The sequence below is a fragment of the Microcaecilia unicolor genome, chromosome 7 (genome assembly GCF_901765095.1).
Source record: "Microcaecilia unicolor chromosome 7, aMicUni1.1, whole genome shotgun sequence".
In the NCBI taxonomy this organism is placed as follows: Eukaryota; Metazoa; Chordata; class Amphibia; order Gymnophiona; family Siphonopidae; genus Microcaecilia; species Microcaecilia unicolor.
The window spans coordinates 254,767,109-255,343,824 of record NC_044037.1 but is presented as its reverse complement, the minus strand read 5'-3'; the positions used below and the strand labels follow the sequence as shown (position 1 = coordinate 255,343,824).

Below are 576,716 nucleotides of genomic sequence, written 5' to 3'. Positions count from 1 at the left end.
GGGGGGGGATCGACAGGTTAGCGGGAGGGGGTGGAAGAAAAAAAAAACGCATGTTGGGGGGAGAGAAGAGGGTGGCCAACCACAGCATGGATGCGAGCGGGGATGGGGGGAAGAGGCCGGCCCAGGCTGGCACATGGGAGAGAGAGGAGCATGGATGCGAGGGGGGGGGGTCATGGAAGGGAGAGAGGGGACTTGCTGGAAAAGGATGAATGGAGGCGGCAGGGGACAGAGGAGCATGGATGGCCATGGATTGGGAGGGCAGGCCTCAGGGAGAGAGGGCAATTGCTGGATAGGGAAAATGGAGGGGCCAGGTGACAGATGAGCATGGATGGGCATGGATTGGAAGGGCAGGACTCAGGGAGAGAGGAATTGCTGGATAGGGATGAATGGAGGGGACAGATGGGCATGGATGGATATGGATTGCAGGGCAGGCCTCAGGCAGAGAGGGGAAATGCTGGATAGGGAAAAATGGAGGGGCCAGGTGACAGATGAGCATGGATGGGCATGGATTGGAAGGGCAGGACTCAGGGAGAGGGGAATTGCTGGATAGGGATGCATGGAGGGGACAGATGGGCATGGATGGATATGGATTGCAGGACAGGCCTCAGGCAGAGAGGGGAAATGCTGGATAGGGAAAAATGGAGGGGCCAGGTGACAGATGAGCATGGATGGGCATGGATTGGAAGGGCAGGACTCAGGGAGAGGGGAATTGCTGGATAGGGATGAATGGAGGGGACAGATGGGCATGGATGGATATGGATTGCAGAGCAGGCCTCAGGCAGAGAGGGGAAATGCTGGATAGGGAAAAATGGAGGGGCCAGGTGACAGAGGAGCATGGATGGGCATGGATTGGAAGGGCAGGACTCAGGGAGAGGGGAATTGCTGGATAGGGATGAATGGAGGGGACAGATGGGCATGGATGGATATGGATTGCAGAGCAGGCCTCAGGCAGAGAGGGGAAATGCTGGATAGGGAAAAATGGAGGGGCCAGGTGACAGATGAGCATGGATGGGCATGGATTGGAAGGGCAGGACTCAGGGAGAGGGGAATTGCTGGATAGGGATGAATGGAGGGGACAGATGGGCATGGATGGATATGGATTGCAGGGCAGGCCTCAGGCAGAGAGGGGAAATGCTGGATAGGGAAAAATGGAGGGACCAGGTGACAGAGGAGCATGGATGGGCATGGATTGGAAGGGCAGGACTCAGGGAGAGGGGAATTGCTGGATAGGGATGAATGGAGGGGACAGATGGGCATGGATGGATATGGATTGCAGGGCAGGCCTCAGGCAGAGAGGGAATTGCTGGATAGGGATGAATGGAGGGGCCAGGTGACAGAGGAGCATGGATTGGACTCACACTTTCACTCTGACTCTCAAACAGTCACTCTCACATACACTCTCCCAAACATACACACTCCGAGGAAAACCTTGCTAGCGCCCGTTTCATTTGTGTCAGAAACGGGCCTTTTTTACTAGTAAAGTAGAAAGCATGATAAGAAACATAAGCTACAAGGAATGAAGAGGGGGTGGTAATAAAAGTCTGGTTTTGTCCATATTTAGCTGTGTCGTAGGAAGTAGAAAGTTAATCTGGATCAGGGGGATAGGCCTTCTTAAACAGGATAGTTTTCAGTGTTTTCCTGAAGTTAAGGTGGTTATGGATAGATCTTACAGCTTTGGGCAAAGCATTCCACAGTTGTGTACTTATGTAAGAAAAGCAGGATGCATAAGTAGACTTGTATCTAAGTCCATTACAGTCTAGATAATGCAGGTTTAAATATGTACGGGATAGGTTGGTACTGTTCCTGGGTGGTAGTTTTATAAGGTCCAGCATGTATCCAGGAACATCACCATAGATAATCCTGAGGACAAGAGTACAAACCTTGAAGGCAACACGCTCCTTGGTGGGAAGCAAATGCAGTTTTTCACGAATGGGTTTGGCACTTTCAAATTTTGGTTTTCCAAATATCAATCTGGCTGCTGTATTTTGTGCGGTCTGAAGTTTCTTTGTTAGTTGTTCTTTACAACCTGCATAGATTCCATTGCAGTAATCCAAATGGCTTAGTACTAATGATTGTATCAGCTTGCGAAATACGTCTTGTGGAAAGAAATGTTTTATGCGTTTGTTTCCACATTGAGTGAAACATTTTCTTTGTAGTTGAATTTACTTCACTTTCAAGTGTCAGATTACAGTCAATTATGACACCAAGTAATTTTACGCTATCCGAAATCGGGAGAGAGAGGTTTGGGATATTTAATGTTGGAGGTTTATACTTATTGTGTTGAGATGAAAGGATAAGACAATGAGTCTTTTTAGAATTCAGTTTCAATTGGAATGAATTTGCCCATGCATTCATTGTGTTCAAGCCGATCTTAATTGTGTTGATAATTTCTGTCAGATCGTAACTAAAAGGTATGTAAATTGTAACATCATCAGCATAAATAAAAGGGTTAAGGCCTAGGTTGGATAAGGAATTGGCCAAAGGGATCATCATTATGTTGAAAAGTGTTGGTGATAATGGTGAGCCTTGAGGGACTCCGTAAACTGCTTTCCAGGAAGATGATATATTTGAATTCGATTTGACTTGGTATGATCTAGAAGATAAGAAACCTTTAATCCATGTAAGTACATTACTGCCAATCCCATAGTAGTCTAGAAGATTTAATAAAATACCATGGTTAACCATGTCAAATGCTCTAGACATATCAAATTGGAGGAGAAGTATACTTTTTCCTGCAGATATTTCTTGCTTGAATTTGGCCAGAAGGGTACCTAAAACAGTTTCAGTACTGTAAAGGGAGCGAAATCCTGATTGCGAGTTGTGTAGTAGGGAAAATTTGGTTAGATAATTTGTAAGTTGTTTAGTCACCTTGCTTTCCATTAATTTAACCACCAGTGGGATAGAGGCAACTGGGCGACAGTCTTTTTCTTGGAATCCTTTGGTATTGGGGTGTGGAGGATGTTACCATAATCCTAGGGAAGAAGCCTTGTAGAAGCATGAAATTTAGGTGGGCTATTAAATCTGGTATCGGAAAGGGGCAGATTTAAGTAAATAGTTGGGACAAATATCCAGTTTACAATAAGAATTGGAGAACCTTAGGACTGCCTGTGAGACAGAATCCAAGATCATTGGGGCCTCCCCTTGCCCACCACTGCAGTTGCAGCCCCCTGGGCAGTAAAGATCATTTGGGCCCATGACCACTGCCCACCATGCCACCGCTGCTGATGCAGCCCCCCTCTCACAAACTGAGTCAAAGTAGGCCCTCCCTGGTCCTACCTTGAAGGTCCCTGTGCTCCAATGGCTTCTTGGGAGGGGGGGGGGGAGAGCAGGAAAGAACCCCACCCTTTCCTGCCTACTATCACCACTGTGCCTGTTGTCACTGTGTTTTCAAAATGGCTGCCGAGACTTACCGCTGTAGTCTTGCAGGTCTCGACAACCGTTTTTTTAAAACACAGCGGCTGTGCCAGGCAGAGTAGCGGCAGCAGGCAGGAAAGTGGGATTCTTTCCTGCCCCTGCAGAGGCCATTAGACAACCAGGGCCCTTCAAGGTAGGACCAGGGAAGCTTGTAATATGCGGCGGTGGACAACTGGGCAGAGCCTCTGGGCCCCTCAGGCACTGCCTGGTTGCCCAAATGGTCAGTCCACCCCTGGATCCAGGTGGTTGGTTCTTGCCCTTTTGAGGAGAATGTGTGCTGGATACAGCACTTTAGTGGGTTATGCGTATGAGTGGTGGATCAGAACTGATCCCTCCCTTCTTTTGCAGGAGTGCTGCACTCTAAACAAAACATCAGTGTTTTAAAGATGGACTGGTACTGTGAGAATCCAGGGGATCTGGATTATACCTAGAAATTTGTGCAGAGTTCATGAGTTCAGTACCCCCAATCATTTTCAGAAGTTGCCACCTATACTTTAGGCAACAGTTTTAACCAGGGGTATGCTGGTAAATTTTTAACAACAGGCTCTTTCTCCGGACGTAGCCAGCTCTGCAGTTGGAAGGGCCAGGGGTGGCCGGGGGGGGGGGGGGGGGGGAACAACACTTGCCTCTCTCTCCTCCCTCCCTTCCTTCCTTCGTGCGGGCATGCTAGGCATACATTTGCTGGCAGCCAATAAATGGACTGCCACCACTCCCAACGTCTTGCTCTGAGCAGCATGTTGGAACTTTTCTCACATGCTCGAGAAGTCCCAGCCTGCTGCCCAGAGCTGGAAACAAGGAGTGGGGAGCAGCAGCAGTCTATTTACTTGGCTGGCAGGGCTCAGCATCCCCACCAGCAAAGTAAATGAGAATTCAGCAGGGGGCCCAAGCCCACATTTTGGGAGCCAGTTGTTAAAGTAGCCATGGAGGGCCCTACTTTAACAACCGGCTCCCAAAATTCTTAAAAACGTAACAACCAGCTCTTGCGAGCCTGTGAGAGCCTGCTCCAGCACACCACTGGTTTTAACTAATAATGTTAAACATACTATTGTCAGGCCTCAACATATGTTAACGATACCTGGCCACCACAGTAAATTGCTAATAAATAATAATACAAGCATTTCTCTTTATAAATGCTAGGCTCTTACTCATATTTTAGTGAAAAAAATGTAAGACAACTTAACCATGTGTCTTAAAATAATAAAACTAGACTATTTTGTTCTCCGCTATGTTCAACCATTATATTCCATATGTATACAGAATGTAGCTTTAAATATTTTTCCTACTCTCGCAAAATTGCATTGCAATTCTCCAAACGTCCCGCAGACGCCACGTTTCTCTACTTCGGTATATACTGTACTCGCTTGGGACGTGCCACTTCCTAGCTTAAAATAGACTCTCTGAACGCGCCGACTAACATGCCGTTCGTCCATTACACAAATCTCCCAACTCTGCATCCGATCGGCTTAGCCAACAAAACACACACCGTATTTAAAGTAGTCGCCACTGACCACCAACCTCACACCCAACAGGTCACCCTTAAATAGCTCCCTTCAGTGCACCCATTCACCGTCCCAAGATGCTAAATCCCGCCTCCTCCCGGAGCCGATGGGTTCGATTGGCAGTTGCTGTATAATGACGTAAAACCCTCCGCCTCCAGCCGCTTTTCTATTAGGCTAGGCGTTTGCCACTCGAAGCTACGTCGCCTGCTCGTTGATCCAGCCTTGGTTTCTCCTGGAGTCGCGCGACAGGGAAAGGAGGAGGAGGAGAGAAAACAAAAACAATCGACGGAGCCGCCATCTTGGGTCGGGGGTTCGTTTCGCTGAATGGGTAGATATGAAATTGCCAGAGAGAACGCGGACGCCTACCCAGAATTGCGAAAATTTCAACCAGCCCGGCGGGGATTTGAGGATCCGTTTAATTTCTGACCGAGGAGAGAGCCTGGATGCCTTTGGGTTTTATGCTCCGCGAGTGGGAAGTTATTTTGGTGGAGAGCCTCGAATTCAGGCTGGGAGCGAGGAGTGAGCTGGGGGGTTGGTGTGAGGAGGGGGAGCCCAGCCAGCGCTGACGCTCGGGCACGTTTCTAAAGGAAAATACAACCGACTTTAGGGGGGGGGGGGGTTTGGTACCCTAAATTCCTCTTCTGGAAGTAGAAGCGGGGAAGTATGACTGTGTTTGGCTTGGCTTTGCCTGGTGCCTTCCGTTGGAGCGTGTGCCCATGAGGACTTACAAAAGGTGTGTTCAGTAGGGGGGGAAAAAAAGCCCAACATTGTACCGAGCTACAGTACACAGTTCCGGATCCCAGCACGGGCACGATATCGTCCCCGGTTATCCCCAATGTGAAAAGACTTCCTTTTGAATTCCCCCCTCCCCGACCTCTGAAATGAGTTGAGTGAACGCTGAGGTTTTGGGGAGTGTTTTTTTTTTGGTCTGGGAAGGGGGAGAAGGTGGATGTATTGATTGAATGGCAGTCAGAACAAAAAACGAAGTAGAGCAGTGTGTTGATTTTATTTATTTATTTTTTTTAATAAACAAAAAAGACTTGACGACCCGCTGACTTTAAACATCTGATGAACTGTGTGTGTGAAAACTTTCTTGGTATTTTCTAAAGCAAATCTTACACACCCAATGGTAGGCGACCTGCTAAAACCTTCCTTTTGCATGGAGAGCTAGAATTCTAGGTTCGTTTCTTCCAGACACGGATTGGGGACGAAGATATTCGAGGCTGTTAATTTCGGGCAATGGGTTTCAAGCTTGCAGCGGTCTGGGAATGAGGGATACTTTACAGATCTGAGTGGAAACACGAGACAAATCTGAGAATGCGTGAGAAAGCTGTAAGGGCATTTCCCTAAGGCTGCCTTGGATTTACTAGCGGATTTTAAATTAAATCTGGACGTGGTTTACTGCTTTTTTTTTTTTATGTTGTATGGCGGGCCATTGTGGATGTACGTTTCTGCAGAATCCTGCTGATATGCACCTAGATATCTATTAAACAAAAACTGCGAATTGTCTTCTGAATAATCTGGGAGAAGACTATATACAGTTTGTGGACAGTTGCGGTCTTCAGATGTCTTCTCTGATTATTTGAATTTAAAAGGATCTTTGCTGTGTAAGGAACCCTGAATCTGGATATTTAGGAAAAAGAAAATCTTGTGCTTCAAGTCCTTCATACCTTAGGAAGATGGGTGCTGCTGCAAAGTTGGCGTTTGCAGTGTTTCTAATATCTTGTTCGTCAGGTAAGTTCGATATCTTACGGGTTGGCGTTTGTTAGTGTTGTTGAAACTTACACCTCCTCCTTTTTTTGCGGTTTGAATGAAATAGATATTTATTATATGTGAGTAAGATCCCCCCCTGTTCATCTTGTTTTCTTTGAATCAAGCTACTGTCTATATTAGGTTTATCAATATACAATGTATCCTTTAAGGAAATAGAATGGTATTCTCCGTCTGGTGCTTTGAAATATCTACAGACGTAGTGCAGTATGTTCTGTATAACACCATTTATGTTTTAAACAACTCTTAATACTAATGTATCAAATTACGGTTTAAAGTGACCTTTTGCATAATTATCAGTAATTTTTTTATAGATTAATGCTCGAGAAGTACGACGATTACTATAGATGAAATCATTTCTTTAATTACAACTGTTTGTATTTCGGGAAATACAGTTGCAAACTTTTGAACATCTGATAGTTATGTTAAAAGTAGTTGCTATTTTGTAAGTAGTGACTCGAAGGAGCTGTAGTGGTCCCGTGGGAATAGTAAAGGCTTTTAGCATGCCCTTTTTGGAAATAGCGGTGCACGTTTTGCAGGGATATTGTTTGCAGAGTTTACAATATTTTACAGAAATCAAAACATATATTTCGAAGAATCTGCCTTTGAAAAAAAATAAGTTTGCAATCATTTGTGTCGTGACCATATAGCAACTAGGGGTGAAAAAACTAATGCAGTCACTTTTTAGTGGAATAGCAACGTTGCTATTCATTACCTGTTTCGCAAACCTTGGACCGCATATGTTAAGGTTGTTGATTGTGTTAAAGTTGTGCAGTCCAATACATTTAAAATAACCAATGCTTTTCTTAAGTTCATGCACATTTGTTTGTAGTAGTCGGGGAAGTATATAAGAATTTTAATGAATATGGTGGTATTCGATTCAGCAGGCTAATACCTTATATTACTTTTAACCAGATAGTTACCAGATAGTTAATTGTATGTATAAAGCTGTATTATCTATAGGCTTTTGCTGAATGGGTTATTTCCATGTGGTTAATAAATGCAGAAAGTCTAATCTTGTGTCTGTAGTGATATTGATTAGTTAGTTCTTTGTGGGGAAAAATGTGCTGTGACATAATGATCATTGCCAGAGATTAAACAAAACAAGCAGATGTTTGTTTTTAAATTGAAGTGCTTAACTCGTCAGAGGCTTCACATTTCAACATTTAACGTGTACATGTACATCATCATCATCCTTCAGTTTGTATTTATCTTTGGATTTCATTCGGTTTCAATGTTTTAGAAGTGTTTATTATTAAAAATACTTGCAAGGTATTAATTACTCTGGTCATTTGTGAGCAGATATGCAGGTGTGTTACTTTGATACCTTTCAAGAAAGAAATCTGCCTTATAAATGTTATTGCCATTTCAATATTTAATTCTGTAATCGTAAGGGTTTTCCATGATATGTCAGGTTCCTTTTAAGTAGATTGGGTTTGTGAAAATTGAATATTATCAGGTTCAGTAATTCCTTAATCACAAATTTCTATTTTAGGTGTTAAAACATAGTCTAGTTTACTCAGAAACCATAGCCACAATTTTCATTGTAACAAAAACAAACACCCAAATTTATTTATTTTAACATTGTAACATTAATGTTAATAGCAAGCACACTATTGCTTAATCCTTAATGCAATATATAAGGAAGTAAGACAGGACTGCTAGTTTTATGGTCATGAATAGTGGGGCCTTTTACACTTACATTATGTATTTCTTGTTCAATAGTAAACCAGCCATGTTTTGCAAACATTGCATTTAATACTCCAAGTAGAATTCTTAAATAGCCAATTTTCACTTTGGATCATCAGCAACGAATAAAACCTTAAAAAAACCTTTTTTTTTTTTTTTTTTTTTTTTTACAATTTATTTTTAGTTGACGTTTATCTTTTCAATAGACTTTCTGAGAAATGATTCCTCTTGGATATCATTGAAGATATATGAATGTACCTGCTAGATTCAATGCTAAGCTCTATCTAACCTTAAGTGATGATATCAAAGGACAGCTTTATTACTTCTGTAATATTTTTACAATTTTTCCGTAGGCGAAAACTTTGATAAATCGGATGTCACTTTTCAGTTAGAATTAAAAAAAAGAAACAAAACCTTGGGCCCTGTTTACTAAGCAACATTATAGGCACATTAACCATGTACTCGCCTACACTATCCTTATAGGCACCTACACAGAGCATATGCTAATTGTAGGCGCATTAAAAACGCTAATGCGCCTAAGTAAACAGGGCCCCTTGTGTTTAGAAGTTTGAGAAAAGGTTTGGGAGAAAATGGTACCACCCTTGTGAAAAGAAATTGACCATCGATACTGTAAAAATGCACCAACTGCAAGACAAATTAAAACTAATTGCATTTTTTATTTTGCTTTTTAGTTCAGTTGGAACCTACTAAAGTACCATGCACTTGATTTGTAACTGTTCTGGATTTTGCCTAATTTTAAAAGAATTATTCTACCTATGTAGAAACTAAGAGGCATAGACTACCATTACCTCTAAATTATAACATACTTGAACCTTTTATGCTCTAGTTCCATTGCGTCCCACAGATCAATCCAGAGACTTGTGGGTTATGTCCCTCAACCAGCAGATGGAGATAGAGAGAACTCCGAGGTTTGTTATATGTGATCATGTGCAGCCCTCCAAACCTCAGTATTCTCTCTATCTAGCAGGTGGAGGGTCACGCCAATGCAGCTCCGTGGTGATCTGGCTCCTTTCCCGTTCCCTTGGGTTTTTGTAGAGGCTGATGTGGGGTTGAGGGGGCTGTTGTCAGCTCTGGGTATACCTGGTGGCTCCAGATCCCTTCCTGCCTCCCCTACCAGCCTCCCAAGTTTTCTTCTGTGTAGGTCTGGCTCTGTTTCTCTCCTGCCTCTTCATAACTGTTGCTGCTGTTGTCCAAAGTAATAAAGCCCCCCCCCCCCCCCCCCCCGAGGGCTGGTGAGCCCAGTTGATTAGAAGGGAGGAGACCTTGTATGCAGAGTTAGAATGTATCTTTCCAGATCATTGCACCCCTTCTTGTAAGTGCCTTAGCATGGGTAGACAGGTCCGGAGGATCTACCCCTTAGGTGTAGGAATCCTCAAGGTGAGGTCACAAAGAGCAATACAGAGGCATTATTTTTGGTCTTATTTTGCACCCTCTCCTAATAATTTATAGCATCCTGTTTGCTTGTTTGGCTGTCGCTACACATTGGATAGATTTCAGTGTATTGTGTACAATGACACCTAGGTCTTTTTCTTGAGTGCTGACTCCTAAAGAGGACCCTAACATCAGATAACTATAATTCAGATTATTCTTCCCAATATGCTTTACTTTGTATTTTTCATTTGCCGTTTGGGTGCTCATTTTCCTAAGGTTTTCCTCCAATCTGCATGCGTTTTGACAACTATGAATAGTTTTGTGTCACCTGCAGATTTAATCACTTCACTCGTTCGTTTTTCCAGATCATTTTATAGTAAATATGTTAAATAGTACTGGTCCCAGTACAGATCCCTGCAGCTCTTCACTCCATTGAGAAAAATGGCCATTTAACCCTACGCTCTGTTTTCTGTCCAATAACCAATTCTTAATCCACAGAAGGACATCACCTCCTATCCTATAACTCTTTAACTTTCTCAGGAGTCTCTCATGAGGTACTTTGTCAAAAACTTTCTGAAAATCTAGATACAGTACATCAGCTGGCTAACCATTATTGTCATGTTTATTCCTGTCTTCAAAGAAATGAAGCAAATTGGTGAGGCAAGACCTCCCTTGGCTGAATCCATATTGACTCTGCCCCTTTAAACCATGTTTGTCTACGTGTTCTGTAATTTTATTCTTTACTAGTAAAAAAAGGCCCGTTTCTGACACAAATGAAACGGGCGCTAGCAAGGTTTTCCTCGGAGTGTGTATGTTTGGGAGAGTGTATGTGAGAGTGACTGTTTGAGAGTCAGAGTGAAAGTGTGAGTCCAATCCATGCTCCTCTGTCACCTGGCCCCTCCATTCATCCCTATCCAGCAATTCCCCTCTCTGCCTGAGGCCTGCCCTGCAATCCATATCCATCCATGCCCATCTGTCCCCTCCATTCATCCCTATCCAGCAATTCCCCTCTCCCTGAGTCCTGCCCTTCCAATCCATGCCCATCCATGCTCATCTGTCACCTGGCCCCTCCATTTTTCCCTATCCAGCATTTCCCCTCTCTGCCTGAGGCCTGCCCTGCAATCCATATCCATCCATGCCCATCTGTCCCCTCCATTCATCCCTATGCAGCAATTCCCCTCTCCCTGAGTCCTGCCCTTCCAATCCATGCCCATCCATGCTCCTCTGTCACCTGGCCCCTCCATTTTTCCCTATCCAGCATTTCCCCTCTCTGCCTGAGGCCTGCCCTGCAATCCATATCCATCCATGCCCATCTGTCCCCTCCATTCATCCCTATCCAGCAATTCCCCTCTCCCTGAGTCCTGCCCTTCCAATCCATGCTCATCTGTCACCTGGCCCCTCCATTTTTCCCTATCCAGCATTTCCCCTCTCTGCCTGAGGCCTGTCCTGCAATCCATATCCATCCATGCCCATCTGTCCCCTCCATTCATCCCTATCCAGCAATTCCCCTCTCCCTGAGTCCTGCCCTTCCAATCCATGCTCATCTGTCACCTGGCCCCTCCATTTTTCCCTATCCAGCATTTCCCCTCTCTGCCTGAGGCCTGCCCTGCAATCCATATCCATCCATGCCCATCTGTCCCCTCCATTCATCCCTATGCAGCAATTCCCCTCTCCCTGAGTCCTGCCCTTCCAATCCATGCCCATCCATGCTCATCTGTCACCTGGCCCCTCCATTTTTCCCTATCCAGCATTTCCCCTCTCTGCCTGAGGCCTGCCCTGCAATCCATATCCATCCATGCCCATCTGTCCCCTCCATTCATCCCTATCCAGCAATTCCCCTCTCCCTGAGTCCTGCCCTTCCAATCCATGCTCATCTGTCACCTGGCCCCTCCATTTTTCCCTATCCAGCATTTCCCCTCTCTGCCTGAGGCCTGCCCTGCAATCCATATCCATCCATGCCCATCTGTCCCCTCCATTCATCCCTATGCAGCAATTCCCCTCTCCCTGAGTCCTGCCCTTCCAATCCATGCCCATCCATGCTCCTCTGTCACCTGGCCCCTCCATTTTTCCCTATCCAGCATTTCCCCTCTCTGCCTGAGGCCTGCCCTGCAATCCATATCCATCCATGCCCATCTGTCCCCTCCATTCATCCCTATGCAGCAATTCCCCTCTCCCTGAGTCCTGCCCTTCCAATCCATGCCCATCCATGCTCATCTGTCACCTGGCCCCTCCATTTTTCCCTATCCAGCATTTCCCCTCTCTGCCTGAGGCCTGCCCTGCAATCCATGGCCATCCATGCTCCTCTGTCCCCTGCCGCCTCCATTCATCCTTTTCCAGCAAGTCCCCTCTCTCCCTTCCATGACCCCCCCCCCCCTCGCATCCATGCTCCTCTCTCTCCCATGTGCCAGCCTGGGCCGGCCTCTCCCCCCCCCCCCCCCCCCCCCGCTAGCATCCATGCTGTGTGGTTGGCCACCCTCTTCTCCCCCCCCAACATGCGTTTTTTTTTTCTTCCACCCCCTCCCGCGAACCTGTCGATCCCCCCCCCCCCCCGCCGGAATGCCGAAAACTGCCGCCGCCGTTGTTGTACTACCTTCCCTTCCCGTAGGTTGTTGAATCATCTTAGAAAGTTTAACTCCGTGCGTCTGACGTCAGACGCATGGAGTTAAACTTTCTAAGAAGATGATTGAACAACCGAAGGGAAGGGAAGGTAGTACAACAACGGCGGCGGCAGTTTTCGGCGTTGGGGCGGGGGGGATCGACAGGTTCGCGGGAGGAGGTGGGTTTCGAGGGGGCCATAGCGCGGGGGGGGGGGGTGACAGCTGATTCCGAGGCAGTAGGAGGAGTAGGGAAACACGCTGCGCGTGTTTCCCTACTCCTCCCCTTGCCTTGCAATCAGCTGTTTTGACGTCAGTGACGTCAGTGCGTGTCTGCCTCACAGACCACCTCCAGCCAAGGAGCCACGGTCCCAAGCACAGAACGTTGGAGGTGAGAATTATTATATAGGATAATAACTTCCACTATTTTGCCTGGCACTGAGGTTAACGTACCGGTCTGTAATGTCCTGGATCACCCTGAACCCTTTTTAAAAATCGTCACATTGGCCACCATCCAGTCTTCAGGTAGTATGGACGATTTTAACGACAGGTAGATCACTAACAGCAGATCAGCAATTTCATATTTGAGTTTTCAGTTTCCAGGGGTATTTTATCTGTGCCAGGTGACTTATCAGTCTTTAACTTGTCAATTTGGCTTAGTACATCCACCAAGTTTAACTTGTCAATTTGGCTTAGTACATCTTCCAAGTTCACTGAGATTTCTTTCAGTTTTCTCCACATCGTTGCCCCTGAAAATCATTTCCGGTATAGGTAGATCTCTTACATCATCTTCCGTAAAGACCAAAGCAAAGAATTCATTCAGTCCTCTATGGCCATGTCCTCCTGATTGCTCCTTTTACTCCTTACTGATCTAATGGTTCCACAGATGACCTCACAGGATTCCTGCTTCTGATGTACCTACATGGCAAGTTTTTCTTCATATTCTCTTTTAGCCTTCTTTATCAATGCTTCACATCTGGCTTGACAGTGCTTATGTTGCGTCTTATTTTTTTCATTCGGATCCTTTTTCTTTTGTAGATATTTGATTGTATAGGAATCATGGGAAATATATACAACTGGTTCTCTGGATTCTTAAAAGACAGTTTCTATAGAGTTAAGCTGGAAGGAAAACTTTTAGACAAATGGAAGAATACAGTGGTGTTCCTTAGGGTTCCCCATTCTCCCCCATACTTTTTAATATCTACATGTATTCCCTGGGTTTTGTCCTGGATAAGATGGGTGTCTATCTGTAATGTAGATGACATAACGATTATGGTTCCTATACACTCTTCAGTTCCTTCTCAGTCTGACTTATAATATTTTAAATACCTTGGATTCTTGGATGAAACAACATAAGTTAATTGAATTCAGCTAAAACTAAATTTCTGTTAGTCGCTCTAGAGAAGAAACTGTGATGATCCAGTGGCGTACCTAGGGTAGTTGACACCCGGGGCCGGTCATTTTTTAACACCCCCCTCCAAAATCCAGTACTAGGCATACTGAGAATACAAAACACTCAGGACCTATAGAGCAATTCTATCATACCATAAGCAGTCATGTCTACGAGTCACACAAGGAAAAGGAAAGCATCTTAAACAGTACAGTGAGCCCTGGAACATCAATTCACCTATTGTAAAATGAAACCAGACAGAATAGTACAGATCGTCAATCCTGCACAGTCAATGCCAACTGAAAGCCATGTCTTTTTCACAAACACAGATACAGCCTAATCCACTATAGAATAAGTAATCATAAACTTTCTATTTAGACAAAAATTAAACTGAACCCCCAAGATGCTAGACGCTGCATATAATGCAACGCCACAGAAACAGAAAATGTCCCCTAATACTGTGCAAAATATAAAGACAGCAGATGTAAATTTGAAAAAACTAACAAATACCAATCACCACTTTACAAATTAAGAAATAGAACTAAAACAAATATAGAAAATAAAATAATACCATTTTATTGGACTAATACACTTGCCTTTCAGAGGCCAAAACTTTCTTCCTCAGGTTAATACGGTATAGTGCTGTTAGTGTCCTATCCTGACCTGAGGAAGAGGTTTTGCTCTCCGAAAGTTAGTCAAAATGTATTAAAATTAGTCCAATAAAAAGATTACGTTATTTACATGTTCTATTATAAACATTTATTAACACAGCTACAATACTACTTTATCCTAAAGCAAAAATAAAAATATATATTTTATTTACAGTTTTTTTTTGTCGTCTCTGGCTTCTGCTGTCCTCATCTTCTTTTCACTATCTTCCTTCCATCCAGCATCTGTCTTCGTTCTTTCTCTGCCATCCAGTGTCTGCCCTCTCTGCTGTCCCTTCCATCCAATGTCTGCCCTCTCTCCCTGCCCCTTCCATGCACATCTGCCCTCTATCTCTGCCCCTTCCATCTGCCTGTCTGCCCTCTCTCTCTCCCCCTTCCATTCACTGTCTGCCCTTTCTCTCTGCCCCTTCAATCCACCATTTGTCATCCCTCTCCACCCCCATCCATCCATCCAAGATCTGTCCCCTCTCTCTCTCTGCCCCTTGTTCCAGCCCCCCTTATCCCACCTGCCCCCAGTTTCAGCTCCTCTCCCATCTGAGCCCCCGACCCGACCACCAGCTTCATCCAGAGAGGACAGCCCTTGTCTCCTGCCACCTGCCTTTAAAGAAAAAGCTGTGAAGTGGCGTGGCAGGCAGCGCTTCGCGTCTGCCCTGCTTGTAAACGAAGTAAATCTCCATTCTCCTCATCGTCGTCGGGCCTTCACTCACTGGGTCCCGCCCTCGTGGAAATAGGAAGTTACCTTAGAGGAAGGCGGGACCCAGTGAGTGAAGGCCTGACGACAACAAGGAGAATGGAGATTTACTTCGTTTACAAGCAGGGCAGACGCGAAGCGCTGCCTTCCACGCCACTTCACAGCTTTTTCTTTAAAGGCAGGTGGCAGGAGACGAGGGCTGACTGCAGCGCCAGCGGACCGCCCCCACCACCCCGCCCTTGGTACGCCATTGTGATGATCAATCAGAATTTATACAATTTTTCTTATATAAAATTCTGGGAATTCAGCTGGACAATAGGTTGTCATTAGACTCGCATATTTCTAAACTAACACAAAGATAATTTTTGTTGATGCAAAATTTACGACGTGTAAGAAAATATTTTGATCAAAGACACTGTCAGCTTATAGTACAGTCTTTGATTTTGAGTTCCTTAGATTATTGTAACATCACTTATTTAGGAGCATCTAAAATTTTGAAGAAATAGGCTATTCATAATGTGGCATCTCGTTTATTCACTATCAAAATATGACTTGGTTTCTCAATACTATAGAAAATTACACTAGCTCCCTATACAGGCGAGATTAAGATTTAAATTTTACTGTAAGCATTTTATACAGTCTTGCTCCTTCATATCTTATGCTTCCTTGTCATCAAGCATATGAATCCATTATGAATGGGTTGTGTCCGCCTACCAGCAGGGGGAGATACAGAGCACGGAAATACCATAGTGCCTCTTGGCCAGCTAGCTCCATCTGCCTCTCAGTATTCTCTATCTCCCCAGCAGAGTTGGACGCAGCTTATTCAGCTCCTTCAAAAATCTGCCTGGGGTGGCTCCTGGGCTTTTGCCAGTTGTAGCAGGGATGTTGTGGCTATTGCAGCTTCATTTTAAAGGCACATAGGTTAGCCCTTTCCCTGCCTTACCCATCCCCCTATGTGGATGCAGGCATATAGGTTTGCCCTGTTCCTGCCTTTCCCACACTCTTCTATGTGGATGCAGGCACATTGGTTCGTCCTTTCCATGCCTTTCCCACTCTCCTGGACCTCCGGAGTGCCTCTGTAGCTGTTGTCTCTAACTTTCCTCACAGCGTAAAAAAAAAAACGTGACACGCTTGTTAGCGCTGTGATTCTGAGGCTTCCTTCTGTCTGTGCAGCGTGACCGGAGCTCTGTGACTCGGTCTGGTGAGGTAAGAGAGTCTTGTAGCTCCTCCGGGGAGGGCCCACGATCGGGACATTTTGGCGTGAATCTGCCATTTTGAAATTTTCCACTGTTTTCAGCGATGGCTGCGGAGGTTGTTAAGTGCTGTTCACGTTGTGGCAAGCGCAGATCGGCAGCGGGGCTCTGTAAATCGTGCTCTTCAGATGTCAGGACTGGCCCGAGCATGGCGAGCGAGGTATCTTCCAGCTCGGTGGAGCTGGCAGCGGGCGCCATCTTGGATGCGCCGCATGGCTCAACTTCCGCAGGAGCGGAGGGGTCTGAGGCCGGAGGGGAGCCTCTGATGCAGGCTACCAGAGGAGCTGCTTACCCCGGAATGGAACCGGGAGGCCAGGGTGAGCCTTTCTCACCTGAGTTTGTGTTGCTTTTACATAAAGCATTCATGTTAAAAAGAGCTCTGCTGCAGATGTCTGACTCTGCGTTGCTACCTGCGTGGAGACCGGCCCGGGATTGCCGTCAGGGTTTTTTTCCCCAGACAGTTGGCTGCAAGACAAGCGCAGAAGGGAAAGTCCCCTTCAGAGAGTGGCGCACCCCCCCTTGTGGTTGGGCTGTGAAGATTGAGGGGTCTGGCAGGCCTTCGTGGTCCGAAGAGCCAGAGGAAGGTGTAGGATTGCCACTGGATCCGGTTGATCCCACTGCGGTTAGGATTTTCCACCGCGAGGAGCTGCCAGCGCTTATTTCTGATGCCTTACAGGCTTTCTCTATTGAAGATCCTGTGATAGGCGAAACCTCTTCTGGTAATCCGAGGATGGCAAATACTAAGAAGCCTGCTCGAGCCTTTCCTTTGCATGACTCCATCCAAGAGCTTATTTCGGCTCAGTGGGCTGACCCTGAGGGGCCTTTGAAAGTTGCCAGGGCAATGGGGCACTTGTACCCTCTCAGTGAGGAGCACTTGGCACGCTTGGCCGTGCCTAAAGTGGATGCAGTAGCCTACATCAATTGTCAGGGTGGCACTATGTCCAGAGCCCTAGTCACGGAGGCATCTGAGATTTTCGACTGGGCCAAGCGCCACCTGGAGCTGCTGTCCGCGGCGCACATTGCCGGTCAAAGCAACATGCAAGCCGATTTCCTCGGCAGGCATCAACTCGACCCGGCGGAATGGGAACTTGCCGAGGAAGTTTTTCTTCAGTTTTGTGCCAAATGGGGGATTCCAGGATTGGATCTCATGGCGTCAAGTGCAAACACCAAAGTACCTCGCTTCTTCAGCAGAAGAAGAGACCCTCGTGCTGCAGGGTTGGATGCATTGGCTCAATCTTGGTCTTTGGACCTCCTATACGTGTTCCCTCCGTGGCCCTTGATAGGGTGGGTTCTGCTTTGGATTCGCCTGCACCAAGGATTGGTGATTCTCATCGCCCTGGATTGGCCGAGGCGTCCGCGGTACGTGGACCTCAGGCGAATGCTGGTGGAGACTCTGTTTCTTCTGCCTCTAGTCCTGAACTTGTTTCATCAAGGTCCGGTGGCTATGGAAGATCCCTGCCACTTTGGTCTTATGGCCTAGCTCTTGAAACTGCGCAATTGAGAGAAACATGGACTATTCTAACAAGGTCATTGCCACTCTCTTTCAGGCTCGTACGCGGTCCTCTGCTGTGGCCTATGCATGGAACTGGCGCAGCTTTGAGGTGTGATGTGCTAAGAAGTCTATCATTCCGACTCTAGCTTCTGCCTCATAATTGTTGGACTTTTTACAGGACGGCTTACAGAAGGGTCTGGCTTATAATTCCTTTCAAATTCAAGTAGAGGCATTGGCTTGTTTTCAGGGGAAATTCTCCGGCTTGTCCCTAACTGCTCATCCGGATGTTGCCCGATTTCTCAGAGGGGCGCTACATCTCTGTCCTCCCTGATGGTCGCCTTGTCCGTCTTGGAAACTGGGGCTCGTATTGAAAGCGCTCTGGCGATCTCCTTTTGAGCCACCTAACCGTGCTTCTGCGATGGATGTGACTCTTTAGACCATCCATAAAATCCGCCCCTTTCTTTCCAAGCACTCTACCAAAACCCTCATCCACACCTTTGTCACCTCTCGTTTAGACTACTGCAATCTGCTTCTTGCTGGCCTCCCACTTAGTCACCTCTCCCCTCTCCAATCGGTACAAAACTCTGCTGCCCGTCTCGTCTTCCACCAGGGTCGCTTTACTCATACTACCCCTCTCCTCAAGTCGCTTCACTGGCTCCCTATCCATTTTCGTATCCTGTTCAAACTTCTTCTACTAACCTATAAATGTACTCACTCTGCTGCTCCCCAGTATCTCTCCACACTCGTGCTTCCCTACACCCCTTCCCGTGCACTCCGCTCCATGGATAAATCCTTCTTATCTGTTCCCTTCTCCACTACTGCCAACTCCAGACTTCGCGCCTTCTGTCTCGCTGCACCCTACGCCTGGAATAAACTTCCTGAGCCCCTATGTCTTGCCCCATCCTTGGCCACCTTTAAATCTAGACTGAAAGCCCACCTCTTTAACATTGCTTTTGACTCGTAACCACTTGTAACCACCTCGCCTCCACCTACCCTCCTCTCCTCCTTCCTGTACACATTAATTGATTTGATTTCCTTACTTTATTTTTTGTCTATTAGATTGTAAGCTCTTTGAGCAGGGACTGTCTTTCTTCTATGTTTGTGCAGCGCTGCGTACACCTTGTAGCGCTATAGAAATGCTAAATAGTAGTAGTAGTCTTTTTTTTTAGTGGCAAGGACGTAGGCACAAAGAGTGTCTGAACTGCAGGCTCTTTCCTGCCGGGATCCTTTTCTACGGTTCTCGGCATCTGGTGTAACCGTCCGTACAGTGCCTTCCTTCCTGCCTAAGGTGGGTTCGGCTTTTCACCTTAACCAGCCAATTTTTCTGCCTTCCCTTCATAAGGAGGACTTTCTGGAATCCTTTGGGCAGTGGCGCCTTTTGGATGTCTGCAGGGCTCTGTTGCAGTATCTACAGATGTCAAATGACTTCAGGAATTCTGACCATCTATTTGCTCTGTTGGCAGGTTCACGACGCAGGTTTCTGGCGTCTAAAGCCTCTGTGGCTCGTTGGCTTAAGGAAGTCATTTTTTCTTCTTTTCTGCTTTCAGGTCAGTCTCCGCCTGAAGCGTTTAGAGCGCATTCTATGAGGGCGATGTCCTCTTCATGTGCTGAAACGGGTGTCCTTTCTCTACAAGAGATCTGTCGTGCGGCTACCTGGGCTTCTCAGCTCTCCTTTGTGTGACATTACAGGCTGGATGTTGCAGCGCGACAGGACGCTCAGTTTGGGGTGCAAGTTCTTGCTTGCGGGGTCGCATGTTCCCACCCTATTTAGGGAGTGCTTGTAGGTTATGTCCCTCTGCCAGCAGGTGCAGATAGAGAGAACTTCTGAGGTACACTGTATGTACTCGTATGCAACCACCTAAACCTCAGTATTCTTTTTATTTAACAGGTGGAAGTTCAGAACTCTGTAGTTCTGGATTGCTAGGCTCCTGACCCATTCCCCCTGGCTGAGTTGAGCTTCCTTTTGGGATTGAGGGCTCCCAGCTGTGGTGGTGGTGCCATGTCCCTCCATTTCTCTCCCCACCGGACCGGACCCTCTTCTCTTCCTCCAAGTGTTGACTGGTTTTATGACTGCGATTCTCTCCTGCCTCCAGTGTAAAAAAACAAACAAAAAAAACAGTTTAATGCCAGGAACAGCAAAGCTCAAGTGCCGGTAAAGTAGCAGCTTTTTTGGTGCTTTGGCTCCGGAGTCGGAGGGGTGCATGGCTGGAAGTCAGCAGGGCTGAAGTGAAGTGCGGCTCCCGTTGTGGGAGCCGGAGAGCAGCGTCGGGTTCCTGCCCTGCTTGCACTCGTGGTACCATTAAGGCCATGTGGATGTCAGTGGCAGAGGACGCCCGGAGTCGGGATCACGCGGAGGAGTCGGAGCTGGGGTTGGCGGGCTCTTCCAGCATTGTTTCTTTGCGCCATGCTCCAGGTGCCATTTTTTTTGCAGCCCCCACCCACCTGTAGTATCGGAGCAGGTGTCAGCATACGCCTCTACGCTCTCGTCTTGCCCTTCAGTTGGTGCCATATTTTTAGCTCTCTCACATGAGGGAGAGGTTGGTGGGGACGTGCCGACAGCGGGGCCGTCCTCACAGCTGATTTTGGCAGGAGTCAACAGCCTTCCTGATCCGTGCCCGGCAGCGGGTGTCATTTCTGCCTCTCTCTCCCTCCCCCCCCCCCCCGCAGGCAGCCATCATAGCGGCTGACCCACTGACAGATCTTCAGTTGGGGATGGCCGATCCTTCATTGCAGGAGGTTGTTGACAGTGGCTTTGATACTCCCTTTTCCCCTGAATTTGTGCTTTTGATGCACAAAACATTCCTCCTCAAGCGGCTGGGTTGTCTCGGGCTATTCCTCTTCCCACGGATTCTAAGGGGGTCCTAGGCCTCTCACCACCTTTGTTCTCCAAAAGGCCGTGTATGGAGGTCCAGCAGAATCTGGAGGAGGTCTCTGTTTTCTCTGAGTTAGATGATGGACAGTTGTCATGCAGATCCCGGCTGACCAGGTCAGACTCGTTGGAGGGCGGGGAAGTTCTGTCGGATGGGGGTGATGACCCGACAGTGGCATGACTGTTCTGGAGTGAGGCGCTCTCAACCCTCATTGTTAGGGTCCTTGAAGTTTTGGACATCTTCCTTTCGAGCATTTCGTTCACGGCTTCAGTAGCCCTGTCTATTATGTCTGGGACCAAGAGGCCCTCCCACAACGTTTCATATTCATGAGGGGATGAAATTACTCATTGTGGTGCAATGGGACATGCTGGAGGCCAGGTTGTGGGTGACAAGGGCTATGTCGTACCTTTATCCGCTCCTGGTGGGAGAATTAGTTTCCTTGTCATCAAGCAGATGAATCCATTACGAATGGGTTGTGTCCACCTACCAGCAGGAGGAGATAGAGAGCACTGAAAAACCATAGTGCCTCTTGGCCAGCTAGCTCCATCTGCCTCTCAGTATTCTCTATTTCCCCAGCAGGGTTGGATGCAGCTTATTCAGCTCCTTCAAAATCTGCCTGGGGTGGCTCCTGGGCTTTTGCCAGTTGTAGAAGGGGTGTTGTGGCTATTGCAGCTTCACTTTAAAGGTACATAGGTTAGCCCTTTCCCTGCCTTACCCTTCCCCTTATGTGGATGCAGGCACATTGGTATATCCTTTCCCTGACTTTCCCACACTCTTTTATGTGGATGCAGGCACATTGGTTCGTCCTTTCCCTGCCTTTCCCACTCTCCTGGACCTCCGGAGTGTCTCTGTAGCTGTTGCCTCTAACTTTCCTCACAGCGGTTAAAAAAAAAAAAAAACGTGACACGCTTGTTAGCGCTGTGATTCTGAGGCTTTCCTTCTGTCTGTGCAGCGTGGCCGGAGCTCTGTGACTCGGTCTGGGTGCGGTAAGAGAGTCTTGTAGCTCCTCCGGGGAGGGCCTGCGAATGACAGCTGAATGACTTATAAACCACTGAATATTTGACCCATAGTTGTTTAGAGACAGATTTCCAGGCATCAGGGTAATTGTTTTTCTTTTGTTCTTTTTCCTTTATAATTTGATTTGATTTCATTTATTTCTCGCTTAACATCTTCCCCTTTCTCTCCAGGCATTCTCCCTCTGAGCTCTTTCTGGTCCCCCTCTCCAGCCGTAATTAAGGGCCCAGTAATAGGGCCTTGCTAGAGGCAGGCAAATGTTATCTGAATTAGCATAATAGTATTTCAGTGCTGAGCTTCTATCGCTTCATTGATGTACAGTTTGAAGGTCAGACCAACAAGATGACAGCACTAAAGTTTTGTTGTTTAGTAACTCTCCCACTGGTATTTATTTATTTATACCCCACATTTTCCAACTAGTTGCAGGCTCAATGTGGCTTGCACAGTAACATGGGAAGGCTACAGTTCAGTATAATATCATTAAACAATGTCATAGTAAAAAATTAATTGTAAACGTATCATCTAAAACAACAAAAGTAGTAAAAGATAATGGAAAAAAACCCGAAACATTAGAGTCCATAAATTTTGCTAAACAGATAAGAAATAAACTAACATCTGGATATTTTTGGCACATCGACTGTCTAGTTTCATTTTGTACTTTTTTTTTTTTGGGGGGGGGGGGGGGGGAAGGCAGTCTAGAAATAACACGCTAACACTTGAAAACACATATACCAGTTTTTTTTAAAAGTTTATAATTGTTTTCCACTTACTTTTGATTAAAAACAAACATAAGAATAAAGTTTTTGAAAATTAAGATCTTACTAGTATGGAAGACCTAAGGAAGACCCATTTTTATATTTCAATGTGTTTAAAAAAGCACTGATTAAGTTAATTTTGTTCCTCCGTAGGAGCTATACTTGGCAGATCGGAAACACAAGAGTGCATCTACTACAATGCAAACTGGGAAAAAAGACAAGACAAATCGTAGTGGTATCGAGCCTTGTTATGGTGATAAAGATAAAAGACTGCATTGTTTTGCTACATGGAAAATATTTCTGGGACCATTGATATAGTGAAACAAGGTTGCTGGTTGGATGATGTCAATTGTTACAACAGGTAAATTTCTTGTTTTTTCAGTTAAATGTAGGCATTATTTAGAGTCATAGTTTAATAAATACTAAGATAAATCAGTTACTGATCTGTTTTCATCATCAAATATTTATTATAAATAAGATGAAATATTACATACTAGTAAGGAAGGCCCGTTTCAAATCGCAATGAAACGGGCGCTAGCAAGGCTCCCCTCCGTCCCTTTGTGTCTCCGTGTGTCGCCGGCCCCCCTGCAGCTTCCGTGCGAATGTGTGACCCTGGCTGTTTTGGCACGCCCCCCCGTGTGCTCCGCCCTCGACGTCATCGCGTTTTGACGCGAGGGCGGAGCAGAGGTACAGTGCAGTACAACGTTGGAGCTGAGAGTGTGCCCCGCCCTCAATGTCATAATGTTTGACGCGAGGGCGGGGCCCACAGACTGTGATTTTCTGTGACTTCAGAGCTTCGAACTTACGAACCTGGCTTCAGTAACGTCAGTGCAAATAGAACGTTGAGGGTGAGTTTTATATATATATATAGATGTTCTACTAGAGGACAGTAAACTTAGAGCTACCATGCATTTTCTCTAAATAAGTTTCCATAGTGTCCCACAGATCAATCCAGAGACTGGTGGGTTATGTCCCTCTGACAGTAGGTGGAGATAGAGAGAACTTCTGAGGCTCTATATGTGGTCATGTGTAGTCAGCCAAACCTCAGTATTCTCTCTATCTAGCAGGTGGATGGTCATAACTCTGCAGCTCTGGATTTGGGCCTCCTTGCCCATTCCCTCGGGATGAGTTGAGGTGCCCATGGGGTTGAGGGCTCGCTAGGGCTGAGCACGGATACCTGGTGGTGCCAGGTCCCACCCTTCTCTCCCCCCCCCCCCCCCCCCCCCCCCCCCCCCCCCCCCCCCCCCCCCCCACCCCCCCCCCGCCTGCTGGTTCCTTACCCAGGATATGTGATTCTACTCACTTTTTTTTTTTTTTTTTTTTTAAACAGGAAATACGGTATTTCTTTAAATTTACCTTTCCTTGTCATCAAGCAGATGAATCCATTACGAGTGGGTTGTGTCCATTAACCAGCAGGGGGCGATAGAGAGCACTGAAAAACCGTAGTGCCCCATGGCCAGATAGCTCCATCTGCCTCTTCAGTATTCTCTATCTCCCCAGCAGGGTGGACGCAGCTTATTCAAGATCCTTCAGAAATCTGCCTGGGGTGGCTCCTGTTGCTGTTGCCAGTTGTAGCAGGGGTGTTGTGGCTGATGGTGCCCACTTTAAAGACACATAGGTACGCCCTTTCTGTGCCTTACCCGGCCCCTGATGTGGATGTAGACACATAGGCAAGCCCTGTCCCTGTCTTTGCCCACGCTGTAGATGCAGGCACATAGGTTCGCCCTTTCACTGCCTTTCCCACGCTACTGATCCTCCGGAGTGGAAAAAGTTGCCTCTTGTGCTGTTGCCTTCAACTTTCCTCACAGCGTCAAAAAAAAAAAAAAAAAAGTCGCTTCGCGCTGTAGCGCTGCAATCCAAGAAAAGAGGCTTTCCTTCAGTTTGTGCAGTGAATCGGAGCTCTGTCAACGCGATCCGGAGAGGTAAGAGCATTTGGAAGCTCCTCCGGGGTGGGCCCACGTTCGGGCCGATTTTGGCGTAAAAATCCGCCATTTTGAATTTCCCACCATTTTCGGCGATGGCTGCGGAGGTTGTAAAGCACTGTTCCCGTTGTCGCAAACGCAGATCAGCAGCAGGGCTCTGTAAATCCTGCTCTTCTGACGTCAGAGCTGGCCCGAGCATGGCAAGTGAGGTTTCTTCCCGCTCTGTGGAGCTGGCAGCGGGCGCCATTTTGGAACAGCATGGCGTGACCCCCGCTGAGGCGGAGGGGTGTGAGCCTGGAGGGGAGCCATGAATGGAGGCTAATATGAGAGCCATTTTCCCCGGACTGGAACTGGGAGGCCAGGGTGAGCCATTCTCCCCTGAATTTGTTTTACTGCTGCATAAAGCATTTATGTTAAAACGAGCACTCTCGCAGGGGTCTCAATTGGCTCGGCTGCCTGTGTCCCCTCCAGTAGAGCCCGGCCTTGAATTACTGACAGGCGCGTTTTCCCCTGACAGATGGCCGCAGGACAAGCGCAGAAGGGTGGATTCCCCTTCAGAGAGTAGCGCACCACCCCCTGTGGTCGGGTTGTGAGGGGTCTGGCAGGCCGCCAGAGGAAGGTGCAGGATTGCCACTGGATCCGGATGATCCTTCCGCTGTGAGGATTTTCCACCGCGATGAGCTGCCAGCGCTGATTTCTAATGCACTGCAGGCTGAGCTCTCCTCTGCTAATCCGAGGATGACAAGTACTAAGAAGCCTGCTCGAGCCTTTCCTTTGCATGACTCCATCCAAGAGCTTATTTCAGCTCAATGGGCTGACCCCGAGGGGCCTTTGAAAGTTGCCAGGGCTATGGGGCAATTATACCCTCTAAATGAGGAGAATTTGGTGCGCCTAGCTGTGCCTAAAGTGGATGCCCTAGTCACTGCTGTGACAAAGAGAACTACCCTCCCGGTTGAAGGAGGAGTTGCCCTGAAGGACATGCAGGACCGATGCCTTGAATCAGCTATAAAGCGGTCCTTTGAGATTTCAGGCCTATCCTTACGGGCGTCTGCATGCAGCTGTTACACTGCCCGAGCCTGCCTTGCTTGGTTACAATAGGCAGTGGAACAGCCCGGAGATGGAGCGGAGCCCCTTGCGGAGGTGGCACCGCGGATGGAGTCGGCCTTGCTTTCTTGGCTGACGCCCTTTATGATCTGGTCATAGCTTCGGCTAAACAGATGGCTGTGGCGGTGGCGGCTCGCCGTCTGTTGTGGCTATGGCATTGGGCGGCTGACACTTCTAAGCAAAGGTTGGTGAAGTTGCCCTTTCGAGGCCTTCTCCTATTTGGTGAGGAGTTGGAGATCATTGTTAAAGGCCTGGGGGATGCTAAACCCCAGCGCTTACCCAAGGACAGGTCGCGGCCTTCCTCCAAGGGTCAGGCGGTTCCCTCCTCTTACAGACCTTGCTTCAGAGAAGCTCGAAGGTACTGCCCGGTGCGTTCTGCTGGGTTCACATCTCGTGCCCGTTTTCAGCAGAGGAACTCCTTTTGCTCGGACAAGCGTTCCGCAGCAGCTGGCTCAAGGCCTGGAGTTCAAGGGTGACCCTCTCAATGATGGTGCGTCGGCCCCTTCCTCGCTCCCTGTTATAGGAGGATGATTTTCCCCTCTTTCATGAGGAGTGGGCCAAGATTTCCTCAGATCAGTGGATTTTGGACCTGATCAGAGATGTTTACAGAATAGAATTCAATGCCCCGATAAGAGACGTGTTTGTGGAGTCCCGATGCAGTTCTGCCGCCAAACGGGCGGCGGTAGAGGAGACCTTACAAGGCTTGATTCATCTAGGGGCGGTGTGCCCGGTGCCTCCCGCCGAGCTTGGCTCTGGACATTACTCCATTTACTTTGTGGTGCTGCGAAAAAGAGGGTCTTTTCGCCCTATTCTGGACTTAAAAGAATTAAACAAGTCCCTGAGAGTGTGGCATTTTCACATGGAAACCCTGTGCTCCGTCATTGCGGCGGTACAGCCCAGAGAGTTTCTCACGTCTCTGGACCTGAAAGAAACTTACTTGCACATTCCAATTTGGCCCCTGCACCAGAAGTTTCTGAGGTTTGCGGTGATGGGAAAGCATTTTCAGTACCGGGCCTTGCCTTTTGGCCTCGCCACAGCTCCCCGCACCTTTTCGAAGGTTATGGTGGTAGTAGCTGCCTTTCTAAGGCGAGAGGGTATTCGGGTTCACCCGTACCTGGACGACTGGTCACATGTCACAGCCAGAGTGGTCTCAGTACTTCAATCTCTGGGCTGGGTCATCAATTTGGCCAAAAGTCACCTGACCCCCCTCGCAGTCTCTAGAATATTTGGGGGCCAGGTTCGACACAGCCTCGGGGTATGAGTACCTACCCGAGCAATGGCAGTGCAAGCTTCAGAATCAGGTCCGTCTGCTCCTGAGGATGCCCCGCCCGTGAGCTTGGGACATTGTCCAGCTGCTTGGATCGATGACGGCCACCATGGAACTGGTTCCCTGGGTGAGAGCGCACCTGAGACCTCTACAGTATGCTCTACTCCAAAGATGTTCTCCAGTATCTCAGGATTATCAATGCAGACTCTCTTGGCTCCCTGTGGCCCGACTCAGCATGGAGTGGTGGCTCTCAGACAGCGTGCTGCGGCGAGGAATGCCGCTGGTGCTCCCCGATTGGTGCCTAGTGGTGACAGATGCCAGCCTGAAAGGCTGGGGTGCACATTGCAAGGGGAAGCATGCCCAGGGTCTATGGATACCCGATGAGTCGGAGTGGTCCATCAACCGCCTAGAGTTGAAAGCGGTGTTTCAGGCGCTTCTGGCCTTTCAAGTGACCCTGGAAGGATTGGCTGTCAGAGTGATGTCGGACAACACGACAGCAGTGGCCTACATAAATCGACAAGGCGGCACTCAGTGCAGAGCTCTAGCCGTGCAGGCCGAACAGCATCTACAGTTTCTGTCAGCAGCTCACATTGCAGGTCAGAGCAACGTGCAAGCCGATTATCTAAGCAGGCATCAGATCGATCCAGCGGAGTGAGAACTTGCAGACGAAGTATTCCTGCAGATATGAGCCAAGTGGGGCAAGCCCGTGATGGATCTATTGGCGACAAACACCAATGCCAAAGTCCCGTGCTTCTTCAGCAGACGGAGAGGTCCTCGCTCGGCGGGGTTGGATGCCTTGGCTCAACCCTAGCCTCCCAGGCCTACTGTATGTGTTCCCTCCATGGCCCTTGATAGGGCGAGTGCTCCTGTGGATTCGGCTGCATCCAGGAGAAGTGGTTCTCGTCGCCCCGGATTGGCCCAGGAGGCCTTGGTATGCGGACCTCCGACAGATGCTCGTAGAGGATCCCCTTCAGTTACCTCTGGTTCCCAACCTGTTGTCACAGGGTCCGGTGACCATGGAGGACGCCGGCCAATTTGGTCTTATGGCCTGGCGATTGAGAGGGCGCAATTGAGAAACAAAGGCTATTCCAATAAAGTAATTACACTCTCCTGCAAGCCCGCAAGCGTTTCCACTTCTGTGGCTTATGCCAGGATTTGGCGCCAGTTTGAAGTGTGGTGTGCTTCTAAAGAGATCACACCCCTGCGGGCTCCTGTCTCGCCGATTCTGGACTTTTTGCAGGATGGTGTACAAAAAGGCTTGGCCTATAATTCCCTGCGGGTGCAAGTGGCAGCGTTGGCCTCCCTGTGTGGCAAGGTGGAAGGCGTGTGTTTAGCTGCTCATCCAGATGTGGCACGGTTTCTTAGAGGGGTGCTTCGGCTCCGTCCTCCCGTGCGTGCACCTTGTCCAGCTTGGAACCTGTGGCTAGTGCTGAAGGCCCTTCAGGGTGCTCCCTTTGAACCGCTTCGGAGTACTTCAGAGAAAGATTGACACTGAAGGCCGTCTTTTTAGTGGCCATTACTTCGGCGAGACGGGTGTCAGAGCTCCAGGCGCTGTCCTGTAGAGACCCTTTTCTGCAGTTTTTCGGAGTCCGGGGTCACGGTTCGGACCGTGCCTCTAAGGTGGTTTCAGCATTTCACCTAAACCAACCTATTTTCTTGCCCTCCTTTGTAGAGGAGGAGTTTCCAGACTCTTTTGGGCAATTGCACCTGTTGGACGTGCGCAGGACTCTGCTGCAGTATCTGCGAGTTACTAACTCTTTCAGGACCTCTGATCATCTGTTTCTTTTGCTATCAGGGCCTCGCAGAGGGTCTCCAGCGTCTAAAGCCACTATTGCCTGCTGGCTTAAAGAATCTATCTTTTCAGCTTATTTGCTTGCCGGCCGGCCTCCGCCTGATGCCTTTAAGGTGCATTCCACTAGAGGAATTTCCTCTTCTTGGGCTGAAACTGGAGCACTCCCTCTTCAAGAGATTTGTAGTGCAGCAACATGGGCTTCTAAGCTCTCTTTTGCCTCACATTACAGGCTGGATGTGGCTGCCAGGAGGGGCGCACATTTTGGAGCGCAAGTGCTGGCGCGTGGTGTGGCTTGTTCCCGCCCTATCTAGGGATTGCTTTGATACATCCCATCTGTAATGGCTGCATCCGCTTGATGACAAGGAAGGGAAAATTAGGTTCTTACCGTGATAATTTTCTTTCCTTTAGTCATAGCAGATGCAGCCATGATCCCTCCCTGTCTGATTGCTATCTGCTGTAAATCTATTTCAGGTTCTGCTCGTGTTTCCTGGAGATTCCGTCCTTGGGAGAAAGTTGGAAAACAGTCTTCAGGATTCTTGTTCAATTAAAGGAGGATGACTTAACTCCCTCCAGTTTCATGTTTTGAAGGATGAGTTTATTCCCTCCGGGAGGATGTTTCATTCCCTCCATTCTGAGTTAATGCCCTTTGTTGTAGGGCCATCGTTCGCTGTGAGGAAAGCTCATGTTATTCCCATTGCGGTTTGCCATACTGCTTTGGAAGCTTGAAATACTGAAGGAGAGGCAGTGGAGCAAGCTGGTATGAGGCACTGAAAAAAGTGTGCTCTCTATCTCCCTCTGCTGGTTGATGGACACAACCCATCTGTAATGGCTGCATCTGCTATGACTAAAGGAAAGAAAATTATCACGTTAAGAACCTAATTTTCCCTTCACCCCTCGATCTTTTAATTCTGCCCGCACTGCCCAGTGATAGGGTGCAGGTCCTTTCTTTGGACTCCTTGATAGGCAGATGCCTGTTGTGGTATTATGACAGGTGAACCTGTATAAATTCCACCCAATGATATCCCTTTGTTTTGGTGGTAACCGGAGCCATGTTGCCTAGGCTGTTTTTTTTCTTCTGTTTCAGGTTTGCAGTAGCAGGATGTTTCTCAACCCACATTGTGTCTTGGGGGGGGGGGGACCTTCCCTCCCCACCCCACCCACCCACCTCAGATTCCTTGATGGAGGGGCCATATTGAGGGCCCCAAGGCATTTTTGATTCCAGAGCTTGACCCAGATGCTCAAGCAAGCCCTACAGGAGGACACTGGCCCCTCAACAAGTGATGGAGCCTGGATGTCCCCAGCCGGGGCCTCATTGTGGGGGACAAGTACCGAAGAGGGGATCGGGAGTTCGTGGATACTCCGGTCAGTTCTAGGGCATCTGTGGAGGACCCGTATGTTGCCTCTGACTCCCAATCCCTCTAAGACTTGGATTTTGAGAATTCTTCTCCATGGGATCCAGCTCTTCTGTCGTCTGGAAACTTCTCAGCTTATTGATGAGGTCACAGAGACTTTGAGAATGCTGATGTCTCCCTCTGTGGACCCTTCTGAGGGGGACTCCCTATTGGAAGGGCCTATCTGAGCCCCCAGAAACACTTCCGCTGCATAAAGCGCCACCCTGCATGATGCTGGCAGAGTTGGGAATCCCTGCGTGGGACTCTCAAGGGGGCCATGGCTGTTTATCACCTTTATTCCTTCACCCTTGAGGAGGTGGAGAAGTATGGGTGTACCCTAAGGTGGATGCACTTGTCACAGCTGTCACCGAAGTGATGGCTACTCCAGCTTGGCCCTTCAGGAGTTCCACAACAAGTGGGTGGAGCAACAGCTACGTTTAACCTTCTCTGTGGGAACTTCCAGTATTCAGGCTGTGGTGGCTGTGGCATGTACTATGCTCTGCTGGCTGTAGCAGCTTCCAGAGTCTGTGGCGGTTTCCTACATGGGGTCAGAGATGACCTTGGCAGATGCTCTTTTTACATTTTGGTCCATCTGGCTTCGTGGTCGTGTATTTGGTTGTGGTCGGTCGACATTGGCTATGGCCCTGCCACTGAATGGCAGATGCTGCTTCCAAGAAGCTTCTCAATCAGCTGCCCTTTAAAGGATACTTACTATCAAGAGAGGACCTGGAGAAGCTGATGAAGCACACGGGGAAGGCCAATACCCTTCTGTTTCCTGAGCTGAGGTAGAAAGGCTTCTAGAGGTTGTTCCAGGGACACGAGCTGTTTTTGAACAGTTTGGTGTGCTCCCACTGAGGCCTTCAGCTTTGGAAGGCCCTTTCGGATGGGCTTCTTTTGGGGCCCCAAGGAAGCCGATCCTCCAACTCTCACAGACAGTTCCTCCTTGCCCTGTTAGTGCGGGTTTGGGGGTAGGTTGTCCCTCTTCCTCTCAGATCATATCTGACCAGTGGGTCTTGGAGGTGGTCAAAGGGTTACTTGCTGGACTTTGCCCCATTCCTAATGCCTTCATGGCTTCCCAATGTGGCTTGGAGCAAAACCAAAGGACTTGTCGCCCTTACCCTCGAACACCACCTAGATTTTGAAGCAGTGGATTCAGTGCTTAGCATTATTCCATCTAGTTTATGGTACCAAAGAAGGGCAGCGTCCACACTATCCTGGTCTTGAAGGGAGTGCCTGCCTGCTTGAGAGTGCCACATTTTTGCTTGGAAATCATCAGATTGGTGATGGCCTTGGTTGTCAGGTGACTTCTTGACATCACCGAACCTCACTGAGGCCTATTTGAACCTTCTCATTGCAGCTCTTCACAAGTGCTACTGTCACCCCTATCTTCTTGGGCACCATAACCAGTTTTGGGCCTTGCCTTTGGTCTGGCTACAGCTTCCTGCACGTTCTCCAAAGTTATGAAGTTATGGTGGTGGTGGCGGCTTATCTGCATTGCCAGAGCATCAGGGTGCATCCTTACCTGGATAATTGGCTAATCAGGGTAGATCTGCCAAGGAGGCCAGCAAGGCCACCTCTCAAGCCATCTCTCAACTTGAGACCCTAGGTTGGGTAGTGAATTGAGATAAGAGTCAGCTGGTTCCCTCCCAGATCCTGGATTACCTGAGTCCAATTCGACACTGTCTAAAAAAAATGGAGTTCCTTCTGGAAACGGTGCAGAGAAGCTACATTTGCAGACGTGCAAGTTGTATGATCTTTTGGTTTACAAAGTCTGAAACCATTTGTAGCTCCTGGGTTCCAAGGCTGAGCTTGAGTGAAAGCTCATATGTGACCTTTACTCAAGTCCTGTTATGTTGGTGATCTCTGGTTTCTCAGGACTTCAAATGCTCTCTACCTCTTTCGTCCAAAGCGCAGGGCAGTCCAATCTCATGAGACAGCTCGGTTCACTTTCTGATAAGGGGGGGGGGGGGGGGGGGGTTGCTGCTGGATCCCTAGCAGTGGGTCGCTGGAGGGAGCCAACCTCTCAAGGGATACATTCCTTAATCCAGCACTGGTACTAGAAGAATCTCTGTATGTAGTCCATCTGTGGCTTCTGATTGGCTATCTTCTGTGCAGGATTGCGCATCAACCTCATCTGGTTTTGTTGGTGGCCCCGGGTCAGCCTTGTAGGCCATGGTACATAGACCTCATGCAACTGTTGGAGGGTGACCCACTCCCTGTGCCCAGGAGTCAGGGCCTTCTTCGGCAAGGTACGGTAGAAATAAGAGCTGGATCTCTTCTGGTTTTAGATTTGGCCATTGAGAGGAAGCACTTAGAGAAGCGCAGTTTTTCTCGCACAGTGGTTTCTACTTTGCTCCGCTCTCAAAAATCCTCCATGTCCTTGGCCTATGTCAGGGTTTGGAAAGTTTTTGAGACATGTTAGGGACGGGTGCTAATCTGTAGGGTGCAAGTGGCCAACATTCTGGATTTCTTAAAGCAAGGACTTGACCACGGTTGACGTTGGGCTCCTGGGAGAGGAGGGGGGGGGGGGGTTCAGGCTGCTGTCCTGTCCAGTTTTTGGGGTAAGGTAAAGGGCACTTCTCTGGCCTTACATTGGGAGGTGTCCCATTTCTTGAGAGATGTGGTGCATTTGTGCCCCCCCTCCCCCCAGTTCGTCCTTCTTCCCATGGGACCTCTGGTTCTCCATTTTGAGCCTCTTTGTTCAGCTACCATTAGGACCTCACTCTCAAGACAGATTTTTCTGGTAGTGATTACTTGGCTAGAAGAGTTTCAGAGCTGCATCCTCTGTCTTGTGCTGGTACCCTTATTTTTCCATTGCAGAGGACTCAAATTTCCCTTCACATGGTTCCTTTCTTCTGAAAGTGGTCTCTACATACCATGTGAATCGGGAAGTTTGCTCACCTTCCTTTGTAGTGGACGCTGCTTCAGTGGTTTGGAGACTCCACTACTGGATGTCCAGAGGACACTGCTCTGGTACTTGCAGAAGACAAATGATTTTCACCTCTTTGATCATCTTTGTTCTCTTTCATGGCCCTAAGAGGGGCCAGGTGGCTTCTAAAGCTTCCATTGTGAGGTGGATCAAGGCTGCTATTGAGACTGCTTATATCTGCAAGTCGTTTAGTGCTTTAGAGCCTGAAGGTGCACTCCATTCTGACTCAAGCCACTTCCTGGGCAGAGACCCAGGTGGTGGCTCCTGAAGAGATTTGTAGGGTGACAACTTAACTGTCACCCCATTTCTTTGTCAATTATGTCTTAATTCTTTTCCTTTAGTCAGCAACATAATCTGCAAACATGCCCTCAGAATAATTAGGACCAGGACTCTGGGTGTGTTCTATGCTTTCCCAAGAGTCAAATCACATTACAACAATACGGTTTCCCATGAGATTGCTATATCCTCGAGTATGCAAAGTAGCGAGTGCCCCTCTGTGGTAGTCTGCTCACTTGACAATCATTGCAACTGCAGTGGTTGATGGGGCATGGGTGCATTGTGATAAATAGACCTTTGCTACTTTCACAGATGCATACTGGATCCTTCCAGAGAGCACCTTCTAATACCGGTGAGATCACTGGTGGAATTTTAGGTTTGCTTTTTTTCTTTATCTCCATCTACTGGTGGGAGGGATAACAAACAAACAAAAAAAAAAACAGAGTAGGGGTGGACCAAAGAACTTCCAGTAATCAAGTGTTAAAAATACTTTTACTGACAAAGCACCAACAGTTAAAAAGACCCAGCTTGGGGACATATTTTGGCACAGAGCTGCCTGCTTCAAGGTCACAAATGCGGTAGAAATCAAACAAATAAAGGCAAGAATCATGTAGGTGACTAAAGGAAAACAAAATATCAAGCAAGACAATTTCTCCTTATCAATTTCGGGCAACGTCCTTTGGTCTCTCAGCTTTCAGCAACTTGATTCCTCAACTGCATCCTTGGAATTCATACCCTTTCTTGAGGTGGGATTGTAATATGTGGCAGATGTGCTCTGTGACTTAAGGGCCTCAGCTATCATTGTTTCCACCAGGAAGTAGGTGTGGTTAGGCATTGGGCAGCAGATGTAGCCTCCAAGATTCATTTAGCTAAGCTCCTGTTTAGGGAAAAGTTGCTGTTTGGGGAGGACCTAGAAAAAGCTGGTAAAGGATCTCGGGGATTCTAAAATCCAACGTTTGCCTGAAGATAGACCTAAGTCTTGATTTCGGTCTTCTAGGTCACGCCTTAGGGAGGTGAGGTGATATAAACCAAGTAAGGCTATTAACCTTAAGTCTTTCGAAGAAATGCAGCCACCACCACAAAACAGAGCAATCTCCTGTAAGGAGAACAGATTGGAATATGAAAATAAGTCTCTCTGAGGTCCAAAGACATCAAATATTTCCCTGGTTGGACCAAGGCTATGATCAATCTTAACATCTCCAAATGGAAATGTTGCAACCTGAGAGTTTTGTTGACACTGTTGAGGTCTAACGCTGGGCAAAAAGAGCCTCGTTTGTTAGGGACTACAAAGTAAATGGAATTTACCAGCCAGTTCCGCACTCCTGAGGAGAGATCGGTTGTACCACCCATAGACCCAAAAGAGACTATAGGATGAACTGAACCACTTGATGCTTTGCAAGGAGATTCTAAGAACAGATTTGTAATAGGCTGGCAAAAACGCTGGCTTGTAACCATGTTTTTACAATATCCAGTACCCACTAATCTGTGGTAATTTTGGCCCACTCCTCGTAAAAGAGAGCAAGATATGCCCTCTTACAATGTTGGGTGAATAGTGAACCTGTAACCTGTCAATGTTAGCTTGAGCTTCTCTTGAGTGGAGGAGTAGCCTAGTGATTAGTGCAGTGAGCTGAGATCCTAGGGACTGATTTTTGATTCCTACTGCAGCTCCTTGTGTTCCTGGGCAAATCACTTAACCCACCATTGCCCCAGGTACAATCCCCCCCCCCCCCCCCTTAGATTGTGAGCCCACTAGGGACAGAGAAACTACCAGCATATAATGTGTACAGTGCTGTGTACGTCTAGTAGCGCTATAGAAATTGTAAGTAGTAGGTGGTCCCTGTGATTGTGGGAAGTGAGGTGCATGCATGGTGGAGTAAATCAAAAACTTCAAGTGTACTCAGATGGGGAAGCTTCCCATATGGGCTCTATCGGTCACATCACCAAAGCTTTGAGGAACTTATCCTTCTGTTCACAAAGAAAACCTGCTACAAATAAGTAACTTGATATTATCCAATTGAGAGGGGCTCTGTGAAGTAGTGGCTATGCAGGAAGTTACACAAGTGCCTGATAAAATCTTTTCAGGCTTTTCTAGAATTCTCTGGGAGATGATCCTTTATCAGTACCATCATGTTGTATCACACATATCTGTAACACTAGTGTTCTCTTAAGACATCAAGATAGGTAAGCAGCTTAGTTTTATAGGAAACTGTGCTTTAAGTCTATGGACTGTGTTGTCAAGAAGACTCTAAGTGTGTTTGTGTAAGATGAGCCATCTTGGTATTATTAAAGAGAAAACAGAAGTAATTTTAGTTTTATTACACTCTTTTTCAGAATGATTGCACAGAAAAAAAGATAGTCCTGATGTGTTTTTCTGCTGCTGTGAAGGCAACACTTGCAATGAAAGGTTTTTCTATTTACCTGAGATGGACGTCACGCAACGTAAGTACTTTTAAAGCCTTCAAATTTACAGTTTTGATTTTTGTGTTATGTATCTTATAATTTGTTTGATTTTGTACCATTTCATTACTTACAGAGGTGAACTTCATAACAGCTGATAATTCAGATTGTGTTTTTATTAATCATATTTGTGTAAGCAGAATCCGTGCGCTGTAGTAGACTAAATTACGTTCTGACACAAAATTGCAAATTTAGGATCCCTTCCGTGCACGCCAAAGAGAATAGCATATTTTAAACAATTTTGAATGAAACTACATACAGTGTGATGTTATGAAAGGATCTAGTAAAGTTCATGTTTTTGTTGCTTTAAGTTTGTGTTTTTAGACAAAATAAGTGTTTTGTGAAATGAGCCATTTTGTTTCACGTGTGAAATTTTGGTTACTTGGAGTCTGAAATTTAGCCACTTAGCGTGATATTCCATGCTAGCTAACTAAATTTGCCAGGATAAATTCATGCTGAAGTAGCAGGCCTAACTTAGGCTGATCAGGACCCCTTGCACATTTTTGCCTGCTGTTAGGCATAGGTGCCCGGTATAAGAGGCTTGGGGAGGCTAAGCCTCCCCAGCCAGAATGCCCCGCAGTTTCTCCTCTTTTCCTCCCCCGTGCGACTCTCACTTCAGGCTGGCCAGCTGGCATCGAGTCCTCCTGCTCCCTTAATCGCTACCAGTAGCGGTAGCGATCGCATTTATATACAAGGGTTCATAGATGTTTAATATTCTGGAGCTTGTGTGCAAGCAGACCTGTGCTTTCCAAACATCGTGGACCCGAGGGAGTATGTGGTGAGTTCTTGAGCTCGCGATGGGCAGTTGCTTGTTTGCACTGGGGAAGTGCACTGCGGAGCTCTGCAGGGTTGCAAAGAGGTGTCAGATGACCACTCACATGACAGCTGTGTATTTTCCAGCCTAGCCGTATGGGCTGATCTTGTGACCAGAGTTAATTACTTACTGTGTGATCTCGTGCTGGGGAAACAGATACTTGGTGGAAGCAGAGTCAGCGTGGGCACTGCTAACTGTCAGCTGCTTTTGGATCCTGTTTACTCGCAGGAGCTGCAGACAGGCGCTAAAAAAAAAAAAGTGGGAGTTTGCTGGAACTGGAAGTCTGCTGCATCTCTTTCGGGATGCTGTGAACTTGCAGAATAGGAAGCGTGTGGTTAGCTCCTTTTGCTTTGTAAAAATGAATCCTTTGGAAATGTATTTTCTTGAGGGGAAAAACGGCCACAGGTGGCTCACAGGGATCCTGGGTGGAAGGTGTCTTCCCCCTCCCCCAACTGGTGCGGTCCTGCATGGGGTATCCCAGCATCTCCCCCCCTCGACTAGTGCTGTATTATCGCTATCCCCCCTCCTCTCTCACCCCACTCTGTTAGTCTTTACATTTTAAAGCCTCCGGCAGCATCAGCAATGTGAGTGCTGCCTTCAGCCAACCCCGGAAGCATTCTCTGTTCAGTGTCCCGCCTACGCGGAAAGTTGTATAGAGGAGGCTTCCGGGGCAGGCAGAAGGCAGCACATTCATTGCTGAGATGCTGCTGGCGAGCCTGGAACTTTGGAGGCATGCAGGAGCGGCCGTGGAGTGAGGAGGGGAGTGCAATACCACACTAAGCGCCAGCGGGTGGAGGGAGAGCAATTCCAGCCAGACCAAAGGGAAGGGGGGGTGGAGAGAAGAGGATGGAGAGATACTGGCCCTGGGGTGGGAGTGCAGGAGAGAGGGAGAAAGAAGGGTGAGGAACATCATGGGAAGGGGACACAGAGCAGATGCTGAACTTGGGGATAACAAGAGAGAGCAAATACTGAACATGGGGGGAAACGGGAATGGGAACACAGAGAGCAAATGCTGAATATGGGTGGGACAGGGAGACAGGGGAGGTTATGGATAAGAGAGATAGTGAGTCAGAGGGAATGGTAGTGGACATGGAGAGAAAAAAGTCAAATAGGAGGTAAGCAGAAGATGAATATGGATGGGGAACAGAGAGAGGAGAAATAAAGATGGAGGGGGGAGATACTGGAATGCATATGTAAAAAGAAAAGAGGAACACACAGGCAGAAGGGAAAGAAAAGGCAGGCAGTGGATAGAAAGGGCAGAGAAAGCTGGCAGACACCATATGAAAAGGGGAAAGGGGCAGAGAAAGCAGACAGACCCTGGATGAAAGGGAGAGAGAAAGAGAGCAGATGCTGGATGGAAGGGAGAGAGTGAAGAGAAGACGAGGAAAGCAGAAACCAGAGACAGCAAAGGTAGAAAAAAAGATTTTTTAATTTGCTTTAGAAGAAAGTAGTATTCTAGCTGTGGTGATAAATAGAAATGAAAATAAGGTGATCTTTTTGTTGGACTAATTTTAATACAGTTTTGACCAACTTTCAGAGACCAAAACCTCCATCCTTAGGTCAGCACAGGACCATAACAGCAGTACTGACCTGAGGAAGGAGGTTTTGGCCTCTGAATGCTAATTGAAAAAAGTATTAGTCCAATAAAATGGTATTATCTTATTTTCTCTGTTTTGTTTTATTTCTATTTCTTAATTTGTAAAGTGGTGATTGGTATTTGTCAGGTTTTTTTTCAAATTTATGTCTGCTATCTTTATATTTTGCACAGTATTAGGGATATGCATCACTGTTTCTGTGGTGTTGCATTGAATGTGGAATCTGGCCTCTTGGGGGTTCAGTTTAATTTTTGTCTATATATTTCTATTTTAGTTTGTGGTTACTTATTCTGTACTTGGTGAGGATGTATCTGTGTTCTATGTGTTTTTGATGACTTATACTGTGCCAAAATTGAAATTTGAAAACTCTTATCTCTATCTGGTCGTTAATAAAAGGAGCTCATTGTGAATACCATCCACCCTAAATTGATGTTTTGTGGCTGTACATGAGAATTGTGATATGATCCCTTGTTTCATATTGTTGACGGTCTGTGATGTCCGTATGGGTGGTATATTGGTGTATTAGGGTCTGCCCAGTGTAATATTTATGGTACAGTAAGGTTCTGAGTGTGTTTTTGCACAAGTGTGTGCATAGTGTTTTGCAGTTGAGCGATTGTGGTTAGGATATACTTTGAGCAACCACTTTATTCTTTGACATATGATACATATCTAATATCTAAATTTAATAAAAGGTATTAATTGTGACTATTTTATTTTTACTTATTTTTTTTTCTGTGTGTTGTCAGACAATTATGGATGTAAACTCCACCCCTGGCCCCATCCATAACCCTGCCCCCATTAGCCTCCCCAAACAGTTGGGCCACCGACCGCCTGTGCTGCTAGGGAAGGGCACCAGCCCTATTTATGGGGTCTCCCTCCCTTACAGGAAACAGTAAAGTTGTATGAAAATTACAACCAAGTAGGTTTAATAACAGGAGACGGCACGAGCCTATCTGGCCCATTATCTGGGCTGAAGCCAGTGTGTTGAGCTTGCTGCCATATTGCTTTGTCCAAACAATCGCTAATTTTGATGTTTATATTTTTTAAACCTCCTAGGTTTTGCATTCTCTCTGTTAGCAGGTGATTGGGGGGGGGGGGGGGAGGTTGTAAGGGTGGTTTGAGGAGTTTTTGAGAGGTCTGGGAGGGGGGGAGGATTATATTCAAAATGTTTTTTTGTCAGTGCTTCAGAGCTTGCTTTATTTGCAATGCTGTATTTCTTGTCATCAAGCAGATGAATCCATTACAAGTGGGTTGTGTCCATCAACCAGCAGGGGGAGATAGAGAGCACTGAAAAACCATAGTGCCTCATGGCCAGCTAGCTTCATCTGCCTCTTCAGTATTCTCTATCACCCCAGCAGGGTGGTTGTAGCTTGTTCAAGCTCCTTCATAAAATCTGCCTGGGGTGGCTCCTGTGCTTTTGCCAGTTGTAGCAGGGGTGTTGTGGCTGATGGTGCCCACTTTAAAGGCAAATAGGTTAGCCCTGTCCCTGTCTTTGCCCACGCTGTGGATGCAGGCACATAGGTTCGCCCTTTCCCTGCCTTTCCCACGCTACTGAATCTCCAGAGTTGGAAATTTGCCTCTTTCGCTGTTGCCTCAAACTTTCCTCACAGCGTTTAAAAAAAAAAAAAAAAAAAAAATTGCGTCACGCTTTGGCGCTGCAATCCCAGAAAAGAGGTTTTCTTCTGATTGTGCAGCATGACCGGAGCTGGGAGACTCGGTCTGGTGAGGTAAGAGCATTTTGTAGCTCCTCCGGGGAGGGCCCGCATTCGGGGCGATTTTGGCGCGAATCCGCCATTTTGAATTTCTGCCGTTTTCGGTGATGGCTGCTGAGAAAGTAAAGCGCTGTTCCGTTTGTGGCAAGCGCAAATCTGCAGCGGGGCTCTTTAAGGGTAAGGCATGCTTTTCAGACGGTAGAGCCGACCCAAGCATGGCAAATGTTCCTTCCCGCTCCGTGGAGCTGGCAGCGGGCGCCATTTTGGAATAGCATGGCGCGACCCCCGCTGAGACGGAGGGGTTTGAGCCTGGAGGAGCGCCTCATGTAGAGGCTAATAAAAGAGCTGTTTCCCCCGGACTGGAACCGGGAGGCCAGGGTGAACCATTTCCCCCTGAATTTGTTTTATTGCTGCATAATGCATACATGTTAAAAAGAGCTCTTCCGCAGGGGTCCTCTGTGGCCCTGCTTTCTCTGTCCCCTTCAGTGGAGCCTGGCCTTGGATTACCGTCAGGCGCGTTTTTTCCCCTGACAGATGGCCGCAAGACAAGTGCAGAAGGGTGGATTCCCCTTCAGAGAGTGGCGTACCCCCCCCCCCCCCCCCCCCCCCCCCGTGGTCGGGATGTGAGGACTCTGAGGGGTCTGGCAGGCCTTCGTGGTCTGGAGAGCCAGAAGAAGGAGCAGGATTGCCACCGGATCCAGATGATCCTTGCGCGGTGAGGATTTTCCGCCACGATGAGCTGCCAGTGCTTATTACTGATGCCTTGCAGGTCCTCTCTATAGAAGACCCTGGGAGTACTGAGACCTCCTCCGGTAATCCGAGGTTGGCCTGCTCGAGCCTTCCCTTTCCATGACTCCATCAAAGAGCTTATCACGGCTCAATGGGCTTGACCCCGAGGGGCCTTTGAAAGTCGCCAGGGCTATGGGAAAATTATACCCTCTAAATGAGGAGTATTTGTCGCGCCTAGCACTGCCTAAAGTGGATGCCCTGGTCATGGCTGTGACAAAGAAAACTACCCTCCCAGTGGAAGGAGGAGTTGCCCTTAAGGACTTGCAGGACTGTCGCCTGGATGCAGCTATGAAACGGTCCTTTGAAATTTCAGGCCTATCCTTTCGGGCGTCTGCATGCAGCTGCTACGCTGCCCGAGCCTGCCTCGCTTGGTTACAACAGGCAGTGGAACAGCCCGGAGATGGAGCAGAGCCCCTTATGGAGGTGGCACCGCGGATGGAGTTGGCCTTGTCTTTTTTTGGCTGACGCCCTTTATGATCTGGTCATAGCTTTGGCTAAACAGATGGCTGTAGCGGTGGCCGCTCGCCATCTTCTGTGGCTACGGCATTGGGCAGCTGACATGGCCTCAAAGCAAAGGTTGGTGGAGTTGCCCTTTCAAGGCCTTCTCCTGTTTGGTGAGGAGTTGGAGAAAATTGTGAAAGGCCTGGGGGATGCCAAACCCCAGCGCTTACCCGAGGATAGGCTGCGGCCTTCTTCCAATGGTCAGGCGGTTCCCTCCTCTTACAGACTTCGCTTCCGTGAAGCTAGAATTTATTGGCCGGGGCGTTCTGCTGGGTTCACTTCGTGTGCCCGTTTTCAGCAGAGGAACTCCTTTCGCTCGGACAAACGTTCCGCAGCAGCAGGCTCAAGACCTGGAGTTCAAGGGCGACCCTCTCAATGATGGTGTTCTGGCCCCCTCCTTGATTCCGGTGGTAGGAGGACGACATTCCCTCTTTCTCGAGGAGTGGGCCAAGATTTCCTCAGATCAGTTGGTCTTGGACCTGATCAGAGAAGGCTACAGAATAGAATTCAGTGCCCCGATAAGAGACATGTTTGTGGAGTCCCGATGCGGTTCAGCCGCCAAACGGGCGGCGGTAGAGGAGACCTTGCAAGGCTTGATTCACATTGGGGCAGCTTCCCCCGTGCCTCTCGCCGAATGCGGCTCTGGCCGTTACTCCATTTACTTTGTGGTGCCGCGAAAAGGAGGGTCTTTTCGGCCTATCCTGGACTTAAAACAAGTCAACAAGTTTCTGAACGTGCGGCATTTTCACATGGAAACCCTGCGCTCCTTCATAGCGGCGGTACAGCCAGGAGAGTTTCTCACATCTTTGGACCTGAAAGAAGCTTACTTGCACATACCAATTTGGCCCCCGCACCAGAGGTTTCTGCGTTTTGCGGTGATGGGAAAACATTTCCAGTTTCGGGCCTTGCCTTTTGGCCTCGCCACAGCTCCCCAAACCTTTTCCAAGGTAATGGTGGTAGTAGCTGCTTTTCTCAGGTGAGAGGGTATCCGGGTTCACGACTGGCTCATCAGAGCAGACTCTGCAGAAGGGAGTCATCAGGTTACAGCCAGAGTGGTTTCAGTACTGCAATCTCTGGGCTGGGTCGTCAATATAGCCAAAAAGCACCTGACCCCCTCTCAATCTCTAGAATATTTGGGAGTCCGGTTCGACACAGCCTCGGGGATGGTTTTCCTACCTGAGCAAAGTTGGTGCAAGCTTCAGAACCAGGTCCGTCTGCTCCTGAGGATACCTCGCCTGCGAGCTTGGGACATAGTCCAGCTGTTGGTGTCGATGATGGCCACTTTGGAAGTGGTGCCTTGGGCGAGAGCGCACCTGAGACCTCTGCAGTGGTCCCTGCTTCAACGGTGGTCTCCAATATCTCAGGATTATCAATGCAGACTCACGTGACTCCCTGCGGCCCGCCTCAGTATGGAGTGGTGGCTCTCAGACACCATGTTGCGGCGAGGAATGCCGCTAGCGCTCCCCGATTGGTGCCTGGTGGTAACAGATGCCAGCCTGAAGGGCTGGGGTGCACATTGCCGGGGAAGGCATGCCCAGGGTCTTTGGACATCCGAAGAGTTGGAGTGGTCTATCATTCGCTTGGAGTTGAAAGCGATTTTCCAGGTGCTTCTGGCCTTTCAATTGACCCTGGAAGGATTGGCTGTCAGAGTTCTGTCGGACAACACGATAGCAGTGGCCAACATAAATCACCAAGGAGGCACTCAGTGCATAGCACTAGCAGCGCAGGCCGCGCATATTTGCCACTGGGCCGAGCTTCATCTGCAGTTTCTGTCAGCAGCTCATATTGCAGGTCAGAGCAACGTGCAAGCCGATTATCTGAGCAGGAATCAAATCGACCCAGCGGAATGGGAACTTGCAGACGAAGTATTCCTGCAGATATGTGCCAAATGGGGAAAGCCCGTAATGGATCTTATGGCGTCAAGCACAAATGCCAAAGTCCTGTGCTTCTACAGCAGATGGAGAGATCCTCACTCGGCAGGGTTGGATGCCTTGGCTCAACCCTGGCCTCAGGGCCTTCTGTATGTGTTCCCTCCGTGGCCCTTGATAGGTCGAGTACTCCTGCGGATTCGACTTCAACAAAGAGAGGTGGTTCTCATTGCCCCGGATTGGCCCAGGAGGCCGTGGTATGCGGACCTCCAGCGGATGCTGGTAGAGGATCCCCTGCCGTTACCTCTGGTACCGAACCTGTTGTCACAGGGTCCGGTGACCATGGAGGATGCCTGCCTCTTTGGTCTTATGGCATGGCTATTGAGAGGGCGCAATTGAGAGACAAGGAATATTCCAGTAAAGTCATTCCCACTCTCCTTCAGGCCCGCAAGCATTCCACTTCCGTGGCTTATGCCAGGATTTGGCGCCAATTTGAGGCTTGGTGTGCTTCTAAAGCAATCGCACCCATGCGGGCTTCTGTCTTGCCGATACTTGACTTTGTTTTGCAGGATGGTTTACAAAAAGCTTGGCCTATAATTCCCTGCGTGTTCAAGTGGAAGCATGTTTTCGAGGGAAGGCCTCTGGCCTCTCTCTGGCTGCTTGCCCGGATGTGACACGGTTTCTTAGAGGGGTGCTTTGGCTCCGTCCTCCCATGCGGGCTCCGTGTCCGGCCTGGAACCTGGGGTTAGTTTTAAAGGCCCTTCGGTGTTCGCCCTTTGAGCCGCTTAGGCAAGCTTCAGAGAAGGATGTGACCTTAAAGACGGTCTTTTTGGTGGCCGTGACATCGGCGAGACGGGTATCTGAGCTCCAGGCGCTGTCCTGTCGAGAACAATTTCTGCAATTCTTAGAGTCCAGAGTAATGGTACATACGGTGCCTTCCTTCATGCCTAAGGTGGTTTCAGCGTTTCACCTAAACCAGCCTATTTTCCTGCCCTCCTTTTCTAAAGAGGAGTTTCCAGAGGCGTATGGGCAGTTGCACCTTCTGTATATGCGAAGGGCTCTGTTGCAATATCTGCGCATGTCAAATGCCTTCAGGACCTCTGACCATCTTTTTGTTCTTTTGTCAGGTCCGCGCAGAGGGTCTCCAGCGTCTAAGGCAGTGATGGCGAACCTTTTAGAGACCGAGTGCCCAAACAGCAACCCAAAACCGAATTATTTATCGCAAAGTGCCGGTACTCATTATGGGCGGGGTCACCACATATGACTCCACCCCTATGATAGCCACATCCCTTATACCAGCCATGGCGCATATAAACAAGACATCATTGAAAATATTATACTAGTGTAGGAGAAAAAAATAACATGATTTTCTTCCATTATAAATCATTTCTGTAAGCTGTTACAGCTCCAGTATACCCAGTGCAAAATAAGACAGCAGATGTAAATTCTCCAATTCGACATATTCCAAACACTAAAATGAAAATGATTTTTCCTACCTTTGTTGTCTGGTGATTTTGTTTTTCTATCCATATTGATTCTAGTAGCTGATTCTGCTGCTCTCTATCTGTTCTCTTAACTCCGTTTCCAGGGCTTCCTTTCCATTGGTTTCTTTACTTTCCTCCTTTCTTCTTCATTTCTTGCCCTCCATCCATGTCCAGCAACCATCCTCTTCCCTCCAGCCACAAAAATCCAGCAGCCCGCCTCCCTCCCACCCAGCACCCACCATCAGGCTTCCCTCCCACTCAGCACCCACCATCAGGTCTCCCTCCCACCCAGCACGCAGCAGCAGGCCTCCCTCCCACCCAGCACCCACCATCAGGTCTCCCTCCCACCCAGCACACAGCTGCAGGCCTCCCACCCAGCAGCACACAGACAGCACCAGGCCGGCCTCCCGCCCTCCCTCCAACCCAACGAGCATCAGGCCGCCCGCCCGTCCGTCCTCCCTCCCTCCAAGCACCAGGAACCCCCCTCCTCCTAAAATTTAAAAAGCGTACCTCCTCAGTCGGGGTTAAGGCGGCGTGCGTTGGCAGCAGCAGCGAAGCGCCTGTGCTTCGCTCGACGTGCCTTCGGCCTTCCCTGTCTCTCAAGCTCTGGTTCCCCTTAACCAGGGTGGGACCAGGCTGCTGGCATCGGCATTTGAAAAGGAGATAGAGCAGCTTTTAAAGTAGAAATGGGGGGAAGGCCGACAGTCGCTCAAAAGCGCATGGTTCCGGATAAGGTATCTTGCAAAGATACCTCACAAACAGGGAAGATAAGGTTTCTGGATAATGAGGTTGCACAACAGACCGTGGTAGGCCAGGTGCCCTTAAATACAACCAAAGATCAGACAAAAGATGGCAAATCATTAGTGTCAAGTACTAAGCATCATGCAAATAGGAACAACAAACATACTCTGAAATGTCTATATGCAAATGCTAGGAGTCTAAGAAATAAGATGGGAGACTTGGAATATATTGCACTAAATGAAAAATTGGATATTATAGGCATTACTGAGACCTGGTGGAAGGAGGATAACCAGTGGGACACTGTCATACCGGGGTACAAAGTATATCGTAGTGATAGGGTGGACCGGATGGTGGAGGGGTAGCATTGTATATTATCGAGAGCCTTGACTCAGATTACAAATTCAGCAGGACACAAATCACACCTTTGAATCATTTTGGGTTGAAATTCCATGTATAAAAGGGAAAAGGGCGGTGTTAGGAATGTACTACCGTCCTACGCCTTGCCAGGATGAGCAGGTAGACGCAGAAATGATAAAAGAAATCAGAGACGCAAACAAATGGGCAATGTGATAATAATGGGTGACTTACATATAGACTGGGTAAATGTAACATCGGGACACGCTAGAGAGGTAAAATTCCTTGAGGAAATCAAGGACAGCTTTATGGAGCAGCTGGTGCAGGAGCCAACGGGAAAAGGAAAAATTCTAGACTTGGTCCTTAGTGGAGCGCATGATCTGGTGAAGGACGTTATGGTAGTGGGGCTGCTTGATAACAGTGATCATAATATGATCAGTTTTGATATTAACCTTGAAGTAACTATACACAGGAAGTCAAATACGTTAGTGTTTAACTTTAAAAAAGGAGACTATGATAAAATGAGAAGAACAGTTAAAAAAAAAAAAAAAAAAAAAAAAAAAAAACTTAGAGGGGCAACTGAGAGGGTAAAAACTGTACAACAGGCATGGACGCTGTTCAAAAATACCATCCTGAAGGCCCAAGCCAAACATATTCCGCAAATTAGAAAGGAAAGACGGAAGTCCGGAAGACAGCCGGCGTATTTGAAAAGTGAGGTGAAGGAATCTATTAAGGCTAAAAGAAACGCCTTCAGAAAATGGAAGAAGGAACCGTCTGAAAATAATAAGAAGCAGCATAAGGAGTGTCAAAGCAAATGCAAGGCGCAGATAAAGAAGGCCAAGAGGGATTACGAAAAAAAGAGAGCATTAGAGGCAAAAAAAATAGCAAAAAATTTTTTCAGTATATTAAAAGCAGGAAGCCGGCAAAAGAATCGGTTGGGCCGCTGGATGACCGTGGGGTTAAAAGGGGCGATCAAGGAAGATAGAGTCGTAGCGGAGAGATTGAATGAATTCTTTGCTTCGGTCTTTACCGAGGAAGATTTGGGTGGGATACCGGTGTCGGAAATGGTATTTCAAGCGGACGAGTTGGAGAAACTTACTGACTTCACGGTAAACCTGGAGGATGTAATGGGGCAGTTCAGCAAACTGAAGAGTAGCAAATCTCCTGGACCAGATGATATTCATCCTAGAGTACTGATAGAACTGAAAAATGAGCTTGCGGAGCTACTGTTAGTGAAATGTAATTTATCCTTAAAATCGAGCGTGGTTCCGGAAGATTGAAGGGTGGCCAATGTAACACCAATTTTTAAAAAAGGTTCCAGAGGAGATCCAGGAAATTATAGACTGGTGAGTCTGACATTGGTGTCTGGGAAAATGGTAGAGTCTATTATCAAAAACAAAATTACAGAGCACATCCGAGCACATGGATTACTGAGACCAAGTCAGCACAGCTTTTGTGTGGGGAAATCTTGCCTGACCAATTTACTTCAGTTCTTTGAAGGAGTAATAAACAAACGTGGACAAAGGGGAGCCAGTTGATATTGTGTATCTGGATTTTCAAAAGGCGTTTGACAAGGTACCTCATGAAAGGCCACAGAGGAAATTGGAGGGTCATGGGATAGGAGGAAATAGTAACATAGTAAATGACGGCAGAAAAAGACCTGCATGGTCCATCCAGTCTGCCCAACAAGACAAACTCATATGTGCTACTTTTTGTGTATACCCTACTTTGATTTGTACCTGTCCTCTTCAGGGCACAGACCGTACAAGTCTGCCCAGCACTATCCCCGCCTCCTGCCACCGGCTCTGCCACCCAATCTCGGCTAAGCTCCTTAGGATCCATTCCTTCTGAACAGGATTCCTTTATGTTTATCCCACGCGTGTTTGAATTCTGTTACCGTTTTCATTTCCACCACCTCCCGCGGGAGGGCATTACAAGCATCCACTACTCTCTCCGTGAAAAAATACTTCCTGGCATTTTTCTTGAGTCTGCCTCCCTTCAATCTCATTTCATGTCCTCTTGTTCTACCGCCTTCGCACCTCAGAAAAGGTTCGTTTGCGGATTAATACTTTTCAAATGTTTGAACGTCTGTATCATATCACCCCTGTTTCTCCTTTCTTCCAGAGTATACATGTTCAGGTCATCAAGTCTCTCCTCATACGTCTTGTAACGCAAATCCCTTACCATTCTCGTAGCTTTTCTTTGCACCGCTTCAATTCTTTTTACATCCTTTGCAAGGTACGGCCTCCAAAACTGAACACAATACTCTAGGTGGGGCCTCACCAACGACTTATACAGGGGCATCAACAACACCTTTCTTCTGCTGGTCACACCTCTCTCTATACAGCCTAACAACCTTCTAGCTACGGCCACCGCCTTGTCACACTGTTTTGTCGCCTTCAGATCCTCAGATACTATCACCCCAAGATCCCTCTCCCCATCCGTACCTATCAGATTCTCCCCGCCTAACACATACATCTCCCGAGGGTTTCTATTCCCTAAGTGCATCACTTTGCATTTCTTCGCATTGAATTTTAATTGCCAAACCTTAGACCATTCTTCTAGCTTCCTCAGATCCTTTTTCATGTTTTCCACTCCCTCCCGGGTGTCCACTCTGTTGCAGATCTTAGTATCATCCGCAAATAGGCAAACTTTACCTTCTAACCCTTCGGCAATGTCACTCACAAATATATTGAACAGAATCGGTCCCAGCACCGATCCCTGAGACACACCACTACTCACCTTTCCCTCCTCCGAGCGAATTCCATTCACCACCACCCTCTGGCTTCTGTCCGTCAACCAGTTCCTAATCCAGTTCACCACTTCGGGTCCTATCTTCAGCCCATCCAGTTTATTTAAGAGCCTCCTGTGGGGAACCGTGTCAAAAGAAATGTCCTATTGTGGATTAAAAACTGGTTGAAGGATAGGAAACAGAGAGTGGGGTTAAATGGGCAGTATTCACAATGGAGAAGGGTAGTTAGTGGGGTTCCTCAGGGGTCTGTGCTAGGACCGCTGCTTTTTAATATATTTATAAATGATTTAGAGATGAGTAACTAGCGAGGTAATTAAATTTGCTGATGACATAGTTATTCAAAGTCGTTAACTCGCAACAGGATTGTGAAAAATTACAGAAGGACCTTACGAGACTGGGAGACTGGGCGGCTAAATGGCAGATGACGTTTAATGTGAGCAAGTGCAAGGTGATGCATGTGGGGCAAAAAGAACCCGAATTATAGCTACGTCATGCAAGGTTCCACGTTAGGAGTTATGGACCAAGAAAGGGATCTGGGTGTCGTTGTCGATTAATATAGTGAAACCTTCTGCACACTGTGCTGCAGCAGCTAGGAAAGCGAATAGAATGTTGGGTATTATTAGGAAAGGTATGGAAAACAGGTGTGAGGATGTTATAATGCCGTTGTATCGCTCCATGGTGCGACCGCACCTTGAGTATTGTGTTCAATTCTGGTCGCCCCATCTCAAGAAAGATATAATGGAATTGGAAAAGGTGCAGCGAAGGGCGACTAAAATGGTAGCGGGGATGGGGCGACTTCCCTATGAAGAAAGACTAAGGAGGCTAGGGCTTTTCAGCTTGGAGAAGAGACGGCTGAGGGGAGACATTGTAGAGGTATATAAAATAATGAGTGGAATGGAACAGGTAGATGCGAAGCGTCTGTTCACGCTTTTCAAAAATACTAGGACTAGGGGGCATGCGATGAAACTACAGTGTAGTAAATTTAAAACAAATCGGAGAAAATGTTTCTTCACCCAATGCATAATTAAACTCTGGAATTAGTTGCCGGAAAACGTGGTGAAGGCGGTTAGCTTAGCAGAGTTTAAAAAGGGGTTAGATGGTTTCCTAAAGGACAAGTCCATAAACCACTACTAAATGGACTTGGGAAAAATCCACAATTCCAGGAATAACATGTATAGAATGTTTGTATGTTTGGGAAGCTCGCCAGGTGCCCTTGGCCTGGATTGGCTGCTGTCGTGGACAGGATGCTGGGCTCGATGGATCCTTGGTCTTTTCCCAGTGTGGCATTACTTATGTACAAATTGTGAAGAAGAAAAATGTAACCCCGTACTTATTACTTTTAAAGGGGCATATGAAGGGATTAATCGCACCTTCGGTATTGGAATAGAAGCCACCAACACTGATCCTGTTGGTCGCTTTCATGTGATGGTCACTACCCCTCAAACATCCAATACTGGTTCACTTAATCCCTTACTACCTCAAATTCCAGAAGCAAAGATTCCCATTTAGCTTCTCAATGTAATCAGCCTTAGGGAAACTTTTGTTCTTGAGGCTGGTTTCGGTGAAGCTAATGTGTGGTTAGACTGGATTCGGTATACTATCCGGAGTTTAAAAGTATCTGATTGTTATATTTGTTCTGCTTCTCACCCTGAGCCTCGGGCAGTCCCTTTTGCCTTAAATTTTGTAAATGATTACAATGGAACCATGTGCATGTTAAAACTGCTTCAGGGTTCCAGTAAAACTATTGAACCACACTGCCTTTCCCTCAGTCTACTGCTCCCCGACTTACCCAAGGGAGCGAAAACACCTACGGTATTCAGACCACCAGTCCCTGGGACAATTGTTTAGACCTGTCTAACCCAAGAAAAAGACCTAAATCCTTACTTAGTTGGTAACCTTTCACTATGTAACTGTAACTTAACCTCTACCATTGACCTTGACTTTTCTGACTTTTCTCGTCCTTGGGCGGACATATGGTGGTATTGTGGAACCGAAACCTTATACTCAACGCTGCCCACCAACTGGCAGGGCAAATGTGGTCTAGTCCAACTAGTGATTCCACTTACCATAGCAACCCAACCAGTTAATAATCCAGTTCTTTCTAGAAAGAAGTGAGAAATCCATGGTTCCTTTGATGATAGACTTTATATTGACTCTATAGGTGTACAAAGGGGGGTGCCAGATGAATTCAAGGCCGCAACCAAATTGCTGCAGGTTTTGAATCCTCTTTGTTTTGGTGGTCCACTGTTAACAAGAATGTTGATTGGATTAACTACATTTATTATAACCAGCAACGCTTTATGAATTACACCAGAGATGCAGTTAAAGGTATTGTTGCCCATCTGGATGCCATAAGCCGGATGGCTTGGAAGAACCACATGGTTCTCGATATGATGTTGGCAAATGAAGGCGGAGTTTGTAGTATGCTAGGATGACAATTTTGTACATGTATACCTAATAACACATGCACCTGATGGGACTATAACTAAGGCCTTGCAAGGACTTGCTATCTTAGCTGATGAGCTTGCTGAGAATTCTGGTGTGGACACAACCTGGACTGGGTGGATGGAAAATATTTTTCGGAAATGGAAAACTTTCATAGTATCTAGTTTAACCACAATGATAGCTGTTGCTGTATTTGTACTTCTTGGCTGTTGTGTAATACCTTGCATTAGGAGTTTAGTGCAACAATTAATTGATACTGCTTTAAGTAAGAAAGAACCTATAGGACATGAATATGTTCTATATGAAAGACTACATATTAACGCAGAGATTTAAAATATTGAAGATAATGCTTAAATTTTTTGTTATTTCTTTTTCTGCATTATTGTCCTCCTCTAGGATTATTTAGATGGGGAGGCATTGTAAGTAACATAAGGCCCGGGGAAGGTTAAAGAAGAGCTATATATATATATATATATATATATATATATATATTTCACTATAACCACCTTGTCCTGTTACCCATAGCTCCAATACCTGCAAAAAAAAAAAGGGTTTTGACATTGTGACTCACACCTACAATCTCGCTAACCTTAATATACACCTGAGAAGGAACTTATGGTTCCCCTCTGGAATGGATGGGATTATAGCTGAAGTTCTAAATAAGTGAAGCCCTTACTTTCAAGGCCTTCAAGGGGGGAGATGTAGAATTATGAGCACAGTCATGCACTATGGAATAGATCAAAAGGCCAGAGATGATAAGCCTTTGTGACTCTGGAATCTATCAGAGATTGATGAGCCTGCATGACTCTGGAATTTATGATCTATTATGATACCCTTATGGGCAAGCAGGCTTGGGAAAGAAACTAGTATAAACAGGAAGAATGTGGTTTAACATGTTAAGGAAAGCAGATGGTGAGAACCAGATAATAATCTATGAGAGAGAGAATTTGCAGGAAAAGTCATGTAAATCATTGTCTGAAACAAACGATATAAGCAGCTGTATCAGAACAGTATTTTAGAGACACAGTCACAGTGAACATCTCTTTATGTAACTGTACTGATCTCTCATGAGAAACTATTAATTGCATCTGTAATTGGTAAGTAAATAAAAAATGAACTTTCTCATATGCATGCAGCCCTGGTTTCTTTTATCCCCCCAAATTGTGGATGGCTGGTACATGCTAATTTGGGAAGGGGTACAAGAGGCCTAAAAACACATTGGAAGGAGGGAGGGAGGACTGGAGCTGAAGGGGACAGAGGCTGCGCTGGAGGGAAGGAGGGTGAGATGCTGCATGCGGTTGGTATATTGACATACAGGAGGCAATGCCAGACATGGGAGGAGTATATGGACGCAGAGGGATGATGCTAGACTTGGAAGTCATAGATACACAGAGGAGTAGTTCTGAAGTCTGGACACAGGGAGAGGGGATAGGGACATAGAGTGGTGATGATGAATGCAGAGAGATGGACACAGAGGAAATTGTCAACAGCAAAGTATAGAGGACACAGAGAAGGGAGATGATGAATATGGGGAAAGATGGGTACACAGAGATGGAAGATGTATGGTGAGCATGTAGAAAGAAGAAATGTAAAATGAGCAGGAGACCCTAGTGAGTGAGTTAAGACAGAGAGAAACGAGCCAGAGCCTAGGACCAACATGAGTAAAAAAATAAAATGACCAGACAACAAAATGTAGACAAAAATTTCTAATTCGTGATTAGAATATGTCAGATTTGAAATGTGTGTCCTGCCAGAGCTGGTGTTAGATGTGGCTAGGTCCCAGAACAGAAATTTAGGAGGGGACCCCCAAAGTCCACTACTAGGCCACGCCTTCTTCAGCTTTCAGCAGGCTTAGGACTCTCTCTGGCCAGGTGGCAGTTGTGCTAGTTGCACTCCCTTAACACCTTCTCTGGCATGTGTGATTACCGTATTTTTCGGACTATAAGACGCACCGGACCATAAGACGCACCTAGGTTTTAGAGGAGGGAAATAGGAAAAAAAAATGTTTCCTTTTTCCCAACTCTAAAACCTAGGTGCTCCGGTGCGTCTTGTCCGAATCCCGCCCTGTCACCACTTCTTCCTACTCACGCGATCTTCCCTGGTGGTCTAGTGACGTCGGGGCAGGAAAGAGCCCCCTCTTTCCTGCCCAGCGCGCTGCTCTCCATCCTCCTGTATGCAGCCTGACGGTCTCGGCGAGATTCAAAATGGCCGCCGAGAATTGAAGTCTCGGCGGCCATTTTGAATCTCGCCGAGACCGTCAGGCTGCATACAGGAGGATGGAGAGCAGCGCGCTGGGCAGGAAAGAGGGGGCTCTTTCCTGCCCCGATGTCACTAGACCACCAGGGAAGATCGCGTGAGTAGGAAGAAGTCTACCTTTGGACTATAAGATGCACCCCCCATTTTTCTCCCAAATTTGGGGGGAAAAAAGTGCGTCTTATAGTCCGAAAAATATGGTATATTTTGCACGGGATAGGAGGAAATGAATTTCTTTCTGTTTCTTTGGTGTAGCTTCTTGGAGTTTTGTTTTAATATATGTTTATCATTTTTGGTCAGCTTGTGTATTTGGCATTTGTGTTACTGAGGTATTCTGTTAGCATGAATTTTCTATTAGCATTCTGTAGTAATTTGGCTTGTTCAATTTTCCCCATAGTGGAGGGGATATTTGTGAGGGGGGAGGGGAGATGGGGGTTTTGATCCTTTTTCTGTATTGATTGTGATTTGTAAAACAGTTGTACAGAATATTTCTTTTTATACTTTAATAAAATGATTTAAATATAAAATCATAACTGTTCGAGTCTTGTTCAGATGGAATCGGACAGAGCTTGTGGAGACAGGACAGGGACAAATTTTGTCACTGTGTTATTCTCTAGAGCTTAGAGAGCTTCTGGTGGGTCCTCTTAATTTGTTTAATACATCTTTGGAGAAGGGAGAGGTTCCTCTCGATTGGAGAAGAGCGAATGTGGACTTTCTCAAAAGTGGTGACAGAGAAGAAGCGGAAACTACAGACTGTTAAGCCTCACTTTGATTATTAGAAAATTAATGGAAGCATTGCTGAAGGAAGGATTACGGATTTCCTGGAATCCAGTGGGTTAGAAAATCTGAGGCAACATGCTTTTACCTAAGGTAAACTGTGCCAAATGAATTTGATTTCAACTAGAGAATTGGATCGAGGATGTAATCTGCTTGAATTTCTGCAAAGCCTTTGACATGGTTCTTCATAGAAGGCTCTTGAATAAACTTGACAGGCTGAAGTTAGGCCCCAAAGTAGTGAACTGGATTAGAGACTGGTTGACAGGACAGATGCCAGAGGGTGGTGGTCAATGGAAATCACTCGAAGGAAGGAAAGGAGTGGAGTGCCTCAGAGATTGATTCTGGGGCCAGTTCTGTTCAATATATTTGTGAGTGACATTGCTGAAGTGTTAAATGGTAAGGTGTGCCTTTTTGCAGATTATACTAAGATTTGTAATAGAGTGGACACCCCCGAGGGAGTGGAAAACAAGAAAAAGGGTCTGCAAAAGTTAGAAGAATGGTCCTATGTTTGGCTGTAAAAGTTTAGTTCAAAGAAGTGCAGAGTGATGCATTTGGGGAATAGAAATCTAAGGGAGCTGTATGTCCTGACCTAGAGTTTATGGGATGCAATGACAGGTATAGAGGTGCCTTTCTCCCAGAAAATCATGACATTATCTTCACATTTTTCTAACTCTTTTTCTTGGGTTAATTCTTTGGAACAAAGTTTCCTCTTTTGAAAAACACCTGGATACTATTGAAGAGAACACTAAGGACTTTCCTGGAAAACAAAAGGGGCACTTTTACAATGCTGCGGTAGAGTTACCGCGATGTTGGCATGCGTCAATCCAGCACTACCACCGGCCAACCATAGGAGCCAGCAGTAGTGCTGCCCCCAGTGCATACCTTTTCCAGTGCCACAGGACATATTTTTTATTTTTACCACCAGATTAGCATGGGAGCTCCCTCAGGAAATGACTGCGCAGCAAGTTTGTACTTACCACCCAGTCATTTCCTTTAAAAAAAAAAAAAAAGCCACATCAGTGCACAGCAAATCCATGCACTGATGCCATCAGTGGGCCCCTTTTACCACAGCTTTGTAAAGGGGGCCCAAAATGTTTTGGTAAAAGATAACTTGATGTTTCACTGGAAAACTGAAAAATGGATACTTTGCTCCGCTTCATAAATTTTTGTAAGATCCCTTTAGTGGCACATTTAATTACGTTTAAGCAATATCCATCAGAAATCCTTAAGATTCCAGCACATTCATACTCTCCAGTATCATGGATCTACTATGTGCCTCAATTTGTTAAGAAAAATTCAAGTTAACCCTTAGCTTCCAATTTGGATACCTCATTCGATATTCTGAATTTGACTCAAACAGTAGAGGATGATACTGCAGGATTTAAGCCAGCTCCATTGAATGTGAATTTTGTTTTAGACCATGATCGTGATCGGATATTAAGACTCTTTTTCTGTCATTGTGACTCTGTATTCTTAACTTGCAAAATAAGGGGCCCTTTTACTAAGCTACGTAAGTGTATATGCGTGCGCAACGCGCACCAAAATGGAGTTACTGCCCGGCTACCACGTGGCTCTTGCGGCAATTTCATTTTTGGTGCGTGTCCGGCGGGACCAGAGCTTGAGAGACAGAAGGGAAGGCCGAAGGCGCGCCGAGCAAAGAACATGCTTTTCATTCCCGCTGCCGACGCCGCCTTAACCCTGAGATATGCCTTTTAAATTTCAGAGGAGGAGGGGGTCCCTGGTGCTGGGAGGGAGGGCGGGCTGGTGGTTGGTTGGAAGAGGGAGGGAGAGCGGGCGGCCTGGTGCTTGGTGGGAGGGAGGGAGGCCAGCCTGTTGCTCGGAGGGAGGGAGAGTGGGCGGACCAGCGACAGCGCGCGTGCCAAAGGAGAGGGCTCTGCATGCCCTCTCTGGCACGTGTGCCATAGGTTCGCCATCACTGTCATAGGAGGTGAGAGGCTGATATGTACAGACAGAGTGAGGGACCTTGGGGTGATGATGATCAAGAATCTTAAAATAACAAAACAGTGTGACAAGGCGGTGGCCATAGCCAGAAGGATGCTAGGAGGCATATTTTCAAAGCACTTAGTCTTCCAAAGTTCCCTGAAACCTATGGAACTTTGGAAGGCTAAGTGCTTTGAAAATGAGCCCCTAGGTGTAACCAACAGAAGAAAGGAGGTGTTGATGCCCTTGTACAAGTTGTTGGTAGGCCCCACCTGGAGTATTGTGTTCAGTTTCAGAGGCTGTATCTTGCTGAGGATGTAAAAAGACTAGAAGTGGTCTAGAGGAAGGCAACAAAAATGGTATGGGGTTTGCGCCAAAAGGTATATGAGAAGAGACTAGAAGATCTGAATATGTATACCGTAGAGGAAAGAAGGGACAGGGGATATATGATTCAGACATTTCAATACTTGAAAGGTATTAATATTGAAACAAATCTTTTCTAGAGAAGGGGGAAACAGTAAAACTAGAGGACACGAATTGAGGGTAGTAGACTTGGGAGTAATGTCAAGGAATACTTTTTCATGGAGAAGGTGGATGATGCCTGTAGTTCCCTCCCAATGGAGGTGATAGAGACAAAAACGGTGACAGAATTCAAAATGATGTGGAATAAACACAGAGGATCTCAAAGTAGAAAATGAATGGTATAAAAAAAAAAAACTAAAAAATGGCTGCATGTATGTGGATGTGTTGAGTAACACTTAGATAATGACTCCGGCTGTGATGAATTAGGGCCGGTACTGGGCAGGCTTGTACGGTCCAAATCCCACATATGGCATCCAGTTTAGGTTGGGCTGGAAAGGGCTTCGACAGCAACTTCAGTGGCTGGAACCTGAGGATGGCGCTGGCAGACTTTTATAGTCTGTGTTCCACAGATGACAAGATGAGCTGGAGTGGGCTTCGAAAGCAACTCCGATGGTTAGACTGTAAGGACAGGGCCAGACAGACTTCTATGGTCTGTGTCCCAGAAATGCCAAAGAAAGACCATGATCAAATATTTTACATCACATTCATTGTTGGCTTTAATCCTGAATTGATAATGAGTGTGACTTTTGGACAAACTGGATGGACCATTCAGGTCTTTATCTGCTGTCACTGTGTAATAAGACCCCGCATGACTACATTTTAGGAATTATACATGTACAATTTCTGGAAAGAGATTCAATCACAGTCTATTGAGGGAAATGTTTTTTTTAATAATTCAGGATTTATATTTATAATTGCAAAACAATACAGTTAACTGCATTAACTAATTCACATCAAGATGGGCAGGTAGAGAAATGCAAGAAAATAAGTCAAATAAATGGTAAATATCTGTCCAGAAAAAATGATTCATTAATTATCGACCTTGTTGTCCGTCTTTTCCTTTTCTATTGCAAGAAGAAAGGATTCTAACTGAGAGAGATCAAAGTATGCATATCTCTTCATTTGAAATGTAATTAAGCATTGATAAGGATAACAAAGAGGAAAAGATGCTCCCAGGGCCAACACTTGCCTTTTAGAGCCAAAAATGGCTTCCTAAGTTGCTGAGTGGCCCTGGTCAAAACAGGGAAAACTTGAATTGATTGACCACAAAAAGAAACTTCCTTTTATAGAGAAATAACGTTTCAATATTTTTACTTTTTCTTGCTCCATTCTAAGTCCACCAGCAGGGTAGCCCTAGTTTGAATAATATCCTGGGAAATTTCAGGAAAATCAGTTATATCTATCCTGGTCTTCCTGCCTTGGTTTAGGAATAAATACATCAGAAAAGCCATAGAATCAACTGAATGAAGAAGTGAAACATCCTTGGTGGTTTTTCAGGCGTATTTCTGAAGCTAGCAAGCGATGTATAGGAAAATAATAAGAGGAAAATCTAACTACTTAATGAAACGGTGATGTAAACAGCTAAGGGATGATGGAGATATCAAAGAATTGGTTTAATATTTGAGGTAATTTATTTATGAAAGAATTTGTATGTTAACTGTGGGTTATTTGCACATTTGTATAATCCTCTTACTGGTGTTTTGTAATATATACAGTTTTAATTGCAATCATTCTTTTTTTTTTTATTATCAGCTACTTCAAATCCTGTTCCACCTAAGCCACCTTTGTTCAACGCCTTGCTTTATTCATTGGTGCCTATCATGGGAATTGCAGTGATAGTACTCCTTTTGTTTTGGATGTATAGACATCATAAGCTGGCTTATCCTCCAGTACTTGTCCCAACTCAGGTAAGCTACTTTGTGGTTCTCTTCTTAATACTTTTAATAATAATAATCATTGTTTGTAAACAGTGGCATAGGTACTTGGGGACCTGCTCCCCCCCCCCCCCAAACTTTGGGCTCAGGTTCCCCCCAAACCTACAGTACCTGTTAAATGGCTGGGGGGGATGCTAAAGTCCTGTCAGCCAAGGAAATTCCCCTGATCAAGCAGCTCCTGTCCTTGTGTTATAGCAGTAGAGAGAAAGTTGGTGGTGTGCCTCCAGCCACTGACGCTGGGTCTCCTCGCACATGCTCAGTTCTTGTGTAAACTGAGCATGAGTGAGGAGTCCCAGGTCAGCGGTTGCAGTTAACTTTCTCCTTACTGCAGCAGCACAAGGAGGAAAAAAGTCACTTGGATAGTGAATCTCTTTGGCTGGCAGGGCTGCAGCATCCCCGCCAGCAGAGGTAATATTTTTAATGTGTGGGGGGGGGATGAGGATGAGGATGAGGAAATGTGATCTTTCCACCCACCCATCAGTTCATCTCTGCCCCCTTCTTCCCCCCCCCCCCCCAAAAAAAAAAAATATGGAGGGCTGGCTACAGGTATTAAGTAACTAGCAAGAAAATAATTATAAGTCAATTGGTATGAGTACTTTTTTATGGTTTTATGGTTTGAAGCAGAGTTTAATAAGAATATATTTTAGTGTCTATTATGTTTGTTAGATTCTTGATATACCATATAGATAACATGTAAGTGGAGGAGTGGCCTAGTGGTTAGGGTGGTGGACTTTGGTCCTGAGGAATTGAGTTTGATTCCCACTTCAGGCACAGGCAGCTCCTTGTGACTCTGGGCAAGTCACTTAACCCTCCATTGCCCCATGTAAGCCGCATTGAGCCTGCCATGAGTGGGAAAGCGCGGGGTACAAATGTAACAAAAAAAATGTTATTACTGTAGATTGAATGTTTTTTGTAGCAAATATATATGTAAACAGATATGCAATGTGAATAATAATTTTCCCAAGAAAAAATACTAAAAATATAATTTATTTTTCTAGTAATTAATTTAAATCTGCATTCCTTGTAATCTTGCAGATCAGTCCAAATTGAGAGATTCTCTCTATGGGAGGCAGAGAATATGAACTGTTTTCACTGATATCACCAATAAAGAGAGTGGTGCAGACTGGGACATCTCTTGCCTTCAGCAGATAGTACAGGGTTGACTTGTAAAGCAGGATATTTCTTTTGCATAGGTCTGTCTCCCCAGGGTGCAGTCCGTGGCCTACATAAGTACATAATCCTTGCCGTACTATGAAAGACTGAAGGGCCATCTGATGCGAGCCGCTAGGCATCCGCCTATACTGTGAGCTCTGCGTGCAGCTAACCCACAGCCTCTAGAGCCTGCCAGCTAGACAGTTTCTGCTACAAGCTCTCAGCTACAGCCTGTCCTGCTTTCCCAGTCTGGGGGCCAGATGCACTAAACTTAACGAGCCAGTAGTAAACCGCGGCATGCACAAAAGGCTTCTCCGAGCCATTTTCCGATCATGAGGCAGCCCTCTTTAAGCTCTTTACACTTCATTGTTTGCCTCCCTAGTCTTGGAAAGAGTAAATAAGTGATTCAGGTCTACCCGTTCTGCTGCACTTATTTAATAGATCTCTATCATATCTTCTGTCATAGACGAGTTGTTCCATCCCCCTTTAGCATTTTGGCCACCCTTCTCTGTACTTTCTAATTCTGCTATATCTTTTTTTTTTTAGATGCATTGACCATAATTGCACACAATATTTGAGGTGTGGACACACCATGGAGTGATACAAAGACATTATAATATTCTCTGTTTGTTCTCCATTCTTTTCCTAACGATTCCTAACTTTTCTGTTTGCTTTCTGGGCTGCTGCAGCACACTAAGATGATTTCAATATATCATGGGTGGCAACTCGTAGTGTAGAACATTGTAGCTATGTTTTGGGTTCCTCTTCCCTATGTACTTTACTTTGCTTTTCCTCAAATTAAATTTCATCTGCTGTTTGGGTGGCCAGTCTCCTAGTCTCGTAAGGTCTTCCTACAATTTCTCACAATCCTCTTGTGGTTTATCAACTTTTAATAATTTTGTGCCATCAGCAGGTTTGTTCACCTCCCTCATTATTCCTATTTCCAGGTCATGTATAAATAAGTTAAAAAGCAGTGGTCTTGTTGCAAAAGCAGGTGGAGATGGGGGGGAGGGGGGTGACAATTTAGGTAAAGCCCTTACATTGTGGTTAGGTGTACATTTATAATTCTTCATATGAGGGTATATCAATTTGTCTATGGCTGCATATAGATTTGTTTCATTTAGTGTAAGGTTTAAACTCCCCTGTTCAAGGAGCTGCAGTGCTTGAGAGCTCAAATAAGCTTCATTCAAGAAACTCAACTGTTGAAGTACATAAGCACTGCCATACTGGGAAAAGACCAAGGGTCCATCAAGCCCAGTATCCTGTCTCCGACAGCGGCCAATCCAGGCTTCAAGAACCCAGCAACCCCCCCCCCCCCCCCCCCAAAAAAAAAAAAAAAAATAATAATAATGTTCAATGGACTTTTCCCTCAGAAATCTGTCCAAACCCCCTTTAAATTCCGTAAGGCCAGCTGCTGTCACTACATTCTCCGGCAATGAGTTCCAGAGTCTAATTACACGCTGAGTAAAGAAAAACGTTCTCCTATTTGTTTTAAATCTACCATATTCTAGCTTCATCTTGTGTCCCCTGGTTTTGTTGTTGTTTGAAAGTGTAAACAAACGCTTCACATCTGTCCGCTCTACTCCGCTCACTATCTTGTAGACTTCTTTCATATCACCCCTCAGCCGCCTTTTCTCCAAGCTGAAGAGCCCTAACCTTCTCAGCCTTTCCTCTTAGGGAAGTCGTTCCATTCACTTTATCATTTTCGTCGCCCTTCTCTGCACCTTTTCTAATTTCTTTATATCTTTTTTGAGATGCGGCGACCAGAATTGGACACAATACTCGAGGTGCGGTCGTACCATGGAGCGATACAACGGCATTATAACATCCTCGTGTTTGTTTTCCATCCCTTTCCTAATAATACTCAACATTCTGTGTGCTTTCTTAGCTGCGGCAGCACACTTGGCAGACGTTTTTAACGTCTTATCCATGAGAAATTGCTGCTCTATAATTCTCCTTATGATTCCTATTTTGCATCTAATAAGATGCAGAAAAAAATAAAGGGGGGTGGCTGTTCTTTTCTCAATAACTTTAAATTGCTAGATACAAAAGTTTATGTGGGATTGGGTGGGTAGATAATTTACTAGTGGTAATCTCCACCCAGGCAAAGGTATACTTTGGGAAATATTTATGCTCAAATATAGGGTCAGGAGGATTTTTTTGAGCACATTAGAGGGGTTTTATTAGAAATAATGATTGTGGCACCCTGATTCTGGGGGCAACTGAAACATTACACCTAACCCAACATTGAATGGTAAGAAGGTGAAAACGGGAACAGAAGATTTTGGAGGGGTTGTCTAAATTCCAGACTCATTTTAGTTTGCAGGCTGTTTGGTGAGGGAAACCATCCCCATGAAAAGGATTTTTCTTGCTGTTCTCCGGTACTTGAATTGTACCATCATATTGATCTCTGGCTGGTGGATGAGCAGCAACTAGGAGGAGTGATGGTTCACATGGTCCCCTATAGGTTCTGCTCTGGGGTCTTCCCTCCCCTTTAGGCTCCCGCTTTCTGATGTAACTTCCTGGAAGTTACATTCAGAAGGTGGGAGCCGGCAGAGGAGGGAAGGCCCCAGAGCAGGTCTGTGGGGGATCTTCTTTGTGGCGAAAACAAAATTCTGGACCTGTGCTGGATGGAGGGCAAACTGGAGCTGAAGGGGACAGAGGCAGCACTGGCAGGAAGGGAGGGCTGGAGCTGAAGGAGGCAGGCAGTGCTGGAGGGAAGGGAGGGCTGGATCTGAGGGGGGCAGGCAGTCTTGGAGGGAAGGGAGGGAGGGAGGGCTGGAGCTAAAGTTGACAGAGGCAGCGCTGGAGGGAGGACTGAAGCTGAAGGGGAACAGTGCAGTGCTGGAAGGAGGAAGGGAGGACTAGTTTGAGTGGGACAAGGGCTCAGTTGGGGGGAAAAGTGGTCTCATTGGATACTGAATGATAGATTCAAAAACAGATCTGACAGGTATTTAGAGCTCAATGAAACTGGGGAGCACTCTCCCAGAGTAATTTGGGAATGTTTGAAAGCGGTGCTCAGAGGACACCTAATTGCCAATGGAGTTCAAAAAAGGAACATTTACAAGTGGAAGCCAATTTGAGAGCCCAAATAAGACAGCGAGAACTTTTATATAAATCAGTGCAGGAGTCAATGTCTATTTTGAGGCAGCGTGAGAATGTGCGAGAGGAGCTAAAGTATTAGAGCTGAGGGAGATTCAGTTTCAGTTAGACAAATTGTGGCAACAGTCCTATGAGTTGGAATAAGGTCAGTAACGTTAAAGTTGAGGAATAATAATCAGAGTAAGGCAGAGGGTTGGGCAATTAGCATGGACAGACAAATAGATTATTTTGGTGAATACTATCCTTCTCTGTATAGCACACCTCCTGAGGTGTGAGAGGAAGACTTAGATAGTTAGGCCCTCCCTTTCAAGAGGTTTTGTCCTTCAGAAAAAAATAGCTTTTGGATAGACCTATTACTTGCCTCTAGGTCTTAGAGCAATTAAACAGTTAACCTCAGGTAAATCTTAGGACATGAATGGTTTTTCACCATAAAATTCTGTAAAACTTGAAACTGCTTGGAGTCACCATTGATCGAAACCTCACTCTCGACACCCACGTGAAAAAACACGACCAAAAAGATGTTCTATACCATGTGGAAACTTAAAAGAGTAAAACCTTACTTCCCGAGACACATCTTCCGTACCCTGGTACAGTCAATTGTAATAAGCCATCTGGACTACTGCAATGCACTGTACGCCGGGTGCAAAGAACAAACAATCAAAAAACTCCAAACTGCCCAGAATACGGCCGCCAGACTCATATTTGGAAAAACTAAATATGAAAGTGCAAAACCACTAAGAGAGAAACTTCACTGGCTCCCAATTAAGGAACGCATTGCGTTCAAGATCTGCACGATTGTACATAAAATCATTCATACAGACGCCCCAATCTACATGCTAAACCTCGTGGACCTACCTCCCAGAAACGCCACAAGATAATCTCGCAAATTTCTCAACCTGCACTACCCCAGCTGCAAAGGACTGAAATACAAACTGATGCATGCCACTACCTTCTCGTACACGAGCACGCAGTTGTGGAATGCATTACCCGCAGACTTGAAAGCAATCAACGAAACAACTATCTTTCAAAAATCTCTGAAAACATTCTTCTTCAACAAGGCCTACAATGAACACCTATAATCTCACTAAGTCACCTCACCAACCCACTCAATTATGAAAGCTCACCTTATACAACTATCCTAATCACTCCCTTCCTTCTTCCCTCCCCCCTACCTGATTGCTTCACATTACTAATTGTATCTGTTATCTTGTTATGGCACTGTCATCAAACCTATGTAAGCCACATTGAGCCTGCAAATAGGTGGGGGAATGTGGGATACAAATGCAATAAATAGACTGAGTTCGATTCCCACTTCAGTCACAGGCAGCTCCTTGTGACTCTGGGCAAGTCACTTAACCCTCCATTGCCCCGTGTAAGCCGCATTGAGCCTGCCATGAGTGGGAAAGCGCGGGGTACAAATGTAACAAAAAAAATAAATAAATTGTTTGCTGAACATTGGGTCATCCCAAGTGCATTAGAGTTTTATCATCTCTACCTCAATCCATGGGTTGGGTGGGGGTCACCTTAATTTGTAAACCAGGGAAGGGATCCTATACACCTATTTCCTTGCTTGGAATAGATTATAAGATTTTAACAAAGATTCTATCAGACCACCTACAAGGGATGATGATTATGCATTTGTACCCCACATTTTACAACATGGTGGTCAGTTCAGTGTGGCTTACAGTTAACTTATGTACACAAGTATTGAAGTTGTTGAGGGTGGACACAATTCTAGTTCAGTTTAGTTTGTGATCATGTGCTTTGGTGTGTTGGCCAGGATCTCCTGGCTGTGCGGTTTTGTTGACAAGGAATTGCCTGAAGAGATGAGCTTTTATGTGTTTTCGAAAAATTAAATAGTTCTCCATGTGTTTTAAGTCTTTCGGTAGAGAGTTCCAGATTTTGGTGCAGATGTACGTGACGCTGTTTGTAAGTGTAGATTTGTATCTTAGGCCTTGACATTTAGGATAGTGTAGTGTTAAATAGGACCTTGCATTCTTGTTTGTTGCATCAGGCCTGTCATCTATTCTGGAGTGAGGCCATAGATTATATGGGCTAGGGTACATATCTTGTGTTTCCTTGTCATCAAGCAGATGAAGCCATTACATATGGGTTGTGTCCATCAACCAGCAGGGGGAGATAGAGAGCACTCAACTTTTCACAGTGCCTCATGGCCAGCTAGCTCCACTGCCTCTTCAGTATTCTCTATCTCCCCAAGCAGGGTGGCTGCAGCTTCTTCGAGCTCCATCAAAAATCTGCCTGGGGGTGGCTCCTGGCTTGCCAGTTGTTAGCCGAGGCATTAGAGGCTATAGCAGCTTCACTTTGAAGGCACATAGGTCAGCCCTTTCCCTGCCTTACCCATGCCCCCGTGGATGTGGACATATTAGTTTGCTTTTCCCTGTCCTTTCCCACTCAGTGGATGCCGGCACATTGGTTCGCCTTTCCCTGCCTTTCCCACTTATCTAAGCCTCTGGAGTGTTTTTATTTACCTCTTTTGCCTCTGCTTTCCTCACAGCGTCAAAAATAAATAATTAATTAAAGTCGCGTCGCGCTTTAGCGCAGCGATCTTGGAAAAGAGGTTTTTCTCTTGAGATTCTTCTGCAGGACCGGAGCTGTGATACTCAGTCTAGTGAGGTAAGAGTGTTTTCTGAATCCTCCGGGGTGGGCCCGCGATTGGGACATTTTTGATGATGGCTGTAGCAGTGGCGGCTCGCCGCACTCTTTGGCTACGACATTGGGCGGCGGACATGGCCTCTAAGCAAAGGTTGGTGAAGTTGCCCTTTCAAGGCCTTCTCCTGTTTGGTGAGGAGCTGGAAAACATTGTTAAAGGCCTGGGAGATTCCAAACCTCAGCGCTTGCCCGAAGATAGGCCAAAGCCTTCCTCTAAGGGTCAGGTGGTCCGCTCCTCTTACAGACCTCGCTTCCGTGAAGCTAGAAGGTACCACCCGGGGTGTGCTGCTGGGTTCACTTCGCGTGCCCGCTTTCAGCAGAGAAACTCCTTTCGCTCAGACAAACGTTCCGCAGCTGCCGGTTCAAGGCCTGGAGTTCAGGGGCGACCCTCTCAATGATGGTGCGCCGGCCCCCTCCTCGTTTCCTGTGATCGGAGGAAGACTTTCCCTCTTTTTCGAGGAGTGGGCCAAAATCTCCGCAGATCAGTGGGTCTTGGACCTGATCAGAGATGGATACCGAATAAAATTCGATGCCCCGGTGAGAGACGTGTTTGAGGAGTCCCGATGCGGTTCTACCGCCAAACGGGCGGCGATAGAGGAGACTTTGCACAGTCTGTGCCAGATAGGGGCTATGACCCCGGTGCCTCCCGCCGAACAAAGTCTAGGCCGCTACTCCATTTACTTTGTGGTGCCACGAAAAGGCGGGTCTTTTTGCCCGATCCTGGACTTAAAAGAGCTAAACAAGTCCTTAAGAGTGCAGCATTTTCACATGGAAACCCTGCGCTCCGTCATTGCGGCGGTACAGCCAGGAGAGTTTCTTACGTCTCTGGACCTGAAAGAAGCTTATTTGCACATACCAATTTGGCCCCCGGTGTTGGGAAAACATTTCCAGTTTCGGGGCTTGCCTTTTGGCCTCGCCACAGCTCCCCGAACCTTCTCCAGGGTAATGGTGGTAGTAGCTGCCTTTCTCAGGCGAGAGGGTATCTGGGTTCACCTGTACCTAGACGACTGGCTCATCAGAGCAGACTCAGAAAAAGAGAGTCATCTAGCCTCAGCCAGAGTGGTTTCAGTCCTTCAATCTCTGGGCTGGGTCGTCAATATGGCCAAAAGATACCTGACCCCCTCTCAATCTCTAGAATATTTGGGGGCTATGTGTTTCTTCCCGAGCAAAGGCGGTGCAAGCTTCAGAATCAGGTCCGTCTGCTCCTGAGGATGCCCCACCCGCGAGCTTGGGACATTGTCCAGCTGTTGGGATCGATGATGGCCACCTTGGAAGTGGTGCCATGTGCGAGAGCGCACCTGAGACCTCTACAGTATTCTCTACTTCAACGATGGTCTCCAGTATCTCAGGATTATCAGTGCAGACTTTCTTGGCTTCCTGCGGCCCGCCTCAGTATGGAGTGGTGGCTCTCGGACAGCATGTTGCGGCGGGGAATGCCGCTGGCGCTCCCTGATTGGTGCCTAGTGGTGACAGATGCCAGCCTGAAGGGCTGGGGCGCACATTGCCAGGGGAAGCATGCCCAGGGTCTGTGGACGCCCGAGTCGGAGTGGTCCATCAATCGCCTAGAGTTGAAAATGGTGTTTCTGGCTCTTCTGGCCTTTCAAGTGACCCTGGAAGGATTGGTTGTCCGAGTGATGTTGGACAACATGACAGCAGTGGCCTACATAAATCGACAAGGCGGCACTCAGTGCAGAGCTCTAGCCACGCAGGCCGAACAAATTTGCCACTGGGCCGAGCTGCATCTACAGTCTCTGTCAGCAGCTCACATTGCAGGTCAGAGCAACGTGCAAGCCGACTATCTAAGCAGGCATCAGATCGATCCAGCGGAGTGGGAACTAGCAGACGATGTATTCCTGCAGATATGTGCCAAATGGGGCAAGCCAGTGATGGATCTTATGGTGTCCAGTTCCAATGCCAAAGTCCCGTGCTTCTTCAGCAGACGGGAGGGATCCTCACTCTGCCGGGTTGGATGCCTTGGCTCAACCCTGGCCCCTGGGCTTGCTGTATGTCTTCCCTCCGTGGCCCTTGATAGGGCAAGTGCTCCTGCGGATTCGGCTGCATCCAGGAGAAGTGGTGCTCATTGCCCCGGATTGGCCCAGGAGGCCTTGGTATGCGGACCTCCGACAGATGCTGTTAGAGGCTCCCTTTCCATTCCCTCTGGTTCCGCACCTGTTGTCACAGGGTCCGGTGGCCATGGAGGACGCCTGCCGCTTTGGTCTTATGGCATGGCGATTGAGAGGGCGCAATTGAGAGATAAAGGCTACTCAAATAAGGTAATTTCCACTCTCCTGCAGGCCCGTAAGCGCTCCACTTCCGTGGCTTATGCCAGGATTTGGCGCCAGTTTGAAGTCTGGTGTGTTTCAAGAGCGCTTTCTCCGTTGCGGGCTCCTGTCTCGCCGATTCTGGACTTTTTGCAGGATGGTGTACACAAAGGCTTGGCCTATAATTCCCTGCGGGTGCAAGTGGCAGCATTGGCCTCCCTGCGTGGCAAGGTTGAAGGTGTGTCCTTAGCTGCTCATCCAGATGTGGCACAGTTTCTTAGAGGGGTGCTTTGGCTCCGTCCTCCCGTGCGTGCACCTTGTCCAGCTTGGAACCTGGGGTTAGTATTGAAGGCCCTTCAGGGGGCTCCCTTTGAACCGCTTCGGCGTGCTTCAGAGAAGGATTTGACACTGAAGGCCATCTTTTTAGTGGCCATTACCTCGGCGAGACGGGTGTCAGAGCTCCAGTCGCTGTCCTGTAGAGACCCTTTTCTGCAATTCTCAGAGACAGGGGTCACGGTTCGGACCGTGCCTTCCTTCATGCCTAAGGTGGTTTCAGCGTTTCACCTAAACCAGCCTGTTTTTCTTCCCTCCTTTGTTGAGGAGGAGTTTCCAGATTCATTGGGGCAGTTGCACCTTTTGGATGTGCGCAGGACTCTGTTGCAGTGTCTGCGAATTACAAATTCTTTCAGGACCTCTGATCATCTTTTTGTGCTGTTTGCAGGTCTATCTTTTCAGCATATCTGCTGTCTGGCCGGGCTCTGCCTGAAGCCTTTAAGGCACATTCCACAAGAGCGATTTCCTCTTCCTGGGCGGAAACTGGAGCACTATCTCTTCATGAGATTTGCAGTGCTGCAACATGGGCTTCTAAGCTCTCTTTCGCCCGACATTACAGGCTGGATGTGGCTGCCAGGAGGGATGCGCGTTTTGGAGCACAGGTGCTAGCGCATGGTGTGTCTTGTTCCCACCCTATTTAGGGATTGCTTTGTTACATCCCATACGTAATGGCTTCATCTGCTTGATGACAAGGAAGGGAAAATTAGGTTCTTACCATGATAATTTTCTTTCCTTTAGTCAAAGCAGATGAAGCCATGAGCCCTCCCTGTTTGATTGTCTGTATTGCAGTGATTCTGATTTTAGGTGCTGTTCTTGTTTCCTGAAGTTATATTCCTTCCTTGGGGAGTCGGAAAACAGTCTTCAGGATTCTTGTTACAGTTATAGAAGGATGAGTTCATTCCCTCCAGTTCATGTTTTGGGTGGATGAGTTTATTCCCTCCGGGAGGATGCAAGTATTCCCTCCGTTTATACAAAGTGGAGGACAAGTTTATTCCCTCCAGGAGGATGAGTTCATTCCCTCCTTTTTTGAGTTTATGCCCTTGTTAAGGGGCCATCGTTCGCTGTGAGGAAAGTTCATGTTATTCCCATTGTGGTTTGCCATACTGCTTTGGAAGCTTCATACACTGAAGAGGCAGTGGAGCTAGCTGGCCATGAGGCACTGTGAAAGTTGAGTGCTCTCTATCTCCCCCTGCTGGTTGATGGACACAACCCATACGTAATGGCTTCATCTGCTATGACTAAAGGAAAGAAAATTATCATGGTAAGAACCTAATTTTCCCATTTGTTGATGGGTAGCCAATGTAAACCAACCTCTCCTCCTCCCCCATTCTCTATTTCTGTGGATAACACTCCCATCCTTCCTGTCTCATCAGCTTATAACCTTGGGGTCATCTTCGACTCCTCCCTCTCCTTATCTGCACATATTCAGCAGACTGCTAAAACCTATCGTTTCTTTCTCTATATTATCACCAAAATTCGCCCTTCCCTTCCTGAGCACACTACCAGAACCCTCATCCACACTCTTATCACCTCTCGCTTAGACTATTGCAACTTGATTCTCACAGGTCTCCCACTTAGCCATCTCTCTCCTCTTCAATCTGTTCAAAATTCTGCTGCACGGCTAATATTCCGCCAGTGTCGTTATGCTCATATTAACCCTCTCCTCATGTCACTTCACTGGCTTCCTATCCGTTTCCACATACAGTTCAAACTCCTCTTATTGACCTATAAGTGCATTCACTCTACAGCTCCTCAGTACCTCTCCACTCTCATCTCTCCCTACATTCCTCCCCGGGAACTCCGTTCACTGGGTAGATCTCTATCTGCACCCTTCTCCTCCACTGCTAACCCCAGACTCCGTTCCTTTTATCTTGCTGCACCATATGCCTAGAATAGACTTCCTGAGCCGGTACGTCAAGCTCCATCTCTGACCGTCTTCAAATCTAAGCTAAAAGCCCACCTTTTTGATGCTGCTTTTAACTCCTAACCCTTATTCACTTGTTCAGAACCCTTATTTTATCATCCTCACTTTAATATTCCCTTATCTCTTGTTTGTCCTGTTTGTCCTAATTAGATTGTAAGCTCTGTCGAGCAGGGACTGTCTCTTCATGTTCAATTGTACAGCGCTGCGTACGTCTAGTAGCGCTATAGAAATAAGTAGTAGTAGTAGTATGGGTAGATAATGTAAGTTTTGGAGTAGTGGTCTCACTCTGTGGAATCATTTTTTTCTGAATATGTCTTGCTTTGTTTTGTGCTGTTAGTAGTTTTTAAAAAATGTTCCTTGCATCCTACAAATATTCCGTTCCAGTAGTCCTCATGGGCGAGGACCATGGTTTGGACCAAGGAGGTTTAATAGACAGGAGTGGAAGTGAGCCTGTCTAGTCCACTGCAAGCAAGGAAACCAATTTGGTTAATCTCTGTTGCCACTCCCCCGCGCACATTGAAAGCAACCAAACCTATGGGCTACTGCATCCACATTGTCGTTCTTTATTTTTGGTCCATCTGTAACAAGTCTAAAGCTGTTTCAATTGGATAGGCAGTGCCTTAAAAGGTGGAGGACAATAGATTTTTTTTTTACTTATTGGACAGCTTTTTAATTTATTTGAAAGCTTCCCATATGTAGATATAAATATCATTAAAAATTGAATATCACTAAAATAGCTTAAAAATTATTCTAGCTGGTAGAAACAGTAGTTATAAACTATTTTGTGCTCATTTTTCCACACTCTTCTATAAAATACAGTAATAAATGGTCAAATATCAGTGAGAATATCCTGTTTTCTAATGGGTGCAGCTTAACTGTTGTAATCTGCCTTGGGAAGCCTGGTATTATGAAGATGGAATATATTGAAATTAAATGGAAATAAAATTAAACTCTCTTCATTGGGGCACATGGAATCACATCTTCACCTCATCTCTTTTGTAGAAGTTTACATTTCAGATACACAAATGGATCATTCTGTTTTGAGCATGTTTCAGGGACAAGTGGTTTTATAAGTCAAAATAAAAATAAATATTTTGTTTAATGCAGAGCTCTTTTGTTTAAATATAACTAAATGGGCTATAAACCCCTAATGCACGCCATTGATTTTCTTATATTTTGTTCTTGTGATGACATATACTGTACCAAACCAGAAAACTCTTATATCTTCTATCTGGTCAATAATAAAAGGAGCTCATTCTGAACATTATCCACCCTTAAAGGTTGTTTTGTGGCTATACATGAGGAATTATAATATTGAATAAGTAAGTATATGGTTTTGTTCTTAGTCATGCATACAATAATAATCCTTTCAAGAAAGTCAGTTAATTGTTTAACTTATTAGTGGAACATAACCATAGAGCCCAGCTAAGGAAAAGGTTAATTTAAGTTAGTCTTCACTGGACCAAACTTGCTTTCCTTGTGCCATCAACATCCAGCTGGATAGACTGTCTTAAAAGGTGTAGGATGAACGATATTTTAAAAATGTTTCTCCGAGGACAAGCAGGCTGCTTGTTCTCACTGATGGGTTGACGTCCTCGGCAGCCCCCTCCATCGGAAAGTTTACTAGCAAAGGCCTTTGCTAGTCCTCGCGCGCCCATGCGCACCGCGCATGCGCGGCCGTCTTCCCGCCCGAAACCGGCTCGAGCCGGCCAGTCTTCTTTCGTCCGCGCTCGGTACGGTCGTGTTACGCCGTTCGTGCCCCAGAGAGTCGACCTCGCGCGTCCTTTTCGACGTGTTTTTTCCTTGTTTTTCTTTAAAAAAAGTTCGGGAAGCGCTCCGGAAGTGTTCCGGAAGACCCTTTCGGGTTTTCTGCCCTTCCCGTAATTTTCTCAACTTTTGCCCCGTAAGTTTTCTTTCGTTGTCGGGGTAGGCCTAGTTTGGCCTCGGTCGAGATTTTTCTCCCTTTAAATTTTGGTGCTTCAATTTTCGCCATTTCGGCCTTTGATTTCGCCGGCGTGATTTTTCCGCCCATGACATCGAAGCCTTCCAGCGGCTTCAAGAAGTGCACCCAGTGCGCCCGGGTAATCTCGCTCACTGATAGGCACTCTGTGTGTCTTCAGTGTCTAGGGGCCCAGCACCGCCCTCAGAACTGCAGTCTGTGTTCCCTGTTACAAAGGCGGACTCAGGTAGCGAGATTAGCCCAGTGGAACGTTTTGTTCTCGGGCTCTTCGTCGACATCGGCACCGGAGGCATCGAGTGCATCGACGTCGTCAGCGTCCGGACCATCTTCCTTGGCTGCCGCTCCATCGACTGCATCGAGGCATCGGACCTCTGCATCGGCGCCGAGGCATCGGGCGACTGCATCGACGTCGGTGGTACCGAGACTTCGTCTGCTGATGTCATCGGACGGAGGTGCATCGTCAGGAGTGCAGGTGAGGGCTGTCCATTCCCCTGCTGGTGGCGGTGAGCCTTCGGGTGGGTCTCCTCCTACCCTGAGGGCTCCTGCGGTACAGCCCCCCCGGGATCGACCCTCTTCGGTCTCGGCCCCGAGGAAGCGACGGATGGATTCTACGTCCTCCTCGTCGGTGCCGGGGAGCTCCGGTGACATGCTTCGGAAGAAGTCGAAGAAGCATCGACACCGGTCTCCTCCCCATGTCGGCACCGAGAGCTCTGGGTCGCCGAGGGATTCGGCACCCAGCAGGCATCGGCACCGAGAGGACCGCTCACCCTCTGTTCAGGAGGTGTCGATGCGCTCCACTCTGGACAGCCCGGAACAGCCTCCTCGCCCGGAACAGGTTCTGATGTCGACGCCTGCATCGACCTCTCAGTCTTTTTCTGCAGCCACTCTGAACGAGAGCCTCCGGGCCGTTCTCCCAGAGATTCTGGGAGAGCTGTTGCGCCCTACCCCTCCGGTACCGGCGGTGCTTGCGCCGCCGGTACCGTCGAGCGTGGCGCCGGCTGGTCCATCGCCCAGGTTGAGGTCCCCGACGTCGGTACCGCGTGCGGTGCCGACCGCGGCCACCTCCCAGGAAGGCTCCCCGACTACGTCGGCGGAGGGAGCTTCGCCGATGCGGGCGAGGGAGTCTACCTCTCGACACCCCCATCGTGGACGTGGCTCCACGGAGTCGAGCCGGGCGAGGTTGCAGACACAGGTCCGTGACCTTGTCTGACACCGAGGGTGAGGCCTCGTGGGAGGACGAAGAAGACCCCAGATATTTCTCTGACGAGGAGTCTGAGGGTCTTCCTTCTGATCCCACTCCCTCTCCTGAAAGGCAGCTTTCTCCTCCTGAGAGTCTGTCTTTCGCTTCCTTTGTCCGGGAGATGTCTACGGCCATCCCCTTCCCGGTGGTTGTGGAGGACGAGCCCAGGGCTGAAATGTTTGAGCTCCTGGACTATCCTTCTCCACCTAAGGAAGCGTCCACTGTTCCCTTGCACCATGTCCTGAAAAAGACATTGCTTGCGAACTGGACCAAGCCATTAAGTAATCCCCACATTCCCAAGAAGATCGAGTCCCAGTACCGGATCCATGGGGACCCAGAGCTGATGCGCACTCAGTTGCCTCATGACTCTGGAGTTGTGGATTTGGCCCTAAAGAAAGCTAAGAGTTCTAGGGAGCATGCTTCGGCGCCCCCGGGCAAAGACCCTAGAACCTTAGACTCCTTTGGGAGGAAGGCCTACCATTCTTCTATGCTCGTGGCCAAGATCCAGTCTTACCAGCTCTACACGAGCATACACATGCGGAACAATGTGCGGCAGTTGGCGGGCTTGGTTGATGCTCTTCCCCCTGAGCAAGCCAAGCCTTTTCAGGAGGTGGTCAGGCAGCTGAAGGCGTGCAGAAAATTCCTGGCCAGAGGAGTTTATGACACTTTTGATGTTGCGTCCAGGGCCGCTGCTCAAGGTGTGGTGATGCGCAGGCTCTCATGGCTGCGTGCCGCCGACCTGGAGAATAGACTCCAGCAGCGGATTGCGGACTCGCCTTGCCGTGCGGACAACATTTTTGGGGAAAAAGTCGAGCAGGTGGTAGAGTCTCTCCACCAGCGGGACACCGCATTCGACAAGTTCTCCCGCCGGCAGCCTTCAGCATCTACCTCTACAGGTAGAAGATTTTTCGGGGGAAGGAAGACTGGTCCCTATGCTTCTGGTAAGCGTAGGTACAATCCTCCTTCCCGACAGCCTGCGACCCAGGCTAAGCCCCAGCGCGCTCGCTCTCGTCAGCAGCGTGCGCCTCAGCAAGGCCTTGCGGCTCCCCAGCAAAAGCAAGGGGCGAGCTTTTGACTGGCTCCAGCAGAGCATAGCCGACATCCCAGTGTCAGTGCCGGGCGACCTGCCGGTCGGAGGGAGGTTGATAGCTTTTCTCCAAAGGTGGCCTCTCATAACCTCCGATCAGTGGGTTCTGCAAATAGTCTGGCAAGGATACACCCTCAATTTGGCCTCAAAACCTCCAAATTGTCCACCGGGAGCTCAGTCTTACAGCTTCCAGCACAAGCAGGTACTTGCAGAGGAACTCTCCGCCCTTCTCAGCGCCAATGCGGTCGAGCCCGTGCCATCCGGGCAGGAAGGGCTGGGATTCTATTCCAGGTACTTCCTTGTGGAAAAGAAAACAGGGGGGATGCGTCCCATCCTAGACCTAAGGGCCCTGAACAAATATCTCGTAAAAGAAAAGTTCAGGATGCTTTCCCTGGGCACCCTCCTCCCCATGATTCAGCAAAATGATTGGCTATGCTCTCTGGACTTGAAGGATGCCTACACTCACATCCCGATACTGCCAGCTCACAGACAGTATCTGCGATTTCAGCTGGGCACACGCCACTTCCAGTACTGTGTGCTACCCTTTGGGCTCGCCTCTGCGCCCAGGGTGTTCACAAAGTGCCTAGCTGTGGTAGCAGCGGCACTTCGCAGGCTGGGGGTGCATGTGTTCCCATATCTCGACGATTGGCTGGTGAAGAACACATCCGAGGCAGGAGCCCTGCAGTCCATGCAGATGACTATTCGCCTACTGGAGCTACTGGGGTTTGTGATAAATTATCCAAAGTCCCATCTTCTCCCAATGCAGAGACTCGAATTCATAGGAGCTCTGCTGGATTCTCGGACGGCTCGCGCCTATCTCCCAGAGACGAGGGCCAACAACTTGTTGTCCCTCGTCTCGCGGGTGCGAGCGTCCCAGCAGATCACAGCTCGGCAGATGTTGAGATTGCTGGGCCACATGGCCTCCACAGTTCATGTGACTCCCATGGCCCGCCTTCACATGAGATCTGCTCAATGGACCCTAGCCTCCCAGTGGTATCAGGCCGCTGGGGGTCTAGAGGACGTGATCCACCTGTCCACGAGTTTTCTCAAATCCCTATATTGGTGGACGATTTGCTCCAATTTGACTCTGGGACGTCCCTTCCAAATTACTCAGCCACAAAAGGTGCTGACCACGGATGCGTCCCTCCTGGGATGGGGAGCTCATGTCGATGGGCTTCACACCCAAGGAAGCTGGTCCCTCCAGGAACTCGATCTGCAGATCAATCTTCTGGAGTTACGAGCGATCTGGAACGCTCTGAAGGCTTTCAGAGATCGGCTGTCCCACCAAATTATCCAAATTCAGACAGACAACCAGGTTGCCATGTACTATGTCAACAAGCAGGGGGGCACCGGATCTCGCCCCCTGTGTCAGGAAGCCGTCAGCATGTGGCTCTGGGCTCGCCGTCACGACATGGTGCTCCAAGCCACATATCTGGCAGGCGTAAACAACAGTCTGGCCGACAGGTTGAGCAGGATTATGCAACCTCACGAGTGGTCGCTCAATTCCCGTGTGGTACGACAGATCTTCCAGGTGTGGGGCACCCCCTTGGTAGATCTCTTCGCATCTCGAGTGAACCACAAAGTCCCTCAGTTCTGTTCCAGGCTTCAGGCCCACGGCAGACTGGCATCGGATGCCTTCCTCCTGGACTGGGGGGAGGGTCTGCTGTATGCTTATCCTCCCATACCTCTGGTGGGGAAGACTTTGTTGAAACTCAAGCAAGACCAAGGCACCATGATTCTGATTGCTCCTTTTTGGCCGCGTCAGATCTGGTTCCCTCTTCTTCTGGAGTTGTCCTCCGAAGAACCGTGGAGATTGGAGTGTTTTCCGACCCTCATCACACAGGACGAAGGGGCACTTCTGCATCCCAGCCTCCAGTCGCTGGCTCTTACGGCCTGGATGTTGAGGGCGTAGACTTTGCCTCTTTGGGTCTGTCAGAGGGTGTCTCCCGCATCTTGCTTGCTTCCAGGAAAGATTCCACTAAGAGAAGTTACTTCTTCCATTGGAGGAGGTTTGCCGTCTGGTGTGACAGCAAGGCCCTAGATCCTCGCTCTTGTCCTACACAGACCCTGCTTGAATACCTTCTGCACTTGTCTGAGTCTGGTCTCAAGACCAACTCTGTAAGGGTTCACCTTAGCGCAATCAGTGCATACCATTACCGTGTGGAAGGTAAGCCGATCTCAGGACAGCCTTTAGTTGTTCGCTTCATGAGAGGTTTGCTTTTGTCAAAGCCACCCGTCAAACCTCCTACAGTGTCATGGGATCTCAATGTCGTTCGCACCCAGCTGATGAAACCTCCTTTTGAGCCACTGAATTCATGCCATCTGAAGTACTTGACTTGGAAGGTCATTTTCTTGGTGGCAGTTACTTCAGCTCGTAGAGTCAGTGAGCTTCAGGCCCTGGTAGCCCAGGCTCCTTACACCAAATTTCATCATAACAGAGTAGTCCTCCGCACTCACCCTAAGTTCCTGCCAAAGGTCGTGTCGGAGTTCCATCTGAACCAGTCAATTGTCTTGCCAACATTCTTTCCCCGTCCTCATTCCTGCCCTGCTGAACGTCAGCTGCACACATTGGACTGCAAGAGAGCGTTGGCCTTCTACCTGGAGCGGACACAGCCCCACAGACAGTCCGCCCAATTGTTTGTTTCTTTTGATCCCAATAGGAGGGGAGTGGCTGTAGGGAAACGCACCATATCCAATTGGCTAGCAGATTGCATTTCCTTCACTTACGCCCAGGCGGGGCTGGCTCTTGAGGGTCATGTCACGGCTCATAATGTTAGAGCCATGGCTGCGTCGGTAGCCCACTTGAAGTCAGCCTCCATTGAAGACATTTGCAAAGCTGCGACGTGGTCATCTGTCCACACATTCACATCTCATTACTGCCTGCAGCAGGATACCCGACGCGACAGTCGGTTCGGGCAGTCAGTTCTTCAGAACATGTTTGGGCTTTAGGATCCAACTCCACCCCCCGAGGGCCCTGTTTGTTCTGTTCCAGGCTGCACTCTCAGTTAGTTGGTAAATTTTTTAGGTCAATCTCAGTTTGTCCTCGCCGTTGCGAGGCCCAATTGACCATGGTTGTTGTTTTGAGTGAGCCTGGGGGCTAGGGATACCCCATCAGTGAGAACAAGCAGCCTGCTTGTCCTCGGAGAAAGCGAATGCTACATACCTGTAGAAGGTATTCTCCGAGGACAGCAGGCTGATTGTTCTCACAAACTCGCCCGCCTCCCCTTTGGAGTTGCGTCTTCCCTTGAAGTGTATTGTCTTGCTACATACTGGACTGGCCGGCTCGAGCCGGTTTCGGGCGGGAAGACGGCCGCGCATGCGCGGTGCGCATGGGCGCGCGAGGACTAGCAAAGGCCTTTGCTAGTAAACTTTCCGATGGAGGGGGCTGCCGAGGACGTCAACCCATCAGTGAGAACAATCAGCCTGCTGTCCTCGGAGAATACCTTCTACAGGTATGTAGCATTCGCTTTATATCCCACGCTATCCTGTGGAAACTAGGGTTCAATGTGGGTGGATATGTCTGAAACATTTAACAAAGTTGAGATTAGCATATATACCCAACTGAGCATTTATAAAAGTCAGTATAGACAGTTATTCATACATTATCACATGCACACACCAGAACAGGCATCCATACACAGCTACAGAGTACATCCAAAACTATTTTCTCATTTCTATCTTCCAAAATTCTAGACAGCAGATGTACAGGTAAGTAGGACCAAAAGCAGTCGAAAACGAGTAAAATCAGAAACAACACAGTTTATACCTAATTATTCAACCACCCTTTCCTTAGCGTCCCTCTGGACCGGCCCAGAATGTGACTGATGGTTTGTGCACGCCTTCCAGCAGGTGGAGACTGAGAAAAAAACTGTGCCTCTAGAGAGAGCCAATAAGAGACTTGGCAACAAGAGAAAGATCCAGTAAGGTGAAAAAGGCATCAGTGTGTGTCCTAATTAAAGAAAATGCCTATAAGGTCCTGAGTCGCTGGTACTATACTCCAGACCGAATAAAGGCTATGTATCCTAATGCCTCGGATACCTGTTGGAGGTGTGAGGAGGGGAAAGGAACATATTTTCATATATGCTGGGAATGCCCGAAGATACAGGAATTTTGGGAGTTAGTTACAGGTTACATATCACTAGCAGTAGGAATTCAATTTTCTTGTGAACCCAAATGGTGTTTACTAGGCTATGGAAAAAAGGGTGGGAAGAAATGGCAAAGTAGAATTACACGAATGGGCCTGGCGGCAGCAAAAACAACCATAGCATTGAAATGGAAGCAGAAGCTGGGCCCAACAGGGCAAGATTGGAAGGGTAAAATTCAGCTAATGATGGGACTGGAAAAATTGACGGACAGACGTAGGGGTCACTATAATCCGAACGCGGAAGAGTGGCTACACTTAGCAGAGATTTTGAAAGATGATTAAGGGAGCAATAAACCTGGGGTATAAGATGCGGATGAGGAAGGGTGGGGGGGGGGAGAAGGGAGCATGGAGGGAGGGTGATTGAGAGCTCAGGGAGGGTGGGGGGGGGGGGGGGGAATTTGGATGTGATATTGCTTGAATGTTGCTGTTTTTGAAATTTTCAAGGAGTATTTGTCTCCAGATGTTGTTATTCTGATATGTTAATAAAAACTTTTACAAAGTAAAAAAAAAAAATCCAGTAATCTCAGTCTCCAGCAGGTGGAAGGTGGTGAGCCCCCTGTGGCGTCTCTTAGCGCCTTGGGGGTGTCAAACTCGGGTGGCCGGGTCCCTCCCCCCATGTCCTCCCTGGTATTCTTTTAAGCTGTGCTTGAATAAAAATAAATATATAAGAGGAAATCTCAGCACAAAAAGGCAGTTTCCTTGAGCTCTTCAGGTGAAAGAGCTTTTGAGACCGGGAGAGGCAGCCACGGGGGGGGGGGGGGGGGGGGGGGGGGGAGGGGGGAACCCAAACCAAAAAGAGAAGCTTTGATTTTGGTTCTCTGCCCTTTAAATGAACAAGACAGCTTCTGTTTTTTCTGGCTTCTGTTTTGGTTCGCAGTTGGCTTAGGCAGACGCGATGGCAGAGAAGCTCCGCGGCTGTTCAGTCTGTCAGCGGCAGGGAGTCGGCTCGAGTGGTGCTTGTAAGTTTTGCACCGCGGTAGATGCTTCGTCTGAGCAGGGAGCAGGAGCTGTAAAATGTCGGCTCTGTTGGGGGGGGGGGGGGGTCCGATTTGGCAGTTTTAAGTGCGGTCGGGTCAGCCTCGCTGGCAGCACCAATTTCGGTGGGAAACACCACCATTTTGTCTTCCCCTTTAAATGCTGCATCCCTGCTTGCTTTACCGGCCTCTCTTCCGGCTCTGCCTCAGACTCCTGTTTCTTCAGCAGGTGAAGGTGGCTTCCCGCCTGACTTTGTGGTACAAATGTACTAAGCGTTTTTTATTGCACAAAGCTGCTCCAGGAGAGGCTTCAATGAAGAGGTCTCTTTGGCTTCGTGGCTGGTCTGTGGATGCGGACTCTTAAGTTCAAGCTTAGTAAATTTCCTTTTAAGGGTTCTTTTCTCTTTGGCGATGAGTTGGATAAGCTGCTGTGTAGCCTAGGTGAGACTAAAGTTCCGAGGCTTCCTGAGGTTCATCCCAGGGGGCCTGGATGTGGTGTTTTTTTCTGGCCGTGGTAGGAGCCATGCTTTTCGGTATAGACCAGGCAGAGTGGTTCCGTTTCATCGATCCAAGTTTTTTCCAGAGGACTCTCTCCTTTTGGGTGGTCGTAGAAGCGGTTGGGAAACAGGAAATTCTTTCTCATCTTCCTTCCATCCTCAGCAATGAAGGTTTGTGGGCCCAGCCTCTGGTTCAGGTAGGAGCTCGGTTTTCGCAGTTTTATGGGCCCAAATTACTTCAGACCAGTGGGTTCTAGAGGTTATTTGCGATGGGGTTCGCCTTAGAGTTTGCTCGTCCTTTGTCAGATGCTTGTGTGGAGTCTCCCTGCCGTACTGTGCTCAAAATCAGGGCTGTCAGACATTCTACGCAGACTTCTTGACCTTCAAGCTATTTGTTCAGTTCCTTTGTCAGAGCAGCGTCTAGGACGTTACTCCATAAACGTTCTGGTTCCCAAGCAAGAGGGTTCTTTCAGGCCGATTTTAGATCGCCAGGTGGTCAATTGAGTCCTCAGGGTGCCCTTGTTTCGTATGGAGACTTTGCGGTTGGTCATTGTGGCGGTGCAGACCGGGGAGTTTTTGACGTCGCTCGACCTCACAGAAACCTACTTGCATATCCCTACTCGACCGGCACACCAACGTTTCCTTCAGTTTGCGGTGCTCGGCCAGTATTTTCATTTTTGGGCTCTTCCCTTCGGGCTTATGACTGCTCCTTGGTTGTTTACCAAAGTCATGGTTGTAGTAGCCGCAGCACTCGGAATGGAAGGCATTCTAGTCTATCCTTATTTAGATGATTGGTTGATCAGAGCAAAGTCTTACCAGGAGAGCGTTCAGGTGACAGCTCGAGTAGTAGACTTCTTGAAGTCCCTAGGTTGGGTAGTCAGTGCACAAAAGACTGCAGCCATCTCAGTCATTGGAGTACCAGGGAATCTTTTTTGACTCGTTGCAGGGCCGTGTTTTTCTTCCGCCAGCTCGTGTCCTCAAACTGCGGTCTCTGATTTCAGTTATTGCAGTCACCTAGGCCAGCAGCCAAGGATTATCTTCAGGTCCTGGGTTCCATGGTGGCAGCAATTGAGGCAGTGCCCTGGGCCAGGGCTCACATGAGGCCGCTTCAGAGGTCGCTTCTTTCTCGGTGGTCGTCACAGAAGGACTCTACATCAGAAATTGTCACTTCCGGCTCAGGTGAAAAGCAGCCTACATTGGTGTCTGCGAGATGCCAGTATGACCAAGGGAATGCCTCTGGATCAGCCCAACTGGAGGGTGGTTATGACAGATGCCAGTCTCCAGGGATGGGGAGCTCACTGTCAGGGATAGTATGCTCAAGGCCTGTGGTCTCCTCAGGAGAGATCTTGTTCAATAATTTTTTTTTTTTTTACATTTGTACCCCGTGCTTTCCCACTCATGGCAGGCTCAATGCGGCTTACATGGGGCAATGGAGGGTTAAGTGACTTGCCCAGAGTCACAAGGAGCTGACTGTGCTTGAAGTGGGAATCAAACTCAGTTCCTCAGTTCCCCAGGACCAAAGTCCACCACCCTAACCACTAGGCCACTCCACTCCATATCTATTAGAGACCAGGGCAATTAGACTAGCAATCCAGACCTTTGCCCACCTCTTGAGGAGTGAGGCAGTCCACGTGATGTCACAAAATGCCACCACGGTGGCTTACATCAATCGGCAAGGAGGAACGAGGAGTCAGCAGTTGGAGCAAGAAGCATCACAGCTGTTACAGTGGTCGGAGGTGCATCTGGTGGCGCTGTCAGCGGCTCATGTGGCAGGAGTTCAAAATGTTCAGGCAGACTTTCTCAGTCGAAACATGCTAGATCCCAGGGAGTGGGCTCTAAGCGATGTGGTGTATGGGGCGGTGGTGAACCGTTGGGGGGTTCCCCAAGATGGACCTGTTTGCTCCCTGCCGACCGGTCTTCTTTATGCCTTTCCTCTCTGGCCATGGATAGGGCATCTACTTCAGAGAGTCGAGATGCACAGGGGCCATCTGATCTTGGTGGCACCGGATTGGCCTTGCAGACCCGTTCAAGCTCCCGGTCAAGCAGGATCTTTTGGCTCAGCTTACCTCTCGTCGGTGTTCTACCTCTTTGAATTATGTTCGGGCCTGGAGGATTTTTGAGGCCTGATGTGAGGAGCTCAGGATAGCTCTCTTTCATGAATCCGTCTTGCAGATTTTGGATTTTCTGCAGCGTGGTTTCAACAAAGGCCTTGTTTTGGCTTCTCTTAAAGTGCAGATTGCAGCTCTGTCATGTTTTCGAGGTCGTGTTCAAGGAAGATCGCTGTCTAGCCACCTGGATGTGTTCCGTTTTTTAAGAGAGGTTAACTTCCTGTGTCCTCCGGTTCGCTGTTCTTTTCCCCGCTAGGATCTTAATTTGGTACTCTCGGTTCTTGCCAAGCCTCCCTTTGAGCCTTTATCTTCTTGTACTTTGAAGGACTTAACCCTGAAGGCATTGTTTTTAGTGGCTATTGCCTCAGCTAGGAGATTTTCGGAGTTGCAGGCTCTTTCATGTAGTTCTCTGTTTTTGGAATTCAGCTTGGATCGAGTGATTTTAAGACCAGTTCCTTCTTTTCTGCCCAAGCTATTGGACTCATTTTGTTTCATCTCAACCGGTGGTGTTGCCTGTTCTAGGTTCTTTCTCCGGGTCAGAGGAGCAGCGTCTCTTGAAGCGTTTGGATGACAAAAGAGTTCTGAAGCATTATGTCAAGTCTACGGAGGAAATTTGTCGGTCTGATCGTTTGTTTTATTATCGGAGGTTCACGCAAAGGGTTTATGGCTTCTAAGCCCACTATTTTTCGTTGGCTTAAGGAAATTATTGCATCAGCTTACCTTTCTGGGAAAGCTGTTCCAGAAGGAGTTAAGGCTCACTCTACCAGAGGTCAGGCTACTTCTTGGGCAGAGCGTTGTCTGGTGCCTCTGGAGGACATTTGTATGGCGGCGACTTGGTGTTCTTTGCATTCCTTTTCAAAGCACTATCGATTGTACCTCCTGAATCATCAGCAAGTTGTTTTCGGGGCACACATTTTGATGGCAGGGCTGTTAGGGTCCCTCTCATAATCTTACTGCTTTGTTACTTCCCATCAGTCACATTCTGGGCCGGTCCAGAGGGACACTAAAGAAGGAGAAATTAGACCTTACCTGCTAATTTGCTTTCCTTTAGTCCCTCCGAACTGGCCCAGATCCCTCCCCTTAGGTATTCTGTGTCTTCAAGAGTTAAGTGATGTTGTTTTCTTGGGAGCTGTGTTGCTGGTTTCTGGTTTCATTGTTTAAAAAAAAAAAAAAAACCAAAAATTCTATGGTTCAGTATGTAACCTTTTGTGCATGATATGCAGGGGCATGTCATTGGTCACTTTATTGTTGGTGGCACACACCCTATGTTGGCAATGTGCTGGTGGCTGCTCAGGCTTTTGTATGCACAGACCATTTATGTATTGTTTTACTTCCTTCTGCTTTGGTACTTTGTTACTGGATCTTTCACTTGTTGTCAAGGGCTCTTATTGGCTCTCTCTAGAGTCACAGTTTTTGTCTGTCTCCACCTGCTGGAAGGTGTGCACAACCCATCAGTCACATTCTGGGCCGGTCCAGAGAGACTAAAGGAAAGCAAACGAGCAGGTAAGGTCTAATTTCTCCTGGGTTTAAAAAGGAGAACCATGAGCATGTAAGAACTGAATAAACAAATTAAACAGTTTAAAGTAAATGCCCTTAATATGTAATACTTGGTAGCACTAATGAAACAGTGATGGAATGTTCACATAGCAGGCAGCCTGAGCTGACAGATTTATTTTCCACTGAACATAATTAACTTTGTTTGGCAGCTAATAGTGTGCTGAACTGGACAATGTTGGCACATTTAGACTGATTCTGGACAGAACCTCTGAATGAAGGAAGCCCTTCCTTCATTATTCAGTAACCCCCTGTGAAATAGTAGTAGTAAAAAAAAAAGTGCATCTTTATTATATACCACTGCATTCCACAAAACAAAAGGAATAAGTTCCCACATGCCATCTTTTTCTTTTGATGCAAGCACAGGAAAAAATGTAAAATGCTCCCAGGTTTCAACCTAACAAATGTTTTTTTTTTAATTGTACTTACAAATAGTAAGTCTTACTGTTAATCACTTGATTTTCATAACATTGTCTGTTTTGTGGCCCTTTACTAGGTGAAAACATCTCTACATGAATACAGGGAGTCTCTCAAACCAGCCCCTCCAAAAGACACAGTGATTTACGATTTAGAACTAACTACCACTCTAACCTATGAAACCAATACATCCTCTGTGTATATCCGTATGCTACAATCCGGCATGTTTGAAAATATAAGTGAAATCAAATAAAAATGCTACCAGCAATAAAGAATGACAACATGGATAGAGCAGCTCTTAGGTTTGCTTGCTTTGTTTTCAGTGAATGGGGTTGACGGCTGCGCGGAAGAGAGGGAAAGGCAGACAAACCTAATTGGCTTCAGCTTTTTGACTCATGCCGTCTCCTGTTCTCAAACTAACCTCTCTGGGTGTGACATCCCATTCAGCTCACAATTTATTTGAAGAGACTAATTAGATCACTGGAAACACAGTGTAACAATCTCCATTTTGTCTTATGGCTTGGCTCTTGAGAGGGCTCGGTTGAGGAAGCGCAGCTATTCAGCAGAAGTCAATAGTACCATGTTATGTTCTTGTCATCACTCTACTTCGTTGGCGTATGTTCATGTCTGGAGAATTTTTGAGACCTGGTGTGATGATCGGGGAGTTTCTCTTTTGCAGGCTTTCATGCCAAAGATTTAATCAAGACTCTAGCTTTGGCGTCGCTTAAGTTTCAGCTGGCAGCTTTGGCTTCCTTTCGGGGCGCATGAAGGGCAATCTCTTGAGTAGTCATCCAGATGTGGTTCGGTGTCTCAAGGGTTTGAATGTCTTGTGCCCACTTAGGCTGCCTTTCTTTACTTCTTGGGATCCCAATCTGGTCCTCTCGATGCTCATTCATCCTCCCTTTGAACCGTTGGTCTCTATTTCCATCAAAGACCTTACCTTGAAGGCTGTATTCTTGGTGGCTATATCGTCGGCGATGTGAGTGTCAGAATTGCAGGCTTTGTCATGTAGCGCACCCTTTTTGGAGTTCCTGGTGGATTGTGTGTTTTAGAGGAGACTGCTGCATGTGGGGAAGGGCTGTACACCCAAAACTTTACATTTAAGCTCTACTTCTGAGCTTTGGGAGAACTATTTTGTCTAGCCATGTGCAATGACATCACATTCTGTGCCTGACTCAAACCTTCTTGTTGATGGAAAATGCAAGTGTCTGTTCTTAGCTGTAATGAATTAGGGGTTACAGAGGATAGGCAGACTGGATGAGTCATATGGCCTTTATCTGCCATCATGTTTCTATGATGATCCAGATAACCAGTTAAAACTCAAAAGATCTATGGAGGCTAGATGATCCACTGTTTTAATTTTTTATCTTTTGTTGTATGACATTTGTAAATGTAATAATATGCTTTTACCTTCATTGGTTCCCTGATGATTGGTTTTACACAACAATATTTTGACTGTATAAGACAAGGAAGAACATTTTGGATAGAGTGTTTATCTTTACCATTTAGCTGAACAGGTCTTATGTACCTTTTTTTGCTTAATTCTTTATTTCAAAGAATTGCATTTTCTTGTTACGAATAGTAAGTAATTTATCTTGCCTGTGTGTTTTCTTCACAAGCACGCCTTTCATATAATGATAGAGGTAAGAGACTTTTAATCTGATGCTTGCTCACGGATCTAAGTTTTTTTTTTTTTGACAAATATTTAATTTTCTTTTGTGGCCATAACATTTCATTTTTGCTACATGATATATTATTTGCAGGTTAATTTGCATGATTGTTTCAAAAATGTTCTTTTGCAATATCAGCATGTATGTTTGATTTGTTTTTATTTGCATTCGTATAAACAATAGTCTTTTACTGTATGCTGGAAATGTACAGCAGGGGTCCTCAAATTCCGTTCTCAAGGTCCACAACCCATTCTAGTTTTCAGGATTTGAACAGTGAATATGTATGAGATTTATTTGCATTCACTGCTTCCATATGGACCTTGAGCACTGGATTTGAGAACCCCTAGTGTACTGAATTTATTGTAGATTGTGATACATTTTGTTAGATTAACATAGAACTAATCAAAAGGTGGTGTGATAAGTTTTGAGAACACAGAAATCCTTCGGGTGCTTCAGGTGCAGTTAAGGTATTTGTAGTGCAGGAGCTTTTTGACATTACACATCTTTTGAATGGTCTTAACTTTTTACCAAATTTTATCACAATCTGCAGATAATTAAGGTTTTTCTTAGATCTATATTTGGGTTTAGTTACTTGCCTTTCCAAACCAGGGCTCAAATATGAGTTACAGTTCAGGTACAGGAGCCAGGTCTCTGCTCTAGATGGGACTTAAAATTTAAGATGTTACTTGGGGTCAGTGGAATGCAAATTGACTCACCCAGAAACAGAAAAGCAGAGAAAAATGAAGGCAAAGCCCTAGGGTCATAAGAGGGGAGAGGTGGGATTTGAACCCTCACTTCCCTGATTCTGACCCTCCTTAACTGCTAGGCAGGTACTCCACTCTTATACACCTGCTATACTCTTTGCACTTCTCATAGTGTACATTATTTTCAAGGTATGTCTCAACCATAATTGGGCAACATTAACTGTGATGTAATTATGTTTGGTGCTTTTATAAGGGTGATATTTTGAAACACTGACATGGTGATCATCTTCTGCATGTTTGACACTGTTTCTTTCATGTTCGGTTGTTTGGGGTTTTTTTTTTTTTTAAGTGCAGGTCTTGGAGTTTTCCCTCCTGATATTTGGGTGATTTTAGATCAGTGCTACAGTTTGTAATGGACAGTGGTGTAATAGTAAAGAGAAATGTCCTCTACTTAATACATAATTGATAAGGAAAGAGAGCCTCTAAATAATGATAGTTGTTGTCTTTAATAGAGGGATAGATACACCTTTAGCTGATTTTTTCAGATCTGTTTGGATGCTAGCCATTAGCAGAGCAAATGAGGTTTCACAGCACTTCATGATATAAATGAACTATGCAATTCTTTCTACAACTGCTTGCTTACACAGAAACTTAGAGGCGTATTTTCAAAGTACTTAGACTTATAAAGTTCTATAGTAAACTATGGAACTTTGTAAGTCTAAGTGCTTTGAAAATGAACCTCTTAGTAACATTACATCTAAAAGGTTTGGTCTTAATAGCAAAATGCATCGTATCTAAAACTTTTGATTTTTGCCTGAATTGTAAATTAAGAAAATATATAATTAGTTTAGACACGGATATTAGTTTTAGGTTCATGTAAACTGAAAACTGTTTGGCCTGTGGAAAATGAGTTGATAGTCTCAGTTCAACTCCTAAAGGACAACAGATATTACTACCAGTAGTAATACAGCAGTTTGTTTAATTTTCTCTTTGACAAAAGGTGATAGAATTACTCCATTTCAGATTAAAGTACACTGGCTTCCAATAGAGGCAAGAATAATTTTTACATTTTATTGTATATTTAAAATTTTAATTGGAAAATGCACCTTATTTGTATCCTTTATTTCAGTTTTGCTAAGTAAAGCAAGTTGATGCATTATGCATTATAAGAGATCTTCATTTCATTTTCCCAATCCCAGAGGGAAAAAGCATGGAAGATGGCTTATTGTCACTTTTGCTTATCAAGCTGCAAAAAATTGGAAAACTTTACTATCTTACATTACATCAGTAACCAACTACAGGCTGTTTAGGAGATCTTTGAAAACATACCTATTCCAGAAATATGTGCTAAATAACTGAAGTTTGTGTCTTAAAACATTGTGATTTTAATTTCATGTATAATATAATTTTAATGATGTAATTCTGGATGGCTGTTCCATCTCTTGCGTATGTAAACCGTAGTTTTAACATACTTGTGAGGTATTTATGGTATATAAATCAGGAGCGTAGCCAGACTTCGGCGGGAGGGGGGCACAGAGCCCGAGGTGAGGGGGCACATTTTAGGCCCCCCCCCCCCCCCCGGCGCCACCAACACCCCCGCGGCTGCCACCACCAACTTTGACCCCCCCCCCCCCCCCGGCAACCCTCTGTCGCCTACCTTTGCTGGCGGGGGACCGCAACCCCCGCCAGCCGAGGTCCTCTTCTTCCTTCATTCAGAACGAAGATGACATGATCTATGACGATAACAATAACATTAACACATACAGTGACGATGAAAACAATGTTTAAAAAGGGGTTGGATGGTTTCCTAAAGAACAAGTCCATAAACCGCTACTAAACGGACTTGGAAAAATCCAAAATCCCAGGAATAACATGTATAGAATGTTTGTACGCTTGGGAAGCTTGCCAGGTGCCCTTGGCCTGGATTGGCTGCTGTCGTGGACAAGATGCTGGGCTCGATGGACCCTTGGTCTTTTCCCAGTATGGCATTACTTATGTACTTATGTACTTATATGTCTATGCGGATGATGTCACAAATTCTGATTTCCACTCTTTGGTTGTTGATTCAAACAATGAGTTGAATTTTGAGGGATTCTAATGACTACCATACATTGACAATAGGATTGAAAGGATTTAAAACTTGTTGTAGACGTAGGATGTTAGCCTACCGGTAGTTATTAATTTACTGCTAGTGTGTGCTTGGTTGTCATATTATTACCTTGTCTCAAAGTACGGTCTTAGATGTCTAGTATTGTATCAGACAAAAATGTTAGTGCATCTTGGACCAGAATGTAACACCAGTTAACTGCTGAAACAAAAGTGGACATGTGTAACCTGTGCTTTGAGCTAATATGAGCTAATGTAAAGTTGCTTGTGTTTATCAATAAAAATATTACAACATACAGTAATGTTACTCAGATACGGTGCTGGTGTAGTGTAATTGTTTCCTTTGTTTATGGCTTCGATTTATACACAGGTGACACCAATTTTGGCCATTTTTAGTCTCAAAACTGCCCCTCAACTTATACATGAGGTCAGCTTATAGTCAAGTATATACGGTAATTACAGCTTTGCTGCTTTTAAAACTGTCTGTCATGTTTTCTTGGTCAAATTACTACCTACCACTGGGGCTCGTGCTTGTTAAGGGCATACCCTCATTGTGTAAAATAATCCATTGGAACAGATAAATATATTTTTTTGTCATCAGCAGCAGATGAATCCATTACGAACGGGTTGTGTCCACCTACCAGCAGGGAGAGATAGAAAACACTGAAAACCATAGTGCCTCTAGGATGGCTAGCTCCATCTGCTTTCAGTATTTCTCTATCTCCCAGCAGGTGTAGATGCAGCTTGTTTACCTCCTTGAAGATTCTGCCTGGGGTGGCTCCTGTGCTTTTGCCAGTTGTAGCAGGGGTGTTGTGGCTAAGTGGAGCCCACTTTAAAGATGCATGGGTTCACCCTTTCCCTTCCTTACCCTTCCCCCTGTGTGGATGCAGGCATATAGGTTCGCCCTTTCCCTGCCTTTCCCACCCTCTTCTGCCTCCGGATTACCTCTGTAGCTGTTTGCCTCCAACTTTCCTCACAGCATTAAAAAAAAAAAATCGCGCTTTGACAGTGCTGCTATTTCTGAGGCTTTTCCTGACTGCAGTGTGACCGGAGCTCATGGACTCGGTCCTTTGAGGTAAGAGCGGTACTCAGGCGGACGGCGTTCCGATCGGTGTGATTTTGGCGCGAAGCCGCCTTTTTTGAATTTTATTCCGCCGTTTTTCGGCGATGGCTGCTGAGGGAGTTAAGCGCTGTTCCCGCTGTGGCAAGCACAGATCAGCAGCAGGGCTCTGTAAAACGTGCTGTTTAGACGGTAGAGCCAGTACGAGCATGGCAAGCGATGATTCTTCCCGCTCGATGGAGCTGGCAGCGGGTGCCATCTTGGAAGCACCGCATGACTCGACTCCTGCGGTTGCGGAGGAGTCTGAGAGCAGAGGGGCTCATCGGGCCGAGGCTACCAGAAGAGCTCCGTTCCCCGTGGCTCCTAATTCGGAGAAGGGAGGTCAGGGTGAGTTTTTCTCCCCTGAGTTTGTGCTTATTTTACATAAAGCCTTCATGCTGAAAAGAGCTCTGCCGCAGGTGTCTGACACTGCGTTACTACCTGGTCCCCCTCCGACTGATGATGGCCCGGGGCTGATGTCAGATGTGGATTCCCATGAGCGTTGGATGCACGCTAAGCATAGATGGGTAAATTCCCTGTCAGAGAGTGGCGTACCCCCCTCCCCCCGTGGTCAGGCTGTGGGGACTCTGAGGGATCTGGCAGGCCTTCGTGGTCTGAGAAGCCAGAGGAAGTTGCCGGTTTGCCACTGGATCTGGATGATCCCACTGCGGTTTGGATTTTCCACCGTGATGAGCTGCCAGCACTTATTTCTGATGCCTTACAGTCCCTCTCTATTGATGATCCTGTTAAAGACGAGGCCTCCTCTGGTAATCCGACAATGGCGAGTACTAAAAAGCCTGCTCGAGCCTTTCCTTTGCATGACTCCATCCAAGAACTTATTTCTGCACAACGGGCTGACCCTGAGCGGCCCTTGAAAGTGGCCAGGGTGATGGGGCATCTTTACGGTCTGAGTGAGGAGCACTTGGCCCGTTTTGGGATGCCTAAAGTGGATGCCTTAGTCATGGCGGTGACAAAAAAGACCACCCTCCCAGTAGAGGGAGGGGTCGCCCTGAAGGACATTCAGGACCGGCGGCTGGAATCAGCACTAAAACGGTCCTTTGAGATTTCGGGCCTAGCCGTAAGGGTGTCTGTTTGCAGTTCTTATGCTGCTCGAGCCTGCCTCTCTTGGTTACAACAGGCGGTGGAACAGCCCGTGGATGGTGCGGAGTCCCTTGCTGAGGTTGCACCGCGAATGGAGTTGGCCTTGTCATTTTTAGCTGACGCCCTCTATGATCTGGTCAGAGCTTCGGCTAAACAGATGTCTGTGGCGGTGTCCACCCGCCGCCTTCTATGGCTACGGCATTGGGCGGCTGACATAGCCTCTAAGCAAAGGCTGGTGAAGTTGCCCTTTCGGGGCCTTCTGTTATTTGGAGAGGAGTTGGAGAAGATTGTTAAAGACCTGGGGGATGCTAAACCCCAGCGGTTACCTGAGGATAGGCCGCGGCCTTCTTCCAAGGGTCAAGTGGTTCCCTCCTCCTCCAGTCCTCGCTTCCGTGAAGCTAGAAGGTATCGTCCGGGGCGCTCTGCTGTGTTTACTGAACGTGCCCGCTTTCAGCAGAGGAACTCCTTTCGCTTGGACAAACACTCTGCAGCGGCAGGCTCAAGGCCAGGAGTTCAGGGCCGTCCTCCACAATGATGGGACGCCGGTCCACTCCTCCTTTACAGCTGTAGGAGTATGCCTTTCCCTCTTTCTCGAGGAGTGGACCAAGATTACCTCAGATCAGTGGGTCCTGGACCTGATCAGAGAAGGTTACCGATTGGAATTCGGTGCCCCGATGAGAGATGTGTTTGTGGAGTCCCGATGCGGTACTGCCATCAAACGGGCGGCGGTAGAGGAGACCTTACAAGTCTTGTTGCACCGTGGAGCGGTGATCCCTGTGCCTCCTGCCGAACACGGCTGTGGTTGTTACTCCATTTATTTTGTGGTGCCGCGAAAAGGAGGGTGTTTTTGGCCCATTCTCGACTTAAAGAAAGTCAACGAGTCACTAAGAGTGCGGCATTTTCACATGGAAACCCTGCGCTCCGTCATTGCGGCGGTACAGCCAGGAGAGTTCCTCATGTCTCTGGACCTAAAAGAAGCTTACTTGCACATACCTATTTGGCCCCCGCACCAACGGTTCCTCTGATTTGCGGTGTGGGGAAGACATTTCCAGTTTTGGGCCCAGCACCGATCCCTGAGGCACTCCACTACTCACCTTTCCCTCCTCCGAGTGAATTCCATTCACCACCACCCTCTGGCGTCTGTCCGTCAACCAGTTCCTAATCCAGTTCACCACTTCGAGCCCTATCTTCAGCCCGTCTATTTTATTTAAGAGCCTCCTGTGGGGGAACCGTGTCAAAAGCTTTGCTGAAATCTAAGTAGATTACGTCTATAGCTCATCCCTGATTCAATTCTCCTGTCACCCAATCAAAGAATTCAATGAGATTCGTTTGGCACGATTTCCTTTTGGTAAAACCATGTTGTCTCGGATCTTGCAACTTATTGGCTTCCAGGAAATTCAGTATCCTTTCCTTCAGCATCGCTTCCATTACTTTTCCAATAACCTCCCTCATTGGGAGAATTTGGAAAACAGTCTTCAGGATTTCTGTTCTTCTACAGGAGGTTGAGTTCGTCCCTCCTTTGTGTTATTGCTCCTGTTCTGGGGCGTTCGTTCGCTGTGAGGAAAGTTCATGTTATGCTACTTTGCGGTTTAACACTGCTTTGGAAGCTATGGTTTTCAGTGTTCTCTATCTCCCCCTGCTGGTAGGTGGACACAACCCATTCATAATGGATTCATCTGCTGTGACTAAAGGAAAGAAAATTACCAAGGTAAGAACCTAATTTTCCCATATCTAGCAAGGTTCTCAATCCAGCCCCTTCGGGACACCCAGCCAAATTGAGTTTTCAGTGTATCCAGAGTTAACAGTAAATTCTGTAACTACACGCATAGACTTCTGGTATGCTCATGTCACACCCCTCGTCTTTCCTCTTTTTTTCCTACAAGTGGGAAGAATTCTGCGGACTCCATTATAGAATACATCTAGTGATCTACGCGCATAGATTCCAATCAGTAGCATTGATTGCTTATTAGCAGCCAATTATTGGCTGTTTAACCAAATAAATTATGCAAACTATATAGAACTAGTAAAAAAGCCCCGTTTCTGATGCAAATGAAACGGGGGCTAGCAATGTTTTCTTCTGTGTGCATGTGGGAGTGTGTGTATCCCTGCCCTCTGGCCTCTCTCCCCTCCCCCCCTCTGAGTCCTTCACTGTTACAGAGCCAGCGATTTGATTTCGTACTCTGCTGTTTTCCTTCACTGACTGTGTTACAGAGAGGGCGGGGCAGACACTCATAGGGAAACCGGATATCTCGCCCCCTTCACACTTCCGGCTGGAGGCTTCATAGAACGTTGGTTTGCCTTTTATATAGAGAGAGATGCTTAGATTACCTCGTGGAGATTTGGGCTCCCTATATAGAATCTTGGGGTTAATGTGTATTCAATAAATTTGCATGCAATGCTTCTATTGAGAAACACTGATCTAATCTGATAGCAGATTACATATCCTTCAGTTTCCACACAAATTAGTTCAGCCTTGGAAGGACATATTGAGGCACATAATATTAGTGCCAGGGCTGAATCAGTAAACCATTCAAGGTTAACTTTTGATATGTAGGGTTGAAATTTGGACACTGCTTGCTTATTTAGTTCACATATTTACCTGACATGGTTATTTGTATGCAAACTCCTGATGCTGTGGCAGCAGGTTTGGAGAGTCTGTTCTCTGGGGTCTCTTTTTGTTAGTGCCCAAATACAGCCTTCGAAAGGCCCGTTTTAATTACTTTGGATTATGGTCTGTTTAAATCAGGTGTTTTCAATTCAGTCATCTGGACACACCCACCAAATTGCTTTCAGGATATCCACAATGAATATGCATTACACAGATTTATATGCACAGTATCCCATGTATGAAGAACTATTTTATTTATTTATTTATTTATTGTTCACTTATATCCCACATTTATGAAGAACTATTTGATTTGTTGTGTCCTTAGGACTGGGTTGGGAACCATCATTATCTTTTGATGGGTGGGATATAAAGTCTTCAAATAAACTTGAAAAAGAGTAAAGGGATCAGTTGAAGGCCACCAAAAAAGTTATGAGAGATATGCTGGTGGAAGCTATTGTACTTGGTCAGGAGGGTCTTGGGTCTTTTCTGGAAAATATATTTCATGTCAGCTCAGTTCGATAAGATCAACCGTGTGTGATATAATGAACTTCTGTGTTGGAGTTCTCTTGTTACTGTTATTAAATTCATAATACTAATAAAAGTTTCTTATTTCCTGCTATAAATGCTGCTTATTGTATATAATGATATTGCTTTATGCAAGTGCAAAGGTAAACTTTTGTTCTAATATACTATACTACTGGTTTTGTTTAGGACCCTGGACCACCACCACCTTCACCTTTGCTGGGTTTGAAGCCCTTGCAATTAGTGGAAGTCAAAGCCAGGGGGCGATTTGGCTGTGTGTGGAAAGCTCAGTTGTTGAATGAATATGTTGCAGTTAAAATATTTCCCATCCAGGTATGTTTCTTTAATTTCCTGTATGGTTAAATAGAAAAAAAATGCATGGTTCTTATTACACCATGTAAGGCATTTGAACTTCAGTTCAACAACTGTAAAAGCTTATGTGGCAATGATTAGTTAAGTGTTTCAAATGGAAAATGAGTAAAACATAGGATGAAAAATCTGACATTTTTCAGTATCTGAGTCTACATACCACCTGTTTTGGTAGTACTAAACTAAAACCAAGTTTGGCCTTAGGTTTTGTGTGGCTTGGCTCCATGGGCAGTAGTTTCCTGGAGCCCTGTCAAGTAGGGTAAGGGCCCCTCAGGGATTTAACCCCCCCTTTTTATTAATCTTTGCCTTCTCTGTCCCTTCCTTCTGAAACACAGGATTTAGGGATATTCTTGCTCTTGCTTGGATCTCTATTTTGAAGAAATAAAGTTTTATTAAGAATGAGAGAGAAAACGTGTGTTAAAACCCTTAAAAGGCAATGAAACAGCCCAGGGGACCACCAGAGAAAGCTGACTGAAGTATTTGAGGTGAAACAGGTGATTGAGGGAATCCCCAAGGGTGGCTGTTTTTGTTGTTGTTGTTGTTTTTTTATGCCAGCAGAGAGGCTGGGACGGGGGTGGCGGGGAGACAGTGCCTGAGCACAACCAGTTCCTTCTTTTTTGAGTGGAGGTACAGTGCAGGATTCGACCAAGTTAGTAAATTCCTTCCTGTTGTGACTGCTGCAGTCTGGTGTGGGTAAGGGCTGGATTCCTGCAATTATCAGAGGTTTCATTCCTGCTAGAGTTGTGGCCATTTTGAGCTCCAGTAGGTTCCGCCTCCATGCATCAAGCTCCATGCAAAAAAAAAAAAAAGTCTTGCAAGGCCGCCGCTTGAATTCTCAGCGGCCATTTTGAAGCAGCGCCAGGAGCTCTTTCTTGCCCCAAAGAAGCCACTAGACCACCAGGGCATGATAAGGTACAGGAGGGGGAGGACAGGACAACCTGAGGCCCGCATGCAAGGCAGCCTGCCTGCAAACCTGGACAAACGTGCAGACTGGCAAAACCCACCTGGACGTCCTGTGGTGTCCTTAAAAAGAGGACATGTCTAGGTAAAACTTGGACGTATGGTAACCCTAACCACCAATCATTCATTTATTTTAAAAGCTGTAATAGTTGGTTTAGTTTGCAGAGTTTTTCAGCTGGTGGGAGTTTTGCTCATTTGCTTAAAAAAACAAACAAACCTGTTGTGTGCAACTTCACACTACATGAATCATAATCAGGATTTCGCCCCCTACATACCACCGAAACAGTATTAATTACTCTCCTAACTAAATTCAAGCAGGAAATAGCAACAGGTAAAAGCATACTTCTCCTCCAATTCGACATGTCTAGTGCATTCAACACTTAAATGGATCAAGGGTTTCCTAACCACTAGAACATATCAAGTGAAATCAAGCTCAACCATATCATCACCGTGGAAAGCAGACTGCGGAGTACCACAAGGATCACCATTATCACTGATCCTTTTCAACCTTATGATGACACCACTAGCCAAGGCCTTATCCAACCAAGGCCTCAACCCATTCATCTACGAGGACGACGTCACAATATACATCCCTTACAAACACGATCTGGCAGAAATCACCAATGAAATCAAGCTCAGCTTCAACATGGACTCATGGGCAAATGCATTCCAACTAAAACTCAACACAGAAAAAACACACTGTCTCGCCATCTCATCCCAATACAACACAACACGTACAAACCCACAAACATAAACACCCCAGGATACACCCTTCCTATCTCAGACAGCCTGAAAATTCTCGGTGTTACAATCGACCGGAACCTCTCACTAGAGAACCAAGCGAAATCCACAATAAAGAAAATGTTTCACTCAATGTGGAAACTCAAGCGCGTGAAACCATTCTTCCCGAGGGAAATATTCCACAACTTGATACAATCAATGGTACTAAGCCACGCAGACTACTGCAATGGAATTTATGTGGGATGCTAAGAACAAATCATAAAGAAACTTCAGACCGCTCAAAACACAGCAGCCAGGCTTATATTTGGAAAAACGCGGTTTGAAAGTGCTAAACCCCTCCGAGAAAAACTGCACTGGCTCACAATCAAAGAACGTATTGCTTTCAAAATTTGCACCCTGGTTCATAAAATTATTTATGGCAAAGCCCCGGGATACATGACAGACCTCATAGACCTGCCAACCAGAAACACAATAGGATCAGCCTGAATATACCTAAATCTCCACTACCCAAGCTGCAAAGGAATCAAATACAAATCAGCTTATGCACCCAAATTTCTGGAAATCACTAAAAACAAACCTGTTCAAAAAGGCATACCCCACCAACCCAACATAAAAGCCTGAATATCTGCAACACAACGAAACCAAAGCTTGTAATGGACATAACTCTTCCTCTCTAAGATCCTCTAATGTATCTGTCACCTTATTCTACCACATCATCACCTTGTATTTGTTCATACCGGAATTGGCGAATGCCGATATGGTGCTATGTAAGCCACATTGAGCCTGCAAATAGGGGGGGAAATGTGGGATACAAATGTAGCACCTTTTCTCCGTTTCAAGGATCAACCTTGGTTTTCCTCTTTGGTAGATCAGTGGTTTATTTTCTGGGGAGCTCCTCTGTATTTGCTTCCTTCTTCCTCTATAGTCTGCTAAGCACTACATAGGTACTGCTATAGCAGTATCTGGCTGTAGGACATCACTCAGGCAACAACCAGCTCTTGCACATTCACTAATAATGATCTATAAGTTGGTTGTCTGTCCTTTGGCGGCTGCAGCATCAGTAAACTTTCATCCACCTGCTATAAGCAGATGCTTCATTAACTCAGCTGCTCCAGTAGGCAGCATTCCATAGCAGCCTAACCATCCTCTTCTAGAACAGTCTGTAGTAGCCATCAGTGTGGCTTGCCTGTGTCAATCCAGCTATTCAGCTCCATGCAAACAGTCATCGGTAGGACTTGAATCCATCACTTTTATTCTTTGCTCCGAGACTACACCTGCATTTGTTTTGGCCCTGACAACAGACTGTATGCTGCACTTGCAGCTACTGGCTGTCCTAGCCCATGCTTCTATGCTTCATCATGATACTTCGTAGCTAGTGCTGCTGTTTGCTGTTTCTGCACTTTCTAACTCCTTTGCACAGCTGTGACAATCGGCTGATTCTCACAATTGGTACGCTGTCTATATTTGGCAGAGATTGTCTTCCTCTTATATGTCCAGATAGCTTGGTCATGTGTATGGTTTGCATTCCCTTGGGAAGCAGTTGTGGACTTTGAAGCTCCTGTTGGTTCAATCATTAAAGACGTTGCTCCTATCGTAGCAGCCTAATTGTTTCAGAAGTCGCACAGATCTAGCCATGATTCTCAGGGGAACATTTGAATTTTGTTCATATTACAGTAGCAGGGTTCAGGTTACACCTCTTCTGCAAGATCTTGCGTTCTTAATGGGATGTGAGAGTTAGTGAAACTGGATCCATTCAGCTGTTTTGTGCAACTGGAATGCTTCAAGTCTTCATGTCCTCTTAAGTGAGTGGGTTCATTGTATTTCCATACTGGAATAAACCTTAAAAATCTTTATACATTAACAGATCAACTCTCGTCCATCCCCCCTACAACTCACATGTCTGATTGTTCTGCAGGAGTCAGTTGTTTAGTAGAGTCCTGAAGCTTTAGTATGTCCCACTCATCTGAAATGGTCTAGAAATGAATAGAAAGGTGATTTATTTTTTTTTTACCTGGTAAATTCCTTCCCTAGAGTTCTGCTAGACCAGTGTCCTTGTAGAGAAATTCTTAACAAGAGATGCTACTTTGTGGGATGTCTTTCATTCAATTTTTTCCTGTTAATCCTTTTTTAAAATCAGCTTTGTCAGTAGCATGCTTGTGCTATACCACTTCTTATATTGCAGCGATGAAACTGGTACACCTCTCCCTCGTCATATCGTGCACAGTTATAACGCAAATTTGGATACAATGCAATTGTGAGTATGGCACCAAGAATTTTTGCAAGCGTCACGGTTCCAGATCACATTGGTTGACGTATGGATCTGGCTCAGCTCCTAAAAATAGCAAGCAGTTCATCGAAAAGAAAAATGTTTACATTGGAAGAGAAACTAAGAACAATACAGCGCATTGATAATGGCAAATGTCTGCAGAGACATCGATTTTACTGAATCAATGTTGCACAGATGGTTGAAAAATTGACCAAAGACCATGAATTACCTGCACAAAATCAATTAAGAATGTGGTCTCAAATGAAAATGTGCCCAGTTAGCTCAAGATGTGAACTTAGATTCTGCACAGTTCATGGTTTGTGCAGCAATAACAAAAGGGAATTCCAGTTTCAGGGTGCTTCATATGCATGCAAGCGTAGAAATTCAAGAACTCAACAGTGAATCCAGCCTAGTCAGAACAAGCAGTGGCTGGCTTTAGCAGTTTCCCAAGTTCAGTCCTGGAATACCCCTTGCCAGTCACGTTTTCAGGATATCCACAGCTTGGGGTAGATATTGCCCCTGAAAATGTTGAATCCTGGATAAGCAGGAATAATGAAAGGAAATAAATTTGCTCAATTGCACATGAGCTAAATGGTGCTGAAATTATCAAGTCCACTAATGCACATCAACATGCGGTTGCGGGCAACACTTCAGATGAAAATGGGGCACTCAAGTTACCCAAAGTGGATGGTTTTGTTCCAACTTCATCTGAGGCAGTACATGCACTAGAAATTGCTCTGAAATGGATTGAAGCACAAGATTTAGAGCCTGTTATACAGCTGAGAAGCATTCTACAGTTTGCTAAGCGTCAAGACACAGTTGCAAATTATAGACTTTTACATTAGATGAACATTTCCTAAATTAACATTGTAAATTAGATTTGCATTCATTAAAATTATTTTGTTAGAACTAAAACCCGCAATCATGTATTGGCAAGTAGGATTTGCATTCATTAAAATGATTTGAAATTACATTGTGTCGTTATTTGATACTGTAGGCTTTTTTTAGAAATAAATCCTACTATTGTATATTGGCAAGCTAACCAGTCTAGTGTCCTTTCTTTATAAAGTGATCTTTTTTGTTAGGCGATACCAGGGTGCTCAACTGTGCTAATAAGGTGACTCTGTTGTGTGCGTGCAAGGCAACCAAGTTTATAAGTTTAATCAGCGTTTGATATGCCGTTTAATTAGAGACCATTCTAAGTGATTTGCAATATATCATAAAAAAAGAAAGAAGACACGGAAAACAATTACATGACAGCAGGAAAGAGAAGCAATGAGGTTCCTGGAACTACATGGAAGAAAATTGTTTGAGGATATCTCTGCACAGATCACGGTGCGTTGTAAAGAACTCACATTGTACTGCTCTTGATTATCTAACAGCGGAATCCATTTTGCCGTACAGTACCCTGCAACGGTGAGAGTCTATCACCAGGATACAGTACAGTATACATGAAGGCAGAGGAGCTGCAGGCCTCTCTTAGGACTGTAGGGAATGACCAGTCTGTAAGTTACTGAGCAGTACAATGGAGTGAATACAGGCTGAGGCCTAGAAACTTTAAGAGTTTTTCTTTTTCATGTTCATCTGTTTAGGAGTGGCTTTGATACAGTTCCAGTACCAGTTTCTTAATGATGCTGGAAAGTTTTAAAAATTAATAACTGTGCAGTGTTCTCCCTAGAAACTTTTGCCAACTTGTTGGCATGAAGAGAGTAACCAGGCAGGGACTACTGTGCAGTATTATAAACATTTCTGCTAAGTTAGCCAGATGGTCAGTAAAATCAGCTGGGTGATGCTGTTAAAAGAACAGCATTGACATGTTAGCTAAACAAAATAGCTGACATTATGGACCTGAAAAACTGGCTGAAAACTAGCCTTGTAGAAAGTACTTATAATCTTTATTTGCCAACAAAGTGTGCCTGCACCGGTTTCCGTGTAGTGTGAGAGGTCACTGGGGCATCTCCCATGATGGGATGGTAGAAGAAGCAAAAAGGCTAACTGTTACATTTTGCACCTGTCCCCCGAGTACAGAGTTGATTAAAGGGCTCCCCGGTTTATGCGTATGACTTGGAAGCATTCTGCCTGTGCAGGAACGCAAGAGTACACCATTCTCAAGCTTCACAAAAAAATTTAGAGTTTTGACTATATTATTTATTCAAACATAATGACTTCTGACCAATCAGCTGTTCCTTAGCAGCAGTGACACTGCATGCAAGACATACTTATGGACTGTGAGAACTTTGCAATGATAATCAGCATTGAGGGGGCAGGAAGGTGAGTTGGAAATGAGTAGAAGATGGAGGTATATGGAGACGGAGAGGATGGACTTTATTATGGAGGATCAGGCTAAGGGAAAGGGGAGAAACCTTTATGGAGGGAGGTAGGCAAGGCAGTGTAGGGGAAAGGAAGGGAGCGAATGGTGTGTGTGCATATATTGGATGAATGGAATTGGTGGCTGTGTGGGGGAGGGAAGGGATGAGTGCAGGCTCTAAAGATTAGAAAGCTTGTAAGAGTCTTGTTGGTTATTGTAGTAATATGAGCACAGCAGCATCTAGTCTGGAATTAGCCAATAGGAGAGAGGGGTATTAGAGGAGGTTGATATACATAGGACTGGGATGTACTGACACATGCTTACAAAGCTGATACTTTTTTTTTTTTTTTCTTCCTGTTAGCCAAGCCTCGCTTTGGTATCCCTGAAGCCAAGCCTTGCTTTGGTCTCCCTGCTTCTGCTTCATTTCCTACTTGTGATATAATCAGCCTACTCCTTTATAAGGACCCAAGGAGCTTTCCTACGTTGCCTTTGCAAGAGGTCTCTTAATCTTGTGTTACCTGTTTAGATCATTTCCCTGCTTGACTTTGTTCCTGAGAATCTTGCTCCTGAAGGTCTGTTCTGTGTTTCTTTGAGTCTTGTGTTTCAGTGCTTTGCTTTGTTTCTGTGTTTGCTTTTGTACATTGATCCTGAAAGCCTGGCTCTAGAGCCATATCCTGCCCTTGGTGTCTGTATCTGTTTGACTCTATCCTTGGCTCCTGTTTTTAGTGTAGCCCTGCTTTTGACTCTTGCTATAGTTAAGCTCTGTGTTTAGCCAAGCTCTGTTCCTGTTTTCCTTGTTCTGTTTCCTGTGTGTGTAGTTCTTGTCTGTTAATTCTGAGAGTCTGTAGAAGCCAACATCATCCCTGATTACTTCACTGCTATTCACCTGTGTCTGCTGCCTCTGTCAGCCTGGCCTTTCCCTTTCCAGCTGTGGGTGCTGGTAAGCACATTGCTTCTTTGTTTGTTTGTCTTCCATAATCCTTTGCCTGCTATGTTTGCTTCGTGTCTCTTGAGCTCTGTGCCTGCTATGTTTGCTTCCTGTCTCTTGAGCTCTGTTTCTGCCAAGTTCTGTTCCTGTTGTGTGTTTGAGCTAGTTCTGCTCCTGTTCCCTGTCAAGCCAAGTCCCTTTCAGTATTCTGTTCTCTGTCAAGCCAGGTCCCTTTCAGTAGACTGTTGCAGCCAAGCCAAGTCCCTTTCAGTAGCCTGTTGCAGCCAAGCCAAGTCCCTTTCAGTAGCCTGTTGCAGCCAAGCCAGGTCCCTTTCAGTAGACTGTTGCAGCCAAGCCAAGTCCCTTTCAGTAGCCTGTTGCAGCCAAGCCAAGTCCCTTTCAGTAGCCTGTTGCAGCCAAGCCAAGTCCCTTTCAGTAGCCTGTTGCAGCCAAGCCTGTTTGAGAATCCTGAATCCTGTCCCTGCCTTGTTTATTGTCTTGCTTCTGTTATTCTAGTTGTCTTGTTCCTGCCCTGTCTTGCCTGTCTAGTTGTGCTTTGTCTTGTCTCTTTCAGTCCAGTCCTGTCTGGATCCAGTTCTTGCCTTGTCTTGCACTTTTCTGGACCCAGTTTTAATCTACTTCCGCGTTTTGCCTTATCCTGTCTGGGTTCCAATTCTGGACCTTTACCTTCTTTTCCTTGCCTCGTCCGGTTCTTGTGTTGTCCATTGTGTTTAGTTACTTCTGTCCTGCCTTGTTGAGTCTGTTAGTTTATCCTAGTCCAGTCTGTTCTGATTCCTGCCTGTGCCAGCCCAGGTGATTTGTCTGCCAAAGCTTCGGCTTTGGTTCAAGGGCTCACCATTCCTGACACTTGTGACGGATGGTATCTGATTATTTTGTAGAAATGACTTTGCAGTTAATATCTGGGCAACAAGACTATATTTGGAAACTCCGCCAGAACCCAGAGTTTCAAACTTATGTGGAAAAGGTGTGGCAAGAGTTTGACAGATAATAAAGGGTGGAGTGGGACAGATGTATCATTTGAGTATGATATTGTAGGAAGTGGCTAAAGCTGTACTCGGGGGGGGGGGGGGGGAATCATTTTCTTCTTTTGACAAGAACAATGAAAAAGACAACACAATATTAGAATTGAGACATCAACTGACAGCACTATGAAAATGCCATATTAGACCCTATTGAAGAAGGAAAGGGAGGAAATGAGCCTTGATGGGCAACAATTGGACAACTTGGCACAGAAATTTAAAACTAATATTTTAGTTATAGCTTATTAATATTTGCTATACCGCCTTTGCTAACTAGCAGATCAAAGCGGTTTACAGTATAAAAATACAAAGAAAAATTTAGGAAAAGGATCTACAAAAACTTGACAGTAAAGAATGCTCCAAATTCATTCATACCAGGCAGATAGAACCTAGAGAAGGAAAATAGCATACCAGAAAGGAGAAAGAGATGAGGGAGGTATATAACTTGCATAGATAGGGAGGCATAAAACAGGGAAACTGTGTATAGAATAAAATATTACTAAACTTAGAATTCAAGGAACAATGGGGCATCAACAGGAGGCAATATTGACTGCATTCCAGAAATTCTACCAAGAGAGATATACCAAGAGAAGTTTTCAAGGGCCTCTCATTACCTCCATTAACATTGAGAGAGGCGAAGCACTTGGAGAGCCCAATTAAGATAAAAATTCATTTTCCTATTAGGCAGTTGAAAGGGGCTAAAACCCCTGGTCCCAATGGATTGGGGTGAGGGGTTCTGAAAATGTTGGAAGATATGGTAACAGAACTTATGGGAGAGATTCTTCAAGAAATGGTAGCCACTGGGAAGATTAGAGAATATCAGAATAGGGTTCATGTTTTGCTCCCTAAACAAAGCAAGACCCCAAAATGGTGAGCACCTATGGCCAGTTTCCTTGATAATCAGAATTTAAACATTTTAGCATCTTACTATTCTTACTAAGGCAATTTAATGTAGTACTTCCATGAAGACCCAAATGAGATTCATCCCTGGGCATTATGCTTCAAGAAATATAATCAGAGCCATCCTGGCACTGTGCCTTCAAGCTAAGGAAGAAACTACTAGTCTGGATGCAGAAAAAGCCTTTGACCGGGTGAATTGGAGTTATATAACATATTAACATAGTAAATGACGGCAGACAGAGACATGTATGGTACATCCAGTCTGCCCAACAAGGCGGCCAGCGTTGTATCTGGCATTTTGTGCAGGTTGCACTTCTTCCTGATTAAACACTGGTATCACAAACAGGGCAGTCAGCAATTTGCTAACATTCCAACTGCATATAGGCATTTCATATGATGCAGTCTTAAGATCATAGAGCATAATACCACACCAGTAGTCCAGAAAGTGGATTTATCACAAACAGGGCAGTCAGCAATTCGCCAACATTCCAACTGCATATAGGCATTTTCTCCGAGGACAAGCAGGCTGCTTGTTCTCACTGATGGGTGACGTCCTCGGCAGCCCCTCCAATCGGAATCTTCCTAGCAAAGACCTTTGCTAGCTCTCGCGCGCCCGCGCGGCCGTCTTCCCACCCGAAACCGGCTCCAGCCGGCCAGTCTTCTTTCGTCCGCACTCGGTACGGCTGTGTTTTTGTCGTGTCGAGCCCCGGAGAGTCGACCTCGCGCGTCCGTTTTCTAAATCTAAAGGAAATAAATTTGCACGTTTTCTAAATCGTGTTTTTTCTTCGGAAAAGTTTCTTTTCGTTCGGAAAGTGCTCCGGAAACCCCCTTGGGTTTCGTTTGCCCCTTCCCGTATTTCCAGTTTTTGCCCCGGTAAGTTTTCTTTCGTTGTCGGAGTAGGCCTCTTTTCGGCCTCGGTCGAGATTTTTCTCCCTTAAAGTTTTGGTGCTCCAAATTCGTCATTTCGGATTTTGACTTCGCCGGCGTGATTTTTCCGCCCATGACATCGAAGCCTTCCAGTGGCTTCAAGAAGTGCACCCAGTGCGCCCGGGTAATCTCGCTCACTGATAGGCACTCTTCGTGTCTTCAGTGTCTGGGGGCCGAGCACCGTCCCCAGAACTGTAGTCTGTGTTCCCTCTTACAAAGGCGGACTCAAGTAGCGAGATTGGCCCAGTGGAACGTTTTGTTCTCGGGCTCTTCGTCGGCATCGGCACCGGGGTCATCGTGTGCATCGACGTCATCAGCGTCCAGACCTTCTTCCTTGGCTGCCAGTGCATCGAGTGCATCGAGGCATCGGCCCTCTGCATCGGCGCCGAGACATCGGATAGCTGCATCAACGTCGGTGGTACCGGGACCTCGTCTCCTGATGTCGTCGGACGGTGGTGCATCGAGTGGAGTGCAGGTGAGGGCTGTCCATTCCCCTGCTGGTGGCGGTGAGCCCTCGGGTGGGTCTCCTCCTACCCTGAGGGCTCCTGCGGTACAGCCCCCCCGAGACCGACCTCCTTCGGCCTCGGCCCCGAGGAAGCGACGGCTGGATTCTACGTCCTCCTCGTCGGTGCCGGGGAGCTCCGGTGACATGCTTCGGAAGAAGTCGAAGAAGCATCGACACCGGTCCCCTCCCCGCGTCGGCACCGAGAGCTCTGGGTCGCCGAGGGAGTCGGCACCCAGCAGGCATCGGCACCGAGAGGACCGCTCACCCTCTGTTCAGGAGGTGTCGATGCGCTCCACTCTGGACAGCCCGGAACAGCCTCCACGCCCGGAACAGGTTCTGACGTCGACGCCTGCATCGACCTCTCAGTCTTTTTCTGCAGCCACTCTGAACGAGAGCCTCCGGGCCGTTCTCCCAGAGATTCTGGGAGAGCTGTTGCGCCCTACCCCTCCGGTACCGGCGGTGCTTGCGCCTCCGGTACCGTCGAGCGTGGCGCCGGCTGGCCCATCGCCCGGGGTGAGGTCCCCGACGTCGGTACCGCGTGCGGTGCCGACTGCGGCCACCTCCCAGGAGGGCTCCCCGACTACGTCGGCGGAGGGAGCTTCGCCGATGCGGGCGAGGGAGTCTACCTCTCGACGCCCCCATCGTGGACGTGGCTCCACGGAGTCGAGCCGGGCACGGTTGCAGACGCAGGTCCGTGAACTTGTGTCTGACACCGAGGGTGAGGCCTCGTGGGAGGAAGAAGAAGACCCCAGATATTTCTCTGACGAGGAGTCTGAGGGTCTACCTTCTGATCCCACTCCCTCTCCTGAAAGACAGCTTTCTCCTCCCGAGAGTCTGTCTTTTGCTTCCTTTGTCCGGGAGATGTCTACGGCCATCCCCTTCCCGGTGGTTGTGGAGGACGAACCCAGGGCTGAAATGTTTGAGCTCCTGGATTATCCTTCTCCACCTAAGGAAGCGCCCACTGTTCCCCTGCACCATGTCCTCAAAAAGACATTGCTGGCGAACTGGACCAAGCCTTTAACTAATCCCCACATCCCCAAGAAGATCGAGTCCCAGTACCGGATCCATGGGGACCCAGAGCTGATGCGCACCCAGTTGCCTCACGACTCTGGAGTTGTGGATCTGGCCCTAAAGAAGGCTAAGAGTTCTAGGGAGCATGCTTCGGCGCCCCCGGGCAAAGACTCTAGAACCTTAGACTCCTTTGGGAGGAAGGCCTACCATTCCTCTATGCTCGTGGCCAAAATTCAGTCTTACCAGCTCTACACGAGCATACACATGCGGAATAATGTGCGACAGTTGGCGGGCTTGGTTGATGCTCTTCCCCCTGAGCAAGCCAAGCCTTTTCAGGAGGTGGTCAGGCAGCTGAAGGCGTGCCGAAAATTCCTGGCCAGAGGAGTTTATGACACTTTTGATGTTGCGTCCAGGGCCGCTGCTCAAGGTGTGGTGATGCGCAGGCTCTCATGGCTGCGTGCCGCCGACCTGGAGAATAGACTCCAGCAGCGGATTGCGGACTCGCCTTGCCGTGCGGACAACATTTTGGAGAAAAAGTCGAGCAGGTGGTAGAGTCTCTCCACCAGCGGGACACCGCATTCGACAAGTTCTCCCGCCGGCAGCCTTCAGCTTCTACCTACATAAGTACATAAGTACATAAGTAGTGCCATACTGGGAAAGACCAAAGGTCCATCTAGCCCAGCATCCTGTCACCGACAGTGGCCAATCCAGGTCAAGGGCACCTGGCACGCTCCCCAAACGTAAAAACATTCCAGACAAGTTATACCTAAAAATGAGGAATTTTTCCAGTCCATTTAATAGCGGTCTATGGACTTGTCCTTTAGGAATCTATCTAACCCCTTTTTAAACTCCGTCAAGCTAACCGCCCGTACCACGTTCTCCGGCAATGAATTCCAGAGTCTAATTACACGTTGGGTGGAGAAAAATTTTCTCCGATTCGTTTTAAATTTACCACACTGTAGCTTCAACTCATGCCCTCTAGTCCTAGTATTTTTGGATAGCGTGAACAGTCGCTTCACATCCACCCGATCCATTCCACTCATTATTTTATACACTTCTATCATATCTCCCCTCAGCCGTCTCTTCTCCAAGCTGAAAAGCCCTAGCCTTCTCAGCCTCTCTTCATAGGAAAGTCGTCCCATCCCCACTATCATTTTCGTCGCCCTTCGGGGGAAGGAAGACTGTTCCCTATACTTCTGGTAAGCGTAGGTACAATCCTCCTTCCCGACAGCCTGCGGCCCAGGCTAAGCCCCAGCGCGCTCGCTCTCGTCAGCAGCGTGCGCCTCAGCAAGGCCCCGCGGCTCCCCAGCAAAAGCAAGGGGCGAGCTTTTGACTGGCTCCAGCAGAGCATAGCCGACATCCAAGTGTCAGTGTCGGGCGACCTGCCAGTCGGAGGGAGGTTGGAAGCTTTTCACCAAAGGTGGCCTCTCATAACCTCCGATCAGTGGGTTCTGCAAATAGTCCGGCAAGGATACACCCTCAATTTGGCCTCCAAACCTCCAAATTGTCCACCGGGAGCTCAGTCTTACAGCTTCCAGCACAAGCAAGTACTTGCAGAGGAACTCTCTGCCCTTCTCAGCGCCAATGCGGTCGAGCCCGTGCCATCCGGGCAAGAAGGGCTGAGATTCTATTCCAGGTACTTCCTTGTGGAAAAGAAAACAGGGGGGATGCGTCCCATCCTAGACCTAAGGGCCCTGAACAAATATCTCGTAAAAGAAAAGTTCAGGATGCTTTCCCTGGGCACCCTTCTCCCCATGATTCAGCAAAACGATTGGCTATGCTCTCTGGACTTAAAGGATGCCTACACACACATCCCGATACTGCCAGCTCACAGACAGTATCTGCGATTTCAGTTGGGCACACGCCACTTCCAGTACTGTGTGCTACCCTTTGGGCTCGCCTCTGCGCCCAGGGTGTTCACAAAGTGCCTAGCTGTAGTAGCAGCGGCACTTCGCAGGCTGGGGGTGCATGTGTTCCCATATCTCGACGATTGGCTGGTGAAGAACACATCCGAGGCAGGAGCCCTGCAGTCCATGCAGATGACTATTCGCCTCCTGGAGCTACTAGGGTTTGTGATAAATTACCCAAAGTCCCATCTTCTCCCAGTACAGAAACTCGAATTCATAGGAGCTCTGCTGGATTCTCGGGCGGCCCGCGCCTATCTCCCAGAGACGAGAGCCAACAACTTGTTGTCCCTCGTCTCGCGGGTGCGAGCGTCCCAGCAGATCACAGCTCGGCAGATGTTGAGATTGCTGGGCCACATGGCCTCCACAGTCCATGTGACTCCCATGGCCCGTCTTCACATGAGATCTGCTCAATGGACCCTAGCCTCCCAGTGGTTTCAGGCTGCTGGGGGTCTAGAAGACGTGATCCACCTGTCCACGAGTTTTCTCGAATCCCTGTATTGGTGGACATTCTGGTCCAATTTGACTCTGGGACGTCCTTTCCAAATTCCTCAGCCACAAAAAGTGCTGACAACGGATGCGTCTCTCCTGGGATGGGGAGCTCATGTCGATGGGCTCACACCCAAGGAAGCTGGTCCCTCCAGGAACGCGGTCTGCAGATCAATCTCCTGGAGTTGCGAGCGATCTGGAACGCTCTGAAGGCTTTCAGAGATCGGCTGTCCCATCAAATTATCCAAATTCAGACAGACAACCAGGTTGCCATGTACTATGTCAACAAGCAGGGGGGCACCGGATCTCGCCCCCTGTGTCAGGAAGCCGTCAGCATGTGGCTCTGGGCTCGCCGTCTCGGCATGGTGCTCCAAGCCACATATCTGGCAGGCGTAAACAACAGTCTGGCCGACAGATTGAGCAGGATTATGCAACCTCACGAGTGGTCGCTCAACTCCAGTGTGGTGCGCCAGATCTTCCAAGCGTGGGGCACCCCCTTGGTGGATCTCTTCGCATCTCGAGTGAACCACAAAGTCCCTCAGTTTTGTTCCAGGCTTCAGGCCCCCGGCAGACTGGCATCGGATGCCTTCCTCCTGGATTGGGGGGAAGGCCTGCTGTATGCTTATCCTCCCATTCCTCTGGTGGGGAAGACTTTGTTGAAACTCAAACAAGACCGAGGCACCATGATTCTGATTGCTCCTTTTTGGACGCGTCAGATCTGGTTCCCTCTTCTTCTGGAGTTATCCTCCGAAGAACCGTGGAGATTGGAGTGTTTTCCGACCCTCATCACGCAGAACGAAGGGGCTCTTCTGCATCCCAGCCTCCGGTCCCTGGCTCTCACGGCCTGGATGTTGAGAGCGTAGACTTTGCCTCTTTGGGTCTGTCAGAGGGTGTCTCCCGCGTCTTGCTTGCTTCCAGGAAAGATTCCACCAAGAGGAGTTACTTCTTTCTGTGGAGGAGGTTTGCCGTCTGGTGTGACAGCAAGGCCCTAGCTCCTCGCTCTTGTCCTACACAGACCCTGCTTGAATACCTTCTGCACTTGTCTGAGTCTGGTCTCAAGACCAACTCTGTAAGAGTTCACCTTAGCGCAATCAGTGCATACCATTACCATGTGGAAGGTAAGCCGATCTCGGGACAGCCTTTAGTTGTTCGCTTCATGAGAGGTTTGCTTTTGTCAAAGCCCCCTGTCAAGCCTCCTACAGTGTCATGGGATCTCAATGTCGTTCTCACCCAGCTGATGAAACCTCCTTTTGAGCCACTGAATTCCTGCCATCTGAGGTACTTGACCTGGAAGGTCATTTTCTTGGTGGCAGTTACTTCAGCTCGTAGAGTCAGTGAGCTTCAGGCCCTGGTAGCCCAGGCCCCTTACACCAAATTTCATCATAACAGAGTAGTCCTCCGCACTCACCCTAAGTTCTTGCCAAAGGTCGTGTCGGAGTTCCATCTGAACCAGTCAATTGTCTTGCCAACATTCTTTCCCCGTCCTCATTCCTGCCCTGCTGAACGTCAGCTGCACACATTGGACTGCAAGAGAGCATTGGCCTTCTACCTGGAGCAGACACAGCCCCACAGACAGTCCGCCCAATTGTTTGTTTCTTTTGATCCCAATAGGAGGGGAGTGGCTGTAGGGAAACGCACCATATCCAATTGGCTAGCAGATTGCATTTCCTTCACTTACGCCCAGGCGGGGCTGGCTCTTGAGGGTCATGTCACGGCTCATAATGTTAGAGCCATGGCTGCGTCGGTAGCCCACTTGAAGTCAGCCTCCACTGAAGAAATTTGCAAAGCTGCGACGTGGTCATCTGTCCACACATTCACATCTCATTACTGCCTGCAGCAGGATACCCGACGCGACAGTCGGTTCGGGCAGTCAGTTCTTCAGAACCTGTTTGGGCTTTAGGATCCAACTCCACCCCCCGAGGGCCCTGTTTGTTCTGTTCCAGGCTGCACTCTCAGTTAGTTGGTAAATTTTTTAGGTCAATCTAAGTTATGTCCTCGCCGTTGCGAGGCCCAATTGACCATGGTTGTTGTTTTGAGTGAGCCTGGGGGCTAGGGATACCCCATCAGTGAGAACAAGCAGCCTGCTTGTCCTCGGAGAAAGCGAATGCTACATACCTGTAGAAGGTATTCTCCGAGGACAGCAGGCTGATTGTTCTCACAAACCCGCCCGCCTCCCCTTTGGAGTTGTGTCTTCCCTTGAACTGTATTGCTACATACTGGACTGGCCGGCTCGAGCCGGTTTCGGGCGGGAAGACGGCCGCGCATGCGCGGTGCGCGCAGGCGCGCGAGAGCTAGCAAAGGTCTTTGCTAGGAAGATTCCGATTGGAGGGGCTGCCGAGGACGTCACCCATCAGTGAGAACAATCAGCCTGCTGTCCTCGGAGAATACCTTCTACAGGTATGTAGCATTCGCTTTATATGATACAGTCTTGGAGCATAGAGCATAATACTAATAGTCCAGAAAGTGATTATATTACTATGGCTATAGCTTGGTCACATACTTTATACATGATTAATCCAACAAGACAGTAGTCTCAATTATCCAACATAAATGAGACCAACAGGTGGTCAGATTATTGAAAATGATGGATAATACGGAAACAACACCGAAAAAGGAACGATCCTTATGAGGAACTGATGTACAGAACAATGAGTAGATGTAGTCCAAAGCAAAAATGGCAAAGAACCAGTTGTCCTTGAAAAGTTAATTACTACCAACAACAAAGACAGGAATGTGACATGAAGAATGGGACAGTAAAAGGACTTGACATCCATATTTTAGGGAGAGTGACAGGTAATGCTTACCGTGGGAATTACCACAGTAATGGGGAAATTTTTAAAAAATCGCACAGTACTACCGCGGTAATGGTAGTACATTATATAGTAGTGTTGCAGGAACAGGGACCACAATTGGTTTTATCTCATGGTAATGGAGATAGAAGGTGCATTGCCCTGCTCTGTCCCCAAGCCACAGTGGGCCCTTTCCGGGCCTACATTAACACACCCTAGTGGTCTAGCAGATACTAGGTGGCAACACTGATAATTGGAAGCAAAGCCAGTACGGGGCGGACTTCTACAATGTGTGCCTTGATCATGGCTGGATAGATTTGGATGGGCTGGAGTGGAGCTTATCAAGGGCTTCAATCACAACTTCAAAAGTTTCTGAACAAGGATAGTGCCAGGCAGACTTCTATGGTCTTTGCCCTGAAAATAGCATGGACAAATCAAGCTCAGGTATACATATGTTATGTCACATCATACCTTATGTAATGAGTTTGTCTCTTTGGACAAACAGGATGGACTGTACAGGTCTTTAGCTGCCGTCAGCTACTATGTTACTATGTTAATGGCCTTTCAAGGGCAGGAAACAACTCCACTCTTTCCTGCCTACTGCCACTGCTCTGGCCGGTGTTGCTTCTTCTTAGATGGAGTGTGTGTGTTTTGGGGGGGGGGGGGATAAAAAAAGGGTGTGTGGGGTGTGGGTACAGGAAAGGGACAGAAAATTACATAAAATTTTCCTTTCAGCTTTGATTAGGGAGATGTGGGGAAGAAAATTAAGACTATGTGGATGGGAATGGAGAATGTGGGGATGGGGTTTGTAGTGCTGCATGGCTTATGCTATTCGCAGGAAAAGATCAGACAGTGAACAGGATGTACTGAAGTCTTTAGCAACAAGCCTCAGAAGAAACACTCACAAAGCACAAAGAAGCATAGTTGCGTGACAAATTCCATAACAGGTTACAAAGTCAGTTTGCGGATATAGGGTGGGAATTGAAAAAGATTTTTCGATGTGGGGAGGGAGTAGGGATGAATCTTTGTCCACGTGTCATATTCTAGTCAGGAGTCAGTCCAAATTTGTATTCAACACTATTAATGTAGATGCTGACACATAGCTCACTGGGTGTAGCTGTTTTAAGTACAAGGAGTGAAGGAGTGGCCTAGTGGTTAGAGCACCGGTCTTGCAATCCAGAGGTGGCTGGTTCAAATCCCACTGCTGCTCCTTGTGATCTTGGGCAAGTCACTTAACCCTCCATTGCCTCAGGTACAAACTTAGATTGTGAGCCCTCCTGGGGTAGAGAAATATCCATTGTACCTGAATGTAACTCACCTTGATCTACTACTGAAAAAAGGTGTGAGCAAAATCTAAATAAATAAAGAAGTCACTAACTACCTGACAATAATGTTGGACTGAGTGACTCCTGATGCAGGCTTCATTGCTGAAACATGGTTGTGTGGAGCTGAAGAATGGGATAATAAAAGGAATTGTTTAAAGTGGTAGCACTCTGAATTTCTCTATACCCTTCAGATGGCACTTTCTGTTAACAGGGAAAGATGAAACATGATTCAAAAGTATTTTGAAGAACAAAAAGCACCAAGGGCCCTCCAGATCTGGGATAGCAAAAAGACCTGACACAGGTGGTGTTTTAGCAATAGATTCCGCTTCAGGGGTCTGATAAGAATGGCTATCCAAGTTGAGACCTTACATATGGTCCAGCTATAGCTTGTTCAAAACAAGGCCACAGAAGCACGTCTCATCAGTGTTAAAAAGGCCTGGTATCACTTGAACAAAGGGTTTCATCTTGGAGGATTTTAGATCCTTTTGTTATCTAAATGCCTGGATGAAGCTGGGTGACACCCTGTGGTGCCAGTCCCTCCCCCCCTACTCCTTTGCTATTAGCATTGATTGAGGAATTTTCATGAGGCTAAAGGCTATTATGCCTTTTTTGTGCCAGACAACTTCTTTATGGACTGCAGTTTATATGCTTTTTAGTGGCTCTCTTCTTCCATTGGTAAGTACTGCTGCTGGTCTGTCTTGCTATTTGCCTCCCAGCGGTTTAGGAGGAGGGTGGGAACCTTCCCTAATTAACCTCTTCTCTCTCTTGTTTTGGCATCTCTTTGCACAGTAAGAGTCGGCTACTTTATTTTGGTATTTTGACTCTTCTTCCCATGCTCCACTTCTCAGTACATTTTCATCACTGATATGTTGCATTTGCTTTTAAAAAACAAAACAGCGTGGTGACTCTCCGCAGAAAAATCAGCCATAGTCTTTTATCTGCTCCTTCCTTTGGTATTGTTCTTCTAGGACTTTGCTCTCGGCAATCGGTGGTATGGGATGTGATAAAGCCTACTGTCTGTAAGCTAATCTAAAGCTGCGGTCCTCACAATATATTTTGACTGTCTTTCTCTCCTCTGTATCCTGAGTGCTGATATTTTGTTTTTTGTACCGCCCTCCTGACTTATTTCATGATTGTCTGTGAAACCTTGAAGACTCTGTCTTGTTTTTTCTCCTCAGTTGTTCACTACCCTCTATCTGTCTCTTCTGCCTATCCAGCTGCTATACATGTGGCGTTCAGCCCCATCTCTGCTAATAGGGAAACGGTTTGCTAAAGGAGCATGGCTCTGTAGCTTGCTTCTGTCCAGGCTCCTGTCATACTGCAGGGCATGCCTCTATGTCTGGAGACAGAGCTGAACCCATAAATGCTAAGCACTGAGCCTTTGTTTTTCTTTGAAGCATGAGGCTTAGTGATTGCCTTCTGACCAAGCCAGGCTTCACTTTGGGCGCAGTTCCATCTTGATATAGATTGCAGTGCCCTTTCTGTCTGCTTAGCACAGTTGAGTCTCTGCATTTCTCTTCAGAGATTGGTGACATTTGTTTATGGGGCTTGGTGGTGTCATGGTTAAGGTTCACTGTTTATTTCATGACTAACCCTGTTAGAGTCATGGTTTTATGCTGCTTCATCAGCCAGAGTGCCTTGAAGCATTCTATTGACAACAGGTCACTTAGTCTCCCTTAGCAGCGTTGCTAGCTCTTCGCTGCACATTCTTCTATCTGATGTGTTTCCTGGCAATTTTGCTGTTCGTTCTCCTCAGAGTTAGTTCTGGATATTTAAGGTGTAGATATGGTTCTTCTCTTGTTTCCAGAACTGGTTGAACCATCCAAGCTCTCTAGGGTATGGTTTGAGATCCAGCTACGCTACTTGGCTTTACAGTAGAGATCAGGCTCCAAGAAATGTATGTTCTAGGCCCAGTAGCCTGTGTTGCTTTCTTGAGCAAATTTCGAGGGTTGCTTATTTTACCGCAGGGGCACGTGGTGACATTTCTATTTATCTAAGTGAGTGACTTGTCAATTGGTAGTCTTATCTATTCTCCTTCCTTTCTGGGTTCTTTAGACAGAAAAAAAAAAAAAAAAGATAAGGAGATGGCATTACTTGTCTTTCTCTGAGCTGTGGTTCCTCTCTCATCTAGACTGCCCTGCCAGATCTTTTCAGCCTCTGTTAGAGTTTGGGCGTTCTTTGGCCTGTTCTTCCGATGTAGTTTACTACCTTAGGATTTTGACATGTTGCCCCTATCCTAATAAGACTAAGGAAATCTGCCTTGTCGATGTTCTTTTTTTATCTCCTAGACCTTTCCTTCTAAGCAGCATCTCACTAAATTGCCCTTTCGAGGGAAACTTCTGTTTGGAGAAGCTGGTTAAGGATTTGGGGGATTCTAAGGCTCAATGTTTTGCCTGAGGACAAGCCTAAGGGCTCCTTTTGATCCAGTCAGGCTGAAACGGCATTACCAGCCTGGTTGCTGTGCTACATTTCAGAGGTCCAGATACCAGCCTAAGTAGTTCTTTCATGTGGATAATCAAGCTTCTACCCAGTCATCTCTGTGCTCTTCAGCTGCTTGCCTCTCGCAATGATGAGATTCCAGCCCACTCTAGAGGGCACCTAGTGCATTTTTATGAAGTGTGGGTCAAGATTACTTTTTCAAGATTACATCAGACGTAATCAGAGACTTACAGATTACAGTTCTCTTCTCCTGTTGCAGATTTTTTTCTTGGAGTCCCTGTGTAAGGCTTTGCACAAAAGAGAGGCTGTCCTCACCACCTTTCAGTATTTGTGACAGTGGAGAGCAGTGCTTCCAGTTCCTGTCTCAGAACAGCGCCAGGCCTTGTATTCCATCTTTGTGCGTACGTCTAGTAGCGCTATAGACATTATAAGTAGTAGTAGTGGTTCCAAAGAAAGGAGGCTCATTGCCCAGTCTTGGACTTGAAAAACATCAGCAGTTTTCTGCGAGTCAAGCATTTTCGAATGGAACCATGCAGTCAGTGATGGCAGCAGTACAACCAGGAAAGTTCCTTACATCTCAAGGAGGCCTACCTGCGTGTACCCATCTGGGCTCTACATCAATGCTTCCTGCATTTTGCTATTCTGAGACAACGGTTCCAGTTCCTTTGGGCTGCCTACAGTTCCCTGGACCTTTTCCAGGTTCATGGTGCTGGTAGTGGCATTCCTGAGGTTGATTGGTTGATTCAGGCCTCATTCAGAATAATCATTGGGCCACCTGCCAGGTTCATTTAGTTGTTGCAGTCTTTGGGTTGGGTATTCAGTCTAGCCAAAAGTCAGTTGTTTCCATTGTAAACCGTAGAGTACTTGGGGGTATATTTAGATACTTTGTGGGGCAAAGCTTTTCTGCCAGTTCAGCATTGGGACAAGCTACAATTACAAGTCAATGGCCTATTGGGGAGCATGTGCCCTCGTACATGGGATTATGTTCAACTCCTGGGCTCCATGGCAGCAATTTACAATTGTTATTCCTTGGGCCACAGCTCATATGCATCCACTGCAGTGGTCTCCCCAGGCCCGGTGGTCTCCTCTTTCGCAAGACTATGATCTTCACCTGTCCTGACCCAGCAGGCCAGGATCAGCATGGTGTGGTGGCTGCATCCAGCCTGTTTTTGTAAGGGGGTGTCCCTGGCATTGCCTCCATGGATAGTTGTGGTGACCAGTGCAAGTCAGGATGGAGAGCTCAGTGTCTCCATCACAATGCTGAGGGTTGCTGTGATGTGACAGAGGCGCATTGACCCATGAAACATTTGAAATGTTAGAAAGGCCTTGCAGTCTGCCTGCAGTTCCAATCACTTCTGGAGGAGAGGCCATGCTCTTTCATCTCAAGATGCTGTCTTATATCAACAGAGAAGGGGCACATACGGTGCTCAGGTGTTGGCAGAGGCTCATTTGTTGTTGGACTGTGCGGAGTCTCATATGCAACAGTAGTCAGCAGCTCACATTGCAGGAGATCACAATGTTCAGGTGGATTATCTGAGCAGGAACATCCTGGTCCCAGGAAAATAGGAATTTTCCCAGGAAACCTTCCAGTTGGTCACAAGGATGTGGGGAACTCTTGTTGCTGGATCTGGTGGCTTATATCTTCAGAATGCAAAAGTTCCCAGGTTCTTCAGCAGGAAAGTGTGTGGTTCAGAGGGGATAGATGCTTTTCTGCAAGAATGCCGAGTAGAAGATCTTTTCTCTGTGTCCGATGATAGATCGGGTGCTTCACAAAACTCTTCTTCATCCTCACAAAACTCTTTTTCATCCCAGCGTAGTTATTCTGATTGCACCAGATTGGCCCAGGAGGTCGTGGTATGCGGATCTTGGTGGCCGAGTCTGTTTGGCTTCCACCCCATCAGGAATTCTTGGTGCGTGGAGACGAGGACTGTGTCTGAATTTAAGAAGGTATGGGACAGGTATGTGGGATCTCTTAGGAAATGGAGGAGTTAGTGGTTACTGAGGATGGGCAGACTGGTTGAGCCATTTGGCCCTTATCTGCTGTCATGTTTCTATGTTTCTAAGGATTGATTTCAAATGGAGGACCTGGCCCCCTTTGGTCTTAGTCTTTCTCTTGAGAGGTTGAAGCTGAGGAGAAAGGACTATCTGAGGAGATTATTGCTACTTTGCTTCAGGCCAAGAGCGGCATAGCCACGGATGGGCCGAGACCCACCCAAATTTCTTCTCCCTTAATATGGCTGGCAGGATCCCTAAGCCCCGCCAGCTGAAGACAACAAACTTACATTTTAGGTGGCCACCAGCACTGTCCCTGAGCACTACTGCCAGCCCATAGACTCCCTGTATAAGAGGCTTGGGGACCGTGACCTTCCCCTGCCTCCTCTATCAGTACCTCCTGCCCTCCTCGAATTCAGGGCAGGAACAAAAAGAAAAATTGTATCTTCTCTCCCTTTTTGCGCCCACCCCCCACTCCTTTTCTTGCCCGCTACCTGTCTGACTTGCTACCTCCCTAGGGCTCCTTCCCCAGCGTTTCTGAGCACTGAAAAAAAAAAAAGAGCTGCTGGTATAGAACTGCTGGAACCTCTCCCTATGACACACTTCCTGCTGCCATTCCGGCAGAGCCTGGCTGTGACTGTGAGCCTTAGGGAGGTGGCAAGTTGGGCAGGTGTCTGGGTAGGAGGGGAAGTGAGCAGGGTTGGGCACCGGTGGGGAGAGGAAGATACAATTTTTCTTTTTCGGTGCTTAGAACAGCTGGGGAAGAAGCCGTGGCTTTGAAAGGGGGGGGGGCATGGGAGGTGGGGATGCCTAAGGAGGTTAGATTGAGAACAGGAGACCTGTGAATATGTGATTTCATGTGCCCTAATGAAAGGTGAGTTTAATTTTACTTCCATTTAATTTCAATATAGTCCATCTTAATTTTATAACACCAGACTTCCTAAGGCACATTACAACATCTGTTAAGATGAACCTATCAGGAAAAAGGATATCCTCACTGAATTTGGCCATCTCTATTGTATAGACTTCTATGGTCTACGCCCTGATCATGACTGAATAAATATGGATGGGCTGGAGTGTAAATTTTAAGGGGCTTTGACGTTAGCTTCAGAACGTTTAGTATACAAGAACAGTGCTGGGCAGACTTCTACAGTTTCTGCCCTGAAAATGGCAAGGACAAGTCACCTCAGGTAGTTACCACAGAGTCCTTGCAGAGTTCTTCTCCTCTGCAGGGGGATCCTGGTACAAAGAGGAGATGAGTTGGTGAATTTTGCTGCCCCCCCCCCCCCCCCCATCTTCTCCGCATTCTGAGGCTGGCTTGTCTGCTTCTTCTCTGCAAGGTCAGTTGCCTGAAAGGCTTGAGGAGGGTGAGCTGTTAGGTGCTGGCATTGATGATTCCACAGTGGTTAGGATTTTCATAAGGAAGAACGTCTTTCTTTTATTACTAAGACCTTACAGGCTCTTAATATTGCTAGCTCTAGGGAGCTGGAGCCAGCCCCTGCATCTGCTAATCTGAAAATGGCTAGCCCTAGACAGCCACCTCAGGCCTTTCCAGTCCATGCAGCGATACAAGAGCTTCTTTGCTCAGTGGTCTGCTCCCAACAGTAGTCTGCAAGTTGCCAGGGCTATGTCTAAGCCGTATATCATTGTTCAAAGTGAACTGGACAACCTTAAGCTCCAGGTGGATGGACAAAGAAGACCACCCTTCCAGTGGAAGGTGGGATTGCTTTGAAGGATGTTCAAGATAGGAAGCCTGAATCATTTTTGAAGATCTCCTTTGAATTCTCAGCTCTTTTGTTACAAGTGGCCATCTGCAGTTCTTATGTGGCTCGTGTGTGCCTTAGCTGGATGCAGCAGTCTGCAGATGCATTGGAGGATTCCAAATTTCACTTGCTCTGGAGTTCTCGGGAACGGAGATGGAGCTCGCATATTTGGCAGATTTTTTTTTTTATAACTTGGTTAGGGTCTTGACTAAGCAGATGGCATTAGCAGTGACTGCCTGCCACCTTCTTTGGCTATGGCACTGAGCAGCAGATACAGCATCTAAGCAGTGCCTTACTAAGTTACTTTTCTGATATCACTTCCTTTTTGGTGAGGATTTGGAGCAGTTAGTTAAAGATTCTGGGGAACTCCACAACACAGCACTTGCAAGAGGACATACCAAGGTCGTCCTTTAGATCCAGTCAGTTGCATCTACATCTGAAGGATGCTAAGCGCTATCGGCCAGGTAGGCCTTCTGTTTCTTCCTCCTCCTTTTCTAAATCAAAGTATCGGCAGAGGCAGACCTTTCATTCAGACAAATGGCCTGCCAATCACACTCCTTGAGCCGCTACTGTGGCCAGACCTGCACATGGATGGGGATCAGGTCTACTCTTCGGTGACGAAAAGTGGGAGGTTACATACAGGGTGATTGTGCTGTTATGATTCCTCGATTGGGTGCTCAATCTACCTAAAGTCATCTTCAACAGTCCCAGTCATTGGACTATCTGGGGGTTCAATTTGACACAGCCAAGGGAATGGTGTTCTTGCCGGAACAGAGGATTTGCAAACTTCAGGCCCAGATATGCCAATTTCTGCAGGCCCCGAGTCTACAGGTGTGGGATTATGTCCAGGTTCTCTGGTCCATGGTCGTGCACTTGGAGGTAGTCCCTTGGGCCAGGGTGCAGATGCGCCCCTTACAACAGTCCCTCTTGAGTCAGCAGTCTCTGGTGTCTCAGAATTACCAGCGGCTCCTTCCATGGTCCTCTCAAGCAAGGCGCAGTATGGCTTGGTGTAGGTCGAGTCATGGAATGCCACTAGCTTTGCCCCCATGGGTGCTGGTGATGACAGATGCCAGCCTGGTGGGCTGGGGTGTGCAGTGTCTGCATCACAGTACACAGGGGACCTAGAATGCTAGTGAGGCACAGTGGCCGATCAATCACCTTGAAGTCCAAGTGATTTGGCTGGCCCTACGTGCGTTTCAGGGGTTGCTGCAGTGCAAGTCTGTTTGAGTTCTCTCAGACAACACTATTGCGATTCCGTATGTCAACAGACAAGAGGGGCACCCACGGTCTGGCCTTGGCACTGAAAGCTCGCCTTTCTCTGGGCAGAGCGCCACTTGCAGCTGTTTTCATTGGCGCACATTGTAGGCTCTCTGTTTGCAGGCAGATTATCTAAGATGAACGTTGTTGGATCAGACAGAGTGGGGGTTGTCAGAGGTTGCCTTTTACAGCATAACATGGAAATGGGGCACACCAAGCATTGACCTCATGGTGACTTGTCGCAATGCCAAAGTCTCCCAGTTCTCCAGCAGGAGAAAAAAGTTCAGTAGGAGGGACTAGATGCTCTTCTGCAGCAGCCTTGACCGGAGGCAGTTCTCCTGTACATTTTTCTTCCTTGGCTCATGATCGACAGAGTACTTTACCGCATTCTTCATCATCCAGGGATGGTCATTCTGGTTGCCCTGGATTGGCCGAGGTGACTGTGGTATGCGGACTTAATTCGTCTTCTGGTGGACAGAAGCCATTCTGCCTTCTGTTAGATCAGGGGTTGCTCCATCAGGGCCCGATTTTATGATAGAGGATCTCTCCCGCTTTGTACTTACAGACTGGCTATTGAGTGTTTGAGATTAAGGAGGAAAGGTTATTTGGACGAGGTGATTTTCTACCTTGTTACAAGTGAAGAAGTGATCTCGGTTCATATACGAGGGTCTGTCAGGTGTTTGAGGCTTGATACTCTGACAGGGCGGTAAATCATTTCCAGGCTAAGTCGCCATTCCTCCTGGCTTTCCTGCAAGAGGGGCTCAAAAAGAGTTTGCCCTACAATAAGGTACGGATGCACGTGGCGGCAATCTCATGTTATTGAGGCCGCATTCTCAATTTTTCTCTGGCTTCTCACACAGATGTGGTGTGCTTCTTGATGGGGGCTATTCATCTTCATCCACCGATTTGTTCTCCTTGTCCTGAGTGGAACCTGAATTTGGTTCTACAAGTTATGCAGCAGGTGCCTTTTGGGCCTCTGAAAAAGGATACTTTGAAGGATCTTACCCTGAAGATGGTGTTTCTAATGTTCGTTTCATCCGCATTCAGGATTTCCTAGTTGCAGACATCATCTTGCAGAGATGAGTTTTTTTTCATTTCACAGAGTCTCAGTTCTTCCTTCTTACCTAAGGTGCTCTCTTCCTTTCGTGTCAACCAGCTATTGTTTCTTCCCTCCTTTAAGCTGAAGGATTATCCTTCGGACTTTTCGCTCTCTGTCCACACTGGATGTACACTGAGCCATTCTTCTATATATGCAGGCCACAAATTAGTTTGGCTTGTCTGTTCTTTCGGGGCCGAATCAAGGTAATGCAGTACTACTACTGTTACTTATCATTTCTATAGTGCTACTAGAAGTATGCAGCGCTGTACACTGGACATGAAGAGACAGTCTCTTGGTGAGATTGCCAGTACGCAGCCACTAGTAGAGACTGTTGTACTCCTGGGATCGCAGAGGCAACCTCAACAGGAGAGAGTCCGTCTGAGGGGACCATCTGGACAGTAGAGAAGCTTGTAGAGGCCTCATGTGCGCCGTGGCCCATGGCATTACCTCTATCATCGCTGCCATGAGCATAGGACTTGCAGATAGTCCCGAGCACAGGCGATGAGTTTGCGCAACAACCCCTGGACCCGAGACTGCAACTTGAGAGTTCTGCTTGGAGGAAGGAAAATCCGGCCTCATGCCATTTTGAAAGACACTCCCAAGTACTTCAGGGACTGCGAGGGCACCAGACTGCTCTTGACCGAGTTGACTTCCCAGCTGAGGGACTGCAAGAAGTGTACCATGCAAGCTGTGACCTGCAAACTCTCCTGGTATGACTTTGCCCGGATGACCCGGTCGTCCAAGTATGGATGGACCAAACTACCCTCCTTCCTGAGTGCTGCCACCACCACCACCATCATGATCTTGGTGAACATGCAAGGATCCGTGGCCAGGCCAAACGGAAGCACTCGAAACTGAAAGTTCTGACCCAGAATTGCAAACCGTGGGAACCTCTGGTGAATGGACCGGATTGGGATGTGAAGATAAGCCGCTGTCAGGTCAGTCCAGTTCTAGGCCAGTCTGGAGGGACGCTAAGGAAGGAGAAATTAGATCTTACCTGCTAATTTGCATGAAGACAGTCCCATTGCTCTGTGGATTAAACGAGCTATCACAGACACTTACTCTCTCACAGGCAGCTTCCATTTGCTGTGTATGCACACTTGACGTGAGCTGTTGCAATGTGGGCAAAGCCCACCACTTTTTCATTGAAAGAAATTTGTGAAGTGGCAGTGTGGTGGTGGTTGCATACTTTTTTTTTGCACAACATCATTTGGATGTTGCAGCTTGGGAGGACACTTCCTTTGCCCGTTTGGGTCATGGGAGCCTCCTCTTCCCACTCAACATGAGGACTGCTTTACTGTGTCCCACAAGTATCTGGATTCATCTGCTGCCAATGCTAAGGAAGGTAAAGTTATGTCTTACCTGATGATAATTTTCTTCCTTTAGTCGCAGCAGATGAATCGAGAGCCCCACCCTTTCATCAGTAATTTTTGCAGTTTAGGTACTTCCACTTGTCTGTTCCAATCGTTCTTGTTACAGTGGTTTTTCTGGTTATTTGGTTTCTACTCACATGCTATACAGTTGCACTCTGAGAGGTAGGAGGTTCACGTGTCTCATAGTTTCTTCTGCTTTGATACAGGGGCGGACTGACAGTGGTTGGGGCCCCAGGCAGTAAAGATCATTGGGAACCCCCCATCTACTGCACCACCGCCCCCCTCCTGCACACTACAGACCCCTGAGCCAAAGTGGGCCCTCAATGGTCCTACCTTGAAGTTCAGTACTCCCTATCACCATCTGCTTGTAGATGGTCACAGTCCACAAGTATTTGGATTCGTCTGCTGCAACTAAAGTAAAGAAAGTTAATCAGGTAAGGCAAAACTTTACTATTTGCAACCAGCCAAGGATTTCCTTCCCTATTTTCTATACATTGCTGGTTCTTGATTCCCCTTGTCCCCTTATTAGTTGTGTCAGCTAAACTGCTGGTCTTCAATAACAATGAAGTCTACTTGTAACGGGTATTCTTTGAAGACAGCCGTTCATCAGTCTCACAAGTCTGTCTACCTCCCTTTTGAAGTTGATCTTTTCCCAGTCAGAGCTAATATAAGAAACCGAGGGGAGGCTTGGGACTATAGCAGCATGGAAACCACTATGCATGTGATATAAGACTTTTCTTGTCTAGAAAGCTTTGGAAAATTCATTTCTACACTGTTGAGCACAGTCATGTGTGACCCACTTATGTACTGGTGAGTCGCTATCTTAAGGGAATATCTATTACAGGTAAATAACTTTGCCAAACCACTTCAGAATTTAAGGATGTATAGATTAGACCTTGCTGACAGAAGGAAGGGTAAGACAACTGGTAAACTAAGACCTATGCCACCTCTTTAGGCAGACAGAAATAAGACTTGGTGAACTGCGTGGTTGTTTTCTGGCAGTATCTTTTGTATTTGTATATTTATTGTACTAACAATTTTTATTTTGTTTAACAGCACTAAAGTGGTGGTTGTAATCTGTCAAAAAATAAATTTAAATGTATCTTACGTTATCTTAGATTGGAGAGAGAAGCCATACAGCATTCCTGTAAAAGCTGTTGTATCTTAGTATGATTTGATGATATAATATATATATATATATTTTTTTTTGCCCGCAATGTGTTGAGGATTATAGATAGCATTGATTTTATTTATTTATTTTTAAGGACAAACAGTCATGGCAAAATGAGTATGAAATCTACAGCTTGCCTGGAATGAAACATGAAAATATTTTGCAGTTCATTGGTGCAGAAAAACGAGGCACTAACATTGATGTCGATCTGTGGTTAATAACAGCTTTTCATGAAAAAGTAAGTCCAAATCTGAAGATAAAATAGTAGGCCTTGATACAAATATCTCTGGGAGCATCAGTTTGTACATTTGTGGACCAGTGTTCTCAGGGAAAAGTGAACATATCTTGAAGTAGTATAAACTTCAATTCTTTTTATCCTGCTAGAGCAGTTCCAGGGCTGCCAAGAGACACAGCTGGACCCAGGGCAGGACTGCTGACTGTGCCCCCCCCCCCCCCCCAGCCGCTTTGCAGCTCCCCAACATTCTGATCACCATCCCTGCCCACACCCTTACCTTCCTATGTCTGACTGCTCCTCCTTCACCCAAGTTATTGTGTTAATACACTCATCCAGATCCTGGCACACAGGAGCAGCAGAAGAGAGACAGATCCAGGAGCAGCAGAAGAGAGACAGATCCAGAAGCAGGAAAAAGCTTGCCGGCACTGACCCCCCCCCCCCCCCCCCCCCCCCCCAACCTCCCCTCTTGCCCAACCTGCAGATGAAGATAGAATCTGAATTGTTTCAGTGACATTAGTATAGGAAATAATGCAGCCTGGAACTTGTCAGTATTTCTCTGCATCCATCATATAGTTGAGATGGGACTGGCACAGCAGGTTTTGTTCTTTTGTCTGAGCAGACATGTCTCCACAGGGTGGAGTCCATGCCTCGGTTTTGCTACCAAGGAATTTATTTTATTTTATTTTAGTTACATTTGTACCCCGCGCTTTCCCACTCATGGCAGGCTCAATGTGGCTCTCATGGGGCAGTGGAGGGTTAAGTGACTTGCCCAGAGTCACAAGGAGCTGCCTGTGCCTGAAGTGGGAATCTAACTCAGTTCCTCAGTTCCCCAGGACCAAAGTCCACCACCCTAACCACTAGGCCACTCCTCCCTCAGTTCGTGGACCTTCTCCTGGTTTAGCTTGGAGAGGTCTGACCCTCTGTGGCCTCAAACTCCAGCTCCAGCCCAAAGTCTTAGATTGTGAGGCTAGCCAGTGAGGATCCCATGGAGCATCCGCTGGCAGGAATGAGTGGACTTTGTGTCCCACACCCCTCCCCTACCAAATTTAAAAACTGGGAGGTAGGCAGGATTTTTGTTTTTAGCCAGCTGCCTACTGTGTAAAGCTAAATCCCCCCCCCACACACACAAAGACAACAGAAGAGGGAAGCCTTTCTGGTAAGTTCTAGGCTACCATTTTCAGTCATATGTACTGTCCATTGGGCTTGCCATGGCCCTGAGAATCTTATCCTAGGTCACGGTGGTTGTGGTGGTGGTTGTTTGTGGATGATTTCCTGATTCGTGCTAACTGAGACAGACCCAGGAGAGATGACTTGCTAGGTGATTTTTACGTTGGAGTGCCTGGGTTGGTAGTTAAATACAGCAAAAGTCATCGGATACCTCTGCAGAGGTTGGAGTACAAACTGTAGGATGGTGTATTTAACCCAGGAGTGGCTGACCAAGGGTGGGGCTTAAACATGCTCTGTGCACTGAATGTTCCCCAGGCTCGAGACTACCTTCAGCTTCTCTGGTCCATGGTGGGGATATTGTAATTTGTTTGTGGGTGAGGGCCCACATAAGGCCTCTAGAGTGGATGTTGCTGTCCAATTGATCCACCAAGTTTCAGGAGTTCAAAGTCAGAATCCTGCTCAGCAGTGACTTTCAGGACCAGCTAGCACAGTGGGATGCTCCATACTCTTTCTCACGAGCATTCCCCTGGACCTCCCCTTCCAGGTTTGGGAGTAGTCCTTACCATCAATTCAAGACTGGGGACCTACTGTCTGGGGCATTGGTCCCTATCAAGTCATAAGCTGTACAATTCTTCCATTTTCATCAGACATTGTTTGTGCTTGTTAGTGCTTTCTTGAATTCAAATACAGTTCTTGTCTCCACCACTTTCACCAAAGCCAAAGGAGATGCCATTGCAGAATACTGGGTTGAGTAGCCAAATGAAGGCGTAGAAGGTGGCAATTCATTAGTCCATAAAGAGGTGCAGTCAGGTGAACCTCTTTGGTAGCCTGGCTACTTTCCTTCCTTTTCTTCCTCATAACAGAGAAAATAGGTAAGAAGGAAAAAGCCTTTGCACACAAAATGCTTTTGGCCATCTTGCTCTGCATCCAACATTTTCATCTTTAATACTATAGAAGGTCTTTAAGGTCTACCTTCTGTTGGCATGTTCTTTGATTTTCTCCTAGTATTATTCCCCCCCCCCCCCCCCCCCGTGTTTCTTCTAAATATATCACATTGCAACTTTTTAATTTGTCTTATAACAACTCAGTCAAATAATCATTGATCAGAATTAAAAAAAACCAACTTTAATAGATCAAGCTTTCAGTGTATTTAATATCCTGGCTGTTAAAGTGATTAAGAATGAAGTGCAAAATCCTATGAAACAGTTCATTTTTTTCTCCCCCTATCTTCTGGATCGACATACACTCCATAAACAGTAATATATGCATTTTATTTCTCCCAAGCATCACTGTGAGTGGGTCAGACTGTATCCATTGTGTCAATTCTTTTTGCAATAAAATATGCCTTTCTTATAAACAAACATTGCTTATCAGATTCTAGCTCTAAATCATCTTCTAGGTCAAAATGCACAGGTCTTTGAGACACTGTCCCACCAACTTTTCCAAATGTAGTATTTTTTTTTATTTTGGCACATTCCCACAATCTCTCTCTCTCTCTCTCTCTCTCTCTCTCTTTCTCTCTGTGTATATATATATATATATATATATATATATATATATATATATATATATATATATATATATATATATATATTTATCTTACATGGGTTTGTAAAGTGTGTAAAGGAGTAACTATATCTATATATAATTGCATCACTTGTATCTTTATCTGCCGTCATGTACTATGTTACTATGGGGCTTATTTTCAAAGAACTTAGCCTTCCAAAGTTCCATAGAAACCTATGAAACTTTGGAAGGCTAAGTGCTTATGTATATATGCATCCCACATGGATCAGTAATGTGTGGAAAGGAGTGACTAGCTATCTATAGTCACTCCTTTCCACACTTTACTATCCCATGTGGGATTCATTTATAAGTGATACAGTAATTATATACATTTGACTAAATCACCTCCTCCCCTTATGCTTTCCTGAAACGTTATCTCCATATGTCCCCCCCCCCCCCCCCATGTCCTCCTCCCACTTCTGTACAGTATGTTGGAATGGGGAATTTCTATACTTTTTCATGTACTTCTGGTAATATTTACCAATTCTTTTATTATTCCATCTTGGTGCCATAACTGATCAAAGTCTCCACTGTCCCAGGCACTCCTGGGCATGCGAGACCCAGCAGGTTAGTAGTTCCACTGGTTACTGCTGCCTTCTTTGCATTGAAGGAGTGGTGTGTTTGGCAGGAGTTCTCTGGAGCCATTTTTGTAAGTTAGGACTGTGAATGAGGCGTTCTCTGGGTCTGCCTGGCATGCTGTGATACCTTCAGTTTTGACAGGAAGAACAGTTGTTTTTCTGCTGTATCACCAGAATCCCATGTAGCTCAATGAATGAGGAGAGGGGGCTAAGTCAATGTAGGTTTGGAGCTACAGAGACCCTTCCTCCCTCATTGAATCTCAGTTCTTCAGGGGCTGTTGTGCTGGACCTGGTGCCTTGGTGTTGCCATACCCTCACTGCGTGCATGTGGCGTGCATGTTCAGGATTGACTCCAAGGGGCAGCTTGGAGGTTGCAGCAGGGGGTTGGAGGATAGAGTTCCTGGGGCCTTCACAGGGGTCCAACCAGGAGGAGAAACAGTTCTGTCACTAGTGGAGGCTCAAAAGGCAATTGGGCTGTGGAGGAGGGGAGGACTAGACAATGATGGTTTTCCCTCTAAGAATTGCCTCTCCTGAGTTGAGAGAGCACTCCCCTGCTGTAAAGTTATTACTGTCCTTCATATACCAGGTGTTCTTGGCCTTTCACATCTTAGCAGCAGCGCAGGGAGGAAGTTTCATATGGGGATCTTAAAGCCTTTCCTTTTCAGAGAACTCTCTTGCAGATAGTTCTGGTGGATTGGGAGACCCCAGACTTGGTACTTGGGGCACAAAGGCAATGGGTAGGTTGTATTCTTTTCCTCAGGAAGATTTAAATAAGCTCTGTTGTTCTTAAGATGGTAATGAGAGAGACCATGATTCCCATGAAGGGTGACTTGGCCATGAAAACCTCCCATGAAAGAAAGCTGGATTTGCTCCTCCTCGGCACTTGGGATGCAGGCGGAAGGACAATATGTAGTGAAGGTAGTATTATGTTGGGTACAGCAGCTGCTGGACTTGCCAGAGGCAGCTTGGTGAGAGTCGGGTGCAGTCTTTGTAGTGAATGTGCCTTCTGCATTTGCACTTGGTCAATTGTAGTGGTGGATGCTACAGATGTCTTTGGCTATGTTTCTTTCAGGGATGGCTTTTGTTTAGTGAGGGTCTGAAGAGACTCATCAAAGATATGAAAGAAGCCAGGACTCTGCTTCTGCCAGAGGACAAGGTGAAGTCAAACCCCAGGTAAAGGATTGAGGCCACCTTACTTTGAGCAGCCCTCTACAGCAAGATGCAGAAGGGCAATTCTTTTGAGGAGCTAGAAAGTCATGGGATATTGGTCCCTCTTTCTTCTCCTCCTACATCTAAAATGCCCCAATGAAGGTCACTGGGCACTCTTCTCAGAGGTCTAGGTGGGCTGTCATCACCTCTAACAAATGGTTCCTTGGATGTTCTGTGACAGGGCTGCCCTGGAATTCACAGATCCCATCGTAAATACCTTTTTGGTGTTGTCCTGTGGCTTGGTCTTTAAAAGAAGAATTAGACATGTTGCAGAACCTGATCCACCTCTGGGTGTGGAGCCAGAGCCAATGCCTATGCAGGATTAAGGGTTGCGGTGCTATTCCATATATTTTGTGATTCTCAAGAAAGGGGAACATTTGAGCCTATTTTGGATTTGAAGCAAGGTCATTGCCTCCCTCAGATTCCTTCATTTCTGTTTTGGAGACCTTGGGGTCAGTAATCTCAGCAAAGCTAGAATAATTTTTGACCTCACTGTAACTGGCCGAGGCTTATTTTCACATTGCTGCTGGTATGGGCACAAGAGCTTCCTGTGTTTCTGCATGCTAGGCAAACATCTTCAGTGCAGAGCATTTTCCTTTGCACTAGTGATGGCCCTGTGAACCTTCTCCAAGGTCATGATTATGGCAGCCACATATCTGTGCAACAAGGGTGTTCGTTCATCCTTATTTGGATAGTTGGCTGATTCAAGCTGACTCCAAGGCGAATTTCCATTCTGCAACAGCCAGTGATTGAGTTATTGGAGAAACTAGGATGGATAGTAAACTACGCCAAGAATCATCTTGTACCTTCTCAGGTGCTTGAGTATCTTGGGATGGGAACTGTCTTTCTGAACCAGCAAACCGAATGTAAGCTTCTAGCCTAGAAACAGCATTTTGTGCAAGGCACTCTCGAAGGGCCTGCAACTATCTGCAGCTTCTTGGGTCATGGCAGCCATGTTGGAGGTGGTTTCCTTGGTCAAGAGTAGACGTGAAGCCTGTACAGCAGCCTGGCTGTCTTGTCAATCTCCCAAAACCAAAAAGTTTGAGATCCGCCTCCCACTCTTATCTATGAGGAAGCAGCTGGTTTGGTGAGACCACCCTGATCATCTTCTGAAAGTTATGGTCTCAAATACTTTGTAGTAATAAAAACTTATGCTGTCTGGGGTGCTCGTTGCCTAGGCAGGATTGCACAGGGGCATTGGTCAAAGCTGGAAGCATCATGACCTATCAGTTATAAGAGGTGAGAGAAATTCACATGGCCCTGGAACCAGTGTTGTTCAAATTAAGTAAAAATAAAAATAAATGTATATTAATACTAAAGTAAAAAGTGCAGTGAAGAACACAATAAAAAATTTTCTTTAGTAAAAGTAAAATAGTTATTTCCTAGTATACTTTTTGAGTAAAAAATAAAAGTACCGCAGCTACAATGAACACAACTATTATTAGTGTTTTCACCCAATATTGCTCTACAATTCAATCTACTTTGCTTTTAGTAAAACTAAATTTTGAAAATGACTGTCACTTATGCAAGTGCACTTGAGTCATTAATCCAGCACAGCGAAAAAGGTTCAACTACACTAGCAGAAAGTGGATTGTTCAGTCTGATAAAAGGACCAAATTGGGCCAGTGTGCCAGTTACCACCAACTTCAGCTTCATCTCCAGCTCCACTTTAAAGTGACCCAACTCATCACTGTTCTATTTTTCTGGAGGCCACTAAACAGTTCAACAAACTCCACTGTTCTTATAGGTTATATTCACTGAACAGCAAAATTTAAGATGTGGTGATCCATTGGTTGTGTGACAAGGTTTGCAATAGCAAAATCCTGTTCCCAGTTTTGCTGTTTCATTTGGTTTACTGAGGAATTGTCATTTACATCTGCCTTCCATTTTTACTCTTTACTTTTAACTGCAAGCATCAGGTATAACTGAGTAAAAGTAGTAAAGCTTGGCAAAATTTTTACTTCAGTAAATGTTATCCTATACTTCCTTACAAGTGAAAGTAACAAAACATTTACTTAAATACAGAAATTATAGTGGCATTTACTTAGTTACTATACAACACTGCCTGATACAGTTTCTTCTGCTGGTGCCAGGGATGGTAGTGAAGTGATACCCAACAATGTGACCACAGTGGCATATATTTTAACAACAGGGAGGAACCAGAACTGTGTCACTGGCATCAGGAGACCATCAGTGAGCTCTGCAGCTAGGTAGAGGGTCATGTGATGGCAAAATTGGCGTACATTATGAGATTGACTGCAGAGAACAATTCTCATATGATCTGTTTCTGGATCTGAGAGCTAAACCCTACTGGTGGTGAAACATTGGTTGTGGGGGGGCACTCTGACTTCATTGTAGCTTTGTGGAATTCTAAATGTCCTCGTTTCTTCAGCTGCAGGAAGCGGGAGCAGCGGGAGTTGACAGTTGAAGGTCATGGCAGAAAAACATGCAGAGGTTCCCACTCAGGTCAGACCTGCAGCTCTGGCCGGAGTGGGAACCTCTGCATGTTTTTCAGCCAGGTTCTTCAGAGGACTGCAAGATATTTGTTTTTGGTCATCCTAGTGGCTTCAGACAGGTCTCGGCCCTGGTATATTGACCTGATTTAATTGTTGGACACCCCAGCAAGCCCAACTATTAGACAAGACTAGGTAGTCACCTGGGTGCAACAAAAAAGCTTCTGTAGTCAAAGAAAACAGTCCTGACAGTCATACAAACTGAAAGAACTATCAGTACCTACTTTTGCTTGTTAAACAAAGTTTGATATTTAAAAGTATGATTTCCAATAGTGTGTTTTTATAGAATAATTTTATAGGGTGATTATGATTGTTAGGCTTAATTATCAAAATCTTGAAGGGGGAGTGGAAGGCTAGGGACTTGGAAAATTAATTTGGGAGGGGGGGATCCATAAGGCTTTAAGTTCACCTAGGGTGCACTGTACTTTTGCATTGGCCCTGCTCCCTGGTGCTGTTCTGAGGGATCCAGCTCTTCTGAGACAGGTGCTGGTCATCATGAAAGACCCACATCCCTTTTGGCTTATGGCTTGGACCTTGAAAAGCATTGCTTGAAGCACATGGGTTACTTGGCATCAGTTGAAGGCCCTCAGTAGTTATGCATCCTTGGCATATGTCAGGGTGTGTAGAATATTTGAACATGGGTATTCAGAGTACGAGTATGATTTGTCTCCTTAGCGGGAGGAAATACCCTCAACTTTAGTGTTCCTGCAGGGGGATCTTAACCAAGGGTTGGCTCTTACCTCCCAAGGTCCAAGTGGCAGCGCCCTCTTGTTTCAGGCAAGGTAAATGAGGTTTCTAAAGCAGCTGAGACAGATGTGCAGTTTTTGAATGTGATCAAGCATATCTGGCTGCCTGTGTGGTCAGTGGTGCCACAATGGGAGCTAACTTAGTGCTGAATGCTCTGGCTGGTTTTCCTTGAAGGACTTTTCATCCTTAAAGGACTTTTCATTGCAGATAGTGTTCCTGATGGTTGTTTGCTCAGCCAGAAGTCTTTGAGTTGCAGGTGCTTTGCTTCAGGGATTCCTGTTTGTCATTCACTGTTAATTCTGTTTGTATTCACACAGTGCCATCTGTCTTGTGGTCTCTCCCTTTTATGTGAATCCAATGGTGTCTCTCCCGGTGTTTTCAGAGAGTTTCAAGGAAGAGCCATCGAGTGCGCTTTATAAACTGAATGTTTGCAGACTGGTCAACTGCTTTCTGGAGGTGGCAAGCTCCTTCAGGAAGCCTGATCAACTCTGTTTTGTTTGTTGGACCACACAAGCATATATTCTCAATTGGAATGTAATATCAGAAGGGCTTTGGGCTCATTTGACAAGATATCATACAATTTCCTGGGCAAGAAGCTCAAGAAATTACTCCAGAGGATATTTGTAGGGCACCAACATGGTTGTCACTGCATTACTTTGTCAGACATTACAATATTGATGTCTGGGTCAGAGTAATAGTGACTTTGGTAGAGTGGTGTTTGAAGAAGCTTTGTCTTCCTTCTATCTTGTGGGGTAAAGTTTTTGTACATCCTATTGATCTGAACTGGTCTAGCAAGATAAAAAGGAAGGAAGGTGAAGTTTGGTTTTAGCAGGAATCAAGAAAAGTACCAAATTTTACCATCTTATTTAGTTAGTTAGCTGGTTAGTTATTACATTTGCATCCCACATTATCCCGAACAAGCTCAGGTTCAATGTGGCTTACATTCAAGAAAAACATAAAAAATATGATAGATAATTATAACATTTAACATATTAAGAATAATTGTGTTTGTCATGAAGCTAGGCTAGAGTATTGGTTATGTTGAAACATATAAGAGACGGCAACATTAGTTTTGTCTTTTGATAAGATATGTACTTAATAGAAAAGCCTTTAGTAATTTGCAGAATCTCAGATAATCTTCTAAATACCTTAATTGCTTGGGTAGAGTATACCTGCGACAAGTATGATTTGTAAAGAAGACCTTTGCAGTTTGGGTAATGGAGCATGAGGTATTCTCTAGATGTTTTTACTATATGACGTAAAGGTAAACCAATTAGTTGCATGTAAGAGGGTGATAAACCATATATGATTTGGTAAACAGTCATGCATATTTTAAAGGTGATCTTGCATATCCTGTCTTTCTTCCAACGTAAATATGTTGAGATATTTGCCCCCATATGTTTTATGACAAAGACCACAGACTGTTTTAGCAGCCACCCTCTGGATCAACGCTACCCTATTTATATCTCCAAATGATGTCTCACCAGAGACTTACACAGAGGCACTATTAACTCTCTTTTTATTTTATTTTTTCCTTCTGACATCTCCCTATGCATCTTGCTGGCTATTGTTGCTTTTTTTACCTATTTGGCAGACCTGATCAACCCAGGTCCTGCTCTTCTTTTGTGCACAAAGTACTTCATGCCCTATACTGTACTGCTGCTTGGCTTTTTGCAGCCCAAATACATGACCTTTCATTTTTAACATTAAATCTTAGCTGCTAAATTCTAGACCATTCTTCAAAATTTTGCTAGAGCCCTCTTCATGGTATCTACCCTATTGCAGATTTTGGTATGATACACAAAGAGGCATCTTCCACAATATTTCTTGCAAAAATATTTTAAAAACCAGAGCAAAGACTGATCTCTGCAGCATACTACTAGTGCTGCCCTTATCCTCAGATTGAATATCATTTCCACTACCCTTTGTCATCTCCCATTTAACCAGTTTATAACATTCATGTGCTCACTGTATACTGAGTTAAGGGGCAGGGTACAGGCAGAGAACGGGTGTAGACTACATATTGCAGTTAGTGCACAGTACATGCTATGTACTTTCACTTATACAGTTAGCCAAGATGCCCTTGCTACCTCCCTGAGAAGACAGTAAGTACATCTGCACTAATTGTCAATAAAAATGTGTAATTAAAAAAAAAATTAAAGCTTGTCTCATAATTATAGGGGACATGCAGGACATGCCCCCAACATTTAGCGCTTAGCCTTTGCACTTGTGTTAGTTTGTGCTGACCTACAAATAATTTCTCTACCTAGAACAGCCAACAGGATCATTTTGACTCTAATTTAAGTTATGTCCAATAAAAAAGGTATCATCTTATTTTCTTTTCCATGTTTTATTTTGTTTGATTTCTATTGATGACTCTAATTTAAAATTTATTCTTATATAAAAATAAGAGATTTAACTTGCAACTACTGAACAGAATTACAAACAAATCTAATAGTTTTTAAATTTAACAAACAATATCATAGACAAAAGATTAATCTTTTGTGAATACAAAATATTAAAACACCCAAACACTCCTCCTGGTGATCTAGATCAATTAAGAGCAAATAACATCCAAAGCTAAACTTGGTGGGAGTCCTCACACCAAGTTGAGATATATTACGATATGTTATCAAGGATGTATCTCTTATCAACTCTCTTAAAATAGAATTTGAGGCAAATTACATCAAATTAAAATAAGAGGCTGATAGAAATATCAGGAATTACATATAAAATAAGTGTATAAAAATAAATTCATGTCCCCCCCCCCCCCCCCCCCCCATACCTAGCAAACAAGTAAGTTTTCAAAGCTTTTTGGAATGAAAAATAACTTCTCAGTGATCGTAACTCAGAAGGAAGATTATTCCAGTGGTGAACTGCTGCAAAGGTAAAAAATTGAGAAAAAACAGCTTTAAACCTTAGATTTTTAGTTGAAGGGAAAGCTAACAAAAGATAATTGCATCTCCTAGAGGTTACCCTAAATTTTAACAAATTCAACAACTGGGATCCGCCTTCAGGGCAAGTACTATCCAGAAACTTAAATACCAAAGAAAGCACTTTAAAAATAATCCAAGCCTGCACAGGCAACCAGTGCAGTGTGCCCAACAAAGGGGTTACATGGTCCAGCTGATTCTTCCAGAATATTACTGTAGCAGCTGAATTCTGAATCATTTGAATTTTAGAGGGTTACGTAGACAAACCCAAGTATAATGAGTTCCTATAATCCAGTAATATGATTCTTTATTGCACAATAATTCTAAAGTGATCATGTAAGAAATAGGATCTCAACAACTGTAATTGTTTCAGTTTAAAATAGGTTCTTCTAATAAGCCATTAATCTGTGGTTCCATATTTTGTGAAGAATCCAGGACAACTCTCAGGACTTTGGTTGTTCTCTCTACACTAAATTGGGAACCATCATCGCCCAAAATTCTCTGGGGAATTTTGGCTAAATCCAGTGAGAATCATAGGCCCTCATGATCAAAAGCAAACTCCAGCGCTAGAGGCTGTTAATGCCATACTAGCGCTGGAGTTTGCTGCCGACCCATGATCAGAGCCCTTGAGCGCGTGAAACAACGCACTCAAGGGCTCGTAGCGCAAGTAGCATGCAAATGCATGCTAATCAGCGCTTAACGCATTCATCCCCAATGATCTGCGTCCAGCGCGCCAAAGATTGGGTCACTGGCCGCGGCAAACTCAACGCCAGCTCCAAGCTGGCGTTAGAGTTTGCCGATCATTGGGGAGGAATGGTGAGCCCTGTCCAGCATGCAGTTGCATGATGGCAGGCCCCCGTTCCCCCCCCCCCCCCAAAAAGCAAATGCGAACAGGGGGCTGCTGGAGATCCGGTGGGTCTCCAGCCCCCCCCAAACCCCCAGAAAATGTCAAGTGGCCGGCGGCGGCCAAACCCTCTCCCATCCAGCGACCGGGGGGGGGGGGGGCTGGAGGTCCGGTGGACCTCCAGCCCACCCCAACTCCCCCTCCCCCCCCAGCGTAGTCCTTCCAATCCCTGGTGGTCCGTGAAGATAAGTGGAAGTAGTACTAATAGTAGTAGTCAACAACAAGGCAAGTGATCTGCAAAATCCAATGTGGAAAACAAACTAGCAGATCAATATAGTATCCAAAAAACTTTCTTGAAGATACCGTATGTAAGACAAATGCATTTGTCTTACATACGGTATCTTCAATAAAGTTTTTTGGATATTATATTGATCTGCTAGTTTGTTTTCCCTAATAGTAGTAGTTACAACCCCCCTCCCGGCCCCCCTACCTTTAGTTGGAGGAGGGACCTCCAGCCCACCCCAACTCCCCCCCCCCCCCCCCCAGCGTTGTCCTTCCAATCCCTGGTGGTCCGTGAAGATAAGTGGAAGTAGTACTAATAGTAGTAGTCAACAACAAGGCAAGTGATCTGCAAAATCCAATGTGGAAAACAAACTAGCAGATCAATATAGTATCCAAAAAACTTTCTTGAAGATACCGTATGTAAGACAAATGCATTTGTCTTACATACGGTATCTTCAATAAAGTTTTTTGGATATTATATTGATCTGCTAGTTTGTTTTCCCTAATAGTAGTAGTTACAACCCCCCTCCCGGCCCCCTACCTTTAGTTGGAGGAGGGACCTCCAGCCCACCCCAACTCCCCCCCCCCCCCCCCCCCCAGCGTTGTCCTTCCAATCCCTGGTGGTCTATGAGGATAAGTAGAAGTAGTACTAATAGTAGTAGTGACAACCCCCCTCCCGCCCCCCCTACCTTTAGTTGGAGGAGGGATGCAGCCTGCCTCCCTACTCTTCTAGTCGATGCCGCTGCAAAATGGCGGCGCCCAGCCCCCGCCCATTGCATCCAGGGATGCGCTGGGCGGGGCTACAGACCATGTAAGGGAGCGATTTCCTTACATGGTCTGTAGCCCCGCCCAGAGCATCCCAGGATGCAATGGGCTGGGCACCGCCATTTTGCAGCGGCGTCGACTGGAAGAGGAGGGAGGCAGGCTGCGTCCCTCCTCCAACTAAAGGTAGGGGGGGGGCGGGAGGGGGGTTGTCGCTACTACTATTAGTACTACTTCTACTTATCCTCACAGACCACCAGGGATTGGAAGGACAATGCTGGGGGGGGGGGGAGTTGGGGTGGGCTGGAGATCCACCGGACCTCTTGCCCCCCTCCCCCTGTGGGAGGGTGGAAGAGGGTTTGGCCGCCGCCGGCCACTTGACATTTTCTGGGGGTTTGGGGGTGGGGGCTGGAGACCCACCGGACCTCCAGCCCCCGATGTTCGGGGCAGGGTGTTTGACAGGTTTGGGCTTTTGACAGCCCAGACCTGTCAAGCAAGTGCGGGAGGATTGTGCTGAGTGCATGCTCGGCACAATTCGCCCGCACTTTTACATGATAATCAAAGATAATTGCGCTGCTTAAATTTGCATGCATTATCTTTGATCATCCATGCAGTAAAGCCCCACGCTGTTCCAGCGCTATTTTTAGAGCGCTGTTTGGAACAGCACGGGGCTTTTGATCACGAGGGCCATAGTAACTTAGTCTTATCAGTATTTAACTTAAGTTTAACCTTAACGGACCCGTCTTTGATTCTATTTGTACAACTATTGATCTTAGAAAAAATTAGATCTACACCTTGACCAACAGGAATCAAGAAGAAAATGTCTTCTGCATAAGACATGAGCTCACCAAGATTTAACAAAATTGGGAGCTCATGTACAAGTTATACAGAAGTGGAAAGATGGGAGAGCCTTGGGGAACATCATCTCCCCTCAGAGGTCCATAAAATAACAGTACATAAACAATTAGCAATTCAGCACTCAACTATGAGTCCTGTGTGGCATAGCCATCTATACTGGTTCCCATACTTTCCTATATTTCTGCCAATGACTCGAATTAGGCCACCCTACCCTTTGTCAATCTAAAATCAGCTCATATATAAAAGGTTCCTCCAATGTGTGATTGCTCATTGTGCCAATATAGCTTTTGTTCCCCCAAAGAAAAAAGATAACACAATAATTCTGTGGCAGCAGAGGTCACTTTTTCCAATAGTAACCAGACAGCCAACAAAAAAGGCTGTGGTCAAAAGGGTAAATTCACCCATAAAACTTTGGAAAACATGTGCCTATACCCCTTCCCAGAATCCTTTGATCAGTGGACACCCCCAAAATTGGTGACCTAATGTTGCTCCATCTTCCCCACACTTTATACATTGATTGTTATTGCTCTGTACCCATCTTAAGAGCTTTGGCTGGGGAAATATAAGCATTCTCCTTACTAAATGTGCATTCTCTCAAGTCTAAGACAGCTATGTGATTTATTTACTGATTCTTCTCCATATATCCTTGCTCTCACTAAAACTTGGCTTCATATAGGAGAGGAATCTCTCTTGAACCAATGTCTTCCCTTTTATTACTCTCCTTTTTCTACTTGCCGCTCTTTCCATAGGGGAGGAGGGGTAGCATTGTTAATTGCGGACTAACTAGCCCCAATTGAGGTTATCTCTGATATTTTGTTATATTCTGAATCTTTGCTGGTCAGACTTTCACTTTTTTTAGCCAATTTACATGTTTTATATTTTCCTCATTTGATCAGTCACTCTGGGATCAACTCTCACAAACATTAGCATTTGTAACTATTCATTTCTCAAACATTCTAATTTTGGGCAATTTCAGTTTTCTTGTGGACAACCCAAATAAAACATATGGTATAGTCACTTTCTCTCTTTGCTTGCGCAACATGTTTCTTCTACAAATATTGTGGGCCATGTTTTGTATTTGGCCTTAACACATGACCGTAGTAATATTTTACTTTCTAGATTTTTATTTCAAAACTTTTCCTGGACTGACCATTTTTTGGTGTGGTTTCAGGTCTCATTGTCATCTTCTCTTTTACTAACAATGTCAACTAAGGCTTTGTTGGTTCCATTCTTATGTTGGTCCAAATACTTCCACTCCTTCTCTTTAGAGAACTTTCCTTAGCTGATCACATCCAGACTTGTAATTTTTCTATTAAGCAGTGTCTTGAATCTATTGCACGTCCTTCACAATTTCAGAACTATACACAGAAGCAAACTCATTCTTGGTACTATAATGGTCTGTGTCTACTTAGACACCAGCTTTGTGCAACCGAGAGACGCTGGAGGAAAAAAAATCTGTTCAGTTGAAGGATCTCTACTTAATGACTTGTAGTATGTATCATAGGGAAACTGAAAAATCCAAAAGGGTGTTCTATTCAACACAGATTAGGAATGTAATTAACAAGCCAAATACATTTTCTTTTATTTCTAGACAAACTTCCCCATGGAAGAATCCTCCAGTCTCTGCTCAGCCCTCATCTAATTCCTTAGCTCTTTATTTTGAGCAAAAAGTGACCACATTGCAGAAATCATTCTCCTTTTCTCAATAGGCATCGGTCCCTGTTGATGACATTGCTCTCTTAAATTTGAGCCTCTCCCACACACAGTCCTCATTTAATTTACCATCACTTACATCTTTGTCTCTTTTGGTAGCTCGCGTAAAACTTTCTCTTGTATTCTGGATCCTCCTTCTGACTGGTTTAGACTACCAAGGCGTTTCCTTATTGCTTTAGCACTAGCTATAATAAATCACAGTCTATCATCAAGAAAAGTACCTGGTACATGGAAGCTTGCCCTAGTCTCCAACTTTTGTTTTCTTTCCAAATTAACTGAACATGTATCTTGTCAACTTCAACAGCATGAAGTTTTAAATGCCTTTCATCTCAAACAATTGGGTTTCTATATACTACATAGTACAGAAACTGTTATAGCCATATTACTGAATGATGTATATACTACATTTGATAAGGGAAATATCTGTTTAATGGTCTTGTTGGATTTAGTTGATCACTATTCTACTTGCCAGGCTATGTTCTCTTGGAATCCAAGACACCGTCTATGCCTGGTTCTCAACTTTTTCTGTAGTTGATCATTCCTCAATGTCATCTCAGCACGCTTCACTTTACCTGTGGTGTTCCACAAGGCTCAGTCCTTGCCCCATTATCTCTCTATATAAAACGCACCTAATGAAGCCGGAAGGCAGCCTGAAACCGGAAGATGTAGTTGTGTAGATCGCTTTTTCCCCATGAGTGTCTGCCCTGCCCTCGTGTCACAACGTGATGACGTCGAGGGCGGAGCACTGACACCGAATCGGATCGCCCAAGCCCCGGCGCATCACCCAAGCCCCTACCCCCCCCCCCCCCCGGGCACATCAACCCCCTCGCCACCCGCAGCCGCCAATACTAACGCTGTCTGGCCGCTGCTGCTTCTCCTGTTGAGCAGCAGCGGCTGGTACAAAAAGAAAAAAGCAAAAAAAAAAGATTTTAAAACCTGAAACACACCTCCGTAGACAGCCATCTGGCATTGGCTGTCGTCTCTGCAGCCGCTGCTCCTCTCCCCTGCATGTCACTGCCCATGAAGGAAGACCCCGGAGGAGCGCAGCGACGTCAGAGGGGAGAGGAGGAGCGGCTGCAGTGACGACAGCCAATGCCAGATGGCTGTCTACGGAGCCATGTTTCAGGTTTAAAATCTTTTTTTTTCTTTTTGTACCGGCCGCTGCTGCTCAACAGGAGAAGCACCAGCGGCCGGACAGCTTTAGTATTTGCGGGTGGTGAGGGGGTTGATGTGCCCGGGGGGGGGGGGGGGGGGGGTGGGTAGGGGCTTGGGTGATGCACCGGGGCGGAGGGGCTTGGGCGATGCACCGAGGAGGGGGCAGGTGGGGCGGGTCACTTGATATGGGTGGCTGGAAGGGGAGGGGAGGGTCGATGGACATGGGTGGCTGCAGGGGGAGAGGAGGGTCGCTGGACGTGGATGGCTGCAGGGGGGGCAGGGAAGAGGGAGGTGGGGAGGGGGTCCTGAGACCAGATGGGTGGCTGCAGGGGGGCAGGGGACACAGAAGGGACGCTGCAGGGGGGCAGGAGGAGAAGGAGGGTCACTGGACATGGGTGGCTGCAGGGGGGGCAGGGAAAGAGGTGGGTCGCTGGACATGGGTGGCTACAGGGGGCAAGGGGAAAGGAGAGGAGGGTCGTTGGACATGGGTGGCTGCAGGGGGGCAGGGGAGAGGAGAGTCGCTGGACATGGGTAGCTGCAGGGGGAGAGGAGGCTTGCTGGACATGGGTGGCTGCAGGGGGGGGCAGGGGAGAGGAGGGTCGCTGGACATGGGTGGCTACAGGGGGGGCAGGGGAGAGAGGAAGGCCACTGCACATGCGTGGCTGCAGGATGAGGGTTGGAGGGGAGGGGGTCCTGAGACCAGATGGGTGGCTGTAGGGGGGGGCAGGGGAGACAGGAGGGACGCTGCAAGGGGAGAGGAGGGTTGATGGACATGGGTGGCTGCAGGGGGGGCAGGCGAGAGGAGAGTCGCTGCACATGGGTGGGGGCAGGGGAGAGGGAGGGGGTGAGGGGGGTCCTTAGTCCAGTCAGTCACTCACTCACTCTGTCTCTCACATACACTCTCTCTGTCTATCACACTCTCTCTGTCACACACACACACAGTCTCTGTCTCTTTGTCCCTCTCTCACACACAGTCTCACACAGATAACTCTGTCTCTCACACACTCTCCCTCACACACAAACACACACACACACACACTCTGTCTCTCTCATTCTCTCTCTGACACACACACTCCATCTCTCACACACACTCTTTCTGAAACATACACTCCGAGGAAAACCTTGCTAGCGCCCGTTTCATTTCTGACAGAAACAGGCCTTTTTTACTAGTTGTTTAATATTTTTCTTAGTCCACTTACCACTCTTATTTAGCCCTTTGGAATTAATGCTTTTTTATAATGCAGATATCGTACTAATTGACACCACGTATACCCAAAATATTAACCTTATTAAGATCCAGTCCTACCTAGACTCTGTTGCCAACTGTCTAGCCAACAATCATTTGATCTTAAACACTGCAAAAACTGTAGCCATTTGGCTGACAAAGTGCAGCACCATGTCTAAATAATAAATCCATCTCTTTGGTATCCCAGCTTAAAGTAATTAGGGGTCATAATCAGCCAGCACCTTAATTTTGAGGCACAGATCAATGCTGTCCTTAAAAATGTTTAATTTTTTTTAAAAAATGCTTTTTCCCCCTCAGATAATTTCGCTGTCTTAATTTTTATTATTTATTAAACTTGTACCAACTTTCAAGTTATTCTCACTTTGTGTACTTGCAGGATATTTCAGCCTTACAGATTTTGGTTTTAACACATTTGCAGATAGCCAATTAGTGGTTCAAACTATACTATCATAAGAAAATAAAGCAGTTTAAAAGTAGTGAAATTTACTGTTGAATTATTTTGATTTGCAGGGCTCATTGACCGATTTTCTGAAAGCAAACATTGTGTCATGGAATGAGTTGTGTCATATAGCAGAAACCATGGCAAGAGGTTTGGCTTACCTTCATGAGGATGTAAAAGAGGGTCATAAACCAGCCATAGCCCATAGGTAAGTAATCTGAAGTGGCGATCTGTAATCATAAATGACTATACCATAAACTGAACTTTTTTGTCACATGGTATTCCATTTGTGTGTGTATTATGATGTTAGTGACAAGGTAGCTTTAACAATGTCTGTACTTAAGCTTTGAAGAAGGGATTTCAGTTTTTTGTTTTCAAAACATTAAAGCATTGTAATTCTGTATTTCACAAATACTAATGGTGAAACTAGGCAACAAACACTGCTGTTTGCAGTTACTTCTGCAAATTATTGCTGTGTAAGAATGCTTCAGCTTAAGCAACTCCACTGAGTTTACTTTGTCATTCAAAGGCATAAAAAAGGCAGGTGTAACAGTACTTTAACAAGAGCCATCAGAAATAGATTATACAAAATGTGATGAGAATATCTGTCCGACTGTTTGGGGGGCAAAACAAAATCTGAACATTTAATGGAATGGGGTGAAACTTGTGGGGAAAAATGGTAAAAGACAGAGTGGTAAAAAGTGGCCTTAGCACACTCTTATGTGGGTCATTCCCACATGCTAAGGCCATTTTTCCCATTAGGGTAAAATGGCCGCAATTCCTATTTTTGGTTTTAATGGCCATGCACTAATTTTGCCATTAGCACGTGGCCATTAAAACAGGTTATATCCTCCAGTAGTGCACGCACATGGCTTAAATTACCGCAGGGTGCCTAAGCATACCCTGCGGTAACTCATTAGTTTATACCACAGCTTTGTAAAAGGGCCCTTCTGAGTTCCAAAATGAGCCAGATGGATCCAAGCATTCCAGAGAAATAAGCCCCCCCCCCCCCCCCCCCCCCCCCCCCCCCCAAAAAAAAAGCCCATTGCATTTCTATGGGAGGAGCAGTTCCAACTTCTACAACATAGAACCCAAGATAAAGTAAAACACAGCAGTTGGAGAATTTTCTTTCAAACTGTCTTTCCCTGTTGTCTACTGTCCCCCACAACTGATCCATTTATTGTGTATTGTGCTGACTTTGAGTAGCATACTATGCTATAATGTGTGCTATTATGTGAATACTTTTACTACCTGATCCAAGCTTTGGGTTTTTATTTGTGCTTGGCCACACCCTCCCTGCTTTGTACCACTTCCCTGTTCTAGGCCTTGCCTTTTAAGGTGACTCCTTATAAAAGAAAAATAACTCCATACAGTAATAGGATACAGAAAAGGATACTCATAGTTCCTTAGCATAGCAGCAGATGAATTCTGAAGCTGGTGGGTTGTGTCCCTGGGTTATGTCCATCTACCAGCGGGGTGGAGATAGAAATCACTCTACTAAACTCGGTCTTATAGGACAGCCAGCTCCTCCTTCATTCAGTATATCTCTATCTCCAGCAGGTGGTGGATGGTTTCACACTGTCTCCTGGATTCTTTTCTTTGGGGAGTTCCTGTCCTAGGTTGGCAAGTTCAGTTGAGCCTGAGGGTGATTGGGTGAGTGGTGCTATCTTTGGAGGGCATAATTGGTGGTCCCAGGTTCCTACCCCGCCCCATGTTCCCTTTGCGCCAAAGCCCATTGCCTGTTTTTTGCCTGGCCCTTCCTCACAGATAACACTGAAGGAAGAAGCAGGGCAGTTGGGGCAGTTTGACCCCTTGTTTGGGGTAGCTGCGCCTGGGAGGGTATCCTGTGAGGCATTTGTGGGGATCCCCTATCTGAGGCAGAGATCCCCAGGGCACGAAGGCTTTGTTGATTCTTGGGGCAAGTGGTCCTTTAAATTTGTTAGTATTGTCAGATCACGGCTGCAGGGAGCTTTGGAGTATGGCAGCAGAGGCCGTTAAAAGATGCTTCTGGCGCAGTAAATGGCAGTAGGCCGCCAGTTTATGCCTGACTGGGTGCTCTGACGCATTGTGTGGAGGCCTTCCTTCCCGCCAATCAGGCGATTTCCCACGTGGGACCATGTGGCGCGTTGGCACAGTTTGATCTTCCCACCGGCATGGCTTCTCAGCCGGAACCCGCAGTTTGCATATAGCAGGCTCATTTGGACCTGGGTTCCATCCTGGACTCTGTCACTGCACGGATTATTGGTGGGGGAGGGGGAAGGGCCTGGTTCTTTGCAAGCTTCTTGGGGAGAGGAGGTGTCCAGGGTTTGTCCTTGCATTGCATCAGGTCTTACTGAGGCGGTCTTTCCCACAGACAATAGCCTCTTTCGCAGTCCATCCTGGCTGGGGAGTGTGTGGGATCTGTAGCCTTCGGTGCCACCGCCTTTCAAGGACCCCTCACAGAAGTTGCAGTGGATGACGGCTGCATCTGAGGTTGGGGGCCCCCTCCCCCACTCACTCAGAGGTTCTGTCAGTGACCTTCTTTGCCCATCCAGGCTCGAAGAGCTGGAAGTGAGGGAACTGGTTCTGGAGGAGCCAGATGACCCTTCCACAGTCCACATATTTCATCGGGATGAGTTGCCTTCCCTGATTTTTAGGGCCCTGGAAGCCCTCAATATTTTTTGGTCCTGAGGCTCAGGTTTCTTCTGTGGTTAACCTGAAGATGGTGAGTATGTGTAACCTGTCTAGGGCCTTTCCTGTTCAGAAGTCCATCCAGGAGCTTATTACGGCATAATAGACTACCCCAGACTTGGGCCTCAAGGTGGCTAAGACAATGTCTCACCTATACCCCGTGATGGTGAAGTCTCTGTAGAAGTTTGCATTGCCCAGGGTGGACGCCTTGTTGGCGGCTGTCACAAAGCAAACCACTCTTCAGTCAAGGGTGGCGTGTCCCTTAAGGATGTGCAGGATAGGAAGTTGGAGGCTTCGTTGAAATGCTCCTTTTAAGGTCTATGCTCTCGCCCTCCAGACCTCAATTTGTGCCTTAGCTGGATTCCGCAGGTGGCAGAACAGGATCCAGAGATGCTTCCAGCCTTGTCCTCTCTTCCGCAGATGCAATCTGCTCTTGCGTATTTGACACTTTATGACCATCTATCTACCTCAGCCAGATAGATGGTATTGGCAGTCACTTCCCGTCTGCTGTTGTGGCTTCACTGCTGGGTGGCAAATGTTGCCTCTAAACAACATCTCACTAGGTTGCTCTTTTGGGGTAAGCTCTTTTTTGGGGAGGATTTGGAGAAGCTGGTGAAGGATTTGGGGGGGGACACTAAGTCGCATCAGCTCTCGGAGGACAAGTCTAAGTCTTTATTTAGGTCAGGGGTGGTGAGACCGTGTCTCCAGCATGTGCGGCAGTATTAACCGGGTAGGTCCTCATCAGTCTTTCAACAGTCCAGATTACTGCATCGCTCTTCTGTTGGAATGAGAAGTGGGCTTCCAGGGCATCCCTCCATCTGGTACAAGTGGCTTACCCTTCCCAATGATGGGGCACTGGTCCACTCTTCCATAGGATAGGGGGCTGGCTGGCTCTCTGTTAAGAGGAACAGACCAGTGTTACCATGGATCAGTGGATCCTGGATATTATCAGAGAAGATTACAAGTAGAATTCTCCTCTCCTGTAGGAAATGTTTCCTTGGATTCCCCGTGCCACAGTTCTTCAAAGTGTCGGGCAGTTGAGTCCACCCTCCGGTCCTTGTTGGATCTGGGGGCAGTGGTGCTGGTTCCCTCCCACGAGGTGGGTTGGGTCGTTACTCCATCTATTTCATGGTACCCAAGAAGGGTGGTTCTTATTGGCCGATGTTGGACCTGAAAGGGTGAATCATTTCCTAACGGTCCAGCTTTTCCATATGGAAACGTTGCACTCCTTGCTGGCGGCGGTTCAGCCAGGGGAGTTTCTTACAGCCCTGGCCTCAAGGAGGCCTATCTCCATATCCCCATTTGGCCGCAGCACTGGAAGTACCTTTGATTTGCCGTCTTGGGGCTACACTTTCAGTTTCAAGCCCTGTCATTTGACCTTGCTACATCTCCCCAGGCCACCTCCAAGGTCATGGTGGTGTTAGTGGCATTTTTGCAGAAGAAGGGCATCAAGGTGCATCCCTACCTCAATGACTGGTTGATATAGGCAGCGTCACAGCAAGAGAGTGGGGTGGCCACTTTCAGGGTGATTACTGTTCTGCAGTCTCTGGAATGAGTGATAATTTTACCCAGAATCATCTGACCTTGGAGCACCTGGGGCTCATTTCAACACGTCAGGAAGGTGTTTCTGGTGGACCACAGGATGTCCAAGCTTCAGGAGCAGATTTGTCGTCTGTTGAATATGTCAAGTGCTTGCGCTTGGGATTATATGCAGGCTCTGGGGTACATGGCAGCAACTCTGGAGGCGGTCCTCTCAGTGAAAGCGCGCCTTCGTCTGTTATAGCAGGTTCTGTTGAGTTGCTGGTTGCCGGTGTCACAGGATTACCAGACTTGTCTCTGTTGGTTGCCATTGGCAAAGTGCAGCATGAGCTGGTGGCTTCATCCCTCCAATTTGAGCAGGGCAGGTTGCATTTGGCTTCTCCTCAATGAATAATGGTGGTGAAGGATGCCAGCCTTTCGGGCTGGGGGATTCATTGTCTCTACCAGTATGTGCAAAGCCTCTGGTCATCGACTGAGGCAAAATGGCGGCTGGAGTTTTGGGTGATAATGTGTGTGCTGTGATCTTTTCAGTCCGTGCTGGAGGGCAAGCCGGTTCGGGTCATGTCATAAGTACATAAGTAAGTACATAAGTAATGCCATACTGGGAAAAGACCAAGGGTCCATTGAGCCCAGCATCTTGTCCACGACAGCGGCCAATCCAGGCCAAGGGCACCTGGCAAGCTTCCCAAACGTACAAACATTCTATACATGTTATTCCTGGGATTTTGGATTTTTCCAAGTCCGTTTAGTAGCGGTTTATGGACTTGTCCTTTAGGAAACCGTCCAACCCCTTTTTAAACTCTGCTAAGCTAACCGCCTTCACCACATTTTCCGGCAATGAATTCCAGAGTTTAATTACACGTTGGGTGAAGAAAAATTTTCTCCAATTTGTTTTAAATTTACTACACTGTAGTTTAATCGCATGCTCCCTACAGTGTAGTAAATTTAAAATGTCAGACAATATGATGGCAGTGGTCTACATCAACCAGTGGGGCAGTACAGGCGGAGAACTACTTGAAGTACCTCTCGGCAGTGCACATCACGGGCCATCTCAAAATGAGGGCAGATTTTTTTTTCAGCCAGCGTGTCCTGGAGCGGGGGCTGCCTTCTGGCTGATTGAGCAACTATGGAGCATACTGGTGATGGATCACTTGGTGACCAGGAACAATGCGAAGGTGGCCCGGTTTTACAGTTGCAGGAAAGATTCATGCTCGGAGGTACTGGATGCTCTGCTTCATCCTTAGTCATCTGAAGGGCCATCTACATCTTCCCCATGGCCATTGATAGGCAGGGTCCTTCATTGGATCCAGCAACATCGGGGCCTAGTCGTGCTGGTGGCCCTGAACTGGGCTCAGCATCCGTGGTATGTGGACTTGATTCGACTCCTGGTGGACATGCCGCTGCATCTTCCCATGGCTGCAGATGGAGGGCACATCCTGCTTTGGTCTTACGGCTTGACCATTGAGAGGTCTAGACTGAGAAAGAAAGGTTATTCAGATCCAGTCATTGCAATTTTGTTGCAGGCGTGGAAGAGGTCTACTACAACAGCGTATGCACGCATGTGGCACACCTTTGAGGCGTGGTTCTCTTCTTGCCACAGTTGGCCTTTTTGTAGGAAGACCTGCGGAAGGGACTGGCCTATAAACTCACTCTGGGTGCAGGTCGCAGCATTCGCTTGTTATAGGGGTTGCATGTTGGGGTACCCTCTGGCTTCTCATCCGGATGTGGTATGTTTTCTGAGGGGGGTTATTTGCCTCAATCCGCTGTTTCATCATTTGTCCTCAGAAAGAATCTTAACCTGGTGCTTAAGCCAATGCAGCGGGTGCCATTTGAACCACTACTCAAGGCCTCAAGATCGCGCTCTGAAAATGGTGTTTCTGGTGGCATATGGCGTTGGCCCCTTGAGTCTCAGAGCTTACAGGCCTTGTCGTGTTGAGCTTTTCCTTCGGTTCACTGAGTCAGGGGTAATGGTATGGACAGTGCTGTCCTTTTTGCTGAAGTTCTTTCGGTGTTTCATGTCAATCAGCCTATCTTCTTGCTTTCTCTTCAAGATGAGGATCATCCAGCAGACTTTGGGATCTTGCGGTGCTTAGATATTAGCAGGGCTCTGCTTCGGTACCTGCAGGTCACTGATGATTTCCTGCGGTCAGATCATCTTTTAGTGCTGCTGTCGGGACCGAATAGGGGCAGTGCTGCATCAAAAGCAAAGAGAGATGGATTCAGGATACAAATGCCTCGATATATCTGCTGGCAGGGCATAGCTCTCTGGTTTTGCTGCAGCCGCATTCCACCCATGCACTGGCCAACTCCTGGGCAGAAGTTTGGGCTTTTTCCCTGGAGGAGATTTGTAGGGAAGCTACTTGGGCATCCCTACATACCTTCTCCAGGCATTACTATTTGGACGTGGCTGTGTGGCATTGGTAGATGGACACAACCCACCAGTTTCTGGATTCATCTGCTGCACTAAAATAAAGAAAATTATCAGGTAATATATAATTTTGCCTTGTAGAGACATACCATTTGTTCTTTCACTGTCCTGTCAGCCAATTAAGGGCTATATGCCTTTTCAAATAAGTTACTGGATACAAATTCCATAGAAAAGGTGCAGTTCAGAAGAAGGCACCATAGCAGAATCTTTCAAACGTTCTTCATGAGGGGAGGACAGATGAAGGCAACCATCATGTTATGGTCTTAAAGTCCTTAGGGCTATGTGGAAAGCAGTGAGAGAGGTAAGCAGGTTGATCCATGTACGATGCTCTGAGTTAGTCAATTTTTTTTTAAATTGTGTATACAATTGAATGGGGAACCAGTGGGGTTATCTGAGTGGGGGGGGGGGGGGGGGGGGGGGTGTCACGATTTTGGAATATGCTGCTCTCAAGATTATGATGAGTTTACCATCTTATTCACTTTTTAGAATGGTTTTTAAAACTTATTTGTTTTATAAGTAATGAGAAATTAGAATTTTGGCTGGCTGATGCTACCTTTGTATAAAAATAATTTTTGTAATTCCCTCTAATGTAGAGACTTCTTATTCTGTTAACCCCTGTGAATCCTTTTTGGATTCTCTCTCTCTCTCTCTCTCTCTCTCTCTCACGCAGTCACGCTTACACACACTCTCTCAAACATACACACTCCGAGGAAAACCTTGCTAGCGCCCGTTTCATTTCTTTGAGAAACGGGCCTTTATTTTTTTTTTTAACTAGTTTTATATAAAAGAACCAGAAGAGTTAACCTCAGCTGATGAAGAGCCCTTCTAAGAATGCCTAGTAACACTATACAGATTAGTAGTGATAGATGTAGTGTTCTTCCCTACCTCAGGCATAAATATGACTTCCACCCAAAGGATATTTTTATAGTGCACTCTTCTTTCTGCATGTTAAAATAAAAATCTGTTTAATCTCACATACACAGCAAGGGTGGAAGTGGGACAGTACCAAGTAACCAAGGCAAACTACTGGTAAAAAAAGTAAAATTATGTCTTACCTGATAATTTTCTTTCCATTAGTCCCTCAGATCAATCCAGAGACTTGTGGGTTATGTCCCTCCTCTAGCAGGTTAGATAGAGAGAACTCCAAAGTTCACCACAAGAGGGCATGTGCAGCCAATCTAACTTCAGTATAACGACACCAAAGCAGTAGTAAACTTCCATAGAACTATAAAACACTCTCCTGCCTCTGAAAATAAAATTGGGAGAAATCTCCAAAATGGCAAGAAATAGTCAACGAATATATAACACCTAAGAATATCTGAAAACCGTTCTAACCAAGGAACGTGAACAGAACCAACTGAATCATAATGAATCACAATGAATTCGAGCAGACGTTATCAGAGTGAAAGCCAGGGAGGGGCTCTGGATTGATCTGAGGGACTAATGGAAAGAAAATTATCAGGTAAGACATAATTTTACCTTCCATAGCGTCCCCAGATCAATCCAGAGACTTGTGGGATGTATCAAAGCAATCCTCATCAAGGGTGGGACTGTACAATCCCAGCAGACAAAACTGAGGCCCTGAAAGACGCCTCCCGCCGCGCAGCCACATCTAAACGGTAATGCTTTGCAAACGTATGCAACGAAGACCAAGTCGCCGCCTTACAAATGTCCTCCAATGGCACCAAACGAAACTCCACAAAGGAAGTAGCCTGAGCTCTAGTAGAATGTGCCCGTACACGGAGAGGAGAAGACTTTCCCATCACAAGGTAAGCTGATGCGATCGCCTCTCTAAGCCACCGAGCTACTGTGGCCTTAGAGGCCATGTTCCCTTTCTTATGACCTGCAAAAAGCACGAAAAGATGATCTGAATTCCGAAAAGAATTAGTCGCCTCCAAATAATAGAGCAGTGCTCTCTTAACATCCAGACATCGTAGAGCTTGAAAGTTGTGTGGAAAATGTTCCCGCTTGAAAGATGGCAAAACGACCTCTTGGTTCATGTGAAACTTTGAGACAACCTTCGGAACAAAAGATGGGACAGTCCTTATTGACACACCTGCTTCCGAAAAGCGGAGAAAGGGATCCCTGCACGAAAGCGCCTGAAGCTCTGACACCCTTCTAGCTGAAGCCATTGCTACTAAAAATACGGTCTTCAATGTAATATCCTTCAAGGAAGCTTTCTTCAAGGGTTCGAAAGGAGATCGTTGCAGGGCCTTGAGAACCAGATTCAAATTCCACTCTGGTACTACTTGAACTCGAGGAGGTTTAAGATGTCCTACTCCTCGAAGAAATCGCACTACATCCGGATGCGCCACTAAAGAGTGACCACTCACAGACCTCTAAAGCACGCCGCTACCTGTAACTTTAAAGTACTTACTGACAGAGCTTTATCCATTCCTTCCTGCAAAAAGGCCAATATGGACCTAAGAGGAGCTGACTGGGGAAGTATGCCTGCCGAAGAACACCAAGCAACAAAAGTCCTCCAAACTCGAGAATATGCTGCAGAAGTAGATCGTTTGCTTGCCTGCAACATTGTTCGAATAACTGCCTCCGGGTAGCCTTTACGCCTCAGACGCGACCTCTCAATAGCCAGGCCGTAAGCCCAAACTGGGCGTAATTGTACATGACTACCGGACCCTGATGAAGAAGATCCGCTAATGAAGACAGATGCATCGGCTCGTCGATCAGAAGGTGAATCAAGTGCGCATACCACGGATGCCTGGGCCAATCCGGCGCCACCAGAATCACTTTCCCCAGATGCCGAGAGATTTTGTTGATTATTCGACAGACCATCGGCCATGGAGGAAAGACATACAGAAGCTCTAATGGCCACTGCTAAAGGAGAGCGTCTATGCCTTCGGACCCGAACTCCCTGCCTCTGCAGAAAAAGCGAGGGACTTTGGCATTGGAGAAACGAGCCATCAGATCCATCACCGGGGTCCTCCAGCGATCTGAGATTTGATTGAACGCCTGCTGAGAGAGTTCCCACTCCCCGGCATTCAACTGATTCCTGCTGAGAAAGTTGGCCTGAATATTGAGTACTCCTGCTATGTGAGCGGCCGATAGAAGTGGAACATTGGCCTCCGCCCAGGGGCAAAGAATGGCCGCCTCTTCTGCCAGTGGAAGACTGCGAGTCCCCCCCTGTCGATTGACGTACGCCACTGCTGTGGCATTGTCTGAGAGAACTCGAACCGGACGATTTCTCAATAGATCTTCAAAAGCTATTAGAGCTAACCGGATCGCTCGAAGCTCGAGAAGATTGATTTGCAGCCGGGACTCCTGAAGTCCAAGTGCCCTGAGCTGAGTGCCCGAGACAAAGAGCTCCCCAGCCCGCTAGACTCGCATCCGTCGTTACTACTCGCCAATCTGGCGTATCCAATGGCATGCCTCATGTCAAATTCTCCAACTTGAGCCACCAACGGAGAGCAAACCGAGCTTGAGACGTCCAGGGAAGGCGAATTGCATAATCCTCGGACAGTGGAGACCACTGGCTGAACAGATGCCATTGCAAAGGACGCATGTGACTGCGAGCCCAAGGAACAACCTCGATTGTTGCCGCCATTGAGCCCAGAACCTGAACATAGTCCCATGCTAACGTAGCCGGACTCTGCAGGATGGAAGAGATTTGTTTCCACAGCTTCATGCGCCGTAACTCCGGAAGAAGAACTCGACCCTGATTGGTATCCAGGCGTACTCCCAAGTACTCCAGAGCTTGAGTCGGGCAGAGATGACTCTTTTGAAAATTTATTACCCAACCCAGAGACTGTAGGAGATCTATCACGGCCTGAGTCGCTAGCAGACAGTGATCGTGAGACTGAGCGCGAATCAGCCAATCGTCGAGATAAGGATGAACTTGCTATCCTCTGGCTCGCAGATAGGCTGCTACCACCACCATCACTTTGGAAAAGGTGCGTGGTGCCGTGGCCAGACCAAAAGGCATAGCTCTGAATTTTAAATGCTGCCCTAGTATGGCAAATCGGAGGAACCGTTGGTGCAGAGGCCAAATAGGAATGTGTAAGTATGCCTCTTTCAAATCCAGTGAAGCCAAAAATTCTCCTGGCTGCACCGACCGAAGTGTTTCCATCCGGAAATGTTCTATTTTCAAGGCTTTGTTGACCGTCTTGAGATCCAAGACAGGTCGAAAGGACCCTCCTTTCTTTTCTACTACAAAGTAAATGGAGTAGCGACCTCGACCTATGTCTTCCGAAGGAACAGGCACCACTGCGCCCAGACGGATCAGTTCTCCCAACGTGTCCCTTACCGCTGCGGTCTTTAGTACTGACTTGCAAGGGGACTCGAGAAAACTGTCTCTTAAAGGACAAGCAAATTCCAATCTGTATCCGTCCCGAATAATGTCTAGGACCCATTCGTCCGTAGTTACCCTGGTCCATTCCTCCCCAAACTGAGACAGCCTTCCTCCTATGGGTGGAGAGGGCTGGACCAGGGCCCCATCATTGGGCACCTCTTGCAGCTTGCTGATTTCTGGCAGGTGGGGAGGAAAGTGTGCGGCCCGAACGAAAGGACTGCTGTTGTTTTTGAGAAAAACGTGGTTTTTGAAAATTGCCGACCCTCCCGGGTCTGAATCGTTTTGTATCTTTAAAGCGCGGACGGAAAGATTTCGTCTGAGATTTTGACTTGTCTTCTGGCAAGCGACCTTTAGAATCTCCAAGATCCTTAACAATCTGGGCCAATTCCTGACCAAAGAGGAGTTTCCCTTTGAAGGGAAGCCTGGCCAGTCTCGACTTAGAAGGCAGATCAGCGGCCCAATGCTTTAACCAAATCCAACGTCGAGCCGAAACTGCGAACGATACTCCTTTAGCAGAAGCTCGGAGAATGTCATATAAAAGATCCACCAAATAAGCCAACCCGGACTCCAGAACTGGCAAAACATCTACCAACTCGTCCGGTAAAGATGCCTTTTGGACCCAAGACAGGCAGGCTCTGGCCGCATAAGAACCGCAGACCGCGGCCTGTAACGTTAAGGCTGATACTTCAAAAGAAGCTTTAACTGCCGACTCAAGCTTTTTCTCCTGCGGGTCTCTGAGAGCTGCACCTCCCTCTACAGGCAATGCCGTTTTCTTTGCCACTGCTGATATCAGAGAATCTACCGCCGGGAGACGCAAAGAATCTAAATCCTCCTGTCTCAAGGGACAGAGCCTAGACATTGCTCGAGCCACCCTTAAGCTGGCTTCTGGGGAATCCCATTGAGCTTTAATGAGTACATGCATTGCCTCATGAATATAAAAAGCCTTAGAGGAGGCTCTAGTACCAGACATAATGGAAGAGGTGAGCACGGGAGGAACCGCGGACTCTGGGGGAGACAAATTCAGCACGTGCAAAGCTTGAATAATAAAAGGAATGAGCTCTTCCCTTTTAAATAGCCGTGCCACGTTATGCACCCTTCTACCTGCTAGATAGAGAGAATACTGAAGTTAGATTGGCTGCACATGCCCTCTTGTGGCGAACTTTGGAGTTCTCTCTATCTAACCTGCTAGAGGAGGGACATAACCCACAAGTCTCTGGATTGATCTGGGGACGCTATGGAAGTTTATTTTGTACACCTTTTACTAGTAACTTTCCTTGGTTACTTGATACTGTCCCACTTCCACCCTTGCTGTGTGTTTTTTCTGCTTTTTTCCTGTGGAAGTTGCATGGACCCCTTTTTGGTTTTTTTTCTTAATCTTACATACAACCCTTAAGTGAACTTTAAGAATGTTTATAAATGGCACAATCTTATATGTCTGTGCTGAATTTTTTTTTAATTGTTCTAGTTTTATCAGGGAATATTTGTTGTAATAATTCCTTTTCTGTTTTTAAATGGTTTACCTTTATGTGTTTGTGTGATATATTTTTGATGTTTGCTTCCCTTACTTCAAATTACTAGGGAATGCATGGTCTAAATATGTTGAATAAAAATGTATAGTTAGTCATGTTTGATTCAGAGAAAAGAAAACTTGAACATTTTACCAGCTTTGAACATAGCTGCATGTTACCCACGTTGCTTCTTTTCTGATGCCTGCACAGGTGGTTTCTTTGGATCTGCTGTTTTGGGCTGAAAATTTAAATGCAAAATGATAGCAAAATCCTGACAGCTTCTGGATTCAGAGAGGTCTTTCTTTTTTATTCTTTCCAACTCAGTAGAAGTTGTAAAGAATTATACAAAAGGGGTCAAGTATATCTGTTTATGTCTGTCCATCTGGGGGCAAAATAACATTCTGAAAGTTAAACAGAATGAGATGGACCTTGGCATGCGGGGAAAAAACCAGTAGAAAGATATGAGTTCAAAAGTGGGCCAGATTACACTGGGGGTTCCAGAGATATAAGCTCCCTCCCCTTCAATGAATGAATTTATGTGGGAGAAGGAGCTTCAGTTTGTGTAACAGAAAATAATTAATGGAAGGGTAACAGGGTAGAAACAGTCATCGATTTGATGTGCTGGCTTCCTGTGGTTCAGCCAAAGCAGTTTACATTTATTATATACAGGTTCTTTATCCCTAGTGGGCTCTCAATCTATTTTTGTACCTGGGGCAATGAAGGGTAAAGTGACTTGCCCATAGTCATAAGGAGCAGCAGTGGGAATTGAACCCAATTTCACAGGTTTTTATCTCACTTTGCTAACCAGTAGGCTACTCCTCCACATGGTATGTAGGAAAGAATTGTAAAAAAGACACTTAGACTGAAATATAGCAGTTAGAAAACTGGGCAAGGCATTTTAAAAGGTATAATTCCCTACTCTTCCAAACCCCCAAACTACCCCTATAGACCAAAATCTACCCCCCTCCTTTACATCTGCCACACCACCCTGCAAACTGAACCTCAGAGATTGCCCAAGTATAGCCCCACATGGTCCAGACTACCTCCTCCTCAAACTTACCACCCTTCTTAACCCCAGCTACTTCCCCCACAGACTCAGTACATGCCCAGTATACATACAATACAGATCAGAGATGCACGTGTGCACACGCCCCCCCCCCCCCCCCCACCCCCCATCATTTGATGGGGGGGTCTGGGCAGTTAGTGCTGAGGGTTATGCAGGAGGGGAAAACAGGAGCCTCAGCATGTAGCGGCCATCTTGGTCTGCAGCCCCACCAGAAGTCCAAGAATTTACTGATTTAATAATGGTACCAAGAAGATCAAGATGTATGGTGGGAATGGAAGTATTATCCATACACCAGCAGGCAACAGTTTTATGCTTATTTAATGCTGATTTATGTTCCAAAAGCCAATTTGAGATGGTAAGGAGGCATTGTTGTAGAGGATCAAGAGCAAGTGAATAGGGGTTAGCAGGTACATGCACTGATTTGTGACATTGTGATTAAGGATTTAGGCCCAGATGCACAAAACTTTAACGACCCTTGAACGAGGAAAATTTGAAACGTAGCATGTATTAAAGGCCATTTTCTGACAACGCTAGCAGCTAACGAAAACGGAATGCAAACGAGAATCTACCATTGAAATGTGGACAATTTGGAATGCACTAACCATACCGACGATTGCAACGAATCATTTTCCGTGAGAAATTTAGCGTCAGCTCAGACCTGTCGTTAAAGCCTGAGCTATCATCTCCCCGCTTCCCCCTGCACCATGAAAATCCAAGCTGGCATGTTTAAAAACAAAAGTGAGATAAAAAAAAACCATTTGGCTCCCCGCTTCCCTCTGCATAAAATAAAAAATGAACACAAAATCGAAAAAGGATTGGGAGGGGGCAAAGGTGCTCGTCAGAAGCATCCAGTATGGACGACCTTGCCCCCCCCTTCGCCCCCCCCCCCCCCCCGAGGTCGCCGCTGCTCCCTGCTTCCACTCGTATAAAATAAAAAATTAAGACAAAACTAAAAGGTTTAGCAGCCACGGTCCCCCTCCCTTCCTGTCTCTGTACTCCTTATCCCATAGCTCCGCCTCCCGGCATCCTCCACCCCTGTGCCCTGCCCCCTGAGCTCGTCGCCGCCGCTCCCCCCCCCCTCTACCGGACCCCCCCCCCCTCTGCTTTACCAACCCACACAGCACCTCTCACCTCTGTGTGAAGGCGCTGCACGGGATGGAACAGCTGATCGGCGATCACTGCTGCCTCCTCCGACGTCTCTCTGTTCTTCCTGGGCCCGCCTCCTCTGACTTTAGTTATCTACGTCAGAGGAGGGCAGGCCCAGGAAGAACAGAGAGAGACGTCGGAGGAGGCAGCAGTGATCGCTGATCAGCTGTTCCATCCTGTGCAGCGCCTTCACACAGAGGTGAGAGGCGCTGCACGGGTTGGTAAAGTGGAGGGAGGGGTCCGGTAGAGGGAGGGAGCGGAGCGGCAGTGACGAGCTCAGGGGGCGGGGCACGGGGCGGAGGATGCCGGGAGGCGGAGCTATGGGATAAGGAGTACAGAAAGATACAGGAAGGGAGGGGGACCGGGGCTGCTAAACGTTTTAGTTTTGTTTTAATTTTTTATTTTATACAAGCGGAAGCAGGGAGCAGCGGCGACCTCGGGGGGGGGGGGGGGAGGCCATCCATACAGGACGCTTCTGACGAGTGCCTTTGCCCCCTCCCGATCCTTTTTCGATTTTGTGTTCATTTTTTATTTTATGCAGAGGGAAGCGAGGAGCCACTGTTTGGGGTTTTTTTTGTTGTTGTTTTGGATGTTTGTGGCATGCGCAGAGCAGCCAGCATAACGCTTGGCTGCTCTGCGCATGCTTTAGGGGCCGATTACCGACGGGGATTACAAATCTTTGACACATTGTACTTTTCAGTACCGCACCGAACATGTGCGACTTGTTTTTTTGCTGCATGCTTCGTTTTTTCAAATTCGTTAAGGTCTTTAACGTTTTAGATTTTTTTTCCGTATTGTTGATGCATCTGGGCCTGAATCTTTGTAACTGCCTTCCCAAATCATCATATCTCCTCTCCTGATCAGGCACCCAGGGCCACCGAGAGAGGGGAGGGAAAAATTGCCTGGGCCCAGCCTCCAAGGTGGGGCCTGGCTCAGGCAAGGTTTTGAGGGAGCACAAGAGGCTTTTTCCTGCCTGCCTGCTTCCAGGTCTATCTCTCTGCCTGTTCCTGTGTGCCAGTTCCCAGATGATTGCATTAACACAATAATCCGGGTGACCAGGGTTATTCATGAATGCAGTCATCCGGGTCCCAGCACACAGGAGCAGGAGACGACAGACTGAGGGAGGAGCAGTCAGATACAGGAAGGTAAGGGGGCAGGGTAGCAGCTCGAGTATGGGAGGCGGCAGCCCGAGTTGGGGGGGGCATGCGACATGGCGGCAGCCCAGGTAGGGGGCAGTCCTACCCCAGATCTGGCTAAGTCTCGGCAGCCCTCCAGATACCCAGAAAGTGTGCGCACACATACGAACACCCAAATGCACATTGCACATATAGTACACATACCAGTAAGCAAACACACATGCGCAAACATACTCATCCCCCCCCAGCACACATACATATACATTTAGATATAGAGTGGTTCAAAAGAATTCTATGATCCATTCTGTTAATGCTTTACTCGTTACATGCAGTACTACAGTTGGAGTTTGTGGATACATTGCAGCATTTTGGAACTTCTGTGTTCTGTTCCTTACTGTTTGTCTTATGTCAAGTTAATATTTTAATCATGCCTTTTCTGTTACAAAATTGTAAACTTTATTTTTGAAATTTAATGTAACATATATTGTATACATAACATTTTCAGTATGCACAGTGCGTCAAGGGACTTGACATATGTACACTGTTCTAGCCCCAACTACTGTATAATCTAAATTTGAATCCTGAAAGAGTAAGGGTTTCTTTAAACTGACATAGCAAGTAATGAGTGAGATGAAACAGCAGGGTTCATAGTCACAGCTGTGTGTTCTAAACACCATGTTAATACCAACTTTTAACTCTTAAAAGCCTAAGCAATGATTTCTGGGAGTTCAGTTTTAAGAAATTACGATTTTGTTGATATCCAAATATACTACTGTGTGAAGAAATAAACATGTGTTGTCTTTATTATTTAAAAGGGACATCAAAAGCAAGAATGTGCTGCTGAAAAACAACCTTACAGCTTGTATTGCTGATTTTGGTCTGGCCCTAAAATTTGAGGCTGGAAAGTCTGCAGGTGATACTCATGGGCAGGTAGGCACTCCATTAAATGTGTCATGATTAACTTAATCAGTGAATTTTCTTAACATTTTATTCTCTCTTTAAGAAGTATTCCAGATGTTCTGTCTGTATGCTTGTGCTGTAGCTCATAAGACCATTATATAGTGATGTGAAAAAGACCCCCCCCTCCACTTTCCCATTATTGATCAATTGGGAAGACCTTCTGTTCCGTGTAAGCCTGCTCTGCAGGTAACCTCTATTCAGGGATCAACCCTACCTCAGCCCATCACTCAGGTCACACCTCCCTTGCAGATGCAAGTCGGGGTCTTGCACCAGGAAGAGATTCAACTCTTGGCACTCCCTCAAGCTATCCATCCAGTCATTTTGGGGCTGCCTTGGTTGCGGCTCCACGCATCCAGCATCAATTGGGGCAGCGGCGAGATCAGCAGTTGGGGATCCCGCTGTTTCCACACCCGCCTCATGTCGGTCTAGCCTCCTCTGAAAGCCATTGCAGCTCTCCCCGGAGCCCTTCGTCCTTGCGAAGCCAGTTTACCCGCGGAGTACCAAGATTTCCAGGACGTCTTCAATGTCTTCAATGTCCAGGAGGCTGAATCTTTGCCCCCACATCGCCCTTTTGACTGTCCTATCGACTTGCTTCTGGGCAAGACGCCTCCCAGGGGCCGATTGTACACCCTCTCCCGGGAAGAATCCAAGACCTTGTGCATGTACATTCATGAGAATTTCTGGAAGGGTTTCATCCGGCCATCTTCTTCCCCAGTGGGAGCCTGTTTTTTCTTTGTGACAAAAGAGGACGGTTCTTTGCGACCCTGCATTGACTATTGGGGCCTGAATGACATCACTATCAAGAACCAGTACCCGCTTCCGAAGTTATTTGATCGCCTGCAAGGGGCAGTAATTTTTGCCAAGTTAGATCTTCGGGGAGTCTACAATTTGATCCGTATCCGCCAGGGAGATGAGTGGAAGACTGCGTTCAACACCCATGAGGGCCACTTTGAGTACCTTTTAATGTCTTTTGGCCTCTGTAATGCCCCAGCAATCTTCCAAGACTTCATTAACTTTATCTTTCAGGATCTCCTGTACTCGTCTGTCATTGTGTACCTAGATGATATTTTGGTTTTTTCGAGACCATACCCATCATGTATGCATCGTTCTTCAACGGCTTTGGGACCATCGCCTCTTCACGAAATTGGAGAAATGTGCATTTCATCAGCAGGTAATTCCTTTTCTGGGGTACATTGTCTCCTCTGGAGGGCTCCAGATGGATCCCGTGAAACTCCAAGCAATCCGAGATTGGCAGGTACCCCAGGGACCCCGGGCCTTGCAACGTTTCCTGGGATTCGCCAATTATTATCGACAATTCATCCAGCGCTACTCTCTGATCACTGTACCTCTGACCCGCCCTTACTAGAAAGGGGGCTGATTTAAAGAATTGGTCTCCCGAGGCCCAACGGGCCTTCTCTACATTGAAGGAAGCCATTTTGTCTGCACCAGTTCTCCGCAGCCCAGATATAGCGAAGCCCTTCATCGTGGAAGTTGATGCCTCTTCACTGGGTGCCGGGGCAGTGTTATCTCAGACCACACCCTCTGGCAAACGGCACCCTTGTTTTTTCTTCTTTTGGAAATCCTCCCCAGCCAAACGCAATTATACCATTGGAGACTGGGAGTTATTAGCTTTAAAACTGGCCTTCCAGGAGTGGCGGTACCTGCTGGAGGGAGCCTCGCATCCGATTACCGTGATTACTGACCATAAGAACCTCCTCTATCTACAGAAGGCTAAAAGACTGAACCCAAGGTTAGACCCGCTGGTCTCTCTTCTTTGCTAGGTTTGATTTCCGTCTGGTTTTCCGCCCCGCGGAAAAGAATGTGCAAGCAGATGCTCTTTCATGGGCTTTCAATATAGGAACCCGAAGAGCCCTACCTGATGTAAAACCTAACTTGTGTTCCTTCCACCATTATAGTCTCGACCTCCCTGAAGACCTCCATTCCCCCTCGGTCCAGGAAAAAGGTTCTCCAGTGGGGACATTCGTCTACCTTTGCCGGTCATTTCGGATTCCGGAAGTCCTTCCATCTCATCTCCCTGTACTATTGGTGGCCACGTATGGCGCAGGACATCCTACATTTTGTTTCTTCCTGTCCCATCTGTGCCCGGAACAAGTCCTCTCCTGGCAAACCTTGGGGCTGTCTGCAACCCTTGCCTGTTCCTCAACAGCCATGGCAGGAGGTCTCTATGGACTTTATCACTGATCCCACTCTCTCAGGGTCACAGTGTCATCTGGGTTGTTGTAGACCGATTTTCACGTATGGCTCATTTTGTCCCTTTGAAGTCTCTGCCATCTGCTGCTATGCTGGCCTTCAACTTCATTCAACATGTATTTCGGTTGCATGGACTATCCCTATGAATTATCAGTGACCGAGGGTCTCAATTCATATCTAAGTTTTGGAGGGCTCGATGCTCCACCTTTGGCGTCACTACACACTTCTCCTCTGCCTACCATCCCCAAACTAATGGGATAGCAGAAAGGACCAATCAAACGCGCAATACATTTCTACGGATGTTTTCTAACAGTCACCAGGATGATTGGTCACTATTACTTCCCTGGGCATAGTTTGCCTACAATAATAGTCACCACTCCGCTTCCCAGACCTCCACATTCTTCACTATATATGGACGTCATCCTCGTCTACCTCCTCCGATTCCGATTAATCAAGCCTCTCCGCAGCTCCAGTACACCCTTACGAAGAAACCTGGAGCAAGGTCCTGCATCATCTGTGGCAAGCTGACTACTACTACTATTTAGCATTTCTATAGCGCTACAAGGCGTACGCAGCGCTGCACAAACATAGAAGAAAGACAGTCCCTGCTCAAAGAGCTTACAATCTAATAGACAAAAAAATAAAGTAATCAAATCAATTGTGTACAGGAAGGAGGAGAGGAGGGTAGGTGGAGGCAAGTGGTTACAAGTGGTTACGAGTCAAAAGCAATGTTAGAGGTGGGCTTTGTCTAGATTTAAAGGTGGCCAAGGATGGGGCAAGACTTAGGGGCTCAGGAAGTTTATTCCAGGCGTAGGGTGCAGCGAGACAGAAGGCGCGAAGTCTGGAGTTGGCAGTAGTGGAGAAGGGAACAGATAAGAAGGATTTATCCATGGAGCGAAACTGCTCCAATCTTTCAACCAGGACAGAGAGTGTGGCTCAGCACTAATACCTGAGGCTCAGGTTGCCCTCTCTTAAATTTGCTCCTCGCTTCATTGGCCCATTTCCTATTCAATCTCGAGAAGGGACAGTCACCTATCGCCTCCAACTGCCTAGCAATCTCTGAATTCATAATGCCTTTCATCTATCCTTACTGAAACCATTCGTATCATTAAAATGGCATCCTAAGTCAAAAAAGAACGTCACTCCTGAGACCGAACCTGATCCTGAGTTTGAACTGGAAGGCATTTTGGACTCGAAACATCAGAGGGGGTGACTCTCTTATTTGATTTCTTGGAAACACTTTGGTCCGGAGGACAATTCCTGGGAACCAGCTAGTAATGTCCATGCACCAGAACTGGTCGAAGAATTCCATACCCGCTATCCCTCTAAACCCGGACCGGGACAGAGGGGGGGGGGGTCTTCCGGGGAGGGTACTCTCACGCTTTTCACCTCCTCGCTGAGGGGTGCTCCCACTGTGGGGAGCGCTGACTGTCTTGCTCCTCGCTGGTGGGGTGCTCCCGCAGGATGGATCACTAGCCGTCTTGGCGGGCCCGGTGCTCCGAGCGTGGCCTGGCCATCAGGAGTGGAGCGCCAGCCATCTTGGCAGAGCCGGTGCTCCAAAGGTTGCCCCGGCCCTGTCCAGGGCGCGGGGTTTGCATCCGGGGTCAGTCTTACTGCATGCCCTGCTGTCGGCTGGCCTGTGCGGCCCCGGAGTGTGGCTGTTTTTGCCCCGCCTCCTGCCTCGGCAGGATTAGAGCTCGCTGCCAGACTCCTCCGGCAGACCAGCCAATGGGAGGCTCTCCGTCCCAGCCGATTCCTTGGCTCCTGATGGTGGGGGCTATTTCAGGCGCATCTTCTCTCCACTTCTCTGCTTCGGCTTCTACTTTGGCAGGTTTTGCTTTGTGCTCTTGTGTGTTTCTCTTCTTACTTTCGTTGCTGACCACTGCCTGAACCCGGATTACTCTCTGCCCTACTGCCTGTATCTGACCACTGCCTGAACCTGGATTACTCTCTGCCCTACTGCCTGTATCTGACCACTGCCTGAACCTGGATTACTCTCTGCCCTACTGCCTGTATCTGACCACTGCCTGAACCCGGATTACTCTCTGCCCTACTGCCTGTATCTGACCACTGCCTGAACCCGGATTACTCTCTGCCCTACTGCCTGTATCTGACCACTGCCTGAACCCGGATTACTCTCTGCCTGCTGCCTGTCTCTGACCACTGCCTGAACCCGGATTCCTCTCTGCCTGCGGCCTGTCTCTGACCACTGCCTGAACCCGGATTCCTCTCTGCCTGCGGCCTGTCTCTGACCACTGCCTGAACCCGGATTCCTCTCTGCCTGCGGCCTGTCTCTGACCACTGCCTGAACCCGGATTCCTCTCTGCCTGCGGCCTGTCTCTGACCACTGCCTGAACCCGGATTCCTCTCTGCCTGCGGCCTGTCTCTGACCCCTGCCTGCATCCGGAAGTCCTGTCGGCCGCCCACACCTGAGGGCTCAACCCTTGGGGAACGGCGGTCACCACAGGTGAAGCCTCGGGGTTGCTCAGCTGCCCAGCAGAGCCCAGGTTCGAGTTCCTCGCCTCTGTGCTCCGTCCGGCACAAGGACTCACGAACGTGACATTAGCTTAGGGTTTAAAAAATATATTCCTAAAAGAAAAGTTTATAAGCCATTATTAAAATGGACTTGGGGAAAATCCACTGCTTATTTCTAGGATAAGCAGCATAAAATGTATTGTAATATTTTGGGATCTTACCAGTTACTTGTGACCTGGATTAGCCACTGTTGGAAGTAGGATGCTGGGCTTGATGGACCTTTGTTCTGTCCCAATATGGCATTCGTATGTACTTACCTACTTCTAGTTAATGTTAGGTTAACAAGTTGTTATGCACTTGGGGTACAAGAATCCAAGGGAACGGTATATTATAGGGGGTAAGTTGCTCCTGTGTACAAAAGAAGAGCAGAACTTGGGAGTGATTGTGTTTGATGAACTTAAGGTGGCCGATCCGGTAGAAAAGGTGACGGCCAAAGTCAGAAAGATGCTTGGGTGCATAAGGAGAGGGATGACCAACAGGAAAAAAAAAGGTGATAGTGCCCTTGTATAAGTCTCTGGTGAGGCCCCATTTAGAGTACTGCATACAATTCTGGAGACCACACTTGCAAAAAGATATAAACAGGATGGAGTCGGTCCAGAGGGTGGCTACAAAATTAGTAAGTGGTATCTGTCATAAAACATGTAGGGACAGGCTTAGGAACTTCCACATGTATTTGCTGGAAGAGAGGCGAGAGAGAGGGGATATGATAGAGACTTTTGAATACCTCAGTGGCATCAATATACAGGAGGTGAGCCTTTTTCAAATGAAGGAAAACTCTGGAATGAGGGGACATAACGATGAAGTTAAAAGGAAATAGACTTAGGAGGAATCTAAGAAAATACTGTTTCACTGAAAGGGTGGTGTATGCGTGGAATGGCCTCTTGGCGTGGAGACGAGGACTGTGTCAAAATGTAAGAAAGCATGAAATAGGCATGTGGCAAGGAAGAGTTAGACACTGAAGAGTTAGTGGTTACTGAGGATGGGTAGAATGGATGGGCCATTTGGCCCTTATCTGCTGTCATGTTCTATGTTTAAGGTTGTTGTTTTTATTCTCCTTACTGCTTGTCTATGTAAATACTGAGGAGATGAACTGGATGCAAAGAGATATATCTCAGCTCAGTTTTCAGTTCTCTATCTCCATCTGCTGGTTGATAGACTGAACTGTCTCGCAGGTTCTGGAATAGTAGGAAGGACTAATGGAAAGAAAATTGTTAGGTATGATCTAATTTCTCCTTAACCATTTCTGCACCTTGAGCTTAGGATCTGAATATATTGTCTATGGTAACTCTTAGGATCTGTTTCCTGAATGGTGGTTAATGATATAGAATCTAGCATTGTGTACTTTTATTTAGGATTATTTTAATATCTGGGCCTCAGTTGTCCATGTAACTTTTCTTTTGCATTTAGAAGTGTACTAGCCCACCCTGACATAGTCCTTCTGCAATTTTTTTACAGTCCGTTTGATTTTTAATAACTTTGAATAATTTGTTTTCCGCAAAGCTGATCACTATTCTTATTGCCCTGTTTTCCAGATCATTTATGTAAATGTTATATTATTGGTCCCAAAGCATATCTCTGGGATATTCCATTATTCTATGAAAATAAGTAAGATACCATTGCCAGCACACATGGATGGTGTCATCAGATGGAGTCTGGATAGAAAAAATTAAACAAAGCTCTGTGGCTTCATATCTTGGTGCATGTGTAAGAGTTCCTCACAGGGATACTTCTGTTAATTGTTTTCTATGGAGCATTTTTTTTTCAGCAGTTCATAAATGTATGACAGTTTGTTTAAAATTCAGTTGTTTGCATGTTGAGGCCACTTTTTTCATTTCTCTTCCCATTTAGAAATACCCTAGTTAGGTTTTGCAGTCATTTTCACAGTTTCTTTAATTTTTTACATGGTCGTGGCATGAGTCAGAATTGTTAACATCAAGCCCTTGATTTTGGGGTGGCTATTTTTCTACCAATGCACCAGCAGCAGAAACCCCCCCAGCAGTGGTAGTATACACAGTGTGGCAGAATAGTATCTGTCAGAGACATCCACAAATTGTGCCTGATCTACCTTGGATCACAATATCCTCAGTGAAAAGATAAATATAAATATTTGCATCAGACTTGAAAAAATCGAAGTGCATCAGGGACATATATGGATATGGGACATGCATTTGATATATAGCCTTTCTATGGTGCAACCAACACAGTCTACATATTATATACAGGTACTTTCTCTGTCTCTGTTGAGTTGGCACTGGGAATACATTGACATCAAGGAAATATTGATCCCCTGTGTGGTTAAGCATTGATAGAGGCCATCAAGACGAACCATTGCTGAAGTTTGCTAATGTATGCAAAGAATTCTGCTACATCAGTACCAGCATTGAGGGAGTATGGCGCTGAGTGAAGGTGAGGAAATATCAGCATTGGTTCTAATCCCATGCATGATGCTGCCAGTCTTCCTCCCAGGCATCCCTGCAGTGAGGACCATGCTTTCTCAAGCATATCTATTGCATTGCATCAGCCTTTAAGTGACGGGGATCCAACCATTGATATCCCTGGTTATTGCCTCTTGATTTGTACTCGAGCGTTGTTAGCATGGTATCAATGCCAGGGCATTGCTGCCAACTGTTTTAATGTTTATCTCTAGCATACTTCGTCATACTATTTCCAGACTCCCTGTTGGATCACGTCTCCTACCGCATCACTGGATTGTGACTCTAAAGTGCCTATTTAAATAACTTTCTGTGGGGTTCGCGCGGTGGTAGCACGTGCTATGGACACACACCGAAAGTTCACATAAGGAACAGGATGGGCTCCTTAGGCGAGTGACGAGGGGGCAAGATGTTGGGGATTTATCGGCACATCTTTTATTGGGTCACTCTTCCTGTTGTCTGGCTTTTATTTTCATTCACCCTTACAAGGCCACTCTCCTTGTGGTGCTCGCATTCTCCATTCCAGTGTTCTATGGTTACCGCCCTAACCATGCTCCCCAGACTCTAAATCTGGGACCACTTTAAACTTCCTCTAAATTGCTTCAGTATGTTTTGTCCTGTTCAACTCAGCCCCTAGACATTTACTCTTCCAGTCTGGTGAACTGTCACACTCTACGTTAGCAGACATCACTTGTCTTGGACTGGTTTTCCCAGTTCAATTTGCATTTTTTGTTTCTGGTGGAAATCTGGCTCTATCAAGGAGAGGACTGTTACCTTTTTCGTTCTCTTCCCCCTCCCCCTTTACTCTGTTGTCTCATCCTCACTGCAATCTAGCCCTCTTGCATCGTTAATCCAGTCTTCAGGTATAAGTGCTTATTTATACGCAGATGATATTTTCTTTGTCCATTTTACTACCTTAGGTAATCCAAATATTTCACTGCTTCAGCTATGCCTAGATCAAGTTGCTTCATGTTTAAAGACTCATCACTTGATTCTTAACCCCCAAAAGACTACAGCCCGTTGGATTTCTGGCCTTTCTACTCCTCCTGCAATTACTCCTATACTATTTGGTCTGCCAATACAACCGGTCGATCAATTCAGATATCTTGGTGTCATCCTTGACTCTAAACTCAGTTTTTGCTCCCTTTAAAGAATTAGAGTGGTTAGGAGCTTCTTTGCTTTTTTTTTTTTTTAATCTTTGCATACATTATTTCATGCATTTATTAGTTCACATCTTGAGTACTGTAATGTAGTATACGCAGGAATCCCCAACTTCAAACTGAAAAGACTTCAAACCCTCCAGAACACCGCAGCATGTCACCATGCCCCCCCCCCCCCCCCCCAAAAAAAAAAATTCTGACCCTAGCACTCATAGTAACATAGTAAATTATGGCAGATCTTTATCTGCCGTCATTTACTATGTTACCTGTACGGTCCATCCAGTCAGCCCAACAAGATAAACTCATTTTACATGGTATGTGATACTTTATACCCAAGTTTGATTTGTCCTTGCCATTCTCGTGGCACAGACAGAAGTCTGCTCAGCACTGTTCTTGTACTAAGTTCTGAAGCTAACTTTGGAACCACTTAAAATTTACCATAGCTATTCAGTCATGATCAGGGCGTAGACCGTAGAAGTCTGCCCAGCACTGGTTTTGCTTCCCAGTTACCGGCATTACCACCTAATCTCTGCTAAGGTTCCGTGGATCCACTCCACACTGGTCCCCGGATTACTTGATCAGGCTGACCATTCCCTATTCTCCTGCCCGACTGTTACGCTCAATAAACAATCATAGACTTATCCTTCCCAGCCCCGTTCAAGCCCATTGGGAAACTACAAGGAAGAGCACCTTTTATTTCTTGGCACCCTTCCTATGGAATAATTTGCCTCTTTCACTACAATCAAAATAATCTTTTATCAACTTTAAAACTGCTTTGAAAACACATCTATTTTCCGTGGCCTTACATGGATGTCCATTCTTCGGGGGGTTATCTGTGATTGGCAGGGTAGGCAGCAAGATACCTTTTTTAATGTTATGTACTGTACTATTTTCTCTGCATCTGGAATGAGCGTATTTTATGGCGTTCCTTTCTTTTAATATTTGGATTGTATATCACTCTGATTTGCAGTGTAAAAAGAGTGATTTTTATGAAACCTGAATAAACATAAACACATGGAAAGAAATTTCACTAAGGTACTAGTCTCAAAAAAAAAAAGGAACTAGAAGAGTTCGAAGAAAGGCAACAAAAATGACAGAAGATGAAATGGTTCCAAATGAAGGCAGACTAAACATGTTAGGGCTTTTTTGCAGCTTTCTTCAGTTGGTCTGGAGAAGAAATGACTGACAGGAAATATAACAGTGGTGGAGTAGCCTAGTGGTTAGTACAGCGGATTTTGATCCTGGGGAACTGGGTTCAATTCCCACTGCAGTTGTTTATGATTCTAGGCAAGTTATTTAACCCTCCATTGCCCCAGGTACAAATAAGTACCTGTATATACTATGTAAAATGCTTTAAATGTAGTTCCAAAAAAAAGAAAACACAGAAAGGTGGTATATCAAATCCCACCCCACCCCTCACCCCCTTTATGAGTGGAGTGGAACATACAAGAAGAGAATGGTAATTTACTCTTCTGAGTAGTAGTAAGTCTAAGGAACTCTCTATGAAACAAACACATGAGTGAACACATTTTTTTCACTCCGCATATAAATCAAGCTGTCAAATTTGTTGTGAGAAGATATGGTCAAGACATCTCATATAGCTAGGTTAAAAAGGGGATTGAATAAGTTTTTGGAGAAGTTCTTAATTATTAGCCAGGTAGACTCAGGTATGCATCTCTGGAATAAGCAACAAGGAATAGATCTCATCTCTGGGATCTGCCAGATACTTCTTAGTGACTCAAATTTGCCACTGTTGGTGACGGGACATTGAGCTTGAGGAACTTCTTGTCTGGCCCAACATAATGTGGCATATCTTACGTTTATATGTAAATTGACAGTCTATATGATCATACTGGCCAATGGTAAAAATTGGAAATTTCATGATGTTTTCCCTTTAATTTTGAGTGATATCACTGCTGTTTGAACTAGAGAATAAGAGGCAAGCTGTGATTGGAGGTTCAAATATGCTATCATTATTCTTAGACTGGAGGCAGGAAAGTAATCCTATCACCGTCTTTTTTTTTCTGAGTGGCAAAGCTCAACTCTGTAATAATAAATACTTGAAATAGTTTGAGACTCCCTTATAAGGCTGAGTTAGACAAGGATACTTGTACACCTGTTAGAAAACATCCATCTTGTTAATAGTATGCCTCTAATAATAGCACATAGTATACAAAAGATTTTCTACAAAGTATAGTAAAGATAGCTTTCAAACTGCCTAAACGGAACAAACTGTTACTTTAATTTTCATTTGTGGCACCCACATTTTGTTTTATACTTCATGAGACTCATTCTTAAAAAGTTACCTTAAAGTTTGTCGTGCCTAGCATTCAATTTCATGCTGCTAATTCAGTTTGGGAAATAGTAGCATGATTGACTAGTGAGTGTCTCATATATATAGCTATGGTCACGTCTGAAATAACTAATACCTTGTGGTCTTTTTAAGGTTGGTACTCGAAGATACATGGCTCCAGAGGTATTAGAAGGTGCCATAAACTTCCAAAGGGATGCATTTTTGAGAATAGATATGTATGCCATGGGATTGGTTTTGTGGGAGCTGGCATCACGATGCACTGCCTCAGATGGTAAGCAGAATATATTTTCCATTATTCATGTGAAACACAGTGATAATTCAAAGTATATCAAAATAACTTTGATACATTATCTTAAAGTGCTAAATTACTTTTTAGATAACAAATTTAAACAAAATACTTTGAATGCACAGAAACCTAGGCCATATGGTCTGTTTCTGCCATCATATTCTGTCTAGCATGACCATTCATGTCATATGAACTACTCAGCTCTGCAGTTCCTCCTTCTCCATTGGAGTTCCACTACCTTTTCTGTAAAGAAATACATTTTCTGTTGGCAAGCAGGATTGAATCAGGCACACAAGTTTTGATGTCATCAGATGGCGCCAGGAAAGAACAGTTCTTCCAGAACTCAGAGCTAGTGTAAAGTTCTGAAGCATGCATATGGCCCTCCTCATAAGAACATAAAAAGTGCCATACTGGGACACACCAAAGGTCCATCAAGCCCAGTATCCTGTTGCTAACAGTGGCCAATCCAGGTCACAAGTACCTTACAGCAATTTCATCAGTGCCCTCAGTTTTGTTTTTTTGTGGTCCAAAAAATTTTATTGAAGTTTACCAATAATAATACATCCAATAAAAGCTAAATATCAATAGATACGAAAGATAAATCCCCAAATCCCCCCTAACCCCGCCTCTAAAGTCCCCAACAGAATCTCTGTCAAAACAGTAGTTTGCAATAATACTCCAGGGGAATATAATCCATATAAACAGGATCACTTTTGATTTTGTGGGTTGGATCTCCGTGTTCGATAACAGTCCCAGATTTTATGAAATTTTGTAAGTTGGCCAATCTTAAGTGCTGTTAATTCAAACATTAAGGAAAGATAATCCAGTTTATGTATAGTGCCCTCAGTTGTTTTTTCCTGCTGTACCATGTGGACAAAAAAAAAAGCCTTATGACTATTTTTGAAGCTCTTCCTTCCAATTATTTTGACTTTATCATCTTTTTCATTTATTTTGTCCAAAATGTTTTTTCTTCCTTTGTTCATTTTCAAAACTGGGTGACCATGATGCAAACAAAGCCATGTTTCCAGACTTGCCCAGCTTTTGTGGAAGAAAAATTTGTGAACTTCAGCAACCAGTTCAGACCGTTGACTGGAAGGCGGGAATTAGAGAATGACACAGGGATAAAATTTGTCCCCGTCCCTGTGGGTTCTGTCTCCATCCCTGCCCAATCCCCGCAGGTTCTGCCCCTGCCCCGTGGGCTCTTTTCTTATCTACAGAAACCTCGAACAATTATGATTTTATATTTAAATCTTTTTATTAAAGTATAAAAAGGAACAATAAGCTGTGCAACTGTTGTGTATAAATTATAAACAATACAATAGTAAGAATAAACAACTATAATAAACCCTACCACCACCACCATCCTCTCCCCTTCCAACACCAACAATAGCTGACTTCTACTACCCCAAGGAATCCTAATCCACCCTGTTAAAATGTCCATGGGTACAAAATACAACCCATTCTGTATGCCCTAGACGGGAGAGATATGCCATAGATGGGAGAAATATGCCTTATGAAGCACTGTTACGATTTTTTAATCTGTGGATGAATAAGAAGTCATCAAGAACCTCAGGATTCAGTGTAGCTCTCCTGTCTTCCACAGTCCCTCCTGCAATAGATGTCGTCTTGTTAGAAAGTGTGCTGGTAGCAGGATGTACAGGATCCCCCATGCAAATTTTGCTAGCTGTGGCCAGCATGTTTGCTTGTTTTTCCAACAAATAAAAATATTGTCATCTACATCAATCAAACATAAATAACAGTCCAGTTCATTAACAGGCTTCAGAGTAGAAAGTGACACAGGCACAAAGGCCCCACAGGATCTGCCCCCGTCCCCGTGTCATTCTCTAGCAGGAAGCACTGTGAACATATCCACGAGCTTGCAAACACTCAGTTGTTTCCAAAACCACTACAAGAGTGAGAAAAGGCTTTTAGTTGTTCAGAAAACAGTGCCTAGAAGCTCCTTAGTGCAAAGATTTGCTAACTGTGTAGTCCAGCAGGTTCTCTGCTGATATTATATCTGTTACTTCACACAGTGGCTTCAAGAGGCCTGTTGTGAATGGGCAGTGTCATAAATAGTCTGGCTTAGTTGTAGTCTTGACTGAAACGTTTTGACATAAAGCACAAATGCTTTTGGCACAGTTGCCCAGGTCTAAGCATACAGCAACCCCCAAATTTGTCTGTAAGATGGTTTAACAGGTACTGCCGTCTTGATGCAGAGGACTGTGTTCCTGGCACTGTCTCTGAGTGCAAATAGTTACAAACTGCTACTGCATAGGCCTCAGAATGGGGGAGCCTCAGGTGCCGTGGCAACACCAAACTTTTCCTTATTTCCCTCTACCACAAAATGTTTAGTTTTACCATCCTTCCCCTGGGGCAGCAACATTGCAGTCAGCATTACAGAAGATACACTTCAGCTGACCAGCGCAGGGCCTTGAGCATCAACACATGCTCAAGGCCTGCCAGCTTATACCCCATCCAAAACAGGAAATTTAGAGGGGGCAAGAGCCAGCAAGCGTTCAGCGTGTGTGGATGCTCAAGGCCCCGTGCCAGCCAGCCACGTTGTGTCTTCTGTATTGCTGATTGTAGCTTCGCTGCCCTGAGTAAAAGAGGTCGGATGCTGGACACCTCCTTGGGGGGAGGTGGAAGTAAGGAGAGAGATGCTGAAGATCATGGGAGAAGGAAAGAGATGCTGGAAACCATTGGGGGGTGTTGAGAAGTAGTGAAGGAGAAAATTCTCCGAAGACAAGCAGGCTGTATTATACTCACAACTGGGTCATCGTCCGTGCCGGGGAAAATTTTTGCCAAGCAAAAAGAGAGAGACTTGTAGAACGCTGCGTCGCGCGGGCCACACACACACCGCATGCGCTAACGGCTTCCTGCCCGCAATGTGAGCGTGCCTTCAGTTTCTTTTTGACGAAAAAAGATTTAATGCCGAAAAATTCAGGGTCATTCATTTGTGTTGCAAGAATCCATAATTCTGTAAAGGGGAGGGGGAACGACGTTCTCTGCACAAAAGAAGAGTTGGATCTGAGGGTGGTCATACTTAATGATCTTAAGATGACCAGACAGATAAGTGATGGCAACAGCAAGAAAGATGCAAGGTTTATAGGGGGAGGAATGGGCAGTAGGAAAATAGGTGAGATTGCCTGTATATACATTTCTGCTGAGATCTCATTCAGAGTATTGCACACAGTTTGAGACAACACCTTCAAAAGGATATAAACTACATGGAGTTGGCCCAGAAAGGGACAGTTACTAAATTTTTTGGCGGTGTTAATTGTAAAGTATATTGAGACAAACTTGTAATATCTAAATACGCATGACCTAGAGGAAAAGTGGAATTGGGAAATATAATGAGAGAGATTTAAATACTAAGATTTAAATGCACAAGACAGGAGGCAGACCTCTTTCAGTAAAAAGGAGGCTCAGGAATTCGGGGGGGGGGGGGGGTGGTCATAGGATGAGGGTGAAAGTGAATTGAGCCTGCCATGAGTGGGAAAGCGCGGGGTACAAATGTAACAAAAAATAAAATAAATAAACTCAGGAGTAATCTAAGGAAATATTTCTTTACAAAAAGGGTGGTGGATACATGGAAGGGTGAAGGAGGAAGCAAGGACAGTATCTGAATTCAGTAAAGCATGGAACACGCACCAAGCATCTCTGAGGGAGAGAAAAGGAATTGTAGAGTTGAATAGTTACATAAGGATGGGCAGACTAGATAGACCCTATCATTTTGTGCTGTCATGTTCTAGGTAGTTGTATCTTAATACGTTTTGATGTCTGCTTTTACAGTACATTTTATTTTGAAACAGTTCATTCTCTGTTTCTTCCACTTCCTTTAAAACTACTTCAATCCAAAATATTTTATCTTATTTTTAACATTTATAAATAGGATGGCAACATTTTTGAAAGACTGTGGTTAATTGAAGTATGCAACAGATGAAGTAGTGGAAAAGGTTTTTTAAAATAAACAATTGACTATATTATGGTTCATGTGTGTGCAGGTCCAGTGGATGAATATATGTTACCATTTGAAGAAGAAGTTGGACAACATCCATCCCTTGAAGACATGCAGGAAGTTGTAGTACATAAAAAAAAAAGGCCTATTTTAAGAGAATGTTGGCAGAAACATGCAGTACGTATTGAAGTTATACATTGAGAATACATCTAAAACCAAAGGGTTTTATAATTATAATAGAATTCATATAGGGATATGTTTCACTAACAAAAACAGCTAAAAATATATTTCTACAGAATGTGTTTTGGCTATTGAAGTTTTTAGAAATGTATTCTAACTATTTAAAGTAGATTTCTTAGCATTGGCTCCACTGTTCTGAACCAATGGATGTTATTTCTTCCTACCAGCAGGTGGATATAGAAAAAACTGAATTTTGCCAGTGCCAGCACAAGCAGAGGTGATCCCTAGAATAATCCAGTATTTTTCTGTACCTTCAGCAAGTGGTAGGTTGTGCTGGTGATACTCCTATCCCTGGCCTAGCTCCCCACTGTGCTGGCCCAGTCGCACAGTGTGGTTGAGCCTAATGGCCACTCCAGGTCACAGTCTCAGGACCGTACCTGATTGAGCTCAGAGTATGGCTCTGCAGCCCCCAATCACACTTCTTAGTGCCTCTGTGTGAGGCTTTGGCTCTTCAGGGTCTTGCCCAAGGGATGCGGGTCCCCATCTCCTCACCCCTCTTGCTTGTTCACCCTGTTTGGGTGTATTTTCCCCACATGTTCTGTCTGCAGCTCTCAAGCTTTCCAAAAGTGCTCACTTCAGCAGCATATATATACAAAAAAAAAAGTTTAATGCAATTTGCCTGGCTAGCTTCATGTCCTTTGCCAGGGGCTAATGATGTTGTAAAGTAGTAATTAGGGAATTTCCCGCTAGGCGCACCCAGAGAGCCATGAACAGCAGAGATGCTGGAGCCACGGACCATTGTAGGCCGGGGTAATCGGGCGGCCAGCGTGCGTCTGCCATGGAGTAGGACATGCTGATGGCACATGCTGTGCGGCCTTCAGATCCAGCAGCTGAGCAGGGGTAATAGATTAGTTTATAGTGTGTAAATGTGGCTCATTCAGTCTGTCTGCCTTTCTCTCAGTGAGCATTATACATATGCTGTCCTCTTCCCCTCCTTCAGCTAAAATAGATACATTTTTCTCCGAGGACAATCAGGCTGGATATCATCACTGATGGGTCATTGTCCACGACGGCCCAGAAGACCGGAAGTCTAACAACAAAGTTTTAGAAAGTTTGGGAGCGGCGCACGCAGCGACAAACGCACTGCACATGCGCAAGTGACTTCCCGCCGGCAACACCTGCGCGCTTCCCTCAGTTTCTTTTTCTCCATGACTGCGAAGGAGTGGTGTTTTTCGCTACTCCTCGTCTGTGTTGCCCAGGAGATCGTTTTTTCACGTGTATCGCGTCCTTTTCTTTCTTTTTCGATTAGTTACTTCGAAATTTTAAAAAAGTAGTTTTTTCCCTTAACTTTTAGATTTTTCTCATTTTTTCAAACTTTCCTTTCTTTTTTGTTGCGGCCACCTTTTTTTCCCCCTGTTTTTGTGCCTTTTTAAGTGGCACCATCCAGCCGTTTGATTTTGCGGACGCTATTTTCCCACCCATGTCAACGAGGACTCCCAGCAGCTTCAAGCAGTGCTTGGGTGTGTGACACAGGGTACCTAGGAGGCGCCTGGTCTATGAAACGCCTGGAGCCCAGGGTGGCCCGTCTGGTTCTGCAGGAGTTTCAGCCACTTTTGGAAGGGAAAGTGATCAGAGTGCTGTTGGACCATGCCATGGCGGTGGCGTACATCAACAAACAGAGCAGAACCAGGAGTCTGGAGGTGGAGAGTCCCAGTCAGTGGGCAAAGACTCGTATGCATGCTCTCAGCGGTCCATATTGTAGGCAATGACATTATGCAGGCAGACTTTCTTCATTTGCTCTTTCCTGCATCTGGGAAAATGGGGGCTAGGGCTTCAGGCCTTCCTGTTCCTTGTAGACTGCTGAGTTCCTCCTCAGTTCAACTTGATGACGTCCAGAGTCATTGTGAAGGTGGAGCACTTTTCAGTCACTGCAGGGATCAGGCCTCTCGCAGGATAGCTACCTTGGTACCTTGGCCGGTAGTGGACCCCCCCCCCCCCCCTCCATTTTTCCTCCATGGTCTCTCATTGGTCGCTTGTTGCATAGGGTTGCACATCATCCTCGTTTGGTCTTGCTGGTGGTGTCAGATTGGCTTTGCATACCTTGATATGCAGATCTCTGGCATCCGCTGGTGGAGGATCTGCATCTGCTACGTAGGGGTCATAGTCCGCTCCGGCGAGGGTTGGTAGAGATGGAAGATCCATATCCTTTTAGGCTTATGATCTGGCCATTGAGATGCAATGATTAGAGAAGTGCAGGTCCCCTATGTTTTGGGTTTTCTGCAGCAGGGGGCTGGCCTTGAGCTCCTTGTAGGGTCCAGATGGTTGCATTGTCCAGCTTTCAGGAGAAGGGTAAGGGTATCTCTATGGCTTTGCTTTGAGAGGTAGTTCAGTTTCTGAAGGGGGTGGCGCATCTGTGCCCCCCTTCTTGGGGCCTCATTCTGATCCTCTGGGTGCTGTCCAAGGCTCCCTTTAAGATTCTTCCTTGGCTTCCAGCAAGGATCTAAACCTCATGGTGGTGTTTTTGGTAGCCATCACCTCCGCTAGGAGGGTTTCTGAATTACAGGCCCTGTTGTGTCGGGATCCCTATTTCTCCTCCTTGAAGGATTGTGTGTGCTTGCGCCATGGTACAGTCCATTCTTCCAAAGATGGTATCTCCATTCCATGTGAATCAGGAAGTTTGCCCTCCATGGTGGTGCATGGGGTCATCGCTGGAGGGCCAGAGGTTTCATAAGCTGGACATCCACACGATGCTGCTCAAGTACCTCCAGGAGTCGAACTTTTGTCTCAGGCCACTTCTTAGTACTTTTCCATGCCCTCAGAAGAATTATGGCAGCTATTGAGTCCACTTACATCAACAAGAATCATCCAATGTCTCAGGGACTCAAGTGCAGTCTACTAGGGCTCAGACTGTTTCCTGGGCGGAGGCCCGGGCAGTATCCCGAGGAGAGCTGCAGGGTGGTGACTTTGCTGTTGCTTCATTAGTTTGCTAAGCACTACAGATTGGACGTGCTGGCCAGAGCCCACTTGGACTTTGGCAGAGCTGCTATTTTTTGTGTGGGGGGGGGCCTTGTCTTTCCCTGCCCAATAGATCTGCTTCGGTATATCCCATTAGTTCGTAACAGTGAGCTGATGCTAAGAAAGGAGAAATATCTTACTTGATGATTTTCTTTTCTTTAGTCAGCGATACTTTTCTGAAGTCCTGCCCTTGGAAGACCTCAGCCCAGGGTTCTGGGTGTTCTCTGTGCTTCCTTTTCAGTGCTTAAAAAAAAAAAAAAAAAAAAGAGAAATTCATTTTTTGATTGACAGCCATATAGGTACCCATGATATGGCTATATCCTGGTTTATGCAGTGTAGCAATTGCCACTCTGTGGTGTCTTGCTTGCTTATCATTGCAGCTGCAGTGGTTGATGGGGCATGGGTGAGTTACAAAGGAACCTTCTGCTGCTTCAGCAGATGCATACTGGATTGTTCCAAGGAGCACTTCTGCTTATGCTGGTGATGTCACTTACAAAATTCAGTTTTTTCTCTACCTTTACCTGCTGGTAGGAAGGGATAACACCCTTTCAGAACAAGTAAGTAAGACCTAATTTCTCTCTATCTCTGCAAGTGCTGAAATGTATATTTAAAATTCGTTCAAATTGATTTTAATAAAATAGTATGTGTTTTTCCTACTAGGGAATGGTAGTGCTCTGCGAGACAATAGAAGAATGCTGGGATCATGATGCAGAAGCCAGATTATCAGCAGGCTGTGTAGCAGAACGGATTATTCAGATGCAGAGACTAACCAATATTATAACAACAGAGGACATTGTGACAGTGGTCACCATGGTAACAAATGTGGACTTTCCTCCCAAAGAATCGAGTCTATGATAGTTGCACAGGGTTATTTATGCTGACTTAAGTCACCATGAGGACTCCAATAAAGAGCTGCTAGGCTGCCAAGACTGCTTACTGTTACTGTTGAGTTTTGGCCATGAAACAGGAATGGTCTTTGTGGAATGTCACTTTTAAAGACACTGTCTTCAACATGGATCTGTGGGAGAAATTTCATTCTATGTCTGTACCTGAAGAACAGAAGACTAATGGAAAAGTGGCAAAATATTTTAAAGAACTTAGTGTAAATGAAGAAACAAGGACCTATACTAGGCTAATCAAGTGTTTTGAAAACTGACATCAGATTTCTTATTATCTGTCAGAAAAGACTAATTCCTTAAATGAGCTACTGCTATTTTTTTTTAATCAAAACATTTCATTTCAGATTTAAAAAGGGTAATTTTTATTGCATTTTCTGTTGTGTTTATATAAAATGACTATTGTAATGCCAATATGACACAGCTTGTGAATGTTTAATGTGCTGCTGTTATATGTACATAAACATAAAAGTAATCTGTGGGATATAGTAAAGAGGCTTCCAAGCATTACTTTAACCTCCCTCAACAAGGTATACCTCAATTCCACGTTTTCTAAATTATAAGATTGAGAACACTAACAAAATTTGAATAGTAAATTGATCCATGTATTGTAATAATGTATTTCAAATTCACTGTGTTATTTAAAAAGGGTAAGCTATGCTTAATGCCAACAGTAAATGGCCATTCCTCAAGCAGTGTTTTTAGCTTTTCTTGTGTTAGCTTGTGGTGTTAAAGTGCTGTTAAATGGAAAAAATATTTTTAGGGTTCTGCCCCCCCCCCCCCCCCCCCCCCCACACACTTTTAGTTAAAGCTTTCTTACCTCCAGTTCTCAAAATATTGCATACTATTTAGGTTTGATGTGTCTGAGCAATATTTGGAAAATTAAGCATGACATTTTTAAAATTCTTTTTGAGCTGTGACACTGGAACGTTCTTAGTTCTTGATTATTTTTAAAGTTGTTTTTTTTCCTATTTATGTTCATAAGAGTTTTGCTTTCTTTTTGTTTCACTTAACAGTGTGCAGGATGCTCTGTATTGCTGTTTTCAGGATCGCCTCAGGAAGTTTCATTACCCAGAATTCCTCACTCTCTGCTTTGAGACTTTAATCTTCACTACATCTCAAGCACTGTGTCATCTTGTCAGTGTAATATGACATCTGTGGTGCATACAAGTTGTACATTTTTACCACAGATTTCAGATGTTACTGTACAAAAATATCAGGGAAGCTATTTGTGCTTATTAACTTTAAAATATGCAACAGCTATTTAGAGGTAACAAATACTGACACATAGCCACTGCCTTGGAGGAAAACAAAATCACATTTACTTTCATAAACTTAATTCCAATATTATTTTAGTGTTTAGGACATGTAAAGCCTTATGAAAGAAAGATAAAGCAATTGACAATATAGTATAGGTGCCAAAGTACTCTTTAAAACATTATACTAAAACTACTGCTATTTAATTTTATTCAGGCCAAAGTTTTAAAAAAATCAGAATTACTCTAAAGTGCTGATCAGTAGCCAGTATTATACTACATATTTTATAATGGATTTTTTTCTTACATCATGCATTCAATGTTTTAAAGACAATTTTAATGTCGCAATCAGGAACTCACTGTGAATGTTTTATGTTCAAATCGTTATTTATAAATCATGGTACACTGATTTTTACATATGATATGCACTTATTCTCTGGGAACAATACATATAAACACAAGCTCTAAGTTAACAGACTCTAAGCAGGGAGGGGAAGAAGGGTAATAATGTTAACTTGTACATGTATAACTTACCATCCAGAACTGTTCCTGCTCGCTGTTTGTCACTCTTATTGCCTAAAGTTTCATTGTAGCCATACTAACCCCCACTTCAATGGGTCATTGGTACTGTTGGGTGCAATTTACTTCATTTTGTTCATAAGGCAGATTATTTAGGTGCCTGTTTCTGTTTAGATTTTTAATTTTACTTCTGAGTTTTGGAAATTTAATCTTCTCTGAGAACAAGCAGGCTCTAATATTTTTACTTGTGGGTTATCGTCCACGACGGCCCCAGGAGACCGGAAAAACCGTCAAAGCTTTGGAATCTTCCGGAACGTTCCATCACCCGGGCTGATCACTGCGCATGTGGCTTCCTGCCCACAATGCAAACGTGCAGCTCTCAGTTCTTTTTCTTCCACGCTTGAGGAGAGTTGTCTGTGCTGCTCTCCGTTTGCCTCAGGAGACCGTGTTTTTTATGCGCCCCCTTTTTTCTTCTTTTTTTCTTTCTAATTCAAACAATAATAATAAATAAAAAAGTTACTTTTTCCGTTTTTTAGTTTTTCTTCCCTGTTTCCTTTCTTTTTCCGTTGCAGCCGCCCTTAGGCTGCTCAGTCATGTTTTTTCCCCTTTTTTTGTGCCTTTTTATTTGGCACAATCGAGCCGTTTGATTTCGCGGACGCTATTTTCCCGTCCATGTCATCGAAGACGCCCAGCGGCTTCAAATGCTGTACTTGCTGCATTTCGGGTACCGACCCCCACACATGGTGCCTTCAGTGTCTTGGGCCCGATCATCTTCCAGCTGCTTGTAAGCTGTGTAAGTTAATGAAGAAAAGGACCCAGGTTGCTCGAGAGGCTCAGCGCGAACGACTTTTTTCTGATCAGTCCGGTCCTTCGGCATCAACATCGGTACCGAGGTCGGCGGCGTCGACATTGAGGGAAGCAGTGACACCGAGAGACCAGGTAATGGCTGACGAAGGACCGCATCGACCTGGGGAGCAGCGAGGCATCGAGTGGGTCTCCATCCGTCTCGAGGCCTACAGCTATGCAGGCCCCCCAGGACCAATCTTCGTCGGTCCCAGCCCCGAGGAGGTGTGAGGATTCCACATCCTCCTCGTCGGTACCGAGGAGCATCAATGACTGGCGTGGAATGAAGGCGAAGAAGCACCGTCATCGATTTCCTTCCCACGGTACCGAGAGCTCTGGGGAGCCGAGGGATTCAGCACCCGAGAAGCGTCAGCACCGGGAGAACCACTCACCCTCCATTCAAGAGGTGCCGATGCGTCAGTTGTTTGGCAGCCTGGTACAGACTCTCGAGCCCCAACAGATTCTGGCACCGACACCTGTACCGGCCCCACAGCCTTTTCCGATGGAAGCTCTCAATGAGCGCCTCCGGGCCCTTCTTCCAGGGCTTCTGGAAGGGTTGCTTCATCAGTCTGCCTTGGTGTCGGGGGTGCTTGCGCCTCCCGTACCGACTGTAGAGGAGGCATCTGGGCCATCGCCTGTGAGGAGGTCCCCGCCCTCGGTGCCGCTTGCGGTACCGGAGCCGGTTGCCCCCCCAGGTTGACTCCCCCTCGACGTCGGTGGAGGAATCTTCACCAGAGTCTAGGCAGGGGTCGAATTCTCGACATCCCCCATGAGGTCGTCGATCCTCAAAGTCGAGGCAGGCTCAGGTTCGGGCTGCTCTTAGGGAGCTTCCGTCCAATACCGAAGAGGAGCGCTCATGGGGAGAAGAGGAAGACCCCAGGTATTTTTCGGAGGAAGAGTCCTGTGGGCGTCCCTCTGATCCCACTCCGCCTATTGAAGTAAGGATGTCTCCACCTGAGAGTCTTACTTTCTCATCCTTTGTATGGGAAATGTCTAAGGACATTCCATTCTCTATGGAGGTTGTGGATGAGCCCAGGGCTGAGATGCTCAAGGTCCTGGATTATCCTTCACCTGCAGAGGTTGCAATGGCCCCCCCCCCCCTGCACAATACACTCAGGGAAGTGATTATGCGGAATTGGTCTTGTCCTCTCTCTAATCCAGTGGTCCCCAAGAAGTCCGAGTCCCAGTACAGAGTCCGTGGAGAGCCTGTAATGGTGAAGGCCCAACTTCCTCACGATTCCATGGTGGTGGACTCTGCTCTCAGAAGAGCCAAGAGTACTAGAGACTATGCCTCGGCGCCCCCAGGCAGAGAGTCTAGGACCTTGGATTCTTTTGGGAGGAGAGCGTATCAGGCTGCAATGCTCGCCGCCAAGATCCAAACATACCAGCTCTGCACGAGCATTCACTTACGGAACTCGATGAGGAAACTGTCTAGTTTAGTTAAAGCACTTCCTCTGGAGCTTGCTGAACCTTTTCACCAGGTGGTCAGGCAGCAGAAGGCGTGTCGCAAATTCCTGGCCAGGGGGTCTTACGACACTTTTGATGTACCATCACGAGTAGTTGCTCAAGGTATAGTGATGTGCAGACTCTCATGGCTGCATGTCTCTGACCTGGATCAGAAGACCCAGCAGCGAATGGCGGATGTTCCTTGCCGGGGGGATAATCTCTTCAGCGAAAAAGTAGAGGATATGGTTGATCAGATGAAAAAGCATCATGATGCCATGGATTCTCTCTCCCGCCGGACGTCTTCTGCTACTGCCTCCTCATCCAGGAGGTAGTTTGGAGAGAGGAGGAGTGCTCCTTATTCCTATAATAGGCGTAGGTACACTCCAACCTCTCGGCATCCGGTTCAGGCTCAGCCCCAGCATGAGCATTCTCGTCAACGCCGTGCGCCTAGGACTCCCCAGCAAAAGCAAGGGATGGGCTATTGGCTGGCTCCAGTGCAGCATAGCTGCAGTGAAAGTGTGCGTACCAGGCGACTTGCCTGTCCGGGGGAGGTTAATATTTTTTCAGCAAAGGTGGCCTCTTATAACCTCCGACAAGTGGGTTCTCCAAATAGTCCAGTTAGGATACATACTCAATCTGGCATCCAAGCCTCCAAATTGCCCACCTGGAGCTCAATCCTTCAGCTCCCAGCACAAGCAGGTACTTGTAGAGGAACTCTCCGCCCTTCTAAAGGCCAATGCGGTCGAACCCGTTCCACCAGGGGAAGAAGGGCTGGGATTCTATTCCAGGTACTTCCTTGTGCAAAAGAAAACGGGGGATGCATCCCATCCTAGACCTGAGGGCCTTGAACAAATTCCTCGTCTGAGAAAAGTTCAGGATGGTTTCCCTGGGCACCCTTCTTCCCATGATTCAGGAAAATGGTTGGCTATGCTCCCTGGATTTAAAGGATGCCTATACTCACATCTCGGTGCTCACAGGAAGTATCTTCGATTTTGGCTGGGAACTCAGCACTTTCAGTACTGTGTACTGCCCTTTGGCCTAGCATCTGCGCCCAGGGTCTTCACAAAGTGCTTGGCAGTTATCGCAGTATCGCTACGCAGACTGGGAGTGCATGTGTTCCCTTATCTTGATGATTGGCTGGTGAAGAACGCTACAGAAGCAGGGGCTCTACGGTCCATGCGGATGACTATTCGACTGCTGGAGCTACTGGGGTATGTAATAAATTATCCCAAGCCCCATCTTGTTCCAGTGCAGAAATTGGAGTTCATCGGAGCTCTGTTGGATACACGGACGTCCCGAGCCTATCTCCCCTAGACTAGGGCAGACAATCTTCTGGCCCTAGTGTCCTTAGCTCAGGCGTCTCAACAGATCACAGCTCGGCAGATGTTGAGACTTTTAGGGCACATGGCCTCCACAGTTCATGTGACTCCCATGGCACGCCTACATATGAGATCAGCTCAATGGACCCTACTTCCCAGTGGTGCCAGGCCACAGGGGATCTAGAGGATGTCATACATCTCTCCACCAACTTTTGCAGTTCTCTTCAATGGTGGACCATTTGATCCAATCTGACCTTGGGACGTCCATTCCAAATTCCTCAGCCACAAAAAGTGCTGACTACGGATGCATCCCTCCTGGGGTGGAGAGCTCATGTAGATGGGCTTCACACTCAGGGAGTTTGGTCTTTTCAGGAAAAGGATTTTCAGGTCAACTTCCTGGAATTACGAGCGATCTGGAACGCTCTCAAGGCTTTCAGAGATCGGCTGTCCAATCAAGTCATTTTAATTCAGACAGACAATCAGGTTGCCATGTACTACACCAACAAGCAGGGGGGCACCGGATCTCGCCCTCTGTGTCAGGAAGTCGTCAGGATGTGGCTTTGGGCTCACAGCCACGGCACGTTTCTCCAGGCCACATATCTGGCAGGTGTAAACAACAGTCTGGCCGACAGACTGAGCAGGATAATGCAACCTCACGAGTGGTCACTAAACATGGACGTTGTCTGCAAGATCTTCTGAGTGTGGGGCACCCCCCTCGGTAGATCTTTTTGCCACTCAGACCAATCACAAAGTCCCTCAGTTCTGTTCCAGGCTCCAGGCCCACGACAGATTAGTGTCAGATGCTTTTCTCCTACATTGGGGAACAGGCCTTCTGTATGCATATCCTCCCATACCTCTAGTAGGGAAAACTCTGCTGAATGTCAGGCAAGACTGCGGAACCATAATTCTGATTGCTCCTTTCTGGCCCCATCAGATATGATTCCCTCTTCTTCTGAAGTTGTCCTCCGAAGAACCATGGAGATTGGCGTGTTTTCTGACCCTCATCACCCAGAGCGAGGGGTCGCTTCTACATCCCTATCTCCAGTCTCTGGCTCTCACGGCCTGGATGTTGAGAACTTAGAAGTGGCCTCCTTGGGTCTTTCAGATGGTGTCTCCCGAGTCTTGCTGGCTTCCAGGAAAGATTCCATGAAAAAGTGTTGTTATTTTAAATGGAGGAGGTTTGCCGTTTGGTGTGACAGCAAGGCCCTAGATCCTTTTTCTTGTCCTACACGGACCCTGCTTGAATACCTTCTACACTTGTCAGAGTCTGGTCTCAAGACCAACTCAGTAAGAGTTCACCTTAATGCAATCGGTGCTCATCAATGTGTAGAAGGTCAGCCAATCTCTGGGCAGCCTTTAGTAGTTCGCTTTATGAGAGGTTTACTTTTGTCAAAGCCCCCTGTCAAACCTCCACCAGTGTCATGGGATCTCAACGTCGTTCTCACCCAGCTGATGAAAGCTCCTTTTGAGCCACTGAATTTCTGCCATCTGAAGTACTTGACCTGGAAGGTCATTTTCTTGGTGGCTGTTACTTCAGCTCGTAGAGTCAGTGAGCTCCAAGCCTTGGTAGTCCATGCACCTTATATTAAATTTTATCGCAACAGAGTAGTCCTCCGTACTCACCCTAAGTTCTTGCCGAAGGTGGTGTCTGAGTTCCATCTTGCCAACATTTTTTCCCCCGTCCACATACCTGCCCGGGTGAGGACAAGTTGCACACCTTGGACTGTAAGAGAGCATTGGCCTTTTAAGTGGAGCGGACAAAGCCCTATAGACAGTCCGCCCAGCTGTTTGTTTCTTTTAATCCCAACAGGATGGGAGTTGCCATCGGAAAACGCACCATCTCCAATTGGATAGCAGATTGCATTTCCTTCAATTATGCCCAAGTTGGGCTGACTTTAGAGGGCCATGTCACGGCTCACAATGTTAGAGCCATGGCTGCGTCAGTGGCTTATTTGAAGTCAGCCTCCATTGAAGAGATTTGCAAGGCTGCAACGTGGTCATCAGTCCACACATTCACATCTCACTACTGCCTTTAGCAGGATACCTGATGCGACAGTCGGTTTGGGCAGTCGGTGCTGCAGAATCTGTTTGGGGTTTAGAATCCAACTCCACCCTCCTAGGCCCATTTCTGTTTTGTTCCAGGCTACACTCTCACTTTGCAATGTTTCTTTTCAGGTCAATCTAAGTTATGACCTCGCCGTTGCGAGGCCCAATTGACCAATGTTTGTTGTTTTGAGTGAGCCTGGGGGCTAGGGATACCCCACAAGTAAGAATATTAGAGCCTGCTTGTTCTCGGAGAAAAAGAAGGTATTCTCCGAGAACAGTAGGCTCAATATTCTTACAACCCTCCCTCCTCCCCGTTGGAGCTGTTATTTATTTATATTGTTATGCTTTTTATTTAACTGAGAGCTGCACGTTCGCGTCGCAGGCGGAAAGCCGCCCGCGCATGCGCGGTGATCGGCTCGTGCGACGGAACGTTCCGGAAGATTCCAAAGCTTTGAAGATTTTTCCAGTCTCCTGAGGCCGTCGCAGACAACGACCCACAAGTAAGAATATTGAGCCTGCTGTTCTCGGAGAATACCTGCTACAGGTATGTATCTTCTTTCTAGTGTAAGGAGTGACCCTAAGATAGCAGACACCATTTTCAAATCAGTCAAATGTACTTTTCTATCCAAACTGGAATTAAATTGTTAAATGTTGCCTTGGATTACAGTGGTTTGATCACGGCCTTGTAGTCTAAAGGTTGCAATTCTTGGTAGACCCAGCAGTGGATTTGTAAATTTTCAGAAAAATTAGAAATCTGTTAATAGTCATAAAATAGCCCAGTTATTTGGAAGCAGGGTGCCAAACTGAAACTGCAGTAGTCCTATTAATATTATTCAGAGTTCAACTGTACCATTTTTAGTTTTGTGCTGATTGGCATGTTTGTGTTGAAAAAGCTAAGTGTTATATCAAACGGGAGAGTAATTTTAAATCTGCTCTAAACTGGCACCAAATGACTGTTTTAAAATGAACAAAATACAATTTGTAACAGCTTTTTAAGATATCCTGCAACTTTGAATATTGTACTGATTGTATTTTCTGATTTTACCAATGAGATCTCATTTTGAAAAGGCAGCATGCCATGTATGATATTCATATAATATACATCTGTAAATAATATTCAGTGATCTATTCTGCTGTATATACATTCTATTGCAGTGTATTTTTACTGATACATTGTTGTGAAGCGTAAATACAGAGGTGGGTAAAGCCAGTGAAAGTTGAATCCAGACTCAGCTCTGCACCCATAAGGAAAAGCCAAGCCAGTGTGAACATAAGTCTGCTATTTGTTCTTGGCAGTGTGTTTCATTTAAAAAAAAAATGTATCATGCACTTCAATTGTATGGCAGGAGTTTTAGCTCCTAGAGATGTTGAGTACTTCTGGCTTGGCTCTGACCTCAAACTTTCAAGCTTACTCAGGTCTACTTAAATGATTGCTATATTATAAACTACCACATTGCAGATGGATTAGCCAATTTTTGGCTATCTTGATGCTCATGCCCCTCAAATGTATGTTCATATTATAATCTAGGGAGTAGTACAGCAAGACTCTTTTGAATATTGATGGTATCTTTACAGAACAGACACTGTGCCCTTTAGTTATTGGATTAGTACTTAATAAGCTGATGGTGATATATGTAAACTAAATATGAGGATTGTAATTCAGTTGCTTGTAATATTTAAAACTGTAAAATCTTTCATTTAAGTTTGAAAAAAAACAAACCAACCAAGAATATAGCCATGAAAAGAATAGTTCTAAATATTTCATGACAGACATTTTGCTAACAGCCTAATATAGAGGTTTTCAACTCAGTCCTGTGGGCACACCCAGCTAGTCAAAAGGTTTTTACAATATCCCCATTGTAACTATTTTTTTATTTTTTTTTTTGTTACATTTGGACCCCGCGCTTTCCTTGAAGAAATTTCTCACGTGGGTAAGAGAGTCATTGAACTCAGAGGGAATATCCTGAACACCCTGACTGGCTAGGTGTGCCCTGAGGACTAGATTGAAAACTTTTGACCTAACAAGATAAACTGCCAGTTGCAATTTGCTAACAAAATAACTTTTCCAGCTACCAGTGTTGTCAGTTTCTCTGTTCAAACTTTTTATGCATTATATTAAAAACAAATTTTGGTATAAATATGCAGAATGTTATTTACAATTTATGGGCAAAATGATGCAAGTAGCATCCTTGAGTGAACATCATTTACCTCAGATATTCAACCAGCAGTACATTTTTATGCAGTCTCAATCCATATAATATTTGTTACCTCTCAAAAATATTGGTAAGCAATTATTTTAGCTTTACTCTCTGTATTTCTGTCAGGTGTTTTGGACACAGGTTGTTATACTACTGTCAGATTCTACTTGCTGTTTTTTTGCAAGTATATACAAAATGCCCTGGGTAAAAGTGATTGTTAAATATTGTACAAATAAAAATGTATGCTATTCCCGCCAAAAAAAAGAAAAAGGTTAAATAAAAAACATGAAAATAATGGTGTGGTCTTATGTATTTCAGAGCTATTCTCATTTTCTTCTATCTTATATAGCATCCTTCGTTACATTTTTTACACTGAATGATATATACCGCATTGGAAGATGAGCATGTAAAATTTTCTTCTGAATCAGGAAACAGTGACTAAATTTAATTTCACTTAACCCTCCATTGCTTCAGGTAGAAACTTTTACTAAGCTGCGATAAAAGTGGCCTTAGTGTGCCCTTGTGCAGGTTTTCCCCTTGCACTAAGACCATTTTTGCAGCCGTAAAAATGCCCTTTTTCTATTTTTTTTTATTAATAATCATTTCAAGTTTATTTCATGATATACCATCTAAGAACGTACTATCTAGGTGGTTTACAATATGTACTAATTATAATAAAATATAAAAATACTAGTAAAAAAGGCCCGTTTCTGAGACAAATGAAACGGGCACTAGCAAGTTTTTCCTCGGAGTGTGTGTGTTTGAGAGAGTGTGTGTGAGAGTGACTGTGTGAGAGAGACAGAGTGAATGTGCGAGTGTGTGACATAAAGTGAGACTGTGTGAGAGTGTGTGTGTGAGAAAGAATGAGTGTGTGCCGTAGGGCCCCCCCTCCGTCTCCCGCCCTCCTTCCCCTCCCACCTTCAGGATCGTGGCCACCGTTAAGGGTCCCTCCCTCCCACGTTCAGGCTGGCTCCCTCCCACTCTCCCATGTTCAGGCTGCCTGTCTGCGTGCCTGCCTGCCTCCCTCCCTCCCTCCCTCCCACGTTCAGGCTGGCTCACTCCCTCCCACGTTCAGGCTGCTTTCCTCCCTTGCTTCCTCCCAGTTTCAGTGAAACGTTCCCGTTCGCTGTGCGCTGTTACCCGGGTTCTATTGTTCGCGACGCTCTGTTTTTCTTTGAAGGTATACCTCCGCCCCTGTGCCCGTACCGTGTTGTTGTATTGGTCGTGATGCTCTGTTTTTCTGTGTAGCTCCGCCTCTGCCCTTGTGCCTTGTCCCTTTTGCCACTCCTCCTCGCACCTCCAGCATTGTAATGAAGCTTTCGGTGTCAGTGCTCCGCCCTCGACGTCATCACGTTGTGACGCGAGGGCGGGGCAGACATGGGGAAAACGATCTACACAACTACATCTTCCGGTTTCAGGCGTCCTTCTGGCTTCATTAGAACGTTGGAGGTACGTTTTATATAGAGAGATAGAAAGGAACTACAAGTTTGATAGGAAAGAGAGAGGGAGAAAATGAAGAAGCAAGAGAGAGACGACCAAGGGAGGCGCTAATGTTTAAACCAAAAAATATCTGTTTGCTCAAGGGAGATTCTTGCTAGCACATAACTCAAAATTGCAATATGGCAATACTCTAGTTATATTAAATTTATTTATTAGGATTTATTTACCGCCTTTTTGAAGGAATTCAATCTGGAATAAGAGTGCACAAAGCAGTGTGAGCAGCATTATGATCAGGAAGGGATAGCAGCCATGGCATTTGATGGTTGGGACTCTAGCTGCACAAAACCCCGTCGCTCCATAGTTATAGCTAAGTGTACTGATAATAATTTAATATAAATTCTATAAATATTTTTATTTATATTTTTTTGAGAGATTTTCACTTTTGGCACTTGGAGGGTTTTTTTAACTAGGGGTTTCTCCTGTTTTTAATTAATTGCTGTAGGGTTTTTTCCTCCACTTATAAAAAATTTAATTCAGAGATGTGTTTTACAAAAAAAATTTTAAAAAGCAGTTTTAGAAGATAAAAAGTGAAGCCAATAATAAGATTGGTGACCTGTGATAGAATTTGCATAAGCAGAGCAAGTTTCTTTGGGCACTGAGGCTCTCTATTATGCTGAAGGTAGTATCTGCTTTTTTTGAGTTGTGCGCTAGAAGGAATCTCCCTTGAGCAAACAGATTTGTTTTTGTTTGCTATATTTAATAGTTTGCTTTTTCCTGTTTTGATTTTCTTTTCATGTGCTAATTGGCATGTGGCCATTAAGAAACAAATTTAGGGCCGTGTTTACTAAGGTGCACTAACATTTTTAAGGTGCGCTGAGGTGCCCATATATTCCTATGGGTGTGTCTAGCGGTATGCGCTAAAAATGCTAGCGTAGCTTAGTAAACAAGGCCCTTAGTGTATGTGCACTTACCGCCACTCACTTTGTAGGCAATTAGGGCTGACATGTTCTTATTGCGCTAACCAGTTAGGGCACGTGGTAATGTAACTGCACTGATTAGCATAGGAATGCCCACTCCACCCCCAAACATGTCCCCTCAAAACATTTAAAAAATAAATTTTAGTGCATAGCATGCGCAGATTTTGCAGTTACCAAAGGATGCCTCAGTGCGTCCTGCAGTACTCCATTTTAAGCTGCATTTGGCACATGTTACAATGTAACACGACTTATTAAAAGGGCCCCTTAGATTGTGAGCCTTCTAGGGACAGGGAAATAGCTACAGTACCTGAATGTAGCTCACCTTGAGCTACAACTGAAAAAGCTGTGAGGCAAAAATTAAAATTAGAATAAAATAAATTTCCTATTTAGTAAAACTACTACATCAAAATCTTCGACATAATTGGAAATGTATGTGTAACATACTATAAATGCACCAAAGCTAATCAGGAAATAAAAAGGAATGTGGCTAGTATATAGTCACTTCTATTGCACTGATTAAAAAAAAAATGCTAGTAAACCAAGCCTACTTCATATTTGATTCTCATAACCCTTATTGGCTGAGGCAAGTATTGTTCCTGCTTCTGCTGGACTTTTCCATCAGAAGTCCAATATGCTCACACAAGAACAAGGCACACTGTTACATCCCAACATCGAGTCCCTAATTCTCAACTTGGATACTGAGTGATTTGATGTTGGTTTCACCAGCCTAGCCCTGACTGTGTCTCAGCCAGTCTTGCTGGCTGCCAGAAAGGACTCCACTAAGAAGGCATATGGGTTTAAGTGGAAGAGGTTTGCTTCCTGGTGTGAGGGTGATACCATAGATCCCTTTACTTGCTTCACACAAAACTGCTTTAAATACCTTCTATGCTTATTGGAGATGGGTCTGAAGACCAACTTCATTAGGGTACCCTGTTTTTTTAAAGTTTAATCTTTTTATTGACTTTTGAATAATGACATACATTGTAATGTACATTACTATTGTTATCATATGTAAAGACAGATAAAGGAATATTGGTAATTTATATAATAAAATGAGCTGAACATATTCTGGTTATCAAGAGGATTCACAAAATTTCAATAATGGATCCCAAACTTTTAAAATGTTCTAACAAACCCTGGCACTCTGCCATTATTCATTTATATTTCACTATATTAAGTACTGAGGACCACCAAAATTGAAAACAAACATGACTGTTATTCTTCCAGTTGTGCATAATATTAGTTAATACAATTGCCATAAGTATGTTAAATAGCTCTTTTAAATGATCAGAAATTGAATTAGATAAACAAGTAGATCTTAGGATAACATGTTTATAAAATAGAGAAAACAATATATATTCATTATAACAGCATTCTATTCCAAATTTTGTCCCAAAAAGGTAAACGTTTAGGACATGTATAGTACATATGTTCTAAAGTACCATTATCTTAAGTGTAAGACCAGCATAAGTTGGATAAGATCTAATTAAAAGAACTCCATTTAAAATAGGAAAGAAGACAGCCATACCATTCATACTAGAGAGACACTAAAACATCCAACATGCTTATAATAGTAATTTCATTCCAGGTACAGGGTTCCTGTGCAGAGACATTTAGGGGCCCTTTTACTAAACTGCAGCAAAAAGTGGCCTGCAGCAGTGCGAGTGTGTCTTTTGGATGCGTGCTGGGCCAGGTTTTACCGCATCCTAGAAAAAGGGCCTTTTTTAAGGGGTTGGAAAATGGATGGCCTGCAAATTAAAAACCAGCACGTGCCCATTTTCAGCCTGAGACCTTACCACCACCCATAGAAGGGCCCCAAGATTTAGTCATCGGTGGGGGCAGGGGTGTGCTGGTAAATTAACAGGGGGCTCTCTCTCGCCAGCAAAGTAAAAGAGAATCCAGGAGGGGCCCAAACCCACATTTTGGGATCCATTTGTTAAAGTAGCCATGGAGAACCGGCTCCCAAAATTCTTAAAAACTTAACAAACGGCTCTCGAGAGCCTGTGAGAACCTGCTCCAGCACACCAATGGGTGGGGCCAAGCGCTACCTGAAAATAATGTCTTTAAAGCAGCACAGAAGAGAGGATAAGATCTTTCCAGCCTTATCCGTTTAGGCAGCAAATTCCCTAGCACTGGTGCAAGAAAATAAAAAGCTGAATCGTGTGTGGATTCCCATCTTACTCTAGAATGTGATGGTAAGACCAGTGTGTTATTGGTAAGTGAGTGAAGAGTAAGGAATTGTTAGGACAGCAAGATGGGATGGAGTTGCAGTGTGAAAGACCTTATGTGTCAAGGTTAAAATCTTTAATTTAATTCTGCATTCGATATGAATCCAGTGAAGATGTTTGAGGGGAGTGACCCTTTTACATCTAGAGGCTCAACAAATAATATGGACTGAGGTGTTCTGAATTGTTGTAATCATTTTAAATTAGCTTTTGTAATATTGGTGTAGTTTTACAATAATCATATTTGGCCCCTTTTACTAAGCTGCGGTATAAAATCTATCACAGATGCACACAACGTGGGATTGGACACGCACTGGTGTAGAAAGTGCATCTGCAACCAGTGTGTCTAGAAGGCGTGTTGTCGCTACCTTATGCACACCATAGGTTTGCATTAGGGCTGCACGTGTGTTAATGTGCGGTGTTGGTGCTCACCAAACTCAGGCAGGGAAGCATATTGTAATATACAAATAATATAAAAACTATAATATAAAATATAAAATTATTATTTGTATATCACAATATGTCCTGTTCAATTATAGGCTGTTTCCAATAGATGATTTGCATTGTGGTGACTGTTTTTTTCCAGTTTCCCTTTGACGTTTAGATGCTGCCTGTATGTTATGTCCTCATTTCCGGTCGGAGGAGCATAAAAACCTTTGGCTTTAGGAAGCCGATTCATTATCAGAATTGTGGCGCTTCTTTGTATTTTGATTTCAGAAAATTATATTCTGAGTTCCCGATTAAGATTTTTCGAAACTGCAGTGTCGAACTCGTGATGACTCCAGCTATAGAAGAGAGTTTGGAACAGCTTTTATAAAAGATTCATATAAGGTATCCAGGGCATTTGCCTTAGGTTCTTCAAAGTCAGTCTTCTCATAGATCTCTTTAAGTAATTACTCTGGTTTGTATTCTGTTCTGGTATTCTTGAATACCAGAGAGAGGGTTGGGAATTGTATTAAGAGGTTTGATGTGCAAACAGCACACATACTGTAATGTACCTGTTTTGGGCTGGCAAGACTGTACTGTTTGTGGTCCATTCCCCCCTCCCTTTCCTAGCTCCTTCAGCCTTTGTTAAGTGGATCCCATTAGTAGGTCATATGCAGTGGCCACCATAGATGCACATCTACAGGGGGGTCACAGAAGAGAAGGTGAACAGAAAGGAGCTGCCAATGTGTATGTTAGCTCACATCAGTGCCTGTGATGTAGAAGTGCAGTACATTGGGTGGGGTGTGTGAATGCCTATGTAAGGGAAAAGGAAATGGGACTTGATATACTGCCTTTCTGAGGTTAAGTAGTAGTAGTAGTACCAGGGGCAATGTAGTTTCCCTTGACCAAGAAGTCATATGTGCACTGTCATGTGGATGATCAGAAGCCCTGTGCTGTTCCATACAGCGTTCAAAACATAGCGCTGGAACAGCAGAGCTATAACGCCCTTATGATCTTTGATAATAGCATGCAAATGTAAACACACTATTATCTCTGATCATGGTGTCATGTGGGAAGATTGTGCCCGAGTGTCCCCTGCACTAGTAACAGGTGTGGTCTGGCAAACGTCTGACCTGTCAAATGGCCTGGAGGCCTTTGGGACCTCACCCCCCCCCCCCCCCCGAGTAGAAAAAGTGAGGCCCTGGCATCCTAGTGTCCTGGCCCAACCTTGTCTCCAAATAGTGATACAGTGAGCTTTAGGTCCTGTGGAACTATAAACACCCCCCCCCCCCCCCACAAGGGCTGGAGTTCCACTAGATCTCCAGCTCCCCTACCCCCCTCCCTCTGAAAAAAAAAAAATCTCTGGTGGGCCAAGAGGGTTCCCATCTCTACCCTCCAGCCACCCTAGTGGTGTAGTTGAGCCCCTGTCACCCTTGCAGTGGAGGGAGGGGACAAGGGTTTATAGTTCCACAGGACCTACAACTCCCTGTGTCACTGTTTGGAGGTAAGGTTGGGCCGGGGCACTAGGACATCAGAGCCTCACTTTTATGCAGGGGGGGGGGGGGGTGTGGAGGTCCCAAAGGCCTCACAGGACACGTGCTTGGGGAGGAAGGGAACAGAGGCATAACCGTAATGCCAACTATGAGCTGGTGTAGGGTTAAGGTGCCATTCTGTTCAGAGTGCTGTTTTGTGATCATATGGTTGTAATATAAGAAGAGGTGATTAAAATCTAATTTCAATTAGCTCTGTGTTACTGAATTGTTCTGGTGCTGTGATGCTGCTGATCATATGGGTGGGTTAATGTGGATGCTATTCTGGTTCTAGTGGCCTCTAATGGCCACATTTACCTTTCATCATGGGTCACCGTGAGATCTGCAACTGTTATTGTCCAACCCAGACTGTCACCAGTCACCAGTCAGGGAGGGTCACCAGGTATGTATGTGCATCCATTAAGGACAAATTGTCTCAAATCATGGCAATGAATTGTAATATGGGCTAGAGTTTCTCTTACATTCTCAATATTATGACCTTAACTGTCTTTGTCATTGGCGTCACTGTCACACCATATCACTATTGTGAGGGTCATCTATGAAAGTGTCAATATGCAGTCGTGCGTCTGACAGAACAGCTTGCATGTGTGTTGGTACTGTGCAAGGCACATAGCTTTGCATATTCTATCATGTTTCTCAGTCTAAATGGACAGCTCCATACCTCCTGCATGTATGACTGGGTGAGGTCCCATGTGTTTCACATAGGCTTGAGGGCCACTGGTTTGGCTGGTGGGGGTCTCCAACCCCTGGCAGCTAAAGTGTTTGTCCAGTGTTGGTCTCTGTCCCATTGCCTGCCCTGCTCTTCCCTTCATGTTGCATACTTGTATTAAAATGAGCATGCATATGACAGGGGAAGAGCAAGGCAGGGAATTTGGCGGAGACCAAAATGTCCCCTTCTCAAACTTTGGCCTCTGGACCCCCCCCCCCCCCCTCAATGTTGAGCTCTGGCTATGCCTGTCACACTACCTGTTTCCCTTTATCCTCACTTGCCTAGGTTGGAGGTACATCAAATGAAGGTGGCAAAGTGTGGATAAAAATACACATGAAGGTCCCACAGCTGCAGGTTTCCCATACTTTCCTACACCTCCTCAGTCATAGCCACTTTCAAGAGCTGTCAAGTTAGCACCTACACCACATGCATTGTGTGGCTTTGTGGAGTTATAACCTCCCCTCTTTTTCTCCGACAGGGGCTATTTTGATAGGGGGCGGATTTGGCAAGGGTTCTTTTGTTACAAAGCTGTTTTGTCGGGGCTATTATGTCAGGGTGCACAAACAGAAAATAGGATCTTAATTCACAAATTTTAGGATCTACTCACATTTATATGAGATTTATCATACCTATCACCACGTTCTAATAAGCAGAACTATGAGGCACAACTTAACATTACATCTTTATACATACCTAGCATTCTGTTCTTCCAGTAGTTTGCTAAGAAATGTTGCAGGAAGTTCTGACAATCTCTGTGATGTCTCATCTTTCAATGTGCTGTGTCCATACCTCCTTACCATGCACCTCACCTGAGGGTGAGGGAAAGCCACCATGTTTGCTGTCCAAACCCCCTTTAAAAGGCCAGCTGCTGTCACTACATTCTCCGGCAATGAGTTCCAGAGTCTAACTACACGCTGAGTAAAGAAAAACTTTCTCCTATTTGTTTTAAATCTACCATATTCTAGCTTCATCTTGTGTCCCCTGGTTTTGTTATTGTTTGAAAGTGTAAAAGTTTAAATACCTCTGTGGCATTAATATACAGGAGATGAGCCTCTTTCAATGAAGGTGAGAGGGCATAATATGAATTATGGACCCAGGAGTAATCTAAGGAAATAATTTTTCACAGAAAGGGTGGTGAATGCGTGGAACCTCCTCCCGGTGGAGAAGAGGCCTTTGAATTTAAGAAAGCAATGGACAGGCACTTGGGGTCTCTTAGAGAAAGAAGATAGTGATTGCTTTGGCTGGGAGGAGTGCATGGGCCAGTTGGCTCTTATTTACCATCATGCTTCTATGACATTTTATTGATTTCATGTAGAAATGAAGACTAAGGAGACTCTGGGTCTTGACAGTGCAGGAAGTTGTATACATGCACAGTGAAGTCTCACCTAGCTTCTAGAAATTGTTCTAAGCTTTGGAAGTTTTTTTTTTTCTTGAGCTAGATTCCACCACAAAATGCTACTCATTTGTCCATGGAGAATCCCTTTTCCAACCATGGCCAAAGCTAGGTCAGTAAGTATGCAGCAGGATCATAAAAAATAGATCCATTCCTTATGGCATACACCCAGACAGTAGAGTGGCGTTTCCAAACACAGATGATATAAAATAGGAGCAAAGATACATGATACATACATGATTTACTGGAAAAACCATGGGTGGTCTGCCTGCTTAAATTTTTTTTTTTTTGGAGGGGGCAGCACACAAGGCACATCAGCATATTCATTTGCATACATATATATTTATTTACACACTATCTCTGTCCCTCCATGGATCCAGTGTCTTTCCCAGTCCTCTTGTCATAGAATCTCTCACTCTTCACTTTCTTGCTTCCCTCTCCACCACCCCCTGCCTCTAAGTCTGGCATCTCTCTCTCTTCCCTGTTCACCCCCCCCCCCCCCCCCCATTTTTTTTTTTTTTTTTTTTTTTAACTGTAGCTGCAGGTGTGGTATCTTTCTCTCTTCCACCTCCATGAGGTCCAGTATGGCTCTCCACACCTCTCACCCTGCCTGCAGTCCTCTCATCTTTCAGCTGCCACACCGGCACTATCTCAGCAATGAAAACTCACTGCCTTCAGCCTGCCCTGGAAGCTGTTCTATGTACAGCTTCCTGCCTATGCAGAAACCAACAGACATCACTGTACTGAAAAGGACTTCCTGGGCAGCCTGAAGGCAGTGAGTTTTTATTGCTGAAGCTACTGGCAGCAAGAAGATTGGAGGATTGCATATAGGGCTGGGGAGGAGTGGTGGATATCAATACCGGGTGTCACAGGGTGGAAGAAGAAGAAGAAAGAGAGGAAAATAGAGCAGCACAGCGGCAAGCTGTTTTTTTAAGGGCTTCCCCCAAATTACACCCATGGAAAAAACAGAGGCAAAGATATGGGTTATTTGATTTCTAAACTATGGGTAGATTCCAAAATAAAGTTAAAAAGTAGGCACACCCTTAAAGAAAAAAGGCAAAATATTAAAAACAGAACATTAAAGTAGTTAAGTTGTGACTCATGCTATCTATACACTTAAATTTGCACCTTAATTATAGTGTCACACATTTGTTTTGTTAGAGTGTGACAGTAGATCTTATATAGACAAGTTTGTGAACTACCAAATATAGATCATAAGGAGGGATATTTTTTTTTGTTTGCTTGTCTCTGGTGGTAAGCAGCATAGGATTTACTTACTTTTTAGGAACCTACCAGGTATTTGTGACCCATATTGGTTACTGGGCTTGATGGACCCTTGAAAGGCAGTTAGCTGCAAATACAAACCACCCTCTCTAAGGACTAAAGCACATAAGACAAAAATACTGCTGTACTGGGTCAGAGCAAATGCCCTTGTCAAAGTGTACTAACAAGTACTGCTCTATATCTAAGGCTGATAGAATACACTGCTAATGGTATCATGTACCTGGTTATAGATGTCCTTTCATTAGTGCAGTAATCACATAAAGAACTTGTCTAATAAGCCTTCCAAGTTTTACTTATCCAAAACATGCAGTGGAGACTATGGCTTTTAAAAAAGTCAATTTTAATTAGAAAAAAAAAAAAACAATCAGGTGTAAACTAAGTTAATCATGAAAAAGTTGTTTTAGCTCTTTGTATTTGTTCAAAATGACAATCAAAAGTGCTTTTTGAAGATTAACTCATTGAAGATGTTGCCCATTGTCTAACATCTGTGGGACAATTTGGGTATTTCTGCAAAGCATCCATGATCTGTCCACTGTCCAAGAGCAGTTTCATTAGCTGGTATTCTTTTTGTGAGCGCACAGATACCCCCTCCATAGGTTTTATTAGCTCCAGCTGTTGCAAGTGCTCAAAAGCCTAAAAGAAAAAGGTTACATCAGATTAAATACAGCAACAAGTTTTCAACCAGAAGAGAAGACATTATTGCTAGTTTGTTGACACTGTTGTGCAAAAAATCACCAGTAGTAGAAAGCAGTAAGTAAAAATCTGCAATAGAACATAAAACAATTTAAAAGCATATGCTACAATTCTATAAGCAGAAATAGAATGGATATAGTGATAAAGCGCAAATGGAAAATCTGTAGCTTAAGGAGGACAAAAAAAAATGCTAGCAGTTGCAAGCCTTCAAGTGTAAGGACCTTTAAATGCTGCATGAGATACTATATACTTGTATCTTGTTTCAAAAAGATAAACAGCTAGCTAGAAGCACTCTAGTTTATTGTTAATTAATTTCACTTTTGGGTAGGCTAGCATGGTGATCTTTTTTAACCTATAGCTCTGCAATGTTCCTGGCTGAACAGCACTTTGAAGACAGGGATGACGCGGGAGCAGACAGGATCGGAATTATCCACAGGAGCCTTTAGACCAGCTCCATACACGATCACAACATTAAAGGAAGCGGTGGTAATTAATTTGTCTCAATATACATTATCTACAGTAGAGTATGAAGTACTCGCTAAAGGTTTGACTTTTGTACCTACAGTCATACATGACTCCTTCCAGAGCCGTGTAGACTTAGAAAGATTCTTGAGAACAGTCCACATCAAATCTTTTCTGACAATGGTGAACGGACAGAAACATCCAGAGTTAAGTTGAAGTCTAATTGGGTGACGCCAACCCCCCCTCCCCCCCCCCCCCCCCCCCCAGAACTGGCTATTACTATTTTCAGACAATTAGTGACTAAAGAATTAGAGAAGCTAGAAGCTAATATACAAAATCGACATTTAAATTGCACAAAAGAAGAAAGACTGGCCATTGAATCTCTTAGAAATAACACAGAAGTTGTGATTAGAAGAGCAGATAAGGGAGGATCGGTAGTCCTTTAAAATAGAATTGATTATAAGGAAATATGGAGACAACGTCTCAACCCAATGGATTATGAAGAACTGAACATTAATCCAACAGAGACACTTCAGCAAGAAATTTTTTCAATAACTGGAAAAGGTTATGCATGAAGCTACATAACACAAAAGGAGTTCACATTCCTGAATAAGAAAGCTCCACGTATCCCTATATTTCATACTCTACCTAAGATACATAAGAGACTGGAAGACCCACCAGGGAGGCCTATTGTCTCTAGCCGTGGCTCTATGTTAGAACCGATTTCTATTTATGTGGACACTTTCCTGCGTCCTTTTGTCCAGGAAACAAAATCGTATATTAAGGACACGACTGATTTCCTAAACCGTATACAGAGGATTGAAGAAGTACAAGATCATTGGAGGTTGGTCACTATGGATATAGTTAAGTCTCTACACCATTATTCCCCAGGACGAGGCGCTAAACATATTGACGAACATTTTGGAATTACGAGAGGATCGGCGAGTTCCATCTGGTTTCATTATAGAATTAGCTGGGTTAGCCCTAAAAAATAATTTTTTTCAATATGAAGGACGACTGTTTAAACAGAAGACAGGAGTGGTGGCAATGGAAATCACCATCGCTCCATCGGTAGCGAACCTATTTGTGGCAAGATTTGAAGAATCTCATGTGTATGTTTCCTCATGGTTTACAAAAATGAAAACATGGATAAGATACATTGACGATATATTTTCCATCTGGACAGGCTCAGAGGATGAGTTATAAGATGTCTTAAGTCACTTGAACAGTTGCCACCCTACATTACTTTTCACCATGCAATATGATTTGACAACGATATCATTTTTAGATGTACAAATTGACAAAAGAGGGACGAGGTTGGACACCATGGTACTCCATAAAGAGACAGATAGAAAAAAACTTCTTGGAGTATAGTAGTTGTCATCCCCAGAGACTTAAAGACAGCTTACTATTTTCTCAGTTCCTCCGCTACAGATGTCCAAGACCGAGCTTATCGTCTTTCCACCAAAACCCACTTCTCCTCTTCCTCCACTTTCTATCTCAGTTGATAACACCCTCATCCTCCCCGTCTCATCTGCCCGCAACCTCGGAGTCATCTTTGACTCCTCTCTTTTCTTCTCTGCGCATATCCAGCAGATAGCCAAGACCTGTCGCTTCTTCCTCTTTAACATCAGCAAAATTCGCCCTTTCCTCTCTGAACACACCACCCGAACTCTCGTCCACGCTCTCATTACCTCTCGCCTGGACTACTGCAACTTACTCCTCACCGGCCTCCCACTTAGCCATCTATCCCCCCTTCAGTCTGTTCAGAACTCTGCTGCACGTCTCATATTCCGCCAGAACCGATATACTCATATCACCCCTCTCCTCAGGTCACTTCACTGGCTTCCGATCAGATACCGCATTCAATTCAAGCTTCTCCTTCTTACCTACAAATGCACTCAGTCTGCTGCCCCTCACTACCTCTCTACCCTCATCTCCCCTTACGTTCCCGCCCGTAACCTCCGTTCACAGGATAAATCCCTCCTCTCAGTACCCTTCTCCACCACCGCCAACTCCAGGCTCCGCTCATTCTGCCTCGCCTCACCCTATGCTTGGAACAACCTTCCTGAACCCTTACGCCAAGCCCCCTCCCTGCCCATCTTCAAGTCTTTGCTTAAAGCCCACCTCTTCAATGCTGCGTTCGGCACCTAACCCTTACCGTTCAGTGAATCCAGACTGCCCCAATTTGACTGCCCCGATCGGACCGACTGTTCACTTGTCTATTAGATTGTAAGCTCTTTGAGCAGGGACTGTCTCTCTTTGTTAAATTGTACAGCGCTGCGTAACCCTAGTAGCGCTCTAGAAATGTTAAGTAGTAGTAGTAGTAGTAGTAGATGCATTTGCTCAGATGAAAATGAATTCAAAGACAAATCAAGAGAATTAAGGAAAAGATTAATAGACAGGGGTTACCCCAAGAATATAGTACACATGGCATACAGACGGGCCAAATTCAATAATCGTAGCTACCTTTTGTTACCTAGACGAAATAAGGGGGATGAAGACAAAAATTTAACGTGTTTTGCGCTACACAAACTTGGCACCGCGATTTTCAAGAATATTAAAAAAGAACTGGCATATAATACAAACGTTACCAGAATTTGCAGGTACCAATTTAAGGATGGCATTCAGCCAAGGAAGAAACCTAAAAGAGATCCTAGCCCCAGCAGCGCCTAAGAAACCTCCACAGATGAACCTCCTATAAACTAAATTGGACACCACACTATAGTTGTTATAGTAGAGATAGTTATATATGATTGGTTATTGATTAACATTTGTATCCCACATTTTCCCACCTTTTTGCAGGCTCAATGTGGCTTACATAATACCATTAGGCGATCGCCAATTCTGGTATGAACAAAATACAGAGTGAGGTTGTAGTAGGGTGAAGTTCACATGTGACAAAAACATTAGGGGATCGTGAAGAGGAAGAAGGGTTATTTCCAGTATGGTTATGGTTTCGTTGTGTTGCAGGGTCCAGGCATTTATACAGAAGCATTGTGGCAAAATTTACTTCTGCTATTGCTGCAACATGGCATCCCCTGATCCCCTCCTTTAGTTTTAGTGTCTTACATCCTGGGCAGATGTTTGCCTTGCCCATCCCTGCCTACAGCATGCATGTAATGATCCAAGATAGTAGACGTAACAATGGTGTATGGTACTTCTCTGTGCTTGCAAAATCAAACTGTGCAGAGCTGAAATGGAAGGGAGATGTTATCTCAGTTCTAGTGTTCTTTTGAATGCAAAAAGCAGCAGAAGCTGAAATTGTGAAACACAAAGATGCTGATTACTCTTGGTCCTATTTATGAATACAAGTGCTAGTAAAATATTTGTCTGAATATAAAGCGGGAATAAATTATATGATTCATGTAACTACTACTATGACAAACTCCAAAACCTAATCTCCAACAAGTGTATGCCTTTCTCTCTCCATCCACAAAACAGAAAACAGCACACAAAAAGCCTAGACATAGGAGGAAGCTTCAGCACCAGCAATGGCAGCTCAGGACTATTAGTCCATCTAAGCTGCCATGAGTTTTACTCTTCTCTCAATCTACTAGTGCTGTCCAATTCAGTCAAAAATGTTTTGATTCTGCATGATTCGATTCTTTAAAAAAATTGGTTAATTCAATTTAACTTGATTGAAATAGTGAGGCCCACATGCTAATATTATAACACACAGGGTAAAAAAAAAAAAAAAAAAAAAGGCAGCAGCAATTGAACAAAGGCAAACTTTAGTGTAATGCCATGCAGTGTTACATCATGTGAAAAGTGAAGTCCTACATCTTCCCGTTTTTATTAAGAAAAATCATTCTGCCCACTTTGACTGGCTTCAGACAACTGCATCTTGCAGCTATAATTTGTCCAGAATGGTATACTGAATATATCCAGCCCTGAAATCAGCCCTACTTTAAGCACCTTGAACATAAAGGGCCAGGAGACCTTATCAAAAGCTTTCTTTGTGTCCATGAAGGATAAGACCATTGGCCGTCTTTACCCTTTCCGCCCTATCACCTTTCACAAACCCAGATTGGTCCAACTGAACCAAACTAGGTAAACTTGTGGTCAGTGTAGCTGGGTCACCCTTCCAGGACCTAGCCAGGCTCGACCCTGCTTAGCTGCCTTCCCCTTCATAGGGCTGCTGCCTCGCTCCACAGGTATCCAGCTCCTAATCCAGTCTGGTAAGAGCTACATTGTATCAGATCTTTACCCTCTTTAGTGATGGTAGTAATCTCCGCCAGCCTCATATAATATGGAAGTCTAGTACTCCCCTATAAGTAATCATTTTCCCCTCCTCTATGTTCCCTCATATTCTATGCCTGTATTCGAATAGGGAATTTCTGATCAGTCATTTATTCATCTACCAACAAGATGATGTGTTTCTTGCACAGAGATTGCCCCTTGCAACCTCTTCAGGTCTTGAAATGGCATGTTCTGCTTTTAATAGTGAGTTAAGCCCACCGACATTATAGGAAAGTACCTTTAATTTGGAACCCTCTATTTCTAATAGATAATCCCATGTCCCTGACCCTTTAGTGATCACCTCCAGTCTCCTCCCCCTTTGCCCCACCTTCCACATTTCCTCCCTCTCTCCTCCCACAGACCATTAGTGGGAAAACCACCCATGTCCTACTCCATTCCAAGGAAGCAATCTCCTGCAAGTCAAACCTTGCACCTCATTGCCAAGCCCAAATCCCCCCCTCTCCACCTCTCCCGTTGCTCACATCTATTCCCTCTTATCCATTTCGCATTCCAGTCTCTATCGTGATTTGGTATACCTCAAATATATGTGCATGTAATACTGTAAGTGCACACAACTATATCATCTGGATCCCTTACACTTTGCATGTTTTATGATTTGTAGACTCAGTGTTTTGTATGTTTATATAATCTTATGATCACTTATTTCTAAACACCTGAAGCAGCCCCTGTGTGGGTGAAATGTGGACATCTGGTTTTGCTTTAATAAAGACATTGTGTGGATTTTATTTCTGGGTCTGATGGTTTTTGTTGCAAGTGCTGCAGACCTGAAGTGACTCTGCCATACTGTGTAGATTTTCTGAAGCCAAGATTGTCTTCTCCATGGAAAAATATCCTGTGTTCAATGAAAAGATCTTACAAAGCCTTCTCCCAAAAGAAATGTTCTTTCAGAATGTAAGTGTCGACAATGATTTAGACCATTGGGATGAAACCATTAAACTTGTTAGATTATTGTAGATTCAAAAGGATCCCTCAAGGGTTAAGAATTGCTAAGCCACCTCAATTATATACAGAAGATCATGACTTTTTAAATAAGTGGGAGGCAATTCTTAATAAATGTTCTTTAGATCTGAGAACTCACTTTTCTAAAACAGCATAATATCTGTTTTGAACTGTTATTTCATAATGATAATGTACAATTAAGAATCTTAAGAAAGCTCATAGGGCCGTGTTTACTAAGCCACGCTGTAGGCATGCAAAGTTTTTAGTGTGCAGTAAAAATTAGCGCATGCTAACAATAGAGACACCCATAGGAATATAATGGTATGTCTATCAGCGTGCGAGTTAAAAAGCACGCGTACACCTACAGTGCAGCTTAGTAAACAGGATACTGACAATTGAAATTTGAAAAATTCAAGAGTATTTCGATATAGGGATTATAGAGAAAAGCCTAAGAGATATCAGGATAATACAAAAAATTTGAATTTTGAAAGTGAACAAATTAAACAAAAAGAGGTGAAAGTAATAGGAATAATAATGAGATAAGTAAAGACTGGGACAGGCAGAATCACAAGAATAGTAGAAAAAGCAGCAGGAAAGATTCTGAAAACATTTTTGATCCATCAGCTCCTCCATATACGACCCTGTGGAAACAAAGTATTGAACAGATTCCAGTAGGGTCTTGATGAAGTTGCAGTATTAAATAAAGGCCTGTCATTTATACCAACTAGCTTACAATGCATTTAATACTAGCGTAGAATTTTATCACTATGTGAAAATTGAAAAACGATTGACTTTTGCAAAACAAACTTCAAATGCTACAGATATATCCTTTGTTAAACGTGATAGTCGATGGATGCCCCCTGGAATACCTGATCCCTTGACTCTGACCTTTGAAAGCGTTGTGCTAGAAGAACTTTCCACTCTTGAAAAGAGAAGAGAATTTACTTCAATTTGAAAAAGCAAAAGAGCTGCCATTGAGTCTCTAACGAATGATCCTAACATAATTATAAAACCTGATGACAAAGGAGGAGGTGTTGTCATAATGGATACTGATGAATATGTGAAAGAAATCAACAAACAGCTTTAAGATCATACATTTTATAGAAAACTTCCAAAAAAATCCCACTATTTGTATTAAAAATAAAATTGACTCGCTTTTAGAGATTGGACTGCAGGGGAACTACATTACAAAAAGAAAACAAATATCTAAAAACACTTTCCACATATTCCTGTTCTTTTATATATTTCCTAAAATACACAAGTCTCTTGAACATCCACTAGGATGCAACATTGTATCAGGGATCGGACCTACATTTGAGCCAGTATCTATCTTTCACAAATTTTTTAAGACCGTTGATTCCAAAAATCCCATCCTATGTAAGAGACTCAAATAAAAATATCTTGTTTACAGTGTATATGCAAAATAGTCCACATGATGCCTATGACTAGAATAATTATAAACAGGCTGCCAAATCCAGTTCTTAAATACATTAGGGCACACAGTTCCAAATTCAAAAATTAGATGAAGTTCAGTCCTAATTAAAAAAAAAATTGTCATTATCACACCCTTTCCTAGGGAGTTTTGGTTTCTATATTAACAAAAAAAATTTGTAGTCCTCAAATTTATGGTTCATTGCTACACAGTGCTCCACCAGGGTTTCTCTGCTATTCTATTAATAGCACTCTGATGTTCAATCTTGTATTCAGTGTGCTCTTGATTTTATCTATATACATTTACTTAGTTACTATACAACACTGCTGTTAAGAAATTAGATGCTTTATAGTACTATGGAATTTCTTTTCAGTTAAACAAAAACAAGCCTTGTGCAGCACGTGATAGTTTTTACTTCCTATCTTTGATTCATTCTTTGGTGTTGTGCTGCCCTCTCCTGTATGTCAAGGCTTTTTTTTTTTTTAACATGTAATTTTTATTAGAACCAGAGCCAAAACTTATAAACACTCAAGAAGATCAATATCACATCTGAGAAGAATTCTAAATAAGATAATGCTTCACCCTCCCCCCCCCCCCCCCCCCCCCCAAATCCCCTCTCCTGGCGACCTGTTTCAGGACATAGTAAAAAACTTATAACTTTACTGACTGTATTATGAGGTATCAAACAAAAACGTTCAGAAAGAGTCCAAATACTGTTGTAACAGTACTTCCCAGTCCAGAAAGCACTGTATAGCTCACTTCCAATAGGCTGTAAGCTTCTCATTAAAAGAACAAAATGAAGCTTCATTTACCAGGCTGTGATAGTCGGCAGCTTTTCAGATTTCCATTCCTTTGCTATGACACATCTTGCCGCAGGTAGGCAAATAGATAAGATTTTTTGTTGATGCCCAGGGTAGCCTGCCAGCCCCCCCCCCTTTAATAGATATGCATCAGGCATCAAAGCAACACAGGTCCCTGCAATAGAGTTAGAACCTTGGTCCAGAAGGGCTGTAGTTTGGAATATACCCACCACATATGCAGGTACGAACTTTTGGCATTACAACCCCTCCAGCATATTCCAGGCGTATTGTGCAGCAAGATAAAAGGAACGAGTCTGGAGTTGGCAGTGGAGGAGAAGGGTACAGATAAGAGAGATTTACCTGATCAATGAGTTCCTGGGGAGGAGTGTAGGGCGAGCGGTACTGCAAAGCTGCAGGGTGAATACACTTGTAAGTCAATAAGAGGAGTTTGAATTGTATATAGAAATGGATAGGGAGCCAAAGTGACTTGAGAGGGCTAATATGAGCATAGTGACACTGGCGGAAGTTGTGCAGCGGAGTTTAGAACAGAATGACGAGGAGAGAGATGGCTTAGTGGGAGACCTGTGAGAAGCAAGTTGCAGTAGTCTAAGTGAGAGGTGATAAAGAGTGTGGATAAGGGTTTTGCTAGTGTGCTCAAAGGAATGGACGAATTTTGGTGATGTTATAAAGAAGTGACAAGTTTTAGCAGTCTGTTGGCAGTGGTGTAGCTAGGGGAGGCGCCATGGGACCAGCCGCTCACCCAAATGGACTTCCGCCAGCACCTATTCTTTTTACTCAATGTGTTGCATTTAAAACGCGCACTGGCGAAGTCCGCTGTCGCTCCCCCCGTGCCTTCAACCTGGCTCCGCTTCTGTCTGTTGGATATTTGCAGAGAAAGTGAATATGACCCAAATTGAGATTCTTAAAATTATCAGATATAGTAGAAATGAGTTCTCAATTCCCTTTTAGGTGGGTAAAAATAGCAATTAGATATTTAGATTTTAATATGGGGCAACGAACGAACCTATATTACAGACCCATTAAGAAAATAGGACAATAACTGGAGCAATGGTAAGTTGTGTTTTTTCATGGCTGGGGCGGATTGAAGTTAAGATGATGGTACTGCCACAATTATTGTGCCTCTTCCATACACTGCTTACTGTTTCGATAGATAAACCAGGAGATCTGTTATAATTTGAGCAACCTCTTATCTGGGCAGCCTCCAATTCCATAAGTGATAAGCAAACTGTGCGTGCGTGTGTGTGGGGGGGGGGGGGGGGGGGGGGGGCGCTGGCTGTACTGAACATGAAGAGGTACTATTAGGCAGCCCAACTGAGGGTGATATTGGCCTAGTAGATGCAGAAATCAAGCAGTGGACAAAAATAGAGCAGAAGAAAAGAATGTTATACCTCTGATGCATCTTTCCAGGCAACCTAGGTGGGCAAAGTCTGAAGAGCCTCTATTGTAACCTTACTGGAAGAGGACTAGGGATGGACTGCTGGGAGCAAGGAAGAATTCTTGGTATATGCTCTTCAGATATAAGGTGTTCTCCCTGCGGAGAGATCAGGCAATATTTTGCAGGTGGGACAGGGTGGAACTGGTATATGGGGCAGTTTTATGATCAGGAACAAAGACTTGAAAAGCTTTACATAACTAAAAAGGAGAAATACAAGTTATAGCCAAAAGATTTATTTCCCTATTTGCAACAGTAGTTGCTTTGCTGAATATGTTGGTAATGGGGCTTGATGAAGGGAAGGATAAATTGTTTCAACTAGAGGTTACAGCAGTGAGACTTGCACTGACCTCACAGAGGGAAACAGAATCCCCAGACTGGAGGGTGGAGAAAATGGAGAGATGGTACCACCAGGTAAAAACTGACAACAGTTTGTTATAACAAATTGTAAGTTTTGCCATCTCCTTTCAAAAAGTCCCAACACTGGAAAAAATAAATATCTTCTTGTTGAAAATACTGTTTTTTTTTTTTTTTTTTTGGGGGGGGGGGGGGGGGGAGTGCAAGGGATAGTGATAAGGTTATATGCAGCAATGGTAGAATGGAGGGGAAGAGTGGTATTTAGAGGATATGTGAAGGGTAGGTGCATCAAAGAAACATACATCCACTGACTGTATTGCTTAAGCAGCTTGAAATGCCAGTAGATTTAAGTTTTAAAAAATAATACAGAGATGATTCACATATATGAACTTTCAAGATCCTCTTTAGCTGAAAGGACACTCAGGGCCTCATTTTCAAAGCACTTAAACTTACAAAGTTCTATAGGTTACTATAGAACTTTGTAAGTCTAAGTGCTCTGAAAATAGGCCTCTATGTCAGTCAATTGTGTACTCTAATATAAACCTATTTGAATACAAATCGAGATAAGTTACTCCCCCCCCCCAAAAAAAGGGGGGGGGGGACATAAATATAAACTGGGGATGGAGGAAGTTACCACACACTTACATGCTACTTATTAGATTCATGGCTTATCCTTGTCTTAAAATGCTGATGTTTAGTCTTTCAGAACAGTACTATCTATTCCACCCCACTCATTTTATAGACCTCGTGGATGTCTGGATAATTTGCTATGTAGAGACCCCCCCCCCCCCCCCCAGGTCACAGGAAATGTGTGCTACTGGCTCGTAAAACTCCCTTTCCTGTTCTCCAAATTTACCTTCTGTTAGATGTATACCCTTCCTATGCTCACCTTACCTTCTATGTCACATGCTACAACTACAAGCCGCGTCTTCTCCCCGTATTACCCATGCAGTCACATGCATAACTAGGGAGGTTAGGATGGGAGGTAGCTTGTTGCAGGCAAGATAGTGGTGAGAGTGATCAATCTAAACAAGTTGTTGATCACCCTTTCCCAAACAGTCTCAAACTCATCATATACACATCATCACCTCTTAGATATTGCTATGATAGGTCAATAAAAAAAAAAAGTACAATCTGTAGCGAATCAATTTGTCAGAACATAGCTACAAGAAATGAGACATGGCTAAAAAGTACTAGTTGTAAGTGTAAAAGATTGTTTAGTACAGTACATTTGTACTTTTATATGTATTTGGTCAACTAATTTAAAATGTCTCCCCTTGTACACAGTCACAATTGTAATTATAATGCCTTACCTTCATGATTACAGGTTTTTCAAAATTATACACAGAATGAACCTTCCTTTGAATGAATTTCTGAAACTCTGAATCAAAAACAGAAGACACATTTATATTGTTTCTTAAAAAGGGTACACATTTCAATTGATCAGCAAAAAAAAATCCAAAACAAACAATGTACTAGCTGATAACCCATAGAAATTCACTGGAGGAGCCTGTTCACATCCACTGTCTCTGCCAAGTCATTTTTCTTCAGCTGAACCCCAATCAGCTTTTGTTATGAATATTTGGCCTTCTTATCCCAGCCACAGCCTAGCAACCTCCTTCTCCCTCATCCTCCTGGCCCCAACAGTTAGTCACTCCAGCTCCCTCTCTGTGCACCTAGCCCCAATAGACCCTCTCTTTCTAATCGCCTCCTTTTACCTTTACCCCGGTCCCAGCAGTCATGCCAGCAACAAGGCTGTGCATACTTATTCTGGCCAAACACCCACAAAGCCAATGCCTGAATATTACACAATGCTCTCCAACAACCGACAGCGTGCAAGTAGCTCCCCACTGCTATAATATATGCCGGTGTTCTCCCTTACCATTCTGGACCATCTGGAAATTAAAAGGCTCGCCTTCATAAATATCATGCAAATGTTTCATTGCTATGATTAAACAGACTTCCAACACAGACAGACCTATATAGGAAGAAAAAATAATAATTTTATTTGCTAACTATAAGCTTATTACTAAACATGTTTTTTTTGTTTTTTAAATTTCTTTGGATCTTGGCTTGTACCTTTTTCAGTTGTAGCTCAAGGTGCCCTACATTAAGGTACAAATGTTATTTCCCTTTCCCTGGAGGGCTCAAACTCTTAGGGGCCCTTTCACTAAAGCTCAGTACACACTAACGTCCATTAGAGCGTGCTAAGCACCACATGGCCCAGATATATAAAACAGGACATGCAGCAGAGCATTTAGCATGCACTAAAGGGATCAAATTTATACCTGAAGCAATGGAGGGTTAAGCAACTTGCCCAAGATCACATGGAGCTGAAATGGGATATGAAATCAGGCTCTTTCCTGATTCTCAGCCTGCTGCTGTCACTGATCTCACCCATGCACAGCTAATCATTCAGCTGGTACCTATCTCCAATGAAGCCACTGTCTAAAATTCCTGAGTTCCTGCACACATTTAAATGGAGACAGAACACTGCTGTAACCATTAAGCTACTCCTCCACTAAAAATAACTTCTGTAATTAAAAAAAAAAAAAAAAAAAAAAAAAAAGAACTACAAAGAAACTAAACTGTCAAAATAAATATTCATTTAAAAAAATCTATCCCAAGGCTGCACACTCGGCTCTAATGAAAACCAAATTAAAAAATTTTTAAAATATCAAGTCTTTACTGAACATTTAATAGTACATTCAAAAAACAAACACAGAAGGGGCGCTTTTACTAAGCTGCGGCAGAAAGTGGCCTGTGGTAATGTGGGTGTGTAGAATTGCTGCACTTACTACCGCGGCAGTAAAAAAAAACTTTTTTCACTATGGAGGTCATAAATGGCCGTGCACCAAATTTTTTTTTTTTGTTAGCACACAGACATTAACTGCCTGAGCCCTTACCACCTTCTATTTAGTAGGTGGTAAGGGCTCAGATGCTAACCAGATGTGAAATCAGGCAGCGCATGGCAATACCCAATTACCGCCGGGCACACCTACTTCCTGCCCCGGCGATAGAAAATACGAAATTATTTTCTGGCGTGGCACCTGGCGGTAGTGCTGTTTTGCCACACCCTACCGTGCTTATTAAAAGGGCCCCTAAATTTGAATACAGGGGGAAAAAAAAAACGAACATCCAAAAAAAAAAAGATTCATGTACATTTTAAACTACATAAATTGGGTCAAGAAATTAACCTATGGAAAATATAAAGCAATAGAAAATGAGGAGGGTGCTAAGGACAAATGATTATATATACACTGTCTTTGGAGTTTAGCAGTCAAAAAAACTTCTGGAGCTTCCCTAGCCTTAGAAAAATCTACAAATTGTCTAGGGTCATTTTTTTCCTCATTACTTACTAAAAAGCGACAAAGATCTTCTTTAAAAAAAAAATTGTAGAATACAGTGGAAATTAAGTTGGAGTTATCAACAGTTGTTCAACAGCTTACTGCTCTCCAAGAACCCCATACAAGACAGCTGAACTAACAGACACCACAGACATCCACGCCCAGAACCTGGCCAAGAAGTTACCTATCTGATTTGCAATGCTTCTTGGATGAAAATGGCCTGGATATCAGCGTATGTTAAGGTACTGTATATGCCTTGCTCCTATGTGCGTCTCCAAGTCTACATAAAATTTTCATCTCGCAGATACCATACCAAAGACTACTTTGTCATTTTAAGGATTTTAAGCAGTTACTGATCAGTCTTCTTTTTAAATTATACGTATCAACTCTTTATTACACATCTTTAGTGAATAACCCTGTGGGTTTTGTCCTCAGCCCCAACTCCTCCTCATTTTGCTCCTGTTATATATACTCTGATTCTCTATTCCATCAATGTGATTGTAGTTGTATTATATTGTAAGCTACATTGAGCCTGCAAATAGGTGGGAAAATGTGGGATGTAAATGCAGCAAAATAAAATAAATGATTATGTCCTTGCCTTCACATCTGGACATTGTTACTTTTTTTATGCTGTCACTAAGGGGGATTTCTATATATATTTTAGGCAAACAGTCCATTCTAGCTTTGCAAAAGATACTGTCCATAGGTGCATGTTGCAAGCAGGGTTTTTTTTCAACAGTAATAATGACTAATGTATCTGATACATGACGCTGCTTGTGTGATCGCTCTGAATGTTAAACAATTTCCCCATACCATTAAGTGTACTAAAATTCTGCCTTATCTGAAAAGTAGAGAACCGATATGCTTGTTTTCTTCAAATTAGACATTCATGTAAAACTTTGAGTGCGTCATTTAATTTGATAACGTAGCCTCTCAAATGCTTTTTTATCTCAACAGTGAGATGTTAAAATTGGAGAGTTTGCTAATGTAACTGACAAATCAAGATGTGGATCAAATTATAAACATTTGCCAGGGAAATTGATCTTCTACAAATGAATGGAAGAGTAGCCTAATGGTTAGTGCACTGGGCTACGAACCAGGAGAACCGGGTTCAATTCCTGCTGCAGCTACTCGTGATCCTAAGCAAGTCACTCAATCCACCATTGCCAGAGGTACAAAAAAGCTTAGATTGTAAGCCCACTAGGCAGAGGAAGTATATGTAGGTAATAGGTGGTATGATCAAAAACACATCTACAAAAGTGCTGACTTTGTAGGCAGTTCATAAGAACTATATGTAGGGCTTTAGATTTTAGGTTTTTAACATTCATCAATAACCTACTTATGCAAAAATAGTAATAGATTTTTACTAGATAAGCACTGGAAAAGACACCACTTCACCATGTATCCTCTTAACTCTTATTTAAATAATTTCTAGCCCACCTATTACTAGGCTTATCTTATCTTCCACTCAATGTGTGTGTCTTTACTATATCAACACTGCCCAAGTGACAAACGTCTATATTAGATTCCACTGAAAAAAGGCACTAAGCAATAGTACTTATGACAAAAAGACAATGATAAACACCAAGAACCCAAAACTAGCTGGAAAATATTTATTTGGATTTCTCACACACATCTTTTTCAGTAGTAACTCAAAGTGAGTTGAATTCAGGTTCACTAGGTATTCCCTGTCCCTATAAATTTACAATTATATATGGAAGCCCCTTAACTATACCCAACTGAACTTTTAAATACTTTGAGCCCTTCAGAACATCTGCACAAATTCAAGTTAAAATCTGAATTTCTGATACTAGTAAGAAATTAGTCTAAATATGGGACTATGTAATGGAATATGGTAGACTGCTTCAAGAATATTTTTGTGCAATGACTGTGCACAATCAATAACTGGTTCAGAAGTTATCTAGTACCAAATTGTCATTGGCATCAAATTTAGTTTGACATTTCCTACACATACAGCCTCTGCCAAATTATAGACAGAATTAGCCTCTGGGTCAGACATACATAAAAGTGAGATGATAACATTATCACAAGTATGCAACTCCCACCTTTTAAAATTTTTACTACCCCACAGAGAAACAAGAAATGTCAAATGTTACTTTTGAAATGACACCATTAGATGAAAACGGTTTATTGAGTGTTCATTGTTAACAATGAACACTCAATAAACCGTTTTCATCTAATGGTGTCATTTCAAAAGTAACATTTGACATTTCTTAAAACGTCATTGCACATCACCACCTATATCCTTACTTGTAAGATTTCACATCCATTGTAACAAAAAAAGGCTTCTCAAACAGTCTCTTAAAGAAATGTGTCATCTTGTAGATACTCTGCTATTCCCACAATGGATGAGTTGCACAAAGAGTTACACGGGGACAGGAATTTCACCCATCCCTGCAAGTTTCCAATAGAATCTATCCCATACCCACCCAGATCCATCCCCACTCCACCCACCCCTGCAATTAATCTCCTCAATCCCCACCTATTACCTGCAGGAACTGATGCTATTACTTAATCATTTGCAGCCCTCCAATTCATCCCGACCCCAAAAGTCTCCCATGGTTTTTTGGATGGTATACACTATTCAACCAATGAGTGCTGCAAGCCTCATCTGGTGTTTCAGCTGCCTCTGAGCATTCCAAGCCTCATTCTGATGTCACCATAGATTCCGACTACAGTACCACAGGAATCTTGGAGCAACTTCTTCCATTCCTGTGGGTTCCTCAGGATTTCCATGATCTCCACTCCTATACAGTTCTCTATTGCATAATGACCAGGTAGTCTTATCAAATGCAAAATCCTTACCAAGCAGAATACTGACTTTAGAGTCCATACTTTGAAGTCTGTAGGCTTCTACGAGGTCTGCTGCATTTATATGCGGATGAGAGACAGTTATGCGACTTAAGACCAGCATCTGAAGGGAAAGTAAAAAGTTCTGTTGAAGGCAACTATGTTAAGATCTTTAATCATACAACATTGAGTTCCATTTACTAAATATCTTTACCAGAAGACACAAAATATGAAGCAGCTCATATCTCAGATTCAGTCTCATTTATGTGTGCCTATTTCCCATTCATAGAAACATGACGGAGATAAAGGCCAAATGACCATCTACTATCTCCTCCTCTCCCTAAGCCATCCCCAACTTTCTTGAATTCAGATACAGTCCTAGTCTCCACCAGCTCCACTGGAAGGCTATTCCACACATCCACCACCCTTTCCATATAAATGTAGTATTTCCTTAGATTACTCCAGACCCTATAACCTCTTAAACTTCATCTTAAGCCTTCTCATTCCCAAGTTTTTCTTCATTTGAAAAAGGCTCATCTCCTGTACATTAATGCCACAGAGATATTTAAACGTCTATCATATCCCCTCTCTCCCAACTTTCTTCCAGAGTACATATTGAGGTATGTAAGTCTATCCCTATATACTTTATAACAAAGAACACTGACCAGTTTTGTAGCCACTCTCTGGTCTGGCTCCATCCTATTTACATATTTTTGAAAGTGTGGTCTCCAGAATTGCACACAGTATTCTAAATGGGGCCTCACCAGAGACTTATACAAGGACATTAACACCTTGCTCTTCCTGCTGATCATTCCTCTCCCTGTGCACCCGAGCATTCTTCTGGCTTTGACAGTCACCTATTCGACCTGTTTGGCCAGCTTAAGATTAGATGCAATCACCCCCAAGTCCTGCTTTTCTTTCATGAACAGAAGTACTTCACCCCTATACTATTCCTTTGAATTTTTGCAGCCCAGGTGCATGACCTTGCATTTTTTATCATTAAATCTTAAATTGCCAATTTTTGGACTAAGCTTCAAGCTTTGCTTGATCCCTCCTCATGCTATCCACAGCCTCTGGTGTGTCTATCCTATTACAGAGTTTGGTATCATCCACAAAGAGACAAACCCTTACCAGACAGTCCTTCTGCAATATCACTCACAAAGATGTTAAAAAGAGCCGGCACAAGGACTGATCCTTGCAGCACAACACTGATAACATCCTTTTCCTCAGAGCGAACTCCATTTACCACTATCCTCTGTCTCACATTAAAGTAACTACCCGCTTCTTGTTAACTTAAAGAACAGGTGAAGACAAAAATAGGATTGAGACTGGTACTTTTTTTTTTCTCTATCTACAGTTACAAAAAGCTTCTACAGTAGGAAGTATAACTAAAACATGTCCCCAAAGATGCTGCTCTCATTACAGCTTCTGCCTTTGTCCTTGTCCAGACTGAATGCTTGATCCAAAGTGAGGGACTGGCTTCGTGTGCAAGATGTACGCATATTGAATCTCTCATGAAGAAGTACAAGAACTAAGAAGCATCTGCGACAACCCAGAAATCCAGCTTGAGGCATCAGGGATTTCCAGCAAAGAGAGAGGAGAGGTGCTGAAAGAGGAGAGCATCAGATCTTGCAAAATCAACTCCCAACTCCCTCTTGTGTTGAACTGAAGAACCAGTTTGCAGCCCTGGAGGTAGAAGAGCTAAAAAAAATCTGAAGAACATGAGTAAACAAAATTCAAAAATCCCAAAGCTGCTGGATCAGTGGCCAATAAGAAGCAAAATGTAGTGCTGGTTTGTGATTCTCTTATGAAGGATACAGGGGCACCCATTTGCCAACCAGATCTGATGGCAGTAGTTAAACAGCACACCTCCCTGGACAAGATTCAAGATGTAGCAGAAAGTCTGTCGAGGCTCATCAAGCCTGAGCATTATCCTATGCCGCTCATCCATGTTGGCACAAATGATACTGCTAGGTAAACCATTCACCCATGTGGCACAAACGATACTAGGTATCCCAATGAACATATCAAAAAGTAACTTCATGGGTCTGGGACAGAGGGTGAAGCAGTTAGGTGCACAGGTGGTGTGTACTCACTGATCGTTCCTGTTGAGGGTAAGGCCAAATGAGGGAAGCTTGCATCCTGGAGCTGAATGCGTGGCTGTGTGGATGGCGTCAATGTGAACGCTTCAGTTTCCTAGATCACAGGATGATTTTCCAAGAGCTACTGAGCAGAGATCTATCATAAGTACATAAGTATTGCCATACTGGGCCAGACCAAAGGTCTATGGTTTCAGACCAGTATTCCTCTTGAGAAGTGTTCAACTGGAGAGATTAGGAATTATCCTGACCTAGATGTCTCAATTTTGATTTGTACATCCTTTCTAAAATGCCACTCTTCAAGGGTAGGTTTCAAAGGCAGAACCTTCTTCCTTAGGTGAGGACAATATCTTGGATAAAAGTAGTGTGGCTGCTGTGTTAGTCCAGTTTAAAGGGCAATAAAAATAAAACAAGGAAATATAGGATAACAAATGTATTAGTCCAAAAAAAAAAATCATATTTTTCTTTATTTCTGTTAATTTCCTTTATAAAGTGGATTAATCCACACAACTTTATGATTCAAGGATCGATAAATGTTTTAAAGTTTTCACAAAACAAGTAGATACCACCTACTTCTTTAGGCAGCAATATCTTGTAAACTAGTGTAATGAGTTCTTCATTCAAGCAATACATCTGGCTTGAAATTGTTACGCGTGATGAATCCAACCATGGTTTAAACTGCAAATAACTGTTGTTGAATGGAGATTTTTGGCCTATATTCAAATGAAGGCATTATAAAAAAAAAAATAAATTCAGAAAAAATGCAAAAGGAAGCAAATGAAGATAATCAAGAAAAACAATTAGCTAAACCATTTTGGTTACTCAGATTTTTTGGGGGTGATTTTATAACAGGGTGCTGAGGAAAGTAAGGAAGATGGGCACAACACGTGTGTATTTTACAACGGCCACACTATTTCTATTCCTAAGTACTTATACAACTTAATTGCTAGAACAGAAATTAAGTACTATTTTGCTCCTCTTGATCAAAGACCACAAAAATTATGTTCATATGGATTAAGGTCATATGACTACATAAAGATGCGATGAAAACGTACTTATTATTAACAGTGTGTGGAATCACCAGGGAATATGGGATATCTTATGTTTTAATGTTCAAGTTGTTTTAATATAACCAATAGAAGATATTTTTGATAATTTAAAGTTAATGTATGGGCCAATATGCCTTTATAAAATAGCTACCAGGAAGGTCCTGCACAAGTAACACCTGCTACAAAAGAGATAATACCTTTGTGGATATATTTGCTAATAAGAACTTGTGTAAATGCATGTGCTTGTAACACACATTTAAGTGTCAATCCCATTCCAACTTTGCATGTTCTGCCCCCCTCCCCCCCCCCCGGCAAGAACACCTTCATGTATATGGAATAATTAGATCTTACCTGCTACTTTTCTTTCCTTTACTTGCATAAGTCCAGAACTTGTGGGTTTGTGTCAATCTACCAGCAGACGGAGATAGAGAATAGAGAATTGTGTTGTGTTTTAATAGAACTCTTTGTAGCTGTGAGAAATTAGTATTAGATAAAGCAGTGGAAAATTGTTGCTGTACGAATGCAACATAATGCAAAAACATTTGCTCAACAAGAGAAAAATGAAGTTAGCAAAAATAAAAACTCTGCTTTAATGATATGAAGAAAAATAAGGGCAGGTAACTGGACTCATCTAGTGTGACTAAAGGAAAGAAAATTAGCAAGTAGCATCTAATTTCTCTTTGTCAGGTGCACCAGAAGTCTAGAACTTGTGGTTTATAGAAACTTAGTCTACAACATGGGAGAGGGAACAGTTGTCCCTGTTATGAGCACTAAAGTTCTACAGGTAGCTTCCTCCCTAGATGCCATATCCAAGCAACAGTGCTTTGCTAAAGTATATAGGTAGGACCACGCTGCTGCTTTACAGGTATCTGAATGAGACACTGCAGTACACTCCACCCAAAAGCTACCCCTCATTGATTTGGACTCTCACAGCTGTAGGCAATTAACCAACGAGCAATGGTACCTTTAGACAATGCCTCGCCTTCCTTGGGTCTTACCAACAAAGACAAAATCTGACCTACAAGAATATATTGGTGAGACTTCAAAGTAAAGCATGAGAGTTCTTTTGACATCTAGCAGGCATGAGGAGGAAAACAGACCAAAAGGAAGTAAGACTCAAATTTATAACTTCCTTTGATTATTTCCAGTGGTCTGATGTTATCTAGGCCCACTCCTGGAGGAAGCCAGTAAGATGTATGTAAAAAGAAGGAGTTGAGATGTCACAAAGGCAGTGGTCGATGTTAGTGCACACCCAGAATGGCTGCTGAACCTGCAGCTTCTATGGGAGGACTGCAAGGTGGCTTAGTGAGACGTGAAGGCAAAATGTGGATCTAAAATGGCTGACACCATGGACTGTGAGGAACCACGAGTTAGGTTATGAAATTCAGTAGATACTGTCTTTGGTGTTTTCCTGCTTAACATGCACGGCTGTAACCAGGATGGGGGCAAATAGCTGTAAGGCAGACAAGTAACTGCCTGCCCAACCCAAATAGCGTGCAAGCTCATGTTTCCATGAGCAGCCCAGCTAGTCCAGCTGATTGCAACGAGGAGATGTCCATCCCAGTCAAATTTTCTTTCCAAAACTACCTTCCTCTGAATTTAAACCAACAATGACCAGTATTGGGAAGAGGGGCCAAAGGCGTGGAAGGACTTCCCATAAATAATTCCAGCAGGCCTCTGAATTTGGACCCTAAAATTCCAGGACTTCTTCAAAAAGAACTTGCAGAGGATAAACTGCACAACCTGTTTGAGATTGCTTTCTCTGCCACTCTGTACGGGAGCTGCCAAAAAGCAACAAGACCTTAACTTGACCTAACACAAGACTTCTTGATCTGGAGCAACTACACAACTGCCTGGAATGAGACTAAGGAAAAAAAAGAAAGATTGTTAAAATGGACTCAAAACTTTCTACCATGGTGGGGTCTGAATGCTGTGCTTCCCTCTAAATATAGCTTTACATAAGAATACTGCCACCTAGGGGTCCAACAACCATCCTATATAATAATTCTCACCTCCAACAGGATGTGCTTGGGACCGTGCCTGCCGGAAGTGGTCTGCTAGGCAGGCATGCTCTGACCTCATTGACATCAGTGACAGACAATTTGGCAAAGCAAAACAATCTGAGTGCTGGCCATTAGGACACAGGGTAGATAGGAGAGTTTTAAAAGACTGAAGGAAACGAAAGTGTTAAACTGGAGAAGGGGGGGGGGGGGGGGAAGTTGTGAATGACTGAAAGACATGCAAATTTGGGACAGGAAAACAATCTCAATGCTGGCCATTAGCACACAGGGTACATAGGAGAGTTTTAAAAGACTGAAGGAACCAAAAGTGTTCGGGGGGGGGGGGGGGCAAGTTCTGAATGAATGAAAGAAATGAAAATTTACGAGAGGAACACAATCTGAATGCCGGGCATTTGTACACAGGGTAGATAGGACACTTTTTTTAAAAAATGAAGTACGTGAAAGTATTACATCTTGGGGGAGGGGTGAGGAGGAAAGCGGTGGGGTATCCGGATACTGGGCGTTAGGGCCACGGGGGTACATAGACTTTTGAAAGCCTTAAGGAACCCAAAGTGTGGGAAGGAGGAGGAAAAGGAGGGGAGGGAACGGGGTGAGGGGCATTAGGAACAGGGGAGGGGGCCCTGTCACACACACTGTCACACAGACAGTCTCACTCTGTCACACACCCGCACATTCGCTCTGGCTCTCTCTCTCAAACATACACACTCCCAGGAAAACCTTGCTAGCGCCCGTTTCATTCGTTCCAGGAACGGGCCTTTTTTTACTAGTATTCTTATATTCTGTTTCTGGTGAAGATGATAACACAGACTTGGCCACTTTAAAGATAGAATCAGGAATCACAGCCTGAGGAGATCCCATCTCCAGCTTGGACAAAAAAAAAAAAGTATCAGGAACACTTGAGGGGAAAGGGAAGGGGAGGCCTATGACCACCCAGGAATATAGGAGCTTCCTACAGATTATTATCTCATGATCCAGCTGAGAGCTACCCAGAGATCAAGTCTTAAGAAAATAAGGGTCACCAGTTTCACTCTCCCAGACGTCCTCACTGAGGCATTATCCCTTTCTGTGGAACCAATCTCCTTCTTTTTTTGCCCCTATCAGTAAAATGATCTAGAATCCATAACATTGCCAAAGGCAATCTGTGGTTCCTTCCATGCAGGTACACAGATTAGTGCTAGAAATGGCTCAAAGCATGTGTGGGCTCAGCTGGCAGAAAAGGCTGGTGCTTCAACCTAGCCACTCTAAAAGAAGCGCTGCTGCCGGTCTGAACACTGGGCCTCCACAATACAAGCTCCCTCAGGGCTTCCTGATTAAAAAAAAAAAAAAAGTCAGAGTGTGGATGCCAACTCCCACCTGATTCTAGCACTGTAGCCTAGAACAACACTGCAGAGTTTGAAGCTCTGTTTTGAGGTGAGGAAATAACTTCCCATGCAATTAGTTAAACCCCTTCCAGAGGAAAGGAGAAAAAACTGTGATGAACAAAGGGGGGGGGGGGGGGGGGGGGGGTAGGGGAGAAGAACAAAGATTCTTCAGAGTATTATCCATGTCCAGTTTCAATTTTATGCTTTTTATTTTAAAAAACACCCTCAGGTGAGGTATCCACTCTGCTCAACTGATGCCTGGTTCTCCAACTGGGTCAGGAGCTGCCTTAGACAAATAATTCAGGAGCTGCACAGACCAACTGTCACTATCCACTAGAGACAGAGAAATACTCAGTGCACAGAAATTCCAACCTCTCAGGGCAAATCCAGCTTTTACTGCCGAAAGAACCCCACCTCTTTCAGTCATTGATCTTCTGTCAGCAAGTGTTCTCTTTAAAAGAGAAGGCAGAAAAAGAATGTCTTGGGGGAGGGGCAACTGACACGACCAGGCATAATCCCAAAGGACCAATTATACTGCCGTATCAACAGCCCTTCCCCATAGAAGTTTGCTAGTCCTACCCACTAACTTTTGATAAACTAGTCCCCAACTAGTTCAAGAAGTTAAAACCCAAATCAGGAGCTGCACAGTGACCAATGTATCACCTACTGGAGAGAGAATACCAACTCAGTGTAGAGAGCTCTTTTAAGGTACAGCACAATCCTGTAACTCCATCTGTTGGTAGATGAACGCAAAACCCCAGGTTTTGGACTCATTTGGTGCACATGACAAGGAATGCACAAAAGTTATAGCATATATTTTCTGGCACAAATCCTGAGCAATTTTATAAAACCCAACTGAAGCTGTAGAAAGCTGTTCTACATACAGTTGCTTATAGAATTACTTTATGTGAGCTAGATACTTCTTGTTTAGTAAGGATAGAATAAGTTAGCCAGTTCCACAGAACTTCGGGAGAAGGGAAAGGGAAAAGGCTGGCTGAAGTTAAATAAAACCTTTTACAAACCAACAACATTTGGAGAGATCGCACATCTTTGGAACGGCTGAAGTGTTTTTCTAGCACATCTTCTACTGTCCTGCTTTCCAAGAGAGCCTAAAATATAGATAAGTATTGTTATAAGAACCAGATTGATAGAACTTGCAGAACATATTTCCAGCATGATGCCATTAAGAAATACAATTAAAAGGAGCATTTCAGCCAGCTAACTACAAGCAAATTAGGGTGAAATGTACCTGAATATTACTATTCCACTTCTCAGCAAAGCACACATCTGGAAATCCTGCAGGTAGAAGCAACTGTTCTTCAAATTTTTTTAGATACTGCTGGAAGTTAAATGAGTTCAGCAGATGGATCTGCCTGTGAGAAAAACGTGACTTCACTCGCTTTTCCAACAACTCTAGAGCATCCTAAAAATGTAAAATACTGAAAATGATTATCACTTCCATTTCATCAACTGCATGATTAAACTAAATAAACATACATAATAAAGCTGTATAACAGTACGATTCATATCTTTGTACAGCAACTTTGCTGTAAGTTTCTCTTTACCCTTCAAATTACTGACTTCTTGAAAAATAAAATCCCACTACCCGTGCAAAAACTTCCTTCTCTCAAGGAATATATGGGCGCTAAATGCTAGAGATGCCCATATATTCCTATGGGCGTCTATCGCATTTAGCACGTTCTAATCATTAGTGTGTACTAAAAACACTAGTGCGCCTTTGTAAAAGACCCCCTCATTGTTTTGCCTTGAATGTTTCTGCACTTCGCAAAAAGTGGAAAGCTAGCTCTTGAATAGACTGATTGTCTGATTGTTACATTTGTACCCCGCGCTTTCCCACTCATGGCAGGCTCAATGCGGCTTACATGGGGCAATGGAGGGTTAAGTGACTTGCCCAGAATCACAAGGAGCTGCCTGTTCCAGGAATCGAACTCAGTTCCTCAGTTCTCCAGGACCAAAGTCCACCACCCTAACCACTAGGCCACTCCTCCACTCCACTTCATGAAAGACTACCGAGTGGAAATGCACAAAAGAAAAACAAAATGAAGGAATGACCAATTAAAGAGAGATATAGAGAGAAAGAGGATAAAAGAATGAAATTAAAATGAGACCCTGGAAAAGAAATTAGATGAAGATGAGACAAGAAATGTCAAAGGGAGAGGTTGGACCAGATGGTAAAGGTAGAACATTTTATTTTCAATTAGGTGACTGGAATGTGCAACCCTTCTAACTTTATATTTTACACAGTACAGAAGGAAATACATTTCTGTTTCTCCAGTGTGACATTACATTCAGAAGTCTCAGAGTTCCTACTTGTGGTTAGCGGTTGGCTATTCTGTATGACACTCCTGTCTGTATTCTGCAGGAGTAATAGAAGTGAGGTATTCTACAAGTGTGTAGTTTCTGTGTAGGAAACTATACTGGCATTCTATAGTGCTGTCTTTTATAAATAGGGTTGCTGCTATCCAAGGCCTGAATGTCCTGCTGTATTACAACAGGTTTTCTATGTACGTCTGGTATGTATTTTTTGCAGGGTATAGTTACTGGAGGGGGTTATCTCCTCCACACCCTCCCAGTCTTAAATCCTAGCTATACCACTGCAAACTAGTGTTTAAAAAGTAAAGAGTGAATGGTTTAACTATTACTTTTAAATTAATTTGATTAACTGTTCTTTAAAGGAGCTAAAACAGAGTACAACCAAAAGCATAAATCAGACACACAAGTAGTAAAATATAAAAAACAAAATTGTCACCATTACTCAAATTTCTATATAGCTATTATACCATATGTACCTACTTGATCCTTCTACACTGAATCTCCTTATCATACCATCCCATCACCACATTAGTTCAGACTGCACAAGTCATGTGTGCTTTAGTCTTAGTTCCTTCTCTTTGTAACAGACTGCCCCTTAACATAGGCTTAGAAACATCCTTTAAAAAAAGTTTAAAATGGCTTTAAAGATCTATTATTTTGATTATGCTTTCCCTCCTGACTACCCTGCTAGCAATACCTACACCAGGGCCTGGGTCTCATCTTTGCAGTGCTTGTCTTCAAGTCTAATTTTACTACCATCCTTATCAGGGACTGTCTCTCTGTCAGGTGTTCAGCGCTGCGTGCGTCTGGTAGCGCTATACAAATGCTAATAATAATAAACCTAAACCCACTTGTAAACCCAATACTCGACGAAAATAAGATGATGTATATATATGGGAAGACCTCAGTGTCAAATCAGTCACTTTGTTGAAATAAAGTGAGCTGAGGCTCCATTCAGTCACTTTCATTCAATACAGTGACTGATATGACAACGAGGTCTTCCCATTCACATTATACTATATTTTCCTTATGTACAAAAAAGCATAACCCTCAAGGTCTTCTTTAGAAGTCAAAGCTTTATGAAGTCTCAAACGCTCACACTGCAACATTATTTTTTCTTGTTTCCATTAGACAACATCCTAGCTTAAGACTCAGTTTTTCTGAAGGTGCATGAAAATCAAACATATAAATGGCAAGTGACCGTACTCACTCGCAAATGCGCAGTAGAGACTTTCCTCTGTCCCGCCTCCGCGTCAATACGTGATGACGGGGGCGGGACAGAGAGGGAAACTGCGCGAAGGCGCAGACGTCCCTACCACTCCCCCCCCCCCCCCCCGAGGTCGCCGCCGCCCCCCTCCACCCGGCCCGATCACTCTCTTCGGTATTGAACTTGCATTGGCAAAACGCAGCACGCAGAACAGCTGAGCTCCCATCGCCCTTTCTTCCCTGCCTGTGTCCCGCCCTCGCCGACGTTACGTCACACGAGGGCGGGACACAGGCAGAGAAGGAAGGCTGATGAGAGCTCAGCTGATCTGCGTGCTGCCTGCATTTCGCCGATGTAAGTTCAATACCGAAGAGAGGGCCCGGACGGGTGCAGGGGTGGTGGCGGCCACTCAGAGGGGGGGGGGGGGGGGGGGGGGGGTCCTTGCAAAAACCCCATACTAGCCCGTTTTAACGGGCTCAACAGCTAGTTTAAAATAAATTAGTTTATGTATATTACCAGTCTACATGAAAGTCCTATTACAACAACAGGAGTCTGTGCTGATTGGGAGATGTCAAAAAGGTTATAGAGCAGGGTCTGGTTCTTGTGATGAGCAAAAAGATCAAATTCATCCAATATGAATAACACTGGACAGCTGCTTGTCCGGTCACCTTAAAAAAAAAAAAAAAAAAAAAAAAAAAAATATAAATATATATATATATAAACTTTTTATTAAAAACACAACTTTAAAAGCTTCCAAGCTCAACTTGGCGCCTCATGTGTAGAGTTCAAGAATGCATAGTACAAGCATAAAGGATCCATACATACTAAAAAAAAAAAAAAAAAGTGACACACAATCTACATCTGTAACTAAAAACTAGAATACTGGGATATAAAGGAACATGCGTTTCTGATATTGCTAGATTTATCATCAAGGGCATACGATGTGGTAGGCTATGTGATTCTGCTAGATAGGTCTAAGCCAGGGGTTCTCAACCCATTCCTCAGGACACATGTAGTCAGGTTTTTGGGATATCCACAATGAATGTGCAGGAGAAGATTTGCATAGAATGGAGGTAGTGCATGCAAATTTATTTCATGCATATTAATTGTGGGTATCCTGAAAACCTGACTAGTTAGGTGTGTCCCAAAGAAATAAAAAGAATATGCTCACTTTTGTATGATCTGTGCGTAGGTGTTCCCAGGGGAGTAGAAGCTGAATCAGAGCTGTATGTACATGCTTATTTATAAAATATACATGTAGAATACACAAATATTTACACCTTTTTGGAGCAAGTGTAAATTTGTGCATTGGCATTTATGCACTATTGGGGCTGCTGCTTTATAAAACAGGCTTCACTGGGCACCTTTTCAGATTTTTCACATAAAGCATCTTGTTATAAAGATCAAGCTCTTAATGAGTGAGTTTACAAGATCTATTTTTGTAGCATTTCATATTTCATTTAGTGTGTACTAGAGTTACCAGACAGCAAACCTCTTCCATATGAAAGAACACCTCTTAGTGGAATCTTTCCTGGAAGCCAGCAAGACTCGGGAGACACCCTCCGAAAGATCTGAGGCAAATTCTAGGCTCTCAACATCCAGATCGTGAGAGCCAGAGACTGGAGGTTGGGATGTAGAAGCGACCACTCGTTCTGTGATGAGGATCAGAAAGCACTCCAATCTCCATGATTCTTCGGAGGACAATTCCAGAAGAGGAGGGAACCAAATCTGATGCAGCCAGTAGGGTGAAATCAGAATCATAGTTCCATGCTCTTGCTTGAATTTCAACAAAAGTTTTTCCCACTAGAGGTGTGGCAGGATACACATATAGAAAGCCTGTCCTCAATGAAGAAGGAAAGCATCTGACGCTAGTTTGTCGTGGGGCTGAAGCCTGGAACAGAACTGAGGGTCCTTGTGGTTCAGATGAAGTGGCAAAAAGATCCACCAAGGGGATGCCCCATGCTCAGATCTTTCAGATTATGCCCATGTTTAGAGACCACTCATGAAGTTGCATTATCCTGCTCAGTCTGTCGGCCAGGCTGTTTACGCGCCTGCCAGATAAGTGGCCTGGAGAAACATGTGCCGGCGTGCCCAAAGCCATATCTGGACAGGTTCCTGACAGAGGGCGAGATCCGGTGCCCCCCTGCTTGTTGGTGTTAACACATCGCAACCTGATCGTCTGTTTGAATTAGAATAATTTGATTGGATAGCTGATCTCTGAAAGCCTTTAGAGCATTCCAGAGCGATTGGAGCTCCAAGAGATTGATCTGAAGATTTGTTTCCTGAAGGGACAACACCCCTTGAGTGTGAAGGCTATATACGTGACTTCCCCACCACAGGAGAGATGCATCCGTCGTCAGCACTTTTTGTGGCTGAGGAATTTGAAATTGAAGTCCCAAGGTCAGATTGGACCGAATCGTCCACTACTGAAGAGAGTGTACAAGCTCCAGGGACACTCGGATGACACTTTTCCAGACTTCCTGTGGCTTTAAACCACTGAGAAGCTAGGGTCCATTGAGCAGATCTCATGTGAGACGTGTCATGGGTGTTAACATATACTGTGGAAGCCATGTGGCCCAACAATCTCAAAAAGAACTGCTGAGCATTGCAAGTTTACGTCATCCAAGGACAGATTCTGTGTTGCAAACTGGCCCCCGTTATCTCCCTGGGAAGCTTGGTGGAGAAAAACACCCAGGGCTCCAAAAAGAATGGAATCAGACAAGGAGTTTGCATGCCCTTGATAACCATTTCATGACTATAACAAAGCCTTCTTCATGACTATGAATCTGGCTGGACATTATGTCCTTGTCTGTGATTGGTCCGCAGGTATCATCTGACGCTTGGATACCAAAGGTTTGGACTGAAGAAAGTTCAGTTGGGAAAGAATTGGAGAGTTGGAAGGAGTAAAGGAAGAAGAGAAGTCCAGAGGGAGAAACACCGGAGAACTTGCAGGTAGATAGAGAGAGACTGTTTTCCTAATACCAGTGAAATGCATGCTTGTAACCGACTCAAGGTTAGCTCAGCCACCACAAGACTCTACTGAAGACTGTGTAATCTACATTCAGAGAGATAATTCTTGGACTTATTCCTACTGAAGGAAATCACAGAATCTAAGATGCAGCTCCCTTGGGCTGAAGCATTAGAATGCTAACTTCAATTAAATAAGGGTTTTTAGGACCCAATTGTATTTATTTATTCCAGAACTCCTGGCCTTGGAGCTCCTTGCTTAGCTGCCTTCTCTGCCCTACGTTTAAAAGCTTCAGCAAAACAGGTGAAGATAAAACACTCAATTGCAAGGGTTTTATAACTCAAGAAAAGCTAGAGGAGGTGAAGGGGATAGACAAATATGAAGCCTTCTTGTGCTTTTTCTTTCCAACAATTTCTGCCTACTCACAATCTCATACAATAAAATTGTAACATATTGGTGACAGCAACATGCAAAAATACAGAAAGACAAAATATGATTTTATTTGCTCTGTAGCAGTTTTTGTCACATTAGTCCAGCTTTAAATAAAGCGAATGCTACATACCTGTAGAAGGTATTCTCCGAGGACAGCAGGCTGATTGTTCTCACTGATGGGTTGACGTCCTCGGCAGCCCCCTCCATCGGAAAGTTTACTAGCAAAGGCCTTTGCTAGTCCTCGCGCGCCCATGCGCACTGCGCATGCGCAGCCGTCTTCCCGCCCGAAACCGGCTCGAGCCGGCCAGTCCAGTATGTAGCAAGACAATACAGTTCAAGGGAAGACACAACTCCAAAGGGGAGGCGGGCGGGTTTGTGAGAACAATCAGCCTGCTGTCCTCGGAGAATACCTTCTACAGGTATGTAGCATTCGCTTTCTCCGAGGACAAGCAGGCTGCTTGTTCTCACTGATGGGGTATCCCTAGCCCCCAGGCTCACTCAAAACAACAAGCATGGTCAATTGGGCCTCGCAACGGCGAGGACATAACTGAGATTGACCTAAAAAATTTACCAACTAACTGAGAGTGCAGCCTGGAACAGAACAAACAGGGCCCTCGGGGGGTGGAGTTGGATCCTAAAGCCCAAACAGGTTCTGAAGAACTGACTGCCCGAACCGACTGTCGCGTCGGGTATCCTGCTGCAGGCAGTAATGAGATGTGAATGTGTGGACAGATGACCACGTCGCAGCTTTGCAAATTTCTTCAATAGAGGCTGACTTCAAGTGGGCTACCGACGCAGCCATGGCTCTAACATTATGAGCCGTGACATGACCCTCAAGAGCCAGCCCCGCCTGGGCGTAAGTGAAGGAAATGCAATCTGCTAGCCAATTGGATATGGTGCGTTTCCCTACAGCCACTCCCCTCCTATTGGGATCAAAAGAAACAAACAATTGGGCGGACTGTCTGTGGGGCTGTGTCCGCTCCAGATAGAAGGCCAATGCTCTCTTGCAGTCCAATGTGTGCAGCTGACGTTCAGCAGGGCAGGAATGAGGACGGGGAAAGAATGTTGGCAAGACAATTGACTGGTTCAGATGGAACTCCGACACGACCTTTGGCAAGAACTTAGGGTGAGTGCGGAGGACTACTCTGTTATGATGAAATTTGGTGTAAGGGGCCTGGGCTACCAGGGCCTGAAGCTCACTGACTCTACGAGCTGAAGTAACTGCCACCAAGAAAATGACCTTCCAGGTCAAGTACTTCAGATGGCAGGAATTCAGTGGCTCAAAAGGAGGTTTCATCAGCTGGGTGAGAACGACATTGAGATCCCATGACACTGTAGGAGGCTTGACAGGGGGCTTTGACAACAGCAAGCCTCTCATGAAGCGAACAACTAAAGGCTGTCCTGAGATCGGCTTACCTTCCACACTGGTAATGGTATGCACTGATTGCACTAAGGATGAACCCTTACAGAGTTAGTCTTGAGACCAGACTCAGACAAGTGCAGAAGGTATTCAAGCAGGGTCTGTGTAGGACAAGAGCGAGGATCTAGGGCCTTGCTGTCACACCAGACGGCAAACCTCCTCCAATGAAAGAAGTAACTTCTCTTAGTGGAGTCTTTCCTGGAAGCAAGCAAGATGCGGGAGACACCCTCTGACAGACCCAAAGAGGCAAAGTCTACACCCTCAACATCCAGGCCGTGAGAGCCAGAGACTGGAGGTTGGGATGCAGAAGAGCCCCTTCGTCCTGCGTGATGAGGGTCGGAAAACACTCCAATCTCCATGGTTCTGCGGAGGATAACTCCAGAAGAAGAGGGAACCAGATCTGACGCGGCCAAAAAGGAGCAATCAGAATCATGGTGCCTCGGTCTTGCTTGAGTTTCAACAAAGTCTTCCCCACCAGAGGAATGGGAGGATAAGCATACAGCAGGCCCTCCCCCCAATCCAGGAGGAAGGCATCCGATGCCAGTCTGCCGTGGGCCTGAAGCCTGGAACAGAACTGAGGGACTTTGTGGTTGGCTCGAGATGCAAAGAGATCCACCAAGGGGGTGCCCCACTCTTGGAAGATCTGACGCACCACTCGGGAATTGAGCGACCACTCGTGAGGTTGCATAATCCTGCTCAATCTGTCGGCCAGACTGTTGTTTACGCCTGCCAGATATGTGGCTTGGAGCACCATGCCGTTCCGGCGAGCCCAGAGCCACATGCTGACGGCTTCCTGACACAGGGGGCGAGATCCGGTGCCCCCCTGCTTGTTGACATAGTACATGGCAACCTGGTTGTCTGTCTGAATTTGGATAATTTGGTGGGACAGCCGATCTCTGAAAGCCTTCAGAGCGTTCCAGATCGCTCGCAACTCCAGGAGATTGATCTGTAGACCGCGTTCCTGGAGGGACCAGCTTCCTTGAGTGTGAAGCCCATCGACATGAGCTCCCCATCCCAGGAGAGACGCATCCGTTGTCAGCACTTTTTGTGGCTGAGGAATTTGGAAGGGACGTCCCAGAGTCAAATTGGACCAAACCGTCCACCAGTACAGGGATTCGAGAAAACTCGTCTTCTAGATCCCCAGCAGCCTGGAACCACTGAGAAGCTAGGGTCCATTGAGCAGATCTCATGTGAAGGCGGGCCATGGGAGTCACATGAACTGTGGAGGCCATGTGGCCCAGCAATCTCAACATCTGCCGAGCTGTGATCTGCTGGGACGCTCGCACCCGCGAGACGAGGGACAACAAGTTGTTGGCTCTCGCCTCTGGGAGATAGGCACGAGCCGTCCGAGAATCCAGCAGAGCTCCTATGAATTCGAGTTTCTGCACTGGTAGAAGATGGGACTTTGGGTAATTTATCACAAACCCTAGTAGCTCCAGGAGGCGAATAGTCATCTGCATGGACTGCAGGGCTCCTGCCTCGGATGTGTTCTTCACCAGCCAATCGTCGAGATATGGGAACACGTGCACCCCCAGCCTGCGAAGCGCCGCTGCTACCACAGCTAGGCACTTTGTGAACACCCTGGGCGCAGAGGCGAGCCCAAAGGGTAGCACACAGTACTGGAAGTGGCGTGCGCCCAACTGAAATCGCAGATACCTGTGAGCTGGCAGTATCGGGATGTGAGTGTAGGCATCCTTCAAGTCCAGAGAGCATAGCCAATCGTTTTGCTGAATCATGGGGAGAAGGGTGCCCAGGGAAAGCATCCTGAACTTTTCTTTTACGAGATATTTGTTCAGGGCCCTTAGGTCTAGGATGGGACGCATCCCCCCTGTTTTCTTTTCCACAAGGAAGTACCTGGAATAGAATCCCAGCCCTTCTTGCCCGGATGGCACGGGCTCGACCGCATTGGCGCTGAGAAGGGCGGAGAGTTCCTCTGCAAGTACCTGCTTGTGCTGGAAGCTGTAGGACTGAGCTCCCGGAGGACAATTTGGAGGTTTTGAGGCCAAATTGAGGGTGTATCCTTGCCGGACTATTTGCAGAACCCACTGATCGGAGGTTATGAGAGGCCACCTTTGGTGAAAAGCTTTCAACCTCCCTCCGACTGGCAGGTTGCCCGGCACTGACACTTGGATGTCGGCTATGCTCTGCTGGAGCCAGTCAAAAGCTCGCCCCTTGCTTTTGCTGGGGAGCCGCGGGGCCTTGCTGAGGCGCACGCTGCTGACGAGAGCGAGCGCGCTGGGGCTTAGCCTGGGCCGCAGGCTGTCGGGAAGGAGGATTGTACCTACGCTTACCAGAAGTATAGGGAACAGTCTTCCTTCCCCCGAAAAATTGTCTACCTGTAGAGGTAGAAGCTGAAGGCTGCCGGCGGGAGAACTTGTCGAATGCGGTGTCCCGCTGGTGGAGAGACTCTACCACCTGCTCGACTTTTTCCCCAAAAATGTTGTCCGCACAGCAAGGCGAGTCCGCAATCCGCTGCTGGAGTCTATTCTCCAGGTCGGCGGCACGCAGCCATGAGAGCCTGCGCATCACCACACCCTGAGCAGCGGCCCTGGACGCAACATCAAAAGTGTCATAAACTCCTCTGGCCAGGAATTTTCTGCACGCCTTCAGCTGCCTGACCACCTCCTGAAAAGGCTTGGCTTGCTCAGGGGGAAGAGCATCAACCAAGCCCGCCAACTGCCGCACATTGTTCCGCATGTGTATGCTCGTGTAGAGCTGGTAAGACTGGATTTTGGCCACGAGCATAGAAGAATGGTAGGCCTTCCTCCCAAAGGAGTCTAAGGTTCTAGGGTCTTTGCCCGGGGGCGCCGAAGCATGCTCCCTAGAACTCTTAGCCTTCTTTAGGGCCAGATCCACAACTCCAGAGTCATGAGGCAACTGAGTGCGCATCAGCTCTGGGTTCCCATGGATCCGGTACTGGGACTCGATCTTCTTGGGAATGTGGGGATTAGTTAGTGGCTTGGTCCAGTTCGCAAGCAATGTCTTTTTCAGGACATGGTGCAAGGGAACAGTGGACGCTTCCTTAGGTGGAGAAGGATAGTCCAGGAGCTCAAACATTTCAGCCCTGGGCTCGTCCTCCACAACCACCGGGAAGGGGATGGCCGTAGACATCTCCCGGACAAAGGAAGCAAAAGACAGACTCTCGGGAGGAGAAAGCTGTCTTTCAGGAGAGGGGGTGGGATCAGACGGAAGACCCTCAGACTCCTCGTCAGAGAAATATCTGGGATCTTCCTCTTCCTCCCACGAGGCCTCACCCTCGGTGTCAGACACAAGTTCACGAACCTGTGTCTGCAACCTCGCCCTGCTCGACTCGGTGGAACCCCGTCCACGGTGGGGGCGTCGAGAGGTAGATTCCCTCGCCCGCATCGGCGAAGCTCCCTCCGCCGATGTAGTCGGGGAGCCTTCCTGGGAGGTGGCCGCGGTCGGCACCGCACGCGGTACCGACGTCGGGGACCTCAACCTGGGCGATGGGCCAGCCGGCGCCGCGCTCGACGGTACCGGAGGCGCAAGCACCGCCGGTACCGGAGGGGTAGGGCGCAACAGCTCTCCCAGAATCTCTGGGAGAACGGCCCGGAGGCTCTCGTTTAGAGTGGCTGCAGAAAAAGGCTGAGAGGTCGATGCAGGCGTCGACGTCAGAACCTGTTCCGGGCGAGGAGGCTGTTCCGGGCTGTCCAGAGTGGAGCGCATCGACACCTCCTGAACAGAGGGTGAGCGGTCCTCTCGGTGCCGATGCCTACTGGGTGCCGAATCCCTCGGCGACCCAGAGCTCTCGGTGCCGACATGGGGAGGAGACCGGTGTCGATGCTTCTTCGACTTCTTCCGAAGCATGTCACCGGAGCTCCCCGGCACCGACGAGGAGGACGTAGAATCCATCCGTCGCTTCCTCGGGGCCGAGACCGAAGAGGGTCGATCCCGGGGGGGCTGTACCGCAGGAGCCCTCAGGGTAGGAGGAGACCCACCCGAAGGCTCACCGCCACCAGCAGGGGAATGGACAGCCCTCACCTGCACTCCTGACGATGCACCTCCGTCCGACGACATCAGCAGATGAAGTCTCGGTACCACCGACGTCGATGCAGTCGCCCGATGCCTCGGCGCCGATGCAGAGGTCCGATGCCTCGATGCAGTCGATGGAGCGGCAGCCAAGGGAGAAGGTCCGGACGCTGACGACGTCGATGCACTCGATGCCTCCGGTGCCGATGCCGACGAAAAGCCCGAGAACAAAACGTTCCACTGGGCTAGTCTCGCTACCTGAGTCTGCCTTTGTAACAGGGAACACAGACTGCAGTTCTGAGGGCGGTGCTGGGCCCCTAGACACTGAAGACACGCAGAGTGCCTATCAGTGAGCGAGATTACCCGGGCGCACTGGGTGCACTTCTTGAAGCCGCTGGAAGGCTTCGATGTCATGGGCGGAAAAATCACGCCAGCGAAATCAAAAGCCGAAATGGCGAAAATTGAAGCACCAAAATTTAGAGGGAGAAAAAATCTCGACCGAGGCCAAAAAAGGCCTACCCCGACAACGAAAGAAAACTTACGGGGCAAAAAACTGAAGAATACGGGAAGGGCAGAAAACCCGAAAGGGTCTTCCGGAACACTTCCGGAGCGCTTCCCGAACTTTTTTGTGAAAAGTTGAAGAGAAAAACACGTCGAAAAGGACGCGCGAGGTCGACTCTCTGGGGCACGAATGGTGTAACACAACCGTACCGAGCGCGGACGAAAGAAGACTGGCCGGCTCGAGCCGGTTTCGGGCGGGAAGACGGCTGCGCATGCGCAGTGCGCATGGGCGCGCGAGGACTAGCAAAGGCCTTTGCTAGTAAACTTTCCGATGGAGGGGGCTGCCGAGGACGTCAACCCATCAGTGAGAACAAGCAGCCTGCTTGTCCTCGGAGAATAATGCTAGCAATGAATTGCTGTAACATCAGAATATTTTGCTGGTGTATTTCCAAATAAACTCATATTTCCTCCAACAGTAATACATACTGTTGCCACACCTAAGTGTATCTCCTTTAAACCTACTGGGTGGTAAGAGGCTCAATATCGCTGATCCTTCTCTTAACTTGGAAACTTTCATTCAACACGCTAGAACTGTTCTGCCAACCTCTATTTCATGGATGCCATAAATATATTGGGAAATTTTATGCTGAGCCAATGCTTGAGCAAAAAGCAGTGTTTGATTACATACATTCAGGGTAAGAATGAAACGTCAGTTTCGTGCAAGATAGTTACCTTTTTTTAGGGCCTCAAGAAGAAATGTAAGATTTTCTGCAAAGCTTCCCTAAAAGAAGAAAATCTTAATAAAATGTGCATTTTATCTTTTAAAAAGATTAAAAATTCTTTTCTGTAACTGCTAAAGAAACATTATTCAAATAGAATGCAACTTGCTTTAAAAGCGTGCCATCATTTTAAAAGTTTTAAGGCCAGTGTCAAACTAGATATGGAATGAATGTGCATCAGGCCATAATTCAATGCAAAAAAAATGGCTCTTTGGATTTACAAATTCAAATCTATTTCACAACTAAATCTCTTACACACTGCAGACAGAAAACTTGAATTAATCCCTAAACCCCCCCCCCCCCCCCGGTTTACTAAGCCACGAGGCAATGCAGACACAGCCTATTAAAAGTGAATGGACTGTGTTGGTGCTAGCGCGACTTAGTAAACAGGAGGGCAAGCAAATTTGGTCCCCATGAAAGGTGCCAGATTGACACCACTGGAATCTGAAATCCTCTCATTTGTGGACATAGTACAGCACACATTAATCTAAGCATTTCTGTTATGCCCTATTACTATGCTCCAAAGAGAAAGTAAGTATTTATTTATATTTTTAAGTTTCTGATATACCACCTGCAAGCCCAAAGCTATCAAAGTGGTGTACATTTTGGTACAGTAGGTATTATACTGTTAACTAGAAGGATAATTATATTGGTATATGGAATACTATAGTAAATCTATTTTTAAAAAAGTTATAATGGTGACAAAAGACAGCCGGCCTGGTTGAAAAGTGAGGTGAAGGAAGCTATTAGGGCTAAAAGAAACGCCTTCAGAAAATGGAAGAAGGAACCGTCTGAAAATAACAAGAAGCAGCATAAGGAGTGTCAAAGCAAATGCAAGGCGCAGATAAAGAAGGCCAAGAGGGATTACGAAAAAAAGATAGCATTAGGGGCAAAAAAAAACATAGCAAAAATGTTTTTTCGGTATATTAAAAGCAGGAAGTCGGCAAAAGAATCGGTTGGGCCGCTGGATGACCGAGGGGTAAAAGGGGCTATTAAGGAAGATAAAGACGTAGCGGAGAGATTGAATGAATTCTTTGCTTCGGTCTTCACCGAGGAAGACTTGGGTGGGATACCTGTGTCGGAAATGGTATTTCAAGCAGACGAGTCGGAGAAACTTACTGACTTCACGGACGTAATGGGGCAGTTCAGCAAACTGAATAGTAGCAAATCTCCTGGACCGGATGGTATTCATCCTAGAGTACTGATAGAACTGAAAAATGAGCTTGTGGAGCTACTGTTAGTGATATGCAATTTATCCTTAAAATCGAGCGTGTTACTGGAAGATTGGAGGGTGGCCAATGTAACGCCCATTTTTAAAAAAGGTTCCAGGGGAGATCCGGGAAATTATAGACCGGTGAGTCTGACGTCGGTGCCAGGGAAAATGGTAGAGGCTATTATCAAAAACAAAATTATTGAGCACATCCAAGGACATGGATTACTGAGACCAAGTCAGCACAGCTTTTGTGTGGGGAAATCTTGCCTGACCAGTTTACTTCAATTCTTTGAAGGAGTAAACATGTGGACAAAAGGGAGCCGGTTGATATCCTTTATCTGGATTTTCAAAAGGCGTTTGACAAGGTACCTCATGAAAGGCTAGAGAGGAAATTGGAGGTCATGGGATAGGAGAAAATGTCCTATTGTGGATTAAAAACTGGTTGAAGGATAGGAAACAGAGTGGGGTTAAATGGACAGTATTCACAATGGAGAAGGGTAGCTAGTGGGGTTCCTCAGGGGTCTGTGCTAGGACCGCTGCTTTTTAACATATTTATAAATGATTTAGAGATGGGAGTAACTAGCGAGGTAATTAAATTTGCTGATGACACAAAGTTATTCAAAGTCGTTAACTCGCGACAGGACTGTGAAAAATTACAGAAGGACCTTACGAGATTGGGAGACTGGGCGGCTAAATGGCAGATGACGTTTAATATGAGCAAGTGCAAGGTGATGCATGTGGGAAAAAAGAACCCAAATTATAGCTACATCATGCAAGGTTCCATGTTAGAAGTTACGGACCAAGAAAGGGATCGGGGTGTCGTCGTCGATAATACACTGAAACCTTCTGCTCAGTGTGCTGCTGCGGCTAGGAAAGCAAATAGAATGTTGGGTATTAGGAAAGGTATGGAAAACAGGTGTGAGGATGTTATAATGCCGTTGTATCACTCCATGGTGTGACCGCACCTTGAGTATTGTGTTCCAATTCTGGTCGCCGCATCTCAAGAAAGATATAGTAGAATTGGAAAAGGTGCAGTGAAGGAAGACTAAAATGATAGCGGGGATGGGACGACTTCCCTATGAAGAAAGACTAAGGAGGCTAGGGCTTTTCAGTTTGGAGAAGAGACGGCTGAGGGGAGACATGATAGAGGCATATAAAATAATGAGTGGAGTGGAACAGGTGGATGAAGCGTCTGTTCACGCTTTCCAAAAATACTAGGAGGACTAGGGGGCATGCGATGAGACTACAATGTAGTAAATTTAAAACAAACTGTAGAAATGTTTTCTTCACCCAACACATAATTAAACTCTGGAATTCGTTGCCGGAGAACGTAGTGAAGGTGGGTTAGCTTGGCAGAGTTTAAAAAGGGGTTAGACGGTTTCCTAAAGGACAAGTCCATAAACCGCTACTAAATGGACTTGGGAAAATTCCACAATTCCAGGAATAACATGTATAGAATGTTTGTACGTTTGGGAAGCTTGCCAGGTGCCCTTGGCTTGGATTGGCCGCTGTCGTGGACAGGATGCTGGGCTCGATGGACCCTTGGTCTTTTCCCAGTGTGGCATTACTTATGTACTTAATCTTCCTTTCTCACAATTCTTGTGTTACAAGAGGATCTGCTCAGAAGAGAAAATTTTCGCCAACAAGCAAGAACATTAATAAAACGACTTGTAGACAGAGGCTATCCTAAGAATATTGTCAAAAGGGCGAACCAGAGGGCAAAATTTAATAACAGGTATCTATTGTTACAACCTTATGTAAAGGCTAATGAAGATAGAAGTACACACCTATGTTCTAAAGCACACTACACAGGCAAGGAATGTGGCACAGATGATTAGAAGTCATTGGAATATAGTACAAACATTGCCACTTTTTTCTGAGTCTACGTTACGATTTGCATACAGCAGGGGTAACGACCTTAAAGAGTTACTCTGCCCGTCGGTACTTAGAAATGAACCTTTGGAACCCACGATCTTTGAGGGACATAGAAAATGCAATCATTGCCAGATGTGTTCCCTTTTGAGAGAAACTTCAGTACTTACAGATCCCTCCACTGGAAGGGAATTCACGTTGTTTATTAATACCTCTTGTAGTTCGGACTGTGTGGTCTACTGCATTATATGCCCTTGTGAGAAGCTATATATTGGACAAACCTCTCGCCAGTTATATGCAAGATTGGTAGAACATAAAAGTGTGATTAAGACAAAGAAAATCACTGCGCTGAATTTCAGCATGGCTTTGAAACACCACGATGCCTTGTCCTACAACAAATGAACACTAGGCAGAGAGGGGTGGATCACCGTCGATTACTCCTGCGTAAGGAACAATGGATCTTTTGCCTGGGCACCTTAACACCAGCAGGGCTGAATGGGAAAATAAAATGGAGTCATTTTTTGGAAAAAGTGTCATGTCAGTAAAGTATTATCCACTAAGGTAAGACAAAAAGTGTTAGACATAACTGCAATTGTACGGGGAGCCATTGAACACCGTCTATTGGTCTATAGCTGTCTGTTCGTCTGTCCAATTTAGATTGTAAGCTCTGTTGAGCAGGGACTGTCTTTTCATGTTAATTTGTACAGCGCTGCGTAAGTCTATAGAAATGTTTAATAGTAGTAGTAGTAGCTCCTTGACAGCGTGTGACATCACCAAACATTAAAAAAAAAAAATCACCATTTTCCAAGAAGCTGCCCTTCTTTACCGTGAACTAAGTAAATGCACAAATTAATTATTTATCTGACTGGTATAAGTAGAACTGGTCCTATTGATGTCTCTCTCTTCTACTAGTTGATATTGACTGATGGTTCTGACGCAGCCCTCCACTGTCACTGAACAGTTTGAACAATCTGAGTGAAGAAGAGTGACTTCACAGCCTAAGCTAAGTGAACATTTATATAAATATTTAATGTCTAGTTAAAACGGGCTGTCCACCAAAAAGGAGGGACACCTATTTTGTAGGGGGGAGGGGGGAGGTAAGGGATCACTACCAAATTAGTGCACGATAACAGCCACGCTGATAGGTGGAAGAATGCTCACTCTCGGCCCTCCAGCCACACCGACTCCCCCCCAAAACTTATTAGTGCATGCCACTTCGGAACTTACCATAGCACGCCTGAGTGCATACCTCAGTAAGCCATTTAAGCTCTGGTAAGCACGTGTTAGCGCTTACTGCAGCTTAGTAAAAGGGCCCCTTAAATTTTTAGAAAGTAAACGGACTAAACTATCAATTCAATATTGTCAAATGTGCCAATAAATAAATGCAAATTATTCCAAACTTTATCAGCAATCAAAAAGTCATCTTTTTCAAGACTGCAGAAGAGCAGTCCCCCCCCTCCACTTCTCAACATACATTAGTTTTGAGACAAAATATTAGACAGCTACAGAGATACTTACAAAAACTTTATCACCAACAACATTTTCTAGCTGTAGTTGTCTTGTGATTTCCTTGAGAGCTATTTTGTCATTTGTTTGTAGAAGTCCTGCATCAGCAGAAAACAAATGAAGGAAAACCTCCTAAAAATCTATACCAAGCCATAACTTCCTGGTTGTCATTTGAAAATGATTTCACATAGGCAGAGTACAAGATAATTGTGATTGGGCAATGCTGCATTCTGCCAACCTCTTCACATTCAAATTTAAAGCCCAACTGGATGATTAATGAATATTTTTTATTATCTCAATTGAAAAAAAAACCCCCTACAAATGTATATCCCTATAAAATTGAGGCAATGTCCCCAAGAGAGAAAAGAGGGAAATATGAGATTTATAAATACACATTTCAAAAGCATTAATGTTGTTTATAGAACAAGCATTTTTCAGTCAAAAGGACTTAAAAAAAAAAAAAAGGTGTTGATACAAGGTTTACAAAGAAGAGGTTTGGAAATGACATGAAAAAGCAAAGTTACTTACCTGTAGCAGGTATTCTCAGAGGACAGCAGGGCTTTCTATTCTTCTATCACCTTCTCCCACTACTCCAACCAGAGTTACACCTAATCACACTGACCACCCTTCAACATCTTCAGTCCTTCTATGACTGTTCTCTTGTGCTTGACTGCTTAAATATTTTAAATGCTTTACTTTTTGTCTATTAGATTGTAAGCTCTTTGAGCAGGGACTGTCTTTCTTCTGTGTTTGTACAGCGCTGCGTACACTTTGTAGCGCTTTAGAAATGTTAAATAGTAGTAGTAGTAGTAGTAGTATACTCTTGCCGACCCGTGTTGCCTGGTCTGGGACTTATGAATACTGTAAGTAGAGCTTTGTGGAGCGTAAGAGATGCTCCACCACACATGCATGAGTGCCTTCCGGCCCGCCGCGAGAGCACAGTCTCCTCAGTTTTATACTACAGCAAAAAAGTAAAAATAAGAAAGGAGAACTCCAAGGGGAGGTGGGAGGGATTGTGAGAACATAAGTCCCGCTGTACTCAGAGAATACCTGCTACAGGTAAGTAACTTTGTTTTCTCCGAGGACGGGCAGGGTGTTAATTCTCACAAGTGGTGAGTCCCTAGCATCCAGGTTCACGAAAAATAACAAATATTGTTCAACTGGACCTTGCAATGGAGAGGACATAATGCAGAGTAACCTAAAACTATACACAATCTGAATGAGAGTGCAGCCTGGAACAGAATAAAAATGGGCCTAGTAGGGTGAAATTGGATTCTAGACCCCGACAGATTCTGCAATATTTTTTTTTTTGTTACATTTGTACCCCGCGCTTTCCCACTCATGGCAGGCTCAATGCGGCTTACATGGGGCAATGGAGGGTTAAGTGACTTGCCTAGAGTCACAAGGAGCTGCCTGTGCCGGGAATCGAACTCAGTTCCTCAGTTCCCCAGGACCAAAGTCCACCACCCTAACCACTAGGCCACCTCCGTTATTGACTGCCTGAACAGACTGTTGTGTCGGGTATCCTGCTCAAGGCCGTAGTGCGATGTGAGCGTGATGTGAATGTGTGGACTGAAGACCATGTCACATCCTTGCTAATTTCTTCAATGGCGGTTAAGCTCAAGTGGGCTACTGACGCAGCCATGGTTCTGACATTGTGAGCCATGACATGACCCTCTAGGGCCAGCCCAGCCTAGGCATAAATGAAGGAAATGCAATCTGCCAGCCAATTAGAGATTGTGCGTTTCCCGATGGCAACCCCCATCCTGTTGGGATAAAAAGAAATAAAAAGTAGAGGGTGGTAGTGCGGAAGGTTATTAGAGCTCCTCGCTGTTATTAGTGTTTTCTATTTGTAAATTTATACACAACAGTTACACAGCATATTGTTCCTTTTTATACTTGAATAAAAAGATTTAAATATAAAATCATAATTGTTCGAGGTTTCTGCAGATGAGGACAGAGCCCATGGGGACGGGACGGGAACGAAGACAGAACCTACGGAGATAGGGACAAACTTTGTCCCCGTGTCATTCTGTATGGCAAACCTCTTCCATTTGAAAGAACAGCACCTCTTAGTGGAGTCTTTCCTGGAAGCCAGAAAGACCCAGGAGACACCCTCCAAAAGACCCAAGGAGGCGAATTCTAGGCTCTCAACATCCAAGCTGTGAGAGCTAGATACTGGAGACTGGGATGTAGAAGAGACCCCTCGTTCTGTATGATGTGGGTCAGAAAACACGCCAATTTCCATGGTTCTTCGAAGGATAACTCCAGAAGTAGAGGGAACCATATCTGCCATGGCCAGTATGGCGTGATCAGAATCATGGTTCTGTGATCTTGCCTGAGTTTCAACAAAGTTCTCCCCAAAAAAGATATGGGAGGATACGTATACAGAAGACTGTCCTCCAATTGAGAAGGAAGGCATCAGATGCTAGTCTGTCGTGGGCCTGAAGCCTGGAATAGAATTGAGGGACCTTGTGGTTGATTTGAGTGGCAAAGAGATCCACTGAGGGGGTGCCCCATGTTCGGAAGATCTTGCGGGCAATGCCCATATTGAGAGACCACTTGTATGGTTGCATTATCCTGCTCAGTCTATCAGCCAGCTATTGTTTTTGCACACCAGATAGGTGGCTTGAAGGAACATGCCATGTTGGCAAGCCCAATGCCACATATGGACAGACTCCTGACAAAGAGGGCGAGACCCGATGCTCCCCTTGCGGAAACAGGAAATGAGCGCAGGACCAGAGCAGAGAAAGAGAGAAGGGCCGAGTCTGCACGCCTTTTACCGCTGCTGACGGCCGCCATAATCCTGACTTGGTAAGTGAAGATGACTTCTAAAATTCGGAGGGAGGGGTGCTGGAACTGGAAGGGGGGGGGGATCTTGGAACTGGGAGGGAGGAAGACGGACAAGCCTGGACCTCGGAGGGAGGGGGAAGGACGACCCTGGAACTTGGAGGGAGGGGCCCATGGCACACACTCTCTCTCTGACAGACACACTCGCACCCAGTCTCTCTCACTCTCTGTCACACACACACACACACTCTCAAACATACACACTCCAAAGAAAACCTTGCTAGTGCCTGTTTCATTTGTGTCAGAAACGGGCCTTTTTTACTAGTATATATATATAAAAAAAAATTTCTTAGAAAAAAATGGAGAAATACAATTAAGTGAACCGATGAAGAGGGTGGTTGCTGTTTACATTGCCAAAAAATATTTTTGTTGGTGATGAGCACCGCTGAGGTCAATATATAAAAAGTTAAAGAAAGTAAATGTGAAAGTGAAAGTTGTTAATTTGAAGAATATATATGTGAAACTTTCTGATTGAAGAATTGGTCTATTGGAGTTTAGTTGGGTACCTAAGAACTATATACTTCTCATTATAACGTCATAGCACCTGGACCCTCCCTGCCTGCCCTATACTGAGCTAATTGCATGATCTCTACAATGTATATGAGTTCTGATTATCACTACTAAGTAGAACAGAATGTAACTAAACTTGTCATTTTATCTTCTGGGTAGGGGTTCAGTGTCCAGTGTCAAAGCAGACAGTTCCATGCTGGTCAGTCGTGATATCTCTAACGTGAAGTACTTATTTGCCTGATATTGTCTTGTTCCCGACGCAAAGCTGCGTTTCACTATTCAAGTGTCTTCAAGAGAACAAACTGCAAAAAGATATTATTGTCACTACTTGATCTATAATCAAACAATTTTTTCAAATATTTTATATGCCTTTTAAAAAAGGTAAAATTATGTATCATACCTGATAATTTTCTTTCCATTAATCATAGCTGATCAATCCATAGACTGGTGGGTTGTGTCCATCTACCAGCAGGTGGAGATAGAGAGCAAACTTTTGCCTCCCTATATGTGGTCATGTGCTGCCGGAAACTCCTCAATATGTCGATATCAAAGCTCCATCCGCAGGACTCAGCACTTAGAGAATTACACCCACAAAGGGACACTCTGCCCAGCTCACCACCGCCGAAACGGGGGAGGGGAATTAACCCAGCTCATCCCTACACAAGTGGGGGAGGGGAATCCGTCCAGCTCATCCCCGTGGAGCGGGGGAGGGACACCACACCCGCCGATGCGGGGGGATCTGGCTTATCCTGCAACCACAACCGCGGGAGGAGCTGACTGACCCTAACACCGCCGAAGCGGGAAGGGTACAAAGCTGCCCTACAGCCGCACAAAGCGGGAGGGAGTGCCGGCAGAATTTAAGTCTCAATCCAGCCCCGTAAAACGGAGGGGAGAGGAATGCAGCAGCTCACTGTAACACAAATTCGTCTCAACTCTTGAAGAATCCATTGAAAAACTTGAACACGAAGTCCTCCTGAACAGGAACTGAAGACTAAACTTGAACCTGAAATGCAACCAGAATATAAACAATACAGATATCTGGGAGGGACTATGGATTGATCAGCTATGATTAATGGAAAGAAAATTATCAGGTATGATACATAATTTTACCTTCCATATCATCATGCTGATCAATCCATAGACTGGTGGGATGTACCGAAGCAGTACTCACCCAGGGCGGGACATTGAAATCCCTGACCTCAACACTGAAGCTCCAAACCGGGCCTCCGCCCGTGCCGCCACAGTCAAGCGGTAATGCTTGGAGAATGTATGGGCCGATGCCCAAGTTGCCGCCTTGCATATCTCTTCCAAGGAGACGGAGCCGGCCTCTGCCATCGAGGCCGCCTGAGCTCTAGTGGAGTGAGCCTTCAGCTGGATAGGCGGTACCTTCCCCGCGGCCACATAAGCCGCTGCAATGGCTTCCTTGACCCATCTTGCCACTGTAGGCTTAGCAGCCTGCAGACCCTTACGAGGACCTGCAAACAGGACAAACAGATGATCCGACTTCCGGAAATCATTGGTCACTTCCAAATATCTGATGATGACTCGTCTCACATCCAGATATTTAAGAGCAGAGTATTCCTCTGGGTAGTCCTCCCTACGAAAGGAAGGGAGACAGAGCTGCTGATTCACATGGAAGCGAGAAACAATCTTGGGCAGGAAGGAAGGCACTGTGCGAATAGTCACTCCTGCCTCAGTGAACTGCAGAAAAGGCTCTCGACATGAGAGTGCCTGGAGCTCGGAAACTCTTCTGGCTGAAGTGATAGCCACCAAAAAGACTGCTTTCAACGTCAGGTCTTTCAGAGATGCCCTCGACAAGGGTTCAAAAGGCGGCTTCTGTAATGCTCTTAGCACCAGGTTGAGATTCCACGCAGGCACCACCGAGTGCAGAGGAGGGCGCAGGTGATTAACTCCCTTGAGAAAACGCACCACATCTGGCTGCGAAGCCAGGGAAGCACCCTTCAGGCGGCCCCTGAAGCAAGCCAGGGCCGCTACCTGGACTTTAAGGGAACTGAGCGACAGGCCTTTCTCCAGACCTTCTTGCAGGAATGCCAACACTGAAGAAATTGGAGCAGTAAATGGAGAACATGAGCCTGCTTCACACCACGCTGCAAAGGTACGCCAAACCCTGGCGTAAGCAGTAGAAGTAGAGCGCTTCCTCGCTCTCAGCATAGTGGCGATGACCTTGTCTGAGAAGCCCTTCTTCCTCAGACGCTGCCGCTCAATAGCCAGGCCGTAAGACCAAAGGGGGAGGGATCCTCCATCACCACGGGACCCTGATGTAACAAACCCTGCTCCACTGGCAGCCGCAGAGGATCGTCGACTGAGAGCCTGATCAAGTCCGCATACCAGGGACGTCTGGGCCAATCCGGACCCACCAGGATTACCCGGCCCGGATGCTTTGCCACCCGGTCTAGCACCCTGCCCAACATGGGCCAGGGCGGGAACACATAGAGGAGCTCTTGTGTCGGCCACTGTTGGAGAAGAACATCTACTCCCAGGGATCGAGGGTCCCGTCCTCTGCTGAAAAAGCGCGGCACTTGGCAATTGGCCGATGACACCATCAGATCTAGGCTCGGCTGGCCCCAGCGCTTCGTGATGCCCAAGAACGCCTGAGCAGATAGCTGCCACTCTCCGGGCTCCAAGGTATGGCGACTGAGAAAGTCCGCCTTGACATTCATGACTCCGGCAATGTGGGCCGCTGACAGTTGTTCCAGGTTCGCTTCCGCCCACTGGCATAGATTCATGGCCTCCTTGGCTAGAGGAGCGCTCTTGGTACCTCCCTGGCGGTTGACATAGGCCACAGCCGTGGCATTGTCCGACAGGACCCGTACTGGCTTCAACGCCAGTACTGGGATGAACTCCAAAAGCGCCAACCGAATGGCTCTGAGTTCCAGGAGGTTGATAGACCACTTTGCCTCTGCAGGAGACCAGAGCCCCTGCGCTGTCCTTCCCAAGCAGTGGGCTCCCCAGCCCGACAAAGAGGCGTCCGTCGTGACGACAATCCACTCCGGGGTCACCAGAGGCATTCCTGCAGACAACTTGTCTGTCTGCGTCCACCAGCTCAGCGCCTTGCGCACTGCTGGGTCCAAGGGAAGGCGCACAGCATAATCCTCCGACATCGGAGTCCAGCGCTGCAGTAGAGAGTGTTGTAGTGGTCTCATATGAGCCCTGGCCCAGGGCACTACTTCCATCATGGCCGTCATAGAGCCCAACAGCTGCACATAGTCCCAAGCCCGAACAGGAGAGGCTACTAGGAACTGGTCCACCTGAGCCTGAAGCTTGACAATCCGATTGTCTGGCAGGAACACTCTGCCCACTTGGGTGTCGAATCGAACTCCCAGATACTCCAGGGACTGAGTTGGGCGCAGCTGGCTTTTCTCCCAGTTGATGATCCACCCCAGGGAGCTCAAAAGAGCAACCACCCGGTTCACAGCTTTGCCGCACTCTGCATAAGAGGGGGCTCGGATCAACCAGTCGTCCAGATAAGGATGGACTTGTACTCCTTCCTTCCTCAGGAAGGCCGCGATGACCACCATTACTTTGGAGAAGGTCCGCGGAGCAGTAGCCAACCCGAACGGGAGGGCTCTGAACTGGAAGTGTCGGCCCAGTACTGCAAAACGCAGAAAGCGTTGATGAGGAGGTCAGATGGGAATATGCAAGTACGCTTCCTTGATGTCCAAGGATGCCAGGTACTCCCCTGCCTTCACTGCCGCTATAACAGAGCGGAGAGTCTCCATGCGAAAGTGCCGAACTTTCAAGGCCCGATTGACCCCTTTGAGGTCGAGGATAGGCCGTACAGAATCTCCTTTCTTTGGTACCACAAAGTAAATGGAGTAACGTCCCTTGCCAAGCTGATTTTCTGGCACCGGAACGACCGCACCCAGGCGGATCAGATTGTCCAAGGTCTGCTGCACTGCCACAGCTTTGACCGGAGACTTGCAGGGAGAGAGTACAAACCCGTCTCTTAAGGGTCGGCAGAACTCTAGCTTGTAGCCGTCTCTGATGACTTCCAGCACCCAAGCGTCTGAAGTTATTGTGGTCCACTCGCCCAGAAACGAGGACAGCCGTCCTCCAATCTGCACTGGGGGGGTGGACCAAGGCCCCGTCATTGGGTACGAGACCCTAGGGGAGGACCGGAGGGAGCACCTCCGGGACGGCGGTCTCTGCGAAAGGAATGCTGCTTGGGGGAGAAGTTCCTCTTGAAGGAAGAGGAGGCAGAAGAGCCCGACCTGCCCGGGCGGTACCGACGGGCTTCCTGAAACCGTCCTCTGGAGGTACCGGGGCGAGTACTAGCCCGAGTCCCTGACCTCTGGTAACTTCTTGCCCTTAGACCTGCCGAGATCGGTCACGATTTTGTCCAGCTCGACCCCAAAGAGCAGCTTGCCTTTAAAAGGCAATTTAGCCAGGCGGGATTTAGAGGCGTGGTCAGCAGACCAATGCTTCAGCCAAAGCCACCGCCGCGCAGACATTGTCTGAGCCATGCCTTTAGCTGAGGCCCTCAAGACATCATACAGCAAGTCTGCCAAATAGGCCAAGCCCGATTCCAGGGCCGGCCAATCAGCCCTCAAGGAAAGATCCGAGGGGGAAGCCCGCTGCACCATAGTCAGGCACGCCCTGGCCACATAGGAGCCGCAAACTGAGGCCTGCAAACTTAAAGCAGCCGCCTCAAAGGACGACCTTAAGGCCGCCTCCAATCTTCTGTCTTGGGCGTCCTTTAGGGCCGTGCCACCTTCCACCGGCAACGCCGTTTTCTTAGTCACCGCAGTGATTAAAGAATCCACGGTAGGCCACAGATAGGCCTCACGTTCACTTTCAGGCAAAGGATAGAGGCGGGACATAGCCCTAGCCACTTTAAGGCTCGCTTCCGGGACATCCCACTGAGCCGAAATTAAGGTGTGCATAGCATCATGCACGTGGAAGGTTCTAGGCGGGCGCTTCGTCCCCAGCATAATGGCAGAACCAACAGGGGCTGAGGGAGAGACGTCCTCCGGAGAGGAAATCTTCAAAATGCCCATGGCCTGCACTAACAGGTTGGGCAAATCCTCTGAGCTAAAGAGCCGCGCTGCAGAGGGGTCATCCGCTCCATCCGAGCGGGGATCCGTCTCCTCCAAGGAATCCGCAAAGGACCGTTGGGAGAACTCAGAAACGCTGCCCTCATCTACATCGGAGGAGACAAAGTCCTCCAAGGCCTGGGAAACAACCCGAGGGCGTTTACCTCCGGGGGCCTCAACCTCTTTACCAGACGAGGGAGCAGGGGCAGCGTTTTGCATAAGGAAGGCCTGATGCAGCAGCAAAACAAACTCGGGGGAGAAACCCCCCAGACTGTGCACTTCCGCAGCCTGGGCTACAGCCCTAGACGCACTCTCAACCGGCGCTCGCAAGAGCGGGGGAGAGACATGCTGCGCATCCAAAATGGCGTCCGGCGCGACACTCCGCAAAGGAGCCGCGCGGGAAGAACGGCGCTTAAGTTTAGCCGCTTTTGTGCCGTCGCCCAAATTAAGGGCGTTCATGGCATTAACGTCTCCCACCTCAAGGGCGGCCCAAGAAGAAGCCGTCCGAGCCGCGTGGCCAGCCAAGATGGCGGAGGCGAGCAGCGGGGGATGGGCGTTTATGGCGGGAAAAACCGCCACACCGGAGGAAGGACCGGGACACTCATCGGTCACGAAACTGTCACCCAACAAGGGCGAATCAGACTTTAAGACCCCCGCATCCCCTCTAGAAGCGCACAAGCGATCCGGGGAGCGACTCTTTGCGCCCTCGCCCTCCGACGCCATAGGCCACGTGGAGATCAATCGGGGAACCCCCTGCCCGCTATAAAAAGGTAAAAATTACCTGCTTTCCGCTCCGAGCTGTAACGACCTGGTGTCCCAGTGAGTAGCTGCAATAAACGTTTAAATAAACGTCGAAATAAACGCCGTTAAGGACGTTCAAAATCTTTTTTTTTTTTTTTTTTTTAACGGAGCCAGCGGGAGGGGGAGAAAAGGAGGGACCTGGCGCCACCAGGTTTGCACTTGCTCAAGAAGCGCCCTCAACCCCAGGCACTCAACAAAACCTAAAAATTAGGCTTGGAGGCCTAGCCAGAGCTGCTGCTGTGTGTGACCACCACCTGCTGAGATAGAGAACATACTGAGGAGTTTCCGGCAGCACATGACCACATATAGGGAGGCAAAAGTTTGCTCTCTATCTCCACCTGCTGGTAGATGGACACAACCCACCAGTCTATGGATTGATCAGCATGATGATATGGAACTAACTTTATCGATCTTAGTACGACAATTTTACCGGGCAAAAAAATCAATGTCTCATCTCTTCAGAAGGCACACTCCATGTTCACCATACTTAAAGTAAATTTAAATTTGATTTAATAAATTAAGACTGGTAAATAAAAAATAGGAGATTAAATTTTAACTGCCAGACCCTCGACCATTCTTCTAACGTTTGGAGATCCCTTCTCATTGTTTCTACTCCCTCCAGGGTATCCAACTCTATTGGCTATTTTCCTGTCATCTGCAAAAAGGCAAACCTTTCCTTCCCACCCTTCAGCAATATCGTCCACAAATACATTAAACAGAATAGGCCCCAGCACCGACCCCAGAGGAAATCCACTCTTCACCTGCCTTTCCTCCGAGCAGATTCCTTTTACCACCACCCTCTGCCACCTGTCGGTCAACCAGTTTCCTATCCAGTTCACCACTTTTGGTCTTAAGTTCAACTGTTTCAGCTTATTCATGCATCTTCTGTGGGGGACTGTATCAAAGGCTTTGCTGAAATCCAAGTAGATTACATCTAGCGCACATCCTTCATCCAGTTGTTTGGTCACCCAGTCAAAGAAGTCAATAAGATTTGTTTGGCAGGATTTTCCTTTGGTAAAGTCATGTTGCCTCAAGTCCTGTAATCCATTGGCTTCTAGAAAGTTAACTATCCTTTCTTTCAGCAGCGACTCCATTATTTTTCCTAACAACGACATGAGGCTTACCAGTCTGTAGTTTCCTACTTCTTCCCTGTCTCCACTTTTGTGGAGAGGGACTACATCCGCTCGTCTCCAATCTCGCGGTACCTCTCCCGTCTCTAAAGATCTATTAAATAAATCTTTAAGAGGTCCAGCCAGGACCTATCTGAGCTCCCTCAGTATCCTGGGATGTATCCCATCTGGCCCCATAGCTTTGTCCACCTTCAGATTCTCAAGCTGTTTATAAACTCTTTCTTCCGTAAACGGCACTGTATCCACACCATTCCCAGATGTTCCCTCGGCAGCCAACCGCGGTCCTTCTCCAGGATTTTCCTCTGTGAACACCGCCCCATAAAGCTCTACTTATACTATACATGAGTCCTAGACTGGGCGATGTGGGTCTACATCACCAACTTGTGAGCATTAATAATGCCCTGCTTGTCCTCGGAGAATAGTTCTTCACCTAAAGGTTGGTAGACAAATGAACAGCCTCCTAGGAGAGGGAGTGAAAACATGTGATAAACACAGCAGAGATGTGCATTTGAGTAAACTGACAAATGGAAGTGTCAATGACATTTGCCAAGACATTTCATATCATTTAACCAGTCTTGAGAACACATTAGTAACTGATAGCATACACTTGATGACGTTGCACCTGGAGACAAACCAGCTCTAAAAATGAAAAATCCCATAAACAAGAGAAACTAAAGGCTTATAGATCTTAAAACAAAGCTGGAGGGGGGGGGGGGGGGGGGGGAGAACTAAAAACCACAACTTTAAACATCTGACAAATATTCTTAATATTTAAGGGGCCCTTTTACTAAGCTGCATTAATCACTAATGTATGCCTAACGCAGATCAAAATGATTTACCATAGGACATGCTCAGTCATCCCGCAGTACCTGTCAAATATGTGCATGCTAACCACATTTATTTTTTTTTTTGGGGGGGGGGGGAGAAGGGGTATAAGTGGGCACAGTGGATGTTCCTGTGCTAATCAGTTAGCAGCTACATTACTATATGCTAAATGGTTAGTGCACAGATACTGTGTAAGTGGTGGTGGTGGTGGTAAGTGCTCATGCAATTTATATATTTTTTTAAAGGCCATGTGATAAAGGCAACATTAGCGCATGGCCATTAATACAAAAAGGCCATCTATATGGCTGTGGTAAAAATAGCCTCAGTGTGCAGGAAAAACCTGCATAAGGATACATTAAGGTCACTTTTTACTGCAGCTTAATTAAAGTGCCCCTTATAACATGATTGCCATGGGGTGGTGTGGGGGAAAAATGCTATAAAAAAGGGCCACTGTTAGGAGTACCGGGCACCCTAGACAAACCTTCAGCCTTACACTGTTCCCCTCTTTCAGGTCTCTAGCCCATCAACTCCCTCTTCCTCCAAGATTTTTTGATGATTGATCATTACTTCTTTTTTTTTTTTTTTTATTCTATAAAAAAAAGGAACGTCTTACCCGATAATTTTCTTTCCTTTAGTCACAGCAGATGAATCTGGAAACTTGTAGGTTATGACCATTTACCAGCAGGTGAAGATAGAGAACACTGAACGCCGACATATAGAATGGCATTCCCTCACTATGTCTCATAACAAAGCAGAAGGACCAATGATAGATTCCAATGTCCTCTTCCTCACAGAATGGAAATATCACCTTGATAACCAACTGACCCCCCACAAAACTTATGCAACTGTTACCATAAAGTCAAACATGAAACAAAAGAGAAAGAGACAGAGCTCTAGCCAGAGAAACAGACAGAGGGTGGGATCCTAGATTATCTGCTGTGACTAAAGGAAAAAAATTATCAGGCAAGACATAATTTTTCCTTGTCATCAGCAGCTGATGAATCCAGAAAATTGTGGGATGTACCAAAGCAGTTTTCAACCAGGGTGGGAATCAAACATCCATGGAGCACACCCATACTCCAAAAGATGCACCTGTCTGAGCTGAGATATCCAAACGATAATGTTTGGTTAAGGTGTGTCAAGAGAACCAAGTCGCTGATCGGCAGATCTCCGAGAGAAAATGCCAGAGACTCTGCACAAAATGTCAACACTGCTCTGGTTGAATAAGCTGTCAGAACCAGTGGAGGTTGTTCACCTGAAAGCTGAAGCAATGGCCTCCCTAATCCACCAAGCAATATAGGCCGCACACACATGATTCAGTCCCACCAACAGCACAAACAGGTGAACTGACTTACAGAACTCATTGGCGATCTGAAGATACTGTAGAAGCACCTTCCAGGATGTCTAGCAAATACGAGTCAAACTCCCTCCGAAAGATGGAAGAAACAAGAGCTCATTTATGTGAAACAAAGAGACCACTTTAGGAAGGAATGAAGGTATTGTGCAAAGACTCTTGCATCAGTGAAGAACAGAAAAAGCTCCTTACAGGAGGGCACCTGAAGCTCCAACACCCTGAGCACCAAAGATATTGTCACCAGAAAGACAGACTTCAAGATGACATCTTTGAGTACAGCCTTCCAAATGGGCTCAAAAGGATGCTTTTTGTAGCAACTTAAGGACGAAATTAAGGCTCCACTCAAGACAAGGAGAATGCAAAGGGGGCTGGAGATGATAGATCTTTAAAGTATATCAGGATGCGCTGCCAGGGAGGAACCCTGAACTCGTCCCCAGTGACAAGCCAAAGCTGCCATCTGCATATTCAGGGAATTCAAGGCCAAGTCCTTCGTAAGACCCTCCTGCAAGAAGGCTAAACTCTGAGGCAAGGAAGACTAGAATGGATACAAAGCTCTCTCCAAACACCAAGCTTCAACACCACCTGCCAAACTCGAGCATAAGCAGACGAGGAAGGCCGCCTCCCAGTGGCATAGCCAGACAATCAATTTTGGGCGGGACCAAGAACAAAGTGGGTGGGCCAAAAATTTCATAACTGCCCCTCCACCAACTAAAACAAAACCCTAATTTAGTTTCCACCCTCCTCCCAGCACCCCCCTCCAATTAAAACAAAACCCTAATTAATCTCCACCTGGGTTTGGGTAAATTTTAGATCCCCTGGACCCCTTCAACAAACAAAAGCGTAACTTAATTTCCACCTACCGCCAAAGTAAATGAAGTACTTGTGCTGGCGGGGATCTCCAAGTCCTGCCAGCCGAAGGTCTCCTTCGTGCTGAATAAACTTATCTCGGGTAGCTGCCGGAACTCTCTCTGCGCTGCAGCTGCCAGCAAGTGCTGGCCTCCGCGTACGGTCAGTTTTGCTTATGCTTGCTACCATTTTCACTCACCCGAAACAATAGCAAATGATTATTAGAAACGAGGAACTGCCTATGCTTGGTCCATCTGTAAAAAGTCAAAATCTGTTCCAATTGGATAAGCAGTGCCTTAAAAAATAGAGGACAAAGCATATATTTTTTGTACTTATTTTACAGTTTATTTGAAAGCTTCCCCTATACAGATATAAACATCATGAAATAAAAATTGAATCTCACTAAAACAGCTTAAAAATATTGTAGCTAGTAGAGACAGCAGTTATAAACTCTATTTTGTGCTCATTTTTCCACACTATTCTACAACATATAGAAACGTAGTAAATGACAGCAGATAAAGATCTGTTCAGTCCAGCCAGTCTGTCCAACAAGATAAACTCATTTTACATGGTATGTGAAACTTTCTATGTATACACGAGTTTGATTTGTCCTTGCCATTTTCAGGGCACAGACCATAGAAGTCTGCCCAGCACTGTTCTTGTACTAAAAGTTCTAAAGCTAACGTCGAAGCCCCTTAAAATTTACACTCCAGCCCATCCATATCTATTCAGTCACGATCAGGGCGTAGAACATAGAAGTCTATACAACAGAGATGGCCAAATTCAGTGAGGATATCCTTTTTCCTGATAAGTTCATCTTAACAGATGTTGTAATGTGCCTTAGGAGGTCTGGTGTTATAAAGTAAGATGGACCATATTGAAATTAAATGGAAGTAAAATTAAAAACACACATGAAATCACATCTTCACAGGTCTCCTGTTCTCAATGTAACCTCCTTGGGCTTGCTCCACCAAGATCTGCATACCACGACCTCCTGGGCCAATCTGGTGCTATCAGAATAACTAGGCTGGGATGAAGAAGGGTTTTGTGAAGCACCCAATCTATCACTGGCCACAGGGGAAAGAGAGAAGATCTTCTACTGGTCATTCCTGCAGAAAAGCATCTATCCCCTCTGAACCACACCCTTTCCTGAAAGAACCTGGGAACTTTTGCATTCTGAAGATATAAGCCATCAGATCCAGCAACAAGAGTTCCCCACATCCTTGCGACCAACTGGAAGGTTTCCTGAGACAATTCCCATTCTCCTGGGACCAGGATGTTCCTGCTCAGATAATCCACCTGAACATTGTGATCTTCTGATTACTGTTGCATACGAGACTCTACCCAGTTCAACAACAAATGAGCCTCTGTCACCACCCAAGCACTGTATGTGCCCCTTGTCTGTTGATATGAGACACCATTGTGAGATGAAAGAGCATGGCCTCTCCTCCAGAAGTGATTGAAACTGCAGGCAGACTGCAAGGCCTTTCTAGCATTTCAAATGGTTCAAGGGTCAATGCGCCTGTCACATCCCAGCAACCCTGAGCATTGTGATGGAGACACTGAGCTCTCCATCTCGACTTGCAATGGTCACCACAACTATCCATGGAGGCAATGCCAGGGACACCCCCTGACAAAGACAGGCTGGATACAGCCTCCACACCATGCTGATCCTGGCCTGCTGGGTCAGGACAGGTGAAGATAATAGTCCTGCGACAGGGGAGAACTCTGGGCCTGGGGAGACCACTGCAGCGGATAACAATTGTAAGTTGCTGCCATGGAGCCCAGGAGTTGAACATAATCACATGTACGAGGACGCACACTCTCCAATAGACCATGGATTTGTAATTGTAGCTTGTCCCATCACTGATCTGGCAGAAAAGCTTTGCCCCATAGAGTATCTAAACATACCCCCAAGTACTCTAGGGTTTGCAATGGAAACAACTGACTTTTGGCTAGACTGAATAACCAACCCAGAGACTGCAACAACTAAATGGCAGGTGGCCCAATGATTCTTCTGAATGAGGCCTGAATCAACCAATCAACCTACCTCAGGAATGCCACTACCAGCACCATGACCCTGGAAAAGGTCATGGGGAGCTGTAGGCAGCCCAAAGGGCATCATTTGGAACTGGAAGTGTTGTCCCAGAATAGCAAAATGCAGGAAGCATTGAGCGCATATGGGAACATGCAGGTAGGCCTCTTTGAGATGTAAGGAACTCTTCCGGTTTTACTGCTGCCATCGCTGGCTGCACTGTTTCCATTCGAAAATGCTCAACTTGCAGAAACCTGTTGATGTTTTTCAGGTCCAAGACTGGGCAATAAGAGCCTCCTTTCTTTGGAACCATGAAGATGGAATAGAAGGCCTGGTGCTGTTCTGAGACAGAAACTGGAAGCACTGCTCTCCACTGTCCCAAATACTGAAAGGTGGTGAGGACAGCCTCTTTTGTGCAAAGCCTTGCACAGGGACTTCAAGAAAAAAAATCTGCAACAGGAGAAGAGAACTCTAATCTGTAAGTCTCTGATTACATCTGATGTAATCTTGAAAAAGTAATCTTGACCCACACTACATAAAAATGTGCTAGGTGCCCTCTAGAGTGGGCTGGAATCTCATCATTGCGAGAGGCAAGCAGTTGAAGAGCACAGAGATGACTGGGTAGAAGCTTGATTATCCGCATGAAAGAACTACTTAGGCCAGGCTGGTAATGCCGTTTCAGCCCAACTGGATCAAAAGGAGCCCTTAGGCTTGTCCTCAGGCAAAACATAGAGCCTTAGAATCCCCCCAAATCCTTAACCCTCGAAAGGGCAATTTAGTGGGATGCTGCTTGGGCATTTACTGCCCAGTGGCGGAGCCAGAGTAAACGTCTGGCCGTGACCGCCAATGGTACCTGCTAAGCCAAGGCTCTGATGAGATCATAGAGTGAATTAATCAGGTAAGTCAACCCTGTCTCCACAGCACTAGGAGAATCCAAACCAGAGAAAACCTTCACCACCTGCTGAGTCATGCACTAGCTGGCTAAGAACTGCAAAAAAAAAAAAAAAAAAGAGAGAAAGAGAAAGAATATCCAGGTTCCTATCCTGGATGTCTTTAAGAGCTATGCCGCCCTCCACAGGCAGGGTAGTTTTCTTTGACACTACAGCCACTAAGGCATCCACTTTAGGCAGCCTGAAGTGCTCCAATTCCTCCTGCAAGACAGGATACAGGCGAGTCATAGCCTTTGCTTCTGGTATCTGAGTGGCCCACTGCACTGATATCAGCTCCTCCATGGCCTCATGCACTGGAAAAGCCTTAGAGGGATTCTTCATAGCTTAACAATAAAACATTCTGCCATATATATCTTTCGGTTCAATGCAGATTACATAAAAAGCTGATCATTTCCAGGCAATACAAAACGAATAAAGCCTAACTATAAAATAACTCATGAATTATTACAATTCAATATGAATTTTCTAAACAGATTTTCAGATATTTTCGGACAGGAATTGATTATAGTCTCATCTGAAGTATTACATTTTGGACATATTTATCCAGACACGCTGCCTGGTAAGGAAGCTGGCCATCTTAGGGTTAGATGCAGCCACAATATTCAGAGCTTTAGTAATGAAGACGATAACACCTCCTTATGAAAGGCCAGTACCATAGTAGGGTCAGACTCAATGGGCAAGTTCTCCCCCTCCTCCGGTAAACCAGAAACTACAGATGTAGCTATTGGTTCTCCCTCAGAGGGAGCAGGAGAAACCGCATCTAGCTCTGAGGCAGTTTCCATCCGTCTCCTTTCAGAAGAGAAGTCTGCCTGCTAAGGCTGGGCAAGAAGTAGGGACTCGGCAACCACTAAAAATGCCTGATGCATTAGCATAACAAACTCAGGTGAAAAAGGCACCTGAGAAGCTGACTGGGACCCAGTTCCCAAAGAAGCAGCTAGAAGAGAAAGAGCCCCTGCAACACATTCAGCAGCAGAAACATTGCTGTGGGCAATGGGTGATGACAGTGAACAGCCTGAGGCAGCAGACAGAGCAGGTAACTGTCTGGTCTACAGGCTCACAGATGTAAACGCCTAGAGCAGGAGCGGAGGCTGCCTGCTCGGCTCCTCTGTCTCCCCACCGATTTAGTCATCTATCCTGTATGTGTTTTTGCAAGAGTAACATGTAATAAAGCTTCTCTGCCTTTAGTTGCGCTAGTAGCTTTGGAGTGGTGCAGAGTTTGAAGAATTAGCTTGTGTTATGGCGTCAAGATTGCCCTGTAGAGCCCTGGATAAAACAAGGGAGTTAAAGCCAAGATGGCGGTTCGATCGGCCCGCGGAGTCCTTTGATTTCTTCCGAATGGACTAAGGAAATTGCGACAGAAGTGCAGGCAGTAGTGGAAGCTGCTTTGGATGCTAAATTACAGCAAACGCATGATTGAATTGAGGCCGCTCGTGAACGACTGGATAATATGGACCTGGAGTTTGATGCTCAGCAACATTGTGTGGGAGTACTGGAGACTGGGGCACAGAATGCATCGTGTGCTATGGACTTCATCTTGACCTTGAGCAGATGGAATACAAAGTGGAGGATATAGCCTGCTGCAATAATTTGCACCTTGTTGGCCTTTCAGTCCCTGAAGAATGCAAATCTGGTGAAAATTTTAGAGACTTGGCTTCCTCAATCTTTGAATCTGATACCTGTTGAAGACCCCTTTTAAAATTAAATGGGCCCAGATAGGCATTAAGGCTGGTGGTCAAGCAAGTCCAGGGTAATGGTTTCTCCTGTTTGGCATTTTACACACAAATGAGCTATCCTGCAAGCCTTGCGGGGGTGTACAAAAGCTTTGACTATCATCATCAGGAACTGCTCTGTTTTCAGGATTATACAGTTGAAGTGTGCACTCAACGAAAAGCTTTTGCTCCCCTATGCACCAAAATTTATGCTCAAAAGATTTCATGTGCCTTACTTTATCCAGCGTGACTGCTGGTCAAACATTTGTTTTGTTTTTTAACCTCCATATAGGTAGCAGAATCTTTTATTCAAATCTCCCAGCCGAAGGAGAACTTAGGAGGTTGCTGCTGTGTATTTTGAATTTTCCAGCAGTTTTTGATGGCTTGGCATGTTTACTCTTTATCTTAGCTTGGACTAGGCTAGCCTGAGCATGACAGGATACCTATTTTGTTTTTTTACACCCGTTGCTTTAGTTTGATATGGATAATTGATTACAATATTGTTTTTATAGTTACTACTAGGTGGTCAGGGTAGGTTCCAATACAGTAGTAGTCACCTACTTCTGTACTGGAACCTACCCTGACCTCCTAAAATTCTTAAATTGTTCAGGGTCCAAACACACAAGTTTTAGCCTAAATATTTACATGGAAACTAAAGAAAACACTCCTCCCATTGCTTAAAGGCAAGGTTTATAGGCCCAAAAAGACTTTTGCCTAAGCTGCAAAAGTAAAAAAATAAAACCTTTTGATACAACAGTCATTACCCTTATAGCAGATCCAGTTTCAATGAAAAAGAATCAAGTTACCTTTAGAGATATCTAAAGCCTTAACCCTTCCAAATACTCAGAAAGGTCAAAATTGTCCAGATTCTGCCTTCCTTGCTCTTTGTTGGTCTTATCTATGCCAGTCCACATAAGCAGTTCTTACAGTAGTTGGCAAAAACTCACTGGGGATCTGCAGTATTTCCATTAGATATTTCTTCAGTATGACTATAGGTAACACAGGCATTTTAGGAAAATTAAAGAAAGCACAGACTTAAATGAACCCTTCGTAGAATAGTGTCGATTCCCATACCTGTAGTGTAGAATAGCACAGATTCCCACACCTAACTTTGGGTGCCACTTACACCTGCTGAAGCCTGGTGTAAATACTGGTGCCCAAGTTAGGCACTCTTACCCAGTATTCTATGACTATATGTGTAACTTTATGGAATGCCTCTGACATGCCCCTCCCATGGCCACAACCCCTTTTGGGTTGCATGCTATGGGAGTTGGGTGCCCTGACTTATACAATAGCATACAGTCAGATGCATGCGCAAATTTTAATGCGTGCCAATCAATAATTGGTTGTTGGCACCCAATTATTGATGGTTAAGAGCTTATTAACCAATTAATCTGCATGTACGTTTCAGCAGCACACCCAAATTTCAGAACTATATATAGAATTCGGGGGAATATGTATAATCTAAGGAAATAATTCTTTATGGGAAGTGTGATGGATATATGGAATGGATCCCAGTGGAGTTGATGGAGATGAGGACAATATCAGAGTTCAAGAAAGCATGGGACAAGCAGAGAGGATCTTTAAAGGGAGAGAAAAGGATAGAAATTAGTGGTCGATATAGATGGACAGATTAGATAGATGGACCATATGGTCTATCTATTGTCATAAATGCATAGGAGGTGAATCTTTCAACTGAAAGGAAATTCTAGAATGAGGGGGCATAGGATGAAAGTGAAAGGGGACAGACTAAGAAAACCTGAGAAAATACATTTTCCATAGAAGCCGTGGTGAATTCATGGACCGGCTAACCCATGTAGATGAATTCAGTTACAGTTTTCATCTCCCCCCAAGAAAGCTTGGGACAGGCACATAGATCTCTATGGAAAAGGAAGGAATAGTAGATAGCATGGATGGGCAGACTGGATAGGCCATAAGGTCTTTATCTGTCTTCATTTTTCTCTGTTTATATGTCATTTTCTACATTTCAATACACACACTTCCATACTTTTAAACTGCAGCAGCATGACAGTCTCCCAATACTCATCATTCCATAGAAAATATTTTTGTTTTAAGAGACGAGGGGCATTTTTGATAGGATGACTAAATCTGATTTTGGATGTTTTGCTGGGTAGGAAGAGTGGCCCAGTGGTTAGGGTGGTGGACTTTGGTCCTGGGGAACTGAAGAACTGAGTTCGATTCCCACCTCAGGCACAGGCAAGCTCCCTGTGACTCTGGGCAAGTCACTTAACCCTCCATTGCCCCATGTAAGCCGCATTGAGCCTGCCATGAGTGGGAAAGCGCAAGGTACAAACGTAACCAAAAAAAAAAAATCAAACAGTGAAAATGACCATTTTCAAACCAGAAAAACGTCTAAATCTTTTTCTTTGAAAAATGACCATATTTCCTAGATGATGTGCTTAGTACATCTATCTTTTTAGACCATTTCCCCTCCACCCCAAAAAAGTCCAAGTGAAAAACGCACAATATCAAGCCATTGGGATGTAGGGAGGGCCAGCATTCCTAGAAAACTGGCCACACAGGCATCCCAGCAGAGCCGTAGGGCACCTAGGGGGGAACTGCAGTAGATGTACATAAAAAGTCCCAGGTACACATCTCACCATTATCCCTTTATACTGTATGGTGAGTGCTTTGAAAACCCACAAAAAACCTACTGTACCCAACTATACATCGTTACAATAGCCCTTATGGCTACAGGTGTCACACGTATGTGTGGTTACAGTAGGTTTTGGGGGGCTGACACTTTCTACCACAAGTGTAATGGTTAAGAGTGGCTTATGGGCCTGATCACCTTCTCTACAGTGCACTACACAGACCACTAGGCTATTCCAGGAACCTGCTTGCTGCTCTAATAGGACTGGCCATAACATCTGAAGCTGTCATAGAGGCTGGTATATACTATCATATTTACATCTTTGCGGGGTGGGAGGGAGTCAGTGACCACTGAAGGAGTAAGGGGGTGTTATTTTTTTATTCCTGCAGTGGTCATCTGGGGCACTTTTTTGTGGCTTGTTATTAAAACAGGTCTACACCAAAATGTCCAAGTTATAGAGCTGGGTGTTTTTGTTTTGTTCCATTATGGCAAAAGAAAGTCCAAGTGTTAAGGAACACCCAAATCCCTTCCTTAACATGCCCCTGACACGCTCTCTTGTGATTTGAATGCACTTCTGATGGACATAGAAAGACATCTAAAAATTGGTTTTGAAAGGTAAAATTATGTCTTACCTGATAATTTTCTTTCCATTAGTCCCTCAGATCAATCCAGAGACTTGTGGGTTATGCCCCTCCTCTAGCAGGTTAGATAGAGAGAACTCAGAAGTTTGCCTCAACTGAGCATGTGCAGCCATTCCAACTTCAGTATACGATACCAAAGCAGTAGGAAATTAAACTATAAAGTAGCCTCCTGCCTCTGACAGAGCAGCCAAACTTTTCTGAGAATTCTCCGAGCTGCTATGAAATAGAACATCACACTAACATCAAATTGGTCCAACAATAACCGGAACGTGAAGAAACTGACTTAAGTTTACCGAATCGGATAGCGCGACAACTGATCCCAGGGCGGGACTCTGGATTGATCTGAGGGACTAATGGAAAGAAAATTATCAGGTAAGACATAATTTTACCTTCCATAGCGTCCCCTCAGATCAATCCAGAGACTTGTGGGATGTACCAAATCAATCCTCATCAAGGGTTGGACTGTACTAACCCGGCCGCTAAAACCGACGCCCCAAAAATAGCATCCCGACGCGCAACCACATCAATACGATAGTGTCTTGTAAAAGTATGTAGCGACAACCAGTTGCCGCTTTGCAAATGCCCTCAACCAGAACCAGACGGACCTCAGCAAACGAAGCCGCCTGAGCTCTAGTGGAATGCCCTCTAATTTGAAGAGGAGAAATCTTTCCCATCAAAAGGTATGCCGACTCAATTGCTTCCCTAAGCCAGAGACATTGTGGCCTTAGAGGCCATGTTCCCCTTTGTACTGCCAGCAAAGAGAATTAACAGGTGATCTGACTTCCGAAACGGATTCGTTGCTTCTAGGTAACGAATCAGCACCCTGCGAACATCTAAATACCGCAACTCTCGGAAGGAATCCGGATAATCTCGCTTGAAAGAAGATAACACCACTTCCTGATTAACATGAAATCGTGCGACTACCTTAGGCACAAAAGGATGGAATCGTCCTAACCGATACCCCCGCTTCCGAGATGCAGAGAAAGGGATCTCTAAACGACAGTGCCTGAATCTCCGACACCCATCGAGCCGAAGACATCGCTAGCAGAAAAACTGTTTTCAAGGTGAGATCTTTCAAAGAAGACTTAGCCAGAGGCTCAAACGGCGACCGCTGTAAGGCCCTGAGTACCAAATTCAAATTCCAAGCTGGAACTACCAGAACTCGCGGAGGTCTCACACGTCCTACCCCGCGGAGAAAACGAACTACATCTGGGTGAGAGGCCAAAGACTGTTTCCCCCAAGCAGCCTCTAAAACATGCCAAAGCCGCCACTTGAACTTTCAAAGTGCTCAACAACAACTGTTTGCCCATACCCTGCTGCAAAAAGGCTAGGATAGACTGCAAAGAGGCTGCCTGGGGAGAAATCCCAGCCCCATCACACCAAGACACAAACATTCTCCATACTCTGGCATACGCGGTGGAAGTAGAACGCTTACGAGCCTGCAACATCATCCTAATAACTGCTTCCAGGTAACCCTTACGCCTCAGTCGCGACCTTTCAATAGCCAAGCCGTAATTGCAAATGGAGAGTGATCCTCCATTACCACTGGACCCTGCAAGAGAAGGTCCAGAAACCGACATAGATGAAACAGCTGTCGACCAGAAGACATATCAGATCCGCATACCATGGACGCCTGGGCCAATCCAGAGCAATCAGAATTACCGCACCCGGATGTCGAGAAATCCTGGCCACCGTGCGTCCGACCATCGGCCATGGAGGGAAAACATAGAGAAGATCCGTCGGCCACGGCTGAAGGAGAGCATCTATGCCCTCGGACCCAAACTCCCTGCCCCTGCTGAAAAACCGGGACACTTTGGCGTTGGACCTCCCCATCAGATCCATCACAGGAACTCCCCACCGATCCACCACCTGACGGAAGACCGACGGAGAAAGTTCCCACTCTCCGGCATCCAAACGATTCCGACTGAGAAAATCCGCCTGCCCATTCAGAACTCCTGCTATACGGGCTGCCGACAACAGCGTCAAATGACTCTCCGCCCAACGGCAAAGCACTGCTGCGTCCTTCGCCAGAGGAGCACTCCGCGTTCCCCCTTGGCGATTGACATACACTACTGCTGTCGCATTGTCGCAGAGGACTCGAACCGGACGATCCCTGAGAAACATCTCGAATGCCAAAAGCGCCAACCGGATCGCTCAAAGTTCCAGCAAATTGATCTGCGACTTGGACTCTGCTGGTGACCAAGTCTCTTGAGCTGCATGCCCGAGACAGTGAGCTCCCCAACCCGACAGACCGGCATCCGTCGTCACCACTTGCCAATCCGGGGTGGCTAGAGGCATACCCCGAAGCAAATTCTCTGGTCGTAGCCACCACCGTAGAGCAAAACGAGCCTGTGGCAACCACGGAATCTGTATCTCATAGTCCTCGGACAGGGGAGACCAAAGGCTGAGAACATGCCACTGCAACAGACGCATGTGACTCCGAGCCCAAGGCACCACTTCTAGAGTCGATGCCATGGACCAGAGCACTTGAACATAATCCCAGGCCCTTGAAACCGTCTTTTGAAGAAAGCGGGAAATTTGATCTGACAATTTCAACTGTCTCTGACCTGGCAGAAAAACTCTGCCTCGACCGGTATCCAGGAGAACACCCAGGTACTCCAATGTCTGAGTTGGGACTAGATGACTTTTTTGAAAATTTATCACCCAGCCCAGAGATTGCAGAAGAACTACTACTTCTCGAGTTGCCCTCACACTCTGCGTAAGAGGGAGCTTGTATCAACCAATCATCGAGATAAGGGTGAACCTGAAACCCTCTGGTACGAAGAGCGACCGCTACTACCACCATTATCTTTGAAAATGCGCTAGGAGCTGTGGCGAGCCCGAATGGCAGCGCCCTGAACTGAAAATGCTGTCCCGACACTGCAAAACTAAGAAATCTCTGATGAGTAGGCCAGATCAGAATGTGCAAGTAGGCCTCTTTTAAATCTAGGGATGTCAAAAACTCTCCTGGCTGTACCGCACCTAGCACCGAGCGAAGAGTTTCCAACCGGAAATGATGCACTGCCAGGGCCTTGTTGACCGCCTTTGGTCTAACACTGGACGAAAGGTCCCTCCTTTTTTTGGAACCACAAAGAAAACGAGTAACGACCAAGACCTACCTCGTCCGCTGGCACCGATAGCACCGCTTCTAACTGCAGCAATTCTGCTAAGGTATCCTTAACTGCCGCGCACTTTATTGCAGATTTGCAAGGAGATTCGAGATAACTGTCTCGCAGGGTACGAGCGAACTCTAGCTTGTAACCCGGACTTATCACATCCAGAACCCACGTCTGTAGTCACCCTGGCCCATTCCTCCCCAAACTGGGACAACCGTCCTTCTATCGGCGGACAGGACTGGACCAGGGCCCCATCATTGTGTACCTCTGCCTCCTGTCTGACCTCTGGAAACCTGAGGCTGGCTTCTGCGCTCCTGACGAAAGGTCTGCTGCTGTTTCTGCACAAAATCGAGATTTAGGAAAACCTCCGACCCTACCAGGCCTATACCTTATGGCTTCCTTAAACCATGGGCGAAACATTTTAGCCTGTGACTTTGACCTGTCCTCTGGCAGTCGACCCTTGGATTCCCCAAGATCCTTAACAATCTGTTCCAGTTCCTGCCCAAATAGCAATTTTCCCTTAAAGGACAAACGGGTCAAGCGAGATTTAGACGGCAAATCAGCTGCCCAATGTCTTAGCCAAATCCAGCATCTAGCCAAAACTGCCAGGGAAACTCCCTTAGCGGAGGCTCTAAGAATATCATACAGGAGATCAGCCAAGTAAGCCAACCCTGACTCCAGGATTGGAAGAACATCAACCAGATCATCCGAGGACGTCACCTTCTGCACCCAGGAAAGACACACTCTAGCCGCATAAGACCCACAAACCGAGGCCTGCAAACATAAGGTGGCCAATTCAAAAGAGGACTTAACCGCCGCCTTGAGCTTTTTCTCCTGCAGGTCCCTGAACGCCGCACCGCCCTCCACGGGTAAAGCCGTCTTTTTCGCTACCGCTGAAATCAAAATCAACAGCGGGCAAACGCAAGGAATCTACGTCCACCTTTCGCAAAGGACAAAGCTTGCCCATCGCCCGCGCCACTCGAAGACTAGCCTCTGGAAAATCCCATTGTGCCCTGATGAGCACGCGCATTGCCTCATGAATATAAAACAACCTCAGTGGAGCTCTAGTTCCTGACATAATAGACGTGCTCACCGCGAGCGGAATAGCGGTATCAGGAGCCGATAAGTTTAACACTTTTAACACCTGACCTATAAGCCCATGAAGTTCATCTTTCTTAAACAATCTAGCCGCGGTGGGGTCATCCCCCTCCCCCGCGGGCAGTTCACCTTCTTCCATGGACTCAGGCCCCGAGTTCCCTGACCCCGGGTCACCCTCGAAGTCTGAGTGACTCGAAACGTCGCCCGCCTCCTCTAGCAACACCCGAGCTCTTTTTGAAGGCTGCTGAGGAATATCTGGGCATGAGTAAACAGGCCCATTCAACATGGCCGGCGGCTGACACGCGCTCCCGGAACGGAGCAAAAACGCGTTATGTAATAAAAACAAATTCTGGGGGAAAACCACCCAAAACCGCCGGATCTGGGCTCAATACCGATCTGTTTTCAGGCATCGCTACTGCCAGAGAGCCCACTAATGCACTGCCTTGCTCCGAAGGCCCCAAAGAAAAAATGGCGCTGGCGGAGGTGTGCGTCGATGCGGAGGTAAGTTTTCCCGCCAAACTCTTTTCGGGTCCCCCCGATGCCTCAGCGGTTACCCCGCGTCCTCTGGCTCCGGAATAGCCTTTCCTGTGCTTCCTAAACAAGCCTCACAGGACCCCGACGCTGACCTCTGCGATCCACAACGCGAGCATCGCTTCACTGACTCTGACGGCACAGACATAACCAAAGCCCTATCTGATTTCCCCCAAGTGTTACTCACGTTCCAGCAAGTTTAACTGCAATTTCTCAGCAATAGGAAAACAACAATGCTGTGGGGGCCCGTCAGGCTCAAAGCTTTAGAGTTTTTTTTTTTTTTTTTTTAAAGACAGGAGACTAAACAGCCAATTCCTTTCTTCAGGCTGACAGGGGGAGAAGGGTAGGGACCTGGCACCACCAGGTGTATCCCAAGCTGTGCCACAGCACCTCAACCCCAGAAAGATCTCAACACACCCGAGGGAACGGGATAGGCGTCTTTTCCACAGAGCTGCACTGTATGCTCCCTTCTACCTGCTAGAGAGAATACTGAAGTTGGAATGGCTGCACATGCTCAGTTGAGGCAAACTTCTGAGTTCTCTATCTAACCTGCTAGAGGAGGGGCATAACCCACAAGTCTCTGGATTGATCTGAGGGGACGCTATGGAAATAACATTTTTGTGAGAAAAATGTCCAAATGCAGATTTATGCCACTTTTTTTTCTCTTTTGAAAATAAGCCCTTGAAACCAAGTGACTCAACTGTTCATGTATATTTCTGCCTGCCAGTTTTAACTACAATCAGTGCATTTAGCTTAATTTGAAAGAATAGCACTGATGGCATGCATCACTCTGCAGCTCACTCCTGCTCCTTTAAGCTTCCAGGTCAGAACCAGTGCTGTAAAACTGGCACTATGACATCAAGCCTTCACTTAAATTTTACCTGGGATTTAGCTCAACATTTTACCCTCTCCTCCTCTTTATGGCTTAAGGCGATCAGCTAACTCATGTCAAAGTACAGGCCAAGTTAGATTCAGTTTCACTTCATGGACTTACTGTTGTGATTTTGTTTAAGTGATGCAGAGTTATAAAATCAGATACTAATGAAGTAAAGCCAGGACTGACTCAGTCTGTACATTAAGACAGAGCTATGTGATTACTATGTTACCACCACCAACTTAAGCAACAGTGTTAGAACTGAGAGATGAAGTGTGGCTCCCTAGGGAGCCCAGTACAAGCAGGCATCCAACTAGACTCTAGGCATCATTTATGAAGGCTGTGATCCCCATCCCTCTATAGCATCCAAAGCCTGAGCTGAGTCTGGGAATCAAAAGGAGTTCCTTCCCACAATAAAAGGCTAGCTTAAAATGAATATGAGTGGAGTAGAATGGGTAGAACTGAATCACTTGTTTACTCTTTCCAAAAATATTAGGACCAAGTAGTTTCATTATGTGCTCCCAAGTAAATTTAGAAGAAAGCAGAGAAAATATTTTTTCCACTCAACGTGTAATTAAATGTGTTGCCTGAGAAAGTGGTAAAAGCAGTTAGCTTAGTAGGGTTTAAAGAAGGTTTGGATAATTTTCTAAAAGAAAAGTACATAAGTCATTATTAAGATGGACTTGGGAAAATCCACTGCTTATTTCTAGGATAAATGCAGCATAAAATCTGTTTTACTCTTTTGGGACCTTGCCAGGTACTTGTAAACTGGGTTGGCCAGTGTTGGAAACAGGATATTGGGCTTGAAGGACCTATGGTCTGTCCCAGTATGGCAACGCTTATGTTCTTATTTTATTTAACTTTCTTACTAGGCTGGAAAGCGAATGCTACATACCTGTAGAAGGTATTCTCCGAGGACAGCAGGCTGATTGTTCTCACTGATGGGTTGACGTCCTCGGCAGCCCCCTCCATCGGAAAGTTTACTAGCAAAGGCCTTTGCTAGTCCTCGCGCGCCCATGCGTACTGCGCATGCGCAGCCGTCTTCCCGCCCGAAACCGGCTCGAGCCGGCCAGTCCAGTATGTAGCAAGACAATACAGTTCAAGGGAAGACACAACTCCAAAGGGGAGGCGGGCGGGTTTGTGAGAACAATCAGCCTGCTGTCCTCGGAGAATACCTTCTACAGGTATGTAGCATTCGCTTTCTCCGAGGACAAGCAGGCTGCTTGTTCTCACTGATGGGGTATCCCTAGCCCCCAGGCTCACTCAAAACAACAACCAAGGTCAATTGGGCCTCGCAACGGCGAGGACATAACAGAGATTGACCTAAAAAATTTACCAACTAACTGAGAGTGTAGCCTGGAACAGAACAAACAGGGCCCTCGGGGGGTGGAGTTGGATCCTAAAGCCCAAACAGGTTCTGAAGAACTGACTGCCCGAACCGACTGTCGCGTCGGGTATCCTGCTGCAGGCAGTAATGAGATGTGAATGTGTGGACAGATGACCACGTCGCAGCTTTGCAAATTTCTTCAATGGTGGCTGACTTCAAGTGGGCTACCGACGCAGCCATGGCTCTAACATTATGAGCCGTGACATGACCCTCAAGAGCCAGCCCCGCCTGGGCGTAAGTGAAGGAAATGCAATCTGCTAGCCAATTGGATATGGTGCGTTTCCCTACAGCCACTCCCCTCCTATTGGGATCAAAAGAAACAAACAATTGGGCGGACTGTCTGTGGGGCTGTGTCCGCTCCAGGTAGAAGGCCAATGCTCTCTTGCAGTCCAAAGTGTGCAGCTGACGTTCAGCAGGGCAGGAATGAGGACGGGGAAAGAATGTTGGCAAGACAATTGACTGGTTCAGATGGAACTCCGACACGACCTTTGGCAGGAACTTAGGGTGAGTGCGGAGGACTACTCTGTTATGATGAAATTTGGTATAAGGAGCCTGGGCTACCAGGGCCTGAAGCTCACTGACTCTACGAGCTGAAGTAACTGCCACCAAGAAAAAAAAAAAAAAACCTTCCAGGTCAAGTACTTCAGATGGCAGGAATTCAGTGGCTCAAAAGGAGGTTTCATCAGCTGGGTGAGAACGACATTGAGATCCCATGACACTGTAGGAGGCTTGACAGGGGGCTTTGACAAAAGCAAACCTCTCATGAAGCGAACAACTAAAGGCTGTCCCGAGATCGGCTTACCTTCCACACGGTAATGGTATGCACTGATTGCACTAAGATGAACCCTTACAGAGTTAGTCTTGAGACCAGACTCAGACAAGTGCAGAAGGTATTCAAGCAGGGTCTGTGTAGGACAAGAGCGAGGATCTAGGGCCTTGCTGTCACACCAGACGGCAAACCTCCTCCAATGAAAGAAGTAACTTTTCTTAGTGGAGTCTTTCCTGGAAGCAAGCAAGATGCGGGAGACACCCTCTGACAGACCCAAAGAGGCAAAGTCTACGCCCTCAACATCCAGGCCGTGAGAGCCAGAGACTGGAGGTTGGGATGCAGAAGAGCCCCTTCGTCCTGCGTGATGAGGGTCGGAAAACACTCCAATCTCCACGGTTCTGCGGAGGATAACTCCAGAAGAAGAGGGAACCAGATCTGACGCGGCCAAAAAGGAGCAATCAGAATCATGGTGCCTCGGTCTTGCTTGAGTTTCAACAAAGTCTTCCCCACCAGAGGGATGGGAGGATAAGCATACAGCAGGCCCTCCCCCCAATCCAGGAGGAAGGCATCCGATGCCAGTCTGCCGTGGGCCTGAAGCCTGGAACAGAACTGAGGGACTTTGTGGTTTGCTCGAGATGCAAAGAGATCCACCAAGGGGGTGCCCCACTCTTGGAAGATCTGACGCACCACTCGGGAGTTGAGCGACCACTCGTGAGGTTGCATAATCCTGCTCAACCTGTCGGCCAGACTGTTGTTTACGCCTGCCAGATATGTGGCTTGGAGCACCATGCCGTTCCGGCGAGCCCAGAGCCACATGCTGACGGCTTCCTGACACAGGGGGCGAGATCCGGTGCCCCCCTGCTTGTTGACGTAGTACATGGCAACCTGGTTGTCTGTCTGAATTTGGATAATTTGGTGGGACAGCCGATCTCTGAAAGCCTTCAGAGCGTTCCAGATCGCTCGCAACTCCAGAAGATTGATCTGTAGATCGCGTTCCTGGAGTGACCAGCTTCCTTGGGTGTGAAGCCCATCGACATGAGCTCCCCATCCCAGGAGGGACGCATCCGTGGTCAGCACCTTTTGTGGCTGAGGAATTTGGAAGGGACGTCCCAGAGTCAAATTGGAGCAAATCGTCCACCAATGTAGGGATTTGAGAAAACTCGTGGACAGGTGGATCACGTCCTCTAGACCCCCGGCGGCCTGATACCACTGGGAGGCTAGGGTCCATTGAGCAGATCTCATGTGAAGGCGGGCCATGGGAGTCACATGTACTGTGGAGGCCATGTGGCCCAGCAATCTCAACATCTGCCGAGCTGTGATCTGCTGGGACGCTCGCACCCGCGAGACGAGGGACAACAAGTTGTTGGCTCTCGTCTCTGGGAGATAGGCGCGAGCCGTCCGAGAATCCAGCAGAGCTCCTATGAATTCGAGTCTCTGCACTGGGAGAAGGTGGGACTTTGGATAATTGATCACAAACCCCAGTAGCTCCAGTAGGCGAATAGTCATCTGCATGGACTGCAGGGCTCCTGCCTCGGATGTGTTCTTTACCAGCCAATCGTCGAGATATGGGAACACATGCACCCCCAGCCTGCGAAGCGCCGCTGCTACCACAGCTAGGCACTTGGTGAACACCCTGGGCGCAGAGGCGAGCCCAAAGGGTAGCACACAGTACTGGAAGTGGCGTGTGCCCAACTGAAATCGCAGATACTGTCTGTGAGCTGGCAGTATCGGGATGTGTGTGTAGGCATCCTTCAAGTCCAGAGAGCATAGCCAATCGTTTTGCTGAATCATGGGGAGAAGGGTGCCCAGGGAAAGCATCCTGAACTTTTCTTTTTCGATAAATTTGTTCAGGGCCCTTAGGTCTAGGATGGGACGCATCCCCCCTGTTTTCTTTTCCACAAGGAAGTACCTGGAATAGAATCCCAGCCCTTCTTGCCCGGATGGCACGGGCTCGACCGCATTGGCGCTGAGAAGGGCGGAGAGTTCCTCTGCAAGTACCTTCTTGTGCTGGAAGCTGTAAGACTGAGCTCCCGGTGGACAATTTGGAGGTTTTGAGGTCAAATTGAGGGTGTACCCCTGCCGGACTATTTGCAGAACCCACTGATCGGAGGTTATGAGAGGCCACCTTTGGTGAAAAACTTTCAACCTCCCTCCGACTGGCAGGTCGCCCGGCACGGACACTTGGATGTCGGCTATGCTCTGCTGGAGCCAGTCAAAAGCTCGCCCCTTGCTTTTGCTGGGGAGCCGCGGGGCCTTGCTGAGGCGCACGCTGCTGACGAGAGCGAGCGCGCTGGGGCTTAGCCTGGGCCGCAGGCTGTCGGGAAGGAGGATTGTACCTACGCTTGCCAGAAGAGTAGGGAACAGTCTTCCTTCCCCCGAAAAATCGTCTACCTGTAGAGGTAGAAGCTGAAGGCTGCCGGCGGGCGAATTTGTCGAATGCGGTGTCCCGCTGGTGGAGAGACTCTACCACCTGTTCGACTTTTTCACCAAAAATATTGTCCGCACGGCAAGGCGAGTCCGCAATCCGCTGCTGGATTCTATTCTCCAGGTCGGCGGCACGCAGCCATGAGAGCCTGCGCATCACCACACCTTGAGCAGCGGCCCTGGACGCAACATCAAAAGTGTCAAACTCCTCTGGCCAGGAATTTTCTGCACGCCTTCAGCTGCCTGACCACCTCCTGAAAAGGCTTGGCTTGCTCAGGGGGAAGAGCATCAACCAAGCCCGCCAACTGCCGCACATTGTTCCGCATGTGTATGCTCGTGTAGAGCTGGTAAGACTGGATCTTGGACACGAGCATAGAGGAATGGTAGGCCTTCCTCCCAAAGGAGTCTAAGGTTCTAGCGTCCTTGCCCGGGGGCGCCGAAGCATGTTCCCTAGAACTCTTAGAGACCAGACCTTCTTTAGGGCCAAATCCACAACTCCAGAGTCATGAGGCAACTGAGTGCGCATCAGCTCTGGGTCCCCATGGATCCGGTACTGGGACTCGATCTTCTTGGGAATGTGGGGATTAGTTAATGGCTTGGTCCAGTTCGCAAGCAATGTCTTTTTCAGGACATGGTGCAAGGGAACAGTGGACGCTTCCTTAGGTGGAGAAGGATAGTCCAGGAGCTCAAACATTTCAGCCCTGGGCTCGTCCTCCACAACCACCGGGAAGGGGATGGCCGTAGACATCTCCCGGACAAAGGAGGCAAAAGACAGACTCTCGGGAGGAGAAAGCTGTCTCTCAGGAGAGGGAGTGGGATCAGACGGAAGACCCTCAGACTCCTCGTCAGAGAAATATCTGGGATCTTCCTCTTCCTCCCACGAGGCCTCACCCTCGGTGTCAGACACAAGTTCACGGACCTGTGTCTGCAACCTCGCCCTGCTCGACTCGGTGGAACCCCGTCCACGGTGGGGGCGTCGAGAGGTAGACTCCCTCGCCCGCATCGGCGAAGCTCCCTCCGCCGATGTAGTCGGGGAGCCCTCCTGGGAGGTGGCCGCGGTCGGCACCGCACGCGGTACCGACGTCGGGGACCTCAACCTGGGCGATGGGCCAGCCGGCGCCGCGCTCGACGGTACCGGAGGCGCAAGCACCGCCGGTACCGGAGGGGTAGGGCGCAACAGCTCTCCCAAAATCTCTGGGAGAACGGCCCGGAGGCTCTCGTTCAGAGTGGCTGCAGAAAAAGGCTGAGAGGTCGATGCAGGCGTCGACGTCAGAACCTGTTCCGGGCGAGGAGGCTGTTCCGGGCTGTCCAGAGTGGAGCGCATCGACACCTCCTGAACAGAGGGTGAGCGGTCCTCTCGGTGCCGATGTCTACTGGGTGCCGAATCCCTCGGCGACCCAGAGCTCTCGGTGCCGACACGGGGAGGAGACCGGTGTCGATGCTTCTTCGACTTCTTCCGAAGCATGTCACCGGAACTCCCCGGCACCGACGAGGACGTAGAATCCATCCGTCGCTTCCTCGGGGCCGAGACCGAAGAGGGTCGATCCCGGGGGTGCTGTACCGCAGGAGCCCTCAGGGTAGGAGGAGACCCACCCGAAGGCTCACCGCCACCAGCAGGGGAATGGACAGCCCTCACCTGCACTCCTGACGATGCACCTCCGTCCGACGACATCAGCAGACGAAGTCTCGGTACCACCGACGTCGATGCAGTCGCCCGATGCCTAGGCGCCGATGCAGAGGTCCGATGCCTCGATGCAGTCGATGGAGCGGCAGCCAAGGGAGATGGTCCGGACGCTGACGACGTCGATGCACTCGATGCCTCCGGTGCCGATGCCGACGAAGAGCCCGAGAACAAAACGTTCCACTGGGCTAATCTCGCTACCTGAGTCCGCCTTTGTAACAGGGAACACAGACTGCAGTTCTGAGGGCGGTGCTGGGCCCCTAGACACTGAAGACACGCAGAGTGCCTATCAGTGAGCGAGATTACCCGGGCGCACTGGGTGCACTTCTTGAAGCCGCTGGAAGGCTTCGATGTCATGGGCGGAAAAATCACGCCGGCGAAATCAAAAGCCGAAATGGCGAAAATTGAAGCACCAAATTTAGAGGGAGAAAAATCTCGACCGAGGCCAAACTAGGCCTACCCCGACAACGAAAGAAAACTTACGGGGCAAAACTTGAAAAATACGGGAAGGGCAGAGAACCCGACAGGGTCTTCCGGAACACTTCCGGAGCGCTTCCCAAACTTTTTTAGAAGAAAATACACGAAAAACACGTCGAAAAGGACGCGCGAGGTCGACTCTCTGGGGCACGAACGGCGTAACACGACCGTACCGAGCGCGGACGAAAGAAGACTGGCCGGCTCGAGCCGGTTTCGGGCGGGAAGACGGCTGCGCATGCGCAGTACGCATGGGCGCGCGAGGACTAGCAAAGGCCTTTGCTAGTAAACTTTCCGATGGAGGGGGCTGCCGAGGACGTCAACCCATCAGTGAGAACAAGCAGCCTGCTTGTCCTCGGAGAATCCAATTTACACTCAAGATATGTTACAATATAAAAACAAAAATCAGTACAAACAACAATATCTAATTTGCTGGTTTTTGCATGAAATAGACTAGATAAAAACACATCACTAGCAAGTAATACAATCAATACACTTCACTACTTACCATTCAAATGAACTTGCAGAACATTTTCTTTTATTTGTTTTATTTCTCCAACTTCTTTCAAAGCATCATTCAATAACTAGTGAAAACAAAATAGCAAGAGATACAACATTTTTTAAATGCAACTAAACACTGTGTCCCTAACAGCTTAAAAGGGGCCCTTGTCCTGCATTCACCACATCAGGCCGCATACATATATTCATTATATAACAAATTACAAACAATCATTCAGCTGTGCTTCTTATGTAGATTTCTCGCATACCTTTTCAGTAGTAGTTTAAGGAACAGCATCAAACTCTGATTGAAATCAAAAGCACAGACTTAGTAACTTATACTGGCTACAGAGAAAAGTGGATTCTTTACAAGTTTAGACCAATGAAAGGTATCCTATTTACTTATTGGGATTTATTAACTGCCTTTATGAAGAGATTCAGCTAAGGCGTTGTACAGTAGGTAAAGCTTAACATAAAACTTACAATTTTGTTACCCATGTAATATATATATGCCACCTATAACACAGTAAAATGAAGCCAGAAAGAGATCCGAATGGTCCATCCAGTCTGCCCAACAAGGTGGCCAGTGCCACATCTGCCATTCTGTGCAGGCCAAAGGACATCCATGCTTAATTACTGGTTGTCAAGTCTCCACCATGCCAACCACGTAGGCAGCCGAACATGGAGTCCTAGAGAAGCACACATCCCAAGTATCAACTTACCAGTCAAGATGTCTTCATCCCCCTCCCCACCGCAAGATGTACAGCACCCTCACTCACAGCATGTGACAAAGCGATCTAACACACTGCCTAGCTCTGATAATAGAGAGAATAGATTTTTCTAATTGCTTCTTTTCCTACACCCCGCTAACTCTTGCTACAGCATTCTAACTTTGTGAACAGGTTCTGCCAGTCCTAGGTATTAAAAAAAAATATATATATATATATAGCTTTAGTCTCCCAACTGGTATTAAATTTGCATTTTACATTGATGAAACTGCTATAATTATTGGGAATATTTAGATTTACAAAAGGAAAGTTATATTCTAGCTGAATTTGATTGTTGGATCAAACTAAATTTGTTTTATCAAACTGTTATCATTGCTGGCCACACCTAGAGAACCTTTTTTTTGGATACAGCACTTGGCTGACTCGTGGGACTTTTAGTCCCACCCATCCTCCCCAAGGTTTCCTATTCATATATAGGCAAATCAAAAATCATGAACTTTACTCTTCAGTCATACACAGGCAATCTTGCAGACTGTTAACTCTATCATAGTACACCTGTTTATACCCATTCCAACCAATCAAGATAACTTATTCTCTGTAATAATTATGGTGCTTTAGTTCCAGGCAAACCATCTTGAGACTTAAGGCTTAAGTATTTATTTGTTGCATTTGTATCCCACATTTTCCCACCTATTTGCAGGCTCAATGTGGCTTACATTAATCCGTGATGGATATCACCATTTCCGGAATGAGGAATACAAAGTGGTATTGCATTAAAGTTCATAAGTCACAGAGTAGATTAAACAGTCATGTATACAGAATTCATTTTCGGAATAAGGTAGTATTGCATTAAAGTTCATTAGTGACATGAATGAAGCAGTCGAGTGAAGAGAGTTTGGTTTTGTCCACTTCCGGTATAGGTTTCGTTGTCTGGTATTTAGGATGGCTCGTTGTGGTATGCCTTATTGAACAGGTTGGTTTTCAGTGATTTTCGGAAGTTTGTTAGGTCGTGCATTGTTTTTATGGTGTTTGGTAGTGCATTCCATAGTTGCCTGCTTATGTATGAGAAGCTGGATGCTTATGTTGAATTATATTTTAGTCCTTTGCAGCTGGGGTAGTGGAGATTCAGGAGTATGCGTGCTGACCTTTTTGTGTTCCTGGGTGGTAGGTCTGACATGTAGACCGCCTCGCCGTGATTGATTTTATGAACCAGAGTGCAGAATTTGAATGCAATACGTTCTTTAAGTGGGAGCCAGTGTAGTTTTTCTCTTAAGGGTTTGGCGCTTTCGTATTTCCGAATATGAGTCTGGCTGCTGTGTTTTGGGCAGTTTGGAGTTTAATGATTTGTTCTTTGCATCCGGCATAGATTGCATAAGTATGGCCATACTGGGACAGAACAAAGCTCCATCAAGCCCAGCATCCTATTTCCAACAGTGGCCAATCCAGGTCACAAGTACCTGGCAAGATCCCAAAACAATACATTTTATGCTGCTTATTCTAGAAATAAGCAGTAGAGTTTTCCCAAGTCCATTTTAATAATGGTCTATGGACTTCTCATTTAGAAAGCCATCCAAACCTTTTTTTAAACCCCACTGAGCTAACTGCTTTTATTACAATCTCTGGCAACAAAATTCAAGAGTTTAATTACACACTGAGTGAAGAAATATTCTCTCAGATTTGTTTTAATTTTACTACTTTCTAGCTTTATTGCGTGCCTCCTAGTCCTGGTATTTTTGGAAAAAGAGTAAACAAGCAATTCACATCTACCTGTTCCACTCCACTCATTTTATAGACCTCTATCATACCTTCCCCTCAGCTGTCTTTTCTCCAAGCTGAAGCGCCCTAGCCACTTCAGCCTTTCCTCATAGAAAGGTCGTCTCATCCCCTTTATCATTTCTGTCACTCTTCTCTGTACTTTTTCTAATTCCACTATATCTTTTTCGAGATGCGGCGACCAGAATTGAATACAGTATTCAAGGTGGTCACACACCATGGAGCGATACAAAGGCATTATAACGTCCTCATTTTTGTTTTCCATTATGCCTAGATCCCTTTCCTGGTCGGTGACTCCTAATGTGGAACCTTGCATTAAAGATGCAATTCGGGTTCCTCTTTTCCACATGCATCACTTTGCACTTGCTCACATTAAACGTCATCTGCCATTTAGACGCCCAGTCTCCCAGTCTCATAAGGTCCTCTTGTAATTTTTCACAATCTTCTTGCAATTTAACAACTCTGAATAACTTTGTGTTGTCAGCAAATTTAATTACCTCACTAGTTATTACAGTCTCTAGATCATGTATAAATATGTTAAAAAGCAGCGGTCCCAGCTTAGACCCCTGGGGAACCCCACTATCTACCCTTCTCCATTGAGAATACTGCCCATTTAACCCTACTCTCTGTTTTCTATCTTTTAACCAGCTTTTAATCCACAATAGGACACTATCTCCTATCCCATGATTTTCCAATTTCCTCTGAAGTCTTTCCTGGGGTACTTTGTCAAACTCATTTTGAAAATCCAGATACACAATATTGACTGGCTCACCTTTAGCCACATGTTTGCTCACCCCTTCAAAGAAATGTAATAGACTGGTGAGGCAAGATTTCCCTTCACTAAACCCATGTTGGCTTGGTCTCATTAATCCATGCTTTTGAATATGCTCAGTAATTTTGTTCTTTATAAAATAGTCTCTACCATTTTGCCCCACACCGATGTCAGGCTCACCAGTCTATAATTTCCCAGATCGCCTCTGGAATCTTTTTTTTTTTTTTTTTTTTAAATTGGTGTTCCATTGGCCACCCTCCAATCTTCTGGAACCACATTTATTTTTAAAGATAAATTACATTATTACTAACAGTTCTGCAAGTTCATTTTTCAATAGGTACAAGAAAGGTGAGGGAGGGTGGGAGACTGCGATTAATTCTCTGGCTGTGCTACACACACTGGGGATGCTATAAAGGTACAAGGTAGGGGGGTATGGGCCTGGGTCCACCTGCCTGAAGTGCACTGCACCCACTAAAACTGCTCCAGGGAACTGCATACTGCTGTCATGGACCACAGTATGACATCTGAGATTGGCATAGAGGCTGGCACAAAATATTTTTAAAGGTATTTTTTTTAAGGGTGGGAGGTCATCCCCGATTCTCTCCGGTGGTCATTTCGGGCACCTTTTTGTGCCTTGGTCTTAAGAAAAACACGACCAGGTAAAGTTGTCCAAGTGTTCGTCAGGGATGTCCTTGTTTCTTTCGATTATGGGTCAAGGACGTCCCAGTGTTAGGCACGTCCAAGTCCTGCCTTCACTATGCCTCAGATACGCCCCCTTCAGCTTTGGCCGTCCCTGCGATGGAAAGCAGTTGGGGATGTCTAAAATCGGCTTTCGATACCGATTTGGACGACCCTGTGAGAAGTAGCAAAACACTTCTTAAATTTGCGGCTCAGACCTACTAAGGTCGTCTGAGCTGTTCCATTTTCGTTTGCAGATGCTTCAGGTCACGTTGTGGAGATGCAGGCTACGAGACCTCCTCACCTGCAATCTGATGAAATTGTCACAGGGACTCCTTGATATCCTCAGTTTTTGGCTTTTGAGACTTAAGCTATACTACTGAGAAATAAGGTAAGGATGACAAAAAAAAAAAAAAAAAAAAAAAAAGAAGATGGAGCAAGATAATGGATTTAAAGAACTCATTCACAGCTCAGGCTGCCATCCCAGTCTTCCAATTTCCTAAGATCTTCTAGCAATTTATCACAATTTGCATGTGTTTTAACAACTCTGAATAAGTTTTGTGTCAAATGAAAATTTAATGTGGACAAATACAAAGTGATGCACATTGGGAAAAAATAATCCAAATCATAGTTACCTGATGGCACCAAGGAAAAAGATCTAAGGTGGATCCTAGGTGTCATGGACAATACACTTTAATCTTTTGCCCAGTGTGCAGTGGCAGCCAAAAAAAGCTAACAGAATGCTAGGAATTATTCTCTTATTTATCCCTTTTCTAATATTATAATGCTTCTGAATTGCTCCATGGTGCGACCACACCTTGAGTATTGTAGGCAATTCTGGTTTCTGTATCTCAAAAATCAATTAGAAAAAGTTTAAGAAGGGCAACCAAAATGATTAAGGGGATAGAACTCCTCTCATACAAGGAAAGGCTTAAAAAGGTTAGGGCTCTTCAGCTTGGGAAAGACAATTGAGGAGGAATCTGATAGAACTCTACAAAATCCTCAGTGGTGTAATGCCGGTAAATGTGAATCAATTATTTACTCTTTCAAGAAGTACACAGACTAGAGGACACTCATGGTAGTACTTTTAAAACAAAAAGGAGGAATTATTTTTTTTTACTCAACGAATAAAGCAGCTCGAACTCATTTCAAGAAGATGTGGTAACAGCAGTTAGCATATCTGGGTTAAAAAAAATAGTTTGGGCAGATTCCTGGAGAAAAAGTCCATAGTCTGCTACTGAGACAGAAATAGGGAAAGCCACTGCTGTCCCTGGGATTGGTAGCATGAATCTTGCAACTATGTGGGATTCTTCCAGGTATTTCTGATATGGATTGGTCACTGTTTGAAGCAGTAAACCGGGCTAGATGGACCATGAGTTTGCCCAAGTACGCCTACTCTTATATTCATACAAGGAAGGGATTCAAGTAAACTCTTAATTTGGTAAGTGGTTGATCTGAACCTACTCCAATCAGGATTCTTTGAAGGCCGCATTCAGATACCTGTAGAAGAGGGACTCTAAGAAACAGCGCCATGCCATTCTGACTGTGCAGCTGCCACCTGAAATCTAATTCAGGAAAGATATATTCTCAATATTAGCAAGTAGAGCCCAAATTAAATGGCGAAATTAACTCTTACCTGATAGTTTCCTTTCCTTGATGCCTCAGAGTCTAATCCAAGCCAAATCAGTTATATCACTCTACCACCAGATGGAGGCAAAGAAGCTGAAGATTCCAGCATCAGTATATAGAATGGCGCATCCAAAGCTACCAATAACAGTGTGAAAATAAAAACACAAACGAAACAGAACAAACATCCTTATGGCACTGTTTCTGAGTCTCTCTTCTACAGGTATCTGAATGCGGCCTTCAAAGAATCCTGATTGGAGTAGGTTCAGATCAACCACTTACCAAATTAAGAGTTTACTTGAATCCCTTCCTTGTAAGAACACCACAGCTATCACCATTACTTTGGAGAATGTTTTGAGAGCTGTTGCCAATCCAAAGGGTAGTACCACGAATGGAAACGAACCCCCCCCCCCCCCCCAGTACATAAAACCTCAGATTCCATTTGACTTTCCTTGATGTATGTGTGAAAAATAGGCCTCAGGCAAGCTGAAGGAGCAGTCAGAAATTCTTCCAGTCTGACCACAAAAATCGTCAAGTGGAATGTCTCCATACAAAAAATACAGAAACTGAAGGAATCAAAATGTCCTCCCTTTCTTGAGAACCACAAAAAAAAAAAACCCAAAACAGATGGATTGCAGCTCTATGAGCTCTAGCCTTGTTCTTCAGTAGGAGCAGATTTGACAGCATACAACTCGATGATACATTGTAAGGCCTCTGAATTGTCTTTAACCTTAGAGTCTTAACAACATATCCTCACTTTTATTCTGTTTTGGTTGTCTGTCTATGATCAGGTGCAATTTAAGTTCTTTGCTTGACCCACAGGGCTTATTACTCAGAAATTTAATCTTATCTGTCTTCATACACAGTTCCTTACACCCCTGTACATATTCTACGCTCTTTAAATGCTCATTACTTGGTACTTCTTTCCTCCAGTCTACTCACTTAGAATCCACTAGGCACTCTTTTCTTTTTGTCTTCACATCTATAGAATGATCTTCCAACAGCAATACGTGGAAAACAGTCTCTCTCTAGCTTTAAGGCACTATTTAAATTTATCTTTTTGAAAATAACTTTAGGCATATTCTCTGATGTGCCCCTGTTCACTCGTCACCTTCCTGTAGTTTTTCCTTTCCCCCTTTACTGTTAACCCTAGTAACTTTAAGTTGTGATTGTTTAAACTTCTCATTATGGCGCTTTTTCTCTGTTCATTAAAAAAAAAAAAAGTTTTTGTAAGCCACGTTGTCATGTTGGTAAAGAATGCAGTATCAAGTGACTATGAAACAAATATATTAGGTCAGACCAAAGGTTCATCTAGTCCAGTATCCTTGCTTCCAACAATAGCAAATCCAAATCACAAGTACATGGCAGAATCCTCAAAAGTAGCAAAATTCCATGCTACTGATCCCCAGGATAAGTAATGGCTTTTCCCATGTCTACCTTAATAGCAGTTTATGGGCTTTTCTTCTAGGAACTTGTCCAAACATTTTTTAAACCCAGACACTAACTGCTTTTACCATATCCCCTGGCAACAAGTTCCAGAGGACTATGCGTTAAGTGGAAAAAAAAATATTTTCTATTTGTTTTAAAAGGTATTATCATGTAATTTCAATAGAGTATTCCCTAGTCTGAACTTTGAGAGAGAAAGGTTAAGACAATCAATTCTTGTTTACCCATTGTCATGTCTGTGGCCGTGACCACCCTCATACTTACCCTGTTTCTGGGAGTCAGTGGCTGTGCTGGCTTCTGCTTGTCTCTGTGTCTGTCTTAGTTTCTCTCTGGCTCTGTGTGCTGATTGCCTTACTGGACCTCACCTGTGTGGGCTATGCCTCTTCCAAGATGGCTGCCGACTCCTCTATGCCAGTATCCAAGATGGCTTCCGCTGTTCCTTCCTGTGGGCTGACTACTCTGTGTGTCAAGCCTCTGTTTGGAGGCAAGGAGATTGCTGCAGCTGTGCCTCTGGTGTTGAAAGGCTTTATTAAATCACAGAGCCTGCAGCCCTTGCATTTCGTCTAAGAGCCCTGGTATGTAGAGTGCTCTGTACACTGCTACATTGTTTGCTCTGTGAGAGTTTCTAGTGTATGACTTGTTAGCTTGGGCACAGCTTTGCTTGTTAGCCTGTGTACAGCTTTGCTTGATCTCCTGTTTGCGCTGAGTGTATGTTCCTAGTGTATGACTTGTTAGCTTGGGCACAGCTTTGCTTGTTAGCCTGTGTACAGCTTTGCTTGATCTCCTGTTTGCGCTGAGTGTATGTTCCTAGTGTATGACTTGTTAGCTTGGGCACAGCTTTGCTTGTTAGCCTGTGTACAGCTTTGCTTGATCTCCTGTGTTTGCTGAGTGTATGTTCCTAGTGTATGACTTGTTAGCTTGGGCACAGCTTTGCTTGTTAGCCTGTGTACAGCTTTACCAGATCTCCTGGGTTTGCTTAGTGTATGTTTCTAGTGTATGACTGGTTAGCTTGTGTTCAGTTTCCTAGTCTTCTTGTGTTTAGCCTGCTGGTTTTCCCGTGTGTGTTTTATTTTGCTTCTGGAGCTTCAGCCCTTGTTCAGTCTGTTACCAGTACTCCTTGATACTGAAGCTCCAGCCATAGTCTTGCTCCTTGACCTGACCCTTGCTTTGAACCTGCCTACTGCCGGAACCCGGACATTCCCTGCCTGTCTGCCTTGCTGTCACATAGGTGCACTTCTGGATCCTGATTCCTGCTGTTCCTGCTTGCAAGTTCCAGTTCCGGTTTTTCCTGTTAAGTCCTGCCGGCTGCCCGAACCTGAGGGCTCAACCCTCGGGAAAAGGTGGCTAAGCGTAGGTGAAGCCTAGGTCCAGTGTGTTCCTGTCCAGTGGGTTCTGGTCCCGTGGGTTCCGCTCCAGTGTGTTCCAGTCCAGCGGGCTCCACTCCAGTGCGCACCCGTCCGGTGCGTTCCAGTTCCGTGTATTCCTGTGTAGAACTCCAGTCCGGGGTTCCGGTCCAGTCTTGTCTCGTCTCTACCGTGAAGGTGATCTTGCCTGCCACTGCCGCTCCACGGTAGTGGCTCAAGGACTCACGAACCCAGTGCTCCCGGGGAAGAAGCCTGACAGTATGCCAAGGTCCTCGAGCACGCGACACCCATTCTATGCCACTCGATTTTGTAGACCTGCATCATATCCCCCTCAGCTATCTTACCTAAGATGAACAGCCCAGTGGTTAGTGCAGTGGACTTTGATCCTGGGGAACTGAGTTCGATTCTCACTGCAGCTCCTTGTGACTCTGGGCAAGTCACTTAACCCTCCATTGCCCCTGGTACAAAATAAGTACCTGAATATATGTAAACTGCTTTGAATATAGTTGCAAAAACCTCAGAAAGCCGGTATATCAAGTCCCATTTCCCCTCATATGGGAGGAGTTCCATCCTCAATCATTTTGGTCACCCTCTCTATACCATTAAACCATGTTTATATACTCAGTAATTTTGTTCTTCATAATAGTAGAAAACTTTGTACAGCACTAATGTCAAGCTTGCTAGTCAGCAATTTCTCACATCACTCCTAATTTTGCAACCAAAAGACAGCAATGTGTAACTATCATCAAGTCTACCAACCAAAAGCAAATCTAAACCTAGTAATAGACTACATCAGCTAATTAAGACTCTACCCAATTCTAGGAGAGCCATCTCAGATGAGGCAAAGAGCTGCTGGATCCAGCATAAAAGCATAACTGGGGATCCCAATGGACTGCCTGGGCAGGAGCCTGCTGGCTGCTTTAACTAGAATCCTCTTTTAGAGAGGCACTTTTAAAAGAAATTTTAATCCTTCAGAAAAGGACTAAAGTTTCCCACCCTCCCGATTAAGACCTTGTGGGATCTATACCAGCCAACTGCAGAAGCAAAAGCCCATGGGTCAAGGCTTGGGGTTGTGAAGGGGCAGTTGACCCTTCCGGATTCAGCCAAATACAGGACTGTGGTTTGACCACTGGGAGACAGTCTCAACCAATTGGCTACAGGCTGTGATTTTGCCAAGCAGCCAGACTGCTGAAAAAAAAAATACATCTTGTTGCAACAGTCCAACATGAACTATTTGCTGGAGACAGAGAAATTGACAGGCTCCAAGCTGTATTGCTCTTTATACAAGTGATGTCACTGGAATCTTTAGCTTCTGTTTCCATCTGTTGGTAAGAGATGTAACCCATTTAGTCTGGACTGGTATAGGAGAATAAGGAATGTGTTAAGTATTTTGAGTTAGCTAGTTTTCCATTTGGATGAATAAAAAGCACAATCTACTACTTATATCTCATATCAATTACTTCTGAGAAGATGCTGCATTTTTATTTTTGAAAAAAAAAAAAAAAACAATTGTCAAAAAATGTTGCTGAGGTTTGTTATATACATTTTAGAATTAACTGGCAGCCATCCACAAAAAAACAAAAACCCCACAACACATAGCTAGCTAGGCCTCTCCCATCCCTACAGCTATCTCTTCCTTCCTCCCACCTTTACATTTTCCCGCTTTGGGATAAGACAGCACACGTCTTCTCCCTTCTCCTCATCTTGATGCTAGATGGGCAAGTACTGCCTTCTCCTGTGGCTTCCCTTGCAGAGTGGTCTTGTGACTGCAGAGGCTGGGAAACACTGCAAAGCCCAGTGTTCTTTACATGTGAAAGCGAGGTGAGAATGACGAGGGAAGATGTGTGGATGCACACTGCCACATATTTCCTAATCTCTTCCATCTTAAACAGCTGTGAATGAGGTGGCAGCATAGTTTTCACACTATCCCAACAGCCATCTGCCCATCACAGCCAAACATAAAAATCAAAAAGGCAGAATGACACCAGTAGCTCATCTAATTCCCCTGATATTGAACACGAAATCCAAAACAATTCTAGTGTGTTTGGAGGGTAAGTTACAAATAAACCAAAAACATTGTTAATCAAAACAAATCCAAGCAACACTTAACAGAAAAATGTTAGTAGAGTTTTTTTCCTTACCATACTCTTTCCAGATCCCCTGGGGCCAATAATCAGTGCAGAGTTACCTTCTCCATGGACAACTGTACGTTTCAGGAGCTCAACTAGGTGCCTGAAATAACAATAGAAATATGTCCTCAAACAAGTGCTGTTAAAGGACATTATCATTTAAAGATATTAAAATACGACAAGAATACAACTGGCCAGCAGCCACTATCCTCCCTGGCCTACTTAAAAGCCAAAACCCCAGACAGCTGGAGAGCCATGGAGTAAAATCACTTTGTACTTGCTCACATTAAATGTCCCAGTCTCATATGGTCCTCTTGTAATTTAAGAGCTTTGAGTAACTGTCATAAGTAAATGTAATTTCCTCACTAGTTATTCTCATCTGTAGATCATTTTTACATGTGTTAAAAAGCAGCAGTACTATCAGACCCCCTGGGGAACCCCACTATCTAGCCTTCTCTATTAAAAATACTGATAATTTAACCCTACTCTCTGTATTCTGTCTTTTAACTAGTTTTTAATCCACAATAGGATATTACCTCCTATTCAACAACCTTCTAAATTTCCTCAGGAGTCTTTCATGAGGTCTTTAGATTGTAAGCTCCTTTGAGCAGGGACCGTCCTTTTTGTTTATTTTGTACAGCGCTGCGTAACCCTAGTACCGCTCTAGAAATGTTAAGTAGGAGTAGTAGTACTCTGTCAAATCCTTTTTCAAAATCCAAATCCACAAAACTCACCGGCTCATCTTTATCCCCTTGTTTATTCACCCCTTCAAAGAAACATAGTAGATTGGCGAGGCAAAGTTTCCCTTCACTAAATCCATGTCAACTGTCTCATTAACATATTCTTGTGTATATGCTCTTTAAATTTTGTTATTTATAATAGTCTCTACCATTTTGCCTGTTAGTGATGTCAAGCTCAGTCTATAATTTCCCAGATCACCTCTGGAACCCATTAAAAAAATTGGCGTTAGTGACCACCTTCCAATCTTCCGTATGCTTGATTTTAAACAAATTATATATTACTAACAATAGCTCTGCAAGTTCATTTTTCAATTCTATTAGTACTCTAGGATGTATATCATCTAGTCCAGGCTATTTTGCTACTCTTCACTTTGTCAAATTACCCCATGACATCTTCTAGGTTTACAAAGATTTGATTCAGTTTTTCAGATTCATCAGCATTGAATACCATTTAAATAAGTACATAAATATTGCCATACTGGGACAGACCAAAGGTCCATCAAGCCCAGCATCCTGTTTCCAACAGTGGCCAATCCAGGTCACAAATACCTGGCAAGATCCCAAAAAAGTACAATACATGTTATGGTGCTTATCCTAGAAATAAGCAGAGGATTTTCCCCAAGTTCATTTTAATAATGGTCTATGGCATTTAGGAAGCCATCCAAACCTTTTTTTAAACCCCAATAAGCTAACTGCTTTTACTACATTCTCTGGCAATGAATTCCAGAGTTTAATTACACAACGAGTGAAGAAAAGTTCTCTCCGATATGTTTTAATTTTACTACTTTGTAGCTTCATTGTGTATCCCCTAGTCCTAGTATTTTTGGAACGAGTAAACAAGCGATTCACATCTACCTGTTCCACTCCACTCAGTATTTTAGAGACCTCTATCATATCTCCCCTCAGTGTCTTTTCTCCAAGCTGAAGAGCCCTAGCCACTTTAACCCTTCCTCATAGGGTCGTCCCATCCCCTTTACCATTTTTGTCAACCTTCTCTTTACTTTTCCTAATTCCACTATATCTGAGATGCGGTGAACAGAACTGAACACAATATCTGAGGTGTGGTCGCACCATTGAGCGATACAAAGGCATTATAACATCCTCATTTTTGTTTTCCATTCCTTTCCTAATAATACCTAACATTCTATTTGCTTTCTTATCCACCGCTGCACACTGAGCAGAGGGTTTCAACGTATCATCAATGACACCTAAATCTCTTTCCCGGTCAGAGACTCCTAATATGGAACCTTGCATTACATAGATATAATTAATTCAGGTTCCTTTTTCCCCACATGCATCACTTTGCACTTACATTAAACGTCAATTGCCATTTAGATGCCCAGTCTTCCAGTCTCGCAAGGTCCTCTTGTAATTTTTCATAATTCACTTGCGATTTAACCATTTTGAATAACTTTGTATCGTCAGCGAATTTAATTACCTCACTAGTTACTCCCATTTCGAGATCATTTATAAATATGTTAAAAAGCAGTGGGCCCAGCACAGAACCCTGGGAAACCCCGCTACCTACCCTTCTCCATTGAAAATACTGACCATTGGTGTGGCCCCACTAATGATTTGAAATGCTGAGAAATGGCTTCCACAGGTATTGGCAACCCTGTCACATCTCCAGGAACATTACCAGCTGCCTCGCCTACTGACCAGTACCAGTCCCTTTTGGGACAGTGAGTGATGGTGCGGTGATATATTGTATGTGTGGCACTCACCCATCTATTCTTGCTTCCTTCTTCTCTCCTTTCTCACCCTGTCTCAATCAGGCCCAAGGGCAACACAAGGGGCATCAAAGAAACCAACCTCTGCCCCTACCCCCCATCCGAAGCTTCCCAGTTCCCAATGTATGGGGTTTAAGCTTAATCTGGCCACAGCTGATGGCTTACTCCTGTTTTCACAGTACACTACCTTCCTCCCCTTACCTCAGAGCCCTTTTCTATTTTGCAGGGGAAGAGAGAATCCTGCCAAACACTGGGAGAAACAACCTGTAGCAGACTATTCCATCCATGGACAAGAAAAAAGTTTGCTGGTCTGGAAAGATGTATTTCATGAGCCAATAAATAATGGACTGATCCATTAAGTTGCTGATTCAGTTAAAATTGTGAAATACCAGGAAGGGACAACAATGAAATGTGCTACTGCGGTGTTAAAACATTTTTTTTTCCATAACGACCAACTTACTTGTGCTGAGATTCTATTCCAAATCTGTTGCCATTGTTGCTCTGGTGACAAAACCTCTCTCGTAAAATTTTTTGAGCCTGTGCATGATTTATAAAAAGAAAACAAAAGCCCCAAAAAGATATAAAAATACGGAATGATCCAGATATACTTCTCTCTGGGAAAAGGTGAATAAAGTCTCCAGAAACAAAAAGGAGAAATTAGGTCCTACCTGCTAATTTGATTTTGTTTAGTCCCTCCGGACCGGCCCAGCTTGACTGATGGTTATGCACGCCTTCCAGCAGGTTTAGACTGAGAAGACTGAGTCTTGAGAGCCAATAGGAGCCCAGCTCAGCCCCTCCAAACCTCAGTATATCAATAACAAAGCAAGAAGAAACAGAACCTCTGCACCACTGGATGATACAGCCATGGATAATGATAGAGCAAAAGCATGCTGGCAAATCGACCAACACCAAATGACATCATTACTAGAAATGTCCATTTTGTTTTTGAGATAAAATTGTATTTTATGTATTTATTCTTTTACACATTTGAAAAAAAAACAAAACTGTCCCCATAGAGACAAGAACAAAACAGACTACCAAGAACAAAGATGAGGATGGATCCGTACACCTTCACTGCACGGGGCGACTGAGCTCAAGAGGCAAAACCACTGTTATGACCTCGCGCCTGCCTCCATGAAAGGGCTGCGAACGCTGGAAGTATCGAGACCTTTGGAAGGAAGCTCTTCTGCCAGTTTGAAAAACACCTGGAATCATGCCCCAGTCCTTGAAAGATTGGCACTTCCCGACTAAAGGGTTATAGCTGATCTTCTGGAAGGCAAGGTACTTTAGATTGAACTTTTAACCAACTTGTCCAACTCTTCACCAAACAATATTCCCCAGAAAGGAAACTTACTCAGCTTGGACTTGGAAGCTGTGTCCGCCGAACATCTGCAAAGCAAGAGGGATCTATGAACTGCCATTCCTAAAGCCATGGACTTCGCCAATGCACTCAATATATCATAAAGAGAATCTGACAAGAACACCGAACCCATCACAATCTTTGCCACTTCTTGATCCACCAAGGCAAAAATCATCTGAGTCCCTGTCCAGAAGTCTCTCTGACCAGCGGAAGCACGCTCTCGTCACCAACACTCCCGAGATGGCCGCCTGCACTGCTAGGGACAATACATCGCAACAATACTCTTAACGGTCCTAAGGGTCTCTAACCGTAGTGCCTCCATCCACTGGTACTGTATTCTTCTTTGTCATTGCTGACACCACAGTATTCACTACTGGGGGCTTTAGCCATTCTTTATCCTGGTCTGGCATTGGATAAAGCCGAACCACAGAGCCAGCAGAAAAGACGAATCTGGAGTATCCACTGTGCCTGAACAATGACCCTTATGTCCTGATGCATAGGGAAGGAGCTGCCCGACTTCTGCACTCCCTTAACCAAGGGATCCACCTTACGCTGAACCGACACCTCCTGAACGTTCCCCAAATTCAATGCAGAAGTCACTAAGGAAATTAGTACCTGTAAATCTTCCTTATGAAAGACATTTGCCATCGAAGGGTCCTACCTTGGAAGTAACTCTTCCTAAGAGATAACTGCATCCTCCTCTTCCATACAGTCGTCTCCATCTAAGACGAGATCCTCTGGTTCTCCTCCAAGAAATTCCATATCAGCCCCTAGAGTGAGCTCTTCATTCTCCCAGGAGAGTCTGGACCGTTTGGCCACAGAGACGGCTCCCAAGGAAGGCGCTAGGGCCACAATCGCCAGAGGAGCAGATTGCTGTAATAATGCTTTGCACATCTGTAGCACAAACTCTGGAAGAAACCCCCCTTCCGGGAGTCCTCCATATAATCCCCCAGGCCCAGCAGCCACTACCGCCTTCTGTGAGAGCTGTGCTGCATGCTGCCCTGAGGGAGCCTAAAAATCCAACATGGTGGGAGTTCACGCCAAAATGGGTCCTGTCTTACCTCCAAGTTCCCTGTTCCACAGAGGAAACCGCTACAGCGAGTGCCTCCAAACATCAGACAAGCCCGTTGGACCCGCGTTCTGTGATGCAGTACAAATTTTACAGACGCCGAGAGCTGTAAAACTATGCCTCTGACAAACTGAGCACTGGCGCATTCTGCCATGTCGCTCAAACAAACTCACCAAAACAGCCCGAGCCTCTGAGGTGAACAAAGTCAGAGTATAAAGCGGAGCAGCATTGGTCTTTTTTTTTTTTTTTGTTTTTTAATAAGATGCGCTCCGCGTCTGTGTTTTATTTTGCTGTTTGTTTTCTTTAAAAAAATGTGTGGCTGTTCCCCTCGGTCCTGCAGCACCCTTCCCTTGAAGGGGTGGAGGCCAGAATAGACCTGAGAAAACCACCCCAAGGCAAAATGCACTCGGGGATACAGGGGAGAAGTGACTGCTACCCGAGTGTGCACCCTCCCCCCCCCCCCCCCCCCCCCGGAGGCGCCTTAAACCCCCATGGGTCTCTGCCTCAGCCAGCTAACAACTACCCAGTGGTGCACAGAGATTGAAATACCCTAGAACTCTATTTCTTTTTAAACTGAAATAGAAGAAAGCAGAGAAAAAAATGAGACAATGGCTCATCATGTGTTCACCTGCTGGAGACTTAGATTACTAAAGCCTAGAGGGGCTGAGCTGGGCGCCTGACTCTCTCAAGACTCAAATCTTCTCCACCTGCTGGAAGGCGTGCAAAACCCATCAGTCATGCTGGGCTGGTTCGGAGGGACATCAAGGAAAAGGTTTTAATGAATTATGTTTTGAGTAAACAAATTTGTAATCCAGTCGAAACCCGGAGGGGGGGGGGGGGGGAGAAAAAAAAAAAACAACAAGAACACACCATTTTCAACAGTTTGGATCCACTACTTTAGTCATCTTTTTCCAGAGATGGTCACATATTTTGAAAAAAACAATGTATTCCAGTGAATTAGGATGCTGTTCAAGAATGTAAACCAAAACCAATATTACCAAAGCAACTGCATCCATGGAACGTAATTCTATAAATGCATACTGTACATGCTTTCTGAAAGCAACAGAAGCCCCTATGTATGAAAGTTGCCTTCCCATATGCTCCTGCACAAAAGTCACAAAACAAAAAGTACCAGGAGCCTTCAAAAAAAGGGGAGTAAAACCTTTAATCATGTGTTTTGATGAAACAATCCTTGAATGGACCAGACACAAAAACAATAATTTTAAAAAGTAATAATATGCACATATGTATATATACAAATATACATGTAAATACATATATGTTTAACTTTAAAAACAATAGGAACCATGAATATTGGAGCATAAAACATATACATAACAGAGCCAATAATATTTTAAAAAAATTGTATCAAACATTAAAATTAATATAAGATAAAAATGAAAATGCTGATCTGTATACATAAAATCATACAATAGATGTCTTAATGCATGTATATTGAAAACAAAACAAAACACAAAATGGTGTGTATTACCTTACTGACATTATGTCCTTATAGAGCCATCTATTAAACTTCATAAAATATATATAGTTTCATCAAAACACATGATTAAAGGTTTTACTCCCCTTTTTTTGAAGGCTCCTGGTAGTTTTGTTCTTTGGATACCCTGCACAAAGTTACAACTGATCCAAAGTGGGTGCAACTCATTTAAGTCTGTGTACTTAATTGTAGATTTACTAACATGCATACATCAGAACTGTCCAACTTCTTCCCTGGAGAGACCTGTCAACATACCATAAAGAATATACACTATGCATCATTGGTAGTGTGTTTATCCCTGGAAAATTTTATAAGGGTCTATTTCTGAGCATAAAATGCTATTTTATGGACACTAAAAAAAAAAAAAAAAAAATCCCACCCTTTGTCTCCTGTATTTCTCACAAATATTCAAAGCACTACATTTTCACCATTTTACAGATGTTTAGGTCTGCACAATGTTTCATTGAAAGGTCATAATGGAAACATTTATAAAAGTTTTATGCTAGTCTTTCAATACACTGAAATCTGTTCTTTAAAATGTGATTATCTTACCCGAGAAATGCATTGTCCAAGAGGTAAGCTACTTTCCTTGCTCTTTCGTTTGCTCATTGCATTTATGACACCTTCCAAACTGAAGAAAAGAACAGCAGAAACTTTAGCATCTGTGCATGAAATAATAAGCAAACAAACAAGTAAACGGATGAAATATGTGCAGTAGAAAGTGGGAGGAATGAACTCTACTTTTGTTCACAATTCACATTAAAACAAAGGGATATGCAAGACTAGAAAGATGAACACATTTTGAGTGATATACAAGGGACCTATAACAGTCCCAAAGACTCAAGTATATTATCCAACATAAAAGTTGCTATACCAGGTCAGACCAAAAAGATGACCATCTAGCCTATCCAGGATCACAAGTACCAGGCAGAACACCAAAAAGTAGCAAGATTTCATACTGCTAAAACCCTTGGGGGGGGGGGGGGGCAGGAGGAGAGAGGTGGTACTACTACTAACTACCCACGTTTATGGCATATACCCTAGTCTTGTACTTTGAAAAAGAGTTAAATGGATTTCTTGGAAGGGGTGAACAAATGTGGATAAAGGTGAGCCGGTCAATATTGTGTATCTAGGGGGCATGCAATGAAGCTGGAAAGTAGTAATTTTAAAACAAATCAGAAAACATATTTCTTCATTCACCATGTAATTAAACTTGAATTCCTTGCCAGAGAATGCTGTAAAACCAATTAGCTTGGCAAGATTTAAAAAAGGCTTGGATAACTTTCTAAAAAAAAAAAAAAGTCCATAAGCCATTATTAACATGACCCTGGGGAAAATCCACTGCTGATTTCTAGGATAAGCACCATAAAAATGTATTCTGTTTTGAGATCTTGCCAGGTACTTGTGACTTGGGTTGGTCACTGCTGAAAACAGGATACTGGGCTTGATTGACCTTCCATCTGTCTCAGTATGGCAAACACTTATGTTCTTATTTGTATTTACCCATTCTGCTTGACTCAAGATTTGGGATCTATGATAAAGGTCTATTCAGACATCTCTTACAACCCTTGCCTCTATACCCTTTCCTTATATGAGAGGAGTTATTCTCTTTATCATTCTGGTCGCCTTTTTCCATACCTTTAATTACACTATATCTTTCATACAGTACTTAAGGTACGGTCTCACTATGGCATGACACAGCAGCATTTTGATATCACTTTAGTCTATTTCATTCCTAAGGTGAAATTTTGCCAGACCTGTTAATTTCCTTTCCTTTAGTTGGGCTGTACCATCCTGAAGTGGGCGTTCTCTTTATCCCAGCTGATGGAGAAAGAGAAACTCATCTTACCCAGTGCCATAACTGGTATACGGAGGGCTGCTAACTGGAAAACTCCAATATGCATCTGCAAAAGAAGGTGGTGGTCCCATAAAGCACCCCCCTACCCCATCAACTACTGCAGCTATGAACATTTGAACCTTCATTTTCTTTAAAAAAAAAAAAAAATTGGACCACCACTGGACAGAAAGACAGATCCCCGAGTCCCAGCAACAGCAATCTTTCAAGGGAGGGTCTCAGAATGGTACAGCCTGACAACAAGAAACAATTAACAATGCTGTTTACTGGGTTACGAGAATAGAAAAGGGAAAAAATGGCAATGCAGACTCAAACGATTATGCCTATAGCAGCAGCAAAATTAATCATAGCAGTGAAATGGAAACAGAAGCAGGGGCCCCACAGGTCAAGACTGGAAGTCAAAACTACATATGTTGATGGGTTTAGAAAAGTTGACTGATAGACGTCGGGGACACTATAATCCAAAAGCAGAAGAATGGCTACAACTGGAGGGGGTTTTGGGAGAGGAGGAAAAGAGACAGGAGATACTGCTTAATGAGGAAAACAGAGGGAGGGATTGGGGGGAGGTTTGGAATGAGGGGGGGATAAAAGTGAAGGGATGGGGGAAGGGGGGAAAAATAAAATAAAAAATTAGATCAGGTTAGAGCTTATATGTTGATGTTTTAACTTTGGCATTGTACAAGAGACTACGTCTCTCTGAATTTGTTATCTTGTTTTACCAATAAAACTTTTTGCAAATAAAAAAAAAAAAAAGAAAATTAACAGGTCTGACCAAAGTTTCACCTTCCTTAGCATCTGGGCTGTATCAGCCTGATTAAGCAGAGTATATCACAGCACACAAGGTCCCCCAAATGATAGCTCTACCAAAAGTCCAATACATCCAGACTGTAATGCCTCACAAAGGAATAGAGCAATGACCATGTCGCCACTCGGTAGATGTCCCCCAGCCAATGAGGTTGCTTCAGCCAGAGTCTAGTGAGCTCTCAATCCAGGAGGTACTCTTGTTCCTGCAAAATGTTGGTTTCGATGGCTGACTTCATCCAATATGCTCTCATTTACAGTACTACCTGCAAAATTGCCACCATGGAACTGAGAAGCTTTAAGTAGGCCCAGGTCCCTACTGAGCGCACAGTTTCCACTTCTGAGACTGCAGTGTGAACATGTCCTCCCTGGGAAGAACATCCTGAGCTTGCTGTCAAAATAAATTCCAGCCCAGGTGATTGAGCAGTCGCATCACTTCCACTGTAGTTGCCCTTTGAGTGGGTCTCAAAGTTTGCCTGAATTAACCAGCTGCTCATGTACAGGTAGACTCAGATACTTATGAAACCTTGTACCTCAGCAAATAGGGTAACTCAAAAGAGAGACAGACTGACCCCCCCCCCCCCCCCCACGTTTGAGACCAAGGATGAGCCTGTGTGCCCCACCCTTCATGGGGGGGGGGGGAGGGGGAATCAAAAGATTGAGTAATGCCTCTTCCCTCCCTTCTGGTGAGAGACCAGCTCCACCACCCCCAATTGAATGAACACTAGAAAATGACCTCCACTGCTTCTCATTTGAGGGTGGAGCCATAGATTAACACCATAGTGATTTCTATGCCATTATCTGTGATGCACCACCTCCAGCACCCATTAGCAGAGGTGATATGGGTTCTCATTATCATGAGTTTGCTGCCTTCTGCACCACAGAGGGGCCCAACTAACAGTCGCTGGAGACTGGCTGAGGGACCTGAATCCCTTCCAACTCAGAGTACCCCGAGAGGGCAATCCTCCAAAGTTCAGATAGGATTACCTTTTCGGGGGGGGGGGGGGGGGGGGAGGGAACAATTTGGAGGGGATTCAGGTCTCTCAGCCGATGCCCAGCGAGTGTTAGTTGGGCCCCTTGGTGGTTCAGAAGTGGCTCCTCTCTGTTCTAGATCCATACACCAAGGAAAAGGTTACACGAGGACAGTAGTCCAGAAATCACTAGGGACTGGGTTTCTCCCAGGTCCTTCACTAGCTTTTCCAATGCCACCCCCCCCCCCCCAAAAAAAAAAGGTGGCCTCTAAAGGACAACTAATTCAGCAGTATTCTGGAGGCTGAACAACGTAAGTACCTACAAGCCACTACACTATGGAGGCCATGGACCGGGAAGAAATGCAGACTGAAGTCACAGAAAATATTCACAAGGAGGCTGTCCCAGACTCCAACACCACACCACCACGAGAGCTGTTGTAGCGTGAGCCATTTTACACTGACTACACAGCCCCTACACACTACTGCCTCTACTTCCAATAATTCAGGAGATGGTCTGCAAAAAGCTGCTCTGCTTTCCTGTTGTGAGCATCCTTAAATGAAGTAGTGTCCAATGTTCCCATCAATCTGTTCCCATATGGCTTATTACGGGAACACTGGACACTAAAGGGTTAAGGAACTGGGCAACATTCTGGGAAAGGGGAAGCCTATTCCGAAAGGATGGGCTCCACCTTAACCAGGGTGGGACCAAGCTGCTGGCATCAACATTTAAAAAGGAGATAGGAGATAGAGCAGCTTTTAAACTAGAATCTAGGGGAAGGCCGACAGTCGATCAAAAGCGCATGGTTCGGAATAAGGTATCTTTCAAAGATATCACCAACACAGGGAATAGGGTATCCCGATACTGAGGTAGCAAAAGAGACCGTAGAAGATCAGGTGTCCTTAAATAAAAATCAGACAAAAGATTACAAATTAATACTGTCAAGTACTGAGCATGATGTAAATAGGAACAAACAGTTTGAAAGGTCTATATGCAAATGTCAGAAGCCTAAGAAATAAGATGGGAGAGTTAGAATATATTGCACTAAATGATAAATTAGATGTAATAGGCATGTCTGAGACCTGATGGAAGGAGGATAACCAGTGGAACACTGTCATAACGGTGTACAAATTATATCGTAGTGATAGGGTGGATCGAATTGGTGGAGGGGTAGCATTGTATGTTAAGGAGAGCCTTGAATCAAATAGATTGAAAATTCTGCAGGAAACAAAACACATCTTGGAATCCCTATGGATTGAAATTCCATGTGTAAAGGGGAAAAGGATAGTGATAGGAGTGTAATACCATCCACCTGGCCAGGATGAACAGACAGATGTAGAAATGTGAAAGGAAATTAGGGAAGCAAACAAACTGGGCAGCACAATAATATTGGGTGATTTCAATTACCCCGATATTGACAGGGTAAATGTAACATTGGGGCATGCTAGGGAGGCAAAATTCCTTGACAAAATAAAGGACTACTTTATGGAGCAGCTGGTACAGGAGCTGATCAGAGAAGGAAAAATTCTAGACTTAGTCCTTAGTGGAGCGCATGATCTAGTGCCGCATGATAACAGTGATCATAATATGATCAAATTTGATATTAGCTTTGAAGTAAGTATACACAGGAAATCCAATACGTTAGCGTTTAACTTTTAAAAAAATGAGACTACCGTAAAATGGAAACGGTTAAAAACAAACAAACACACCCTTACAGGAGCGGCTCCCAGGGTCAAAAATTTACATCAGGCATGGATGCTGTTCAAAACACAATCCTGGAAGCCCAGGCCAAATATATTCCGCGTATTTAAAAAGGCGCAAGGAAGACCAAACGACAACACACACGGTTAAAAAAATTAGGTGAAGGAAGCTATTAGAGCTAAAAGAAAATCCTTCAGAAAATGGAAGGATTCAACTGAAAATAATAAGAAACAGCATAAGGTATGGCAAGTCAAATGCAAAGTGCTGATAAGGAAGGCAAAGAGAGACTTCGAAAAAAAGACTGCATTGGAGGCAAAAAACACATAGTAAAAATTTATTTTTAAAGTATATTAAAAGCAGGAAGCTGGCAAAAGAATCGGTTGGACCGTTGGATGACCAAGGGGTAAAAGGGACAATCAGGGAAGACAAAGCCATAGCGGAGAGATTAAATGAATTCTTTGCTTCGGTCTTCACTGAGGAAGACTTGGAGTGATACCAGTGCCAGAAATGGTATTCGAAGCTTATGAGTCAGAGAAAATGAATGAAATCTCTATAGAACTAGAGGATGTAAAGGGGCAATCTGAAGAGTAGCAAATCTCCTGGACTGGATGGTATTCATCCCAGAGCACTGATAGAATTGAAAAATGAACTTGCAGAACTATTGTTAGTAATATGTAATTTATCCTTAAAATCAAGCGTGGTACCGGAAGATTGGAGGGTGGCCAATGTAACGCTGGTTTTTAAAAAAAGGATCCAGGAAATTATAGACCAGCGAGTCTTACGTTGCTGCTGGGCAAAATGGTAGAGACTGTTAAGAACAAAATTACTGAGCATATTCAAAAGCATGGATTAATGAGACAAAGCCAACATGGATTTAGTGAAGGGAAATCTTGTGTCACCAATCTATTACATTTCTTTGAATGGGTGAACAAACATGTAGATAAAGGTGAGCCGGTTGTTATTGTGTATCTGGATTTTCAAAAGGCGTTTGACAAAGTACCTCAAGAAAGACTCCACAGGAAATTGGAGAGTCATGGGATAGGAAGTAGTGTCCTACTGTGGAATAAAAACTGGTTAAAAGATAGAAAACAGAGAGTAGGGTTAAATGTTTAGTATTCTCAATGGAGAAGGGAAGTTAGGGGGGTTCTCCAGGGGTCTAAGCTGGAACCGCTGCTTTTTAACATTTATAAAATGACCTAGAAATGGGGTTAACTAGTGAGGTAATTAAATTTGCTGACACAAATTTTAAAGTTATTCAAAATAGTTAAATCATGGGAGGATTATAAAAAATTACAAGAGAACCTTACAAGACTGGGAGAATGGGCATTTAAATGGCAGATGACGTTTAATGCGAGCAAGTGCAAAGTGATGCATGTGGGAAAGAGGAACCCGAATTATAGCTACGTCATGCAGGGTTCCACGTTAGGAGTCATGGACTAAGGGATCTAGGTATCGTCGTTGATGATACGTTGAAACCTTCTGCTCAGTGTGTTGCTGCGGCTAAGAAAGCAAATAGAATATTAGGTATTATTAGGAAAGGAATGGAAAACAAAAATGAGGATAATGCCTTTGTATCGCTCCATGGTGCGACCGCACCTTGAATATTGTGTTCAATTTTGGTCGCTGCATCTCAAAAAAGATATAGTGGAATTAGAAAAGGTGCAGAGAAGGGCGACGGAAATCATATAGGGGATGGGACGACTTCCCTATGAGGAAAGACTAAAAAGCGGCTGGGGCTCTTCAGCTTGGAGAAGGAGATACGATAGAGGTCTATAAAATAATGAGTGGAGTGGAACGGGTAGATGTGAAGTGTCTGTTTACGCTTTCCAAAAATACTAGGACTAGGGGGCATGCGATGAAGTTACAAAGCAGTAAATTTAAAATGAATCGGAGAAAATGTTTCTTCACTCAACATGTAATTCAACTCTGGAATTTGTTGCCAGAAAATGTGGTAAAGGCGGTTAGCTTAGCAGAGTTTTAAAAAGGTTTGGACAGCTTCCTAAAGGAAAAGTCCATAGACCATTACTAAATTAGACTTATGGAAAGTATTTCTGGGATAAGCAGCATAAAATATTTCGTACTTTTTTGGGGATCTTACCAGGTATTTGTGACCTGGATTGGCCAGTTGGCAATAGGATGCTGGGCTTGATGGACATTTGGTCTATCCCAGTATGGCAATACGTATGCACTAAGATGCCCCACTCAACTGAAATGGGTATCTACTGTCATTATTGTGACCAGTGTGTCCACTGAAAAGTGGAAGAACTTGCTCAGGTCCTCCCAAGTCAAAGAGAAAAAAACAACCAACATCTCCAGGGAATACCCTCTGGTGCTTCTCTCTGACAAAAACCATTTACAACAGAGCCCAATGTAAGGTAAAGGGCTTTAGAGGCCGTCAAGGATAGAGACCTGTGGCTGGCACATGAGGGGCTTCTATCATCAAATCAACTAAAAGAACCAACTCCTCTCACTTGTTTAACAACGGGGGAAATGGTACCATCCCCTACACACTATCCTGCACCACCCTTATATTGAACTATTCCAGTGACAGCTCTAGTAGTGAATGCGCCTTATATGCTAAGTTTTATCACAACAGAGTAGTCCTCTGCACGCAACCTAAGTTCCTGCCAAAGGTTGTGTCAGAGTTCCATCCTTTCCACCCTGTTACTGCTGTGTTCTGTCCTTGTGGAGAGGGTGAAACCCATTTGTCCTTTCATCTGAGATACAAATCAAGGTCAGGTATACATATAAAGTAGTGCATATGAGTTTATCTTGTTGGGCAGACTGGATGGACCATATGGGAAAATTAGGTTCTTACCATGATAATTTTCTTTCCTTTAGTCATAGCAGATGAAGCCATTACGTATGGGTTGTGTCCAACAACCAGCAGGGGGAGATAGAGAGCACTCAACTTTTCACAGTGCCTCATGGCCAGCTAGCTCCACTGTCTCTTCAGTATTTGAAGCTTCCAAAGCAGTATGGCAAACCGCAATGGGAATAACATGAACTTTCCTCACAGCGACCGATGGCCCCTTAACAAGGGCATAAACTCCAAAAAAGGAGGGAATGAACTCATCCTATGCTACATAATTCTGTTAGTTTGAAGGTGTATGTGTGTAAAATTCAGCTCTGTCCCAGCTACTCTTGTTTTATGCAAATTTAGGAGGGTCAGCAAACAATGTTTTTGTCGTCAATCAAATGTCACCTGTGTTCATCAGGATTTTCTTTTTAGATGAGAAAATAATGGAAGAACACACAACTGCATGATTAACAAAAAAATTAATTTGACTGTTTTTGCTGTACTTCACTATTCCATTGCTTTAAAGTGCCATAAAGGTTAGTTAAAGATGAGGATTCCAGCTCAGGTCTTCTGAGATCTTTAGCGTGATTGTAATCAACCTGTGAAAAATAGAACAGGAGGGTAACAGAAGAAGTGGTTTATTACAAGTTACCCGACGTGGCCACGTTTCGCCCTCAGGCTGCGTCAGGGGTAAAAAAAACTACAAAATAAAAATACATAATGAGTAAAACATAAACTTCACCATTGTATATTTGATAATAAAACATATCTAAAAACACTATCACATCATATAAAATAAAAACAGATCAAATCTAAAAACATAATACAATAAAATATATCAAATCAATATCAGTTAAAAACATTCAGATTAAATATGCATGCAATAAAATAATAATTTTAATACAAGACATGATATCAACACAAAATATAATAATATCAACACTAAATGTATATCAATAGAACTGCATCGGACAAATAGGTGGAGATATACAACACTAAAATAACTAAATGACCATACATACTAAATATCACCTACCTAATAGGGGTAAAAAGCAAAGTGAACCCCTAAAAGTAGTCCTACAACCACCTAAAAATACAAAATAAAATAAATAAATAAAATCTCACAATGCTTGGCCTCAATTGCCGTCTTTTAAGCACATTCAATGATCTAAAAATATTGAAATTAATATTCACTTTGTTAAAAAGTGAGAATCAGTGGGTTTCCATGTTCTAATAGATAGCAACTCAAATCAATAGAAATTGATACAAAGTACCTAAAAACATCATACTGTTCTATGACAATCACATGTATCCTGATGATGATATCATTCAAAAGAATTCCACAGTGGCCATGAAAAAAAAAAAAAAACTGATTACAACTCACAGGCAATCCAGCACTCATTGCTGTTGTTTGAATGTACAAACATCAATTGAAATTGTGCTGTTGCCATTAGAAAAAAACTTTGTAATGGATGTAGCAATACTGATTCAGAGGCGCTCAGCCAAACTCACAGGCAATCCAGTGCTTTATGTTGCTATTTAAATGGGTGGATATCCATACATAAACCCTAATGATTTTATCATTAGAAAGAATTTAGCAATCCCACTCAGCACAACTGGCATGTAATGCAGTGTTCTTTACTGACACTTGAATAGGTAGATATACAATCATCTGTTTCAATCATAACTGTGGCAACATCCTAAACCCCCTCTAAGTATTGAAGCTAACAGCACTAAGCTGATCAGATTACACAAACTTCAATAAAACAGACATGGAGCAACAAGCAACTGGCTTAGAAAAAATAACTGACTTAGAATTCGCACTGACAAAACATATTTAAAGCAAGCCAAACTGTTTAAACAATACACACCACCATCTAAATTCCATATGGAGTATCTTATATCTTACCTTACATAAGTGCTTCCCAAGCTTACTCAGCAAACTTCACAATGCTATGTTGACTGGCAGCATTATAACAAACACTCTGATTAGTCCTTTAAATATCCCCTTTGAGAGTTCAAAGGTCAAAGAAAATTCTAGAACAAGAACCCACTAATCCAAATAAAAGTGTATATAAAATACTATGGACATCTCAAAAACAGATAAGTAAAAGTAAAAATGGAAAAAACAAAAAAAAACTTTAAAACTAAGAAACAGAGATAATTATTTTTTAAAAATCTGTCATGTGACATTTCCAGGCAAAGGATATGGAACAAGCATTGGAGACATGTAGTAACATATACTGACCACCAGGTGGCTGATTTGGTCAAACATTGGATTGAGCAGTACATAATGGCAATCTGCTGGTAGTACTATAAAAACACTGAGAGATCAGTTTCTTGATTCAACCCAAAAGGTTTAACAGTCTTAAATCTATAAATCAAACGTTGTTCAGCTTGCAATAGCAATTTGTTCACATCTCCACCTCTCCAATTTGAATATATTCTTAAGAGAACTAAAAATCTTAACTGGTTAAAATCATGTTTAAATTCACACATGTGTGCCACTACAGGTTTATCTAATACCTCTCTCTTTATTGCGCTTTTATGTTCTAAGATGCGCTTATTAAATGCTCTTATAGTTTTACCAATGTAAATAAGCCCGCATGGGCAAATTGCTGCATATATTACTTGTGAAGTCTTACAATTTGAGTAATGTTTTAACTGATATATTTCTCCTGTAACAGGGTTCAAAACATTTTGTTTTCAAATTGACTGGACAAACGGAACAATTTAAGCATGGGTAATGACCCCTTACTCTATCCTTATGAAGTGGGACTGGTAATGCTGATGGTGACAAAAAATCCTTCAAATTCTTATTTCTTTTGTATGCAATCATCAATTCTTTATTTGCAAAAGATGGAATGTTCTGGATCAATGGCCAATGAGATCTTAATATTTTAATGATATCAGAGGATAGATAATCATAATATAAAGTGCAAATAACCTTTTGGTCATTATGTTTCTTTTCCTTATTCTGCAAAAGGTCTTTTCTATGGACCTGTTTTGCTCTTGCTATACCCTTTTCAATATATTTTACAGGATAGCCTCTTTGCGTGAATCTATAAGCCATTTCTCCTATTTGCCCTTTACAATCACGATCCTCTGAACATAATTTTTTTACTCTTAAAAATTGGCTGTAAGGAAGATTACACTTTAAGGCATGACTATGACAGCTATCAAAATGTAGGAATTTGTTCTTATCAGTAGGTTTTCTATATAGTGAGGTAATAAATCTACCGGATTCCAACTGAATTTTAATATCTAAAAATGAAATTTCCTCTCTACTGAAATTAATCTGAAATTTCAAATTGCTATCTCTTGTATTAAGCCATTTGAAAAAATCCATCAACTGTGATTCACTACCAGCCCAGACCACAAAAATATCATCAATGTATCTTCGCCAAAGCATAATATTCTCTGTGAAATTATTATTCTGCAAGAATTTCTCTTCAAAACATGCCATAAACAGATTAGCTAATGAAGGTGCTACCATTGCACCCATGGCGGTACCTTTTATTTGTTTGTAAAAAGTACCTTCAAAAAAGAAATAGTTTTCTTTCAATGCTATAGTGATAAGTTCCATGATAAACTCAGTGGGTATCCTTCTAAACACACACCTATTTGATAATGCTTTCCTAATCACATCTAGAGCTTCATCCTGGGGGATATTAGTGTAGAGAGACTCCACATCAAATGTAACAAGAATGATATCTTTATTTTTAATTTGTAGATGTTCTAATATGTTAATGATGTGTGCTGAGTCTCTAATATATGAGGGGATGGATGGAACAAGAGAAGAAAGCAATTGAGACATTGAAGAAAGATAACAGTATTGTGATTAAACAGGCAGATAAAGGGGGTGCAGTTGTGCTATTAGATAAAGATCAATACACTGAAGAAATTAAGAGACAATTAAAAGACAAAAATTTTTATTTACCTTTATCTAAAGATCCAACCAGTAATTTAAAACATAAGATTGATTCTCTCATTGATATTGAGCTTGATGGTTTTCTGACAACCAAAGAAGGTATTTTTCTTAGAGTAGAACACCCACGCATCCCAACCATGTATATACTCCCAAAAATTCACAAATCCTTGATTAACCCTCCAGGGAGACCTATTTTGTCAGGCATAGGTTCTCTTTTGGAACCACTTTCCAAATTTACTGATGTATTTTTAAGACCTCTTGTTCCATCCATCCCCTCATACATACAAACAAATAAAAGGTACCGCCATGGGTGCAATGGTAGCACCTTCATTAGCTAATCTGTTTATGGCATGTTTTGAAGAGAAATTCTTGCAGAATAATAATTTCACAGAGAATATTATGCTTTGGCGAAGATACATTGATGATATTTTTGTGGTCTGGGCTGGTAGTGAATCACAGTTGATGGATTTTTTCAAATGGCTTAATACAAGAGATAGCAATTTGAAATTTCAGATTAATTTCAGTAGAGAGGAAATTTCATTTTTAGATATTAAAATTCAGTTGGAATCCGGTAGATTTATTACCTCACTATATAGAAAACCTACTGATAAGAACAAATTCCTACATTTTGATAGCTGTCATAGTCATGCCTTAAAGTGTAATCTTCCTTACAGCCAATTTTTAAGAGTAAAAAAATTATGTTCAGAGGATTGTGATTGTAAAGGGCAAATAGGAGAAATGGCTTATAGATTCACGCAAAGAGGCTATCCTGTAAAATATATTGAAAAGGGTATAGCAAGAGCAAAACAGGTCCATAGAAAAGACCTTTTGCAGAATAAGGAAAAGAAACATAATGACCAAAAGGTTATTTGCACTTTATATTATGATTATCTATCCTCTGATATCATTAAAATATTAAGATCTCATTGGCCATTGATCCAGAACATTCCATCTTTTGCAAATAAAGAATTGATGATTGCATACAAAAGAAATAAGAATTTGAAGGATTTTTTGTCACCATCAGCATTACCAGTCCCACTTCATAAGGATAGAGTAAGGGGTCATTACCCATGCTTAAATTGTTCCATTTGTCCAGTCAATTTGAAAACAAAATGTTTTGAACACCCTGTTACAGGAGAAATATATCAGTTAAAACATTACTCAAATTGTAAGACTTCACAAGTAATATATGCAGCAATTTGCCCATGCGGGCTTATTTACATTGGTAAAACTATAAGAGCATTTAATAAGCGCATCTTAGAACATAAAAGCGCAATAAAGAGAGAGGTATTAGATAAACCTGTAGTGGCACACATGTGTGAATTTAAACATGATTTTAACCAGTTAAGATTTTTAGTTCTCTTAAGAATATATTCAAATTGGAGAGGTGGAGATGTGAACAAATTGCTATTGCAAGCTGAACAACGTTTGATTTATAGATTTAAGACTGTTAAACCTTTTGGGTTGAATCAAGAAACTGATCTCTCAGTGTTTTTATAGTAGTACCAGCAGATTGCCATTATGTACTGCTCAATCCAATGTTTGACCAAATCAGCCACCTGGTGGTCAGTATATGTTACTACATGTCTCCAATGCTTGTTCCATATCCTTTGCCTGGAAATGTCACATGACAGATTTTTTAAAAATAATTATCTGTTTCTTAAAGTTTTAAAGTTTTTTTGTTCCATTTTTATTTTTACTTATCTGTTTTTGAGATGTCCATAGTATTTTATATACACTTTTATTTGGATTAGTGGGTTCTTGTTCTAGAATTTTCTTTGACCTTTGAACTCTCAAAGGGGCTATTTAAAGGACTAATCAGAGTGTTTGTTATAATGCTGCCAGTCAACATAGCATTGTGAAGTTTGCTGAGTAAGCTTGGGAAGCACTTATGTAAGGTAAGATATAAGATACTCCATATGGAATTTAGATGGTGGTGTGTATTGTTTAAACAGTTTGGCTTGCTTTAAATATGTTTTGTCAGTGCGAATTCTAAGTCAGTTATTTTTTCTAAGCCAGTTGCTTGTTGCTCCATGTCTGTTTTATTGAAGTTTGTGTAATCTGATCAGCTTAGTGCTGTTAGCTTCAATTCTTAGAGGGGGTTTAGGATGTTGCCACAGTTATGATTGAAACAGATGATTGTATATCTACCTATTCAAGTGTCAGTAAAGAACACTGCATTACATGCCAGTTGTGCTGAGTGGGATTGCTAAATTCTTTCTAATGATAAAATCATTAGGGTTTATGTATGGATATCCACCCATTTAAATAGCAACATAAAGCACTGGATTGCCTGTGAGTTTGGCTGAGCGCCTCTGAATCAGTATTGCTACATCCATTACAAAGTTTTTTCTAATGGCAACAGCACAATTTCAATTGATGTTTGTACATTCAAACAACAGCAATGAGTGCTGGATTGCCTGTGAGTTGTAATCAGTTTTTTTTTTTTTCATGGCCACTGTGGAGTTCTTTTGAATGATATCATCATCAGGATACATGTGATTGTCATAGAACAGTATGATGTTTTTAGGTACTTTGTATCAATTTCTATTGATTTGAGTTGCTATCTATTAGAACATGGAAACCCACTGATTCTCACTTTTTAACAAAGTGAATATTAATTTCAATATTTTTAGATCATTGAATGTGCTTAAAAGACGGCAATTGAGGCCAAGCATTGTGAGATTTTATTTATTTATTTTATTTTGTATTTTTAGGTGGTTGTAGGACTACTTTTAGGGGTTCACTTTGCTTTTTACCCCTATTAGGTAGGTGATATTTAGTATGTATGGTCATTTAGTTATTTTAGTGTTGTATATCTCCACCTATTTGTCCGATGCAGTTCTATTGATATACATTTAGTGTTGATATTATTATATTTTGTGTTGATATCATGTCTTGTATTAAAATTATTATTTTATTGCATGCATATTTAATCTGAATGTTTTTAACTGATATTGATTTGATGATATATTTTATTGTATTATGTTTTTAGATTTGATCTGTTTTTATTTTATATGATGTGATAGTGTTTTTAGATATGTTTTATTATCAAATATACAATGGTGAAGTTTATGTTTTACTCATTATGTATTTTTATTTTGTAGTTTTTTTACCCCTGACGCAGCCTGAGGGCGAAACGTGGCCACGTCGGGTAACTTGTAATAAACCACTTCTTCTGTTACCCTCCTGTTCTATTTTTTTGTCTTTTTTGATCTGCTTTTTTTCTTTTGATTTGCCATTTCTGTGGCAGATCTTTGCCTTTTTTTTTTTTTTTTCTATCAACCTGTGAAAAGAAATGTCAGCTGTCAACCAGCATGCTGGGAGGGTTTTGACAGACAACCCTGAGCATTTCTGTTCTATTTTTGAATAGTATGCTTATTTTTGTACATAACCACCTGGTTTAAAAAAATATGACACTGGAAATAACATTTTTTTTTCAAAGATAATGGTCTGAGAATTTTAGTAAGAATTATAAAATGTTTCTCTTTTTTTCCTCTCTCCTTGCCTTTTCTTGACCTGATTGTTATTGTCATTTTATATTATCTGAAATTGTCACGTAATGTAATACACCTTTCACTTACTAGCTAGTTACACCAATTTAGTCATTAAGCCTCAAAACAGTGCCTACATGCCCCATTTTATGTAAGCTGCATTGAGCCTGCTTTTAGTGGGAAAGTGCAGGATACAAATATAATTAATAAATCCTCCTGGAGGGAATAAACTCATCCTCCCAAAACATGAACTGGAGGGAATGAACTCATCCTCCTATAACTGTAACAAGAATCCTGAAGACTGTTTTCCGACTCCCCAAGGAAGGAATATAACTTCAGAAAACAAGAACAGCACCTAAAATCAGAATCACTGCAATACAGACAATCATACAGGGAGGGCTCATGGCTTCATCTGCTATGACTAAAGGAAAGAAAATTATCATGGTAAGAACCTAATTTTCCCTTCCTTGTCATCAAGCAGATGAAGCCATTACGTATGGGATGTAACAAAGCAATCCCTAAATAGGGTGGGAACAAGTCACACCACGCGCTAGCACCTGTGCTCCAAAATGTGCATCCCTCCTGGCAGCCACATCCAGCCTGTAATGTCGGGTGAAAGAGAGCTTAGAAGCCCATGTTGCAGCACTGCAAATCTCATGAAGAGGAAGAGGAAATCGCTCTTGTGGAATGTGCCTTAAAGGCTTCAGGCGGAGCCCGGCCAGACAGCAGATATGCTGAAAAGATAGCTTCTTTGAGCCAACGGACAATAGTGGCTTTAGACGCTGAAGACCCTCTGCGAGGACCTGCAAACAGCACAAAAAGATGATCAGAGGTCCTGAAAGAATTTGTAATTCGCAGATACTGCAACAGAGTCCTGCGCACATCCAAAAGGTGCAACTGTCCAAATGAATCTGGAAACTCCTCCTCAACAAAGGAGGGAAGAAAAACAGGCTGGTTTAGGTGAAACGCTGAAACCACCTTAGGCATGAAGGAAGGCACGGTCCGAACCGTGACCCCTGACTCTGAGAATTGCAGAAAAGGGTCTCTACAGGACAGCGCCTGGAGCTCTGACACCCGTCTCACCGAGGTAATGGCCACTAAAAAGACGGCCTTCAGTGTCAAATCTTTCTCTGAAGCACGCCGAAGCGGTTCAAAGGGAGCCCCCTGAAGGGCCTTCAATACTAACCCTAGGTTCCAAGCTGGACAAGGTGCCCGCACAGGAGGACGGGGCCGAAGCACCCCTCTAAAAAACCGTGCCACATCTGGATGAGCAGCTAAGGACACGCCTTCAACCTTGCCACGCAGGGAGGCCAATGCTGACACTTGCACCCGCAGGGAATTATTATAGGCCATGCCTTTGTGTACACCATCCTGCAAAAAGTCCAGAATTGGCGAGACAGGAGCCCGCAACGGAGAAAGCGCTCTTGAAACACACCAGACTTCAAACTGGCGCCAAATCCTGGTATAAGCCACGGAAGTGGAGCGCTTAAGGGCCTGCAGGAGAGTGGAAATTACCTTATTTGAGTAGCCTTTATCTCTCAATTGCGCCCTCTCAATCGCCATGCCATAAGACCAAAGCGGCAGGCGTCCTCCATGGCCACCGGACCTTGTGACAATAAGTGCGGAACCAGAGGTAACGGAAAGGGAGCCTCCTACAGTATCTGTCGGAGGTCCGCATACCAAGGCCTCCTGGGCCAATCCGGGGCGATGAGCACCACTTCTCCTGGATGCAGCCGAATCCGCAGGAGCACTCGCCCTATCAAGGGCCACGGAGGGAAGACATACAGCAAGCCCAGGAGCCAGGATTGAGCCAAGGCATCCAAAACGGAAGAGCGAGGATCCCTCCGTCTGCTGAAGAAGCACGGGACTTTGGCATTGGAACTGGTCGCCATAAGATCCATCACGGGCTTGCCCCATTTGGCACATATCTGCAGGAATACATCACCTGCTAGTTCCCACTCCGCTGGATCGATCTGATGCCTGCTTAGATAGTCGGCTTGCACATTGCTCTGACCGGCAATGTGAGCTGCTGAAAGGGACTGTAGATGTAGCTCGGCCCAGTGGCAAATTTGTTCGGCCTGCGCGGCTAGAGCTCTGCACTGATTGCCGCCTTGTCGATTTATGTAGGCCACTACTGTCGTGTTGTCCAACATCATTCGGACAGCCAATCCTTCCAGGGTCACTTGAAAGGCCAGAAGAGCCAGAAACACCGCTTTCAACTCCAGGCGGTTGATAGACCACTCCGACTCGTCGGGCGTCCACAGACCCTGGGCATGCTTCCCCTGGCAATGTGCGCCCCAGCCCTTCAGGCTGGCATCTGTCACCACTAGGCACCAATCGGGGAGCGCCAGCGGCATTCCCCGCCGCAACGTGCTGTCCGAGAGCTACCACTCCATACTGAGGCGGGCCGCAGGGAGCCAAGAAAGTCTGCCCTGATAAACCTGAGATACTGGAGACCATCGTTGAAGTAGAGAATACTGTAGAGGTCTCAGGTGCACTCTCGCCCATGGCACCACTTCCAAGGTGGCAGTCATCGATCCCAACAGCTGGACAATGTCTCAAGCTCGCGGGCAGGGCATCCTCAGGCGAAGACGGACCTGATTCTGAAGCTTGCAGCGCCTTTGCTCGGGAAGAAACACATAGCCCAAGGCTGTGTCGAACCTGGCCCCCAAATGTTCTAGAGATTGCGAGGGGGTCAGGTAACTTTTGCCCATATTGATGACCCAGCCCAGAGATTTAAGGACTGAAACCACTCTGGCTGTAGCTAGATGACTCTCTTTTTCTGAGTCTGCTCTGATGAGCCAGTCGTCTAGGTACGGGTGAACCCGGATACCCTTTCGCCTGAGAAAGGCAGCTACTACCACCATTACACCTTGGAGAAGGTTCGGGGAGCTGTGGTGAGGCCAAAAGGCAAGGCCCGAAACTGGAAATGTTTTCCCAACACCGCAAACCGCAGAAATGTCTAGTGCGGGGGTCAAATTGGCATGTGCAAGTAAGCTTCTTTCAGGTCCAGAGACGTGAGAAACTCTCCTGGCTGTACCGCCACAATGACGGAGCGCAGGGTTTCCATGTGAAAATGCCGCACTCTTAAGGACTTGTTTAGCTCTTTTAAGTCCAGGATCGGGCGAAAAGACCTGCCTTTTCGTGGCACTACAGAGTAAATGGAGTAGTAGCCTAGACCTTGTTCGGCGGGAGGCACCGGGGTCACAGCACCTATCTGGCACAGACTGTGCAAAGTCTCCTCTACCGCCGCCCGTTTGGCGGCAGAACCGCATCGGGACTCCACAAACACGTCTCTCACCGGGGCATCGAATTCTATTCGGTATCCGTCTCTGATCAGGTCCAAGACCCACTGATCTGCAGAGATTTTGGCCCACTCCTCTAAAAAGAGGGAAAGTCTTCCTCCGATCACAGGAAACGAGGAGGGGGCCGGCGCACCATCATTGAGAGGGTCGCCCCTGAACTCCAGGCCTTGAACCGGCAGCTGCGGAACGTTTGTCCGAGCGAAAGGAGTTTCTCTGCTGAAAGCGGCCACGCGAAGTGAACCCAGCAGCACGCCCCGGGAGGTACCTTCTAGCTTCACGGAAGCGAGGTCTGTAAGAGGAGCGGACCGCCTGACCCTTAGAGGAAGGCTTCGGCCTATCTTCGGGCAAACGCTGAGGTTTGGAATCCCCCAGGCCTTTAACAATGTTTTCCAGCTCCTCACCAAACAGGAGAAGGCCTTGAAAGGGCAACTTCACCAACCTTTGCTTAGAGGCCATGTCCGCCGCCCAATGTCGTAGCCAAAGAGTGCGGCGAGCCGCCACTGCTACAGCCATTTGTTTAGCCGAAGCGCTGACCATGTCATAAAGGGCGTCAGCCAAAAAGGACAAGGCCGACTCCATCCGCGGAGCCACTTCAGATAAGGTCTCCGCTCCATCACCGGGCTGTTCCACTGCCTGCTGTAACCAAGCCAGGCAGGCTCTAGCAGCATAACAACTGCATGCAGATGCCCGAACAGTGAGACCTGCCAAATCAAAGGACCGCTTCAGAGCTGAATCAAGCCTGCGGTCTTGAATATCCTTCAGGGCAACACCTCCTTCAACAGGGAGGGTAGTTCTCTTTGTCACAGCCATGACCAGGGCATCCACTTTAGGCATTGCAAAGCGAGCCAAATGTTCCTCACTCAGAGGGTATAATTGCCCCATAGCCCTGGCAACTTTCAAAGGTCCCTCGGGGTCAGCCCACTGAGCCGAAATAAGCTCTTGGATAGAGTCATGCAAAGGAAAGGCTCGAGCAGGCTTTCTGGTAGTAGCCATCCTTGGATTAACAGAGGAGGCTGTGCCACTCCCAGGATCTTCAATCGAGAGGCATCTGAAATAAGCGCTGGCAGTTCCTCGTGGTGGAAAATCCTCACCGCAGACGGATCATCAAGCTCCTGTGGCAATTCTGCACCCGACTCTGGCTCCTCAGCCCAAGAAGTTCTGCCAGACCCCTCAGAATCCTCATAGCCCGACCACGGGGAGGGGGGGGGCAGACTCAGAAGGCAAGCCAGGAGCCACACCCAGGCAGATTTTTGATGGAGCTCGAAGAAGCTGCAGCCATCCTGCTTGGGGAGATAGAGAATACTGAACAGGCAGTGGAGCTAGCCGGCCATGAGGCATTGTGAAAAGTTGAGTGCTCTGTATCTCCCCCTGCTGGTTGATGGACACAACCCATACGTAATGACTTCATCTGCCTGATGACAAGGAATGAGATGTATTACTACTAAAATAAGGGTGGTGGGGTTCTGACTCACATACTATCTCTTTCTGTTATTATATATAGGAAAAGAAACAAGCGAAATGTCAACACATTTGCAAGATATTGGGATGTGTTTTTGATCTGTCTTTATAGTCTAGACAAGTTTAAATTAAAAAGTTATAGGATACTGCCTCTTGAGACATCTTTAAGTATAATTGATGTGTTTCCATAAGTACTATGTGGTTCAGCTAAAGTACGCCAAGTCAAATAAGTTTTAAATATTTAAAGTGTCACCTATAATACATGAGAGCTGTTGTAAACTACTTACAAACCCTTTGTCAGGTACACTCTTAAAAAGGTACTGTTCTTCAGTGAAAGGCCTGGAGGGCAGTGGTAAGTTCAATCAAAGTACAGATACAATTCTTTTCCCAGTATGCACCGTCTTCTTGCTTCTTCTAAACAAGTTTGCTGTCAGCACAGATTTCCAAACAGATGTTTGTTTTTTCATCAGCTCCATGTAGTTCTCAGTGAGCTTGAACTTGTGTCTGAACTATCAGGTCAAACTGAAGAACTAGTAAAAGGTATTCAGCCACCATGACTCATTGACTGAAAGCCATAAGATAGAAGCAGCACCAGCAGCAAGCCTACAAGGATTCCCCCCCACCTTGAGAGGGGGGGGGGGGGGTGTAAACTAAACAGTAACAGTTTGCCTTTTTTTTTATTGGACTAACAATACATTTTTTTGATTAGCCTTCGAAGTTAACCCTTCTTTTTCAGATCATAAATAAACAAATGTAGATAAATACCAAATACATTCCAATGACAGTCTCACAGGAAGAGGATGGAGCGTGTTAGATGAAAAACAGGGAGAGATGGATTGTAGATAACAGGGTGTCAAACAAGTAGAATGTTATAGTTAAAATGGGCTAGAAAACCCAGACCTTTGTTAAGTCCTGTCTGGTGGGTGTCAAATATATGAAGTAATTAGAACTTAGCTGCTAATTTGCTTTCCATTAGTCCCCCCCCCCCACCCAGACTGGCCCAGAATGCAACTGATGGGATGTGCACACCTAAGAGGTGGAGACTGAAAAATGACTCTAGAGAGAGCCAATAAGAGCCCTGGCTAACTGGAACTAGACTCAGTGTTATCTTAAAGCAGAAGAAAGAAAACTTATTCTGTGGCACTGTGAAACTTGAGCAGCCACCAAGGACATACTACCAAACAAACATATGTCTGTTGCATAACATGCCTGAATCAAGAATTTTTTTTTTTTTATGAACAATAAGATTGCAAATGTGCAAAGCAGCTCCACAGAGAAAAAAAGGGAGCAATCTAACAAAAAAACAAACAAAAATCTCATGAATATTGGGAGGGATCTGGGATGGTCCAAAGGGAAAGCAAATTAGCAGGTAAGCTCTAATTTCTCCTTCCTTAATGTCCCTCTGGACCAGCCCAGAATGCAACTGATGGGAAGTATGAAAGAAGTATCTTCATGGGAGGGACCCTAGCAATCCCGCCGTGAGAACACACGCACCAAAAATCACTTCTTGACGACACTGAACATCCAGCCGGTAATGCTTCAAAATTAATGCAAGGAGGAGCACATAGCCGCCTTACAAATCTGCAAAGGAGGCACCAGAAAATGCTCTGCCCAAGAGGCTGATTGACCTCTGGCTGAATGCGCCTACACCCTCTGGAATAGGTTTCTCGGACAGTAGGTAAGCGATCATCTCCTTAAGCCACCTGGAAATGGTAGGCTTAGATGCTGCTAAACCTTTCCAGGATCCTCCAAAGCAACACAAATAGGCAATCTGTGCACCTAATGCTCTCAGTCGTTTTCACATAGTGCTTCAAAACTCTTCTGACAACCAAATACCATAAGCAGCACTGACCCTCTGAACCGGAAGACCCTAAAGCAGGCACAACCAACTGAGATAAATGGAAACACGACAAGACCTTAGTAAGAATGGAACTGGACGCAAGACAACTCGTGCCTTAGAGAATTCCAAAAATGTGGACCGGCAAGAGAGTCTGTAGCTCTGACACTCTGTGTGCCGAGGCAACGGCTACTAAAAGTACTCTTAAGCGTTAAATTCTTCAGAGAGCAGGAAGCCAAAGGCTCAAAGAGTGCCCTAATAAGAACCAAGTTGAAATCCCAAATGAGAAAGATAATCCTGGATGGAGAAGACCCGCTCCCATAAGGAACCCGGAAATATCTGGATGGCTAGACTAAGCCTTACCCCGAATGTGCCCTCGAAAACACAAGAGGGCCAATATTTAGACCTTTACAGAAGCAAGCACCAAGCCGTGGCTCACCACCTTCCACCTGCTGGAGACTGATAATACCAAGTCTAGTTCCAGTTAGCCAGAGCTCTTACTGGCTCTCTTTAGAGTCAGAGTTTTCAGTCTCCACCTGCTATAAGGCGTGTACAACCCATCAGTGGCATTCTGGGTCGGTCCAGAGGGACACTAAGAAATTAATCATTTTGACTTCAAAGGTCTTACCTTCCTGGGTTATCTTAAAGTTTCCTTTTAGTATTCTTACCATAAAATCATTGATGCAGTGTTCTGGTTTTGTAAAGTGCTGGACCACAGAGGTGACATCATATGAAAAATGCCAAGGCTATGCAGATTAAAATCTCATCTTTAACAACTGGCTTGTTTCTCCAATATAGCACCCTTCTTCACACTTTTTACATTGAAGGATATATACCACGTTTGAAGGTGAGAATGTGAATGATTCCTTTATGTTGAATATTTTTCTATTGTGAATGACTGTCATCCTGTGAAAAGTATTGGCACAGTATGCAGCTGGATATATTGCCAAGATGTGTGGCACTCTTCTTTTTGAGTTTCTAATGGGAGCCTGCTTTTCTCTAGTTTGAGTTTTAAGTTGGGTGGCTGTCGGAAGGCCAGCACTGGTGGGGATGGGAATCTCTTTCAGTAGTTCATCCTCCTGCAATAGTGCCTGTAAATCTTTTATGATTCTTCTCAATTTTTCTAGCTCGGGGTTGTATGTCATTACAAGGGGGGGGACTATGTGGCTTTTTCCTTGTTCTGCAATGAGGCATATTTTCAAAGCACTTAGCCTTCCAAAGTTCCATAGAAACCTATGTTTTCCCTGGGTATTTTAAGGGAGGAGGCAACATTCTTGGAACTTATTTTGAGGTTGTAGCCTTTTTGTTTTAAGAATTCAGGGCCAGATGCACTAAACCTGACGTCAGAGGAGGGCGGGCCCAGGAAGAACAGAGAGACGTCGGAGGAGGCAGCAGTGATCGCCGATCAGCTGTTCCATCCCGTGCAGCGCCTTCACACAGAGGTGAGAGGCACTGCGCGGGCTGGTAAAGCGGAGGGGGGTCCGGTAGAGGGGGGGAGCGGCAGCAATGAGCTCAGGGGGGCAGGGCAATGGGAGAAGGAGTACAGAGAGAGACAGGAAGGGAGGGGGACCGGGGCTGCTAAACTTTTTAGTTTTGTTTTAATTTTTTATTTTATACGAGCGGAAGCGGGGAGCAGCAGCGACCTCGGGGGGGGGGGGGGGGGGGGGAGGCCGTCCATACTGGACGCTTCTGACGAGCGCCTTTGCCCCCTCCAGATGCTTTTTTGATGTATGTTTATTTTTGTATTGATGCAGGGGGAAGCGGGGAGCCACGTGTTTGTGTTTTTTTCTTGTTGCTGATTTGGACGTTTGTAGCATGCGCAGAGCAGCCAGCATAACGCTTGGCTGCTCTGCGCATGCTTTAGGGGCGATTACCGACGGGGATTACGAATCTTTGATACATTGTAGTTTTCAATACCGCACCGAACATGTGCGACTTGTTTTTTTGGTGCATGCTTCGTTTTTTCAAATTCGTTAAGGACTTTAACGTTTTAAATTTTTTTTACGTGTGGTTGATGCATCTGGGCCTCAGTCAGGATTTTGAGATGCTTATCTCTGTCTCTTGAATCAGAGTAGATGTAATGGTATCTTGTGGCTTTGCTATGTATAATGGATTGTTTTGTATGTGAAGGGTGGATCCCAGTCATTCACAATGGAAAAATATTCTACAAAAAGGAATCCTTCACATGCTCATCTTCAAAAGTGGTATATATCACTCAAAGAAAAAAGTGTGACGAATGATGCTATACTGGAGAAACAAGCCAGATACTGAAGATGAGATTTAACCTATATAAACATCACATGAAAAAATGCCAGTGCCAACCAGGATGTCACCTCTGAGGGCCGGCACTTTACAAAACCAGAAGACTGCATCAACGATTTTACGGTAAGAATACTAAAAGGAAACTAAGACAAATCCAGGAAGGTAAGACCTTTGAAGTCAAAATGATTAAATATGGAGTGGTGATTAAATATGGAGTGGAGGAGTGGCCTAGTGGTTAGGGTGGTGGACTTTGGTCCTGGGGAACTAAAGAACTGAGTTTGATTCCCGGCACAGGCAGCTCCTTGTGACTCTGGGCAAGTCACTTAACCCTCTATTGCTCCATGTAAGCCGCATTGAGCCTGCCATGAGTGGGAAAGCGCGGGGTACAAATGTAACAAAAAAAAAATGCTGTCAAAATGATTAAATATATTTGACACTCACTAGCCAGGACTTAAAATTTGGGTTTTCTAGCCCATTATAAACCATAAAATTCTACTGCTTTGTCACCCTCTTATCTAAAAGATCTCTCTCCCCGTCTCATCTACCCAGCTCCTTGTTTCTCACCCCCACCCTCTTCCTGCAAGATTGTGAAACAGAAAAGCATTCCAGTGACAAATGTACTATTTATCTACATTTGCTTATTTCTGATCTGAAGAAGTGCTACCTTTGAAAACTAATAAAAAAAATTATTGTTAGTCCAACAAAAAAAGGTATCTTATTTTCTTGTCTATATATATTTTTTATTACTTTTAAAAGTGGACTAATATGTCACCACATCACTTTACTAAAGAGTTTACCAAAATGGCTCCTGCTTTAAAAAAAGTGAACATCACTATTCTGAAGTATTTGTAGATCAAGTATGTTCCAGACCTTTATGTCTAGTGCCCACCCACCCCCCCCCCCCCAAAAAAAAAAAATATAGCTACATCATTAGTTAGCAATACATGGCCCTTCAACATCAGAGGCAAATATTTTCAATGACTTAGAAAGACTGAGATAATACTTACCCCACATATTAGTGAGGATTGTCAATGTTTGCATTCAAAACTAACCCATCTACCAGCATAACCCCACCAAAAACCTTACAAGTATTGTCATTTTACAAGAGTTAAAAATAAAAATCAGTAAATTCAATCATAACTTTGAAAACTCTTGCTCTACAACTCACACAAGTAATGATGATCAAACAATATTTTCGTGAAAATTTAGTTTACACATCTGTTCCATTCAAATAAGCCTACTGGCATGACAAGTTATACGTGTTAAAAACCAGATGAAAACCAATGAAGTACAATACATATATCTTCTTCCTTCAACAATACATACACACACACTCCCACACAGCAAACGAACTACAACTCCTTGTCCCGCGTACAATACCGCTTTCCAAACCTCGTGCAAAAAACAAAACCGTTTTTGCTAGCTAGTTGTGGGGGAAAAAAACATGCACGTTTTGACTAAAAAATGAGCCCAAAACAAGCGATATCAGACAAACAAGTCCAACAATAAGACCAATTTTTTGTTACATTTGAAGTTCAATCATACCCTAAAACACTCTGTAAAACGTTAAACGTGTTGATATGTATAAACATAAGTACATCAATTGCACTCTCAGAACAGGCCAATCATAATCTATGCCAATCAAAACGTCAGTATTGGCACCATTGGGATGTATTACAACAACGCAGGCAACTCAAACACTGGCTATAATCAAAGTCCTACAAGCATTCCTCCTATCTGCGGTCTGGCATATTTCCCTCCATTCCCCTGCCTGCTGTCCGACCTCTGCTCTCTTCTTTATTCTCACACCACCTCCCTCCTAAATCCAGTCTCTAGGTGTCACTGTTTCACAACGGCTGGTACTCCTTTCTCCCCTTCGATTCCCCCCCCCCCCCCCCCCGAGACAAAACATGGAATCATCAGAATACAAAGTAAAACGTAAGTTTGTAGACGCCAAACCCCAGCAGATGGACGAATAAGTGTTCCCAGAAGAACTATAGACATTCAACACTTGATTATTGAAGGTCCCTTCGTTCCCCCCCCCCCCCCCGAAAATTAATTCCCCCTACCTTATGCAATCCGACCCCTGGTTTCTCGCCACAGTGTTACCTATCCATACCTGCCATCCAACCTCCGGAAATTTGACGCCCGTCAACAGTAAGTAAACGGGTGATTGTTTTAAAACCCGCGCGCGCAGTGAGCGGGACTCGCACGCCAGAACATCTTTTGTTTCCTAGTCGGCGGTACTCTGAGCGCGAACCGCAAACTTCCGCGATGGAGGTGGAACGAGTGCCGGAAGGGCGCAAGCGAAGGAAGCGGCGACCAATGGCTGACGGGCGGACTGAGTGTCTGGGCCCCTAACTTGTTTCCCTTCAGGCTGTGTTTCCACATTGGGAGAGGAGGAGGGAGTCGGGTGAGCAGTACCAAAGAGTTGCCAAACTCGCTTATTTCCTGCTAGAGGGAAAAAGCTAAGAAAAAAAAAAAGGGCAAGTGAAAATAAACCCCCCAAATAAGCTACACGCGAGTTTAAAAAATAAAAAGAAGTCAAAACTCACGGGAAATAAGCGAGATTACCTCTCCAAAGGAACCCAATATCACAAGCACTCACACACTGTCCTTTTGGAATGTGTAAGTCACAGTCTACACACCATAAGGAACAGACAGACAGACTCTGTTGTGGTGGGTGGAGCACAGCCCACACAACCTAACGGATCACTTCCTATTTCCGGTCGTGGTGCATGCTGGTTCTCCCTCCTCTTTTACCTCCACCTCCCGTCAGTGACATGCGCAGTGACAAAACTCCCATCTTTCTCTTAAGCAGCCTGAGAGAGCTCCTTTAGCAGCTGAAGAGGAATTTTTATTTTTATTTTTAAAGAGACAGAACACCTTTTCCTCCGCCTTTTGCCCTGAATTTTGCGGCTGTTTTGTGGTCCGGTTTTTCGTGGGATGGCAGGCTGGAGAATCTCTAGTTGCGCCGGAGAGAAAGAGAGACCGAAATCCTCTTAGCAACAGAATCCCTCTGCCTGCTTGGCCCTGACTGGAGTCATTTCACTGGAGAGCCAGTTCACAGCCCCCTTTATTACCCTTTGTGTTTCTCTACTTGCAGAAGAGGAAAAAAGTGTGCCGGGTAAATAGGGAGGTAAGTGGCCCAAGGCATTCTCTCGCTCGGGTTCACACTCTTGCCAGAATACGCAGCGCTGCCCAAGGCTTTTGAAGTCTGTGCTTGCTGTGTTTTGTGAATACTTTTATATATTTACTGGGATGACTGATAAAGTGCTGTTGCCTGCAGACAAAATACGAACTTAGCTGTGTTTCCCCGGGGAGGGGGGAGGAACCCTGTGAATAAGGGAGGCAAATCAAACCATATTATATATAAGCACATGCTATATAGATATAGATATCTGTGTATGTGTATATATAGATACATTTTGATATCATATATCTGTATGTAAATATTTGCTGGCCGTTTGGGCTGCTGTCACAATCTGCATATGTGTATTTATTTTGTTTGCTTAATCTTGTCGAGTGGCTAGTTGTTGTGTTTTTTTTTTAATTCAATATGGACTTGTCTCAGGAATATAAAGAATAGGAGATATCCTAATTTTATCATAATTTCCGTGGCAAGTTTCTTAAAAGGTTAGATGGTACACGTCTGTAGAAAAGGTGGTTTAAGCTTTGCATGCTTCTTCGAGTGTTACTGTACTCGCACAATGGATAGACTTTCACCATGTGTAACTTTTTTTTTTTGTTTGTCTTAAGTTTTGTGGTTTATTTTCACGTTAATGATGTTATGCATGTTAAGTATACCGTGCATATTTGCTGTATTGCTGTTTCTGTAGCTTATCACGAGTTCCTCTGCTGTAGTTAGATCTGCAGGTGAAAACCTGGCTATCAGTGTTTTTCAAGAAATTTCATATCGGTTTAGCTCTAATGAAGGCCTTTAATAGGAGATCTTATATGTTTTATCTAACCAAAATGGGAGAATATAAAGAAGGAAGATGACAAGAACTATCTTGATCATTAGAGATATCTTATAATGCTGTCATTGTCTATGGCTAGTGGCTAGGAGTGACTGGTCAGGCTAGATGGGTTAGTTGATTTTTATCTTTTATGTTAACACCCACAGTGTGTGAGGTTTTCAGTTCTGAACTATGAAAGCACTGCTTGGTTGACAATACCTTCAGCTGAGCAACACTTTTTTTTTAAAATGTTTTTTATTGTTTTAAATATGTAGGAAAACAAACTTCAAGTAAGATATGCAATAGTATAACATAATAAGTTATAAGTTAATAAGTTATAAATGAATAAGTTATAACATATTAATACAAACAGTCCAGAAATAGCCATGTATTACTAGTAATTAAGTACATGCAGCAGAAGATTTCAAGTAAGCATCAAAGGACTTCCAAATTCATAATTTTTGGAAGAGGGATGCTTGTTCATATTTCTTAAACAATAACCCAATTCCACCAGATGTACTCTATAAGATTAGTGTTTAATCACTTTCAAAGCAATGGGTAATAAAAAGTCAAATAAAGCTTTGTCTTCATCAGTAAGATCAGTTGTTAAGGCTGAGCACACTTTTTTGACACACTGTTTAGACATAGGAAAAAATGAATGGTCCAAGTGTTGAAGGTTGTAGAAATCATCGGACAGACAAAAATTTTAGTAAGTTTAGACTGTAGTAGAGCCTAGTAGCAGAGAGAGAAAGAAAGAAAGAGGGACTGAAATATTTAAGAATTTATATCTAGACTTCCAAGTTTAATTAGCATTTGATATACCGCTCTTTTCTAAGTGGTTTATAATATGTCATAAATAGGAGGAAAAGAAGATAAGGAAAAGAAATTACATAATGATAGAAAAAGGAAGAGATCCAGGAACAGGCAGACATAACAATGCTGAGGATGCCCACACTCTCCCCCCATAAGGTCAGCGAAGTAAGGGGCTGTAGCCAGGAAAGGGGGGATTACATCCCATGGGCATCTCTAAAGAGTAGAGTCTTCAGGTCTGCCTTGAACTTTATCAGGAGCTCTCTAGATGATGAGGCAGGGGAAGTCCATTCCAGAGCAAAGGACCAGTCACACTGAATGTCTGGACCTTTATGGTAGTAAGACCAAGAGCATGAGAAGAGGGGACAACAAAGTGATTCTGCTGGGATGAGCGCAGTGACTTGGAGGGTAAATAAGGAGTAAGAAGCTGTGACTTATGTTTGTACTACATGATGTGTAATTACTAAGCTGCGCAAGTAAATGGGCTTAGCACCCTAACACAGGACTTCCTAGTGCACTAAGCCCATTTCTAGCATGGCTGTAAAATAGGCATTTTTCTATTTATTAACATTAGCGCATAGCCAGAAATGCAACATTAATGCACAGCCATTTCAAAAAATTATCGTGGGAGCACATACACCTTCTTCTAAGGAGGCACTAAGGGCTTCTGTGTTATGGACAGTTGATGTGCCAGTAATGTCGGCATGCTAGCTTAATAGCGTTTCCCTGCTCATTCTCTGCCCTGGCACACCCCTTACCAAAAAAGCGCAAATTGCAAATCTAATGCAGAATGCTTTAGTGCATCCTGTGTTAGGCAATTCTTTTCTGCATTAAAACGTGCTTTGAGGCTCATTTTCAAAGCACTTAGACTTACAAAGTGCTATAGGTTACGTGGAGGCGTATTTTCAAAGCACTTAAACTTTAGCACTTAACTCAGTTTAGTAAAAGGGCCTCTAAGAAATTAGTTTAATCTATTAAAGGTGTAATTCTGCAAACTTGCTTGTCCGCATTTTGATAATAATTAGGCAACAACATGAAGCAGAGAGATCTTCTCAGAATGAAATGGTTTTGAATTGTCTAAACTTGTGTCTGAGAACCTATATTTGAATTTTGTGGTTTTCTGTTGATTTAATCATAAGCATTAAACAGCTTGAGCAAGAAATCTTGCCCTGTGATGAGTAGCATTGTTCACATAAATATGCTGCATAGAGACTGCTATAGGGTGTTTTAACTTAAAAGAAGCAGATATGGACTTCTTCACTAATTTTGTTCTGAAGAAAATTGTGGTACCAATATTTTAAAAGACTTTATGTGGCCAGTGCTGATTCTAAATTCTTAAGGTCAATTTTTAAAGCATTTTCTCCGGTTATGTAAATAATTTTATGCACAGACCACATCATTGCAGGCTATCCCCCAGATTCTGTATCGTGCGCCTAGAGATTCGTGCCAAAATCCAGGTGTATTCTATAGCAATGTTCATAACTTATTTGGCTTAAGCTAATCAGCGTTGATAATGTCTGTTAAGCAATAATGAGCATTAATTGGCAATAATTAGAATTTACGCACACAACTCACTAAGAGCCCTGTTTACTGAAGTGTGCTAGGTGCATATATTCCTATGGGTGTCTTTAGCATTAGTGCACGCTAATTTTTAGCACACACTAAAAACGCTAGAGTGCTTATAGTGCAGCTTAGTAAACAGGGCCCTAAGCATATTCTATAATGTACGCCTAACTTCAAATGCACGCAGGCAAAAAGGGGCATGGTGATGGACATAGATATGGGCGTTTCATGGGTGTTCTGAAATTTACACGCATATTTATAGAATATTGCCCTCTGCACCTAAATCTATGTGCCAGGATTGACGCCATGTTTTCGTTGGTGTAAATGGAGGTATGTAGTTTAGTTTTAGGTGCTGGGATATCAACTAAGCGCATTCTATATACCATGCCTAAATCTAGGTGCCCCTTAGAATACGCTTTGGTGGAAATGTTTTCTGCATGGATTTTTTAAGCACCGTATATAGAATCTGGCCCTGTACGCATAAACTTACAGTATATGTGTGATGTTGCAAAAACTACTCAGAGACAGCAGAAGCAGTTTTTGCTCCTTCGTCCTAGAGTAGTAGATATAGGGGCACTATTTCTGCTTAAATCTCTTTGTAAATGTACCATAAAATTTCAAGCAAAAACTTATATCTTTCATGAACCATCTCAGTTTGTATTATTTTTGAGTAACAGGACTGTGGAGGTGGGCAAGGCAGCACAGCCAGTGACCAATGATGCAATGTGAAAGGGGTTTTCACCCTCAGTAGGAAAATCTCATATTTTCCTCCCTCAGTGTTTCTATTCTTCCTTTTTAGTAAATTGTCATTCTTAAACCGTTTTTGAGCTCTTGGGATCCTAATAATAGAGGACTTGGGATAGGTTGTTAGAAGATTATTTGTTGGTATTTTGAAATTATTTCCTCTTTTTGTGGTGACCTCACATCAGTTTACTTTAATGAATTTGTTCTTGTTCTTTTGTTAAAACTTAATAAAAAGTTTTAAAAAACAACTTACATGTATGGGAAGGTGATGTTAGGTATGTCCATAGTACCTGAAGATTGGAGGGTGGCCAATGTGATGCTGAGTTTTTAAAAAAGGTTCTGGGGGTGATCTGGGAAATTATAGACTGGGGGCAAAATAGTGGAAACTATTATAAAGAATAAAATTACAGAACACATAGACAAACATGGTTTAATGGGACAGAGTCAGCTTGGGTTCAGCCAAGGGAAGTCTTGCCTCACCAATTTGTTTCATTTCTTTGAAGGACGCCGTGAATAAACATGTGGATAAAGGTGAGCCGGTTTATGTAGTGTATCTAGATTTTCAGAAATTTTTTGAGAAAATTAAAGAGTCATGGGATAAGAGGCAATGTTCTGGTGTGGATTAAGAATTGGTTATTGGACAGAAAACAGAGGGTAGGGTTAAATGGTCATTTCTCTCAGTGGAGGAGGGTGAACAGTGGAGTGCCACAGGGATATGTATTTGGACCGGTGCTATTTAACATATTTATAAATGATATGGAAATCAGAATGACAAGTGAGGTGATTAAATTTGCAGATGACACAAAACTATTCGTTGTTACAACACGTGCGGACTGTGAAATATTGCAGGAAGACCTTAGGAAATTGGAAGACTGCATCCAAGTGACAGATGAAATTTAATGTGGACAAATGCAAGGTGATGCACATTTGAAAGACTAATCCAAATCATAGTTACCTTATGCTAGGGTCCACCTTAGGGGTCACCACTCAAGAAAAGGATCCTGGTGTCATTGTAGTTAATACGCTGAAATCTTCTGCTCAGTGTGCGGCAGCAGCCAAAAAAAGCAAACAGGATGCTAGTAATTATTAGGAAAAGGATAGTGAATTAAACAGAAAATACTATAATGCTTTTGTATCGCTTCATGATGCGACCTCACCTTGATTATTGTGTTCGGTTCAGGTCGCCGTATGTCAAAAAAGTTATAGCGGAATTAGAAAAGGTTCAAAGAAGAGCGACCAAAATGATAAAGGGGATGGAACACCTCTCGTATAAGGAAAGGCTAAAGAGGTTAGGGCTCTTCAGCTTGGAAAAGAGACGGATGAGGGGAGATATAATTGAGGTCTACAAAATCTTGTATGATGTAGAACGAGTAGTAGTAAATTGATTTTTTTACTCATTTCAAAAGTACAAAGGCTAGGGAAAACTTGAGGAAGTTACATGGAAATACTTTTAAAACAAACAGGAGGAAATATTTTTTCACTCAATGAATAAGCTCTGGAACTCTTTGCCAGAGGATGTAGTAACAGTGGTATGAGTTTTAAAAAGGTTTGGATAAATTCCTGGTGGAAAAGTCCATAGTCTGCTATTGAGACAGACATGGGGAAGCAACTGCTTGCCCTGGGATTAGTAGCATGGAATGTTGCTGCTACTTGGGTTTCTGCATAAACTGTGACATGGTTACTCTCCTTTTTCCCAAATAAACTTTTGCTACTAAATGATTAGAATCATACATGATTTTAATCCTGCAAAATGTTTGTATGCGCTGGGGAGTATATTGTTTTATATGTACCCTACCTTAGGTTTCTATGATGAGGAAGAATGTCAAATATTTTTTGCATATTCATGATTTTTATTTATGTCCAGGAGTAAATTACTGAGTGATTGAGCTATCTCTGGTGCTGTTTACAGTATATGCAATTTTTTGCAGTATGAGAGAGATGAGGCTTGCTGCACTTTATATAGATATTTGGCCATATATGTGGCTCAGTAGTTTTGTAGAATTGAGACATTTGAATACCTTGACCCTACTAAAGGCACTAGCATTTTTTTTCTGTCTTTATTGAAAAAAAATGTTGACAAAATTTCATTTTGTACAACATTTTATTCATTTTCTTTTTTTTTATTATTTTCATAAATGTTTAATTCACAATAAGTGTTCACTAATATTGCTGAAAATGAAAAATCTTCATTTGTTTACTTTTAGGTAGCAGGATCATGGAAAAATCATAAGCTTGTTTTGTTTTTAAAGAAATAAATACATTTTGTAGCTGGAGTTTTGACATTGTTAATAATGTAATTAGGGCTGGAATGGAGTACAGAAGTACATAAGTATTGCCATACTGGGACAGACTGAAGGTCCATGAAGCCCAGCATCCTGTTTCCAACAGTGGCCAATCCAGGTCACAAATACCTGACAAGATCCCGAAAAAGTTCAATACTTTATCCCAGAAATAAGCAGTGGATTTTCCCCAAGCCCATTTTAATAATGGTGTATGGACTTTTCTCCTAGGAAGCCGTCCAGACCTTTTTTAAACCCCACTAAGCTAACTGCCTTTACCACATTCTCTGGCAATGAATTCCAGAGTTTAATTACAAGTTGAGTGAAGGTGGCACTTTTTACATCTCGGTTAATAGACCAAGAAGGGTCCATTTAGCTCACATACCCTATATTGAGATTTTAGTGAAAAAGATGCTGAAAGAATCCTATAAGCTCTATTGTAGATATATGTGTGTGTGTATGAACAATGCAGTGCTAACACATGTACTTCTTTTTTACTCGTAGTGGTTTTAATGTTACGCTTTATTTTCTTTTACTAATGTCTTCCCCAGTGGATATCTGTAGGGCGGTGACATGGTCTTCGTTGCATTCCTTCAGTAGGCATTATAGAGTGGATGTGGCCATGCGGTCGGAGGGTGTGTTTGGAGTGTCAGTCTTGTGGGCGGCGGGGCAGGAGTGCTTTTGAATATCCCACTCATCCCGGAATAGTGGGAAGTAACGTAATGGAAAGAGAAATTAGGCCTTTCCATTAGTTCTTCACACTATTTCAGGAGCCCTCCTGTGGTCAACAGCTTCTTTGGCGGCTCTACGCTCTGTTCTGGATCCTGCTTTCCAGGGGTTTTGCCTGCAATTCTTCTATTGATGGGTTTGGCTGGTTGCTGACCATTCCCCTTGTGGCATGAGAATGATACTGAGGAACTGGGCTGCTAGCACGGGGCTATGTATTGGTGCTCAGTTCTGTATTCTCTATCTCCACCTGCTGGTCGATGGACATGACTACCCACTCGTCCTGGAATAGTGTGAAGAACTAATGGAAAGAAAATTATCAGTTAAGACCTAATTTCTCCTCGCCCCTGGTACAAATAAGTACCTGTATATACTATATAAACCACTTTGAATGTAGTTGCAAAAAACACAGAAAGGCGGTATATCAAGTCTCATTTCCCTTTCCCTTATGTTTTTTCTCCCTTAGAATGGGACAAGCACTTAAAATCTTTCTTGAATTTATATATAGTCTTTATCTGTACTACCTTCACACATCCACAAACCTTTTCATAAAGAAGTATTTCCTTAGATTACTCTGAGACTGTCTTCTTTCACCTTCATATAAGTACATAAGTGTTGCCATACTGGGACAGACCAAAGGTCCTTCAAACCCAGTATCCCATTTCCAACAGTGGCCAATCCAGATCACGTTCCTGGCAAGATCACAAAACAGTAAAATACATTTTATGCTGCTTATCCTAGAAATAAGCAGTGGATTTTCCCAAGTCAATTTTAATAATGGATTATGGACTTTTCTTTTAGAAAGATAGCCAAACCTTTTTTAAACCCTGCTAAGCTAACTGCAACGAATTCCAGAGTTTAGTAACACGTTGAATGAAGAAATAGTTTCTCTAATTCGTTTTAAATTTGTACTTTGTAGGTTCATTGCATTTCCCCCGTCCTAATGTTTTTGAAAGAGTAAAGAAGTGATTCACATCTACCTGTTCCACTCCACTCATTATTTTATATACCTCTACCATATCTCCTGTCAGCCATCTTTTCTCCAAGCTGAAGAGCCCTAACCGTTTCAGCCTTTCCTTATAGGGACCCTCAATCATTTCGATCTGCATCATTTCTTTCTTTTTTGGATGATATTTACCTCTGTCAATTAGTTAAATCTCCTTCTCATGTAGTAGGTCACACACTAGAGCTTATCTTATTGCAAGTCGATTCCATTAACACACTAGTTTTCAGGTTTATACAAATGTTATCTTTACCCTGGACGGACCACTTTCTACTTTTCAGTTTCATACTCCTTCTCAACTGCCAGACCAGAAACGTTCCTCACCTTTTCCCCCAATTTGTGTATCGAGACCCAGCCGCCACTGAACCGCTAAATTCTTTGTTTCCAGGGGCGTAGCCAGACATCAGAATTTGGGTGGGCCTAGGCAAGAAGTAGATAGGTCACCAAGAGGCATATTTTCAAAGCACTTAGACTTACAAAGTTCCATAATAACCTATGGAACTTTGTAAGTCTAAGTGCTTTGAAAATGAGCCCCTCAGTGTTCTCCCCCCCTCCAAACCAAAAGAATATCTCAGCTGGTGGGAAAATGCTTCTCTCCAATTTGGCAGTCTGCAGCAGGTATGCGCTGAAAACTGAGCATACACAGGTGCCAGTATCGTGGAGAGCAGAATTTTTATTACAATCAGGGGAAGTCTTCAGCTGGCGGAGTTTGGGATCCCCACCAGCTACTGCTAAATGTGTGCTACTGTTGGGTGGGCCCTGGCCCACCCAGGCCCACCTGTGGCTATGCCACTATTTGTTTCCAGATGACTTTTTAAATAAGTCATTAGAAGAGGCTGTTACATGCTGGGAGTCAACATTAGAGCCAATCTATAGACCTCAGGAAAATACGGATACTGTTACTATTAACCACACTCATTCTAGAACATCTCCCTGGTTTCACAGTGGTCTGTTAATACTGAAGCGTCAACCACGAATGGCAGAACGCCTTTGGCAAAAGGATTGTGAAAATCATTCAGCAAACAATTATTCAAGGATCTCTGGCTTCGCTATAATTCAGAACTTAAAACTGCCCCCCAAAAATGTCTTTGTCAAAACTATTAATAATTCTTCTAAGCTGGTTAAGACGCTATATAAAAAAAGTTTCTGACCTTACTCGGTATGATGTACCAAGTAATGGTTTTAATTTTCCTTCATCAGATATACTGGCCAAGCATTTTTTATCGAAAATCTCTAATTTGCAATCGTCATTAAATCTCTGCACAATTGCTCAATTATCTTCTACCACTTAAACTTTAAATTCTACCACTGGTTCTGAGCAATGGATTGATTTTAATGTTCCTTCGCTTATTGTTTTTGAAAGAATAGTCATTAATGTTAATCTTACTGCTTCCTGATTTGGATTCTATCCAATCTAGTTGTTTAAAGATCCCTCGGCATGGATTGCTACCATTTGCTTTTCACTTGGTAACTAAGTTTAACAACTGGAACTGTTCCTCAACTGTGGAAAAGGGCCGTCAAGCCTATTCTTAAAAATTCTTTGTTTGCTCCTTTAGACCCCCCCCAAAATATTGTCCAATTTTGAATCTATATATTCTCTCAAAACTTACACAAAAGGTAGCATTTGATCAATTGGTCTTGCATGTAACATACATAGTAACATAGTGAATGATGGCAGATAAAGACCTCTATGGTCCATCTAGTCTGCCCAACAAGATGAACTCATTTTACATGGTATGCAATACTTTATATGTATACCTGTTTGATTTGTCCTTAGACCAAATTAACACACTGCACTCGTGACAGACGGGCTTTAGAGCCAATCTCAATACAAAAACAACAGTGACTGTATTGCTTAACGAACTTCACACTATTCAAGAAAGGAGAGAAATCGTTCTCATCTCTCTGAACTTGTCGGCTTGCATTCGACCTTGTGGATCACTTATTACTCTTGGTATGTCTTCAATCAATTCATCTGGTCAGTACTACTCTGGCTTGTCTTAAATCTTTTCATACAGGCAGAGTTTTCTCATTATCAACACCTAACCATGCATTTTCTGATTATAAGCTGACTTGCAAGGTTCCTCAGGGGTCAGTGCTCTCACCATTACTATTTGTGACAGAACAGTGTATTTAAGCCTTTAAAACTGCCTTATTTCCTGAAATGTACTTCTCTAGTTTGGCCAGCAGGTGGTGCGTGTTTATGCTTCGAAGCTGCTGCAGATCCAAGACTTTCCCTTTTGTCCAAGCCCTTTGGAAAGACAGTCTACAGTATACCTTCAAACTAGTTGCTCCGGGCTCTGATTGGGCCAGGAGCTCCATTTCATTTGGATTGTACTGGTTCTTGACCCAATCTTAGCCAGGAAGAAAAAAAATACAGTAGGATCTCTTTGCTGAGGCTCTGTGAACAATTATATATCCTGATCTTCCTAGGTACTTTTTAGAAAGTAAACAAATTCTTAGATAGTTTTATAATTAATCTATATTTCAGTTACCTGTCATTGTTTGCTGATTGCACTTTTTATGTTTCACTGTTCAATTTTAAGACAATAAACAATTTTCAGTTTCTTGCCTCTGCTTTCTCTTATGCTTTTTCGGTCCAGAGCTTCCTTTCATTTGAAAGAAACTTGCCTTTTGTGCATTTATGCCATGGAGGTATTTAAATGTCTCTCTCATATCTCCCATCCCCCCCTTTCTTCCAAAGTATACATATTGATCTTGGCTTTACGTCTGTCTCCTTATGCTTTATAACGAAGATCACTGACCATTTTGGTAGCTATCCTCTGGACCAACTCCATCTTGTTTATATATTTTAAGGTGTTTTTTCCAAATGGGACACTATCCCCTCCCTTTCCTGCTGACCACTCCCCTCCCTATGCACCCAAGCATCCTTTTGGCTTTTGCTGATGCATTTGTTACCTGTTTGGCCACCTTAAGATCATCAGGCACTGAAGATGATCTTGGTTTAGCAGGTATGTAAGGACCCCAGCATCCCATAGAGATTGACTTCACCTTTTACTCCCTGCCTCATCAAACATACACACAGATGTGGGTTTTTTTTTTTTTTTTTTAAATTTCTAATAGCTTGATTTCACAGATTCAGGACTCTCAAATCCTTGGCACTATTATATCCAATCATGTGACCATAATTTTACTGGTTGTCTGTCAGCAGACAGGTCTGTCCCATTCACAATGGAGGTTTAACTTGAGGTTACTAAAATGAGGATTTAATGAGATGATTTAAATGAATTGTCTATTTTTAGGTGCCAAGAATACAGTTTTTTAGAGCCTGTTCTATAAAGGAAAGTAGGTGGCTACTTTCCTTACAAAATGCCAGTCTAACAGGTCAAATACACAACTGTATTTTAGATGTGACCCCTCGAGGTGGTGTTGTGGAGGAATCCTTGTTAGACCTGGATAGGGATCTGGAGTCAGCCTCAGGGGACACATTGAAGAATCCAGGCTTTTGGTAGGGGATCCTTTTTATTAAAGAAGGCTTGGGGTGATCCACAACCTCAGCCAGTAGCCTGTTGGGGTAAGAGTTCAGAGGAGCCCAGTCATCTTAAAAGACCTAGGATGGATCCTGTGGCTAGCTGGGAGTTTTCAGTCTGTTACACCTGGAGGGGTGTTGGACCATGGAAGCGCCCCAAGTGTTGTGCCTTCATTGTGGAAAAAACTTATGTAAATCATATTATTCTATAATTTGTGTGCATAATTGGATGTAATCATGAAAGATATGTCTTGTTTTTGTCTTGCCATTTGGCCATTAAGAGGGCACATTTAAGATGGAGGGGTTTCAGAGCAGATGTGATTACGACCCAGCTTTAGACATAAAAAGTTATACTTATTTTAGAGTATGCGAAAGTCTGGAAGGTGTTTGAGGCTGGGAACTCATATCGGGGTTTCTCATCATATTAGCATAGTAAAGGACGGCAGATAAAGACCTGTATGCAAGTTTGCGAGTTCCACTGTATTTTTGCAGAATTGGGCGGGTTCCCACTGGAATTTTTCAAAAGTCATAGATCACGACTTATTGGGCGGTTTTTCGCAGCCGCAGGACCTGCAGGTTGGCCAGTTTTTCCCTTGGTCTGTCTGCTCACCCGCCTATTGGTCCAGTTTGACCAGTAGGAGGTCAAGGGAGGTGGGATCTAACCCGCTTTTTAAATGCATCCTCTTTAAAAATGCGAAATCCCTCTTTGGAGGGGAGAGGATATGGATTTATCCCGATGTTACAAAACAGACCCAGATAAAGAGAGAGGCATTTTTGGCTTTAAAAAAGGAGACGTTGGAAGTGGGGGCCTCCTTCTTTTTAGCGTTCCCATGTAAGTGTATAGTAAATCTGGGAACAACAAAATATGTGTTTTATTCTCCGGAACAACTTAAATCATTTATAGAAATGAAACAACTGAAAATTTAAAAGAAAATGAGAGACATGCAGCCTATTTAATTTAATATAGTTATTATGAATATGTAAACTTCTCTATTCATTTCGCCTCCCATTTGTATATTATTTAGTGGTCTAAGGAAGCGTGATGTTTATTTGTTTAGTTATATAGAAACTTTACTTTGTTATATTCTTGCTGTATTTCTGAAACAAGTTTGTATGCTTGTTTATATATTGAAATAAAATAAATGCTTCCTCCTGTCGTGTGCCTCGTCGTGAGACGTGTGTCTGGTGAGGTGAGCACTGCAGGTGATGGAGAGTTAGCATTGAATGGAAGAATAATAAGTTTTGAAGATGTCCTCGCGACGGTGGCTGGGACTGAACAAAGCTGGTATCCCGTGGGGAGTGGATTCGGGCCTCTTGTTAGGCCTCACTCTTTGCGGCTTTTGTATGGTGGCCTGAACGCTGTGGGATTGTTGGGATCGCACTCGGTGGTGGCGGCTGGAAACATGCACATTTGAGGTGCAGCCGGGCTGGGACATCTGCGAGGAGGAGGCTGAGTGGTGAGCACTGTGGGACTTTGCTTCACCGTAGGTGGAAAAGGAAGCACCGCCCCTGGCCCTGAGCAAGACGCTGCTGCTCAGAGGAAGGCTCGAGCGGCCATGGAGCTGCTGGGCCGCAGCTGGGGACTGTAAGGTTGGGTTGGATGCTCTGCATGAGTACTTGCTCAGACCTTGCCCCAAATCATTCTCACGTATGCTCGTTTCCCTCAGGAAGCACCTTGTCTTTGTTGCAAAGCATGTATGAGGCCCAGGCTTGCCCCCAATCACTCAGCTCCGGTATTGTGTGTTTCGCTTAGTTTTCCCAGGTTGTAAACTCTTTAACATGCCCTGTGTACATTATAAATTTTCGTCCAAACTAAATTATGACACAGTCACATTTGATGGGTTGCACATCTTGCTGTGTGAGTGACTTGAAGAAGCAGATCATCATGGGTTGAGAGAAGCTGAAAGCAGCTGGCTGTGACCTACAGATCACCAGTGCACAGACCAATTAAGGTACAATCAGTTTTGCATCTGTCTCGCAGTGGAGCCCATCCAAAAAGGTCATAAATTATGTCTTTCTCTTAGTGCCTTATGTGCAAAGTTTAAGGCCAGTCTCATTTTGCACATTAACTTGTTAAATTTAAGTATAGCTTTTGGTATTTGAAGTTTCTTACTTTTGGACTGCTGGATATAAATTTGTCGCATAATAAAGGGGACAGTAGAGGGACGATTACTCTTCCTTGTCATCAGCAGCAGATGAATCCATTATGAATGTGTTGTGTCCACCTACCAGCAGGGGGAGATAGAGAACACTGAAAACCATAGTGCCTCTAGGATGGCTAGCTCCATCTGCCTCTCAGTATTTCTCTATCTCCCAGCAGAGTTGGACGCAGCTTATTCAGCTCCTTGAAGATTCTGCCTGGGGTGGCTCCTGTGCCTTTGCCAGATGTAGCAGGGGTGTTGTGGCTAAGTGGCGCCCACTTTAAAGGCACATAGGTTTGCCCTTTCCCTGCCTTACCCTTCCCCCTGTGTGGATGCAGGCATATAGGTTCGCCCTTTCCATGCCTTTCCCCACCCTCTTCTGCCTCTGGAGTACCTTTGTAGCTGTTAGCCTCCAACTTTCCTCACAGCGTTGTAAAATAAATGCGCTTTTCAGCGCTGCTATTTCTGAGGCTTTTCCTGACTGTGCAGCGTGACCGGAGCTCGTGGACTCCGGTCCTTTGAGGTAAGAGCGGTACTCAGCTCCTCCGGGGAGGGCCCGCGGATGGCGTTACGATCGGGGTGATTTTGGCGCAAAGCCGCCATTTTGAATTTTATTCTGCCGTTTTTTGGCGATGGCTGCTTAGGGAGTTAAGCGCTGTTCCCGTTGTGGCAAGCAAAGATCAGTAGCGGGGCTTTGTAAAACGTGCTGTTTAGACAGTAGAACCAGTACGAGCATGGCAGTGGGCGCCATCTTGGAAGCGCCGCATGGCTCGACCCCCGCGGTTGCAGAGGAGTCTGAGAGCAAAGGACTAAAATACAAATTAACACATGCATCCAGCTTTTCCTAATAGGCACGCAGCTATGGAATGTATTACCACTTGAAGTGAAAAAACAACGCGACCTAACCAACTTTCGGAAATCACAGAAAACCTGCCTCTTCAACAAAGCATACCACAATGATCCTTCATATGAACTTTAACGCATTACCACTTTATTATTCTGAATGTGTTCTCTTTATACCTGTTTGCTTAATTTTATTTTGTCATTCATTTTCTCTATGTAATACCACTTGCATCTTTCACTCTGGAATGGCGATTGCCATGACGGAACAATGTAAGCCACATTGAGCCTACAAATAGGTGGGAAAATGTGGGTTACAAATGCAACAAATAAATAAAATAGGCAAAAGCTGGATCCACGTTATACCTCCTCCAGTCAATTCCACGGAGGAGGACCCAGCTTTTACTTATGGATGTAGGGCAAGAAATGAAGAAGAAAGGAGGAAAGTAAAGAAATAAATGGAAAGGAAGCCCTGGAAACGGAGTTAAGAGAACAGATAAAGAGCAGCAGAATCAGAGACTGGGACCAATATGGATAGAAAAACAGTCATCAGACAACAAAGGTAGAAAAAAATCATTTTATTTTCATTTTAGTGTTTGGAATATGTCCAATTTGAGAATTTACATCTGCTGTCTTACTTTGCACTGGTTATATTGGAGCTGTAACAGCTTACAGAAATTATTTATAATGAAAAAAAATCACGTTATTTGTTTCTCCTATACTAGTATAATATTTTCAATGATGTTTGTTTATATGCGCCATGGCTGGTATACGGGGTGCGGCTAATGTGGGTGTTGCCATCATAGGGGTGGATCCATATGTGGTGATCCTGCCCATAATGAGTACCGGCACCTTTTTTTTTCTACAAAAAAAAGCACTGATTAAGAGGTACATGACAGGGCTGCCCCTTACCCCCCCTGTTGTTTATTCTGACTTTAGACCCATTGCTCCATGATATACATGGGTCTCCAGATGTCCAAGGAGTGCGGATTGGTCCCCATAGTTTTAAGATAGCAGCTTTTGCTGATGAGATCCTGGACCACCTTTTTACTCCTGATCGCTGTTTAGCAGCTTTGTTGGAACTTATTAAAGAATATGGTGATTATGTGTGCTTTCATCTGAACTTAGACAAATTTAAAGTTAACCCCTCCTCGGAGCAGATATGCCATCTCTGGGACCCCCAGTTTCCTTTGGAGTGAGCAATCTGTTTCCATTCCTTAAATTATTTAAAACTTTCTTACTAAGGACTCTGTAAATTTAAGAAACAGGCCCAATCTAAGGTATTAGTCACTCTAATTCAACTGCATCCTGAAGGTCTGTGCTTTCATAGCGATGGGCACGTGGACTCTTTTTTTTTTTTTTTTTTATGTGCCATATACCGCCTAGTGCTCAACGTAATCTGTAGGACACCACGGGGGTTGTTTTTTTTTTTGCATTGTTACCATATGTTGCCATCGGCGTCCGAGTGCTGCCAACTGAAACTGCTTTTAAATTATGAAAAACAGAGAACGAGATGAGACATTTCGATTGCTATTGGCAATTTCCCTGTTCTGTGCGATTCTCCTATCTATCTTCAACTGCGATCTGCTGGTCACTGGAGAGAACATCTCTTTCCAAGGCCACACGTTGTCTATAATTGGGACTTGTAGTCCCTCTTTTTTTTTATATATATCAAACGTGCGTCTGTCCTTGAACATGGCACACCGGAGGAGTGTGCATTCGAATTCCCTGTCATGGCCTACCAAGATGGTCACTATCATCTATCAAGAGCCTGTGGGCATTCGATTCATGCACATTCCAATATGGTCACCCTGAGTGAAACTAAACCCTGGTATTTGTTCAAATGCAGATCGACTGGAATCTACAAATGACAGACTACAGTCCTGCTGGTGACTACAGTTTTAACTGTAGGTAGTTTTGTCATTTGTTGACATCATCTTTTTTTTTTTTGTTATCTGTAGCGCCCTGAGTGAACCCATAACTCCTTGTCTAACCACCCCAAGCTGCCCACCGCTTGTGTGCTCTGACCAATATGTCTGTCCTGTGTACTTCCCTTTACTCACGCGCGACCTAGAGCTCTCCTAGATGGCTGCCGCCTGTGTGCTCACTCGTGCATGCTGGTGCCCGGACGCCTGAAGAGGTTGTCCGGCTCCACCCAGGGGCTTTTAAACCCCTTCTAGCTCGCCACCCCCCTTGCCAGCGGGGTGCCTTTGGGCGGCGGGAACATGCCCACCATGCCTCGCTCTCACCCCGCTGCGCATGTCCGTCGCGGCACGGCGCCATGTTATAGGCGGCTCCGTGCATCCGATGGGGCGCTGCGCCTTGCTTATCTGTTTAGAGAGCTGGAGGGACCTGCCTTTGTCGTTACTGAGGTGCATTAGTCTGTTACAAGTGATCATCTTGCCTCAATGGTTGTATCTTCTTCAAACTCTCCCTCTATACCTATTACGTGGTGACCTCCGCACAATTAAATCGATTACTCACAAAATTTTGTTGGGCCATTAAAAAACCCAAGTTAAAATTTCCTTTGTTGCCACTTTACACCCTTTGAAATAGAGTGGGCTTATTACGCCCCATATCATCTTCTTTCCTTACTGCACAGCATTAGTTCTCAGGTGCCTCGACAGTTCAGCAAGGGACTATTATTGATCCTTTTACGGGTGCGCTGGAGGGTTTTAGTGAAGAGTCTTGGAGGCAATCCCATGGTGACAGATCAGATTACATTGTGTGGGAATGTAGCCATCAGACTGAAATGGATAATACTGTTTTACAGAATTGGAAGCGTAAGGGGGTGGCTAGACTGGAGCATCTTTAAGATGGGTAGGGTACTCTTCTTTCTTATGAGGCGTTCCAGCAGAAAATTGGAATGGGATAGGGAAATAGGCTTGCCTATTGCCAGGTGAAGCATTACATAGCATCCATGGAGGCAGACCTGCTTCAGTTGTGCATGGGGGCGAAACTTAGAGCCTTCTTTGATGCCATCTCTGAGAGGGAAATTAGTGTTTCGGGAGCGCATAAGACCCTGCTTCAATTGGTACCACCTAAGGATTGGCGGGATATACGGGAGTGGTGGGCGTGTGACTTGGGGAGTAATCTTTCAGGATGGAATTTTACTGTCAACATTAGGAGAATACCTGCCTTCGACAGGTGTGCTTGGTTGCAAGAGAGCTACTATCAGATACTCCTTAGAGCATACTGTGCTCAAACGCAGCTATACCAAGTGGGGGGGGGGGGGGGGTCCCCTCGCCTCGCCTCGCCGCGCTAAATGCACAACAGAGGATAACTCTTTTATTCATGCTCTTTGGTGTTGCCCACTGATACAGAGGTTTTGGGGGGAGTTGGTAGCCTATTTTTCTTATGCATTGGGTCTGGATGGCACTGGTTCTATTGCTCAATTGTTATTGGATAAGCCAGTAGCTTTTCAGGGTTACTCCAGGGGGATACGACTGCTCCTTAGGAAATTCTGCCTGGTGGTAGGAAGTGCATTATGCAACATTGGACTTCACGGGATCCTCGAAATTTCTGGTACTGGAGAAACCAGATTCATCTCCTGGCTGTGTGGGAGGCCTGGGATGCTAGAGATACACCAACGCGCAACGCACAATATTTACAAATTTGGGATCCATATTTGCACATGTATCCTTGAGGGCATAGTGTGATACTCAGCACTCTCTGAATGTATGGATCTATTGGATTGTGTTACTTGTAGATGATTGGCAGGATTGGAGATTTGCTTTCTTACCTGATACATGATGGTGGTGGGTTGGTAGCCTTCTTCCTTCAGTGGTGAGGAGAGTACAAGACACAGGCTCTCTACACTCAAAGATAAAAATTTGGTCTATTTCGGGTGGGGGGGGGGGGAGCTTGCCGACACACACATTGGTACAATACCTTTATCATATCCTCTCATACAGTGTGATTCAACGTCCTACCCCACAGTACGAGCATATGCAAGTCCCCCAAAACACCCTATCTCTATCCAGCACCTACCCTCTCACATTCTCAAATGTCCCCCCTCTGTCTTTCCCTCGTCCCCTCCCCTTTCCCACAAACCATCATCAGGCTGATATAACAAGCCATTACAGAAGAAGGGAACATCCCTTCAAACTCGCTCTTCTTCCATATGTACACTCAATCCCCAGAAGAAGAAAAAATACCATACCTCATCCCACATTTGTTCTTTTTCATTCTGTCAACCAATTAAACATGTTCAAAGAAACTTCTAATTATTAGAACCATCTTGCAGTTATCACGATCATAGTGAGTATTATCTTACACTCCAGTGTTATACATCACCCATCCCAGATAATTTAGGAATCCTCATTTTCCCTAATATACAGTTCCCCAGTTCAGTCCCGGTGCTCCGCAGCAGATTTTCGGGAACCCTCTGGGCATCTCCGCTAGTGACGACTATTACAGTTGATTCTATGATAGCACTGTGATGAAACCTTTTAGCAGGGTAGTAGTTGGACCTCCATAGGAGTAGCTGACTGGGCAGGCAGTAAGCCTGTGGCCTACAGCACCTGCCTAGCCACTGGCACCATCACTAGTCTATGGGTCTTTGAGTTGATAATGCAGTCTATATCAAATGTTTTCATCCTTCAAACATTTGAGTTATATCTTGAAAGTTAGGCCCTTTTGGGAAAGTAATACATTTGAGTTATGTCTTGAAAGTTAGACCTTTTGGAAGAGTAACAGCCAGTAAAATATCTCCACTGGCTGCCTGTGACAACCAAGAATTTTTGGCAGACCTTTTGAAATAGGTCCATCAGATTCATTTCTCGCGACTACTCAGGAATACCATGGACCCATAAATTATTATGACATGAACAACTCTCACAGTCATCCAGTTACATTAACATCTCCTCCTTGTCTGAAACCAGTCGTGATAAAAGTTTTGCAGCTCTACCATGTCCTACTTGTGGTCGATTAGTTTCTCTTTTGCATCTTGAATCCATATCAGACAGAGTAGAGTGGATTTCAGTCAGGTTAGCGTGCAACTCATTCTTGATACTCAAGATCGGCACTGTAATTTCATCAACCCAGTGCCGCATTCTGGTACAATTAACCACCATGGATTTCTCTCTCACAGCGATGCCGGTGTAGCTTGTGGGCAGCTCCAATAGATCCCCTTCTCAGGCATCATCACCCATATTGGCACCTTCATGATCTCCAAACTCCGGTATGGCATATGTAGTTTTTCAATCTATATTCATTCAGTCTATATTGTAAGCCACATTGAACTCAAAATGTCTTGGGATAATGTGGGTTATAAATGTCACAAATAAATAAATATGTTCAGATATGGGAGCCTCTCTTTTTTGTAGCCATCAGCATCAAGAGGGTCTTCCCAAGTTGAAACATGTATGCCCAATGAGGTAAGGAATAATGCTTGTTTTGCACCTTTTAGCACTGGGCCATGGGAAGCTCATGTCTCAATGTGCCATCTACTCTGGTGATTTTCCTCCCCGCAACTTGCATACTTTTTCACTCCGCCCGCCCTGTTCCCAGTCTGTGCCCCCAGCAATGCGTACAGTAAAAGTATGCATATTAATGCCAGTACATTTACTTTTATGCCTGACTTAATTTTATAAAAAACTATTTTACATGTACAAATTGCCACGTGCACCATAATGATTTTTTAAAATTACCCCTTTAGGAGGCAAATGTATAACAAGGCCCTAAGATTTAGGCACCATATTTGCATGGGCACCTATTCCATAAGAACACTTAGCACTTACGTGTTCTTATAGATTACTAGTATAAACCAGCATCGGTGTGCCTGATGCCTAAATGTAGGCATGCACATTTACACCAGATCTATATCTAGCATAAATGGGCTTGTCTAAATACAGCATTTACACACATAACAAACAGTTTTCTGTAACAGCCTGTGTAAATGTCAGCTATACTTATGACATTCCCATGTACTGCCTCTGTGAGCACCTCCCTTGCATCTTCAGCTAAGCCATTTTAAAGCATAATTACAGAATAGTGGTTAGGCATGCTACTTTCAGTTATTCACTTAAATGTACAGTACCCATGTAAATGGTAGTTACCTTGTCATCAAGCAGATGAAGCCATTACGTATGGGTTATGTCCATCAACCAGCAGGGGAGATAGAGAGCACTCAAACTTTCACAGTGCCCTCTTGGCCAGCTAGCTCCACTGCCTCTTCAGTATTCTCTATCTCCCTTAGCAGGGTGGCTGCAGCTTGTTCGAGCTCCAGAAAAATCTGCCGGGAGGTGGTTCCTGGCTTGCCAGTTGTTAACCGGGGTGTTGGAGGCTATAGCAGCTTCACTTTAAAGGCACATAGGTTAGCCCTTTCCCTGCCTTACCCATACCTCTGTGGATGTGGACATATTGCCTTGCTTTCCCTGTCCTTACCCACCAACAGTGGATGCAGGCATATAGGTTCGCCCTTTCCCTGCCTTTCCCACTCATCTGAGCCTCCGGAGTCTTCAATACCTCTGCTTTCCTCACAGCTTAAAAAAAAAAAAAAAAAAAGTTGCGTCGCGTTTTTAAACGCAGAGATGCTGGAACAGAGGTTTTTGACCTGATTTTCAGCAGGATCGTAGTTGTACACTAGATCCTTTGAGGTAAGAGTGTTTTACAACTCCTCCGGGGTGGGCCCGCGATCGGGGCGATTTTGGCGCGAAACCGCCATCTTGGATTTTACCGCCGTTTTTCGGCGTTGGCTGCAGACAATGTAAAGCGCTGTTGCACTTGTGGCAAGCGCAAATCAGCAGCAGGGCTCTGTAAATCGTGCTGTACTGGCGTAGGAGCCGGCCCGAGCATGGCGAGCGATGTTTTTTCCCGCTCTGAGCTGGCAGCGGGCACCATTTTGCTTACACCGCATGGCGCGGTCTCCATGGACACGGAGAGCCCTGAGCCGGGTGGGGCACCTCGAGATGAGGTTATTTCAGGAGTGGCTAGCACCGGACAGGATTTGGGTGCCCAGGGTGAGATTTTCTCCCCGGATTTTGTGCTTTTGCTGCATAAAGCATACATGATGAAAAGAGCCCTTCCTCAAGGGTCGCCTGAGGCTCCTCTGATTGCCCCCCCGATGGATTCTGGCCTGGGACTGCCCAGTGAGGCTTTTTTCCCGGATGCTTGGCCTAAAGATAAGCGCAGAAGGGTTAATTCCCCTTCAGATTGTGGTCAGGGTGTGAGGATTCGGAGAACTCTGACAGACGTTCTTGGTCTGAGGAACCAGAGTCAGGTGCGGATTTACCACAGGATCTGGATGATCCCTCCGCGGTGAGGATTTTCCACCGTGATGAGCTGCCAGCGCTTATTTCAGATACCCTGCAGGCCCTCTCGATTGAAGATCCTGACAGTGGCATGGCCTCCTCGGGTAATCCCAGGATGGCTAGTACCAAGAAAGCTGCTCGGGCCTTCCCTTTGCATGACTCCATCCTAGAGCTTGTTTCGGCTCAGTGGGCTGACCCCGAGGGACCTTTGAGAGTTTCCAGGGCTATGGGGCAGTTATACCCTCTGTGTGAGGGACATATGGCTCGTTTTCAAATGCCTACAGTGGATGCCCTAGTCACTGCGGTGACAAAGAGAACTACCCTCCCTGTTGAAGGAGGTGTTGCCCTGAAGGATGTTCAAGACCGTAGGCTGGAAACAGCATTGAAACGGTCCTTTGAAATTGCAGGTCTCACTGTTCGGGCGTCTGAATGCAGCTGTTATGCTGTTAGAGCCTGCCTAGCTTGGCTGCAACAGGCAGTGGCTCAGCCCGGAGATGGAGCGGAGCCCTTCTTGGATGTGGCTCCGCGGATGGAGGTGGCCTTGTCCTTTCTGGCTGATGCCCTTTATGACCTTTTCAGAGCTTCGGCTAAACAAATGGCATGAGCAGTGGCGGCTCGCCGTCGTCTGTGGCTACGACACTGGGCAGCGGACATGGCCTCTAAGCAAAGGTTGGTGAAGTTGCCTTTTCAAGGACTTCTCCTATTTGGTGAGGAGTTGGAGAAAATTGTGAAAGGCCTGGGTGATCCAAAACCCCAGCGCTTGCCCGAAGATAGGCAGAGGCCTTCCTCTAAGGGCCAGGCGGTCCACTCCTCGTACAGACCTCGCTTCCTTGAAGCTAGAAGGTACCGCCCGGGGCGTTCTGCTGGGTTCACTTCACGTGCCCGTGGTAAGCAGAGGAACTCCTTTCGCTCGGACAAGCGTTCCGCAGCCAGTGGCTCAAGACCAGGAGTTCAGGGGCGACCCTCTCAATGATGGTGCGCCGGCCCTCTCCTCGATGCCTGTCATCGGAGGACGGCTTTCCCTCTTTGTCGAGGAGTGGGCCAAGATTTCCTCAGATCAGTGGGTTCTGGACCTAATCAGAGATGGATACAGAATAGAATTCAATGCCCCAGTAAGAGACGTGTTTGTGGAGTCCCGATGCGGTTCTGCCGTCAAACAGGCGGCGGTGGAGGAGACTTTACAAGGTCTGATTCAGTTAGGGGCAGTGACCCCGGTGCCTCCCGCCGAGCAAGGCTGCGGCCGATACTCCATCTACTTTGTGGTGCCGCGAAAAGGTGGGTCCTTTCGCCCTATTCTGGACTTAAAAAGAAGTGAACAAGTCCCTGAGAGTGCGGCATTTCCACATGGAATCCCTGCGCTCCGTCATTGCGGCGGTACAGCCAGGAGAGTTTCTCACGTCTCTAGACCTGAAAGAAGCTTATTTGCACATACCGATTTGGCCCCCGCACCAGAAGTTTCTGAGGTTTGCGGTGTTGGGAAAACATTTCCAGTTCAGGGCCTTGCCTTTTGGCCTCGCCACAGCTCCCCGAACCTTTTCGAAGGTAATGGTGGTAGTAGCTGCTTTTCTCAGGCGAGAAGGTATCAGGATTCACCCGTACCTAGACGACTGGCTCATCAGAGCAGACTCTGTAACAGAGAGCTTACAAGCTACAGCCAGAGTGGTCTCAGTACTGCAATCTCTAGGCTGGGTCGTCAATATGGCCAAAAGTCACCTGTCCCCTTCACAATCTCTAGAGTTTTTGGGGGCCAGGTTCGACACAGTCTCGGGCTATGTGTTCCTACCCGAGCTAAGGCGGTTCAAGCTTCAGAATCAGGTCCATCTGCTCCTGAGGATGCCCCGTCCGCGAGCTTGGGACATTGTCCAGCTGCTGGGATCGATGACAGCCACGATGGAAGTGGTACCCTGGGCGAGAGCGCACCTGAGACCTCTACAGTATTTCCTCCTCTGGAGATGGTCTCCTATTTCTCAGGATTACCAATGCAGACTTACTTGGCTCCCTGCGGCCCGACTCAGCATGGAGTGGTGGCTCTCGGACAGCATGCTGCAGCGAGGAATGCCGCTGACGCTCCCCGTTTGGTGCCTAGTGGTAACAGATGCCAGCCTGAAGGGCTGGGGCGCACACTGCAAGGGGAAGCATGCCCAGGGTCTATGGACACCCGAGGAGTCGGAGTGGTCCATCAACCGCCTAGAGTTGAAAGCGGTGTTTCAGGCGCTTCTGGCCTTTCAAGTGACCCTGGAAGGATTGGCTGTCAGAGTGATGTCGGACAACACGACAACGGTGGCCTATATAAATCTACAAGGCGGAACAAGGTGCAGAGCACTAGCCGCGCAGGCCGAACTGATTTGCCACTGGGCCGAGCTGCATCTTCAGTGTCTGTCGGCAGCTCATATTGCAGGTCAGAGCAATGTGCAGGCCGATTATCTGAGCAGGCATCAGATCGATCCAGCAGAATGGAATCTGGCAGACGAAGTATTCCTGCAGATCTGTGCCAAATGGGGTAAGCCCGTGATGGATCTAATGGCGACAAGTGCCAATACCAAAGTCCCGTGCTTCTTCAGCAGATGGAGAGATCCTCGCTCGGCGGGGTTGGATGCCTTGGCTCAACCCTGGCCTCCGGGTCTACTTTATGTGTTTCCCCCATGGCCCTTGATAGGGCGCCTGCTCTTGCAGATTCGGCTGCACCCAGGAGAAGTGGTCCTCATCGCCCCGGATTGGCCAAGGAGACCTTGGTATGCAGACCTCCGACAGATGCTCCTGGAGGCTCCTCTGCCGTTACCTCTGGTACCGAACCTGTTGACTCAGGGACCGGTAGCCATGGAGGACGCCGGCCGCTTTGGTCTTACGGCATGGCTATTGAGAGGGCGCAATTGAGGGATAAAGGTTATTCCAATAAAGTTATTTCCACTCTCCTGCAAGCTCGCAAGCGGTCCACTTCCGTGGCTTATGCCAGGATTTGGTGCCTGTTTGAGTCTTGGTGTGCTTCCAGAGCCATTGCTCCAATGCGGGCTCCTGTCTCGCCGATTCTGGACTTTTTGCAGGAAGGTGTACAAAAAGGCTTGGCCTATAATTCCCTGCGGGTGCAGGTGGCAGCGTTGGCCTCCCTTCGTGGTAAGGTGGAAGGCGTGTCTTTGGCTGCTCACTCAGATGTGGCACGGTTTCTTAGAGGGGTGCTTCGGCTCCGACCTCCAGTGCGAGCACCCTGTCCAGCTTGGAACCTGGGGCTAGTTTTGAAAACCCTGCAGGCATCTCCTTTTGAGCCGCTTCGGCGAGCATCGGAGAAAGATTTGACACTGAAGGCCGTTTTTCTGGTGGCCATTACCTCGGCGAGACGGGTGTCAGAGCTCCAGGTGTTGTCCTGTAGAGACCCATTTCTGCAATTTTCAGAGTCCGGAGTCACAGTTCGGACCGTGCCTTCCTTTATGCCTAAGGTGGTTTCAGCCTTTCACCTAAACCAGCCTATTTTCTTGCCCTCTTTTTCAGAGGAAGAGTTTCCAGAATCTTTTGGGCAGCTGCACCTTTTGGATGTGCGCAGGACTCTGCTGCAGTATCTGCGAGTTACTAACTCTTTCAGGACTTCTGATCATCTGTTTGTTTTGCTATCCGGTTCTCGCAGAGGGTCTCCAGCGTCTAAAGCCACTATTGCCCGCTGGCTGAAAGAAACTATCTTTTCAGCTTATCTGCATGCCGGCCGGTCTCCGCCTGTAGGCGCATTCTACCAGAGCGATTTCTTCCTCTTGGGCTGAAACTGGAGCACTCTCTCTTCAAGAGATATGCAGTGCAGCAACATGGGCTTCTAAGCTCTCTTTTGCCCGACATTACAGGCTGGATGTGGCTGCTAGGAGGGATGCGCGTTTTGGAGCACAAGTGCTAGCGCGTGGTGTGATCTGTTCCCACCCTATATAGGGATTGCTTTGTTACATCCCATATGTAATGGCTTCATCTGCTTGATGACAAGGAAGGGAAAATTAGGTTCTTACCTTGGTAATTTTCTTTCCTTTAGTCATAGCAGATGAAGCCATGAGCCCTCCCTGTATGATTGTCTGTATGGTGTGAATCTGTTTTTCAGGTTTTGTTCTATTTTCCTGAAGTTCCTTCCTTGGGAGAAAGTTGGAAAACAATCTTCAGGATTTATGTTCAGTTTAAATTTAGGAGGATGTGTTCATTCCCTCCAGCATGTTTTTTTTGGAGGATGTGTTGATTCTCTCCAGGAGGCGCGTGTGTTCCCCTCCAGTTCTATAAATAGGAGGATGAGTTCATTCCCTCCAGTGTGTTGGGAGGATGTGTGATTCCCTCCAGGAGGCGCGTGTGTTCCCCTCCACTTATACAATAAGGAGGATGAGTTTATTCCCTCCAGGAGGATGTGCATTCCCTCCTTTATGAGTTCATGCCCTTGTGATGGGCCATCGTTCGCTGTGAGGAAAGCTCTTGTGATTCCCATTGCAGTTTGCCATACTGCTTTGGAAGCTTCAAATACTGAAGAGGCAGTGGAGCTAGCTGGCCAAGAGGGCACTGTGAAAGTTTGAGTGCTCTCTATCTCCCCTGCTGGTTGATGGACATAACCCATACATAATGGCTTCATCTGCTATGACTAAAGGAAAGAAAATTACCAAGGTAAGAACCTAATTTTCCCATTCTATAAAATTAACTGTGCAAATGGGGGGAGGGGTAATGTATTCAAATATGATGAAATTGCTGTATAATTTTTAATGGAATAAAATTCCCTTGAGCCATGAAATAAATTAACTTTCTTCAAGAGCATCATAAACATGGTAAAGACTATAGAGGGATTTGTAGCACAGAGATCTAAATTATCAGGATTTTGGTGCTTTTTTTTATTCTTGGATATTATGTCAAAACCTTTTGTGATGGTGTTTTCCACAGAAGCAGTTGTGAGTATTAAGGTTCACTAGCTTTTGTCAAAGCTAGTTTGCATATTTTGGCAGGTGACCATGCCCACTTTGGTCAGATCAGCCAGATTTGAGGAGCTACCCAAACCCACCCCACCCTTTTTGGTGATGTCACCAGAAGTGACATCATAGCTCCGGCCAAGACCTTACCCCTTTTGGTGGTGTCACAAGAACTGATATTATAACTGCCTAGGTCATGCCCCTTATTCAAGATGAAGGCGACTTGGGATGTACAAATGCAAGATGGTGGCACCAAGGAGGTTTTATAGACAGGAGTGGAAGTGAACCTATCTAGTCTGTAAGCAAGGAAGCCAATTTGGTTCATTTCTGTTTCCACTCCCCTACGCAGCCGTCATTGCCATACACTCAAAATAAAGCAAGCAAACCTATGAGCTGCTGCATCCACGTTATCATTCTTTGTTGGTCCATCTATAACAAGGTAAAGCTGTTTCAGTTGGATATACAGTGCCTTAAAAGGTGGAGGAGAAAAGAAATAACAATTGAATATCACTAAAACAGCTTCAAAATGTATTGTAGCTGGTAGAAACAGCATTTGTAAACTCTGTAGTTTGTGCTCATTTTTCTTCACTGTTCTATACAATAGAGATGGCCAGATTTCAGTGAGGATATCCTGTTTCCTGATGGGTTCATCTTAACTGTTGTTGTAATCTGCCTAGGGAAGCCTGGTGTTATAAAGATGATGGAATATATTGAAATTAAATGGAAGTAGAATTAAACTCTCATTAGGGCACATAGAATCACATCTTCATCTGTTTTGTAGATGTTTACCTTTTAGTTACACAAATGGATTATTCCTTGTCATCAAGCAGATGAAGCCATTACGTATGGGTTGTGTCCATCAACCAGCAGGGGGAGATAGACAACTCTCAACTTTTCACAGTGCCTCATGGCCAGCCAGCTCCACTGCCTCTTCAGTATTCTCTATCTCCCCAAGCAGGATGGCTGCAGCTTCTTCGAGCTCTATCAAAAATCTGCCTGGGGGTGGCTCCTGGCTTGCCAGTTGTTAGCCGGGGTGTTAGAGGCTATAGCAGCTTCACTTTAAAGGCACATAGGTTAGCCCTTTCCCTGCCTTACCCATCCCCCCAGTGGATGTGAGCACATTAGTTTCACTTTTCCATGCTCTTTCCCACTCTATACTTGGTGGATGCAGGCACATTGGTTCGCCTTTCCCTGCCTTTTCCACTCATCTGAGCCTCCGGAGTTCTTATTACCTCTGCTTTCCTCACAGCGTTAAAAAAAAAAAATGGAACAGAGGTTTTCCTTTGATTCTTCTATGGGACCGGAGTTGTGATCCTCGGTCTGGTGAGGTAAGAGTGTTTTCTAACTCCTCCAGGGTGGGCCCGCGATCGGGGTGTTTTTTGCGCGAAACCACCACTTTGAATTTTCCCACCGTTTTCGGCAATGGCTGCAGAGAATGTAAAGCGCTGTTCCCGGTGTGGCAAGTGCAAATCAGCAGCAGGGCTCTGTAAATCGTGCTGTACAGGTCTAAGAGCCGGCCCGAGCATGGCGAGCGATGATTCTTCCCGCTCAGAGCTGGCAGCGGATGCCATTTTGAATTCTCCGCATGGCGCGGCCTCCGTAGACACGGAGAGCCCTGAGCCCGGGGGGGGGGGGGGACCTTGAATTGAGGCTATTCAGGGAGCGGCTAGCCCCGGACGGGATCTGGGTACCCAGGGCGAGTTTTTCTCCTCTGATTTTGTGTCACTATTGCATAAAGCATACATGCTGAAAAAGAGCTCTCCCTCAAGGATCGTCTGAGGCCCCTTCTATTGTCCCCCCCTCCCCCCCCCCCCCCCCCCCCCCCGGTGGATTCTGGCCTGGGACTGCCCGCTGAGGCTATTTTCCCTGATAATTGGCATAAAGAAAAGCGTAGAAGGGCTAATTCCCCTTCAGATTGTGGTGCACCTCCTTCCCCCCCCCCCCCCCCCCCCCCCCCGTGGTTGGGCTGTGAGGATTCGGAGAGTTCTGGCAGGCCTTCGTGGTCTGAGGAGCCAGAGTCAGGTACAGAATTACTACAGGATCTGGATGATCCCTCCGCGGTGAGAATTTTCCACCGTGATGAGCTGCCAGCGCTTATTTCAGATGCCCTACAGGTCTTTTCTATTGAAGAGCCTGACAGTGGCACGGCCTCCTCTGTGAATCCTAGGATGGCTAGTACCAAAAAGCCTGCTCGAGCCTTTCCTTTGCATGACTCTATCCAAGAGCTTATTTCCGCTCAGAGGGCTGACCCCGAGGGACCTTTGAAAGTTTCCAGGGCTATGGGACAATTATACCCTCTGCGTGAGGAGCATTTGGCTCGCTTTGCAATGCCTAAAGTAGATGCCCTAGTCAGTGCGGTGACAAAGAGAACTATCCTCCCTGTGGAAGGAGGAGTTGCCCTGAAGGATATACAAGACCGTAGGCTGGAAGCAGCACTTAAACGGTCCTTTGAAATTGCAGGTCTTACTGTTCAGGCGTCTGCTTGCAGTTGTTATGCTGCTAGAGCCTGCCTGGCGTGGTTGCAACAGGTAGTGGAACAGCCCGGAGATGGAGCGGAGCCTTTCTCGGATGTGGCTCCGCGGCTGGAGTCGGCTTTGTCCTTTTTGGCTGATGCCCTTTATGATATTGTCAAAGCTTCGGCTAAACAAATGGCAGTAGCAGTGGCGGCTCGCCGTCTTATTTGGCTACGACATTGGGCAGCGGACATGGCCTCTAAGCAAAGGTTGGTGACGTTGCCCCTTCAAGGCCTTCTCCTATTTGGAGAGGAGTTGGAAAAAAAAATTGTTAAAGGCCTGGGAGATCCTAAACCTCAGCGCTTGCCCGAAGATAGGCCGAGAACTTCCTCCAAGGGCCAGGCGGTCCACTCCTCTTATAGACCTCGCTTCCGTGAAGCTAGAAGGTACCGCCCGGGGTATTCTGCTGGGTTTACTTCTCGTGCCCGTTTTTCAGCAGAGGAACTCCTTTCGCTCGGACAAGCGTTCCACAGCCACCGGCTCTAGGCCTGGAGTTCAGGGGCGACCCTCTCAATGATGGTGCGCCGGCCCCCTCCTCGCTTCCTGTCATCGAAGGACGTCTTTCCCTCTTTGCCGAGGAGTGGGCCAATATTTCCTCAGATCAGTGGGTTCTGGACCTGATCAGAGATGGCTACAGAATAGAATTCAACGCCCCAGTAAGAGACGTGTTTGTGGAGTCCCGATGCAGTTCTGCCGCCAAACGGGCGGCAGTAGAGGAGACTTTACAAGGTTTGATTCAGTTAGGGGCCGTGTCCCCGGTACCTCCCGCCGAACATGGCTACGGCCGATACTCCATCTACTTTGTGGTGCCACGAAAATGTAGGTCTTTTCGCCCTATTCGGGACTTAAAAGAATTAAACAAGTCCCTGAGAGTGCGGCATTTCCACATGGAAACCCTGCGCTCCGTCATTGCTGCGGTACAGCCAGGAGAGTTTCTCACGTCTCTAGACCTGAAAGAAGCTTACTTGCACATACCAATTTGGCCCCCGCACCAGAGGTTTCTGAGGTTTGTGGTGTTGGGAAAACATTTCCAGTTCAGGGCCTTGCCTTTTGGCCTCGCCACAGCTCCCCGAACCTTTTCGAAGGTAATGGTGGTAGTAGCTGCTTTGCTCAGGCGAGAGGGTATCAGGGTTCACCCGTACCTAGATGACTGGCTCATCAGAGCAGACTCTGTAACAGAGAGCTATCAAGCTATAGCCAGAGTGTTCTCAGTACTTTAGTCTCTAGGCTGGGTCATCAATATGGCCAAAAGTCACCTGACCCCCTCGCAATCTCTAGAATATTTGGGGGCCAGTTTCGACACAGACTCGGGCTATGTATACCTACCCGAGCTAAGGCGGTTCAAGCTTCAGAATCAGGTCCGTCTGCTCCTGAGGATGCCCCGCCCGCAAGCTTGGGACATTGTCCAGCTGCTGGGATCGATGACAGCCACATTGAAAGTGGTGCCCTGGGCGAGAGCGCACCTGAGACCTCTACAGTATTCCCTACTTCAAAGATGGTCTCCAGTTTCTCAGGATTATCAATGCAGACTTTCTTGGCTCCCTGCGGCCCGACTCAGCATGGAGTGGTGGCTCTCAGACAGCATGCTGCGGTGAGGAATGCCGCTGGCGCTCCCCGATTGGTGTCTAGTAGTGACAGATGCCAGCCTGAAAGGCTGGGGCGCACATTGCAAGGGGAAGCATGCCCAAGGTCTATGGACATCCAAGGAGTCGGAGTGGTCCACCAACCGCCTGGAGATGAAAGCGGTGTTTCAGGCGCTTCTGGCCTTTCAAGTGACCCTGGAAGGATTGGCTGTCAGAGTGATGTCGGACAACACGACAGCAGTGGTCTACATAAAGCGACAAGGTGGCACTCAGTGCAGAGCACTGGCCGTGCAGGCCGAACAGATTTGCCACTGGGCCGAGCTGCATCTTCAGTTTCTGTCGGCAGCTCACATTGCAGGTCAGAGCAACGTGCAAGCCGATTATCTAAGCAGGCATCAGATCGATCCAGCAGAATGGGAACTAGCAGACAAAGTATTCCTGCAGATATGTGCCAAATGGGGCAAGCCCGTGATGGATCTTATGGCGACAAGTTCAAATGCCAAAGTCCCGTGCTTCTTCAGCAGACGGAGAGATCCTCGCTCGGCAGGGTTGGATGCCTTGACTCAGCCCTGGCCTCCGGGCCTACTATATGTGTTCCCTCCGTGGCCCTTGATAGGGCGCGTGCTCCTTCGGATTCGGCTGCACCCAGGAGAAGTGGTCCTCATCACCCCGGATTGGCCCAGGAGGCCTTGGTATGCGGACCTCCAACAGATGCTAGTGGAGGCTCCCCTTCCTTTACCTCTGGTACTGATCCTGTTGTCACAGGGCCCGGTAGCCTTTGAGGACGCCTGCCGCTTTGGTCTTATGGCATGGCGATTGAGAGGGCGCAATTGAGGGACAAAGGCTATTCAAACACAGTCATTTCCACTCTCCTGCAGGCCCGCAAGCGTTCCACTTCCGTGACTTAAGCCAGGATTTGGCGCCAGTTTGAGTCTTGGTGTGCTTCAAAAGCGATCACACCCATGCGGGCTCCTGTCTCGCCGATTCTGGACTTTTTGCAGGATGATATACAAATAGGCTTGGCCTATAATTCCCTGCGGGTGCAAGTGGCAGCGTTGGCCTCCCTTCGTGGTAAGGTTGAAGACATGTCTTTAGCTGCTCATCCAGATGTGGCACGGTTTCTTAGTGGGGTGCTTCGGCTCCGGCCTTCCGTGCGATCACCCTGTCCAGCTTGGAACCTGGGGCTAGTTTTGAAGGCCCTGCAGGCTTTTCCTTTTGAGCCGCTTCGGCGAGCATCGGAGAAAGATTTGACACTAAAGGCCGTTTTTCTTATGGCCATTACTTCGGCGAGACGGGTGTCAGAGCTCCAGGCAGTGTCCTGTAAAGACCCATTTCTGCAATTCTCAGAGTCCGTGGTCACGGTTTGGACCGTGCCTTCCTTCATGCCTAAGGTGGTTTCAGCGTTTCACCTAAACCAGCCTATTTTCTTGCCCTCCTTTGATAAGGAGGAGTGGCCTAGTGGTTAGGGTGGCGGACTTTGGTCCTGGGGAACTGAGGAACTGAGTTTGATTCCCACTTCAGGCACAGGTAGCTCCTTGTGACTCTGGGCAAGTCACTTAACCCTCCATTGCCCCATGTAAGCCGCATTGAGCCTGCCATGAGTGGGAAAGCGCGGGGTACAAATGTAACAAAAAAAAAAATCTTTTGGGCAGTTGCACCTGTTGGATGTGCGCAGGACTCTGCTGCAGTATCTGCGAGTTACTATCTCTTTCAGGATCTATGATCATCTGTTTGTTTTGCTATCAGGTCCTTGCAGAGGGTCTCCAGCGTCTAAAGCCACTGTTGCCCGCTGGCTCAAAGAAACTATCTTTTCAGCTTATCTGCATGCCGGCCGGTCTCCGCCTGTAGGCGCATTCTACCAGAGCGATTTCTTCCTCTTGGGCTGAAACTGGAGCACTCTCTCTTCAAGAGATATGCAGTGCAGCAACATGGGCTTCTAAGCTCTCTTTTGCCCGACATTACAGGCTGGATGTGGCTGCTAGGAGGGATGCGCGTTTTGGAGCACAAGTGCTAGCGCGTGGTGTGATCTGTTCCCACCCTATATAGGGATTGCTTTGTTACATCCCATATGTAATGGCTTCATCTGCTTGATGACAAGGAAGGGAAAATTAGGTTCTTACCTTGGTAATTTTCTTTCCTTTAGTCATAACAGATGAAGCCATGAGCCCTCCCTGTATGATTGTCTGTATGCTGTGAATCTGTTTCAGGTTCTGTTCTTGTTTCCTGAAGTTCCTTCCTTGGGAGAAAGTTGGAAAACAGTCTTCAGGATTCATGTTCACTTATAGGAGGATGAGTCCATTCCCTCCAGTTTATGTTTTGGAGGATGAGTTTATTCCCTCCAGGAGGTTGCGTGTATCCCCTCCAGTTATACAATAAGGAGGACGAGTTTATTCCCTCCAGGAGGATGTGCTCATTCCCTCCTTTTGAGTTCATGCCCTTGTTAAAGGGCCATCGTTCGCTGTGAGGAAAGTTCATGTTATTCCCATTGCGGTTTGCCATACTGCTTTGGAAGCTTCAAATACTGAAGAGGAAGTGGAGCTGGCTGGCCATGAGGCAGTGTGAAAAGTTGAGTGCTCTCTATCTCCCCCTGCTGTTGATGGACACAACCCATACGTAATGGCTTCATCTGCTATGACTAAAGGAAAGAAAATTACCAAGGTAAGAACCTAATTTTCCCTTTTGTTTTTCCTTCTTTTTCTGCCTCTGAGGTAAACCTTTATTTATTCCTGTCACTAGTAAAGAAGATTGTTTAAAAAAAAAAAGAAGAGGAAGAAACTTTGTTTTCCTTCTTTCTCTTGCCTGTTACCTTTTTAGTTCCTTCTTCTCGGGGCCTCCTTTGTTTTTGGCGAGTGCTGTTCTTGCGTTCGGCTTCACTTCTCTGCTCTCTCAGGTTTTGTCAGGACATTTTGTTCCCTCGCTGTGTTTTTGCTCTTTCCCGCCTTTGGCAATGTATTATAGGGGGCCGCTTGAGAAGTTTCTTTGAATTTTGCTGGCCAGCATCTGATTCTGATCTTGGACCCTTCCGAGCTGGTACCAGTTGCTTTGATTTTTTTTTTTTTTTTGTGGGGCACGGTTCGTGTCTGGATCACAAAACTCAGTTGTTTTTCTTCTCTTCACGGTCCTAGACAGTGGCTGGTTCAGAGGGCGCTCCCCCTTGCTGGAACCTGTACCTTTTTTGGTTCGGAGGTCTTAGTCTGCTGTTTCCAAAGTGGGGGAAGTCTCTTGCTGGCTCCATTTGGCTGCAGGCTTGGTCTTTTTAGTCCAGGGCTATTTTTTCTTTCCTGTCAGCCTTACACGGCTGTTGGTCAGTTCTTTTTCAGACCATCTGGTCTCTGCTGCTTCAGGCATCTTGCTTGAGACGCCCCTGTTATTTCATTCTTGTTTTGGCAGCAGTTTTTCCTCCCTTCATAAGGGAGGTTCTTTCGTCCCCGTGGATCCCTCCTGTCTGCTCTGGTTTGTATGCAGGGTACTTTCCTTCTGGCGGGGGTCCGAGTTGCCCTTGGTGTGCAACTGCTAGCTCATATCCCTCTTCTGAGTACCCTCGGGAGCGCCATTCTTGCCAGTCCTTTGTTTGGACTCAGTTCAGTGTCTCTTTATAGGAATGTGCCTTTTTAGGACTAGTTTGCCACAGCTCTTCCTTTCTTTCCCTTGCTTTCGGGCGGGAATTTTAGCCTTGCACAGGCGGATTTTGCCTTTTCTAGTTTCAGGCGCCTCTCTCCTGTCACATTTGGCTCTCCTTCCTTTTCCTCTAAGGGGCGCAGTTCTTTCCTGCTGAGCAGATCTATTGCTGTGCATCTGGATTATCGCCTCTTAGCTCTGCGCTTTTCTGTACTTTTCTGAAGGGAAGTGGCTCTGTTCTAGATCTGGAGTTTGTCTCTCCCTTAGCTGGTTTTTCCTCGGTTTGGTGTTAGTGGCCAGCTTCCTCTTTGTTCCTGGCCTGGCGAGAGTTGTTTCTTCCTAACTGCCTATGGTTGCATTTTGCTCCCTATGGTCTGTGGATTCCATATGTGTGGTGCTTAACTCCCTCTTGGCGGGAGATCTTTCTTTACGTTGACTGCTGCTCCATCTCGGTTGCCTAGGAGGGCGGTCATCGTGGCTCAGAGACCACTTACTACTACAACTACTTATCATTTCTATAGCGCTATTAGACGTACGCAGTGCTGTACACTTGAACATGAAGAAGACAGTCCCTGCTCGACAGACAGCTGAAGAGGAGGGTGGCCACTCAAAACTCTAAAGTCCTGGATTTCAAGCATGCTGACTTTAGTAAAATGGGGGAATACCTAAGGAAGGAGCTGATGGGCTGGGAGGGCGTACGAGAAGTGGAAGGACAGTGGTTCAGGCTGAAATAAGCTATAAATAGGGCCACAAACCTTTATGTAAGGAAAGTAAATAAAAGCAAGAGAAAAAGGAAACTGCTATGGTTCTCCAAGCAAGTGGCTAAGAAAATAAAGGCTAAAGAGTTCGCATTCCAGAAATACAAAAAAACTCAAGACGAGGAACACGGGGAGGAATACCGGAGGAAACTGAAAGAAGCCAAGAGAGAGGTACGTCTGGCGAAAGCGCAAGCGAAAGAACAAATGGCTAGAAAGGTAATGAGGGGTGACAAAAATTTCTTCAGGTATATTAGTGAAAGGAGAATGACTAAAAAGGGAATTGTGAGACTAAAAGATACTGCAAACCGCTATGTAGAAAATGATGAAGAAAAGGCAAATTTGCTAAATAGATACTTTTGTTCTGTTTTTACTGAAGAAAAACCGGGAGAAGGACCACGATGGACTGGCAAAAGTTCATTTCATTTGAGAATGGAGTGGATATAGCACCGTTCACAGAAGAGAGTGTGTATCAACATCTAGAAAAACTAAAGGTGGACAAAGCCATGGGACCGGATGGGATCCACCCCAGGATATTGAGGTAGCTCAGAGAGGTTCTGGCAGGTCCTCTTAAAGATTTGTTTAATAAATCCTTAGAAATGGGAGAGGTTCCGAGGGATTGGAGAACGGCGGAGGTGGTCCCTCTTCACAAAAGTGGTGATAGGGAAGAAGCTGGAAACTACAGGTCGGTAAGCCTCACTTCGATTATTGGAAAAGTAATGGAAGTGATGCTGAAGGAAAGGATAGTGAATTTCCTGGAAGAAAATGAGTTGCAAGATCCGAGACAACATGGTTTTACCAAAGGGAAATCGTGCCAAATGAATCTCATTGAATTCATTGATTGGGTGACCGGAGAATTGAACCGTGGACGTGCTATAGACGTAATCTACTTAGATTTCAGCAAGGCTTTTGACACGGTTCCCCACAGGAGGCTCTTAAATAAACTGGATGGGCTGAAGATAGGACCCAAAGTGGTGAACTGGATTAGAAACTGGTTGACGGACAGGCGCCAGAGGGTGGTGGTGAATGGAGTTCGCTCGGAGGAGGGAAAGGTGAGTAGTGGAGTGCCTCAGGGATCAGTGCTGGGGCCGATTCTGTTCAATATATTTGTGAGTGACATTGTCGAAGGGTTATAAGGTAAAGTTTGCCTATTTGCGGATGATACTAAGATTTGTAACACAGTGGACACCCCGGAGGGAGTGGAAAACATGAAAAAGGATCTGAAAAAGCTAGAAGAATGGTCTAAGGTTTGGCAATTAAAATTCAATGCGAAGAAATGCAAAGTGATGCACTTAGGGAGTAGAAATCCAAGAGAGGCGTATGTGTTAGGCGGTGAGAGTCTGCTAGGTACGGATGGGGAGAGGGATCTTGGGGTCATAGTATCTGAGGATCTGAAGACGATGAAACAGTGTGACAAGGCGGTGGCCGTAGCTAGAAGGTTACTAGGCTGTATAGAGAGAGGTGTGACCAGCAGAAGAAAAGAGGTGTTGATGCCCCTGTACAAGTCGCTAGTGAGGCCCAACCTGGAGTATTGTGTTCAGTTTTGGAGGCCGTATCTTGCTAAGGATGTAAAAAGAATTGAAGCGGTGCAAAGAAAAGCTACGAGAATGGTATGGGATTTGCGTTACAAAACATATGAGGAGAGACTTGCGGACCTGAACATGTATACCCTGGAGGAAAGAAAAAACAGGGGTGATATGATACAGACATTCAAATATTTAAAAGGTATTAATCCGCAAACAAACCTTTTCCGGAGATGGGAAGGCGGTAGAACGAGAGGGCATGAAATGAGATTGAAGGGGGGCAGACTCAAGAAGAATGTCAGGAAGTATTTTTTCACGGAGAGGGTGGTGGATGCGTGGAATGCCCTCCCGCGGGAGGTGGTGGAGATGAAAACGGTAACGGAATTCAAACATGCGTGGGATAAACATAAAGGAATCCTGTGCAGAAGGAAGGGATCCTCAGGAGCTTAGCCTAGAATGGGTGGCAGAGCTGGTGGTTGGGAGGTGGGGCTAGTGCTGGGCACACTTATACGGTCTGTGCTACACCCCTTCCCGTGCACTCCGCTCCATGGATAAATCCTTCTTATCTGTTCCCTTCTCCACTACTGCCAACTCCAGACTTCGCGCCTTCTGTCTCGCTGCACCCTACGCCTGGAATAAACTTCCTGAGCCCCTACGTCTTGCCCCATCCTTGGCCACCTTTAAATCTAGACTGAAAGCCCACCTCTTCAACATTGCTTTTGACTCGTAACCACTTGTAACCACTCGCCTCCTCCTACCCTCCTCTTTTCCTTCCCATCCACATTAATTGATTTGATTTGCTTACTTTATTTATTTTTTGTCTATTAGATTGTAAGCTTTTTGAGCAGGGACTGTCTTTCTTCTATGTTTGAGCAACGCTGCGTATGCCTTGTAGCGCTATAGAAATGCTAAATAGTAGTAGTAGTAGTGCTAGGGCTGGTGGTTGGGAGGCGGGACTAGTACTGGGCAGACTTATACGGTCTGTGCCGGGGCTGGTGGTTGGGCGGCGGGGATAGTGCTGGGCAGACTTATACGGTCTGTGCCAGAGCCGATGGTGGGAGGCAGGGATAGTGCTGGGCAGACTTATACGGTCTGTGCCAGAGCTGGTGGTGGGAGGTGGGACTGGTAGCTGGGAGGCGGGGATAGGGCTGGGCAGACTTATAGGGTCTGTGCCAGAGCTGGTGGTTGGGAGGCGGGGATAGGGCTGGCCAGACTTATACGGTCTGTGCACTGAAGAGGACAGTACAAATAAAAAAGTAGCACATATGAATTTATCTTCTTGGGCAGACTGGATGGACCGTGCAGGTCTTTTTCTGCCGTCATCTACTATGTTTACTATCTAATTAGGACAGACAAACAGGACAAACAAGAGATAAGGGAATATTAAATTGAGGATGATAAAATAAGGGTTCTGAACAAGTGAACAAGGGTTAGGAGTTAAAAGCAGCATCAAAAAGGTGGGCTTTTAGCTTACATTTGAAGCAGCCAGAGATGGAGCTTGACATACCGGCTCAGGAAGTCTATTCCAGGCATAAGGTGCAGCAAGATAAAAGGAACGGAGTCTGGAGTTAGCAATGGAGGAGAAGGGTGCAGATAAGAGAGATTTACCCAGTGAACGGAGTTCCCGGAGAGGAATGTAGGGAGAGATGAGAGTGGAGAGGTACTGAGGAGCTGCAGAGTGAATGCACTTATAGGTCAATAAGAGGAGTTTGAACTGTATGCGGAAGCGGATAGGAAGCCAGTGAAGTGACTTGAGGAGAGGGCTAATATGAGCATAACGACACTGGCGGAATATTAGTCTTGCAGCAGAATTTTGAACAGATTGAAGAGGAGAGAGATGGCTAAGTGGGAGACCTGGGGAGAAGCAAGTTGCAGTAGTCTAAACAAGAAGTGATAAGAGTGTTGATGAGGGTTCTGGTAGTGTGCTCAGAAAGGAAAGGGCGAATTTTGATGATGATATAGAGAAAGAAAGGACAGGTTTTAGCAGTCTGTTGAATATGTGCAGAGAAGGAGAGGGAGGAGTCGAAGATGACCCCAAGGTTACGAGCTGATGAGACAGGAAGGATGAGAGTGTTATCCACAGAAATAGAGAATGAGGGAGGAGGAGAGGTTGGTTTAGGGAGAAAGATAAGAAGCACAGTCTTAGCCATGTTTAGTTTCAGATGGCGTTGAGACATCCAGGCAGCAATGTCAGACAAGCAGGCTGATACTTTGGCCTGGATTTCAGCTGAGATTTCTGGTGTGGAGAGGTAGATATGGGAGTCATGAGCATAAAGATGATACTGAAAATCATGGGATAAGATCAGAGTACCAAAGGAAGAAGTATAGATGGAGAAAAGAAGAGGTCCCAGGACAGATCCCTGAGGTACACCAACTGACAGTGGGATAGAAGTAGAGGAGGATCCACTGGAGTATACACTAAAGGTACGCTGGGAGAGATAAGAAGAAAACCAGAGCCCTGAAATCCAAGTGAGGACAGCGTATCAAGGAGTACTTGGGGCCGAGAGTGTCTCTTGGGGCACGGGGCCTTCTCTTCTTGTAGTTTTAGTCCCTCTGGGCCAGGGGAGTGCAGTTCCAGGTCTACATTTCCACAAGCTGTGCTCCTTTCTTGTTGGTCTCCTGGCAGCACCTTCTTCTCTGGCTGTTCCCCGGGTCTCTCATCTATGCATTTTGCTTGTTGAGCACAGCTCCATTGCTGCATGTTGAGCACAGCTCCATCTCTGTATGTTGAGCACAGCTCCATCGCTCCATGTTGGGCATGGCTCCATCGCTGCATGTTGGGCACAGTTCTACAGTTCCAGGTTGGCTTTAGACCCATCGCTGTATGTTGAGGACAGCTGTATCACGGCATGTTGAGTGAAGTTCCTTCGCTGCATATTCTGCAACCTTTCATCTCTGCATATTGAATGCAGCTCCATTGTCGCATGTTGAGTGTAGTTCTTTCTTTGCAGGTCTCAGTGTGGGGCGCAGTCCTGTGTCTACGTGTAGAACACAGTTCTGTGTCTGCCTGTGGAACACAGCTCCTTGTCTGTGTGTAGCATGCAGGTCTCTCTCTCTCTCTCTCTCTGCATATGGAACGCTGCTCTCTGTCTGTGTGCAGAACGCAACTTCACCGCCTCTTGAATGTAGTTCCATCTCTGTGTGTTTAGCACAACTCTTCTCTGCAGATTGGGTGCAGTTTCAGGGCCGTATGTGGAGCACAGCACTGTACCTGCAGGTGCTGCACATCTTCATGTCTGCATAGGAAGCATAGCTCCTTGCCGGCGTCCGGAGCGCTGCTCCTTGCCGGCGTCTGGAGCACTACTCCTTCTTTGCATGTAGAAAGCAGCTCCTTGTCTGCGTTTTATATACAGTTCCATCGCTACCACAGTTTCAGTTCCGCAGATACCTCTTAACATCCAGCTCTTTCAGTAGGGCACTGCTTATCCTCTGTCTGTTACTCTCAGCTTCTTCTCTACTTTTTCAGTGCTTTTCTATCTTTGCCAGAGGTGTGCAACTCCTTCTCTGCCCGTGGTGTGTGGCTCAGTTTGTGTGCTTTGAGTGCAAATCTGTTTGTTCTTGTTGAGCATGGATCCTACTTTGCCTGATGAAAGCAGCTTTGTTTCTGTCTCTTGAGCACAGTTCAGTCTCTGACTGAGGAATGTATTTTCACCTTTGCCTGTTGGGCACTGTTTCACCTTGTCGGACAACTTCAGCTCTTTTCTGCGGGTTGGGTACAGTAACTTCTCGGCAGCTGTGGCATACCGCAGTTTAGATTGCTAGACAAGGCTGCCTTGTCTCCTGTTAGCTACCATTCCTGTGGCACCTTTTTCTTGCCGTAGCCTCTTGGTGGCTGGTGAGTAGCTTCGCCATTGCTGGAGTTTGAATTCATCTCTGCTTCTTTTGTGGCTTCTTGGCACCTTGGGGGTCTTTTCTCTGCAGTGTGACTCGACTCTCTTTTTGCCCTTTTCTTCATGGTTCTCCTGGAGAGACTAGCGCTCCAGTTAGTGACTCTGGAGTCTCTTCTTGTTCTGTGGAGTTTGATTCTCTCACTAGACGCGGATCTGGGTTGTTCCTGGGCCTTGCTTCCTTTCTTCTATGAAATGTGGTGCACTGTTTGGGGATACATACTCCTAGTACTTGTTGGGGTCGCGTCCTCCAACCATCTTGGACTCAAGGCAGACTGGCAGGTTTGGGAGTTACTCTTTGTCCTGCCAGGGTTCAGAGAAGTGGATCCTGGTCTAGGAGAGAAAGTTCATCTCCTTGTTGCTCGGATACGACTGTTGCCTTCCTTCCAGGGGGGGGGGGGGGGGTCCTTTGGCATGAGTATCTTTGCTGCTTCTTTTGCTACTCTCGGGACAGGGGTACGTAGTTTTTCTTTTGCTCAGGACATTTGTTTTATGTCCCTCGACTTCATTTCCTTTTCTAGTGTCTAACTCGGTTAAATTTTGGTAGCTTGGTGGTTCGGATATTCAAATTCTTTTCTGCTGATCAGTTTTTGCTGTATGTGTAGCTTTGTTGATTTTTCAACCTTCTGAATTCTACTTTTCTCTCTCCCCTCTTTGGGGAAACTGCTTTGCTATATCCCATTAGTCAGGACTGGTCTGGTATAGATGACAAGGAAGGAAACTTTAGGTTCTTACCTGATAGTTGTTTTTCCTTTAAAAATACCAGACCAGTCCAGATGCCCTCCCTGGCAAAAGTCTGTCAGACTGTTGTTTCCTTTAGGTATCCCTGGCTGTTCCATAGTTCTTCAATACGGTAGGATGTCCTACAGCACTGCCTACTTCATCTTTTCTATTCAATCTCCTGCCACTTGTTGTGCCATCTCTGTATGACTCCTGTTACTTGGGATCACGGAGTTCTTTCCCTGGATTCAGGGGTAGGTCTCTATGTGCTTCGGCAAGCTCGGTATGGACCATTCCTTCCCGCTTACTTTACTGTGAGGGGAGGTTGCTCTTGCCTTCGCCCAAGCAGGAACAGTGAGGTTCTACATATTGGCTCCAAGAGTTTGCCTGTTTGGTATTAACTGTGCTTTCTTCTAGACTTCAGAGCACCATTGCTTGACTATTCGAAATACTGAACATTCTAGGCTGCACGATACCCTTAAGGGGCGGTTTACTTCTATCTGGCAAGGGCTCTTGTTGGCTAGATCAGATGAATTAGAAGTCTCTCAGTCACCACCTGCTGGAAGGCGTGCACAACCCATCAGTCAATCACTGGGCCAGTCCGGAGGGACTAATGGAAAGCAAATTAGCAGATAAGGCCTAATTTCTCCATTGAGTCCCAAAATGCAACCAGTATTGAGTTTGTGTGTTGAAGTATTAACAGTTATTGATATATTGAAATGTGGGTTATTAATTAGTAAGAACTGTTTTTGAATAAAAAGATTGGATTGGGGTAAATGATTATCAGACTGATGGTGCTTAGTTTTTTTTTAAACTTTGTGGACTTCTGTTCTTATTTTGGTATCATTCAGGTGTGAATGAAGACTACAAGCATGGTTTTGGTTAATTGATACAGCTCAGGATAACAAAATATGGTTACATGAAGTCTTAAGAAAAAAAAGCTGTCCTAAGCAAAGCTTGTGTGTTCCAAAATACTATACATTTTTAACTTTAAGAGATCAATTTATATACTTTCTCCCTGTTTATTCCTCCTTTATATCTCCTGCACAAATAACAGACCCATACGATTAAAGGTTTCTTTGCAGACCAAAAGACAGAGGGTAAGTCCTCTCTGAGGCATACCTGCTCCAGTACTAGCCTTGACCTGTCCATCTCTTTGGGAACCATATTGAATATGCTTGTCCTTTGCTTTTAAGAAAAAAGTCATTAACTTGAAAATAAGTCTAGTTTAAGAATATTGCTTGATCTGCTTGAGCTACATGTGTGCTCAACTTGTTTGGTACATATCTTAGCATTTTCATCTATCAGTAGTTGTGTTTTTATAATCAGTTTTTGTCCTGTCTAATGTCTGGGCTTCTAAATTTATGATTCAAATATGGTATATTATTTTAATTCTGTATGGCAGTTGTGAAATCCTTTTGTATATATGTCTATCTTCATGTTTTTAATAGATGGAAGAATATATATATTTTTTTAATTTCAGGTGCTCATGGATAGTATCACTTGTTGGCTATGTAACACATTTTACAGAAAGATATACAAAATTTAGTTTTCAAATAGCTAAGGTACGTACAATGTTAAAGTTAATTTGAAAGAAAAAGTGACTTTTTTTTTTGTTAGGACACTCAGAGCTATCATGGAAATACTTTTAAGAAGTGAAATTGTATTTGAATGTCAAAATAGAACAAGAAGATACAAGGTTACTGCGTTAAAAGTTTATAAAATAGTGAAGAGCACTAACCCTAATAAATTAATCTATGAAAATACTTAAACATGGATTCAGAGGTGTCTGAGTTTACTTTAAACTAACTGAAGTCTGGTGTTATTGTTTGATTTGGTTAAAGGAGGATTTCGTTTTTGGGGGGCATATAGCTATATCATACTTCTGTTAATTGTTTTGTCTGTAATATTTCTCTGTATGATTTCTTGTGTTAATTCTCCTTTCTCATCTCTTGCGTTAACACTGAAAACTTGAGCCATGCTTATTACCTGATGAAGTCTTACTTTTGCATTGGACTACCTGACTATCAAACCCACCACTGCTGGAAAATACTATCAGATATGCCTCAGGCCCCTGAAACAGATATTATGAGGGCAAATCTATAACTGGGTGCCACCTGATGACTGTATGATGGTTTCTTATACTATAACCTAGATGCCTAGGTTCTGTTATAGAAAACCATTGTATCCTGGTATCAACACGCTTAGCATTTAGGTGCCTGCAGTTATATGAGCTATAGAGCTCACGTAAATTTGGGCACCTAATGCAGCAAGGATGTACTTTAGCTGGGATCCTGCCTGTCTGCAACCCATGCTCCATCCCTTTGTGGGCTCCCTTTGGAAATTCCCACCATCTATGTTAAATCTGTATTTGTAGAATAGCACTTAGATGTCCTGCTATTACTTATACAGATATGTGCGTGAGTGCTAGTATTGCAAACATTTATACACGCAATTCGTGCGTAAATGTGAGAATCCAGGTAACAGAATTGCCCTTGATATGGTGATACTCATCAAACATTGATGATCTTTTATTTTTCAATTTTCATTTTTTGGTGATTTGATAAATGATGTTTTTCCCCAGATTGAAGATTTAATGCTGCGATCTAAATGATGTGAACACATGTGTCAAATGAAGAATCATGAATACAATGACAGATAAGGCCATGATACCCTTACAGTTTGCCTAAACTACATCCAGGTATGGTGGCATGAACCACATTTTCGTCTTACTACTTTGCAGTTTGGATCTTCATTGGCTGTCTTATAGTTCTTGAATTCTGTTACTGTTTATGCTTCTACCTTCTCCACCGGATGTTTGTTCTGTGAATTCACCACCAGGGCTGGCTCAGCCTATGGACCAGGTGGGGCTCTGGCCCAGGGTGCCAGTGATAAAGGGCACCAAAATCCCAGTCTTGTCTACCTTCAAACTCCTAGAGGGATATATGCCAGAGTGGGATTGTGGTGCCCTTTTTCACCAGCGCTCTGAGCCAGTGCCTCACCCAGTTCAGCAGGAGGAGGGACTTGAGATAGAGGGTAAGATACTGGATCACATGCACTGGAGGGGGGGAGTTAAGGGAGAAATACCAGTGGGGGGGGGATTGCAATAGCAAAACTTGACTCAGGGCACCACCGTCCCTTCAGCTGGCCCTGTACAACACCCTTTCCGCCAGAAAACTTTTCTGATATTACTCTTGAGTTTGTCATTGACTGATTCCTCCCACTGTGACATCATGTTTTAGAATTTCTCCTCCACTAAAAAAGGTTTCTTCTCTTTGCATTATTGTATGTGTGTGATATTTTAATAACTCTGTCATATCCCTTTGCCTTTCCTGCCATCTTACATATTTAGGTTAAGTCTATTTTATAAGGCTTTTAGGGGCCCTTTTATTATGCTGCGATAAAAAGGGCCTTGTGCTAGTGATGGTGGCCATTTTTGTCGCGCTCTAAGGCCCCTTTATACCACAGCGGATAAAAAGGCCAAAAAAAGACATGGCCATGAGGTAAGATTGCTCTGGAAATACCGGCGCTGAGGGTGAAACTACTTCCGGCACCTGCGTTGGGCCGGCGGTAGCTCCAGATTGGCGTGCGGTAAGCCCGCGGTGGGCTTATCACCACTTAGTAAAAGGGACCCTAAGTGCAGATCCAGCATCATTTTGACAGCCTTTATCTGGACTCTCTCTACTCTGTTTATATCTTTTCAAGAGTACAGCCTCCAGAATTGAACATAGTACCTGTTTAAGTCTTACCAGTTACTTGTACAAAGGCTACTCCTGGGGGAGTCTGAACAACTGCATATTGCAGAATTCCCTTGAGGTGCAGAATTTTCCTTTTGCTGTGCAGAATTGTTTGTAAGCTAGTGGGACATGGAGCTGGTGTTGAAATTCAGTTGATGCCACAGCCTTCCTGCACCTTTCATCTCTAGCAAATTGCTTTCAGCGGTGCTAAAGTCCAGTGTTATTCTTGTAAGACTTGATATCCGCACAGGATTTCGAGTAGCATGCTGATTGCAAGAGCCATGTGGTTCGGGAAAGTCGAAGTACCAGCAGAGTTTAATTGACATCTGTGCGGCACAGAGAATGCTGGGGGAATTGAGTTTGGGGGTAGAAGCTTGGAGAGGGACTTAACAGAGAAGAAAAAGGGCTAAGGGAATGTGGCTGGAGAATGCAGTGAATATTTTTAGCGTTGCTATACTGGGGCAGACTAAAGGTCCATCAAGCCCATTATCCTGTAGATATTGTATTGGAAAGACAGGGGTTAGGGCAAGCCTTGAGATAAATCTAGGAGCCAGCAGTCCTCCCTACCCCTCCAACATTGGCCCAGTGAAGTTTGGGTGGGGGGAGGTAGAGGTATTATGGGGCACCCTCAACTTTTTGTTTCACATCTATGGCAGCCTCATAGTCTCCCCTATGTTGGCCAAGAGTAATGTATCTGTGAGTGCTTCTACGTTCAGCACTGTTCTCGGAGCTAATCAGTGGCTGTGCAGAGTACACCTGTCCAGATATCGCTTGTTCTTTAGCCTAACAGTTCCTAAGGGATCTCTGCCTTCTGGAATAATAATCTTTAAAAAATAAGAATAATGTCTACAGGGAACGCTGTTGAGGCATACTAGTTTTGACATACTGTTTCATGTCTGATCCTGTAACATTTTTCCTTTCTTCCTCTGGAGTGGCTTAAGCGATTCCTATAGCCATGTTGTCTGGGAATCCCCTCCCAGATCAGCAGTAGATCTTTCATAAACTGATTTAAAAAGGCTCTTTCCTTAGCGTTTGTACCAGGCCAACCCAGAACAAGTGGGTGTTATGTCCATTGACCAGTGAATGAAGACAGAGAAGCCAAAGTAATTCCAAGTGATTCGCCCCATAAGTATATTGTGAAGTGATACAGTGTTCAGTATTCTCTATCTCCAGCAGTTCTGTGTGTAGTTTCTGGCCTGATCAAGCCATTTTTTTCTCCTAATCCAGTCAATCTAGTTCAGATGAGTTTAGGATATGCTCCTTTTTGTATGACAGTCCTTAACTACAGGACTTCTAATAATCTCAGGGAATACTTGAAGGGATCCATCTAACTCCCCCTTTATTCCACTGGTTTGGAATCCTTTAGGGTTGAAAGGCCTCTGTAGAAATAAGACAAGATATTGTGAGGCCAGCTCCTGAATATGCTGAACTTTTTTGCAAAGAGAATTTTCATAGTAACTGAGGAAACTTGGGATTCTATGAAGGGTTTTCTCAGATATATTTAAGCTTATACCCTTTTTCCATTTACTACTGCAACTTCCTGTCCACTTTTCAGCTACAGCACCTTTTCAAGTGAGGAGGAATAGTCTAGTGTCTCAACTGCAAGTATTTTTCTATTTCTGGCAGCTGTCTAATATATTTGCTATGTTTCTTATCAGGACCTTTTCTTTTTTTATTGAAAAATTTCTCATATGTACAAAATAAACATATACAGAAATATGCATAGGTACAAATAATTAACACAATTACAAAAAAATAAGGAAAAAATAATCCTGCTTACAAGTCCACATTACGGGGAAACTGGCTGACTAAGAAAAAGGGAAGAACCCGCCCCCCCCCCCCCCTTCAGAAAATGGGGATCAGTCACTTTTCAATTACATCTAACCAGATCTATACCTGCATTAATCAGAATAGAAAGCACCCAAAAATTAAACTAAAGATTTTTTCTTCTCTGAGAAGAAAGTTTCCAGGTGTGTAGGATCAAGAAAAACAAACACATTATTATCATGTGGTTTACCAGACATTTACAAGGAAATTTCAAGAAAAAGGAAGCTCCTAAGTCAAGAACCCTTGATTTTAATTGAAGAAAAGCTTTCTGTTAAGTGTCTGGCAAACATCAGGAAATATCATGGAGGAGTAGGCTAGTGGTTAGAGCACCAGTCTTGACATCCATAAGTACATAAGTACATAAGTAGTGCCATACTGGGAAAGACCAAAGGTCCATCTAGCCCAGCATCCTGTCACCGACAGTGGCCAATCCAGGTCAAGGGCACCTGGCACGCTCCCCAAACGTAAAAACATTCCAGACAAGTTATACCTAAAAATCCAGAGGTGCCCGGTTCAAATCCCAGTGCTGCTCCTTATGATCTTGGGCAAGGCACTTAACCCTCCATTGCCTCAGGTACAAAATTAGATTGTGAGCCCTTCAGGTACAGAGAAATAACCAGTGTACCTGAATGTAACTCACCTTGAGTTACTACTGAAAAAGGCATGAGCAAAATCCAAATAAATAAAATCATGATAGGCTGCCCAAAAAAGGAACACTCTTCTTTGAAAAATAAGCTTTCATAATAATAAACTTATGTTCCTCTTTAAGAAAAGATACCAACAATGTTGCTGTCTTAGTGATGGGTTCCTGAGAAGATTCAATAAATCTTGTCAAATCCAGACGATCTGGAGAATGAATATTATCCATAGCACCTTCCTTACTAAGGACCTTAGAGCTTCTAGGTAAATAATAAAGGTGACTAACTGAAACAATTTCAGTAGTCAGCTGAAACCTCTTTAAAATAAATCTTCAAAAATCTCTAAGGATGCTAGGAAAATTTAATCATCTTAAATTACGGGCTCTGAATACATTTTCTAGTGATTCAATCTGCAAATGCATTGCTAAGCAGTCCTTAGTCGTAGGTGATAAAACAGGTTCAGTTTTAGTCAACTGAGTGTCCACTTTATCTACTCGTTTACAAACTTTCAACCTGGATTGCTGAAAATTAAACTTAGCCACCGTTATGTAAACTTTGCAAAAGATGATAAATTATCATGCAGGGTTTTCTCCATTCTAGTAATAGCTAACAATGAGTCTTTTAATGAAACTTCCTGCTGGGTAGCCCCACCAGAGGCTTTTAACTGTATAAGAAACAGTTAAAAGGTACCTTGGGCAGTCTGGTCAATCCCATTGCTTGGAGTTAAAGAATTAAGGGGTAGAACTCCTTGCAGGAGGTAAACCTTTCAAGTACGCCTTCCATCCCATGAAAAACCTGACAGTTTCCGAGGGATCTCTGCCTTCTGTAATAAAATTCTTAAAAGAATAAAAATGCCTACAAGAAGTACTAGTGAGTCATACTAGTTTTAACATTCTTTCATGTCTGATCCACTAACTTTCTTCCTTACTGTCCTCTTGAATGGCTTAAGCAATTCCTGGAGCCATATTCTCATATTCAACGGTACTGTGCTCTGCAGTTAATTGTTTTATGCTCTGTGTTCCAGACTCGCTAGTGCATTAGCTGTGACCCTAGAGTGTGGAGTGAACAGTATTAAGGAGCAGGTTCTTGTCAAACCTTATCAGTTGTTTCCAGAGATTTTCAGGGCTTGTGCTGTTCTGTTGAGCACATCCTATTTAATTTCATACCTAGGGATTCTTTCTTTGCTCCTTTTAGTCCTTATCCTGCATTGAGCCCCTACGTCTTGCCCCATCCTTGGCCACCTTTAAATCTAGACTGAAAGCCCACCACTTTAACATTGCTTTTGACTCGTAACCACTTGTAACCACTCGCCTCCACCTACCCTCCTCTCTTCCTTCCCGTTCACATTAATTGATTTGATTTGCTTACTTTATTTTTATTTTTTGTCTATTAGATTGTAAGCTCTTTGAGCAGGGACTGTCTTTCTTCTATGTTTGTGCAGCGCTGCGTACGCCTTGTAGCGCTATAGAAATGCTAAGTAGTAGTAGTAGTAGGCTAGCAGTTTACAATTCTTTGGATGGAGCGGGATATAAATTGTTAAATAAATAAATACTAGTTATACCTTCCCTTAACCTCCATCTTTGCTATGGGATGCTACTTTTGCTAATATTCAATTTACAGAGACTTTAATGTTTCTCCTAACCTTGTAGCCCATACCTTCAGTACTGGCAGCCATTCTACTCTTTAATGCCTCATTCCTTCTGCTCGTTTTCCTTCTCAGGAGAGATGGATTGGATACCTATCAACGCATCGTCCTGTCCTTCCTCCGGGTTTATGGTCCTTTTGGGTTTCACCCTCACCTTTTAAAGGAAACTGTATAGACCGTTTGTTTTCTTTTTTCTCTCTGTCAATGGGAATTCAGGAGTATATCATATCTGTGCTCTCTAGAGATCAAGGACTTCTATGGTACATGCTCCTGTTGCTTTTCCCTATACTTTTGAGTCTCTCGCATTGCTCCATACTTTTTGATTCTTGGGCAGCTAGTCTTCTGCTCTGACCTCGGTGGCGAGTAAGCCAATGGAAACGCTTCTAAAGAAGAGGATTGTGAGATTTCTTGAACTAAATGGAATGCAGGATCCGAGTCTACATGACTTCACTAGTGGCAGTTCGTTTCAGACGAATCTGACTGTCTTCTTCGACTGGGCGACCAAATAGTTGGACGTGGGAGGGGTGCTTGATGTGGTATACTTGGATTTCTGCAAAACCTTTGACACGGTTCTGCACAGGCGACTGATAAATAAATTGAGTGCCCTCGGTATGGGACCTAGAGTAACTGATTGGGTTACAAATTGGTTGAATGGTAGGAGACAGAAGGTAGTGGTAAATAGAGCTTGCTCTGAAGAAAAGGATGTCATCAGTGGAGTACCACAGGAATCGGTCCTGGGGCCGGTTCTTTTTAATGTCTTTGTGAGCAATATTACGGAAGGGCTGTCTGGTAAGGTTTGTCTCTTTGCGGATGATACCAAACTCTGCAACAGGGTAGACACCCTGGAGGGAGTGAATCACATGAGGAAGGACCTAGCGAAGCTGGAGGAATGGACCGATATTTGGCAACTAAGGTTTAATCCCAAAAAATGCACGATCATGCACTTGGGTCGCAAGAATCCGGAGGAACGGTACAGTATAGAGGGTGAAGTGCTTCAGTGTACGAAGGAAGAGCGGGACCTGGGGGTGATTGTGTCTGATGACCTTAAAGCTTCCAAACAGGTAGAAAAAGCGACGGTCAAAGCCAGAAGGATGCTTGGGTGCATAAACAGAGGTACATGACCACAAGAAAAAGTAGTTGATAGTGCCGTTGTATAAGTCTCTAGTGAGGCCTCATTTGGAGTACTGCGTGCAGTTCTGGAGTCCGCACCTACAAAAAGATATAAACAGGATGGAGTTGGTCCAGAGGGTGGCTACAAAATTAGTAAGCGGTCTTGAATGCAAAAATTATAGGGACAGGCTTATGAACCTCAACATGTATATGCTGGAAGAGAGGAGGGAGAGAGGAGACATGATAGAGATGTTTAAATATCTCAAGGGCATTTATGTACAGGAAGAGAGCCTTTTTCAACTGAAGGAGAGCTCTGGAATGAGGGGGCATATGACGAAGTTAAGAGGGAATAGGCTTAGGAGTAATCTAAGGAAGTACTATTTCACAGAAAGTGTGGTGGAGGCATGGAATGGCCTTCCGGTGAAGGTTGTGGAGTCGAGGACTGTTCCAGAATTTAAAAAGCATGGGATAAGCATGTGGGATCGCTTATGAAAAAGAAGAGTTAGGGGTTACAGAGGATGGGCAGACTGGATGGGTCATATGGCCTTTATCTGCCGTCATATTTCTATGTTTCTATAAATCATTATATGTCTTGTGCTTTCTGCACTCGTGATAGTTGGTGTTTGTTCAGTGGCCTATACTTCCACCCTTTTTAGGAAATTGCTTTGCTGCATCCCACTTGTTCTGGATTGGTCTGGTATGAACGCTAAGGAAGGAGCAATTATGTCTTACCTGATAATTTTATTTCCTTTATTTCTACCAGACCAATCCAGAATTCCTCCCTCTTTAGATGTTGCTTTTCTTTTCCTGCTATTCATGTTTATTCTTTTCTTTTTTCTTTTCTTTTTTTTTATATTTCACAGGACAAGCACTTTGCCTGCACATTCCTCCACCATACTTCTTACAGTTCTGGGGCAGCTGGAAACAGTGCATCAGTTGAGTACATTCATTCATTAATTAATATGACAACTTCTGAGCATCTTACACATGCTGCTGGAGGTGTGAGCCTGAGGGCCACTGCTTTGCTGTTAGAAATACTGAACATTGCATTTTTTTTTTGTTACATTTGTACCCCGCACTTTCGCACTCATGGCAGGCTCAATGCGGCTTACATGGGGCAATGGAGGGTTAAGTGACTTGCCCAGAGTCACAAGGAGCTGCATCACTTCACAATACCCCTATGGGGCGAATCACTCAGAACTACTTTGCTTCTCTGTCTCCATCCGCTGGTTGATAAACAACTCCTACTTGTTCTAGATTGGTCTGGTAGAAATAAAGGAATGAAAATGATAAGGTAAGACATAATTTCTCCTTTCTTATTTTTGTGCCTGTGAACAAAAAAACGTTAGTAAATCTGTTCCTTAAGGTTCCCCTATAACTTACTGGCAAAAGCCACAATTCTTTGTTCCCAAAGCAAATTTCCACCGCTGTGACAGCACCCTCTTGATAGGTGAAGCAAAATAGCAATTGCCTCTTTTTTTTTTTTTTTCACATTATCACCATAGCCTGGGTCCCCATGAGTCTCTTTCTTGTACCCAGCCCTCAACCTTCATCCAGTTCTCTCTCATATTCCACCCACAGCCTTCACTCAGTCTCTCTCTCTCCCATTTACCCCCTCATCCTTCACCCAGTCTCTCTCTCTTATATACCCCCCAACCTTCACACCACTCACGCTGTCTCTCTCTCTCTCTCTCTCTCTCTCTCTCTCATATACTCACCCAGTCTTCACCTGCTGTGTGTGTGTCTCTCTCTCATACTCCTCAGACTTTACCCAGTTTCTGTCTTTGTCTCATACCCCACAGCCTTCATCTAGTGTCTCTCTCTTACCTCCCAGCCCAGTCTCTCCCAATTTTTTTTCTCTCTCTCATAGTCTCCCACCTTCACTCAGTCTCACTCATTATACTCCCCCAGCCTTCACCCAGTCTTCTTCCAGTTTTCTCTCTCTCTCTCTCTCTCTCTTATATTCCCCATCAGGCTTCTTTCAGTCTTCATCTCTCTCTCTCTTTCTTTCTTTCTCTCTCTCTTTCTCTCTCTCTTTGACATAATTACCCGATTCCCCTTTCCTTGCAGTGTGCAATCACACAAGAAACAGAATGCTTTCCATTCCCCCGCTGTGATTCGGCTCTCTGTAAGCTTGAGCTGCACTGTACAGGAGGTTTGGGCTTATCTTGTGGTAGACCGCAGTAATTCCGCTGTAAGGGCCACACCCCAACTAGAATCAGCATGGATGCGGGAACAAAACTTTTTACCACCACGTGGGAATGGTAAAAAGCCTTATTCCCAATGTAAAATTATTTTCCTCCATTCCTGTTCTCTCCGCTGGTGTCACTTACATTTTGCTGCAGCTGGCAGCGATTCACAGGCCGGCTTCGTGTTCTTCCTCCTGCTGCGTCCCACCTTCTCTATTGCAACTTTCTGTTTAGTGTCAAAACAGGAAGTTACATTAGAGAGAGCAAGACGAGGCAGAAGGAAGGCCATGGAGTTAGCGTGTTACTGTGAATCGCTGCAGGAAAATGTAAGTACTGAATATACTGTGCCAGTGGATTCTGTGAGAAAAAGAGGAGCAGATAGGACCAAAGGCAACCAGAGGGTGAAAGTGTGGGGCTTAGGGCAGTAGCCACAGTTGTCCCCTTCCTAAGGATAGCCTTAAATGCTACAGCAACTTAAATAGGAGAGATGTGTATCACCAAAGGAAAAAAAAAAGCGCTATTTTTTAAATATTTTAGAACAAATAACAATGATGATGATGTGGTTCTGGATCCTTTCAGGTCTAAGTCAGTGGTTGAAATCTTGCTCTGGTCAGCAGTGACTGAAAATTAGAAGCTGTTTTGTGGCCCATATTTAATAAGCTGATGTCCCCATGAAAAAAAAACGTTCTCAGGAACTGGCAGGAATGGACTTTGCTGCTGGCTGTCTCTGCAGAGAGACCAAAGACTGCACAGGCATAAAAAATCAAATCAGCCTCTTGACTTCTGATACAAGTTTCCTCAAGTTCAGTGAGGAGGGGCGAGGGGAGGAAGAGGCTTTTGCATTCATTTGACATGTCAACGCAGGGCCGCCAAAGCTGCAGCCCTGGATCAGCGCTGATCACCGCCTTCCTCTGATGTCATTTCCTTTCGGCCGGGCGGGTGGGATGCTGAGAGGGCAGGGAAACGAAGGACGGAGTCGAGCCTGCCTGCTTGCTGCTTTTACTACCACCGCCTGCCAGTTCGCCGCTGCAACTTCAGTACTAGAGAGTGGAGTGGAAGTGAGCCAGCCTATCTAGTCCACTGTAAGGAAGGAAGCCATTTGGTAAATCTCTGTTTCCATTCCCCCGCCCAGCCGTCGCCATTCACTCAAAACACAGCAAGCAAACCTGTGAGCTGCTGCATCCACATTGTTGTTCTTTATTGTTGGTCCATCTTTAACAAGTCTAACACTGTTTTTGTTGGATAGGCAGTGCCTTACAAGGTGGAAGAGAAAATAAATAATTGAATATCACTAAAACAACTTCAAAAATTATTGTAGCTAGTAGAAACAGCAATTATAAATTCTGTAGTTTGTGCTCATTTTTCTTCACTGCTATTCTATACAGTTCAGATGGCCAGATTTCAGTGAGAATATTCTGTTTCTTGATGGGTTCATCTTCTTAACTATCTGGTTGTAATCTGCCTTGGGAAGCCTAGTGTTTATAAAGACGATGGAATATATTAAAATGAAATGGAAGTAGACAAACTCTCCTTTCATTGGGGCACATGGAATCACATCCTCATCTGTTTTGTAGGTTTACCCTGGACATGGAGGGGAGGGCAGGGGAGAGAGGAGAGTTGTTGGACATGGATGGATGGAGGGGGGGGCAGGAGAAATGTTGGAGGGAAGGAAAGACAGAGGAAGGAGATACACACGGATGGAGGGGAAGGGAGATAGGAGAAATGCTGGACTTGAATGGAGGAGAGGGAAAACAGAGGAAGGAGATGCACAAGGATGGTGGGAGGGGAGAGTTGAAATGCTAGACATGGATGGAGAGGAGGGAAGAGAGAGGAAGTGAGATGAACATGGATGGAGGGGAGGGGGAGAGGAAAAATGCTGTACATGGATGGAGGGGAGGGAAGACAGAGGAGGGAAGCCGGCAACGGCGCGCGTAGCAAGAGTGTGGCCCCGCGCACGTTTGTATTATGCTTTGCCAGGGAGGGAGGGAGGGAGTGAATGAGCGAGAGAACGAGAGGCAGAGAAGGAAAGGGAAGAGCATGTAAGTTCATGGTTCCTCCAGGCTGCCAGTAGGAGAGAGAAAGAGAGAGAGAGAGATGGGAGATGCTGCGAAGGGGGAGGGGGGACGCTGGGTAGAATGGGGAAGGGGGTGGAAAGAAACAGGATGGGCAGGGGAGAGAGGAGAATTGCTGGACAACAGGGATTGATGGAGGGGACAGAGGAGAGAAGAAATTTGCTGGAGATGGATGAAGGAGAAGGCAGAGGAAAATGGAGAGTTGCTGGACATTGATGGATGGAGAGGAGGGCAGGGGAGAGAATAGAAATTGCTGGACATGGAGTGGAGGGCAGGGGAAGGAGGAGAATTGCTGGACATGGATGGATGGAGGGGAAAGGGGAGAGCGGAAATTTGCTGGATATGGATGGAGGAGAGGGCAGGGAAGAATGGAGAGTTGCTGGACATGGATGGAGGGGAGGGCAGGGGAGAGAGGAGAATTGCTGAACATGGATGGATGAATGGAGAGGGCAGGGGACAGAGGACATTTGCTGGATATGGGTGGATGGAGGAGAGGGCAGGGGAGAATGGAGAGTTGCTGGATGGATGGAAGGAGGGAGGGGAGAGAGGTCAGGAAGGAGATGCACATGGATGGAGGGGAGGCAAGAGAGGAGAAATGCTGGACATGGATGGAGTGGAGGGCATGGAAGAGAGGAGAAATGTTGGACAAGGATGGAGGGAAGGAAAGACAAAGTAAGGAGATGCACATGGATGGAGGGGAAGGGAGCGAGGAGAAATGCTGGACATGGATGGAGGGAAACTGCTGAGTTTAAGGGCTGGTTTGGAACACGTTGAGGGCAGATACTGAAACTCAAGGAAGGATAGGGACAGGGCTACAGATGGTAGACAAGACGCACAAGGACACAGGAGGATGGTGGACATGGTGAGAGAAAAAATATCAAATGGAAAGAAGACACTGCATACAACAGAAGACACTGGGACCAAAGCGAATAGAAAAACTAAATGATCAGACAACAAAGGTAGAAAAAAGTATTTTATTCAGAATTTATTAATTGGAATATGTCAGCTTTTGGAAATGTGCATCTGTGATATTTAGCATGTTAGTTTCAATTTTTCTGGTATTGCTACATGCTGAGTCTGACTTCTTGAGTTAACTTGCCTTTATATTTTTTTGATTTCTAGTTCCTTGTGTCATATCTGTTGTGTCATGTGTTTTTCATGTGTGATCAAGGTGCAGTATTCTGCTAGCATGTAGTATTTGCAGCCCTTTTTGTTTTGCTTTTTTTTCACGAGGTAGTGTATTGGTGTTTTAGAGCCTGGTGTAATTACAGTTCTGCCTTTTCACACATAATGTTGTAGCTTGTCCTGTCCTTGGAAATAGTGCTGTTATGGTTTAGTAAGGTTATGAGTGTGTTTTTGCACAAGTTTGTGTATAGCATTTTGCAGTGGAGAATTTGTGTGTTGGCCTTACTGAGGTGGCACCAAAACATCAGAAAGGGTGTAGAGCCTAAATCATGACACACTACCTCTTGAAGGATCTACATATAGAGCCTATGCATTTCTAAGGTCAACACTGGCATGGTATGGGAAAGGGGGTGGGGAAATACTACTGGAGAGGAAGAGGGAGTGCTGGGTAAGGAGGAAAGAAGGAAGGAAGGAAGGGAGGGAGAAAGAGCTGGCTTGATATCTCATACATATTCATTATGGTTATTCCCAAAAAAAGCCAGCTCTTTTTCCCTTCCTTCCTTCCTTCCTTCCTCCATATTAACATATTCATTTGTGTGTGTGTGTGTGTGTGTGTATATATATATATATATATATATATATATATACATTTTGCCCCCCCAAAATGAAACAAACTACGCCCATGATTATAGCTTCCCTCCAAGTGCCTCCCCTGCCACTCCCAAAATAGGGCCTACCCCCCCCCCCCCCCCCTTCCCCTGGTCTATCTTTACAGTTCCTAATGGTCTGGCGTTCAGGTCAGGGGCAGTTCCCACTCTCACCTGCCCATTTTGGCTCTTTTTTCAAAATGCCTACCGTGAACTCTGCTGCAAGTCTCACAAAGTTGCTGCCAGAGTTTATATCAGCCATTTTGAAATCCGAGGCCAAATGGGCAAGGGTGAATGGGGATCGCTCTTGCCCTCCCAGAGCTTGTAAAGATAGACCCTGGGAGGGGGCATGTAGGAGTGAAATCTGATAGCATGGAGACAGGTTCTGTTCAGGTGGGTGGGCAGGGTTAGGCTGTGCTGAGTGTGGCTGGTGGGCAGTTAGATGCAGTGAGTTTCTGTATTATCTGACTCTTCAATTATCCAACAAGTTGTCGTTCCAATTAAGTTGGACAGTCAAGACTGTACTGTAGTTCTTCTGTAATAATAAATACAATAGTATATATTTAAAAATCCTACAATGTTACCACATCCCTGGGAAGAACCAACATAGAAACATGACTGCAGATAAGGGCCAAATGACCCATCCAGTCTGCCCTTCCTTAGTAACCTCTAACTTCTCCTTGTCCTAAGGGATCCCACATGCCTGTCCCACGCTTCTTTAAATTCTGACACAGTCTTTGTCTATCTTTCAGTAAATCACAATGATGGTTAGGAACCCTAGGATGGATGGTTTTGGAAGGATGCAAAGTCCTAAGATTAGGAATTTTTGAATCAAAATAATGCCAAGTGTCTGCTGAGGGAAGTTAATTCATTGAAATGTCTTCCTTACTAGTCAATTCTTTCATAACTTAAAATAACTTTTGTACAGAATTAGGGGCATTCTCCAAACTGCCCAGAACACTGCAGCCAGACTCATCTTTGGAAAAGCAAAATACGAAAGTGCCAAACCTTTAAGAGAGAGATTACACTGGCTCCCAACGAAAGAACGAACTGTGTTTAAAATATGTACCCTGGTTCATAAAATCATTCATGGTGAGGCCCCGATATATACGTCAGACCTCCTAGATTTACTAACCAGGAACACAAATAGATCAGCACGCACATTCTTGAACCTCCACTACCCCAGTTGCAAAGGACTTAAATATAAATCAATATATGCATCTAGCTTTTCCTACATCAGCACGCAGTTGTGGAATGCACTGCCAAAGGCCTTAAAAACTATGCACGACCTAACAGCCTTCCGGAAATTACTAAAGACTTACCTGTTTAAAAAGATATACCATAATGAGCCATCATAACTGACCTAACATCAAAACTCTACCCCAACCAGATAAAATCGATTTCTACACACTTGACTGCTTCAATCAACTCTCACCAATGAACTTTTTCACATCACCCCCCTACCTCTCATGCCTGTATTGATTTGTTATCTAACGTTCTTTACAATCTATTTCAACATTTATGATCTTTAATGTTATACTGTTTTGTGTTTCTCATGCCGGAAATGGTGATCATTACAGCACAATGTAAGCCACATTGAGGTGGGAAAATGTGGGATACAAATGTAACAAATAAATTTATTGTAATAAACATTTTTGGCTTTATTTCATTTTTATATTATTTGCGTAAGTCCTTACATTTTTGATCGTGTTACATGTTTTATACGTTTTCTCTCTGCTCGTCTTAGTTGCTTTTAATTAAATCCACTGTAGTACCACAGTTTGAATTTATTATAACTCGGTTCTATCACTTGTATGGGGCAATATGATCTAATTATTTGTATAATGTTTCATTCCAAATATACACTTCATTATCAAATGAAGACAATAACATTTAAAATAAACTTTCCTTGTCATCAAGTAGATGAATCCATTACGAGTGGGTTGTGTCCATCAACCAGCAGGGGGAGATAGAGAGCACTGAAAAACCACAGTGCCTCATGGCCAACTAGCTCCATCTGCCTCTTCAGTATTCTCTATCTCCCCAACAGGGTGGTTGCAGCTTGTTCAAGCTCCTTCAGAAAATCTGTCTGGGGTGGCTCCTGTGCTTTTGCCAGTTGTAGCAGAGGTGTTGTGGCTGATGGTGCCCACTTTAAAGGCAAATAGGTTAGCCCTTTCCCTGCCTTACCCGGCCCCCAATGTGGAAGTAGACAAATAGGCAAGCCCTGTCCCTGTCTGCCCACGCTGTGGATGCAGGCACATAGGTTCGCCCTTTCCCTGCCTTTCCCACGCTACTGATCCTCTGGAGTTGGAAATTTGCCTCTTTCGCTGTTGCCTCAAACTTTCCTCACAGCGTTAAAAAAAAAAAGAAAAGAGGTTTTCTTCTGATTGTGCAGCGTGACCGGAGCTCGGAGACTCGGTCTGGTGAGGTAAGAGCATTTTGTAGCTCCTCCGGGGAGGGCCCGCGTTTGGTATGATTTTGGCACGAATCCGCCATTTTGAATTTCCGCCGCTTTCAGCGATGGCTGCTGAGAAAGTTAAGCGCTGTTCCGTTTGTGGCAAGCGCAAATCTGCAGCGGGACTCTGTAAGGTGTGCTTTTCAGATGGTAGAGCTGGCCCGAGCATGGCGAGCAATGTTCCTTCCTGCTCCGTGGGGCTGCCAGTGGGCGCCATTTTGGAACAGCATGGCGCGACCCCCGCTGAGGCAGAGGGGTTTGAGCCTGGAGGGGTGCCTTGTGTGAGGCTGATAAAAGAGCTGTTTCCCCCAGACTGGAACCGGGAGGCCAGGGTGAGCCATTTTCCCCTGAATTTGTTTTATTTCTGCATAATGCATACCTATTAAAAAGAGCTGTTCTACAGGGGTCCCCTGCAGCCCTGCTTTCTGTATCCCCTCCAGTGGAGTCTGGCCTTGGATTACCGTCAGGCGCGTTTTCCCCTGACAGATGGCCGCAAGACAAGTGCAGAAGGATGGATTCCCATTCAGAGAGTGGCGCACCCCTCCCCCCCCCCCCCCCCCCCCCCCCCTCCGTGGTCGGGATGTGAGGACTCTGAGGGGTCTGGCAGGCCTTCGTGGTCTGGAGAGCCAGAAGAAGGTGCAGGATGCCACCGGATCCAGATGATCCTTCTGCGGTGAGGATTTTTCACCACGATGAGCTGCCAGCGCTTATTACTGATGCCTTGCAGGTCCTCTCTATAGAAGACCCTGGGAGTACTGAGACCTCCTCCGGTAATACGAGGACGGCAAGTACTAAGAAGCCTGCTCGAGCCTTTCCTTTGCATGACTCCATCCAAGAGCTTATCACGGCTCAATGGGCTGACCCCGAGGGGCCTTTGAAAGTCGCCAGGGCTATGGGGCAATTATACCCTCTAAGTGAGGAGCATTTGGCGCGCCTAGCAGTGCCTAAAGTGGATGCCCTGGTCACGGCTATGACAAAGAAAACTACCCTCCCAGTGGAAGGGGGAGTTGCCCTGAAAGACATGCAGGACCGTCGTCTGGAGGCAGCTATGAAACGGTCCTTTGAAATTTCAGGCCTATCCTTACGGGCGTCTGCATGCAGCTGCTACGCTGCCCGAGCCTGCCTCGCTTGGTTACAACAGGCAGTGGAACAGCCCGGAGATGGAGCAGAGCCCCTTTCGGAGGTGGCACCGTGGATGGAGTCGGCCTTGTCATTTTTGGCTGACGCCCTTTATGATCTGGTCAGAGCTTTGGCTAAACAGATAGCTGTAGCGGTGGCGGCTCACCGTCTTCTGTGGCTACGGCATTGGGCAGCTGACATGGCCTCTAAGCAAAGGTTGGTGAAGTTGCCCTTTCAAGGCCTTCTCCTGTTTTGTGAGGAGTTGGAGAAAATTGTGAAAGGCCTGGGGGATGCCAAACCCCAGCGCTTACCCGAGGATAGGCCGCGGCCTTCTTCCAAGGGTCAGGCGGTTCCCTCCTCTTACAGACCTCGCGTCCGTGAAGCTGGAAGGTACCGCCAGGGGCGTTCTGCTGGGTTCACTTCGCGTGCCCGTTTTCAGCAGAGGAACTCCTTTCGCTCAGACAAACGTTCCACAGCAGCAGGCTCAAGACCTGGAGTTCAAGAGTGACCCTCTCAATGATGGTGCGCCAGCCCCCTCCTCGATTCCTGTGATAGGAGGACGATATTCCCTCTTTCTCGAGGAGTGGGCCAAGATTACCTCAGATCAGTGGGTCTTGGACCTGATCAGAGAAGGCTACAGAATAGAATTCAAATCCACGATAAGAGACGTGTTTGTGGAGTCCCGATGCGGTTCTGCCGCCAAATGGGCGGTAGAGGAGACCTTGCAAGGCTTGATTCATATAGGGGCGGTTTCCCCCATGCTTCCCGCCGAATGCGGCTCTGGCCGTTACTCCATTTACTTCATGGTGCCGCGAAAAGCAGGGTCTTTTTGGCCTATCCTAGACTTAAAAGAAGTGAACCAGTCTCTGACCGTGCGGCATTTTCAATGGAAACCCTGCGCTCCGTCATAGCGGCGGTACAGCCAGGAGAGTTTCTCACGCCTCTGGACCTGAAAGAAGCTTACTTGCACATACCAATTTGGCCCCTCACCAGAGGTTTCTGCGTTTTGCAGTGATGGGAAAACATTTCCAGTTTCGGGCCTTGCCTTTTAGCCTCGCCACAGCTCCCCGAACCTTTTCCAAGGTAATGGTGGTAGTAGCTGCTTTTCTCAGGCGAGAGGGTATCCGGGTTCACCCGTACCTAGACGACTGGCTCATCAGAGCAGACTCTGTAAAAGAGAGTCATCAGGTTACAGCCAGAGTGGTCTCGGTACTGCAATCTCTGGGCTGGGTTGTCAATATAGCCAAAAGTCACCTGACCCCCTCTCAATCTCTAGAATGTTTGGGAGTCCGGTTCGACACAGTCTCGAGGATGGTTTTTCTACCCGAGCAAAGGCGGTGCAAGCTTCAGAACCAGGTCCGTCTGCACCTGAGGATGCCTCGCCCGCGAGCTTGGGACATAGTCCAGCTGTTGGTGTCGATGACCGCCACTTTGGAAGTGGTGCCTTGGGCAAGAGCGCACCTGAGACCTCTTCAGTGTTCCCTGCTTCAACGGTGGTCTCCAATATCTCAGGATTATCAATGCAGACTCACGTGGCTCCCTGCGGTCCGGCTCAGTATGGAGTGGTGGCTCTCAGACAGCATGCTGCGGCGAGGAATGCCGCTAGCGCTTCCCGATTTGTGCCTGGTGGTAACAGATGCCAGCCTGAAGGGCTGGGGTGCACATTGCCGGGGCATGCCCAGGGTCTCTGGACACCCAAGGAGTCGGAGTGGTCCATCAATCACTTGGAGTTGAAAGCGATTTTCCAGCACTTCTGGCCTTTCAATTGACCCGATTATCTGAGCAGGAATCAGATCGACCCAGCGGAGTGGGAACTTGCAGACGAAGTATTCCTGCAGATATGTGCCAAATGGGGAAAGCCTGTAATGGATCTTATGGCGTCAAGCACAAATGACAAAGTCCCGTGCTTCTACAGCAGACTGAAAGATCCTCGCTCGGCAGGGTTGGTTGCCTTGGCTCAATCCTGGCCTCAGGGCCTCCTGTATGTGTTCCCTCCTGGGCCCTTGATAGGGCGAGTACTCCTGCGGATTCAGCTCCACCAAGGAGAGGTGGTTCTCATTGCCCCGGATTGGCCCAGGAGGCCATGGTATGCGGACCTCCGGCGGATGCTGGTAGAGGATCCCCTGCCGTTACCTCTGGTACCGAACTTGTTGTCACAGGGCCCGGTGACCATGGAGGACGCCTGCCGCTTTGGTCTTACGGCATGGCTATTGAGAGGGCGCAATTGAGAGACAAGGGATATTCTAGTAAAGTCATTTCCAATCTCCTACAGGCCCGTAAGCGTTGCACCTCCGTGACTTATGCCAGGATTTGGCTCCAGTTTGAGGCTTGTTGTGCTTAAAGCGATTACACCCATGCGGGCTTCTGTCTCGCCGATACTTGACTTTTTGCAGGATGGTTTACAAAAAGGCTTGGCCTATAATTTCCTGCGTGTTCAAGTGGCAGCCTTAGCATGTTTTCGAGGGAAGGTCGCTGGCCTCTCTCTGGCTGCTTGACCGGATGTGACACGGTTTCTTAGAGGGGTGCTTCGGCTCCGTCCTCCTGTGCGGGTCCCGTGTCCAGCCTGGAACCTGGGGTTAGTTTTAAAGGCCCTTCAGTGTTCGCCCTTCGAGCCGCTTAGGCGAGCTTCGGAGAAGGATGTGACCTTAAAGACGGTCTTTTTGGTGGCCGTGACATCGGTGAGACGGGAATCTGAGCTCCAGGCGCTGTCCTGTCGAGACCCATTTCTGCAATTCTCAGAGTCCGGAGTAATGGTACGTACGGTGCTGTCCTTCATGCCTAAGGTGGTTTCAGCGTTTCTCCTAAACCAGCCTATTTTCCTGCCCTCCTTTTCTAAAGAGGAGTTTCCAGAAGCCTATGGGCAGTTGCACCTTCTGGATGTGCAAAGGGCTCTGTTGCAATATCTGCACATGTCAAATGCCTTCAGGACCTCTGACCATCTTTTTGTTCTTTTGTCAGGTCCACGCAGAGGGTCTCCAGCGTCTAAGGCCACTATAGCCCATTGGCTCAAAGAAGCTATCTTTTCAGCATATCTACTATCTGGCCGGCCTCCGCCTGAAGCCTTTAAGGCACATTCCACAAGAGCGATTTCCTCTTCTTGTGCTGAAACTGGAGCACTCTCTCTTCAAGAGATATGTAGTGCAGCTACTTGGGCTTCTAAGCTCTCGTTTTGCCCGACATTACAGGCTGGATGTGGCTGCCAGGAGAGACGCGCATTTTGGAGCGCAAGTGCTTGCGCGTGGTGTGGCTTGTTCCCACCCTATCTAGGGATTGTTTTGATACATCCCACTCGTAATGGATTCATCTGCTTGATGACAAGGAAGGGAAAATTAGGTTCTTACCTTGGTAATTTTCTTTCCTTTAGTCATAGCAGATGAATCCATGAGCCCTCCCTCAGTGGTTCATTATGTGATTTCTGTTACTTTATGTTCAGTTTTTCCTGTAGATATGTTCCCTCATTGGGAGAAGTTGGAAAACAGTCTTCAGGATTTCTGTTCAGTTACAGGAGGATGAGTTCATTCCCTCCAGGAGGATGAGTTCATTCCCTCCTTTGAAATATAGCTCCAGTTTTGGGGCGTTCATCCGCTGTGAGGAAAGTTCATGTTATTATGCTTTGCGGTGTAACACTGCTTTGGAAGCTTCAAATTCTGAAGAGGCAGATGGAGCTAGCTGGCCATGAGGCACTGGTGTTTTTCAGTGCTCTCTATCTCCCCCTGCTGGTTGATGGACACAACCCACTCGTAATGGATTCATCTGCTATGACTAAAGGAAAGAAAATTACCAAGGTAAGAACCTAATTTTTCCTTTTGAACAATGAAGGAAATTGTTGTGGATCAATAGTGCTTAACCCCCTTGTAGTATAGGTACATTCATGTGCTGAGTTAACAGCAGATTTAGTTCCTGAAATCTTATGTAATGCTGCTAAATGATCTGTCCAGGAAAAAGCAAACTTCTTGAACTCTGTTAACAGACAAACTGGATTGCCGTTCATAATAATTAGATCAATTGTATGTCTGCCCTAATGTCCTGAGATTCATGGGTTGAGACCCTATTGATAGGAGGAAGTACAAAAGTGGCATTGTGAGGTTCAAGGATGAAGGGGAGGAATATGCTGATAATTATAAAGCAGAATTACGTAAATATTTCTGTTTTGTGTTCACAGATGAAGCACCAAAAAAAGTAAAATGCGAACAGAAATAAAAGTGTGGTAGACTTTGAACAATTTTTAGAAGCCTGTGTTCGTGAGGAACTTGCTAAATTAAAGGTAGACAAAGTAATGAGGACGGATGGGATACATCCGAGGATATTGAAGGAACTTAGGAAAGTTCTGGTGGCCACTGTCTGACCTTTTTTAATATTTCTTTAAAGTTGGGCATGATCCTAGAAGACTGGAGAAGGGAAGATATGGTCTCTCTCCACAAAAGCAGAATTAAAGATGACGTTTGGGAACTACAGGCTGGTTAGTCTGAACCTTGTGGTAAGTAAATTAATTAAACTCTTCTCTAAAACAGAGGATAGTGAAGTTTCCTGAATCTAGTGAAATGTAGAGGGGTTTAATAGAGGTAGATCTTATCAGACAGTCTGATTCATTTCTTCGACTGGGCGACCAGAGAGATGGATCAAGGAAGAGCGCTCGATGTAACATACTTAGATTCAGGTACTCCGAAATATGGAACCCGTTTTGCTAACTAGGAAGAATAATATTCTGAATATGTCTGAGGATAATTTTCCACCAATTGTGAGAACTCAGTATATTTCGGTACCTGGAACATAGGAGAATGTCCTGCGTGGAGGAGGAGATCAAATCTCCTTAATATTAAAGACCTTTTGGAGTCTTCACTAGAATTGGTTACCCAGAAACTGACATTAGTGTTCACTTTAGCTCTTAAGTCTGACTATAATCTTGTGTTACATTTAGTTCCATCATATGAGTTTACAGTTTCTTGGATGATGGATGCCTGCAATGCTCTCCTGAGGGAGGTGGTGGAGGAAAAAAGGTGACAGAATTTAAAAAGGTGACGAAACTTAAATGGTTGCACGTGTGTTTGCATGTTGAGTAGCGCTTAGATGGCAACTCTGGCTGTGAAGAATTAAGGCCGGTGCTGGGCAAGCTTTTACAGTCTGGGTCCCGTATATGGCAGTCTGGTTTAGGATGGGCTGGAGAGGGCTGTGACGGAAACTCCAGTAATTTGGAACGCGAGGACAGTGCCGGGAAGACTTTTACGGTCTGTGTCCCGCAAACGAGAAGACGGATTTGGATAGACTGGAGTGGGCTTCGATGGCAACTTAAGTAGTTGGAACCTAAGGACAGGGCCCCGTGTACGTCTACATTCTATGTCCCAGAAATGCCAAAGAGGACAGTGATCAAGTATTTTATATCACATTCATTGTTGGTTTAATCATGACTTGATAATGAGTGTGACTGTTGAGCAGATTGGATTGACCGTACAGGTCTTTATCTGCCATCATTTACTGTGTTACTATGGTTCAGGTATCCATATTTTTCCTGATTTTTCTAGAATAACACAGAAAAGAAGATAGGAGTTCTTGGTACTTTAAATCAAGAACCTTTTTCCTGGGGACATCTTTTTTGGTTAAAATTTCCTTTTAACTGTTTAGTACTATTTGAGAGTAAAAATTGTTTGCTAATCCTAATCAACTTTTGGAATTTTTGATGGTAAGGGAAGAGGTTTGACTAATAAATAGGATTGTATCTCGTATTTAATAAGCTATGTTACTGTTAAGTCGGCTTAAGGAGTCCTATCTCGGGGTCTCTTGCTAGGTTATTGATTTAATTTTCCTTATTTATTTTCTTGTTCTTGACCCACTATTGTGGATGAACATTCTAAGATATTTGTGGTTGATATTATGTCAGCTATTTTAACTCGACATTTGCCCTATCAACCTAATAAGAGCCGCTCCCAAACAATTCAAAAAAAGACCTCACGAACCAAGTAAACTATAGACTCCTAAATGGCCTCTTCCCCACTGAAAATGGAAATATCCTACTCACCCCACTGCCAAAAGATACAAAAAAAACCGCAATGGACCTAACCAACTACCGACCAGTCGCTTCTATCCCACTAACAATAAAAGTAATGGAAGGTATAGTGACGAAACAACTTACGGAATACCTAGCCAAACACTCAATTTTACACGAATCTCAATCGGGATTCCGCTCAGACCATAGCACTGAAACTGTATTAGTGTCTGCAATGAACTCATTCAAAACAACAATTGCAACCGGCAAGAACATACTCATCCTACAATTCGACATGTCTAGTGCGTTCAACATGGTGGATCATGAAATATTACTACACTTACTAGAATACTTCGGAATAGGAGGCCGAGTCCTCAAATGGCTCGAAGGATTCCTCACTACCAGATCCTACCAAGTAACAACGAACATTGACAGATCACCACCTTGGACCCCGGAATGTGGAGTTCCTCAAGGATCCCCACTTTCACCAACCATTTTCAAACTAATGATGACACCAGTAGCCAAACTCCTAGCCAAGCAAAACCTGAACCCCTATATATATGCTGATGACGTCACGATATATATCCCGTTCAAATGTGATCTAAAGGAAATAACTTAACGAGATCAACCAGAACTTCCAAATCATGCACTCCTGGGCGGACTCTTTCTAGTTAAAACTGAATGCAGAAAAAACTCAATGTCTAGTTCTCACTTCCCAATATAACATGAATAACTATCCTACCATAACTACACCTTACTGCACACTTCCAATCTCAGAAAATCTGAAAATTCTCGGAGTCACTGTTGATTGAACCCTTACACTAGACACCCATGTGAAGAATACAACAAAAAAAATGTTCAACTCGATGTGGAAACTCAAAAGAATAAAACCATTTTTTCCAAGAAACATCTTCCGCACCCTAGTACAGTCTTTAGTGTTAAGTCATCTGGATTATTGTAACGCTCTATACGCAGGCTGCCAAGAACAGACCATCAAAAAACTCCAAACAGCTCAGAATACCGCAGCCAGACTTATCTTTGGAAAACCTAAATATGAAAGTGCAAAGCCCCTAAGAGAGAAACTACACTGGCTCCCGCTCAAGGAACGAATCGAGTTCAAGATCTGCACAACTGTACACAAAATCATTCATGCAGAGACACCTTTATATATGCTAAAACCTAGTGGACCTACCGCCCAGAAACGCCAAAAGATCGGCCCGCAAATTCCTTAATCTGAACTTCCCCAGCTGCAAAGGAATGAAATACAAACAGGCCTATGCTACTACCTTTGCGTACAAAAGCACACAGTTATGGAACGCACTACCTATGGCCCTGAAATCCATGGACAACCTACCCAGCTTTCGCAGATCCTTGAAGACACATCTCTTCAATAAAGCTTACAAATAAAACCCTTCAGGATCTAAATCATTCCATACACAAATACATCAAAAACACCTCCCATATGATACTAACTTACACAACTCCACCTAAATCACCTCATACCTCAGCTTGTTAGTGACAGTACATAAGAACATGTAATGACTGATTCACAACACCACTCAGTAAGCCACATTGAGCCTGCAAAAAGGTGGGATAATGTGGGGTACAAATACAATAAATAATAATAATAATTTCTTAATTTTTTCCCTTGGATCGTGTATCTGTGATTCTTATTTGTAATTCTTATAAAGAAAATATGTAAAAAAAAAAAAAAAAAAAAAAGAAGAAGAAGGAAATGGGAGAGTACACAACCTTATTTGATGTATTTGCATGTGCTCTCATTAAAAGATTATCATTTAAAATTATAATGTTTAATACTTTCAAACATCTGTATTTAAGAGATCTCTTGGCTCCTTACATCCCAAATAAATTTGTAAGGTCTGAATTAAGAAATCTTCTACCTATACCAACCTGAGAGGAATTTTAATATACAAGGTAGAGGAATCAGAGTACAGGTCTAAAGGTCTGGAGCCAGTTATATTTGATGCTGAAAGAGCAATATTTATTGTTATCTTTTAGGGAGAGGCAAAAAGCATTATTATTTGCCCAAGCCTATGGTGGTCCCAACTAATTGTCTTCTATCTGTTTTATCACTTTTTCTCTCTGTCATTTATATCCCTTTTTACTAAGTCGTGCTAGCAGCTGCCAGTGCGCTAATGTCGACACAGCCCATTCACTTTGAATGGGCTGTGTGTTGGCATTGCTGCACGGCAGCTGCTAGCTCAGCTTAGTAAATGGGGGGGGGGGGGGGGGTTATTGTTTCATTTGAATTTGGAAACCATTTTAAATGGATTTTTTTTCCATAAAATGTTACAAGTAATAAATTAATTTGATGCAGTATTATATTTATACATAATTTGTTATTGATTTTTTTTAAACATTATATTTATTAAGAATGTTTAATCAATATAAACAAGAACAACAAATCTTGCTCCATAATTTTTATTTATTTATTTCTGTTTTTGTACCACACATTTTCCAACCTAGTGGTAAGTTCAATGTGGCTTACAGTTAACTTTGGATGACAAGTATCAAGTTGTGAGGGTCATCACAAGCTTGGTTCAATTATGTTTGTGATCATGTGATGTGGTGTGGTGGTTGGGATCTTCCTGACTATGTGATTTTGTTGGAAAGGAATTTCCTGAAGAGATGAGCTTTCAATTATTTTCGGAACGTTAGGTAGTTGTGCATTTGGAATAATGAACAGTTAGATAGGATCTTGCATTCTTGTTTGCATTGCTTCATAGTAGATTTATCAAACCAGCCATATATTCTGGAATGAGGCCGAAGATTATTCTGTGGACCAGGGTGCATATCTTGAAGGATATGCGTTCTTTGATGGGTCATTTTTGGAGTGGTGGACTTGCTCTTTCAAATCTTTTTGGAGTGGTGGACTCGCTTTTTCTAACCATTTTTTTTCCGAATAGAAGTCTAGCTGCTGTGCTGTTTGTAGTCTTTTAAATATTTGTTCCTTTCATCCTGTATAGATTCCGTTGCAGTAGTCTACATGGGAGATGACCATGGTTTTGTGAAGTGTTCGTAACACATCACTAGGGATATATATATATATATATATATATATATATACACACACACACACACACACACACATATATATATATATATATATATATATATATATATATATGTGTGTGTGTGTGTGTGTATATATATATATATGTATATATATATATATATGTGTGTGTATGTATGTATGTATATATATATATATATATATATATATATATTTATTTATTTATTTATTTGAGTTTCCACATAGTGTGTAACATTTTCTTGGTGGTGTTTGTAGCCTGGTCATCAAAGGATAGATTGCGATCAATGGTAACTCCGAGAATTTTTAGTTTGTCTACTATTGGGATGGGTGTTCCCATGGCATTGATGTTTTTGAAGCACTCAGCATTGTATGGTGATGTTAGTATTAGGCAATGTGTTTTTTCCCTGTTCAATTTTAGTTTGAACACTGAGGCCCAAGTTTCCATGGCATTTATGCTATCTTGAGATTTGGGTAGTAATTTCTGATAGATTCTTCTTGAAAGGGATGAATATTGTCACATCATTGGCATACGTGAAGGGCTTGTTACCTTGTCTGGACAGTGATCATGCAAGGGGTACCATCATTAGATTGAATAGTATTGGTGAGAGTGGTGAGCCCTGGGGAACCCTGCAGTCAGCTTTCCAAGGGGCAGAGAATGTGAAGTTCATCTTTACTTGGTTAGAACTGGTGGTCAGAAATCCATTGAATCATTTGGACATCTTTCCTCTGATGCCAATTTTATCAGGTATTCTTTGTAGGATGTGGTGATCAACCATGTCAAATATGCTGGACATGTCGAACTGTAATAGGAGGATGTTTTTCCCAATTGAGATTTCTTTTTGTGAATTTTGCTAGTAGTAAGATCAGCACTGTTTCTGTGCTATAGTGAGTCCTGAAGCCTGATTGGGAGTCGGGAGTCGTGTAATATGGAGAATGTGTTTATGTAGTCAACTAGCTGGTTGGCCATTATGCCTTCCATTACTTTGGTCATTAGAGGTATGGATACTACTGGCCTGTATTTGTAGGTTTCTTTGATGTCCTTCTTGGCATCCTTTGTGATAGAAGTGAGCAGTATGTTGCCCTTTCTATTGGGAATCGGCCTTCCCTATACATGAAGTTTAGGTGGGAGGTAAGGTGATCAATGAATCAGTCTAGGGATGCTTTCAGAATGTAATTTGAGTATGTGTCTAGCATGCAGTGGAGAATTTTCTTCCTGCTTGTACTACTATCTCTTTTGTGAGTTGGGGGAAAGCCGGACATATTCTGTCCACAGAGGTTTCTTCAAGGGAATAATCCATTTTGTCAGTAAAAATGTCATCTTGTGTTAAGCTCTTTCTTAGGTTGAGGATCTTTTTCTTGAAGTGTCTGGCCAGTTTGTTTACTGATGGTGGTTTGTCATTCATTATTGTTAGTGGTTTGGTATTTAGTAGGTTGTTTATCAGCTGGTATAGTTTTTTCGTGTCTCTGTAGTCTGTGCCCACCTGTTTTTTTATAGAACTTTGTTTTAGCTTGTCATATTTTGATCTTGTATTTGTTCTGTGCTTCCCTCCATGTGGTTCTGTTGGTTTCATTCTTGTTTTTCAACCAGGTTCATTCATGTCTTCTGCAGTGTAATTTTAATGCTTTCAGGTCTGCATTGTACCAAAGGGTTATTTTTCATGGGTGCTATTTCATCTAGTATGGTTGTTGTTCTTCTGTTCCATTCTGATAGGAATTCTTCAGTCAGTTGTTGGTGGCAATTGAGGGTCAAGTTTAGTTTAGAGTGGTCAGACCAAGGAGTTTCAGTCCAACTGAGGTCTTGTATTTTGAAGTCCGTGTCTGGAGAGCATCTGTATTCGAGTAGGTCTAGGGCACAGCCTTTGACGTGGGATTGCATCACTGATGGTATTTGGAAGTCCCATAGTTGAAGGAACTTCTAGCAATCTTTGGTGCTATTATTGCTCTGGTCTTTTAAGTGCAGATTAATATCTCATATAACCATTGTTATATATATGTATATATACATATATATGTACATATGTATATACATATGTACATATATATGTACATATATATATATGTATATGCGAGATGAAGGCCATGAAGTAAGTTTTGAGCCGCTTTCCAGTTTCCTGGAGGTCTGTAAAATAATATGCAGCACAGATGGTTGCGTAGGGTACTGTCAGTGATTCTAATCAATGCTATTTCTAGTTGTGGTGTTATGGATTCTACAGTGGCTTCCACTGTTAAAAAAAGATTTGTAGATCAGAGCGATGCCACCACCTTTCTTTCCATTTCTGGTCCAATACAGGATTTTGTAACTGGGAGGACATAGGTCCAGGATTATAGAGTCGTCTTTGTCATTGATCTATGTTTTATTGAGGAATACCCAGGCTGAGATTGTCCAGTATCCAGTCTTTTATTATTTCTGTTTTGTTTACCGCTGATGTAGCATTGATGTATCCCACTGGTATTGGTAGGTAATCGTCCTCTGTGGGTGCGGTTTTGGTGATTTTTACTACTTGGCGTGCATTTGGATTTCTGGATTGTTTGGTTTTCTTCCTGGTTCTCTGTTGTGTTAGGATCGTTTTTGATTGATTTCTGTTGCTTAAGTCAACCCATCTGTCTTTTTGAGCTCTGCTTGAGTGGGAGGCGATGTTTATCGATGGGTGATTCGGGTTGCATAATATTGGTATTCTGTTGTTCTCCTGTACTCCTTTTGTGTTAAAGCTCCTGAGGTGGTTAGTAGTGTTAGAGTGGTTAGCCCGACTAGGATTCTTGTGATGAACATTTTGCCTTTTATAATTATTGGAAAAGTCAGTATTTTTCTCGTCCCTGTTAGTTAGGAGGGGTTGTGTCTGTGGTTGTTTAGTGACTATCCCTGTACTGTAAAGGGGTGAGAGTCCTGCTGTTGTGTGTCTCCTCCTTCTCCTTTGTGTTCAGGTCCTGGCCCCTTTGAGTTGAGAGTTCCTGCAGGTTATTCTCTCTTCTTTTTTTTTTTTGTCTCCTCCTTCCTCTCCTTTCCCTTCTTTATCTTTTGTTTTCCTTTTTTCTTCCTTGCTACCCCTTACTCTTCCCTTTTCTTTTGTCTTCTGCTTTTCCCTTTCTCTTTAAGAAAAATAAGTAATTACAAAGAAAAAAAAAAGCAAATAAAGACATTTCAATTATAAATCAAGATATAGAAAGTAGCAAGTTCGTCTGATTTTACTTAGTACTGTTTTGCAAATAATCCTAAAATCTAAATTTTTAGAGGGAGGAAAAAGCCTCACATTCTCGGCTTGTTATTTATTTATTTATAGCATTTGTATCCCACATTTTCCCACCTATTTGCAGGCTCAATGTGGCTTACATTTTTCCGTAATGGTGATCACCAATTCCGGAAGAGAAATACATATTTAAGGTGAAGGAGACCAAGTGGATTAGGTATACAGATAAAAGAAGTACATTTTCGTAATCAGAAATAAAAGGTATTGGATAAACTTCAATCATGATAGATTAACTTGAACAATCAGGAATATTAAACTTTAGTCTTGTTAAATTAGTATGGAAAATATTTTCTGTCATCCAAAATAAACTCTGATATTTATATAGAGAAATGGTGAATTTTTTTTCTTCTGTTTTTCTTCTGGTTTTGTTCTTCTTGACATATAAACCCTGATAAATTCTCTAGAAAAATAAACTGCCAGAAAAACTGAAAGGAAAGGTCTCTACTTATTTACCAGTGTTCAGGGAATGTATCTCCAGAAAATAACCCCCTGAGAACACAGCAAACACTAAATGCAATAACACATTTTTCCATGGCTAACACTATCCTTTGTATTACCTTAAAAGCCAATGTCACAGCTTTAAATATCATTTTCAATCCAATAGATAGCCAGTGAAGATAAGCCAAACCAAGCAACATATGCTCCCTAAGCTTTACCTGCAGCAATAACTGGGCTGTGTATTTTAAACAAGCTGAATCCACCATAAGCTCTTCAGTGTTGGCCAGTGAGTTTGAGGCTCAAAGGTCCATTATACATAGATCCCCGGATTCTATATATGGCACTTAAAATTGTGTGTGCAAATTTGGGTACATGCCCAATTTGAGCTTGCAATTTAATTGAGTAATGAGCAGGCACTAACAATCAATTGGTGTTAATTGGCAACAATTTGAATTTAGGGGTGCATCTTGTTAAGCATTATTCTATTTAGATGTGCACGTAAATCTTTTAGCAGGCAACTGAAAAGGGGACATGGATGGGTCAGGGATGTTAAAGATTCATGCAGTATTATAGAATTTGGGGGTTCCATGCCTAATTTATGCATGAAGATTTACTCCAGGTTTAAGTAGGTATAAATCCTTGTGACAAAAGTTGGGCACGGATCCCGACGCCCAACTCGTAGTGCCGTTTATAGAATAGTACTCAACGCTCATTTTGTTTGCACTCAAATTCAGTCCAGAATATGAAAATCGGAATAGAAATATGATACTGACGATATTTTACAAAAGAGTGTGGCAAAATATGAAGCCTTTTGTAAATTATCTATAATAACATTGCAGGAGTGGATGTATATTTGCTGGCATATACAGCTACAATAGCTATTTTACAAGTATATGTGTGGAAAAATGAGTAATATGAACTTGGCAACTTCCATATGGAAGAGGCAATTTTATAACCTCTATGTGTAGGTGGCACTATTTCCACATATAGCCAACCCAGTTTACAAGCCTATATGCATATGCATCCCCAGTTAAATAGTGAGGCTGTAATTTTAATTTTGTTTCATTTTTGTAAGTTGAAATAAGCCACAGAGATATACACTCTTAATCCTATATAATAATTTGCACCTCTAACATTCCATGGCTGGCTGGCTGAGTTCGTAACATCTCATTACGTCAGCCAGCGTTCCGTTCCCCCTCACTGTCCCGCCCTCGTGTCAAGACATAATGATGTCAGAGGGCAGAACAGTGAGAGGGAAGGGAACGCTGGAGGCGAGCTGACATCAGGAGGGATGTTACGAACGGAACGGAAGCCAGCGCCAGCCAGCCAGAGAACGTTCAGGTACAAATCGAGGGGAGGAGAGAATCGCGGGACATCAAGGGGAGGGCAGAGGAGAGAATTGATGGACATGGATGGGATGGGAGGACAGTAGAGGAGAGAATCGCAGGATATGGATGGGAGGGCAGGGAAGAGGAGAATCGCTGGAAGGGGAGGGCAGGGGAGAGAGAAAAAAAAAGTTTACATGACAGCCTTCCTAGGGCCCGTTTCATTGCTGAGGAAACAGGCATGGTTCCACTAGCCTTCATGTAAAGCCTTGGCTAAAATGAGCACTTTATAAAAATAAATATGTGCCTCTTGAGCTGGTACAAAACCCAACAGGGAAATGTTTCCCATGTACCTATATTCCCATCATAAAATGAATAACACACTGCCTAAACCATTCTCCCACAATGTATCCTTGAATCTCAGCATAGTGTGGATCTTCATGTTAGCTATCTAAAATAATCATTTATAAATGTATACACATGTAGAGATGCTTCTAAAATAACCTGCTATGTATACTGAAAGTACAGTTATTTACTGAAAGACAATTATTAAGTGAAAGCATGGAGAATTTAGCAATTAATGTTTTATTTAAGAAAGTGCATTAGTACATATTGTTGGTGTTCATTCTTGACACTGATTGTAACTGTTCTACTCTTTATACAGTTTAATAAGTGCATTTTCCTGGCAGCATAGAATTCCACAGGTTTTTATAACACACTGACTCATGAAGAATTAGTCATACAATGATATGAATAACTTACTTTGACAAACCTATCTAGAGTGTTGGAATTCAACTTTGCAAGAGAGAGGTGATTTATAGTTTCTGCAGTGGCCAAATTTAAACTACAGGAAAGACAACAAAAACTAGCACTGAAGAGTAAAGTCAAACGTTTTAATGAAGAATAGTAATAGTTTTCTGTTCAAATATATTCAGAACCCCTGGTTTTCCACAATGCTAGAGTAAGCACCACAAAATCCAACCCTTGCTGCAGAATTAGTTTTCCCTGGCAGAATCAGATCAATAGACCAGGGGCGTAGCCAGACAGCAGATTTTGGGTGGGCCTAAGCAAGAAGTGGGTGGGCAACAAGTGTTCTCCCCCTCGCCCCAAAAATATCTAAGCTGGTGGGAAAATGCTTCTCTCCACCTTGGCAGTCTGCATGCGCTGAAACAGAGCATTCGCAGGTGCCAGTATCGTGGAGCACACCATTTTCATTACCATCAGGGGGAAGTCTTCAGCTGGTAAAGCTTGGAATCCCCATCAGCTACTGCTAAACATGTGCTACTGTTGGGTGGGCCTGAGCCCTAAGTGGGTGGGCCCCGGCCCACCTGTGGCTACGCCACTGCAATAGACTATGGACCTGCTCTAAGTTGGAACACACATTTCTCCCCATTTTACCCTGTGCTGATCCAAGCTTGAAGTTAGAGTACAGCTGCTGCAGCCACTGTCTGAAACTGGAGGGCATTGTTTTAAACCACATGGAATTCCATAGTATGCACAGCTCAAAATGCATCACTTTGGGCCCAGACAGCAGAGGAAGATTCAGTCTAGAAGTGGTTAGCATGGAGTAGAGAGATGGATTTGAGTTGTTTCCAGGGTGGAAAGGAGTAAGATGGGTTGTGGGGAGTGACTGAGAGCAATGTAGAAGGGGAATTTGAATGAGGGAATCAGAGAGGATATGGGATGTGTGGAAGTGAGAGATCAGAGAGTGTTTGGATCCTCTCTCCTTCTGATCTCAGATCTCTACTTCCCAAGTCCTCCTACCCCACCCTTCCTTCCTTCCCTCTCCTCTCTGATATACCTTTCTTTTTCTTGGGATTCTGTGCTGAGACCTCTGCTTTTTAACGTATTTATAAATGATCTAGAGATGGGAATAGTTAGGTAATTACATTTGCTGATGACATTAAGTTATTCAAAGTTGTTAAATTGCAAGAGCGTTGTGAAATATTGCAACAGGACCTTACCAGACTGAGAGACTGGGCATCCATATGGTAGGTGACATTTAATGTGAACAAGTGGAAAGCGAGGCACTTGGGAAAGAGAAACCCAAAATATAGCTATGTAATGCAAGGTTCCACATTAGGAATCACCACCCAGGAAAAGGATCTAGATGTCATCGTTGGTGATACGTTGAAATCCTCTGCTTCATGTGCAGCAGTGGCTAAGAAAGCAAATAGAATGTTAGGAATTATTAGAAAAGGAATGAAAAATAAAAATGAGAATGTTATAATGCTTTTGTATTGCTCAAATTCTGTGTTTAATTCCAGTCACCACATGTCAAAACTGATGTTGCAGAATTAGAAATGGTACAACAAAAGATGATGAAAAGGATAAAGGGGATGGGATAACTTCCCTATGAGGAAAGGCTAAACCAGCTAGGGCTCTTCAGCTCCCCCATTCTCTATTTCTGTGGATAACACTCTCATCCTTCCTGTCTCATCAGCTCGTAACCTTGGGGTTATCTTCGACTCCTCCCTCTCCTTCTCTGCACATATTCAACAGACTGCTAAAACCAGTCATTTTGTTCTCTATAATATCACCAAAATTCGCCCTTTCCTTTCTGAGCACACTACCAGAACCCTCATCCACACTTATCACCTCTCGCTTAGACTATTGCAACTTGCGTCTCACAGGTCTCTCACTTAGCCATCTCTCTCCTCTTCAATCTGTTCAAAATTCTGCTGCACGACTAATATTCCGCCAGTGTCATTATGCTCATATTAGCCCTCTCCTCAAGTCACTTCACTGGCTTCCTATCCGTTTCCACATACAGTTCAAACTCCTCTTATTGACCTATAAGTGCATTCACTCTGCAGCTCCTCAGTACCTCTCCACTCTCACCTCTCCCTACATTCCTCCCCGGGAACTCCGTTCACTGGTAAATCTCTCTTATCTGCTCCCTTCTCCTCCATTGCTAACTCCAGACTCTGTTCCTTTTATCTTGTTGCACCTTATGCCTGGAATAGACTTCCTGAGCTGGTGCGTCAAGCTCCATCTCTGGCCGTCTTCAAATCTAAGCTAAAAGCCCACCTTTTTGATGCTGCTTTTAACTCCTAACCCTTGTTCACTTGTTCAGAACCCTTATTTTATCATCCTCACTTTAATATTCCATTATATCTTGTTTGTCCTGTTTGTCTGTCCTAATTAGATTGTAAGCTCTGTCGAGCAGGGACTGTCTCTTCATGTTCAAGTGTACAGCGCTGCGTACGTCTAGTAGCGCTATAGAAATGATAAGTAGTAGTAGTAGAGGTATGATAGAGGTCTATAAAATACTGAGTGGAGTGGAATGGGTAGACTTGAATCGCTTGTTTACTGTTTCCAAAAATACTAGTACTAGGGGGCACACAGTGAAGCTACTATTTAAGTAGTAGATTTAAAACAAATTGGAGAAAATATTTCTTCATTCAACACATAATTAAATGCTGGAATTTATTACCAGAGAATGTAGTAAAAACAGTTAGCTTAGCAGGGTTTTATAAAGGTTTGAATAATTTCCTAAAAGAAAAGTCCATAAGCCATTAAGATGGACTTGGGAAAATGCATTCTTATTTCTAAGATAAACAGCATAAAATCTGTTGTAGTCTTTTGGGATCTTGCCAGGTACTTGTGGCCTGGATTGGCCACTGTTGGAAGCAGGAAGCAGGATGCTAGGCTTGATGGACCTTCTGTCTGTACCAGTATGGCAAAACAAGCTCACAATAATCATCGGTCAAGAAAAAAACTCCACTTTCATAAATTGTCAGTCTTCACAAAATATGTGAACCCAAAATCACCACAATGAAAAATGTAAATAAACATTGGTTCCAAATCATGTTTAAAAAAAATCACTCTGTTATTTAAGAAAATACTTATAATGACAAAATTAAGGAAGCATTTACCTTCAAGCGATTCTTCAACTGGAACAGAGCAATGAACCATCAAACAATAGCCAACAGGGATTCTCTGTTTCACTTTTGCTGCATCAGGGGGTGACTGGAGCTACTTTACTTGACGGATTCCAGTTACTTCAATATTGATTGGATAAATCTCACATCAGGTAGTGCTAGGGAGGTAAAATTTCTAGTCATAATACATAACTGCTTCTTGGAACTGCTGGTCCAGGAACCAACGAAAGGGGGAGCTATTTTAGATCTAAGTCCTTAGTGGAATGCAGGACTTAGTACAAGAAGTAACAGTATTGGGTCCGCTGGGAAACCGTGATCAAATCTGACTTAAAAACTGGAATGAAGTCACTAAGGAAAAATGTACTGTAGCAGCATTTAATTTTTGAAAGGGCAACTATAATAAACTAAGGAAAATGGGGGAAAAGTAGCTAAAAGGATCAGCTGCTATGGCTAGGACTTTAAATCAGATATTGTTTAAAAATACTGTCTTGGAAGTCCAGACCAGATGTATTCCATATATTAATAAAAGTAGAAAGAAGAGCAAATGACAGCCAGCATGGCTAAAGGGAGAAGTGAAAGAGGCTATTAAAGTCAAAAGGTTAAAAGAGAAACTTGCCACAGAGGCAAAAATTCATAGTAATAGCTTTTTCAGGTATATCAGAAGTAGAAAGTCTGTGAGGGAATTTGTGAGACTATTAGGTCATCAAGGAGTAAAAGGGCACTCAGGAAGAGCAAGGCCATAACAGAGAGACTGAATGAATTCTTTGCTTTGGTCTTCACTAAAGAAGATGTAAGAGATCTACCTGTACCAGAAATGGTTTTCAAGACGAGGAGGAGGAATTGAAGGAAATCTTGGTGAAACTAGAAGATGTACTGAGCCAAACCAACAAACTAAAGAGTAGTAAATCACCTGGACTGGATGGTATACACCCTAGGGTACTGAAAGAACTCAAATGTGAAATTTCTGATCTGCTATTAGTGATCTGTAATGTATCATTAAAAATCATCTGTAGTACCTGAAGATTGGAAGGTGGTCAGTGTAACGCCATTTTTTAAAAGGGTTCCAGAGGTATTCTGGGATATTACAGACTGGTAAGCCAGTGCCAAATAAAATAGTGAAAACTATTATAAAGAATAAAATTACTGACCACATAGACAAGTGGGATAGAGTCAATATGCATTCAGCCAAGGGAAGTCTTACCTCACTAATTTGCTTCATTTCTTTGAAGGCATGAATAATCATGTGGATAAAGTTGAGCTGGTTGACCTAGTGTATCTAGAGTTTCAGAAAGCGTTTGATAAACTAAGCCATGACAAATTCCCGAGGAAATTAATAAACCATGGAATTAGGAGGCAGTGTTTGTTGTGGATTAGGAGCTGGCTTATGGATAGAAAAAAGAAGGTAGGGTTAAATGGCCATTTCTCTCAGTGGAGGATGATAAATAGTAGAGTGTACCTGGGAAATGTACTGGGATTGTTGCTATCTAAAATATTTATAAATGTTCTAGAAATGGGAACAACTCGTGAGATGAGACAAAACTATTCAATGTTGTGTATGCAGACTATGAAAAATTTAGGAAATTGAAAGACTGTGCATTCAGATGGCAAATGAAATAAAATGTGGACATATGCAAAGTGATACACATTTGGAAAAATAATCCAAATCATAGTTACCTGATGTTAGGTTCTACCTTAGGAATTGGCACCCCAGACAAAGATCTAGATGTCATTATGAACAATACACTGAAATCTTCTGGCCAGTGTGCTGCGGCAGCCAAGAAAACAAACACAATGCTAGGAATTAGTAGGAAAAGGATAAAAAATAAGATAAAATATACCATATTGCCTCTGAATCATTCCATGTAGCAACCTCACCTTGTTTGTATGCTATTCTGTTTACTATATCTCAAGAAACGTATAGTGGAATTAGAAAAGGTTCAAAGAAGGGCAACCAAAATGATTAAGGGGATGGAACTCCTCACATTTGAGGAAAGGCCGAAGAGGTTAGGGCTCTTTAGCTTTTAAAAGAGAGGACTGAGGGGGGATATGATTGAGGTCTACAAAATCCTGAGTGGTGTAGAACAGGTAAATATGAATTGATTTGTTTATTCTTTCAAAAAGTACAAAGACTCAGGGACCCTCAGTAAAGTTACATGGTAATACTTTTAAAATGAATAGGAGGAAATATTTTTTTCATTCAATGAATAGTTATGCTGTGGAACTTGTTACCAGAGGATGTGGTAACAGCGGTTAATGTTAACTGGGTTAAAAAAATGTTTGGACAAGTTCCTGGAGGAAAAATCTATAGTTTGCTATTGAGATAGAAATGGGGAAAGCCACTGCTGTCCCTGGGATTGGTAGCAGAACATAGTGCTTTGAGGAAGGCTAACTTTGGAACAGCTGAACTGTACTTCCTTGTCAGGGAGGTAATCACCAACTTTGATGTCCTGTATGGGGATGCAGCTGCTACATCAGTGGCCAATGTGAAACTGGCTGTCTGGCGCTGCATCACCCAGCACCTCAATGGCATCTATTATAACAATTAGGATGTAGAGGATCTGAAGAAGAAGTGGAGGGATTTGTGGTGTAGAGCCCAGAGGAAGGATCTGATGTGCAGGCAACAGAAACATGGCAGCAATGTGAACCTCACAGCCCTGGAGAGAGAGGTTCTAACCACAGTTGGGCCTGCAACTGTGACAACAATTGGTGGCTGAGACGTTGCCCGTAGACACAGAGGTAAGAACATGCACCCTATCATATCCCATGTTGCCTAGCTTGTATAGAACCCTGCCCACAGCAGTGTTCTTAGTTCAGGCCGTAACCACAAGTGAGGTCCACAGTCACCTTTTCTCCAGACTCACAAACACCTCTTTGGCCAAGCCTTTATGGGTCTGTGAGAAAAGAGAGGATAGTCCAATACCTGTCTGCAATGTGATTTTCTTAATTGGTAGCCCACCAATGCTTGAACCTAGACCACTTTGCATGTCAGGGCAGCCACCTTCCAAGTACATATAGTACTGCCTGAACCTTTGGTTCCACTTGAGTCTCGGTACATAAGATTATTCAAATGCAGTGTCCCACACCTTTATGCCACTGTTGTACTGTGACCCCATTCTTTCTAGCTATTTGAAAGCAGTGTTTTCTAAGAGTACCCCTTGCCAGTCAGGTTTTCAGGATTTCCCAATTAACTTGATTGCCATACACTGCCTCTATTATGTTGCAAAGCTCTTTCATGCACAATCATGAAAACTGGACTTCCCAGGAGTACTCCAGGCCCAGATTTGGAAAACACTTAAACCGTGTTCCTCTCTCTTTGGTGACAGCTGTTTTGTATTGCTCTTCCAAGTAAAAGTATATCTAAATGTCAACTTTTATGGAAACAGGACCCAACCTGGGCAGGTTTGGGGAAAACCTTTGTCAGGGGTCACAGATGTTTCCACAATATCACAGATTCAATGCATAGACTGCAATACCTGTGTTTAAAAGCAAAATGAGATCCAATAGCAAAAGTACAAGAATGTAGCCCACAGCATCTGCATAGAAAAAGCTCTGGTCCAATTTCAAAAGTTGGTAACCACCATGATTTTGGGAATTGGACAGAGTTTTTTCTGTGCAGATGCTGTGGGATACATTCTTGTACTTTTACTATTAGATCTCATTTTGCTTTTAAACACAGGTATTACAGTTTATGCATTGAATCTGTGAATGTATTGTGGAAACATTTGTGACCCCTGACAAAGGTTTTTTTCCAAAGTTTCCCAGGTTGGATCCTGTTTCCATTAAAATTGACATTTGGAGAAACTCTGGTTGTGTTTGTTCTTCCTTGGATCGCTGCTGCTGTTTGGTTGTCTGTTGTGTTTCTGCATTAGCCTGTCTGACGATTGTTCTTGCCCTTCATGTGAGCCATTTCACAACCCTCTCGTATCAAGCATGAGACTAAGCTCTGGCCTGTACCAGCAAAAGAAAGCAAGTGACGTGTTAGAAAATGTGGTGTTGTGCCATGTCAGACTATGGGGAATGTAACAGACAGCTCATTGGGTGCCTGACCACCTCCAATATTAAAATATACCATGGACTGTGACCAAGGACAGGTGATATTTTGTGGATACAGCATGACCACGAATCTGCACAAGTAATATCCCAGGATGTAGAACCGGGTCATAGACATTGGACAACCCCACTTTACATGGACGATTGGAGATGCTCCTTATTTCCATTGTAACTGGCAACACACTCCAAGTACATTAGCTTCAAATATGTGTGTTGAGAGGTTGTCAAAGGGGCACTTCTGACACTTACTTCCTTTTCCCTTTCGAGGCCATACTCCTCATGCCTTATTCCTATTTCCTGTAGCTGTATCTTGGACTGTCCAGAGTCTGGCCATGCTAATGTGTCATTTGCTCCTTTCTTGCAGAGGCTGCAGCTGCACCAGGCGACTGTGAGGAGGCAGTCCCAAAGGTGGCGCCTGCTGCTGCTGCTAAAGGCCCTGCTGAAAGGCAGGGCCCGGAACATCCTGCTGCAGCAGCAGCAGAAGCAGAATATGAGAGCATGCCGCCACTGGAGGAGGACATTGAGGACGCAGGTGCCCCAGCATAGGAAGAGGCGAGGATGCCAGAATATCGCCCAGCTCCAGCACGTCACCATCTCCAACAGGCCCACCCTGAATAGGAGCCCACCAATGAACCACTCCCAGTAGTGGGAAGGTGCGTCATTCACGAATATGCTCTGCCCAGGGATGATGTCAGTAGCTTGTGGCAGGAGCTTGCTGGAGTCGGGCAAGAGCTTGCTGCTGTGCACCAGGAGGTGGCAGGCATCCCGCAGGTGCTGGCTGATTTGCAGCATGGCCTGGTGGCAGCTGTGAGACAGGAATCAGAGGTCAGGAGGTGCTTTGAGCAACTACTGTTGCACCTCCTGTTCTCCACCATCCCCCAGCTTCTACCATGCCAGCAGCCGGTGTCCAACTCCCCCAGTCCGCCAGGCCCTGTGTCCCAACCGAGCTCCTCACCTGGGCCTCCACCTGCTGGGCCCAGTGCTCCACCCCCCCCCCCCCCTCTCTCTGAGCCTGCCAGGGCAGCCAAGGGGAAGGAGGAGGCGGTGATGGGGTTACTCTCGCCCCACCTCTCTCCCTGGGACTTTGTGGGTCATGTGTTGCTTTCAGATCTAAACCTCTGGGTCCTCCACTGCCCATCCCTCTATGGGATCCTTCTCATGCCGATTGGATGCCAGTTCAGGTGCAGGGTGATGTGTCGCCGGATCCCAGTTTGGATATTGGCCTTGATTGTACACGCTGCAGGCCTATACAGAACATCAAGGTTGGAGGGGGAAGGGTGGCATTGTTGGTGAGCTGTTAAGCACTGGGGGAAGGGGGACACTGTTGAATATTTATATAGCACTGGGGAGGGGCGAGAAGGGGGAGGGCACTGTTGAACATTTGTATAGCACTGGGGGGGCACTGTTGAACATTTGTATAGCACTGAGGGGGCGTGAGGACACTGTTGAACGTTTATATTTATATAGCACTGGGAGAGGGAGGGCACTGTTGAACATTTGTATAGCACTGGTGGGTGGTGGGGGGGGGCACATGTACATATACCTGTTTTGGTATCACTATAAAAAATCAAATTTTGCCACATTAATATCTCTGCCTGAGGTTATTCCTGACATGGTCACCTCTTGACAGCGATTCAGAGGAGTGTTTTACATCTCCTCCTTCTATCCCAACCGATACTCCAGCCGCTGGTGTGTCTAGTGATTTTTTTTAGACAAGATTTGAGGCCAACATCCTTGAATCAACCAAACCAAAAAGACAGTTCTATGCAGAACAGACAACAATATCCAAGAAGGTTTTACCATTCGCAGGGCAGGGAGCGAGGCAGGGGCAGAGGCTCTTACCCTCAAAACCGGTACAACCAGTATTATCAGACACAAGAACAGTGGTAGAAGACACTCCTATAATTAACTTGTCTAAAATTATCTTTACAGATGATCAAGTAAATGTTTTGAAGAAAGGTTTTTCTTTTGTGCCCACTGCTAAATATGACTCCTTTCAAACCAGGGTGGATTTATTCCACTTTTATAGGAAATTACTTATCCAAATATTTTTGAGGCAGTTTGGAGGGATCCAATGACATGTCTGTTTTGAAAGAAAAGTCTAAGTGGGTTCCTCCTGGCTTACCAGACCCTGTGGTTTTGACATTTTATAATTGTGTTCTGACAGACATAGAGAAGCTTGAGCTTTAATATCTTTATTATGGAATCGTGATATTATAATAAAACCAGCAGATAAAGGTGGTGAAATTGTTTCAGGATAGAGATAAATATGTGAATGACATAGAGAGACAAGTTTTTGATAGACAATAATAGAACGAGATCCAAAAGGAGAACTTCAAAATGAGAGAGTTCAATTGGTAAATATAGCTTTCAATACAGGGTATATCACACCCAAGGAAAGAGACTTCCTCATTGTAAAGCATCCGACAGTTCCCACTATTTACATGCTTCCAAAGATACATAAAACAGTGGAGAACCCACCTGGTCAGCCAATTATTTCTGGCAATATTTCTGTACTAGAACCTCTTTCTAAATTTGTAGACTATTTTTTAAGACCCTTTGTCCCGCTCATTAATTCGTATGTACGAGATTCTTCACAAATGATAATATATGGCTGGAGCTTTTTGATGGAGAACTAGATGATATTATGGTAACATTAGACATAGACGCTTGATATACTAATATCCCCCAATTGGAAGCCCTTATAGTCATAGAGGACACTCTCATTAAAAGGACAGAGATGAGATGCATTCCCAATCATTTCATATTGGCTTTGGCCACTCTAGCCCTCACAAGGAATTATTTTGGTTTTGGTGGAAGATTTTTTTCAACAGATCAGAGACACAGCAATGGGGTCGGCCATTTTTTGGAGGTATAGACTTCACTTTTTGGTTACTTTGTTTTTTTGTGTGTTTATTATTATTTTATTGTTTTTATATATTTCTTACATTATTATTTCTTTACATTTATAGATTTTCATTTTTTTACATTTATCTATAGATTTCCATTTTTCATACTTTGTCTCCCCCCCCCTTTTTTTTCTATTTTTACCATTTTGGGGGGCTTTTTTATTGTGTTTTCAGTTTTTCATTAGTGTTTATATTACCCTCTTTTTTTCTCTTATAGTTGTGTGATCTTTTATTTTGATTTTTTGTGAGTGATTTTTTTCACACCCTCTTTTTATCAGATTTTTTCATCTCTTTACTAGTGCTAATGAAAACACAACTAGTTTTATGTATATTATTACTTTATAATCTACATTACAATTTACACATTTTATGTATGCATTTCATATGTAAATGTAAGCAGCTTCATACAGTTTTCCTTAACATTTTTTTTTGTATCTGCATTATATTTTTTATACATATATTCATTCTTTTTTTATCCTTAAACAGTTTATATATATATATATATTTTTTTTTTTTTTTTAAGTGCATCTTTTGAATTTGTGACATCAATGCCCTTATGTTGATAGGATGGTGTGCCTCAGTCAAGCACTTTTTTACTTGCCGATACATGACAAATCAGCGTTGCTAATTGTATAACTGCTCAATCTCAAGTTTTTGTTTTGTAAAAGGTGTTAATATCATTACAAGTACATATAGCTTTGCCGAATCATTTTCTTAACCCACAACAATTTGCAGTTCATTTACATCAGCTGTTATCTGGTTCATCGGTAGTCTCTGTTTTCATAATCCCTGCTCACACCATTAAAGAAATTTGAGTTACGGGTACTGATTTTATAGCTTCATTTCATGGCTTCATCTTTTTAACCCGCATTTTCTGAGTTATACCTAAGTGCCATTTGCCCATGAAGTTACAATAGTACTCTTTCATAATATGCTTTTGCCCAAAACGTTTTTTATTTTCATTACTTGTAATGTGTTGTTACATTCTTTAGTATCTTCATATGACTTTTATGGGCCTCTTAAATATCATTTATTTATATGTTTTTGCCCATGTTTTTATTTAATATAATATTGCCAAAATTTATATTTCTATATGTTGCTTTTCTTTTCTGTTTTTTTCAAAATACATTGTTTTTAATGTATTGTTATATGCTTTTTTTTATTTTTTTTTTATTTTTAACAAGAAGCTTTATTGAGGGAAACCACAAAGTACAACTCAAAGCTTTACAGACACTTATCATAAAGGTTCCTCTCACAATAATTTGCTTAATACATAAAGACTCCTAGTGTAACTGTCATAAAAAGCAATAACATTTCTTGTAGCATTTAAACCTTTTATATATACCCAGTGTCCCCAAAGAAATCCACCCCCCTCCCCCCCTCCCTTCCTCTTCTCCATATGTCTCATCCCTAAAGAAGATTCCAAGTTCCGTGTCTACGTTAACGATTTGGTCACTGGTGCCCAAATCTTTTCCCATTTTGCTAGGGTTTTACTCTCCTTAGCCATTAATTGTTATATGCTTTTTTTAAATGTATTGTTGTATGCTTTATCATCATCATATGACTTTTATGTGCCTCTTAAATATTATTGTGTTTATTTGCATAGAATTTGTTTGCATGCTATTATATGATTATTTTTATTTTGTATTATATCTTATTCCTCATATTCCATATATGTTTTTTGTATCTTTAATAGGATATTTTTTTGTTTGTTGATCTTTCTGGGAATATATATAACATGACCAATTCCTAGGTATGACCCCTCCCTTCTTGTGGTCTTTTTATATATATTATTTTGTGTTGTTTTATATTGGTTTTATATTATTATGTATTTATCATTCATATGATGATGCAGACCAGTAGGGCTGAAACATGAGTCGTGTTGGGTCTTTTTTATTGTTTTTGTAGACTCTTGAAATAAATTTTCTTGGGCACTATCTGTGAGAGGTTCTTTTTTTCCTCTACTGTTTTATACCTGGTGGTCACCTCTTGTGCATGCTAGGGGAGGTCACAGATCCTCCAAGTGTCATTTGACCCTCTACATCACTGCCACATTTACAGTGCTTGGCCTTTGGCTCAGGTTCCCTTGTATGCTGTATCATGGGCTGCTTGGGGTCGTTACTGCACTCTACATACAGAGCACTGTAGGCCTGTGTAAATGAGTGTGGTTCACTAGATCCTGAATTGTCTGAGATGGTTGAGCCTCTCCAGGGAATCAACCTATTGCGTGCTGGGACATGTAACTTTCTTTAGGGTCAGAAATGCATTTTGCAATGCTGATTCTCTAATCCCAGCCTGCTACGGGGCAAGCTCCCAACTTGATCCACCCAGGTAACCAAATCAGTATCTATTTGCCGACAGTTATCCACATGATCACCACCTTGAGACAGTGCAATTTGGTATGGAGGAGGCCAGATGTTTTCTCTGATCATGCTTGCGGGAACATTGTTAGTCCTAGTGTAGCAGCCATGGAGTCACCTAACACCAACAAAAGTGACTGCAGCGCACCCACACACTTTCACATTCATACACACATTCTTGAAGGGACATTGTGAATTATGTCTTCCAGCAGGTGGTGTCACAACTTAACCTATGCAGAGACAAAGGTGCTGTCGAGACTGTTGCCTCAATAAGGACACATTTGGGTTTATAGTCCATTGCCATATGAGATCCTGTCTCTGATAAGACAGCATGGGGACCAGTCATTGCATTTTCTCATTCCCATCCCTCACTCCCAAGAGATGTATGTTGAGCCCTTTTCCCACTCCACAAGTTACTTGCACTGCCCATGAGAGCTTTGGCAGCTTTCTTAGCCACCGCCACACCATGGAACCAGAGGGTTTCAACGTATCATTAACAATGACTTCTAGATCTCTTTCCTGGTTGGTGACTCCTAATGTGAAACTTTGGATCATGTAGCTATAGTTCGGGTTCCTCTTTCCCACATTCATCACTTTGCATTTGCTCACATTAAACGTCATCTGCCATTTGGATTCCCAGTCTCGTAAGGTGCCCTTGTAATTTTTCACAATGCTCTTGTGATTTAGCAACTTTGAATAACTTTGTGTCATCAGCAAATTTAATTACCTCACTAGTTACGCCTTTCTCTAGATCATTTATAAATATGTTAAAAAGCAGCGGTCCCAGTACAGACACCCTGGGGAACCCTACTATCTACCCTTCTCCATTGAGAATACTGACTAACCCTAATCTCTATTTTCTATCTTTTAACCAGTTTTTATTCTGCAATAGAACACTACCTCCTATCTCATGACTTCTATTTCCTCTGGAGTCTTTCATGAGGTACTTTGTAAAATGCCTTATGAAAATCCAGATACACAATATCAACAGGCTCCCTTTATCCATATGTTTGTTCACCCCTTCAAAGAAATGTAATAGATTGGTGAGGCAAGATTTCTCTTCACTAAATCCATGTTGGCTTTGTCTCATTAATCCATGCTTTTGAATATGCTCTGTAATTTTGTTCTTTATAATAGTCTGTACCAGTTTTTCTGGCACCGATGTCAGGCTCTCACCAGTCTATAATTTCCCAGATCAGCTCTAGAACCTTTTTAAAAAATCAGCATTACATTGGCCATGCTTGATTTTAAAGATAAATTACATAATACATAATAGCTGACATCATGGACAGCACAGGGGAGAGGGGGGAATGCTGGCGTCGCATGTCCTCACCATTTATCACCTGTATATCCCCAATACACCCACCTTTTTCATGACATATGTATCTGCAGGAGGTCCTTTAAATTGCTGGCCTCGCTGGCAGGGCTGGGGCAGTGGGAGATGTCCCAAGTGCCATTCCTTATGCTGCTCACCCTGATCAGGAAGACAAAAAACCAAGATTCAGGCTGGGGTCACATTTGGAATTTTCAACCATCTTCTGCACTGGAGTATGGATGAGAGAAGGGGTAGAGAAGGAAGGGTTGAGTTAGAGTATTTCCCAACATGAACATCACTGTAGGTGGGGGGGGGGGGGGGGGGGGGGAAGGTACAGGTTCCATCTCATCACCATTTTGCATCTGTATTTCCTATATATTCGTACCTTTTTTCACAGGAAATGTATGTCTGCAGGAGATTCTTTGTCACTTGCTGGGCTCTCCAGCGTGCCTGTTGAGGCTGAAGATCTCCCTGGTGGCTTTCCTCCTCATCACTGTCACTCTCCTCCTACCTGGCATCCACCTAATTGCCACACACTTCTCATCTGTTAGGTCCAGAAACCTGATCCTGGGCCTGTATACCCGCTACCTCCTTCCCCCTCCTCTGCTGGGCCTCTCCCTCCTGTATCATCCACAACCCCAGTAACCCCTGTATCACTGTGTGCTGCAGTCACAAACACTTAACTCACTGTCACACACACAACTATAAAAACAATGGGGCACCTATAATTACCGGAAGACTACAAGGGCAAGTTACTGCAGCACACTACACAACTTATACAAGTACAGCACCTAATACTACTATACACAATCACACACAGATCAACACAGCAACTTGCATACAGGGTGGAGGATAGGGAGATCAGGTAGTGGGAAGGGAAGATTGGAGAGATGTAGAGAAGGTATAGGTGAAGAAGGAAGACACGGAAGATAATATGAATCTTGGGTTGGCAAACAGCAAAACCACCAAGTAACCAGCAAATCACAGAGGAGCAAAAGCACACTCTCTGGAGTTCTAAAGACAAAATGGTGTCTGCCTGAGCATTAATTACAGCAGCTGTGCAATCGGTGCCAAAATAAAAATGCCGCTGCTAATATAGGTGCAGTAATTATACGTCAGTAAGGCTCCAGCAATCAGAGTGGAGACTGTGCAGAGTTTTAAAAAAAATTCTTTTTTATGTGGTACTTCAGGACAGATTATCCCTTGTGGGAATCAAACTCACAAGTCTTCCATCATGACGCAAGTTCCCTAACCATTACGCTAGCTTATCTAGTGGCATAGAGGCATCAGTCACTAGGTTTATTTTGCAATGAAGCGGGATATTGATGCCAAAGTACTGATCTGTGCAGTTTTGTCTGTCTCTCTGTTCCTGTAGTGCATGTTTTGCATTGTGAAACATTTCTTTGACTGGCAGGTGGAAGCGTCTAGAATAGGAGGAGGTAACTCAAAGCTATAGGATAAAGCATATCACATTTATATGAGGTACCTTCGACTGAGTCTGACCCCCTTCCTATTACTGTCTTCTTTCACAGAGATTCCAAGTTATTCATTTCCAGGCTGGAGATTTTGAGCCAGTCCTAGATTTCTAACCACCACATACTGGTACATTATGGAACTTGCAGCACTCATTTCAATGGGCAGGGTCAGGCACTGTTAATCTCACACTGCTTGGCATGTAAGTCAAAAACCAGAACTGGCCAAAAATCTCTAGTCTGGGACTGTGTAACTTGGCATCTCTGGTGTCCATGGCCTCCCAGGAATACCGTTACAGTAAACACGTGATTGATGCATAGTGAGACTGACCAAGATGGCGTCGAGGTCAGACGGGCGATGCTGAGATCTAGGAGATTTTTATTTTCCCTTTAACGTATTTCCTGATTTTTTTATGATGCCAAAGAAAAAGGGAAAGATTAGAGGAGCTTCCTCCTTACCCTCGTGCGATCCCAGCTCTTCGTCAGGCTACGATCACAGCATATGCGACGCCCACTGCATCCCAGGGCATTCCTTTGACTGGTACAGAGAAGAGTCCCAGTCAGGAAAGTGAAATTTCACTTAGCCCATGTAGTCCAGCACAGCAAGGTCAAGGAGCGTGGAGCATGTTGGGCAGCATGCCCGTTGAGACCTCGGAAGTCGGGGTCTCTGAACCGGCTAGGGAGGGGCTTCCTTCTGATACAGCGACGCTCCAGGATGGGGTTTCCCCTGAAAATCTGAACCTCTCAGTTACCTCTTCGGTTGCCAGTTTGAATTTGTCAGGATTAGAGACAATATCTGAACCGTCGATGATGAGTGAAATACGGCCTAAACCTGATACAACTTGACAACCGTTGGTAAGACCTGCAAAGGTAACGTTGAAGTCCTTATGGTCGGCTATGGAGTCCCTGCACAAGGTGTGTCTCACTTTTGTTTCCAATTCAAGGATGAATGCCTCAATGATTGAAACAATTCAATCTCAACTAACCCATCAGGAGAATAGTTTGAAAGACTGTGAATTATCTTTATCCCAAGTAAAAGAGGTAGAACATAAACTGCTACAAGATGCAAATATTGTTCATCGAAAATTGGAGAATTTAGAAAATGGAGCTAGATCATTAAATCTGAGACTGTTACATTTTCCATCTGTTAAACTAAGCTCCCCACAGGATGTATTTCATAAATTTTTAAAAGAAGTTCTCCAATACTCTGAATCTGGGCTTCCTCCACTACAAAAGTTTTATTATTTACCAATTTCTTATATTTGGGAACCTAGATTACAAGATCAAGAGGTGGCTGACTCATCTTCTGATATCTTAAATGTTTCAGCTCTTTTAGAGAGATCACAAGAAGAGGTAGATTTTCGTGCCACCTTACTGATCTCTTTTGTATTTCTTCAAGATAAGAAAGCTTTGCTAAGACTTTATTTAAGACAATCTGCTTCAGTTACTTTTATGGGAGAAAAGATTCATGTTTTCCAGATGGACACAGGAAAGAAGGAAGAAGTTTCTATCTAAGCGGCAGGAAGCTTTGAACTTGGGAGCTAAATTTCAGTTAAGGTTTCCATTTAATGTGTATTACAGATTAATAATGTTAGTTTTCATTTTTTTGAACCTTCACAACTTCGTTCTTTTTTGGATGCAAGAGCTTCTAAAACCTGACTTGTAATGACTTCTGGACTTTTTATAGAGTTTAGATGCAGCTAATTAGACCTTCCTTTCTTATTTCTTTCTTTATACCTCCTCTCAGGTTATGGTGTATTGATCAGTCTCCCTCCTAGTGGACTAATGCCTGTAAAATTTGGGAAAAGAGGGAATTATCCCTAAATATTTTCCTTTGCATTTCTTGGCAAATTGCTTGACAAAGTCATTTTTGGTGAATTATTGTAAACTGTTCTAAATTAAAAAAAAAAAAAAAAACAGTAAACACGTGATACATGAGTACACACTGCACCAACCCAGGGGCATTATTGTTCTTTGTTAAACCATAGAATTGACGCCCCTGTCTTGAAGGCTCCTTATGCTTTTGTTCTTTGCTCCACTGGAAGCATACTTCAGTTCCCTCTCCTACGTCCTTTGTTTAAAGCATGACGTGCCACCTGTCTTAACCTGTATACTTCCTCATCTACTGTGTAACCTTTACTGTGTTTGTCATCTGAAAATATATTGGCAGATAAAGAAGTATCCAGCTGAGTGTCTGTCTACCTCTGTCTGGATCTGTTTTGTCAAACCAAAGCTCTCGCTTCATGACTTATGGTAGCTAACTTGTTTTATGTGTGTTTGCTGCTTAGGTCCTTCAGCTAGACTAACCCTAGTTGGTGGCATCAGAAAGCAGTGTGTTAGCTGTAAGACCACAGTGCAAAGACAGCTTCTGAGTATGTTAGATGGCAGTTCTCTTTCCTGCATTTGCCATCAACTAACACCAATGTGTATGTGGCAGAGTTGAGAGACTTTCAAAGGCTTATTGGCTGTATTAGATTATAAGTAAGGACTTTGTAGAGAAACGTTTTACAAATGTTGCTGCTTAGTTTTGTAGAGAAAAAGTGGAACCTACTGAGTTTCAGGGATAAATCTTTTCAAACCTAAGCTGTATGTGAATTGTGCTCTTATATAATAGTACTCCACCTTGGGGGCGTTTCCAAGATGGCGGATGTGTGATCGCGTCTGGGAAGGGAGCTCCCTGCTGCACGAGTGAGACAGATTCCTCCATTGCAAAATGCCGCATACAAAGCGGAAAGGAGCTGTGAGGCTTCCCCCGCGACCCGCAGCTTCTTCCTCCCCACTTCAAGGCAGCATCGAGCCCTTCCTTTTGCATTCGTCTCAAAGATTAGAGACGGGGCTGCCTGCTTCAGGGGTATCCGGTGGAGCGGATCCCCTATTGGGCCTTAAAACATCATTATCCCCACCTCCGGAATCAAGCTGCCCTCTCGTGTCCGGCTTCTGTGATGGTAGGGGGAGCAGGCACCCGAGATCCCATGGAGGTGATTAAGGAGCCAGCGAGTGGAGACCCCTTGCCACGAGAAAGAAGCCGAGAAAGAGAAGTTCCTGTATCTGAGGGACCCGGAACAACTCCGGAGGTGAACTTGGAGATGATGTGGCTGATGCTGGGCAAAATTGACTCAACTCTTCAAAATACCTCTGAAAAGGTAAATACTTTATCCCTGAAATTTGAAGATATGGTGAAAAATCTAGAAACGGTGAAAGAAGATTTGACTATACAAGTTAAAGACCTAAAAAAAGATGTTGTTCAATTGCAAGAATTTAAAATGACGGTGATAAAAAACGAGTTGGCAATGCATAAAAAAATTGAACAGATTGAGAACTTCAATAGAAGACTAAACCTCCGAGTACTGAATTTTCCTAAAATTCCTGGCAAAACACCTACTGACCTATTTAAAAAATACTTGTTGGAAAATTTGAAAATACCTCAAGAACTTATTCCCCCTATAAGTAAAATATATTACTTGCCAACAAGATCAGGTGGAAAAGAAGGAAATAAAGATGGTCTTGGAGTGGATAGTATAGATCTTAACAATCTGTCAGCAATCCTAGAACAATCTATTGAAATTGTCCCGGAAAGGGCTACCCTTTTGGTTTCCCTGGTATTTGAACAGGACTTTAACACAATATTAAAGTTGTACTTTAAATATTCAAAGGTGCTGTTTTATGGAACTAAATTGTGGATATTCCCGGATGTTACTAAGGTAACTCAAGAACGAAGAAAACTATTTTTGGTAATGAAACAGGATGTCCTTAAGCTAGGTGGCTCATTTCTGTTAGCATATCCTTGCAAATGCCTGGTCAAGCTCAGTGGGATAAAGTATGTATTTTATGACCCAGAACAGCTGAAATCCTTTCTGGATATGAAACAACTGCATGCAGATTTAGTAAAATGATGAGGGACGAATTGCACACATAGACCGCATTATGTATATTTCTGTAATAGTATCTTTAAATCTCCACTGATTTGTAACTCCCCCCTCTTATTTGAGGTCTAAGAAAGCTGTTAAATTTATTTCCTGTTTAAATTTGTTGCTTTAAATATTTATGATTGGCTGTTTTTCTGTAACAAGTATTATACTTGTAAGAAATTGAAAAATTCATAAATAAAAAAAAAAATAGTACTCCTAAAGTCTTACATGTGATTAATCAGTTTGGTCATGTTTTGCAGCTGGACACTTCTTGCTTGAGCTCCTTACTCTTGAGGTAAGAGTTGCACTTGGCTAACCGTGTGTAAAGGTAAGGTAGAGAGTGAAGAGAGCTCTGGCACGGATGTGTTACAGTTTTGGTTACAGGTTAGTGTTACAGAAGTGGAAAATCTTGAAAAAGATGAGATCTAAATGTAAAATGTTATAAGTAAAATATATGTGCATGCTGGATAAGTGCCGTAAAGAATGGCTTGGAGATTTACACTAAAGAAAACTTGGTGTAAATCTGAGTTCCCATATAAACACGGGAAGCAACAAATTCTATAACTATGCGCAGAACTTCTAGGAACGCCCACTTTTTTTTGCGTGGAACTCCCCTACCTTAGTTGTGCGCATTACAATCCAGTTGTATTCTATAATATGCCATGCGCAGATATTTCTGAGCGTGTATTCCAATTAGTGCTCATTATTGCTTGTTAAGTCATTAAATCGAGTATGTTCTTTGGGCTTATACGCAGAGTTCCGTGCAGAATCCAGCAGTAAGCATCAATTCTGTAACAGCAGTTCTGGGTGAAACTACTATTATAGAATACTAGTGTAAGTCTTCATCGTCGTGCCTAACTTTAGGCGCCAGCACTTATGCCAGCTGAAAGGCTGTAAGTGCTCAGGCCTAACTGTAGACAGACGCTTAACTGCATATTATTTAACAGGTGCATGCAAGTCCTGGGCAGGGTCCCTGACTCACCCATGCCCCTTCCCAGTACATGCCCCCCTTGGAATTGCACCCTGTGGATTTTGCATGCACAATTTATAGAAAACTGACTAAGGCCAGTTGCGCACATAACTGTTAATTGGTGCCAATTAGTGCTAATGAACACTCTTTAGTGTCAGTTATTGCTAGTTAATATTGTTAGCTCATTATTATTTTAAGTTATACATGCAACTGTCCTAATTCTATAACTTACCTGCGCACCTTTGGGCACCCAACTTTATAGAATGAGGGGGTTTATGTTTATCTCTATAAGCATTTATGCATTCCCATTCAGAGCAGTAGTAGCAGGTGGTGTGCAGAGTATCTTAGGTAATGGGTATGATTGTTGTAGATTGCAGGATATTTGCAGGAGTGAGATGGATGATTGCAGAGCTCTGCTATGGCTTGAGTCCTGGGCCTGCAGATTAAGTCATTCAGTGTGCTACAAATGAGGTTTCAGTGGCCAGCGCCCCTATCTTTGCTGAACTGTGTGGAAGGGGATTGTGAGATTTTAAGACCATAACAGCAGTATAGAGGCAAAAACTGTATAATGAGAGTAAGGGAAAGGTGAAAAAGACAGCTTTGAGTGAGGATGCAGAATAAAGATTGTGTAAATGGGAAAGTGTGTATGTATGTTAGTAAATTATATTTATACGCAAATTAGGCTTAGAAAACAAACTTTCCTTATGCCGTGCAGTTTTCTAAGGCACTGTTGACTATGTGACTATAATCACTTTTTACATATGTGTGAGTGCCAGTGTTCACTGCTGATGTATATAGTTGGGGTGAATAAGTGTTCGAAAGCATATGCAAAGAGACAGTGTGGTGATAGAAATGCGGCCACTTTTGACTTCTTGTTGTTTTTTTGTTGACATCACAGCCTGAACAAGCTTATAATACCATTTACAGTGCCTTTGCTTGTCAAAAAAGAGATATTGGACTCGTTATTCAGCAGGTGGCGGGCAGTGCGTTTGCTGTCCGCTGCCAGTGTTAAACCTGGATATTTAATGCTAGACTGTATCCGGCAACGGGCATTCAATATCCAAGTTTATTTTGGCCGCTAAAAAGTTAACAGGCTATGCTGATATTCAGCGCTAACTGGTTAATTTTTTAACGGTCAAAGATAGGCCTGCTATTTAAGAAGCCTATTTTGACCGGCTATGTTGTGCGGTATAGTCTGTTGGTGGTTAGCTGCTAACCGGGATATTCAGTAAGAGATAACCAATTATCTCCCACTGAATATTCACGGTTAGGCGCTTAAATCCTACTTAACTGGCCTGGAGCTGTTCTAGCCAGTTAAATTGTTTTGAATATGGAGGGATTGAGGTTCTTGTGCAAAGAAAGTAGGCTTGAAGCAAGTTGGGGCCCCAAATGCCTCATTTATCATCCATTTTCACTGTATTTGCCCTGTTTAGCCTCCTGCATAACTTCTTCTCTAGCTGTCATTGACAGATATTTTTATTCAATGACCTCTTTGAATAGCTGTTTACCACAGCTTCCATTCACACCCCAAATTTGTGTATTGATCCCTGAATTGGTTGATAATGAATCGAGCTACTGATTTGAGAAATTACAGTATTTTTCTGTCTTTGTAGTAAAACCACTAGGTTGTTTCAGTGCTCATTGGAAAGTCAAAAAGCGTACACAAATCCACAAATTTGTAACATGAAAAGAAAACAATTTCTGATTGTTATGTGTTGTACATTCTTCAGGTTGTACTATTGGGATTTTGAAGTCATGACAAGATCACATGAAAAGGCTATATCAGCATCTTGGACATAGACTGAAATATAAAGGAAAAAAAATGTGGAATATAAAGAATAAAACCTGGAGGCCCTGACTCTGACTCATGTCTATAAAAATGAAACAAATTTTTACAAAACACAGGCTACTGTAGGCAGCCTTCAAGCCTAAGGACATGCGCTTGATCTAAAATTTACTTTTTCCTTCTCTACCAACTAACAAATTACTGGCACATTATGATTCTCCTAAGCCAGAAATTCTCATTTTACCAACTTTACTTATCCATGTGAACACAAGGCATTGTGCCTTCCATCATTTAGTGTGGATTATAATGGGAAACTAACACGTCACCTAAACATGGCAGATTTCAAGGACATGTTTCTGAACTGAGCTGGAGCTTTCCAATGCACTTCATACATTCTGGAGCAACCTGTACTTTATGGTCATCTTTAGAAGGCCATGATGACATATAAAGTAAAGATATCATCTTACTGCTGATATCTTAGAAGTCACAAGCAGAAACAGAAACATGAATGGAGGAAAGGAATGTGATGGAGGGGAAAAAAATGGAGGGCCACCAGCAGTCCAAGTTCCAGTTGGTTGGCAACGTCGGGTGGATCAGAATGGAGTACTCTATATTAGGTAAGCATTTTATATATTTTACATGGTAGAAATATATACAGTATCAATATTAGCTTTTTATCATTTTTAATATAAATGTTAACTAGTAATTAGAGCATTGAACTGTGAGACTAAAATATACTGAAATACGTACAAAGCCCACTCTGCCCCTAACTCATGTCTACTATTTCATAGCCCTTGATGTATCTAACTATTGAATAATAACACCACTCAAGTCAGTACTCAAAGTGAGTTATCAGTGGCCAGTAAACATATAATTCCTCTAATCATAGATTTTCAGAGATAATATGTAACCATCTCTGGGAAAAGATGATTAAAGTCACCAGAAACAGAAAATGAGATTTTAATGAATTCTGTTAGAGCAAACAATTTGTAGTACAACAATTCAAACCCCATCCTTTTATGTGAAAAAAATTAAAAATGTTACAGAAGTTCTAATATGCAATTGAAAAATCAGCCATTCTCAACATTTTGGATCTGCTACTTGTCACCTTTTCCCAGAGATGGTCTCATATTTGGATCATGCCAGCAGAAATTGCTCTAGCTGTTTTGGCACTCTCTGTATTGTGCCTAGGCAGAGCATGAATGATAATACCTAACTATATATTAAGTGGGCAAATCTATAAAGGCACTAAAAGTTAAGCACTAAAAATCTGAGTGCTAAGCCAGTGTTTAGTGATGGTAAATTTGCATGCCATAGCCAATATAGAATACTAGCATAAGTCAGCAAGTTATATGCCAATATTTAGGCACACCCTCATAAGCCATGTCAATAGCAGGCGTAAATGCATGTGTCTAAAGTGGCATCCTGTGTGTTCAACTGACAGTATTCTACAGGTTGTGTGCATTGCTTGGCTGCACACCCCTGGCCTGCCTATGCCCTACCCATGTGAAAGATGCCCATTGAAGGTATGCACTAGAATACTTAAATGCCAGATTGCAGAATATTCACGTACTTGCCATTTCATTCCATTTTGGCATGTAGCTACCATTGTAGCCTGGACGTTATGCACTAAATTTGTGCCTAACATTTGCTTCACTATATAGAATGAGGGGGGATAGTGGCAATATTCAGCCACTATATACCTAGCTATGCTGATTACTTTAGGCTAGCTGAAAATTTTTTTTTTTAATTTTTGTTACATTTGTACCCCGCGCTTTCCCACTCATGGCAGGCTCAATGCGGCTTATATGGGGCAATGGAGGGTTAAGTGACTTGCCCAGAGTCACAAGGAGCTGCCTGTGCCTGAAGTGGGAATCGAACTCAGTTCCCCAGGACCAAAGTCCACCACCCTAACCACTAGGCCACTCCTCCACTAGTTCTAAACTAAACTGTATTGCTGTATGTATAGCAGCTGAATATCGTCACTATGCACACAGGGGTAAATTCTATAAATGGCGTAGAAAAACATCCCGCTTAAGCGGTATTCTGTAAGCTGTGCCTAAATTTTAGTGCATTTTATAGAATACACACTTAAGTGGAAAGTCATGCACAAACTTAGGCACAGCCATTTGCACCAACAAAAACATGGTGCAAATGCTCGTACCTAAATTTGCATGCAGAACACCTTTATTCTGTAATTATGTGTCTGTCTGAAAGCCATGCCCCCGTTCTGCCCTGAAACGCCCATGAGCCTTCCATTTCCACACCCCCTTTTTTGGAACGCATGTAAATTTTAGGCATGGATCCCACACCTACTTTACATGCGTTGGTTCCAATTAAATCTAATTAGTGTCAATTGCTTGTTAAAAAGCCAATTATTGGCACTAATTGGGTTGTTCACTTAAATTGCGTTCGCAAATCAGGAACGCGCCTAAATTTGTGCTTGCAATTTTTGACAACCTTTACAGAATCAGGGAGACAGTGACTGACAGTCCCTATGTTCTGCATATATTCAGCTCCACTGCCTATCCGTGTAGTGTTATTAAATATATGTAGTTTTGTAAATGCTATCACTGTATCTAAAAAAAATTAAAAAAAATACAGTGATGGCTGGATTTATTTTATAGGAAAATTAAACCTGTAGAACAAAAAAAATTTTATTAGAGAAGTTTACTTTGTTCAAACCAATAACATTACTTGGAATCAAATTAAGCCTTCTGTTTTTTTATAACACAAATTAGTGTTTTGTTACTGCCATCATCCTTGCTGTAATAGTTGTGTTAAACCAACTCCTGTGTTCTTTATTTTACATATTTTATTATTATTCAGAATCTATTGATTGTAGGTTCATTGCTTTTCATTAAATCAAAAGCATAACTTCAGTAGAAATGCATTTTATGTAAAATGTTTATTAAATGTCACTACCTAACGCTCCGCAGTCTATAAAATAGGACATTTAAGAAAGGCAGTTTGCTTTGATGTTTGCTACAGGTATAAATTAAGCACAATCTTTTGCATTTGCTATCTCTGCAAGTAGAGCTTTGCTGAAAAAGTAAGGGCCTCTTTTATCAAGCCACGCTTGCGGTTCCCAAGTGGCAGTGCCAGTGGGCTTTGTCGGCATTTCCGCACCAAGGACTGCTAGCGCAGTTTGATAAGAGGCCGTAAATGAATGCAAAGATTTGAAAATTCCATCTACATGTGTATCTAAACACACCTTTGTGAATGCTGCTTATTATTAAGGCAGCTAAAAGTGCTTGCATTATAGAACAACAAATTTTTAGCCTCATTGATGAAGTGTGTTTTTTTTTTTTAAACCAGTTAACCCTTTAGTGTCCAATGTTCCCATCAATCTGTTCCCATATGTCTTATTACGAGAACATTGGACACGAAAGGGTTAATGTGGTTAAAATACCTTTTACCTGTGTAAATCACTTTGAAAATTGTTCTCTGAGAATGTAAGTTTTGTTGCTAAAAAGGTAGGAGAAAAATAAATAAATGCAGCACCCAACTGGCGACGTGGTCTGTGGCAATTCAAAGAAGAGGTAGAAAATCACTGTCGCTTAACATTTCCTAAAATTCTACTATATTAATTACTAAAAGAAGTGAAACATCATTTTACATTGGGCACTACATGGAAAGTGGGATGTCTAGGTCAAGACATTCACGTTTCCTCAGTATCTTTCAAAAGGCTGTGCCGAACGCTGAGCCTTTGTAAAATACATACAAGGACTCCAGTAAATATCCATGTATTTGCCAGCATTTCCAGTGGAAATAGCAATATAAATCTAGACATCAAAAAAGAGCAGCATCTCTTGACAGCTTCAGCGTATAGGTGACAGTGATTATACATGAATGTGGTAATTTTGCATCTTCCAATTGGCACTTAAATATCTAGGGGTGATTTCTATAACATACAGTGGGGGAAATAAGTATTTGATCCCTTGCTGATTTTGTAAGTTTGCCCACTGACAAAGACATGAGCAGCCCATAATTGAAGGGTAGGTTATTGGTAACAGTGAGAGATAGCACATCACAAATTAAATCCGGAAAATCACATTGTGGAAAGTATATGAATTTATTTGCATTCTGCAGAGGGAAATAAGTATTTGATCCCCCACCAACCAGTAAGAGATCTGGCCCCTACAGACCAGGTAGATGCTCCAAATCAACTCGTTACCTGCATGACAGACAGCTGTCGGCAATGGTCACCTGTATGAAAGACACCTGTCCACAGACTCAGTGAATCAGTCAGACTCTAACCTCTACAAAATGGCCAAGAGCAAGGAGCTGTCTAAGGATGTCAGGGACAAGATCATACACCTGCACAAGGCTGGAATGGGCTACAAAACCATCAGTAAGACGCTGGGCGAGAAGGAGACAACTGTTGGTGCCATAGTAAGAAAATGGAAGAAGTACAAAATGACTGTCAATCGACAAAGATCTGGGGCTCCACGCAAAATCTCACCTCGTGGGGTATCCTTGATCATGAGGAAGGTTAGAAATCAGCCTACAACTACAAGGGGGGAACTTGTCAATGATCTCAAGGCAGCTGGGACCACTGTCACCATGAAAACCATTGGTAACACATTACGACATAACGGATTGCAATCCTGCAGTGCCCGCAAGGTCCCCCTGCTCCGGAAGGCACATGTGACGGCCCGTCTGAAGTTTGCCAGTGAACACCTGGATGATGCCGAGAGTGATTGGGAGAAGGTGCTGTGGTCAGATGAGACAAAAATTGAGCTCTTTGGCATGAACTCAACTCGCCGTGTTTGGAGGAAGAGAAATGCTGCCTATGACCCAAAGAACACCGTCCCCACTGTCAAGCATGGAGGTGGAAATGTTATGTTTTGGGGGTGTTTCTCTGCTAAGGGCACAGGACTACTTCACCGCATCAATGGGAGAATGGATGGGGCCATGTACCGTACAATTCTGAGTGACAACCTCCTTCCCTCCGCCAGGGCCTTAAAAATGGGTCGTGGCTGGGTCTTCCAGCACGACAATGACCCAAAACATACAGCCAAGGCAACAAAGGAGTGGCTCAGGAAGAAGCACATTAGGGTCATGGAGTGGCCTAGCCAGTCACCAGACCTTAATCCCATTGAAAACTTATGGAGGGAGCTGAAGCTGCGAGTTGCCAAGCGACAGCCCAGAACTCTTAATGATTTAGAGATGATCTGCAAAGAGGAGTGGACCAAAATTCCTCCTGACATGTGTGCAAACCTCATCATCAACTACAGAAGACGTCTGACCGCTGTGCTTGCCAACAAGGGTTTTGCCACCAAGTATTAGGTCTTGTTTGCCAGAGGGATCAAATACTTATTTCCCTCTGCAGAATGCAAATAAATTCATATACTTTCCAAAATGTGATTTTCCGGATTTAATTTGTGATGTGCTATCTCTCACTGTTACCAATAACCTACCCTTCAATTATGGGCTGCTCATGTCTTTGTCAGTGGGCAAACTTACAAAATCAGCAAGGGATCAAATACTTATTTCCCCCACTGTAGGCGGTGTCATTTATGCATATATATGTGCACATATGTGTATAACTGCCAAAATTCTGCCTAAACACTATTCTGTAAATACCTGCATAACTTATATGGTGCATAATTGAAAGAATGTGTACTCATGGGTGGAGCAAGAGTAAGGTTCACACTTATGCACTTAACATATAGAATACATATGCACGTATCTGCAGCATGTAAACACTAACATTTACACCAGCTCAACATGATAAGTGCTTGTGCATAAATGTTAGGCACATATATATAGCCACACCGGTTAGGCTGCTATTCTATAAGAGAAATTAGGTGGCTATGTTCCTTTATAGAATAGGCTCTGTCAGGTGCCCTTTTATAGAATAGCCCTTTAAGAGGGGTATTTCTATAAGGAGCCACCTAGAGTTAGGTGATAAGAACATGCATATGCGATATTGTAATCATATGGACACATATTTATTTATTAGGATTTATTTACTGCCTTTTTAAAGGAATTCACTCAAGGCAGTGTACAGTAAGAATAAATCAAACATGAGCAATAGACAATTAAAGAAGTAAAAATATTCAAATAACTACAACAAATAGCATAGTACACTACTTACAATGACAACACAATACATAATAGAACATTTTAATTGACAGTGTAGGGTATAAGCAAAGATGGAACCTATAGATAGGTAAGAGAATAAGAGGAGTTAATTTAAAGAAAGGTGCACATGAGGTCAGAGAGATGGTTAAATATTATCTCGCCTAGAGTAGGAGTGGATAGACATGTCCTGCTGCAGTATGTACAGCCCCTGTCACTCCTTGCCTGTGTGAATGAGACTAACAAGTTAGTTACTTCTTCCATTAAAGGCCTGGTTGAAGAGCCAAGCTTTCACCTGCTTCCTGAAGTAGAGATAGTCTTCTGTTAAGCGGAGTCTTTCAGGAAGTGCATTCCAGAGTGAGGGGGCTACTCCAGAGAAGGCTCACTTACAGGTATCACATCATGTAATGTCTTTTGGAGAGGGTATGGTTAGTTATAGTCCTTAAGAGGACCTTAGTGTCCTTGGAGGTGTGTAGAGGATCATCCTCTTCAGGTACTTGAGGCCATTTCCTTTAAGGGCCTTGAAGATCAGACATAGAGTAAATTTTGCCCTGTAATGTACTGGTAGCCAGTGAAGTTTTTGGAAAAATGGTGTGATGTGCAGCCTTCTATTAGTCTTGCTGTAACATTCTGAATCAATTGGAGCTGATTCAGGCCCTTTATAGTCAGACCATTATAGAGTTCATTGCAGTAGTCTTGATGTTATCTTGGCATGCACAACTGGGATAAGATTTACCGTCTCAATGTAAGGAGAGAGGCAGCATAGCTGTCGCAAATAGTAGAATCAGCTCTTGAAGGTTACTTGGATTTGGGGAATCAGAGTAAGTGTTGAATCTAATTGTATTCCAAGGTTCCTGACTTGTGATTTGAGGGGGAGTTTATACCTAAGTTAAGTGCTGTTTAATTATTGGTATATACTTTTTGAGGGTTTTTGTCACCATCTGAATTATTTTTTCGTTCAATAAGCACATTTATACACTGCACTTTAAATAGTAAAGGAGTTTTTTGGAGCCCAGTGAAAGAAACTGGATACCGGCATTGATGTTACAAAGCTTGGTATAACCAAGTTTGGTTCCTTGGATCTCTGAGGTCTCTATTTTCTCCAAAAAAAAGGATTTTTGTCAAAAAAAAAGGATTTAAAAGTTGAAGAAGAGTCTCCAAACTTATTGTTTAATAATTGTGGAACATTTGCAGATTTTCTTGGTGTTGACATTTAGTCGTGTATTATTTTACTTCAATACAACACTATTGGACACTGCAATATTCTTGGGAGTTTGTACTTCCCAAAATAGATTTTGATGTTGGGTATGTATCCACTTGTGTTAGGAACCCAGAGAAGCTTGGTTTTACTTGGGTTCAGGCAGTTTGTTGTGTTTAGCCCATTCTTCAATTGAGGTTAGGTAATTGGTTTATTCAGGGCTGTAGGTAAGTCAGGTTCAGTGGGCATGAGTAGCTGCAGAACTGAGTGTCTGTTGACTGAATCAGCTCAGCTAGTGGCTTGAGGTAGATATTGAACAGAATAAGTGACAGTTTTGATCCTTGTGGTACCCCACAGGTCAGTGCCCATTGTGGCGATGAGTTGCTGCCAAACATTATGGATTGTTGTCTGTCTGATAGATAGGATCTGAACCATGCAAGCACTTTTCCATTGATACCTGTTTCTGTAAGTCGTGCTAGCATGATATCATGATTCACAGTGTCAAAAGCTGCTGAGAAATCTCACAATACTAACATGGAGGCGAATCCCCTGTCTCGATTTTTGTGAAGACCATCTAGTAGGGATACGAGGACCGTTTCTGTTCAATACCCGGGTCTGAATCCAGATTGACATGGATATAGCCAGTTTCTCTCTTCTAGACAATCATTGAGTTGAACATAGACTGTTGTTCTATAAGTTTCTCTAGAAATGGGATGTTGGATACTGGCTGGTAACTTTCAAGTTTGTCCTAGTCAAGGTTGTTTTTCTTTTATGCATGTAAATCGCCATATTCTGGCTAGATTGTATTCTGTAAATACATGCCAATATTCGACGGTACCTGCTTTGTAGGTAGGTATTCATATAATAAGAATTTGGCAGGGTGCACATAAAGTATTATAATATATGTGCATTCTTTAACAATCTTGGTTTGAGCACTTAGACCAGCTGTATGGCTAGTTTAAGTAACCATGCCTAAAATATAAGCATATTTATGACCTATTATGCTAGTCCTCTATAAAGAAAATTAGGTGCCTACTTTTCCTTAAAGAATAGGCTTCAAATAGGCGCATTCTTGGTTACTAAATATAGATGCCCCTTATAATCCTAATAATGGCCCAACTTTGAAAAACTGTAGAAGTGGTGTCAAACAATCAGCAAGGTTGAAAAAGTTGTGTGTGTTTATTTATTTTTAAACTTTGGAGGCAAAAATAAATAAAGGAACATTACCACCTTAATCCCTCATTTAAACCCTTGGTCAAAATAACCATTTTTATGAAACCTATATGTGCCTCAGAGCTAATGCAGAAGCGTATGGGGGAATAGGTTGTAATGCTCATAAATTGTTTCGGATGGATAGGTAATTATCTGGAGGAGATAACTTGCAAATGAATGGTAGGGCTGGAATAAGGTGAAATTATGTCTTACCTGATCATTTTCTTTCCTTTAATCTGCTTCACCATTCTGAACATGTATGTGTTACCCTCTCCTACCAGCAGATGGAGGTGGAGAAAAAGCTAGGCTTTTCCAGTGAATTCATCAGTATAAGGTGCTGGTGCTCTGGGAAAGTTCCAGTATGCATTTGCCAAAGCATTAGAAAGGTTCCTTTGTAATACAAACCCATACCCTATCATCCACTGCAGTTGTATAAAATGCAAGTGTGTATAACAACACAGAGTGGCACTCGCCTCCATAGAGTCAAGTGAGCATAGCACAACATAGTTGGACTCACTACCCTGCATCTCCAAGGATTGCCTCATTGTCTCTCCATTATCTTTTCTTATACTTTTTGTTTTGTTTTTTACTGAAGGGAAAGAGCCGAGCATTCCAAGAGCCCTGGGCTTTAGTCTTCTGAAGGCGGGCTTTAGAATGATGCAACCAACTAAAGGAAAGGAAATGATCAGGTAAGGCGTAATTTCACCTTCTTTGTCGTCTAAAGCTGCACAGTTCCACAGTTCTGAATATGTGGGATATACCCAAGCAGAACTACTGGGCGGGGGAAGACAAAGCCTTCCTGAGAACCACTTTGCCAAAATGTGAGCCAGTCCTGGCAAGCACATCCAACCTGTAATGCTTCAGAAATGAGTGCAGCGGTGATCTTCTGGGCTTCAGCCCAAGAAATCACCTGAGCTGTCGTCAAGTGAGCTTTCAAATCCAGAGGCACAGACTGATTTCTACAAATGTAGGTGGCCTGTGTGACCACCTTGATCCACTGCGCGATTGTGGCCTTAGAGGCTGCCTGACACTTAAGAGGGCCATTGAAAAGAATGAAGAGATGACCGGACAAACTAACTTTGTTGGTTTCTTCTAAGTAATGAAGCAGTGTCCGTTGGATGTGTAACTTGTGTAGTTTCCATGCAGAGGGATCGGACCCCTCCTTCAGAAAGTAGGGTAAACAGACCTCCTGGGTTCACATGGAACACTGAGACCACCTTGAGCAGAAAGGAAGGAACCATTCGGATCAAAACCATGTCCTCCACAAAGGAGAGGAATGGGTCCATACAGGATAGCGCCTGCAACTGTAAAACCCTGCGGGCCAAAGTGATAACCACAAGGAAGACCGCCTTGAAGGTATGGTCTTTAATTGAAGCACAGTGCAAATGCTTGAAGGGAGCCATTGAGAAGGAAAAGAGATGGAATTCAATACACCGCCGTTCTGTGGTTCCAATCAAAGCAGTTTACATATTATATACAAGTACTTATTTTAACAAGGAGCTGCACTTGGAATTGAACCCAGTTACCTAGATTCACAGCCCATTGCACTAACCATTAGGCTACTCCTTTACTCTATTTCAGAGAGCATCCAAATAGCCAGATTCAGGTCCCAGGAAGGAAAGGAAGGGTGCAAGCGACCCCCTTCAAAAACTGAGCAGCCACCCCATGTGCTGCAAGGGAGAGACCCTACACTTTGCCCCATAAGGTGAAAAGGGCAGCCATCTAGACCTTGATGGAATTCAGAGCCAGGCCCTTATCCAAACCTTGCTGCAAAAAGACTAAGAATTTGGGAATCTGCACCTTCCATGGGGACAGAGCCTGTTTGGAACACCGTTATTCTAAAATGTTCCAGACCCATATATCAGCCAAGGACGTGGAAGACTTCCAGGACATAAGCAAGATGGGAATCGATATTGATGAAAAACTGCACCTTGCCAACCTCCGCCTTTCGAGGGCCAAGACCGTAAGTCATGATCTGGATCTTCCATTTCCATAGGTTCCTGCTGCATGAGCCCACAGTCCCCAGGTAGAGGAAGCGGCTTGGCCACCAGCAAGCAAATTAATCTGCATACCACAGCAGGCGGTGCCAATCTGGAGCCACCAGAAGAACTATATGAGGATGGCACACAATCTGTGCAAGAGCCAGCCTATCAGAGGCCACTGAGGGAAGACACACAGGGGCTACTCTGCCGGCCATTGCTGCACCAGTGCATCTATCCCCTGTGAGGCAGCCTCCCTATAGTGGCTGAAGATTCGCTCCATCTTGGCATTGAAGCTTGTGACCATTAAGTTGAACATCAATGGTCCCCAATGGTGCTGAATGAGTGGTTAGGCCTCCGGCCTCATCTCCTGGTCCCCTGGATCTAACTGGGAGTGCTGAGGAAGTCTGCCTAGACATTGTCTTTGCTCGCTGTGTGTGCTGCTGATGGGGGCTGAAAGGGCACCTCTGCCCAGCAGCAGAGATTCACATTTCCAATGCGAGTACCTGGCTTTGGGTGCTGCCTTGTTTGTTTGTGTAAGCCATCACTGTTGCTTTTTCTGTCATCACCTAGACCGCCTTTCCACACAGCAGGGGAAGGAACTCCTTCAAGGCCAGACATACTGCCCGCATCTCTAGGTGGTGGTTGGACTACGATAACGATGACTCCGGGGAAGACCAAGTTTCCTGGGTTACTTGCCCAGGCAATGCATTCCCCAGCCGAGGAGACTTGCATTTGTTGTAACCACCCACCCACTGAGGGGCTTCCAAGAGGACACCCCCCACCCCTCCTGAAGGAAGTACCCCAGACAGTCCCACCAGTCCAGACTGACTCATGTCCTAGCAGATAGAGACAGGGGGTGCTCAAAGTCCTAGGAGACCGGAGTCCACCAGGACAACAGGGCTGACTGAAGAGGCGCATGTGCCCCCTTGCCTGGTGCACCACCTCCAAGATTGCCACCATAGAGCCCAAGAGCTACAGGTAGTCCCAAACCTTGAGAGTAGGCAGTTCGCAGTTCCTGCCTTTCTGATCCTGCAGCTTCACAGCCTGATCCTTGGGGATGAAAACCATACCCTGAGCTGTGTCGAAAAGAACTCCCAAGTACTCCAAGGCCTGGATTGGGAGCAGGTAACTGTGCACATGATTCACCACTCAGCATATCTCTTCCAGGAGAGCAATGACCCAAGCAGAGGCCTCTCTGAACTCTGCCTCAGAGTCAGCTCAGATCAACCATTCATCCAGGTAGGGATGCATCCTTATATCCTGGTGCCTCAAATGGGCCACCAGCACCTTGGAGAAAGTGAGGGGAGCTGTAGCTAGCCCAAAACTGTAAATGGAGCCCAAGTATACAAAAGCAGAAATACCACTTGTGAGTCATCACAATGAGAATGTGTAGGTAGGCCTCCGAGAGGTCTAAGGACGTCAAGAACTTGCCTCGGTTCATCCAGGCAATCACCAACCAGAGGGTTTTCATGCAAAAATGCTGCATGCAAAAGCAAGCATTCACTCCCTTTAAGTCCAAGATAGACCAGAAAGAGATGCTCTTCTTTGATACAGTGATGAGGTAACATCACTATCTGGAGAGTAACAATATTCAGCTGCTATCTAGAGCTTATCCAAATAGATGTAGGACACCTTTTTTGCAGCCCTAAGTTATTCTAATCATATGGACACTTTGCATTCTTGTTTCCACCCAAGCTTCACCCCTGAAAGTACCACTTTTACCTTAAAAATTAAAAGCTATACCTAAGTCTAGCCCCTTCTGCAAAAAAGAGATCATCAAAGGGATATCCATTTTCCAAGATTATAAATTGCAAGCTGAACTCTCCAGACCCTCACATAAGCTAAGGAGGTTGTTGTCCTGCAATCTTTCAGCGTGGTAGCAATGACAGAGGCTGAAAACCCCTTTCATTTAATGTGACATCTTTCAAGGACCAATCCAAAAGCCAGATCTTTCTTAAACCCCAGACTCTAATGAAGAATGCCTGATCCTCTTGGCAATGGTACTGGAGGAACCCCTAAGAGACGCCCCAGAACTGCATACTAAGGATGATGAGGCAGTATGGAGCTATTTGAATCACCAAGAATGGATGTTTTGCTATCTTGCGCACTATTCAAGCAATAAGCAACTAAACAGGAATGGCATGCAGAAGCTGATGTTCTGGATAGGGCTGCATCAGTGCATCTGGTTCAAATGCCTCTGTTTCCTTTTTGAAACTGAAGAAAAGTGGGCACTTAGCACTCTGTCTCATCATCATGTGGTGAAAAAAGAGGAGTTCCACATTGTTCCACTACCAGGTCAAAAGCTGCTGGACAGAGCTTCCATTCTCCTGGGTCCAACTGAAGTCTTCTAGGAAAATCTGCCTGAACGATGTCCACTCCTGCAGTATGCACTGCCAAGATTACCAAGAGATGATCTTCTGCCCATGTACAAAGTTTGTTAATTTCCAAGGACGCCAGTGCATTCCTCATTTACCCTATTTGTTCATATATGCTACCACTGTGACATTGGACAAGACTTGTGCTGCTCTCCCCTCTGGAAGAGGCATAAAGTACAGGAAGGCCAACCAAATTGCCCTTGCCTCCAAACGATTGATAGGCCACAAAGCTTCCTGATCTGACCAATGCCCCTGAACCAACTTCCCGAGGCATTGGGCTCCCCAAACCTGAGGACTGGCATTAGTCATTACTACTGTCCCATTCAGGGGAATGCCCCTCACCAGATGATGCAGGAGAGTTAGCTGTCTCCTGAGAGAAACCACAAATGGAAACTTCCCCAATGCTCAATGGAGGAGTGGCCTAGTGGTTAGGGTGGTAGACTTTGGTCCTGGGGAACTGAGTTCGATTCCCGGCACAGGCAGCTCCTTGTGACTCTGGGCGAGTCACTTAACCCTCCATTGCCCCATGTAAGCCGCATTGAGCCTGCCATGAGTGGGAAAGTGCGGGGTACAAATAAAAAAAAAAAAAAAAAAATGCTATGAGCATGCCTGTATTTGCATCAAACGTTTTATTGAGGAAACCACCTCAATACTAATATGTGTTGGAATGACCTCATGTGAGCCCTTGACCTCCACTGTTGCTGCCATGGAGCCAAGAAGCAGAAGATACTCCTATGGCCTTGATGCTTGTGCTAAACAAAAGGCTGTTAATTGATCCAGAATCTTGTTTACTCTCTCTTGAATGAGAAGTACCACACAAACTTGAATATGGAAGCAGACCCTAAGACACTTGAAGATTTTTGAGGAAACCAGACAACTGTTGGTGAAGCTCACAACCCAACCAAGATATTGCAAGAAAGAAACTACTCTGTGGCCTGCTGAGAATCTTGCTCAGAATCAGCTCAGATGAGCTAATATCCATGTAAAGGTGAACTTTAATCCCTTCCTTGCAAAAGGACACCAGTATTACTTTAAAGAACCTCCTGGAAGCCATTGCCAGACCAAAGTGTAGAGCCTTGAACTGATAATGCTACCTCAGTGCACAAAATCTCAGTTATCACCTTTGAATGTCCCTAAAAATATGCTTTGGATAAGTCAAGTTCTCAGAGTCTGAGGTTGAAGTCTGACCAGAGAAATCACTGGATATGCCAATTGATATTCAAAACAATGTAAGTGGCCAGGAGAGACTCCTGCCCACTTAAATTTCTTGTCTCTGGCTAACCGCTGAATATTCGTGGCTAGCACCTGTGCCAAAGTCAGCTAGCTTGTGGGCGTTCCGGGGGCAAGGTTGACATGTGGTTAAATGCAGATGTTCAGCCCTTGACCACATAAGAAAACTACTTAAATCGGGCCGCGTAAATAGCATAAGTGGCTCAGCTTATGTGGTCAAGGGCTGAATACTTAACCACATACGCTTTAGCAGCCAACCTAAAACCGGATATTTAGTGCTGGTGCCTAGAATGGCCTGGCATTGAATACCCAGGAATACAGCCAGCAGCGGTCATAAAAATGCTGACTGCCACCTACTGAATATCGGCCGGAAGGTTTCCATCCAAAAATAGGGAACCCCAAGAGCAGCACTGACTCACTTCAAATCCAGAATGGGCCAAGTTGATGAGCTATCACAAGGTTTTCTGCACCACCTTTCAATGGAGAATTGACCCACAGGGTGACAGAATAAAGTCATCTGAAACAGGCTGACCAAACTCTAGAGCATAGCCAGTATCATGTATCACGTTTATTTGATATACTACTCATTGAAAAGAGTTGTCTAATTGATATACATCATTCTGAATCACATCTAAAACCCACTGATTTGAGGTAACAAGGGTCCACTCCTGCCTGCATCTCTATGGAAAGGACCCATTGACCTTCGTTGAGCACCCTTTCAGGCAACAGGTGGAGAAGAGGAGGAGGTACCACTCTAACTAGCTTGTCAAGATCCTCTCCAAAAATAAGGTGACTCCAAAAAGGAAGTTTTCTTAAACAAGTCTTAGAGGTAGAATCTGCTGACCAATTCTGCGGCCATATTCAGTGATAAGCTACTACCACGGAAGCTACCAACCTGGAAAAATGTGAATCAAATCATAGAGATTATCAGTTAAGAAAGCCTCTGTCAACTCCAAAAGAGCTGCCTCAGGTGAAACAAGTAGTTACTGAATCCAGTATACCACTACCCAAGTTACATAACCTGCACAGACAGCTGTCTGGATACCAAGGGCTGCAAAACTAAAGGCCTGATTATGGCTCAGCTCTGTCTTCCTTTCATGGGCATCCCTAAGGGCAGAATCTCCTTCAACTCTAATTGTAGTTCTTTTGGTCACCCCATCATATACATAAATGGAGATAGCATTTATGTATATCAAAGGGTTTTTTGCCTATGATGAAAAATATACCAAACATCTACATACATAAAAACTCCACCATTGTTATTAACCTATAACTATTGGGTTGGAGGTTGGGCTTGAATCAGAGGCTTTTTCCCTTACCCTTTCAAACAATACGAACGCACTCACAGACTTATAGCTGTTGTGTTCCTTTGAGAGTTTTCTTTTGCCAATTACCTTGAGAGTTATATTTATATGACTGGATTTGGTACTCTCTTCCCTTTTATTGGTTCTTTTGGTCACCACCATCACCAAGGCATCCACTTTCTGGCCTCAAAAATGTGGATCCAGGTGTGCCTAGGAAAGGAGGTACAACTTATTCATCAGCTTTATACCATTGAGCACCACTAGCAACTAACTCCTCCATGCAAAACAAATGAACTACCCAGGAACTCCAGTAAGGAGTTCCCCAGGGAAGAGTAATCAACATACAGATTCCCTGCTCCCCAACGTTCTTCTATAAAGGATGAGTGGTGAGCTAGCACTGAGCAGTCTCCAGACCCCCAACCAAGAGATCTGGGATGCTTACTCTGAGCAAAAGACCCCTCAAGAGGATCTTTTGGACCCTGAGATTCCTGAGACCTAGATGCCCCATACAGGGCAGGGACCTGGAGCCCAGAAAGAGCCTATCTGAGAGTGCCCAACAGAATTGTGGTCCTAGAAAAAACATGTGGCCTTAGAACAAGCATGGGTCTCCCCCTCCCCCCCTTGGCCCTCCATAATCTCCTTCCATGGAGTCCAACATTCCATGGCATAGAAGGCCAACCCCTGATCATGAGAGGACTGAGATTTGCATCTTCCTGGGCCTGATTAAAGAATTACAATCTGCGACAGAATGGCTGCTGTTCCCACCGAAAACTGAGGAACCATGACAGGAATGGAAATTTCATTTGAATGCTGCCACCCAAGAGAGGGCAGGAGGATTTCCTGAGCTACCAAAAACTCCCTCAAAGCTCCTCTGTCATATGCAGGGCAGTGGGAGCTGGCAGTGTAATCTCATGATATTTCCACTAGGGGTCAGGCTCCCAAAAAAGGGGGTTGAGGTGGTCATATTTTTACATGGGGCCATAAGAGCAGGAGCGACTGGGGATTGCTCCTGCTCCCACTAGATACCGGGGCTTTCCAGTAAGGCCGAGGATGGGATCATGGGGGTGGGGAGTAGGGTTTTTTTTAATACAGGGGAGACCTTGGGGGTTGTATTTGCTGGTAGATGAAGGAGTGTAAGAAGGAGTCATCTTCATACAGAAGAGGTGCTTGGGGGAGCTTAGCTGTGTTTGAGGGGCAGTGAGGTCTTTGGATGTCTTAGGGTGGTGTGGTTTGGGGATGCCTTGTTGGCATGGTGGGGGATCAGATGTCGGGTGATCAGAGGAGTGATCACCAACCAAATGGGATCAGTAGCAATTCTGGCACATGTGTCACGTTTTCAAATCTGGAACTGGGTTGTGAGCCCTTGGGCCACTGCCGAGGAGCGGCAGTGGCAGGCAAAACCACCCCACACCAGGGGCAGAACTCTGACAACAGTTAGGCTTCACCTGTACCTGGCCACTTTCCACCAGGAGTTAAGCTCCCAGCTTCAGGTGGCCGACAGGACTTTGCAGGGCAGGGCAGGAGCTGGATAACAGCTAGGCAGCACAGGGACTGAGTGTCAGAGGGGAAAGGAAGGAACATGGGCAGCAAGGCAGAAAACTGGGCTAGACAATACAACACAAGGCAGGGACAGGACAAGCTAGGGGACAGAAACTGGAAGCTGCAAGCAGCCACTGAAACAAGGAACAAAACACTGACTAACAAGACACAGAACTAAAAGCTGCAGAGCAGCCAGCAGGATACAAACAGACAAGGACTAAACACCAAACTACCACTCAGAGACAAGCAAACAAACAACAATCTAATCTAACTATCCACAGACTAGCAAGAACAGACAAGAATCAAGGCAGGCAAAAACTAGAACTGGAAACAGCAGAAGTGCACCAGCACCCCAACATACCAGGACCTTAGACGCAATGCAAAGGCAAGTAGAAATGTTCCAAGATGGCTGATAAGCCCAGAAGCAGTTGGAACTCAGCTGCTGCAATCACCAGGCAGCTACGGGTGCTGTGCAGGCTCAAACGGCACAAGCAAACCCGGCAGCCTGGAAGATTCGGACCAGACTGTGCTGAAATCTGGAACGGGTGACGGTCCACAGCAGCCACCGGTTCTGGCCACCAGAGGGCGAGATGAGCACAGACGTAACATCATGCTAAGCAGGAGCAGCAATTTTATCAAACTGCTTCTGTGCATATGGGGGTTCTTGCATGGGGTTTCTTCCTCACATACAGTTTTGTAAAATAGTTGTTCCTGCTACACATGGAGAGTGTTACACATGTAGTTCACCTGTTTTTATTAGGTGCTTGTGTTTAGCAGCCTCATGTAAAATACTGTAGGAATACTATGTTCCAACCTGGATATACGTATTCCCTTCTCCATATACTATCTAAAATCTGTTTCTTAAGACTAAACAAAGCAGTAGTTCAAATAGGGATATTTTTTTCACAGATGCCCATGTAAATGTTACGTGGAGGCATATTTTCAAAGCACTTAGACTTACAAAGTTCCATAGGTTTCAACATAACTTTGTAAGTCTATGTGCTTTGAAAATATACCTCTATATAGCTTTGTATTTGTGAAAATGAGCCCCTTTGACACTTTGTAAGTCTAAGTGCTTTTCCTAAACATTTCCTTATTTCTCGGCTTTTCTTTCCTCCCGTATAATAGGTTTATTTTCAAATGAAGGAGAAAATTATTATATAACTAGTAAAAAAGGCCCGTTTCTGGAACGAATGAAACGGGCGCTAGCAAGGTTTTCCTGGGAGTGTGTATGTTTGAGAGAGAGAGCCAGAGTGAATGTGCGGGTGTGTGACAGAGTGAGACTGTCTGTGTGACAGTGTGTGTGTGAGAATGAGAGTGTGTGGCAGGGCCCACTCCCCTGTTCCTAATGCCCCTCACCCCGTTCCCTCCTCTCCTTTTCCTCCTCCTTCCCACACTTTGGGTTCCTTAAGGCTTTCAAAAGTCTGTGTACCCCCGTGGCCCTAACACCCAGTATCCGGATAACCCACCGCTTTCCTCCTCACCCCTCCCCCAAGATGTAACACTTTCACGTCCTTCATTTATTTTTTAAAGTGTCCTATCTACCCTGTGTCCAAATGCCCGGCATTCAGATTGTGTTCCTCTCGTAAATTTTCATTTCTTTCATTCATTTAGAACTTCCGCCCCCCCCCCCCCCCCCCCCCCACCCCGAACACTTTCGGTTCCTTCAGTCTTTTAAAACTCTGCTATGTACCCTGTGTGCTAATGGCCAGCATTGAGATTGTTTTCCTGTCCCAAATTTGCATGTCTTTCAGTCTTTCACAACTCCCCCCTCCCTTCTCCAGTTTAACACTTTCCTTTCCTTCAGTCTTTTAAAACTCTCCTATCTACCCTGTGTCCTAATAGCCAGCATTCAGATTGTTTTCCTTTCCCAAATGCTCATGTCTTTCAGTCGTTCAGAACTCCCCCCCCTCCCCCCATTTAACACTTTCAGTTCCTTCAGTCTTTTAAAACTCTCCTATCAACCCTGTGTCCTAATGGCCAACACTCAGATTGTTTTGCTTTGCCAAATTGTCTGTCACTGACGTCAGTGCGTGCCTGCCTAGCAGACCACTTCCGGCAGGCACGGTCCCAGGCACATCCTGTTGGAGGTGAGAATTATTATATAGGATAACATAGTAACATTGTAAATTATCTACTATAATAAAACTCACCCTCAGCATTCTGAAGACAACATTCTGAAGTCACTCAGTCACTCACTGAAGGGTTCATGGTGGTGAAGCCAGAACACTGACCATGTCTCTCTGCCCCGCCCTCGCATGACGGACCAATCAGAAAAAACACCCTCAACATTCTGAAACACAAAGGACCATCACAACACCGTTCCCAGGCAACACTAGGCAACGTAAGACGGACCAATCAGAGGAAACTACGTGACAATAAGGGAGGAGCATTCCCCAGCAGAATGGCTCATTATCAGTGCAGCACGGAGAGCACAGAACCACCGCTGGAACGAGAGAAGAATATTCCTGCTGTGGGTATGTGCAAAAATAGACCAGGGGAGAGGGAGGGAGGGAAATTTTTAAATGCCTAATGCCAGTACTGAAGAGTGCCAGAGGGCCTATAGCACAGACTATATTTGGGATCGCTTGACATGGAGTCAGAGGAGCCGGAAAATAACGTGCCCGTCACCATCTGGGACAAGGACAAGCTGCGGCCCAGCTGGAAGGATTACCCGCGACCCAGCCAGCAGCAAACAGCGACCAAGGAAGGTACTCCTTCCCTGCCTAGGAATCGCTGGAGACTGGCTGCCAAACTAACGAAACAACCGCACACCGACGCACCACCTCCATCATTAGAAAGGCATCCACTCTTTCTTCAACAGAAATGCAAACTAATAATACAAAACAAACAAAGAATACATGGTTTCTCAGGCGGCTGCAGGTAACTCCCCACCCCCTTCCTCTTCCCCTTTTTGCCGAAGCGGCCAAGGACGTGCCCAACCATCCCCAGCCTCAGGCAAGCTGTCTCCCACCTCGGGGATTCCCCGAGCACCCGGAAAAAGACGGCGCTGATTCCTGCAGCGCATAAATGTTCCAGCATTCCCCTGCAGCCGGCCTGAAATGGACCAAACATACCGGATCACCCCCCGACGGCCCGAGACCGTGCTCTTCTCCCTTCCGCCAACTTAAAACAACCATCCCCGTTCTCAGGCAAGCAGTCACCCACCTCCAGGATGCCCAGAACCCCAGCCCAATGGAAAAAGATGGCGCTGCTTCCAACAGCACATTTCTCTTCCAGCATTCCCCTACAGCAGCCCTGAAACGGCCAAAAAATACCGACAGACAAAGAACGTGCTCCTCAACCTTCCGCCCATCTAAAACAACACTGCTGCCTCAGCACAACACAAAAAAAAAAAAACATGGAAAAAAAAAACAACACTCAACAAAGGCTGACACCCCCTACAACCACATTTACATTTCACCAACAGAAAGACCCCCCTCCACAAACCTCCTTGACAGACAAAACCACACACACACAATACAACAGAAACACACCCTCAAAGCCACACACCAATCCAACCCACTTTGCCAGCACAGCACAGCACATCCCCCAACCCCCAAGCAAAAAACAAAACAAAAAAAGACACACATCAACAACCTGCACACACACCGCACCCTCACACACACACACACACAAAATAACTCTGTGACACATACACACAAAAAAAAAACCACATGCTAGCGCCCGTTTCATTGGTTTCGGAAACGGGCCTTTTTTACTAGTAGCCAATAAAGACCAGCACGGTCCAACAAGGAAGCCAGATCAACTGTCACTCTGTGCATGTTACATTCCTTCATGATTAAAAACTGGCACCACAAACAGGGCAGCCAGCAATTCATCACCATACCAACAACATATACCACAACACTATGCTAATCTTGGAACACAATACCACAACACTATGCTAATAGTCTGAAGAGTGGTTTTATTATGGCCTCAGCCTGGTCACATTCATTATCAATATATTATTAATCAAATAAATCAACAATAGTTTACTTGCTAATTTCAAACTTAAGATGTCTTCTTTCCCCCCACCCCCCACCCCCATTGAGATACACAGCACCTGCTCTCATTACATATGATATGAATGAGATATAAAACACGCATACTTGATCCTGATCCATCTTTTTCATTTTTGGGGCACAGACAATAGAAGTCTGCCCAGCACTGGCTTTACTTCCTAACTACTGGAGTTGCTGTCGAATCCCACCCCTGCCCATTCTGATCTGTCTTAGCCACTTTAGGTCACAGACCACAGACGTTTGCTCAGCACTGGCCTTACTTCCCAACTACTGGAGTTGCCATCAAAGTACCACTCCTGCTCATCACAACACACTAAAAGCCATCAATCCTGGACTGATCTGTCCAACAGATCAGGACTTACGGGTTACGTCCACCCATCAGCAGACAGAGAACAAAAGTAGTTTCTTGTGATTTGTGCCCTTAATGGTATCACACCTCCATGGAACTTTGGTATTTCTCTGTCTCCAAACGGATGGACGACATGCTAACTGTTCTTTTTCTGGATTTCATGGAGTAGCTCATGAACCAGTTTCAAAACTTGAGATTCAGTTGAGCTAGGCGGTACCTTAAAAGTTTGGGTTGCATTCTGCTGATGGATTTTAGTGCCTTTTATGCCTTGAGCCGGGGTTCAGTTCAGTGGTTCTGAGCTCCCTAGGCCCCCCCCCCCCCCTCCAATTCTGTCTCTGGTAAGTCCCCATTTAGAGTACTGTGTGCAATTCTGGAGACCACACCTATGGAAAGATATAAACATAATGGAGTCAGTCCAGAGGGCAGCTACAAAATTCATAAGCGGTCTTAGACATAAAACATATAAGGACAGGCTTATGAACCTCAACATGTATACACTGGACGAGAGGAGGGAAAGAGGAGATATGATAGAAACATTTAAATATCTCAGGGGCATTAATGTACAGGAAGAGAGCCTTTTTCAAATGAAGGAAAACTCTGGAATGAGGGGGCATATGATGAAGTTAAGAGGAAATAGGATTAGGAGGACTCTAAGAAAGTATTCATTTATGGAAAGGGTGGTGGAAGCGTGGAATGGCCTCCCGGCGGAGATTGTGGAGACAAGAACTTCGGCAGAGTTTAAGAAAGCATGGGACAAGCATGTGGGATCCCTTAAGAAAAGGAGGGTTACGGAGGATGGGCAGACTGGATGGGCCATTTGGCCTTTATCTGCCATCATATTTCTATGTTTCTAAATAAATATGGCCAGAGTGAGGAACCCTAGGACTCCAAGCCTTCAGTCTGCCTGATCCTTATAGACATGGAAAATGAGGATCATTTCTAATGTAGGATTTTTATATTTTTTGTAAAAGTGGCATATTAGTTTCTGTAAACTTCAAAATCAGTGAGAGGAACTTATTAAAAAGTTCCTTAGATCCAAGTTTTCTGTCTTCATCAACAATAGGTGCCTAATCAGCCACCTGCTGAGTGACAATATTTTTCAGATCTTTAATTGATTTTTCCTCTTATCAATCCTTGCACTTTTTAACTGAGAAGTAGTCTCAAGGTTAAACAACCTAGATTAAGAATTCAAAGAAATAGTAAAATAATTGGAGCAAACCTGATATAGATTCTCCAGGGCAGTCCAAATATCTACCGTGTTGATTTTAGGTGGTTTCACCAACAGCTTGAGGGGAACCATAGTAGCCAGTTCTTCTCCAGCTGCTGATAAGACACCCTATTGCAGTTGCACTGCACCCTCAACACCACTGGACCAAGCAAATGAGTTACTCCTACTGCCGGCAGGGTTTCTCCCGACTTCATCACCGCTGCTGGAAACGCTTCCAGGGTCAAATGGTTCCCTTGGGTAAACTGGAACCACTCCCAGGTCCCTCCATATTCCCAGTTAGAGCCTTCATCAACCTTCCTTCCTTCCTTCCTTCCTTTGTAACTGAGAAGTAGTCTCAAGGTTAAACAACCTAGATTAAGAATTCAAAGAAATAGTCCTTCCCAGCCACAGCAGTGGATTTGCCCTGAGCAGAAGTCACCGTGAAGGTGGTAATCACGGTTTGATGCAGCGAAGAGGTCAGGTCGCAGGTTTAACCGGAGGGTAATATCTCTACTTCCTTCTTTTTATTTGGCATCAGAAAGAACCCAAGGCAAGAAAATTAGAAGAAGTAGATCAATAGAAGTGGGAGCTCTCCCCACAGCATCTTACTCAAAAGCCATCTTGCTTCACTGTGACATCAGATCCTGTATTTAAAGATAATGAAACTACTATTTCTCTGAGGACAAGCAGGCCATATCTTCTCACAACTGGGTGACGTCATCTGACAGAGCCCGGGACAGACACTGCCCAGTTCTCTGTCTCTGTAAGAGGCCTTTGGCAGCCTCCTTTGCTCATGCGTAGGTGCCTTCCTGCCCAATGTGCGTGCACAAGATCAACAATCTTCGTTTTTCTGTGGAGAAGAGAGGTCATGGTTTAGGTTTCTCCTCAGCATGTTCATTGTATTTTTTTTTTAATCTTGGTGCCTTCCCCGTGGGGTTTTTCACATTTTTTTCTTCATTATTTTAATCCTTTTTTTTTTTTTTTTTGCTACCTTTAGTGTCTCTAGTTTTTTATGTCCAGTTTCAAGTTTTCTTTATTTTTTTGGCTCCCTGGGTCCCCTTAGGCCTGAGCTTTGGCTGGGTTGCATCAAGCTTTTTCTGGGCTGAGTGGCCTTGTTTCAGCCACACCATTGAACCATTTGATTTGGCGTTGACTGTTTTTCCTTCAAGTTTATTTGAAACTTTCTATTCCACCTATGGGAAACACCATCGAGATGGCTTACAGTCTAAATTTAAAAGCGGAAATTAAATTGAGACAAAACAAGAAACACCAGGAATGAGGGTAGAACTACAATGTATATAGGAAAGGAGGGAGGATAAAAACAAACAGGTATATGCATTTGTAATGAAAGTTCCAGCAGAACCATAGAGATCTACAGGCATATAGATATAGCATCTTCAATCAATAGAAAAGGCATCCTTAAAAAAAAAAAAAAAAGGTTTTTAAACCAGTTTTATTGGACATAACTTAATACATTTCTTGATTAGCTTTCGAAGGTTGCCCTTCTTCGTCAGATCGGAAATAAGCAAATGTGCTAGCTGACAGTGTATATAAGTGAAAACATTCAAGCATTACTATGACAGTCTGACAGGGTGGGAGGATGGGGGTGGGTAGGAGGTATGCATGGGGACATCAAAGCATATCATTGATATTCTAACAGGATGGGTGTGGATAGGTGAGGGGTGGGGTGATCAACAGAGACATACAGCTTTATGGTTTATAATGGGCTAGGAACCCCAGATCCTTGTTAAGTCCTTTCTGTTGGGTGTTATAATATTCAATCATTCTGACTTCAAAGGTCTTACGTTCTTGTATGGTTTTAAAGTTACCTTTCAGTATTCTCACTGTCAGACTGTCATAGTTATGCTTGAATGTTTTCACTTATATACACTGTCAGCTAGTACATTTGCTTATTTCCGATCTGACGAAGAAGGGCAACCTTCGAAAGCTAATCAAGAAATGTATTAATTTATGTCCAATAAAAAAGGTATCATCTTATTTTCTTTTCCATGTTTTATTTTGTTTGATTTCTATTGATAACCTTAAGAGTGGACTAACACGGCTAGCACACTCCTCTACTTAAACCAGTTTTGAAAGCATCTAAGTAATAGCATTGCCTTAAATGAACTGGCAATGAGTTTCATAGTTCTGGAGTTTGGACCAAAAATATGCTATGTCTAGTGTGTTCATGATGTATTTCTCTATAGATAGGAACATTAAAACGATGTTGTTGTTCCATGTCCCAGAAGGTTCTCAGTGGCTTTAAACGCTGTTCCAAGTGTAATCAGATCATCTCTGCGCTGATCCCCATAACTGGTGTCTCCAGTGTTTGGGACCAGACCACAGCTCTCATTCTTGTATCCTCTGTTGTGTATGCAGAAGAAGAGCCAGAGAGATCCAGCACAAAATCATTTTGGGCACCAAGTTTGATCGATTAACTTTGGTATTGGAAGCATCGGCCCCAATGGCTGAGTCGGCTCATTCAGACACTGAGAGTGCATTGGTGTCCAGAAGGTCTCCCCATACCTTGACATCAGTACTGCGGGGCTTCGATGCTTTACAGCGAAGCAAGCCTAAGAAGAGCAAGTGTTTATCACCCTCAAAGCGTGGTACCAAGAGCACCGGAGCATTGGCATCATTGATACCTGAGATGCATCAGGGTCAAGAGCCTTCCAGGTGGGCTCATGCTTTCGATTTGGCACAGACAGGTTCTCAGGTTGTCTCCTTCACCAGCACTGGCCCCGCTTTTATCAATGGGTGCCCTCTACCACCAGTCCTGGGCCGTGCTCCAAGAGCAGCTGGTGGCCTTGTTGCAACAGTCAAGTGCAATGGCATCGAGGGCATTTGCGCCAGCCGCAGCACAGGCCCAGACCTCACCTGTGGAGCAACTGCTACAGCCATTGCATCAGCGGACACTGGAGTCTGGGCCAGCCCATGCAGCATCTCGCTCGACTTTGGGGAAGGAAGCTTCCGTAGCATCAAATGGCACATCCACACCTCAGCGCCCTGACCGGCTTGTACTTTCCTCCAGTAGACCGAGGTAGGTGATGAGTCTGAGATGGACTGGTCATTGGACTCTGATGAGGAGACAGACTATTTCTCTGAGGAGAGGTCTTACAGCATCCCCTCAGATCCTTCTCCTCCACAGGAGAGAAAGAAATCCCCTCTTGAAGGCCTCTCTTTCTTCAGTTTTTTTATGTGGCTAGCAGCTGCTATCCCTTTTAAGTTGGAGGACAAACCTAGGGCAGAGTTGTTGACTATTCTGGACTGTGACTCTCACCCTAGAGAGGCGATCACTGTACCTCTCCTTGCCATCCTCAGGGATGCACGGGTGAAGAATTGGGAGACCCTGCTCTCTGTGCAGGTTGTTCCTAAGAAGCTCCAGGACTCATGCCTCGGCTCCCCCTGGGCAGGAAGGCCAGGACTCTGGATTCTTTTGGGAGAAATGTGTTTCAGGCCTTGATACTCATCTCTGCATCTAGACCTACCAACTCTACATGAGCCTATACCTGACGTCCATGGTGCGAAGTGTGCTAGACTTTGCAGACACTCTCCCACTGGAGCAGGTGGCAGAGCTTTGCCAGCTGGCCACACAGCAGCAGGAGAGCAGGACTTACCTGGCCAGGGGCATGTTTGATACTTTTCATATTGCATCCAGGTTCTCTGCCTTAGGTGTCAAGATGCGTAAAGTCTCATGGCTCTGCATCTTGGACCTCGAATTAGCGGTTTAAAGAGAGATTAGTGGACGTTCTTTGCCAGGGAGATAACATTTTGGAGGACAAAGTGGAGGAGGTTGAGAACCTCATTACGAATCACTCTGACACCATCAAGTCCCTGTATCGGCAGCCTCCTTCTGCGACCATCTCCTCTTGGAGGTTTTTGGCTGGGCCTCCTAGGAGTACCTGTTTCTCTCAAAGGCGTAGTTACACTCCTTCTAACCTGCCCTGCCCAACAGGCTCAGCCTCTGTGCTCCTGGCTCAGGCAGCAGCACACCCCGAAGCCTCAGTAGGCTCCCCAGTCAAAGCAGTGGACAAGCTTTTGACTGGCTCCAAGAGAGCGTAGCCACCATCCAAATAGCACTGTATAGAAGTAGAGATAAGCTCTTAAATTAGGCTCACAAATTTAGGCAAATGAATGTCAGGCCTAAATTTATAAGCATAACTTTTAAGCTCCTATTAGTCATAGATGTTTTTAAACGTCGATAACATATCTTCCCAATTCTGTTGTTTTCACTTGCCCAGTCTTGCACTTTTGTGTGTATGTGATCATACAAGTTGGCATTTATGCTTAAAATTTGCATATCAACCTACTGTAATTTCTGTCAAAGATGCTTGTAATGCATCTGATTAGATCTTATGATGTGTCTTCTGTTACTGTGAGATCTGTTTTTTCTCTTAGACAGCTGTTTCTCAATTTATAGTCTACTAGAATGGAGTCTTCTTTGGACACATTGTAAGAACTTATTTGCCTGTGACTATAATTCCCTGAATAATGTTCCTTACTTATTGTCTGTCTTCATTTTCTTCTTTCCTACTGCTGTTAGTTTCAGGGCCAGTGCAAGAGTGTTAGGTGCCCTTATGTCTCCTTTTCAGATCCATTGCCTCTTCCTGCGATTTTGATAATTAAACTAAAAATCAGGATCACCCCAAAATCTTCGTACCCAGAATGATTCTGTGAGAACAGATAATAGAATATTGTATTTCAAATCCTAACCTTTTTGTTTCACCATACATAATGAGGACAGTTTCCAAAGACTATTTACCAAGTAAATAGGCTATATATATGAATATTGCCTACCCTCCCTGTGAGTAAAAATACATGCTGATGGTTCTTCTAGTTGTATGACTGTCAGGAGCTATTGTTTTGATTCATGGTACTCTTGGCCACCCCCTACCTGCCCCCTCTAGAAGCTGTTACCCTAGGCAATAACCTAGGGTACCTAATGGGTATGCCTGCCCTGGTTATTTTGGTCTCATTGCCAGCCTTTGATTTACAAACACTAGCTTCAGTATACATGAGGCATAAGGCATAGATTTGGAGAGGAACTGTGTAAAACAGATGTTAAGAAGTGCACTAGTAAACTTTATATTGACTTAGTTTGTGTTCATTGGTTTGTTACATTGGTTTTAATATAGATTCTGTATACAAGATCACTAAAGGGTAAAGGCTCATAGATTTGATATACCGTCTTTCTGTGGGTACAACCAAAGCGGTTTACATATATTATATGCATTCCTGCCGCTAGTGGGCTTATAATCTAAGTTTTGTACCTGGGGCAATAGAGGATTAAGTGACTTGCCTAGGATCACAAGGAGCTGCAGCGGGAATCGAACCCAGTTCTCCAGGTTCACAGCCCACTGCACTAAGCATTAGGCTACTCCTCCACTCTACTAATTGTTTTTAAGCTCATAGTGGCCTATTTACTAAGCTGTGCCAGTTGTTTAATGTGGGAATCGTCATGCACTAACAGCATAGACCAGTGGTGATCCGTATTTGTCAATTACATTTGTACCTTTCAGCCCCCCCTTCAGACTTTTCATTGGGAGTGTCCTCATGGAGGTGGGAATTTCTAAATGCATTTTCTTCTAGAGAAATAGCTTTTCCTTCTGGGATACAGCTCTTCCTCTCATCCACTTCCCTCTTTCTATCATAAGCTTGGGTAGAGAGGCTAAAAGCAGGAAAAAAAAACAGAATGGCAATGGCAGTGGAGGTTGTTGAAAATTACTGAGAGTTACATGGATAAATTTTCTAGTTAACTTGAGAATAACACTTTTGACCAGATATAATGGAGTAGTTACTAAGCTACAGTAAAATATTGCATTTTACCGCAGTGAAACTTTACCGCACATGTCACTAACTGCAGGTTAATAGTAACTTGGCCCTGTAAAGCCTCCTACTATAACTTTTATATTTATTGTTAACTACCTTGATGGCATGTCTGTAAGGTGGTATAACAAATAAAATGGAACTTGGAACTTCCTGGCTGCAGCAATACAGAGATAGCAGACTCTAAATTGGGCTTGCTAATATTTTAAAGGGCCCTGAAAGATAAAGCTTCTGATTTTTCCCCGGTATTCAATGTTCATCCTCATGACATCTGTTCTCCCACCCCAATCCTTAATTGCACCTAGCTGCAGTGACACTACTGCTAGGGATTGAGCAGTGTCATTGTGAAGCCAGGCTTTGACAGGTCAGATCTGACTGGGGATTGCTTCTGCCCTCCACTAAGCACAAGGAGGGTTCTAGACAGGGCTTTTTTTTGAGGGGGTACCGAGTACTGCCACATTTTCCATTGTCTGCTAAAATTGACCCATGGTCCCCAAGTTTTAATGAAAGAGCTCAGGCTCTACAAACCAATTCTGCCTTTTCGTAGATTCTGTGACTAGATGCAGGGAGCCTGGCTATTATGGAATGGGTCCCTCAGTGATCACCCCACCCCTGAAGTGCGCCTAGCATTTGAGTACCAGCACCATTTTCGCTAGAAAAAACACACCCTGATTCTGGAAGATGTAGGGGGAGGCAGGGACTGGGATTGAGGGGGATTATCAGTGAGTGGTTTCCTATTTATATCATTGGCCCCTTTAAGAGTGTCCCTGGCAGCATCGAGCTGCACATTAGCAACTTGACAATGAATAATGTAGCTTGCAAGGCAAACATAATCTGTGTTATTCATTTTGAATAATAATGGGGTGCTTTTGCATCTCATTCTTTAACTCTCATTGTACTACAAAATCATGTGTTAAAGGGAAATAATGCATGATTTTGCCATTTAATGCACATGATTTGACAAAAATTGTGCGTTATTTCTTTAACACAGATTAGTAACTACCTCTTTCAACTGGTTATTTTTAACTATATAGCACTACATGCACTGCTGAAGTGCCTCTGACTAATCCCTAGCATAACTGATGAATCTTGTGTCTTAATAATATTTAACCCATCTACAACCCAAATGTTTTAAAAGGAAAGATTTGCTTTGCATAATCAACTCCATTCCTTGATGTTAATGGAAAGAAATGGGGCCCAATCCTTATTAAAGCGTAAAACGCATTTTTTGTCTGTTTGGGAATCTTATATACAGATTTTAACACTGAGAGTTTGCAGCAGAATTCTTAACTCTTTGAAGGACTTGAGGCTCTGATGTGGCATATTTTATGTATTTGTTTATTTAATCTCTCTCTCTCTTTCTCTCTTTTCTGTGTGTATGTATATATATACAGTGGTGGAAATAAGTATTTGATCCCTTGCTGATTTTGTAAGTTTGCCCACTGACAAAGACATGAGCAGCCCATAATTGAAGGGTAGGTTATTGGTAACAGTGAGAGATAGCACATCACAAATTAAATCCGGAAAATCACATTGTGGAAAGTATATGAATTTATTTGCATTCTGCAGAGGGAAATAAGTATTTGATCCCCCACCAACCAGTAAGAGATCTGGCCCCTACAGACCAGGTAGATGCTCCAAATCAACTCAGGTAGATGCTCCAAATCAACTCGTTACCTGCATGACAGACAGCTGTCGGCAATGGTCACCTGTATGAAAGACACCTGTCTACAGACTCAGTGAATCAGTCAGACTCTAACCTCTACAAAATGGCCAAGAGCAAGGAGCTGTCTAAGGATGTCAGGGACAAGATCATACACCTGCACAAGGCTGGAATGGGCTACAAAACCATCAGTAAGACGCTGGGCGAGAAGGAGACAACTGTTGGTGCCATAGTAAGAAAATGGAAGAAGTACAAAATGACTGTCAATCGACAAAGATCTGGGGCTCCACGCAAAATCTCACCTCGTGGGGTATCCTTGATCATGAGGAAGGTTAGAAATCAGCCTACAACTACAAGGGGGGAACTTGTCAATGATCTCAAGGCAGCTGGGACCACTGTCACCACGAAAACCATTGGTAACACATTACGACATAACGGATTGCAATCCTGCAGTGCCCGCAAGGTCCCCCTGCTCCGGAAGGCACATGTGACGGCCCGTCTGAAGTTTGCCAGTGAACACCTGGATGATGCCGAGAGTGATTGGGAGAAGGTGCTGTGGTCAGATGAGACAAAAATTGAGCTCTTTGGCATGAACTTAACTCGCCGTGTTTGGAGGAAGAGAAATGCTGCCTATGACCCAAAGAACACCGTCCCCACTGTCAAGCATGGAGGTGGAAATGTTATGTTTTGGGGGTGTTTCTCTGCTAAGGGCACAGGACTACTTCACCGCATCAATGGAAGAATGGATGGGGCCATGTACCGTACAATTCTGAGTGACAACCTCCTTCCCTCCGCCAGGGCCTTAAAAATGGGTCGTGGCTGGGTCTTCCAGCACGACAATGACCCAAAACATACAGCCAAGGCAACAAAGGAGTGGCTCAGGAAGAAGCACATTAGGGTCATGGAGTGGCCTAGCCAGTCACCAGACCTTAATCCCATTGAAAACTTATGGAGGGAGCTGAAGCTGCGAGTTGCCAAGCGACAGCCCAGAACTCTTAATGATTTAGAGATGATCTGCAAAGAGGAGTGGACCAAAATTCCTCCTGACGTGTGCAAACCTCATCATCAACTACAGAAGACGTCTGACCGCTGTGCTTGCCAACAAGGGTTTTGCCACCAAGTATTAGGTCTTGTTTGCCAGAGGGATTAAATACTTATTTCCCTCTGCAGAATGCAAATAAATTCATATACTTTCCACAATGTGATTTTCCGGATTTAATTTGTGATGTGCTATCTCTCACTGTTACCAATAACCTACCCTTCAATTATGGGCTGCTCATGTCTTTGTCAGTGGGCAAACTTACAAAATCAGCAAGGGATCAAATACTTATTTCCACCACTGTATATATATATGAATGAATGACTGGTTCTTCTTTTTCAGAATGTAGACTTTTAGAGGGTCATAAGAGCACAGGCCCTCTGATTGTATTGTTTCTGTACTTGTTCTTTGGTAGAGTTCTGGGGGGGGGGGTTGGGGGGGGGGAAAGTAGGCACCTGTTTTTTGTCACTATTTTACAAAAACACATAAGTTTCTATATGTCTTTATAAAATACTAGTATAAGCAGCAGATATCACACCTGTGTTGAACGCACGGACATTAACACCTCTCAAGCAGATATAAATGTCCACACTGTCCAAACTCCAACCTTGTGCATGCTTTTCGGAAAACAACACACTATCATGTCATGGCATATACTTGTACGCCATTTGGTATTTTATAAGAGGTCATTTACATGCACACGCTTGTGAAAATGACTTTTTTTAAAACTACCCCCTTAATTCCCAAAGTTAACCACACAAATGTTTTGAATATGGACTCCCCTCCAAGTTTATTTATTTTGTTTAATAACATGAACTATTTCACAATGCTTCAAAGCAGGGGTGTAGCCAGATCTTGATGGGAGGGGGGGCCAGAGCCCAAGGTGGGGGGGCACATTTTGGCCCACCCTCCTGCCACCAATTCCGCCCCCCCCCCCCCCCCCGAGGCTGCCACCACTCCTCCTTTCCCTCCCCCACCTCCCCCGCCACTACGAAGGTACCTTGGCTGGCGGGGATCCCCAACCTCCACCAGCTAAAGCATTTGTTCTGTGCTGGTCTCACATTGCCTGGTGCCCTGTTCTGTTTTCAGTCTCTGCAGTCTCGTTTTAATGAAACTGAGCATTACAATGAGCATGCACAGCAACTGAAAAGAGGATAGGCAACTGAAAACAGCACCAGGCAATGTGAGACCAGCGTGGGATTAACGGTTTAGCTGGCGGAGGTTGGGGACCCCCACCAGCCAATTTGGGGTGGGGGGCAGGTCCCCATGGTCCCCCGTAGGCTAAGCCACTGCTTCAAAGAGTGATAAACCAAAAGCAAAAATATGATTATCATGCATGTCAGTATCCTTTGAAGTGCACTAAATTCATCACCTGCAGTTCTCTTTTTATCCCATCTTTCTCTTTACCTTCTATTTTTTATGTGGCATGTTAGAAATATGTTTTTGAGCTATTACCTTTCAAAAATGTATGTTTTTGTCTTTTAGTCCCAGTGGTTTTCTGTTGTCCTGCTTAGAGCAGGTTAAAACATACCTGCTATGTGATGGAACTTGTAAGTGTGGCTTGGAATGTCCCCTCATTCTTCCCAAGGTAAGCAGTGGAGAGAAATTTCATTTAAAATTTTTCAAACTGTTTTCATTCAATGAATATGTTTCTAATCTTTGAATGCTTTTTTTTTTTGTTTTGTTTTAAATCCTGAAACTAGTTTGGCTGAACAGTAGAAATTGTAATGCTGATTTATCAATGTTTTTTTTCCCAAGTAAAACAAAAAAAAAGCCCTTGCAAATTGGTGCCAAACTGTTCCAAATTGAAATAAATAAATACAGTCCTCCTCTTTATCAGTAAATTAATTTTAATTGCGTATTGTCCCTGTTTACTTTTATTTGGTGGTGGTTTTGTTTTGTAAACTGCCTTAATGTTTATTTTGACCAAAGAGCAGCATAGCAAAATTTATTTATAAATAGCTTAAGTACAGTTTGCACTTAGCAGTTTTGATGGGCTCTATCCATCAATCTAAACTATTTTATTGAGCCTGGGTCCATTTGTGTACGTTGAAGTTAACCTTTTAACTGCCAAGGGTACATGAACCTCTGCTGCCTAAGGATTTTTGTGAATTTTGCAGTAATTTCAGAATGCTATAAATTGTCCTTTTGTTGAGTGCAGAAAAATATTTTTCTATGCAACGGTTTTCCATTGGTGCTGAGTTCATGTATGCTTCATCTGTCTCTGAGCATTCCATTTTTATTTTATAGCTCCAAGAGGATGGGAAGGTTAGTAGTATACCAGAACAAGATAAATAATTGTCAACCATCCCTACAACCCCCCCCCCCTTTTTTTTTTTTTCCAGAAAATAAAACTTGTTGCAAGATACTTTTTTTTTAGAAAAGTAAGTCATGTGTAACATAATAGAACAGATATAATCTAGTGCTGGGCCCTTCGTCAGTGTTTCTTGAAAATAGTCCTGTGTGTTACAGAAACCATTGTTTCATTTGTACTGATTTTCGAACTCAGCCCACACATTTTTTTTTTTGTTTTACAGCATCTCTGCTGGCTAGTCTAGTCTCTTCCTCCACCTCAAAACCAATTCCACCTACACCCTAGTATGAGAGGATGAGTAGTGCTATATAATTTTCTGTCCACTAAATTATATCCTGATAATTTAGTCTGAAAAATTAATCAATTTTTGCACTAATTTTCTTCAAACATAGCTAAATTTCAAGGAAAACTGAAATAAAAGGAAATCCAATCCCATTACCTACATTTTTTTTTCTTTGTGAATGTAGGGCCCTGGAGGCTTTTAAGACCTGTGCACACAGGATAATGAGCTTAGAGCACACAATGAGGCCCCAGCCAGTAAAGGGTGGCAGTGGACTGTGGGCAAGAAATGTAACACTCCATGTTCTTGATTCTAACACTGGCCACAGGGACTTGAAGCATACCCAGCACTGCCATCCCCATGGATCTCCACCCTGAACCCAGGCACTCCTTGCTTGAAATGGGCACTTTAGAAGGGAGAGGAGCTGCATGGAAGGCAACATTATACATGCTGCAAATCCTTAGCTTATTCTACTGGTCATAGGGAAGGGAGAGAAGGGATGAAAGTTAGAGATGGAGGATACAGATGAGTAGGGATGAAAAGTGGAGTGGAGGGGAAAATGGAAGAGAACATGTAAAGGGAAAGATGTGAGGAGAAAAAAAGGGATGAGGAGGCAAGAGGCAGGGAGGTAATACAGATGGGAAACAATAAATGGGGGAAGGCAAGAGAGTAGGAAGGGAATTTATGTAAGGGCAGGTAAAATATACTGAATATATGAAATTAAATGAAAATGAGAGAAGAAAGGTGAGGGTATGAAAGAGAGGGCAACGAAAGTTGAGGAACAGGGAGCAGGTGGATGGGGAGAAGTTGAAGAAGGGGTGGGGGAAGGGAGGGTAAGAGGTGAGGGACATGTGATAGGAACAGGAGGACAACGTTGCATTAGAGATGGGGCAGGGTGAGTGTGAGAGATGATATGAGGAGAGGAACAATGTGTGTGTGAGAGAGGGAATAGGAGGAAAATGAAAGAGTATAGGTAGGTTAAAGAGAAACAAAAAGAAATGGGACTTATGAATGGAATAAGCGAAAGAAGAAAGATGGCAGCAAGGTGACAAAATGGCATCGAAAGGTTAAGAGAATAGAATAGAAGCTTAAAAATCAAAAAAGGAGAGGAAAAGTGAAAAAAAAGAAAAATGGATAAATGAATACATAAGGGAAAGGCTAAAGAAATACAAATAGGAAATCTAAATAAAGAATAATGAAAATAGTGCAAAAATGGAAGAAAATCAAGAAAGAAATATGAAGAGGCATCCTGCAATACCTTTTTTTTGAACTGTAACTTTTTATTGAAATTTTTCTATTGCAATCAAAACAGCACAGGGTGGTAACAGCAAAATTCAAAGAAAAATATAAACATTGAACTCCTGTAAGAACTGCCACCAATCATCTGAAGGGTGAAATACCCCCACCCTGAGTTTACCAAAGCTCCCCTTTCCCAAAGGACGCTGCAACTCCCAGTACTGTACATAATATAGGACAGTGCATGAACCCAAGAGTGATAGCTTCGCCATCAAACTTAACACCCATCCCATGCATTCCCCCCCCCCCCCCCAGCCATAAACCCAACCACTGTGTTGGAGGTGTGTGTGGTGAGACCGGCAAGACCCAGTGAAGTGACGGGTGTAATGTAGCCAACGTGGAGGCTCAAGAAAGGTCTCCCACTAAGAGAGGGGTCCCCTTCCCAAACACTAGTGACCCCTAAAGAATTGCCATGGGTCCCTGAGTGATACTGCCTCAAACCTCCACCGTGTTCCACTTCGGTTGATGTTGATGCCCCTTCCCCCTCAGTTCTAAGGTCACATTATTATAGAGTCTGACTTGCCTGACAGCCGTATGCTAAATCGGCATAGTGGAACCCCCAACCTCCCTCCAAGTTTTTGCAATCCCCATTTTAGCTGCCAAAATTGAGATGGGCTATGCCTGTCAGAATTCCTACTTCTGGAGAGCACTGTGGGATCAGTCCCAGTAAACAGGCCAGTTTATCATGCACCCAATTATTATTATTATTATTTGTTACATTTGTATCCCGCATTTTCCCACCAATTTGCAGACTCAATGTGGCTTACATAGTACTGTAGAGGTGTTCGCCATCTCCGGCAGGGAAACAAATATTATGGTTGAAGAAGATTTATGTGTTATAGACAATTGGGATTCGTAGCGAGGAGGAGTTGGTGTTGCAGGTTTGGGTATTTAGGAACTCCTCTCATATGAGAAAAAAGCTTAAGAGGGTAGGACTCTTCAGTTTGGAAAAGAAATAACCGAGGGGGGATAAGATAGAGGTCTACAAAATACTGAGAGGTGTAGAATCTTTTCCTGTTCAGTTCTTAACATGAGCCCATACCTTCTTCCTGAACCTGAACCACTTAACAATCCCATCATAGATGAGTGATTGTCCCCAGTTGCCCACATTGTCTCCAACAAAGGCCAGAGACTCCTCCCCCAATTTTTTCCTCTTTTACAGGGGTCCAGTATGCTCTATGTAAAATTTGGAATTGTAACTGGTTATACTTGGTAATAGCTGTACATTTATGCGCATAGCAGTACATCACCCGATAATCCTTTTCTCCCACGGAGATCCCCACCCAGGTATCCCACCTACTCCACCTTCCTGGACAGAGAGAGCTGGGATAACTGCATACAGATGAGAAAGTAGACCTTTCCTATATACAAGTTCCGTGACTGGATCATGGAATAGATTTGCACGGGCGTCTTTTCCGAGCAGGAAGTCCCTGCCCTGAAAATATTGAGAAAAGGGGATCCGGCACCCCAGAAGGTGCTTCAGCTGACCATGGGCCACCAGAGTTCCATGAGAAAATAAATCTCTACAAAAAGAAATATTAACAGCCTCGGTTGGCGTAGAGAAGAAAAATACTTTGTGGACCAAGGCTGCGGCAGCTTCAATCGAGGGATTAGAGCGGAGGAACCATGGAGCGACGTTTCTCGTGTCTGTACAGCATAGAGGCTCTACCAGAAGTGCATCTTGCAATAATTTTGACATGTGAGCACACTAAAAAATAAAATTAGTTTTTTCACTGAGGGGGGCATGTCTGTGCTAATCACAGCTACGTTGTGTGCTGAGTAGCACAAGATTAACATGTGAGCCCTTCCTGCCTATAAAATAGGAGACAGTAAAGGCTCATGTGTTAATTTTTGTTAATGGCTATGCGCTAATGGCAACGTTAGCACATGGCCATTAAATTGGAAAATGGAAAATTGGCCATTTTGCTGCAGCTTAGTAAAAAGATCCTTGTCTTTAACGACCAAATTTTGACTGTATAGTGATTTGTAAAGCCAGAATTTGACCATTTCACTATCTATCTATCTATCTGTGTGTGTATATATATGTATATATGTACATGGGCAGGAGCAGAATTATAACTTTTTGCTATGTACATATATCTCACCATGCCATGTGAAGTATATGGGTATTTCAGGAGTGACATAGTAAATGACTGCAGATAAAGACCTGCATAGTCCATCCAGTCTGTGGCTACTTGTTTAAAATGTGATGCAGAGTGAGATACTCTGGCAATGCATGGTCATCGAAAATTTCTGGGTTCAAGTATTAAGATATTTACCTCATTTGTTGGATTTGAAATATCAGAAAACTGCTTTGTTGGTTTTATTTTGTGATTTTTGATTCTTTGACTGATTTTTTTTTTTTTTGGGGGGGGGGGGGGGGGGGGGTAGTAGGGAGAAAAATTATTGCCCTTTTAATGTCCAGGAAATGTATCTTAACAAATTAGTGAGGTATAAACCCAACACCTCCCCTCCCAAAAAAAACCCAAAATTCACTCAGTGGAGAAACACACTTTGATTTGATGGTTATGGAAAAATACTTGTTTCAGAAAGAAAAACTTAATAGTTGGAGAGCCTTTAGGAAGATATGGAGGCTCATTTTCAAAGAACATAGATTTACAAAGTTTATTACTGCCAGAATTCCCCAGTCACGCAGAATTAATAATTTCTGCACAGAATCTGTGCTCTCCTCCTCCCACCCGCCCGCTGCCACCTGCTCACCTGCCTGCCTTGCCTCCCTGAGCACAAAATGCCCTGGTGGTCTAGTGGCCTCTTCGGGGGCAGGAAAGAACCCCACTCTTTCCTGCCCCGCTGCCGCTGAGATTTTAAGCGGTAATCTCGTGAGATTACCGCTTGAAGTCTCGGCGGCCATTTGGAAAATGCATGGCACCAGTGAGAGAGCGGCAGAAGTGGGGTAGGAAAGAGTGGGGTTCTTTCCTGCCCCGAAAAGGTTCTTCTACTGCAGCTCTTCGTCCTCCTCTTCCTTCTACCTCACAGGTGAGTGCAGTGGTGGCTGGCGGAAGGGAGGGGCTGTAAAAAAAGAAGGGTGTTATGGGTAGAAGAGGGCTGTAAAAAGGGGGTTGCTATTGTGGGGGAGGGAAGGGCTGTAACAAAAAAAGAGGAGATGCTGTGTGTGGCTGTAAAAAAAAAAAAGGGATGATGTGAGTGAGAAGTGGATGCAAAAAAGGGGATGCTATGAGGGAGGGAAGGAGCTGCAAAGAAAGGGGGACGTTTTGTGTGGGGGACGGAGGGGCTGTAAAAAATGGGGTTGCTGTAAAAAAAAAAAAAGGGGATGCTGTGGGTGGGAGGGGTTGCAAAAAAACGGGGAATGCTCTGTATGGGGGATGGAGGGGAGAGAGAGAGGGCTGGAATCAAAAAGGGATGCTATGTGTGGGTGCAGGGAGGGAGGGGAGTAAAAAAAAGGTGGACATGGGTGCTGGGAAAAATATGGATGGTATCTGTGTACAGGGAGAGGGGGCTGGAATATTAGTTAAATTCTGCCAAATAAACATGCAGAATTTGCAAATGTTGTGCATGGACTGCTGCAGAATTTGCCAACTTTGTGCGCAGAATTTTGAAATTTTGCGCAGAATTCCAGCAGGAGTAAAACATTTTCAAAAGAATAAGTCAGAATTGAGATGTTCTGCTTATAACGTCCAAAAACCGCATCCATTTCACAGCCATTTTCGAACAGGAAAAACATTGGGGTTCCTGTTTGAAAATACATAAGAATACGAAATGAACAGCCATTTTTCAAAATAAAACGTCCAAATTATGAATGCCAAAAAAAACAGGGACAAGAATATCGGTCTGGCAGCATTTGTACAAATGTGGCCACACAGACGTCCCTGCAGAGCAAAGGGCTAGCCTAGTGATCAGAGTAGTGGACTTCAATCCAGGGCATCCAGGTTCATATTCACTGCAACTCTGCTATTTTAAATGGTGAGCCCTCCAGAGACAGTGAAGTACCTACTGTACCTAAATGTGCACCACCTCAATAGCCCTCAGAGTTCCAGGTGTCTTTAATATTTAGGTACAGTAGATATATCTCTGTTTCTGGAGGGTTCACAGTTTAAAAGTTTTGCATTTGCCTAGTCAAAATCCTGACTTGAATCCAATAGGACCTGAATTGAAAAGTTCATGCATGAAAACCTGCGAATGTGTCTGAATTAAAGCAGTTCCCAACTGGTAGCGCTATAGAAGTGATTTAAAGTAGTAGTAGTAGTTAAGATTCCTTAACAACAATCTGAAAGATGATATCAAACTGTAGGAAATTTTTGGTTGCAATTATTGCTGCTAAAGGCGATGCAACCAGTTATTAAGTTTAGAGGGCACTTATTTTTTCACATGGGTGATATGGATGTTGGATAAGTTTGTTTCTTAAATTAAGGAAGGAATTGTTTAAAAACTGTGTTTTTTGTTTACTCACGTTCCCTTTGTCTAGTACAGAATTACATTGTTTAAAGATCAGAAACCATTCAGTGTGACATACTGGGGAAATCAGGAGTGGGGAAAAACTTTTTCACATCACTTTATCATGCGTTTCTATCAGGGGTTCATACACATTCACCCTCCTTTACACCTTGTTCTTCTACAGTGGGACCTTAATCTGGTCCTTCATGTTCTAGTGTAGCCTCCCTCTGAGCCCTTGACATGAGCCTCAATGAAGGATCTTATCCTAAAAACGGTCTTCTTGGTAGTCATTACATCAGCCAGGCAGGTTTCTGAACTGCAAACCTTATCTTGCAGGGACCTGTACTTATCCTTCTTAGAGGATGCTGTTTCTATTCAGATAGGCTGTTTCCCCATTTCACCTGAATCAAGTGGTGACTCTGCAGGTATTCTTAGACTGAAAATAGCCATATTCACCTAGGAAGCTTCATAAACTTGATGTCTGCAGAATCTTGCTCCGTTATTTGGAAGTGACAAACTCCTGCTTGTTGAATTGGCCGATCGTCCTGTCATTTGGCTGAGAAAAGGTAAGGTAGTCTCCAAATCGCCCACAAGCACATTTATAAGGCAGTCCTGTGATGGTTGTTAAACACTTTTGTGAAATACTTCAAGATTCTGACATTTCAATATCTGAAGATAGCCACAAGATTTTCAACACTATGCTCGCTATAGCGCTTCACCAAATCATATGCTACTGGAAGGACAACTCCAAGCTACGTTTTACGGAGTGGTGGAGTCATTTGTATGTAATAAAAAATATGAGTCTGCTTTGGCTATAAAACATCATAATATTTAACCTTTCATGATATCCTCGCTATCTAATTTCTTATGGATGTCACGTTTACAAAGCTGGAACTGGGTTTGTGAGCCCTTGGACCACTGCCGAGGAGCAGCAACGGCAGGCAAAACCACCCCACACCAGAATCAAGGCAGAATGGACGTACCAGCTGTATAATTATGGTACAGCCAGAGACCCCCCCCCCCCTCCCACCGGAATGGTGGCGGGCCCAGTCATAGAGCTCAGGCTATTACAGACCTTGGCTGAGTCAGAAATCTGATGGCTGACATAACTGGGAGCTTACTGGAAAAGTATGGCCTAGTTTGTAGCCCGGATTGAGGCCTAAATAAGCTAAATTAGGAAAAGTTAGGTCAATAGTGAAAGACAGCCTGATACAGCAAAAGCGTTTATACTTACAGCCTTTCATCATTAAGTGAAGCCCACAAATCATCATTTGGAATGAGGAGTTTATTTGCCAAGGTACAAGTCAAATCAGTGATTGACAACAGGCACGTACAATCAATTAGTTATAGGAATATAATAATCCAGCTGCAAACAGGTGTTAATTAGTTCCTAATCTTTTATAATTTCTTTTACCAATTAAAGATTTTACAAGGGAAAGCAATTAGGTAATTTGTCAATTCTGCTGGACACATTGGTTTCCCTTGGAGAGAGAGAGTGGCAACCCTTTTCTCTCTAACTTAAACCAGGAAATACCCTGATTTTTATAGGTGCCCTCAGGGTATGGATAATATGACAGTAGATATACCTGATTGGATCTATGCTAATGTCATGGTTGTCACTGATTGGCTCATGCTAATGAGTAGCTTCTATCTTGCTAACATGGTTTTGTCTTTAGCTCGCTTGACCACAAATCTTAAGCAAGACTCTGCATCCAGCTACACCTTTCCTTTCTCACACCATGGCTGACCACAATCCTGCTCACAGGAAAGTCTCATTTCTCAACTTGTTTTTCTAACTTACATTAGAGAAAATTCCACTTTGCAACAGATACGGCTTCCATTTTGTGCTGAAATCCTCCATTTTGTTTCCATATCTATTGACCTAACTTTTCCTAATTTAGCTTATTTAGGCCTCAATCAGGGCTACAAACTAGGCCATACTTTTCCAGTAAGCTCCCAGTTATGTCAGCCATCAGATTTCTGACTCAGCCAAGGTTTGTAATAGCCTGAGCTCTATGACTGGGCCCGCCACCATTCCGGTGGGGGGGGGGGGGGGGGGTCTCTGGCTGTACCATAATTATACACAGCAAATCCAGGCTAGGTCTCTAGGCAGTCAGCCAGCAAGCAAAGTCCAGGCAAAGGTTCAAAAGGCAGGCGGCAAGCAAAGTCCAGGTCCAGGCAAAGGTTCAAAAGGCAGGCGGCAAGCAAAGCAAAGTCCAGGTCCAGGCAAATGGTCAAAAAGCAGGCGGCAAGCAAAGCAAAGTCCAGGATCAGGCAAGGTTCAAAAGGCAAGAAACTAGCAAAAGCAGAATCAGGTCCAGACAAAGTCTCTCAGGCAGAAGTGCACAAGCACCCACATACCAGGGCCTAAGACGCAATGCAAAGGCAACTGCAGAGAGATTCCAAAAGGCTAATAAGCCCAGCAGCACCTGGAACTCAGCTGCAGCAATCACTAGGCAACTACGGGTGCTGTGCAGGCTCAAACACCATAAGCAAACCTGGCAGCCTGGAAGATCCAGACCGGACTAAGCAGAAATCTGGAACGGGTGATGGTCCAGAGCAGCCACCCGTTCTGGCCACCAGAGGGCGAGGAAAGCACAGATGTAACAATGGAGCAGTCATCCTCAATTCCAATCACATTATGTAAGCCACTTGTTGTTTTTGTTTGTAATTTGATGTTTTTCTATTTGGGTAATACACCATTCATATATATTTGTATGGTGAATAATTTTTCTCAAAATTTATTTTTTTTTAAATAAGACTGGATTACTGTAATGCACTATACACTGGTCTGAATTCAAACAGTCTGCACCAGTTCCAGTGATTCAGAATGCGGCAGCAAGACTAATAGAAGTTTGCAAGCATCGTGACCACATCACACCATTTTTGCAAAAACTTCATTGGCTACCAGTACAGTACAGGGCTAAATTTAAAACTCTATGTCTGATCTTCAAGGCTCTTAAAGGAAATGACCCCGAGTACCATAAGAACAGGATCGCTCTCTACACATCTTCAAGGATACTAAGGTCCTCCCAAGCAGTATCCCTAACCACACTCTCTCCAAAGGACATCACACGATGTGATACCCACAAGCGAGCTTTCTCCGTAGTAGCCCCCACATTCTGGAATGCATTCCCAGAAAGGCTTTACTTAATACGAGACTATCTCTACTTCAGGAAGCAGATGAAGGCTTGGCTCTTCAACCAGGCCTTTAATGGAAGAAATAACTAACTTGTTGGTCACACAGTACACTGCACATACTGCAGCAGGACATGTTTATCCACTCCTACCCTAGCTGAGACAAATATTTAAACACCTCCCTGACCTCATGTGCAACTTTATTTAAGTTAGTCCCCTTATTTTCTAACTCCTCTTACTTTCTTACTTGTCTATATGTTCCATCTTTGCTTATACCCTATGCTGTCTATGAAAATGTTTTATTACGTATCGTGTTGACATTGTAAATAGTATACTATGCCATACTTTGTATTGTTATTTGATTATTTTTACTTCTGTAATTGTCTATTGCTTGTGTGTGATTTATTCTTACTGTACACCACCTTGAGTGAATTCTTTCAAAAAGGCAGTAAATAAATACATAAATTAAATAACACCTCTTGAAATATATTAACATTTATAACTCACTAATCTGAAGGGGACCCCCATCCTTGGTGACTAACAGTACAACATATAATCAAAACAAAATGTGTCACAAGACATAAAATACATAGAAAAAAAGGAAAATCCTTGTCCCCTCAAAATGATTCACAAGTGTTTTCTTCTTAGTTTTAACTTATTCTCATTACTTCACCTTTCCTGAAAGCCAGTTTCTAAGGTATGCATCATAATTCATCTGGTCATTATTCTCATGCTACTTGATCAACGCTGCAGTAATCAGTAGCAGCAGTAGCACACACTTCCACAGATATGAAGTTCTATGGGCCAATATGAGGGTAATTCTTTAAAGTGAGTACTAACATTAGTATACTGAATACACAGGTAAATGATTAGAATTATGGCATATACATATATATGTGTATGCATTCATGCGTTAAATGCCAAAATTCCACCTAAACACTTCTGTAAATACATGGATATCTTACATAGCGTATATTTGATAGATGGTCATACACCTAAGCAGGATCTGCCCGGGACTCGTACTTATGTACATAACATATTAAATACTGCAAGTTGCGCACATATTTTTGGCATATAGATGTGAGCACTTAAACCAACTCTGTGATTGGTGTAAGTTCTTATGTCTGTACTATAGGAAACAGTGGTAGAGGGAATCTAAAGCACAACCGAAAGTGCAACAAACCAAAGAAATGCAAGGAGCCTTCAAGAGCGGGGATATTAACTCAGTATTTTATTGATCAGACCTGACATGGTCTGTGTTTTGGTGAAACCGCCTGTGTCAGGGGTCTAAGCATGAAATATTAAAAACAGATATAAACTTGTGTTCACAAAATCAGAAATAAAATGTTTTAAAAAAACCATAAAAATGAAGATGCTAGTAAACTAATAGTGTAAAGGTGCTAATAGTGCAATATTGAAATACTAGTAAAAAAGCCCCGTTTCTGATGCAAATGAAACGGGGGCTAGCAATGTTTTCTTCTGTGTGCATGTGGGAGTGTGTGTGTCCCTGCCCTCTGGCCTCTCTCCCCTCCCCCCTCTGAGTCCTTCACTGTTACAGAGCCAGCGATTTGATTTCGTGCTCTGCTGTTTTCCTTCACTGACTGTGTTACAGAGAGGGCGGGGCAGACACTCATAGGGAAACCGGATATCTCGCCCCCTTCACACTTCCGGCTGGAGGCTTCATAGAACGTTGGTTTTGCCTTTTATATAGAGAGATTTCGTACACGTTTGCTGTGAAGCACATTCAAGTACACCTTCCGTTCATAATATTCAGTTTTTAGGATTTTGTGTTATTTACACATCCAGTTCACATCCTCATTTATCCCTTTTATAATTAGATTTGGTATTCTTCATCAATTGTTTGATACCCTTGGATTTTCTGACTGTTGCAAAGTATGAGTTACATACAGATTACATTTGTTTTTATCTACTATATGCACATCCACTCTTAATAACTTTTTTATTTTTGTCTTTAAATGAGCCTATTTACATATTATCAATCATGTACAACATATTCATTTTTTTATGCTTATATTTGTATTATATATTTGATATTAGTTTACTAGCATCTTCATTTGTATGTGTTTTTTAACATTTTATTTCTGATTTTGTGAACATAAGTTTTCGTATATCTATATTCTTAATATTTCATTCTTGGACCCCTGATGCAGGCGGTTTTGCCAAAACATGGATCGTGTCGAGTTTTATCAATAAAATACCGAGTTGACGCCTTGTACTTTTTTGGTTTGTTTCATGCCCATATTATAAACATGTATTTTACCTGTTACACTAGAATTCTGTAAAGGACAGGTGCCTACTTTCCTTTATAGAATAGGCATCGGCTAAATATAGGTGCACTCTAATAGACGTGCCTCAAAGTGTAGCAGCATACCACAGATACTTATTTGGAATTGCATTGTTTACCATAATGTTACTGTATGTCCCCTTTTCAGGTTTTTAATTTTGATCCTGGAGCTGCTGTAAAGCAGAGAACAGCAGAGGATGTCAAAGCTGATGAAGATGTCACGAAGCTATGCATCCACAAGCGGAAAATCATTGCTGTGGCTACGCTTCATAAAAGCATGGAAGTACCACACCCCTCTCTGATTTTAACAAGTCCAGGTGGTGGAACAAGTAAGTAACATAGGGATTTAATTTGACTTGCTTGATAATAAAAAAATAAATAATAATGTTGTGATTAACACACACTATTATGAAGAAAGATTTCTTTTGGGCGTTATGCCTGAATCTGTGCCATTGACTTCTTTTTAGCCCATATAAAGACTTATTACCTTTGTTTGTTCAAACTTAATTACAGCTGGTTGGTACTAAATAAGTGTGTTTCAGTCCTTTAGAATTTATATTGATAGGACAGGGTTCTCAACCTAGTCCTCAGGACAAACCTAGCCAGTCTGATTTTCAGGCAGATCTGCATGAAACATTTTATTTATTTAGTTTCTTATATTCCACCTACATGCTCAAAAGCTATCGAAATGGTTCACATTCAGGTACACTGGGTATTTTTCTGTTCCTGGAGGGCTCACAATTTAAGTTTTACCTGAGGCAATGGAGGGTTAAGTAAGTTGCCCATGAACACAGTGAGCTGCAGTGGGATTTGAACTGGGTTCCTCTGGTTCTCAGCCCGCTGGTCTAGACATTAGGCTAACATGGAGGCAGTAGATGTAAATGTATCACATGGGTTTTCAGTGTGGATATCCAGAAAACCTGATTGGCTGGGAGGCATCCTGAGGACTGAGTTGAGAACCACTTTTCTAGGAAGAGCCATTTGGCCTACAGATTATATTTTGAACATTGTTGTTTCACCTTCTATCTAAATTCAGCATAGTATATGTGAAGGAACAAAGAAAGAGACAGATTTGGTCTTGCACTGATTTGGTTTCAGTGGCCCAACTGTTTGGGGAGGCTAAAGGGGGTGGGGTCAGGGGCGGTGCCAGGAGTGGGGCTTACATCCATAATTATCTGACAACACAGAAAAAAATAAGTAAAAGTAAAATAGTAACAAGTAATACATTTTATTAAATTTAGATATTAGATATGTATCATATGTCAAAGAATAAAGTGGTTGCTCAAACTGTCTGAGAGCTTGATGGCTGAACAGTATAGTTAGAAGGAAAGTGCATTTCTACAGAACTTTTGGGTGACACAAAAGCACCAGAGTGCAGAGATACCAAGGGTGTCCCATCCCAAATGTGAGAAGTACCACCCCAATTAGTGAGATTCAAGGTTAGCAAGTGAAAGTTGAGCTGATACTGAGAATGCTATGAGCTAAATTAAGTCCAAATTCTAATATTAGGCATATTGAAAAGTAATGCAAAACCTTAAAAAAGTCACTCAGGACCTATAAAGCAAATTGACTAAACAAGAATAGCCATACTGAGTCAGACCAATAGATTTAAATTTCAGAAACTGACACATTCCACTCACTAAATTAAAAAATGAATATATATTTGAAACAAAAATGTATAATAAGGTGATACCTTTTATTGAACTAATTTAATAAATTTTTTGACTAGCTTTTTGGAGTGTACCAACCTGAGGAAGGAGGTTTAGACCTTTGAAAGCAAATCAAAAATGTATTTAGTCCAATAAAAAGTTGTCATCTTATTTTACATTTTTTTGTTTTATTTTTATTTATTAACCTGTAAAGTGGACTAACATGGCTACTTCATTCTACATTAAAAATAATTTTACCTTTGCTATCTGACATCTAATTTTTCTAATTGTGCAGGTCACAGTCTCTGGTTACTGCCTTTCTGTCTTTCAACTCTTTCCATATCTCCTGTCCATTTATCATTTTTCTCTCTTCGCATGTCTTCACATCTTCTATTACATCCATCTCCGACACTGATATTTTCTTTTCTGTTTTCTTCAATTTTTCTGTCTTTCTGACCACTCAGACTTATCCATGCTTCATTTTCCCTGTTTTCCATCTTTTTCCCTCACCCAGAGTGGGTGTGTGTGTGTATCTCAGCTCCCCCTCAGCCGTATCGGATCTTTCTCCTCTTTCTCTTTCTCCCACCCCACCATCCAGGATCTTGTGTGTGTGTCTCTCTCCCTGCCTGCCATAATCTCTTCTCTGTTTCTCTCCCTCCATCTAACTTTCTTCCCCCTCCCTGCCATGAAGCATCTCTTCTCTCTCTCTTCCCCTGCCCCAGGCACCCAGGATCTCTCCCACCTCACCCTACCTCACATAGCATACAGATCTCTTCTCTGTCTCTCTCACTCCCAATACAATGTACCTCTGTCTCTCCCCCCACCTTCCAGCATTGCTTCTCCCTCTCTCTGTTCACTCTACACCTCAGCCTCTCTTCTTCCACTGGCTGTTTTTCTTGCCACTATCCAGCTTTGCTCCTCTGTTTCTCTCCCCCCCCCCCCCCCCCCCCCCCAATATCCAGCTTTTTGCTTCTCTGTTTCTTCTCTTCCCCTAATATCCAGCTTTGCCCATCTGCCTCTTCTCCCCCAAAACATCTAGCCTTTCTTCTCTGTCAGCCCCCTCCCCAAATATCCAACATTGTGCCTCTGCCTCTTCCCTCCCCCATCATCCTCTCTCTTTCCTCCCATTTCCTACCTCTAGCATTATCTTCTCTCACTTTTTTTTCTTCCCCCTAGCCACAAAAAGACAAAGAAGCTGGAACTTCCCTTCCATTCTGCCTTGCTGCCAAACCCGCTGCCTCTCTGATTCAGTGGCCATCGGTAAACAAACACTGTGCACGGAGCCATAGAGCTCTGCACGGCGGCGCTGACAGCTCTTCTGGTCCCACCCTCTATGATGCAACATCCTGTTCGGGCAGGAACCGGCAGAGCTGTCAGCGACGTGCAGAGCTCTATGGCCCCGCACATAGTCTGTTTATTGACGGCCACTGAATCGGGGAGCAGAGATTCAGGCAGAAAAGCAGCGGGGAGGGGAAGCTCCAGTTAATATCTTATGCTGCCGCCAGATTGGGAAGGAGTGCTCCAAAAGAGGTTGCATTTGGGCTGGGGATGCTTAGCCTCCCCAAGCCTCTTATAGGGGGGCGCCTATTCTTCTGATGCACATTGGTAAAATGAAAATGTCAGACACTGTGCCAGAAACAATGCAGTTCTAGTACTAACCTTTGATAATTATAAATCATATTGACTTTGTTTATTTGGATGACATCTGCAAAGATGGTTCTGTAACAGAAATCATCGATGACAGCTCCTCTTTCCAGGTGGACCCTGCCCTCTTTACTTGGGATGGATTAGCTGGTAGAGGGTGCAGACAGGATTTCTCTGTTTCCCTTGGAATTGGTTTGGGGTGGAGAGACTAGAAATTCCCTCCCCAAGTTACGTGCTTTCGCTCCCTCCTCCCTTCCAGTTGTCCAGATGAAAGCGGAGTGGTGCCATATCCTCCAGATTTTGTAGGGGAAGAGGGAGGTGGAGGCATTCTGATTTTCCTTGTTTCATCTACAGTGGGTGATTAGGATCCTCTTCCCTTGGGAGGGCTCTTTTTCTGGTGGTGATCGGAGGCAGGAATTGGCTTCCTCTGGAACTTTCTATTGCTTTTGCTATGGATATTGGCCTCTGGTTGCAATGCACCTCACGGCATGGCATCCTGGGCAGTAGTCCTGCTCGCTCTACTCTAAAGGTTGGCACTGAAAATGTTATGTAAAGCCAAATTTGTATCATTCTGTTTTATGACTTGAACTTCATAGTATTTCAGTTCATAGCAAGGGAAAGATGTGACTGCAGTTTAAACCACATTTGATTGCAAATCATCTTTTTTTATAAGTATTGTCTTCTTCCTCCAAAAATTTCTGAGATGTGTCACAGAGCCTCTTTTAAAATAACATAAATAAAATAACACGCAGGACTGCACATCCAAGCCCCTCCACGTCCAGGGGGGCAGTGATTTTTAGAAAGCTGCACATTGAGAATAAAAGCATGCAGCTTTTCCCCAGATGTTAATGACAGCAGCTTTTTTAAATCGCTGCTCCAATTCCCCAACAATTCCCTCTCTATGCCCCTTGACATTTAGATATGATGTGGATCACTATATTAAACAGCAGCTTTCTAAAATTGCTTTTACCTGTGTATGGCAATCTGTATTTGTGGGGATCCTTCTAATATAAGAGCCTTTGGTTTTTAGGTTGAGGCAGAAGGTATTATATAGCCCTTTGCTTGACTTTATAGGTCTGAAATTAAATCAGAGTTTTAAACAGTTTGTGTACACCTCTCAACCTGAGGAACTAATGAAGTTCATTTTTGCTGCTTACAAAGGCGTACCTTGGATTAGGAATGGTTAACTGTGAGAGATGAAGTAAACAGTTTTTATATAAATTGATGAACTGTGGAGACTTTGCATGTGGTTTATTGTTGGTGGATTTAATTTAAAATTTATAGAGCCCGATATTCAAAAAACATTTATATCTTTAGCATGGCACATATAATTGTTTTTTGGGTTTTTTTTAAATATTGGATGGCATTATACATACAGTGCTATATGTGTATTCCACTATACATGAAGCATTGTACCTAGAGTGAAGTGAGAATGATTAGGGTATTACGGTGGTTGTGCCTACTATATTTATAAATTTTATATGTTTAGTGCTAATATGTGCCGCCCCCCCCCCCTGTATTTTTATGTATTTATTTATTGATTAGGCTTTATTTACTGCCTTTTTGAAGAAATTCACCCAAGGTGGTGTGTAGCAAGAATAAGTCGAACATAGTCAATAGATGATTACAGCAGTAAAAATAATCAAATAACAGTACATAGTATAGCATAGTATGCAACTTAACAATGTCAATACAGTACACCATAAAACATTTTAATAGGCAGCATAGTGTGTAAGCAAAGGTGGAACATACAGACAGATGAGTTAGAAAATAAGGGGGCTAATTTAAAGAAAGTTGCACTTGAAGTCAGGGTTCATGAATGTAATTTCAGCTAGGAATGGATAAGCAAGTCCTGCTACTCTATGTGCAGACTGGTGTTTGTGTGTGTGTGAGACTAGCAAGTTATTTGCTATATGTGTAGCTTATTTGTTTAGATAACAAAAAACAGGTATAATCTAGAGCTTCTGAACCAAATATATGAGCTATCCGCAAATTCTATAAATGACATTAAAAATTGCGTGTGCAATTTAATTCAATAATTAACCAATTAGCATTGTTAATTGGGCCCTAATCAATTATGGCTAATTGGCATTTATTAAAATTTACATGTGTAAATTTGTGCAGATCTAAAAGGGGAGCACAGCCATGGGAGGGTCATGGACAGAACAGGGACATTTCCACAATTTATGTGTGCTGTTATAGAATAAAGGGGATCTGCGCCTATTTAGGCATGAGGATTTACACCAGGGTTTCATTGGTGTAAATGTTCGCACCTAAAAGTGGTTGCGGTTTCTGTCACTAAGCACTGTTCTATAAACAGCACCTAACTTTGAGCACCGTTTATAGAATAGTACTAAGTGCCATTTATCCTATATGTAAAGTGCTGATATTTGCTGCTTCTACATGCAGTGTTAGTCCATTACCACAGGAGTCATCATCCTGTGGTACTTCAGGTTGGTGACTCCCGTGGTAAATCAAGCTGCAATATTTAAAGGGTCGCCTATTACCATACCCTGGTCGTTTCCCCACCCCCCAAATTGGATACTGGAATGATCATCATTGACTCTTACTAAAATAGTCTTAATTGTCTACAGTAAATGTTATTTGCATAGATTTAACAAACCCAATAATGGTGCAAAATTGGGTTCCAAATATCCGTAGCATCCAGTTCACACATTATCATCATTGCCCATAATTTTATTCCACCATTGTGTTTGAAACCATTTCCCAGTAAAACTAAAAATAAATCATCCAAATAAGCTTCAGTCCACTCATTTAAATCATGCAAAAATACTATGTTATGCTCAAAAAAATTGACTTATCTTGTGATATTCTTCATTCATTTCACAAATTCCATTCTGAAATTCATATGAATACCTTTTCAAACAATGGTGGTTACATTTTCCCATGGTACTGTAGGCTCCCGGAATGCAAACCCAATTTTAAACCAGTCATTTGAGCCCTCAAATTCCCTATTTCTTTTGTTGTATATTTATAAATTGTAATAAAAATAGTGAAAATCATTAATAAGTAATTGAATTTAATGTTTGTTTCCACTATTAGAATAGTTGTATAGATTTAGAAATGATGATTCTCTAGATGAGTTTCACATTCTCAACACATTGTTTTTATCATAGGTGCAACTCCAGTGGTACCTCCACAAGCAGCAACTCCAAGACCAATGAGGAATAAATCACATGAAGGAATTACAAATTCTGTTTTGCCAGAATGTAAAAATCCATTTAAATTAATGATCGGGGCATCAAATGCCATGGGTAGGCTCTATATACAAGAACAATCTGGGAGTCAGCAACAAGATCTTCATTCTGCTTATCCTAGGCAAAGATTGGGCAGCAGTGAGCATGGACAGAAATCTCCATATCGTGGGAATCATGGTGGAATGCCCAGTCCAGCTTCTTCAGGATCACAGATCTATGGCGATGGTTCAATCTCTCCTAGGACTGATCCTCTTGGAAGCCCTGATGTTTTCACAAGGAATAATCCCAATTTTCATGGAGCACCTAACTCTAGTCCTATTCACATGACTAAGACGCCTCTTTCTCCACCTGGTGTAGTACTGCATGGTTCACCTGTGCAGTCATCTTGTGCAATGGCTGGAAGGACTAATATACCTCTTTCCCCAACCTTGACTACAAAAAGTCCAGTCCTTAAAAAACCCATGTGTAATTATTCAACAAACATTGAAATACCACGAACAATCTTTCATCATAAACCATCTCAAGGCCCCCCTCCACCTCCACCATCTTGTGCTCTTCAGAAAAAGTTGTTGACATCAGAGAAAGATCCACTTGGCATTCTTGACCCCATACCTAGTAAACCAGTAAATCAGAATCCCGTTATCATCAATCCAACTAGTTTTCATTCAACTGTTCACGCTCAGGTACCTGTAATGAATGTAAGCATGCCTCCAGCTGTGGTCCCTTTGCCAAGCAATCTCCCTTTGCCAATAGTTAAACCTGGCCACATGAATCATGGGAGTCATGTTCAAAGAGTCCAGCATTTGTTTTCCACATCCCTGTCTCCTTCACCTGTGACATCCCCTGTACATATGATGGGATCTGGAATTGGAAGGATTGAAGTATCTCCCCAAAGATCACGCTCATCTTCCACATCTTCGGATCATGGAAGTTTTATCATGCCTCAGTTAGGACCACAATCCAGTTGTAGTGGTATTAAAGTTCCTCCCAGATCACCACGGTCAGCTATAGGATCTCCAAGATCATCCATGCCATCAAGCCCTTCAACTAAGCCTGATGGGCTTCATCAATACAAAGACATCCCAAACTCACTGATAGCTGGAATGAATAGCGCATTAAATCCTCCATGCAATTCAGTTTTCCCATCTGTTTCTGGTGTAAATGGTCCTTTGAAAAGTCAACCAGGTTTGTTGGGAATGCCTTTAAATCAGATTTTGAACCAGCACAATGCTGCCTCTTTTCCAGCAAGTAGTTTACTCTCAGCAGCAGCCAAAGCACAGCTAGCAAATCAAAACAAACTTGCTGGTAACAATAGCAGCACTAGCAATTCTGGATTTGTTGCCAGTGGAAATAACAATGAAGGTCATAGCACTTTAAATACCATGTTTCCTCCTACTACCAATATACTTCTACCAACAAGCGAAGGGCAAAGTGGTCGAGCAGCACTACGAGATAAACTTATGTCACAACAAAAAGACCCTTTAAGGAAAAGGAAACCTCCAACAACTACAGTGTTGAGCTTGCTTAGACAGTCTCAGATGGAAAGTGCTGGAGTCTCTAAATCTGGACCTGATCTGTTAAGGAAACCAGGGCAAAGTTCATTCCCCATAAATTCTATGTCACAATTATTACAGTCCATGAGTTGTCAAAGCTCTCATGTGGGTAGCAATAGTACCACTGATTGTGGAAACTCGGATATTGTTTTGCCTTGCTCTGCTAACCAGCTACATTTTACAGATAACCTGAACTCTGCCGCTGTTCATAATTCATTGCCACAGAACTTACTCTTAAGAGGGGAAAATATGCACCACCAAAATGCAAATGTGAACTTTGTTCATGATGGTAACCCAGTTACAAACAACCAGCTTGCAGGCTTAATAAATCAAATGCAAGCTAATGGAAACTGTGGGATGCTCAGTCATACAGGAATACCTTTAGGAAATTCATTACATTTGAACCCTTCTCTGTCAAGAATCCAAACTTCAGCCACGTCAGTGATACCAAACAGGTGCTGTAGTCAAACCGTTTCTGATAGAGGTATGATATTTTATTTATATATTTGGTTTGGTAGTTCAAAATGGGTTATATTCAAGTACAGTATGTATTTTCCCATCCCCAGAGTGAGAACAAACCAAAGGCCTCATTTATTAATCCGTGTCAATGAGTTGATGCATATTAAATTGAGTTAAGCACATAGGGCCGGATTCTGTATGTGGCGACTAAATCTAGGCGCATCCAATTTACGCACCTAGAGGTATTCTATGAGCCACATCTACATTCACACGCAGTTATGGAATAACGCATAGGCCAGGTGATGCACCTAGATTTAAACGCACAGCCATTTACGCCAGTGAAAATGTGGTGTAAATGCCCTGCTCCTAAATCTAGCTTCGCTCCCCTGAATTCTGTAACCAATATACTTGTAGATTTGATTAATGTCCTCGACACGTCCACAGTCCTCCCATTGCCACGCCCCCTTTGTGGCTACATACGCTGGAATTTACATGTGCCTCTTTTTAGAATACACCTAAAAGATGCACGTGTATATTACAATTATTGCCAATTAGAATTGATAATTGGTTGTCATCAGCCAATTATCAACAGTAATAGGCTCATCAATTAGAGTAGCATGCATAAATTGGCACTCGCTACTCGGCACATCATATATAGAATCTGGGGGATAGGGGCTCTCTTATGAAAGTGTGATAAATCTTTGCACTAGATATACATTAACATCAAAAATTAACACACAGTAACCGTTGGGAGTGTGCCCAGCATGTCCTCGGCCATTACTGCACAGTCAGTTCTTTACCACATGTTAAGATTATTCGCAGTTAACATAGATGCACTTACCATCACCTCTTGCGGAAATGGCAAGTGCACCTGGGCTTAACTGCACAAGTGACAGTGCACAATAAGTACCATGCGCTAACTGTAATGTGCACTCCACACCCATTTTCCACCCATAACCTGCCCAGTTTCCATCCCCTAATGCAGGAAGCAGTTAAAACACAAAGTAACATGTGCTGTCATGCCAGCGTAGTAACAGTGCACGAGAGTGATAACTAAGCCCCATATTTAATAAATAGCCCTTATATTTTAACATTAACTTTTATTAACCACCTTTTTATCCAATTATATTATCAAATCGACGTAATATAACTTTATTGATATAGCATGGTAACATAATACTTAACATATCAGTTATTACAATAGTTGTTCTTACAGAACACTTTCACAGCTTTTTAGAACAGATTTATAACTTTTCCTCCTACCTATCCTCCCATCTTGACCCATCCCCCTTCCTCCCTCCCTCCCTCCTTCTCTTCCCTCAAGCCTCCTTTTCTCACAAAGACTTATTCTTACATGGAAGAGTGACTTATACTGTGTTTACATGGGCTCAGAGTTTTTGATGTAGATCAGCTTGCCCCTTCAGTTCAATTGTCATCTTTTCATATCTCTGGAGTTCTAACAAACAACTACCCAGATCCCTGTCAGTGGGCCATTAGCAACCTTCCATCGCCTGGTAAAAGCAATTTTTGCTGACACTATTAATATAGAAGCCACATTTAGTTCTGACAACTATAGAACCATAGAAATATAGAAACAGAGAAAATGACACCCTATAAAGACCATATGGCCTATCCAGTCTGCCTGCCTACACCTTCCACTATCTCTTTCCTTTCCAAAAATACTAGGACAAGGGGGCATGCGATGAAGCTGCAGTGTGGTAAATTTAAAACGGATCGGAGGAAATTTTCTTCACTCAACGCTTAGTTAAACTCTGGAATTCGCTGCCAGAAAAGGTGGTTAAGGCGGTTAACTTAGCGGACTTCAAAAAAGGGTTGGACGGCTTCCTAGAGGAAAAAAGCCATAGAATGTTATTGAATGGACGAGGGAATAATACAGTATTTCTAGGATCGGCGGGACAAATTGCTTGTTCTTTTGGTCGCTGTCGGTGACAGGGTGCTGGGCTCGATGGACCCTTGGTCTGTCCCAGCATGGCGATTGTTATGTACTTAGAGATCCTATGTGTTTGTCTCATGCTTTCTTGAATTCAGATACAGTCTTGTCTCCAGCACCTCCACATGGAGGTTGTTCCATACATCCACCACCTTCTCATTAAAAGAGTTTTTTCCTTAGATTACTTCTGAGTCTATCCCTTTTCACCTTCATCTCATACTCCCTCATTCCTGAGCTTACTTTCGGTTGAAAGAGACTCGCCTCCTGTGCATTTACACCATGGAAGTATTTAAATATCTTTATCATATCTTTGCTCTGCTGCATTTCTTCCAAAGTATGCCTATTGAGATCTCTAAGTCTGTCACTATACACTTTTATGACGAAGACCAATGACCATTTTCCTTCTCTATAATATCACCAAAATTCGCCTTTCCTTTCTGAGCACATTTTCAGAACCCTTATCCACACTCTTATCACCTCTTGCTTAGACTATTACAACTTGCTTCTCACAGTCTCCCACTAAGCCATCTCTCTCTCCTCTTCAATCTGTTCAAAATTCTGCTGCACAACTTATATTCCGCCAGTGTTGCTATGCTCATATTAGCCCTCTCCTCAAGTCACTTCACTGGCTCCCTATCCGTTTCCGCATACAGTTCAAACTCCTTTTATTGACTTATAAGTGCATTCACTCTGCAGCTCCTCGGTACCTCTCCACTCTTATCTCTCCCTACACTCCTCCCCGGGAACTCCATTCACTGGGTAAATCTCTCTTATTTGCACCCTTCTCTTCCACCACTTACTCCAGACTCCGTTCCTTTTACCTTGCTGCACCAAATGTCTGGAATAGACTTCCTGAGCCAGTATGTCAAGCTCCATCTCTGGCCGTCTTCAAATCTAGGCTAAAAGCCCACCTTTTTGATGCTGCTTTTAACTCTTAACCCTTACTCACTTGTTCAGTACCCATATTTTATCATTTCCACCTTAGTAATTTCCTTATCTCTTATTTGTCCTGTTCATTGTAATTAGATTGCAAGCTCTGTTGAGCAGGGACTGTCTCTTCATTTTCAAGTGTACAGCTTGCGTATGTCTAGTAGCACTATTGAAATGATAAAAAGTAGTAGTAGTCACCCTCTGGACTAACTCCATTCTGTTTATATCTGCAATAGGGTAGGCAATAGGATACCCTAAATGGGGTCTCACTGGAGACTTATAAAGAGAAATTGTCACAAATACAGGATGGCGAGCCCTTGGACTGCAGCCGGAGCTGCGGCAGATAAGTCCCCAGGGCTGGCATAAGACAGGAGTCAGAGCAAGAACCAAGGCAGGACAGAGCTAGACAAAGCAATGCAGTAAAAGACAAGGCAGGACAAGGCAAGGCTAGACAGGACAAAGCTAGACTGGACTAAGCAAGGCAAGTTAGCCTAGGCAAGACACAAGAGACAAGGCAAAACAGGCAAGACAAGGACTGGATCCAGACAATGCAAGGAAAGCAAGGCTGCAGGGCTAGAACTGGAACCCAGACAGGACAAGGAAAGACAAGGAACTAATCTAAAACTGGGTCCACCCAGACAAGACTAGGGCAAGGCAAGAAGTGGATCCAGACAGGACTGGGCAAGGCAACAAGCAAGACAGACAAGACTGGAACTACACACAAAAGACAAAGCAAGGCACGGAGAAAGACAAGGGCTAGGTATGACCGGGCTAGTCGGGGTAAGAACAAGAGTCAAAGGAAAGGCAAGACTGACTGTCCACAGCCGGGCAAAAATCTGGAGACAAGGCAGAGCTGGAGCTTAGTAGGAAGTTGAAGGCAAGACTGGCTGGGTCCACGGCCGGGCAAAGTCTGGAGACAAGGCAGGGCTGGAGCTTGGCAGGAATACGGAGGCAAGACAGGACTGGAGCTTGGCAGGAACTCGAAGGCAAGGCAGGACTGGAGCTTGGCAGGAACTCGAATGCAAGGCTGGAGCTTGGCAGGAACTTGAAGGCAAGGCAGAGCTGGAGCTCGGCAGGGACTTAGAGGCAAGGCAGGGCTCGAGCTTGGCAGGAGCTTGGAGGCAAGGCAGGGCTGGAACTCAGAGACAAGGCAGGACAGGAGCTTGACAGGAACTCGGAGACCAGGCAGGGCTGGGCTAGGTCCACGGTCCCAGGACCAAGGTAAGGTCTGGAAACTAGGCAGGACCGGACCAGGAACAAGGTTGGAGCACGAGACAAGGCTGAAGACCTCGCTTCGAAGGTGTCCGAGAAGAGCTTGGGCCTTCCTTAAATATGCCCAAGCTCAGCTTCACTCCTGAAGCACCCCCACAGGATTTCCACCACTGGGACCTCAAGAGGCGCACTACCGGCATGTGCACGCACCTAGAATATCCACCTCACCGGAGTGAATGCTGAGGGACGAGGCCACGAGGCAAGGGAGGAGTGACGGAGAGCAGCACGGGACCCAGCCCAACACCCCCCCCCCCCCCCCATGATGTCTGAATGTGAGCTGGGGTGCAAGTCGCGGTGTGAGCCATGACGGGAATATCACTTCTTTTTTCCTACTGACCATTCCTCTTCCTTTGCACCCTTCTGGCTTTCACCTTTTCTGCCAGTTTGGCCACCTTAAGATCATCTGATACAATCACGCCCCAAGACCCACTCTTCTTTTGTGCACAGAAGTACTTGATCCCTTATACTGTACCACTACCTCAGATTTTTGCAGCCCAGATGCGTGGCACTGCATTTTTTAGCATTAAATCTTAGCTGCCAAATTCTAGACCACTCTTCAAATTTCACTGGATCCCTCTTCATGCTTGACTACACCATGTTTCTAGATAGCCCTTCTGCAGTATCCCAAGGAACTGGACTGAGGACCAATCCCTGGGGCACACCACTGGTATCATCTCTTTCTTCCAAATGAACTCTGTTTACTACCACTCTTTGACATCTTCCATTCAGCCAGTTTCTAACCCAGTCAATCACTTTAAGGTCCATACTGAGGGCACTAAAGGGTCAGTATTCAAAGTGATTTGACCAGTCATGAGAGCCTCTAGTTAAATCACCCGTGCCTGTGTGGGGTTATCTGCTGATATTCACCAGCATTAAATTGCATAGTGCCACTGAATGTCAGTATTAACTGCACTCTCTATGTACGGCCAGTGGAGGTTGTCCTGAGGGCAGAGTCTTCAAATTGAGTGTTTCCTGTTTGGGAAGAACAACAACATTTGATTTATATGCCCTATTGAGAATAATAGGGATTGTATTATTTAATAATCATTAATCATGTTAATAAGCACTATCATGTTAGTAAATGAGGCTATAAGTTTGTACCTGACGCTGAGGGTGAAGTGACTTGCCCAAGATCAGGAAGACCACCAGCAAGATTTGAACCCTGGCTTCCTTGGTTTTCAGTCTGTTTCTCTTATCACTAGGCCACTTCTCCTTGTTTTGAAATGGAGGAGTGGGCAATTTTTGTGCAGGTTAACATTCTGTCTAAAAAAAAAAAAAATTTGGGTCATTTACTAGTAGTTCACCCTAAAGGAATTTGTCATGTTGTATTAGATCTTATGTATATATAAAATATGTCGGTATTTTATATTTTAAAAATTTAGATTAAAACAATATGTAATGTTTTCTAAGAAGGCACAAGTCACATTAGGCTATTACATATTTTTATGATGTCTACAATAGTTGTGGTCACTTGTGAAGTACATTGATGGAAACAATATAGTAGATGATGGCAGAAAAAGACCTGCACGGTCCATCCAGTCTGCCCAACAAGATAAACTCATATGTGCTACTTTTTGTGTATACCTTACCTTGATTTGTTCCTGTCCTTTTCAGGGCACAGACCGTATAAGTCTGGGAGTTTTAAAAAAAATTTTTAGGCATCATTTATAGAATTTAGTCCTATTTGTAAATAGTATATATTTAAAGTGTATACTCTCATTGGCGAATAACATTTTGTTTCAAGCGACAGTCCATCCCTGCCAAATATCAGCAGTATTATGACTACTATACAGATAGAAGGTTGGATGGAGTTAAGAAATCTTTTGCTTACCTAATTTAATCTGGATTGCTATATGATTATCAGACTGACTATGATCTTGATTTCGTTAGTGATTTCTATCAGTTTAGATTTGTAAGGAATGTATATTGTGACATCGTCTGCATAGGTGAAGGTGTTAAGGCCTTGGTTGGATAAGGACTTGGCTAGTGAGGTCATCATTAGGTTGAAGAGGATCAGTGATAGCGGTGATCCTTGTGGTACTCCGCATTCTGCTTTCCAAGGTGATGATATGTTTGAGTTTGATTTTACTTGATATGTTCTTGTGGTTAGGAAACCCTTGATCCAGCTAAGTATGTTTCCACCAATCCCGAACTTATCTAGTACTCTTATTAATATATTGTGGTTTACCATATCAAATGCACTAGACATGTCGAATTGGAGGAGGAGGATATTTTTGCCTATTGCTATTTCCTGCTTGAATTTGGCTAGAAGAGTGAGTAGTACTGTTTTTGTGCTGTGGAGGGGACGAAAACCTGACTGTGACTCGTGTAATATTGAGAATTTTATAAAATCTGTAAGTTGTTTGGCTACCATGCTTTCCATCAGTTTGACTGACAACGGGATGGATGCTACTGGACAGTAGTTAGTGATTTCATTTGTTTTAGTGATTTCATTTGTTTTTTTCTTGGTGTCTTTGGGTATCTGGGTGAGTAGGATATTGCCATTTTCCTTAGGGAAGTGACCTTGCTGTAGCATGTAATTTAGGTGGGATGTGAGGTCTACTATGAAGCGGTCAGGGGCGGATTTCATTAGGTAGTTGGGGCAGGTATCTAGTTTACAGTGAGTGTTGGAGAACCTGCTGATCGCCCGTGCAGCTGTATCGACGGTGAGGAGGGCAAAATTTAACCAGGTTCGGTCAGCCAAGTATTCTCCAGTGGTTGGGTCCAACTCATTAAGGAAATTTTCGACGTCAATGTTGTTCTGAGGTAGCGTGTTGCGTAGGTTTACAATTTTTTCTTTGAAATACTTAGCAAGTTCATCTGCAGATGGGATGTCTGTATTCGTTGTAGTGATCAGGTTGGTGTCTAGGAGTTTGTTCATGAGTTGGTATAATTTCTTCGCGTCTTTGTAATCTGTCCCTATTTTAGTTTTATAGTATGATCTTTTGGTCTGTCTTATAGCGTATTTGTACTTTCTTTGTGATTGTTTCCCTGTGTTGAGTGTGTGTTCATCTTTTTTTTTTTTTTTTCCCATGCTCGTTCGAGTTTTCTGGATTATGTTTTTAGCTTTTTCAGTTCATCGTTGAACCATGGTATCGAGTTATGCTTACGTGAAGATCTTGTTCTTAAGGATGCTATTTCATCTAGTATGCATTTGCATCTTTTATCCCATTCCATGAGGTAGTGTATGGAGTCTGTTTGTGCTGTCCATTCATTGTTATTTATCTGTTGCCAGATTGTGTTCGTGTCTACTTGGCATCTTGTTCTGTAGGATGTGTTTTCTTGTATTTGGTGTGCTCCCTTCTTCCGCCAGTGTAGGGATAAGTTTAGTTTGTAGTGATCAGTCCAGGGTGTTTCTATCCATTTAATATCTGTTATTATTAAGTTCTGGTCTGTTGAAAGTTTGTGTGAGATGAGATCAAGTGTGTTCCCTTTGACGTGGGTTGCTTGCATTTGGGGCCATTTGAGATCCCATAATTGGAGGAATTCCTTACCTTCTCGTGCGTTGATTGAGTTATGAACAGGACATTCTTTCGACAATGCCCCTCTAAATATATATATATTTTTTTTTTTATTAATGCTTTTATAATACATTTACAAGTCATACATAAACTTGCATTGGTAATGCGGACCAGAATATATAAAGAACATTAGTAAATTAACCAGAAGAAGATATAACATTTTGTCCTCTTTAGACCACATGAAGGAAATACAACAGGAGAAGTTTAAAGCAAAAACAAAATCAAATTATATAGCTTAGCACACATCTATCCATCTAAATGTCATCGAACTTAATCTACCCAGTAGCCAATTTTTTAATTTTAACAAATTCACTAAGCTGTTCTGGTTGAAAAAACACATATTTTATCCCTAGAAATTTAACCACACTTTTACAGGTGTAATTGAGGTAAAAGGATGCTCCCAGAGCTGTAGTTTCAGCCCTAAGAGAAAGAAAAGCTTTCCTTCTCTCCTGGGTTAATTTAGTTATGTCTGGGAACATCCATATTTTTTTTCCCAAGAAAAGTGAGTTTAATCGCCTCCAGATCTTGTTCAAATACAAAGTTCACTAATAATGTCAGTCTTTCAGAGTCTTCGGTCATAGAAGTCTCTAGAAAATCAGTTAGATTCATAATATCCTTGTTTTTTGGCCGTTCGGGAGCCCTTGGATCTGACTGTACGTCAGATACTTTCTTTGGTTGTATATAGTAAATCTTGTTTATTGGTGGAAATATTTCAGGGGAATAATGTAATACTTCCAACAAATATTTCTTAAATGCATCCAGTGGGCTAACTCCCAAGGACCTTGGGAAATTCAAAAAACGTAGTGTTAATCTACGATGAAAGTTTTCACTCTGTTCTAATTTTCGATGGAGAAAAGTCCTATCTTTTACTGTTGTCACTTTAAATTCCTGTAAGTTCTTCATTTCTTGTTTTAAATCCGACACCTGCAGATTAAATTCTTGCTTTGTATTTTCCATAGTTTTAGAAAGCAAATCCACTTTACTTACAAGTGATGAAATTTCTTTCGTGGAGTTGGCTACTGAAGTATCCAAACGCTGTAGAGCATTCCAGATACTCTCCAGCATCACCGTCCCAGACCTAGTAAATGGAGCTCTTAGCTCAGGAAGGGAAACTTCCTTTCCCTTCCCTCCATCGGTTTTCGCCCCCTCCACTCCTCGATCCGTGGGGCCCTGTGCCACCACTTCCGGTCCCAGAGTCTCACGCTGGAGAGGGCGTCCTTCGGGTTGGGGCGGCGGTTCGAGTTCTGGGGGAGACAAGGTGACATCAAGTCCCAAGCCCAGAGGGTCTCCTTCCGACGAGGCAGCAGGACATCTCCCGGATATTGGGGTAGATGTAGTTGTGGCATATCTTTCCATCGTCTGTTGCCCACCGGGGGGTCTAGGCTTCGAGGTCTCGCCTCTGACTAATCCCTTCCGCTTGGTATGGGGCATTTCAGATAAGGAGGTAACGTTATGGGAAACAAGTTTCAGGAGCTCACAGACCACAAACTAACGTGCCGCCATCTTGTCACGTGACCTCCACCCTTCCCCCTCTAAATATATTTTGAGAGAGAGAGAAATAGTTTTTCACCCAGCATACAATTGTTAGCTCTGGTGGAGCTATTCTAGTATCAGATTGTCTTCAGTCCGTTTTTTTAATCTATGCTATAAGATTGCTAGTTTCCAACTGTGTGAATCTATAAAAGCTCATAGAGAAGATAGCTGAACTTGGTGCTAAGTGTGAAAAGCTTCACCTAGTTGCCATGCAATAGGTTACATGATTTACCAGTGTTAATTAAGGAAAAGATTAAATATGGAGGCCACTGATTAGATTTGGATAATTATCCATATGGGTAGAATAACTGGCAATAATTGATACTAAACATTTGTCAACTGTGTAATAAAATACTGTAGTAAATGTTATTGAAATTTTTAAGGATAACAAAACATCCAGTACAAGTTCAACTTCCATTCTTTGTATAAGATTTAAGCACTACTGTGTTTTGGTAGATGGAATTATGTAACTATACTGTGAGGCTGGACAGTACTTATCCAAACCAGAAATGATTGGCTAAATAGGAATCTTTGTCATATTTGTAAGCATTTGGTATTTAAAGCCTGGCATTGACATCACAGACTTTTAATAAATCACTAAAACTTTCTTACCAGTTAAACTCTCAAGATGCATTTACCTCTTCTGCATTACAATATTTATGAAGTTGTTGAGTCTTGCATTCTTTATATGCTTCCTAGAATCACCCAAGACATGCTGTAATTTGCATGAAAGATACTTTCTGCCAAATCTCAATGCTTGAATTAAATATATTCTAAACACTTGTGGCTAATATTTGTGCTGATCTTTGTTACAGGTGGTTCAGGACCATCACCTTCCATAACCATAGCTGGCATAAATCAACCTGCCATAACAAAGACTACATCTCTTCTTCAGGATGGAGTTATTGTCACCACTACAGCTGGAAACTCACTGCAGAGCCAACTTCCTATGAGGAATGTATTTCCCTTTATTGGCCAGGAGCATCCACTTCATTTTCCACAGAACAGCTCTTCAAACAACAATCTTCCACATCCGTTGAATCCAAACCTTGTCACTTCTGTACCTATCTCTTTACCAGTGAACCAACAGCATCTCCTAAGCCAGAATGTATTCAATATGCTCCAGCCTTCAACAGGAGAAGGCAAGTCTGAGGTCACTCTCAACCCTTTAGGTTTTCTCAACCCAAATGTAAATACAGCATTAGCTTTTCTATCCAATGACATGGATGGACAAGCATTTCAGCCTGTTCATTTTCAGCTTCTAGCAGCTTTGCTTCAGAACCAACCTCAAGCAGCATCCATACTTCCCCTACCATCTTTAAACATGACCATTTCAGATCCGTTTCAGCAGCAGCAAAACAATTCTATAGCTTCTCAAGCACAGATGGCAGCCCTCCCAGACCATTTGCAAACCAATCATTCAAACAGCAACAAACCTGAAACCCTTTCAGTCAACCCCATAGGGAACCCTTTGCCAAACTTTTCAGGCAGTGGCACTACTTCTAACCCCCTGCTCCTCCAAGCTGTCCTTGGGGCCTCAGGATTAATGGGTTTGAATCCCCAGCTATTGGGAGGTGTCCTGAACTCTTCATTGGGCAGCACAATTAATCATCCAGAGGTTTCTGTAGCAACTTCCTCCCAGGCTACCACTACCACAACTACTACATCATCAGCAATGGCAGCACTGACTGTCTCAACGCTTGGTGGGACAGCAGTGGTGTCGATGGCAGAAACATTGCTGAACATAACTAATAATGGTGGGAATGCATCTGGTCCAGCTAAACTCAACAGTAACTCTGTGGTGCCACAACTACTTAACCCTCTACTGAGGACAGGTTTGCTTGGTAAGTTGCATTTTGTCAGATTTAAAAAGGGAACATCTTGTTTTATTTTTTACTTTTTATACGGACTCACAGGTTCTAAAAGTATTTTGTATGCCAGTTTGCTTATTAGTCTCAATAAGTACTGAAAAATAAATTGTCACTGAAATCAACTGCAAAAAAAAAAAAACAGCAGAATTGTTTCCCAGTTTGATTTTGAACACATTGGTCCCTGTTATCTTTTTGTTTTAATTCTGATGCCACTTACACCAAACTTACATATTAAAATGCAATTAAGTAAATGTATTGATTTTGGTTTTCAAACCCTCGGTGATGGGTATGTTTTTGAACATAGTATATGTGGTGGCATCACAGGGTTAAGATGAGTAGCTGTGTAGTAGATGCGTATGTATATTTTTCAATAGAACCAAAGGAAAATGTGGATCCATCCTATAAAGTTAAATGTAAAACAGACACATATATAAAATATGCATTTAATTGTATCACGTTAGCTTTATTAGGCTGTATAAATATTCTCAGGCTAAATAGTTTCACGATGATTTTCTTTTCTTCAACTTAGATTATACTAGGAATACCTAACTTGTTAAATTTCAACAAAATTTTATATACTAAAAATAATAGCCCTCACATGAAGCCTGAACGTTTTCCTTTGGTTGTGAAACTGAAATAGACAAATATCCCATTTGAAACAATAAATGTTAAAGCAGAACATTTGAAAACGTAAGTTGATTTCATGGCTGCAGTTCCTGTAATAAGTAGTGATGATAAGTCGGAGGACATTTTTCTGGAAGTTGTGGTACTGGTAGGAAATATTCAGAGCCCTCTTTTTTGGCATTGGCTTAGAAACCACAAGAACATTTATATCCCAGAAGGCCTGATTCACTAAGCTTTCTTCCCTATAGAGAGAGAACCTGAAAGAAAAGCATGATCAGTCAGCCCATAGTAGTTGGCCATGGAGATTAATTTTCATGTTAAGGTATTACTACCAGAAACTGTAAAATGAAGCTTTAATGTCATTCTTCTGCAAGAATTGTTTTTAGGATTGTCATGTGTAATATTCTGTTTTAGAGGGTCATAACATAGAGATAATGGGCTAGCAACGTAATCAATGCTGAGTGTTTAGATAGAAATCAGAATTCTGATTTGAGGATTTTAGGCCATAGCTATGATACAATGATGTAAGAGAAATTTCTTCAGCACTATGGGGCCCTTTTACTAAGGTGCACCCAAAAGTGGCCTGTGCTGGTGTAGATTCGTATTTTGGACATGCACTGGTCCATTTCCTGAGCGTGCCTGGAAAAAAGGAGATTTTTTAATGTGCCGGAAAATGGGCATGTCAAACTGAAAACCAGTCCGTGTCCATTTTCGGCCTGAGACCTTAACGCCACCCATTGACTTAGCGGTAAGGTCTCACGGTAAGCATGCAGCATGCGCCAACTGCTGTTTACCGCCAGGTAAGGGCCTTGCGATAGAAAATATTTTCTACCACTTGTTTTGGGCGTGCGCCAAAAATAGAATTACCGCCCAGGGCACACGGTAGCCGGGCGGTAGTACTAATTTGATGCACGTTGGATGCGCGTAGGCACCTGCGTGCCTTTGTAAAAGGGCCCCTATGTGTGCTATATGTTGGAATTGAGATGATAATCCAAAACTGCAAAACTAGTCTGTAGTGACCTGGAAAAAATCTTAATGACAGATCACACACTTTTAAAAGGCTACTGGGCTAATACTCAGCTGTATCTTTACTTTTTTGGGTGACAATCATCATGAATGAAAAGTTGACCCATCTTTAATCAAAATGTTTTTCTTTTTTAACTTGTTAGTAAGCTGAATCTTTTTTTAGCTGCACAGTTGTTTTCTTTAACCCCCTTTCTACCACATACCATACACCGTATATCACTGTGGCTTGCACCTATATGATAGTGTCATAGCATACATCACTTCATTCCCATAGTCCTTCTGCCTCCAGTGTATTTGTTGAACCAGCAACTTAAATAAGACATTCGGTGAAGAAAATGAGGTCAAATGGCAGGAGAGAGCAAGAAGGTTGCAAATGGGAGGATACAGTCCTTATCAGGAACAAAGGGGGAGGAAAAGGATTAGGATGAAAGAAGAGCAAGGGGGCCTATATAGGAAATGAACGGGTTAAAATATTTATAAATGCAAAAACTTTTAGAAGCTAGAGAAAAATCAAAAAGAAATATAATGAATTTTTAAGGAACTTATTTTAGCTTTGCCCTTTCATTTTACAGTTTTTTCCTAACTTATATTTCTCCCTTTGGTAGCTCATTTAGATGCCCTTTTCCTAAAGCTTAGTGCTAAATGCTAAGAAGCCCGTAGGTATAAAATGAGCTTCTGAGCATTTAGCACATACTAAGCTTTAGTAAAAGAGCCTTTTAGTTTTAGAAGTTTTCCTTTTGTTTTCTTTCCTTATCTAGTCTTATTCTCTCTTCCTTTCTTCTCCAGCATCTGCCTCTGATTTCTTCCTCGACTTTTTACTGTTCATCCATTCTTTCTGTCCCTATCTTCCTCCACTGAAGCTTCCTCCTATCTGTAGATCTGTTGTTCTTAGTGACTTTCTCTTTGGTAATGCTCTTTTCGACACTGATGCCTGAATCTGTAGACCCCAACAGCACTGCTTCTATTCCACATCCTGCCTTAGTGGTGTTGCTTCAGACCACATACTTTGCACTACAGAATCTTGTGCTTGGCCACAGTAGCATATAGAGGGTAATTCTATAAAGGGACACCTATTTTTAGATGCCAAGAATGCACATAAATGATCAGAATACTGACACATACATGAATAAATGCCAATATTCCAGCTATATACTGTTTTATAAATGGCACCTAAATGCAATGGCATGTAGTTTGAAGATGGGCATACATATGGGCAGATCATGGGCAAGGCCGCACAGTTACGTATGTAAATTATAGAATAGTATAATTTATACACATTTTTTAGAAATCTGGATTCAAGCATTTACACCACTTACTATGACTGGAGTAAGTGGTGGCGCTTAAATTATAGGCACATGTGTGCTCTGAAATGCTAGTATTCTATTCAGGAAGGTAGGTACCTACGTTCCTTTATAGAATAGACTCCAAATAGGCCCAAAAAATTGGCACCGTTTTATAGAATTATCCTCATAGTCTCTAAGCAACTTTGTCAAATTTCAGTAACAAAAATTGGGTCACCAAGGTGATCAGGCAACTAGAATGTATCCAGCCCGTGGAAGTGAGACAGAGGGAGAAGTTATGATAAGTAGTGTGATAAAACTTGAAACTTGGGAAAAGGTTAGAAAAGAGATGAGTCGAGCTAGAGCACCCTAGGGAAGAAAATTGACGTGGAGAATTGTGATGGAAGAGGTAATGCAGTATTAAAAGGAGAGGTATATGGATGAGGAAGAAGAAGAGGTGATAGGGAAAACCAAGAGGAAAAGTATAAGAGCAGAGGAGGTGGGCCTGCGATGTAGTAAGAAGAGTAAAACATGAGGGAGAAGATTATCAGATAGAGCCAAACAGAGGAAGACTCCTGGGTGGGGAATATGTAACACATTTATGGTGGAGATAAAGAAAACATGGAGGAAAAAACAATCTGTGAAAACTTTGCAAAGTCATGGACACTAACAATATAGACTCCTATGACTTGAGTGACAGGGAGCAGAGTACCTCTTTTCTTTTTTTTTTTGCACTTAATTGGTATGTGATGAGAAATATAAAGGATCAGATACAACAGGAAACTGCCTGAGGTTGACTCGTTCTTTACACCTTTCACATGCTCAAATTGTGTAAAAATTACAAGGAACTGAGCTCTAAGTTATTCATTTGAAAACAGAATGCTATTTTCAAAAATAGGTGACTAAATTTTCTTGTTCAATTTTATTATCTATTACTATGGGTAAGATTTTGGTTCTACAGTTTTTGCTAAAATTGATTTATATAACACAGGGAAAAAAAACAGTAATCTGAGAAAATGCATAATAAAAACCTCCAAACTGTAAGTATACTCAACTGTAATATTTTACTGTTTCTTACATATCAAAATTTTTTAGAATGCAAAATTTATTTATTTAGATGTTTACTCACACCTTTTTCAGTAGTACCTCAAGGTGAGTTGCATTCAGGTACACTGAGCATTTCTCTGTCCCTGGAGGGCTCACAATCAAATTTTGTACCTGAGGCAATGGAGGGTTAAGTGACTTGCACGAGATCATAGAGAGTAGCAGTGGGATTGGAACTGTCCACAGTGAGATTTGAACTGTCCACCTCTGGATGTCAAGACTGGTGCTGTACTCCTCCACTCCAAATTTAATTTTTTTGATTTTGAAATTATGCAAATACTGTATATATCAAGTATACACTTGAATTAAAATAAGTACACCAAGCTTAAAAAAAAAAAAAGCAAGTAACAAAAAATGAAAAAAAAAAAAATCAATAAGCAAGACATAGCTTCAACCTGAATAATAAGAAATAATCAGGAAAAGGGAAGAGCCTACAGAAAAACAAGAGCACAATATCTTCCATAGAATGAAAATTAAAAAGAAATCATTTTTACCACATGCTAAAAATTAACACACCTAATGCTAGAAACATCTATATATTCCTATGGATGTCTAGCGTTAGCAGACGCTAAAAATGCTAGCGTGTATAGCGCAGCTTAGTAAACAGGGCCCTAAATGAGTGGGGTCAAAAAAAACCATACATTTTACCAATAATTTTTACAAAACATTTTCAAGGAAACTGAAAAAAAAAGTCCCTCCAAGAGCAAATTGTTGTGGTTTCAGAGCCAAAAAGGCCCCACACCTCTGCTGCTTAACTCTGTAGAAGTGAGAAAATACTGATATAATAATCAGAGTTTCTTGGGGTATAATATAACAAAAATTTAATTTCACACCTCAATTCCGATCAGGTTCCAATGCAAATGTCACTGTGAGAGTTGCTTTAGTTGTCGGATCCTTCTAGAAAACCTGCAAGGTCCAAGGTAGTAGACTGCAAACCCTTCCTAATTTTCTTAGGGACCTTTTTACTAAAGCCTACCATATGCTAATGCAATTAGCATGTGCTAAATGCTGAGAAGTCCATTTTATACCTATGGGCTTCTTAGCATTTAATGTGTGCTAATTCAGTTAGTGCAAGCTAAGCTTTAGTAAAAATGCCCTTTAGTGTCTGAACCTCCCTAGTCCTAGTCAATAGTTGTATAAAATCTCTAGACATTTGCAAAATTTCACCAAAATACTTTTTCCATCATTTCTGTTGGAGAGAGAAGAGGAGACTTTGGAAAATTTATAAATCTCAAGTTCAAACAACAATTATAATTTTCTGAAGCTTCAAGTTTCTGATTAGTCACCATTTTATCTTTTATTAAAGCCAGCCCTACGTACTGAATTTCTTTTCATTTTCTGCTCCACCATTTGTAGTCTCCCTCCCTGCTCATACAGAGACTGTGCTTCGCGCTTTATTTGGGACTGGAGAGAGTCCGAACCTTCTGTAATATTGCAAAAAATGTCCTAGTATTTTCCCAAATTCTGTATGGTGTCCCAGACTGCCTCCAAAGTGACCTTAGTGGTGTATTTTTCCCCAGGACTAGATTTTATTTTTTAAATTTCATTTGTACCCCGTGCTTTCCCACTCATGGCAGGCTCAATGCGGCTTACATGGGGCAATGGATTGTTTCCCCCCTCCCTCCCCTTTTCATTGTTGAACCAGTTTGTTCTGGGGTTGGGTTTAATAGCAAAAGATTCACCATTTCTCCCATCATTGTCCTACTTCTCACACCCAATAGGATCTGGCTGAGTCCCTGTCTCTGCCTGGGATTCTTCACCGATAAGTCCAAAGCTGGTGATCCCTTTGGTATCCTGTATTGCACTCTGTTTCTTTAACAGGCATAAACTCCTGGACCTGGGGGGAGTTTCATGTTGATCAGGACTTAGCGAGATGTCATTAACGCTGAGAGCGGGCTCTCCTCACCCAAACCTCCCATCCCAATTCTCATACAAGCTGGGTGTTACAACCACAAATCCCTCAAGGGTCTGCTGCACTAAAGCCAGGGAAGGGACAACCTCAGGCAGAAAGGTACGAACCTTGCCTTTGTGCTTCACCATTGTTAACCCCAAAATTACTTGAGGCAGCACAGCTTCCTGGAGCTCCACTTGCAGCTACTGCTCATCTGCCATTTTGGCTCTTCCATTTAGTTTATCAAGAATACCTATATTTTGCTTTATTCATCCAGTTCAAGGCAGACTATAAATAATGACCTTCAAAGAGGTCCAGTCTTTGAGCATCACATAATATTCATGAATATACATAACAAAGTTAAAATCACACAATACAAGAATCAATTTGTTAAATCATTTTGAAAAGCCACATCTTCAAGTCCTATCTAAATTTCTGTAGGAAGAGAGCCTTCTAATAGATTATGGTAAAGAATTCCACAAGTGTGGTCCATAACCAGACATTGTTCTATTTCCATTACATTGCAATTTTGTCAGTGAAATTCTAGACAAAGCTAACTGTATTTCATTCTCCCATTTCAGCTGTTTGTGACTCTGGGCAAGTTACTTAACCCTCCATTGCCCCAGACACAAAATAAATACCTATATATAATATGTAAACCACTTTGATTGTAAGCACAGAAAGGCAGTATATAAAAATCCCATCTTCTTTTCCCTAGTGCCAAGTCGATGCATATGAGCCAGTGCCATACCATATAACATTTTAAAAACAAATAATAAACATCTTAAAATCTATCCTTGCCCTAATTGATAACCAGTTTGGTTTAATCAGATATGGTAACATGATCAGTCCAATTTCTTCCCCAAATTAATTTGACTGCCACACTCTGCAACACCTATAAGCTATGCATCTGTGTATCCAGTAACCTAACACTACAATAACTAAATGTTACAGTATTAAAGCTTGCATAATTAACTGCAGATAATTGGGTTCAAAAATTTAATAAAGACTTCAAATCATTATAAAACACTTTCCAAAGTACCCTGTTCACATGGGATTTTACTGCTAATTTTGCATCAACCATTAAACCTAATATTTGAATCTCTGATTGTATTGAAATAAATACACTTGCCAGAATCAAGATACATTTGTAGTACTTAATCATTTTTTTCCCTCCCACACAAAGAATCTTAGTTTAATCTGGATTAATGTTTAACTCATTCTTATCCATCCACCATTTTATCTTCATAAATATTCATAAAGAAAAGGATATCCTTTACAGTATTATAAACTGGAAATACTAAGGGAGAAAGAGGGATGAGATTTTTATATACTGTCTTTCTCTAATTACAATAAAAGTGCTTTACTTACTATACTTATTTTGTACCTAGGACAATGGAGGGTTAAGTGACTTGCCCAGAGTCACAAGGAACTAAAGTGGGAATCAAGCTTGGTTCCCCTTGTTCTCAGACCACTGTACTAACCATTAGGCTACTTCCTCCACTTATACTAGTGAAATAGCCTTAGGGAGCTGCAGTACACCCATTTGACTTAACATCTTCCATAAAGGACTCAAATATACAGTGCTTTATTTGTCAAAAATCCCTTAAACCATGTCAAAACTGCTCCTGAAATGCCTATTTCAGTTAACCACAACTAAGTCAAATGCAGCAGAAAGATCTGATTGTATAACAAATACTTGAATACCTTTATCTAGAAAATGTCCATTTACTTTCATTTTACAGATTACCGTATTTTGGAGAACACGTTTTACATCAGAAAATTGCTACTTTCACATTATAGCTTGGATAAAGTGGTATGATTGCCATGTTAGTCCATTTTAAAGGTAATAAATAGAAAAAAAAGGAAAGGAAAATAAAGTGATCCCTTTTTTATTGAACTGACTTAATAAATTTTTTGACAGTGTTCGAAGACAGAACATCCTTCAGGTCAAGTATAAACAAATGATGGCAATATCAGAATATATAGATATATAAGAGAAATGTGACTCTATTTAGGTGTGATTTTTTTTTTAATCATTTGCTGGCTTTCCTTTTTACAATTTCATAATCTCTTTGTATGCTATGTAAATTAGAAAAATTAAAATTAAAGAAAAGTTACTCCATGAACCGTTCATGGATCAACATTGGATGCATGAATGGTTAAGGAGAGCTGAATTGAAACCTAAGGATGAGCAATTTATACTGAAGCTAAGGACAGTGGATTACGGATAAGATGATTTTACAGTAAGCATCTATAGATTCTGTAAGAAAGAGCTAGAAACAGTTACCATCTCATGGCTGGCTGCGAAGTGTTGATGGCGAAAACTTTTTATACAGAATGAAACAGCAAGGTGGTGGCATCTCATTCAATGGAAACTCTGTAAGGATTGAAACATTAGTGTACCGGAAAAGCATTGGGATCATGACCCTAAAAGAACTGTGGAAAACAGAGGTTATGGTCACCTGGGACTTCCCCATCCTGACTGATAAAGAGCTGGATGCCAGAAAACTGGATATAGTGGTAAAAGAGAAAAACACCAGAATGGCATTGATTATAGAGGTGTTGGTCCCAAGCTATTACTTGGTGAATCATGGTAGAGAGTGGGAAGATCCTCAAGCCCCAAGAAACACAGTCTGAAACCAAGAAAATGTGGCAAAAAGATTCAGAAATATTTCCCATTGTTTTGGGTGCCACAGGCTTGATCAAAAGAACTTTTAGGTGTACCTGGATAAGTTGCCTATACATGTTACATCTTGTGAACTCCAGAAAGAAGTTCTCTTTGGCACAATGCAAATACTACGGTGAGCATTATCAGTAAATTTGAGAGACTGAGATCATACTCCACATACCCTGGCTTAGGAGTGAGGGTCATTCCTGTCATTGTATATGCAATACTAATCCAATTGGAGAAATAGTCTGAGATTTAACAAGGATTTGGGTTTCCTGCCGTGCTATAAACCATAAAAATATACTGCTTTATCACCTTTTGATTACCCATTCACCTGTCCCTGTTTTTTACTCCTTCCCCTACTCCTTACTGTTACCTTTCCCTCAAGACTGTCATTGGAATGTTTTTCTTTTACTCATATATTGAGATGAGTAATGCGCCTGGTTGTGCCACTATATGGAACTGAATAAGAATAAAAAGGGTTTTCTTCAAGATGTTGTGAACTACAAGTCCCATGAGGCAATGGGGAATACAGTCAGCAGCATCAAGCTGCTGGAGGAAGGGAGACTCAGCAGGATACCAGCTTCATTAATTAAGGAGTGTTCCAGGGGATCAGGTGCTATTAGTTCCATTAATTGACTGTTCATATGTGCTGAGAATAGGGTTTAAAGAAGGGGTTTTCTTTTATTTGGTAAGGAGAGGAGAGACACAAAGGCAGCATTGCCTGGGACTAGAGAGAAATGGGAATGAAGAAAGCTGCATTCCTTAGGTCCAGAAGGGAGGAGTTCCCAGGATCATCATAAGTCTCCACCCTATTGCCAGGTTGTTTGAGGGGTTGAAATAGGATCCCCAAGATGCACTGTAAGTTAGGAGAAGGGCATGGAAGGGCCAGGGGTCTCAGAGAGAGACAGGTTGGTGTGGGAAAGATGCTTTTGAAGGTCTCCTAAAGTGTGGGCATTGGCAGGGTATAGGGAAAGGGTAGTTGCTCTGTAGAAACTGTCTAAGCCTGGATGTATCAACCTTGTTTCTGCAGCCGCTTTAGCAAGCAGGAGAGCACAGGTAGGGGGCAGAAGAAGATCATGCATGTTGTTTAGCTTCTTCAAGAGGAGGTGAGTCTCACCTAAATTGTTTTGAGAACTTGTTCCTCTGCAAAAGAATGGGAAGGGCACAGCTAGCAAGGTGTGAATGCTAGGGTCTCCTAAGGAATGCTTTTTCTGATTGAGAAGGGGTTTCAGAAAGAAAATTGTAAGTAGCTGGCCATATAAAAGGAGAAGGTACACCCGAGGAAAAAAAAAGATTATAACCTCTGTGCAGGTAACAGTTTCAAAGGGAATTTCAAGTCAGAAAGAATCTGTCACTCTTAGAGAAAGAAAAACTGGACTGGATCCTGTATTGGCAAGGGACAGGAGTATGGGTCTAGTTCTAGGTAAAAGGCTGTTGTAATTTGAAAGGGAACAGGGTTTGTTTAGAACTCCAAGCAATACTCTGTATCTAAAAAGAAGTATAATATATTTGCTTGTTTGAGTTTATGTTCAAATAAAGTGGAAGTTTGAAAGAGTTTGGCCTTAGCCTCGGTCTTTCTTACAATTGCCCTAGTGAGGGTTCAGCTAGAGACGCATGAGTGTTTTTGGCTTCATGGCCAAAGGAATGCATCTCAGCCATGATACATGACAATATGTATTCTGATATTGTTATCTTTTGCTCATACTTGTTTGTTAATGTATAAAACTTTCTATACCACCTTATCTAGACAAAAGTAGGTCTAGGCGGTTTACAATTCTAAAACACATTAGTCAAAATTAGAAAAGAACTACATTATTAGCAGGAAAGATACACACTCATCCATAAGAGAAAAAGATAAGGATATACTGGGTCCCAGAGTCCTCACAGCCAAGCACTTGATTAAAAAAATGTGTTTTCAATAATACTTCACATTTTTTAAAAGATAACTCCCCCCAAATAATGGGTGGGAGTGAGTTCCAAAGTTTTGGGGAGATAAAATGAAAGGCTATATATCTTGTTGATTCTAAATGGGTCAACCTTGGAGGAGGTATTACCTATCTGTGGGAGTCAATGGAGTGCAAAGCTCTAGCAGGAGTATAAGGGATAGTGTAAGATGCCAGGAACGATGGTGAGCCCGAATGGTAGGCCTTAGGAGCTAGATTCTATATATCACGCCTAAAAATCAGCACGGCAAACAAATATGCCTAGGCGTATTCTATAAACCTCCTAACTTTAGGTGTGGTTGATAGAATATGCCTAGCACCCATCCACATGACTAAATTTAGTCACAGGCAGTTATGCCAACTAAAACTTGGGGTAAATGCCTACGCCTAAATTAGGCGTGGACCAGGTGTATTCTATAACACCGCACATAGTTTTAAGAAATGCCCAAGACCCGCCAATTCCACGTCCATGGCTGTGTCCCTTTTTCAACAAGGCACTAGAATTTACGCACAGGATATGCTTAGTTGTGCATGTAAATTCTAATTAATGCCAATTAGTGTCAATTGCTTGTTAATTGGCAATTAGCATCATTCAATTAAGTTCACATGCAAATCCAGAATATGACTGGATTTGCGCATGCAACTTTAGTCGCATTATATAGAATCTAGGGGAATATGCTATACAGAGGACTTTAAATTGTGATCAATAAGGTATAGGTAGCCAGTGAAGTTGTTTAAAGAGAGGAGCAATATGATCAGTTTTCTTAGCCAGACAGAGAAATCGAGCAGTGGAATTGTGTAATGGTTGGAGTCACTTGAGCTGTAATTTGGTGCACCCCATAAAAACAGAGTTGCAATAGTCTTGTCAAGAAATGACAAAAGCATGGATCAGAACATGTAGTAAAGAAAAACTCAACTAAGAACGTATACATAATTTGCAAACAGCATAGAAATCTTGTTTGACAAACTGAGATATTTGTTTGCGGAAAAGCAACTGTGAGTCAATTATGACACCTAAATATCAAAAGGAAGTAACAGGATGGATAGTCTTCCCAAGTAGAATGGGAGACACGGTAGGTGGGGAAAGAGAACCAGTAATTCAACACGCCGTGGTTTTTTCTCGATTTAAGACCAGTCTGTGCTCTGCAAGCCACGAGGCAGTGGCTTCAAGACAGACTTGCAGAGGATTAAGATCAGTTGAAGTTGATCTGAAGAAGAAGGTTATGCCTTTGAAAGTTTTATCAAAAAATATGTTAACTTAGTCAAGGATAAAAGGTATTCTATTTTCCTTGCCATGTGACATCTGTCAGCACATCTTTGTTAGACACATTTTTTTTCTCTTGTTTTTTGCATGTCAGGCATCTCCTTAGTGATTAGAAAGGAAAATTTTCTCTGTGGGTGTTTCTTCATACTAAGCATCTGTTATCTCTATTAGAAGAAAATATATCTCAGTAAACTCTTATTTCAAGATTATTGCTGTGCAAAAATGTTCATTTGCTTTCCTATTGCAGCTTGTCAGTTTTGAAGTATGTTGCACTTCACCAGTTGTTAGCTTTAGCTTTGATCAAATGTCTGCTATCTTGCAATACATATTGTAAGAAAAAAAAATCTCCGAGGATAAGCAGGCCATTAATTCTCACAGAGCTTTATAGAGCGCAAGAGATGCTCCATTGAGCATACATGGGTTATCTTCCCGCCCGCTGCGAGGGCACAGTTACACAGTTCTTTTTCTACCGCGGTGAGGAGAGGTTGCATTTACGTGATCTCTGTTCAAGTCCAGTCTGGAAGAGCCTTCTTTTGGTGCCTTTTCGGCTTTTTTTGGTGAAATTTTGCTGCACCTGAGTTTTGGGCTTCGGTCCCCTTTTCACCCATACTTGTTTGTTATTTTTCTCAAGTTTAAACTTTTCTTTCTTTTTTGTGTCCTAGACCGCGTTTAAGCCTAGACTTCGGCCGTATCTTTCCCTTCAATATTTTCTAGTGCCTTGCCCCTTTTTTCAGGCACCATCGCGTCTTTGATTTGGCTGCAGCGGTTTTTCCATCCATGTCCACTAAAGTTCCCAGTGGCTTTAAGCGCTATACCCGGTGCAATTGAACAATCTCTGGCACAGACACCCATTCTTGGTTTCTTCAGTACTTAGGGCCTGACTGTTGGCCCAACACCGAGACGATGTGAGGATTTGACCTCGTCGGCACTGAGGAGTCTTGATGCTGAGCTCCAGGCGAAGGCCAAGAGAAGCATCGGCATTGGTCAGCAGGGTAGGCGCAAACACCCCCGATGCCGATGCACACCGTTGCAAAAGGCCATCCAGTGTCGGTGTCACTTGTGGCTCTGGTATCGACTGCCTCCCAAGTCAGTACCCCCTCGATATTGGTGGAGGGAGCTTCGCTGGAATCGATGCAGGAGCCGACTCCTCAACACCCCTCTTGAGGATATGGCTTCTCTTAGTCGAGGCAGGCTCAGTCTCAGCCTGCTCATGAGGAGTTGCTGTCTGACTCCGATGAGAAATGCTCATGGGAGTCTGAGGAAGATCCAAGGTACTTTTTGGAGGACGAATCCTATGATATCTCCTCTGAACCCTTTCCTCCCCTTAAAGGAGAAAGTCTCCCAAGGAGAGCCTTTCATTCCCCTTGTTTGTAAAGGAAATGGCTGAGAAGCCGTGAAAACAACATATGACCACCTAAACTTCCGGAAATCACTAAAAACCAACCTATTCAAAAAGGCATATCCTGCGGACTCAAGTTAAATGCCTGAACCCTGCTACACAAGGATACTAAAGCTCGTAAAAAATACAACAAAACTCTTCCTCTCTACGATTCCCAAATGTGTTTGTAACACATGAACCTTATTCTATCATAACATCACTTTGTATTTGTTCTTCAGTGGAATTGGCAAATGCCTTACGGTATACTATGTAAGCCACATTGAGCCTGCAGATAGGTGGGAAAATGTGGGATACAAATGTAACAAAAATAAAATTTCATTTGGAGGTGGAGGATGAACCCAGGGTCAAGATGCTCGAGGTCCTAGACTATGAGCCTCCTCCTAGGGAGGCTGTGACTGTCTCTCTCCACAAGGTACTCACAAGGGAAGACCTTGATAGGAATTGGGAGTCCCCTCTGTCAGTCCCTATCCTGCTCAAGAAGATCAACACTTTATCGGATCCATAGCATGCCTGGTTTTGAGGCCCCAGTTGCCTCACAATTCCATGGTGGTGGAATTCTCCCTCAAAAGAACCAGGAGTTCAGAGACTATGCCTTGGCACCCTCAGGTAGAGAATATAGTACCTTGGATAATTTTGGAAGGAAGATGTTTCAGGCCTCAATGCTCATGTCCCATATACAATCCTACCAGTTCTTCACAAGCGTGTACTTGCGGGACTCATTGTGCAAGTTGCTGGACTTGGCAGACTCTCTCCCACTGGAGCAAGCCGAGTTAGTTCGCGAGTTGGCCAAGCAGCAGAAGGCATGTCGTAAGTTCTTGGCAAGGGGTGCCTACAACACCTTTGACGTAGCATCCAGGGTTTCTGCCCAGAGTATAGCAATGCTCAGACTCTCATGGCTTCATGTTTCTGACTTGGAATCGTCACTTCAGCACAGGTTGGTGGATGCCCCATGCCAGGGGGATAACCTTTTTGTAGAGAAGGTTGAGGAGGTCGCTGACCAAATCAAGAAACACACTGATACCATCTCTTCTCTCTCCCACTGGGTTCCTTCTGCACCAGCTTCCTCATCTAGGATGTCTTTTGGCAAGTCGAGGAGGGGTGCCTACTACTCAGAGTCATAGGTACACCACCTCTTCTCGCCAGCCTGCTCATGCTCTATCCCAGTGCTTACGTTCTTGTCAACATCATGCACCTAAGGCCCCAGTGACTCCCCAGCCAAAGCAAGGGATGCACTTTTGACTAGCTCCAGCAGAGCATAGCCACTGTAAAAATGTCCGTCCCAGATCACTTGCCGGTCATGGGGAAGCTGAAGGTTTTCTACAAAAGGTGGCCCCTTATAACCTCCAACCGGTGGGTTCTCCAAATAGTCCATCTCAGATACATCCTCAGTTGACTTTGAAAACCTCCAAATTGCCCACCAAGAGCTCATTACTTCAGCTCTCAGCACAAGCAGGTATTTGCAGAGGAACCTTCTGCCCTTCTAAAGGCCCATGCGGTCGAATCCGTTCCACCAGGGGAAGAAGGGCATGGATTCTATTCCAAGTACTTCCTCTTGCAAAAGAAGACGTGGGATGCGTCCCATCCTAGACCTATGGTCCCTGAGCAAATTCCTGGTCAGAGAAAAGTTCAGGATGGTTTCCCTGGGCACCCTTCTTCCCATGATGTGCCCAGTCAGTCATTGAATCGAGAGGATAGGGAGGGTTAGGCAGAAGTTATGCGATCTGTAGAAGTGTCCAAAAGTGAATCCCGTCCCTGAAACTTGTTCAGGACTATTAGTGTAGTAAGTTTAAGATGAATGTTTGTGCAGCGCTGCGTACGCTTTGTAGCGCTATAGAAATGCTAAATAGTAGTAGTAGTAGTAGTAGTGATTCAGCAACACGATTGGCTATGCTCTCTGACTTAAAAGACATATATACACACATTCTGATACTTCCTGCTCACCGGAAGTATCTTCGGTTTTGGCTGGGAACACACCACTTCCAGTACCACGTGTTGCCTTTTGGCCTTGTGTCTCCACCCAGGGTTTTTACCAAATGCTTAGCAGTAGTTGCAGCATCGCTACGCAGACTTGGAGGTTCATGTATTCCCTTACTTCAACGATTGGCTGGTGAAGAGTACATCGGAGAACAGTGCTCGGGAGTCCATCGGGTGCTAGAGCTACTAGGGCTTGTTATAAAAAAACCCAAGTCCGATCTTCACCCTGCCTAACAATTGTAATTCATCGGAGCCCTGCTCAATTAGACGAAGGTTCGAGCTTCGCTTCCAGTACCGAGAGCAGACACTGTAGTCACTCTGGCTTCTTTGGTTCGAGTCTGTCAGTTGGTCACGGCTCGGCAAATGTTGAGGCTGTTAGGCCACATGGCTTCCACAGTTTATGTGACTTCCGTGACACGCCTTCACTTGAGATCAGTCCAATGGACCCTAGCCTCCCAGTGGTGCCAAGCTACAGAAGATCTAGAAGATATCATCCAAGTGTCTCCAGAGCTTGTTCACTCTCTGCTCTGGTGGACCAGTTGATCCAGTTTGACTCTGGGACTACCATTCCATCTCTCCTAGGTTGGGGAGCTCATCAAGATGGGCTTCACACTCAAGGAGTCTAGTCCATCCAGGAAACAGGTCTTCAGATCAACCTTCTGGAGCTCCGGGTGATCTGGAACACTCTAAAGGCTGTCTCACCAAATTGTGCTTATTCAGACAGACAACCAGGTTGCAATGTATTACACAAACAAGCAGGGGGCAACAGATCACTCCCTCTGTGTCAGGAGGCTGTCCAAATGTGGTCCTGGGCTCGCCGACATGACATGTTCCTTCGGGCCACGTGTCTGGCAGGCAAAAAAAAAAAAAAACAAGTCTAGCTGAGACCAAGCAAGATTATGCAACCGCACGAGTGGTTTCTCAGCATGGGCATTGCCCACGAGATCTGAGTGTGGGGCACCCCATCGGTAGATCTTTTTGCCAGTCATCTGAATCACAGTTTCCCTCAGTACTGTTCCAGACTTCAGGTCATGACAGACTAGCGTTGGATGCCTTCTTTCTGGTTTGGGGGACAGGCCCTTCTGTATGCATACCTCTTGTGAGGAAGACTTTGCTGAAACTCAAGCAAGACCAAGGGACCATGATATTGATTGCATCTTATTGGCCATGGCAGATCTGTTTCCCTCTTTGTTTGGAGTTATCCTTCAAAGAACCATAGAGATTGAAGTGTTTTCTGACCCTCATCACACAGAACAAGGGATCTCTTCTGCATCCCAATCTTCAGTCTCTAGTCTTCACAGCCTGGATGTTGAGAGCCTAGAATTTGCTTCCTTAGGTCTATCGAAGGGGATTTTCTCCCATGTCTTGCTGGCTTCCAAGAAAGATTCCACTAAGAGGTGTTATTCTTTCAAATGGAGGATGTTTGCTGTCTGGTGTAAGAATAAGGCCCTAGATCCTGTTTCCAGCCCTACACAGTCCCTGTTTGAATACCTTCTATACCTCTGAGTCTGGTCTCAAGATCAACTCCAAAAGGGTTCACCTCAGTGCAATTAGTGCTTATCACCATGTAGAGGGTAAGCCCATCTCTGCACAGCCCCTAGTTGTTCGCTTCATGAGGTATGCTTTTGTCAAAGCTCCCTGTCAGACCTCCGCCTGTGTCATGGGGCCTCAATGTCATTCTCACCCAGCTGACAAAAGCTCCTTTCAAGCCTCTGACTTCTGCCATCTGAAGTACTTAACCTGGAAGGTCATTTTCTTGGTGGCTGTTACTTCAGCTCATAGAGTCAGTGAAATTCAGGCTTTAGTGGTGGATGCATCTTATACTAAGTTTCATCATAATAGAGCAGTCCTTCACACGCTCCCTAGGTTCCTATCTATGGTCGTGTTGAAGTTCCATCTGAACCAGTTGATTGTCTTGCCAACATTCTTTTTCCAACCTCATGCCTGTCCTGGTGAGAGCACCTTGCACACCTTGGACTGCAAGCGAGCAGTGGCCTATTACATGGAATGGACATGGCCCCACAGACAGTCCGCCCAACTTTTTTTGTTTCTTTTAATCCCAAAAGGGTGGGGGGTCACCATCGGGGAAACGCACAATCTCTAATTGGCTAGCAGATTGCATTTCTTTCATTCATGTCAAGGCTCAATGTCAGATCCATGGCTACGTTGGTAACCCACTTGCGGTCAGCCTCCATTGAAGAAATTTGAAAGGCTGCGACATGGTCTTCAGTCCGCAGATTTACATCTCATTACTGCCTTGATCAGGATACCTGATGCGACAGTCGGTCGGGCAGACAGTGTTGCAGAATCTGTTTGGGGTCTAGAATCCAATTCCTAGGCCCGTTTTATTCTGTTCCCAGGCTGCACTCTCACTCAGTTTGTATATATAGTTTCAGGTTAATCTGAGTTATGTCCTTGCTGTTGCAAGGCCCAGTTAACCAATGTTTATTTTTTTCAGTGAGCCTGGATGCTAGGGATACCCCAATTGTGAGAGTTAATGCCCTGCTTGTCGGAGAAAGCGAAGATACTTACCTGTAGCAGGTATTCTCCGAGGACAGCAGGCCTTATATTCCCACAAACCTTCCCTCCTCCCCTTGGAGTTCTCTCCTTTTTTCTCCTTTTTATGCTGTAGTATTTAACTGCAGTAACCGCACCCTTGCTGCGGTCGGGAAGGCACTCACGCATGCATGGTGAAGTGTATCTCGCACTTCACAAAGCTCTGTTAAGCTCCTTATGATCTCCAGACTGGGCTACACAGCGCTGCCTTCCCCAGTTGTGAGAATATAAGGCCTGCTGTCCTCTGAGAATGCCTGCTACAGGTATCTTCGCTTTCCTGTTCACTGGGACCAATAAAATCTCAGAACTATTGCAGTTAAATTCAGAAAGCCATCTTTTGGGTTTCACCAGAATTTAAACAGCATCAAGACACTATTTTAATAACTGCATTACAGAAGGTAAATGACTCTAGTATTATCTTCAAACATGGAAATAGACTCATACATTCATTGATTGTAAGTCAAATTGTTCACATAGTTGAAATCAAATACCATGCATGTTTAAAAAAAATGTTCAGTGGTCTGAAAAACATCGAGAGCCAGCCAACTAGGTTTATATTTTGTCTTCAAGGACTGTTTTAGATAAACGTCAGTCAAGCCACTGAAAGACTTTGTCTAGCTGGCAAGATCCACCAAATCATTTGCTACCTTGTGCAATCGGATTTCTGTTCTTGTGGGAGCAGTGAGGTTTGCCATTATTCTGGGTGCAAATACATCTGTTGCTGCAACATGTGCTTTTACTTCTATTGATATATGTAAAGTTACAATTTTAAACATAATCTTCAGCTTTGCTGTCATCTTAAGAATAATCCATATGATTTGAATGAAAATGGACAATTTCAAACAAGCTGTTCCAACTTACAGTTATTAGCAATGGGGGACTTGCCAGCTCTTTCCTTTTCTTCTGTAATGATTGGTGGAACTGCATTTGGAGACAGGGCAGGGGCAGACGATGATGACCAGATTCTCTACTTTTCCAGAGCAGATACAGCTTGTTGCTCATCTCTAAAGACTCACCTTTTTCAATTAGCTGTTAACAACACATAGAAAATATTATTTTCCCTGTTTGTGAGTTGGGAGTGCAGTTCTGGTATATAGAGGAGCCACATAATTGAATGAGTGATGTCTTGTAACTTATTGGTATGACTGCAGCTTTCCTATCATTTTTAATGGAGTTCTTTTTTCTATTTTTTTTTGTTTTTAATATTTGTAAACCACTTTGACTTGTTTCAACAAATTAAGCGTTATATCAAGCTTTTAATCAGTGATAAACAATGATGTTCAGTGCATGTGACGTGCATTGCATTTTGAAAAAGTGGCTTCAGGCTTGTTCTCAGGTTTTATTCACATACATTGGGGGTTATTTTAGAAGCCCTATTCATGATTTCTGCATAGAAATACTAGCATTTTACGTAAAAACTGATTTCATAAAGTTGCTGTTTACATATGGAAATCCACACTACTTGGAGATTTCAAGGAGACATGAAAAACCTCCGTGTAGAGTGAAAACTCACTAAATCTTATGATGATCAACTTTAAACTCAGCCAAAAATAATTAAATTACCTTGGCTTCGTTCAGTAGATCTCTGTGTTTTCTTGTTAATATTGAACGTGATCAACGGCGGCCAGCGTTACATATTCTGCTTCAGGATCACTGGACAATTGATTTCCGATTGTCCAGTGATCCTGAAGCAGAATATGTAAATTAGAAATGCTGGCCGCCGTTGATCACGTTCAATATTACTACTACTACTATTTAGCATTTCTATAGCGCTACAATATTAACAAGAAAACACAGAGACCTACTGAACGAAGCTAAGTTAATTTAATTATTTTTGGCTGAGTTTAAAGTTGAACATCTTAAGATTTAGTGAGTTTTCACCCTACACGGAGGTTTTTCTGGCTGATGATGAGGAAGTCCAGCTCCCTTTAGACGTTTTTAAGTGTTGGGGAATTTTTCGAGGCCTTTTCCTCTGAAGATTAACAAGTGTATTTGCTATAAGTACTGAGAACCTTTCATGCATTTATATATACATTAGATTATGTTAGGTATCTCTTCCCCACATTTATTATTGAGTGTATGCCTAGTATATGTGCCAGCAAATATATATGCAGTCCTACATGTATTTTAGAAAAGGCTCTATGTCAACAGATCCTTTTCTAAAATACCACCAGAACTGAACACATCCCAATCTGGAGGTCTCAGTTCCAATCTCAACATTCTATGTGAATTAAGTTTTCACACATTGTTACTGTCAGCAGAAATACTTACTTTTTCTGTTTCAACCACTGCTCACATCTCGTTCTCTCTCTCTCCCCCCTGTACACATGCACCAAGCCTCAAACGACTTATGGAGGCCATCACAAGTGAGACCGTTTTCATAGCAGGGCCTAAGTGGGATGAGGTTGCTAGTCACCACTGCCTAGCTCATAGTTAAGTTCACATAATTAATTCTAAGCTTCTGTCTTGGATTATTGTCACTTCTCAAGATAATCAGGGGAGAAGTTATCAATGTGAGCTACTGTTAAGATGGGTTACTTTATTGTTAACTTGGGTTATTAGTAACTAGGTTTTAATGCATAAATTTGGACCTGTGCTAAAATAGCACGAGTTGTGATTAAAGTAACTCATCTTAAGGGTAACTCACGTTGATAATTTCTTTACTCAGTATTTAATGCCCTGTATCATCAATAATCTTGTTGGCTATTAGACTAAGACCTAAACATTAATTTAATATTTGTTTCAGGACATTCAAATGTATTTTAAACAGTATTTGTTGTTTTTTGCTAATGTTTTTGTGCTAATGTCAGCATAAGCTTCTTAGGATTTAATGAAATAAATACAAAATCAGAATTTTTTATGGCTGCAGTAAAAATAGCTTTAGCGTGCAAGAGAGAGCTGCATAAGGGTGCACTAAGTCCAAAATATTACTCCAAAAACATACAAAATTCCTTTAGCCATAAAGGAGACATTATCCTTTGGCAGTCAGAATAAATTAATCTTTTACTATACAAAGAGAAAAAAATACATTTTTAGTGTAAGTGGTTTCAGCAAGTAAACATATTTACTTTCTTATGATTTTAGAAATTGTCTCAGTGTTAGTGTTTGAAAGGAAATTGTGTAGTGTTTTAAAAATACACTTTTTTCCTCCTTTATTTGAGAATGTGATCAGTTAGAGAATTATTATTTATTTATGTGGATTTAGCTTAGACATTTTCAGTAGCAGTTCAAGGTGAGTTACATTCAGATAAAATAGGTATTTCCCTGTCTCCAGAGGATTTCCAATCAAAGGGGCCCTTTTACTAAAGCTTAGTGCATGCTAACAGACATTGAGGCTTATTTTCAAAGCACATAGATTTACTAGGTAACTATCCTGCTTATTTTCAAACGAGAAGACCGGCCATCTTCTGACACAAATCGGGAGATGGCCGGCCATCTCCTAAACTCGGCCAAATCGGTATAATCGAAGCCGATTTTGGCCGGCTTCAACTCCTTTCCATCGCAGGGCCGGCCAAACTTCAAGGGGGCGTTTCGGCAGGGTACGGAAGGCGGGACGTGGGCGTGGTTACGAGATGGCCGGCTTCAGCTGATAATGGAAAAAAGAAGGCCGGCTCTAACGAGCACTTGGCTGGCTTCACTTGGTCCATTTATTTTTAGGATCAAGCCTCAAAAAAGTGCCCCAACTGACCAGATGACCACCGGAGGGAATCAGGGATCACCTCCCCTTACTCCCCCAGTGGTCACCAACCCCCTCCCACCCCAAAAAAAAAAATTAAAAATCATTATGCCAGCCTCAAATGTCATATCCAGCTCCATGACAGCAGTATGCAGGTCCGTGGAGCAGTTTTTAGTGGGTGCAGTGCACTTCAGGCAGGTGGACCCAGGCCCCTCCCCCCCTACCTGTTACACTTGTGGTGGTAAATGGGAGCCCTCCAAACCCCCCTGTACCCCTAAGGGCTATGGTAGTGGTGTACAGTTGTGGGGAGTGGGTTTGGGGGGGGGGGGGTTAGGGGGCTTAGCACACAAGGGAGCCATGCACCTGGGAGCAATTTTTGAAGTCCACTGCAGTGCCCCCTAGGGTGCCCAGTTGGTGTCCTGGCATGTGAGGGGGACCAGTGCACTACAAATGCTGGCTCCTCCCACAACCAAATGGCTTGGATTTGGCCGGGTTTAAGATGGCCGCCATTAGTTTCCATTATCGGCAAAAACCAATGGCGGCAATCTGTAACGCTAGCCAGCTCTAAGGCCAGCCCAAATGTTGAGATTTGGCCAGCCCCGACCGTATTATCGAAACGAAAAATGGCCGGTCATCTTGTTTCGATAATATGGTCAGGTATGCCGCTTTCCGGGGCCAGCCTTAGAGATGGCCGGCCCCGTTCATTTATGCCCCTCTTTGTAAGTCTGAATGCTTTGAAAATGAGCACCAGTATGCACTAAGTTCAACATAGCCCATAGGTATAAAATAGGATGTGCAGCATTTAGCTCAAACTAATGTATGTTAGCACATGCTAAGCTTTAGTGAAAGGGCCCCTGAGTTTGTACCTGAGGCAATGGAAGGCTCAGTGAGTTGCCCAGGGTCATAAAGATTGTCGTGGGATGTGAACCCTTGTTCTCAGCTCACTGTTTTAACCACTGACTAGACTCCTGATATGTCAGGATCCAATCACTGTAAAATGCACTGACATCTTTCCAGCTTTACATTTCGTTTAGTTTTAATTGTCCCTTTATGGCTGTTTTCAAACAGTTAGGAATTACTGTAGTCAGAATCTGATACCTGTTTCCCATGGCCCTGTCTTCACAGCCTGCTGACCAGCTTTCAACGAACACTGAGAATTAGTGTTTCCTCCATCACAGGTCTGCTTTCTGTGACCTTATCTATCTGAAAGCTCTCACGGGCAGTTTAGACGCTCTGGAGTTCTTTTACTAAAGAGCACAAAATGCTAAGAAGCTTATCTTATACCTATGGGCTTCTTAGGATTTAGTGCACGCTAAGCTTTAGTAGAAGGGTCCCTCAATTAAGATTATGTAACACTTGGATTCTCATTCCTTAATGTCTCCAGTATCATAGTTCTAGGGTTCTAACTGGGCTATTCTAACTATGGAATTACGTATTCCATCACAGAGGCATTTCTCTAAATAAGATGCTTTCTAAGAAGCATAATGCCTATGAAAGAAAACATGATATAATATGCCACCAATAGTCTGTGTAGATAATGTGAAACCTGAAAGAAGGAAAAATGAGCATGAGCAAGAATATATAGCTGAAGAAAATCTGCCTTACTGGAAATATGAATAAGCATATGGAAATAAAATAAACTTTGTTGTGCATCATGTTGTTTGGCATGTGCTTTTCCCTCCAATAAAAGTAAAAGAAAAACATGCAGACTTTCAGAACTAGTATATGTTGACATGTATTTTTCTGTTTGGGGGAATTGCAGGAGATATGGCATCAGTGAACAACCATCAGCTGACTCACCTCCAGTCACTGTTAAACAACCCCCAGATGTTTCCATCAAATCAACAGCAACAACAGCTTCTTCATGGGTACCAGAATGTCCAGGAATTTCAAGGACAGCTTCCTACTGCTGGGCCTGATAATAATCCAAACCCTATGGCCTGTCTGTTTCAGAACTTTCAGGTAACAATCTAATGCTTTCAGGTTAATTAAAAAAAAAAGTGAGCATAATGTGTTATTCATTTTCTATTACATTGCTGAAAACTACTTCAAATTGCAAATTGTTGTTACTATTTGTGTAGTGCAGCCCAATGTACACAGCACTTTACAGATAGAACTTGCTTCTTGAAGCTGACAGTCAAATAAAGACAGAGAAATACAATAAGCATAGACAGAATATATAGAGAAGCTTTTAAATTAAAGGGACGCTGCAAGGAGTGAAGCCTCATGAAAATCTGAGGCTAGTGTAATACAACATGAGTAAGTAATGTGCAACACAGCGTAGCTCACTTTGGTTTTATTTAACTGCTTTTCCAAAATTTCCTGGGTTAAAAAAGTTAACTCATGATGCAGTAAGCAAATAATTTGTAAAAGCATTGTGAGATTGTTAAAAAAAACTGCACTAATAACAAAATTTATACCAAAATATGAATAAAAACATATTCAAAACTTATTGCACTTTTTTACATCAGAAGACTGGGCATCCTACTACTACTACTACTTATCATTTCTATAGCGCTACTAGACGTACGCAGCGCTGTACACTTGAACATGAAGAGACAGTCCCTGCTCGACAGAGCTTACAATCAGGACAGACAAACAGGACAAACGAGATAAGGGAATATTAAAGTGAGGATGATAACATAAGGGTTCTGAACAAGTGAATAAGGGTTAGGAGTTAAAAGCAGCATCAAAAAGGTGGGCTAATGGCAGATGGAATTTAATGTGGATAAATGCAAAGTGATGCATGTTGGGAAGAATAATCTGAATCATAGTTACCTGATGTTAGGATCCACCTTAGGAGTCAGCACTCAAGAAAAAGATCTAGGTGTCATTGTAAGTAATACAATGAAATCCTCTGCCCAGTGTGCAGTGGTGACCAAAAAAGCAAACAGAATGCTGGTATATGATTGAGGTCTATAAAATCCCGAGTGGTGTAAAACGGGTAGAAGTGAATCAATTTTTCACTCTTTCAAAAAGTACAAAGTCCAGTACAGCACTAAACAAAGTCAAAGTAACAGGGCCTTCAAAAAAGGGACACTCAAGAATACGCAGGTGAGCGCAAGTAAGCCAATATGTGCCTCCCAGACTGGGCATTCGGTTGTGACAGAGAGCTGTAAGTTTAGACAGCAAGTATTTATAGTTCATCTTAAGTTGAACCTGAAGAAGATCAGGAAGGTCCGGTAGCTTCCAAGCCAAAGCTAGCACCAGCAGGCCAGCCTTAAAAATATGGTGCACTAGGTGGCGTTGATGAACCCGCAGCTCTGGAGGCCCAACATTAAGGAGACAGCTTGCTATTGTCTTGTGGGAACAGACTCTCAAGGTCTCGGAAATCCAGTCTGAGATCTGGTCCCATTACACTTGGGCCTTTGGACAAGACCACCAAATATGCAGAAAAATCCCTTGATCCCCACAATGGTGCCAACACATATCTGAACTCCTGCCATACATTGCTTTCAGGCGCACTGGGGTAAGCTATCACTGATACAACAACTTATACCCATTCTCCACCATATTGCTAGCAATAGACACCTGAAGAAGATTTCTATGAATCCCTTTCCATTCCTTAGTGGAATAATACACCCCCAAAATACCCTCTCACTGTTGGACATATTTTGCAGGAGTCTGGCCCAACAAAGCTATATAAAATCTGGAGATACACCCCTGTCCACTGCTCCCACTCATATCTTACTCAAGTGGAGTAGATGACAATATTAACTCCCAATTAGTTCTCCATCTAATAAAATCCACCACTTGCCAATAAGGAAAAACATCCTGCTGACCCAAGCCAAACTCCTCCTCCTCCAGCTCAGAGAAAGCAACCAGTTCCCCCTCCTCCATCAATTGTCCCAGACTGCTGAGACCCCTGCCCTCCCATAAAGCATAAGTACGATCAAGGTGTCCCGGCGAAAAGCTTTCCTCATAGCAGATAGGTGTCACAAAAATATCTTCTATCAGGCAGCAACTTAAGAGGAGTCTGCCACCAGGGCCTGAGAGTGTGCTGTAAAAATGGGATTAGCAGCTCACGATAGGGAGAACAAAGTATGAAATGGCAGCCAAGGTAGAACCTGCAGTGGGAGCGTCCCAAATAAAGACTGCTCAAGTCTCACCCAACTTTTACTAAAATCACATTGCCAATTAGCCAAATACTTAAGCTGGGCCGCTTCATAATACTTTTGCATCTCATTATGTATTCCGCAATAACTTAAACTAATATTCTCCAGAGTCTCAATTTGTGGATGAGGCAGTGGATCAGGGAGGAGGTTCTTAGCTCTGTAAGTAACTGGGCAACATTATGGGAAAGGGGGAGCCTATTCTGGAATGATGGACTCCACCTTAACCAGGGTGGGACCAGGCTGCTGGCATCGGTATTTAAAAAGGAGATAAAGCAGCTTTTAAACTAGAACCTGGGGGGAGGCCGACGGTCGTTCAAAAGCGCATGGTTCGGAACAAGGTATCTTTCAAACATATCACCAAAACAGGAAAGATAGGGTATCCCAATAGCGAGGTTGCAATAGACACCATAGTAGACCAGGTGTCTTTAAATAAAAACCAGACAAAAGATTGCAAATTAATACTGTCAACTGCTGAGCAAGATGTAAATAAGAACAAGAAACACAGTTTGAAATGTCTATATGCGAATGCCAGAAGCCTAAGAAATAAAATGGGAGAGTTAGAATATATTGACCTAAATGAAAAATCAGATATAATAGGTATCTCTGAGACCTGGTGCAAGGAGGATAACCAGTGGGACACTGTCGTATTTTATCTTGGTGATAGAGTGGATCGAATTGGTGGAGGGATAGCATTGTATGTTAAGGAGGGCCTTGAATCAAATAGATTGAAAATTCTGCAGCAAACAAACACATCTTGGAATCCCTATGGATTGAAATTCTATATGTAAAGGGGAAAAGGATAGTGATAGGAGTGTACTACCTACCGTCCATCTGGCCAGGATGAACAGACAAATGTAGAAATGTTATCAAGAAATTAGGGAGGCTAACAAACTGGAGAACACAATAATAATGGGTGATTTCAATTACCTTGATATTGACTGGGTAAATGGAACATTAGGGCATGCTAGGAAGGTAAAATTCTTTCACGAAATCAAGGACTGGTTTATGGAGCAGCTGGTACAGGAGCCAACAAGAGGAGGAAAAATTCTAGACCTAGTCCTTAGTGAAGCACATGATCTGGTGCAGGAGGTAACGGTGATGGGGCCGCTTGAACAGTTATCATAATATGATCAGATTTGATATCCGCTTTGCAGTAAATACACACAGGAAATCCAATACTTTAGCATTTAACTTTCAAAAAGGAGACTATGATAAAATGAGAAGAACGGTGAAAAAAATTTAGAGGAGCAGCTGCGAAAGTCAAAAAGGCATGGATGCTATTCAAAAATCCCATCCTGGAAGCCCAGGCCAAATACATTCCGTGTATTAAAAAAAGAGCAAGGAAGACCAAACAACAACCAGCATGGTTAAAAAAATTAGGTGAAGGAAGCTATTAGTTCTAAAAGAAAATCCTTCAGAAAATGGAAGAAGGATTCAACTAAAAATAATAAGAAACAGCATAAGGTATGGCAAGTCAAATGCAAAGCGCTGATAAGGAAGGCAAAGAGGGACTTGGAAAAAAAGACTGCGTTGAGGCAAAAACACATCGTAAAAAATTTTTTTAGGTGTATTAAAAGCAAGAAGCCGGCAAAAGAATTGGTTGGACTGCTAGATGACCGAGGGGTAAAAGGGGCACTCGGGGAAGACAAAGCCATAGCAGAGAGATTAAATTAATTCTTTGCTTCAGTCTTCACCAAGGAAGATTTGGGAGAGATACCGGTGCCAGAAAAGATATTCAAAGCTGGAAGATGTAATTGCACAATTTTTTTCAAATTGAAGAATAGCAAATGCCTGGACCGGATGGTATTCATCCCAGAGTACTGATAGAATTGAAAAATGAACTTGCAGAACTATTGTTAGTAATATGTAATTTATCTTTAAAATCAAGCATGGTACTGGAAGATTAGAGGTGGCCAATGTAACGCAAATTTTTAAAAAAGGTTCCAGAGGTGATCTGGGAAATTATAGACCGGTGAGCCAGACATCAGTGCCGGGCAAAATTACAGAGCATATTCAAAAGCATGGATTAATGAGACAAAGTCAACATGAATTTAGTGAAGGGAAATCTTGCCTCACCAACCTATTACATTTCTTTGAAGGGGTGAACAAACATGTGGGTAAAAGTGAGCCGGTCGATATTGTGTATCTGGATTTTCAAAAGGCGTTTGACAAAGTACCTCATGAAAGATTCCAGAGGAAATTGGAGAGTCATGAGATAGGAGGCAGTGTATTAAAAACTGATTTAAAGATAGAAAACAGAGAATAGAGTTAAACGGTCAATATTCTCAATGGAGAAGGGTAGATAATGGGGTTCCCCAGGGGTCTGTGCTGAGACTGTTGCTTTTTAACATATTTATAAATTATGCTAGAGATGGGAGTAACTAGCGAGGTAATTAAATTTGCTAACGACACAAAGTTATTCAAAATTGTTAAACCGCAAGAGGATTGTGAAAAATTACAAGAGGACCTTACAAGACTGGGAGACTGAGAATCCAAATGACAGATGACTTTTAATCTGAGCAAGTGCAAAGTGATGCATATGGGAAAGAGGAACCATAACTATAGCTGTGTAATGCAAGGTTCCACATTAGGAATGACTGACCAGGAAAGGGATCTAGGAAACCCTCTACTCAGTGTTCGGCGGCGGCTAAAAAAGCAAATAGAATATTAGGTATTATTAGGAAAGGAATGGAAACCAAAAATGAGGACACTATAATGCCTTTGTATCATTCCATGGTGCAACCACACCTCAAATATTTTGTCAGTTCTGATCACCGCATCCCAAAAAAGATATGGTGGAATTAGAAAAGGTATAGAGAAGGGCGACAAAAATGATAAAGGGGATGGGACCAATTTCCTATGAGGAAAGGCAACAGTAGCTAGGGCTCTTCAGCTTGGAGAAGAGACAGCTGAGGGGAGGTATGATAGAAGTCTATAAAATAATGAGTGGACTGGAATGAGGAGATGTGAGTTGCTTATTAACTTTTTCCAAAAATACTGTGACTAGGGGGCACGCAATGAAGGTACAAAGTAGTAAATTTGAAACGAATTGGAGAAAATATTTCTTCACTCAACGTGTAATTAAACTCTGGAATTCATTGCTAGAGAATGTAGTAAAAGCAGTTTGCTTAGCAAGGTTTAAAAAAGGTTTGGATAGCTTCCTAAAAGAAAAGGCCATAAGCCATTATTAACATGGACTTGGGGAAAATCCACTGCTTATTTCTAGGATAAGCAGCATAAAATTTATTGTACTCTTTTGGGACAGGTACTTGTAACCTGGATTGGCCACTGTTGGAAACAGGATGCTCGGCTTCATGGACCTTCGGTCTGTCCCAGTGTGGCAATACTTATGTACTTATGCTATTTAATGCATGTTAAGGGGCAAATAAGGTGTATTATTGCATAACACACCATTCTCCTTCTCTCTAAAGCTAATATTCCTATCAGTTATAATCTTTCTTTATATAGTAAATCTTCTGTTCCTGTAAGTATTATAGCTGTTTTTCATAATTCTTGTTTCTAACTTTGCTGTATCCCTCTCAAGGCAGTCCAGGAACCATTTATACAGTTGCCATAACTGACATAATTCTTATATGCAATTCCACTGTTAATATATCCTTGCACACAGTATGCTTGTTTAATGACTTGCTACTTAGCATTGCACTATAGTTATGCCTCTACTTTCTCTTGGTAAATAAATTCTGAAGGTTCTTTTTAACCCACAGGATTAGTAAATTGCAAACAAAGATACTTTGAGGTAACTTTTTAGGAAAATAAAGTACGACTTTGTTTTTTTTTATTATTTCTTTATTCATATATTTCCATATATCATCACAATACGTGAATATGCAATCGGCATTTATACAAAAGGCAAAAATAAAAAATAAAGAGAAATATCATTAACAGCCTTTCTGTCCACAAGTTTCGGAAATTTTGGAATCAAGAATTTAGAATTTAAAGTAAAACATATAGCAATAATTAAGGACTAGTGGTTGCAAGCTCTGGTTCAGACCCCAGCCTGCATTTAGGAAGGGCACACAACATTCAATTCCACTTTAGCATCTAGAAATTGTTTTAACTGTTTTGGGTCTACAAATTGAAACTGTTTACCCTCAAGCATTTAAAGTATGACTTTGGTTTAAATCAATAAAAGAAAAAAAACATCAGGAAATATATATAGTGTATTGTTTTTAATTTCTTTTTCTGTGTTTTTATCACCATCAGATATTCTTGAATAATATTTTAATAATGCCTAGACAGTTTTTGATTTTTAAAATGGTTAGGTACAAATATCAGTCTGATGCGCTGTCTTTTTTTTTTTTTTTTTTAAATCCAGGTGCAAATGCAGGAAAATGATTCACACCTTAGTAAAAGAATGAACACTCAAACAGGGATGTCGTCGCTTCCTGAGAATTCCAACATTACTGTTCCACCTTTTCAAGATGCTCCATGTAATTTGCAACAAAAAACTGAACCAGTTTTAGGACAAACAGCAAAAAATAGGCTCAATGTAGCTGGTCAGAATGATACATCAGTAGATGCTATCTACAAAGCAGTAGTGGACGCAGCAAGCAAAGGAGTGCAAGTAGTGATCACTACAGCTGTAAACAGTACAACTCAAATGAGTCCCATTCCAGCTTTGAGTGCCATGAGTGCCTTTACTGCCTCCATTGGTGACCCAGTGAATCTTTCTAGCGCTGTCAGTGCAGTAATTCATTCAAGAAATTTTGACAGTTCTGATCATGATAGGATAAGAAACACTAAAGGAATTAGAATGTGTAAGAATTCAAGTCAAGGCAAAAATTCAGTTGAAGGGGATAAATTTGAGTATTTTAAGTCAATAGGTTATAATTCATTGAAAAGGCACTGGGAAGAACAAAGTCCAGGAGGAGATATAAGCAAATGGAAGTGTGAGGAATATTTAGATCATTCAGCACAGTTCCATAGCAATTTTTGTCAATCAAGATCCAATAATCAAATAACACTGCATGGGGATCAACAGCAGATTCTGTTACCACCAAAAAACTGTCATAATGATAACATTTTGGAAGAGAATTTCACATTTAACCATTGCAAAAGGACTACAATTAATATTAAGGAGAGACTGGAGAACACTGTGGAAAGATGTGTACATTTAAATGGTAACAGGCCTCAGCAACCGAGAGGGTATGGAGAGCTGCTGAGCATTCCTAAACAAGAACTAACTGTAGAGGAGCAGTCTCCTAGTTCCTCAAATAGTTTGGAAAGTTCTATAGTGAAAGACTACATCCATTTCAATGGAGATTTTAATGCCAAAAGCATTAACGGTTGTGCCCCAAGCCCTTCAGACACTAAAAGCATTAGTAGTGAAGATGACCTAAGGATTCCAGATTCCCCTTCATCACATGAGTTACTACATTATAGGCCAAGGACGTTGAATGTTGGTGACTTGGTCTGGGGCCACATCAAAGGACTAACTTCGTGGCCAGGCAAATTAGTAAGAGAAGAAGACGTACACGTACACAATCCATGCCAGCAAAACCCAGAGGATGGGAAGGTATGTATTGAGAAAGATTTGCTTTTCATTCTTTTTTTCCTCAGTCCTTATGTAATCACTGTCAGTATAATAACACTTTTTGCACAAGTATAAGTGTTATAGCTATATTAATATGAGAAACAGAGACCATTTTATAAGCCTCTATTCATGTAAATATTGGCAGTATCACAGGTGGATTGTCTTTTACACATGTAAGCAATCTTAGAATGCCACTATATATATGTGTTGGATGTACAGTCATTCCCAGATTCAGAAGGGTTTGTCTTGGTAATGCTTTGGGTGGGGCAAAACATTATGGGTAAATATTCAGAAACATTTAAACAGGCAGGGGAGGCTCCTGTTCGGTTAAGTCACAGTGAGTGGGTCATCCTCAGATTTTTAATGACCTTTAACCATGTAGATTCCCCTGAAAATCTAATGTGAACACCGCAGTACTAGTATCTAGGCCAGCAGCCAGCCAGATATGGATATTCAGTGAATAAAAAAGGAATAATACTGCAAAGTACAATAACCATAATAAAGCATAATACAATAACAGAACATTATACCAATTAACTATCTTCAGATTGTGAACAATGCTAAACTATTCTCTCCCCTGCCCCCCTTGTTCATCTCCCATCCTTCTCCTTGTTTAAGATATGGATAGGTTTAAGCTTGAAGTAGATAGTCTGCTTAATCCACTACCTATCTTGAGAAGAAATCATTGCTAATTGAGGTTACTTTAAAGCTGGCTTCTTTTTTGATCAAGTTCTCTTCCTGATTTATATAAAAAGGGTTTTTCTTTAATTGTTAGACCAGGTTTACTGGTAACTAGAAGGGGACTATTTACTGTATCCCTCTTCTTTTATAAAACTGGTTCAACAACTTAATCTAGATTTTTCTTTTTACCTCCACTTCAAAAAGGGGAAAATATTATACTCTTTAGATAGTCTCTATGCCAGGGGTGTCAAACCTTGGCCCTCAGCAGGCCGTGTTTTCAGGATTTCACAGTGAATATGCATGAGATCTAGTCGCATAGTCATTGGGGAAATCCATACAACCCAACTGGATTGTGGCCCTCGAGGACTGAGATTGGACACCCCTGCTCTATATAGATCTAGCCTTTCTCAGGGCTTCTTTTACAAAGCCATTCTAGCAATTCCTACTTCAAATAAGAGGAAGCCCATTCAGTACTGAGCAGCAGATAATGAGCAAATGGCCTAATTTGCAGCTGCTCTCCTGTCACAAGGAATGTGTCTTGGCCCAGGAGACCAAGGGGCTCATTTTCAAAGCACTTAGCCTTCCAAAGTTCCATAGAAACCTATGGAACTTTGGAAGGCTAAGTGCTTTGAAAATATGCCTCCAAGAGAGCTCGGGGATCCCAGTAATGTATGGGGAAAGGAAACTATAATCCCCACCAATCAAAGAGAAGACAAAACTGCAAGAGGTCAAACACCTACATAACAGTACTTAAAAGATCACCTCATTGCCATACCAAAGCTACCCCCAGATCACCCTTGGGAACTATAGGACTGGTGAATGCCAGATCAGCTGCAAAGAAATTCTCAGTGATCCATGATGTCATCCATGAACAGCATCTTGACATTTTAGGAATAAGTGAAATCTGGCTAGATGAAAGCGGGGGTTTACCACTGGCTGACCTAAGCCCAACAGTGTTAAGTAGTAGTAGGTTTCAACATCAACCAAGACACCAGGAAGACAGGGTGGAGGGGTAGCAGTCTTGATTTGGGATACAATCAAACTGTGCAGAATCGCCATCCCCCAGCTAACTGAACCAGAATCTCTTTTAATCCAGCTAAAAGAGGAGAAACCAATCTGTCTGCTTATTGTATACCAATCACCTCATAACAACACATTGTCCATGCAAGAACTCCTTGATCTGATTACACAAGTGACCCTGAATTATCCTAGGATAGTGATCATGGGAGATTTCAATCTACGCAATGAAACCCCAGATACCACTACAGCTGTCTTCCTGAACACGATGAAAGCACTAGGATTCACACAAGTGATCAATTTGCCAACCCATGAAAAGGGTCACATACTAGACTTGAAATTCTACAAAGGGGTTGATATCCCAGAATACTAGGATAGCAGTGTTGAGATAATACTCCTATCATGGACAGACCGCTTTCTAATTAAGTTTTCCCTAAGTGACCACCTGGAACAAATGGCATTTCCAAGAGTTTGGAAGGAGATCAGAGACTAGAAAAAGCTGACTGCTGAGAATTTCCTAGAGGCCTTGTACTATCCACATGTGGATGAAAAGACAACTACAGTGTCAGAACTGGTTAATATTTGGAATACACACTTATCTAAGACCTTAGAAAAACAGCACCACTAAAAAAGATCTTATGCCCTATTCATAAACCTTTACCTTGGTTTTCTCCAGAATTTTGGACACTTAAGCACAAAGGATGGAAACTGGAAAGGAGATGGCATAAATCTTGCCTGGATGAGGACAGGCTAAACTGTACAAATCACATGATAAAGTACTGCCAAGCCTTAGCAGCCAAAAAAACAATATTTTTCTCAATGCATTGAACCGGCTGCCAAATTCACCTGTTCAGCATAGTAAACAGCCTACTGAAATCCCCACAACAGAACCAGCCTGCCCAGTCACAACTGAACTGCAATGATTTTGCTGCATACTTTGCCAACAAAATTAAGTCTCTGCCAGTATTTAAAGGCAGTCCTACCCAGTCCTCCAATCAGCTAACCTAGAACGCACAAACGTGCGCCCTCCTGACACAGACATATAGGACTTTTTTAACCCAATAATAGAGGAGGGCCTTCACAAAATCCTAAGAAACCTTCGACCAACTACCTGCTCCCTCGACCCCTGCCCATCAAAGATAGTGCAAGAGGCAAGCAGGGACCTAATTGAAGGTGCCACAAAAATTGTGAACTCCTCTCTTTCTAATGGGCAATTACCAACAGCATTGAAAAGGGCTGTGGTGCGACCTTTGCTAAAGAAGAACAACCTTGACCAAGACAAACTTGGAAATTACTAGCTAGTATCCAACATCTCATTTTTAGGGAAACATATAAAACAAACAGGCTGTCATCAACTCATTGATTGGCTAGAAGAGAGAAACTGGCTAGATCCATATGAGTCTGGATTTGGACCCTTTTATGAAACGAACAATTCTTTTTCGTGATTCTCTCATTGCGTTCTTTTGTATTTCTTGAACAAAGCCTCTTTTGCTCTTATTTTTTCAGCTACTTGTTTGGAGAACCATATAGGCTTCCTGCTTCTCTTGTTTTTGTTTACTTTCCTCGCATAAAGATCAGTTGCCATATTTATAGCAGCCTTTAGTTTTGACCACTGATTTTCCACATCTCCTACTTCTTCCCATGCTAGGAGCTCTTTCTTCAGGTATTCCCCCAATTTATCAAAATCAGTACATCTGAAATCCAGTACTTTGAGTTTTGTGCGTCCGCACTCCGCCTTTGCCCTTATATCAAACTATATGGTGTGATGATCACTATTACATAGGTGGGCATTGACCCGGATATTGAAAACACTTCCTCCATTCATGAGCACTAGATCCAGCATCGGCCCTTCCCTCGTGGGTTCCGTCACCATTTCTCTGAGCAAAGCACTTTGACAGGCGTCCACAATCTCCCAACTTCTTTCCGATTCCGCAGATGGGACGTTCCAATCCATGTCAGACAAATTGAAATCTCCCAACAGTAGCATCTCCCTTTCATACCAATCTTTTGAATCTATTCTGTCAGATCTTTGTCTAACTTCTCTGTTTGTGCCGGTCTGTAGATAACCCCCGTGTGTATACAGGTTCTGTCTTCTCTTTCCAGTACGATCCATAAAGCTTCTTCCTTTCCCCAGGTTCCCCGCATTTCAGCCACTCTGATATTGTCTCTCACATACAGCGCCACTCCTCCACCTCTTCGGCCCTCTCTATCCTTCCTAAAAAGATTATAGCCCGGTATGGTCACATCAAGTTCAAGGGAATCGTTGAACCACGTCTCTGTAATAACAACAGTATCCAAGTTTTCTTGGTAATGAATGGGCTCCTATTAAGACATATGCTATTAAAGTCAATATTTCACAGAAAATACAGAACATACAACATTATCTTTCTTTCTTCCTTTGTCTCTCCTGTATCTCAATTAAAACTTCATATAAAATATTTTTGAGCTAAAAAGTCTTCATTGAATATATAAGATTATATAAAATAAATGCCCATCATTGCCATGTTTGAAAGAGTATTCATCAGGGGGCTTACTAACAAACAATAATAATACATAGAAATATAAATTGTATTATATATGATGTAGAGGGGCATTTTCAATATGATATCTAAAGGACATTTTGCTGAAAACGTCCAAAAATCAAGTGGGGGAAGTAGCAGTTTCAAACCAGAAAAACGTATATCTTTTTGTTTTGAAAATTGCCATTTCATAGACATTTTGTGGTCAGTACATTTTTCTTTTGTGATCATTATCAAAAAAAATATATGTCCAAGGGAAAAATGCACAAAAAGAAGCCATTGGAATGTATGGGGGATCCAGCATTCTTAGTAGACTGGCCACACAGACATCCCAGCAGAGCAGTGGGGCACCATATGGGGCACTGCAGTAGAATTCATATAAAAGGTCTCAGATGCATGTCTCACTGTTACCCCCTTATATTTATTTATTACATTTGTACCCCACATTTTCCCACCTATTTGCAGGCTCAGTGTGGCTTACATAGTACCGTACAGGCGTTCGCCAGTCGGTTGTTAACAAATACAGGTTATATTGTGGTCGAATTGAGGTAGGTGTGTATCAGGCACCATGAGGATGGGAGGGATGAAGATTGTATATTGTCCAGTATGATCATTGGTTGTGTTGTGTTGCTGGGTGTGGGGATTTACGTTGGATCGATGGGGTAGGCTTTTTTGAAGAGGGTGGTTTTTAGTGATTTCCTGAAGTTTAGATGGTCATGGATTATTTTCACAGCTTTAGGGAGTCCATTCCATAGTTGTGCGCTTAAGTAGGAGAAGCTGGATGCATAAATTGTTTTGTATTTCAGTCCTTTGCAATTTGGGTAATGTAGGTTTAGGTATGATCGTGATGATCCGAATCTGTTTCTGATAGGTAGATCTGTGAGGTCTATCATGTATCCTGGGACTACGCCGTAGATAATTTTGTATGGTGAGCTCTCTAAAATCCACTAATAACCTACTGTACCCAACTGTACACCACTACAATAGCCCTTATGGCTGCAGGTGTCACCTATATGTAGGCACAGTAGGTTTTTGGTGAGTTTTGGAGGGCTCACACTTTCCACCACAAGTGTAACTGTGGGATATTGGCCTGGGTTCCCTTTGCACTGCACTGACCACTAGGCTACTCCAGGAACCTGCATGCTGCTCTAAAGGACTGGCCATAACATTTGAAGCTGTCATAGAGCCTGGTATGTACTGTTTCTTTCACATCTTTGGGGAGTGGAAGGGGATCAGTGACCACAGGGAGTAAGAGGGGGTCATGCCTTAATCCCTCCTGTGGTCATTTAGGGTATCTTTTTGTGACTTAGTCATGATTGAAACAAGTCTAGACCAAAATGTCTAATCTTTAGTCCTGGATGTTTTTGCTTTGTTCTATTATGAAATTCAACTAGCTAATAAAGCAAGCTAAACTCTCCTTTCTGCAATTCTACAGCGTTGTAGCTACAGAGGAAAAGACTTCAGAGTTCCGCCTTCACTTGAATTGCATTCTTTAGCAAGCTCCAAGTGATTATCGATTTTGTTCTATTATGGCAGAAAAACGTCCATGGTTTCGGAACGCCCAAATCCAGCATGTCTCTAGCACGCACCTTGTGATTTGAACACACTGCAGATGAACTGCATTTAAAAAGTCTTAAAAATGGGTTTTGAAAATAGCGATTTGGACGTTTTGACAGAAAACATCCATCTGCTGCTTTGTGCCACTTTTTGGACATTTTTCTGTTTTGAAAATGAAGCCCTATAATCTCTTATATTAAAAAAATATGTACAATCAGAAAAAAATCTTACCAATGAGACTTTTTTAAGGAATCATTCCAGGAAAACATAAATTTCTTATAAATAAAATATCCTATAATGAGATTACTAATGATTCCAAAATCTATCTTCAAAAATTACTGTTTTAAAAATAATAATAAATAGATATGTACACAAAATATTCTTATCTAAAACATATAAAAATTAGTTAATCACACCAGTGACTGTAACTGCCTAAAAATAACAAATAGCATGTAAATCAGATCATATAATAAATAGGGAGCTATCCTATAATAGTCAGCAAATCATAATAATTATCTCAGATAAACTTATACTAGTGTTAAACATTTCATCTCAAAATAATATTAGTATAAGATTATTTGAGATAAGTACTATGATAATATAATATATTTTTTGAAGTTATGATTAAAAATTCATCATGATTTTCTTTTGTTTTATTAAAATTGAGCTATAATTATCTGTGACAGCAAATGGACAAAAAAACAAGTGTTACAGTAGTTGTTATGGAGAAAAAGTGTAAGCAATTTTAGTTGTTTCCTCTGAAAATAGAAAAAAGTGAACACACTGTGGAAATTGATGCTTTGAAAAATTGCATTGCTATATGTATATCTCCGTGTGAAATTGTGTTTATATTTTTGAAGCACTTTTATGTTTATTTCCTTGCCTGGCGATTATTACACCCTGGAGAAAGGGATTATTCACATAGATCAAGGGCACATGAAACGTGGGCGTGAATAAATTACATCTTTACGTCAAGGTGCATGTTCCCATGGGTGACTGAGGCAAGGATAGAGCAGATGGTGATTTCTGACCATGCTCCAGTGCGGCTGGACTTAGAAGCCCCTGGGAATTACAGCACAGTGAGAGGGTGGAGATTCCCGAGGCATTTGGTGAGAAATAAAGAGTTCAGGGAGTACATACAAAAGAGATGGGAGGAATACTCCTTACACAACCAACAACATAAAGCTAACCCAAAATTGTTTTGGGGGCGGCGAAGGCAGTTATACGGGGTGATATTATTGCCTATGTAGCGACACAAAGGAAGACGGTAGCTGCGGGCATTGTTAACTAAAAAATTACAGAAATCCAAGCACATATACATAAATTCCCCTACGCAAATAAATAGGGATAATTATGTGTCATTACAGATAACATTGAACTCCCTAATACATGAGCAGACACAACACCAGCTGGTGTTTCAAAAATATATTTATTATTTATTTATTATATTTGTATCCCACACTTTCCCACTAAAAGCAGGCTCAATGCGGCTTACATAGTAATAGGTAGCACAGAATTGTGTTATGTAAAGTAGGAAATTAAGTATAACATAATAGAAGGATGGATGGGTAGTAAATGGATGGGTAGGTAGGTAGAGACAGGTGATAGAGAGAGGAGAGTAAGGTGGGAGATAGATTCTGGGTCAATGTCGTTTTCTCTTTAGTATATGTAAGGTAGATGGGTTCATGAGATTAATCTGGGTCTTTTGGGTAGGCTTGTTTGAATAGATGGGTTTTTAGTGCTTTTCTGAATGGTAGGTGGTCATGGATTGCTCGGATAGGTCTAGGGAGAGTGTTCCATAGACGGCTGCCCAGGAAGGAGAAATTGGATCCATAATAAGTTTTGTACTTGAGACCTTTACAGCTGGGGTAGTGCAGGTTGAGGTACTTTTGTGAGGATACAGACATGTTTCTTGCTGGAAGGTCGACCAGATTTATCATATATATCATATATATAGGTTTCAAAGATATGGGAACCGGACGGGAGGCATGTTAGTGAGGCTGGTAAAACCTTGGGAAGGAAATTGCACTATCGCGGCCCTGAAGGATGAGGGAGGCATAGTAAAGAATCATCCGGATTTTCCAGGATTATTTCCAAAAATTATACCAAGGAGAAGGGTCCCCAGACAGGAGAGCAGTAAATGATTTATTAGATAGAACCAAAATGCCCTCAATATCGGCTGAAGTAGCGGAACAGCTTAATGCCCCTCTGTAAGTTAGAGAGTTACAACAAGCAATTAAAGGAATAAAAGCTTATTCAGCACCAGGGGGGGATGGGTTTACTGGAGAGTTTTACAAATTAATGCAAGTGTCCATAGTGGCGCCTTTACTTGAATATTACCAAGTGGTAATTAGGGAAGGGGACTTTCCAATCTATGAAAATTCAGCCTTGATAACTCTAATTCTAAAGCCAGGTAAATCATCAGAGGAACCAGAATCATATCGTCCAATATCATTGATAAACGTAGATATTAAGCTATTGGCCAAGATTCTGTCAAGTAGGCTGAGGGAACACTTACCAAGACTGATCAGCCCAGCGCAGGTGGGATTTGTACCATGACGCCACTCAGTATTGCATGTCAGGAGGGTTCTTCTGTCTATGGCACAAAGCATAAACGGCAAAGAACCAGCAATGCTGGTTAGTTTAGATGCTGCTAAGGTGTTTGACCAGGTGAAATGGAGTTACCTGTTTCAAGTGCTGAAAAGGGTAGGCATTCCGGGGTGGTATCTAAGGGCAATAAAAGCTCTATATGCTAACTTAGAGGCCCAGGTGTTGGCAAAGGGTGGTAGAACTGAGCGCTTTGAGGTCCAGTGAAGGACGAAACAGGGGTACCCATTGTCCCCATTGCTGTTTGATCTCTCTCTGGAACCTTTAATTAGGATACTGAACAAATCGGGGAAAGGGAGTTTGTATAGGAGGGGAGGAAGTAAAGGCGCTAGCATATGCAGCCGACATTCTAATAGTTTTATCAGAACCACAAATATCCATGTAACATGTCTTAAGAGAGGTGGAGCAATATGGGAAGCTGTCGGGGGTTTCGCTTAATTTACAGAAGTCCTGTGCACTGGCTCTGGACGATAAACTGAGGCAGTCTTGGAAAGGAACTTTCCTGCTTAGGAGGGAAGATAAAGCACTGAAATATTTGGGAGTACAGATCCCGAAAGACTTAGCTTCCCTATACACCATAAATGTAAAACCACTCTTGGAAGAGACCAGTAGGAGGTTAGAGCTTTGGAGGAGCTTACCCATTTCACTATGGGGTCGTATTGCATTGTTTAATATGCTCTTAGTGCCTAAATGGGTATATATCTTCCAACAACTTCCCCTGTTTCCGAGAGGCAGGGAGGAGAAGATATTGAATAGGCTTACCCAGAAATACTTGTGGCAAGGCAAATGGCCCAGAATACCTTTAAAGTTGATAGCTAGACCAAGAGAGTATGGGGGGTGGCACTATTAAGCATTAGAGCGTTGACAATAGCGTGCTCGATGAGGCACATAAATGACTGGTTTAGGGATGCATCAGAATTTTCACTTACAGCAATTGAGACTTCCATGTACCCAGAAATACACTTTAGTTATCTTTTGCATTCAGGGGGTGGGGTACCGCTGAAGGTTTGCAAAAAGCATCCGTTGTTACACCCACTTAGAGCAACATGGAGGTGGATGTGCAGAAGACATAACTTCTCGGCGAAGGCCACTCCCTTACTGTCAATATGTAATAATCCTGCATTTCCTCCTGGGCAGGGAGGAGGTATATTCCGTCAATGGGCAAGGAAAGGAATAGTATATATAGCCCAAGTAATAAATGAGGAGGGGCAGATGAGAGCATACTCTGAGCTATAAGAGCAATATGGTATTGAGAAGGGACATGATTTTGCATACTGTCAATTACGTCATTACATTTCAGCTCTGTTGTGGACAGATTTGACAGAGGATGTCTCAGAAGTGCTTACTGAGGCATTTGCTCTGGGATCTCAACAGTTAGTGCCACTGAAATTTCACCATCAGTACTTGAAAGATACAACAACAGAGGTGAACTATGCATGCTTGGCACTCAGTTGGTCACAGGACTTGGGCTGTACAGTAACAGATGAGATGTGTAAAACATATATTAAAAACCTGTATAGACAGAGAATGTCAATAGTCCAGAGGGAGAAGTTTTACAAGTTCTTCTTGCGGTTGCATGTGTCCCCACGCAGAGCATACTGGGCAACAATAACAGCAGAAGACCAGTGTCCAAAATGTGGGTGCACTTTAGCCACCCTTGGGCATATGTTCTGGAAGTGCTCAGCATTTAAGCAGTTCTGGATACATATCGTGCAGGCAGTGAACGGGATGTAGGGATGTACATTACAATATGACCCTATGTTACTTTTTAATAAATATAACTATACAGCAGAACCACCTAAGGGGTTAAAGGGATTTCTACAGACGGCCATATTTGTGGGAATAAATACTATTTTAGGGGCTTGGCTGATGAAGGAGGGGCCCTCGCTGGTACCCTGGAGATCACAACTGATACAGCTCATGCGTCTGGACAGATGTGGGGTACACGCAATAGATAGTGCTCAAGGAGCCCGATTTAGAGAAAAGTGGGAACCTTTATGGTTAACACTGCCATCAAAAGGAAGAAGTTACATCTTGAACCATGTTTATTTCCTTGGATGGTGGTTCCACCATGCTGTCATCTGGTAAACCAGTAACTTACGGTACATGCTACATCTGAGTATTGAGAAATAGGGAGAAGTGGGAACTGTTGGGGCATCATAAAAGCTAGGTGCAAAATAAGACTTTTTATTGCATGTCCAACAAAAATAGTTAAATCAGTGTTTAATAATTGCAGGTCTGGGTAATGTGGTTTGGTGTTCATACCTTCACTCAGGTGGAGCCCGAGAAGTTGAAGACACTAACAGAAGGTTTGGAAGCCTATAACCGAGCCAGGAAGAGGAACAGAAAGTAAGATCCAATTTGTTACCCTCATTATCAAAGCATGCACATCATTCTGATCTTCTTTCAAAAGCATATTATTGATCAGTGAGGACATTTAACTATTTTTAGTGCCATTGGCAGTTTATTTGCCCTTTTTTCCCTGTTGATTAAATAGAAAACAACATACAATCAGATTACAGTTTATACAAACACAGATAAGCCACCGACTACTAAAGTATCTATATATACAAATGATAACACATTTGGACCTATGTTTAGTATTTACAAACATATATTTAAACACTGCAGCCAGTGTTAAAAACAAAAAGAAACACACACAAATACTGTACAAGGCATTTTAATATTGACCCGTCTGTTCCTAATAGAGTGAGATATTTTAAAGGTTTCAATTGGGTTCTTTGGGAAAAAATTAGAAACTTTTTTCCCAAAGAACCTAAAAGAAACCTTTAAAATATCTCGCTGTATTAGGAAAGACGGGTCAATATTAAAATGCCTTGTACAGTATGTGTGTGTGTGTGTGTGTTTTTAACACTGGCTGCAGCGTTTAAATATTGTGCTTCTGTTCAACAGGACTATCAACAGAAGTGATGACACTGAATATTCATACGCAGCAAGGACTGCTGCTATTCAGATAAGCAGCCTTTTTGCTGGCCTAAACTTATATAGCTATACAGATGCAGACTTGAATATCAACAACTACCTGTATACTTAGGTGGAACCACATTCTGTCCGTGTTAGTGGCAATCCAGTTTATTTTTGGAACTACTAAGGATATATGGCCCCCAAAGCCAATTCTCAATAAGTTCATAAAGTGGAATAGAATTTAAGGTAACTAGATGCATACCATCTGGGGGAAAAAATCACCACTACAGGGAAAGGGGATGGGAGTTCCTGTGGTTACAATCAAAATGGTATTTATTTGGTAGCTGGGGCAATTGAGGGTTAATTGACTTGCCCAGAATCACAATGAGCTGCAGTAGGAATTAAACCCAGTTCCCTTTGTTCTCAGGCCACTGCATTAACCATTAGGCTACTCTTCCACTACAAAAAAAAAATTTTATAATTAATATTCAGTTTTGCCTTCTGAATGTACCTGGTCACGTTCTATATTGGTCCAATATATTATATCATTTGGAGAGCTCTTCAACATATCCAGTATTTAATTGGTTTGAGCAAAGCATCCCCTGAACTACAATTGCCTTTAAAATTGTGGATCTGGTCATAAAGATCAATTTCTTGGGTGAACAGTGGGTATCAAAAATGTATAGCACCTTGAACATTTTTCATATTTTGTTGAATTAGACTTGCATGCATTTGTACTCATCCACACTTTTGAGGGGAAAACAATATTTTATTTGGAGACAAAGCATTTACTCCCAAAAATTTTTGAAATGAAACAGTTGGGTAAGTATCCACCTACCGGAGTCAGTATTTGATGGAAGTAATCTTAGCAGTGGTTGCAGCTGTGAATCTTTTGGGACAGCTGTCCAGCATCTTTGTATACCTAGATTTTTCAGTTTGAGAGCATTCTAATTTAGAAAACTAATTGGTTGTCAAATTTATTGGGTAGCATTGATGGACAGCCATCTTCAATTCAGTCAGCAGGTTTTCGTTTGGACTGAGGTCTGGCCTCTGATTGGGTCATTCAAAGATATTTACATTTTTGTTCATCATTGACTGCACTGTAGCTTGGGCTATGTGCTTTGTATCCTTGTAATGCTGAAAGGTGAACTTCCAGCCCAGTTTCAACTTTCTTGCTCTTGGCAATAGATTTACCACATGTACTTTTACTCTTTTCCATTTATTGTCCCTTCTATCCTGACAAGTGGTACAACCAAAGCAGTTTGCATTTATTATATGCAGGTACTTTCTCTGCTCCTAGTGGGTACACAATCTAAGATTCTGTACCTGAGGCAATGGAGGGTTGACTTGCCCAAGATCACAAGGAGCTACAGTGAGAATCAAAGCCAGTCCTCCAGGTTCTCAGCCCACTGCATTAATCATTAGGCTACTCATGGAACATCCCCATAACATGATGTGTCCACTACCATGGTTCACACTAGGGTTGGTGATCAGTGGGTGATCTGCTATGCTGGGTTTGTGCCAAGTGTAGTGCTATATTTTCAGGCCAAAAAGTTCTCTTGCAGTTCCTTCAGACCACAAGAGTTTTGGCTTATGACTTCAGTCTCTCCTGAGCGTTCCTTTTTATTTTTAAAATGGGATACAGAATGGGCTTTCTTGAGTAATTGCTTCTTCTTGCCACCCTATCATACAGTACAGATTTTATGGAATGCTTGGAATATTGTTGTTGGATGCACTTCTTCACCAGACTTAAGTTTGAAAGATCTACAGGCTTTCATGGCTATCATTTGCCTCTTGGTTGCCTCATGATCAGTCTTCTTGCTTGGTCATTTAGTTTGGAGTGATGGCCTGATGTAGGCAAGAGGTAGGTGGTACCATACAGCTTCTGTTTCTTAATAATCATCTTGATCATTCTCCATGGGATATTCAAGGACTTTTTGATTCTTTTATATCTATCCCCTAATTTGTGCCTTCTCATTTCTTTGTCCTGAAGTTTGTTTAATAGCTCCATGGTGTTCATGGTTGAGCTTTTGCTTTGAAAAGCACTACCCAGTGTCCTGGAATTTTCTGACCTTTTCTTTTGGGTCTGCTTATTTCTGTGTGTTTCTGTGAGTTTTCACTGATAGTGGCAAGACAGGAATTTCTGGCTGACCACAAATTGACAAGACCATTTCCATGACATCCCAACCAACTGTCTTGTTACAAACAAACTGACCAGACCCCCTGTTATCATGACATCCCAACTGTTTGTTACTGAGCAGAGGTGTGGCAAGGACACTAAGGCCCTATCACAGGTCTCCTATGTACTTGCAGGATTGGTGATTGGGTGATATATGAGGTGGTCCTTTGTGATGGGAAGGGTATATAAGTAACTGTTCATCTAAAGAGACTCTTAAATAGTCCTGATGGCAAGAGAGTTTCATATCCTTGTCACAGCCTATTTCCAGGGAGGGGTACTCTTCCCCCCCCCCCCCCCTCCCCGATAGAAACTAATTCTCTATAGCGAATCTTTCTTTCATTCTTTCTTCCTTCCTTCCTTTCTTTCTCTCTGATCTATGGCCTTTGTAAGTTTGTATGACAGTGAGGAATAAAACTTTCCTTCCTATTGTTAGACTCTGTTCTGTAAAACTACTAATGCCAAGAGCCAATAATGTTTCTTGTGCTGTTGCTAGTGAAATAAAGATTCCTTTTCTTCTTCTAACTTGGCCTGAGTTTTTTTATAAGAATAGCATGACCAAACACGCAGCCTAGTACACCAGCAGAAGGAATCAACAGTACATCATGTGATTCAGTACAATTAAACACAAGTGGAATGAATTTACTTATTGTGTGCTTTTGAAGATGATTAGTTCAACCTGAGTTTAAAGTGTTTAAGATTTCTATATAAGTACAAGAGGAGTGGATAGTTATTCAACCAAGCTATTCCATGCTTTTTCCTGCTTCATTTTCTAAGGACTTCTAGAATATATTTTTCACTTGGCTGTTGTCGAGTGGGATGAGTGAAAACCTGGAACAAACCTTTTAATACATTTTACTTGCAGGCTATAAGGCAACAAAAGGTGAATATTTTGAAAGAGGTTATAGAATTTCTGTTGTCACTGTAGGATGATTTTGTATCAGAACACTTATAAATATTTTCAAAAACGTGCCAATTGAGGGGCCTTTGTACTAAAGTTCATTAAGTTTTGGACTTAATGAGCTATGCGCAGAATTTTAATGCACGAACTAACACCACATCAAGAAAAGGTGTTCCCACTATTTTCACATTTAGGCTGTGTGTTAATGTTGATGTGTGGAACTAATGCGCTTGCAAGTTAGTGCGTGCTATGTATAATTCGCATAGTAAAAAGGCCTCTATATTTCTAGAGGTCGATGGCAGTGACAGTTATTCACACATGCTGCTTGCAGCCATCGCTGAAGCCCCTCTGATATGTCCTGCCCCCTTCCCACCTTGTTCAACTTTCTGTTTCCAGTGGGGTGGGGCACATCAAAGGGAAGCCTCTGAAACCAGCTGCAAGCAGCACATGTGAATCACGGTGCTGCCTGTGACCTTTAGAATACAAATTTGAAGGTAGGGGGAGATGGGATGAGAGAAAGAGGGAGATACTGGATCACAAGTAAGAGGAGGGGAAAGTGGAGGGAAAGATGCTAGATCGCTGGCAGGAGGAAGGGAAGAGGAGGGAAAGATGCTGGACCATGAGCAGGAGGAAGGGGAGGGGAGGAAGGGAGAGTTGTTGGACCAAGGGGGATGGGGAAAATTTTAGCCAGGTGAATATTGTACAGCGTTGCCAAAGCTCATTATTTATTTCATTAGTTATTGAGTTTTTGGCAGACCTAATTTTGTCAGGCCTGATCGTTATCTTATTCCAATTTTAATGACTGTGTTAATATGTTATTTATGGAATTGCTTTTATTTATAGGGATATTTCCAAAGGCATTTCTTTGATTAAAAATAATATATTATGTGCACAAATAAGCTTTATAAAATTATCTTTCAGGGTTAGTCTTACAAATATCATGATAATAATGATCCCCACTCCTGCATATGTGGAGTATGATCTTAGTCTCTCAAATTTGTTGCAAACGCTCACGTTAGCAGTACTTGAAGTGTGCCAAAGAGAGCTTCCTTCTGGAGTTCATAAGATATAATATATATTGGCAACTTATGCAGGGTACAGTGAACCATATTAAACTGCCTTGGGTGAATCTCTTCATAAAGGCAGCTAATAAATCCCAATAAATAAATAATTATTTGATGGACCTGTAGAAAGGTGAGAGTGTATAGCCAAGCAATACACTAAAGCAATTTTTCCCAAGTCAGTCCTGGAGTAGCCCCTTACCAGTCAGGTTTTCAGAATATCTACAATGAATATGCATAAGATTGATTTTGCTTACACCTCCTCCATTGTATGCAAATCTCTTTCATGCATATTCATTGTAGATATCCTGAAAACCTGACTGGCAAGGGGCTACTCCAGGACCACCTTGGGAAACTGCACTATAATAGCCAAACTTGGTTGTGCTTTCACATTCCATGGGACGCTGGGATCTTTTTACTTTATAAGCCAGTGCCAGACTTGACTCAACTACAGCGAGCGCTGCTGACACATTGTTTTAATGTTGTAAAATTGATAATAGATAATAGCTGGAAAACCGTTACACTGCCACCTCCTGCTTAAGTGGCTTCAAAAACTCTTGTATATTTATTCGGTGGCGTGTTTAATTTCTGAGCGTAGGCAGGCTCTGATTAAATGGGAGAAAATATGGACTCCTATCCTGCTTAACTGTATTTGAATTTCATCCTCATTTTTTCAGTTGCTATGAATTATACTTTTCTTTTTTACTTGCTACATATAGCCCTGGAATATGAGACAGGACCCTGCTGGATCAATGTTTTTTTGGAATTAGGGGTGGTGTTTGGGGTAAAGGTGATTTATTTAATAACCTTTTTCAAGATGTTTGTTTCAATTAGGGGTTGTTGCTATCCAGTTGTTAAAAGTTTTTTAGTGGCTTTTTACCATGAATGTTAAGAACCTCTATCAGAGACTATGCCTGTTTTAATCCTTTCCTTTCCAACACTATTGTGCAGCTACTGCTTTGTTGTTGTTGTTGTTTGGTTTGTAATTGTATTATTAGCATATTCTCTAATAAATACATCTACAAAATTTTAAAAAGGGAATATTTTCAGCTGATAGGTGTTCTCCAGTTGGTAATCAGTATGACCAGTCCACCTAATTTGCAGTTGTTGCATGATAGTCTTGTTTCTTATGGCACGTGGCACACGTTAATATCTGTTAGCACATGCTAAGCTTTAGTAAAAGGGTCCCTAAGTAAATTAGGGTTATTAGTAAATAGGTCCCATTATATACAACAAGACTGACAGTAAATATTATGAGATAATCATGCACAATAGTACATTTTAATAAATCTATCCCATAACACAAAAACCAGGGTGCAAGTTTACCCAGTATGTGTCAGTTTGTCACATTAGACTTTAAAATGTTAGTTTATTTTTAATACAGAAAAGAAACAAGTGGAAAAACAACTTCAAGGGATCAATCCAAGACAAGAGATAAGATGCTCCAAAAAAACTTTATTGTGGACCCAACACGGTCCGTGTTTCGGTTTTTGAAAAAACCTTCATCAGGGGTCTATAACATAACAACAAAAATATAAAATAACAAAACACATATATAATTAAATGAAAGAAAGATATAAACAAATTAAATCACATGTATTACAATCAATTTTAAAAAACATAATGATATTAAAAATTTTAAAAGTTAAAAATATTAATCATTCCTAGTATAAATCAAATATTCTCACATAGAATCTGATATATCAACAAAATATTATTATCATAACATCAGACAAGCGACCAAGTAGGTAAAAAGCAAATCAACTCTATATAATTTAATTGACATTATAGAAATTTATCTACAATAAAACCCAGTGAATCAATACATAATTATGTATGATATGTAGCATAACAAATAACTTTAAATAAAAGAACAAATATTGTTTTAAATGGGTAACAGAAAATTTCTTAATCCATACATATAAATAAGGATATGATTAAATATCGAATAAAAATTAAAATGAAACATACCAATCAGTAGTTGCACAGAAGATATACTGACAGACAATGGAGCTCATAAAATGTGGTCTCTATTAAAATTTTGTAAATGAGAATGGAGACAGACTGTTTATTTTTAATTCCCCATTTTTGTGCAGTTTGCCAGTTCTGGAGTTTTTTTTTTTCCTGCTCTCAGCCTGTTTTGAGATTGTGCAAGAAAAACTAATGCCTCGGTGCCCTAAATCCACAAAAGTAATTGGGAGTAAATCATTGAAGCTAATAACTAAAAAAAAAAAAAAAAAAAAAAAAAAAAGTGTTCCTTACATTTTAAAAATGGCTGCTTTTGAGAAAACTCAATTATTGCCTCTTTGGAAACCTCAGTTTCCTGAATTTTAAACATTGTTGAATATTCATCACTTTTTGAGGGTAATTTTATAACTGGTCATCTAGGCTGAGAGGGCAAGAAGCCACCTTCTTTTAGTCCATTTTATAAAAACATAGATGCCTATGGGTAAACTAGCAGTAATGCATCTTGATTGAAGCTGCGGACATTATGCCTGCTTGGAAGCAAGTGTATATGTTCATTCATAAAGTACGCACATATTTTATAAACAATGCCTGTAAATTTCAGTTCTGCCCATACAGCCCAAACTCCTCCCCTATACACATCTACACCGGATTTGCATAAATGCATATGCTGTTTTGTCACTGTGCATTGTTTTACTTGCATAACCCCTGCAGTACGTTTGCAATCCTTTATAAAATTATCCTGGTTTTCACTGTCCTGAACTTTAACTTCCACATTTCATAGGGTAACAGGAACTTACAAATGCAATCTGCTTTCTGCTGGTTTTATGATTGCCACTGTGGATTGCAAAAGCATCAACCAAATACTTTAATCAGTTATCACATGAGATCTTCCATAAAAATAGCAGAACCTTTTAAATTATGGGCAGATGTTGCTATTTCTTTCCTGCCCTCAATCAGCAGTACAGCAGAGCTTAGTGAGATGTGCTTAGCATGGTAAAAGTGCTATCAGTTGTCTACTTTTGATGTTTTAAGTACTGAGCTTTGGCCCATGACTAGTGTTCTGTGAAATTCTTCTCCAATTCCAGTAGGGCAGCTAAAACTCTGTAAGGAGCAGGCTGTCTTCCTAATTGAAGGAGAAAAGGATTGCATTGGTTAGTCATTCGCCCTGTGAAAGATCCCAAAATTACTGATAAAACCTAGATGACGATGGGAGTCACGTGATGCTCTTGAGCTGAACGGACACTCGTTGACCACACTCCTCTGTCATCTGCAATTTACCAGCACAGTTTGTAAAGCTTCTGACCCCCTTTCAGATCTATCCCCTGAGACTACAACATCTCATACATTTTTGTGGGTATACAAGTAACATAGATTGTTACGCTGTGGGGAGTATGCACTCCTAGAGACCAGGAGTCAAGTGTGAGGAACATGTTGATGACAGGACAGGCTCTGCAGGCCACAGTGACCCTGCAGGAGGAGGCAGTCCGTAAACTTACAAAGCATATGACAGCTGTTTTAGATGATAAGATTGCAAACCTACATTCCTTCATAGAGGATATCGAGGAATGACTGGATTAGCAAGGTAATCGCTTTCAAGGCCTGGAGGAGCGAGTTGCCAGCCACGATACCAGACTGGATAATATGGAGGTGCAGGCACAAGCAGCAGAAGATACATATCAGGAGCTATTGAAGAAGGTTGATGACCTGGAAAATCGCAGCAGGAGAAATAATATTCAACTTGTCGGGTTTCCCCGAGTCGGTTTAGGACTCAGAGTTGTGGGATGCTGTTTCTAGATTGCTGCCTGAAGCATTGGGGATGCCACCGGAGGCAGTCCCACTCTCCGTGAGCAGGTGCATCATGTTGGGCAACGTCAGACAGATAGAGGGAAACAGCGCCAAGTTATTGCCTGTATTTTAAACTATGCTGATAAGGCCCATCTGCTGGCTGTATAGAAAAAGCAAAGAGCTTTGGAATACCATGGATCAAAAAATTTAATTTTCCAGGACTGTTCTGTTTGAGTATCAAAACAGAGGTATGCGCTGGCACCATATTGCACACAACTGTACAATAAGGGGATTCGTTTCTCATTGCAATTTCCCGCAAAGGTTCAAGTTCACCTTGAAAACAAAGTTTTGACTTTAACATCTCCTACGGAGCTGAAAGCTATCGTGGGTCAGTTGGCCTGATACTACATTTGAGCTATGCAGGCTTATTTAAACTGACATTAGTGGGACCAGCCTCGCTGGGTTTCCTTGCCTTTTGGATGTGACCTTTGTTTGGATTAGATTAGATTAGATTCATGGGTACTCCATTGGATCTCTTGTTGGATCCCTTCTGGCTAAAGAGATTCTTCCCCTGCTGACTGTGCATGGTGCAGAGAAACAATAGTGTATTCACTTTGCAGCCTTACTCTACAGTTTGGATTGTAGGACTGTTCTGCTGTGGGGTCTTGTGAATCACCAGTGGCAACCCTGGACAACGTTTAGACAGCCCGAAGATTGTTTTGTTTTTGTGACGCTCTGGTTATTTTTATGGTTCATTTGTGCATACTTCTGTGCATGATGCTGTGGGCAAGGCTTTTTAAAATTTTTATCATGGCATGGGGGGTTGTGGGGTGGGAGTGATAAGGGGGAGGAGCAGGGGTCTTTTACTGAGTTCTTAAGGCAGATGGGGAGGTAGGTGAAGTAACGTGAGAAGGTGGTGGAAGGTGTTCAAGTGTGTGTGGGATGGGGTGTGCATGGTGAGTATTTGTGTGTGTGTATGTTTTTGGGTATGTGGAGAGAGGGAATTTGAACATATCAGGGAAGGAAAAGGGGTAACACTCCTATTGTTTCTGCTAGTGTAACTTATTACAGGGGCTTCATGATGACTTGTGCCCCCAAGATTCTGTGCTTGGAGGTATTTGGGTTGGACCTTTTGAACAGGAACAAGGAGTTACTCTTACTTTTTCTTTAACGCAGGGAATTGGCAGATCTGTGCATAGTTCCTTGTAATATAGATGGTCTGCATTCTCCAATAAAAAGAACAAAAGTGATTCAAACATTGTGCAGGTAGGGCGCAGATGTTGTGTTCATACAGGAGATGCATTTAAAGGGGGTGCACACATTTGGTTTAAAAAAGGACTGAGTAGGTGATGTTTTTGCAGCCATATATAGTGGACGACAACATGGAGTGGCGATTCTAGTGCATAAAAATCTGACCCTTGTACCCCATACCATCTTTAAAGACCCAGAGGGACATTTTCTAATTGTAACGTGGGAACTCTTGGGATGGAAAATAGTTATTTGCATTGTTTATGCCCTTAATGTTTATTCACGTAAATTTTTCTACATTAATCGCTAAGCTTATGACACATACCAGGTTGTGGGAGATTTCTACATTACTAGCAACCCTACCATTGACAGAAAACCTTCCCGTAAAGACCCCTTTGATAATGACCATGCTAGAAGAGCTCTATTTAGTGGATATCTGGAGGCTCCAGCATCCTGGGGAAGTTGAGTTTACATTTTATTCACATCTTCATGATGCTTATACACGATTGGACTACATACTTATTGCAAAAAATCTTCAGTGTTTTTGGCGCTCATATAGGGTTGCTGGTATATCCTATCCTGCTCCCTTGCATCTAAATTTAAATCTGGGGGAGAGTGAGAGGGCTAGGGTATGGAGGATGAATCCTACTTTGTATGTGCATAGGGATTTTCACATTTACTTGGGCAAGGTGTGGTGGAAAGTCTTTGAAAGTGAAAACAATACAAGAGATATTAACCCCAAACATACTGAGAGGCAGCTGAAGCCATTTTGCAGGGTAAAATTATAGCCTACTTCATGGGGGCAGAGAAAGAAAAGAGAGGAAGAGATTTCAACAATGGCGAAAGGATTGTCTGCTGCCAAGAGAGCTTTTATACTGCACAATGATGATACCAGCATGCAGAGCTACATGTAGGTGTGCAAACGGCTACAGGAGCTGCTCCAGTTGAGAGCCACAGTTGATAGCAAGCTGTATAAATATCAACTCCATAGGTGGGGCAATAAAACGAGAAAGTTAGTGGCAAATTTGGTCCGAAACAGAGAGGCAAAAGCTTTTGTGTTATGCATTAGGGGACAGGATGGGACTAACTTTACACAAGAGTAGGACATTATTGGTGCCTTTCTGGAATTTTATAAAAATCTGTATGACAAAGGAGAGTGTAGTACTGAAATGAGGGATCAATCCTTTTGCAATTTCAATCTTCCAAGGCTAATGGAGGAGCATTCCCAACAGCTCAAATCCCCTTTCACAGGCAAGGAAGTTCAGTCAGTAATTAAGCACCTTAAACTTGCCAATTTATCGGTCCAGATGGCCTAGGGGTAGAGTTTTATAAAATATTGCAGGATGTGCTGCTAGGGCCTTTTCTAGCCACACGGAAGTGCTGTTCAGACCCTGGCATAGGTACTGAATCATGCCCACATAGTAGTGTTGCCTAAATCAAGGAAAGGATAGAGAACTGGTGGGGTCTTTTAGGCCCATTTCCCTCTTAAACCAAGATATAAAAATCTTAGCTTTATTATTAGCTAATAGGCAGAGCAGTGGTCCACCCAGATCAGGTTGGGTTTGTGACTGGCAGATATGCTTCCACAAATATCCTTAGAATCATGAGAGCCCTGCAGCTGGGCTTTAGGACACCGGTGGATGCTGAGAAGTCATTTGATAAGGTGGTGTGGGATTATTTATTTCGGGGTTTAGAACAGTTTGGGGTGACTGGATGGTTTCAGGATTGGGTGACCATGAGGCATTTTTTCAAAGCACTTAGCCTTCCAAAGTTCCATAGGTTTCCATAGGTTTCTATGGAACTTTGGAAGGCTAAGAGCTTTGACAATATGCCTCCAAGTAATATAGCCACCTACTGCTCTGATGATGATCAGTGGTAAACTTTTGGATCCATTTGGTCTGGCTAGGGGGTACAAGGCATGGGTGCCCTTTATCTCCCCTGTTGTTTGTGCTTTCTTTTGAACCCTTATGGGCTCATTTTCGAAAGAGAAGGACACCCATCTTTCGACACAAATCGAAAGATGGGTGTCCTTCTCCCAGGTATAATCAAAAGCCGATTTTGGATGTCCCCAACTGCTTTCCGTCGCAGGGACGGCCAGAGTTCAAGGGGGCATATCGGCGGGACTTGGGCGTGCCTAACACATGGACATTCTCGCCCCATAATGGGAAAAAAAAAGGCGTCCCTGACAAGCACTTGGACGACTTTACCTGGTCCTGTTTTTCTTTCAACCAAGGCACAAAAAGGTGGCCGAAATGACCAGATGACCACCGGAGCGAATCGGGGATGACCTCCCCTTACTCCCCCAGTGGTCACTAACCCCCTCCCACCCTCAAAAAATATCTTTCAAAATATTTTTTGCCAGCCTCAGATGTCATACTCAGGTCCATCACAGCAGTACGCAGGTACCTGGAGCAGTTTTAGTGGATGCAGTGCACTTCAGGCAGGCGGACCCAGGCCCATTCCCCTCCCTACCTGTTACATTTGTGAAGGAAAAAGCGAGCCCTCCAAAACCCACCCGAAACCCACTGTACCCACATCTAGGTGACCCCCTTCACCCATAAGGACTATGGTAGTGGTGTATAGTTTGGGGTAGTGGGTTTTAAGGGGCGGTTGGGGGGCTCAGCAGACAAGGTAAGGGAGCTATGTTCCTGGGAGCATTTTATGGAGTCCACTGCAGTGCCCGGTTGATGTCCTGGCATTTCAGGAGGACCAGTGCATTACAAATGCTGGCTCCTCCCACGACCAAAGGGCTTACATTTGGTCGTTTCTGAGATGGGCATCCTTAGTTTCCATTATCGCCAAAAATCAGAAACGACTAAGTCTAGGGACGATCATCTCTAAGGACGACCAAAATTTCAAGATTTGGGCGTCCCCGACCATATTATCAAAACAAAAGATGGATGTCCATCTTGTTTCGATAATATGAGTTTCCCCACCCCTCCATCGGGACATTTTGCGAGGACGTCCTCAACAAAACTTGGCCGTCCCTTTCGATTATGCCCCTCTTAGCGTCTAAGATTTGACTACTCTGACATGATAACGGGATTTGGGTTGGGTCCCAAAAATATAGAATAAAGTTATTTGCTAGTATGCTCCTTTTTTCCCTTCCCACTTTCTTAGGCTTTATTATGCACACCAACATTGTAGGAAATGTAGACAATAGTTTTCCTTTTACTAACTCATAATAAATCTGCCTTCATTGGAAAAAGTTTGATGTATAGTTTTAGGTTTAACACTTTTTATTGATGACAAAGCATAAATACACAATCTTTACACGCTATAACATGAATAAAAGGAGCAAACAAATCTGATAACACAAAGGTAAACCACTCCATCCTCTCATTTATATATGTAACAACCCATCTCCCACCCCTTTTTAACTGTATCCTCTATCCCACTCCCCTGATATTCTCTTTTTTTCCGACCATGCTAGTATTAATCTGCCAAGGGCTGTACAAGTTACTGAAACCTTTTGCTGTTTCTCAGGTTTAAGATTAACTTCACTAAATCTGAGGCCTTGCCAGTCTCCCAGCCGTGTGCATCCACTACCACACAAGCCAGTTTTCTATTGGTCTTGACTGGCACAGGGATAAAATATTTAGGGGTATATCTTAGTGTTGACGGGACCTGGGTGTATAAAAGGAATGTAACTGATTGTACACAATTGCAGGATTGTGAGAAGACTAGGTGGAGGGAGTTGCCTATATCTTGGCTAGGCAGAATTGCCCTGGTGAAGTTGCCCAAACTTTTATACCCCCTCCAGATGATGCCATTATGTGTACAAAGAAAAGAGGAAATGGCATATCAGAATACTATCAGCTCTTTTTTGTGGAGAGGGCAAGTGGCTAAGATTGGATTTACTAAATTAATGCTCCCGAGGGACCAAGGGGGCCTAAGGCTGCTTGATATATGAATGTATAATATAGCAGCTCTCTTAAGATGGCTACATGAGCAGTACATGGATGAGAACACTTTTGCCCCTGAGGCTTTTTGGGAAGATTGGTGTACCCCTTACGCCCTTTTAACGTGCTGCAACTCAAAGGCAATAATTCTGATTCCCCGGGAAGGGTGGCTTTTTGAAACCTCTGTGCCAAGCCTGGCTATGGTGGGGAAGTACAGTGGGTGTGGCTGTGGGTCCCTCCCCTTATACACTGTTGGTGGGTATTCCTAAATTTCTCCCAGAGTGGGTACCTCTGTTTTTCAGGACTGGCAGAAATGGGGATGTGGGTTTCTAGGCCACTTGGAATTGGGCTCGGGCACCTTCCCTTCTTTCAGTCAACTGAAACAGAAGAGGGGTATTCCAAACACACATGCTACACTCTCTCCAGGTGAGGCACTATTACCTATCGCTTCTGAGAGCCTCGCAGGGAGAGAAGTTGATTGCTTTTTTACAAAACTTGATAGAGTATTCTTACAGGTACCCCCAAAACTGAATAAACTTTCTATGTGGTATCATTTGATGCAAGTGCATAAAAAGCACCAGTTTTTATTGCTTAGTACAGGCTTGGGGGTGAGATTTACAATGTAGCTTACCACTCCCTACTATTCAGATCTTGTTTGAATCTATACGAAAGTTCTCTGGAGATTCCTTCTTACACGAAACACAGTAAACTCCTATACAGGGTGTATGTTACGAAGCAGAAGGGGAGATTAATGGGTTTATGGGATACTGATAACTGTAGCAAGTACAATATGAAAGTTGGCACAATGATTCATTCTTTTATGGAATGCTGGAAACTACAGCCCTTGTGGTCCAGAACTGTTCAGTCTATTGAGGATATTATACATATGTCTTTGAATTGGTCATATGAAGTGCTATTACTGGGAAATATATGCAGCATGTATTTTTAATGAGGTTGGCAGATTATCAAAAGCGCTTTGTTTGGGTGGCCTTGATGCTAGTATGTAAAGTGATTCTTAAAATTCTGGACATCAGAAACAGCTCCACCTGCCAGTGCATGAGACAGAGTGATGCAGGAGATGGCGGACTGGAATTTAAGAGCAGAGAAAATAGTGAAAGCCCTGCCCAAAAGACTATATGTCACCTTCTAGAAGCAGTATCAACAGAGAGGTCATTGACTTGGCTGGTATAGGCAATCATCTGGTTGCATGATCTCTATCATTTTCTTTCCACCTAGCTCCTGCTTATGTCTGGAAAGAATAGCAGGCCATTGTGATAGAAGGTCTCCTGGGTTGAATTTGGTTATTTTCTGTAGGGCAGTGGATGAGCGTCATGGGATGGGAGACAGGTGGGTAGTTAGATTGGGAGGGAGGAAAGCAGGGACGGGTTTACTTAAAAGCTTGAGGCCAAAGGTGAGTTTCATTGCATATGTGTTGTATTTTCTACATGGTTTGCAGTCACTGATCTTTATTTGTATGTTCCTGCACTATGATTTGTGTTCTTGTTGTGCTGATATTGATCTATTACATTGTTGCTTGTTGGCTCTTAGTAAAGATATTTTAAAAAAATTGATGACACTCTTATAACAGTTTTATTTTTCTTTTGTATTTTAGAAGTGTGAAATTAAATAATCATTTAGAAGCTGCTATACATGAGGCCATGAGTGAACTGGACAAAATGTCTGGGAATGTAAGTCCTAAACCTTTTTCCTTTTAGTTCATTTGCCTTCAAAAGATAGAAAATGTGATGCATTTCTGATTTAAGTCAACCAGTTTTCCATTTGTGATTATCAGCCTATTAGAGACAGTAATGACTATATAACAAGACTAGGGCACCCCAGCGGTTCATTAGCAGCACTGGATTCAGTTCCTGACCTTGGCCTGTGTTCCTGAGACCTCCCACTGCTGGGAATGCTATGGTAACAGTGTTTACAGGTGTGGTTGAAGGGAGTGTAATCTATTGTACAATGGTGGTACTTGTTGAGTAGACTTGGAGTACACAAATGCTGGGCTCCAGAGAGAGCTGTGGTCAGTGGCTGCTGGCCAAAGGATTTGTAACAGTATTTGGACAAAATAGAAGGGAGAAGAACCTCACAGTGTAGAGAATGAAGGTTCATGGCCCTGTAATCTAATAAAGACTGGTTCTTATTGAGAGAAAGCTCACAGATGCAAGAAGAAATTGCTGGGCCAAACGAATAATTAAATCTGAGAAAATGTGAATACAGAATCAATAATATAGGCTTTTTTGGAAGAGGGGAAAAACCATGAAGAAGGGACAACAGCATTTTCCTCAGCGACCCTCCAGACCTGTCAAGACACATGGGTCCTGCATGCCTACTAGCAGAGGGAGACTGAGAACACTTGTTTATATCTTTTTCGCTTATCTGTATCTTCATAATTTTGTAATTCCTCCTATTTTTCTGTAAGCCACATTGTGCCTGCATGTGTGGGAAAATGTGGGTTATAAATGAACCATAAATAAATAAATAAACTTTGCACACTGTATATGTAGCCTGTGCATAACCCCAGCCATCCAGTATTTCTCAGTCTCCAGCAGAGGGTAGACGTGCAGCCTGTCCGGTCTGATAGGCTCTAGGAGGTTCTTGGGGTCTATTTCTATTTCTTTGTTTTGGATTTTGTTCTTAAAAAAAAAAAAAAAAAAGAGAGAGGGGAAAAATCCCTGTACTTGGTCTCCTCTGTGTGCTTGGGGGCGTGGATCCGGTGGGGCCCTGTTTACCACGTGGGGTATCAGACCCAGGTAGCTGGGTCCCTTCCCCTAGCCTGCTGTCCTACATGCCTCGGCTACCGTGTTCAAGCACTAGCCTTGAGTGCCCTTCAGCCAGCAGCAGCGACCCTCAAATAAAGTTTTAAACTAAAAAAAAAGAAAAGATAACAGAGATCTCAGGTTTTGAGCCGACATCCTTTCTGGCTGTCCAAAAGAGCTGAGGCTGTTGCTGAGGGGGTGCGATTGTGACTGCACTGTCCAGGTTTTGCACCAGTACACTTCTTGTCTGCTCTCCTCCCGACTTCGGTTATGTCAGGAAAGCTGCTCCGCTGCTGTTTTTGTTCACTTGGAGGTTTAGAGGCGCCGGGATGCCGGTGCTGGCTCTGTGGAGAGCCGAAGCCGCCATCATCCATACCCCTACAGTTAATCTTGGAGGTTCCCATGGCAAGAACAGATGGGGCTGAGATGGCCGAGCAGGCAGGTGTGACAGTGGCTGTTTGGTTTTCGGCGGGAACCGCCGCCATCTTGGTCATGAAGAGACCTTGCCTGGACTGGGCAGAGGATCTCGAGACTTTTTCTCTCCCAGGGTTTGAGGGTGATCTTAGTGACCTCAGGGACAAGGATACTCTATTCTCAAACCAGAAGGAGTGTTCCTTGCCGGAGGAGGATCCCTCAGTGGTTAGGATTTTTCATAGGAGTGAGTTATCCGAATTTATTGACCAGGTATCCGCTACCCTTAAGTATGAGCCGGCAGAAACTCCTGTGGGGGATGTGAAGCAGGTAGATCCCTTGGTTAAGAGGATTCGGCGTCCTCCTAACTCCTTTCCTATGAACAAAGATCTGAGGGAGATGGTAGCACAGGAGTGGTCTTCTACAGATATGCCTTGTAAGGTGTCTCGAGCCATGGCTAGGCTCTACTGTCTTCCCCAGGAAGACAGGGACTCCTTGAAACCTCCTACGGTGGATGCGGTTGTGACTGCATTCACTAAGGCCACAGCTATTCCGGTGGATGGTGGCGCCGTGCTTCATGACCACCAGGACAGAAAGTTGGAATCCTTTTTTAATCGTAGTTTTGATTTGTCAGCCCTGGTGCTGCAAGCGTCTGTATGTAGGGGCCTGGTGGCTCGCACTTGTTTCCGCTGGGCTAAAAAACTTCTGGATGATCCAGGGAGTGACAGGGCTTCCTGGGTTCAGGATTTGGCCAAATTAGAGATGGGTTCATCTTTTTTGTCTGATGCTCTTTACAATTTCCTGCGATCATCGGCAAAGAACATGGCGCTTTGGTTACTGGGTTGGGCCACAGACGCAGCACCTAAATCCAAGCTATGTTTGCTCCCCTTTAAAGGTTCTATGCTTTTTGGAGAGGATTTGGATAAGTTGGTGCACGGTCTTGGGGAAGCTAAGGTCCCACATCTTCCGGAGATCCATCCCAAGTCAGGTGCCAGGGGACATCCTTTCGCAGTCGTTTTCGGGAAGCTCGGCGGTATAGGCTGGGTAGGTCAAGCGGAGCGTCCAGAGGTTGTTTTTTCCAGACGACCCATTCATTTCGTGGCGGACGCCGTGGTGGCTGTAATTCTTCCTCGGGAGTGACCGGTCCTGTGCACACCTCTCAATGAGGGTGTGGGGGCCTAGCTTCTGGTGTGAATGGGTGCCCAGTTGAGTCAGTTTTATCAGAGTTGGGCTCAGATCACGTCGGACCAGTGGGTTCTGGAAGAGGTATGTAATGGTTATGCGCTAGAGTTCGACAGTTCTCTTCCCGAATTCGTGGAAGTGGTCCAAGCACCTCTGCTCCATTTGATTGACCTGGGAGCAGTAGTTCCTGTTCCTCAATGGGAATGGTGGACGGGTTGCTATTCAATTTATTTCGTGGTACCCAAGAAGGAGGGCTACTTTCGGCCCATTTTAGACCTCAAGAGGGTCAGTGGGGATCTGAAGGTTCCCTCTTTTCGTATGGAAATGTTGCGCTCAGTCATTGTAATATTTCAGAAAGGAGAGTTCCTCACCTCCCTAGACTTGACGAAGCCTTTCTGCACATTCCTATCTGAGCAGCTCATCAGCATTTTCTTCGGTTTGCTGTCTTAGGGAAGCATTTTCAATTCTGTTCGCTACCCTTCGGTCTCGCGACGGCACCTCACACCTTTTCCAAGGTCATGGTGGTTGTGGCGGCAGCTCTGCAGAAGTAGAGCATCTTAGTTCATGCTTACCTCGACAATTGGTTGAACCAAGTCGAGATTGGCGAGCGAAGTGGCACCCGCACAAATAGTATCTTCTTACAGTCTCTAGGCTGGGTGGTGAATCTGGCCAAAAGTCAGCTGGTGCCGTCTCAGTCCCTGGAGTATCTGGGATGCATTTCAACACAGCAAAAGGTAGGGTGTGCCTGCCGCCCGCTCGGGTTTCCAAGCTGCAGGGACAGATCTATCAGCTTTGTGTGGAGAGGGCTCCCATGGTCTGTTCTTACCTTCAGGTTCTGGGCCTGATGCTGGCAGCGATAGAGGTAGTTCCATGGGCCAGGGCGCATATGCATCAGTTGCAGTTTGCTCTTCTGGATCACTGGTCCCTTCAGACTCCGGACTTGGAGGAGAGATTTCCTCTTGCAGAATCTCCTCGCCTCAGCCTGAACTGGTGGCTTCACATGCCAAATCTGGTGAGGGGCATGCCTTTGGACCTTCCAGACTGGATAGTTCTCACCACAGATGCGAGTCTGGGGGACTGGGGAACTCATTGCCTCGGTCGGTTAGCTCAGGGCCGTTGGTTGTTGGAGGAAGCTCTCTGGTCCATCAACCGGTTGAAGACACAGGCGATCCAGTTGGCTGTTCAGTCCTTCCAGTCCCTTCTCGATGGCAAGGCCACCAGAGTTCTTTCTGACAATGCAATGGCCGTAGCCTATGTCAATTGACAAGGGGGAAAGAGGAGCCGGGCAGTTGCTGAGGAGGCTGTGGAGTTAATGCGCTGGGCAGAAGTGCGTCTTCAGGACCTCTCAGTGGGTCATGTGGCAGGTGTAGATAATGTGAGCGCGGACATTCTGAGCAGGCACACGTTAGACCCCGGAGAATGGTCTCTTCATCATTCGGTTTTCAGCTGTATCATGTTGGAATGGGGTCGGCCAATGATTGATCTCATGGCGACAGCTGACAAAGCCCAGGTTCTTCACTTTTTCAGTCGAGATCCTTGTTCTGAGGGGATCAGCACAGTGGTTCTCCCGTGGCCTCCCCAGGGGTTGCATTATGTGTTCCCTCTGTGGCCGCTGGTGGGTCGAGTAGTGCAGTGCATCAAGTGGCACTTGGGCCCAGTGATCCTGGTGCCTCCGAACTGGCCGCGTCATCCACCGTAAAAGAGCTGATTCTGTTGGGTAACTCGATAAGGTTGTTTCAGCGTCCGATCGAGATGTCGGACCCCTCTCCATTCTCACAGCCTGGCTCTTGAGCGGAACAGGTTGAGGAAGAAAGGTTTTTCTCCCAGGGTAATTGATACTATTTTACGCTCCCGTAAACGGTCCACTTCGTTAGCTTATGTGCGCGTGTGGCAAATTTTTGAGAATTGGTGCCGGGATCAGTCTTATCTCCCTTTGCGCACCTCAGTTATAGAGATGTTGGATTTTTTTTTGCAGGACGATTTGGACAGAGTCCTCGCACTGTCCTCCCTGAAGGTGCCTTGGCCTGTTTCTGGAGAAAGGTTCAGGGAATGTCCTTAGCTACTTCCATGGACGTAATCCGTTTCTTGAGGGGTATGAAGTTGATTCGTCCGCCACAGCGGCTGTTGGTCCCTCCATGGGATTTGAATCTAGTTCTGGAGGTGCTGGTGGGCCCTCCCTTTGAGCCATTAGAATCGAGCACTTGCAAGAATCTTACCCTGAAGATAGTGTTTTTGGTGGCCATCGCCTTGGCTTGGAGGAATTCAGAGCTCCAGGCTTTGTCCTGTAGAGAGCCTTCCTTGTCTTTTTCCGTGGAGAAGGTCTCGCTGCGGTTGGTTCCGTCTTCCTGGGTGGAAAGCAGTTTCATTCCCCCACAGGTTATTTGCATGGCAGCTGTCTGTTCCTCTATTCATTCCTTTGTGAAACATTATAGAATTGACGTTCAGGCAAGAGAGGATGCCAGATTTGGTACAACTGTGTTGACCTCTGGTTTTTGGGGGTCCTGCCCCATAGTCTTCTACTGCTTTGGTACTTCCCAAGTGTCTTGACCGGTCTGGAGGGTCACTGAGGAAGGTGAAATTAGGTCTTACGTGCTAATTTTCTTTGCATTCCTTTCTGGGCCCAGCTTCTAAGAATATTTAACAATTATATTGACTAATTGGGCTTGCTATAGTTCTTCATCAAATGTGAAATTCAGTGTCGAAAATAAATCATAACATGTTCTTATAGCAATGGTAGACCAACTAAATCTACAGACCTCCCATTTTATGAACAATTCTGTGAGATATGCTGGTAGGAATGCAGCTACTGTCTGAGTAAATTGGCAGCTCAAAGCAGTAAACCTCCCAATAGCATGAGCTATAACACGTTTCAATTGCATTAATTTGATGACATTGACCTCATTTATATTAAATTGCAGTATACTAGTGCAAATCTCTCATAAAATAACTTGGCATGTTTACAATTAACATATGTTGTTAGCAAGTATGGTTTACTGACATTCATTTCAATATAGTGTCTTTTAAATTGGGGATTTTTGCTAGCTTTGTTTAATTTCAGGATAGTGCTACAAATTCACAGAAATTATTTTAAATATTACTGCAATACGTTTTGGCAATGAAATGAACAGCACTTTTGTTTCTCTTTAATTACTATGCTTCAGAATGTATTTTTAAACAAATATACTGTAGACCCCATATAGCATGGTCATTAGGGTCCAAGGTATTTAACCACTTTATAAGTGAATCCCATGTTATATATTGAGTCTACAGTATACTATAGTTTGGCTACTAAGTATGACTAAATTATTTAGCTGCTCAGTGAGCTCTGAAAGTGATCACCCTTCAGAAATTAATCTCGCAGATGAAATCTTTTCATGTAAAATAGCATATAGAAATCATATTAGCTAATATATACTATGTAAACTTTCTCAGTTGTAGCATTTATTTTTTTATGAATGTTTGCAAAAACTAAAAAGTAAATCATGTCTAATTTAAAAAAAAAAACAGTAAAAGGTTTTCCTATATGTATATTTATTTTCTTTTTAAAAATTTGGGCCCAACAGTCTCTACCTGCTTCTTTGGACTTCCAGCTTTATGAATTCTTTTCCCAATTCACTTCACCCAGCTATTGCAGTTACACTCCTTGACTGAGGACCATGTACCGGGCACCTTCCAGAACTCTGAACCCTAAATCCAGCCATTCTATAAGTAACTATTGTACAATATCTAACTCCCTCCCCTGTGCCTGTGCAAACTACCTCTGCAGCATCCCCAGCCCTAGGTAGTTGACCCTGGGAGCAGATCTGACCCAGTAAACCCAGGTCTTTCACATAACAATGCATAGCACTGCCACTAAGCTACCAGGCCATTCTAAAATGCTAACAGAAAAGATGTAACTATCTTTTCTTTTAAATCTTTTATTCCTAGATCCAAATTCTTTGACACATATAATTAATAGTAAGGGGTCAGATTATACAGCCTTTAAAGAGTTAGCAGTACCCACTAAGATGGCAGTTTTTTAACAGGGAACGTATGTTATGTAAGCAGGAAGACATCTATTTTGGTGCTATTTTATAAAGACATACAGGTGTGTATATGACTTTTGGATTTATTTTCGAAAGAGAAAAATGTCAAAAAAGTGTCATAAAGCACCATTTGGACGGATTTCTTCTCAAAACGTCCAAATTGGTATTTTCGAAACTTGTTTTGCAGACATCTACCTATGCATTTCATCTGCAGTGCATTCATATCACAAGGGTGTGTGTCAGGGGTGTTTCAAAGGTAGGATTAGGGCAGTTTTAGTGCATGCTTAACACTTGGATGTTTTACAGCCAAATTGGAACAAAACCAAAACATCTAGGGCAAAAACTTCAACCTTTTGGTCTAGACCTGATTTTCTAACGAATAAGACACAAAAAGGTGCCCTAAATGACCACTGGAGGGATTCAGAGATGACCCCCTTTACTCCCCCAGTAGGTGTGACCCAATTTTATAAAAGGCCATTTATACACCTAAAACACTAAAAGTGGTTTAGAAAATTGCCCTGTAAAAGCATAGACAGAGATTTTGTTTCCCTTGCAAAAAAAGAGAATATTGTGTAGGTTTTATATCCTGAAAAAAGAGAATCTGTTTATTTCTCCAAGACTATGGTGACAGGAGATTCTTAGAGACATACCCCTGTATTATGGAACTGAATAACCAGAGACCCCTTTAATCTTCATGCTATTAACACTGCTTTTAGCTTTGGTTTTGGTGATGTATTAGTCATCTAACTTTAAATCCCGTTTCTGTTTGGAGCAAACAATTCATATTAACGACAGCTCAGAAAGTGCACATATATAATATTATGCAGTAACAGTCATATACATAATGAAACATACGGTCGTCAGTCTTTTAACTTTTATCCTCCCCTCCCCCCACTCTCTTATAATTAACATTTACCACCTTCCACATCTCCTTTAACCTGTGAACCCTCCCCTTATTTCCCATAACCCCCCTGCCCAATTCCCCCCCCCCCCCCTTCCAGCTCAAACCCCACCCTTCCTCTCTTCTTTAATTCCTTCATCCTCCCTGCCTCCTTGAATCTGATAGTCCAGGCAGGCCCTCCCCCCTCCCCTAATACCAACCATTACTGGAGAAAAGGCATTAAGAATCTGTTAGGCCCCAATTCAAATTACAACAAATTAAGAAGCAAACTTCACCCACGTGGACTGAGCCCCTGTATATAGTGGTTCCAGACTAACAGGAAACACTTTTTCCGCTTCGGGGCCCCCTTCGCCTCTCTAGCTTCCCACGTAGCCAGCTCATGTACCTGGCTCCTCCATTGCCAGTACGCAGGTGGTTCTGGGGATGTTTTTCTACCTGGAATTTAAATCCCATGAATGTGCAGTCATTTCACTGTATAGAAATAAGGGTCAACAAACAAACTGTAGGTGATAACTTTTTACTGAACTAACTTGATATGTCTATGACAATCCAATAAAAAGCTTCCACTTGTAACTCATTTGTTGACCCCTTGTTAGATATATGCAAGAAGACTAGCACAACATGCAAAATAACCTCATTTGGTTAGTTCCCCAAACGTCCAATCCTGTGAGCAAATACATGAAACATACTGAAAGCAGTGCAACAACTGCCTGCCTAAAATGGTAGTTGAAAACTGTATGAAGGTTGTTGAAATGGCTAAATAAAGTTGTGTACTGGCTGTGTTAGTTGACTTGAATGCACAGAAATAAAAAATCAATAAAAAAAAAAGAAGCTGCTGCCTTTTTATTGTACTAAGATAATACAGTTTTTGACTTACTCGTTCCTCTTCATGCTACCATTGCAATAATGCATTCTGTGGTTTTGTTTTTTTTGTTACATTTGTACCACATGCTTTCCCACTCATGGCAGGCTCAATGCGGCTTACATGGGGCAATGGGGAGGGTTAAGTGACTTGCCCAGAGTCACAAGGAGCTGCCTGTGCCTGAGGTGGGAATCAAACTCAGTTCCTCAGTTCCCCAGGACCAAAGTCCACCACCCTAACCACTAGGCCACTCCTCCACTTTCTGGCAGTTGTCATGTTTTTATATGACCTACTCATTTTGTTTCAACCTGAGTAAGGGAATGTTACTGTAGTTCCTGAAAGCTAGTCAAGAAGTGTATTACATTAGCTGAATAAAATATATTTTTTGAAATGATTGCAAATTATATCATGTAAATTTGTATTAGAGTGGGTATAGGTTTTGATGTATTCAGTTAAACCCTCTCTTCCCCCCTCCCCCACCAGTTTCCTTATTTTATTTCCTGGTGCAGTTGCACATTGAACCTGCTTCTATTAAGGCACATTAGAGGTCAATGTATAATATAGTTATGCATGTAAAACAGCTTTCTACATACATAAGCAGGCTCATATAAAACTGCTGATGAACAGCATATATTTTTGAGCAATATGGGGGCAATTCAATCGCCTAACATTTAGGTCTTCGACTTAACACCAGTCATAGAGCTGTGCAAGTGCCTAAGTGGAGTCTTTTACTAAAGCTTAGCTCAAGTTGTCTGGACAGGGCCCATAGGAATAAAAAGGGCTCTGCTGCAGATAACTCTAGCTAAGCTTTAGTAAAAGACACCCTAAGTGCAGCAGGGACGTGCATAACAGTATTCTGTAAGTTACTTGTGAAAGTGGGAGCCCTGCCTTTATACTAGCCATGCTCTGCCCCAGTGTATGCCCCCCTTGTACATATGTGCTATATAAGCTAAGCAGCTATTTTCAGATTAACACTAAAGCACTATAATAGCATGCATAAGTGTGTAAATGTTAATATTCTAAACATTTACTTGCATAACATGTGAGTGCCTAGGTTATAGAATTGCCCTAGATACACAGTTCCCTCTAAGCTGAGTGTCTGTTTTACTATCACATTTTCAATAATGAGGGACAGGCAAGCTCTGCAGCCTCATGTGATTAAAAATACAATATTGAAGCACTGCCCCCCACTGGCAGCAATGTAGTTTGAGGACTCCTCAACTTAGAGGGAACAGTTCTTAGATCTGTATAATCATTCCTGGGAGAAGAGGACAGAGTTAGGGTGGGTTTGGTACTTGTATGTACTTTATAAAATACATAAATATGCAAAAATTCTTACTAGCACATACACACATGCAATTACACCTACCTTGGAGCAGGTGTAAGTTCGTGTGAGAGTATTTGTGTGCTACTAGGGATAAATATATATGAGCCAATTTTATAAAAGCATGTACACATATATTTAGCTTTTATAAAATACCTCATCATTTCAGACTTTTTCTGTTATTGTTATCACACTACAGCACATCAACCTACCCCTCACAACCTCACATATTCAGCATTAACATTTTTTGGGTGGTGGAGATGAAAACGGTAACGGAATTCAAAAATGCATGGGATAAACACAATGGAATCCTGTTCGGAAGGAAGGGATCCTCAGAAGCTTAGCCGAGATTGGGTGGCAGAGCCGGTGGGGGGAGGCGGGGTTGGGGGGTGGGCCTTGTTCTGGGCAGACTTCTACGGTCTGTGCCCTGAAAATGGCAGAAACAAATCAAGGTCAAGTATACACATAAAGTAGTACATATGAATTTAAATTGTTGGGCAGACTAGATGGACCGTGCAGGTCTTTTTCTGCTATCATTTACTATGTTACTTGTAACTAAAAGGAATCAGGATTTTGAGATAGATTATGACCACACTCAATTTCTAAAGCTCTTTAATAATATCTATGCGTTGGCTAAGTCCACTGCCCTTCAGGAAGTACAATTCAAAATGCTCCATATGTCGTATCTGTCTCGAATGAAGGAAGCTCACTGTGGCCTTTGGGATGATGGTATTTGTTTGCAGTGTAAAGCAGAGATGGGAACATAGTAACATAGTAGATGACGTCAGATAAAGACCTGTATGATCCATCCAGTCTGCCCAACAAGATAAACTCATTATATATTGTATGATGTGATACTTCATATGTATACCTGATCTTGATTTGTCCTTGCCATTTTCAGGGCACAGACCATAGAAGTCTGCCCGGTACCATCCTTATTCTAAATTTCTGAAGTTGTCAAAGCCCCTGAAAAGCTCCACTGCAGCCCATCCAAATCTATTCAGCCACGATCAGGGAACAGACTATAGAAGTCTTTGTCGGCACTGGCTTTGCTTCCCAATTAGCGGAGTTGCTACCTAATCTCTGCTAAGCTTCTTTGGATCCATTCCTTCCAAACAGGATTCCTTTTTGTTTATCCTACACATTTTTGAATTCCATTATCATTTGTGTCTCCAGTACCTCCTGCGGTGTTATGATTCGGGGTAGTGAGCCCTTGGTTCATAGGCGGAACCTACAAAAGACTAAGTTTCCACAGGTAAGAAGCCCATCCGATGGCAGACAACTGGGTTGTGTAAAACAAGGTGGCCCAAACACAGATAATAAGGCTGAACGGGAACCCAAGAAGGCAAGAGAGAAAACAGGAAAGAAGGTATGCATATGGGCCACAAGGTCGAACTAGAACCCGTACACTCAAGAACCCACTCACTTGGGTCGCAAGGCTGAGCTGGAACCCGTGCAGACCAAAAGTAGGAAAGATAAGGCAGAGAGAAATACACGTAAGCATGGAACAGCTGCACATACATACGAGGGAAGAGAACAAAAACAAGGCAAAGCAAAGCTGGAACTCACACAAGCAGTGGCTAGCTGCGCAGGAACCCAAGCACACAAACAACATAAAGCAAAGCTGGAAACCACTCAAACAAGCAGCGGCAAGCCTTGCAGGAACCCAAGCACACAAACAACATAAAGCTTGAAACCACTCACATAAGCAGCAGCAAGCTGTACTGGAATCCAAGCACACAAACAATGTAAAGCAAAGCTGGAACCCACTCATAGAAGCAGCAGCAAGCTGCAGTGGAACCCAAACACTCAAAACAACATGAAGCAAAACTGGGACCCACTCACACAAGCAGCTGGAAGCTGTTCTGGAGCCCAAGCACACAAACAACATAAAGCAAAGCTGGAAACCACTCACAAAAGCAGTGGCAAGCTGCACTAGAATCCAAGCACACAAACAATGGAAGAGGAAGGTGGACAACCTTGCAGGCAGGTAGCAAATGACACAAAGAGGAGTGACTGCAGGGACGGCATCTCAGGACCCAGAAAGCAGGAATGCAGGCAGGGCGGCTTCAACTCGAGAGCGCCAGGACTGTGAACTGAGCAGTTTAAATCCCCCTCTTCGGCATTTGATGTCACAGGGATGCGCCGGCGCTGAACGCTGCAGGTCCCTTGATGGGTGGCATCTCCCACAGCGCCTTTGTAGATCGATCCGGACCCAGAGTCACGGTAAGGCCATGACACATGGAAGGGCATTCCAGGTACCTACCACCCTCTCAGTGAAAAAATACTTCCTGACACTATTCCTGAGTTGGTCCCCTTTCAGCCTCAATTCATGTTCTCTAGTTCTGCCACCTTCCTGTCTCTGAGCTCCACTCCATTCATTCCTGGAGTGCCCTGGGTTATCCATATTGTGGGAAGTTTTGCCCATTCTGGATCAGCTGGTCACACAAAACACCACCTTTTTCAAAGATCGGTGTATTTTTGCTGAGCATGTTCTTGTGTTGTTATCCAAGAGTGTTGTACTTTGGTAATTCTGTGCCTTCTGTTTGATATTCAAAAATAAAGAACATTTTTAAAAATAAATAAAATATAGCTTTAAAAAAACTGATGGTGTGCTTTGACAATTTTAGTGCCTTGTCAGTGTGCTGTGAGATGAAAAAGGTTGAAAATCGCTGCCCTAGAGGAAAGAAGGGATAGGGGATATATGATGTAGGCATTTAAATACTTGAATGCTATTAATATAAATCTTTTCCAGAGACGACGAAGCGGTAGAACTAGAGAAAATTAATTGAGATTACAGGGTGATGGATTTAGGAGTAATGTCAGGAAGTACTTTTTCATGGAGAGAGTGGTGAGCGTCTGGAATACCTTCCCAGGGAAGATGGTGGATATGAAAACAGTGATGGAATTCATGGGATAAACACAAAGGATCTTTATATGGAAAGGTTGATGCAACCAAAACAATACTTGGTGGTACTTAGATGGCAGTTCTGGGAAGTAATGCCAGTGCTGGGCGAACTTCTACAATCTGTGTCCCAAATATGGAAAAACAGAGGAATAGACAGGTGAGGGGAAGATTATAGCATCGTGATTTTATAGTATCAAGTTTAAGTTTATTTTCAGATAACCAGTTAGCTGTTTTATCCAGACTAGCAGAGATGTCAGCCATAGGGGAGGAAGAGTGTGGATTATCGGTGTACTTGAAAAAGATGAAACTAAGGGCGTAATAGGTAAAGCTAGGAGGATCACAGTAAATGCCCACCTTTTTGATGCTGCTTTTAACTCCTAACCCCTGTTCACTTGTACAGTACCCTTGTATATTTTATCTTTCCCACCTTATTAATTCCCTTATCCTTTTTTTGTCCTGATTAAATTGTAAGCTCTTTCGAGCAGGGACTGTCTCTTCATGTTCAAATGTACAGCGCTGTGTATGTCTAGTAGCGCTATAGAAATGATAAGTAGTAGTAAATGTTGAATAGGACAGGGCCAAGGACAGATCTTTCAGGAACAACAGAGATAAATGGGCAAGATGAAGGAGATTCCTGATACCAGTTGACTAGGAATGATCTATCAGTGAAATAGGATTGAACCCAAGAGAGGACAGTTCTAAAGATTTCCCTGTCTACAAGTGTATGTTGGCAGAACAAAGCATTCCATCCACTTGCATTTAAATGAACATAAAAGTAGTTAGGAGTTACGGATCAAGAAAGGGATCTGGGTGTCGTCGTCGATGATACGCTGAAACCTTCTGCTCAGTGTGCTGCTGCGGCTAGGAAAGCGAATAGAATGTTGGGTGTTATTAGGAAGGGTATGGAGTCCAGGTGTGCGGATGTTATAATGCCGTTGTATCACTCCATGGTGCGACCGCACCTGGAGTATTGTGTTCAGTACTGGTCTCCGTATCTCAAAAAAGATATAGTAGAATTGGAAAAGGTACAGCGAAGGGCGACGAAAATGATAGTGGGGATGGGACGACTTTCCTACGAAGAGAGGCTGAGAAGGCTAGGGCTTTTCAGCTTGGAGAAGAGACGGCTGAGGGGAGATATGATAGAAGTGTATAAAATAATGAGTGGAATGGATCGGGTGGATGTGAAGCGACTGTTCACGCTATCCAAAAATACTAGGACTAGAGGGCATGAGTTGAAGCTACAGTGTGGTAAATTTAAAACGAATCGGAGAAAATTTTTCTTCACCCAACGTGTAATTAGACTCTGGAATTCGTTGCCGGAGAACGTGGTACGGGCGGTTAGCTTGACGGAGTTTAAAAAGGGGTTAGATAGATTTCTAAAGGACAAGTCCATAGACCGCTATTAAATGGACTTGGAAAAATTCCGCATTTTTAGGTATAACTTGTCTGGAATGTTTTTACGTTTGGGGAGCGTGCCAGGTGCCCTTGACCTGGATTGGCCACTGTCGGTGACAGGATGCTGGGCTAGATGGACCTTTGGTCTTTCCCAGTATGGCACTACTTATGTACTTATGTAATGGGACTGGTATCTGCTACCCTGGTAGTGCATTGGACAGCGATGTCACATCAGATTGAAGATATTTGACGGCAAGTGATGTCATACCTCATGCTTTCAGAGATGATCAAGATTATCAATTAAATTTTCATGAAGATATACTTTACAGTCTGTTCACACTTGAGGCTGAAATGAGGATCTTGAATGGCCAACATTGCTGTGAAATATTTGATTGGGTGAAACTATCATATGACCTAAAAACTGTATATCAGATTGGATTTTGCACAATTTGAATAGTAGATCTCTGATTGAATGAGTGTCTGTAAATATACATTGCTCTTAATGCCATATTTTGTCATAAATAGTAGAATAACACAGGGTATTATCAGATCATGACGATTTCTCCATTGGCTAGATTAAATTGATATTGGTAAGGATTTTACCTTAAGCTCAAAACACAATCATGACGAGACCTTTGTGTACTTTGTGAACAGCAATTTTCAAATTTGAAGCTAAGTATTTGTTTATACATGTCTAGTACTGAGTAGTAATAGGCAGATAGATACAAAAATTTATCTGACTAATGGATTGAGATTAGAACTGTGAAGCTCAGAGTTGGATATGAGCTTCTATTACAACAGTCCATATGTCCCACAAGATTTATAAGGGTTTTTTTTTCCCCTAGGCATACTGTTATAAAATTATCCCCATTGCCTCAAGTACTTTCACATTAAAGCACCCAGCTTAGCAGGTCCATATCGATCTTTTTTTTTTTGTTAGTGCCATATTTATTAAAGCAGCCAAAGATCTCCTTTTCCAAGTCTCATTTTGACACATGAGAGCCAAACTGTAGAGTGTGGTGCAAGTTTGCACAATTTCATTTTAGCTCTTTTCAACCAATATTTTTTCAGATTGTCGTAACAAGAATTTTTGGCCCAGTATGCTCATTTTCTTATGTTTTAATTCTTAGGTTCATCAAATTTCACCAAGAGACAGACAGTTGAAGCCTCCAAAACCCAAAAGGAGGAAGATCTCCAGATAACACTGAATGTCTTTTATTAATGATGTAGTTCTTCTCAAAGTGGACATGCACATATGCCTGTATATTGGTATTGATATAAATATATATGAACATTTCTATGAAGATGGAGAGATACCACCACCACAGCGTGCGATGTGAAACAGTGGTACAATATTTTTGCGATTGATCAAGTGGGAGAATTAATGCTGGATAAGCCAATCAGAATTCTTGAGTGATCACAATAACTAATAGTCAAATGATTTCTGAAACAAAAAAGAAAATTTTCTATAATAACAAAATTGTGATTATAAAAAGAAATAGTCCAAATGTTTCTGATAAATTTTCAATGTGTATATAGATAATACAGAATTTCATGGTGATATCTAAATGTAAATATTGTACAATAACGTCATGTACAAGCGTACCTAATGCACACTTTATCTTTTATTGTACAAAAAAATAGTGTACAAAATCCTTTGGTTTCTATTGAGTACACAAACAAGAGACTATGAGTGTAAAGTGATAAATAAAAATACAGCCTAAATGCTTTTATATAATAATGTAAAAGATGCTGTTTTTGTATTTAACAGCAGAGAAAAGGCATGATTATGTAATACCTTAATTATGACATACAACTTCACACCACTGAGTGTTCATTTATATTGTCTTTTTAGAATGAACCTGGCCTGGAAGTACTATACTCCATTTCAGGTCTCTGTACGAGAGTGCAACCTTGCAGATTCCCAAAGGGATGTGGGATTACTTTTCTAACCTAGGAGCTTAAAGCTGCAATGCTTTTGTTGCAATATTTCAGTTAAGTTTTAATGTGAGTTAGTTTTTACAAAGAGATCTTGGATAGAAAATTTCAATTGGCTAGTATGGTTGTATAGCTGCATAGTCACCTGCTGCACTAAATAGGTTATGCAGCCATCAACAAAAATCCAAACCAAATGCTAAGTACCGAAATTCTGACCAGATAAAATATTCTGTTTACATATTTGGTGGCCCTGGTCATTTACTGAAAATATTAATACAGCATTGTTTTCTGAAATCTGTTTTTAAGATCACTCTCACAGTATTATTTAATGATGGCAAAGTGGCTTACAAAATGATTAGCAACAGTACTCTTTTTATCAGTATTATGTAACATATCACAGATTTATTTTATTTAAAAAAAATACTTATTTATACTGTTAACAGATTCTTATATATTAATGTGGCTGAAACACAGGTTACATTTATTAACCAAATTATTTATGTTATGTACAGTGAAAATGTGAAACACATGCGGAGTTAAAAGATTACACTACAAATATATGAGCCTCTGATTGGGAGTCATTGTAAATTGCAAAGGTTTATATAAACCATAGCACAATGTAATACTAGTTTCCTCTAACTAGCTGTTATGTACTTTTTAATTCCTCTTTACCCCTTTCCTCCTCTACCTTACCTTCCCTCCAAACCTGATGGAATGCAATTAGCTACACTACGCTACAGTGGCCTGGAGGCAGGAATGCTTCCTTCTCATGGTTAGGTTCATTATGTCTTCTGTGTAATGGTAGGACCATCTGTCCTGGTCCCAATGCAAACTCATGCAAAGTGGTCTTTTGTGTACTTCAGTTAATAGTTTTGTGGGGTGGGGGGGGAGGTTTTGTTACAAGTTGATGTGTTACGTTTAAATTGTTAATGTTGTCCATTTTCTGTACCAGCCTGCTTTTCTGCTGTTTTTGTCTAGATGGATGTGTTTATTCATAAATTCACATGTGCGTGTATGTGCGTGAGGGAGAGAGTGTGTATGTTTATATTTAGGGGGGTTATCTTTGTTTTTCTTTCCTGAGTTTGTATTGACCAACCATTTTTTGACATTTTAGCTAATTACGTTTGTAATTTTTCACCAATGTATACTTTACATTAGTAGGCTATGTAAAGTATTTTTGTGCACTTGATTTAATTGGTTAATAATGGCATTGATGTGGGTGCTAGGAATAGATTGTTTCAGTCCATACAGTTTATTTTTCTCTTTTAAAATTTTTATGGTTTCATGTAAGCAGTTAATGTAAATATTGTGAACATTACAGGTCATGCAGTGTTGTAACATTTTTAAAAATGTTGCACCTACTTTACAATTAAAAACTGGTCACTCATACTTGAATTTCGCCCCTAGACCCATTTCTTTCTCCTTGCATTAAAGCATAATATTTTGAGGTAGAGCCCTTTACCCTGCAGTGTTTTTATTTTGGGGGTTTTTTTTCCAATACATTTATATTTTTTTTATTTTAAAATCTTGTAACAAAAATATATTTTTAAAATATTACCTACTTAAAATCTCCTGAATAAGAAATCCTCATATATATATATATATATATATATACACACACACACACACACACACACACACACACCTCATTAAATCATACATAAACAGGATCTTGAAAATATTTTCTGATGCAATTGTGCGGTTGTTGTCCTTCTGTCATGTTGGATTATTCAAGTTGAAAGCAGTACCAAGAGAAAATCAGAAGATCTGCCAAGAAAAGATCAAACATCAAGCTACTGTTGTCGCATGCAACTAATCAATCTTGGAAATATTTGTGCAAAGGTTTGCACATTTTGATATGTAAAGGGGTGTAAGAATGGTCTTTCATTTGTTGAAACATTTCTTGCCAAGCTAGAAAGCCTCAATTTCAGAGTAAGGGGCTCATTTTCTAAAAAATGGCAAGATGGACATTTTCTTGCAAAAGCATCCAAATCGCTATTTTTAAACCCATTTTTTAGATATTTTTCTGTGCTGTTCATCTGTAATGCATCCAAATCACAACGGGGTGTGTTAAAGGCAGGATTTGGGCGTTCCTAACACTTGGACGGTTTTCTGCCATAATGGATCAAAACAAAAATGTCCAGGGCTAAAAGTTGGACTTTTTGATCTAGACCTATTTTAATAACTACTAAGACAAAAGAAAAAGTGCCCTAAATGAACAGATGACCACTGGAGAAATAAAGGAATGATATCCCCTTAGTCCTTCAGTGGCCACTGGCTCCCCTCCCACCCTCTAAAGATGTGAATGAAACAGTATATACGAGCCTCTATGGCAGCTTCAGATGTTATGGCAAGTCCTATTACAGCAGCAAACAGGTCCCTGGAATAGCCTAGTGGTTGGTGCAGTTCACTGTGGAGAAGGAGACCTAGGCCCAAAATACACTTTGTTACATTTGTGGTGGAAGGTGTCAGCCCCCCCCCCCCCAAACTCATCAAAAACGTACTGTATCCACATGTAGGTGACACCTGCAGCCATAAGGGCTATTGTAGTGGTATACAGTTGGGTACAGTAAGTTTTTAAGTGAGTTTTGGAGAGTTCACCATACAATATAAGGGGGTAAGGGTGAGATATATCTGGGACCTTTATGTGAAGTTCACTGCAGTCCCCCTCGGGTGCTCTACTAGGATGTCTGTGTGGCCAGTCTGCTAAGAATGCTGACTTCTCCTTCATCCCAATGGCTTGATTTTGTGCATTTTTCACTTAGACATTTTTTTTCCAAAAAGGTAGACACACTATGCACAAAGGACTAGATTCTATATATGGTGCCTGAAAAATCGGCACTGAAAAAACTTCCACCTAGGCATATTCTATAAACTGCAGTTTCTAGAATATACCTAGCAGCCACCATTTACACCAAGTAAAACTTTGTGTAAATACTGCTGCCTAAGGGGCCCTTTTACTAAGCCACATAAGCATCAACGTGTTCCAAAATGGGGCTGCTCTTTTGGATGCGCGTATTGGATGCTTGCCAAGTGGCATTTGGCGCACATAAGTCATTACCACCCAGTTACCGCATGAGATAGCTAGGTCAATGGCTGGTGATAATGTCGCAGACCCAAAATGGACACAAGGCAATTTTGATTTTGCCGCACGTCCGTTTTTGGCAAAAATTTAAAAGGCATTTTTACAGGTGCACTGAAAAATGATTATGCGCGTGCCCAAAACCCACACCTACACTACCGCAAGCCATTTTTCAGCGCACCTTAGTAAAAGGACCCCTAAGTTAGGCATGAAGCAGGTGTATTCTATAACCCTGAGCATACAGTTTCAGAATGCCCCTGACCCGCCAATTTCACACCCATAGCCATGCCCCCTTTTATCAGCACGCTTTAGGATTTATGTGCACACGCTTAGCAAGCTGTGTGTGTAAATTCTAATTAATGTCAATTAGTGTCAGTTATATTTTATTAAAAGACTTTCTATACCACCTTTCCTGGATAGGTCAAATCGGTGTACAGACTAAAAGTAGGTTGAGAAAAGAATGCCATTTTTAAAAGGAAGGAGACAAAGAGAAAGCTGATTGGCTTGTTAAGTAATTAAATTGCGCAATTCAGAATATCAGATTTCTGCGTGCAATTTCGGTCAAGCTATATCAAATCCGGGGGGAAATGTCTAGGAAATGGCCATTTTTGAAACAAAAAGATGGATTTTTTAAAGTTCAAAAATGGCCATGTTCATCACTTGATTTTTGGATGTTTTCAGCAAAATGTCCAAAGTCAAATTTAGACCTCATATCAAAAATGCTCCTCCACATCAATTTTACATTCACACGTGGTTATAATTGGTGGTCACTGTGTTCTTTTTTCAAACCATGCTCCTGAAGCCAAAACACTGGTAGCCATTATCCACACATGAAAAACTGTCATGTTAAAATAAGGTTTAAGAAACAGGAGCTATAAAACATGTCACACCTGAAGTTTTCAACTAAATATTTGTAAGGTAACAAAAAAAGGATTCAACAAATGAAGCTACTGGAAAAGAAACTAGCATGTCAGGGCATTTCATTAAGTTGAGAAACACACAATCCTCTAGGCATCTTAAAACTGTTTTAGAGGGAATTGGTCATATTCTCATGCTAGCTCTATTAATCCCATAAGATACAAATTAATGTAAGTAATCAACAAATCCCAGCAATTTAAACCCATTTCCCACACTGAGGGGCCCTTTTACAGTGTGGCGGTAAGCCCAACACGGGCTTACCACTTGCTCATCCAGGACCACCGCCGGCCCAATTCAGCCACTGGCAGTAGTCCTGCCCCAAGCGTGCACCATTTCAGGGGAAAAATAAAACCCCCAGAAATGACTTGCACGATGGTAACCCAGTGGTAATCGGGCAGCGTGCTGCCTGGTTACCACCGGGTTAATGCGGGAGCCCTTATTGCCACCTCAATAGGTGGTGGTAAGGGCTCCCTGCTGCCTGGCCATGTAGTAAGATATCTCTTACCACATGGCCATGTGTATCTGGGGTCTCTTTATCTGCTGCGGTAAAAAAGGCCCTGGTGCGCGGGAAAAACAGCTTGGTAAAAGGACCCCTCTGGGAGTAATTTTTGTAAATATTTTTTTCACATATATTTGGCAGTATGTGCTCATAAAATGTCCATATAAAACCCTTTGTGTAAAATTGTGCATGATGATGACTAGAGTAATAGGCATGTTCAGGGGTGGGTTTGGAGAGGAGTTATTATTATTTATTGCATTTGTATCCCACATTTTCCCACCTATTTGCAGGCTCAATGTGGCTTACAGAGTTTTTTTTTATTTTTATTACATTTGTACCCCACGCTTTCCCACTCATGGCAGGCTCAATGCGGCTTACATATTGTATACAGGTACTTATTTGTACCTGGGGCAATGGAGGGTTAAGTGACTTGCCTAGAGTCACAAGGAGCTGCCTGTGCCTAAAGTGGGAATCAAACTCAGTTCCTCAGTTCCCCAGGACCAAAGTCCACCACCCTAACCACTAGGCCACTCCTCCACTAGTCATTCCACTATACTAGATACAGTTAGTAAGGTGCAAAGATTAAATAAAGGATGAGAGAAGGAAGGTGTTAGGATAGTATAGAAGTTGGTCTTTAATAACTGGGTGGGTTGGTGAGGTAGTTTTGTAAGGTTATGGATTCTCTTTGTAGGCCTTGTTGAAGAGATGTGTCTTCAGAGATTTGCGAAAGTTAGTTATTTCATCAATGGTTTTCAGGGCTGTAGGTAATGCATTCCACAACTGCGTGCTCCTGTAAGAGAAGGTGGTGGTGTGTTTCAGCTTGTATTTTAGACCTCTACAGCTGGGGAAGTGCAGATTGAGAAATTTGCGGGCTGATCTTCTGGCGTTTCTTGGAGGTAGGTCCACGAGGTTTAGCAAGTAGATTGGGGTGTCTGCGTGAATAATTTTGTGTACAATCGTGCAGATCTTGAACGTAATGCGTTCCTTGAGTGGGAGCCAGTGAAGTTTCTCTCTTAGGGGTTTTGCACTTTCATATTTAATTTTTCCAAATATGAGTCTGGCTGCGGTATTCTGGGCTGTTTGGAGTTTTTTGATAGTCTGTTCTTTGCAGCCAGTGTACAGTGCGTTGCAGTAATCCAGATGACTTATGACCATTGACTGTACCAGGGTATGGAAGATGTACCTCGGGAAGAAAGGTTTTACTCTTTTGAGTTTCCACATGGAGTGGAACATCTTTTTCGTTGTATTCTTCACGTGGGTGTCGAGTGTGAGGTTTCGATCAATGGTAACTCCAAGAATTTTCAGATTTACAAAATATATGTGTACTTTATCCCCCTAATTCTATAAAGTCACCAAAATTTGTGCGTGCACCATTAAATTGAAAAACGATCTAGTGCCAATATTTGGCTTTTTAACCAGCGATTATTGGCACTAATTAGATTTAATTAGAACTTGTACAAGTAAATACCTAAATTTTACACGAGTTAAAAACAAAAAAGGCACGGAAATAAAAAAGGCACAGTAATGGGCGGAACCGGGGCGTTCCTAGCATTTATTCATTTATTTATGGAATACGGGGGATATGGGCCCATTTAAGCATATATATTTGCACCACTTTTCAGCTGGCACAACTGGCTGCACCTGATGGGCCCCTTTTACAAAGCTGTGACAAACGGGGGCCTGTGCTGGTATTGGCACATGTTTTGATGTGCACCAAGGCCCCCTTTTACCACAGCAGGTAAAAGGCAGGTCTTTGTTTTTTTAAGGAAATGGCCATGCAGCCATTTCGGTGGGGAGCACTTACCACCACCCATTGAGGTGGTGGTAAGGGCTCCTGCGCTAACCTGGCAGTGCATGACACTACCCAATTACCACCGGATGTGACACGCTCTGGGTGTGGGAACTACCACCGGGCTGTTGCGGTAGCCCGGTGGTACTTCCCATTTAGTGAGCAGTAAGCCCGCATTGGGCTTATCGCCACTTTGTAGAACGACCCCAAAGTTAGGTGTGATCCCTGGACATAAAAGCTATGCTATAAACCACACCTAACTTTAAGCATGGCTTATGGACTAGCACTTTTTTTCGGCACCATATATAGAATTCATCCCTAGATGTGAACATTTACACCTGCTCCTGAACAAGTATAAATGTATCCAGTTTCATTTTACCTGTGATTTCTGGTATTTTATTGACAAAGCACTTATGTGTCTTTATAAAAAAAACATTCAAAATTGACACCTACTTGACTGCCCAACTAGGCAAAGTATTATAAAATTATCCTCTTAAGTAGCTAATTTTATAATGGCACCTATGTGAAAAGTTCAAAAAGGTGCTTACTTTATAAAGGCCAAAATCAGTATCGAATGTCCAAAAACACAAAGTGTACTCAGTAAATGCTCATCAATGATATTTTGGCAAGTCATGTGAAACATAACCAATCACTCAATTTTCTCTTATAGATGGGAACTTTCATATCAGAGGTTAAAAAAAAACTATTTGGAAAAATCTCCATAAGTTCAAAACATTCTCTTCTGTAAATATAATCATGCAGTGCCCCATGAAAATCTGGCACTTCTCCAAAATTAATGTGGGCTTAAATTCACCCTATTATTTTAATTTCACACTTATCTGAAGTGCAAAATTCTTTATGCGTCCTCTTTATACTAGTTTTGTCTTTTTTGAAGGGAGAGCCATACTATTTCTGACCACCAATGTGATCACGTTTCGAGCTTCAGCTCTGCGTCAGGGCAATTCTCCTCTCTTTGTTATCAATACTAAAAAAGAAACAAAATTTGTAAGATCAAATATACATGCGTCCAAATTTTTTTAAATACCTTAAATGTTCCTCAAACCCGATATACTTCCCATTCCAATGACCCTAGTAGCACACAAATTCACAACTGCTCCAAAGAAAGTGTAATTATGTGCACATACTGTATTTATTTACATGCATATTTTATAAAACATGCAAACATCACAACTTCTGTAGCTAAAGTTTGGCCCTGGGCTTGCTTACACACAGATTACTTTAAAAATAGATTCAATTTTGCTGTTCACGGTCTACACACTTTAATACCCTTGCATAATTTTATAATAGCCATTTTCCTGATGTGAAATATGGTTTACACATTGAAAAAAAAGTTAAAATTGCATGAAAGTATGCATCTTATCACTGCACAAATGTGGGCACTCAAGTCCTTTTCCACATGTAAAACAAGGTTTACCTGCCCCAAAACAAAAACCTTGCAGTATTGTCAGGGCCAGTCTTAGCAAGTGCAGGGCCCTATGCAGACCAATTTGGTGGGGCCCCATCCTAGCCCCGCCCCACCGTAGCCCCGCCCCTACCTCCACCCCATTGATAAGATTATTCCATTTTTAGAACATTTTTTATTTATGAAATTTCAAATAAAGACAAATGAAGCTAAACTTGTACAAAAAAACTGATTGAAATAATAAGCACAATGCTATCATGAAACCTCCCCTCCCCAGAAATTATTCAGTTCAAGTCCACTACAATTAGTAGTTCCAATTCTCATAACAAAGGAGAATAAAGGAAAAATATTAAGAAAAGATTCAGTACTTTCAAATTCCCCTATTACTCTGTAACCCATATATGTAATAAAATAAAAATGAAACGAAAAGATATACAATAAAATAAAGTGATGTGTGAAATATAATGTACAATATAAAAACATATAGACCACCAAGGTATTAAAATTGTTTTAAAATATATACCACAGCTCTCTGACTCGAGAAGACTCCGACTCTGTCTGTCATCCATAACTGTCTGACAACACACAGAAAAAAAATAAGTAAAAACAAATTGTCACAATTAATACCTTATACACCAATATACCAGCCATACGGAAAATGCAGACCGTCAACAATATGAAGCTAGCAAGGGATCATAATACCACAATTCTCATGCAGAGCCACAAAACACCCTTTTAGAGGTAGTATGTCATGATTTAGGCTCTACACCCTTTCTGATGTTTGGTGCCACCTTAGTAAGGCCAACACACAATCTCTCCACTGCAAAACACTATACACAAACTTGTGCAAAAACAAACTCATAGCCTTAACAAACCATAAACAGCATTAATTCCAAGGACAGAACGAGCTACAACCTTATGGGTGGCGTGGAACGGCAACTGTAATTACACCTGGCTCTAAAACACCAGTGCACAACCTAGTGAAAAAAAAAACAAACAAAAAGGGATTCAAACTATACGCTAGCAGAATACTGCACCTTCCTTGATCACACCTGAAAAACACATGAAGGCAAAATACTGAAATGGAAAGTTACCTCAAGAAGTCAGACTCAGCATGCAGCAATACTACAAAAATTGAAACGTACATGAAAAATATCACAGATGCACATTTCCAAAAACTGACATATTCCAATTAATAAATCCTGAATAAAATAGGTTTTTTCTACCTTTGTTGTCTGGTGACTTTGTTTTTCTGATCATGCTGGCTCAGTATCCAATAGTGCTGCTATCTGTCCTCTTAACTCCGTTTCCAGGGCTTCCTTTCCATTTATTTCTTTACTTTCCGCCTTTCTTCTTCATTTCTTGCCCTACATCCGTAAGTAAAAGCTGGGTCCTCCGCAGACTTGACTGTCCAGTGGATCCAGCTTCTGCCTATTTTCTATATCCATGTGCACTTTTTCTCCTCTCTTCCTTTTCCCTCACCTCATCTCCTTCCTCACTCTTCCCTCGCCTCCATCCATGTCCAGCATTTCTTCTCTCTCTCCTCCATGCACCCATGTCCAGCAATCCTCCTGTCCCCCCTGCCATCCATCTATGTCCAGCAACCCCCGTCCCCTCTGCCATCCACCTATGTCCAGAAACCCCCCTCCCCTGCCATCCACCCATGTCCAGAAACCCCCCTACCCTGCCATCCACCTATGTCCAGAAGCCCCCCTCCCCTGCCATCCACCCATGTCCAGCGACCCTCCTGTGCCCCTGCCCTCAACCTATGTCCAGAAACCCCCTCCCCTGCCATCCACCCATGTCCAGTGACCCTCCTGTGCCCCCTGCCCTCCCCTGCCATCCACCTATGTCCAGAAGCCCCCCTCCCCTGCCATCCACCCATGTCGTGACCCTCCTGTGCCCCCTGCCCTCAACCTATGTCCAGAAACCCCCTCCCCTGCCATCCACTCATGTCCAGTGACCCTCCTGTGCCCCCTGCCCTCCCCTGCAATCCACCTATGTCCAGAAGTCCCCCTCCCCTGCCATCCACCCATGTCCAGCGACCCTCCTGTGCCCCCTGCCCTCAACCTATGTCCAGAAACCCCCTCCCCTGCCATCCACTCATGTCCAGTGACCCTCCTGTGCCCCCTGCCCTCCCCTGCAATCCACCTATGTCCAGAAGTCCCCCTCCCCTGCCATCCACCCATGTCCAGCGACCCTCCTGTGCCCCTTGCCATCCACCCATGTCCAGTGACCCTCCTGTGCCCCCTGCCCTCCCCTGCCATCCACCTATGTCCAGAAGCCCCCCCCCCGTCATCCACCCATGTCCAGCGACCCTCCTGTGCCCCTGCCCTCAACCTATGTCCAGAAACCCCCTCCCCTGCCATCCACCCATGTCCAGCGACCCTCCTGTGCCCCCTGCCCTCCCCTGCCATCCACCTATTTCCAGAAACCCCCCTCCCCTGCTATCCCCCCATGTCCAGCGACCCTTCTGTGCCCCCTGCCCTCCACCTATTTCCAGACCCCCCCTTGCTATCCCCCCATGTCCAGCGACCCTCCTGTGCCCCCTGCCCTCCACCTATTTCCAGACCCCCCTCCCCTGCTATCCCCCCATGTCCAGCGACCCTCCTGTGCCCCCTGCCCTCCACCCATGTCCAGCGACGCGACTCTCCTCGTTCCCCTGCTCCCCCTCCCTCCAGCCACCTGAGCCCCCCTCCCTGACCCGCCAAACGACCCTCGTCTACCACCCGACCCGCCCGCACCTCACCTGACCCAGCATTTTAAAAAAAGCTATAAGCGGCAGTGCCTCCTCGCATCTGTAAAAGAAGAAAAGTTGCTTCGTCCATTGGCCGGCCTTCCCTCATGTCCCACCCTTGCGGAAGTTACATCAGAGGGCGGGACATGAGGGAAGGCCGGCCAATGGACGAAGCGACTTTTCTTCTTTCACAGACGCGAGGAGGCACTGCCGCTTGTAGCTTTTTTTAAAAATGCTGGATCAGGTGAGGTGCCGGCGGGTCGGGTGGTAGACGAGGGTCATTTGGCGGGTCGGGGAGGGGGGGCTCAGACGGCTGGAGGGAGGTGGAGCAGGGGAACGAGGACTGGAGAGTTGCGTCGCTGGACATGGAGGGCAGGCGAGCATTGGCGGTGGTAGGAGAGGCGAGGCAGACGAGGCGGGCCGCGCGGGGCCCCCTTAGGCACGGGGCCCTATGCGGCCGCCTCGGTCGCCTCTGCCTAAGACCGGCCCTGAGTATTGTGTACAGTTGTGGAGGCTGTCTCTTGCTAAGGACATTAAAAGACTTGAAGTGGTTCATAGAAAGGTGACCAAAATGATATGGGGTTTGCACCATAAAAAGAGACTTGAAGACCTAAGGTAATTTTATAACTATGCTCATAGGGATAATTGTATATGGATGGCACTTCATGTTACTGTGCTGGTTTCACATTATCTACCTGCTGGATTTAACAAGCATTACATTTGGCTTTAACAACTTATATATAGATAGATAGATAGATAGATAGATAGATAGATAGATAGATAGATAGATAGATAGATAGATATGGCTTTTTAACAGCTGATATATTTTTTATTATTTATTTTTTTTAATATTGACCACCTTTTTGAAGAAATTCACCCAAATTAGTGAATAAAAGTAATGACTTTGGAAACCTAACAGCATCCTATATAATAAAATGCACCTTCAACATTCTGAAGCTGACTGCATGGCTGAGGCATTCCTGCTCTCTGTATCCATCTCCTGAATTGACATCACATACTTCCGGGTTCGTCACAAGCAGAAGTGACCAACCACACGAGGTTTCTCGGTTTCAGAATGTTGGAGGTGCATTCTATTAAATAGGATTGGTCAGTTCCTTGAAGCACAGCCAGAGCTCAGCGTCCTGTACAGTAACGCTCAGACACCAGAGAGAGAGGGGGCGGCTGACACCAGAGAGGGGGGGAGGTATCTCTGTCACACACACACTCTCTCTCTTACAGTCAATGTCTTTCTCTCACTCTCACACACTCTATGTCTCACACTGTATCACATTCACTCTCTGTTTCACACAGTCACTCACACTCTCTTGGTCTCATACACTCAGTCTCACAGAGAGTCTGTGTCTCACACACACTCTCTCTCGCACATACTGTATCTGTGTGAAACACACTCTCTCACACACTGTGTCTCACATATGCACTTGCACACACTCTCATTCTCACACACACATACACTCTCTCACAGACACACTCGCACCCAGACTCACTCTCTCTCACACACACACACACTCGCACATTCACTCTCTCACACAGTCACTCTCTTATACACTCAAACATACACACTCCGAGGAAAACCTTGCTAGCGCCCGTTTCATTTGTGTCAGAAATGGGCCTTTTTTACTAGTTAACAATATTGCATTAAAGACGGCACAACTGTTCTAATGTAGGTCATGATCTGCATATTAGGTTTTCCCATACCAGGTGACCCAAATTTAAGGGTAGTTAGTACAGGAAAACATACCCCCTGAAAAACAAAAACACGGGCCTTTCTAGCCACCATCCCCTCAAACCTCCCCCCACCACCACCACCACACACACACACATACACACAATCATTTGCATCTAGTGCCCCCATCACTGGAACCAACATGGGTCTTCTCAATCTCATTGGCACCAATATATACTCAGTCCCTCCTCGAACCAACTTGGACCTTTGTAGTCTCTCTTCCTGGATCTAAGAAGGTCCTTCTAAACCTACATAATGCCCCGTCACCACCCCCCCACCCCCACAATGTATTTGATCTGAAATTTTCATCAAGAGGAGGGAGCTGGTTTCCTTCCTGCTAGATGGTTAAAGCACCGGTCTTGCAATCCAGAGGTGGCCAGTTCAAATCCCACTGCTGCTCCTTGTGAGATTGGGCAGTCTACTAAAAATGCTGACCCATCCTTCATCCCAATGGCTTGGTTTAAAAAAAATGTACAAGTGAAAAACGTAGAAAACCAAGCCATTGGGATGTAGGATGGGCCAGCATTTTTAGTAGACTGGTCCCCCAGACATCCCAGGAGAGCAATGAGGCACCCTAGGGGACACTGCTGTTGACTTCATATAAATGCTCCCGGGAACTGTCTCGGAGAGAGAGGCTGGCTACAGTAAAAATAAATATTTTACCCCAGCTTCTATATTTATTTCAAGCCCGTCCCTAAAATTAAGTGTAGGGAATCTCAGGGAATGGCAATCTATGGCAAATGGCTTCATATGGGAAGGCAAGCACAGTTCTCCATGGGCAGCGTGATCGTCTAGCCACACAGCTGAAGTGACGCCATGGTGATGTCACTGACCCAGCCTTTACAAAGCATAGAGAACGCAAAGAACTTTCTGCACCTGTGCTAATCTTCCTGTCATTGATGGATAGTACAAATAGTGTATATTCAATGTCCCTGACTCAGTTTTATTTTGGCCCCGGTACTGACAAGATCCATGTAGCCTTTGACTCCCGTCACATAATACCCTTCAATATTTCTTTTCATTTTCTTACATTAGTTCGTCTTTGCTTCTACAATTATTACAGAATGTAATCTGGCATTTCTCCTTTTTCCTATGACTTCAAAAGCAGGTTTTAAAGACTGTATAGTGTGTAACCGCAAAATGTCAGCTACTGAGCCGCATGTTCAGTGCCTATGTTGTTTAGGTCAATCTCTGGAAATAAGAATTCTAAAATTAAGGGACTTAGTTCACTCTAAGCTTCCGACAAAAAGAAGGTCCAAGGCTTCTCAGCTGTCAGACACTTTGGATATTACTGACCAACAACTATGTGCCATGACCATTCCTGTTATCCCTCTTGCAGCACAGCTCAGGGATCAGGATATAACATCTGAGTCAGCACAAGGTCAGTCCAGTACAGTGCACGCCGTTGACATCAAGACCGGTGGGAGTGGAGGCCAGTTAGCTTCTAATTATCAGAGCTAACCGGCCAGTGTTAACACATAAATATGACCACATAAATAGCAGTCCGATCTTTATGTGCTAATGAATGGCCGGTTAGCTCTGAATATAGAGTTAACCAGGCATGCACTAGCTGGCTTTAACAAAACAGATATTCAATGCTGGCATCCAGATATAGCCCGGCATTGAATACCCGGGATCAACACTGGCGGTGGACATTAACAGTGCTGCCCGCCACCAGCTAAATATTGGGGGCAGTGTCTATAACCCATCTGGATGTGGGAAGGAGTTGTGGCCATTGCCTGAGGGTGACATCTAGTGGCATGATTCAGAATGCATCATTGCAGGCTTCTGGATGAAACATCAGTACTATAGCCAGTCTATATGCAACATAGTAACATAGTAAATGACGGCCGATAAAGACCTGTACGGTCCATCCATTCTGCCCAATGAGATAAACTCATTTTACATGGTATGTGATACTTTATATGTATACCCGAGTTTGATTTGTCCTTGCCCTTCTCAGGGCACAGACCATAGAAGTCTGCCCAGTACTGTTCTTGTACTAAGTTCTGAAGCGAACATCAAAGCCCCTTAAAATTTACATTCCAGCCCATCCCTAGCTATTCAGTCACGATCAGGGCGTAGACCGTAGAAGTCTGCCCAGCTCCCATTTTGTTTCCAATTACCGGCGTTGCCACCCAATCTCCGCTAAGATTCCATGGAACTATTTCTTCTGAACAGGATTCCTTTGTGTTTATCCCACGCATGTTTGAATTCCATTACCATTTTCATCTCCACCACCTCCCTCGGGAGGGCATTCCACATATCCACCACCCTCTCCGTGAAAAAATACTTCCTGACATTAGTCCTTAGTCTGCCCTCCTTCAACCTCAATTCATGTCCTCTAGTTCTACCGATATTGAAATCAACTACTGTCTGAAAATATCCCTAGAAGGTGTCATAGATCTGGGGAAATATTTCCCATTATCTGATGCATAAGCAGAGCAATATTTAAACCCCATGGCCAGTGGAAGGTGTTTAATGCTAGCTATGGTACTTAATATATTATGTATAGCTGCCCTCTGTACAGTAAGAAACACTGAATATACACAGAGAAGTGCTGACTGGCACTAGTCCTATGGACAGTGGTGATATTCAATGGCTATCTATATAGCTAAGTGGTTTAATTCAAGACCTAAAGTAAAGAGAATAGGTATATTGATAGTGAGTGAATATTGCTGACTCTCCATATAATTAAGTTGAATGCCCTTGCTCTACCCCAGTGCTATCTGGAAGCCAAGGAAGTCTGTAAGAATTTTCTGTGGTGTTATCTGTATAGTGCTGCTGAAAATTCAAGGATAGGGCACTTATGCAGAAATGCCAAGTTACCCAGTTCCAGGCTGGAGATTTAGGGACAGTCCTGGATTTCTGACTGCCCTATCCTGTTGCATTGTGGGACTTGTAGGTTTGATGTCCATACGCAGGATCAAGTACTACAAATCCCACATTGCTTTAGGATATTAAGTTCTAAACTAGGACTTGCCACAGAGTCTCCAGCCTGGAACTAGTTAATTTGGCAGCTCTGCCTATCCATATAATAACCGCTGCTATATGTATAAATGCTTTAGAATATACAAATATGCACTTACCCATATAGCATGAAGAGTGATCTACAAAAATTAGAAGCATGGGCAAATGCTTGGCAGTTAAGCTTTAATATGAAGAAATGTAGAGTGTTTTGGGATGCAGAACTCCAAAGGAGCTGTATGAGATAGGAAGTGAGAGGCTGATGTGCATGGACCAAGAAAGAGACCTTGAGTTCATAGTGTCTGAGGAACTCAAGGTGGTGAAACAAGGTGATAAGGTAGTGGCCAAAAGCAAAAGGATGCTAGGCTGTATAGAGAGAGGCATAACCAACAGAAAGAAGGAGGTGTTAATGCCCCTGTACAAGTTATTAGTGAGACCGTATTTGGAGTAACGTGTTCAGTTTTGGAGGCCATATCTTGCCAAGGACATAAAAATACTTGTAGTTCAGAGGAAAATTACAACAACGATGTGAGGTATCCACCAGAAGATGTATGAGAAGAGACTTGAAGAGCTGTGTATACTTACAGTATTCATAAGTGTTTCCCTGTGATCGCCCTCACCCCTAGGTATAAACTAGACTTCTTAGCATTTAACGCACACTAATTCTGTTAGTGCGTGCTAAGCTTTAGTAAAAGGGCCCCTAAGTAAGCTGCACATGTCATTTATAGAATAGTGCAGCGAGCTCACCTAACACTTACACACACAAGTGTACACTTACTGCACAAGTGTTAGTTATACATGCAAATGGTGCTTATGTTTAGGCACCAAGTTATAGAAAGGAGGGGGTGGGGGATAATGTTTTCTGCAGCACTTGCACGTCAGCACTTGCACATCAGTTTTGCATCACTGCCATTATCCCACTATGTTCTGACTTATTCTGGGCAAGTCACTTAACCCTCCATTGCCCCATGTAAGCCGCATTGAGCCTGCCATGAGTGGGAAAGCGCGGGGTACAAATGTAACAAAAAAAAAGTGTTGCCATACTGGAACAGACTGAAAGTCCATCAAGCCCAGTATCCTGTTTCCAACAGTAGCCAACAGGTTACAAGTACCTGGCAAGATCCAAGAACAGTAAACAGATTTTATGTTGTTTATCCTAGAAATAAGCATGAGATTTTCCCAAGTCCATCTTAATAGAGTAATGGCTTTTGGACTTTTCTGTTAGGAGATTACCCAAACATTTTTGAAACCCTACTAAGCTAACTGCTTTTACCATGTTCTCTGGCAACGAATTCCAGAGTTTACTTGCAAGTTGAGTGAAGACATATTTTCTCTGATTTGTTTTAAATTTACTACTTAGTAGCTTCTTTGTGTACTAGTCCTAGTATTTTTGGAAAGAGTAAACAAGTGATTCATATCTACTCGTTCCACCCATTCAGTATTGTATAGACCTCTATCATATCTCCCCTCAACCATCTCTTCTCCAAACTGAAGAGTTCTAGCCGCTTTACCCTGTCCTCATAGGGAAGTCATCCCATCCTCATCACCCTTCTATGTACCTTTTCTAATTCTGCTATATCTTTTTTGAGATGCAGTGGCCAGAGTTGCACACAGTATTCGAGGTGCAGCGATATAATGGCATTATAACTTTCTCATGTTTGTTTTCCATTCTTTTCCTAGTATTAGACAACTTTGCTGTCTGAGTTAAACACAGAGACAGATTTTAAATTCCAAGAAATTTTTGTTAATAGATTTCTTTAAAAAAACAATCAATATATTCTAGACAGTGTATAAATTAATTGTTGTAGGTCTTTACCAGAATTTTCTCTGGCTCTGTTTTCAAGCAAAGCGTGCTTTTATTCATGGCTTCACTAGAGGCCTCTCCAACTGGAATACTCAAGGGCAGTAACAATACATAACAACATCCATTCCTCTGCAAGAGGATAGCATCATTTCCACCATTCTCCTGGCCATGTATGCCGATTCCTTGCTGGACACTACACTTCACAGGAAATATGCAAAGGAAATAATCTTACTGTCAAGCTTCAATATCCCAGGCGTCAGCTTGTCACTCGTAGCTAATCCCATTGGTAGCAAAGATTGCGGTTCTGTCCTCCACACTGAGTTATCATTCTCTAGCAGAGCAGATGCTCCATACCCTCACAACAAGAGACTGTCCTTTGCATATGCTACTTCAACTTACTGGATAAATCTATTCACAGATGACTGAATTTGCATTATCGGAGGGATAGGAGCCAAAGCAAGGCTCCTTAATGGCCCTTCGCACTTAGCATACCAGAAAACTGTATAGACAAAGGAAAACTAAAGATTAGAGAGCTCAGTATCAGCACTATGTCTCTTGGATCACCTGGGAGTGGATGAGTATAGTGGTAGACTGAGAACCAGGGAAGCCAAGGTTTAAATACCACTTCTCTTAGTCTTACGTTTCTCTTCCTTGTGGCATTGGTCAAGTGAGTTTACCCTCTACTGCCTCAGGTACAACTTAGATTGCAAGCCTTCTGAGGCAGGGATCTGCCAACTATACCCAAATGTGTAACGTCTTTGATTATTTTTTTTTTTAATTTTTGTTACATTTGTACCCGCGCTTTCCCACTCATGGCAGGCTCAATGCAGCTTACATGGGGCAATGGAGGATTAAGTGACTTGCCCAGAGTCACAAGGAGCTGCCTGTGCCGGGAATCGAACTCAGTTCCTCAGTTCCCCAGGACCAAAGTCCACCACCCTAACTACTAGGCCACTCCTTATCTCTTGTTTGTCTCCTTACACCTCTATTGTAAGCCACATTGAAACAATTGACTATTGTATAGAGTAGGGTATGTATGGCAAAATAAATAAATAAATAACCTGTTTTCAGTTCAGATTTGGAATGCGTAAGTAATTGAATGCAAAATTCCAGTCTTTTATCCATAATCAGCTTTTGAAGAAGAATTCATATAGCAAATGTCGGCTTTTAGAACACTGAACCTGCATTTATTCTTTACACTTTTGTTCTGGATCCTTTTTGAAAATAATACAAAAATACAGAAACAGGACTCCAAATAATATTACCATGACAACAAACTCTTTGATATTTACAGTTTGATTTTCTTTTTTTCACAAATGTGATATTAAATCATTCTTTTAGAAAGCATTTGAAATACTGCCCTCTTGGAGAGAGGAAACCACTTTCCGCATTGGCATCTGTAGGCTCTCAGTATAGGGGGCAGGGAGTCTGGGGTAACCCTGGGGGCCAACAGAAGAACATAAGAACTGCCATTCTGGATCAAATCAAATGTCCATCAAGCCCAGTATCCTTTTTCCAACAGTGACAAATCCAGGTCATGAGTACCTGGTAGGATCCCTTAAATAGCAAGATTTCATGCTGCTTACCCCGTGGATAAGTTAACTTAATATTAGTTTATGGACCTTTCATCTAGGATTATGCCTCACATCATTGCTTTTTGTAAACTGCTTGGTTTACAAAAAGCAATGAATTCCAGAGTTTAATGATGTACTTATTAACTTCATGGCATGTCCCCTAGCAGTTGTATTTTTTTAAATAGCAACCAATCTATTTGTCTATACCCATTCCACTCCTCTCATGATTTACTGCTATCATATCTCCCCCTCATCCATTTTTTCCCCAAGCCCTAACCTCTTTTGTCTTTCCTCATAGGGGAATTCTGCTGTTCTGCTATTTCTTTTTTGAGTTGTGATGACCAGAATTCCACAACACACTCATGGAGCAATATATAAGTATTATGATATTCTCCGTTTTATTGTCCATTTCTTTCCTAATAATTCTTAACATTATGTTTATTTTAAAATGCCACACACTGAGCAGCAGATTTTGATGTATTTTCCATGATGACACCTAGATTATTTTACTGGGTGGTGATATCTAATGTGGAATCCAGAATCATGCAACTATAGTTAGGATTATTCTTCCCTATGTACATTATTATTATTATTATTAGGATTTGTTTACTGCCTTTTTGAAGGAATTCACTCAGGAGTTGTCCATATTCAATTTCTTCTGACATCCAGGTTATCTCGCTGTGACACTGGCCCCTCGCTGGAAGCCTCACGCACTACACTTCCAAAAGCCAGTGAAGCAGCTGACGCCGGACATGGAGGAATGTTGGAACCAGAGGGAGGGGAGAGAGATATTTCATGTCCCAGCAGAGGCGCCGCTCCTCCGACCTCCTCCGCAGCGGAAATCACCTCTTTCGACTCTAGTGGAAAGGCTCAGATCAAGAAACGGTCCAATCTCTGCTGGATTGGTGACGAAGTTGAGGTAGGTGGGGGAACAACCCTCACAGTCCCTTTTCTTTTAGTATGAGGCATTGGTTCTCAAGGAAAAGGGGGGGGGGGGGAACCAGCAGAAAATCAGCATCTCTGTCAGGTTTTCAAGGCAGAAACTAGGTTCGTGAGCCCTTGGACCACTGCCGTGGAGCAGCAGTGGCAGGCAAAACCACCCCACACTAGAGACAAGGCAGAACTCTGATAGAAACAGCTAGACTTCACCTGCACTTTACCACCGTTCCTCAGGAGTTGAGCCCCTGGGTGCAGGCGGCCAGCAGGACTTACCAGACAGGGCAGGAACTGAATACCAACTAGGCTGAACAGAGACTGAGGGTCAGAGGGGAAAGGAATAAGCATGGGCAGCAAGGCAGGAAACTGGGCTAGGACTCACAGACAGACAATACTACACAAGGCAGGAAAATGGACAAGCTAAAGGACAGGAACTGAAAGCTGCAAGCAGCCACTGAAACAGGGTACAAATACTGACAGACAAGAGACAGGACTAAAAGCTGCAGAGCAGCCACTAAGCAAGAGACACAGACAAACAGAAACTAGACCATGAATACAAACCAGAAACAAGACTAAGAAAAGCAATAAACCTAAGCTAAACTACACATAGACTAACTAGAACTGGACAACAAACTCAAACAAAAAACCAGACTAGGCAGAAGTGCAACAAAGCACCAACAAACCAGGGACCTTAGACGATGCAAAGGCAAACATAGAAGTTTCCAGGTGATTAATAAAGCCCATCAGCTGCTGAAGTTCAGCTGCAGGAATCACAAAGCAGCTATGGGTGCTGTTCAGGCACAAACAAGGGAAGCAAGTCTGGCAGCCCAGAAAATCCGGACCGGACTGGGCTGAAGTCTGGAACGGGTGACAGTTCATAGCAGCCACCGGTTCTGGCCACCAGAGGGTGAGGCGAGCACAGACAAGGAAACAGTCACCATCATGACAGTCTCTCACAGCGCCAGGGTCACGCCGCCATCTTGTCACGCCCCCTGTCTCATGACCTCGTCGATTTTACCTCTGGTGGAGATGAGTTTGGAGGACTTGTGCCTGGTTCAGCTTGATATATATATATATATATATATCTCAATGGTGAAATCCAGTTGGAAGTGGTCAGACCATGGTACTGGCTTCTATTTGAATGACCTGATCAAGCTATTAGGATAGGAAATTATAAAGTCTAACATATGGCCTTTTTCATGAGTTGCACCCTTGGAGAATGTAGTTAGTTCACAGTCCTTCAGGAACGATTTGAAGTTATGGACATTGGTATCCGCATCATTTTCCAAGTGTAGGTTTAAATCTCCCAGGAACATAATCCTAGAATATTGAGACATGGCAGAGGAAGTAATCTCTACAAGTCGAGGTTCTGCCTTGGACTAAGCTCCCGGAGGACGATAAATGAGGAGTAGGGTGATTTGATTTGTCTCTTTTGAATCATTGCAGAATTTGCAGTTCAGAGAAAACACCAGAACTAACTAAAGACAAGTGGAAAAAAACTCTGAAATATAAGAGCAAGTCTGCTGTTTTTTTTACCCTGTCTTGGAGAGTGAAGAATATCATAACCTGGTGGATAGATGTGAGGCAATAACGGACTATCAGCTTCTGTGAGCCATGTTTCTGAGATAAACAGAAAGCCCAGATCTGACGATTCTAGAAGATCCCTGAGTAAAAGAGCCTTGTTCTCTACAGACCTGCCGTTGATATAAATGGCGGGGACAGGAGTGAGTTGAGACTTGCCAAAGTTCCAAAGGGGAGACTTATTTGGGTAATTTCAAAAGGTAACGAGATTTTTTAGGCCGTCAAATGTTAGCCATTTGGTTCTGGTGTGAAACCATAGTAGTGTTCTGATGGTATATCGTCTAGCAGGTATATTGTCTAGCAGGTATCTGACATTACAGTTAGGGTGTTTCTTAGTACAGTGTTTTCTAGACAGACTAAAAAATTACAGGGATAGGGCTAAGCACTATGTTATCTGGTAGGTTGCTGCCAGACATGCACAAAAGGGCTAAGCAAATCCATGTGAGCCACTTCATGGTGCTAACCTTTGGAGCTAATTTAAGTCAGTCAGGTTTAGTGCTCTTTATCAGTCCTAAATGTGTGCTGTTAAAGACTTCAGAACAGAGTCCTCCCTGAGGGTAGAAGCCATCAATGGTGAGAAGAGGTCATGGTGTCTCAGAAGCTCATAAGGTGGGGGAGGTGTGGATGTGCCATTGTGGCAAGCTGCCATTCATCCGTAGTCAATCGTGCAGCAGTAAGGGAGAGTTTAGAGCGTGCAAGAGGCCACAGTGTAGCTCTTATGATATAGAATTGTCAATCTCCTTTGTTTGCTGTTTGAATTATGGCTACAAGTGCAGAGCTGAGCAGGACAGGTATTTGTATGACAGAGGAGAGTAATTGACCTTAAGCACTTCTTGGATTCCTCTTTCAAGCTGCTGTTCTTCCATAGCCAGTTGTACAGTTGTGAAGGAGAGTTAAGGGTGGACAACAGGCCACAATGTAGCTTTCATGTTTACAAATCCAAATAATTCTCTTTATTCACATTGCAGGCTTGGAATTAATGCAGTCAATGGAGAGGGGAAAAGGAGGGTTGCTGAGCAGTTCAGGTAATTGAAAGACAAAAGAATATTGTTTTTCTTGGTTAAGAACTCACTGAATGCAGACTTGTAGAGTTTCAGAGTATAGCAAAAGACAGTTTGTCTTTGGCAGCAGTTATCAACGGTGCGTTAATTATACAGACAGTGCTGTCTGAGGGTCTGAGTCCCTTTGAAGTATCAACATCCTAGGAAGAGGAGCTGTTGTGCTTCAATAAAGACTTTTTATTTAGAATGAGATATGAAGTCAGTCAGCTAATTCTACCTATATTTTGTACTTTTAAAAACTTGAAACAAGGTAATTTGTTTTTTTAAAGTCCAGTATCTAATATTTAACAGGCACTTCTGTTCACTAGAGACATACATCAAATGGCTGTGTTTCACTTTGAAATTGTTTGAATGTTTTAATGCTGAGAAGTTTCAGCAGGATATCAGCAATTTAGAGATAGGTTATAGATATTAGCTTTAACTCACAAGTTGTAGTGATGGTTCCAATTTGCAGTTTCTGATCCTGATGCAGATCTCTGGAGGCTTCTTTTTAGTTGTAGATCCAGCTCATTTCACAAGCAAAGAGAAAGAGTGCTTGCTTGAAAAATGCAGGGAGGCAAAAAGTTGCATTTGTCCAAACAAACCAAATGAAATTAACTAAGTTAAGGAAGGAAACTCTAAATAAAAATAGCACTCAGGACTGGTTTCCTGACGTAGACAGAGCAAAAGTATGTAAACTTTGGGTAGTAAATAAGTGACTAGTGTATTATTTAACCTGGATTGTAGGAGCTCGATGTGAACACATCCTCTCCCTGTCAGTTTCCTTTGAAGGCAATCAGTATGTATTTGTTGACCCATTGTAACTAGTTTCTTTTCCTTGAGGTAAAAATAAGAGGGTTAGTTGAACTGTTGAATTATGTGGGCAGTTTCGTGGGTAAGGGAAATCCTTCCTAAATTTTGGAAGCTTTATATTCTTTTTATTTGTCTACTCACTTTCCATTTATGTGAGTGTTGTATTTACATTATTATTATTATGACAACTTTCATATAAATCTTTTGAATTGGTAACATCTTTACTTATGTATTATCATTTTATAAAAAATTAATACATTCTTAAAAAAAGAAAAGACAAATAGAATGTTAGGGACTATTCAAAAAGGGAAGGAGAATAAAACTGAGACTCTCTTTTTACCTCTGTAAAAGGTCCCTAGTGCAGCAGCACATTGAAAATTATGTGCAGTTCTGGTTGCCCCATCTCTGAAAACATCTAGTTGAACTAGGAAAGGTTCAGAGAAGGGTGACAAAAATTAGTTAAAGAGAATAGAACACTTCCCTTAAGAAAAAAAAGCTAAACAGGTGAGGATCTTTAGCTTGGAGAAAAGATGACTGAGTGGGGATATGATAAATTAGCAAAATCATGAGTGGTGTGGTTAAATGGGGAACAGTCATTTAGGATGAAGTTATCAAGGTGCGGTAAAAGGCAAGCTTTCACTGCACCTTGATTTACCACGGAAATCATCAAACTATGGTATTTCTGTACAGCAGAAATAGTAATGGACTAACACTGCTCCCGTGGTAATGAACTAACCTGACTCCCATAGTAATGTACTAACACTGCTTGTGAGCCACCTCACAAGCAGTGTTAGTCCACTTGCCCAGGAGTATCAGGCCACCAAGCTGCGGCCTGATGCTTCCAGGCCATCTCTTAAAGGGGTAGCATCTCTAGTAATTGTTCTCTGTGTGGCCCCCCAATCAAGGTCCCTCCAATAGTGCCCCCAATACACATCCCCCCGGGTGTGCCCCCTCACCCTGAAGGGTGCCCCCAAACTCAGAAAGCCCCCTGCACTCCCTCACCCATATCTTAAAATATCCATGGTGGTTTAGGGGAAGGGCAGGAGCAATTCCCAGTCACTCCTGCCCTGCCAGCACCGGGATCCAGAATGGCACTGGCCCCCTCCATAGTACCGAAACAGTGCTGGTCACTTTCCTGGCCAAATTCAAGCAGGAAATAGCCATAGGTAAAAGCGTACTTCTCCTCCAATTCGACATGTCGAGCGCATTTGACATGGTAAACCACAATATACTACTAAGACTATTGGACTACTTCGGGATTGGTGGAAATATACTTAACTGGATCAAGGGTTTTCTAACCACCAAGTGAAATCTAGTTCAAACATATCACCACCATGGAAAGCAGACTGCGGAGTACCTCAAGGATCACCACCATCACCAATACTTTTCAACATAATGATGATCCCACTGGCCAAGTCCTTATCCAATCAAGACCTCAACCCATTCATCTACGCTGACTCTGTCACAATATACATTCCCTTCAGACACAATCTGACAGAAATTACCAATGAAATCATTCTCGGTTTGAACACCATGGACTCCTGGGCTAATTCTTTTCAACTGAAACTAAACACTGAAAAAACACATTGCCTCATCCTCTCATCTCGACACAATACGTACAAACCCACAACCATAAACACCCCAACCGACACCCTCCCTATCTCAGATAGCCAGAAAATAATCGGCGTTACAATCGACCGCAACCTCACACTCGAGAGCCAAGTGAACTCCACAACAAAGAAAATGTTCCACTCAATGTGGAAACTTAAACATGTAAAACCTTTCTTCCTGCGGGAAATATTTCATAACCTGTTACAATCAATGGTACTAAGCCATGCAGACTATTGCAATGGAATCTATGCAGGATGTAAAGAACAACTCACAAAGAAACTCCAGATCGCTCAAAATAAAGCAGCCAGGCTGATATTTGGCAAAACTAGATTTGAAAGTGCCAAACCCCTCCGAGAAAAACTACACTGGCTTCCAATCAAAGAACAAATCTCCTTCAAAATCTGCACCCTGGTCCACAAAATTATCTATGGCGAAGCCCCAGGATACATGACAAACCTCATTGACCTGCCAAACAGGAACATAACCGGATCATCTCGCACATACCTAAACCTCCACTACCCAAACTACAAAGGACTCAAATACAAAACAACCTATGCATCCAGCTTCTCCTATATAAGTACACAACTATGGAATGCATTGCCAAAAGCTGTGAAAACAACCTACGATCACCTAAACTTCAGGAAATCACTAAAAACCAACCTGTTCAAAAAGGCATATCCCACTGATCCAACATAAATGCCTACACTCTGCAACACAGCAAACCAAAGCTTATAATGATCACTATATAACCTTCTTCCCTTCGATCCCCACTGTACCCGAAACACATGTACCTTTATCCGACCACAACATCACCTTGTACTTGTTTCTCTACTGGACTAGGCGAACGCCTTTACTGTACTATGTAAGCCACATTGAGCCTGCAAATAGGTGGGGAAATGTGGGATACAAATGTAACAAATAAATAAATAAATAACATAAATCCCTAGTCTTGTGGTATTAACACTAGGTATCATCTTTCCATATATGTGCTTCTTTTTCTAGGGGGTCAGTCTTTCATAAAAAGGCCACTCCTGCCCTCTCCTGCTAGACCACCACAGATGGCCCCGAGGGTTCTCAGGGGGGAAGAGGGGAATCAGGGTGAGAGGGAGGAGCATTGAAAGGATTCTGAGTTGGGGGAACGGATATGGAAAGTTCCTGGAGGGGGGACCCATGGAGTTCATGAGTAGATAGGGGATCAAATTGGGAGTTCCTGAATGGAGAGGATAGGAAAAGAATGAAGGGGGGGGGGGGTGGTCCTGAGTGGGGAGGAGGATCAGAACTGGGGATGAGGATTGAGGACTAGACAAATCACCTTATGCAAGTCCTGGCCAAAATTCAGCAAGAACCTGGCCTAAGAGTTTGGCAGCCAGCGCATACATGGCCCTGTCCAGATATTCAATGCCAGTGTCTGGACATGGCATGGCACTGAATATCTGGGTCTAATTTAACCAATGGCATCAGCACTTAAAAAAAAATGCTGACCACCACTGACTGAATATTGACCAGTATATATTTTTGTCTACATTATTTTACCTTCATGTTTATATTATTTCATATGTTGTTTTATAATCTACCCTGGAACTTTGTTAAGAGTAAATATAAATCATTTTAGAAAAATCAAATAACCCAATGATTACCATGTGGAAAGTTCTGTGCTTGATTCCTGATTTGGCTGGGATTGAGGTTGCTCCAAAGGTCATGTTCACAACCCCCAGTGGAGGGAGCTGTGGTTATTGTACAGGAGTGATGACTAGATAGTTGGAATCAAAGACTGTGGTTACAAGGCTCTAAGGGGGTCTTTTACTAAAGGGGAACCTGCTGCAGATAATTCGAGCTAATCTTTAGTAAAAGACCCCCCTAAGGAAGCAAGGCTAAGTGGCCCTCCAGATCAAAATCATTGTTGCCATGATGACTAAGGGGCATATATAATTGGG

General features: G+C 44.0%; 3 protein-coding genes across 15 annotated transcripts; 2 read left to right on the top strand and 1 right to left on the bottom strand.

The window, feature by feature from the left end:
• The first annotated feature begins 5,206 nt into the window (after positions 1-5,206).
• Positions 5,207-177,426, top strand: ACVR2A (activin A receptor type 2A). The gene is made up of 11 exons (XM_030208861.1): positions 5,207-6,647; positions 22,645-22,852; positions 35,504-35,611; positions 57,771-57,925; positions 93,375-93,518; positions 122,836-122,979; positions 141,060-141,196; positions 157,603-157,717; positions 168,532-168,670; positions 172,690-172,820; positions 176,499-177,426. Exons 3-11 carry the CDS (start codon positions 35,596-35,598, stop codon positions 176,691-176,693), a joined length of 1,176 nt encoding a protein of 391 aa, XP_030064721.1. The 5' UTR covers positions 5,207-6,647; positions 22,645-22,852; positions 35,504-35,595; the 3' UTR covers positions 176,694-177,426.
• Positions 177,427-196,667: 19,241 nt separating this feature from the next.
• ORC4 (origin recognition complex subunit 4) lies at positions 196,668-315,870 on the bottom strand. 7 transcript variants are annotated; one of them, XM_030209061.1, is made up of 14 exons: positions 315,817-315,870; positions 289,308-289,386; positions 285,289-285,365; positions 282,371-282,461; positions 271,853-271,928; positions 237,684-237,769; positions 233,034-233,082; positions 223,507-223,658; positions 220,702-220,875; positions 220,475-220,561; positions 212,938-213,046; positions 208,647-208,742; positions 208,078-208,145; positions 196,668-196,998 (listed from the first exon to the last, which is right to left on the bottom strand). In XM_030209061.1, exons 2-14 carry the CDS (start codon positions 289,362-289,364, stop codon positions 196,816-196,818), a joined length of 1,305 nt encoding a protein of 434 aa, XP_030064921.1. In that variant the 5' UTR covers positions 289,365-289,386; positions 315,817-315,870; the 3' UTR covers positions 196,668-196,815. The 7 variants fall into 7 exon arrangements, with proteins under 7 accessions (XP_030064921.1, XP_030064923.1, XP_030064918.1 ...); XM_030209063.1 differs by having other exon boundaries at positions 315,724-315,861; XM_030209058.1 differs by having other exon boundaries at positions 315,743-315,843.
• A 116-nt stretch (positions 315,871-315,986) lies between these two features.
• Positions 315,987-551,643, top strand: MBD5 (methyl-CpG binding domain protein 5). Of its 7 annotated transcripts, none has more exons than XM_030209188.1 (15): positions 315,987-316,307; positions 335,816-335,905; positions 358,969-359,050; positions 359,875-359,876; positions 360,070-360,186; positions 412,691-413,363; positions 445,268-445,370; positions 457,677-457,857; positions 463,959-466,076; positions 476,074-476,400; positions 500,303-500,502; positions 506,992-508,191; positions 518,866-518,939; positions 534,169-534,244; positions 549,457-551,643. In XM_030209188.1, the coding sequence occupies exons 6-15, from the start codon at positions 413,251-413,253 to the stop codon at positions 549,526-549,528; spliced, it is 4,464 nt and encodes a 1,487-aa protein (XP_030065048.1). In that variant the 5' UTR covers positions 315,987-316,307; positions 335,816-335,905; positions 358,969-359,050; positions 359,875-359,876; positions 360,070-360,186; positions 412,691-413,250; the 3' UTR covers positions 549,529-551,643. The 7 variants fall into 7 exon arrangements, with proteins under 7 accessions (XP_030065048.1, XP_030065047.1, XP_030065046.1 ...); XM_030209187.1 differs by having other exon boundaries at positions 518,827-518,939; XM_030209186.1 differs by having other exon boundaries at positions 476,074-477,102.
• The last annotated feature ends 25,073 nt before the right edge of the window (positions 551,644-576,716 follow it).

Bases quoted from the DNA above. Each gene is read 5' to 3' on its own strand.
- ACVR2A (XM_030208861.1), top strand. The intron at 93,519-122,835 runs GTATGTTTCTTT...TTTATTTTTAAG, and splicing joins TTAAAATATTTCCCATCCAG to GACAAACAGTCATGGCAAAA. The intron at 141,197-157,602 runs GTAAGTAATCTG...ATTATTTAAAAG, and splicing joins AAACCAGCCATAGCCCATAG to GGACATCAAAAGCAAGAATG.
- ORC4 (XM_030209061.1), bottom strand. From the start codon at position 289,364: ATGAGCAAACGAAAGAGCAAGGAAAGTAGCTTACCTCTTGGACAATGC. The intron at 237,770-271,852 runs GTAAGTAGTGAA...CTGCTGATGCAG, and splicing joins TCTGCAAGTTCATTTGAATG to GACTTCTACAAACAAATGAC. The intron at 220,876-223,506 runs GTAATATACATA...TTACATTTTTAG, and splicing joins TAGGACTTTCATGTAGACTG to GATGCTCTAGAGTTGTTGGA.
- MBD5 (XM_030209184.1), top strand. From the start codon at position 413,251: ATGAATGGAGGAAAGGAATGTGATGGAGGGGAAAAAAATGGAGGGCCA. The intron at 477,103-500,302 runs GTAAGTTGCATT...GGGGAATTGCAG, and splicing joins ACTGAGGACAGGTTTGCTTG to GAGATATGGCATCAGTGAAC. The intron at 534,245-549,456 runs GTAAGTCCTAAA...TTTAATTCTTAG, and splicing joins TGGACAAAATGTCTGGGAAT to GTTCATCAAATTTCACCAAG.